We start from the raw sequence: 576,716 nt of genomic DNA, 5'->3' as shown, positions 1-576,716 counted from the left end.
TGGACAATGAATTGGTCCCAGAGTTTAATAAGAGGAAGGGAGCAGACTGAATTGCATTTAGGTAACTAAACAGTGCACCTAATGATCTCAAGCTTTTCCTAAACAAAAAACATAGTTTTTAATACCATGATTTTTCCAGTGATGTTATATGGTTGTGAATCCATGGAACATTAGTATTTTCTTGGAAGAATACAAATTGCATGCCCCTTAATGATTAAAGTATATTCTGATTTGGCATAAATAATCTATAGTTTATTACAAAAGAAGAATTGTACAAAACAAGCATAAAGAGGAATAGAAAATAAGCAGGACTGGAAAAGAAAGTCATCTAGCTGTGTATGCAGTAGTTAGCATTGCTCTAGTGACAGCAACAGATAATAGACTAAATTACTCATAAACAGATATCAAAAACACGTAAAATATATAGTTCATGGCCTTCACAGAATTTGTGTAAGGACTTGGAAAAGAGTCATGGATAGTGAGAATGTATAATTAGGTTAATATTTGCACCATTGATGAGAGAACAGAATTATCAAAGAAGTAAAGAAATATTTTACATGTATTCATAATATTTCTAGATCATGTTCAGGCTTTCTAAACTATTTTACAACATAGTAAACTTCTTTTTTCCCTCGCATATGGGAATTCTTGGTGGTTATGAGCTATCGTTAAGAATCTCCTTTTCCCAAGAGCTAATAAAATTATTTTGGCATTCCCTCAATATTTCTTATTTTGGTGTGTTCTGTGTATGGAGTTCTCCTGCATGTTGCTAAGAGTTATGCCAGAGTTTCTGTTATATATTCAGTTACATCTGCTCCTCCATACATGTGGGAAACCAGGAACACAGATGTTCTTGGCTTCTGGCCATTTCCAATCTTGTTTCCACGGCAAGTAAATTCTTCATTACTGATTTATCAAAGCATATACTTTTGGCAATGGGTCTCCTCCATAGTTCTGGGCCATCCTTCTTATCGCTTTCCCTTCTTGTTTTGGCTTCTGTCTTCTATCTCCCAGGACATACAAAGTTAACAGAAGATTTTCAGATTTAATTCCAAGAGACAGTAAAACCCAGTAGAGGCAATTCTGAGTTCTGAAGAGAAAGATAGGCCCTTTTTAATGAACAGTGTAAAACTGCTTTATGAGAAATTGAAATACAATTAATGTAAAAAGAATGACATCAGCATTACTAATGTTTCGTTACATAACTGATGACATTATTGCTCTTACTTTAAAATTTTAAAAAAGGATTGAGGGGGAGAGAGGAGAGAGAATAGGAAAGAGTCCCAAACTGAACCCTTCACTCTTGAAAAGAAAATTGAAGCTATTCTAGCAATGACCATGTACAATAGAGATATGGAAAACAAGATCACCTTTTTCCATTGTATATCTATATATTCATATATGCATATGAATATATGTGCATAGTGACTACCACAGTATTAAGTATTATTTACTCGTTTTCACAGATTAACACTTAGACAACTGCTTCAACAATAACAAGGAGAGAGAAGGATTCTTCGTAATAGATCTCTCAGAAAACATTAAAAACCAAGGGAAAGAATCCTGATATCTTTCATTTTGTCTGGACACTTTGATAATCAGTAAGTTTATAGGTTACAGAAGACAAAACTTTTCCAATAGGAGTTGCTTCATTATACAGGGCCAAGCAGAAAGGGCAAGAAGAACAGCATGAAGATTTTTGTTTTGTGTTCTGAAAAGATTCTTTCTGAATGTATGGGAATTCAGCACCAAAGGGGGGAAAGCAGTTTAGTTTATCTCTACAATATTTAGAGTAAACCAAATTCATGACATACTGGTACTCTTCTCCTTCCTCTTAAAAAAAAAATTAATAACACTGTTTATTGGGGCTGGTGTGATGCCATCAGGCAGTCCTTTAAAATATTTAAAGGAAAACTATTCTACTTTATTCGATGAAATATCTAAATGGTTTTAAGAAGATATAATCACTATTGGGAAAATTTTAAATGCAGAGTTTTAAAATCTCTGCCAGTGCCATGCTTTCTATTTAAAAAGAAGGATAGGAGCCTGCTGTTTTCATTATGAGTATAACACACCATGAGGCAAAGAGCCAGGTAATATCAGATGTGCTCCCCATGGAAATCTGCAGAAAGAGGGAAAAATTCAAATCTCTCTCTATGTGTGTTAGTGTAGGTGACTATATACACAGACAACTATCCACACACTCATTCGTGTGTATAGAAAGATAGATCCATGTATATATAATGCACTGCAGTTGTCAGTTTGACAGCTACTGGTAAATTATGCCTCTTACCTGTAAACTCTCCAAATCTCCTTTCAGCATCTCACAAAGAACAATAATTGTTTATTGATCTAAGTGTTAACAATGTATCACTTGTTCTTCAATAAGGTCTAGAAATGTGACTCAAGGGCAATAACTGTTTGGAATAGCCACATATCCACAGTGTCTTAAGGTATTTTTTCCTTCATCTATAATATAAAGTTTAAGTAGCTTAAAACATACATATTCTACACAAGTACAATTTTTCTACAGATGTTTGGTTGAAAACAGTGAATAGCTTTGTTGTACTCACTGTTATTTACTAGTTTTTGTTTAGGGCTTTGGAGTTTCTGGGGTGATAGGGGTCCTGTGTGTGTGTGTGTGTGTGTGTGTGTTTGTGTGGAAGGTTTTGTTACTATTTTATTCATTTTATGGGAAATAACAGAAAAAAAGGGAACATTTTAACTTAGAAATCAGAAATCTCCCCGGCTCTTCTACTATCCAGTTGACTGCAGGCAAGTCACTTAATCTCTCTATATCTGTGTTCTCCTCCATAAAATGGCGGTGTTACGTGTTCTGTTTACTTTTCAGGGCTCTGATGGGAATAAATGGGATACTACATATGAAAGCACCATACAAAAGTAAGCTGCTATTTTACATATCATTACCATAGCAATAATTAAATAAGATATAATATAGGATAATGGGAAAGTACTGGAATTGGAGTCAGGTCAGGTTCACAACTTTGCTGTTATTCTCTGTTTCCCATTCTCCTTGACTTCATACTTCCCATCAGTTGCTAAATCTCTGTTTCTCCTCTTAACAACATTTCATGCATCTAACTCCTTTTCTATTCATTCATATCATCTTAGTTCAGGACCTCATCACCCCTTACCAAGATTATTGCAACGGTTTTCTAATTGGTCTATTTGATTCAACTCTCTCCCCATTCCAATCCATTATGTGGGCTGCTAAAGTGATTTTCCTTAAGCCCAGAGCTGATCATATGACTTCCCTACTTAATCAAACACGGTAGCTTCTTATTGCTTCCAAGACAATACATTAAAGCTTTTGTTTTTCTTCTGAAGACCTTCCTAATCTCACTCCAACCTATTTCCAGAGAGTCCTTTGTCATTGCTTCACCTTTTGCTTTCTCTGATCTTACCAAATTGACCCTACTTCTATTGCTCACACATAACACTCCATCTACACTCTCAGTCTTTGCATTGGTGGTCTCATATGTGTGGAATTCACTCCCTCCTCCTCTCATAGAATATCTCTCTCCCTTCATGATTTAGTTCAAGCATCATGTTTTGCACAAAGTCCTTCCCGATCTCAAACTGCTAGTGTCCACCCTCAAAACTACCTTGTATTTAAGTATTTTGTATTTATTTTTATTAATTCTCTTTAAATTTACTTTGTAAATATTTATAAGTGTACTTGACTCTTCCATTAAAATTTACATTGTATTCACACATGACTCCTGGCACAGTGCCTGGCCCATAGTAAGCACTTAATAAATACTTGTTAATTAATTTATTGATTAATTAGAAAACTTGGGTCTGAATCTCAGCTCTTCAATAGCTATACAGTTAGGTATATGGGGAACTTAGGGGGCACTAGTACCTCTGGGATGAAAGCTTGCTGAGCCCTTTTCAGAGTTGCTCATCCACTTTTGGTGTCCACCTCTCACCCAACTCTCACTGTGGCTCCAAAAAACTGTAGCAGGTACAGTGGCTATACCCTGGTAAAACCATCTGGGCAGATGAACTAAACCAGGTTGAGGGTAGCTAATAGGCTTCAGACCTGTTGGTGAGTTAAGGGGGTGTCTACTCCAAGAATGTGAAGACTTCCCTCACCACCAAAACAGGAGTTGTGGAGCACTTAGAGCTTCATCCGACATCAAAGATGCCAAGGCCATCACCAGGCATCTTAACATTTTTTATCTTGCAACTGAACTTTGATGATTCTGGAAGAGAGAGTAAGGCTAATGACTTCACATAATTTTGATCCATTTAAGATCCAATTCACCCATAAGTCACCATCCCATGGTGTCATGAGTCCTCTTCAAAATGAATAAAAAATAATAGCTACACAATCCAAGCCAAGTTGTGTTAAGTCCCACTTAGCCTCAGTGTCTTTGTCAGTGAAATGGTGACAACAAACCACTACCTACTTCTAAGGGCTTTTGCAAGAAACCAGTTCTTAAAATGTAACAAGCTATAATTTTTAAAGATTTGGAGCTGGAAATGAACACAGAGATCACTAAATCCAACACCTTCACTTTACAAATGATGAACTACTCCCAGTGCATACAAAGTAACTTACCTGAGGTCATTTAGGTAGCAAGCAGCAGATAGGATTTGAGCACAGGTCCTCTCTGACTCCAGACATATTGTCTTCTATTATCTCATGCTTCCTCCAATTTCCCATTCCTCTCCAAAATACAAGCACACACCCTCCAAAGCTGCCAGTTGTGTGACTATGTCATTTAATATCTCTGAGCCTCAGTTGCCACGTCTGTAAAATGAGAATAACAATACATTTTCTATGTCAACTGAATTGTGAAGATAGTTTGTAACCTTTAAAGCAGTATAAATCTGAGCTATTCACTCACATTTTATTTTTAATATCATATTTATTCACAGAAAGAACATTCTCAATTTGTCATACTCTTTAAGACACACATTCCTCTGCTATTATGTAAACCTACAGAAAATTGTATGTTTATGAGACATTGTGGCTCAGAATGAGACATGCTTCCAACTAAGGAACCAAAGAATCAAACTCAAAAACAATTTAATACAAACAATGAATACAGTCTTTCCTGAAGCTGTGTCACACAATTACACAACCACCCATGCATGATTGTTGTATTAAAATAAAAAGAAGAAACTAGGATAATGCATATCTCAAAATTAATTTTTAATGCCATACTTACATGGCACATCATTTGTAACAATCCTGCAAGCTTTATTACCCATATCATAGAGATGAGAAAAATTCAGGCTCAGAGCAAGAGGTTAAGTGACTTTATCAAGTTCCCATAATCTCAAGCCTCAAATTCAGATCCTGTGACTGCAAGAACAGTATATTTTCGATGAAACCAATCTGACTCCCAAAAGAAGGAAATCACCTCAGGAGAATGCACTAACTAAAAAGGCTGAGATCTTTCTTTTCAGCTCTTCTTTGTTGCCTCATTCATCTAGCTATCAATGTCTCTTTTGTCTCAGTCTCATACACTTCTCTTGAAATATCCCCCCATATCCAATCAATAGTCAAGTCCTGTAGAGTTACCTATGAAAAATCTTTCATATATGTCCATGTCTCTCTTCTGACACTGCCACTTCCATGGTGTAGGCCCTTTTCTCCTCCTACTAGACTATTGTAATAGCCTGTTGATTTGTCTCCCTGCTTCAAGTCTCTCCCCAATAGAGTCTATCCTTCACTCAGCTGCCAAAACGATTTTCCTTATTCATAAGTCTGATCATATCCTCCCCCCTCCCAAGATTCAGCAAATTACAGCGGTTCCTTTATCACCTCCAGAATCAAACGTAGAATATCCTGGCATTCTTCAAAGAATGCCCCGACTACATACTTTTCTAATCTGCTTACACCTTACTCTCCTCTATGGGTTCTGACACTCATCTCTGCTATTTAGAGACTAGATGCTCCTCTTGACTTGGCTGTACCTCATGCCTAAAATTCTTTTCCTCTTCATCTCTGCCTGTTGACTTTCCTGGCTTCTTTTCTGGCTTCCTTCATGTCTCAGCTAACATCCCAGTTTCTACCAAAAAACAAAAAAAACAAAAAAAAAACCTTTCCTTATCCCCTTAGCACCTTTCCTTCATTGATCATCTCCAATTTATTTTTAATATAGTTTATAGATAATTCTTTGCATGTTGTCTCCCCCATTATACTGTGAGATCCTTGAAAAAAGAACTGTATATTGTCTTTCTTTGTACTCCCAGTGCTCAGCATATTGCTTGGCACATAATTTGGAGAAAGTGAATAGATATTTATATAGCGCCTACTGTAAGGCAAGGACTGTGTTACGTGCTTTACAAACATTACTTCATTTAATCCTCAAAACTACCCTGTGAAGTAGGTGTCGTTATTATTGACAGTTAAAGAAAGTGAAGCAAATAGAAGGGAGATGTCTTGACTCGAGTTACACAACTAGTAAGTATCTAAGGCCAAATCTGAACACAGGTTTTCTTGACTCCAGATCCATCATGTTGTCTACTCCACTACCTAGCTGCCTAGTAAGCAGCTTAATAAATGCTTGTTGACCAACTGACAGAGAGGTAGCAAGGTGAAGCAGAATATTTGGCATCAGGAAAGCCCTAAGTTTAAATCCCACCTCTAATCCTTACCAACTGTCTGAACATGGTTGAATCAATTAACTTCTCTATGACTCAGTTGCCTCATCTATAAGATGGAGATTTTTGCAAAGTGCTTTGCAATATTTAAAGTGCTATATAAATAATACCTAGTATTACATGCCTATACCACACCCCTATATCAGCCTCACCCACCAAGACTAACCAATTCAATGTCTCTTCTGTCACTGTTTTACAGATGAGATGACATAAACAGAAAGAATCTGAGTAGATGCAATAAAACTGTGATCTGGATAATTTGATTCCAGATCCAAAAAGTATTTGAGGTATGGCATCACTGGTAATTCAAAATTCAAATAGAAAAGATGTTACATTTGTAGTATAATCCAATTTGGATGTCTGACAAACCTTGGGAAACCAGAGTGACAATTAGCTACTTGTCATTCAGTTCTAAAAATAGAGACTGAAAAGTTAAGTGACAACATAAAACTAAGTACCTCTGGGAGGGAGCTTCAAGTCTAGGTGAAGAAGAAATGACATAAAATCATTAATAAGAGAAGGTATTAAAAGATCATAAATTAACTGTGATCAAGCTCTGTTTGACTATTTTAACAGTCTATTTTTCTTTTCTTTTTAAGGTTGTCATAGCATTTCTTATCTCTGAAGATGTTTACATTATTGGGGATATGTACAACATTCTCAAATTAGAGAATATTCTTACTTAGGACTATTCACAAAAATTGGCTACTGTTATAAATGGTAATAAAATAAAACCACATACACTTTATTTCTTTTATAATTTCATGGAATGATCCTTTGTAATCAGTTTATCTTGAGAGTTTGTAAGGATTTCTTTGAAATTTATCCTCTAAATATCCTCTAAATCCTTCAAGGAGAATGTTGGTGAAGAAGAAAGATAACGGTTGAACTCCACATGCCAGAGTCCCCGGGTACAGGGAAACACCTTGTCTATCTCTCTTTTCTTCATCTTTGGGGACTTACTATATTCAGTTGTTATCCCCATTATGAAAGAACAGGAAAAATTTAAAGTAAACTTCTCAGACAAAGAATGTATCTTTAGCTAAATGACAGTATTAGTAAACCCAGATCTGTTTAATCTAAGTTTAAATTGTGAAAGTAGAAAATGATGAGTTAAGAGATTGAGTGTAGGAAAGGAAAGAGGCTTAATCATTTTAGCAATTAGTACATAATGTCCTAAAATGATTCACTAATCACTCTGTAGCTGGTACTCAGAAAAGAACACAGGGTATAAAGTCCAGTCCAGTGGAATCCACATACTGAAGAGAATACAGAACTTACACAATGGGATGAAAATTGCATTTTCCTTAAGGAGGGAAATTATAGCCTTTATCCCCGAAGGACATGGGAGATGTAATGACACAAACCACAGACATTTATCCATTGTTTCACTAATTCGTAACACCCAAAACTTTGGACCCAAAATTGAAAGATTTAACATTTTTTAAAGAAAGAGACATACATTTTCCAGAAAGAGAGTACATATTACACAGATCTCTTCCAGGTCTGCATGATAAAAATAGAGGTTAATACAGCATTATTTCTTCAAATACACTAAAAGAAAAAAAATTAACTCTACTTAGATAAACCAAGAGTTCCATCAACTGGATTTTTGCACAATACCAGATATTTCATCTTTTGACAACAATGTAAAATAAACAACATTTGACCTGAAGTTGTCATCTGAGAATATCACTGGAATAGGAGGCATATGTATATGTATAGTAAATCTGTACAGAAATTGTAATGTTCTGCTCAAATGAGACTGTTATAAGTATTTTTCCTTTGGTAGATGCTGATAATTTGAACCTACCCAGGTAATAGTTGATAATAGATACTTAAACACTCATATATCTCTCTGAGTACTACTTATTTCCCTTTCCTTTTTTTTCTCAGCCCACGGTGGATTTTTTTTCTGCCTGTGAAATTTTTGTATTCTATTGTCACCACTAGCTTCCATATTCCCAAACCTACCTACCTCTCTGTCTTATCACAAAATGAAGTACTGGTTAGGCAATAACTGGTGCTCCCTTCCTTTAAATCTAGTGAGAAGGTCTTAAGTCACTTCTTCAGCATGCTTCATTATCTCAATTGGTATCCACTCACCTATGATTTCTCCTTGACAGCTGTAAAATTCAGAGGTTCTGCACTGCCCATGTGATGTACTGAGGGTAATTAAGTCTGGTCTTTGGCAGTGACTTTCTGCTTTTTATGTTACCAGTGTGTGAATTCTAAAGCAAATCTAAATCATTTGGCAACCCTGAGGTTATGATGTTATGCATTTATAGAGAACCTTTCCTTCAATAATTCAAAATGCATTGTAAAGATTCATTGTTGCAAAGGCTTCCCTCCAGCACATAGTATTTTATAAATGGTTAAATCCAGGCCAGAAAGTAGCTAAGCAAATTGTTCTAGTGAAAGGATATAGAGTTAAATTGATTGTAACTCATTTTTTTAACCAGTTGCAAACTAGCATCATTTTCCTCATTGTTAGAAACATAAAAGAAATTACTACCATATATACATGATTACAAGCTAGCAGCATTTGGAAAGAGAGTCAGAAATGCCCTTGCAATTCGATTAACCCATATCACATCCACAGCCCTTCTTAGGCATCTATAAATCTACAGCTAATTTATTCTTCCTGACATCTGAATAAATATCGGGTGCCATTTTTGGAAAAAGGTAACCTGTTCTCCCTCTTCATTCTTACTGTTTTACCTGAGGCTGCCCTGAAATGACTCCTTGTGTGCTCCTGTCACTGGAAGGAAAAGAGATCTTTGTTCTTTTTATGAATAAGGACACAATGTCTCTCTTTATATCAGCAGTCATGTGTTGCTTTGTTTTGTTGCGTTTTCCTTCACTGAGTGCGTTATTTTGGTCCGGCTAAGTTTAGTAATCATAAGAAAGCACAAAGTTCATTCATCTTCAGTTACTTTGAAAAGGGAGGTGGGGAGAATTTAGAAGTGAAGGAAGCAGTCTCAGTTCCACACTTAGTGAGGAAAGAGTTGTTGGAATTGGAGGTGAAGAGGACGCAGCTGCATTTCTTAACTTTTGAATGAAAAGCAATTATTCCAACAGCCTTCATTTTGGAATGTCAGCATGGGCCTGTGTCATAGCCATCCTGACACTCCCAAACTGCAGATTTTAAAGGCCTCCTGCCTTTGTCATTGAGACACCTGTCACCTACTACACTGAATCAGTATCTCTGGATGCTGAGAAATACATATTCAACACAAATCTTTGTAAGAAGTAAGAGTAGGGGTGCTGGGATTCTTCAAATTTTTTTAAGAAAAGAAAAATAAAAAGAAATTTAAGCATGAGAAAAAAACTGAGAATGATTTTTCCCCTTGCATGACAGAATATGAGCTATTTAAAATGAACTACCTTTTTGTGTTTGCTGTGAAAATAATTTAACCCCAATGTCAAGTTAATATAGTAAACCTTTTTAAAAGATTTTAAAGAGATTATATCCTCCAAATACTTAACTTTAGAGAGTTTTTTAGCAAAGAAATGGGTGTAGGTATAGGATCTAAAAATTGAAGGCATCCAATGGGAACATTTCTTACACAGAAACTTTATTTGGGGGCTATATTCTCAATAAAAATAAGAATATTATGGATCAATTATGTTGGTCGAAACACACATTTTTTTTCCTCAAAGAGCATGCTGAAGGAACACAAAACTGTGGTTCCTTATCTTTGAATGATGGACAACATTGGGTTCTTTCTTTTCCTGTTAAATCTCATTTTCAGACACATTTTTTATTCATTCTTACCCTCTTCATCCTTGCCCTCTTGCCTAGGATCACATCTATGAGTCAATCGCAAAAGCAGTGTTCATTTCCCCCTTACTCAAGTATATCAAGATATTCAATTTATGATTTCAGGACTTTCAAGTGAGATATCCTCCAGCACTCCAAGTGACACCCAGAAGAACTCAGAATTTTACAGTTCACTAGTTCAAATATCTTTCTGAAGATAAGCTAATGATTTCTTTATACCCGATTAACTGTTTGATGGTGCACTAACACAAATAAATTCAACTTATAAAAAACAATGATTTTATGTAATGGATGCAGTAACATAATACATCAATTAATACTTGCCCTCCGAAGAAGCACTATAGTCAAATCTAATTTGGGATTTAATGCATTAAGATTGAAAATATGGGGTTGCCTATATTTTTAATTTGAAGTATTTATTATTTTTCAGGTTGAAAATGACCCAAATATTACACGTAAGTCCCTAGCACCAAGATATAGCTGAAGTAAAGACAGACAACAAGAGATTCTTCTCCAAAACAACTGTAATTGCCCATATAATTTTATGCAGCAGAATTTTTAAATTATGCAAGAACTTAGCACCTACTATATTGATAGGCAGCTTACTAGGAACCGATTCATTTCCATAGCAAATAACAAAAGGAAAAAAAAATAGATATTACATAGGACTTCTGGCAAGATGGTGAAATAAGAGGTTGTTTCTAAGTCATTTCTCCTCCCCTAATTCCATTCCCTCATCTACAACACTGAAACAAGAATAGGCCAAATTAATATAAAACAGCAACCAAAAGAAGAGAAGAAAGAAAACAAGAAATACTTAGTAATTTCAAAAGAAAAAAGAAAAGTAGACATTACTACAAACTCCTAATTCCAAGTTTGTCTACCACTGACCTATGCACATCTTACCACCTTAACACCTGATATTGAGTTTACTGTGGATGTGCCAGTGTTTAACATTACTAATCTATGTCTCCACTTACCAAGATCCTACTCACATTTGCTTAACTTAGGGCCCTGGTTGGTTAAGGACTTACAAATTCTGATCTGGAACAGAAAAAGCAGGAGTCTATGGAGGAAGAAAGAACACAAAAATCAGTTTACGTAGTAATATATAAAAGAGGATAGACTTCTAGCAAAAAAAAAAAGTCAGTGAGATTAAGGGTATAATTGCAACTATGGATACCTCTATGGATACCTTTCCATTGCTGGTGACCTAGGTGCACACTCCTACTCTGTTGCAGAAGAAAATCATAAAATTTACTCAGTCTTTCTGGTTTGGATGAAAGAGAATAGGAGGCTGTGAGGAGGCAGTTGGATCAAAAATGCCATAACTGTTTAAACATTCTCTAATACAAAACAAAAAGAGACATCCACTAGGACACTGAAGAAACACTAGCAAAGAAACTAATAAATAAAAGTAATGAGCAAACTTTTTACAAAAGAAGTCAATCTAATTAATAACAGAATAAAAACTGAAGATTTCCAAAAAATATTAAAATAAATGCATTGAGATTCCCAAAATGTCAAAGAGACAATAAAAAGACCCTCTAAAATTGTTCAGATATGCAATAAGAAAATGAAAAGAAAAAAAGCAAAACAGGATGGAAATTAGAGCTCTCAAGCAAAATATCAGTAATACAAACAGGAGAATTTAGAAGTGATGATGGCACAATTGTCCCCAAAGGTGAATTCTCTTAAAAAGAGAATGCCATCTTTGGAAAAGACACAGGAAGAGAGAGAGAGAGAGAGAGAGAGAGAGAGAGAGAGAGAGAGAGAGAGAGAGAGAGAGAGAGAGAGAGAGAGAGAGACGGAGAGACAGAGAGACGGAGAGACAGAGAGACAGAGAGAGAGAGAGAGAGATGAAAAGGCAGAAAAGTAAAATCCAAAGAGAACAGCACTGTAAAAATATGGGAAAACTCCACAAGCCAAGAAATAAGAGCTTGAAAATAGACTACGAAGAGATAATCTAAGGATTACAGGTGTGCCAAAAGAAAAAAAATACATAAAAATAAAACATTAATTATACAGGAAATTATGTAGAAAATTTGTCCAGAAATATTGGAAAAAGGGGACTAAATACAAGTTAAATAAATCGATGAGATAGAGACAGATAAAACCTCTAAACTTAACTCATCACCAAAAAAAGGTTGCAGTCAAAGGTCTGAATTTAAGGCATCAATAAAAAATTTTGCCAGCAGCCAAAAGACAGCTTCTTTATATGTTAGAGAAAATACATCAGAATTGCTCAGGACCATTAATCATTTAAGATAAATCGAAGAAAAAAATTAAAAATTATATTCTAGAAAGCAAAGAAGATTGCTTTAGTCAAAAATAGATCTTAAAAAGTTGAACTTAATCATTAATAACAAAACTAATAGACTTAATAAAAACTGTTCTTTGAGAAAATAATGTCATTCATTCAAAAGGGACTAGAGGTGAACAAGGCATGTAACAATGTTGTTGCTGTTCTTTAGTCATTTCAAATGTGTCCAACTTTTGTGACTCCATTTGAGGTTTTCTTGATAAAGCTATGAGAGTTGTTTGCAATTTCCTTTGCTAACTCATTTCATACATGAAGAAACTGAGGTAAATAGGGTTGAATGACTTGCCCAGGGTCACATAGCTAGTAAATGTCTGAACCTAAATTTGGTATGAAAATCTATCTTACACTACAGGAAAGTAGGGGAGGAGTGACAAGTGGGATAAGGGGAATGATAGAAGAGAGGACAAGTGGGAGAAGAGAGTAACTAGAAATAAACACTTTTGGGAAAAGACAAGGTCAAATGAGGGAATAAAAATATAAATAAAAAATAAAGGGGGATAGAGTAGAACAGAGAGCAATATAGTTAGTATTACACAACATGATTATTATGGAAGTCTTTTGCAAAACGACACATATATAATCTGTATTGAATTGCCTGCCTTCTCAGTGGGGATGGATAGGGAGGGAGGGAGGGAGAGAAGTTGAAATTCAAAGTATTAGAAATGAATGTTAAGAATTTTTATTGCATATAACCGGAGAATAAGAAATACAGGGAATGGGGTATAGAAACATATCTTGCCCCACAAGAAAAGAAAGAAGATGGGGATAAAGGAAGGGTGGGGTGTGATAGAAGGGAGGGCACATTTAGGGAAGGGGTAGTCAGAATGCAAGGTATTAGGAAGAGGGGGGAGGGGAGTGATGGGGAGAAAAATTGGACATGTTACAAAGTGATGTAAAAGCAATTAGTATTAAAACAATTGACTGAATTAATTACTGAGAATAAATCAAAGACATCTTCAGTTTGGGGGAAAGAATTTTAGTCTAAATTTCCTAAAGGCAGGTAATCTCGGGTAAAATTTGGAATTTATGGAACAGTTAAGGTTTTAATGGCAAATTTGATTTTATGATTGCTATTTAATCAGAAACTACATGTATAGAAAGGCATGTAAGCCACTTAAGACTTGCCTCAAAAGATGTTCCTTATCCAAAATGAAATTATAGTCATATTTGAAACCTGGTTATTGGAACTTGCTATTTTAAGATGCTATGGGACTATTAAGTGACTGTTTTTCTGAGTCTAACTCCAGGTATGGATAGCAAGAAAGGTGGTCTGAGCCTCCAATCCATGATGCCAGTAAGCTCTGTGAGATGCTGGTATGAACTGCAAAAGGTGATCTCATGGGAAGGGTGGGAGAGCTGCTGTTCAGTCTGGGCTGAGGTAGGATTCTCCTGACTCAGATTCTTCTGCCAGTTCACCTGGCAGACTTTAAGCCTGACTGAATGCAAGTTGACAATCTGCTCCTACATGGAATTGACATGAAGATGGGGAGATATTGGTTCCCTGCAATGTCCCTACTCTTAGTGTCAATTTCCTATAGTTAAAAGGTTTGTAAGCTTCATACCAGATCTATTAAATTATAGATTATTGGTAGGGAACATCCAAGGAGAAGTCTAAAATGAAGCTATTAGACTTAGGACTTTAGACTAAAAACAATAAGTTAGGGTTCTTTAATTCTTAGTAATACTGTGGAGACAATTAGGTCACAGGCTTGTGAAGTTAGCATGCATAAATATTATTTGTGTCTCAGTTGGTTAATGTTTTAAAAAATTCTTTTATGGTCTATATTGTAAATGCTTTAAAAAGAAGTATCACCTGACCAAAAGTTGGAATTGTTTTATGTGATGTGAACTGTGTTAAAAATGAAAAATAAAATAAAAAATATAAATAAATTTTTTAAAAAATTCTCACACTGTTTAAAGAACATTGAAAAAAGTAAAGCTATGGGCAAAAGATTTAAAATGAGGGAATAAATGAATCAAAAGCAGTAAAGGAGAAAGAATTGAATTAATATTTCTGGCTCTAAAAACCTATATTCCTTCATTATTAAATCAATTTCACCAGTGGTCAAATAGTATAGAAGAGAGCTCCTCAGGCAGACAAAAAGGAAGGGAGTGGTAGGAAGGTCCTAGAGAAGAATTAGTGTCTGGTTGGGACTACAGAGGAAAGATGAATCTGGAGGGGGGCGGGGTTTCCATATCTCAGCCTATTTTGAGAGGGTAGGAATACAGTATTATGAAGGGTGGTGAGGTGAAACAAGCAATATCCAGTACTTCCAGTACAATGGGAATGATTTGTAGGTCAAGTTGGAAAGATGCTTAAATGACAGAGAATAATATAAATAATCCTTGTGCTAATAGGTTTAAATGTAATATAATTTAAACATTGATGTTTACTGAGTAAAGGGAAACAGGATTAAACATACACTTTAGGATAATCATGTGAGAACCTATTCAGAGGATGCATTTGAGTAGAGAGACACTAGAGGAAGGGAAAATCAATTAGAAAGTTATTGTCCAAGTGAAAGGTGATTAGGGACTGAATTTGGATGATAGCTATGTAAGTGGAAAGAAGAGGATGAATATGAACTGTGGAGAAAAGGAAATTCTGAGGTTTGGCAACTGATGAGAAATTTGGGTTGAGCAAAAGAAAGGTTACTTCATAAGAAGGACATGACACTGAGTTCATAAACTTGGATGAATAGTCTAGCTTCACTGGAGTCTTTACAAATGTTTTCTTTGTGAGTTCTTAAGGTTAGATCTCCACTGAAGAGTTTAGTTAAGGTTGGAAGAATTCTTTCCATGCCACTAGGATAAAAGTTGATTAAAATAACTCTAACCAGGATGTCTCTTTGGAAGGTCAAAAAGATTTTGACTGTTTCTTTTGTTTCTTATGATCCTAATCAGATTCAGAAAAGCCACGATTGATCCATTGGCTACCATTGACTAATCATGGCATCTAAGATTTTACTTGAATAAAAATACAAGGAACTCTTTGTAAAAATTCAAAACTTCATCAGAAAACAACAAACAAAAGTGGAAATATATTTTTAAAACTCTAGGTTGAAATGAAGACAACTTCAACACTGATGTAGAAATTATTGTTTTCTTAGACAAAGAAGTCTTCATTCATTTTATTTACACTATTTCCAACAAATCTGATGACAAGCATCTATGAAGCTGGAAGAGAATAAAGGAGCGAAAAGGAAGAAAAGAGTGTACTAGAAAGTAAGCCAAATCTAGCCATAAACATTGTAAAAGGGAAGGTCTTGGGTCAAATCAATCTCATTGAGTTTTTAATTTAGCTTCTGCTTTGTACCAAAAACTATGTTAGGCAAAAAGGAAACCTTCCCCCTTGTGAATTATATAATCTAGCCAGGGTAAGGATTGCATACATTTGTAGAAAATAAACAGAAGATAGTTTGAGGGGAAGGCACTTAACCAATGGGGGAGGGGAATTGGGGGAAGGGTGAGGAAGTGAGAAGTAGTTCAGGAAAGGTTCCATGAAGAAGGAGACACTTACCTGTCTGTGTATTAATGGAGATTAGGAACTCTAAGAAACCAAGACAAGGATAGAGTGGATTCCAAGCAAATAAACAGCCAGTATAAAGGCACAGATAGAATTTAGAATACCCTAACAAGGTCGGTGTGAATGAATTGTAATGTATATAGAGGAGATTGCTATGTAAGACGTTTGTAATGGTAGGAAAGGCCCAGATTTGTAGGAGTTTCAAATACCACATAGAAGAATTCATATTCAATCCAAAGGGTTAATATTTTACTGTAGTTTACTGAGCAAGAGAGTGACATGTTCAGACCCGAGTTTTTAGAAAGTCATTTTGGTAATTATGTGTATGTTAGACAGGAAGAGAAAAAGATTTAAGATAGTTCATTAATATAAATTAAAAAGAGACAGCCCAAAATGGTGGCTAAGTGCTACTTTAGGGGACTGAAAACTATTTACCTTTACAGATTGCCATGTCAATATCCCAATTTTCAAAAATTTTGTAGTCCTGGCAGAAGAACAGTACTTTTGACTACAAATTATTTTTGACATTCTCATGGGCCTTTAACATTCTATACCAAAATACAATTCCTAAACCCACTGAGATATGTGTCTTAGGACTTATTATCACCCATCTATTCTAAGTGCTTAATACTAATATAATTATAGCAAATACTATAAAAACAATTAATAACAATAATAAATAATACAAATTGCAAAAGTACAGAAAAGCCAATGGTTGCAGACTTAATCTCCTGCATCTTTTTTTAAAAAGAAAGAAAACTGAACAATATTTAACTACTGCTTTAATTCATTCTTTGAGGTTTTCTCAGATTTTAATTTGATGATTTCTATCTCCAAGTATCGTAGCTTGTGGGGTTTTGCTTTCACCTTTATAAAAAAAGTGAATGATGACATGAAGGAAACCAAGACACAGATTAATTTTAAAGGCAAAATGTCAGAGGTTTCAATATCTATCAGCTCAGACTTCATATAAAAATAAATGCTTAAAGTGCCCAAAGGAAATGAAGAAAAGACTAGCAATGTACTTGATTAACTATTGTCTATGACCATGTGAATTATAAAAATAGGCAGTAAGGCATAATACAAAGAATAATATTACTAATAATTTATGTGGTGTTTTAATGTTTACAAAATGCTTTTAGAAACATTAATTCATTTTATTCTCACCAAAGGCAGTTTAGGAGTCCACTAGATAGAGCATTAGGTCTGGAGGGAGGAAGATATGATTTTAAATCCCATCTTAGGCACTTAATAGCTATGAGATCAGACTAGTCATTTACAATTTCCTGAACTGTAAAATGTGGGTAAAAACAGCACCTATTTCAAAGGGTTATTGTGAAGATTAGATGAGATACTATTGGTAGAAAAGAAAAAAACTTAGCATCACTCCTGATACATACTAGGTGCTATATAAATGCTTATTCCTTTCCCCTTTCCCTCACAGTAGCCCTGAGAGGTAGGTACTATTATAATCCTCAATTTACAGATGAGGAAAAGCTGAGGCAGACAGGGAGTTAAATGGCTTGTCCAGTATCACATAGCTACTAAGTGTCTGAGATCTGTTTTCAGCTAATTTTTACTGACTAAAATTCAGTACTCTATGCACTGCACTGCAAAATATAGCAAAGCTGTTACATGCCGCTGTTGTTGCCCCCTGCCACACACACACACACACACACACACACACACACACACAAAATAGGAGAGTGGTTGTTACTTCACTCACATTCACTGAACAAAAACTTCATTTCTCTTCACCTACAAAGAAGTGATCAATGAGTCAAAGGATCAACACCTGCACATTTAACCACAAGGTCTTCAAGGAACTCTTTCCTTCCTACATAAAAAGAAAGGTCATTCAAATCCTATTTTTAAATCCTAAAGATTAGGGAATATATAAAATTATTCCTTTAAAATCAGCACACTTCCTGAACCTAGACAGATCAGTACAGCTAACAAGGAAGACAATATGCAAACAACTATGCACAAACAAAATATATACAAATAAATTTGAAATAATCAACAGAGGGAAGATACTAGAATTAAAGAAAATCAGGAAAGATTTCCTATAGAAAAAAGGGATTTTAGTTGATATTTGAAGAAGACCCAGAGGAGATCAGGAGGAAAAGCATTCAAGGTCCATACCTATGGGACAAGCAATGAGAATACCCTGGAGTATGGTGATGGAATGTCTTCTTTAAGGAGGCCACCAGAATTTCTTATCAGAAATAATGAATCTGAACCATGACCACCAAGCTACAATGAAAAAGCTCCATTTCTCCTTAGGTCAAAAGGCCTGGGCCTTTTTTAAATTAGAAATTAGACTACACAAGTTAAAGATCTTGCAGTTCTAGGATTATATCTTAGAAGGTGGTCAATATATAAGAGTATGAACACCTGATACACATGATAATTTTTCTAGACAAAAAATAAGTGAAATGAATATCTGTATTTATGGTAGAATTTTTTTATCAAAGGTCACATAGTGCTGTGTGTTTTATTTTTATAATTTTTCAAAATTTTATTTTTATTTTCAGTTATAGATTCTGTTTCTCCCTCCACTTATTGGAATGGTAAGAAATATTATCAATTATACATACAAAATCATGAAAAACTTACTTCCACATTAGCCATGTGTAAGGTGGAAAGTTCCCCAGGATCTGCTCAACCTAGAGTTCCTCTACAGTGTGAGAAAGGGACAGCCCTTGCTGGTGGCTGTCAAGATACTTCACCCAAATACCACAAAGAATTCTAGGAATGATTTTCTAAAAGAGGTTAAGATCATGCCAAAGTTGATGGATCCCAGTATAATTCAGTTGTTAGGGGTGTGCATGCAGAATGGCCCCCCTCTGTAGGAGTACTGACTACATGGAGAATGGTGACCTTAATCAGTTTCTCAGTATCCATCAATAGGACAAAGCTGTAGACAGGCAGCCCAGGAGATGGGAGAGCTACTCATGGCAGCCCAGATTGCCTCTTCTATGTGATACCTTGCTACACTCAATTTTGTGCACCAGGATCTAGCTATAAGGAACTGCTTGATGGGTAAACATTTCACCACCAAAATCACTGACTTTGAAATAAGTCAAAAACTCTATGCTTGAGATCATTACTGTATGCAGGGCTGAGCTATGGTATGCATCCAATGGATGGCCTGGGAATGCATTCTTATGGAAAAGTTCACAACAGCCCATGATGCATGGGCCTTTGGAGTGACTTTATGGGAGGTTTTGATGCTATGTTGAGCTCAGCCTTTTGGGCAGCTTATTGATGAACAAGTCATTGGGAACATTGAGAAGTTCCTCAGGGACCAAGGCCAGCAGGTGTATTTGGTGCCTGCTTTCTGAGATTCTGTGAACTAATGCTTCAGTGTTGAAGCTGAGAACCAAAGTAACAATCCTTTCTCCCCAGTTGCACCAATATGTGACAGAAGATGCCCTTATTATGATGTGAACTTTGACAGCTACTCTTCATTTACCTACCAACCTTCCTAACATGGTTCAAAGATGGGAACAGCAGCTGTACCTGGAGAAGAGGGTACAATTCTCCTGTTCCCATCAACTCCCTCCTAACTCTTGTCCATTCCTATATTTTCTGATCCCCATCTCCATGATCTCCATTGTGTCATCTCTCCACATTCCTGCCTCTTCTCTGTCAAGCACAAAGCCACCCCAAATGGAGAGAGAGGAAAAAATAATTTCAGGCATTTCATCAAATAATGAGTTCTCGTCCCAGGAACTGAGATCTTTGGGTTTATCAACACTAGGTTACTGTGCTCATATACTTCTATGTTTTGTATACCTGATCCATTCCATTAATTAAGCGCTCTATTTCTTATTCAGGACAATTTTTTATCACTCTGTGGTATAGTCTGAGATCTGGTGTTGCTAGTCTCCCTTCCTTCTCATTTTTTTTTCATTGAATCCCATGATATTCTTGTCCTTTCTTCCCCCAGTTGAATTTTGTAACTTTTTTCTAGCCTTATAAAGTAATTCCTTATTAGTTTGATTAGTTTTGATTGTAGCACTGAGCAAGCAAATAAATGTGTTTCTCTAAAAAAATATTTTGACAGTCTACATGACTGACTAATAAGGCGAGATCAAATAACTGTAAATGTAAAGTCCTACACCTGACTTCAAAGACTCAATTGCTTAAGTATAAAATGAGCAAGGAATGGTTATACAAATCATAGGATCAGATAGTTTTGAACTTGAAAGTGCCACAGAACTCATATAGTTCAATTCCCTCATCTAACTTGTAGGATGTACTGAGAGCCTAAGGTCACAGTGGAAGTATAGCCAGGATTTGAATTCAGATTCTGTGACTCTCAACGTGCTCTTTCCACTATATTAGGTTATCTTACAACAATTTACATGAAAAAGATCTAAGGGTTTTTTTCCTAAGTTCTGCAAGTTAAATATCGCACAGCAGTGTAATACTGAAATTCAAAAGAGCTAATATAATCTTAGACTGCCCTGAAGGTCCAGAAAAAAAGGCAAAATAGTTGGTTTACCATATTCTTTGTACATAGTACATTTTTCTGCAGGGCCCACTGTTCAGGTACAACATTAACACACTGGAGCACCTTCAAAGGAGGTCATACTATATAAGAATTGGTTGAAGATATTGGGAATGTTTATCCTCAAGAAGAGGATACTTAAGGGATTGTGTGATAGCCACTATCAAATATTCTAAAAATAGTCATGCAGAGCCAAACACAGTAAAGGGCTGGAGCAGAATCTAAAGTTCAGCTGAAATAAAAAAAAAAAAAAGCAGGGGTAGCAATCCTGATCTCAGTCAAAGTAAAAGTAAAAATAGACCTAATTAAAAGAGATAAGGAAGGAAACTACATCTTGCTAAAAGGTACCATAGACAATGAAGCATACACATCAGAAGCTCAAGGAATAGTCTACCTATCAGATCTATAGGGAGGGGAAGAATTCATGATCAAGCAAGAGAGAGCATTTTGAAATGTAAAATAGATCATTTTGGTCACATTAAATTGAAAAACTTCTGTACAAATAAAACCAACGCAATCACGATTAGAAGGAAAACAGAAAAGTAAGAAACAATCTTTATAGCATGTGTCTCTGACAAAGGCCTCATTTCTCAAGTAGAGAATTGAATCAAACTTAGGACACTACAAGTCATCCTGCAATTGATAAATGGTCAAATAATATGAACAGGCCATTTTCAGATGAAGAAATCAAAGATATCTATAGGCATATGGAGAAGTGCTCTAAATCACTTTTGATTAGAGAAATACACATTCAAGTGACACTGAAATACCACCCCATATCAATCAGCTTAGGTAATATATACATATAAAAAAGGGAAAATGATTAACATTGGAAAGAATGTGGGAAAATTGGGTCACGGATGCGCTGTTGTGGAGTTGTGAACTGATCCACTGATGGACTCTGAATGCATTTTCCATCATGTTTCCACTATCTAAGATCACTGTATTACTGAGAAGAGTTAAGTCTATCAGAGTTGATCATAGCACAATATTGTTACCATGTATAATGTTCCCCTGGTCCTGCTCACTTCTTTCAGCATCAGTACATGTAAGTCTTTCCAGGTTTTTCTGAAGTCTTCCTGTTCATCATTTCTTATAGCACAATAGTATTCCATTATACTTATATACCCCAACTTGTTCAGTTATTCCTCAATTGATGGGCATCCCCCTCAATTTTCAATTCTTGGCCACCTCAGAAAGAGCTGCTACAAATATTTTTGTACATGTAAGTCCTTTTCCCATTTTCATGATCTCCAAAAGACATTTTTTTAAAAAGAGAAAAGTAGCTACATATGAAAAAATATTTATAGCAATCCTTTTCACCGTGGCAAAATATTGGAAATTGAGGGGATACTCATCAACTGGGCAAAGGCTGAACAACCTATGGCATAAGAATGTGATGGAACAATATTGTGCAATAAGATTTTATGTACAGGAAAATGTCAGAAAAAACAAAAGCAAAACCTGGAAAGACTTTCACAAATTGGTGCAAAGTGAAATGAACAGCACCAAGAAAACATTGCACACAGTATCAGCAACATTGTGTGATGGTCAACTATGAATGAATCAGCTCTTCTCAGCAACTCAATGATCCAAGGCAAGTACAAAGAACTCATGAAGGAAAATGCCATCCACATCCAGATAAAGAAACAATGGACTCTGAATGCGGATCAAAGCCTTTTTTTTACTTTATTTTTTTCTCGTAGTTTTTTTTTTCTTTTGATATTTCTTCTTCTACAATTGTAACAAATAGGGAAATATATTTTACATCAGTCTATCATATTCAGAAGAGAAAAAGAGGAGGGAAGGAGAAAAATTTGAAATTCAAAATCTTAAAAAAATTGAATGCTAAAAATTTTCTTGCTCTTTCTTTGGGGGCAATTAAATACTATTTAAACCACAAATAAAATCATGTTCAACAATTTATCTACATGATAGTTTGACTATCTATGCTATACCAAAATGGGTAGAAAATGACCTAAAATGAAAAATTTGAGTATAAGAAACAACATACAGGAAAAATGTTTAATTATCTCTGAGAGCAATTTAATTTAACAGCCTTCTTCTCCCCACCAACTAGCAAGCATGAACATTTTTTGTATATTATAATTATATATTTTAGGATACCTATTTTCTGCATATTACCATAAAGATTTTTCATGAAGAATATTGTTTTCCTCTAAATACAATGATGTTTCATGATCAGGGAATGAGGCATGTGAAATCTCAAGGGTAATACCTCATTTCTGAATTATTTTTAAATCCCCAGAACCTAGTATAGTGTCTCGAATGTGGTGCTTCATAAATGATTGTGGGAGGATTGATTGGCTGACTGATTTGTATGTAATTCATAGGACTTAAAGCTACATTTGCATCTTCCAGATTCCTAGCCCTGAGCAAAGGTAAAACTCTTTCCAAATGGTCACCTGACATTATCATGAAACTCCCTGATATCATGAAAACAACCTTCACCTGCGAGTCAGGAGACCTTGTTTCTAGGCTCAGTTCTGTCATTAAATAGCTGTCTCTTTGAACAAGCCTTTTAATCTCCAAGCTTCAGTTTTCCAATTGCTGTAATGAGGAATTGTCTGAGGAGCCCCTGAGCCTAGGAGCATGCTAAGATATTGAGTGTTTACTGAGGCTGCTTCAAGAAATTCATGATGATATGGAATGTAGGGGTCTGGAATTCTACTTCAGAGCAGGTATTCTGTGTTTCCTATCCATTTACCTTGTGAGGAAGAAAAGTCTTTCATGGGTCATTCTTTGGAGTTATGCTTATCACCAGACTTCCAGCCAACTCTAATGTAGACTCAGTTCTTGGAACCTTAGTGCTCTTCTAACCTTCCTAAGTTTACAAGGTCATATCCTAGTCCACTGTATCTCCAACCCTCATTTACCTAAAAGTAGAAAAGAATGAAACACAACAAAAGCAATAAAACAATTTTACCAAGTTTTCATAAATTCATCTCTACCAGGTAATAATAATAGATTGCTGATGTTCTGCCCATTTAGCAGCTTAAGCATTTATCTTTTTGCTCACCAGAGTAGATCACTTTGGTCTATTACAACCTTGTGTATAACATACTTAGTTCTAACTTGGCAGCCAATGCAAATATCTTTCTTAACATGAAATATGTCAATAGGAAACAACTATAGAATGCCCATGCATGTTCTGAAGTACATATTTGAGTCCCTTCATTCAAGAGTAGAATGGATTTCTGCTGTCTCATGACACTCCTACCTTTGCACAGGCTTCAAGTCTTGACCCTCATTCATCAATCCTTCCATTATATCTGTAAATTGAGGAGACTGGGTAAGAAATCTCTTATTCCCATCCAGTTCTAAAGATATATACTACTAGGGTTCCCCAGTACCTTTTTTGTAGTATCTTTTTTTTTTTACCAACACATCCTCAACTCTGGTCTGGAGTCTATCGAGAAAGAAGCAAACTTCCAACTGAAGTGTCACAAGTTTGGGGCTCAATCTGGAGGGAGGCGGAAATTTTTTCTCATTCCTGATTTTAATTCCTGAAATCACACTCAACTTGCAATGCCTTTTTAGAAAATCATTTACTCTAGCTTCCCTGCAGGCAAATTTATTTATTTGATTGGTTGGTTAATTAGTAGTTTTCAAGATTGAGTCTCCCTGTATCTTCCAGACTGGAAGTTCAGTGAATACTAATAGATCCATTCCCACTATTAATTGACGTGGAAGGCTTGAATCACTATATATCCCTTCCGAATTTGTTTACCTCTCCCTAGGCGGCATGGTGTCTTTCCATTCCCAAGGATTCACCATATTGGTCCTGGACTTCCTGTGGACATCCATTGACTTTGTCCCTCATATATCTATAGACTCCCAATCTCAAGAAACCTGCAAGCCTCAGGCAGGATTACAGGAATGCACCACAAGTCTCACTGACAAGCTTGACGTCATTTATCAAGTTGTAAGTTATTGAATTCTTGACTGAGGTGCCTATACCTTTTAAAATTTCTAAAAGATTCCAATATTTCTGAAGGTAAGTTGATTTTGGAGGTTTCTTGGATTTTTTTGCAGTTTATCATGCAAAAATATTAATGAAATAAAAGACATCATTTATTTAACAAATGAGATTTGGCTAGAAAGTAACTCTTAAAATGCTTAGAGTCTGCTATTTCTTTATTTTGAACACAATACCTTCAAACTCAAAGAGTCAATTGCAGCTGATGTAGATAGTGAAAATACAAAAGGGCAAAATGTTAGAAGTCTTGACTTTCTCTCTGACACTGAAGTACATCAAATAAATACAGAAGTTTCCATTGTTATCTTGTTTTAACTCCTAGATATGGCAGAGCAAGTCAAGTAGGTAACTAGTTTGTATAGATCTCTGCAAGAAAAACTAAAATGATCAACTTCAGGCAGCTAATCCTGCACTGGATCAAAGTCCCCTCAGGGAAATATTTGTGTTTTACTAGTTTACTCAGAGAAATAGCTCTAGGGATCTGCAGATATCCTCTGTGATTCTGACTGAAGGAAACACTGATACCAGAGCTGAAGCTTGTGATTTAATCACAGGAGCATTTCAGCCTCTCAGTCCTATCTCCTCAGAAATCAATAACTAACTTCCAGTTCTATTAGAGAATTGTTTTTATTTTTCCTCCTGACCAAGATATTAATTTGTGTATATTCTATTGTCTGAGTTTCTAGTTGACAGTTTGACATGCTGGTACCTAACTCAATGATTCAGTTTGAAAATCCTTTCCCCAGGATGAATTTCCCTGTCATCACCACCACTACCACCACCACCATCCTCCTCCTCCTCCTCCTCATCATCATCATCTATTGATTCATATACTTCTCCAAAACACTAGAACACTCTACAGATTACCAAGGAAGTATACAAAAACATCCAGATTTTATAGCCTTTACCAGGCACCTCTAGGATTGAAATGAAAGAAGTGCCATGCTTCTCTGAGCAGGAGAAAAATGCCTCCATCTAAATGAAGAGTCAGCAGAAGTCATTCAAACAGCCTTCCAAAGCAGGAAAGATATGGCCCAGATGTTCAATGCCAAAAGCTGCAAATGAGTGTGCCTGATCAAGACCTAAGTTCTTTGAATACAAGTCCAGTGCCTTCCTTCTTAATCACTTTCTATTTATCATGTACATGGCATGTTTGTACATATTTTTTTGTTTGTTGTCCATTAGACTGTGAGCTCCTCAAGGGCAGGGATTCTTTTGCCTCTTTCTGTCTTCCCTAGTGCTTAGCTCAGTGCCCGGTGTACAGTATGTACTTAATGAATGTTCATTGATTAACTAACAGAGTCATCCTCATGGTGGAGCTTTTCGCACCATAGACACAAAAGAAATTCCAATTATAATCAATAAGGGGCACAATTTTATCCTTTTACTGTCAGGGAGCACCAATCAATCAAGAAACATTTATTAAGTATTTATTGTTTTCCTAGCCCTGTACTAAGCACTAGGGATAAAGAGACAGAAATGAAATATTCCCTTCCCTCAAGGAGTTTACATTCTATATTAAGGAACCATTTCACAGGAAGAGCATTTTAGCATAAAACAAACTTTCTTACTTGAACCTTTTGACAACCCCATAGGTAGGATAGGTTAAATGATTTGCCCAAGGTCTTTTGAATGGCAAGTAGCAGAGCCAAAACAGGATAACCACTTCACAGACTGTGTCATCTTCTAATAAGCTATTGGAAGTAAGAATTTATATCTTATTCAACCTTGTCTCACTTCTCTTGCTTAGCACAGTATCTCCCAAATCTTACTTACTAAATATGCTTGTATTAATCCAAAATAATGGTCTTGCAAGATCATAACTTGAGATAGAATGACTGTGTAAAACATTCCAAATAAAGGAGTCATCCAGACTGTAAAACAAAAAGACCTTATTCAGTTGTTATATTGGAAATCTATTAACGGAAGTACTTTGACTAAATTAGAAGCCTTCACAGAATTACAATTACTTTCCATCTCCTTGGTCAACTCTGCTATCATTATCTGTACACTTAAGAACGAAAGTGTTATATAAGGTTAGAATTCAAAGGTGGAGAATCAAATATACAGGGAATTAACTTGTGTCCATAAGTGCTGAACTGTTTCAGAAATGACCCCTTTTAGAGGTATTTGTCATTTGTTCCCAGTGAAGCTTGGCACTAGAGATTCAAAACACTTATTTTGACATCATTAAGGCTGCATGTTTGCAGAAGTTCAGGTACAGGTACATTTTGAAATGTGACCTGATGTCTCAAATTTTCAATTTTTGATGAATGCTTTTCACATATATTTAAAGTATGAATATTAGTGTAGTAATTCTTACAAATATTTTGAATAATTTGTAAACAAATTTATGTGTTATAAAGGTATTACACAGTATCTTCATTTCCTATCGCTATAATTTAATTTCTACCACTAATTAGCATTGTGAATTAGGGTGTGTTAAGCCTCATCTATATCTAGAAGTGTCCTTATCTATAAAATGAAGAGTGTAGATTAGGAGATATTTTTATTCTATGATTCTTAATAATTTCACTTTGATTTCTATTTATTGCCAGTAGAGAGTGATGATATTAACTGAATGCAGTCTCAGTGGACACCCGAATTGAAGAGGACTCCAAACTATATGAATATGATTTTCCAAACATATATTTTAATTTAAAAATATTTACTAAATAATAACAATAACAGATGTATCTTTGCTAAAAATGACTAAACATAAAAAGACTTTAAATAAACACTAAAAATAATTATAGTACTTATTTGTAGCACTTTTGCACAAATGAAACAAGCTATCAAAATGCAACATGGTATAGCAGAAAGAATACTGAATTCTTAGGTCACAAGACCTTATTCCATACTTCTCATCTGTTTGTTGCTATCTGTGAAACCTTGGGCTCTCTGGGTATATTTCCTCATCTGGTTAATGGAAGTTTTAGATTAGAGAGTCTGCAAAGTCCCTTCTGAGTCTAAACCCTAACATCTCTTTATAGTATCCTCATTTGACTCAACTGTACATTAAAACAGTTAATTCAAACTGTAGCAAAGGTTATATAACTGTAACTCTGTATGCTGATGCTAATTAGGATATTATGTTAGACTTTATAATTTATCTTGAATCTTAATTTAATGTCAAATCTCTTTTTCAATAAACTGTCATTAATTCTCTAACTTTTTAATCCAATTCCTTATTCCTTTCTTCAGGAAAGGAATTTCTTTCTCTAGAGACCTCTCTTCCTAGGGAAATATTTCAGTGAATGCTTCTAAAGTGTTCTACAAAAATATCTGCTTCTATTTCATTATTATTGTCTAGATATATTGGGATATGTTTCAAATATCTACGGTGTGAAAATCTAGAGAAAATAAAAAATTTAAAAATTGGCATAGTTTTAGTCATAATTTCAATTCATTTCTGTCAATAGTTGAGATGGATCTCTTGGGCTAGGAAGTTTCCACTTGTCAAAAAATTCTTCAGGATTGGAGTGTGTTACATTATTAAGCCATTAATATTGAGAATACAGTATAAATAAAGTCATTGGTTTTTAGAATAAAGACTTTTGACTTTTGACAGAAAAGTTATTTTTACTATGTGCAGTTAATAATTCAACAAATCAATAATCTCATTGATGAAGAGCATAGAATCACAGATTTAAAATCGGAAGAAACCTTAATGATCACTAAGACCAACCCCTTCATTTTATTGATGAGCAAACTGAGACTTAAAGTGACTTGTCTGTGGTCAACCCAATAGTGAGTATCAAAGACAAAATCTGGACTCAGATTTTCCTGACTCTAAGTGCAATAATTGATTCCACATTATGCTTTGCACTCTTCTGAGTGGTTTGCATCACAACTCGTCCATACCTGTCCATCTTGTGAAACTCTTCCCATAAACTGTCCCCAAAGCAGAAATGTGCCCAATATACTTATTATCTTGAAATTATCTTATTATCTTGAAATATCTAGCTGTCACTTCACCAACTGCCTACTGGATATCTCCATTTAGTGGCACCTCAGGCATCTCAACTTCAACACATCCAACATTTCTTTATCCCAAACACCACTCTTCCTACATACTTTATTTCTGCTAATAATAATCCTTAAGCACTTGGTGCCTCCTTGCTCAGAAATACTCAATAATCCCTGTGGCTTTATTGCCTTATAATATTCCTTCCACGGACCCTTCTCATGCTACTATTGGTGAGTTCCTCTTAGGGCCGCAATTCTATGGAGGAACATGAATTGGCCAGCCTTAATTCTTTTCTTGACTCTACATCTGACTTTTTGGACTTCAAAACCTTGCCTCCATTTCAGGTAGTACACACACCATTCAGCTCCCATTTGTATGTTGCCTCTCATTTTAATATAAGCTCTTCAAAAACATTGCATTTTTTGCTTATATAAGCATCCCCAACTCTTAGAACAATTCCTAGAACATAATAGTTGTTTTTGTTCATTCTTTGTTTTTGAAGAAGACCAATGACATCATGAAGTCTTGATTTTTGTGTAAATTAGATTTAAGCAAGACAGAATCACACAAAGTCATCAGTCTCACTCTATCTTCCAGAGTCATTGAAGTCCAGAGGCAAGACAAAAGCCAGGATGACAGGGGATGGTCCAAGATGCAATATATTGCCTTGGTATCTTTGATCTCTGACCAAGCTCTAAATGCTCCACAGCACCTGCTTTAGCCGCTTTCATGGGCTTTGGAACGTACTGTTCTCATCCAACTATTCCACCAAGGTGAAGTCTTCACATGCTTAGGGCAGATATCCTTCTAATTCACCAAAGGGTTTGAAGTCTGTCAGTTAGCCTCAGCTTGGTTTAGTCTGTCTACCAAGATAGTTTTACTAGGGTGTGACTGTTGTGCATGCTACAACTTCTTGGAGCACAGTTATTTATTAGAACATAGTAAGGACTTACTAAATGCTTGTTTCCTTCCTCATTTGAAAGAATATTCTAGCAAACCTGAAGCAAGGGTGGAATAATGATGGTCAATAACTCTCTCTGCTTCTAGAATATTACTTCTTGTTTGCATATGTAGAAGGCCTGGCTTATAAAGGGGGCATGGCCATCAATATGCTATAGTCAAACTACAGACAATTAGCCTGGAGAATATTAGCAAGCATAAAAAGTTTTAAAACTGTCTTTTTGGGAGTACTGAACATTTTGGAGACCTGAATTAATATCAAGGGTAAATCACCAGTGAAGCTATTGGATGGAAACATTGAGAAATAAAAGTATACAAATGCAAGATATTTATTAAAATATATTTAGCAAATCTTTCAAGAAGAGAGGGGAGAAATCCTAGTCAAAATCCCCCAAAAATATTTCTAGAGAGCTGATGGAATGTGATATTCATTTTCTATCTAATTGTAGAACAAGTTCGATATGGTATAATCCTACTGGTGATTTTGTTCTCTGATTACATGATCTTAATTATGTTGATATGGTTCAATATTGATATGGTTTTAGAGTTCAAGAGACAAGTAACAATTATATTTAAAGCATTGGAAGCCCATTTTTACTGTTTAGGGGATCGCATAATGAGGATCCACTCTTCCCAGAAGAGTTTACTCTTTCAGGAAGATCAAAGCATAAGGAATGTTGAATCATTATTTTGTGCATACTACATGCCTTGGGAAATTCCTATGTGTGACCAAAAAATAGTACTAGCTAAAGTGGAAAAATGAATTCTGTAGAAAGAATGAATAGAAGACACCAAGCCTCCCATTACTACCTCAGGACTAGACACTTCCTAATCTAGATTGCAATGAATTTTAGAATATTTAGAATATTCAGAAATATATTTAGAATATTTAGATAATATTTAGAATATTTAGGAAACTAAATACTTAGAATGTGACTTACCAAGAGTATTTCTTCTGTTTAAGGGAACTTAATGTCTATTAGCAAAATAAGATATCCTGCTGCTATCTATACTATGATTTACTCAAGCGTTTCACCCAGAAAGAAGTAAGTATGCTAGATAAGGGTATGTCTGAGAAGGTAGAGTTAGAGTTTTCTTATTTAAGATGTTGTTATAAAGTGGGAAGCACAACTCATTTGGATCAGAAAATTCAGGTTCATATTCTAGCTCTGCTCCTTAAAACTTTGAAGTATGTCTTCATCTTTCTGGGCCTCAATTTTTCACATGTAAAATGAGGAGCTTGAACTAGGTGACTTCTAAGGCCCTTTTCAGCATGAAATAATTCTACACATTTAGCATATTTGTTCTAGAGATAGTAAGTAGGACCTAAGAACCATATAACTTGTTCCCCAGGCCCTCACCAAATTATATGTACAACTCCCCCAAAGTTCAAGAGTTTTTTAATATAGTTTTCATTATATAAGCTGCATGGGGAGAAACACCAAAAATCACATGAAGCTAACTACTGACTTGACTGTCCAAAGTAGGCATCTGATTTCAGGGGTTGGACAGCACCCACTGACACTGCCTACATTGAATCAGCAGAAGTCCCTGGTTATTGACAAACAAATGTAGGATGATTTTTTTTCCGTATCCATGAATTTTTAATTCTGTCAGAATATTAACAAATTAAGTATCTTTAATGCTTTATATGTCTAAATTGGATGTATTTTAAGAATATTAAAATGAATTAATCATTATACAATATTTCAAAAGTTATATTCAAAGATGAATAAATGAATGAATGAAATAATCTCTGAAGTGTTAGTCTGCAAAGTTCTATTCTGCTGTGTAGTATAGTAGAAATAACATTTCAACTGAGAATCAGAATGCTGGGTCCCATCTGGATGTTTCAAAGCAGGGCCAGAGATGGAGATGCTATAGAGGGAAAGCATTCTGAGGCTAAGCACAAAGCTAAGACAAAAATAACACAAAGCTTTTAAACACAATAAACATGTAGATGAGAATCTTCATCTAGGATTAAGGACTCATACTAAGTGGAGTCATCAAAACTAACCAGAGAGTAAGTTGATAGGAACTATGTCCAGAGCATTTCCAGGAAGATAATTTGAGCTGCTAAAAGTTTGTCTATCAGTTTTTCTGAGGTGGCCACTGGTCTTAAAAGCATACTTTGCTCAACACAATTGTTTGCTCCTTTGCAATTCTCTCATGGAACCTAAAAATCCCATCTCTTTCTATAACTAGTTGTGACTTTGGGCAACTCATTTAATATCTTTGAACTTGAGATGTTTAATTTGCATTAAAACATTATGTAAATTCAACTGAGCCCTCAATGAAGCAAGATAGATCCTTTTACAACCCACCTTCCAATTTAATTCCCCCACTCAGTGTTGGCTATTCCAAAACCTCTCTTCTCTACTCAACCCTACCATTCTCTCTTAACTGAGAACCTTGCCTTCTTTACTAAGAAAATCAAGACTATTTGCCACCACGTCCTTCTCCCCTCCTCTTCATCTCATGCTTCTTTTACATCTTCTCCCACTATTTCCTCCATTATTCCGGTCATTTAAGAAGTGGCCCTCCTCCTCAAAAAGGCCAATTCCTCTCTTCCTATCCTTGATTTACCTTATTACTCCCTGGCAAGGGAGTGCACTAAAAGCACTGGATCCTGTGAAAACTGGGAACTGAGGTTACAGGAGGGGGCACCTAGAGATTTGGAAAGGTGTTTGCAAAGAATACCAATAAAACCAAGGAAAGAGCTGGCAGGGGTGTGTAGGAAAAGCGGGATTTTATTAACATGTAAAAGCAGACACAACCTGGTGAAGGAAAAAAATCAGATGGATAGAGTTAGCTAATTTGCATGGGAATTCTCAGCGTTCAGGCTTTCCTTTACAAGAGCAAGCTGGAAGAATCTCAGGTAGAAGAAAAAAACTATTCATTTAGCTCAGAGGAAGTAAAAGGCTGGCAAAAGAAGTGTTCATGCAACTTTTGTACAGACCCAGCCTAGTTGCTGCAGAGACAATTGCCAAGAGAGTGCGTGGGAGGAAAATGTAATAAAGTCAGAGTTGGAAAATGAAACAATGTTACAGGGGGAGACTTCTCAGGCAGATGCATGCCCAGTACTAAGGTGAAAACAGCAGAACCAGGGAGGCAACACAGTGTTTAGGGGGATAATTGAAGATTTTACTCAGCAGGAGTTCACAGCTATTTTGAGTTGGTTGACCTAAACGATGGGAAAATCGTTAATATCTTAGATGGTGAGAATCAGTGATGAAGGGGTTGGAGAAGCATCAAGCAATGACATAGATTGTTTGAAATTTATAGGTATTAGATTGCTTTTGTACAGCAAGTTTTTAGAGATTACAATATGCAAGGAGATAACAGTACAACTAATCTGTTAGCATTGGAAGTAGGTGGATGTAGTAAGTAGTATCCTACTGACTCTGTGTGGCCTAGTGGAGATGCACCCTAAAGGAAGAGGTAATGAAGACTGCTATAATGATCAGAAAAGCAGATGCATAATATGATAATCCCTTAGCAGTTTCCCATAGAAATATAGTAATGACAATGGCTGCTCCTGCTTATAAACACCTAATTTTGTCTCTAATAATTGGGGAAATAGGGAACCCTATTTCCGAGGTACTAAACAAGGTTTCACAGTTAAGTGACATAGAAGACTGGGAAAAAATAAATTTCCTAGAGAAAGAAAAGTAAATAGCTAGAGGATTCAAAGTCAGAATAGATTGACAAGGAAATAATTGTTTATTGCTCTATTGAGAGAAAAGGTAGATTTTGGAAGCACAGATGGTATGGCAACTAAAGAACTATACAGAATATACCGAGGAAAAGGGCCTGATGCTAGATGGAATAGAAAAGTAAGAACTGCCCCTGTAGATCCACCTGAACCCTTTGTATACAAGCTTATCAAACTTTCAGGGAGAATAGGAAATTGGCCAAGCCCCAGCTCAGATTAAAGAAATACACAGACAGTATTACAGTCCACATACTAATTTGACCATATATTGGAAAAATGGATCAAATACTCTATCTAGGGCATTAATAGATACTAGGGCAGAGGCCTCCCTTATATATGGAAACCCTGGAACTCCTACCACTATCATAGGACTGGGAGGGGCTGAAATGTCAGCCAAACAAGTCAAACTAACAATGAAAACTGAACAATTACCATGTGGTAATTGTACACGTTCCTGAATTCATCATTGGAACAGATATATTCAGAGTTATGACTCTAAATTTACCTGAGCAGACATACCAGTTTGCAGTAAGGAAGATAGGAATAAATACAGTTTTAGTGGGTAAAATAAAAATGGACCCAGTCACTTTACCTGAACCTTCCAAAGTAATTACTTTAAAGCAGTGTTGTGTGCCAGGTGGGCAAGATGAAATTACCAATACTAGATAGGAATATGTTGAGGTAGCAGTGTTAGTCCCTACAACCACTTGATGAAATAATCCTGTCCAGGCAGTATGAAAGTGAGATGGGATATGGAGGATGACAGTGGATTATAGACAATTGAATAAGTTGACTCCTCCCTTTTATGTTGCTGTTCCAGATATACCTTAATAGAAAGGATCCAGAAATATGATGGGACTTGGTATACAGTTATTGATTTAGCCAATGCTTTCTTTACTATCCCAATAGATTTGAAACAATGGGACCAATTTGCTTTCACTTGACAGGGTCAACAGTATACTTTTACACACTTGATACAAGGATATCTGCATAGCCCCACTATTTGTCATGATATTGCATCTGAATATTTGGATGAATTAGAGCTACTTGGTGTACAACTTACCCACTACATGGATGATATTATAATATAGGAAAAAATGTAAAAGAAGTGAAGAAGAGTTTGATGCTTTTAATTGAGAATATGAAAAACAATGGGGGGGAAACTAACCCTGAAAAGATACAAGGGCCAGCTGAAACCACAAAATTTTGAGGTAAACAATGCAATTAGGGACTGTGAGAGTTCTCCCACAAACTGAACGAAAGATTAAGGACTTTCCTATCCCCACCAATAAGAAAGATGCCCAAAAGTTTATAGGATCATTTGGATATTGGCTACATCACATACCACATCTAAGTTAAATTTTGAAACCCATATATAAAATTACTAGGAAAAATATGAATTTGATTGGTGACTTGAGTAGAGTAAAGTTTTTGAAGAAGCAAAGGTCACTAAACAATTATCCCTAGATTTATGACCTATGCAAAGTGGCCCAGTGGAATTACAATTGACTGCACAGGATGAATATGTAAAGTGGAGTTTATAGCAAAAACAACAAAGCCGAAATGTACCCTTAGGATTTTGTTCTAAGAAACTTCCTTCATCTGGAATTCAATATACCCCTTTTGAAAAGCAGTTGTTAGCTGCATATTGGGCTTTGGTAGAGACTGAACAACTGACTTTGGGCCATGAAGTAATATTAAGGCCTGGAATCCCAATTATGACCCAGGTAATGAGTACCTTGGCTTTTCATAGAATTAGACATGCATAGGAATTAATAATTCAATGGAAATGGCATATTCAAAATAGATCTAAAACACATAAAGGTGGAATTTCTGCTTTACTTGAATCTCTAGCAAACATATATACTGAGGGAAATGATACACTCCCTGAACCAAAGCAACAATTGGTACAGTCCTTGGTAAAATGGAATGAAGGATATGATGGATTAACTGAAAAACAAAAGAGACATGCATAGTTTACTGATGGGACAGCAAAATATGTGGGCCACAAAAGATAATGGAAAGTGGTAACCTATAACCTATGTACTAATCAGACTTCGGAAAGTAGTAGAATAGGTGGAAGTAGTCAGCATACCGAACTTATGGCAGTATATAAAGCTATCAAAACAGAACAAGTAGGAGAGTGTCATATATTCACTGATTCATGGGTGGCAGCTAATGAGTTGGCTACATGGATGCCCATGTGGAAAAATCAAAATTGGGAAATTCATGGCACACAAGTCTTGGGCAAAGAATTATTGGAAGATATGGGGCATGCGTTTGGTTACTAATTTGTCAGTTTTTCATGTAAATGCCCACATGGGCCTCACCACACCAGAATGTGAGTACAATGCACATGCTGTTCAACTATCAAAATTTCTACTCAACGTATTGCCCTTGCTGTGACACCAACTGATGATCCAGTACTAGCATAATGGGTCAATCAAACAGCCGACCATTTAGGGGTTCATGCCACACACACCAGTGGGCACAAGATTGAGTATTAGTATCACTCATTCGTTGTTAAAAACAAGTAGCAGAGGGATGTTATATATGCCAATTGGAAAAGGAAAAAACTGGTCCTCAGGTAGTAACTGGAGAGATAGCAAAGGGAAAAGTACCAGCCCAAATTTGACAAATAGATTCTATTGGAACCCTACCCCAAGAAAAAGGAAGAAAATTTGCATGTACTTGTATTGACAACTATTCAGGTATACTAGTGGTTTGTCCCTATAAAAATGAGACCCAGAAAACCATCTGAAAAACTTTAGATATCATAATTCTATATAATGGAACCCCAACAAAGATTCAAAGCAATAATGGGTCATTTCAAAGGTAATGAAATAAAGAGATATTGTGTATTATACATAGAATGGATATATCATATTCCATGTTATGCACAACTGTTTGGGTTATTTGAAAGAATGAATGGATTATCAAAAGAATTGTTAAGGAATTTAAGTTCTAATAATTCTTATCAACTTTGGAAAGATGTTCTCTGTTTTAAGGGTGAATATGAATAAAATATGAATATGAATAAAAGACCATTGGGACGAAGTACACCTCTATCCAGAATGATGGCCCCAAATTAGGAAACAACAAAAACAGATCCAAACTATTGAGTATTGAACTGTGAAGCCAGATGTCCCTGCACCATATCCAGTGATACCTGTTTTGGCAGGATATGATTTACATTGTTTAGAGGACTGTAGTTTGGATAGGAAAGAAATAAGAAAAATCTCTACTGGAATATTTATGAGAAGCCCTAAAAATCATTTTGTGTGGATATTACCTAAATCAGGAATAGCACATGCTTGAGAAGTACATGTATTGGCTGGAGTGATAGATTCTTATTTTCAAGGAGAAATTACTGTGACATTCCAAAATTTAGGTTAAGAACCCATACTGTTTTGTAAAAATGACAGAACAGTTCAAGTGATTAGTATTCCTTGTGAAACAATAGCCCTTGTGGAAATTGAGTCTCCTTCCAAAATAACTAGCAGAAGAACTGAAGCGTTGGGCTCTACTGATAGAATGAAATTGGGAGCTAAAGTATGTGTAAAATGGAAGCCAGACAACATTCCATGTGGAAATTATAGCACACGGGAAAGATAATGCCATAACTGTTGTTTTTTTCAGAAGAAAATGATTTCCAAATTGTACCCTTAACTCATATATTCTACCATGAATGAGGCTATGATAGTAGGTTCATAGACTCCAAAAGCACAGGTGATCCTACATGTACCCTGCTTCTGGCTATTGTGTCCTTGATTCTTGTTGGCTTTTTGGCTGGTTCACCTTGTTTGCCAAATTTGTTTTCTGCAGGTTTAATACTCTCCATCAGTAAATGTCTGATCACTTAAGCCAGATATCACCCCCTATCTGATGCGTGGTGTCACCCCTCAACCTAGCATCAACCAAGCTCTGGATGCTGGGTGAGGAACTGACCCCTTGAATGGGACTTCCTGGGACAGTGACAGCTCTACATCCAGTCTCAGAAGGATGTAGATATGAAAGAACAGACTTTTGTCCCTTACCCCAAGATTTTGGGCCCCATTTGTTTGAGGGGGGAATGATGGCATGTATGTGCTCAAGCCCCACTGTAAGATATTATTTTATGTGCTTATTTTGTATGATCCCTGTTATATTGTTGTAAAGTTCTGTTGACACCAGTTGCCTAAGATATTGTTTTATATGTTTATTTTCTATTAGCTCTGTTGTAATTCTGTTGCCCCCACCTACCTATGTAATGAATACAAAAGATCTTGGGGCCAAATAGAAAAGAAATTTAAATGGGAAGATCTTTCCAACTCATTAATGGGACTACGTGATCTGCTTAAATCACATGGAAGCCTAAGTCACATGTGGTAGGAGAAGCTTGCTCAATGGGTGGAACAGGAAGAGTGGAGCAGAACTGGGAGGAGGTTGGTAAGAGTGGTCAAGGCAAAGGAGAGAGGATGTAGGCAGGCAGGCACAGCTAGTCTTGTGAGTGTTTGCTTGTGGAAAGACCCTGGGCACAGGGTGGGAGCTTGGGGGTGGGAGAGAAGGCTTGGGAACGGCTTTGCCTCCTACAGTGCTAATGTGTATTGACTTCTTGGTTAGTATGAGAGACTTGACTTTTCTGGTGCTGGGATTTGGCTTTCTAGTGTTTGAATAAATGTTTTCTCTTCTGCCTTCTATATGGAGAGTCTGTTATACTTAGTGATTCAGAACTACACCAGCATATTCATGGTCTCCCTTGGTGCTGTGAATATTGCCTTGGCAATACAAAAGAAAATCCCAAATTTGATTTTTTTAAAAAGAGTAAGGAATGACTGAACAACAACAACATTATAATATGTTATCATTTTATCAATACATTTGTCCTATTTAGATAACATTTCTGCTTTGTGGATTAGACTAATAATAAGTACTGTACATCAGTAGATATCAGTCTTTTTAGAACGAAATAAAAATCCCAAAGAAAACTTAAGAAAAACTTAGGGAAAATGTCCATGCTATTTACTTTTCTACCTTGCCAGGAAAAAGAAAGGTAATAATTTTGTACTTTCTTTCAACTCACTAGAGGAGTTTATTATTCCATTCCCATGGATTTCAATTCCAAATTTGCTGCTGACATTGACAAAAAAACAAACTGTCACCAAAAATTTGATTGAAAAGAGCTATACTAGTTGTTGTCCAATGAAAACCAGAAACAATTTTGACCAAATCTTTTATAAAGATGATTAAAAAACAATAAAAACTGTCTACATAGCTAAAATTGCTTCTCATAAACAACACCCATAATTTACCCATAGCTAAAATATACATACTCACAAGAAGAGCTAGAAATTTTTATTGGTATGTAAGTGGTTTCCTAATGTTTTCAACAACCAAGAACTCTAATTTAACATGAAAAAATGCAGAGGAAAAGGAAATACTAATTTAATAATAAGTTCATTATCTTCAAGACTTTATATGACCAAGAGGATAAAATGGAGGTTGTTGGGGTGGGAGGCTTTCTTTAAAAGTCTCTTACATGAATTTATCAAGATGCTATGTCTGTGCTCCTTCTGTGTAAGTCAAGAAATCTGACTCCAACCTAAAACAGAACAAAAAAGCAAAGACAAGGTAAAACTGACAGATCTGAGGGAACTAAGTTATTGGCTGTTACCTCCACAGTGTTATTTGCAGGAGATAAAGAAACTCCTGGCTCACATAAATGCAAATGCATAACCCTAACTTTAGGTACATATCAGCAGGGGAAAATTAAAGGTGCCCCCTTCTATGGAATCCAATTTGTTAAATACAACTATACATTGTGTGCTACTATTTACCCTGGATTTGAAATCAGTAGTTACCTTAGCAACTCTTGTATCCATGAGGCATGCTTATACAGTGGAATGTTCAATTCGCAGACACTTTCGCTGGTGCAGAGTGCAAATTGTTAACACGACACTACAAGTTTTTGTTTTGTTTTAGTGGTAGAACCTTTATGTATAACAAATTTAAAAGCCTTGTGCTAATAAAAGAAAAATGATGAAACAGTACAGGTTAGAAATCACAGAATTCTAGCACTGAATGAGATTTAGAGATTACACTGTCAAATCCTTTCATTTTAATTATGAGGAAAATTAGTCTGTGGAAAAACAAGTAACTTTCCCAGTGTCTGATGACAGTTGGTGGTAAAGCCAAAACTAGAACGAAGGTCTCCTGATTTAACCCAGAGTTTAATAATAAAAATAAATTATGAATCTGTAATATTCATAATATGTTTCTATAACACCTACTATGTATCAGGTACTGTGACACTTTACAAATTATCACAGTTGATCCTTGTAATGACCCTAGGAGGCAGGTGCTATTACCATCCCCATTTTATAATTTAGGAAACTGTGACAGAGGTTAAGTGACTTGTGCACAGTCACACAGCTAGCAAGTATCCGAGGCTGGATGTGAGCTCATCTTCCTAACTCTGGGCCCAGAAATTATTCCACCTACCTGCATGAACCATACATTAATATCGTACAGGTAATCTCTTGTTTGCAAAGATATATGGAATTTTCCCATGAATATTTTTTACAAATCTAATTCCACCTTTACCTCATATGTGTTGTCTCCCCCAGTAAAATATGTGCTCTTTGAGGACTGGAACAATCTCTCTTTTTTATCTGTATCACTTAGCACAGTTTTTGACAAATGGTCAGCATTTAATATGTCTCATTCACTCATTCATTCATGCATTCACAAAGACTTCCATGTAAAAGGCATTCTGTCCCAGTCTTTTCTAATACAATCTCAGCTTTTCCCAGGTATGAGATCAGAGGAGTTTGGTAGCTACTTTGCATTTACATAGTGCCTCCTATGTGCCAGGTACTGTTCTAAACATTTTACAGATATCGTCTCATTTGATCCTCACAACAATATGGGGAGGTAGGTGCTATTACTATTCTCTTACAGCTGAGAAAACTGAGGCAGAAAGTGTTTAAGTGACTTGCCAAGAGTCGCACAGCTAGTAAATGTTTTAGGCCAGATTTGAACTAAGGTATTGATGACTGCAGGTCCAGTATTGTAGCTACTGTGCATCCTAGCTGTAGAGAAGAGCACCAAAAAGATGGTAGAGCTGTCTGGGACATCAGTTCCATACCTATAGGACGTATGTTAAATATAGGAGGCAATTGGGACATTCCAGGAAGCATGATATAGTGGAAGGAATGCTGGATTTGAAGTTAGAGCTCTGGGTTTGAATTTTAGTTCTCATGACCTAAACCACGTGTGACCTTAGATAAGTTATTCAAAATCCCTAAGCCTCAATTCTTCATCAGTAAAATAAAGGGATTAAACTAGGTGATTTCTAAATTCTCTTCTAGCTTTAAAATCTGTAATCTTATGCACTATTTTTAATTCCTCTATCTACTGTTCTAATTTACATCTCCCACTCCCATAGGGGAATACTTGTAACCTGTAACAGCACCCAGTAATTGTTTTGCAAATGTTTTGCAAAAACATTATTCACACACATTATAACAAACTTCACCTAACACTGCAGAAACCCTACTGTAATATTGTTCAGCTAATTGTCGATTTGTGTCATTTATAACTATATGAAATTGTCCTTTGTTCTTTTGTTTTACCTAATGCCAAGTTTCTATAGAATTAACTAAATTGAAAATATTTCCTCTATCACATTTTATACTCCTTATTGGCAAATTCTATAGGTAGTCACTTTCATCACCTTTTTTTTCCATTTCAATAGGGGTATTCTATTAGAATATAGTCTCCCTGATGATAAAGAATCTTTAAACTCCATGCCCAGTTCAAATGTTCATGCATTTTTATAAGAATAAAAGGAAATAGAATGTGATAGTTCTATAATCACTAAAACTTCATGGTACAGTAGTAAGCATACTAGATTAAGGGTTCAGAGACTGAATTTGACATTAACTTATAACTTCAGGCAAGTTTCCCTTGCTATGCCTCAGTTTCTTCAGGTATAAAGTAGTTTGGATTCAATGATCTCTTGAGCTCTTTCCATCTCTAAAATAAAATGATCACATTTGTGTCTAATTATATGATCAAGTTAATTATAAGTTTTGGGGAAAAGAAATAGAAATGAAACTAATAGTGCTTACAGCTTGTACCCATGACCAAATGAGGCCATTACATTTAGCAGAACTGATAAGAATTGCTTCATTAGGTCACATGTTCTTCATTACTGGATGTATTCACATATGTTCTGCACCAGATCTGATTTGGGCTGGTTCAGTGGTTCAGCTCAGGATTAAAATTAAATATGATACCTTTAGGTCATCTAGCACTTAGCACTAATGAAAAGGACATTTATATACTAGTAGCATGCTGCAACACCAATCAGTTTCATTGTAGAGTGTACAGAGGGGTGGTCAGTCTCAATTTTTTCTTCTTGTTCCTGTATATTGTATGCTTGCTACTGTATAGAGGCAGAACTAAATCTTTCCCAGATTTTTCTTTTAATCAATTCCTGGGGACACACAGTGCTTAAGGGTATGATCTTTCTGCAGTATCTTCTCCTCTCTATGTGCTTTATCTCTGGAGACTTTTGATTAGTCACACTCTGTTAACATTTTTGCTTTCTTTTTATCTTAGGTGTAATAGAAGAGCCCCGAGGTCTATGTGGTTCCTTGTTCTTTTTCATGGAGTAGATATCAGAGGGAGTGTATTAAAATAATCATAATAGCTCAGAACCCCCAGTTAGGAAAATTATTGACATTCAGACAGAAGTTTAACTCTGATTTCATTTGAATTTTTGTTTTTCTCTATTTAACCTTTGACCTTCACTTTCATGAAACACTTAGTTAAAAGAAACAAACAGAACATATTACAATGCCTATTTCTGAATAACCACAGGGAGAGGATATTGGAAAAAGAGCAACCCAGCAATTTCTTTTGCTCCAAGACACTGTAGAAATCTATTGATTCTCATCAGTCTCTCCTTTCTGCCACATCTAAGTTCACCTTTCACTTTCTCATCAATATCTTATTTTAGTATTTCCTTCCAGTTTCTCTTCCTGCCTCTTGTCACTGATTCTTTCTGGCTCAACTCATTAAATTCTAGGAAAGACTGGAAAAGTCAATTCATACTGCTGCTGTTGCTCATCTCTTGAAATTCCTACTCCTTTCTGCTTCTAGAAGTAGTCAAGCTTATGGATCTTCTAGGGTCAGAAGCACCCAGGAGAATATCCTTGTGCTTATACCAAAAGACAGACATGGTGAAAGGAACTACATATGAACTGAGTGCTATATCTTCCCCCTCCCATTTTTCATGTAACTTTAGAGAGTGGACCAGTAGGAGGCAATAAATGCACCTGGGAAGAGAAAAAAATATACATCTGTGACAAACATGGATAAAGAGAGAGACAGAGAGAATGACTGTGAATTTATTAAGCACTTATTATGTGTTCAGGCTCTGTGACAAGTACTGACTACTGACAAGAAAGTGAGATTGTCCCTAACCTAAAGGAACTTACATTCTAATGGTGAGAAGATAATAACTATTCTTACTATTTTTCTATAGCAGATTAGGAAATTGAGATAAGACTAAGTGGCATGCCCAGAGTCACATAGTTAGCAAATATCTAAAGCTAAATTTGAATTCAAGTCTTCTTGACTCAAGGCCCATTCTTCTATCCACTGTGCCACCTAGCTGCCCCAATACACAAAAAAAAAAATGACCTGAAAAGTAGGTCTGGAGGAAAGAGAATGTATATGGGAACATAGTGGTGAAGAGAAGTCTAGAGAGTCAAATGTAGAGTAAAGCACAGCTTAAGCCCTTCATGAAGTAATGGTCTAGTACATAAACAGAGGCAGAAAATAGCTGCCCTGGAGAAGAAACAGTTTTAAGATATATGACCCCTTGATCTAGAAAAGTGTACCAGCTAGGGACTCAAGAAAGACTTCAATAATCCGAGAGAAGTGAATTTGTCCTTTGGTCACATATATTCTCTACACGAGTGCCTCACTATCATTATACTCTGAGTTGAAGGCTATTCTTCTCCAGAAGAAAGTACGTCAAAGGCTTTTACTTTGTACCAACTGTGATTACTTTTGCTAAAAACTAACTGAGGCTACTGGCTAACCATAAATGGAAAGCACACTTGTCTGATCTCGTTAGCAACAATTCTAGAAATCCCCTAAACCTTTATGGTCACCCTTAATAGCCTAAGGGAGTAGTAATAATTGTCTTTTGAAGCCAGAGCCTACAGTTGTAAGTGGGATTTCATTGAGGACACAGAATTCATTCAGGTAGACAAAATCACCATCATCTCCCTACAAAAACATGTCTAATCAGAAGCCTGTGTTGACTCACATAGCAGTGAACATCTGTCAAGTATGAGGGGTCTCAACTACAACTGCCCTAGGTAACCAAGAAACTATGTCAATGACACAAGTTCTAGTCTCTTGAACCAATCAAGTCTCAGAAACATTCCTTGCCTTTAAAGGGGAAGGATTCTAACAGATATTACTCTCACCATAATTTAAATACTTGAAGTAAATTTGTTGAAGCTGATATAGAAAAAGATTTGAGCATCAGGCAGGAGATTGGATTAAATTGCCTTAAATTCTCCTCTAATTCTGATTTTATGACTCTCAAATAGCAAAAATCTCTAAGAGGATTTCAATTATTGAAAAAGAGAAAGGCTACTTCTTTGCATAATTTCTATTAATCTTTGAATAACAGAGGCAGAGCCAAGATGGCAAAGTAGAAAGATGCACATACTCCAGCACTTCCCCCACAGCCCACAAAATGCCTGTAAAAAATGACTCTCAACGAACTCTAGAGCAGCAGAAGCGACAGAACAGAGTGAAAGAGGTTTCCAGCAAAAGGTAACCTGGAAGGCCACCAGGAAAGGTCTATCCCATGGGAAGCTGAGTGGAGCAAAGCCCAACCCTGGCTGCAAGGCACTGGGAGGAACAGGACCTGAACAGACCTCTGGGACAGAATTCCCACCCAGGAGGTTCCCAGATCCCTCAACCCACAAGTGAAAAAGAAAGCTCCAAAGGTCAGGGGGTGAGGGTTTTCCCAACTGGGCAAGAGGGGAATGGGGTTGCCACAGCACTGGCCCAAGGTAGTGACAGCAACAAGAGGCAGGCAACTACAATGATCAAGGAAACAGCCTAGGTCCATTGTCCAGGCAGCTCAGCCTAAAGCCTCTGGCAGAATTGAACAGCTGATCTGAATCTCAGCCTTGTACTGGGGAGAGGTGAAGCACTAGGACCCTCCTCTTGACAAAGGATTCAGAAGTCAAATAACTGGCTGAGAAAATGCCCCAAAAAAGGGGAAAAAAAAATAAGATCATAGAAGGTTACTTTCTTGGTGAACAGGTGCCCCCTTCCATCTTTCAGATGAGGAAGAATAAGGCATACTGTCAGAAGAAGGCAAGTCCTCTCCCTCCAGTACCCCCAAAATGAATATGAAATGGGCTCAGGCCATAGAAGCGATTGAAAACCATGTCAGCAGCCTGCTAAAGGAGAACCAGAAAAATACTGAGGAAAATAATATCTTTAAAAAAGAGGCGGAGTTGGATAAAGAGTTCCAAAAAGCCAATGAAGCAGAATTAGCCAAATGGAAAACAAGGCTCAAAATCTCACTGAACAAAATAGTTCTTTAAAAGAGATAATTCAGTACAGGGAAGCTAATGACTATGAGATAAATCAAGCAGTTAAAAAACAAAACCAAAAGTTGTAAAAAATAGAAGATAACGTGAAACATCTCATAGGAAAAACAACTGACCTGGAAAATAGATCCAGGAGAGACAATTTTAAAATTATGAGACTTTCTGAAAGCCATGATCAAACAAAGAGTCTAGACATTATCTTTCATGAAATTATCAAGGAAAACTTCCCTGATATTAAAGAACCAGAGGGCAAAATAAATATTGAAAGAATCCACCAATCACCTCCTGAAAGAGACCTGAAAAGAGAAACTCTAGAAGTATTGTGGCCAAATTTCAGAGTTCCTAAGTCAAGGAGAAAATAATGCAAGCAGCTGGAAAGAAACAATTCGAGCACTGTGGAAATACAATCAGGATAACACATGATCTGGCAGCTTCTACATTAAGGGATCAAAGAGTTTGGAATAGGATGTTTCAGAAATCAAAGGAACTGGGATTAACACCAAGAATCACCTACTAAGCAAAACTGAGTATAATATTTCAAGGGAATAAATGGTCATTCAATGATATAGAGGACTTTCAAGCATTCATGATGAAAAGACCAGCACTGAATAGAAAATTTGACTTTCAAACACGACACAAGAGAAAAATTAAAAGGTAAACAGGAAAGAAAAATTATAAAAGACTTTCTAAAGTTAAACTGTTCACATTCCTACATGGAAAGATAATATTTATAACTCGAGACTTTTCTCAGTATTTGGGTAGGTGGAGTGATTATACACACACACACACACACACACACACACACACACACACACACATAGATAGAGAGTACAGGCTGAGTTGAATCAGAAGAGATGATATCCATTAAAAAATAATAAAATAATAAAAAATAATATAATATAAATAATATAAAAATAAAATAATATAAAATAAAAAATAAAATAAAACAAAAATTAAGGGGTGAGGGAGGAAAATACTGGAAAGAAAAAGGGAGAAATGGAATGGGACAGGCTGTAACTCATAAAAGATATAAGAAAAATCCTGTTGAGTGGAGGAGAAAAGGGAGAAGATGAGAGGAGAAAAGAAAAGCTTACTCTCTTTATATATGGCTTAAGGAGGGAATAACATGCTCAGTAAATTTTGTATGAAATCTATCTTACACTGCAGGAAAGTAGGGGAACAGGGGACAAGTAGGGTGAGGGGGATGAGAGAAGGAGGGCAAATAAGAGAAGGGAGTAACTAGAAGTAAACACTTTTGGGAAGGGACAAGATCAAATGAGAGAATAAAAAAGGGAGGGGACAGGGTAGAATAGAGGACAATATAGTTAGTATTACACAACATGATTATTATGGAAGTCTTTTTGCAAAACGACACATATATATCTGGTATTGAATTGCTTGCCTTCTCAGTGGGGATGGGTAGGGAAGGAGGGAGGGACAGAAGTTGGAATTCAAAATAGTAGAAATGAATGTTGAGAATTATTATTGCATATAACTGGGAAATAAAAAAAAATGCAGGTAATGAGATATAGAAATTTATCTTGCCCCACAAGAAAAGAGAGAAGATGGGGATAAGGGAAGGAAGGGTGGGGTATGATAGAAGGGAGGGTACATTGAGGGAAGGATAATCAGAATGCAAGACATTATAGGGAGGGAGAAGGGGAGCGATGGAGAGAAAAATTGGAACTCAAAATTTTGTGGAAACAAATGTCAGAATCTAAAAATAAATAAATATTTTTTTTAAAAAAATGAACAAGAAAGATAAACAAAAGAAAAGGGGATGGAGGGAAGTACATAGCTAGGAACTGTGAATGTGAATTGCCTTATCACTGGACGGGAAAGGAGAGGGAGGGAGGGAGAGAACTGGAACTCAAAATTTAAAAAGAAAGTTAAAAATAAACCATAACTTTAAAAAATTTTTAAAAATATTTGAATAACTATGCTTTTTTTCTTCTCACAGCTAAAGACCTATTCCTGTGACGTGTTCTATTATTTCTATGCCTATAGCTATTGAAACACCTACCTGTGGTTGGTAAGGCACTAACAAGTCTTCCCTAGGTCCCTAAGAAGAAAGAGAAAGAAAGGGATAACCCAATCCTGGGAAAAATTATGAAACAAAATTTTCTTTATTGAATTCTGCCTCCCTTTCTGTACAGCTGATCCTTGCTTACCTACCATTTCTTCCTTTTTCCAACCTTCCAGAGGTCTAGTGCCCTCTAGTTAGCAAAAAATCTTGTTGGAATACTGTACCCAGATCTTCCCTCTTCTGAAGCATCCCATACTAAAAAATTAACCCTTCTCCTCTCTTCTCAGCAATTCCCTTGAAATTCAGTGCATCTCCACTAAATTTTCTAAAGATATTAAAATTGAAGTAATGCTCACAATGAAGCAGGAATTCATTAAATACTATGTGCAAGGGAAAGAGGCATTATGATGAAATGAATAGAAAATGTGCCTTGGGGTCATGAAGGCATGGGTTCAAGCTCTTCCTCTAACATATTTATGATGGAGCATGAGCAAGAATCATTTTACAAACATGGGAAATAGCCAACATAAACAGAGGTTTGAGAGTACCTCATTTTGGGGTATAATATTGAGAAAAAGAAGGTTTTTAAGTTTGCCTGGGATATAAAGGGAATAGTATAAAATGAATCTGAAAAAGGTAGATTAAAAACGGAGTCACCATATATCCCAGGTTATGGAATTTGTATTTAGGAGACATATGGTGTACAGTGGTTAGAATGTCAGGTCTAAAGTCAGGATGACTTGCATTCAAATCTGATCTCAAACATTTACTAGCTTTATGACCCTCAGAAAGTCATTTAACCTCTCATTTGCCTCAATTTTCTCAACTATAAAATAGAGATAATAATAGCACTTACTTCCCAAGGTTGTTGTGAGGATCAAATGAGATACTAATTGTGAAAGGTGCTTAGCACATCGCCTGGCACAAAATAAGTACATATAAGTGCTTATTCCTTTTCTTTCCCTTTTATCCTATGGGCAATAGGAAGAGAATGAAACTTTTTGGCAAGAGGGGTAAAATCTTTACATCAACGGGTTAAGAAGACCATTTATGTGAAGGAAATTTTGAAAAGGAGATAAAATGAAGGCAGGAAGACCAGGTAAAAGGATGTTCTCATGGTCCAGGAATAAGAAAATGAGAAGGGGATAGATGCAAGAGATAGTAAGGAGGTGGAACTGAGAGGCAATGTAGTAAGATAGAGACTTATGGAAAGATAAAGTGTTAAAAATGAATCACTGGTCATAAGCTGGGTGACTAGAAGAGTGGCTGTGCTACTCAGCGTATCAGCAGAAAAAAAGTTGAAAAAAAAGAGCAAATTGGGAGGTAAGATAATAATTCAGATTGCAGCATGTTGAATATGAAATGCCAATGAACAACCAGGTCCGAAGATGCAGGAATGGAGTCCATGGGGAAAGATACAGTCTAGATATACAAATTGGGGTATGTTCTAAATAGAGATGACAACTGAAGCTAGAAGAATGAATGAGACTGCCAAAATAAATAATATAGAAAAAGAAGAAATGAAGGTCAAAGACAAAGTCTTGTGAGACACTGAACTTATAAGATATTAATAATATTATTTTGAGTTTACAGAAATAATTGGAAGGGAGGGTTCATCAAATTCTCCTTACAATATTATTTTTGGCATTTAGCAGTAATTGCTCTTTCAGTATGTAATTTCATGATGAACTAGTCATCAAATCCAGGAAGGAAAGAAATGTGCAGAATTAGTATTTCTTAAAGAAATATATTAATTTTCCTTTATATCCAAAAGAGGTATTTGTATGCCTGGAAATGGAATGAGAGTACTGTAGTTTCAGAGATCTGGGTCTTAATTTGGCTCAGTACATGCTGTCTAGGCTGTGCATAAACCTGTCATCTCTGATTATGGGGAGGAGGGGAGGAGGTGGCAGCTCCTAGATCATTCATGGGAGTTACACTGCCAAAGAGAGTTCACCCACTTACACTTTTTATTCAGAAAAGGTTATCTTACTGATGCACATCAGTGATGTTTCTGTTTTCTAGTTCCCAGGGATTTTAGGGCATTGATTGGCTAGATAAGATGGCTGGCATAAGACCAGAACTCTCATCTTTCTTATCTCTGCTCAGAATGAGGAAATTTGTTCTCTGTATAAATTAGAATGTTAGCAAAAAAAAAAAAAAAACTACTCATTTGGGGCTGGGAACATGACAATTTTTTGAAAGAAAGTTTTTAGACATTTAAGGGTATAATACAAAGTAATTATAGGCAATAAATTAAATAGGTAAGCAGGAAAATAAGTAATCAATATATGAACTCCTAATATGATATGCTACTGAATTCTTTTTATCCTTAATTAGCTTTGACCATTGTCAAGGAAAATTACTTTGGGGCAAGTTCTATAAAAATGTGCATAATCATTGACCCAGCAATACCACTTCTAGGGTATTCTAGGTATTTTATGGTCTTGCAGGACCATAAAAATGGGGAAAGGATCCACATGTACAAATACATTCATAGCAGCTTTTTATATGGTGGTCAAGAACTGGAAATCGAGGGGATGCCCATCAATTGGGGAATGACTGAGCAAGTGGTGATATATTAATGTAATGGAATACTATTGTTCCATAAGAAAAACCTGGAAAGATTTAAATGAACTGATGCTGAGTGAAATGAGAAGAATGAGGAGAACATTACATATAGTAACAGCCACAGTGTGTGAGGATTGTTTCTGATAGATTTAACTCTTCACAGCAATGCAAGGTCCATTTCCAAAGGACTCTTGATGTAAAATGCCATCCACATCCAGAGAAAGAACTATAGAGTCGGAATGCAGAATGAAGCAGAGTACTTTCTATTTTGCTATGTTTGGGTTTGGTTTGGTTTGGTTTTCCTCATAGTTGCCATGCAACATGACTAATGTGAAAATGTGTTTAATAAGAATTTATGTGTAGAACCCATATAAGATCACATGCCATCTTGAGGAGGCAAGGGGAAAGGGGTGGGGGAGGAGAAATTTTAAAATTTATATGTGATTGTTGGAAACTGAAAATAAATAAATTAATTCTTAAAAAACAAATGAATGAATAATTAATAAATAAATGAAACCACACACACAAAAAAACCAGCATTTCTATCCACCTTCAGGTAGGAAGGTAGACTTAGAATTCAGACTGAATAATTTGGTGGCAGGGGAGGAGGACAGCTATATAACTAATTCAGAAATTTGTTTTTCTTAACTATACATATTCTTAAGGAGTTCTGTTTTCCTTGCTTTCTCAATTGGTGAGGGAGGGGGAAGTAGTAGAAAGAGAACTTGGAACTGAAAATAAAATAAGTTTGAATTTTGAAAATGGCCAGTATTTGCAGCTGCTAAAATCCTAACAAATGTAGTTTGATATTCATTATGTTACAAGAGTCCGTGTTGATTGTGTTTTATTCTGTATGCTACAATGTGAAAACAGTGGTAAACTGGAGAATGTCCAGGAAAGTGTACCCAGGATGGTGAGGACCTTGAGTCCATTTCATATGATGATAGGTTTGAGGAACTGTATCTGTTTAGTCTGTAAAAGAGAAGACTTGAGGGAGGAAAAATAACTCTGTTCTAGTGTTTGGAAGTCTGTCAGACAGATTTGGATTTGATATTGATATTGGATTTGATCTGTTTGTCTCCAGAGGGCAGAACCAAAAGCAAGGAGGAGAAGTTGAAAAGGGTTAAATTTAGTCTGGAATATTGGAGAAAAAAACTTCCTAACAATTATTTTTGTTCTTAAGTTAGATGAGCTGCCTTACTTCTTCTTCCATGAGGTGTTCAAGGAGACTGGATGACCTCTTGTCAAGGCTGTGATAGTGAGGACTCCTTTTCCTTGGGGTTATACTAGATAGTGCTTTTCAACTCAAAAAATTCTGGATATTGTATAAAAATTAAACATCATAAAATAAAGTGTGGTAGTCTCAGTTTAGTTGGCACTGTTATAAAAAGGGAAGAGTTCAATGAAGCTTCTTCAGAGATAATAAAGAGTGATCAAATGAGTAAATAATGAACTAGGAAAGAGTAATGACAGAAAAGTCATAAGAAATCACTTGATGGACTATGCAATGGACTAGGAATGTGGACTGCTGCTGAACTATATTCAAAGACCAGCGCAGTCAAGACCTAAAAGTCTCATTCCCGAAAGATCATTCTCTACTTGATGAAATGTTTAACTACAATTTACAAAACCATGTATTAAAGTATCAAAAGGTCATGATCTGCATTAGAATACAGAACTAACAAACTGATGAAATCCGAGATCTTTTAAAGTAGTTGTTTATTTTATTGTTGAAGTTCTAACCAAAATTATTCTGAACCATGCGTTCCAAAAGTTAACTGCAACCTTGACTATGTTAACAAATATAACTAGAGTTACTCAGAAAAGGTTCATTAATTTTTATTTCCATCATCATCAATCCACAGACCATAATAATCTTTCTAAAGTATTTCTATCTCCTATTTTTCAAAGGGAATTAAATCTGAAAGAGAAAAGAAGCTATGCATAAGTCTCTAAGTTAAATTGGTATATGAAACAGAATGTGTGTTATAGTTATTTGATGTACACAGCAAAAGGTACTTAAATTTAAAAATGGCTATCAATATCACTAGAGTACAGTAAAATCAGACTTGGAATGAATCACATCAAAAGTTCCAGAATGGAAAAGATCATATAGATTCCAAGAGTTCACTCTGCTAAATATATGTAATGATGCATATTTCATATGCCAGCTAATGTGCTTCTGTCAAAACTCCAAGTAAAGTCAGACATAGAAATAAAAGACTTCAAATGGTATTTTACTGTTGTCACTGGAACTTTAGAGACTTTAGAGACTTTTCTTCCTGACTGACTTACATATAATGTCTACTTTCCACAGAACTACAGTTTCTGAGTGGGGGTCACTTTATATCTCTGGAGAACATCTATTTGATCTAATACCCAAAAAAAGAACTTGCAAATTTAGATGTGCTCACAAGTGAGAGAATTTATCCAATTGTGATTATCATACAAAAATAATCTAATATTTGAAATGCTGCATGACAAATGTTTTCCCCTTTTGATACTGAATAAGAATTTAGGAAAATGAGGCAACATTCAACATAGAACTTTGTCAATCAATCGGCTCTTGATTGCAATTAAAATATCATGTCTAGGACAACCCATACTGATGCCTCATACATGTTTTGGATCCTTAAAAGATATGCCAGCAAAGCAGAAAACTCTGGGATATCTTAATTTGGCAAGTCTTTAAGCACAGGCCTGGGACTTGACTATGTATCTTCCCAGAACTAACCTAGCTAACATTGAAGAACAGACTTACAAAAATTAGATTGGTCACAAAAAGATAATTTTCTGAAATTCATGAAATTTTAAATTAAATCAGAAAGAGACTGACATCTGCACAGGTGGCAGAAATAGCCATATTATTGAAAACAAATGCTGATTCTACCAAGAGTCTTCTGATTTTGCGATCTCAGTTTTCTATCATATTTATTAATAAGACTGCTCCAAAAAATTTCCAGCAGAACTCATCTTGTAAATTAAAGAATCTTCTGATGTTGTTAACAGCATACATAGTTGATTTCATCCAGGGAAACACACACACACACACACACACACACACACTCATGCACATGCACACATACACATGCATGCACACACACAACACATAAGCATAAACTACTTCATAAAAAGAGTAGTGCATATTTATTAAATATGTAAGATTAAATATGCATGAATTACTATAAAACGACTTCTAAGTATCAAGAATTTAAGAATTTTTATCATACATTCACATAAAACAGAATTTAAGTGGATTAAGGCTTTCCAAAACTACCAGTGGAACATTGCAATTCCTTAGTTATAGGTCTGAGGGCACTGTGGCATGATAAATAGAGCTTTAAAATTATCTATAAGGCTGGAGTAACTTTAAATAGGACTCAAGATGTGGCAATCATAAAGAAGCACTTCCATTTTAGGAAATAAAGTAGTTCTAAAGGCTGCTGCCCCAGAAAGAAAGAAAGTTCTGCTCCTGACTTCATCTATCAGTCCCCCCAGATGTCATCCCACGGTTCTCATCCCTTTTGTGATTAGTTTCCTTGAGGAGGTCATATACAATCAATATCTCCACTTCTGTAGGAGCAGCTAGATGGACAAATGGATAAGGCACTGGGCCTGGAATCAGAGACACCTGAGTTCATCATGTCTGGCCTCAGACACTTACTAGCAAGCTGAGTGAGAAAATTATTTCAACTTTTTTGCCTCAGTTTCTTCATCTATAAAATGAGGAAAATACCACCTACCTCCCATGACTGTTGTAAGGATCAAATAATAACTGTAAATTGTTTAGCACAGTGCCTGGTACATAGTAAGCACTATATTAATGTTAGCTCTTATTAACTCTTTGCAATAGATTTCAAATTTATCATTCAATCAAAACATTCGGTTCAGTTAATAGTGATCTCTCTCTATTTGCTAAATCTAATGACTTTTTAGCAATCCTCATCCCTCCTGACCTCTCTGCAACCCCTGACATTATCATCCTCTTCTCTTTTCTCTAGATCTTTGTCACATTATTTTATTCTAACTGTATTTATAACTTTTATTTTATTTTATGATGTTATTTTATCCTAATTGTAAATTAATTCCTTAATTCTCTTTTGCTTCAATAAGAGTCTTCAATAAGGTTACATCTAGCAACCATCAGTGTCTCCCAGGTCCAGTGGTAAGCCCTCTTCTCTTCAGCCTGTTCCTATTTTACTTGATGATCTCATCAGTTATCTCTAGGCTAATGGTTCCCAGATAAACTTAATCAACTCAAATCTTTCACCTAATTACCAGACTTGAATCTTCAACTACCTATTGGACATCTGGAACTGGATGTCCCATAAATATAATAAACTCAACATGTCCAAAACAAAACATTATTTTTGCCCTAATTCCCTGAGTTAAACTTTACTATTACTGTTGAGGGTACCACCATTCTCCCAATCATCAAGGCTCTGGATGACTCTGTTGTCATCTTCAACTCTCTGTCTCTGTCTCTGTCTCTGTCTCTCTGTCTCTCTGTCTCTGTGTCTCTCTCTGTGTCTTTGTGTCTCTCTCTGTGTCTGTCTCTGTCTCTCTCTGTCTCTGTCTCTCTCTCTCTCTCTCTCTCTCTCTCTCTCTCTCTCTCTCTCTCTCTCTCTCTCTCTCTCTCTCTCTCTCCATTTCCAATTAGTTGCCAACTTCTGTTTATTATTCTACCTTTGTAAGATCTCTCTTATACACACCTTTCTGTCAGTTAATAAATACTTATTCAATTTTTATTACATTATTATAGGCAGTTAGTTGGTACAATACATAAAGTACTGAGCCTAGAATCAAATCTAGCATCAGGCACTCACTAGCTGTGTGAACCTGGGCAAGTCACTTAACCTCTGTCTGCATCAGTTTCCTCAAGTGTAGAACGATGATAATCACATCTCACAGGGTTGTTGTGAGGATCAAATGAAATAACAAATTCATAAGGCACTTAGCACAGTACCTGGCACATAGTAGATGATATGTACATGTTTATTCTCTTGCTCCTGTTCCTTTCACCCACTAAATGCCTACTATGTGCCAGTCACTATGCAAACATTTCTCTGCTCTGACACTTCCACTGCTCTGGGATAGGCCCATATCACCTCATGTCTAGATGTTTGAAATAGCTTACTGGTTAATCTCTCTGCCTCAAGTGTGTCTCCACTCCAGCCCACTCGCCACTTAACTGTCAGACTGGTCTTTCCACAGCACAAGGTTGACCATGTCTATAAACTCTGTTGGCTTCTTACCACCATCAAATATAAAATCATCAAAGTTCTTCAAAACTTGGTCCCTCCTACATTTCCAGTATTCTCACACTCTATTTGCCTCCATATATTATCCAGTCCCACTGGCCTCTTTGCATTTCCTCGCTCTAGACACTCCATCTATGTTGCCTTACCAAACGTAACAACTCTTCTAGCTCACAGTTGTGATTCTTCCCATGTTGTGACCATTGCAAGAGGTAAAGCACATCTCTTGAACATACAGAATGGAAAGATGCCTAAGAATCTGGGAGTAGTTGAAGGTAGGAAAAATAATCTCTCATTTTTCCTCATTTCTTAACTGCTGAATTTATATTAGGCACTAACCACTCTTATTTTTTGCTGTCTTCCTTTGCTCTCCAGTGCTTCGTAAAATAAGTCATGTGCTTTTTGCTAATGCTTCAAGTGTCCCTAACCTGGATCAATGAATATCCATTTTCAAATTTCGCTATCCTCTTCAAAGGTCCAAGCTGGTTGAAAACAAAGAGAGCATATCATGCTTCCCATATAGCTATTTCCTCACTATAGTCCTACTACCTGATTAAGCCATCCTGAGATGTTAACTCCAGCTAAGTTTGCAACATGGATTATCCCAACCAGTAATCGTAATGTAGCTCTATGTTCACTAACAGTCATACAAAGACAGAAGAGATAGCCAACAAAGACTGGATGAAGTATATTTTGAAATAGTAATTACTTCTTTCAATAGTTTTATCTATAAAATTTAAAGACAATGAAATTCAATTAAATTAAAATGTATTAAACACTTGCAGAGCATGTTGTTGAGTTTTCAGACACAAAGTATTCCAGTACAGATACAAATGAATCCTGTCTTGGGGGGTTGTATTAGGGGTATAAGGACTGGTCAGGGAACCAAAAGCATTGAAGACAAAAAAATGGATTTAGTGGGAGATAAGGAATGGGAGAAGCAGAAGATTGTGATCTAAGAATAGATTTTGGAAGTTTACAGTCTTGGAGGTAGTGCAGCTGCATGACCTGATGAGGTCTAATATCTAACAATACTTGTGCATAAAGGCTGAAGTGCAATGAAGACGGATGTCATTGAAGTTGTGTGTTGCATATACAATTCCCTTCCACATTATGACTTTTCCCTTATGCAGCATGGCATAAAAAATTAAATGGGAATTTGAGGGGAGTTTTGTGGAAGCCAAAGATGACACATGAAGGCTGGCAGACAACACAAAATCCATGACCAAATATTTTATTCAAATTTTACAGTAAGGTACTATAAACACCTCCATAAAAGAAAAAGAGAAAATTCAGGCTTCTTCTCTGGTACAAAGTGAGTGTTAAGAAATTTTACATGGATTTTCCAGATTACAGAGGGTATCACATTCCTAATCCCTATGATATGGAAGTGAGAACTGTACAACATTACTGTTGCTAGTAGTGAGCCACAGTTATCCACAGCTCCTGCTCCTAGAGATTCATATGTAATCCCAGTCCCAAAGTCCATTGGTATGGGGCTCTCTTGTCATTGGTAGAAATGCCCTCAGGGGTGGAGTAGAGTTGGCAAGAGTGAAAGAATTTCACTATCTTAAGTCTTTTTCAGTCTTCAGACTTTCTTGAGATTTGAGTCATTTTGGGCACTCCTGACTACCAGCTTGAGAGGGAAGATGGACAAGGCCAATCCTACTTCAGGTTGCTGAAGGAAAAGACTAGAAAGAATGAATCTGGGTATCTCTATCATGCTGCTATACCTACCTTGCTACATTAGAGAATTCAAGAAGTTTCTCCTTAGGTAAGATCTAGTTCTCTCTCTTGGTTCAGCTGAATTGCCTTGTTCCTAGTGGAAGAACTTCACTCTGTATTGTCTGGTATATATGCTCATTCCTCTGCTTTCTGTTTCGCCTCCTTTATTTTTCATTGGTCATCCTACTACAGCAACCTGCCTTCTTCAGCAAATAATACTTGCAGTTGCCTGTCCTGTCCTCTCCTGTCCTGCCCCCTCCTTTCCTGACCTCTTCTTTCTTCTTCTCTCCTCTCCTTTCCCTTCCTGACCCTAAACCTTAAATCTACTGCACTCTGAAGACCATAGACTAAGTCCCTGCTCAAACTTCACTTAAGGACTGCTTCCTGGACCCCTCCTGGCTAAAGAGTGATTATTAGTTGTAGCTGCTTCCCTTCCACTTTGATTTAGTTATTTTTCTTTTCCTCATTAAAGGGTCCACTCCCTGACTACTTCTTAAACAGGCCTTTTCACTGTAAGGGCCTACCTCACCCTAAGTGGATACCTGAATAAGCCTAAAGTTAAAGAGATCAAGTTCTCCCATTGCATCCTGGGCTGTCTCCAGTCACCCTCATGAATATCTGGTCACTGGATCCAGATGGCTCAGGAGAAGAAAATGAGACTGGTGCTCTTGCACAGTCTTCCCTCACTCAAAACAAAGTCAAGTGCAAATCATGTCATCATTTCCCTGATGGCATGATCCTCTTCAAAAATGAAGGACAAACACAACAACAGAAAAAATTTTGATACAATTTGGATAAATGGGTTTCTTTACTGTTCATTATGTGTGTTCATTGTGGAACTGATATTTGATTGGATAGTCTTAAATATAAAGTTTGGGATTCTGCTTCCCTTCAATAATGACACAGTAATCAGAAGTTGGATTAAACCCAGTTATATCTCCTAGACTAACAACAGTTAAGGGAGCATATAGATATAATTCTAGTCCAGTATCCCTTCTCTCTAAGGATAATAGAGAGATGGCCTCTAGATTCAACTTCCTGCTTCCTCTTCTGGCAAGAATTAAAATCTGCCTTAGAGAAGGGTGGAACAAGAAGAAGTTGGAGCTATCTGTTCTATCTCTCTGAATTACACAATGATGCTCCTATGCTTTATATGGAGGATATATTAAAATTTCCTTTTTCTTCTTTATCTTTGTAACACTTCAACTTCATGTCTGGTCATCTTCTTGCTAGACCTCCTTGCTGTAACTGTTGATATTGTCCTCTCCATCATACCCTGTATGAGCCAAGCCATATACCCTTGGAACTCCTGCTCTGGAGTCATGCTATCCTAATGGTAAGAAAACATTACATTCTAGGTATCCATAACGTCCCATTTCTTTAATCTATGTCCCTCTTGGCTACTTGTACTGCAAACAAAGCCAGGACAGATTTTAGTGGTTATTTTAAGAATGTGGTTTGCAATTATTCATTGAAGTTAAAGTTCTTAGTTTCTGGCATAAAATATTCATCTTCCTGTCACGCCCCTATGAATATATCACATACATACTCTTCCACTACTTCCTCTGGTAAGGTAATCAAATCAACACCATGATTGCTTCTGTAAAGGAAGTGTCAATTGATTTCCCCATGGCTGGGGAAATGAGCAAAAACCAGAAAAAGAATCAGACTGTAGAATTTACTTTGGTGACAAGAAAGATCAAAATATACAAACAAAAGAAGACAGTGTCAAAGGTCCTATATCCAAAGCCTCCAAAAAAAATAGGAATTGATCTCAGGTCATGAAAGAGTTCAAAAAGGATTTTGAAAATCAAGTAAGAGAAGTAGGGCAAAAACTGTGAAGAGAAATGAGAGTGCTGCAAGAAAATCATTAAAAATGAGTCAGCTGCTTGCTAAAGCAGACTCAACAAAAGATGAAGAAAATAACACCTTAAAAAATAGACTAACCCAAGTGGCAAAAGAGATCCAAAAAGCCAATGAGGAGAAGAATGCCTTAAAAAGTAGAACTGGTCAAATGGAAAAAGAGGTCCAAAAAATCACTGAAAAAAATAATTCCTTAAAGATTAGAATGGAGCAGATGCAAGCAAAAATCAAGAAATTATAAAAACAAAACCAAAGGAATGAAAAAATAGCAGACAATGTGAAACATCTCATTCGAAAAACAACTGACCTTGAAAACAGATCCAGGAGAGACAATTTAAAAATTATTGTATTATGTGAAAAATCACGATCAAAAAAGGAGCCTAAATATCATCTTTCAAGAAATAATCAAGGAGGGGTGGAGCTAAGATGGCAGAGTAGAAAGATGCACATACACTAGCTCTTACCCCACAGCCCACAAAATACCTGTAAAGAAGAATTCTCAACAAATTCTAGAGTAGCAGAAGCCACAGAACAACAGAATGGAGGAGATTTCTAGCCCAGGGAGATCTGAAAGACTGACAGAAAAGGTCTGTCACACCAGAGGCAGAGCAGAGCGCAACCCAGCCGTGGCCAGGTGGCATCAAGAGGAGCAGAACCAAGCAGGGTTCAGGGACAGAATCTCCAACAGAAGCACAGATCCCTCAACTCACAGGTGCTAAAGGTCAGTGAGATGGTCTTTTCAACTAGCTGAGAAGGGAGCAGGGTGTCCCCATAACTCAGGCCTCCTCAGGTAGCAGCAGCAGAGACAGCAGCAGATGGGGGCTCCCAAAGCAGGCAGCAGTTCACATCCATTGTTCAAGGCCTCATGGTAAAGCTTCTGAGGGAACTGAGCCCTGTGTGGTGGCCCCACCCCCACTTAAGCAGCTGATCTTAATCTCACACTGAATAGTCACCCTGCCCCCACCTGAAGCCCCTGGGGGATTAGAACATCTCATCTGAATCTCAGCCCCTAGTGCTGGCTTGGAGGAACTGGAGGAGATGTGGTTGTGGAGAGGAAACTCAGAAGTCAAATAACTGGTTGGGAAAATGCCCAAAAAAGGGGAAAAAAATAAGACCATAGAAGGTTATTTTCTTGTTGAACAGGTGTCTCCTCCCATCCTTTTGGATGAGGAAAAGCAAGGCATACTGTCAGAGGAACTCAAGGCCCCTGCCTCTAGGGCCTCCAAAAGGAACTTTAAGAGGCCTTAGGCAATAGAATAGCTTGAAAAATGAGTTAGCAGCTTACTAAAGAAGAACCAAAAAAATGCTGAGGAAAATAACAGCTTTGTATTCTAGAACCAGAGGGCAAAATAAATATTGAAAGAATCCACCAATCACCTCCTGAAAGAGACCTGAAAAGAGAAACTCCTAGGAATATGGTGGCCAAATTTGAGAGTTCCCAGATCAAGGAGAAAATACTACAAGCAGCTAGAAAGAAACAATTTAAGTATGGTGGAAATACAATCAGGATAACACAGTATCTGGCAGCTTCAACATTATGGGACTGAAGGGCTTGGAATGGGATATTCCAGAAGTCAAAGGAAATGGGATTGAAAACAGGAATTACCTACCCAGAAAATCTGAGTATAATACTTCAAGGGAATAGATGGTTGGTCATTCAATGACATAGAGGACTTTGAATCATTCATATTGAGGAAAAGACTAGATCTGTATAGAAAATTTGACTTTCCAATACAAGAATCAAGAGAAACATGAAAAGGACTAAGGATATATATCATAAAAGGATTCATTTAGGACATTTCTTAATTTTTGAAAATAATTTGTGAGTATAGATACTGTTTTGTTTTGTTTTGTTTTGTTTTGTTTTTAAGTTTGATAGAACTGTCCTGTGAATCCATAAGGACCAGCAATTCTTTTTCCTTTGGTAGTTCCTTTACAATTAAATTTATTTCCAAGTTTGATATTGGGTTATTTAAGATCTTTAACTGGTCTTCTGATAGTTTGGGTATTATACATTTTTGAAGGTATTCCTCTATTTTTTTTCGTGGTTTTAGTTTTTGTCAGCATATAACTGTATATAATGGCCTGGTTATTATTCTTTATTTCTTATGATGTTGCTGTGGTTTTTCCTTGTTCATTTTCTATTTCATTGATTCATTTTTCTGGTCTCTTCTTAAAAAAGTTTAGATTAAGTGAGGGTTTACTAATGTTACTAGTATTTTCAAAAAGCTAGCTTTTACTTTTACTTATCATTTCTATTTGTGTGTCTAATATGTCTATTTTACCTCTAAATTTTAATATCTCTTCTTTTGTGATTATATTGGTTTATTTCTTGAGTTTCTATTTTTTTGAACATACATATCCAGTTAGTTTATTTTGTATTTTTCTATTTTGTTTAACATACATTTGTAAAGGTATTTTTCTCCCAAGGACTGCTTTAGCTGCACCTCATAAATTTTGGTGTTTTTTTCATCATGATCATTTTATTTTGCATTGTATTGATTGTTTGTAGGATTTGTTCTTTGATTCACTAATTATTTAGGATTTTATTTTCAAGTCTTCATTTTGGTTTGTATTTTTTGTTTGTGGTTCCTGAACCAATGACTATTTTTATTATGTTATAGTCTATAAAGGATAGACTAGCTATTTCTGCCTTTTTGTATTTGTTTTTAATACCTCTATGCCCTTGTACATGACCAATTTGGAGGATGCATATTCTTTTACATTACCATTTAGAAGATGCCAAAACTCTTTAACCTCTAAATTTCTCTAGCAATTTTTTCAGTTCCATATTTTCCTTTATGATTATCTTTCTGTTAGACTTATCAAAAACTGATAGAAGGTTCCCATCACTAACATGTTACTATCCATGTCTCTTTGTAGCTTAGATTTCATTTACAAATTTGGATGCTAAGTCATTTGGAGTGAATAAATGTATTATTGAGAGTGAAAAAAAAAGAAATGATGAACAGGAAGACTTCAGACAGGCCTGGAAGGACTTATCTGAACTGATGCTGAGTGAAGTGAGCAAAACCAGGAGAATATTATATACATTAACAGCCACAGCTTATGAGGACTATTTCTGATAAACTTAGCCCTTCACAGCAATGAAAAGATCTAAAACATTTCCAAAGGATTCATGATACAAAATGCCATCCACATCCAGAGAAAGAACTAAGGAATCAGAATGCAGAATGAAGCCAACAATTTTCTCTTGTGTTATATTTTGGTTTGGTTTTTCTCACGGTTTCTCCCATTCATTTTAATTCTTCTATGCAACATGACTAATGTGAAAATGTGTTTAATAAGAATATATATGTAGACCTCATGTAAAACTACATGCCATCTGGAGGAGGGAGGGGGAGGGAGTGGGGGGAAAAATTTAAGACTTATGGAAGTAATTATTGAAAACTGGCAACAGATAAATTAATTAAATTTTAAAGAAATAAATAATCAAGGAAAACTACCATGATATTCTAGACCCAAAGGGTAAAATAGATATTTGAAAGAATCCACTGATCACTTCCTGAAAGAGATCCCAAAAGAAAAACTCCTAGGAACGTTGTAGCCAAACTCCAAAGATCCCAAGTCAAGAAAATATTGGAAGCAACCACAAAGAAGCAATTCAAGTATTGTGGAAATGTAATCAGGGTAACACAAGATCAAGCAGCTGCTATATTAAGGGATCAAAGGGATTAAAATATGATATTCCAGAAGTCAAAGGAGTTAGGATTAAAACGAAGAATCACTTACCCAGGAAAACTGAGTATAATCCTTTGGTAGAAAACAGGAATTTCAATGAAATAAAGGACTTTCAAGCATTCTTGCTAAAAAGACCAGACCTGAAAAGAAAATTTTACTTTCAGATACAAGAATCAAGAGAAGCATGAAAAGGTAAACAGGAAAGAGAAACCATAAGGGACTTACTAAAGTTGAACTGTCAAAAATCCTGCATGGAAAGATAATATTTGTAACTCTTGAGACTCTTCTCAATATTAAGGTAGTTGGAGGGATCATATACATATAGATAGAGGGCACAGGGTGTGTTGAATAAGAAGTAATGATATCTAAAAAATAAATTTAAGGAGTAAGAGAGGAATATTTTGGGAAGACAAAGGGAGAAATAGAATGGGATAAATTATCTCTCACATAAAAGAGGCAAGAATGAACTTTTTCAGTGAAGGGAAAGAGGGGAGTGGTGAGAGGAAAAGAGTGAATGTTACTGTCATCAGATTTGGCTTAAGGAGGGAATAACATGCACACTTAATTTGGTATGAAAATCTATCTTACACTACAGAAAAGTAGAGGGAACAAGAATAAGTGGTGGGGAGGTGCATGATAGAAGGGAGAGCAAATGAAAGAAGGGGGTAATTGGAAGTAAATACTTTTGAGGAGGGATGAGGTCAAAAGAGAGCAGAATAAATGAGGGGCAGGAGAGGATGAATGGAAATACAGTTAATCTTTCACAACATGACTGCTATGGAAGTGTTTTGCATGACTACATAAGTATAAACTATATTGAACTGCTTGCCTTCTCAGTGGGGAAAGAAAAGTTGGAATTCAAAGTTTTAAAAACTAATGTTAAGAATTGTTTTTATATGCAACTGGGAAATAAGACATACAAGCAATGGGGTGTAGAAATTTATCTTGCCCTACAAGAAAATAGAGGGGATGGGGATAAGAGAAGGGAGGAGTGTGATAGAAGGGAGGGCAGATTGGAGAAAGGGGAAATCAGAATGCATGATAATTGAGGTGGGCACAGGGGAGAAGTAGGGAGAAAATTTGGAACTCAGAATCTTGTGGAAATGAATGTTGAAAACTAAAAATTAATTCATTTCAAACAAAGAATGGAAATGGTGTTCCAAGCAGGTTCTTTATTAAGTTAATTCCTGTTTTAATTGAATATACTCTTTAAATTGTTGTCTTCAGAACCTGAGTATGACTGTGCTGCACGTTTTAGAGTGCTCTGGTTCTAATTGGGCAGAAGACCTCTGTCTTATTGAATTATAAATGTCAATATTGAGAGTACCTCCTCCTCATAGAGAAAATCACTTTTAGGAAAATGTACATTTCCCTGATGTGCATATTTCAGGGATATATCTTGTGTTTAGGACTCATGCTGAAAGAAACTTTAAAAGGAAAAAAACAGCAGACATTTTAATTTGACAGATGTCAGTTGTTCATGATAGTAAACTCAACTTTCATTTCCTCCTTTTCATCAACCCTAACTTTTTCTGCCATGACTCCAAGAAAGTGGAAAACCAAAAGAATCCTCATCTCACCTTTCTTTTTCTAATGCTTTTGATGAATGCCTGGTTATCATAGTGACAAGAACCATGAAAATAAATCATTGCAAAAAATAAAATAAAAGATGGTATTTTATCTACTTTTCCTGTTAATGCAAATCAAATTGATCTATTTTCTTCATGCCAAAAAATTCAAACTCTGTATAGGAAAAGCATTATGTCCTGCCAATATTTCTTCAGTATTATTGTGCTCTCCATCTGAATTATATTTATGAAGGCAGAAAGAATAAAAAGTGTCTGGTGTCACTTGAGTTTAAAGGCATCATCAATCTCTAAAGCAGTGGAAGTTTTAAAGAATAGTGAAGAGTAGCCAAGTGATTATAGATCAGACGTGAAGAAGCTGTCCCTTTTGGTTACTTTGCACAGCATATGAAGCCAGTGCAGATTTTAGTGGCTACTTAAGGGTTTGGTTAGTAAGTCCTCATTGCTCATAAAGTTCTTAGCTGTGGGATAACAGTAAAATGACTTCCTGAGGTCACTCAATGGAATTTCTTATGTTATTGGCAGAATTATTAGAACAATCACACATTTTTCACACTTCTATCTGGTTCATATAATGTGCCAACTGGAAAATAATTCCAAGTGACTTTTCTAATTTTTCAGTAGTGCTACCAGACAAATGTAAAAGAAAAGCTATGTAATAAAACTTGAACATGGATTCTGAGCAAATATATCTTAAACTTCTAGATTGAAATGATTCAAATGTTGGTGGGTTTCCAAAATAAATGCATTTTTTATCTGTAACTTAGTAAACCATAATTACATGCATGTATTACATATAATTACATATACATATTACATAATTACATATATGTAAATTACTTGAGGAAAAACAAAGAATTCTGTATTATTTTGATATCTTTCTGGATGCTAGCAAGGTGTGCATTGTTCCCCCTAGAAACCAAGGGGCCTATAAGAATATAGACTCCACCTGTTGCTCCCAAAGTGGTTTTTAATGGGACAGACTGGTGCTCAGAAAAAGAGGAAACTTGAGGAAGGGAATTTGGAAAATAGATAATCATAAATAATCAAGTAAATTATTTCCCCACTTGATAAGTTATTTAACAGTGAATTTACAGATGAGAGTAGAAGGAAGTCTGGAAGGACACATAAGCAAACAGGATAGTTTTTAAATGTATAGATGTGTGTGTGTGTACATATGTGTATTGTATATATCAATTGATGAATCAATAAACTTTAAGTGATAACTATATATCAGGCACTGTACTAAGTGCTAAAGATAGAAGAAGAGGCAAAATACAGCCCCAGCCCTCAAGAAATTTGTAATCTAAGGGAGACAACATGAAAACAATTGCATGCAAAGGAAGTTATACGTAGAATGAATAGAAAATAATAGAAGAAAGGCACTAGAATTAAGAAGAGTTGGGGAAGTATATATGTGTGTGTGTTTGTGTCTGTGCACATATGTGTACATATATATATGTTATATATAGTATATTATATATAACCTGTGTATATATATATATATATATATATATATATACACAAACTTTTGCATATGTCTATATAGATATACACTTTTTAAAACAATATATAATAGATCATAGTTTGCTATACAATTCTCTTTTTCTGTTCTGTGTATCAAAATGTTCATTTTTCTTAAATTCATAATAAAAATAAAGTTCAATTTAAAAATAGTAAATTTTATCTAATATGTTTATTTGCATATTAAATTCATTGAAAAGATAAATGCCAAGCACTACAGTAAAATCTATCTTATCCTTACTCTCTGAAGCTGGAAGGCACCTCCCAGACAATCTATTTCAATCTAGTCATACCTTTGCAATATCTCCAACAAATCATCATCTAATGTTTGCTCAAAGATCTTTGGGAAAGGGGAATACACTAATTCCTGAGACAGCCCCTTCCATTTATTGCTACGGAGTTTTCCCTCACATTTGTCTCTGCAAATGTTTTTCCTATTGCTCCTACTCCTACCCAATAAAGCCAAGCAGAGCAAGTTTAAACCTTCTTCCACAGAATAAGCTTTCAAATATTTAGATAGCTACTGTCCCCACCTCACTCCCTGGCAAGTCTTCCCTTCTGCCAAATAAATATCCATCGTTCCTTCTACTGACCCCTGTATGAGACAATTTCCAGTTTTAACAATTCCTGATTAACCTCTTCTGCATGTGGTCCAGTTTATTTCTAGATTTTGTACAATGTAACATTCAGAACCGCACAAAGCACTCCCAAAGTACTACCAAGCAAAATGATTATCTTCCTTATTCTGGACACTATGCTCCTCTTGATGAAACCCATGATAGCATTTGCTTTCCAGTGTACCATGCCACACTAAGAGTAAAGTGTTAAGCGTCTGGTCCACTAAAACTCACAGATATTTTTCCCACCAAAAAATGTTGTCTAATTGTACATTCCCACTGCAATTATAAAATTTATTATAAAATCATTTACCATAGCACTGAACTGTCATTTAACCTCTGTGAACCTCAATTTTCTCATCTGTAAAATGGGAATGATACTTCTCAGTGCCTATCTTATTGGGTTATTATGAGGAAAGCACTATGCAAATATTAAAGCACTGTATAGATGTTTGTAATTATTATTATTACTTCTCTTTCTAAATGTTTACAAACTGTCTCTTTAATAAAGTGGTCTATAATTTTACCAGGAAAAGAAGTCTAAGTCCCTGAGGTATGGATTCCAGATTCCAGCCTCTTTTCTCTTCTTGCAAATCAAGGCATTGCTGGCTATTTTCCAGCCCTGAGTCATCTCTGTTTGTTTTTTCAAGATCATTCTTTAAGATCTCTCAAAGATCACAGACAAAAGCTCAGTAATATTGAAGTTCTTTTAGTTCCCTAAAAACTTGTTTCTCTGAGGGAAGCAGAAAACTAGGAAAGAATTTTTACAACTAGTGTCTGCAAATAAATAAATTAATAATTAAATGCCTTATTTCTAAAATATGTAGAGAACTGAGTCAAATTTACAAGAATGCAAGCCATTCTCCAATTGATAAATGATCAAAGAATATGAACAGGCAGCTCTCAGAGGAAGAAACTAAAGCTATCTTTGGTCACATGAAAAAAATGTTCTAAATCACTATTGATTAGGGAAATACAAATCAAAATGACTCTGAGGTACATCACACCTATAAGATTGGATAACATGACAAAACAGGAAAATGATAAATGTTGGAGATGTGGAAGAGTTGGAACACTAATTCCTTGTTGGTGGAGCTGTGAGCTGATCCAACCATTCTGGAGAGCAATTTGGAACTATGACCAAAGGACTATAAAAATGCGTATAGCCTTTGACCCAGCAATACCCCTTCTAGGGCTGTATCCCAAAGAGATAATAAAAACAGGCAAAAGACCCACATGTCCAAAACTATTTATAGCAGCTGTTTTTGTGGTGCCCAAGAACTGGAAATTGAGGGGATGCCCATCTGGGGAATGGCTGAAGAAGTTGTGGTATATGACTGTAATGGAATACTATTGTACTATAAGAAATGATGGTTATGGAAGTGTTTTGTGTGACCACACATGTATAGCCTATGTCAAATTGCTTATCTTCTCAGTAAGGGTGGGTGGAGAAGTGGAAAGGCAGAGAATGTGGAATGCAAACCTTTAAAAATGAATGTTAAAATTTGTTTTTGCATGCAACTAGGAAATAAGATACATAGGCAATGTGGTATATAAATCTGTCTTGCCCTACAGGAAAATAGAAGGGGTGGGGGTAACAAAAAGGTGAGCATATTGGAGGAAATGGTAACCAAAATACATGCTGTGATGGGGTGGGGGAAGGGAGGAAATGAGGAGAAAATTTGAAATTCAAAATTTTGTGGAAGTGAATATTGAAAACTGAAAATAAATAAATTTTTTTAAAAAAGAAAATGTAGCATCCAAAATTTCTAAGCATGTTGGTAGAGGAGCAGGAGAGAAGTAAATATGTAAATGAATGCTAATAAGAATCCTGTTACATTCTACCCATAGCAAAAAATGTAGACCTTCTGAAAATAAACCATGACATTTTCCCCTGAAAGGAAAAGTAAGAAAAAGAAGAGAAAGAAAAGGAAAGAAAAAAGAAAAGAAAAGAAAGGAAAAGAAGAGAAAAGAAATAACGTGCAGGTGGACTTCAGAAAACCTAGAAAGACTTATATGAACTGATGCTGACTGACGTCAGCAAAACCAGTACAACACTACACAGAGTAATAGCCACAGTGTGCAAAGACTGTTTCTGATAGACTTAGCCCTTCACAGTAGTGCAAGGACCTGAAACATTTCTAAAAGACTCTTGCTGTAAAATGCCATCTACATGCAGAGAAAGAACTGTAGAGTCAGAATGCAGAATGAAGCAGACCATTTTCTCTTTTGTTTTTGCTTTGTCTTACTTTCCTCATGTTTTCTCCCATTCATTTTAATTCTTCTGTGCAACATGACTAATGTGAAAATGCATTTAATAAGAATGTATGTGTAGAGTCCATATAAAATTGCATGCCATCTTAGGGAGGGAGGAGAGGAAGGGGAGAAAATTTGGAACTTATGGAAGTGATTGTTGAAAACTGAAAACAAATGAATTAATAAATTTCAAGGCAAAAAACAACTTGTTCCTCTGAGTCTGGCGACTGGAACTCATTGAGTACAATTAGGTTTATCAGGTTTTCTCATTATCTTCTTTCTTATCTAATGTTTCAACTAAATATTAATCATTTTTGTTCTATCATTCCCAATTAACAGACCCAAATAAGAAAAAAAATGTAAAATAAGAATTGAGTAATTTAGCCTTCTCACTGTCACACCTTTTATCAGTCATCATGTCCATCCTGAAACAGTCCTATCCTTTCTTTGTTCCCAACATAGCTCTTCCCCAACAAAGGGATTCAAAAATCCTTTTCTGTTGTTTTTGTCAGTCTCAGCTCAAGCACATGTCAAATGAAAGCTCCTTAAGGGAAACGACTCTTGTTTTTGCCTTTGTAACAATAATAATAATATTTATATAATGTTTAACAAGTTCCAGGCACCGTGCTGAGTGCTTTACAATTATTATTTCATTTGATCCTCACAACATCCTTGGGAGGTATGTGCTTTTGTTATCCCCATTTTACAGATGAAGAAACTTGAGTAAACAGAGGTTAAGTTACTTGCCCAGGATGGTACAGCTAGCAAGCATTTGAGATCACATTTGAACTCAAGTCTTCTTAACCCCAGAACCTAGCTAGTGCCTGGCACATGTTCTTGTATATTTTAAATGGTTAAGAAATATCTATTGAAGAATTCTGGGGTTCAGTTTAGGATACAGTTTGGTACCAGAAGCAGCTGACACCTAAATGAGACAACTATCCCCAGATTCTAGACGAGGACTGAGTATACTTTCCTAGTTGTTTTTTTCCTCTTCTCTTTTATGTGCCCAACCACCAAGGCTCTGTTTCCCTATTGAGAGCTTCTCAATGATGCTTGGGCCATACTTCCCCAATAGGTCCTCTCAAGGAACTGATTTCCTGGAATAAAAATGCCACTTTATCATTGCTAAGGGGGAGGGACTAACAAATTTCTACATCTGCCACCTTAACCGCTGAACTCCCACAGTTGCCCTTTAACTCAGCATCTTGTCCTGGTCCAACTGGCCTCTCATGACATCCTGGCTTAAACCTGTCTCTCTTTTATTGGCCAGAAGTGGAGGGGTTCTTTAAGACCCCCTCTCTTTGACCAAAAGAGGGAAATAGCAGGATCCCAAAACCACCTCTCCCTTTTTAGACACCCTGTTTTCCAGAGCTAAGCCCAAGAAGGCTAGTTGTGCCCTGAGCTTAGCATAATAATAATACTGGGTGGGGGAAGGAGGAGGGCGTCTTACTGACTGGAAGTGTTTGTTTGGCCAGACAAGACTGAGAAGCCACTAAGGAGCCCCTAGGCTTTCAAAACACAGATGTTGGTGCTTCCCTCTCTGGTAACTATGGTCAGACAGGTGGACCTGTCTATTGATTTGTGGTATATGTATTGATTGTGGTCAAACAGTTAGTTGATCTTTGATTTCTCTGAAGTTTAGGGTGCTGACTTTTTCCCCTGAACTAGGTAAATGATATATGTGCTTGATTAAAAGAGATTGTTAACCCTTCAAAAATAAATAATCCTGTGCACTCTGGATGAACTGTGACACAACTAAATAGCGGAACTGATGGTCCCTCATCTCAGGCAAGCACCAACAGGCCCAGATATGAAGCCCTGCTAGGAATTTGTCACTAAGCAACCTTGCCTCACCACTGCTTCGGGGGCTCACTGTGGCAACACTTATCTAGCCATAAATATAGATATCAATGTTTAGCCCTATTGCCTCAAGTCTCCTACCAGAGGAGGCCCTGATACAAGTCTAACTTCTCTTACTCAATGAAAAAGAAGCTTTTTGCTTTTAATCTGGGGGAGCTCTTCAGTACTTATAGAGTTAGCAGTAATTCCAAAACTTCTGTGATTCTTTGGTCATTTGTGACCAGAGTTAACACTAAATATCATGTCTCAAGGTGAGGTTTAGGCTTATTACCCAAACTCTCCACTTAATTCATCCTTCTTTTCAGGTAGTAAAGATCACGACAGTGTCAATTCTGTGTTTCTGTCTGTTTTGATCTTTACCCAAATTCTTACCATAACAATGTGTGAGTTCTAGGTTTCACCACAGTCTTCTTAATATACAGTATGCCCTTTCAGGCCTAAATTCCAGTCTTAAGGCCCAACCCACCAAATCTCAGTGAAATCATTGCAGTCAAATTTGTCTCCTGGACAAATACCCTGGGAATGTAACAGCTTTCAATTGCTTGTTGAGACAACAAATAACCACCTTGATACCCCTCCAAAGAAAGTCACTAATCACCATTACATATCTTTTACTCCTCTGACCATTACTGAAAAAACTCTTACCTACTAAGGTTTATGAATCTGCATCTTTTCTTGGAAAACAAAACAATTGTTTCCTCTTGAAATGGTTCCAAAGTGGTACAATAAACTGAATATTTTCTTACAGACTTTACAGGTGACAACACTTTATCATGGAAATTAAGTGTTGGATTAACACAGGACAGGATTTGTTCGTATAGAATACAGTACGACCTTGTTCCAGCAATCAAGTCTTTGTGTATCTCTGTGTCTCTATCTCTATCTCTCTCTTTCTCTGTCTCCACCTCTCTCTGTCTCTCCTTTTTTTCTCAATGTCTCTGTTTTTCTATCTTTCCTCTATGTCTCTGTAGTCTTTTTTCTGTCTCCATCTCTGTCTTCCTATCTGCCTATTTCTCCTTACCACCACCTTCTTGCCTTCAGAAACTTACCCTATATGTGGAAATCAGAATGTTTTCAAAAGATTTAAGTATCTGAAACACAACCAACAGTCTCTGCCTCTAGGGAAGGTCTGAGGGGGAGGGAAGCTTCTTCCTTCAAGCTATTAAGGCATAAAATTAATTTAAAAAATATTTTCTTGAATTCAGAAGCTTGAGTTTAAAAACAATGAAATAAATCTTAAAATTTCCCCTAAGTTCATCAAATAGATTATTTCATTAATTAAATTGTTCATTAATTTATTTGCTATTTTTCAACTTACTGCAAGTCTTTGTTGGGGAGGGGTATTAATTAACAATTGTTTTTTTAAATTCTGATTCAATTTCCTTCTTGTATGTAAACCTGTCTTACTTATAAATAAGCAGAAGGATTGACTCTCTTTCCCAAATGTACAAATTTCTGCATTTAGGTATTAAAAAGAGTTGGGAGTGACATTGCATGTATATTTAGACAAAGGAAAATATGTTACTTTCCCCCCAAAAAAAGGTTTTGAATTTGTCTAGCTAAGCATTTCAGCAGAATAAATAAAACATAATAATGTGTTTTCCTCCAGCCTTTTTTGTGTCTCATTTCATAAGGATCCTTTGTTGCAAAGGTTACTTTTTATTGTACTTTTGCTTCTATTTGTAACCATTAGAATGGAATCATGTCATTGGAAGAAATATTTTCTTTAAGCCCAGATTTCTATCATGATGTATTGAGTGTTAAAAAGAATGTTTTGAATGATACTAAAACTGTTATCTTTGAGGGAATCATCAAAAAAATGTTAAATGAATAAATCCAAATTTAGCCAATTCTGTTCCCATTTTCATACCTTAGATGTCTTGTTCCTTCCTGCAGATTATGCTCACTACAAAGTAAGATGTTTCATTTTTTGTTATTTTTTCACAAGAATTTGTAGAATTGTCTTTTCAGAAAACTGAAACCAGCTGTAGAAAACAAATACAGTACAATAAGATATAATGCAGACACTCCAATTCTACAATATGAATAATGGACAATGGTAATGTAACAGTGGAAATGAAACACAAATGATGTTGTCCTTCTGTGTCTCTCCAAACTGCATAATGTCTTGAATCAGATGATTCCATTATTAGCTATACAATCTCTATATTGTTGTGTGTTCACAATGAACTTACAAAATAAGCCAATTAGTTCATGTATTCTTAGAAATAATGATCATAGCGTGTCCAAAGTGAACTCTATTTGTTTTTTGGAAAGAGCCATTCTTGCTTCTCTCTTAGAATTTCAGAATGTTACTGTCTCTGGTCTTTTAATATTCAGCCCTTCATCTGCTGCAAAACAGCAGAAGAGAAACACAACAGTGTTCGAAGACGTTTTTAATGTTGAACACCACGGGCAGTTGAAGTTTCCTTGCTATTTATGATGTGGAACAGATTCTACTCTATTGAATTCATGATGTCACCAACAAACTTGGCAATTAGGAAGTATCCATAACACAGTCTTTACGTCTTAGTAGACTGTTTACTTTTTAGTAGACTGTTTCATTTTTTTTAAAAAACTAGATGAAGCAAGGATTTCCAGTATATGACTAAATTATTTTTAAAAAGAGACTAGAGGACTTGTGAGACCCTCACTAGAGGCACTGTGTCCTAAATTATTTATTTTCTAGGGAAAAGTTCCTTCTAGATAGCTCTTTATAAGAAAAGGTCTGAAGAAATTTTTCAAAAGCCCACCATAAAGTAATGTGTGACTTCCCCCTGGTGGCTTATTGAATAATAAAAACAGGAAACCACTTTGTGAATATTCACCAGTTCCAATGTTCTACTAAATTCCTGCATAGGAAATAATCACTATTTCTGTGTGACTGAGAAAAATCTCTTTCAGAAAACAATTAAAAAATTCTCCCTTTTATTGTTCTTGGTTTATGTGCCAGTATAAGTAGACATATTCATATGTGCATGTGAGCATGTCAATATATACACACAAATACATATACACACATCTACACATGTGTATGTATACATGTGTGTGTCTCTATATGTATACACATATGTGTACACACATGCACACACACAAACTTATACTCTCACTGAAAGAGGCAAGTGACCATGACCTCTGTTTCTGTCATGCATAAAATCACACACACACACACACACACAAGCAAATACACACACACATACCTCAGCCAGGTTCTCTTCTGCTCTTAGGATCCCTGTCCTCCATACCCCAAGTCTTCCCTAGTCCTCCCCTACATTAGGCCCTGTTCTGTGATAATTTCTTGTTGGATTTAGAAGTTGCATATCATTCCATTGTGTAACTCATGAGCAATGCAGCAAGAGTGCTGAGAATATAATAGTATTTTATATTTTAAATTAAATTACATCATTATTCCTGCAGTTCTTATTAAAACAGGAAATAACTCAATCTGATCATGAAAAATAATGGATATAAATTTTACCTTACTGTGAATATAATTTCTTTGTTGATCATTAAGTGGTAGAATGCCAATAAATCACTTTTCCTTTAGTTTTCAGTGCTTTGTAATCTATGCTGACAGGTTGGAATGATTGAAACAGACAACTATTAGGATACACCTAAAGATCAACCAATTTTTTAGTACTTTACAATCGTTTCTGATCCTTTGTAAGTGTATGTTCTCTTTCTGACCTTTGGAATTGTATAGGTCATGTCTATGAAGCACACCAAATCAATTATTTGGGGGTCAAGTACAAAGAAATACATGAAGACAGTCCCAGATTGTTTGCTTTTATCCTTCCCAATACCTCATTCCTCTGGTCTAATCTGGTCATCACTTATATTAGAATCTCAGTACCAGAAGAGGCGAGATCAAACAGTCCAACTTCCTCACATTTTACATGAGGAAACTAAAGCTCCAAGAAATAAAGTTACTTGCCCAAGGTCACATGGTGTTGAAAGAGTTGTGAAATAATAAGCACACAAATTCATTTTTGGTGGAACTGTGAAATGGTACAACTATTTTGAAAAGCAATTTGAAATTATGCCGATAAAATGACTAAATGCTCATACCCTCCTAACAAGGCTCCAATGTCAGGTTTATACTCTAAGGATGCCACTGGTAAGGAAAAAAAACCCTCCATATACATATATACATGCATATATATATATATATATATACATATATATACACATGTCAAAACAGTTATAGTACCATTTTTAGGTTTTAAAGGAATTAGAAACAAAGTAGGTGCCCACCATTTGAGGAATGACTCAACTAATAATGAAATATTACTGTTCGGTAAGAAATTATGAGCTTGGTGAATACAGAAAGATCCACATGAACTGATACAGAGTAAACAAAATAGTCAAGAAAATAATACATGCAATGACTATAATAAGATAAATGAGAACGACATATAGAAAAATTCAAAAGTGAATTTAACAAGTTTTTAAAGATGACTTAAATGAAAAGATATGAGAGTATACCTTAAACTCACTGCCTTGTTACACACTGCATGTGCTTTCAAATATTTTAATGCATTGATCAGATTGACTGTTTTTTTTTTCTTTTTTATCTTTAAAAATACTATTTGTTATATGGAATATCTTTCTGGAAGGGATGGAGAGGGATACCGGAGACTAACGATGATGAGGTAAAAGAAAAAAACAGAAGAAGTCAATTAAAACTGATTTAAAGAAAAAGAAATTTACTATAAATACAGGGAAAAAACCCAAGTCTATTGATTCTCAGTCCAGTGTTAGATCTACTACACCTTACTGCGTTGAATGGCCTGGTTATGAAGTCCCATTCTGCAACTGCTCTTTTTAGCATTTGGAGCTGGATCTGTTAGGGAAAATAATCAGATCAACTATTTGTAGTCTTTTTACTTCCGTTTTTTTGTTTCATTAACTGAAGAAGATTGTTATTAAATGATTGAACATCTAGTTTAGTGGTTAACTTGTAAATAGTTGAGGGTTTGATATATAGAACAAGGATATACTAAATGGCAATTTAGCAATATACTAAATGGTTCCTATTTAATGCTGACAGCATTTGTTTGGCATTCAAGGTCTTCCATAATCTAGTCCGATTCCAAAATTCTAGTTTTGCTTCATATTACTCTCCTCTACTTACTTTTCTTTACTGCCAATTTGGACGGGAGCATTGCCCACATATGGCCCAGATTTTTTCACTCCTCTGTCTTTTCTCATATATCTTATCAAAGTTGCAAAGCCTTCCAAATCTCACCATCACTTAGTTTCATCCCTAACCATCCTTTGAAGCAAAATACAAATGCTAACTCTTCTCACAACATTCTTATTAATAATATTTCTCCTCTTGAACTTTAAAATATTTTGCATCTTTCCTTGCATCTATATTATAAATCAATAAACTGAAAATGCATGTGTTATTAATATGAAAACTTTTTTTTTCCTTTGCAGCCCAAAATATACAAGAGTATCTGAAATCACTGTAGCTGGCACAATAGTCTAAACAAAAAAAAAAAACTCTGAATCTCAAAGGTTGTATAAGAGTTGTGTTTGAGAAGTGCTAGTTACTATGGTAACTTCATTTTTTATTGATTAGCAGAGTAAATAGTCTTGCAAATCTTGCATAATTTGTTGACAAGTTAAGGCTGGCCAGAACATCATTAAGCTAAAAATCTCTCTTCCTTTTTGAAAAAAATATCTATATGTGTGTGTGTATACATATATGTGTGTCTGTGTGTAGGTCTGTGTATGCATGTGTATGAATATATATACACATATATATACATATATGTAAACAATATTAGTGAGCCCTTGTGGGATATACAGAGAAGGGGGACAGAAGGGTAGTAGAGGCATTTACATATTGATCTAATTGCCTCAAGTACATTATTGGGTGTTTTGATTTAAAATTCATACTACGAGTTTCACAGTACTGAAATACTATCTGAATGTATAAATCTAAGTTCTCTCCTTTTTTGGTGATCTAAATGTACAACCATTCATTTGTTTTTCATTATAAAAGGAATCTTAATGGGGTTGATCCTAGAAGCAAAAAGAATCTTAATGGGGTTGATCCTAGAAGCAAAAATATTGACTCAAAATTAGCATTACCATTTTTGGCAAAGTGAATTTCCTATTTATGTTCTAGAATCTGTACATAAAAATCACAGATTTTTCTAAGAAAGCTGTTAAAATCATTCATTCATACTCACATCTAAATTAACTGCTGTACCTTGTATTAATGGAGTAATATTCAATGACAATCAGAGTCATTTATGATCATAATGATACATCTTCTTAATAACTTTGTGGGAGGAAGATTATTATGATATCCATTTTATAAGTGGGATACTAAATCATACAGAAAGATTAACAATTTTACACAAAAATTACTGGGAAAATTTATAGTAAAGTAGAATTGAGGTCCCTCAGTAGTTATGAGACTTTTCTTATATTTATTTATTATATTTTATTATATTTATTTAACATTGTGTCAACTTTACAAATTCTTTCAGTATTTTCATTTGAAATCTCTCCTGCCTTGTTTTTCAAAATAATAGCTCCATCCTGCCCAGTTACATACTTTTTCTCCTTGGTATCCTAAATATTTTCTTTTCATTTCATTTATCATTTCTTGAATGGATTTCTATTTTCCTGGGTTCTATTCTATCAAAAATAAGAATGGCATTCTGAATTGAGTACTAGATTTAGAGGCTGAATACACCTCTGCTACTAGCTGTATGATGTCTAGACAAATCATTTAGCCTCTGTATTCCTCAGGTAATTTACTGGATCTTATCCAGTAAGTATTAGAATGGTAGAAAGGTCTCCCATACCAAGTATTCCACACAATTAAGAAATCACAGATCCTTCCTTGCTTTATGTATTCAGCCAGCAGTATATCCTGGCCCAAAGGACATACTCCTAACTCTTATCTCTCCCCATGCATAAAAACCCATCCTACTGACAGACGTAGAAGAAATTCAAACAAACATTATTATTTACTGTCAGTTTTATATAAAACAAGTATTCATAACAATTTTTATTATATTAGTATTCTCAACAGTCTTTTGGAAATTTCTAAGTAGCTACATAGGTCACTACCACCAAAGAGAGATATGAATAAGATTTGTTGCAAGTCTATAGATTTAATTTAATATCTTAAGTATCCTTCCATTCTCTTAAAATATGCCTTGTTCCTGATGTTCACATGTGGATCCCCATAATGGGAATGTGTTTCAATAAAATGTAATCCAATGCAAATCCAATCCAATCCAAAGTACAAATCAATTCTCTATTTCCATTAGTAAGTACACTGCATGATCAAACACTCACTAAACTGCACCTTGCTCTAACAGGACTTCATATTAACACAAGATTCACATAATTTTTGAACAAGTCAAAATAGGAATGAAGTCAATGGTTTGGCCCTCTATAAAATGAGAACTTTGGATGTGGTCATCTCTAAAGTTTCCAGTTCTAAAATGCTGTGATTCTGTGCTTCTTCTGGAACTGCATATGGTAGTTAAGAAGTAGAGTAGACAGTATCATTTACTTAATGTTCCCTCTATTCCTTTATTGCCTCTAAAAAGTGAACATCACCATGAAAACACCTGTGAACCTGTTATGCTTTGACTAATATGCCCCTATTTGATAGTCCATACATGTATCAATCTCTCTCTGTTTCTGCCTCTCTGTCTCTGTCTCTCTGTTTCTGTTTCTGTCTCTCTGTTTCTGTCTCTATCTCTCTCTCTGTGTCTCTCTTTTTTTCTCTATCTTTCTGTCTCTGTCTGTCTCTGTCTCTGTCTGTCTCTCTCTCTCTCTCTCTCTCTCTCTCTCTCTCTCTCTCTCTCTCTCTCTCTCTCTCTCTGCATGTGTCAGCAATTTGGATGTATCTTTTATGTCATAGTTGGATTCCATGGTGACTTTTGCAATGTAGAGTTTTCATACACTGAGCTTTCTTAAAATAGATCACCAATGGCAGTTCAATAGGTCTGCTAAATAGAGAATAAGGACAAAGTCTGGTGACCTAGGAGTCAGAATCAAGCTAGGTATTGCTGCCAGACTAGCAAGGAAGCCCTGGGAAACCTGTGTGCTGGGAAGCAAGTCCAGGGTGGCTTTGGACCTAGAATTTACTGGAACTACCCTATATATGAATTGAATTAAACTATAAACATAATTCCTCTCGCCTCTGAAGAGACTGAGGTAGTATTAGAAATTCGCTTAGGTTATGGGGGTTATTGGGTGGGAGGGAATATTTGTATGTTTGTTCTTGTTATAACTTTTCCTTTGTAAAAGGCATAAATAACTATAAAAATTAATTAATTAAGGCAAAGCAGTAGATCTACTATATATATAGACTCCAATAAGAATTTATTTTCTAAATTCCCTTTTGTATGCTATTCTTATACTCAAATTAAGAACAGTCAATCATTTCACAAAATGTATTGAACTCATACTGTGTGCTAGACACTATGTACTATGGGACATATTAACTAGGATTTCATCCTAAATCTTGAGATCTCTTAGGAGAAATAAGACACACTGTGTACACACACTTCTTATGCAAAATAGAATTTAGTAAGTTCCACGAAAAGGTACAACTGTTATGAGAATTCAAAGGAAGAGATTATTTCAAGTTGGTAATGTCCTGGAAATTAAAGTGTGAACTCCTTGAGAGCAGGGACTATCTCATTTCTTTCTATTTGTAGCCCCAACACTTAGCATAGTGCTGGGCACTTCATAAATTTTCATTCATTCATTCATTCATGTGAGAGATATCATTTGAGTTGATCTTTTAAAGATAGGTAGAATTTCAGTTGGCAGAGATACACTCCAGCACATCCCATTATGGAAACAGGAAAGCAAGATAAGTTTGGGGAGAACACACAGCACACCAGTTTTGCAGCAGTTTCATTAAGCAGTCAATTCCAATATAGTCATTGCCTCATCTCAAAATAAATTATACTTCTCTATTTATTCACCCTGTACATCAAGACTTAGCTATGTCTAGTCTGGGTGAGTATCTCCTCCCCCACCCCATCCTCTAGCTCTGCAACAGAAGCCTTCCAGTCCCTCAATTTTCTCATCTCAAAGGTCATCCTTCTTTCTTCTTTCTTTCCTTCCTTCCTTCCTTCCTTTTGAGTATGCTTTCCAACATTATACTGCCTTAGGAAGGACTACCAGTTCCTCATCTTTAGTTATTTTCCTCCAATAGAGAGCTAATAGAAGGTTAAGTGGCAATTTCTCTTTGCATTTGAAGCATATTTGACCAATTAGTGGCCTTTAACTTTGATTTTAGAAGGTCAGGTTAGGCAGCATTATTTGAGAAAAACCACTTTTTTCCCCTCATTTACCTTCAGGTGCATTTTAAAACAAAGAAACAAGTGAGAAATGTCTCATCTGATTCAAAGTGATGTGATAAGCAGATGGCCACAGTTCTACTGATGCAGCAATTAGAATCTCATTTAGAGAATGAAAAGAAGTCCTATTAAAAATTTTATGTGGGGTCACTTGGGACTGAGAACTACAGAGTGTGGAATGGAAAATTTAAAGATCCTGAAGTATAGCCAGACCACAGTTAATAGGACCAGATAACCCTATTAGAACTCATAAGGCTTCCCACAGCGCCTTCAGTAGCCCTCTTTTACTCTAAAAGCAACACTCGCACCAGGTAAGCCTGCTTAAAATCATAACAAAGCAAAGACAGCCATGTCCTGAGATCAAAAGTCCTCCCCCACATGAACTACAATCTGTTCTGGACATTAAGATGCCAGCTCCAGTTTCCCAGTCTAAATTTCTCTTCCTGCCAATTTTCTCAAGTCTGGCATGAAGTCTGAGTCTTGTACTCAGAGAGTCTGTACTCTCTCCTGCCTCCCCCACCCACTGGCCTCCAGTCTATATACCCTGAACATTCCCCTTCGTGTTTCTCTTCCCCTACTGGCATCTCTGAACTCTTGAACTGAACCCCTTACCTAGACTCCAAAAACTTTCCCAATGTTATCCAGTTTAACCTGACACCATAATCTTTGCTTTGACAGAGCGAAAGTAAAGAGTTCATTTGATTCAAACTGCCTGCTCCCTTCATAGGATCATAAATCTACAACTGGACTCCAAGAAGTCCTATCTCCTCATTTGACAGATGAGGAAACCAAGACTCAGGATGACTATATGATTTACCCAAGATCATACACTTTTGAAGTATTAGAAGTATAATTTGAACTCAGATTCCCTGACTCTAGAATCAGTGGTCTTTCTATTCTGCTTCATGTTTAATTTTTTTTTTTTAGATAATAAAAACTCATTGTGTATTAAAACAGAAAGATACACATACATACAACTACAAAACCTATGTAGCTCTCTCTCCTTATAATTAATATTAATTCCATGCAGAAATATTTGAAAAACTTAAAAACTGCCATTTTATTTCAACAGTAAGCATTTCCATATCCATCTGGAGAATCCCTTCAATCTTCATTGACTCCCCTACTCTGCCTAATGCTCTAGTAACCTACACCAGTTCACTTCTTGCTCCTAACTGGCCTGATTTGTGGTCAAACATAGTCTGGTATTACCCAAATAGAAGCAATACAGCTTTCCAGTTTTTTAATAAGATTTAGAAAAATAGATAATCCAGAGCAGAATTTCTTAACTATTTTTGAGTCATAGGCTCCTTCATCAGTCTGGCAAATTCTATATACCCTTTTCATGACTGCTTTTCTAAATGCATAAATTAAGATGCATAAGATTAAAAGTTTAAAACTTCTACTGGAATATCATGTCAGAGTGAATGACTACCACTTATCCTAACTGACTGAAGGTCAGGTATGTTACATTTTAGGTCTCCCTCAGGGTCCTCTAGTAACTTTTAGGAGATTTGGCTGTCTGTTGTAGGAGGTCTAGGCTCTTTATCATTGACTCAAGTCTCCATCAACAATATTTATCCAAATATAGAGCTGCTCTGTACCCCAATTCCATTTTAAAACTTAACAGTAAGACTAGTTTTTACAAAGGAATATTTACTTCAAAGTCATAGCAAGAACAAACATACAAATAACCCCCAAACCAAGACACCAAGGTGGTCCTAATTGCATCACCAACACCACTACCATCACCCCTGTTGAAGAGTTCAAAGTTTAACTCAGTTCCTATGTATCACACTTCCAACAAATTCTAAGTCCAAAACCCCCTTGAAGTCAAGTTTCAGGCATCCCTGCCTTCTCTGGCTTCCCTGCTGGGCTAGCAGCCACATCTAGCCTGGAATTCTGACTCCAAGGTCACCATTGTTTGAGTCAGGGTCAATGGGGTTTCATTTCCTGGACCTATAACTAAAAAGGACAAATGAAACAGACCAAAACTAAACCCCCAGCTGATTTCTTGGGCCACAGGGGCTAAAGGTAGGAACTGTGGGAGAGAAGGTAATACTTCTGCTCACCTACTTCAGTTCACAATGCCCATGCTCTGAGCCAACAGGACCTTCACTCCTTCTGGGGAAAAACAATGACTATCTTAATCTGTTAGTTTCTAAAAACCTAGTCTATTCAAGCTATGCAGCTAGCCAAAAACTGTTATTCCTACCTATGTGATAGAGGAACACAGTGTCTTTTCCTAGAAGCTGGCCCCTGGCCTCTCTTATGAGAGTGTCTCCAATGTTAGGTGATCTGGGTGTGCACAAAGCAAAAATCCATCATAAATTATCAAAATTTTAAAAAAAATATATAGACCCCTGATTACTAACCTCCGAATTAAAGGTTTGTTTCTTTGTTAATGATTGATGTGTGTGCGTGTGTGTGTGTCTGTGTGTCTGTGTCTGTGTCTGTGTCTGTATCTGTGTGTGTGTGTTTGCAAGACTCAGTGGTTCAGATTCTTTTGAGGACAAGTTTCTTCTTCACTCTCTCTGTTCTCACTTCCAGGAATAATAAAAATTCAAAAGGATTTCAAACTCCAATGTACCCTGAGGAACATCTATTCCAACCCTATCATTTTAACAGATCATAAAACTGAGGATAAGAGAAGGAAAGTGACTAGGTAGAAGAAAATCTAGCTAGAGATGCAACATATGAGTAATATTCTGTTCAATCTTGTTGGCATCTTAAGGGAGTTGTTTTTCATGGCACTTACAGAGCCTCAGTTTCCTCATCTATAAAATGGCAGTGTTCATACTACATACCTCACAGAGTTGATACCAGAAGAAAGTGTTATGATCTTTGGCACAACTGATAGAGAAGTAGACAGTCAGGAAGATCTGTATTCAAGTCTTGCCTCTTACACATACTATCTGTACAACCCTAGACAAGTCATGTAAACTTTCAACTGGACCAGGTCTAAAGCTATATAAGTTAGAGAGCAGTCACAAACCTGTGCTGGAGGAAGGTAATTACCTGAAATTACAAGTCCAAACAATGTTGTCCTCAAGAAAACAAGCAACAAAAATACGAGCAATTATTAAAAGAGGTTTCAGAAGACATTCTTGTTTCCATATGCTGCTAAGAAACCATCAAACTTTCTAGAATTTTTTTATGAGTTCCAGACATCTCAGGAATAGTTTGCAGACAAAACAATAGCTTCTACTTGCAGCTCTGTAATGAAACTTTTCTTCAAGAGTTATTCTTCATTTCCCTTCCTTTCACTCTTCATTTTCCTGCTCATCACACCTACATATGTCAACCCTTCTGGATGCCTGGAGCAAGTATGTAAAATATACTTACCTCAATGACCTCAGTAGAGTAGAAAAAGATGTCATTTGAAAATATTCATAGGTGAAGTATCTGTTAGAGAGGAGGAAAAATGGATAAAAACTTGAAGCAAGTTTGGTCAAAACAAACAAACTGAAATGAAGTGGAAAACTAATAGGGGATGGCAATTTCTTTCTATCAAATTGCCATATTCATTTTAAATTGTGCAGCTATCCACCAAATAGCTTGTACTTACACTTTTTTGAGGAAATAACAAACTACTAATGGTAAGTGCTAAAAAACTAAACCAGAAAACAACAAAAATATGTCCATTGAAATGAGGGTTTTCCATGTATTTTAGACTAAAATTTGTCCTACTTCATCAAATTAAATGTTTTCCTATAAAAGTTGTATGTATAAAACACATTTTACTCTTTTTTAACATTTTAAAAATTATGAACTTGACAATCATCAACAAACGTGAACATTTCATGATGCCTAAGGCAGAAACAATTCAAGGTATTGTATATGAAATTACAAATGCATTACATACAGATGTTTCTTTTACATAGCTATTAAATTTACAACATAATTCAACTTGTCAGTGTCCTTTTCTGGACTTTTTTTGTTTGCTGTTGTTTTTCTGTTTATTTGTATATGTTTCATTGGTTCTATTTAATTTCTTTTCTTCCTTTTTTTGCATTCATAGCACAACCTCATGCACTCTTATCCAATAACACTCTCCTTCCCTCCCCAAAAAACATCCTTCTTTGTAACATATATGTATGAGTAATCAAAAAAAGTGTTGTATTGGTCATTTTGGAATCATATATCTCATTCTGCCCTATTGTTCATTGCTTCTCCACCAAGAAGATGGGGGAACCATGACTCATCATCAGTCTTCTGAAGTCTTGATTATAAATTACATTGATCAGTTTTATTAACTCTTCCAAAACAGCTTTCCTTTACAATGCTCCAATTATTGCATAAATTCTTCTCCAGGATCTGCTCACATGACTCTAAAAATTTCACTTAATTTTCCCTATTTCTATGATATCATCATTTTAATGGCATTTTAAAAAGGTAAATATTCTATTACATTCCTCTACCATAATTTCAGTGGTTCTCCAGTTGATGGTCACTCACTTGCCAATTCTTTGCTGTAACCAAAAAATGCTATCTCATAAATATCTGTACACAGATGGGTCTTTTCCCTCTGTTTGCAATTTGTTTAGGTCATATGCTTGATCACAGGATCACTGTCAAGGGGTATGCATAGTTTAGTGATATTTTTTTTATATTTTTCAAAGTTGCCTCCCAAAGTGATTAGAGCAAACCACAGCTCTTCCAACAATGCAATACTGTACTTACTTTTCATACCCCCTCCTCCAATTGTTATTATTTTTGTTGACAATCTGATGGATGTTAGGTAGAACCTCAAGTTGTTTTTAATTATTATTAGTGATTTGGATTGCTTCATTTCTCTCTATGGTTATTGTTAACCTACATGTCTCCTTTTGATAATTTCTAAGGAAAGTAGTCATATTTGATAGGAAAAACAATAACTTTTATACGTGTGTGTGTATACATAATCACTATGTCCTGGATACTATACTAAGCTTGTTACGATTATTTTCTCATTTGATCCTCACAAAACATCCTTCTGTTTTTTCTGCTTATACTTCATACTTGAAGTATATGGACATCGTGATGTTGAATGCTCAACTGTGTATTCACAGTGTATTCAACTGTGGCAGGTCAGTCTAATATGAAGTTGGAAGGCTCTAGCAGAGGTTCAGTACAAATAGTCTGTTTGGACATTTGAGATGGAAATGTCTCTAGATTTATATATCCAAGTGCTACTGTGATTCTGCTTTGCTCATGAGCACAACACCTTCTTTGACGCAGGAATACCATTCTGGGCAGTCCTTTGTCAGAATCTCCCAAATCTCATAATTGATATTAAAGTTCTTCAGAGAGACCTTGAGAATGTGCTTGTACCACATCTTCTGAGTCCCATATGAGCACTTGCCTTCTGCAAGCTCTCTGTAAAATAGTCTTTTAGGTAAATGTGCCTCTGGCATTTGGACTATGTGGCCAATCAATTAGAGGTGCACTCTCTGCAGTACAGTTTGAATGCTTGGCAGTTCATCTCCAGAGAGGACCTCACTGTCTCATACCTTATCTTGCTAGGTAATCTTCATAATCATCCTAAAACAATTCAAATGGAAATTGTTCCATTTTCTGGCATCACATGAAGAAACTGGGGCAGAGGTCAGTTAAATGACTTACCCAGGATCACACAACTACTAAGTGCTGGAGTCCAGATTTGTGCTCCTTTTACTAATTTTAGGCCTAGATCATGGTGGCACCTATAGGAAAAAATATTCAAAACACTAATTACATAAATTCAAATTTCTATCAACTCCAAGATTTTACCTCATTTCCTTCAGATTGGCAAAGGTAACCCCAAAAAAGTTTGGACTATTGAAGGGTCTTTGGGAAAACATTGATTATGCTAGTAACTAGTCCATGCATTCTAGAAACTATGCCCCAAAAGTTACTAAATTGGGCATACTCTTTAACCCAATGATACCACCACTGGGCTTATTTTCCAAAGAGATATATGAAAGAGGAAAATGATTCATATTTGTAAACATATTTATGACAGAAGAAAGTAAAGGATTTGTCCATCACTTTTGCATGTGTTTGTCCTTCGTTGCCGAGGAAGACCATGCCATCAGAGAAATAATGACATGACTTGCACTTGACTTTGTTTTGAGTGAGGGAGGGCTGTGCAGGTCACCAGCCTCACTTCTCCTCCAGAGCTATCTGAATCCAGTGACCAGATAGGCATCAGGATGACTGGAGATGACCCAGAATGAGGTAATTGGGGTTAAGTGACTTGCCCAAGGTCACACAGCTAGTGAGTGTCAAGTGTCTGAGGTAAGATTTGAACTCAGGTACTCCTGACTCCTGCACTGGTGCTTTATCCACTGCACCACCTAGCTGCCCCTGTCCATCACTTAGGGAATGGTTGAACAAAATATTTTATATAAATATAATGGCATACAATAGTATTATATATATTATTATAGTATTATACTATTATTATTATAGCATAATAATGCTATAAGAAATTATAAATGTAACAGTTTCAGAAAAATCTTGGAAGACTTGTATGAACTGAAGCAGAGGACAATGAAAAGAAACAGGAGACCATATTTGAAAGAAACATGCCAGTAGAGGATAAAGCAAATAGAACAAGAAAATTGTCTTTGCCCTCTAAAATCCTGAGGAGGAAATGTAGTCTTGTTCAGAGACCCAAAGTCTCATACATAAGAGTAGGATTTGGGATAAGGATCATCCAAGTTTACATGGGCTATAAACTACTCCTATACTTTGGGTATAAAAATGACCTGGTTATAAAACATAATCCTTAGAATACGTTCTTAGAGCATCTTTGCTCATTTTTATTAAATATTATTCCATTAATATTCATTAGTTATGTTTGGGCTAAAATTTTACTTTTTCATTTTGTGATAGTGGAGGTATTAGGACATATTTATCTCGTAGACCTTTTGTATGATGCTCTGGAAGGTGCGATGTCCACTCTGGTTGCTGTCATGTTGGCTGGTTTGGTTTGTTTAGTTGAAGACCTTACCCTTTGGAAACTAGGGTAGCTTTTCCTTAAACAGTACTGAAACAATCTCCAAAACTTAAATGGCTCAGAAACTAAGACTTAAATCATTAATGTACCTTCCTGGTAGACTAAGCATAAAAACCAAGGCAGGAAGAGCAAGGAGCACCTAGATTATTGATGACAACAGCACACAACTATGGCAATCAGAGAGGCAAGAAAGTTGTGCCCAAATTGTATCAATGTTTTCTTTTTATTAAATATCCTTACCATGCTATGGTAAAAATAAACTTTCATTACTTGTTTCTTACTTGTTTTTGTTTTTTACTGCTAGGAGTGTCTCATTTTATTAGAATTCACAGTGTAAATTACCCAACAAGTCTGCATCAGACATAGTCTATAACAGATGTCATCTTTTTTCAAACATCTCATACACACACACACATACACACACACACACACGTTAGAATATAGTTTTAGATATGCTAGCTATAGGCATGTGTGTGTATACACAAGTAACTGAAATTAATTGCTCTTTAAATTTTTGGTAGAATTCATTTGAAAATCTCTGTGCTACTAGAGGGTTCTTTGCCCTTTTGGGAAATGCTTAAGAGAATGTTTGATTTCTTTTCCTGAGCTTGCATCATTTACAATGTTTTTTTGTTATGTCAATTAGAACATTTATCAGAATATTATACAAATCAAGACATTTTATATTTTTGGTATATATGTAACTTTTAACCATATCTATTCATATTGATTTTTGTACAGTATATTGACATTCTCATTTGTTTTTTTTTAATTTATCCTGAAGCACAATAAATTCTGCTCTACATTCTTATTTTAACTCTTTGAATCTTTATATGTCAAGTGTGCTTATGGTAAGTAACACATTATGGGAGCCTGGCTTCTAATCTATTCTGCTTATTCTTCAATTTTATAGTGAATACATATTTGTTACAATCACAGATATGACTGATGGTTGTCCTTTTCTTTTCATCATAATGTGTCATAGTTTTCCCTTCTTGCCCTGCTCTCTTCCAAAGAAAAAGGAGGAGATAAAAGTAAAAAAAATGTTCAACATAAATAAACTATAATTGAAATTATCTGATCCTACTCTTCTGTCTCTCCTTTCTTCATAAAGTCCAGTTTCTAATCATCGGTTCTTGAGTTTTCTTTATCTCCTTTATCATTGCTTTAAGATGCAAATTTTGAAATAAAAGATTTTTTGCTTGTGACTTTTCCTTTCCGTATTTTACCTACTCTTTGAAACTCCAAATCCCCTTCTCCTATCCTTGATTTTTCCCTGATGAATTTAATGTATTTCTATATATAACTATTTTTGTGGTCAACTCTCCCTTACCTGATTTAGACAAAAGTGTACTTCATAAAAAAATCTTTCCCACAATCCTGTCTTTTTGCTTGTATACTCCTTCTTTATCTAAATTATGAGAACTAGTAATTCCTCTCCAGTTTCCCTTACTTTTTCCATATCTCTTTTTCTCTCTTAAAACCAATAATATACACAGATTTCAAGGAGCCACGACGATGAAGTAAGCAGGAAGGCATTCTCACTCTCGCTTATTGACCTCTAAAAACCCAGGAAATATCACCCCAGGAAAAATCATTGAAGAGAGAGTCAGCAGAAAGATGGGATGTCACATTCATTTTACCCAGGAGGCTTCAGGGACAAACAGGAAAGGTTTCTCTCATTATAGTGAAAGATGAACAGGACAAGACAGGGAACATCCTGCAAGAAGGTACCATAGACAATGAAGGAATATTGTGAGTAAACAAATATGCAACAAGAAGTATAACATTAAAATTCTTAGAGGAGAAGTGAAGTAACTTATAAGAAGAAATAGACAGCAAAACCAAAATACTGAGGGACTTCAACCTCCACCTCTCAGAACTAGATAAACCCAATCACAAAATAAATAAGAAAGAAGGTAAGGAGGTGAATAGAATTTTAGAAAAGTTAGATACAGTAGACCTCTGGAGAAAATTCAACATGAATAGAATGGAACATACCTTTGTCTCAGTAGTATACAGAACCAACACAAAAAATGATCATGTATTAGAGAATAAAAACTGCACAATCCAAAGCAGAAAGACAGAAATATTAAATGCATTCTTTCCAGATCATGTTGCGACAAAAATTACATACAAAACAGGGCCATGGAGGGGCCAGAGCCAAGATGGTAGAGTAGAAACATGCATATACTCTAGCGCTTCCCCCACAATCCACAAAATACGTATAAAAAAATGACTCTCAACAAATTCTAGAGCAGCAGAAGCCACAGAAAAAAGGAGCAAAAGAAGTTTCCAGCCAAAGGTAACCTGGAAAATCCACAGGAAAGGTCTATCTCACAGGACATTGAGCAGAGTGGACCCCAGACCTGGCAACGTGGCACTGGGAGGAACAGGACCTGAACAGAACTCTGGAGCAGAGTTTCCAGCAGGGTGGGTCCCAGATCCCTCAACCCACAAGCAACAAAGACAACTCCAAAGGTCAGTGTGGGAGGGCTTTCCCAGTTGGGTGACAGGGCAATGGGGTTTCTCCAGCAATAGCCCCAGGTGATAGGAGCAGCAGCAGCAGCAGACTACAGGCAGCTACAATGACCAGGAAGCAACCTGAGTCCATTGTCCAGGCAGTTCAACTTAAAGCCTCTGGTGGTAGGGTACAGCTGATCTAAACCTCAGCCCTGAGTGAAGATCCCACCCTCACTCAAAGCCCCAGGGAACTGAGCAGGGAATCTCAACCTTGAACATGGAATTGGGGAGAAGAGGGGCAACAGGACCATATTCTAGAAAAAAGATTCAGAAGTCAAGTAACTGACTGGGAAAATGCCCAAAAAAGAAAAAAAATAAGACCACAGAAGGTTACTTTCTTGATGAACAGGTGTCTCCTCCCATCCTTTCCAATGACAAACAATAAGGCATACTGTCATAGGAAGTCAAGGCCCTTGCCTCCAGTGCCTCCAAAGTGAACTTAAACTAGGCTCAGGTAATAGAAGAGCTTGGAAAGCAAATTAGCAGCTTGCTAATGGAGAACTAAAAAATGGTGAGGGAAAGAACACCCTTCAAAAGAGGCTAACTCAATTGGAAAAAGAGGTCCAAAAAGCCAATGAGGAGAAGGAGGCTTTATAAAGCAGAATAAGTCAAATGGAGGAGAAGGTTCAAATGCTCACTGAACAAAAGAATTCTTTGAAAGACAGAATTGAGTTCAGGGAACTGAATGACTATGAGATAAACCAAGAAGTTAGAAAATAAAACCAAAAGTTTGAAAAAATAGAAGATAATGTGAAATATCTCATTGGAAAAACAAGTGACCTGGAAAACAGATCTAGGAGAGACAATTTAAAAATTATGGGACTACCTGAAAGCCATGATCAAAAAAAAAGAGCTTAGACATTATCTTTCATGAAATTATCAAGAAAAACTGCCCTGAGATTCTAGAACCAGAGGGCAAAATAAATATTGAAAGAATCCACCGATCACCTCCTGAAAGAGACCCAAAAAGAGAATCTCCTAGGAATATTGTGGCCAAATTTCAGAGTTCTCAGGTCAAGGAGAAAATACTGCAAGCAGCTAGAAAGAAACAATTTGAGTATTGTGGAAATACAATCAGACTAACACAGGATGTGGCAGCTTCAACATTAAGGGATTGAAGGGCCTGGAATAGGATATGCCAGAAGTCAAAGGAACTTGGACTTAAACCAAGAATCACCTACTCAGCAAAACTGAGTATAATGCTTAGAACGAATAAATGGTCATTCAATGATATAGAGGATTTTCAAGCATTCATGATGAAAAGACCAGAACTGAATAGAAAATTTGACTTTCAAACGCAAGAATCAAGAGAAGCATGAAAAGGTAAACAGGAAAGAGAAATCAAAAAAGACTTTCTAAAGCTGAGCTGTTTACATTCCAACATGGAAAGATAATAGTCATAACTCTTGAGACTTTTCTCAGTATTTGGGTAGGTGGAGGGATTGTACACACACACACACACATAGACAGAGAGTACAGGTTGAGTTGAATCAGAAGAGATGATATCCACAAAAAAATAAAAATAAAAATTAAGGGTGAGGGAGGAAAAAGGGAGAAATGTAATGGGGCAGGCTATAACTCATAAAAGAGATAAGAAAAATCTTCTTCAATGGAGGAGAAAAGGGAGAAGGAGAGAGGGGAAAAGTGAAGCTTACTCTTTTCACATATTGCTTAAGGAGGAAATAACATGCTCAGTAAATTTAGTATGAAAATCTGTCTTACACTACAGGAAAGTAGGGGAGGAGGTGACAAGTGGGGTGAGGGGAATGATAGAAGGGAGGGCAAATGGGAGATGGGAATAACTAGAAATAAACACTTTGGGTAAGAGACAAGGTCAGATGAGGGAAGAAAAAATAAAGGGCAATAGAGTATGATAGAGGGCAATATAGTTAGTATTACACAAGTATTATACATGATTATTATGGAAGTCTTTTGCAAAATGACACATATTTATTCTGTATTGAATTACTTGCCTGCTCAGTGGGGATGGGGAGGGAGGGACAGAAGTTAGAATTCAAAGTATTAGAAACTAATGTTGAGAATTATTATTGCATATAACTAGGAAATAAGAAACATGGGGTATAGAAATTTATCTTGCCTTACAAGAAAAGAGAGAACATGGGGATAAGGGAAGGGTGGGTTGTGATAGAATAGAGAGTACATTGAGGGAAGGGGTAATCAGAATGCAAGGCATAAGGGGAGGGGAGAGATGCGCGGGAATGCAAGGAGGGAGGGGAGATAAGGGGAGAAAAAGTGGACAGGTTTTAAAGTGATGTAAAAGCAATTAGTATTAAAACAATTGACTGAATTAATTACTGAGAATAAATCAGAAACATCTTTAGTTTGGGGAAAAGAATTTTAGTCTAAGTTTCCTAGAGGCAGGTAATCTCGGGTAAAATTTGACATTGATGGAAAGATTAAGGTTTTAATGGTAAATTTGATTTTATGATTGGTATTTAATCAGGAACTAGAACATATATAGAAATACATGTAAGTCACTTAAGACTTGCCTCAAAAGATGCTCCTTAGCCAATGTGAAATTATAGTCATATCTGAAACCTGGTTATTGGAACTTGCTATTTTAAGAATGTATGGGAGTATTAGATGACTGTTCTTCTGTGTCTAACTCCAGGTATGGATAGCAAAAAAAAAGCAGTCTGAGCCTCCAATTCATGATGCCAGTAAGCCTGTGAGATGCTGGTATGAACTGCAAAAGATGATCTCATGGGAAGGGTGGAAGAGCTGCTGTTCAGTCTGGGCTGAGGTAGGGCTCTACTGACCCAATTTCCCCACTGACACCTGGCAGACTTTAAACCTGACTGAATGCAAGTTGATAATCTACTCCTGCCTGGAATTGACATGAAGTTGGGGAGATATTGTTTCTCTGCAATGTCCCTACTCTTAGTGTCAATTTCCTATAGTTAAAAGGTTTATAAGCTTAATACCAGATCTTTTAAATTATAGATTGTTGGTAGGGAACATCCAAGGTGAAGTCTAAGTTAAGGTATTAGGCTTAGGACTTTAGACCAACAACAATAAGTTAGGGTCCTCTTAATCTTAGTTATAGTGTGGAGACAATTAGGTCAAGGGCTTGTGAAGTTAGCATATATAATTATTATTTGTGTCTCAGTTGGTTAATGTTTAAAAAAAATTCATTTATGGCCTATATTGTAAATGGTTTAAAAGAAGTATCACCTGACCAAAAGGTGGAATTGTTTTATATGATATGAACTGTGTTAAAAATGAAAAATAAAAAAAATAAAGGGCTATGGAAAGATAGACTAAAAATTAATTGGAAACTAAATAACCTAACTCTGAAAAAGCAATAACTTCATTGAAGAGAGAGACAATTGGGATGCAGCCAAAGCAAATCTTGGGGAAATTTTATATCTCTAAATGCTTATATGAATAAAATAAAGAAAGTGGAGATCAATGAATTTGACATGCAACCAAAAAGTTAGAAAACAGACAAATTAAAAATCCCCAACTAAATACAAAATTAGACATTCTAAAAATCAAAGGAGAGATAAAATTGAAATTAGGAAAACCATTGAACTTATAAATAAAACTAAGAGCTGGTTTTATGAAAAAAACAATAAAATAGATATACTTTTGGTGAATTAGATTTTAAAAAAGAAAAAAGAAAACCATATTGCCAGTATCAAAAACAAAAATAATTTACTGGCTAAGAAACAGAGTGGGGGATCATTGGAATAGGCTAGGTACACAAGACACAGTAGTCAATTAGTATATTAATTTGCTGTTTGATGAATCGAAAGACTCCAGGTTCTGGGATAAGAACTCACTATTTGACAAAAACTACTGGGAAAAACTGGAAAACAGTGTGGCAGAAACTAGGCATAGACCCTATCTTACAATGTATACCAAAATAAAGTCAAAACGGATACATGATTCAGATATAAAGACTGATAGTATAAGCAAAGTAGGAAAGCTAGGAGTAATTTACCTCTCAGATTAATGGAAAGAAGGATGAATTTATGACCAAACAAGAGATAAAGAACATTTTGAAATTCAAAATGGCTAATTTTGATTAGATTAAATGGAAATTTTCTGCACAAACAGAAGGGGATTAGAAGGGGAGCATAAAACTGGGAAAGTGGTTTTTACAAATAAGTCTCTGATAAAGGTTTCACTTCTATAATATATAAAAATTTGAGTCAAATTTATAAGAACACAAGGCATTCTGCAATTGATAAATGGTCAAAGAATATGATGAGGCAGTTTTCAGATGAAGAAATTAAACCTATCTATGATCATATGAAAACAATGCTCTAAATCACAACTAATTAAAGAAATGCAAATTAAAACAATTCTGAAGTACCATTTCACACCTATCAGATTGGATAATTTGACAGAAAACGAAAATGACAAATGTTGGAGAAAACATGGAAAAATTGGAACGCTAACGCATTGTTGGTGGAGTTGTGGACTCATCCAACCATTCTGGAGGACAATTTGGAACTGTGCCCAAAGGGCTATAAAAATGTACATACCCTTTTACCCAGCAATACCTCTTCTAGGGCTATATTCCAAAGAGATCATAAAAATGAGGAAAAGAACGCCACATACAAAAATACTAATAATAGCTCTTTTTGTGGTGACCAAGAACTGGAAATTGAGGGGATGTCCATCAATTGAGGAAAGGCTGAACAAGTTGTGGCATATGAATGTAATGGAATACTATTGTTCTATAAGAAATGATGAACATGCAAACTTCAAAAAAAACCTGGAAAGACCTTGGATGCAGCCTTTTGACTGAGGTCAAGTTTTACAGAACAAACCCTTTTATTAAGGGGATTTGTTCTGTGAAGTTTAGATTGAGTCAAAGGGCTTTGTTTGAAGTCCTACAGGGTCACATGTGGTCTTGAGGCCACAAGTTCCCCGCACCTGATAAACAATTTGGTGCTATCTAAGAAACTGAGTGGTAGATCAGTGGAATAGGTTAAGTAGACAATATCCAGCAGTAAAAGACCATAGTAATTTTATATTTGACAAATCCAAAGATCCAAGATTTTGGGAAAAGAAATCACTATTTGACAAAAATTGCTTGGAAAACTGGAAAAAAGTTTGGCAGAAACATCTCATACCACACACTTCTGAAATAAGGTCAAAATGGGCACATGATTTAGACATCAAAGGTGATATCATAAGCACATTAAGGGAGCATGAAATATTTTACCTGCCGGATTTATGTAAAAGGGAAGAATTTATGACCCAGCAAGAGAGAGAGAGCATTACAGGAGTTAAATAGATAATTCTAATAACATCAAATTTTAAAAGTTTTGCACAAACAAAACCAACTTAACCAAGAGGAGAAGGAAAGCAGGAAACTGGAAACAAATTTTTATAGCAACTTTCTCTAACAAAGGTCTCATTTCTCAAATATATGGAGAACTGAGCCAAATTTATGAGAATTTGAATCATTCCCCAATAGTGAAATCATCAAAGGATATGAACAGACAGTTTTAAGTAGAAGAAATTAAAGCTGTCTATATTTATATAAAAGTGCTCTAAATCACTATTGATCAGAGAATTGCAAATTAAAACAACTCTGAGATACCACCTCATACTTATCAGATTGGCTAATATGACAGAGAAGGAAAATGACAAATGTTGCAGGGGACATGAAAAGGAAAGGACATTAATACACTGTTCGTGGAGGTGTGAACTGATCCAACCATTCTGGAGAGCAGTTTGAAACTATTCCCAAAGAGAAAGAATTGGAAATTGAAGGGACATACATCAATTGAAGAATGGATGAACAAGTTGTAGTATGTGATTGTGATAGAATACAATTGTGCTATAAAAAATAAGCAGTAACTAGAAAGATTTACATGAGCTGATACAAAGTGAAGTGAGCAGAACCAGGAGAATATAATACATTGTATACAGTACATTGTACATTGTACATAGTGACAACAATATTGCTGATGTCTCAGCAATGTAGGGATCCAAAATGATTTCAAAGGAAAAAAGCTATCTGCATTCAGAGAAAGAAATGATGGAGTCCAAATGTAGATTAAAATTTTCTTTTTTTAATTCTTTATTATTTTGGAGGTTTGGTGCCTAAATTTTCTCTTGCAATATGGCTAATGTGGAAATGTTTTGCATGACTATACATATATAATCTATATCAAATTGATTGTCTTCTTAAGAAGGGGGGAGAGCCATGGGAGGAAGAGAACTTAGAACTCAAAATTTAAAATGTTTCACTTACATGTAATTGAGAAAACAGTTAAATAAAATTAAATGCCAAATATTGTAAAGGACTCTATTCTATAAGAAGTCTATTTTTTCCTTGAAGGATTACTTTTGCTTTTGCAGGATAATTATTCTTGGATTTAAGTCTTTTTCTTTTGCCTTTTACAACATTGTACGCTTAGATTTTCTCCTCTTCGTAGCTATTTTAATATGGCTTTCTGTGATACTAACTGACTGATTTCCTATATGAACTCTTTCAAGATGCTTGGATTTTTTTTCTTTGATCTGGAAGCTCTAGATTTTGGTTATAGGACCCCCACATGTATTTAACTTGGAGTTTCTTTCAGGAGGCAATTGATAGATTCTGTCAATTTTCATAGTGTGCTCTGATTCTAACAGATGTAGGCAGCTTTCTTTTGAGGTGTCTTGAAACATAGTGTCAAAGTTTTTTGTTTGGTCATTTTTTGGAAAGGAGTTTGGTGTTCTGAAATTATTTCTCTTGTACTTGTTTTTCAGGCCAGTTCTTTTTAATAGTAGATACCATAATTCTCTTCTATTGTTTTTGGGGGTTTGGGGTTTTTTTCTTCTATTGTATTCTTTCATATTTACTCATGGAATCATTTAGTTTTGTTTTCTCCATCCTATTCTCTAAGGAGTCAACTACTTCTATAAGGTTTTCCATATTCTGTTCTATACTATTCTCCTTTCATTTTGTTTCTTCCATATTTCTAATTTTCTTTTTATGTCTTAATTTTTTCCTACAATTCTTACAATCCTTGTAGATGAGTCATTTTTTTTTCCTCTGAGGTTCTAAATTTACTTACTGTAATGCTATCTCTTCTCCCAAGGTTACATTTTGAGTTTCTCAATAGATAATATCTCTTCATTGAGCTTGTCTTTTTTTAGTTCATATTTTAATGCTGTGACTTTATTCTGAGATTTTTTTGCTAGTGCTAAATTCTGCTCACTTTTATTTTCATTAATTGGGTAGGCAGCCTCTGTTTTACCATGTCTGTTCTCTAGTATGGATACTACCGCTACTGCCATTCTGGATGGGACGATTCAGTCTAGGCTACTCTCACTACTGGAATCACTGCTTTTACCCTCTGCCTATTCTTTGTCTCTTTCTTCTTGTACAATCCCCAACTAAGAGTCAGTTCTGCCCCCAGTTGTTACACTGGTAGGCTTCAACCATAACATATTATAGATTGCACTGGTCATAGGCCTCCTGCCAGGTCCCCGGCTATCTAACTAGGTTCTACACTTGCCTTATTTCTTTCTATGCAGGGCATGGTGTGTTTGGTCATTGTACAGCCTAGATATTTTGCTAATCTTCTCTTCTGTTGTAGTTCTGGTGCATGTTGCCTGAGCATTACACTGGCCTTGACTCTTAATCTGATTTCCAAATTTATCTGATTTCCAAACTGTTGTTTCCAGTTCCTCTACCCTTGCCACCGCTTAGAACATGCAAAAAGCTTCTGAAAATCTCCTAATGAAGTCCTAGATTGGGACAAGGCACCCTTTGCTCATTTTCTTTGATCTTCTGTATTGTTCTTCCTTTGGGTGCACTTTTAGATCTTTGCTCATGTGTTTGTAAGGGAGCTGGGCTCCTCCAGAATATTTTATAACATCATCTTAATTGGAACTCCAGATTACCTTTTACTCTTTCAAATTGCCTTATTCTTACTTCAAAATACTAACTCTCATTCTGAATTGTCTCTGAACATTTCATTGTTTGCTACAACTTAATACAATACTTTAGTAAGGCCATCATATTATGTCAAGATGTTATACGAAAATAGCATTCTGTTCCTGGTTTTATACTGTATAGTCCTTAACTATTCTATTTTAAAATTCCAATGATTTTACTGTAACTACTTGAATAAAATTGACATTGCCCCTAAAAATTACGTTCATTTTATCTTCCTGAAAAGCTTCTTGAACTTTGGAGTTGCTCTCATCATACTGTAATAGGTGCTTGCTTTCAAGGCCACACATAAAATTTTTACCACTGAAGTAAAAATGGGTAGCCAAGATAAGGTGTAGAAAAGCAGTGCTAGTTTTTAGATGTATGAAAAATATAATATGTTAATTTAATGATCAGTCTTGGAAAATGAGGTAGCTCTGAAATAAGTCTTCATTATCAGAAATATTTTTAACATTTTTAGAATTCACCATAGTGATTAATATTAATTAACAGATTTATTCATTACTAAAATTCAGGATTTAATTTTCATTTTGTGTCAGTGAGAAAAATGGGATATATTGACACAAAAATACCGGTTTGAGAGAGATAATATAAATGCATAATTAAATAATGCACACACAGGTAATTAAAAGTATGCATTTATTTTAATTATGTTATATATACATATATATTTTACAAATGGTCAAGTATCTATCTATGAAAGAAAAGGGTAGCTAAATTTATGGATTATCCTTTTGCGTAATACTTTATATACAGAAAACACTTAATATGTGTTTGTTTAATTGAATAGAATGGAAACGAAATAGTGAATTTCAGAATTCTAGCATTAACAGAAAAATAATTCGTTTGCTACCTATCCTATATCTTGTAGATAGGTAGATGCTTTGTCACAACTGAAATACATAAAGATACTGACCCAGTTTTTTGTTTGATTGATTTGTTAGAGTAAATTACAGCATTTTTAATGAGGTTTAATTTCTGAAAACTTAAAAATATATAAATCTAACTAAACTACAGTTAACTGTAAACATGGATATGTGTACGCATATAATCATTAGGGCACTGAATATAATTGTATCCATAAAGTAAGGAACCAGAATACAATGCATTTAATTAACATAATTGAGCATGAAGTTATATCATTTAATCAGAAAGCAAGAAGCTTCATAGTACTCAGAGAGAGAAAAATTTAAAGAACATAATTTTCTTATTTTTTCCTTTCAGAGGTTAAGGTCTAGTAAATTGAATAAGAAACTAAGTTTCCAGTGCTACACTGATATTTTAAATTGCTTATTTTTTTCATTTTAAAATGAAGATGGGGGAGTGGGGGAAAGTCAAGATGACTGAGGGAAGTCAGGAAGTTGCCAGAGCTTTCCCCAACTTCCATTGGAAACAACACTAAATCAAACCTCTAAATAAATTCTAGAGCGAGAAAATCCCCAAAAAGGCAGTGAAACAATGTTCCAATTCAAGAGAACTTAGAAGAACTTCAGGAAAGGTCTGTCTCCCTTGGGTAAAAGGGGAGCACAGCTCAGCACATGGTGAGACAATCAAGTGAGAGGCTCTTAGCCACAGCACAGATCAGTAACCAAGGCCCAGCGGTCATGGTTCAGCAGGACTGTGACACAGCAGGACCACTGTGAGGCCTCTCATCCCAGCATAGCAGGTAAATTGCCAGCCCCAGGATGCAGAGCACAATAGGGACAACTTGGCCAGGCCACCCCAGCACAATGAGCAACTGCCTATCAATTGGGAAATGGCTGAACAAGTTGTGGTATATGAACCTAATGGAATACTATTGTTTCATAAGAAACGATGAGCATATGATTTCAGAAAAACCTGGAAAGGCTTACATGAACTGATGCTTACTGAGGTGAGCAGAATCAAGGGAACATTGTACACAGTAATTGCAACATTGTGCAATGATCAATTATGTTACACTTAGCTCTTCTCAGCAACATAATGATCTAAGACAATTCCAAAAGACTCAGGACAGGAAATGTTATCCACACCCAGAGAAAAAACTGTGGAGTCTGAAAGCAGAGAGAAGGATACTGTCTTCACCTTTGGGTTTTGTTTTTGTTTTCTTTCTCATAGTTTTCTGATAGTTCTGATTCTTCTTCTGATTCTTCATTCACAACATGACTAATGTGGAAATACATTTAATATGATTTTACTTGTATAACCTAAGTCAGAGAGGAAAGGAGAGGGATGGAGGGAGAAAAACTTGGAACTCAAAATTTTATAAAAGTGAATGCTTAAAATTATTTTTACATGTAATTGGAAATAAATAAAATACTTTTAAGTGTGAAAAAAACAAAATATACCTGAAAAGAGTTACTTGAATACATTAAAACGAAAATATTTAAATTTTAGAGATTTGTGTAAATTCCGTGATTGATAGAAAAGCAAAGAGCACTATGCTTCATATTTATATTTTTATATGTTTATGTTTGCTGATTGTCTTGATCAGCTCCAAACTGGTTACAACATAATGCAAATAGATTATGTATTCAATTCAACTCATACATTCAATTAAAATTAATGCTGGCTAGCTTCTTACAAAAAGAAAAAAAATATGTTTCATGGTTTAAAAAAAAAAAAACTATTCATTGCTCAGAAGGGAGACTAAACAATTAAACATACCCACCAACATTACTAGAAAATCATGTCAAATACAGAAGCAAACATCGATGACTGGCCAGTAGAATTATCTTCATCAGAAAGCATAGCTCATTAAATTCTTTGGGATCATCCTCCAACTGCTTGATATCCTCCATCCTCCATATCCAATCAACTTCCAAGCTTTGTCAATTAAACCTCCAAAACATTCCTAGCTTTCTCTCCATTCATACAGCCTAGTTCAAATCCTCATCATTTCTCTTCTAGATTATTTTAATACCATCCTAATTGTTTTCCCTCTCTCTAATACATCCACCTCCATACGGCTTCCAAAGTGATATCCCTAAGAGACATATCTAACAAATAAACTCTAATAAACTCCAATAGCTGCCTTTCCTCTAGGATAAAACATGAACATCTATTTGACATTCAAAGTCTTTCACAACCTGACTCCAATCTATATTATTCCCCTTCACACACTATACAGTGCAACCATATTCTCCTTCTTGCTCTTCTTCATACATGCATTCTCTCTCCCATCTATGCACCTTTGCATATTTTTTATTACTAGAATGAACTCCCTTCTTACCTCTACCTCCAAGTCTCCTTATTTTATTTCAAAGTTCAGATCAAATGCTCTCTCCTACATGAGGCCTTTCCTCTAATTACCTTGTATTTATTTTATATAAGTTACTTGAGGGCAAGGCAATCTTTTATATTTTTTTAAATCGTCAGAGCTTAGTACAGTGCTTAGCACAGAATAGGTGCTTAAGGAATATTTATTGACTGACTGTGTATATGAGATGATAGGATCATAGACACAGTCCTCGTAAGCCATAGAAGACAAACTCTTCCTTTTACAAATGAGTTTACTGAAGCCAAGACAGGTTAAGCAACTTGCCTTGAGGCACCCAGATCTTCCTAATTCCAAATATACTACACTACATATTATCATGCAATTTTTTATCCTAACAGAATGAAAGTTCCTTGAGAGCAAGCAATGTTTGATTTTTGTTTTTGAATCCCCAGAACCACAATGATGAAGGAAATCTAGCATAGAATGTAAGCTGAAGAGGATTTCCTGTGGATAGTGAAGTCCTTTGGAGGTTCCTATATGCATAACTATTCAAAAGAGTTTGGTCTAACTATACATATGACAAAAATCAAGTAGATCAACAATATTTGAATTGCAACTGAAAAGATAATCATTAGTTTTTAATTATTTATTATTGACAGTATCATTTATTATTATTTACTATTTTATTATTTTCATTTCTTTCAGTATGTATATATGTATGTCTACAGACCATTCTCCAAAAGAATTTAGAAATGAGAACATTAGACATATTGACCAGAAGTATCCAATGTCTTCTCAATTGGTTTTTGGTTCTTGGAAGCATGATCTGTGTTTTCTGTTTTTTTATCTTGCATTTTTAAAACTATCTTGAAAATTAACTGTATATTTTCTTAAAAATTGTGTTGCCTCTGGAAGAGATTTATTCTATACATATTTCGGTATGTTCAGAAACTTCCTGACTCTAACTTCACTTAGTATGTCAAGTACTAAGATGGTAGAGTACAAATGTGATGGTTCCTTTCTTTTCACCAATAAAACTAAGGTTCTTTAAAAAGTCTGGTATTTGTACTACTTCATATTTATGTCCCAGTTTCATTCTCCAGGGAAAATGGATTAGCTGAATCTCCTATGATGCTATCTGTAAGCACATTTTCTTATCACTTTTTTTTTTTTTTTTTTGCCATTTTTGTGAAGCAATATATCTTGTGGACTTCTTTCATTTGCCTTCTAATGATTTTTTTTTTTTTGGTTTTCGGTTTTTGTTTTGTTACAAATGAGTTTGTATTAAATAGGTAGTATCGTTGGGTCTCATATTTCCTTACTTGAGGAGACCTCATCTCTCACCCCAGGATCTCATTCACAGTCTTTTGTACCTTTCTCGTGCTCTTATTCATTGTTATATATTATAGCTATCAGTGTAAGTGCCTTATTCACCCCTTGATGGCAGGGAGTATATATTATTTTTTCAACAAAACTTAATATAATGTTCTGTGAAGAAAAAATATATAATTTTGTAAATATTTGCTGAATTAAATGCATTCAATTGATATACTAAAAGTAGAAAAACCACCCAGTCAACATAGCCCATAGAAAGTCAAAAGTGCAAAGAAAGATGACTCTTTGCCACCATTTTATAATGAAGAGAATTTGAAAACTGTAATCATTATTCCTAATGGAGTACAACATAGGCCAGCTTTATTGAATTTTATACTTTTATCTCTACTAATCCTTTCTAAGGATATTTTTGGGGTAATCTTCCCTCCCCCATTTTAAATAACTATACCACAGAATTGTTTTGTCTTTCCAAGACTTATCTTTAAATATCACTTCCCCAAGTTAAATTTAGATAGAAATAATTAGTACATGTACTCAGACAAATTACATTAATCCAAATGAGGTTGTAGATAATAATAATGCTTAACTTATAAACTGTATTGCCTAAAAAAGTTTAATCTAAATAACATTTTAATATTAATACTTTACAAAAAATCTAGCATGATTGATTTCCTACTTTGAAATGAATTTAAAATTATGCTAGAAGCATGAGACGAATAAACCTGCTGCATGTAAATTACTTTGCATTAAAATCTGAAAACAGAAATACTCCTTTTCACCTTTTACAATGCAGAAGTTCAACATGCTGGTGCTCCATCAGTAGGCATTAGAAAAAGAGCCATTTGATTAAAGCATAAAATAGGCTTTCTGTCTCTACTAATGGTTACTGAAAGACTTTAGTCATGGTGCAACTGATCTAAGAATTTTATTTTTTTTCTATCACTGAAGAGATAGCCAAACTACTACCCCTTCAATCTATAAAATTAAGATGAAGCTTGCAAGTTGCTATGAAAACTTTGGTGAAAGGAACTGTATAAGTATTATTACTGTTAGTTCTGTTTTGATACACATAAAATATTTTTCATCCTATTATATGTAATGCATATATTATAATATGTCACTAAGATGAATGGAAGTCAATAAATTGGGAAGAGATGTCAGTAGAAAAGGAAATTAGAAAATTCACTGTTTAAGGTACAGTTTATAGATAGATGCAGGCCTGAATAATCCATAGATTTATTTATGTAAAGTATGGGGGAGGATGTTCTTCATTCGCTGTAGCACCTCAGACTCATGAATATTTGGACTCCTACTCACTCTCCAAGCTGAGTAGTTCACTCCTACCTGCCTTCACATTAGCAAGTTTCAAAATTCCCAAGGGAAGACTATGGGTATGAGTATAGGTAACCCTATTATAGGTAAATATATTCTCCTACTCACCACTCTATCTCTTGAGTGATGCATTTCTACTTGTTCAACCATTCACTGACAATATTAACACTTTTCTTTCTTAAATATGACTGTTTTCTTAAAAATAAGGCAAAAGAAATAATAATAATATAGGTACTCATATATTAAAACTTGTTCATAAATAATAAAATGTATCAGAATCTATAGATAAACCTGGATTATAGAGAGCTTAGGTACACAGTTAAAGAAACCTGACAAGGGACACCTTTGTGAGAAAAACCCAAGTGCTCAGGGTAACGCACACCTGTGGAACTGTAAATTTTTATGTCCTCTTTCCATCTTGGGGACTGATCATAAAAGTTTTTTTTTTTGTTTGTTTGTGTGGCTTCTATGTTGCCCTGTTTTGCTTTCACTGCTAAGCTGAATTGATCCACATTGTACTTGACTAACTCTCACCATGCAAGATATCTTTGCCAAAATAATTGATCCACTGAATGACTTCTCTGATTCTCTGCTTCAAGCAGTTGCTCTACTTAGTGTCGCCTTACTTGTTAACTATAATATCTGTCCTTCTACCTTCAAACTTAACTGACACGGTTCTGGTATCTATCCTTTCACCTATCTCTTATCTTTGTGAATAGTAAACAAATTTGTACTTTCTTTCTAAAATCAATTACATTTTTTTCCATTATATAATGTCCATATCTACCCAGATTTCTATAGTTTGTCACATTTAAAGACACTTCTTCTGTTTAAGAACTCTGGGACAGACAGTGTTCCAGACGTTGTACCACACTTGATCTTATTCTTTAATCCTCTAAGAAGTGATCTAAACAGACTCAACTAGGCAACACACCTTAAAAGGATAGTGCAATATACACACAATCATTTGTCTATGAAAGTATTGGGAGAATTTGTGTCACTATTAGAGAAATCATGGCACATTACCTCTCACTAATATAGTGAACAGAACAGAAAATGAATTCTAGGTTCTTAATAAGATACCCCCCTTTCTCATCAAATATTCCCTGTCTCAATAATACATGCTAGTAGTAGAGGGCAACATCCAAGGTTTTTGCTCCACCTTATAGAGGTTCCTTGAGTTCAAGGGTGACATATTAAATCTTCCACCTAGAAAGTTTCATCATTCCTCTAGAAGACTGAATTTCAAAAATTATGTCTATTTATATTCTTTTTTTCTAACCTCTCACTGGGCCATGAGATTGAGAGCATATGAAAATGCAACATTCTTCTGCCATTGTTTACCCGTATCTGTATTCAAGTGCTCAGGGCTCAGTTCTTTAGTCCACCACAAACCCAAGCTGCTAACATTTATTGGTTACTGCCTGTCCTGAAATCACTGAAGGTGGGGCAGTGGTTGGTCTCCGGGAGCCTTGCCTCCCAGGACTAAAGTCCACTGTCATATTTCTGGTCTCTGATTTTTGCTTAACATTGCATGTAGACCCAGGTAGACTCAGGACTAAAACCCAAATAATAGCTGGTAAAAATTGATTTAATTTGTGTGATCCCAGTCCTTCAGGATATATATAAACTAAGCTTAAAAAACCTGTATTACATTCACCCCAGTTACTTGCTTGCATTGAAGATTTAGAATGAGTGCCAATCTCTCATTCCTTATTAGGCAATTCAGAAAATACTCCCATTTTAGTGGTACCGAGTTTCCCACTACCTTCTCCCACAGATGATAGGGCAGTCTCCCATTAGTATCCCATCAGCTTTTTTTCTAAAAATTAAAGTTTGAGTCGTAATGGACTTTGGGCTTTGAATAGAATGAGAAAAACTCTGTAATCTAAAGTTGATTCACTCTGTGCTGCCTACAGACTAAGGGCATACCTCAGATGTCATACCCTGATATTGCTCTCCATTGGCATCTGTTCTCTACCTACCCTTGAGAGTGGCAATAAAATTCTGTTCAGTGCTATCCTTGTATGGTATTATGGCTCATCAGCCAAACTACTCTGTCCCCTTCTGCACTGCACCAGTCCAATTTTTTCTACCTTTACAATCATACCACAGACTAGATCTTAAAGATAGTTTTATAGTACAGTTGAAATATACTATAACTGTACTACTTTTAGTGTTTGCTATTTTGGAAATTCAACAGAATTAAATTAAAGAGGGGAAAACCTTGCCCAAAGTCATTTCAAAAGTAATCTCTGCTATGTAATTTGTATTTTTTATTTCATTTGTTTTTAGTTTTCAACATTCACGTCTATAAGATTTTGAATTGTAAATTTTCTCCCCTTCCTTTTCCAACCCCCTCCCAAAGATGGTGTGCAATTTGATATAGGCTCTACATGTATATTCATATTAAACATATTTACACATTAATCATGTTGTAAAGAAGAATTAGAACCAAAGGGAAAAAGCACGAGAAAGAAGAAAAAGAGAAAAAGAAAATAGTATGCTTCATTCTCCATTCAGACTCCACAGTTCTTTCTCTGGATGTGGATAGCATTTTCCATCATGAGTCTTTTGGAACTGTCTTAGATCCTTGTATTACTGAGAGGAGTTAAGTCTATCAAAGTCGATCATTGTACAATGTTGCTGCTACTGTGCACGGTGTTCTCCTGGTTCTGCTCATTTCACTTAGCATCAATTCATGTAAGTCTTTCCAGATGTTTCTGAAGTCTACCTGCTCATCATTTCCTGAATATAATGATAGAATTTCATTATACTCATATACCCTAACTTGTTCAGCCGTTCCCCAGTTGATGGGTATTCCCTCAATTTCCAATTCTTGGCCACCACAAAAAGGGCTGTTATAAATATTTTGTACATGTAGGTCCTTTTCCAATTTTTATGATCTCTTTGGGATATAAACTGAGTACTGCTATATAATTTGAAGAATTTTTTGTGGTAAACTTAAAAAAAAAAAGTTGAACTGCTTAAACAAAGTTTCCCCAGACCTAAAAGAAAAAGTCTCATTCACCGTAATTCATAATATATGAGTAAAGATATTATTCCCCCTTTTCCTCTCTCTAACCTTCTTTCTCCTTATCCAAGAATCCCCTCTTTAGCCCCTCTTTAATTGATTGAAGCAGTACCTTTCTCTAATCTTTACTCAAGCTTCTTCTGTTCCTCTAAATTCTTTTGCCCCTACAGTCCCCTGCCAAGTTCAAAAGGAACAATAACTTTAAAGTGATTAAGAATAAAATGTATTCATGATTTTCCAAACAATTTCATTCATCTGAATGCAACCCACTGAATTTTTCAGGTGGATTTCTACAATAGAGAATTTCTCTCAAAGCCAAAATTAGAATTCAAAAAGAGGCTTTTCCCCCCTTCTTTCTCAGGTTCTAATCAGAAAGCCACTTTTTCTAGCATGAGGCTAAGAGAATGTAAGGTCATTGAAATGCTGCACATGGTCATTGAATTTCACTTTCCTTTTTCATCAATTGTATAAGAAACGGTGTAGGTGCTTCTCCTCAGGTTTTGTCATCCTTCCCAGCCCCAGTCTTACATATTTTTCATTGCTAAAATTTTTAAAAGCTGTCTAAATGGAACTGAAGCAGTTATGTGAGCTTTTACCTGAGTATTTTTCAAATATCTCATTTCAAATTTAAAGTTTTACATATTATATTAGAAAGTATTTTGTGATAGGAAATGAAGAATCAAATTCTCAAAGCCATAGGTTAGACTCTGAATATGTGCAGCTATATGATGATATTTTGAGAGAAGTTCTCAGAACATTTACCCAAGATATAATGAATTCACTTTGTGATATGGCAGTGATAAAAGCTAAAGCAGCCTGAGTCAAGAAAGACAGAACTTCTAGCAATAGAGAGAGGAGCATGCTGCTGTAATTAACCTGGGGCAGGGAAGAAGAAGGAAATTAGCATTTATATAGTACCTTCCATGTTCTAGTAGTGCCGTGGATAGAGAACCAGTGCAGAGTCAGGAGGACCTGAGTTCAAATCTCACCTCAGACACTTGACACTCACTAGCTGTGTGACCTTGGGCAAGTCACTTAACACCAACTGCCTCATCCTGGGTCATCTCCAATCATCCTGATGAATATCTGGTCACTGGATTCAGATGGCTCTGGAGGAGAAGTGAGGCTGGTGACCTGCACAGCCCTCCCTCACTCAAAACAAAGTCAAGAGCAAATCACATCATTATTTCTCTGATGGCATGGTCTTCTTTGGTAATGAAGGACGAATACACACTATGTGCCAGGCAACACACTAAGCATTTTAGAAATATTCTCAGGGGAGGAGACAAGATGGTGGAGTAGAAAGACACACATATGCTAGCTCCGAACCCACAGCCCATAAAATATCTGTAAAGAAGAACTCCCAACAAATTCTGGAGCAGCAGAAGCCACAGAACAACAGAGTGGAGGAGATTTCTGTTCCAGAGAGCCCTGAAAACCTGACTCGAAAGGTCCGTTGGCACACTGGACCTGGAGCAGAGCCCAGCCCTGCCTTGGCTGTGGCACCAAGAGGAGCAGATCTGAGCAGGCTTCAGGGACAGGATCTCCAGCAGCTGAGCAGGTCCCTCCACCCACAGGTGACAAGGGTCGGTGAGAGGGTCTCTTTGGCTGGTCGAGAGAGGAGTGTGGTGTCCCCATAACTCAGGCCCCCTGGGGAGGCAGCAGCAGAGGAGGCAGAGGACAGGGGCTCCTCAAGCAGGCAGGAGACCTGATCCATTGTTGAAGGTCTCTGCATAAACCCCCTGAGGGAACTGAGCCCCTTGTGACAGGCCCTTCCCCGACCTGAGCACCTGAACTTAATCTCACACTGAATAGCAGCCCCACCCTGCCCAAAGCCCTGAGGCTGGGAAGCAGCATTTGAATCTCAGACCCCAAGCACTGGCTGGGCAGATCTGGAGGTGAGGTGGGTGTGGAAAGGACACTCAGAAGTCAAGTCACTGGCTGGGAAAATGCCCAGAAAAGGGAAAAAAAATACGACTAGAGAAGGTTACTTTCTTGGTGAACAGATAATTCCTCCCTTCCTTTCTGATGAGGAAGAACAATGCTTACCATCAGGTAAAGACACAGAAGTCAAGGCTTCCGTATCCCACACATCCAAAATAAATATATTTTCTAACTACGTGACATAGGCAAGTCACTTAACCTTATCTGTAAGATGAAGTAATAATAGAACCTACCTCTCAGGGTTATAGTGATGATAAAATGGCATAATATTTTTAAAACACTCCATAAATCTTAGAGCATTATATAAATATTATACAGTATTATTATTATTATTATTCACAGTCTTATTTGATCTTTACAACAGGCTTGTTAGAAAGGTGGCACAGATATACTTTCCCTACTTTTACATGTAAAGGAATTGAGGCAAGATCATAAAGCTATAAAAGGTAGAACCAGGACTCCAACACATCCAATATTCAGATTGGATACCCAGAACTCCTTTATAGATCAAGAAATCCAGATTCTATTTTGGCAGACAAACTTAAAGGAACACAATTGTGTTCCTGTTTGACAGCAGGCAAGTTAAAACCCAGAGCTGCACAGGGAGCTAGCAGACATCTACTCCAGGACTGTCCACTCACTACCATACCTCTCAGTGGGACATTGTTCAATCAATTGGAAAGAATCTATAATTCAATGTACCTCATATCGTCTCTGTGTCCTGCTGGAAGGCAGCTCAAATCCCTGGCTCTTAAGTGAACACTGAATTGTATTCAGTAATCTGAATTGAACACTGATTCCTCTTGCTCCAGGCAATCCAGTTCCACCTCTTACCAACTTCTGGTCCTTCAGCTCAAAAGACATATCCACCAACATTCACCATAAACCTACTCATGTCCAGAAGGCACAATCTTGCTCTTAAAATTTTATCACCAGAAAGCAACTAGGGTTGGTATAAGGCTTGCTGGTGTCCACTGTCTTCCTCGTTCCTTATTTCCTTGAAAAGCCTCACTGCTCAGCACATGTCTTTTGTCATTTCCCACAGGTGATCCTGATTCTAACCATGCTGTTTTTCTCTCTCAAAATAGTTTGAAAAAGTTTGGAGCAGTCAAAGGGATGAGGGCATTGGGTTCATCATCTGGTAGGTGAAACTGAATAGCATCCTTATTACATTAGGATCTAAGAGAGAGCTGAAAGTAACCTTGGAAGCAAACTTTCTAGTCCAATCCCCTAATTTTGCAGATGAAGAAATTAAGGGCTAGAAAGAGTCATCACACAGGGAGTAAGTAGCAGAGGCAGGACTCGAACACAAATCCTCCAGACTCCAAATTCGGTATTTTTTCCACTGCCATATGCTACAGTCTAAGGTTCTCCCCAGACCAAATGACTTAAGAATCTACTAACAAATAGAGAAACTCCACCTCATTTCAAAATCTTTTAAATAATAATAATGATAGCTTATATTTATATGGCACTTTGGAATTTTAAAGCATTTTATGTACTTTATCATTTGATCCTTACAACTTTGTGAAGCAGGTACAACTGTCATTATTTCCATTAAGAGATAAGAACATTTAGGTTCAGAGGTGTTAAACAATGTGCCTATAATCACACAGGCAAGTACCAGCGCCAGAGTTTGAACCCAGATTTCTCCTGACACTATCTGGTGTTCTTTTTGCTTCATCACAAAAGAAATCACAAATTTCATCCAAAAATCCAAAAAAATATGGAATCCATAAAACTAGACTAACAAAAAATCTTCTCCCACAGATATGAAAACAAATTTAAATAGTGAAAATGTAAGTTTCTAGAACATTTTCTTTTTTATAAAGCACTTTCCTCAAAACAGTCCTGTGAGGTTGACTGAATGAATGAAAAAGCATTGATCAGGTGTCAACTATATGTCAGTCACTGTGCTAGAATGTTAGGAATTCAAGTACAAAAGTAATACAGTCCTTGCACTCAAGCAGCTCATATTCTAATAGGAGAGACAACACATATAGAAGTATGGTGGTTAAGGAAGGGAGTTTTGATTTGCAAAAAGGAATGGTAGAGCAATTAGAATTGATAGCTAAATGCTTTCTAGAAACATTGACCCTACTGAATTAACACTTGCTCATGAAGCAAGAGATGAAAGGGACAGGTCAATGGCAGGGACAGGGAAGGCGTTGTTAAGGAAATATGAATGTGCCAAGCAAGGAAAAGGGCAAGTTGCCTGGAATGGATGGTTGGAAAGGATGTGAAGCAATTTCTGGGCCAGTTAGATATAGTGGATTAAGTTCACCAATTCATTCACAAATCAGGACCACACTGACTCAGACAGTTCAAAAGTTGAATAAGTTATCTCCTTCGGGGAAGGGAAAGGAGTCATGGTTTCTAGAGGTCAGAGTGGAAGGGTTCTGCTTCAGGTGAGGAGGGGAAAGGGAGAGTGACAGACCAGACAAAGATTTTTGTCCTCGCATAGTGAGTAAGCTCTAGACTTTGAGTTGAGGAGACCTAGTTTCAAATCTTGTCTCAGACACTTACTATAAGTGTGACCCTGGATAACTGATACCTTCTCTGTGACTCAGGCTCTTTATTCTTAAAATAAAGAGTTTAGACATTAGGATCTCTAAGGTCCCTTCAAGCTTTTAATCTACAATCTTATGAAACTTAAATTATTTGTTCAGAGATATACACTCTTTTCAAACCTTCAGATCCATTGGTCTTTTTATCAAATTAAACTGATATTTACCAATGTTACCACCCTACTTGGGTACCAAAAAAATCTGCATTAGACACTTGTTCAGTAGTTTAGTCATGATTTAGTTTAGTCTGATTCTTCGTGAACCCAGGGACCATATGGAGTTTTCTTGCCAAAGGTCCTGAAATAGTATTTCAGCAGGTATTTCCTTCTTCAGCAGGTCAAGGCAAACAGAGGTAAGATAACTTATCCAAGGTCGCACAGCTAGTAAGTTGTAAGTGTCTAAGGCTGGATTTGAACTCAGGTCTTCATGATTCCAGGCTCTGCCATTTGTCCACTAAGCCATCTAACTCCCTCTACATTATACACTGGAGTGGCAGAAATATGAAAAGTTCATTTAAATTGTCACTAAGCACCCTTTCCTGGCATGACCAGGCATGTGTCAATAAATCAGAGATATGTGATACCATTTGCAGAGCACTACATTTCTATAACTTAATAGATAACAATTTAAGGAATGGCTTCCTAGATTCAATGACTAATTAACGACCACAGACTTAGCAAACATCAAAAGTGGAATCTGAATGTAGCTCTTCCTGTCTGGCACTGTGCCTCATTGAGGAAGGAAAGAGGAAGACAGGGAAAAATCATTTGTGAAGAACCTCTTTGCCAGACACTATAGTGGATACTTTAAAAAAAATAATATCTGATTTGATTTGATACCTATAACAACCCTGAGGGATAGTGTTGTTACTGTGCCCCTTTTGCAGTTGAAGAAACTGAGGTAAACTGCAGTTAAGCAACTTGCCTGGAGTTACCCAGCTAGCAAATGTCTGAAGTCAAATTTAGTAGTAATTTCCAAGTCCCTAGCACTGTGCCTGGCACATAGTGAATGCTACAGAAATGTTAGTGGTTATTACTATTATCACTGTTTATATTATTGTGGTCATTATGAACCTATGTCTTTCAGTTTCCAAGTCCACCACTATAAACAAATTATAACTTCAAGTAGTTTATATCAAAGTGGATATAGAACTGGAGCTGGAGTCAAGAAGACCTGATTACAAATCCTACTTCCACTACTTACTAGCTGTATGAGCTTGGACAAGTTATTAACCTCTCTCAGTCTCAGTTTTCTCATCTGTAAAATGAGGACAGTCCTAGCACTAACCTCAGGATGTTACGTAGGCTGAATGAGATAATGTCCATAAATTACCTTGCATATCTTAGGGGAATGTATAAATACTAGTATAATAACTTGTTTTCTTCATCTTCATTACTAACCGGTCATCAGAATTAGACTGGAAAACCTAACCCTTATACAAAATTGAATGAACTTTTAAAAGTCACATATTTTAGCTCTATTTTTAAAGCAAACCAAACAAAGCAATTAGCCTAGAAAATATTCATAAAAAGGAAGTATTTGAAATATAATTCCTTACATCAGTTTAATAATTATAAAAGCAAGTATAGCTTAGCTACAGCTAGGAATTTTGCAGTTCTGTCAATCTGGCTTAGAAATGCCTATACGCAAACAGACAAATGTTAAGTATGTTTCAATTAGTATACAGAAATATAAAAGGCAGTGGGTATAATATTGAACCTAAAGTCAGGAAGACCTAAGTTCAGATTTGACGCAGACACTTGCTAGTTGTGTACATCTAGGTAAGTTGCTTAGCTGCAGTTTACTTCAGTTTCCTCAACTGCAAAATGGGCATAGTCCCACTCATAGTACCACTACCTCTCAAGGTTGCTATGAGAATCCGATGAGATAATATCTTTAAAGTGCTCAGTACAGAGATAGTAGGTTCTTAGCAAACGATTTTTCCCTTCTCTTCTTCCCGCCCTCCCTGTGACAGTGCAAAACAGGAAGAGCTACATTCAAATCCCTCTTTTGATGTGTAATAGCTTTGTGATCATAAATTAGTCACTGAATCTAGGATACCATTCCTTAAAAGGTTATCTACTAAGTTATAGAAGTGTAGTCCTCTGCAAATGATATCACAGATCTCTGATTTATTGACATATGTCTAAATGCAGCTGGCTCAGTAACAGTTTAAATGAACTTTTCATATTTCTGCCACCTTAGTGTACAAAACAGCAATTATATAGCAATTTAAGCTTTCTAGAGTTTATTTCATTTTATCCTTCCAACAACTTCAAGGTAGGAGCTATTATAATTCCTGTTTTACACACGAGGAAATTGAACTCTGAGAGATCAAGTGCTATACCCAGCATCTCATAGCTAATAGGTGTTAGACAAGATTTGAACCCAAGACTTCTTTTTTCTCTTAGGCTCATAGGATCATAGATCTAGAGATGATGCATGCTAATTAATTTTGTTTTATTGATTTCTTTAATTTTTTTATCATATCTTCCATTGATCTTTTTTATGAGTTAAAAATAGTGGCATATATAGATATATATACACATGTACAGCTTTGTTCTTTGCAAGGTACTTTTTAGTTGCATGTGTCCAGTGCCTTTAGCCATGAGGTTTCAACACCTGTTAGCTTTCCAACAACCCTATGAAGCAGACTATTTTGCCCTTTTTTCAGGGTAGGCTCAAATAAGTCAAATGATTTGTTCAGGATCAAACTGTGGTTGTTATTCATCCTTTGTTTTTAAAGAGAACCAGTGATATCACCAATGATGCCTTGATGCTCATAAACTGGATTTAAGTGAGGCAGAGATATGCAAAGTTGTAGGCCTCAATGCGTAAAACAGATGTTAAGTGCCTGAAACCTGATTTAACCCATCTGACTCACTCCAAATTCAAATGCCTGTGTACACTTAAAAGTATCTATAATTATGTTATTCAGATTTGGGCAACACCATTCATGCACCCAGTCCCTCAGACTTACAAACTATGAATTATCCTAGACTCCTCATTATCTCTCAACCCTCATATCCAAGCTATTGCCAAGGCCTGCTGATTTCACCTTTGCAATATCTCTCAAATATGTCCTCTTTTCTTCTCTGACACTGTCACCACTCTAGGGCAGGGCCTTATCACCTCATATCTGGATTATTATAATAGCCTAATGGGGGTCAGCCTGCCTCAAGTCTCTCCCTGCCCCAGTCCATCCTTCATTCAGCTATTAAAGTGATTTTATGAAAGCACAGGTCTGATCAACACATGCATACACACACACACACACACACACACACACACACACACACACACACACCACTCAATAAACTCCAGTGGCTTCTTATTGCCTCCAAGAACAAATACAAGCTGCTTTGTTTGCCATTCAAAGCCCATCATAACTTAATCCCTACCCACTTTTCTAGTACTCCCTGACATATTCTCTCTAGTCCAGTGACACTGGCCTCCTGATTGTTCCACAAACAAAATACTGCAGCTCTCAGCTCCAGGCATTCTCTCTGTCTTGGGTACATGAAATGCTCTCCCTCCACCACTCCACCTACTGACTTCTCTGACTTCAAATCCCAACTAAAATCTCACCTTCTGCAGGAAATCTTCCTCAACCCCTCTTAATTCCAAGGTCTTCTTCCTATATATAACTTTCTTGTATATATTTGTTTGCATGTTGTCTCTCCTGTTAGACTATAAGCCCCTGTAGGTCAAGGAATGTCGTACCTCCTTTTGTGTCCCCTACGCTTAGCACAGTGCCTGTCATTGTCATATAGTAGGCACAAAATACATGCTTGTTGACTGATTTGAAAAAGATGCATGTTTTACCCTTTTGCTCCATTCTCACAATCAACTACCAGAAAGTTAGATTCATAGTCTGTTAGAACGACAGATCAGAACTAAACAACCCCAGTGAAAAGTGTTTGCCTAGAGGGAGGGACAGTATGAATTCTTCCCTTAATCTCTATAAGCCACTGCTCCTAGAACCAAGCATTTTGCATGTTTTAGAAAGATGTGCTAATAGTACTGAACTTCAATATTGCTTTTTCTTGTCAAAAGCACCTTTCAAATATGTACTTAATTAAGTCTTTCTTTTTACAGAGTTGGCCCTATTCTCATCCCTTATCCACCCCTTCCTATCTCTCCTGTAGAGAGTTCCTTTTGAAGTAATGTGGAAGAGATGTGCAGGGATGGAAGAAAATATGAGAACAGACAGCCAAGGGCACTTATAATGAACTTTTGATGGGGAAGAATTTCAGATTAATTCAGCTGTGCCAGTGGTCCTTTCTTTAGAATTCTTTTACAGAGGAAATTCAAAATTACAGAAAAATAATGAGACCAATTTCATGTTAGCTGTCAGAAGTACTATCTTTTAAATGCAATTCTACACATCCTGTTGACTCCCAACATGTTAGAACTCTTTCTATTTTTAGTTCAGTAAGTTTCATTTTGCCTAATACCTGGACCATACCTTTTATTGTTTGTGATTAGGTCCAGCTTCACAACTGCAATTTGACTTACTAAAAGGCATGCATTCATTTGTATGTCTCTTCTCAGACTTATTCTTGGAAGGAAGTCAATGATCATTTGTAACTATACATATTATCCACAGCCACAGGTCGAAAAATTGATGCAAATCATTTGCCAAAAAAAAAAATTACTGCTTATAATGCAAAGGCAATTTTAATAACAGAATTGGATCTACTGTTATCATACAGGAGCTGCCATGTAATTCATTTTAATTTTATATCACTAGTTATCAGTCATTTTCCAGAAAATTATTTTCTTAGATTGCATATTTAAAGCTTTACAAAAAGATGCAGCAAATAAATGCAACACAAATAACTTAATGGTCATAAGTTTTATAATTATAATAACTTTTTCCTCATCGCATTCTTGTTCAGGCGTGCTGAACCTGCTCTGGGACATTAAATTTCATAGATTGGCTCATGTTGTGTTATTGCAAATATCATTCTAATTTTTTTTCATGCAGTGAAGACAGGAAATAGAAGAAAAAGGAAGAAACATATTGCATACTTGATTTCCAATTTACCTGTGTTTATTAAAACAACTGATGAGACTCTTTTTAAAAAATCCTAAAATTGTTTTCCAGGTCACAGATACTCTACTCAGCAGTGAAATTGTCTTTACTAGTTTCTACAAGATGCTGATTCTGTCTCTTGTGATATTTTAATAGGTTTATGTACAGATATGCTAGAGTTTAGAATTACTGGATTTTTACAAGTCATATATTTCAAGTATACTTCTTTCTACACTTATAACATTCAAGTTGGCATCAGGTTTGCTACTTTTAGGTCACAATTCTATATCATTTTTTCTAAGTCATTTATGTCTAGTAGAGTATTCATCAAAAAGATTAAACCTTTTCAACATTTTTATTATTTACCATTTCAGTCTTTTACAGTGATCTCTCTTAGAAATTAAGTGGCAATGATGAATGTGATTCCATTAGTTGAAGGTAATTACTTCTTAATAAGTACCTAAAAGTATGCAAAAAAAAATGCACTTGAACATTCCTTTTATTTTATTTTTTTGTAGGAAATGTACTATAGAAAGCAGAATCCTCCATCTTAGATGGTAAGTTCTTTGCAGGGAAGGACTGGGCCCCGTTAACTTGATCAATAGTGCCTCACAAAGTACAATACAAAGATAGAATGCTTCAGGATGCTTAAAGGTTAGGCATTGTATTTGTAAAGCAAATAACAAAAAAAGTAAAAGTAAAAAAATTCCAGGTTTTCAAATTTCATCTCTTTTGAAATATGATCTGGATTTGTTTCATGTCACTAAAGGACCATATCTGTTACTAAACAGATGACATATTGATGGCAGCAGAGAATATCCTAAAGTTATGTTTACAACCAAGGATAAGGTTTATGAAATTGAGTAGGATTAATAAGGCCGCACCATGGTTGGAAAGAGTTAGAATGCTGAAAAAGGAAAGGTATGCTGCTGAAATGAAAAAAAAAATTAAAAATGATGGGAAACACGCCCACCACTGAAATGCCTATAATGACTAATGTCTGTTCATGCTATTTACAATAGAGTGCTGCCAAAGTTGTGCATAGGGAGTGTAGGCTAACAGTGCCGCTATGGAGTCCTTATTTGGAGGATACAAAGTCTTGACAGTACAAAAATATCTCACCTTCCTGGCCTAAAAACAATCATCCATTAGTTGTTGTTGAATGAGCAAAAGCCAGGACTTTATCAACAAATGACTAAAGTAAAAATGCAATTCAGTGTAACACAATAAACATTTATTAAGTGCTGACTCTGTTTCAGGTACTGTGCTAAATGCTGAATAACAAAAGGAAAAGAATAAGAAAAAGAAAGACAAGCCCTTCCCTCAAGAAGCTTAGAACCTAACTAGGGGAAACAGCACCCAAAAGGAAGCTGTAAAAGAAGTGGTGGGTAGAGGGACACAGGGAGTATCTTGTTTCATGGAGTTCAAATCAAGCAGAGGAGCAAATGGGAAGCAGAGTGAGTTGGAAAGTCTAGATGTTGCTCTCTATAAAAGGAAGGCTTTGAGAAAATTTTAGTGCTCTATGCTCAAACCTTCAAACCAGAGGGGATAGAAGGCATATTTTGTGAGAGAATCATTGAAAGGTAAGCCAGCAAAGACCTTAGAAATCGTATAGTCCAATTTTCTCATTTTTCAGGGTCAAGACACTACAGTGGGAAGACCTAAAGTCAGGAGAAATTCTGACACTAACAATTCTGGACAGCTCATATAATTTTAAACCTCTGTTTCTGTATCTGTAAATTGGGATACTTATCCTACCACTAAATCTACCTTAGATGAAAGAAACTTAAAGAAAACCACTTTAAAAAAGCACATACTTTGCTACTCTTGCACAGTTCCTTCACAATCCACTGTCTGCCTTCTTGTTGCCCTTTGAAAGAACTTGGCTGTTGTCACTGTTGTTGAGTTGTTTCATTCATGTCTGATTCTCCATGACCCCATTTGAGGTTTTCTTGGCAGGGACAATGGAGTAGCTTGCCATTTGCTTCTCTAGCTCACTTTATAGATTAGGAATTTAAGGAAAGAAAGTTAAGTGACTTACCCAAGGTCACACAACTTGTAGTATCTGAAGTAGGAATCAAAATAAGTCTTTCTTAATCAAGTCCACCTTTTCCATTGTGACACTGCATAAGACAGTTTTCATTTATTTATTTACTTATTTTGGAGAGAGTGTTTGGTTCTATGATTTTATTGGTGTAGAGAACTCCTGGTGAGAAAACCCTTTCTATTAATGCAGATAAGTAAATGTTTTCTAATATACAATCTTATTAGGACCCTGAGAAGTTAAGTGATTTCTCAGAGTTACATGGTCATTATGTGTAGAGCATGACTTTAATCCAATTCTCCCTAACTGTTAGCCTAGCCTTCTATCCACTAAGCTATGGTCAGACATCCCCACTGATAGAGGCAAATACCATATCTCCATAGCTCAAAAATGATGGTCTGAGGGCCATTGAACAAAGTTTTCTTTTGTTACCTCTTTTCTTTTAAATTTCTTTCCTGGTTAGGAACCTTTACAAGGCATTTTGCTCTACTGAATCAAGTATTTTTTAAAGTCAACAAACAAATTTAGCTCATTGTATGACTTTAAAGATATGATTTGGAGGGGGCGGAGCCAAGATGGCGGAGTAGAAAGATGCACATACACATAGCTCCGAGCCCACAATCCACAGAACGGCTAGAAGGGACCAACTCACGATGAATTCTGCACCCAGAGGCCACGAAATATTGGAGCGAGGGAGATTTCTGTTCCAGAGAGACCTGCAAACCTCTTGCGGGGGGTCCTTCGCACTGCGGACTGGGCGCCGGGACTGGGAGCAGAGGGCAGCCCTGCAGCGGCTGCGACACCGTGAGGAAAAGATCCGAGTGAGCTACAGGGACAGGATCTCCAGCAGCCACCTGCAAACCTCTCACAAAAGGTCCGTCGCACTGCAGACGTGGAGCCCAGCCCAGACCTGTGGCGGCCGTGGCTCCGAGAGGTACAGATCCTAGCAGGCTTCAGGGATGGGATCTCCAGCGGCGGCACAAGCCCCTCCACCCACAGGTGACGGGGGTCAGTGAGAGAGTCTCTTTGGCGGGTCAAGAGGGGAGTGGGGTGCCCCCATGGCTCGGGCCCCACCGGGAGATAGAAGCTGAGAGGCGGTTGCAGACAGGGGCTCCCCAAGCCGGCGGGAGCCTGGATCTATTGTGGAAGGTCTGTGCATAAACCCCCTGAGGGAACTGAGCCTGAGAGGCGGCCCTGCCCCAACTTGACCACCTGAACTTAATTCTCACACTGAATAGCAGCCCTGCCCCCGCCAAAAGCCCTAAGGCAGGAAGCAGCATTTGAATCTCAGTCCCCAAACGCTGGCTGAGAGGACCAGGAGGCGAGGTGGGTGTGAGGAGAATATTCAGAGGTCAAGTCACTGGCTGGGGAGAATGCCCAGAAAAGGGAAAAGAAATAAAACTATTGAAGGCTACTTTCTTGGAGAACAGACATTTCCTCCCTTCCTTTCTGATGAGGAAGAACAATGCTTACCATCAGGCAAAGACACAGAAATCATGGTTTCTGTGTGCCAGCCCACCCAATGGGCTCAGGCCATGGAAGAGCTTAAAAAGAATTTTGAAAATCAAGTTAGAGAGGTGGAGGAAAAACTGGGAAGAGAAATGAGAGGGATGAAAGAGAAGCATGAAAAGCAGATCAGCTCCCTGCTAAAGGAGAACCAAAAAAATGTTGAAGAAATTAACACCTTGAAAACTAGCCTAATTCAATTGGCAAAAGAGGTTCAAAAAGCCAATGAGGAGAAGAATGCTTTCAAAAGCAGAATTAGCCAAATGGAAAAGGAGATTCAAAAGCTCACTGAAGAAAATAGTTCTTTCAAAACTAGAATGGCACAGATGGACACTAAGGACTTTGTGAGAAAGACAGATATCACAGAACATAGCGAGAAGATTGGAAAAATGGAAGATAATGTGAAATATCTTATTGGAAAAACAACTGACCTGGAAAATAGATTCAGGAGAGACAATGTAAAAATTCTGGGACTACCTGAAAACCATGATCAAAAGAAGAGCCTAGACATCATCTTCCATGAAATTATCAAGGAAAACTGCCCTGAGATTCTAGAACCAGAGGGCAAAATAAATATTCAAGAATCCACAGAACACCGCATGAAAGAGATCCAAAAAGAGAAACTCCTAGGAACATTGTGGTCAAATTCCAGAATTCCCAGGTGAAAGAGAAAATATTGCAAGCAGCTAGAAAGAAACAATTCAAGTATTGTGGAAATACAATCAGGATAACACAAGATCTAGCACCCTCTACATTAAGGGATCGAAGGGAATGGAATAGGATATTCCAGAAGTCAAAGGAACTAGGACTAAAACCAAGAATCACCTACCCAGCAAAACTGAGTAGAATACTTCAGGAGAAAAAATGGTCTTTCAATGAAATAGAGGATTTTCAAATTTTCTTGATGAAAAGACCAGAGCTGAAAAGAAAATTTTTCTTTCAAACACAAGAATGAAGAGAACCATGAAAAGGTGAACAGCAAAGAGAAGTCATAAGGGACTTACTAAAGTTGAACTGTTTACATTCCTACATGGAAAGACAATATTTGTAACCCTTGAAACATTTCAGTATCTGGGTACTGGGTGGGAGTACACACACACACACATGCACACACGGACACATACATAGAGACAGAGTGCACAGAGTGAATTGAAGAGGATGGGATCATATCTTAAAAAAAAAATGAAATCAAGCAGTGAGAGAGAAATATTGGGAGGAGAAAGGGAGAAATAGAATGGGGCAAATTATCTCTCATAAAAGAGGCAAGCAAAAGACTCATTAGTGGAGGGATAAAGAAGGGAGGCGAGAGAAAAACATGAGGTCTACTCTCATCACATTCCACTAAAGGAAAGAATAAAATGCACACTCATTTTGATAGGAAAACCTATCTCACAATACAGGAGAGTGGGGGACAAGGGCACAAGCAGGGTGGGGGGGAGGATGGAGGGGAGGGCATGGGGAGGAGAATGCAATCCGAGGTCGACACTCATGGGGAGGGAAAGGATCATAAGAGAATAGAAGTAATGGGGGACAGGATAGCATGGAGGGAAATATAGTTAGTCCTATACAACACAACTATTATGGAAGTCATTTGCAAAACTACACAGATTTGGCCTATATTGAATTGCTTGTCTTCCAAAGGGAAGGCGTAGAGAGGGAGGGAGCTAAAGAAGTTGGAACTCAAAGTGTTAGGATCAACTGTAATGTTCTTACCACTGGGAAATAAGAAATACAGGTTAAGGGGTAAAGAAAGCTATCTGGCCCTACAGGACAAAAGAGAAGATGGAGACAAGGGCAGAGAGGGAAGATAGAAGAGAGAGCAGATTGGTCACAGGGGCAACTAGAATGCTTGGGTTTGGGGGGGGGAGGGAATAAAAGGGGAGAAAATTTGTAACCCAAAATTTTGTGAAAATAAATGTTACAAGTTAAATTAAAAAAAAGATATGATTTGCTGTAAAATATCATTTGTGAAATCCTGCCTGTTCTCTCCATTAAGGGTGTCCCAGATTCACGTGCAAATTATTCATGTAAAATTTATATAGAGTGGGAAAAAACAAAAGCAAATCTCTTCTTCCACCAGCCCAATACTCAAAGCAGCAGAGGGCAATGCAGTCTCTCCTCTCAGAGTCAACCAAAGGTCTCTCTTGAGATCAGCTCTCATCTCTAAGCTCTTCTAAACACCTAACCTCAGCTCAACTTAGCTATACTGTACTGGTCCAAAGCAAGTAAGATCAATCACTTCTATGTCACGATAATAAATGAAAATCTACATTTCTGCCACTTATCTATACATAAATAATCAATATAAACTTACCTCATAGTCACCAAAATATGTAGGAGTCAGAGTTTCCTCATGACTTCCTGTAGATCACATGCAAATTAGTTGCTGAGAAACAAATGATATTGGCCTTCTTTACCCTAAGTAAGTATCTTTTCCATGTGGTATTACTTTTTGGTGTTTTTCAAAAAACTCTCTGTGTTTCTACAACTATCTGTCAACCAAACTGTCTGCATCTGAAAGAGTCACCCCTTTATAAATAGATATTTTTTTTATATTTGCATAGAGGAAATGCAAAATACAAAGGAATAACAGCAGGAAGTCAACTCCAATACTGGAATTTCATTTCTTACTCTTTGCCAAGCCACAAACTGTCTTATGTTTTAAAGAATAAATTCAAAATTTCAGTTTCATGGATCACTGCTCTTCTAAATCACTGACTCCTAAACTTTTTGAAGTTGTGATATCTTACCTTTGTTTAATTTTGTAACATCTTCCTTGTCCTACTCAAACAACCATGTAGTCTCAGAAATGGAAGGAACCTCAGAAGTCATCTAGTCCAAGGTAAATACTAATTTCTTTACAATATAATTAATGAATGATCATCCAGCCTTTGTTTGAAGACTTCTAATGAGAAATTATCTATTCCCACTTGAAAGAGCCCATTTTGCTTTAGGATGGTTCTAATGAATGCTAAGTTTCTTACTATCAAACCTCAATGTGATTCTCTGTAATTCCCACCCATACTGACGCTCTGTATTCTGTCCAAACAGAAAATCTAACCCCCTTTCAAATGACCATATTACAGATAGTTAAAGTCAGCTGTCACATACTCCCAAGATAGTATCTTCCTCAGACTAAACATTAACAAGCTAATCCTGTGATTTACATCACGTTATGTTATGGTTGTCATGTCACACTGTTGACTGTTACCTGAGCTTTTAATCTATTAAAATATCTACATCACTCTCAAACAGTTTCTACCTAGCCATATCTCTCTTGTTTTGTACACATGAAGCTGGGTTTTTTTTAAATTTATTTTATTTATTTTTCTTCTTATTTAGAGAAGGCTCAATGTTCATACATAATGAGGTGCCAAGCCTAGAGGCCTGTATTGGGCTACCCGAGTCTTTCTTACCTGTCCAGGTCTTCGGCTGGCCACGCCGGATGCACGTATGAGAGAAAGGACGTTCCAGAGTCAAACAGGGGTTGAGCTTTATTACAGGGTTTCGGTTACAAGTGCAGGGGCTTTTCTTTCTTAGGACGAAGAGGGGGAGATTTCCTAAGAAGGCTAAGCTTAAGGGATTGGAAGTAGAAGTACAAGCGGGGAGAGAGGGGAAGGGGAGAGAGGAAAGAAAAGAAGCGGAGCCCTACTTTTCTCTTTGGCTCCACACGTGCTAAGAGAGCTTTTAGGCTTCCTCAATCCTACTTAATCTTCAGCCACACAGTTTGCATCTCAATACCATGCTGTTAGGTAACTAGGTGTGCTCCAATCCGGGACGACCTCGAGGGCAGGGAGACTCCACCCATCAGGTATCTCCGGGGGAGAGGCGGAGATACCCGAGCTAGCTGAGCTAGCTCGGTCTGACCTTCTCGAACCCCCGCTGTTCATGGAGGGCCTCGTAAGACTCTAAGATTTAGAAGTCCCACTTTTACCCGCCCGAGACTGTCCACATGGATTTGAGCTTCCAGTCCCAACAATGAGGAGCATGTTGGGTCATGACTAATATGCAGTGTTGTTAGTTATCGCTCCCAACTTTATGCAAACTTGATATGGATGCCATGTGTGTCTTTACTTAAGTCACTGATGAAAAACATGAAACACGAGGGGGTCAAGCAGAGACGCCGGGAGCATTACACTAGAGGTCTCATTAGTGACATTCAACCTGGCCATTCAGCCAATTATAAATCTACCAAATCAGTTAGTTAACAGACATATAATCTAATAAAGATACAATAAACACAAGGAGGTAAGCAGAAATTAAAAGCTGTTTTTAATATCAAAAATACATAAGTAACTCATCTAGAGGCAGCTAGGTAACACAGTGCTCAGAAGATTGGGCCTGGAGTCAAGAAGGTGTGAGTTCAAAACCAGCTTCAGACCATAAATAAGCTACGTGACTTTGGGCAAGTCACTTAACTCCTGTAAGCCTCAGTTTCCTCAAATGTAAAATGGACTTCATAATAGCACCTACCTCCTAGGGTTGTTTTGAGAATCAAATGAGATAATATTTGGAAAGTACTTACTAGATAGTAGGCACCATATAAATGCTAGCTATTATTATTAAGTATTATTATCATCTAGTATGACTAGCTACAGATTATTTCATTAAGGTCAAAATTGTTGCTTCTGATCTTTTTTTTTGTGGAGATGTGCATGTTTCAACTCATCTACATTCTTTCAGTTTCTGAAATCTACATATGTGAAGGAGAATATTTCTTTATAACAGATGGATGAGTTATAAAGCAGCCAATAGCCAAAAACAGTAAAAGTTTATGATTTCAAATTGAAAGCATAAAATCTTTCATATCTGAAAATATGGGCAGTCATAGCATGAAAGTTCATTTTGAAGGTTAAAAAGTCAATCTTCATATTCTCCCAAACTGAAAACATTCTTATTTGAAATTAAACTTTTACCATAGAAAGCATAGAATAGTATTGAAAGGGACTTCTACTAAAAAGAGAGTAAAAGAATAAGAAGCTTCAGGGATCATCTAGCCCACACCCCTGGAAAAAAAGGATGACATGAGTAAAGTGCAGAGTGAAGAAGATTGCATTGGATAACAGAGGACAGGAAGTACAATTTAACTGAAGTATATACTACGTGTAAGGGGAAAAGCATGGAACAGGGATTTGGAAGATTAGGTTCAATGTATAACAAACAAAAAAGTTTGAAAAAGAACTCTAGGAAAAGTTGTCATCAAGGAAATGTACAATCATGTCAAGAGTAGGCATTGGTAGACAGCCAAAGTACTCAACTAACATCCCTTATCTTTTGTCAGGAGAAAATGTGCTAGTATTATGATTAACCCTATATTGTGATAGACGAAAAATACCAGGCTACAGAGATTGAATTTCCCTTGTTAGGCAATAAAAAGACAATATGTTTTTGATCAGAAAAATGACAGAAACAGATCTGTGAAAACATAGGATTTAATCCACTAGATGTATAGATGAATTTGAGAAGAGAAAGAATGGAGAAACTGATAGGAGGCTATTGTAATAAATAAGAAAATTTACGAATAAATAAATAGGAATAGGAACAGGACCTATGATTTTATTGCTATAGAAAATTCACAGATGAGGAAGCTCTCTCTACTCAAGCAGTTCACTATCCCTTCTGTAATTTATAGGTTTAAAGAGGAATAACAGGTTAAGTCACACAGCCATTATGTTACAAAGACAGAACTTGAATCCTGACTAGAAGGACATTTATTGTGACACTACTTCTTAAATAACTAAGTAAAGCTCATTGGCTGCAATAATCCAAATGAACTATAACCAGGGCCAGCAAGGTTCTCCCTCCTCATCACTACCTCTTGACTTCTCTGGTTTCCTTCAAGTCCCAACTAAAATCCTCTCTCCTATAGGAAGCTTTTCCCAAACACTCTTGAAAATAGTTCCTACCCTCTGCTAATTAATTCTGTTTATCCCTTGTATAAATTGTGCATATTTGCTTGCTTGTTTTCTTATCCATTAGTTGTAAGCAAAGACTTGCCCTTTGCCTCTTTTTGTATCCCTAGACTCACTAGGATGGTGGAAGTAGGAATAAAGAGGAAAACTCAGGAACAGGTAAATGAAGTGAGAGAGGCAGTAGGGACAGTCAAATTTATCCTCTTCTAAGTTCTTCTTGCCTCCCCCACCTCAATCAAGCTACCATTCTTTAAACCCATTTTGAATTATCATTGTCACAAACCAAATAGTTGCAAATGCTGAAAATTTTAAAAATCATATGAATAAGAGGATACACTGGAAAAGATGGTTCAGAAATAAGAAGAAATTAGAGAGGTCAAAGCTTTCTGTGGAAAAAAATTAAATCATAATTTTTGAACATTTCAGCCACCTAGCAACTTCATAAAAATGAGATTTCGTATACTTTAGCTGACAAGAAATGGCCCATTATTGGTGTGGGAACTGTATGCAATCCTATTTCCATGTAATCAGCACCCTAACCTAGAGTCAAACACATTCTCAAATGGATTCATGACTTCACTAATTTGGATGTTCCCTCCCACAATGCTAGCCACAAATGAACCATGGCCAGCTGTCCAGCACAACTTTTGTCCGTGTTATCTCCGAATTTCTCCACTGGGGTCTGTACAATATTCTGGGAGTCACTGCACTTTCTCCTAACAACAGGATGATGGATGTCAGTGGAGACTATGGCTATCTATGAATGTCTTATTCCTGCTATATGGCCAGGCCATCTTATTTTTGCACTGCTCATTTCGTTGAAGACACCCTTTATTTGTGTATTTTTTCCAAACTATTTTTATTTGTTATGCATTACAGCCTGCAAAAACCCGTCATGTTCTTCTTTATTGACTTCTGTTTGATTTTTATTTTAATTCCTCAGAGATTATAGTGTTTGAAGCCTCACAGGTAGTTTTATTTTTAATAGTATTTAGTTTTTTCTAATTGTATATAAAGACAATTTTTAACATTCATTTTTTATAAAATTTTGAGTTCCAAATCTTCTCCCTCTTTCCTTCCCTTCCTTCTACCCTTTCCTAAGATGGTAAGCAATTCCTCTCACAAAACACTCCTTTGCTCAACTCACTACCTGTCCTTCATACCTGGCATACTCTTACAGCTCCTTCCTGGCTTCCCTAACTTCCCCAAAAATCTTATCTCTGCAGCTCAAATCTTGCTTTCTACAAGAGCCCTTTCTCCATTCCTCTTGTTGCTGGTGGCTTCCTTCTGAGTTTATCTCTAATTCGTCCAGTAAGCATCTTCTTTTTACAGACAATCATCAAATTTCACTGGGGTAATGTTTCTAGAAAATAGCACAAAAGTAAAAAAAAGCAAATTTTGATACATCAAACCTTTGAGAAATAGGAAGTTAGGTTCCCACAACCACCCGAAAGTGTAATCTTTCACTAAGGATTGCTGAAAATACACTTTCCTGCATACAATTCTTTACAACAAAACATTAATTCTGATAATGTACACTTTTCCTAACCATGAAATAACTGATAAAATGCAGTACACGAAATAAAATTGACAACCGGCAAAACATTTTTCTTGCTAATAATTCCATAGAATTCTGTGACCTTTTGTGCTAACATCTCAATAGGAAAGAAAAGAAATCATTTCAGACAATATTCGCTTTTCATAGCACATGGAATTCATAATACCATAAAGATTGTACAGCAAATCAAATTCTTAAAACTAAAACTTTTTTGAACCTGAATCTTACATTGTACTGTGTCAGACGGTGTTATAAAAACATTGTAGTATATACCATGCTGCTACAAAACTCTCTACCTTTGTCACCCTCCGAGAAATGAGAGGTTGTTTAGATTTTAGTCGCTACTGTCTGAAGACAGTGGCAAGGTCCTGACATCACTTTTTAAACCCCAAAGGACTGTATTATTCTCTGGGGCGTAATTGCAATACAGAGCTTGAATTTTAAAGGCAAGCAATGTGTATGAAAATATGCATCAATTGCATGGAGAACAAGACCAGAGAAATGTCTAACAGGTAGGATAAGAGACACTCCAAAAATTTGTGCATCAGGCCTTTCATTTTCTTCTCTGCTGTGCATAGTCATGAATGTGTATGGTTGCCAACTCAACAATCATAATAATACTTGAAGTTTCTAGAGTTAAATGTGCAAATTTTGAGGACTGACTGCATATTGTATTTTGCATGCTCTCTCTCCATTAGATAGCAAATACATTGAAAGTAATGGCCTTTTTCCCTTTCTTTGTAATTCCAGTGCTTAATAAATGCTTACTCCTAAAGGCAATACAGACTCCTCTTTTCCTCTTCTTTAATTCCGGACTGAACTCATTGTCCGTTTGTAGTGTCATCTCATCTACAGATACATAAAGAGAGATATACATTGATAGATGCACATATGCCTATATCTGTATGTAATGGTGAGCAAGATCTGAAGATTCCCCACCTAACTGCAGTGGTTTAAACAATAGACAGTTTATCTAGGTGTTGTAAATTTTTCTTTGTGGATGACTAGGCCAAACTCTTATGGGTGGTTTCAGCATTAAGTGCCTTTTCTATCTCTTCAGTTATTAAAAGACAAACTGTTACAAATTTTTTCCAGATTTTCTGACAATTTTTATTTTGGCTATCTTTCTATTTTCATCTTTAGGTACCTTCAGGATGATTTTTCTCTTAGTCCTCTCACTAAGCTTTATTTAACATAATTTTACTCTCCCACTGCTTCTCTTTATTTTATAATATATTGATGATAATCTTCATTCATTTGTCTACATAAGATAGAATTAGTTCATACTCTACAACTCTATGGTGTTACCATATGATTGGCAAGTAAGTCAAATGTTTGCTAACTATAATGCCTTCTAGCTTCTTTGCTATAGAAACTGATAAACACGTTAAATTTTATATGAAACTATTATAGTCTTTATCTTTATCCATTTTCCCATTAAACATTCTTAATTATTTATGGTTTGCTTGAATAGGTCAGGATTGAGTTGTTTTAATTACATGCCATATTTTTTCTTTTTTTCTGACTTGTATTAGTTCTTATTTTTGCTCTTAAAAGTTGGGATCTGACTAGACATAAACAGCTTACTAAGAAATGACTAGATAGCATCAGGCATGCAAAATAAGCTGATAATATTTTAACAGGAAATTATTCATCATAGACATATATATATCTAATCTGGCATCTAATAGTGAGCCATTTGTAATTGGTTAAACTATAGCCAATTTATTTTGTGTCTGATGTTATATAATACACATCATATTCAGGAAGCTTTTGTGTAGTTTATAAGACTTTGGCCTTTCTCATTCCTTTTTCCTAATCCAGTATATTATATAAACCAATAGAAATAGATCTTGATTTCTCAGTGTAATCACAGGATTATAAGATCATAAATTTGTAACTGGAAAGAATACAGATGTCATTTAATTCAACCCCCTTGTCTTTACAGATGACAAAATTAAGACCTTGAAAGCTTAAATGATATGGGTCCTCTAATTACAAACCCAGAGCTCTTTGTCCAGTATCTTGTTACTTGTCTATTTTTTTATCATTCTTCCCTATTCTTAACTCTGCAATGAAGTCATAAATTATTAACGTATATGCTGATTTCATCTAGTAATGTCTGGGTTTGACCTTGACAGAAGCTAGTCTCAGAGTAGTTTATGTTCAATGTTAGAATGAAATGAGACACTCATGGGTCATTCAACAGTTAACAAAAAAAAGATTTATTTAAACATAGCTGGAGAATGATAGTCAACACGAATTTTCATCAAGGACACTCATATTGATTCAGCTGAGTTGCCCATCATGGTCTACTAATCAAATATCAGAGTGTACCTAAAGTTTCTCATTCTATTTTGTTCTCAGGTGACCAGGAGATGTGTCAAGAGCCTTACTCTTTAGACCCCTGAGGTAATCAAGCCTTTAGGCTGATTTCAATAACTTAAGAAGAAACTAATATAATTTGGATAAAGAGAGGGCTTAGAATATTATAACTCCTCCCAACAAAATTCTTAAGAAGTTCTTCATACATTCTCGACTGCTTCATCTTTTGAAACATATGCTAGCGCAGAAGCTGCAATAATTTCTTTGATGATGTTTGTGTACACTCTTACCACCAGTTTATAAATAAATAAATATGTATTAGGGGCCTAGTATTTGCCCATGTACTGTGGTACTATGCTAAGTGCTGAGGATATAAAAAGGGGCAAAAAACAGTTCCAGCCCTCAAGGAGCACACAATGTAATGGGGAAGACAATATGAAAACAAATAGAGACAAAGGGAGATAAGCACAGGATAAAGAGGAAATAATTAGCAAAAGCAAAGCCCTGAAATTAAGAGGGGTTATAGAACGTGGGACTTTAACTGGGACATAAAGGAAACCAGGTAGGTTGGAGCAGAAGAGTGAGAGCATTTCAGGCAAGGAGAGTAGCCAGAGAGAAGGCTTAGAGCTGAGAAATAAAGCGTTTTGTTTGGCCAGTGGACCAGTATCTCTGAATTGGAAAATATGTCTCTGGGAGCAAGGTGCAAGGCCTTAGGCAGCACAATATGAGATGACTAAATGAAGTGATATTTCATATAGTCTTTTCAGCATAATAAGCCTAACTGACAGTTCCTCAATTTGCCTGCCAAAGTGAATCTGAGCTGTCTTCTATGTTGTGATAACTTCCTTTTTACTTCGATTTGGTTTCAAGTAAGAATCGGAATATCTGGTCACTGGATTCAGATGGCTCTGGAGGAGAAGTGAGACTGGTGACCTGCACAGCCCTCTCTCACTCAAAACAAAGTCAAGTACAAGTCATATCATCATTTCTCTGATGGCATGGTCTTCTTCAGCAACGAAGGACAAACACAGCAATCGGTGAGTAAACGCAGCTGCCTGAATGAGGACTCAGCTAGCTGGGTAGCTCAGGTCCTTCTCTCCTGTCTGTCTCCCCCTCCCCTTCCTTCTCCTCTCCAAAGAAAAGTAAATTTGGATGGCCAGAAGATGCCCAGTTAACTTGAGTTTTACTGGCTAAATTATTTTCCTTTCCTTCCCTCCCCTTCTGTTCCTTTCTCTTCCCTTCCCTTCCTTTTCTTTCTTTCCTTTCCTTTCCTAAAACCTTAAACCTACTGTACTCTGAAGCACATGCATGGGACAACATTAGGCCCCTGATTAAGGGCTCTTCTGGACCCTCCTGGCTTAAGAGTGATTAGCAATTGTAACTGTTGCTGTTTCCCTCCCAGCCTGATGTTTTATTTTTCTTTGCCTCATTAAAGGGGCCATTCCCTTCTTAAACAGGCCTATTCAATGAATGGGCATTACCTCCTCCTTTGCTTTATTGCAAATTAAAGATCTGTGGCATATGTTGAGCAAATCTACAGGTGCCATTTTCCCAAAAGTGTGTGTTCACGTTGTATCTCTGTGTCACATTTTGGCAATTCTGCCAATATTTCCAACTTTTCACTATAATTATATCTTTTATGGTGACCTGTCATTGGCAGTCTTTGATGTTACCATTGTCATTGTTTTGGGGCACCACAAGCCATACCTATACAGCAAACTTAATCAATAAACGTGTGTGTTCTGAATGATGAACCAACATATAGTTCCCTGTGTCTCTCCCTCCCCTCAGGCTTCCTGATTCCCTGAGACACAACCATATTAGAATTAGGCCAATTAATAACCCTACAATGGCCTCTAAATGCTCAAGTGAAAGGAAAAGTTAATTAATGTAGCAAATTTCATTGCCACAGCCAACCCAACATTCAGGAACTACCACACAGTAGCCAGCAGCCAGCAGCATTGAGGCAAAACCCTCCACCAGCAAGAAGAGAATCACTCACTGAAGACTCAGATAACGGGAAAATTTTTTTAGTAATACAGTATTTTTAAAGTATGTACATTTCTTTTTAGACATAATACTATTGCATACTTGACTACTTTATAGTATAACTATAACTTTTAGATGCACTATGAAACCAAAAAAATTCATGTGACTCTTTATTGCAATATTCACTTTATTGCGGTGTTCTGGAACCAAACCCACAATATTTCTGAGGCATGCCTGTATGAGAGACAGAGAGAGAGAGAGAGAGAGAGAGAGAGAGAGAGAGAGAGAGAGAAGAGAGAGAGAGAGAGCAAACATAAGTGCTGTGTGCTAGGAACTGGGCTCAGTACTGAAAACACAGATAAAAATCAAAATCTCTATCTTCAAGGAGGTTATATGCTAATGGGGAAAAACATAACATAAAAAGCTCCCGATAAAGGGTGAATATGAGAAGGTACTTATGTGAAAACAAGGTCTAAAAATCTATAGAGCAGTAGAGTGAGTATGGCAGTTCTTGGCACTTGTTCAAATGGAAATGCTGAGCATAAATTTACCAATTAAAGGACATACCTGCAGGTTCAGAGTTATCACCAGTGTGAGGTGGTTGATGGGACTGAGGTTTAAGAGAGAGTTCAGAGGGTCAGGAACAGTGTCAGAAGAGAGTGTTTTGGTTCTTCCAATAGTACATTTGCTTATTGATCACCGAAAACGATTTCACATTTAAAACACCAACAGGTAATTAAAGTTTATAGACAATGTAAAAATATTATGACTCTTGGCACTCTCTGCCACCATTTCTGCCACCCTGTCTACATTCAGAAAAAAAAGGGGGAAATACAGGACTGAAGGCCATTTTTTGGCTTTCCTTAGGTTGCCATGGTCAAAGAGTTAATCAAAATAAGTGACCAGCCCATAAAGGTTTCCCCTCAATATTCTTAGCTAAATTTGGGAAACAGACTTTTGCTGAGTCTACGCTTGAAACCTTTCCAGCATGATAGAATTTTGCTTTCAAAAATCCAGGGTCACTTTTATAACATGATGAGGAGAAGGACTTTGTTAGACAAAGAAAAAAATTGATTCAAAACCAGAAGAAAAAATAAAAGTGAGAAAAAATATGTGGTGTGCATTTAAAACAACTCCAACCTAACCTATTTAAGCAAATCATTGATTCTGAAAAATGAGAAAATAGAGAAAAAATCATTAACATTTTTTATAACTATGCTATAACAAGGAGAACAAACACGCCCAATGATTGCTGTAGTCAACAAACACTAGACTTACTTCATAAGGCAACACTAGTTAGGCTTCAAATATTTTTTGTAAAATATTATGGTAGTAGAAGATTATAAGCAATATCACTGAATAAAATAGTGCATGATTTGTAAGAGATTCAACTAAATAAAACTATTTCAAGGTCATCTAAAGGTAAAACTGCAAGAAAGGCAAAAAGCAAATGAAAAAGAGAAGGAAAGGACATGCAAAAATCCCCATCTTTTTACTATCAAAGACAGTGGAGCTGCCATATTTTAATTCTATCATCATATTTCTAGATATCTTTACAGAGAATATGGAATTGGCACTGAAAACAGAGATGGAAAAGCAACTAAATTAGATTAGGTATATACAAAAGAGATCTGTGCTAAAAGCAATACAGTTTTGAAGGCATTAAGGGATCAGTTCTTCAGATATGGAAAGAAAGAAATGGAAGAGACAGAAAGATACATATTGACAAATAGACAATGCAGTGAGTTTAAAGTTGAAGACAAGGAGGAGAATAAGATGTATTGCCAATGGGAAATTGCTGCATGAACCACAACTTTGTTAATACTAAAATTCTTCCAATGATATTGTATGACTGTGAGTCATGGAATAATGCAATCTCTGAAAAATTTAAGTTGCAGATCTACAAGGAGTAATAAAGAGACACATGGAGGATGAACATGCTACAAAGGAATTACTCAGAAGAGGTAGAAAGAATTACCAAAGAAGTGAATAATCCAAGAGGAAACTGACCATATGAAAATGATTACTCTCCTTATGATATAAAGAGAACACATGGAAGCCCCTAGCATGTTAGGTGGATACCCTGTAGTTAACTATGTATCTAAGCTATATATGATTGGCCAGCATGGCTATATTGTTATCTATATTATTGGAGGAAATATCCACCTCAATGAGAGTACCAGTATCTTGGGTTATTGGAGTATAAGAATAGAATTGGGAAAGTTTATCAAATAATATCCAATATTATTTCAAGATTCTAGTTGTATTCCTGCAAACATTCTCTAGTTTATCAATGCACTGCTTAAACTGTGGTATGTGGACTGAATATAGTATTCTAGATATGGATTGACCAGGACAAATCACTTCCTTAGTAATAGAAGTAATACAAAGTCGCATTAGTTTTTTGGAGATGCATCATACTATTGATTCATATTGAGCATGTGGTCCACTAAAATTCCCAGATCTTTTCTAAACACACAGCTATCTAATCACACCTGCCCCATACTTTACTTGTAATGGCTATTTTTCCAACATAACTAAAAAAATTTGCATTGGTCCCTATTGAATTTTGTCTCATTAGATTCAACACAATATCTTTGCAACACAGTATTAGGATCTTTCTGGATCCTAATTCTGTCATCCAGTAAGTTATCTGTCTTTCCCAGTTTATTATCATCTACAAATTTAATTAACATGCTATCTATTCCTTTTTCTAATTCATTGAAGAAAATAGCAAATAACACAGAGCTAAACAAAGATCCTTGAGATACTAGTGGAATCCATCTATCTTTCAAGCAATTTATTCAATGGGCAACAGCTTGTGCCTCTATAGTCTTTCGGTAAGGGATGGGGAACCTGTGGCCCTCCAGGTCCTCAAGTGCATCCCTTTGACTGCATCCAAACAAATCCCCTTAATAAATGTATCTGTTCTGTAAAACTTGGACTCAGTGAAAAGGTTGCACCCAAGAATTCTCCACCTCTGCTTTAGTTTTTTTTTTTTTCCCAAAGCTTCACCATCTATGGTAATACTTTTTACATATCTTCTAATAATATTATTTATGTTCACACAAATCACCAGAAATGGATAATACTCATAATTTTGACAAGTTTGAAAGTTTTTCTTTTACATCTTAGATTCTTGATCCCAGAAAGACACTAGACTTCTCCACTGTTGCTTTCAGATAAGTAAAAAGTTCTCTGTACCACTATACAGAGAATCACCAAAAAGTACTTCTTTTCCTCTGACACTCACCAGAAAATCCCCACCTGGGCTCTTCTGTGGCTCCACTATAATAACCTTTGGAGAATAAACAAATACCTCTTCATAAGATCATCCAGCTTCCTCCTCTTAAATAGGAGTCTTAGTTATTGGTTGTTTTTTTTAAGCACCAAGTCTTCACTTGTCCCTTTCCTTTCTTTCCTATGAGACATTCTTCCAATATTTAGCTTCCTGATAAGAGTCAAGTTTCTTCTCCTGAAATTTTTGCCACTTGTCTCTTCTTATTCCTTCTTGATATCTTTTATTGGGTCATCATCAATCTCTTGTCATCTTAGCATGGGTGTTCTCAGGGATGTGGTCCAGGTATTCTTCCTCTTCTTCCTCTTTTTCCTCCTTCTCATCTTCCTTCTCCTCCTCCTCCTCCTCCTCCTCTCTGTCTCTGTCTCTGTCTCTGTGTGTGTGTGTGTGTGTGTGTGTGTGTGTGTGTGTGTGTGTTTCTCTTTCTCTCTGTCTCTCTCTCCCTTCTAGCTTTCTTGGAGATCACATCAGACCCTCTGGATTTAATTGTACCTGTGCTAGTTACTCCAAAATCTCTATTATTGTACCATTATTAACTTACTTCTTACATTTTTCTTTTTCTAAAATTCTTCTATCTTACATATTTTTTCATGTTTTAGCAACAATTTCCTCATAATGAGAAAAAAAACCCTCAGATATTTTCCTTAATCAGGGTTCAAAGTAATTTTGCAGTTCTATGTTTCTTTTAAAAAGTATTTTTCTGCACTAATCTCTATTTATCTTACATTATTTCAATATCCTTAATCAGCACATAGCTTTGAGTTAGTTAAATTATTTGTTATTTCTATTTTAGTCTTATCTATAAACTCTACTTCCCCCCTCATTCCCAAACCCCACCTCTTATATTCACCCCATTTCCTTGTCTGCATCATTTCCATACTGTGCTACTAAAACTCACAAATAACTTATTTCAAAAGTCAAAGTCTTTACATTGGGTTTCCATTTTTCATTCATTTATGAGCAAAATTTCTCTTTTGCTTTCCTTCCTAATTCATAACTTTCTAATTTAGCCACTGATTGGTGATATGAAAACTTATCAAAGGTGTTTTGATAGTCTAAATATATTAAATTCATTGAATTCACCTCAGCTATTTTGTCTTCAAAGAACTCTTCTCACACATCATTTAAGTCTGATTTTCCCTGTCTGTTTCCTCTTATCATTTTAGGTATGCCTACATATATCTTTTTGGTAACTTCAATATTTCTCCTCAAAGTAAATGAAATTGACTTGGAAGAGGTGTGGGGGGAGGTGCTTTTTTACAAAAATAATAAGAACTCACTTGTTCCCCTGCAATGAAGGGGAAATGAAAGACTATGATGTACAATTCTACATCCTTCCCCCTTTCTATAAACATTGATGCATGTGTATTAGGGACAGAGTCATTTGGATGTGTTTGGCTTCCTTTCTTTCACCCTGTGGGAAGCAATCTGAATTGTCAAAATACCCTTCTACCCAAGCTAAAAAACAGTCTTCAGAAGGAAATTTACCCTGACACAGTGAGTGGAGATGGGGATAGAAGGAGCCATAAGTAACTACTCACATTTACATAGGTTTATAGTTTACAAGCACAAACCCAGCAGCAAAGTTCAAGGCTCATTACAACCCACTCACAGCCTAATCATAAGTCCAAATGTAGTAGCTATCTGGAAGGCAGCCAAAAGAATCCTGCCTTATGTCTCTAAATTTGCAAGGTGTCAGAGAACCTGTATCTACATAGACATTCAGTATAATGGAGTAGCTATTTTACTGAACTGGAATGAGGGGCATTTAAGCTTGAATCCTGACTGACTAGATGTATGATCTAGGATAAATCACTTGATCTCTCTATGTCTCCTAGATGGTACCTTCAGTCTAATATGCTGAGATGAGGACTTTCTCATTGGTAGAAAATATTTTCACATAATAATAAAATCATAAATAATTTTGTAAGAAAAAGTTACTTCTTGTAAAAATAAGCATTTTTCCAATAACTTTCTTCAATGTTTTTATATGTCAAAGAGGTTTTTTTTCCTTTAAAGCTTGGGCTGGTAACCATTTTAGGCACCATTACCAAATGAACTGTAGGGTCTGGAAGAGGGAGGGTCTTAGAAAATTGTCAGTTTGCTTCCTTATCTTGGTTCTTGACCTCTTTCTTCTACTTAAAAAGACATAGGACCTTAATGTACATTTTCTATTCTAATGCTGTCTCTAACACTTGTTGATTGGCAAAAGGAGTGAGAGACTGTAGAGAGCTTTACCCCAACAATAACAGACACATACACATTTAAAGTTCCCAAAGCACTTTATAGATATTATCTCATTATATACTCATAATAATCCTGCGAACACCATAATTATTATTATCTTCCAGGAGGTAAAGTTATTTGCTGATGGTCACATGCCTAATAAATGTCAAAGGCAGCATTTGAATTCAAGTCTTCCTGACTCCTGGTCATGGTGCCTCACTCCCACCTTTTGATTGTATCCTGTCTTAATCACTACTCTGGGGTTAACTCATATTTGACATCTACTTCCTGGATTATATTCTAATAATCCATACTAAAGGATATTTAATTTTTCACTAAGTACTGAATTCAAAACTGAGGAGGCATAGGACAAGAAATTTTGCCTATGAGACAATCCAAGCATGTTCCTATTTCCCTATCATTTGAAGCTGTGAGGAAAGCTAGTGGGACAGAAACAGCCTCAAAGAAGAAAATCTGAGTTGGTTCCTAGCTGGTCACACTGCAGGGGTATAGTTTGAATTGGTAGTAAGACTGATAAAAAAGGCACCTCAATTCACATAAAACAGAAGCTTATATGCTTAAAGCACATTTTAACTGGTAGAAAATTCTTAAGTACTTAGCTACTGTGAAACTATGGGTTGCTGCGGATATCTTCACTTGGTTAAAACAGGCATTTTTATTGAAATGATAGTTTAGGAAAATGGAATTTTTCTGTAAGAATGTGTTTTCTTGATATGAAATAAACTATATAATAACAAGTGAAACAATACATATTTTCATCCTTGAAACATTAGTAATCAAGTACCAGAGTACCTTCAGATTCCTCAATAGTAGCTGGAGGCAGTTTCCAAGGCCTTGATCCCCTTGGCCGTGAAGAAAAAAAATGTACCAGATGGGAAATTCTTTGAGATCTTGTCCAATTTATAATCTGTGTAATCTATATCCTGAAATGCTCACAATCTTGTCATAGATAATTATAGCATTCCCATCGATGGTAACTGTGGATTCTGGGAACCCACATGGATACTACACAGAGACTCAGGTTTAGTATAAATGAAACTAACCAATGCATCCCTAATTGTTTAGTCTTATCCCTTGGGGCATCAACCATTATCATTAAAAACAATAGTATAAGAACACCAAATGACTCCAATATCCTTCTGTTTCCTCTCAGCTCCCAGTTTTTAAGGGAGAAAGTGGCATAGCTATTCAACCTACGTTAAACAAGAAAAAAAAAAAAGCTCTGTCCTGAAATAGCCTCTGGCAAGGGTATGTCCGGGCACAACTGGTAGTCACAAGGGAGCAATGATGCTGCCATTTGTTTCTTTTGTTTGTTTACTTAATAGCACAGCAGACTATTTTAAAGTAATGAGTGTTTAGCCAGTGCTGAGCCATATTTTTTTTCTGAGACAAAAAAAGCACAGGATTACTGTCTGAAGCGTCTGCCCAGGTGCCTATTAGGTGGACTTCTGTTTGTTTATTAGAGTGTTTAAAAAGCAACTCATTGAGAGTATTAAAATTTATGTCAGAAGAATGTGAAGGCTGTTCCTTTGGAACAGTATCCTCTAGCTAGTATCCTCAGGCTAATATCCTCTAGCCATGTAAAATCAGAATGTTGATATAAGAAGTCTGGAGTTTAGGGAAAGTTATTTGTAACCCTTCTTTCTGTTCTTCCTGTGTTATGTGCTGGCTTGTGAATGGAGCTATTCACTATTTAAAAAAATCTTCAGTGACCCTCATAAGAATATCCTGAGTGGCTCAAGAAGAAATACACATTTAAGCATTTTTTGAACCAGTATGTTTATAGTTTAGAAGTGACTCATAGTATTCTATTGCATAAATACATATTTACATGAGTAATATGCTTTATTAAGCTATGAATTAAAGCCAAATGGGAGTACTGGAGTTAACTTTTTTTTGCCTGCCTTTAGCACCATTTTGGGTGAGTGGGGTGAAATTGGACATTGTGTGCATATAATGATGAAAAATGGTGGGCTACAATAGCAAGTAATTCTTTTGATTTCCAGAGCATAATGGATGATGAATTATGTTTCAGATTAATGAATGAGAAGATAGAGAATGATTTGAATCTCATCAGTAGCTATTTTTCTCTTTCTCTGAGGCAGCAATGGGCATTTCTGAGGGATCTGAACTTTTGCAAACAAGTCCCTAGGAATTTTTGAAAGGTCTTAATTTGAAGATGAACCCTTTTAATGATGATTTATTTTGTCTATAAGAACGAATAAGAAGGTAGTTGAATTTTAAGTGTTTTCATTGTGTGACAGCTTCTTTTTCAAGTTAAAATCAGTTTTTAGCATTTGGGAGATGTCTCTCAAAAATAAGTTGTCTGTTCCTCAGGGAGACACTGTATTCTCTGAACTTCTTGATAACCTTTCTTGATAAGTAGAATGAACTCTTCACCAAGGGAAGAAACTTGGTGTTTCCAAAAGGAAAAAATGATATGAAAAAATTCTCTTTTACTTGTAAAAATCTTTGGTATTCTTCCTCTCTCCTTCTAGGAAAATCCAATGATCTTCACTCAGTGATCATTATCACTGAACAGTTATTTATTTTTAAAATTGCTGATGACTCCTCTCTTTAAATTCATTACTAACATAATACACTGATTATTTCATTCAATATATTCTTTTCCTTTTTAGTCATCCTTTTAGGATCATAAATTTTACAGCTGTGTGGGACCACTTATTGTTCAGCCATATTTCACTTGTGCCTTACCATTCCTCCATTTAAAGTTTTCTTGGCAAAGATACTAGAATGGTTTGCCATTTCCTTCTCCAATTCATTTTACAGATGAGGAAATTGAGGCAAACAGCTTGCCCAGTGGCACACAGCTAGTAAGTGTCTGAGGCAAGATTTGAATGGGACCATAAAAGTTAATTAAACCAACTTTCTAATTTTATAGTAGAAAGATCCACAGCAGTTATCAGATTTGTTCAAGGTAAAAGAAATAGAACCAGGAGAATAACTAATAGAAGAAGAGGAACACTGTAAAAACAAACAACTTTGAAAGACCTTTGAACACTAATTATCACAATGACTCCCCTCAGTTTGAAAGGAATAATGGTAAAGAATGATACCCACCTCCTGATGAGAGGTGATGGACTTAAGTTACAGAATGAGACATACATTTTTGGATATTGCTGAAGTAGAAAATTGTTTTAAATGACTACGAATATTTGTCACAAGAATTTTTTTCTTCTTATTTCCAATAAGGGAAAGGTAAAAAGTAAAGAAAATGTCTGTTAGTTTAAAAAAATTAAGGGAGCTGCACAAGATGCCACACATATAATAAATAACACAGCCAAAATTTAAACCCAGGTCAACTTTGAAGAATTTTGAACCACACAGGGCAAAGGGAAACAAAGCCTAATGCACCAAGTTTATTTGAAATTGTAAATAGAATGAAAGGCCACTCTATTGCTTTTCTTTTTTGTCTCTGGGTGTTATCTGTAATATTAAACAAGATATTATTCAAAATAATCATGAACTAAGGAATCAGAGAATTCAAAGAGACCTGAAAGTTCATCATCTTCCTAGAATCTATTTATAGCTATACACAAAGTTCAAGCATTTTCCTACTATACTGGCACTAGATAAACCCTACAAAATTGTTCTCTCGTGACTTTAATTATCACCCTTGTATTGATGACTCACAAATCTAATCTTGTACTTTCTCCTCCTCCATTTTTTTTTCTTCATAGAAAAGTCAAGAGAAATCTCAGACACATTCTAGGATACACAGTCAAAGGATCCATCAACGGCTTTCTTCCTAAATGATCTAAATAAGTAGGCCATTTCTTTAAATTCTTCTCTCTGCTCACAAAAAAAAGAAAGAAAAGAAACATTTACTCAAAATCACTGCTATCCTTAGAATAATGAGAGTACCCCAAGTGTCCAGATCTCATAGAATAGAAATCCAAGAAGACACATATATTTATGTAACTAAGCATTCTGAATGGATTTCCCAAAGTTTTCTACCTTGCACAATTCTTGTATTTATAAGTTGAACAGCATGTTATTTATTATTATCCTGGCTCATACTAATCGAAGTGATCAAATTAAGCACTATGTCTCTGTCACTGTCTTTTATATCTTCCTCTTACTTCCCCAAAGCAATGATCCTAGATTCTCTATTTTAGTGCTGCTCTTATTCTGTCTCTCTGTGTTGAAAATATTATTTCACGGTGGACAAGACTTTTATGGACTAAATATGGTACTTTTTGCTTACCTGTCACCCATCCTTATTGTATTTCCAAAAATTTATAGGCTATTCTTCTTGGTTACCCCATCATTACCTCAAATTCAATATATTCCGAATTAAAACATGGCCAACTCCATTCTTTCACCACAAAATTACTTCCCCCTGAGAAACCTATTTTCCTCAATGACTCTGCCATTTTCTAAGTCACAGAGGCTTGACTTAGGCATCACCTTTCACTTCTGTTTCATGTTCACCCTTAAATATTCAATAACTCACCAAACCCTGTACATTCTTCCTTTGTTTCTTGTATGCAACTTTCTTCCCATTCACATTGTCAGATTTGATGACCAATCCTCATAACCTTCTAGTAATATCAATATAAACATGTTCTTGCAATTTTTACCTTTTTTCTTTGAGTAACAGATTTGAGAAGGGGAACTTTATGGATCTTCATTCCAAACATTACCTTATGTCTCCGAGAACTGGTAATCCAGCCTCTGTTTGAACTACTCCAGAAATATGAAATTCCCTAATTTAAGAGGCAGGCCATTCCATTTTTAGACAGTTCTAATTATTGGAAAAATTTTCCATATATTAAGCTTAAACATGTTTTTCTGTAATTTTGATGAAATAATTCTAAATTCTGCCTTTTGGAGATATATAAATTTAGCTTGATCCTTTTTTAGCATTACAGTTTTCATTTATTGGAAAGCAAAAATTGTGATCCCTTCTAAGTAAACTGTCCAGAATAACATCCCTGAATTCATCAGCTATTCCTTACATAACAGAGTTTTAGGTCCCATCATCATCTAGGTCACCTTCATCAGTATATGCAGCAGTTTGCCTAAAAGCAAACACAATACACCATATGTGATCGAACTAGATAAGAATATAGTGTGTGGTATCTATGAAGCTGAAACGCAACATAGCTATTCTTGTTATTTCAACCATTTTTATAATAAAACTGTACAACTATAAAGTTAATACGATCATTTTCTAGGCAAGAAACTATTGAAAACACTGAATTCTTAATGCCATGGGGTTATTTTATGTGCAGATTATAGATTGATTTCCCACTGAGCAAAGGCGGAAAAAATCTGAAATTTTAACTGGAAACACTGGAAATAATAATCTGAGTGAAATAGCCATCTTTCTGCCCTGAGAGAGAGAAAGACACTATGACAAGTTTTAAGCTTGTGGAGCAGTCACTAATCTATAAGAGTAGTGAAAAACGGAGATGGAACAGCCCACAAACATCCTTTAAAAAGATTAACAGTACAACCATAGTGCCCTCTGAATCCCTTAAAGTATCTTACAGAATGAATCTTGGAACTAGAGACTAAACATAGTAGACCTGTTTCAGAAGCCAAAACTTCACACAATGTAGTAAAGAACTCAAGCTGAAGTTGAAGGTTGTAAGTCTCCCTTTAAGTCCCCCCAAAAAGATATTTTTTAAATGTTTTACTCCACCTTCTCCCCAACCAACCAACTCTATCCAGTGTCTGAAGTGATTCTCTATTATTTTTATCACTATTTCTTTAAGCTCTGTTTCTACTTCATATAAATACACATCTATAGTTGATCATTACTTCTTCATGTGGCATGTCTGAATTTAAATATAAGGAGGACAAACTGAGGATAGCAGTAACTACCTGAAAATACACAGAAATTTAACTTGTCAGAGGCTCAATCTTTGTTCAAGATACTAGGGTACCTGGCTAGAGGTTCCACAATCTGAAGGTAAGAATAAAATCTCATGGTGATAAGTTTATTATTAATGCTTAATATAACAACTTACAGATTTGAAAAAGATCTGCAATTTCATATAGGGAGAAAACTTTCAGATGGGAGGAAACTCCATCTATCATTGAATAAACTATTAATAGATAATTCCTTTTCATAGATATTTCTAGAATGCAAGTAGCTTCTTGAGTTCATGCCATAATGACTTTTCATTGGCACAGAAATTGCTGTAATTAAAAATTACCTCTAAAGTTGTAAAAATAACTTAATTTGGATGAGTTGCTTTGCCTCTAATTTAAATATAATTTTCTCCAATTTGCAGTCTTGAAAGTAATAGTATGTTAGTAAAGTAAATGTATTTAAATAATAAATTTTACTAGCCCCAAAGACCTTCCAAATATGAGGTTCTGAGATTCAATAAAACTAAGGGGAAATTGCTTTAAATATAAAATAATTACCAGTTGTAACGATGTTTTTCTTACTGCAGCTAAAAAATACAACACCTTCCTTCAGATGTAAAGAAAAGCCATTGTTATTCAATAAGGCCAGTAGGCACTGTTTCTATATACTTAGTGCATTTCAGTGGCTAGTGTTCTTTTGACAATTTCTTATTACCATGATAGTGTTAAATCTTTCTAAGTTCATAATCAATAGATATACTGTGACACAACCTTTTTATGTCTCTCTTTTATCAAATTTAAGAGAGATCAAGTTGTTGACTTATTAGATGCATGGAGAAAATGTCATATTGAAAAATATGGCTGAATTAATTACCAGCAATAAAAATAGTTGTTATTCAAGCTGTGAAAATGATATGGGTAATGAAATCTATATTTCAGACCATGAGTTTATCACCTACAGAACTACCATGGAATCTGTTCATTTATACAATTCTTTTTCATCAACTAATACAGTTTCTTGTTAGGTTTTAGCCTTCCGGTAACTCTACATATATTAAAGAGTCACTAAACAGAATTGCACATAAGATTGAAAGGAAATTTTAATCATTTTGCCCAAGTCCTTGCTTTTAAGTTGATCTATGTTTAACATGCCTATATATGAGAATTTAGACTATTTTACAAGAGTTTTACAAAAAATAAAATTCCTTAAAATACCTTGGTAATTCATTTCAATTATTGGTAAGAATTTTTACTTCAATCTAGCCTTTAAGGAAAAGATGTTTTCTTGGGTGTGTGAATTTTCAGGATGCTTCAAATACAGATTTGTAATATGATATTTGAGGTGATGAGGGCATTGTCATATTTACTCATTTGTGTTACCTATTATGTTTGTCCCTTGAGGGTAAAGGAGGGAGGGTTGGAAAGTAATTAGCTAAGTGATAGCATGGTTATATGCGTTGAGCAAAAATAACATCAAAAAAGTCAATCAGTAGACTAATTTATTAACTAAGAATGAGTCAGAAATTATAGAATAGATGAATCAACTTGGTCCAATGTACTCCAATCATGTAGGACATTTTCTGAGGAGGATATTCTCCTGTGGGACAATGAAATATGAGTTCTATAGCCTAAGGAGAATAAAGATATTTCAAACTTAAGTTAGAAATGGTAAGTGCCACTCATTCCTGGAACTGAATATTTTCTTTTATATCATGATGTATTATCATATATGAAATCATATCTTATCATGTTGTGTGTGTGTGTGTGTGTGTGTGTACTGTAAATTAATCATAGAAAACTATATCATAGAAAGGAAAACAAAAGTTAGTCTTAGAGCTAGGATGGGATAACTTAGGACCTTTGTCAAAGAGAGTCAAAATATAAAGGTTGATTTCCAGGAGCCAAAATGGTGGAATAAACAGTAAATTGCTGTAACTATTCCATACTCACCTCCAAACAATCAAAAAAATGGAGCCCCAAGACAAACCCTAGAACAGCAGAACCAGCAAAAATGTGGGGGGGGGGAAATGTTTTTACTTAAGAAACTTGGAAGATCGACAAGAAAGACTGTCTTACTGTGATGAAAGGGGAGTGAAGTCCATGGTGGGAAACATACCAGCACTCCAGCAGCAAGTCCCTCCTCAACAAATCAACAAGATATCCTGAGCCCCACTGTGGAGGAGCAAGAGACCACCAACATCAGGATCCCCCTCCTCCATGCACATGTGCCTTAGCACACAGAGGAATAGCACACTCCAGCTCTGGGAACCCTCACCTGCTGCAGTGCAGTCCCAGGCAAACAGGCATCCTCCAGCCCAAGCAGGTGTGCATCCTGTAGTGACCAGACCTCTGTGTGTGTCTCAGGTGCGCAGTCATCTTCCAGCAGCCAAGTCTCCACATGCTTCAGCACAACCCTTGGCAAAAAGGTAGACACTAACCTGATGGGTGCCTAAGCAAACAGGCAGCCACCAACTAGTATGGGTCAGCTACACTTCAGCATAGTAACCAGAAAGCAGGCAGACTCCAGAGGTCACACCACCATGAGCATCAGTGAAATCGTGGAGAAACAAAGAAATACAAACACCAGACTCCATCACTAGGATCCAAGGTAAACTTCCAGACCCTTACAGATTCCAGAAGTTCCAGCCAACCTCATCCCCTCAGCACAACACCAGACACAAGGGTTCCCCATAAGCCTCAGGGCAACATCAATACACCACCAGGTAAGCAGCCAGAGCCTACCGTCACTAGCACAAGAAGCCTGAGATGATGCCCTTTCCTCTCTGTGAGCAGAGTTCAAATTTAAAAGAAAGGAAAACAAACAAGCAAAAAAAAAAAACCCAAGATGAGCAAAAGACCACAAAAAAAAAAAAAAAAGGAATCTGATCATAGAAAGTTATTATCGTGACAAGAAAGACCAAGACACAAACTCAGAGGAGGACAATGATGTCAACACTGATGGTCAAAACACCAAAGAAAAACGGAAAGTGGTCACCAGTCCAGAAAGAACTCATGGAAGAGCTCAAAAAGGAGCTTAAAATAACAAAAGAGAAATAGAAGAAAAATTGACAAAAGAAATAAGGATGGTGCAAAAGAATTATGAAAAAAGTCAACACCTTGAAAAACATTTTAAAAAATAGAATTGGCCAAGTAGAAAAGGAGATACAAAAATCCACTGAAGAAAGCAACTCCTTAAATAGTACAGTTGGTTAAATGGAAAAGGAAGCACAAAAGCTAACTGAAGAAAACAATGCTTTTGAGTTAGAATTGGGCAAGTGAATGCTAATGACTCTAGGAGACATGATGAATCAATCAAACAAATTCAAAAACCTGAAAACATAAAAGAAGCTGTAAAATACCTCATGGAAAAACAACTGATCTGGAAAATAGATCCAGGAGAGACAATACTAGAATCACTGGACTATCTAAAAGTCATAATCAAAAGGAAGACCTAAACAACATCTTTCAAGCTATTATCAAGGAAAACTGCCCTGATGTCCTGGCACCAAAGGGCAAAATAGGTATTGAAAGAATCTACACTCACCTCAGGAAAGAAATCACATAATAAAAATCCCATGGAACATTATAACCAAATTTAAGAACTATTGGGTCAAAGGAAAAAATATGACAAGTGACCAGACAGAAACAACGCAATTATCAGGGAGTCACAGTCAATATCACACAGTACTTGGCTGCTGCAACACTGAAGGATCAAAGATCATGGAACATGAGATTTGAGAGGGCAAAAGAGCTAGGACTACAAGCAAGAATCGCTTACTCAGAAAAATTAAGCAAAATATAACAAGGGGGATAATGGTCATTCAATGAAATAGAAAAATTTCAGGCTTTCATAAGGAGAAGACCAGAACTAAACCAAAAATTTGACCTCCAGTATCAAGATCCAAGAGAAGTATAGATAAAAAAGGAAAAGAAAGCATGTGGGATTCAATAGAGCTAAACTGTGTACATTCCTGCATAAGAAGATGATACTTGTTACTCTTAAAAATGAATCACTAACAGTACAGATAAACAGAAGGTATGTTTATATGGTGAATTTGAGGGAATGACAAAAAAATTAAGGGATGAGAAAGAGGAGTACAATGGGTACAAAAGGAAGAGAGGTAAAATGAGGTAAATTATCTTATATGAAGAAGCAAAAAAGACCTATTAGAGTAAAGGTGAAGGTGGGAGGATGGGTGATAAGCATTGTTTGAACCTTACTTTCATCAGTATTGGCTCAAAGAGGAAATAATATACACAGTCAGTTCCTACCCAACAGAGAAGTAGGAGGGGAGGAGATTTAGTAAATGGTGGGGGGGGAGAGACTGACAGGAGGTAAGGAAGATTAGGAGAGGTGGTAGACAGAAGTAAAACGCTGGGGAGGGAAATGGTGAAAGGAGAGAAAGGACAAAAAGAAGGAAGAATAGGATGGAGGAAAATACATAGGTAGTAACCATAACTATGAATGTGAATGGGATGCTTTATTAACGCTCTTTCTTTGCATATCCATTATTACTCGTAACCTCTAACCCCTGTTTTCTTCCCTTTGTAGGAGTCTTCCCCTATAAGAAATATGTATAGTAGAAGAACAACAAAAAAAAAAGAACTGATCACGTCTGAGAATATCTTATTCTGCATTGCTGGTCTATTACATCTTTGTCAAGAGATCTATACGGTTCATTCCAAGTCACTCTTTTGAAGTCATTACTCCTTGTTGATTTCATCAGAGTACTAAGTTCCTTCAACATTATTTTTCATCACATTATTGTTTTTGTCATTACCTAAATTGTTCTTCTAGTTCTGCACCTTTTACACTGCATCAGTTTGCCCAAATCTTTCCATGTTTCTCTGAATCTATCATATTCATCATTTCTTATGAAACATTACTGTTCCACTACATTCATATATCACAACTTGTTTAACCCCATTTTAAAAGGTGCTGCTATAAATATTCTTTTATATATGGGTCCTTTCTCTCAATCTTTGATCTATTTAGAATTTGTGTGTGTGTGTATGTGTGTGTGTGCGTGTGTGTGTGTGTGTGTGTGTGTGTGTTGTATCACTGGATTAAAGGTTATGTATAGTTTAGTGACTTTAGGATGTAGTTTCAAATTGTTTTCCATAATGATTGATCCAATTTACAACTTCACCAATAGTGCTTCAGTGTGTACCTTGTGTGAGAGGTACTTCATAAAGGAAGTGCCATTTGAGCTGGGACTTAAAGGATAAACAGGATTTTGACAGGTAGAGATATATTGGTAAGGGAGTGGAGAGAAGAAGGGGAAAGAGTGAAGAACATTCTATGTGAACAAGAAAGCATGAACAAACTCAAGAAGGCAAGATGTTTATAGTTTTCTAAATTCACACTTGTTGTACAGACTGCTGATATTCTCTTGGCATAAAAAAATGTAGCTGCTGGTTAATGTACTTGGCACAGTAAGCACTCAATAAATGCTCACTTAGTAACTGGTGCAAGGTATGGCACATATATATGTGTATATATTTCTAAATAAATATGGTAGATTATTATTTTAAAAGTAGATTATACTGTCTCTGTCTCTTGCAGAAGCTAGGATAAACATCCAAAATCTAAATAACTAATTGTAAAAAAATATATATATATATTTACATATATATATACGTACATACACATATATATGTATATGTATAAAATCAGGTAGTTTTGTAATATTATATCTAAATTTGCAATGCTTCTTCCAACACATCCCCACATACCATCCAATGAGTTTTAACTGGCACTGGTGAAAATTTCTTATTTTATAGCTTCAAGTAACATTGGAGGTTTTTGTTCCAATTTTGAGAGAAGAGAATTCTTGATAAGAGAATTATTGTGTTAAGTATTTGTTTAAAGCTGAAGCAGAAAACCACTCATGAGTAACACAGGCAGTTAAATGGTACCATCTGGAGCAAGAGGCATCTGTAAGTATCCTTATTTAAGAACCAGTTTACAAATAATAACAGACCCATGGAATTAAACAGTTAGCTCCTTTGTCATGGATAATAGCATTCAAGAGTAATAGCTTCATTCATTGCTCTTGGATCAACACAAACAGAAATACTAGGATATTTTGTCTGGATTTGATTAGAAAAACAAAGACAAGGATCTCTCTAATCAATAATACACCCAGTTACCAAATAATCTAGTTGAGAATCTGCAGCTTCACAGACATGAGCAATCAATAGCAGCACAAAAAAACAGAAGGGGAAGAGAGTGAAATTTATGCAAGTCATGATTAGTAAAAATAAAAATAAATTTAAAATAATTATTAATGGTTTTATGACAAACTTAAACACTACATATACGTGAGGCAAACTTTTATCTTTATGTAATTTGTGGGTAAACATTCTTTTCCTTAAAAATTCAACATTGATTACTTGTCCACTATGTGCAAGTATCTTTTCTGGCAAAATATGTAGCAATTTGGTATGAAAGATGTAGAAGGTGGTACAAGAAAGATAAGTCCTTAACCTGAAGTTATACAGGTGTGGTGACAAGATGAGAAGTTCAAAGCCTCATATTTTTCACCCTTTCTTAAGACCTGCATCTTTAATAAAGCAGAGGTGCTTACAGACTAGAAACTTTTGCTCTTCGATCACTTTTATAAGCATATAAAAAGCACTGAAGTGGCTTAAATAAATTGTCACACTATTTACAATTTTTTGAGTGCATCCCATCTAAATGTTCACAAGCCTGAAGGTAATGAAATATCATGATTATTAGTGTCTAATATCAACTTGGGTGTAAAGGAAGACATTTGGGGGAAGAGGAGGTGCAATTACTTCCTCCCTGTACTCCATCCTCACATGACTATTTGCCACTCCCCACTTTTGGTGTGACTTTCTTTCTAATACCGCCCTTAGCAACCTAGATTGGGGTAGGGATTGCTGGAGAGAAAACAATGCCTAAGGCAATTAGATGAAAGGACCTTTTTTCCTGCTTCTATTTACCAAAATCTATTCTCATCAAAACACTGAAGATTCTTTTCATTCTACCCGTAAACCCAGATTCAGCTGATATTTTTGCTGTGTAAGAGTGGAAATCCTACCCCTAACATTGGGAAATTCTATCCCTTTCCCATTACATTTAGTAGAACTTTACAAGCTTGACAGCACTGAGACAATGAAAATGTCTTATGCCTCTTTGCATCCAGCTCACTATTCAAAATTGCTTACTAAGGATGATCTTACACCCACAGAACTGGCCAAACTGTTTGTAAGATGCGATATTATAGTGTCTTGTTTTGCTCCCACAAAAGTTATTGAGAGATAATCAAGAGTTATGGGGAAGCTTATTTATTTTATTTTACTAATACAATAATCATCCTGGTCCAGGGGGACTAGAAAGGTTAGACTGGAAAAACTGATTCAAGCCTGAGGGGGTCATATCCTGGTCACAAGTATCCTTATGACCACACCTCTATAATCTACATACAGAGGGAATGTAAGGAAATAAGATAAATAAAATAATTTGAGGAATTTGACTAACCCTACCTCTAACAGGAAGGAAGAACTGTGTAACCTCACTCCTGCCGCTGTAACAGAATAGATGTTCTAGTGAGCACCACACCTGCTTTCTTGAGAGAAGCGTAATAAATGCTTTCCTCTGCCACTGTTTCTGAGTTCTTCTGTGAGAAAGGGTTTGCCCCTTAATGGGGCATATCAGGTGGATCTTCCTAAGGGCATGCTACCAGGGAAGCAATGGGTAACTTGTCCTGGGCTAACTCTCTGACCCTGCCTAGGAAATTCTGTTATCCTCACAACCAGATTTCTCACAGTTTAAAATTACATGTTTCATATACGTGTGTATGTGTGTATATATATATATATATATATATATATATATATATATATATATATATGAGTGTATATATGTATATACTATGGATATAAGAACTAGAAGAATATCTAACTCAAGCCTCTTTCTTCCTATCAGTACAAGCTAGCTGATCTTTAATCAAGAAGGCCAGTCAGTAGTAATTTTCACTAGTTGTTAGACTGTCCTAAAAAAAAAAAACAAAAAAAACCTGTTTTTCACCAGGCAATGGATATGCTGATAAATGTTTAACAATCATCTCCAATCAGAAATGTAGCAGTGGCACAGTGGATAAAGCACCCAGTCTGGAGTCAGGAATACCTGAGTTCAAAACCAACTTCAGACACTCAATAATTAAGTCTCCCTGGGTAAGTCATTTAGCCCTGTTTGCCTCAGTTACTTCATCTGTAAAATGAGCTGGAGAAGAAAATAGCAAACTACTCTAGAATTTTTGCCCAGAAAACTCCAAATAAGATCATTAAAAGTTGGAGAGAACTGAAAAGACTTAATAACAATAAATTAAGCCCTGAATTACAGCTTTTGCTGATTCTGAAGTGTGTTGACACAGAGCTAGGTCAAGCTGGATCTAGCAAGTACCAGGCCCATTAAGAGCTATCATGATCTATGACTGAACAGATTCTAAGATGCTGACTAAAGCCTTCCCAGTTCGGGAAATGTTAAAGGAAATGAGAGTTTTCAAATCAAAAGCAACAACTAGGAATACATTTTTGGGAACTGGTGTTGTGCAAAGGCTAAACCAGAAATCACAATAAAGTTTGAAAGGCTCCTGGAACAAGTAAGAATGGGACTATGGTCAGTCACCTGAAGGAGAAAGTAAGAACTAAAATACTAAGAGCTATCTACTATATCCTATCTATTGAAGCATTGGTCAATGGTGAAGTGAGAGAAGCCAGTGCAGTCACAGTGAGTGGAATGAGAATAGCATTATTGGTACCCTGGTCCAAAGCCTCACTAAAATCAATAGACCAGGATAAACAGCAAAGTATATAGTTTAATAAAGAAATAATTCATTTTGTCGTACAAATGTTTAATAAGTATGTTCAGATAAGTAATCATACCTATATGCATGTACATATGCATATGCATATGTGCATATTTACTTATGTAGTTCCTGAGCTTAAGGAGTTTACATCCAATAGGAAAGAGGACATGAAGATTATATATATGTATACACATACATATATACATATTTGCTGTTTAATCATTTTTCAGTTCTGTCTGACTCCTCATAATCCCATTTGGGATTTTCTTAGCAAAGATACTGGAATGGTTTGTCACTTACCTCTCCAGCTCATTTTACAGATGAAGAAACTGAGGCAAACAGGGTTAAGTGACTTGCCCAGGGTCAGACAACTAGTAAGTGCCTGAGGATGGATAGAAGAGTCTTTCTGACTCCAGGACCAGGACTCTATTCACTGCTCCACCTGGCTGCCTATACATGCACATGTATGTATGTATGTGTGTATATGTATGTATATGTGTAGGTGTATGTGAGTATATGCATATGCATATGAGTATATATGTAGGTGTATATAAGTATATGCATATGGACACATGTAGCTTTCACACCAGCTACATGTGTGTGTGAAATATCTACATTCGAATGTAAACTCCTTGAGACCAGTGACTATTTTGATTTTTGTCTTCACAAAAATGCTTATTGACATCAGATCATAGTCAACATTAAAGAAATTGTTGGGAGAGATTGGATTCCCTGTTGAAGGAAACTCAGAGGATGCTGATAAGGAAGTGAAGTCTTGGACAAAATATTCACATACTTACACAACATTTATGTGGTTAAACATACAATTTTTTACTAAGCTTTACACACACATGCACATACACATTAAAAGAAATACAAAGAAACCTTGAAAAGGAAGAAAGATGCTAACATCTGGTGGGATTGGAAATAGTCTGATGCAGAAAATTGCACTTGGGCTGAGTTTTAAAGGAAAGTAGCAATTCCAAGAAGCACGGATGAGGGAGAATATTCCAAGCATGAGACAGCCTGTGTAAAAATAGGAAGGCAAGGAGTAGAGTGTGATCTATGAGAAAGAACAAAAAAGATAGTATGCATGGAGGAGTGTAATGTATAATAAAGCCAGAAGATTCCTACTTTCTGATGGGCTTTAAATGCCCAACAGAGAAGTTCATATTTGATCCCAGAGGAAATAGGGAGACATTGAATCTTACTGAGTGTGAGGGTGGATAGAAGGAGGTGACATGCTCAGACCTGAGACAGCTGCCAACAATTGGGAAGATCTGAGTTCAAATTTAGCTTCAGATATTTACTGGCTATGTGACTTTGAGCAAGTACCTTAACCTCTGTCTACCACAGTTTCCTCATCTTTAAGATGGGAACCATAATAGCATCTATTTCACGGGATTGTTGTGAGGATCAAATGAGATAATATTTGTAAATCACTATTTGTGTATACATATACACACATATATGTATGTATGCATGATAGTGCCTGGTACATAGTAGGGACTTAATAAATGCTTGTACTTCCCTTCCTTTTCAGGAAAATCCTTTGGCATCTATGTAGAAGATATAATGAAGAGTAGTGAGGTAGAAAAACTAATTACAAAGCTATTGTTATATAGTTCAGGTAAAGCTGATAAGATTTTAAAATAGCATGGTGATTATGTGGGTAGATATTGGAGAGACAGTAATGATGAAATTTGGCAACTGACTGGATATGTGGGGTAAGGTAAGTTTGCAAACCAAGAAACTGGAAAAAACATGGTACCCTTGACAGAAATAAGGAAGTTCTGAAGAGGGGTGAGTTTGGAGGCAAAGGGAGGATAATTAGTTCCATTTCGGACTTGCTATATTTAAAATAACTATGGGACATTCCATTTAAAATTTCCAATAGATGGTTGATGATGTGGGAATAGATCCAGAGAGATACTAGGGCTAGATATATGGATATAGGAATCATCTATCTAGAAATGATAAGTGACCCAGTGGGAACTGTTGACACCACCCAGGAAGAGAAAAGAAAAGAGGACTCAGGTTTGAGCCTTGGCATGCATATAGAATTAGGGAGTGCAACACAGACAAATATATAGCAAAAGAGAGTGAGAAGGATCATTCAAGCAGGTAGGATTAGAACCAAGAGAGCAGTATGATGAAAAAGAAGGGAGAAGAGAAGATGCTCAATGGTGTTAGATGTTGGAAAAAGGTCAAGAGGGCTGAGAAAAGACCACTACAATTTAACCTAGAAGAGGGAGGTTTGAGTTGAATGAGGAGATTGGAAACCAGATTACAGAGAGTTTAAATAAAGGGAGAGGAAGTGGAGAGACAATGACTGTAGGAAGCTTTTTCAAGAAGTCTGACTAAGAAATAAGAGACAAGATCACAGTAGGGATGGTAGGCTATAGGGAAGCTTTGTTTGTTTAAGAGTTGAGGAGATGCCTGGGTATGCAGGCAGCAGAAAAGGAACAGGTGGATAGGGAAGGAGATATGATTAGAGAGGGGGGAGATGATGGAACAGGGAAGTAATAAAATCTGTGGTAGGAAATGACAGAGGATGGGAATTAAGGCATATGTAGAGGGAGTTGCCTCCACAAGAAAAAGGACTGACTCTCTTCCTCAGAGACTGCATTAGAAGAGGAGATACTATGAAGTTATGTCAAAGAGTTGTGAAAAGAAGGGGCAAAAAGAGAGAAATCCTGGTGAATTATCCTCAATTTTCTTAATAAAGTATGAGGCAAGTTGAGAGTTGAGAGGGTTGAAGACAGGACTGTTGTAGGAAATCTGAGGAAAGAAGAGGTTTTGAACAGATGCTGTGGCAAGGATCATTTAGAAAGAAATTAAAGGATTGCTTTGTTATAGTGAGGACTCTGGAAAATTAGATGATGTCATTATAAAGCCTCCCTTCTAAGTTATGTGACCCTCCAAGTTAAATTCACATCAAGCAAGGCATAAAACAATCAGAAATAACTTCCCTAAAAAGCATTTGACACTGTTTTAGAGCATGTTTAATACAGAATCTAAACCAATTAATATTTCCCTAACTAGATGGAGAAATCTTCCACATGATCCTCCATGTGGAAAGTACTGCACTGACTGCAGCAAGCTCTAGAATATTGCAGAGGCTCTTAAGAAATCTACAATCACTCAAAAGAGCTCCACATAGCTATTCATTAAGGAAGAACCAACTAAATGCAGAATGTTTATTGATCTGGTCCAGTAGCTCATGTATCTTAAACAGACTACTGTGAATGGACAATGTTCTGCATCCAGGACTGAACAAGAAGGTGAAGAGCAAGCTTGGAAATCCTTTAGGAAATTGTATCATGCATTACTAGCCCCACACTTCTCTCTGAAACAAAAGCTCATTTTTTAAAACAGTAATATTCATTCAGTGATGCTGAAACAATTCAAGTCATGGAACACCAGTTTGCAAAGAATAACAATTTCAGGTCAATTACAGAGGAAAGGAGGAGCTCATGGTGGGCATGCATGGACTGCAACATAGCATTAAGGAAGAGATATACAGAATAAATAATGTAAACATTATTCACAGAGAGGCAACTAAAATGACTCTGACTTAACAGATGGTCAGTTTAGTTTTAGCTGTTAAACTTCTAATATTTAAATATCGCATTAGCATTACTGCAGTCATCTTCCCTGAATTCACCCACTTGGCTACTTTAACCTCTCCAGTCAGTTGCTTTCTGTAGTTCTGGATCCGACCTGATTCAGGCCAGTTGGGTGCTTGAGGCTCAGAATTAGAAGAAAGAAAAAAGGAAAATGAAAGGAGAAAGTCATTGATCATCTAACAGCTAACAAAAAAAATGTTGACTCAGCTATAGCATGAAAAGGGCATTCAAATAGGACACGAGACTTAACTGTGCTCAGTTAAGCACAGCTTTCCTACATCTGTGTTGGCCACAGTGGCATACCAACATTAGCTCAAAGGAGAGCAATCCCTGCCTCCTCCTCATCTTGTTTTTGTCCTTAGGTCACCAGAAAGGTCAATAGACTGAGCCTTATTCTCTGAAGACAATTGTCTCAAGGTTGGCATCAATACCTATTAAAGCTTAGCCAATAGGGTAGACAGAGTTCTCATCTTCTGAGACAACATGGGGTAGTGAAAAGAGCCCTGGACCTGCAGTTTCAATAATTCAGATCCAAATCCTGGTCTAAGCATTTATAAGCTATGTAACCCTGAGCAAGTAATTTAACTTCCTTTAATTTGTTTCCTCATCTATAAAAATGGGGCTAATATTCACTTCCCCAAAAAGGGAATTATGAGAATTATTATGAGAATCAAAGGAGATAATATATATGAAGCATGTTGCAAACCTTAAGGTACTGCATAAAGAAAGAAGCGTTACAATTGTGATTATTCTGGAACAGCCTTCCTCCTCTCTGGGATCCCTATGACTTTTGTAATAGAGGCCCATGAAGCTACTGTATCTGTCTTAACTGTTTCTAATTAATCCCTCCCTAGGTAGTCTTTTGCTTAGCATGAGTCAGTTACCTAAATTTAAAAAAAAAAAACTGTGTTACAAAACAACCAAAACTATATCTACCAAAATTTATACATTGCGTGACACCCTGTGAGCCTTAGTTCCTCATCTAAAAGAATGAACTGGAGATGTAAATGGCAAATCACTCCAGCATCTTTGTCTTGAAGATCCTAAATGGAGTGAAAAGTTGGGTAATACTGAAAAATTACTGAACTCCAAAAAATTTATAAGCTATTAACTGAAAGTAAGAGAATAGGAGTAAATAGAGAACTTATTATAAACAAATATATTGGGGAACTGGTCAATATTCTACTTCTTATATCATGCACCAAGTGTATATGCTTGGCTGATATTTTTATCAAGTGGAAGAGGCTGGGAGACTGTTTCCTGGAGAGTGGTGTAATGGAGGGCTTTGGAGAGATTTTGGAGCATGTGTCCTAACCACATGGCAAACAGCAACCTCTTTGACTGGATCCAGTTGTACAACCAAAACTAGGGGAGCCTTCAAAAGGCCTCACTAAAATCCAGAAGAGAAGAGAAGTCATGGTAATTTGGAGTTTCAACAAGGCTTCAGCAAAATTGCTGTTGGATTTATAGACTGAGACACCCTTAGCCATCTCTCCACCTCAACTAACCAACTCTCTTCTGTCCAACTGACAGCCCCAACCACCTCAGACCACTGTCACCCCCACCAAATTACAATAGAACTACTATCAGGAGTAGGAAACTCCATCAGCCAGCAGATCAACTTGGAGCTCTGCACCTCCTTCATCAACCTGTCCATGACTTGTCACTTTGACCAGGATGATGTGACATTTCAGGACTTTGCCAAAGATATTCTATGCAAACCCCAAGAAGACGAGGAACATAAAGAGAAGGTGACGAAACTTCAAAACCAACTTTCCTTCAGGATATCAGGACGCTAGAATACCACAACTGTGAAAGTGGCTAAATACAATGGAGTGTGCTCTTACTTGGGGGGCATAAGGGAAATCTATTAGTCATTTCTGGAATTTCACCAGCTAGCAACTAAAAAAATGACCCCCATTTACATAATTTTGAAACTCATCATCTGAATAAACAGGTTAAGTCCGTAAAACACCAGAAAACTGTGTAAAATGGGGATCCCATGATTCCAGTATGGCAGAGGAACTTTTTGACAAGCAGGCCATTGGAGACAGTGACAATGAGATCTGAACTTCAGTCTGACTTCCCCCAAAACTGTTCAGTGTAAGTGTGACTCCTTACTATCTTTCAGTATATGTGTATTTTTATCTGATCTTTTTATAATCTGCACCAAAATAGCAACCTTATATTGGTCAGTTGGCCTTTGTCAGCCTTGGTCCCTCCCTTGGTTAAATTTCTCTTGACTTGACTCCTTTATTTACTCTAGCCCTTTCTCCACTGAGGCCCTCATGTGACATGTAAACACAGGCCTCAACTCTTTGGCCATCTGGATGTTTGTTCGTTTTGATTTTAGGTGAAATAATTTGAGGGCTACCAACTTACAAGTTTTAAAATATCAGGAGAATAAGCCATCTTGGAATAAGAATCCAGGAGTCTGGGAATTCAGGAATCCATGAATCAATATAAGGTAACCAGTCCCACACTAATACTCAAAAATTAGGGATTGACTTTCAGTCCAATAGTAGCTGATAAGAGGATTTATTTCTTCAAGAACTTGTCAGTCCTAACCAGTATTATTTAGAAGCTGTGCTAAGTCTGAGCCCACTTTCCCCAGAGACCAGGGTGGTGCAGAGAAGAGTGTGCTGCTGTATTGCTAAGGCAATATTGACAGCACTGGTAGTGAGTATGAATATGCTTGTGTAGTTCTCAATCACAAGGTATAAAAGACTCCACATAGAAGGCAGAAGAAAAACATTTATTTAGACACCAGAAAGATAAATCACAGAACCAGAAAGTTAATGTCATGGTAGCCAAGAAATCAATAAACGTGATCACCACAGGGGGCAAAGTCATTCCCAAGCCTCCCCCACCTCTGCCCAGAGCTTCTTACAAGCAAATATTCATAAGCCTGAGCTGTGCTGTGCTTGCCTACATCCTCTCTCTTCTGTCCCAACCTACCACACTCACTCACTTCCTCCCGGTTCTGCTCCACCCTTCCTGTTCCACCCATTCAGCAAGTTCCTCCAACCACATGTGACTTAAGCTTCTAGGTGATTTAAGCAAGTCACATGGGTCTATTAATGAATGAGAAAGATATTTCCATTTAAATTGCTATTACAGCTGCCAAGGTACTGGTGCAAATTTTATACTTCTTTCCACCTCTTTGAAGTAAATAGACCTTTGTAAACATTTACCAATTAGGTAAATGTTAATTGGTCAAATGGAACTAGAATGCTAGTTATTGGTGGCTAATAAAAATACTGTAATTAGCATTAATATAGTGCTTTAAACATTTATCTCATTTGATCTTCACAACAACCCTAGAAGGGAGATATTACTATTACTCCCTTTTTACAGATGAGGAAACTGAGGCAAGTAGATGTTAAGTGATTTGCCTATGGTCACACAGCTAGTAAATCTCTAAAGTAGGATTTGAACTCAGATGTTCTTGACTCAAGGTCCAGTACTCTATCCACTTTATCATGTAGCAGCCTCTAAGAGAGGGAAAACCAACTTGAATTGTGGCTCAAGACTGCAGCATTAGAGAAGCAACACTTCAACCCTTTGGGGGTACCCTTGGATTCTAAGCAAGAGATGTAATCAGCTAGTAAAGAAAAGCCACAACCTACTTACTAGACAGAAATCTATCAAAAATAAGTCAATAATACAGCAAAAAGTAACTCCTGATACAATAGAACCTCTATAGACTTTCACAAAACTTCCCTTAGAAATTTCATTTTAGCAGAGATGTGTTCCCAACTTGGCATTCTTTTCTGCTTCAAAGAGTAAAACTTCTCTTTCAAGCTGCATCCTCTCTCAGATCCTATCCCTCTGAATCAGTGTCTATCCTTGGTTGTATGTCTGTGTTCCTGTCTGGATGCTTTGCCTCCTATTGGTACAGTAGTTCTCATGGCAAGTTTTATGAGAGAATGGAGGAAGTAAAGAGCACAGAGAAAGTGTCTGGCTCTCTCTGGTGTCCTCTGTCATAGACAAGAGTGTTTGCCTCCAGAAATTATGGTGAGAACTAGAGTTAATTGTGGAATGGCTTCTATCTTATACATAGATCAAAGGATCATGACCGATACTCTCAGTCAATCTCAGAATGTCCCTTTGTGGTGTCAATTGTCATTATCTAATAGACAATGTCTTATAATCCTCTCAAACTGATTAAGGACTTAGTATCTTTTTTATGTCTAGAGTTGAATAGAATTCCTTAATACCTATTTCATACTTTGTGGTTACATTCTGGGACTTAATGATTATACTTCTGCTGTTTTTCAGGTATTTCCATTTGTGTCCAACCTTCATGACCCCTTTTTATGGAATTTTCTTAGCAAAGATACTGTAGTCATTTGCCATTTTCTTCTTCAGTGCATTTTATAGAGGAGGCCACTGTGGCGAACAGGAGTGTCTAAGGCCAAATTTGAATATGGGTCTTCCTGACTCCAGGTCCAGCACTCTGTCCACTGTGTCACCTAGCTGAAGCTCACATTATTGAAGATTTCTATAATTATTAGTATATTTAGTAGTATATTGTGTAGTAATGTATTAGAATATTTTCCTGCCATAATAAGTATGATGTAGTGAATATCATTAATTTTTTTGTAAATCTCAGTGACAGATTCTGATCTTTGGCACCTAGACTGGATTAGGAGACAGTTAGTGGTTCATTGGACATAGGCTTGAAGTTGAAGGTTCTCCACCCCCCTGTCTTGGAGTCAGGAAGATGGGAATTCAGATCATGTCTCAAACACTTTCTAGCCATGTGGCCCTTGGCAAGTCACTTGGCCTCTGTCTACTTTGGTTTCCTTATCTGTAAAATGGTGACATCACCTACCTCACAGAGTTGTGAGGATCAGATGGGATTACATGTGCAAAGTGGTTTGTAAATCTTCAAGTTATGTCAGTGTTAGTGTTATTATAGAAGTTCTCATAAATTCTTTGGTTTATTTGACCACATCCAGGTTTTGTAGCTCTGGGATACATCTTGTGTTAGTTTACTTCAGATATATTTTTGTTGATTCATTTGCTAGCCAAACAAGTTCCCAATGGTACTGAAAGAAACAAACATGAAGCTGGGAATTCCTGGATCAAGTGCCTGCCTAGAGGGGGAGAGAAATTGAGGCTTGAGACTTTGCACAGCCCTCCTTCACTCAAATCCAGTTCATTTTCAACTCATGCCATAATTTTCCTAACAACGTGGTCCTCTTTGAGAATGAAAGATAAACCACAACCTGTGAATAGTCTAAGCTATCCCAATGGGGACTCAGCTGACCAGTTGCAGGTGGCCAATTCATCTCCTCCTCTCCTCTTCTCTTCCTTTCCTTCCCTTCTCCTCCCCTCTCCTCTCCTCTCCTTTCTTCTCCTTCCTCTCTTCTCCTCTCTTTTCCCCACATGCCCTTACCTGAGGGTGTTCTGCCCAAGGGAAGGTCAATTTTGATGGCTGAAATCTACTAGTTATCTTTGGTTCTCCTGACTAGATTTCTTTCTTAAAGAACATGCCTTAAACTAAATTTACTCAGGTTCTCATTGATTAGACAACAATAGGTCCCTACAGCACTTAATTGTTACTTTTTGGACCCTCCTGGCTCAGAGTAAACGTAAATAGTAATTGTTTCTCTTTTGGTCAGCAACCCTGAGGTTCTTCCCCTCCCAGTTTGATTTCTTTTTATTAAAGCGGACATCACTTGACTCATATCTTAAACAGGATTATTCACTGAATGGGCATTGCCTCACTCAAAGTCAGACCTGAAAATGACCTCAGCCTAAAAAGGCCAAGGTCTCACTTGCATTGGGTCATCTCCAGTCCTCTTGAGCTATATCCAGCTACTAGACCCAGATGGCTTTGGAGGAAAAGGTGAGGCTGATGACTTTGTACATCCCCCTCACTCGAATCCAGTTCATTTGCAAATCATGTCACCATCTTCCTGATGTCATGGTCCTCTTCAAGTATGAAGAACAAACTACAACCTATCTGCTTAGAATTATGGTGGGCACTGGATTGAATCTGAAATAGCTTAATGAATTTCTGGAGGATCTCTTCAGGAATTCAGACCTGTGTTTAGAACATTTTTTCAGTCAGTTAGTCAATTTATTAAGCACCTACTATATGCCAGGCACTGTGTTAAGCATTAGGTACATAGGAAAGAAAAAGTCTCTTCCTTGAAGGAGCTCACAACCTAATGAGTGAGACTACATGGAAATAATTCAATGGAAACAAGCAATGCACAGGATTAATTAGAGATAACTAATGGAAGAAGTTATTGGTATTAATGGAGATTAGGAAAAGCATTTTTTTTTTTGAAAGTAGGATTTTAGCAGAGACTTGAAAGCCAGGAGGCAGAGATAAAGAAATACAATTTTAGTCACAAGGGACAGACACTAATAATGGCCAGATTTATCTTCTTTGGGCTTTTTAAGGCAAACTTACGCATATTTTTCTGTTGTCTTGTCTAGCTCTTTTGTTTTGAAAGCAAAACTATACTCTAGATTCAGTAATAACAAAACAGTAGGCAAGTTCTTTGAAAACAAAGCTTTGATATGGGTACTCTTTAAATATTTTCATAAAAGATCTAGTTGACATTTTCACCTAGTAGAATATTGTTATTTTGACCTATCTCTAAAGTGCAGTTAAAGTATATTCAGTTAGCAGACATCATGTCATCTGGTTGGGTGGACAGCTGATGAAACTACAAAAAGCTGTAAACAAAGATATGATGAGGATGAAAGAGATGATTTCTAAATTCTAAATACCATGTAACTCTGGCATTATCCCAATAGTGATGGAAACAGTCCAGAGGCATGCTGGCCTCTAATTCCATCCTACACGAAAGAGGAAAATTGTATTAATAAAGCTGTGAGTCAGAAGACCTAACTTCTAGTACTGATTTTGCCACTGATACGTTACATGATCTTGGACAGGACTCAACTTCTCTGGCTCTCAGCTTTCTCACAATTCAAATGAAATGAACTAGCATTCCTTTAATTTTACAATTCTGTAGTCTTTGTCTTTAACACGATATCCTGGTATATATACCCATGAATTTTTAAATGGCCTTTTGTTCCCCTCTGTTCAGTAATGAGTGTATCTGACTCAAAGTGAAAATGTGATAAGACCTCAACCTGAAAGGGACAGGATCTCACAACGCATCCTGGGCCATCTCCTGTCATCCTGATGAATATCAGGCCACTGGACCCAGATGGCTCAGGAGAAGAAAGTGAGGTTGGTGACTTTGCACAACCCTCTTTCACTCAAATCAAAGTCAACTGCAAGCCATGACATCATCTTGATGTGATTCTCCTCTTCAAGAACAAAGCACAAACACAACAAGAACAACGAGTTATTTGGTAACTGTAAGCATCAAAAACTGAATAAATTCAAAACAGAATATATTATGTTTTACCCTAAAGCCATCATTCCTCCAAACTTCCCTATTTCTTTTAATGATTCCACTATCTCCCCAGGCACCTAAGTTCACATTTTCATCCTTGACTCTTTCCTCGCCTTCAAAACATATATTTAATTAAGTATAAATTCTTACTGACCTTAACTCTACAATATGTCTTGTACCCATTCTCTCCACTCACACAGACTCTACCCTGGCTCAGTTCCTTAAAGTCTTTTGCCTAAGTTTTGCAATTGTTTCCTGATTTGTCTCCTTACTTTCAATTTCTCCTCCCCAGTCCACATTCCACCTAGAAATTGAAGTGATATTTCTAAAATGCATATCTGGCCCTGTCAGCTCCAATGAAAATTTTTCAAAAGGTCCCTGCTATATTTAGGACAAAATAAAAACTTCTCTGTCTTAAATTTAAAGCTCTTCAAAATCTGGTTCTCACCTAGGTTTTCAGTCTTTCTCTTTTTTTTCAGTTTTACTCTTCTATCATTCTCCATTCTCATTGTAAAATGTTTATGGCTTCTTGAGCACAGGTATGCAAAGCATTATGTAGTATAATAGCAATTAGGACCCATTATATATCCACTAAGGAAATGTAGCACTAGCAGAAATTTAGTCTATTAATATGCTTTATCTACTAAATTTACTTCAGTAAATACACTCACCCAATTATTTCAATATTCAATAATGTTCTTCAATTAATCATTGAGAGAAGAGAAAGACCCTAATCAGATTTCAGATAATTCTCCAACTTAATATATGTGAATATATTTCCACACCATGTAATGAAAATCACCTAATTCCCTAATGTTATTCTGTCAGGATTCCCAAACTAATAGTTCACACTATCCAGAATACAACCTTATTACTCCTAGAATTGTGGAGATTACTACTGAGGATCAGGGATCCAGGGGTATAGATTTGGATATAATTTTGGGTTGAGAAATTCGGGTCTGGACTGAAGGGAGACATGGGTTGGAGTTGTGCTCTGCCTTATTAGATCACAGCTATGACTATGAAACTATAGTCAATACCTTCTAAAAAGTCCTTGACAATCTAGAGTATGGCTAACTCTCAGATCTCTTCTACTGTGGACTTCTAAGATTCCACTGCTGAGCATGAGTCTCCAATCTGCACTGTAACGTAGGACCAATCTGTTATAAACAGGGATGTGAACCTGGGTTCAGAGTGGCATAATCAATATCCAACCAATGCCCAATGTTGTTTGAGTCAATATGCTAATGTGTTGACATCACTTCTCCAAGGTAATTATTCATCCCATGTTTAGAGAACAACTTGCATGTTGACCCAACAACTTTGGCCAGTGGCATGTAAACAGCTTGTTTGTATTAAGTTATGATAATTATATGTAGATTATACTGGTCTGGGCAACCTGACATCTCTTCTTTAAATTACCATTACTGGTATAACTTACATAATCCTGTGTAATGAAGATGGAGTTACACACATCAAGAGTGCTTCTGTGGTACCCATAAAACTGACTTGATGGTTGTTCTTTACACATGTCATTGTTAATCTTGGCTTCAGAGGCTGAACTGAGCACACAATCATCTGCAAACAGAAAATCATGCACCAACACTCCCTGCACTTTGGTCTTGGCTTGTAACCTTTTCAAGTTGAAGAACTTACCTTCAGTGTAGTAGCTGACCTTGATATCATGTATATCCCCATTGAAAGCATTTGACAACATGGTTGAAAACATCATGCTAAAAAGCATGGGAGCAAGCACACATCCTTGTTTCACTCCATCGGTGACTGGAAAGACACAAGAGCATTGTCCACTATCTAGAACCCAGGCAACCATGCTGTCATTTGAATTGTCTTAGGAAGATTCTGAAGATTACCTGGCAGGATAAAGTACTAGACACTGAGATCCTTACTCAAACTAAACTGTCAAGTATTCAAATTCTGCTTCAGAGAGCACAAGTCTGATGGACTGGCCATGTTGTTTGAATGCAAAATATATACTTGCCAAAAAAAACTATTTTATGAAGAACTTACACAGGGCAAGCAATCATATGATGGTCAGAAGAAGTGATACAAGGTCTCTCTCAAGAACTTTGGAATTGACTGTGTGACATGGGAGACACTGGCATAGGATCACTCAGTATGGCATGCTCACATCAGAGAAGGAACTGTTCTCTATGAACAAAACAGAATTGAAACAGGAAATGCAGGATGTGTCAATTTAGAGTATCCACCCCAAATGTTCATATGGACTATCTCTGCCCATCCACTAGTAGAACATTCTGAGCTTGTATTGGTCTGATCAGCCAAAGTCGGACACATTGAAAATTGACTTTAGTATAGTGATGTCATTTTGGTCCTCTTCGAGAACGAAGGACAACAACCAATCAATACATGACATTCCATCTCTATCTTTGTGTCTTTACATCAGTGCAGGGTCTGGAATATGCTCCCTCTTTATCTCTAATAGAACTTCTAAAGACAGCTCAGGTGACACCTCCTAAATGAGGCCTTTTTGTAATCCTCCTAATTAATAGCACTCTTTTCCTCTTGAAATGATTTCGTATTACTTTGTATATACTTTTTATTTACTTCTTTGTGTATTGTTGCCAGTCCTTCATTTTCTGCTGACCACCACCTCTCTCAATCTGCACTCCCTTTTCTTTCCCTTTTCCTTTACTGTAATGCTAATGTGATACCCACAGCATGAGTATTTCCAAGGTAAATTCACAAAATATAAACTCTCTTCCTCAAAAGCAAAACCAAAATATTTATTCAGATACCAGAAAGCTAATTCCACCTTGGTAACAATGAAGCTTGTACACATTATCAATAAAGGGAGCATGGTCATCCCCAAGCTTCCCCCCATTAGGCCTCCCCACAAACAAGCTCCCTTAGGCAAAATCACTTCCTGTCTCACTCACTCTAGCTAGCTCTGTTCTGCTCCACCTCGTCTCTCTCTCAGCTCTACCTGACTCTCCCTTCCTGTTTTACCCATCCTACTCCACCCATTCAGCAAGTTCCTTCCACCATCACCTCCCCATGATTCATGCTATGAGCTGGGCCAGAGCTCAAAGCAGGTTACATGGACCCATTAAGGGACAGAGAAGATCTTCAAATTCCCTTACCATTGCACTTACTATTTCTTCCCTCTCTTCTATCTCCTCCTCCCTTTTCTTTCCTCTTTTTCCTCCTACTACCTATAGAGCAAGCTCAATTTCTATATGTGAGAATGTTATTCCTTCCTTCAGCCACATCCAGTAGAGTAAGGTTCAAACAATACCCATCTGCTTCCCTTCTTTTCCCTGTGCTGTAATGTATCTTTATGCCTCTTGATGTGATGTAATTTACCCTTTCTGGCTCTTCCATTCATCTTCAATCCTTTTTCACCCCTTAATTAGGTTTTGTTGAATTCAGCTTACACCCACCTCCTCTGTCTATGTAGATCCTTTCTAAATGTCATAATAAAGATAAAGTTTTCAAGAGGTACAAGTATCTTCCCATGTAGAGATGTAAACAGTTTGTCTTTATTGCATAACGTCTTTTTTTTTTCCTGTTTGCCTTTTTATGCCTCTCTTGAGTCTTGAATTTGAAGATCAAATTTTCCATTGAACTCTGGTCTTTTCGTCAGAAAGGTCTGGAAATCCCCTATTTCATTGAATGTCCATCTCCTCCCATGAAAGGTTATGCTCAATTTTCCTGGGTAGTTGATTCTTGGTTGTAATCCAACCTCCTTCACCTTATAGAATATCATATTCCATGCTTTTAACGTAGAAGATGCAAGGTCCTGCATAATCCTGACAGTGGTTCCATAATATTTGGATTTTCTTTCTGGCTGCTTACAGAATTCTCTCTTTGACCTGATAATTGTAGAATGTGGCCGCAATATTCCTTGACATTTTTAATTTGGAATCTATTTCAGGAGGTGATTGGTGGATTCTTTCAATGACTATTATATTCTCTGGTTCTAGGTCCTCAGGGCAGTTCTCCTTGATGATTTCTTGAAAGATGATATCCAGGCTCTTTTTTCATCATGGCTTTCAGGTAGACAAATAATTCTTAAATTATTTTTCCTGGATCTGTTTTCCAGGTCAATTGTTTTTCCAATTAAGTAGTTCACATTTTCTTCTATTTTTTCATTCTTTTGATTTTGATTATTGATTCTTGGTGTCTAATAGAGTCATTAGCTTCCATTAGCCACTTTTTAAGGAATTATTTTCTTTAATTAGCTTTTGAATTTCCTTTTCAATTGGGTCAATTCACTTTTTAAGATTTTTTTCAGTGTATTTTTTTCTCCATTTTGTCAATTGTATTTTTAAAAGAATTGTTCGATTTTCCTTCTTTATTTTATTTTTAAAATCCTTGAGCTCTTACAAGAAGGCTTTTGGGGCTTGAGACTAGTTCATATTCTGCTTTGAGGTTTCAGATGTGGGTATACTGACAATGCTGTCCTCTCCTGAATTTGTGTTGTGACCTTCCCTGTCACCATAATAATTCTCTATGGTCAATGTTCCTCTTTGTTGCTTTTTGCTCATGGTGTGTGCCTCTTTTCTGGCTTTTAAAGTTAATCTCTGCTTCTGGGGTACAGGATCACACTTCTCATGCTAGGGCTGGGGTCCTGGTTACTGCCTTTGTGTGTTGAGGCATCAGGTATTGGTAAGTGGAGACTGTAGGAGTCTGATAGCTCACTTGTCCTGGTGGGTAGGGGAGAAGGGGTAGGGGTATTCTGGCCAATGGAGGTCACCTCCTCACCAGGGCCTGTGCTAGAGCACAGGTAGGTTCAGCTCCTGGAAGTCTGTCCACTGATGCACATGGTGGTTCTCTGTGCAGACATCTGCTGATTCCCCTGCCAGAGTACTCAGGAGTGCTGGTGTTGGTTCTTACCTACTCCACCACTTTGAGGCTTGGGATCTCCCCAGGTTTGCTGGGATGGGGCTTGCTGCTGGCTTGCCAAGATGTTGCCTGTCCTGTACTGGTCCCCTTCAGTCACAACAAGAGGGACTTTTCCCATTAATCCCCTAGTCTCCCAAACTAAAAGACTACTGTAGTCCATCTTTCTGTTGGCTCCATTGTTCCAAGATTTTTCTTGGGATGATATGTTCTGGGTTTTTCGAAGTCAATAAGAGAGGGTGAGAGCAATTTACTGTTTATCATCTTGGCTACCAGAAGTTGAAATAGGTGACTCAAACATTCCATCTGTGGGCTGAGAGCTCCAGAAGTATCCACTGCTACTGCCACTGCTGCTGTAGATTCAGTCACTCTCAAGACCTGCTTCTGGTTTGCTAGGGCCAGGGCTGTACTGGAATGGCCTATGAAGGATGGAGCTTCTCTCTTACTCAGGTCCAACAGACCCCCTCCTGCTGACCTTCTAAGTTGTCTGAGAAGTCTGGAAATTGCCAGTGCTGCCAGTGATATAGTCCCCTGAGGCCTGTTCCAACTTTGCTGGGGCCAGGTCTGTGCTGCTATAGCCTGCACTAGAATACGCTCCTCTCTCAACCTGGTGCAATAGACTTTTCCTGTCCACCTTCCAGGTTGACTTGGACTGGAAATCTGCCTCAATCTGCCTTTTTGTGGGTTCTGCCACTCTGGAATTTGTTCAGAGTCACTTTTTAAAGGTATTTGAAAGGGTTTGGGCAAAAGCTTAGGCAAGTCCCAGCCTTCACTCCACCATCTTGGTTCCACTCTCTAGTTCTTCATTTCTAAGAGGACCAACGACATCATGAGGGTGATGTCCTGACTTGCACATAAATTGGATTTAAGTGAGGCAGAGTTGAACAGTTGTCACTTTCACTGTCTCTTCCACAGTCATTCAAGTCCAGTGGCAAGACAAAAAACAAGATAAGTGGTGACAAGCCAAGATGCAGTGGATAACCTTGGTATCTTCAACATCTAACCAAGCTCTAAATGCACCATAGTATGGGCTTCAGCCATATTCATGGCAAGTGGAACAAAGTGTTCTCATTCACCCATTCTGCTGAGGGCAGCCTCACATGCTTGGGGTAGACATTCCCCATAATCACCACAACCTAGTTTAGCCTGTCTGCTGAAACAGCTTACTAGAGTATGGCTATTGCACATGCTACAACTTCTTGGACTCACAGGTGACAGTTGAGGGGCAGGTGGACACCAAAGGTGGACAAGCAGCCTTGAAAAGGCTTTAGTAAGGCCTCACATCAAAGGTGCTAGTCTTCCTGGAGCACCCCATATGACCCTTCCCTGTATATATATTATATTTCTCAGGAGAATATAAATTACATGAAGGCAGATACAGTTTAACTTTTTGTCTTTATATCTCTACTGCATAGGTGACTTTGTTTTGTTTTGACACCTTAGATTCTTTTAATAAGCGCCTACAGCAGAAACCATGCATTACAGGACCCTACTCTTTCAGCTTCAGAATTTTCATTCTCTCACCCCCATCCCCAAAAATACATCTCATAATTGCTAAGTACCAACACTCTATTTTGGAGCCCTCAACCATGTTTCACTTTATTCCTAGAGCATCTTCTTGCAAATCCCCTTGCCACCATACAATCCTTATATCATCAGGGGGGATAAAATAAGAATATAGTAGAATGAAAAGAATGGTCAGCTTGGGGTCAGGACATCTGAGTTGGAAACCCAGATCTGAAATCACAATCAAATCAATAATGTTGTCTTTACTGGATGGAAAATGAAATGGCAAACCCAGGGTCATGAAGAGCTAGACATAGCTCTGCACATAATCAAATAAACAGCAAAAAACAATTGTTACTGGAAAGGGTGTTCCTTTCTATTTCTCTGCTCTGGTAAATTTCCAAACTCAGATTTCCCTCCTGCCTTTGTACATGTTGTTTTCCTCTACTAGAATATAAATTCAGTGAGGGCAAAGGGGTGTCTTTGACTTTATATTTACATCCCAAGAACGTGCTTCACATGTAGCAACATCTGTTTTTCCATTCATTCATTCAGTGTCTTGCATGTTAGGTGCTTAATAAATATTTGTTGAATAGAACTGAAACAAATTTAGTAGCATAATATAAGATGCATTACAATAGCATAGTTTCTTTGACTTTGTTTTGCAAGTTCTAGAACAGCAGATGCATTAGGACCACCTGCTTCTGTGAACTTATTCATCAGTGATTTTACCTTTGTTCATTATGCTTAAGAGATTTACTCTAGACTAGCAACATATGGCACTAGGCTACAAAGATGAGACTTTAACGAGATATACTGCACATCGACAAAATGCATGCTAAATTGCAATGGCATGGTTGTTTAGGTAGCATGTGATGCTGTGAAATTAAATTTCTGACTAGACAATATAAATAGTGTGATGCCAGTTTAAATGTTATAGTGATTCATCGAGCTCAAAGACATAAAGGAGACACAGCAAGCTCCCTAGTGCTGACTGTGCTCATTTTACACTGACCTAGACCCAGCTAGCCAAAAGAGAAGCACTGTGAAAATCGCATAAAAACTAGAATGTGAATGAGTATTTGCCCTACTGTAGGTTGAAACCATGCAGTTTGTTAATGATTAGTGACAGAAAATTCTTACCCAGAGACTAATATATATTATCTTTCTGTTTTGCTAACTGAATTTATAGCTAAAGAGAGTCAGCAACACTAACCACCAATAGAAGTATCTTTCCAACAGAGCTTCAATGAATCCCTTCTGTATTTGCAAATAATGAAAATCATTATTATATTGATACTGTTTTAGCTACCAAGAGGTTTACCCTTGAATGAGATCAGATCTAGACTCAAGCAAGGTAATGTCAGGCTTTACAGGACTATGTACATTCATTTGTATCTTCTTCTTCAAATTCAGAAGGACACTGAAATTCCCACACAATCATTTTGGGAATATAACCCATCTCCATGATAATAATCAATTTTATGACATGGTTACAGACAAATCAATGTAAACTGGTGATCTTCTCAAAAAAATTCTAGAAAACTGTTTTAAAACAGTCTTCAGTCCCCCACCACAGTATAGCACTGCATACCTTTTCCATTTTATTTCATTAATCATCATTTATCAAGTGACTATTTTGTGCCAAGTACTACACTCGGCACAGGGGATACGAAGACATAAACAATAGTCCCTTTCCTCAAGGAGCTTAGACTTTATCAGAGGAAATAACTGCACATCTTTCAGGGGAAAAAATAATTATAGTTAACATTTATATAGTGCTTACTATGTGCCAGGAACTGTGTTAAGTGCTTTACAATTATTTTGTTATTTGATCCTCACAACAATGCTAAGAGGTAGGCGCTATTATTATCCCTACTTTACAGATAGGTAAACTGAAGCAAAAAGCGGTTAAGGTACTATCACAGATTCACACCACTAGTAAATGTCTGAGACCAGATTCGAACTCAGGTCTTCCTGACTTCAGGCCCTTGTGTTCAATTCATTGAACACATCATATGTTGAACAAACATATGCTTGTATGTATATGTATACATGTGTGTATTTGTATGTGACTGTGTTTACACACAAAGAAGACTGTGAGAGAAATGATTGTCAATAGCCAATGATTTGGGGAGATCCAGAGTTCCCCCTTTTTCTGTAATTCTCATTTCAAAGTAGTCTCTTGAAGGACATTACTGATAATGAGACTGGATTACCTTTTTTAACAATCTTGTTCAGATCTCATCCATGCGAACCCTACTGAGGTCTGGAGGAGGATAAAAATCTTTGAATAGATTGCCCAAGACTGGGGGTAACTTAGAAATAAATGACTTAATCAAAGACCATTAATGCAGGTCCAGTACCTCATTGTAACACTCATTTTCTCATTATTTGTTAACCAATCAGAGATGATTTCAACCCTCTGGAACACCCACCTTTCTAAGGGCATATTCTTCAGTCTGCCACCATGCTGGTATTATTAATAAAATAACTAATTACCCAGAAATTATGTCTCTCAGATATTTTTAAATGCCACAACTGAAATTTAGAAAGGAAGAGAATAAAGAAGGAGCAGTGCTACCAAAAGAAAAAAAAAAAGAAAGGATAAAATAACTGAAAAAAAGGGATCCCAGTAAGCAGTATCAAATATTGCAGGGAAGTCAGAAGGATAACAAAGTGACAAGGCCAAAAAATTCGTCAACAAAGTGATCACTGGCAATTTTGGAGAAAGCAGTTTCATTTGGGTAACTAAGTGAAACACAAGATTGCAGAGATTAAGAACGGACTGAGAGAACAATAATATGGAAAGAGGGTACATAAGACAATTTTTTCTAAGAGTTTAGCCATGAAAGAAAGAACAGATATATGATGATAACTGAGGATAAACTAATAACATTTTTTTAAGGATGAGTAAAACCTGGGCTAACAGAAAAATTCAATAGTTTAGATTTTGGAGACTTACAAGAGAAGAGAGACGATTCTGAGGCGAAGTCAGAATCCTTTCTACTTGCCCTATATTCCAGTCACACTAAAATGGTTCGTCTCCTAAATATCCATTCTACTTTTATGTCTCTTTGTCTTTGTTCATGCTTATCCTTATGCTTGGAGAATTATTTATCCCTTTCCTCAACTATGAAACTCCTACATATCTTTTTGTACAACTCAACTCAAATGCCACATCCTTCAAAATACTCCTTTTATTTTCTAAAAGCTGTTGCCAACACCTTTCCCTCTCAAATTTCATATTTCATTTTGTTTGGTACCTCTCTAGTAAACTTATTGTGTAATATTCTATATTATATTTATCCTCTTCTATTAGCCTATAATCTCCATGTGGTCAGGAACTGTATGTTATTTAAACTCCACAAGTGTGTAACACAGTGCTCTGCACCAGTAGATGTTTAGTAAGTTGACTGAACTAAATTTAACTATCCTTACAAAAATTGCAGTTTGAATGCTTACCCATGGAGAACACATACTAAAATTGCAATGGTATAGAGAACATCTCCTGTACAATAAATAATAAGAACATTTTAGTTATTCCATATTTTTATTTCAACAAATGTAGAAGAAAAAAAAACTTTGACAAAATGTGGTACTCTTGTTTAAAACCCTCAAAATCACAGGTAACAAAACTGTCCATACCTTTTGATTTATTAAACCCTCAACTAGCCATATGCCCTAATAAAGTCAAAGACAGAAACAAAGTTTCAATTTATACCAAAATTTCAATAACAGTATTCTTTGGGTTAAAGAACTAGAAATAAAGTAGGCTCAAATGGATTGAGGGAATGGCTAGAGGGGAAAAAAGATGAGCATAATGAATATTGCTAGGTATTAAGAACTGAGAAATACGAAGAATTCAGAGAGACATGGAACTTAGGCAGGGGCTGAAGCTTAAGATGACTTTGACAATATACATCCCCTTTACAGTACTCTATGGCAAGATTTATACTGAGGAAAAAAATGCAATGTAACAATATATGTAGTAATAGCATCCAGAGAGGAGAAATTCCCCCCTTTTTAGAAGTTATAGAGCTATTTGTGTTTCTAACTTTCTTAACGTCTGTTCTATTTCTTACTGGAAGGAAAATTGAGTTTACCATCATTTTTATCAAGCAATAGATATATATTCCCTCTGTGAAACCTAATAGGGCTTAGGGGAGGGAGTTACTTCAGTTTTTAAAAAATCTATACCTAACTTGAAGCAGAGAAGGAAAGGCCAAGGGAAGGATTTCTTAAACAACGTATCTGCTTCTTTTTATCTTTGCATAAATCCAAAAGAGACTTAAATGTGAATTTGTAAAAAATTGGGCAGGGAGTAAGAAGTCTTTTTTTCTGATCCAAATATGAAAAAAATTACTTATTGGGCCAAAACAGCATATCAAAAAAAGTAAGGATAACAAGAAAAGAAAAAAATACTCATGTTGTGCCAAAAGTGAAAAATCCAAATGAGAATATAAGAAATAGTAAGTGGTAAAAGAAAAAAAAGTGGTAAAAGTAGGGGTAAAAAGGCTCTGTGAATGCAGGATGATTGCCTTTAGTCTTGTGTAACCATATTCAAATCTTAGTAAACATCAAATAAAGCAACTAATTTCTTCAATATTTCAAAAATTTTGTAACTTCCTTAGTCTGAGTCTTCCTGGTGATGTTGATTATGACCCCTCCAGGAAACAGTAGATGATAAAGCAACTGCCAAATGAAGTAAAATATAAATGTATGCTGTGATAAACAATGAAGGTGTTCTGTGATAAACAACAGTGGACTCCATACAACCCAGAATTGGTTCTTTAATACTCATTGTGCTCTTTGACCATGAAAAATGCTTCACTGTAGAGTGTTTTACATTTAGGACACTACAATCCATCAAGTATTGAAATGACTAATCCTATGTGTTGAGCAGCAACATAGTGGGTGCTATCAATGCATTTGCTCCCTTACCTTAAGAGTCTTACAAGTCAGTTAGAAAGCATGAAACCATAATGAACAATATGAACTATTACATAATTAAGTGCTTCTGGAGGCACACTATGAAACTTAAAATGCATTAAGTTATTTTTAAAATCTAGCTTTATTTTCTATTCTGCTTTTCTCCTCACACTTTTAAGATGTTTTTATTTTCCCCCTCCACTAACTTGCCCACCAATCTTTCTCATGTCTGTAAACATTCAGATCTGCAGGCCTAAAGATTTTGTGAAAAAATACTCAGGATCAATTTTTGTGGCAATCCAGTTCTCTGTCTTTCTAGCATCAAAATTAAACCAAAATATTCTGAAATTTTCTTTCTGCTTCAAAATTGGGTGGAATTATTGCTAAGAAAAGAACAGACACTGGTAAAACTGAGGAGCTAATTGAGCTCTCTCTAGTTCTGTCATCACATACCACAGCTGATGTCTATCCAGATTCCTGGAAGAAAATCAAAATGAAAAATAACCAAAGATTTTGACTGACAACAAAGATGAGAGTTCATTTAATTTTTAAGAACTTTTTCATTTCTCAATTCTGGTATTTCTTTAGTTGAATTTATCTTCTTTGTTCATATATTTATTGTATTTTATACAGAAAGTTCTTACTATAATTGTAGTTAGAATTAATTGTAGAATCAAGTGTGAATTAGTACATAAAAGGAAAGAGTGAGAAGTCTTTTGTTCTGATTTAACTGTAAAAATATTATCTATTGTGATAAGAATGGCCAAAACAATATATTGACATGTTGTAGAGGGGTGGGGGGGATCTAATTCAGAATAAATTAAATTTCCAGATGAGATTACTGCTTTTCCATGAAAGATATGGCCAAATAATTAACCAAAGCTTTCATAAAACAAAACCTAAACCAAACAGCACAGGGATTTCTTTAAAAAATAAAAAATAATTTCCTCAGAAGCTTATTCAAAACCTTTCCAGAGTGCTTAGTGTTCCTCCCTGGCTAATAAAGTGAGAAATTCAAATCAAACAATGAAGCATACACAATGAAAAGTCTATTTGATAAAATTAGTTAGTGGCTAGATGGATGCACTGAGAATGGCTCTACTCTCTCCTTTCTTTTTCTCCCATACCACTTCCTATTTCTTTGTGAAATTTTAAATGTTATGATGGTAATTACTGACCAACTGCTGTGTCACCTATCAAAGGAAATAGCTTTTGAAAAGAGAAAGCCATTTGTTTATGCAACAAAGTAGTTTCATGAATAGAATCATAGTCTGGCTGAGTAAGAAGGGATTTTAGAGGTCATCTAGTGCAACTTTCTACTAAATGTAGAAATCCTTTCTATCTCAACTTTTACAGGTCATTAGGAATGTGCCTGAATAACTATAGGAAGCTCACTGCCTCATAAGGCAGCTCACTCTGTTTTTTTAAAGAAGGCTTTAATTGTTAAAACATTTTTCATTATATTGAGCTGAAATCTGCATCCTTATAAAGGCCACCCATTATTCCCAGTTCTACCCTCTACAAGTATTCAAAATAAGTTCTTTCTCAAATGACAATAATTAAAATATTTGAAGATAGATATCATTTCCTCTTCTTTGATTTCAAATATTTTTCAGTAGCTAGTACAGTGCCTTAGAAATAGTGCCTCATAAATGAATGATTAATGGATAAACAAATTAATATAACATGATTTCCAAACTTTAAACTCTCCTAAGCATCTTCTTCTATACACATTCAATTTTACCAATGTTCTTCCTAAAATATGCTGCATTGATCTGATCACAGAACTATAGAATCAATAATATAGAGTATTACTTTTTCTGTTCACTGTACTCCTATTAATTTGGCCTAAAATTACAATTTCTCTTTGGGCATCCACCCCACACTACTGAGTCATATTGATTCAGCTAAACTAAATCTCTAAATTTTTTTTATGTAAACTAATGTTACATCCCAGAAGTTTATCCTGTACTTCTGGTGTTGATTTTTTGAGCCTAAAAACAAGATCTTACATTTATCCTTCTTAAACTGAATGGTATTTACTTCAGTCAGTTATTCCACATCTTTTAGGATGTTGATTATGCTATCTGACATATCTGCTAACTCTTGAGATTTGTGCCATCCACCTGTGAGAAATGTGCTCATTCAAAACAAAGAACAATACTCACTGGGAAGCCAGGAAAGTTCTCATTTTATTTTAGCCAATTGTTCTATGTTCCTAGTGAATGCATCTCTCCCTAATGGAGAGTACCCTTGCTCAGACAAATGCAATGCTTTTTGTTGTTCCCAATTCAAATTTCCCCTCTTGTTCTTCATTGGCTAGATTCAACTTCCTGAACCTCCCACTTCATGTTGTCCTCTCAGATAAGTTCCCCTTCAAACAGCTCTTTAAGCATGCACACAATCTTCTGACCTTTTACCTGATCAGAATCCTGGTTCTGCTAGGTCAGAACTCTCATTAGAACCAGTCACCTTTGACTGATATTCTGCTAACACTCAAAACTGGGAAGAGTTTTAATCCTGTGGAAACAGAATTCCTCCTTTTGTTTCCCATACACATGCTTGATAAGCATATATACTTTGCCCTTAACCAAATCATTAATGAAAAGCATTAAATGGAATTCAGCAGAGAACAAATCCCTGAGGTGTTCTACTAGACACTTCTCTCTAAGATGATCCACACTTTATTACTTGAATTGATGTCATGACAGGAGAATTTTTTCAGGAAGTGAAGATCATGACCCATCCATGACTACTTATCCTGTTTAACTTTTTTTTTCTAAATTGGCAGAGCTGCTAGAATAATTTTCCTAAAGTAAAAGTCTGACCATGTCACTCAAACCCTACCCTTCCACCAAGGAACTTTCAGAGGCTTCCTCCTTTTCGTCTCTAGAAAAAACAAAACAAAAAACGAAACTTCTTAGTTCGACATTTAAATCCCTTCACAATCTAGCAACATTGTACCTTTATAGACTATTTTCACTTTTCTCTTTTGTGACTTCTGTTTTCCAGACAAATTGGTCTATTTGTTCTTCTCTAATCTCCCTGCTCTTCCAAAGCTGTCTCCCTTGCCTAGAATTCCTTCCTCACATCCTCTTCCAAGAATCTCTAGCTTCTTTCAAGTCCCAACTCAAATGTTACCTCTTTTCTGACATATTCCCATATCCCTCAATGAAATGTAATCACTCCTTCACATTCCTGTAGTATCTCTTTTATACAAATTGTACACATTTACCATATTGTGTTGCCTTCAATGTACTTACCTTAGTACCAGAAAATAAATCTCTCTAGGGCAGGGCTTGTGTTAGTCTTATTACAGCCAAATTAGCATAGTGCTTTGTTTTGAGAAACTTAGAGTGGTTATTCTGGCCTTCTGTCCCAGAGCCAGCTAGGCTACATACCCTGCAAAATTTCAGGTTATCATGAAGAGTTTATGCATCCTCTACTGCCATTGGCTCAAGCCCCCACCAGCTGTGTTACCACTTTTGTTAAGGAGTCAGTGACTAGCACTCCCAATTCCACATAATAACTTGATATATGTAATAATTAGTACCATCCAAATCTAGAGTGGGCTGTCTAAGCCATTTATGAGTTCTTTTTCATTAAAGGTCTTTAAAGAAAAGCTGGGCAATCACTTGCCTGTTATAGCAGAGAGGAGGAGTTCAAGTGTGGTTGGACTAAATGGTTCTGCCCAACTCTGAAATTCTATGATACCCTTTGAAGTTTTACCTTCTTCCCGAACTATCTTTTGTCAAGAGTTCAACATTCTAGCACTATAACGTGACCTGAAGAAAAAAAGTATCCTGTTCTTTAATTTTGTATTCTTACTTCTATTCCAAAGCTTTGATCTTCAACTGAAAGAAAACATGAAAAAACCATTTGTACACTCCTTCCCCCAACAGATCATTTTCCTTCTAACAACTTCAGAGCTGTATTCTAAGTGCTTATAGAGAGTGATCTTCTTCTGAGTCAGGAAGACCAGCTTTCATATTTGCACATATTGTAAGGGAGGTAGAGTGGAGGACGTCAAAATTATAACCCAATTGACTGAACAACTGTAAAGTAGCCAGGTAAACTGAGTAACAGTAAAGTTAGTCATAAATTTTCATCATACAGATCATATAACTTCAAGAGTAATAAAACTGTATGAGATATCTAAAAGACAGAAATGTTTAAATAGCATACTCACAAGATATAGATACAGATATAAATATATATACAGTTATAACTATTTAAATAAAGATATATACATACACACATACAAACACACACAGATATAGATATAGATAGGTAGATAGATAGATAGATAGATAGATAGATAGATAGATAGATAGATAGATAGATAGATAGATAGATAATCTGTAATTAGATGTATAGAGACATAGATAGCTACAGGGCAGCTGGCAAGTATAGTGGATAGTGCTAGGCTTGGATCAGGAAGACCTGCATTGAAATTTGTCTCTGGTACTTCCTGGGCAAAACATTTGACCTTTCTCAACCATGGTTTATTTATATGTAAAATAAGAATAGTAATAGCACCTACCTCACAGGCTTGCTATAAGGATCAAATAAAAAAATATACACCCATCTGTATATGTGTATGTATATATATGTATATGTATGTATATATACATATACACACACAAATATTTATACATATACATATATATGTGTGTGTATCTATAGTTATATCCATACATCTTTGTAAACCTTAAAGCCCTTTGAAATGCTAGACATTAAGATACAGAAGTAGATATAGAGGTTAAAACTTTTACTCTCTTGTCATAACCCTTAATTTTGCAAGGGATCTCACCGTACAAAGTACCCACCCTAGAGGCATTCTTACGTATATGATAATGGGCAATTACAAGGTCAAATGAGTGTAGATCCCACATATGGAGTGCCCCAAAAATCTTAGTGTAGCTTTAAGCTATTAAAGCCTTAATTTATGTAAGCTATTTAAGTTTAAATAGTTTAAAATTGTACTAAGACTTTTGGGATATCTTTTTGTGTCTTGTATATGGTAATTTTCCAAAATTAACCAAATGCCAGAACAGCTCTTTTTTTTCATCTGTTCAACCAACCATAATGCCCAAAGGCCCTAAAGCATTGATACTGAAGTGGGGGGCAGGAAGGGGGGAACAAGGCAAAGGATTAAGGCAGCATCTCAGAAACAGAACCCCTAAGTTACAAATTCCAAAAGACCAAAACAATCTCTACATTATCTCCACCCATAGAAGCTTTATATTTTGTGTTAGTGTGAATCTAAACAGGCTCACAAAATATATCCACTTAGGATCTTGAATAACCATTCATCAAGGGATAAAAAGACAGATACAACTCACCCTTAAGAAGGCCAGATGGCTGTGTTATTTCTATGCTGAAACCATAGTTTTTCCACTCTCATACAAACAACCCACTTTAACAAAAGTTGAAGGATAGACTCTATCTATGATCTCCAGTGCAATGAAATTTCCCCTTGCCAACATAGAATACTAAATAGCATGTCTGAGACCAGAAAATAAATCTAAATACATATCATGTAAACAAATACCAATAAATGTGAATAATCAAAAAGATAACAATTCCAAATAAAAAAGTAGCAAAGAGAATTGCATATAAAATCAAACTATATGTCATTTATTTTAACATATATTACTTTTTACACAATAATAACAAAACTGTCCTTCTATGTACCCATTTGACTTTCTATCATCTTTTTATCTTTAAATGTTTTCTTGACTAATCTCATTTCTGAATCACTATCACTACTCATCAACTCCTTTCCCTAAAACTGCTCCAACACTGCATAGAAACCCTCCATTTTAAAAACTGGTATATTAAAGCAAAACAAATCAACCTACTAGTCATTTCTGAAAAATGAGGTCTCATTCTGCACCTCTGGTCCATAAATTCTCTGAAAAGATGTAGGAAAAACATTTTTTTCATTGATGTTCTTATGGCAGGATTGTCATTGTTTTAAAACCCTTTTATAGTTGTTTCCCTTTTCAATATTATAGTTGTATGTATTTTTTCTTTCTTTCATCAGTTCATTCAATATGCTAATCTGAATCTATCATACTGCATTACAGCACTATGCTAATTCATTAGTTCCATATACCATACTCTGCTCAACTATTTTCCAATTTATGGGTACCCACTTTATTTCCACATCTTGCTACAACAAAAAGTGCTGCTATAAATATTTTTGTACATATGGTTCCTTCTTCTATCTTTGACCTTTTTGAACAACATGTCTTATAACTGGGTCAAAAATGTATAACATAGTGACTTTAGCTAAAATTTCAAATTGTTTTCCAGAATGTTTGGGATAGTTCATAGCTCCACCAAAAAATTAATTAGTGAACCTCTCCTTCTTTGGCCCCTCAAATTCATAATACAGAATTTCAAATGGGCTCCCACTCTTGCTAACCAATCCAACTATTCCTCATTTATCAACTTATTATTCCACTTTCCAAAATGGTTCTTCCAAACTTTTTCATCCCACCTCTAACCTGTCATGATTCTGTCTCCCCCTGACTCTCTCAGCTGAGAATACTGTCTCATTTGTTATAGAAAAAAAAAATAGACCATTCATTTGAACTCTCTCTACTTTGCCACTTTTTCATCTGCCATTCAGATGCTTTTGGCCACTTTTTCCTCCTTCACTCCTGTCTTATATGATGAAATGGCCTTACCCTTTACTATGGCTAACCCCAATATCATATCTCCTCCAACAGATCTCCTCTAACATCCCCAGTCTTTCAATTATTTTTAATCTCTCCCTCTCTACTCTGTCATTTCCTACCTTATACAAACATGCCCATGTTTCCCCTATCATGAGAAAAATCCCTTCACTTGATCCTTCCATCCTCCATAACTTTTATCCTCAATATTTTTTGCCCTTTATAACTAAACTCAAAAAATCTGTCTAAAATAGAGGCCTTGGCTTCCTCTCCTCTCACTCTCATTTTAACCCTTTAAGGCTTCTGGCCTTATCATTCCACCAAAACTACATTCTTCATTAGTTGCCAAATCCAATGACCTCTTCTCAGTCCTCATTCTTCTTAACCTCTCTGAGGCCTTTGACACTGTTGATCACTCTCTCCTCCTTGATACTCTCTTCTCTCTAAAATTTCAGGACACCAGTTTCTCTTGATTTTTCTCCTACTTATCTGGTCTGCTTCTCCGTCTCCTTTGCTGGATTCTCCTCCATATCATGCCCTCTAACTGTGAATGTTCAGAAAGGTTTGTTCCTGGGTCTTCTTCTCTACTCCCCAGATATCACTTCACTGACTAATCTCATCAGGTCCCATGGATTTAATTACCATCTCTATGATGATGATTCTTAAATTTCCCTATCCTGTTCCAAATTCTCTGCTGACTTCCAATCTCACATCTTCAACAGCTGTTTGAACATCTCAACATCTTGAATTGGATTTCTAATAGACATCTTAAAATCAGTCTAAAACAGAACTCATTATCTTTTCCCCTAGATTCCCCTTCTTCTCCCTCCCCTTCCTCACACATCCCTTCCCTACTACTATAGAGGACAACACCATTTTCCCAGTCCCTCAGGCTCACAACCTAGCAGTATCCTGGATTTCTCTCTATCTCTCACCCACTATATTCAAACTGTTGCAAAAGCCCAACAGTTTCACATTTACATCTCTTGAATATTACCGTCTTCTCTCCTTGACATTATTACCACTCTAGTGTAGGACCTTATTACCTCACATTTTAATTACCACAATAGCCTGCTAGTGGGTCTGCCTGTCTCAAGTCTCTCCCTATTCCAATTTATCCTCCATTATTCAGTCACTAAAGTGATTTTCCAAAAGCCAAGGTGCAATCATGTCACCACCACCACCACTCCCCACCCCTCACCCCTTAATAAACTCCAGTGGTTTCCTATTGCTTCCAGGAGCAAATACAAAATGCACTATTTCACATTGTAACTTAACCCCCTCTAACCTTCCAGTCTTCTTATCTCTTTCTCCTCAACACGTAATCTTCACTTCAATGACACTGGCCTTCTGTTCCATGAGAAGATCTTTCTGCTCAGGACATTCTCTCTAGATGTCCACCATGCCTTGAAACTCTTTACTACCTCTATTCCAATTAATTGACTTTTCTAGCTTCCTTTAAGTTCCAACTAAAAAGTTTTCTCTAGCCCTTCTGGATTCCAGTTTCTTCCCTCTGCTAATTATTTCCTATTTATCCTGTATATAACTTGTTTGTATATTGTCTCCCCCATGAGACTGTAAACTCCTCAAGGGTAGGAACTGTTTTTTACTTTTTGTATCACTTGCATTTAGCACAATGCCTGATACATAGTAGGCACTTAATAAATGTTTATTGATTGATTGAAAGTTCATATGTCACTAAATCTTTAAATTAGTTTAGATAATTATATAGGGTTTTTTGCATTAGTATGGCCTATCCATAAGTAATGAGTATCCTTTGTTTCTGGAAAATGTATTTTGAGTTGTATTTTGGTGGTAGACTCCCTAATATTTCATACATTCTGTAATAATTTTATTTTTTTCTTTCTCTTCCTTCTGGATTTTGTTTGTAATATACAGAAAGTATAATTATATTTACAGGTTTATTTTATATCCTACTATTCTGGTGAAGTTACAAATTGAATCAATAATTATTTAATGAATCCCTAATAAGTAAGACAATATATCATATGCCAAAAAAGATAATTTTTCTTCTTTATCTATTTTCTCTATTTTTTTATCTTGTTTTATTATAATAAAACTATTTTTAGGACTATATCAAGTATTAGTGATAAAAAAAATGAATATCCATGCTTTATTTCTAATCTTGGAAGGCTTTATAATATTTCTCAAGTATATATTCTTCATTTTAGATAAATAATTTTTACTATATAAAGTAAATTTATCCCTATGCTTTGTAGTCATTTAAAAAAAAACACAGTTATTCTAATTTCTCAAAAATATTTTCTACTTTTCTTCATATAAATGCATGTTATTTGACTGTATTATGGTGTAGTAGATAGCATGCTAGACTTGGAGCCAAGAAGACTTCAGAAGCTAAGAGTTGACTTTCTCCCCTGTTGTATCCCAGAAAGTCTCCTTTTGGAGAGTGGATATCATGCAGGCTTCTACATGGAGGGCCTTGAGTTTCTCCTCCCTCTCAGTTTCCATAATTCCCTTGTGCAGCAGATTATGCTAGATTCAGTTTTCCTGGAGCCTCATTCCTCTTCACAGAGACTGCCCTGGAGTTTTTGTCCTGTTTCCATTTCACAGTGGTTCAGAAAAAACAAGGCTGAGATCACTTTGCCTTCATACTCAGTTCACTGGTTTCATACTCTTCTGGCACACCTATAACCAGAATGCCCACAGGTTTCTGGCCATCCTCTGGACTATAGAAAACAACTGGTGTTTATTTTTTATTCTAATGATCATTGCTTCATCTGACAGCATTTTTTCCCTTTGTATATTTTCTAACTCTTCTAGCATACTCATACTCCAGACAATCGCTGATCTCAATTTTCCATGTTACATTAGAAATCCATCTAGTCTCTGGCCTCACTAAATACCCATATGGAATTATAATCATATAAAACTGATCCTATATTGACAGAAGCCTTGGCAAAAATCTCTCCTTTACCACAGACAGTATCACCTGTGTTTGTCTCTCCTGGTCTCATAACATCCCAATCTAATAATATCACAGTTAGTTGTCCTTCTCCTACCAGGCAATAGAGTGGCCCAACCTATCTAGATATCTCCATGGAGGGGACTACTAAATACTTGGAAAGTTTATGCCTTGCTGAAGCTCCACACCTAAAGTACAGGCCATTGTGTACCCTGTAATGTCAACCCTATTATGATCAAGTTGTAATTTGAAAAATTTAACAAAATAAATTTAAATATAATGGAACAAAGATAATGTTAATATACAGCTTTCTAATTTAATAAGTGACCTTCAGAGATCAGTTTGCATTTGAGTGTGACACCACCATTCTATAGCAGTGTCAAACTCAAATAGAAACTGATCTCCACAGGCCACTTATGAAATTAAAAAGTCGTATCATGTAAATACATTCATTTGTCTGCAGCAGGTATAGCAAATAGCTATTCAAGACACAGGAAACCCAGAATCTGTCTCAATGTTTTTGTTGGTGCAACTGTAAGGTTGCCCAAACCTCCATAAGTACAAGCCAGGAAACTCAACTAATACAAACATTAATGAACACTTTCCCAAGTAACTCACTTCCCTAACCTTGTAGTGCTATACACTGTGATGATGACTTAGTGGTAAAAAAAAAGCCTATATAAAAATGCCAATGCCACTACATTTCCCAGACTCTTCCACTACTTACACGCTCACTAGTCCTCCTCATGACCAATTAAAAAAAAAAACCAAAAACTTCACCACAACCACTAAATCCCCTACTATGCTTTAATACTATCTATACCAAGGCCAATTATAATGATCTATCCTACCATACTTTAATATCTACTTATTTCCTGGATCTCTTGAATTCTCTTTTGAAATAATAAATCACATCCATCCCCAACTGCTTTCTCAGTGGAGAGAGAGAGGTGCAGGGACCTTACCTTCCTTATAAAGAGAAGCCTGTACTATTCTCCTACCCCTACTGCATCTAAATTTCTTGACACAATTCCTCTTAGCCTTTGACTTGAAAAAAATTATATGTTTGACATACATAGCTGCCAGAACTTTGTGATTAATAACAGTCAAAACTCTTTTTCTCCATTCCTACTTAAGTATTTCCTTTTTGAATGAAACTACTTAATTAACTGTAATGTGTCAATTAACATAAAGGCTTCCCTGGCTTTCCTCAAATCTCAGCTAAAATTCCACTTTTTGTTAGAAGGTCTTCCTGATCCTCCTTAATCTTAGTGCCTTCCCTCTGAGATTACTTCCAATTTATGCTACAATGTATGAATCTTGTTTGTATATTATTATCCTCACGTTGTCTCCCCATTAGATGAAAGTAGGGACTAATCTGGTGAGGTTTTGCCTTTTTTTATATTCCCACTACTACTGTGGTACCTGGAACATAGCAAGTGCTGAATAAAGGTTTGTTGATTTGATTTGACTTGAAAGACACCAATACAATGAAGCCTGTTTTCAGATGCCCCTGAAATCCCTTGCAAAGCCACCATTTTGCTGCTATACTAGATAATCTATAGCAATGTAGTGAAAACTAAAAATCTTTTTCTCTCCCAGCACAAAATCATGTTCTTCTTTCTTTGGATAATTTAAATAATTCTAGCCAATTCCCCTAAGACAAATCATCACAGACAGATAACTGGGAACAGAAAACAAGTGTTCCTCTAAACCCTTTGGCCTATAAGGAAGGTGAAAGATGTACCACCTCTGGGATTCAGGAAGAAAAAACATATGGTAGTAGCCACAATGAGGCAGGCCAGCATCTCAATATTACGTGTCACAGAGAGAGGGACAGAGAGAGAAAGAGAGAAACAAAAAGAGAGAGAGAGAGAAAGAGAGAGGGAGTGTGGGAGGCAGGGAGGAAGTTAGGGAGGGAGAGGGAGGGGGAGGGAGAGAGAGAGAGGGATCCACCTGTAGTTGTCTTTCTTGCTAGAGGAGGATCAAAATGATATCACTACATTGAAGCTTGTTGTGCACTGTGTCTGACTGCGACTAATAAGAGCTTGGAAGCTCTACCACAGATCAGGTACAAAATGTCCATATGAACATTTGGAATGGAGATGTTGCTAAATTTGCATATCTCACATTTCTTTTGAGCTACTGCAGTTCTTCTATGCTCACAGAGCACATCACCCTCTTTAATGCAGGCATGTCATGCTGATGGTCTTGTGACAGTAGCTCGCATGTCTCACAATTGATTACAAAGTTCTTTAGAAGCAGAGAATTTTTAAGACATCTTTTCTAGCCCCCTCCTCACTCCAGGAGATGAGCCGTGTAGTCCTTACAAAAGGCTTCTCAGACACCCAGAGGGCTACGAAATCCCACTGCTGCTTCAGTCCAGTGAGAAGACAATTCTGTAACATGCAAAGAGGAGATTGTTTCTCTAGGAGTTCATTTGTGTATGAGGCTCTGGTGGATATTGTTCTTCTGTATGAATTCTAAATCCCATACTCTTTTTTAAAAAATAAAGTTTGATTGTATTATTTTGGTCTTTTAAAATATATTTCCATTTATGTTGTTAAATATTTCTTAATTAGGTGTTTAAAAGCATAATTCATTTTTTAAAATTTTGTATTCCAAATTCTCTTTCTCTTGCCCCTCCTTCATCCTTTGGGAAGGCAAGCAATATATCTATTATATATGTGAAGTAATGTAAAACATATTTCCATATTAATCATGTTGCCAAAGAAAACACACATACACCAAAAAGAATAAAGTTTACAAATGTGCTTTAATCTGTACTCTACTACTCTGAAAGTAGATAGCATTTTTCATCTTGGGTCCTTTAGAATTGTCTTGGTGAGTAGATAAGTCTTTCACAGTTGATCGTTGTGCAGTATTGTTGTTACTGTGTACAATGTTCTCCTGGCTCTGTTCATTTCACTTTGTTTCAGTTCATTTAAATCTTTCCAGGTTTTTCTGAGACCATCCTGCTCACCATTTCTTATAGCACAATAGCATTCCATCACTATCATGCACCATTCAGCCATTATTCAGTCAATATGCATCCTTTCAGTTACCAATTCTTTGTCTCTACAAAAAGAGCTGCAATAAATATTTTTGTAAAAAAATTATTTCCTTTTTGCTAATCTCTTTGAGATAACAGACCTGGTAGTGGTATTTCTGGGTCTAAAGCTCACAGTTTTTTAGCCCTTTGAATATAGTTCCAAATTGTTATTCAGAACATTTGGACTAGTTTATAACTGCCAACAGTACATTAGTGTCCCAATTTTTCCACATAAATTGTAAAATCATAGAAACAATTAACAATTATGTCAAAGAAAATGATAATGATGAGACAATGTAGCAATATTTGTGGGATGAATCCAAAACACCATCCAGGTGGAAAATTATATCTCTATATACACATTTTAAAATAGAAAAAAAGTTTAGTAAACTTAATGTTCATTATTGAAATTAAAAATCACAAATAAACAAGCCTCAAATAAGCATAAAATAACAAATATTAAATTGGAAACAAAAAATAATATATACAACTAAAATCTGGGGTTTTGCAAAGACTAATTAAATTGATAAACCTCTAAGCAATCTGATTGGAAGGAAGAGGACAGAAATCAAATCAATACAATGACAAATAAGCAAGATGAAATCACAATAGAACTAAAAGAAATAAATAGAAAAATGAGAACATATTATGCATAGTTAAATATTAACAAAGATGAAAACTTAAAAAAATATAGGAATGCCTCCAAAAATGTAAAATATCCAAAATATCAGAAGACTAGACAGAGATCCTAAATAAACCATCCTCAGAAAAGGAAACAGAGCTTTCTGTAAAGACACCATTAAAGGAAAAGTAAAATAAAACAAAACAAAAGCCTCCTCATTCCTGATTGATTCACAAGAATTCTATCAAACTTTTAAACAAAAAATAGTACCCATGCTTTATAAATTATTTTCAAAACTGAGAAAGAACATTGTTAAAAGAATTATTTTATGAAACAAGTGTAGCACTAATACTTTAACCAGAGAAAGATAAACCACAGAAGGAAAAATTCTAGGTCAATATTGTTAATAAATATTGACTCAAAAATTTTTGATACTCAATTTAAAATTTTGAATTCCAAATTCTCTCCTTCCAACCATCACCTTCTCCAGTCATGGAAAAGGCAAGCAATTTACTCCCTAATTTACATGCAAAGTTATGCAAAACATATTTCCATATTAGCCATGTTACAAAAACAAAAAAAGGCAAGAAAAAATAAAGTTAAAAAATGTTTCTGGTCTTGGATTGTATTGCTCAAAACAGTTAAGTCCATCACAGTTGATTGTTGTTACAATATTGCTTTTCCTGTGTTCTATATTCTCCTGGTTCTATTCACTTCACTTGGCATCAGTTCATATAAATCTTCACAGGTTTTTCTGAAATCCTCACTTTCATCATTTCTTATGATAAAATAATATTCCATTACAATCATATAACATTCCCCATTTAATAAGCATTTCCTCAATTTCCAATTTTTTACCATGATCAAAAAAAATACTGCTATAAGTAGTTTTGTACATGTAGATCTTTTTCCTTTTTCTTCAAACTCTTTAGGATACAGTAGTGGTATTGTTGGAACAATGAGTATGCAGTGTTTTATAGCAGTTTGATCATAGTTACAAATTGTTCTACAAAAATAGTTAAATTAGTCTGTAACAACATCAACTATGCATTTGTGTCCCAATTTTTCCACATTGCTACTAGCATTTGTCATTTTCTTTTTTTTGTCACATTAACCAATTTGATAAGTGAGGGGTGGTATCCCAGAACCATTTAATTTTCACTTCTATAATCAATAACCATTTAGAATATTGTTTCATGTGACTATTAGATAGCTTTGATTTCTTCTCTGAAAATTCCCTGTTCATATCCTTTGAGCATGTATCAATTGGAGAATGGCTCTTGATTTATACATTTTGCCCAGTTCTCTATATTTTTGAGAAATGAGGCTTTTATCAGAGAAATTTTTTCTCAGTTTCTGGCTTTCCTTCTAATTTTGAATGCACTCATTTTGTTTGTGTAAAAACTTTTTGATTCCATGAAATCAATATAGTGTATTTTGCTTTCCACGATCCTCTCTGTCTCTTATTTGGTCATAAACTTCCCTTATCCATAGATCTGAGAGGTACATTTTTCCATGCTCCTCCATTATACTTAAGACATCACTTTTTATGTCTAAATCATTTATCTATTTTGACCTTAATTTGATACACAATATGAGTTTCTATGTCTAGTTTCTTCCAAACTTCTTTCCAATTTTCCCAGCAATTATTGTCTAATGGCGAGTTTTTATCCCTAAAATTTGGATCTTTGAGTTTATCAAACACTAAAGGGCTATGATTATTTACTGTTATGTATTGTATATCTAATTTATTCCACTGATTCATAACCATATTTCTTGGTCAGTACCTGATTGAGTCCTGTACTCTTAATAAACCTGTTCATATTTTATGCTTGTGAACTTGTATGTTTCTAAAGGGTGCTGGTGACTGTGCTGTAAGTATTGGCAAGTATTATGTACTATACCTACCAAATTATTTAAGCTCAGTAGATTAGAGAAGTGAAAAGTTCTAGGTCCTTTGTATCAGGTGGCAGCCCATAACACAAGAGATTACAATATTTCAATTCTATTCATAATGATGGCATCATTTTGCCTATTGCCTATGTAATAATCAGATTTCATTTAATAATAGAATATGATTAGCTGTTGTCCTTCATTCTTGAAGGGGACCAAAATGACATCACTATGTTGTGGCCAAGGTTCATTGTACCCAACTGTGACTCATCAGATCAATATGAACTTGAAAGGTCGTACCACAGATTGGGCACAAATATTCATATGAACATTTCAAATGGAGAGGTCTCCAAAGTTGTACATCTCACATTTCTTTTCCACTGTCTTGTACTATCCTTGTACCATAAGTTGTACTATATTATTAAAGCAAGTGTAAACAATTGTAAATGATAAGTTTTTAAATGGCAATGAGACAATTTTGAAATTATAACTTTTGAGAGTAAAAGATTTCATGGGATTAAGTCTCATTTATCAGCAGTTTACCTATATCTATTCTCTAAACATTCTGTTGAACATAATGAACTCCCAAATAGAACTTTTAGAAAATGCTAAGTTCTTAGTTATCAAAATTCCATTGCCATTATAAACCCAGGTTTACATTCAAAGCTGGAAAAATTTGTCTGACCTTTCATAAGCACGTGACTTCTAATTGGTGAAAAGAATGCTAATGTGACACTGTGTACCTGTGGAGGGGGCAGAGTTGATGGACAGCTTTGGAGGGGAGAGACATAACTTTTCTTAAAGGTACCTGAGGTGTCAAATCCTTTTAAGAGCTAAGATCAACTCCAAATACATGGAAAAAAAGGTTTTAGAACTGCAAACATGTAGACAAAGTCAGATATTTAACATGTCCCTGATTGCTAGCCTGCCTCCCTAGACTTTTTAGAGAATTTCCCATAGCATGAGATAAAGTTCCCTTTCTTGGTGTAAGCTGGGATATCTTGCTTCTAATGGGAGTGGTCATTCACTCTTCATATTTTCTGGTCATTATTTTTATCTATAAAATTTCCTTAATTTCTGTATTCTTTCCACTTGGATAGATCAGTTTACTCTCCATTCATTATTTGTGACAGTCTTTTGTGTAACCTACATTTGATGGGAAGAAACCCAGTCAGCAGGTAGAATCTTGAGACAGCCCTATCCACTTCAATAATCAGGGAAGTTCTTTGTTTTGAACAAAAATCATGCCCCTAGATCAACTATATTTAAGGAAGATCAATAAAATTCTAATATAGAAATTTTCTTTAGAATGGAGGAAAGAGCATCTAAACTTGCAACTTTTCTATGTTATCCTCCCTTTGCAGATGGATGAACAAGATTCCAGAGGTATCTAGTAAGATCTCCTACAAGCCACATTGGCCCATGAGGACTAACGTATCTTTCATGAAAGATATATTTTACACCTTATTTTGCCTTATATTTTTAGAATAATAACTTGGTAACCTATGGCTCAAGATCTCAATCCTAAGTTTATACCAATTGTATTCAGTATTTGTGGCTTTCCAATAACTGAGCAATGGCAACCATAGTCCAACAAGGCAATTTCCTTGGGAATATCGGAATTTGTCTTGGTCTCTCTGTGGGCTTATAAAACAATGGAACAAATAATGAGTTCATTTTTATTAATAATAGGAACAAAATGCCAAATAAAAATAGTATCTTTCTTTTCCAAGGAAGCTCCTCTTTCACTAAGGGCTCAAAACTGTGCCTCCTCATTCACAGTTTTATATTAGTCACAAGCCATTTAAGGGACTCAGTGTATCACTTGACTCCCCTCCTGCTTTTCTCTCAGTAATTCTCTTAATGGCCACCCCAGCCACCTGGCTCACCTTTTTCTGGGCAGTTTCTATTTTACTCTTCATGGTCACTTTTTTATTTTTTTCTTTTGATTAAAGGGGCCATCCCTTGAGTAATTATGTAAAGAAGCCTATTCATTGAAATGGTATATCTCACTCAAAGTGAAAATGCTATAAGACCTTAGCCTGAAAGGGTCAGGGTCTCACATTGCATCCTGAGCCATCTCCAGCACCATCCTGATGAATATCAGGTCATTGGACCCAGATGTATCAGGAGAAGAAAATGAGCTCAGTGATCTTATACAGCCCTCCCTCACTTAAATCAAAGTCAATTGCAAGTCATATCATCATCTTGATGTCATGGTCCTCTTTGAGAATGAAGGATAAACACAACAACAGCAGCTGGCCAGCTCCCATGTCTTTCTGGCCATCTTATACTCAGGATCTTAGAGTTGACTGAGGAAATATGTTTTGACAAATCCTAAAGATTTGTCTCTAGCTACCCCATAGGAATCATCTTCTTCTCCAGAATTATTTCTCCTACCCACTTCCATCTCTTTAAAGGTGAGAAATATTGTTGTACATTGAAGGTTGATAGTCTCTACCACAGCAGTCTTAATTCTTCCAAAATCCACTTTTTATCACTAAGAAACAAAATCAGAAAAATCTTGAAAAAAAAATCTTCAGAGTTCATCTGGTCCAATCATATCAGAATAAGAATCTCCCTACAAACCTAGCATCTTACTAGTCATTTGTTTCCTTCATTTGAAACAACTTCTTATTTCCTAAGGCAGACAATTTCATTTTGGCATGGTTCTAGAAGTTTCAAGTCACATCAAACCTACATTTACATCTTTTGTTCATGTAGTTCTGACCTCTGAAACCAAATAAAATATGACTAATTCTACTTTTAAATAATACATCTTTAATGACTTGAAGGAAGCTATGACATCTTCTCTAAGTCTTCCTTTCTCCTAATTATACTTTTTTAGCTTTCAGTGTTTTCATATAGAACTTTTTGGTTACAAAATACTTTTACATACAATCCCATTCAATCTTTATGAGGCAACCAGGAAAAATATTATTATGACCATCTGAGAGATAAAGAACTTAGGGCATAGAGAAATCCGGAAACATTCCCAAGATTTCTCAGCTAATCAGTTTTGGAGCTAAGAATAGAATGAAGGTTTGCTGATTCCTATCCAAATACTATTTCCATAGTGACATTCTTTATCTCTCCAAAAACTAACATTTATGGAGCATAGTGTATATGATTGTATCATTTTATGGAGAATAATTCATAATTTAAGGCATATATGTGTATATAATTTTCATAATCGTCCAATTTTATGTTGAATGGGAAATTTTGTTCTAAAGCACAAAATCCTTGCTACTCCATAATAAAAATGTCAAGTTAAAATTTTAGTTACAGTTCCTAGGAGGTTGAATCTTTAAAGTGGAGATAATATTTATCCATTATAGAATTCTTGTAGGATCAATTAGTTATCAATAAGATAACCTAGGGTAAGAGAAGGGAAAATGATATATTGGGAAATGTAGACAATATAAAAGGAAAATATCAATATAACACTTAAAAAGAATGACTTTGTAAGTCACAAAATAATATAAAAATTTAAGCTAATTTTTCCCCTTTTACTCACTTTGGGTATTTAGATTAATAAGGTCCATAGGTGACTTAAAATAAGTACCTTCAAATACCAGAACTGAATTAATGACTCCATAAAGACTTAGACTTGATAAAAGAAGAATATATTAAAATTCATATGGATCCAGCCAGCAATTAAACATAATGAACAAAGGAGTATTAACTGAAACAGCATAATTTCTGATTTTATTTCATTGCTACATATCTCCTTTGGAGAAGTAGATGCTTTATTGAAAAGGTTTTTATTGGAAACGTAGGAAACATTGCCAAAGGAGGGACTGAACCATATATAACTTTTCCAAAGTGAACTACTCTTCTCAAAATACATATAAATATCTGTAATCAAAAGTTAGAATTTCTGATGCAAAATATAGTAGGATACTTTTGTTTTGATTGGTGTGATATGGTTAAAAATGAATTCTATTTGGGGCTAAAAATAAAAAGCAAGTAAAGATGAAAGAAAAAGGAATTTTTGAAAAATGCTTCCTACTTTGGATTTAGCATTGTGAAAGACAAGCTGTTAATAACAAGCTGTTATTTTTACTTTTCAGCCCATTCAAGAATGGATGAAATAGAATAGTCATCAGAGAAGAAGCAAATTACAAAAGATGATCTACTTAAGAAATATTATTATAAAATGACAGAATTGTTCAAAGAATATATCTTTTCAACTTGGTGGTTGGTGGGGACTTTCTTTTTTCACATAACATTAGAACCAGTGAAAAAATTCTACCTTCTTTTATTTTATTGTATTTTTCTGGCAGAAATGAGGGACTATCTGTAGAATATTATTTAAAGTATCAGAAAGAGTTCACAGGCTTTTTTTTTTTTTTGCTTTGCTAAACTGCTTTTTAAAAAAATATTTATTATAGGAGATAACTTGATATCATGTGGAGAAAAAAGGTTTATATTTGGAAAATAAGATCATTTAAAACAAAAAAACTATAAAGGAAAACTATAAACTATAATTTAAAATGATAAGAACTACTGACAGAAACAGAAATTTAGGGTTTTGTATGCCTAACAGAATTCTGTAATGTAAGGGGGCATCTAATGTTGATGTCAACTTAAGTATATTAGGACCTGAAGTCCATAAAATTGATATAGTATGGTTACTGAAAGAATAATTGCTCCATTGAGCATTAGAATTGATGTAGAGGCTATCTCTGAGAAATTCAACAAGTGGCCCATCAAACCATTGGAAATTTTGTTTTCAAACTTGTCTTCTATCCAACAACTGCCAGCTATTAGTGCAATAGCCACTCACAAGCATAATCCCAATATTGACTGTCACAGAAGCTTGGATCAGTTTAGTTCTTCCCACCTTAGACAATCTGTTAACCCTCCATTTCCAAGGGCTCATCATATTGGTGTTAGATTTAGTGTGTACACTTGTTTGGCATTAGCCCTACTGCAGCTCAAAATTCCCAAACTCAAGCAATCTATCAACCTCAACTTTCCCTCCAGCTGATATTTCAGATGTGAGCCACCAACCCCAGAAAAGTCTTGGAATTTTTGTTAATAATGTTAGTAAATGATCTACCTAAAACCTTCAGCAAGAATTATGTGCAATGGGAATAAGCTAGATGCATTTCCAATAAGATCAAGGTGAAACAAGGATGCCCATTATCACCACTATTATTCAGTATGGTACAGAAATGTTAGCTGTATCAATAACACAAGAAAAAGAAACTGAAGGAATTAGAATAGGCAAAGAAGAAACTAAATTATCACTCTTTGCAGATGATATGATGATATGCTTAGAGAATCCCAAAGAATCAAATAAAAGGCTACTTGAAGTAATAAACAACTTTGGCAAAGTTTCAGGTTACAAAATAAACCCACACAAATCTTTTGCATTTCTATATATTACTAACAAAATTCAACAGCAAGAGACAGAAAAATAGTATTTAAAGTTAAAGTAGACATTACAAAATATTTGGGAGTCTACCAGCCAAAACAAACCCAGGTACTATAAGAACACAATTATAAAACACTTTTCACACAAATAAAGTCAGATCTAAGTAAGTGGAAAAACATTAGTTGCTCACGGGTTGGTCGAGCCAACATAATAAAAATGACAATTCTATCTAAATTAATTAACTTATTCAGTGCCATACCAATCAAACTATCAGATAATTATTTTCTAGAGGTAGAAAAAATAATACCAAAACTTATCTGGAAGAACAAAAGGTCCAGAATATCAAGGGAACTAATGAAAAGAAATGCTAGGGAAGGTGGCCTACCACTACCACATCTCAAATTGCATCATAAAACAGCAATTATCAAAAATCACTTGGTACTTGCTAAGAAACAGAGAGGTAGATCAGTGGAATAGGTTAGGTATTCAAGACACAGTAGTCAATGAATATAGCAATCTATTGTTTGATAAACCCAAGGAACCCAGCTTCTGGGATAAGAATTCACTGTTTGACAAAAATTGCTGGGGAAACTGGATAACAGTGTGGCGGAAACTGGGCATAGGCCAATGCCTGACACCGTACACAAGAATAAAGTTCAAATGGGTAAATGATCAGGGTATAAAGATTGACACTATAAACAAATTGGTAGAGCAACGAATAGTGTATTTATCAGATTTATGGGAAATGGAGAAATTTTTGACTAAACAAGAGAGAAAACATTATGAAATACAAAATGGATAATTTTGATTATGTTAAATTGAAAAGTTTCTGCACAACCAAATCCAATGCAACCAAGATTAGGAGGAAAGTAGAACACTGGGAAAGAATTTTTGCAACTAGTGTCTGTGATAAAGGCCTCATTTCTAAAGTATACAGAGAACTGAGTCAAATATACAAGAATACAAGTCATTCCCCAATTGATAAATGGTCAAAGGCATGAAGAAGCAGTTTTCAGAGAAAGAAATTAAAGCTATCTATAGTCATAAAAAAAATGCTCTAAATCACTATTGATTAGAGTTGCTAATCAAAACAACTCTGAGATATCACATCACACCTATCAGACTGGCTGACATGATGAAACAAGAAAATGATAAATGTGGGAGAAGATATGGGAGAGTTGATATGCTAACTCATTGTTGGTGGAGTTGTGAGCTAATCTAAACATTCTGGAGAACAATTTGGAACTATGCCCAAAGGGCTACAAAAAAAAGCATACCCTTTGACCCAGCAATACTGTTTTTAGGACTGTATTCCCAAGAGTTCATAGAAATGGGAAAGGGTCCCACGTGTACAAAAATATTTATAACAGTTCTCTTTGTGGTGGCCAAAAAGTGGAAATCAAGGGATGTCTATCATTGAGTAATGGCTGAATAAATTGTGGTATATGAATGTAATGGAATACTATTGTGCTATGAGAAATGATGAACAGGAAGACTTCAGAGAGGACTGGAAAGACTTAAATGAACTGATGCTGAGTGAAAAGAGCAGAAACAGCAAAACTTTGTACACAGCAATAACTGAAGTATGCAAGGAATTTTTCTAGTAGACTTATTACTTCATTGCAATGCAAGGACTTAAAAAATTCCCAATGGACTCTTGAGGCAAAATGCCTTCCACATCCAGAGAAAGAACTATGGAATTCAATTGCAGAATGAAGCAGATCATTTTCTTTTGTATTATGTTTTGTTTTGGTTTGGTTTATGATTTCTCCAATTCATTTTAATTCTTCTATGCAACATGACTAAGGTAAAAATGTATTTATTAGGAATGTACATGTAGAACCTGTATAAAATTGCATGCCTTCTCAGGGAGGGAGGGGGAAAAATCTAAGATATATGGAAGTGATTGTAGAACACTGAAAGCAAATAAAATAATTTAATAAAAAATAACGTTAGTAAATGGATGGAACAGATTTTCATTTTGATTTGATTTGGATGTACCTCTTGAGTACTGCAGAAATTTCTATGAACATTATCATTAAATTGCATAAAAATGGAATAAATAGGTGATACATAAAGTCATAAGCCTGGTCTGGAGGTTAGGAGGCCACTTTATTTTTATGTCAGGAAATTTTAAATAGCCATGTTAAGGGTAAGCAAAAATGAAATTTGGCACTAGCCTATAGTACACTGTTTAGATGGTACATAGTCAATAAACTGTAATAGGGTAATTAGAAATAATTGGATCTCTTTCTGCCTGGGAAACACTTATCTTAGCCTTGAGACACTGAAAAACAGGATAGATTCTCATATGCCTGGGATGGTTTAAGTTTTGCATACCTAAAGTCAAGAAGGATTGACTAGTTGACCTCTCAAATTTCCTTCTAGTCCTGGGATTCTATATGAGAGTGTTTTTGCTTTTTCTGTACTGGAATGACTTAAGTCATAGCCCAAGAAGACCAGCAGATAAAAAGTGCCCTTCAGTCATAACATCTAAAATTGGGAGTGAGAGGTCAGTTAGTTGACTGCCTCTTTTGGCAGACTTTACAACTGAAATCAAAAGAGATTACATTACTTATACAAGGTTATACATATGGTTAACAAAAGAATTTGAAACCAGTCATTGTAGTGCTAATGTGAAATTCACAGCACCCAAGGCAGCCATGAATATCATGGTGCAATTCAGAATCATGAAATACAACAGATACTCTACATGGAAAGCAGAACCAAAACATTTATTCAGACCCAAATCCATCACAGCAACAAAAATCTATGCACAGTAACCATGCAAAGAACAGCACTGTCCCCAAGCCATTCCCCTGCTTGGCTTCCCACAAACCAGCTCCATTAAACAAATCACAAGCAATCACAAAATCATTTATGCTAGCCAGCTGCTTGTTTGCCAGCATCCTTCCTAGCTCTGACTGCTCTCAAGACTAATTTCCTCTCAGCTCTGCTCCAGCTCTGCCTCTTCTTGTTCCACCCTTCCTGTTCTCCCCATTCAGCAAATTCCTCCTACCACAGGCTCAATGTGACTTAATGGGCCTATTAATGAATGGGAAAGATTTTCCCATTTAAATTACCATTACAGTTATCCAGAACCTTATTTTTATACAATAAAAATTATATCAAATAAGTTGTTATTCATTCATTTCAGTTGTAACCCCATTTGGGGTTTTGTTGGCAAAGATACTAGAGTAGGTTTGCCATTTTCTTTTCCAGCTTACTTTACATTTCAAGAAACTAAGGCAAACAGGATTTGCTCAGGGTCACCCTAGTGTTTGAGATCAAATTTGAAACTTGGGAAGATGAATTTTCCTGACTGTAAGCTCAACACTGTACCCACTGCACCACCTGGTTGTTCCTCAAATATAAATCAGTATATATTTAATACCAATTATATATGTATACATATATGTATTTGTGAGGTCCCAGTCCCAAAATCCATTGGTATGGGATTCTCTCCTTAATGGTGGAAATCAATGTCCCATGACTGGAGGTCATAATTGACAAGATAAGAAGAGCTCCAGTCTCTTTAGTCTTCTTCAACCTTTCTTAGAAGTACTAGAGTCTCTTTGGGTTTTGAGAAATTCTGACATTTAGCTTTGAGAGAGAAGATGAAAAATGGCAGCCCCACTTCAGGTTGATGAAGGAAAAGACTAACAAAATTTGAGGGATTAGATCGATTTAATTCTAGCCCAGGGCCCCATCTCTCTGAGGAGAGCAGTGCAGCAAGTCTCGACTCTCAATCAGCCACTTCCCCTCCTGGTAGAAAGGAAAGTTTTCCTTGGAGAAGGCTGAGGGACAAGAGGCTAGAGAAGTCTATTCTATCTCACTTTGAGCCTGATAACAACGCGCTGTAAGTGACAGCCCTCCCCACATGTGGAGAACTTCCTACACACACACATATACATTATTTGCATATTATCATAATTCCACAGATCCATTGTTTCATCCATCTGAGCACAGTCTCTGCTGACACAGATTACAGCCTTCTAGACCTTCATGACATAATCTTCATGAGCTGAAGACAACAAAAATTTTGTGGTGATGACACCCTCTACACTTAAATAGGCTAGTCCCCTGAAACATCAGGCAAATAAATCATACCATAGTTGAGTAGAATCTATTGGAATTTGTAACGTTGGAAGAAATAGCTAGAACTCAAGAATGCTTCCACACAATAATAGTGCAGCAGATTATAACTTTAGAAAAAGAATACTATACATAATTGCTACTAAAATAATTATATTTTAGAAATTGTTTTAAAACATTTTCTCTCATTTTCTTTTCTGCTTTTTTCCTCATCTTCTTAAACACAGCTTTTATCATGTTAATTTTCTGCTAGAAAATCTCCAGTGACTCTATTGTCTCTCAAACTCAAATACCTTAGATATTATCTGGTCTGACTCTTCCCTCTTATTTTGCATGATTAAATTGAAACAGAAAGTTTAAGTGACTGGCCCAAGATCACACAGCTAATTAGTAGGAAAAGTGATACTAGAAGTAAGACTTCCTGACTTTTAGCACTGTGTTCTTTTCACTAAATTTCCACTAAGTTTCACTATGAAACTTAAAAAATTAGTACATTTATTTAAATATTTCATATATTTTAAATCTCTCTTTGACTGAATCATTTTTACAATGTATTATCTTTTTTTTCCAGTACACATATATGGAGATACAATGATGAATATGAAAGTGTTGAAATGATCATTGATTATCTAATATGCTCAAATTGGATCTTGTAGAAAGATCAACTCACATCATTATTAATTCCATCTCACAGGATGAAGCATTATACTGCTAAGAGCTTATTCCCTGAAGATGGATGGAAAGTCACAGAAAACCAGAATCAGAAATAAAGGAGATATACACCCGCTGTGAAAACAGAAAAAAAGAGAGAGTAAAATTAGAGAGCCTTAGTTCCCGTGGTTTGTCTTCACCACAGGTGATAAGAACTTGAGTTAACTCAAGTCTTTACTTCCAATTTGAGACCTGAGAAAAGCATATATTAGGCTATTTTCATGATAGTAAACTTAAAATATACCTACATATCAGTTAAAATATAAAGGAAACATACATGTTTACTATATCACTTAATCTTGTTAAGCTTACACTAAATTATATTTAATGTCCTTGCCAGCTCTAGAAAATAAATATGAATAAAATTTTATTTCCTCAATTTCTGTGTAACATTATTAACAAGAAGCAAATATGAAAGAAGGCTTATAAACTTCAAACAAGAAGTTTGAATCAACAAGGAAAATTTAGTTGGATTCATAAAAGTATTCAATCTTTAAGGTAAGGTAGTAACATAGGTTTTACCCCAAACTGTCTATGATAAATAACAGTAACAACAACAGATTGACATGCAGGCTAGGATGTGTCCTAAGGATTTTACCACTTGATTCGCTTTCTGTTTATTTGTGTTGTTTGTATGTACTAAAGCAGTGCTTTTTGTTAATGGAGTTATGTGCTTCTAGTAGTCTAGCAATAATGATACTTTAAATGAAAACGTGAGCTTGATTAATTACCAAAAAATAGACACATAATCTACACAAGGAGTAGCTAAAGGCGCTGCTATATGGAATTATAAATTAACTTTTTAAAAATGTGAGTTGTAAGAACATGTAGCGTAATGAAGCCATAATTTCTCTTAATAGGCAAGGGTAATAAAATAAAATTAATGAATTCATTTTTATTGATACTTTTTACACTGATTGCACATCTGCTAAAGTATTCCCCTCATCCTTCATCATGGATTCTTTAAATGTAAACCAATAAAGCACAAACCCTGGTAGTTTATGCCATGCTGGAACCAATCAATCAATCAAGAAACATTTATCCAGCATTACTATATGCCACACACCGTGCTAAATGCTTGGGATACAAAAAGAAGCAAAGGATAGTCCTTGCCCTTAAGGAGCTTACCATCTACTGGGGACTATTAACATGCAAACAAATATATGTAGCAATAAAGAGAGAGAAGTGGAGCCAACCTGTGTAGAGAGACCCACATGTGGCAAAAGTTTTTTTTTGTTCTGTGGCTCACAGGGAATCAGAACAGATATTTCTAGCCTCTTCTATCCCATCCTTCTCCAAGGGAAATATTCATTCCTGACAGAAGGAGAAGCAGGAGGTTGGAACCACAGTCCAACACTCTGCTCTCCTCAGGGAGAGGGAGAACGGGGCTAGATGCATATCTGTTTGCTCCCTTATATGTTCTTCATATATGCTCAGGTTCTGTCCATTTTGATTGCTTTGTCATTTGGGGGTGAAGGGAGACTCCAAGCTCTCAGTTCAAGACTTGACACCTTCCCCACCAAATACCAGTTCCACAATGAACATACATAGAGAAAAACAAAGAAACTCATTTTTCCAAATCATAGCAAAACAGAATTCAGAGAAGGTATGCATCAGGGAATGTATAACAGACAATATAGTGCAAAAGAGCTCTTCCATTGAGAGAGAGGTAACTTAGTTCAACCACAAGAGGAGGTCCTGAATCTCATGCAAAGGAAAACTTCTCCAAATCTCTAGAATAACAAACTGGGAATAAGGACATCATGGAGACTGATGGCTTCTCTCATGTCTTCCTAGGGTCTTTTCCTTCAGCAATTGGAAGTGGGATTAGTTTCTTCTATCTTCTCTCTCTCTAAGCTGATTCAACAGCTTGAAAAAAACTTGGAAGTATGACCAGACTCAAAAGGAGGGGCACTGAGAACTGAAGCTCTGTCTCTTGCCAACTCTTCTCCACCCTTCTGTAAGTAAGGGCCTTACCAATAAGGATAGAATCTTCACCAATAAGGATAGAATCCCATACCAATAAGTTTCGGGACATGTGTGACATGTATGCAAAGCAAACTGTATACAGGATAAATATAAAATAATTAACAGAAAGAAGGCAATGGAATTGGGAGAAGTTGGAAAAGACTTTCTGTTCAAGGTGGGAATTTAGTTGGGAATTAAAAGAAGTCAGGGAAGTCAGTAATCAGAGCAGAGGAAAGAGCATTCCAGACTTGGGGGACAGCCAGAGAGAATGTTTGGAACTGAGAGAGGGAGTTTCTTGTTTGTGGAACAGGCAAGAGACCAGGGTCTATTGAAAGAAGAGTATGTGTCGGTAAGTAAGCTGGAAAGGTTTTGAATGTGGGCCTGGTGAGATATTTTAAGTCTGTTGTCCAGTGATTAGCCTGTCTTATTTTAGAGAGGTTGATCACCAGGTTAGCTATTTGGTGATTGTTGTTTTGTCTAGTCATAGAAAATCTGTAAGACTATTTACTAAGTCTCAGTAGGTATAAAAAAATTACACATGGTTGAAATATTTGCACTCATTTCTATATAACATCACTGTATCTAGATTATAGACCAAACTTGACCTATATTTGTATTTTACAAATATGTGACAGGCATTTCCAGGTCACATAAGCAATACAATGGAGATCTAGACATTTTCCTCTAATTTTCATGCCTTCTCAAACCTATCCAAAACATAAATTATTTATCAAAGATGAAGCCACATCAGCTCTCTGAATGGTCGACAGAAGTGTCAAACTTATGATCCAAATGAGTGGTACCAAAAACAGATGAAAATGTAATTGAGAAATGTTTACCAAAATAATTAAAAATATAATAAAACATACATATGTTAATTAGACAACTAGATGGTTCAGTGGATAGAGTACTGGGCCTGGAGTCAGGAAGACCTGAGTTCAAATCCAGTCTCAGACACTCACTAAACTATATGACCCTGGGCAAGTCACTTCATCCTGTTTGCCTCAGGTTCCTTATCTGTACATCCTCATCCTCAGCTGGAGAAAGAAATGGCAAACCACTCCAGTATCTTTGCCAAGAAAACCCTCAAAAATGGTGGCATAGAGAGTTGACGGAACAGAAAACGACTAAACCACAACAACAATGTTAATCTGTGGTTTTTTAAAATCAATATGTGACCTAGAAGGATCTGTTTCCATCTGAATTTGATACTATTGATCTAAGGGTATTCAGGGAGGAATAATACCTAGTAAACGTAAAGACTTACTGAGCCCTTTTCAAGACTGCTTCATCCACCTTTGATATCTACCTGTCACCCAAATCTCACTTAAGGCTCCAAGAAACTGTAGCATATGCCGTGGCCACACCCCTGTTTTGGTAAAAACTATCTTTGTAGACAGGCTAAAGCCAGATGAGGGTGTCAAGTATGAAAACAAATGACCAAAGTCACAGAGGTTATGCAACTTCCTTAACTCTGAAAATACGAAAGAGCTCACACAGGTCATCACAATCACAGTTAACTCTGAAAAATAAAATAAAATAAAAACAAAATTAAAGAGTTAACAGTTGTCATAAGCAAAAAACTTCCTTTATTCCACTGGAGGAGAGAAACTAGACACATGTACCAGGGACTCCTCTAGGAGGACACTAACTTTAGTGAGGCCAAACTTTGATACATATAGCAGTGTCTGCACCAGGGGTGGAAAACCTGCAGCCTCCAGGCCACAGGTGGCCTTCTAGGTCCTTGAGTGAGTCCAAGTTTTACAGAACAAATCCTTTTATCAAGGGGATTTGTTCCGTGAAGTTTAGATTCAGTCAAAGGGCCACACTTGAGCATCTGGAGGATCACATGTAGCCTTAAGACTGCAGGTTCCCTGCCCTGGTCCACACAGTAAACTGTAGCTGTGACAATGAGGGATAACAGCAACAATGAGACAAATTTGACTTATAGCAGGACTTCATTATCAGAGAATAGTTCTTGCAATGTTTGTCCAAACTCAGGCAACATCTGGGGCTGATGGGAAACAATTCTGGGATTTGACTGTGGCAGAGTTCATCCAGAGGATGAGCACAAAGGACTGTCGTTATGCCAAGCTCAGGGTTTGCTAGGCCTTAGCTCTGGAAAATAGGGTGTTTCCTAACAGTAAAAAAAGAGGAGTAAAAAGAGAGGGGTGTCCTTGGCATTGGAATCCTGACAAGGATAACTCAACAGGCCTCAAACCCATTGGTGAGTTAGAGGGGTTTCTACTTCAAGTATGTGAAGACATCCCCCCAAGGAATATGAGAACAATTTGTTCCAAAGTCCAAGAAGGCAGCTGAAGTAGGTCTGTGAAGTGTTTTAAAGCTTGGTCAGAAAACAAAAACACCAAGGTCATCCACTGTATCCCAGGCCATCACCAATCATTGGGATTTTTGTCTTGCCACTAAACTTGCATGATTCTGGAAAAAGAATAAGGCTGATAACTTTGTGCAGCTCTGCCAATTCACCCGCAAGTCAAGACATCACCCTCACAATGTCATTGGTCTCCTTTGAAAATGAAGGATAAACAACAACTTGTTTAGAATGGCAGGAACCCAAAAGATAGCTAAAAACAAAAACAAAAAAAAACAAACAAACCACGAACTGATGCCTAACCTGAGCTCACTCAGCATCCCTCCACTACCTACAAGCAAAGAGACTGGACATGCCTGATCCAATACATAGATTTGCAACAAAACCCAACCCCACCCTCACATACCTTCCCTCTCTTTAGTGCCATGAAGATCCCAACTCCAAGTTTTGGAAGTTTGCCTACTCAGCAGTGCTCCAAGGAAAGAAATCTGTTGGGGCTGCAACAGTCAACCATCACTGCCAGGAGCTGGACTACAAAAGATCTCTTCATAAGAGTAGAAGAACAGAGGGAAAGGGCTTGTCTTTCAAGTCCACATATCTGGACTTGAAATAGAGCTTGACCCCACACATATACCCCTCCTCTCAGAACTTCAGAAACAAAACTACAGAAATTAACCCCATAACAGTTCAGAGTCTGTCAGTAATGGGCTAGAGAAATGAGTTACTTGAGAGACTGGGACAGGACATCAATAGAGGACACTTGAGTGTGTGAGGGGGTGGGGCAGGTGGAAGAATGTGCAGCAAAAGGGCTCTGCACTCAATTAGGGTCATTTCTGTCCATCCAGAAGTCACTTGGGGCAGAGACCAAGGTTGGCGAACCATGAGTTGCCATTGTGGGAAAAGGCTGAGACCCTTTGATATCCAGCCCCCAAGGAAACTATCATCAGAGGGGAAATAATCAGAAAGTGAGCATTAGAGGAACATAGATTGTAAAACCAAACAAACAAACAAAAAATTTTTAATTACCGAAGATCTCAGAAAGAAGAAACCTAGAATATTAACAGATAAACTAACAAGGACAATATTAACAATATGTCATCCATATTTATTAGGTGCAGGCATTTACAAACAAATACTGCAAATCAAAGATAATCTAACATTAATGAGACAGAGGACCCTATGCAAGTGAGAAGAACATGGAACCATAACATGCTGTACCTGAGAGGTTCAAAACATAAATGAGAATTATAAGAACAAAATTTATGGCCTGAACAGCAAAAACAATGGGCAGAACAGAAAAACTAGAATTTGCAATGGCAAGTCTTGCCAAAGAAATAAAATAGAGAACGAGACACTGGGAATGCAAATGGACAGAAGTTTATTAACAAAAGTTAATTCATTTATTTACATGTAAATAAACAGAAAAATAATTTAGAAAAAGAAAAACTCCCCCCTCCCCAAAAAAACAATGACACTAAAAGAAAATATGCTTGCTATCAAAGCAAAATCATATTGATTTCAATAGGATGTGTAGAGACAACCTAAGGATCATGTCTCCCAGGAAAATTTGACAAGATGAAAAATGTAAGCACTATAATGCAAGAAATAATACAAGAGCCCAGAATTTTTGAATACAGAAAATGAAATACCAATGAAAAAATTTGTAGATCAACTCCAGGGGAAAAAAGAAGAAGAAAACTACACACTCCAAGTAGTTAAATTTAAACATATAGTGGTTAAAGATAAAATTAAATTGAGAAACAATGAGTTCTGCAACAGAGCAGGATAAAGACCTTCAGATAAATTAGTATAACACAAAACTGTTCTTCAAGCAAAAAATGCAGAAAGGAATGGAACAATGTTATCTGAAGAGCAATGGAACCTGAGAAGCAACCCAGAATGAACTGCCCTGCAAATATGAGTTTATCCATACACCAAAAAAGATAGACTTTAATAATAGAGAAGCATTTGAAATATTCTTAGAAAGAAAACCAGAACTGAAGAGGATATTTGCTTCTTGAACATACCAGAAAACAGAAATGCAGGAGTAAATAAAAACAGTAAAGCTAAGGACAGTAATAGAAGGATAGCAGGGAAACAAGAGATTTCTTTCTAAATGTACACAAGGAGACAGAGATGAAAGATGTCCAGTGTAAAGAACAGTGAAAAGGTGGACCTAGGACATTATAGATAAAATCTGAAAACATTCTACCTACACAGGTGAATTGGTGTCTTTTGTGTGACTAATTTACAAAATAAGGGGTGGGGAAGCAGGAGATAAAGGGGAATGTGTGATGTGCTGACATCAAATAAAGGGAAAGCAATGAAGGGAAGGTAATCTCTGTGGTCTCAGGTAGAGAGGAGACTACAGGGGTGTGGGTGAGGAGGAGGAAGGAAAGGAGGAGAAAGGAAGGAAAGTAGGAGGTCTAGCATTGATGGTGGATGGCAGTTCCACTGATGAATATTCCTATAGGTGAAAACAGATGTTTTAAGAATGGAGATGGAGAAAAATTGTTTTACAGAGCTAGAAAAATAATAACAAAATTCATTTGGAAGAACAAAAGGTCCAGAATATCAAGGAAATTGATGAAAAGAAATGCAAAAGAAGGTGGTCTAGCCATACCAGATCTTAAATTACATGATAAAGCAGCAATCATCAAACTTGGTACTGGCCAAGAGAAAGAGTGGTGGATCAGTGGAGTAAGTTAGGTACACAAGACACAATATTCAATGACTACACTAATCTACTATTTAATAAACCCAAAGACTCCAGCTTCTGGGATAAGAATTCACTGTTTAACAAAAACTGCTAGGAAAACCAAAAAGTACTATGGCAGAAACTAGGCATAGGCCTATACCAAGATAAAGTCAGATTGGGTACATGATTTCGACATAAAGGCTGATGCTGGAAGCAAACTAGGGGAGCAAAACTAGTTTACCTGTCAAATTTATGGAGAAGGGAAGAATTTGTGACCAAACAAGAGCTGGAGAACATTACGAAATACAAAATGGATGATTTTGACTATATTAAACTGAAAAGGTTTTGTACAAGCAAAGCCAATGCAACCAAAATTAGAAGGGAAACAGAAAGCTGGGAAAAAAAATTTACAGCCAGTGTCTCTGATGAAAGCCTCATTTCTAAAATATATAGAGAACTGAGTCAAATTTATAGGAATAAAAGCAATTCCTTAATTGATAAATGGTCAAAAGATATGAACAGTTTTCAGATGAAGAAATTAAAGCTATCTATAGTCATGTGAAAAAATCACTATTGATTAGAGAAATACAAATCAAAACAACTCTGAGATACTACATCACACCTATCAATCATTCTGAAAATCAATTTGGAACTATTTTCAACAAGTAATTAAACTATGCAAACCCCTTGAACCCAAATAAATCACTACTAGGCCAATAGCTCTGAGACTAAATAAAGACTGGAAGGACTGATGTGTACAATGTGTAGAAGAAAAGCAACACTCTTGGAGCAAAGATCTGGAAATAAAATGGGTGTCCATCAATTGGGAAGTGGCTGAAAAAATTGTATAGGAACATAACTTGTTATGAGGTTTAATTTATGGAAGCAGTGTGATAAGAGGAGTGGTGATAATGATACCAAAAAAATAAAGAAAAATGTATTAATGAAACATACACAGAGGAGAGAAGGATGCTCAGAAGGGGACATAAACAAGAAAAGTTTTAGAACTACCAAGTGAAGTTGGATTCATACACGTTAAAAAAAAACCCCAAAGCTAAGCTATTTGTGACAAATTTATATGCTATACACCTTTTTTGCTGTTCTTCACATAAAGGAATTTCATATTTTTTATATGTGTCAAGTTTATACAGCAAATTTTTTAAAATGGAAATCTCCAGGAACCAAATAGTGCACATCTCTATATAGGCACAGCTTTACGTCTTCTCTTGTCAGTAACACAATGATGCTAACTATGATATGGTGTCTTACAAACAGTTGGAATACTATAAATATATATAAATATACAAATATAATATATATATTTGTAGAATTATTACTAGAAATATTTAATAGTTTTGCATAAATATGTAACTCTATCTCAGGAAAACATAGGGAAGATAAATGATACTATTAGTTTATTGAATTCATATTTATTGAGAGAATTGAAAGTAACTGACATTTTGACTAAAGAAAATCAGCTGAAGAAAATATATAAGCTACAGTTCTTGCCCACAGAGCATTAACATAATGAATATCTTATACTCAGCTTTATAATGAAATGCTGTGGATACTGATATCTCTCAGTAAGGCTTGAAGCAGTTTGGTAGAACAGTAGATCACTCACAACTGCAATGTAGTTCGAATGTTTTTGATATTATATAACTTTTATATTATTTGGAGCACATGGTCTGTGAATAACCTTGAAATGAATACCCAACAACTATTTTAAGTCTCTTTCTAAATTTAACTATGTCATGCACTCATATTAGTAATCTAATTAATCTCCAGAGAGCCTGTTACTCATTAAACAAACGCTTGGTACATTTTTTCAGGGTATTATCTTTCAAGTACTGGCACAACGGCAGCTTCCATGACTATTCCAGTTTTCTACAATGACATAGTAGTATTTAATGAGAGACCTATGGGTTGGATGGGAAGCAAGAGTTCCATGCTATAAAAAATTTGTGGTAGGTCTCATATTTTTTCTTTGCTCTGTTCAAAAACTGGATCACAAAGAGCTTTTAAGTTACAGGAAAAAAATTAAAGGTAAATATTAGCACTCTTTAAAAGTGAATATACCCAGGTGGCTATTAAAATGAATGAAGTGTTAAAGTGTATCTGAGGCTTACTGTTTTATGGGAAAGCAAAGTTCCCTAGCAGTCAAAAATACTGTCTGATTAAGAGCACCTGTCTACAAAACTGGATAATGTATGAAGAATGTAAGCTCTACTGAATTTGATTGATTTATATGAATGATTATGTAATGCTTATGTTTTTAATTGTCAAGGCAATATTTATAGCCTAAGGAACTATGCTATAAATCAAGCAGTAGTGAAAATGGAGAGAAAAAATCATTAGTAGATTACTGAACAATAATGTTACTTTCCCCAAATTACCCATTTAACGAATAGGGCTGCTGATATACTAATGCATAGAATGCATTTCTTTTAAGAAAGCAGTTCAATTCCCAATGCAACCAAATAAAACTTTCAAAAGTAGAACAAAAAGAAAATAACACAAATGTGTGTACAACACAACGCAGACATCAAGGCAATTCCACATGGATTAAATTAACTTTAAATGATTTTTCACTGAAATAGAATTTTGTAAATAGTGACTGGCAATATCTTTCATTTCCATTAAAGAAGAATATTTGCCCTTAGTAACATTTAGTGATACTATAAATGTATGTTAAATCAATGTTCATTGCATTTTAATATTAAAGTTACATCAGAGTTAATTTTTAATATTTAATAAAGATATGGAATTCCTTTTCTTATGTTAACCAACTTTAAAATGTAATGCATCTTCAGATATAACAAGAATATTAAGATTGTTCTGACAAACTACAGTCTACTAGGAAAAATTAATAAGAATGAGTTCTAACATAATGAGGTATATGCTGAACATAAAAAAAAGTTAATTGTCAGAAAGCACATCAGATTTTCTTAAGGATGGATGGAACTTTGCTCTCATTACATTTATTACATTACATTTCCTTCTTTCCTACTTTTAAGCATCATTTAGAAAATTTTGATTACTTTCTGTTGTTACCAGTTTGTTGTCCTGCTGCAGTTCTATTCTGTTGGCTCAGTTTGCCATTGAGGTTAAACTGGGTTTCAGAACCTATACCAGGCAAGTCAAAAGTTGACAGGCTCTAAAATGTCAGAAAGGCTTCCAGTGTGATTCTGAGATTTTATGTCAGTCATTTGAGGACCAGTCTACCTAAATTCAGAAAGGCTCATCACAAGTTTGGCTACCAAGTGATAAATTTTTCAGCCACAGGAACTTAAGAAGACCATCTATTAAGTCACAAAAGAGGCTACAATTTATATTTTTGAACACTGACCAAGTCAGATCCTAGGAACACTGAAGAACTTACTAATTCAGTAATTTTCTTTCCTTATGTTAGATTTGTCAATACCTTACCATCCATTTCACTGGAATAAAGAATGTAAGAATTTTAGAAAATGCTAATATGCAGCTTTCTCAATTTTTGCTGGCATTTCACAACTATACAAATTATGGTATCACTCAAAAAAAAAAACAAAAAACCAAACCCAAATCCTGAAGCCTTGCTGCCTAAACCTGACACTTTCTCTGTGACTTTTTACTTCTGTCATCTTTAAATAGCTGAAGGAAAAATCAGATCAGTTATAAGACTGTATCTCACATGCAGCTTCTTGCTCTTCTCTTTGTTAGAAAAAAAAAAATCACCTGTTCCTCTTGATTCCATGGACTTCATTGATTCCTACCATAGTATTATTCTCATTAGAATTCATGAGCCCTTATAACTTTCTTACTGCCTATGGAAAGGAAAGGTTAATCATTTCTGACTCTATAATTAAGTTTTTTGTTTTTGTTTTTGTTTTTGTGTTGTGTTTTGTTTTTTTTTTATGAAAGCTGTTTCTCTTCAGTTGGTTATGGCTTCTCAGAGAATTCAATACAATGACAGGCATCTACTAGTCATAAAAATGGAGAAATCAGTTTTTACTTAAACAGATAAACTGAACAAGGTTTAAAAAGATGAACAGAAGGTAAATATATTAAAAATCTGTTCTTTCAAGGGAATAAATTTTTCAAGTGCTTGCTTTCACAACTATTAAGCCAATGTTATTATTTTTTACTTGTATTTGTTTTTCTTGCTTTTTTCACCTCTTTCTTCAATCCTACCTTTGCTTCTTCCCTCCCTCCCTTCACTTCCTGCAATTCTGTCTGCTATTATTATATTTTTATATCATATTATTATTGTATGTCTTTCTCTTTCTTTCCTTTTTGTATCCTTTGTATCAGAATTTCTCACAATCCACAGGGCCCAGGTTTAGTTTAGAAAATGTCTTACTTCTGTGGCTACTAGATTCCACTGATTTCCAATCAGAATGCACTACATATGTTGAAAGATTGAGAAATTTTGAGTGCCCTATACATTTATATAGACCTATTAGAGATAGCTTTATCTCCATCTGAATTTCCCGAGGTGTTAACAGGGAACCACTAAAGAAATTTATGGCTTGCCCTATGTGAAAAGGGACCTCCTGAAGGAATTTTCATTTAAGACAGTTTAGTTTATTGCCTGAGGAGGAGATAACTTCTAGTCAGTCACAAGTTTCTAATCTCTGTTACAAGAACTTTGGGAGCTCTTTGGGGACTGGAAGGGGAGCTCATTTTTTTCTTTACTTTACCTTTATTGCTATCATTGTTGATATTTTTTAAACTTTAATTTTGTTCTTTCATAATTGGTTTTGGGTTGGGACAGTCCCTTGTAATTGTCATATAGATAACTGTCTCACATGTGGCTTGACTTTTTATTTCAACAGATATTATCTGAGATCTGGGCCATCAAGTGTCTAGGGAGCTTGTGATTTCTACTTCTGTGCATATTAGGAGGAAAGTTGTGGCCCTAGCCCCAAGTGGCAACAAAGTAAGTTTTGGACAACTATGATGGACAATAGCTCCATCATTCTCCTATCTCCAAAAGAGGTTTGGGGCTAGAAGTATTGCCTAAGGGAATTATGTCCTTTAAAGAGCACGAAATGAAAGTCCCTTTCCGTGGTTCTCTGAAGAGGCCATGAATACCTTAGCTCTCTCTTATCAAATATTTATTGCACGCAGAAGACAACCGCTGGAGAACAAGCAATCATATTTACCACAGCAAATAGTAAGACAGAAATTGGATAATTTGTATGAATTAGATTACAGATGTGCTGGAGCCAATCAAATCAGGTCACAAGGGCTGATTATTAACTTTTCAGTGTATTTACACCTCATAAATGTGCTAATGTTACATTGCTGATTTGTTACATTTGTTACAAATGTTAGTTTGTTGTTATATTGATTGTCAGAAAATTTTAGTAATGGAGATTAAACTTTAAAACTATGCCTATTTTTTTTTGAGGTCTGTTTTTTAAACTTTTACCAACACATCTGTGACTTAGATCAAATAATAAAATGGAAGAGCAAATGTACTCTTCAATCTGGGCACAATATAAAATTTCAGTTCAGTTAAGGAGAAAATTATTTCAGTAGAGAAGTCCAGTCTTAGAAAGTTCTAGGGATACAGGTGATGAGGTTTGAAAGGCAGAGGTATTCGGGAACCCATCAAGGATCTGAGTACTGGATAGTGTCATCTGGAACGAATTCACACACCCAAGCATTCTTGAAGTCAAGTAGGCAAATATTTATTATTACTCTTTTCAGGAGGCAAGAATTCTTAGGGAACCTGAGACCGTAGAAGGGTACAGTTAAAGTTTATATAGGATAAAACTACAGTAAAGCATGTCAAATATGCTAACTAGGTGATTAAAGGCAGAATTAGGGAGTGGTCAGTTCTTAAAGGAATGGGCACCTTTAGTAACTACTGTACAGGCATTTTACCCAGAGTTCATCAGGAAATAGCCCAAGGGAGTGGGGCTACATGGAGATGTGATTTTAGGCCTGAAATATCACTAAGTCAACTAACAATCAGGACTGACAGAAATACCCAGGCTGCCTACCTTCAATATCATATTTTGACATGATAAACATAGGGAGCATTTGTCTGTCTAAGTCTAAGATGCACCTAATGAGGAGTACAGGATGCATATGTTAGTCTAGTGAGTAATAAATATCTTTATAAGTCAGTACACAGCCAGTTCAAACTAATAAATTCTATGGGTGCAGCTGCAGCTGGCTACTGTATCAAGAAGAGAGATATGTTACGTTGGTGCATACTGTCTTTGGAATGGGGAGAAATTTCAGGAATAGTGTTTTGTGGGTAGGGAGAAAAGTAATTTTGGAATTGGGGTCCAAGCACAGGAACTAAAGCACCCCATCACAGGCACTGAGAATCTAGGGACATATTGGGAAGCCAGCTCTCTTTATATCTGAGGCTCCAGGGCTCACATTTACTATTCAAAAATTCACTTCTCTCTTCCACCTCTCAATCTCCCCTTTCTCTCCTTCACTCATTTCATATTAATGCAGAATCACAGGCTCATGTAGTGCCAATGCAATATTCAAAGCACCTATGGCAGCCATGCGTATGCCCATGCAATTCTGAATCACAAAAATACAACAGACTCTCCACATGGAAGACAGAGCCAAAACATTTATTCAGACACCAGAAAGCCAAATCCATCATAGTAACAAAGAAATCCAGACACAACAACAATACAGAGGGCTATATCATCCCCAACCTTTCCATCTGTTAGGCTTCCCACAAACCAACTCCCTTAAACAAGTCACAAATAAGCTCTCTCACTCACGCTAGCCAACTATCTATTTTTCTCTCTCTCCTCAGTACTGACTGCTCTCTTTACTAACTTCCTCTCAGCTCTGCTCTAGCTCTGCCTCTTCCTATTCCACCTTTCCTGTTCCATGTGATTTAGACTCATGTGACTCAGGTCACATGGGCTTAGGATGAGAAAGATATTCCCATTAAGAGCAAAATTACATTAACAATAAACAAAAATGCATTATCAATACCACTCAGAGGCTTGTAAGCCAAGTAAAAGTCACGTCAGCCTAGACATTACACAGTGTTACAGTACTGTCCTTCAGAGAATTCAAGCCTGCCTAGGTGGGGTTACATAAGCAGAGAGAGACTGAAGATTAGTAAGATTAAAGATGATAGTGGTGGCAATTTGAGAGTAATAGATAAGACTATTTTCACTTTGAAGTCCCACATGTACCACTGTGGAGATCTGCAATAAGTACTTAGAAATGTGGGTGTGGAACTCGGGCCAACAGTCATACAATGGGAGTTTGAGACAGTAGAAAATGAAGATGATCTAGGATTGAAGGTTGCGACATTGAACTTGATGGAAGATATGCAAGGCCATCTGAAGTGTACTACTGAAGCTGGCCAGAGGGATTCTTCCCACAGAAAAGGCTGATCCTTTAGGTCATTTCTACTAATGATAGACTCCATCCTAGGCTCCCTTGTCTTCTCCCTCAATGAACTCTTATGAATTCCATGATAATTTCTGTGTTGATGATTCTCATATCTACTTATTCAACCTAATCTCTCCAATGACCTCACCATCTCCAATTATCTATTGAACATGTGTTTTTCTAATTTTACTTTATTTTGACTGAGCCTTAATATTTCTTGTAGTATCTCTGCATTTCTTAGTTCTATACTATTTTTTCAACATGTCTCATTTTATTCAGTTTTTCACGTTCTATGCCAAACCATTACTTTATTTTTCAATTCTTCTTGAAATATTAAATATTAATTCCATATTTTTTCCTTTAATAATTTTATTGTTTTGCAATAACTTTGGGATTTCTTGGGGGTGGTTTCATTCTTTTTTCAGTGATTCTAATAGTAGTAGTTTTCTTCTTTTTGTGGAAATTGTTCCTCACATTTTTTTAAGTTTCAAAGTAAGTCTTCATTGTACTAGGAATTATTTTTGGTTTATTAAATTCAGTTTCTCTCTTGTTTGTGTGAGTAGAGCTGTTATTTGTGTGAGAATTCCTTCTCCCCTTAAAAAAAACAAAACAAAACTCCATCTCTTGATGTGGTGATGAAAAGGAAGGTGGGAAACAAGTATTTATTAAGCATCAACTATGTACCAAACACTTAACAAATATTATCTATCCCATTTGATCTTCACAACCTTCCCCCCTCTCATTATCTCCTTTGTACAATTGTGGAAAATGAAGCAAACAGATATTTAGCAATTTGCCCAGAGTCACATAGTTAGAAAATGCTTGAAGTCAAATTTGAAGCCTGGTATTCATGAATCCAGGGCTCATATGCTAATCACTCTACTGCAGGCTACCTAACTGAAGTTCAGGCTTAGATTCAATCTCTCATTCAGCCCTTAGGAAGACCCTATGCATCTTCCATTAGGTTAAATGGCATGATTTCCAGCCCTGGATTGTCTCAATTGTCTGCTTTCTCAAACTCCTGCTCCCTGACTTCTAGCCAGTTTTCCAGGCACACATTCAATCTCCCTACTAGACATTTCTACATACTTCTTTAAACTTGGAAGAATGTCCTATTAGTTGTAAAATAAGCCTCATTAAGCACAACAATTCCATGAATTCATGACATACTTTTTCACTTCTTCCCCTTTGCTTTTTGGGTAACTCAGCTTAGCACCTCTGCCTGTGCCTGTACCTCTCCAAAGAAAGGAAAATTTTGATGGCCAAAAGCTGCCTAGTTAACTTGGGGTTAACTGACTACATCTCTTTCTCAAAGACCAAGCCTTAAACCCATTTCACTGTGGAGCTCATAGATTGGGCAACAATAATTCTCATAGGTCTCTGCCCAACCACCACTTAATAGATATTTTTTGGGCCCTCCTGGCTCAGATCAATTGTAAATAGCAACTGTTTCTCTTATGGCCAACAACTCTGAGGGTCTTCCCCCCCTAGTCTGATTTTTTTTTTTTTATTAAAGTGACAATCCCTTGACTCACTTCTTAAAGAGGCTTATCCACTGAATGGGCATTACCTCATTCAAAGTGAGAACCTGAAAAGACCTAAGCCTAAAAGGGCCAGGGTCTCCCATTGCATCCTGGGACATCTCCAGTTGTCCTGAAGAATATCTGGCCACTGAACCCAAATGGCTCTTGCATAGCCCTCCCTCACTCATATCAGAGTCAACTGCAAGTTATGTCATCATCTCCCTGATGTCACGGTCCTCTTCAAGAATGAAGGACAAACACAGCAGTAACAATAGTATTCTCTAATCTGGGAATGTCCTCTTTCCTGACTCCCATTTCTGTCTCTTTCACTGTCCCATTATCAAGATAGCTCAAAAGCCACCTCTTCAAAGAAGTCTTTTGTATTACCCTATATGCTTGTGATCTTTATTTTTTCTTCTCTGAACTTTCAGAGTCCTTTGTGATCATAGGCAGAATCCACGGTATAATGGAAAGAACAATGATTCTGGAATCAAAAGATTTGGCTTCAAATTCCAGTTACAAAACTTACTAATTCTGTGACCTGAGGCAAATTATTTGACCTTGCTAGAATGTTAGTTTCATCATCTGTAAAAAAAGGGATGGTAGTATTTCCATTGCCTGCTTTATAGAGTTGTTGCTATGAGAAAAACTTAAAGCATGATATAAATGTGAACTATATGTATATACATATATATACATATGTATATATATATATATATATATACACTTCTTATATACTTATCACACTCTGTTTTACAAATATATATATTTTTTTGTAATTCCCCTCTGGCTATATTATGACATAATAATAATAGCTAACATTTATGTAGTTTTCAAGGTCTGTAAAAATATTTTACAAATATAATCTCATTTTATCCTCGTAATATTAAGAGATAGGTACTATTGTGATACCCATTTTACATAGGAAGAAACTCAGGCAGACAGCAATTCCATGAGCATATCTGAGGAGGACTTGAACTGAGGTCTTCCTGATTACATTTCCACCACTCTCTCCACTGTGCTACCTGAGAATACAGAATGTCTTTCAGTCTCTAGCACAGTGCTTTGTGTGTGTTGAATCGAACTAGAGAAGAATTTGTTTTGAAATTTTAAGACCTGGATTTACAATTCTGCTCTGCTACTAGTAAAGAAAGTCACCAGTTTGATTTTGGGAAAGTTACTTTATCTTCCCAACCTTCACTGTGTTTTTCCATAAAATGAAGATGTTAACTGTTATTTCTATAGTGTCTTTGAGCTCTAAAAGTTAAAAATTCAGTCATTACTAGGACTAAGAACCATGCTAACCTGGCACACTACAAATTCATATCATCTAACTTTATCTTACTTTCACTAACTGAACTTTAACTGGGTCCTCACCATACCTTAGCAATTTTTAAAAAATCATCTTTGATCAGTTGGCTAGAACATTACCCCAAATGACTTTTCTAAACCTTCTCTAATCATTTCAAGTCCACAATTACAGCGAGCCTCTGCACACTTATTATAAAGAAAAGAAAAACAAATGAACAAAATTAAAAATAAACAAAATGAAATCACAATAGAACTAAAAAAAAGAAAGAATTGGTACTGTTCAAAATTTAGGCCAACCTCTCATACCATAGGCCAAGATCTCTAAATGGATACATGACTTAGATATAAAATTTCTTAGAAGAGAAACAAAGTAAATGCCTTTCATAATTATGGATAGGGACAGTTTCATATCCAAAAAGGAAAATATAATAAAACAGCTTTTATTACATAAAAATTAAAACAGTTTTGTACTAGTGCAACCACAGAGTTAAAATCTCTGTAGCAAGTTTCTCTGATAAAGATATATAAGAAATAGTTTCAAATTATTACAAGAACCATTCACCAGTAGACTAATAGCTTGGCAAATATACTTATTTTTCATAAAAATATGTTATTTATGTTAACATGGAATGAGTTTAATATTGTTATTTAAAATGAATTATGATGTACATTTTTCCCTTGTAAAATGTAAATTCCTTGAGATCATAGACAGTTTTATTTTTGTTTTTGAATCCCCTGTGACTGTAAGGTGTCCAGCACATAGTAGGTGCCAAATAAACACTCAATGCTAGATTATTACCATGGGGTACAGCTCCCCTCTGGGGTTTTTCTCGGGTTTTTTTTCCTTCATTTTTACATTAAAGTTCTTCCATTTTTTCAACGAACACTAAATTTTCCTAGATAACCTAGATGTTGAACAGCTGATCTTTGTATTCCTTTATCTTATGTTTTAGGAAAGAGACCAGTGTGAATTTTGAACAATGTCTTGGTAGGATGAATGCATAATATCTTAATTTTTAGATGAAAAAATCCCTAATTTACTATCTTTGAAGAATCATTCTGATTTGAAGAGTTATGTTTCAAAGTCTTCTGGATGACAAAATAACCTAGGGTTAGGGTTAGTAATGAGTGACTGGTAATAGGAGAAGGAACAAGGAATTCAAGGTTACCTAATTAATTGTCTATGACTGACCTAACCATATATTCAGGTGTGAGCATAATCTTAACCCCTGCTCCTATGCAAGTTAAGCTAGTCTTTTTCCTTAGAAGTATTGTGACTATCCTTAAGACTTGGTTAACTTAGGAGACTAAGGGCTTAGGATATTGACATCACTTCCTGTTTGCCTGTATATAAAATAGGCATGAGGAGTCCTGGGTTCTTTCTGATCCTTCACTGGAAGAAGATGATGGACAACTCAGGCAAGACAGCTTAGCTTAGATGAAACTCTTTTTGTTAACTGTTAAATGATCTATAAGTATCTCACTTTTTCTCCATTTTAAAACATAAGGTACCAGGGTACTGGCCTGAGGCAGACCCAGCCCAGAACAACTGTGAAGAGGAAGGAAGGATACTGCAGAAGTGATGGACAAGGAACAGAGAGGAATAGAGGTACTAAAGGTCATGGTGAGATGGAAGGGTAGAATGATGAACAATTCTTTTTCCACTCATGTGTCCATTAAGTAGTAAAAAATAATCACAGACCAATGAAGTTCTATACTAATAGGGTTCGTTACAAATTTATGTTGCCTAATCTCAACTAGGTCTTAACAATTGCATGGAAATGCTTTTAATCTGCCTTAATTCACTTGTTTTTATTTTTTTATTTTATTTTTATTTTTTTAATAATTAAATTTATTTATTTAACTTTTAACATTCATTTTCACAAAATTTTGGGTTACAAATTTTCTCCCCTTTTCTCCCCTTCCCCCCCAAACACCAAGCATTCTAATTGCCCCTATGACCAATCTGCTCTCTCTTCTATCATCCCTCTCTGCCCTTGTCTCCATCTTCTCTTTTGTCCTGTAGGGCCAGATAGCTTTCTATACCCCTTTACCTGTATTTCTTATTTCCTAGTGGTAAGAACATTACAGTTGATCCTAACACTTTGAGTTCCAACTTCTTCACCTCCCTCCCTCTCCACCCCTTCCCTTTGGAAGGCAAGGAATTCAATATAGGCCAAATCTGTGTAGTTTTGCAAATGACTTCCATAATAGTTGTGTTGTATAGGACTAACTATATTTCCCTCCATCCTATCCTGTCCCCCATTACTTCTATTCTCTTTTGATCCTATCCCTCCCCATGAGTGTCGACCTCAAATTGCATTCTTCTCCCCATGCCCTCCCTTCTATCATCCCCCCCACCCTGCTTGTGCCCTTGTCCCCCACTTTCCTGTATTGTGAGATAGGTTTTCCTACCAAAATGAGTGTGCATTTTATTCTTTCCTTTAGTGGAATGTGATGAGAGTAGACTTCATGTTTTTCTCTCACCTCCCCTCTTTATCCCTCCACTAATGAGTCTTTTGCTTGCCTCTTTTATGAGAGATAATTTGCCCCATTCCATTTCTCCCTTTCTCCTCCCAATATATTTCTCTCTCACTGGTTGATTTCATTTTTTTTTTTAAGATATGATCCCATCCTCTTCAATTCACTCTGTGCACTCTGTCTCTATGTATGTGTGCGTGTGTGCATGTGTGTGTGTGTGTAATCCCACCCAGTACGCAGATACGGAAATGTTTTAAGAGTTACAAATATTGTCTTTCCATGTAGGAATGTAAACAGTTCAACTTTAGTAAGTCCCTTATGACTTCTCTTTGCTGTTCACCTTTTCATGGTTCTCTTCATTCTTGTGTTTGAAAGTCAAATCTTCTTTTCAGCTCTGGTCTTTTCATCAAGAATGCTTGAAAATCCTCTATTTCATTGAAAGACCAATTTTTCCCCTGAAGTATTCTACTCAGTTTTGCTGGGTAGGTGATTCTTGGTTTTAGTCCTAGTTCCTTTGACTTCTGGAATATCCTATTCCATGCCCTTCAATCCCTTAATGTAGAGGCTGCTAGATCTTGCGTTATCCTGATTGTATTTCCACAGTACTTGAATTGTTTTTTTCTAGCTGCTTGCAATATTTTCTCCTTGACCTGGGAACTCTGGAATTTGGCCACAATGTTCCTAGGAGTTTCTCTTTTTGGATCTCTTTCAAGCAGTGTTCTGTGGATTCCTTGAATATTTATTTTGCCCTCCGGTTCTAGAATCTCAGGGCAGTTTTCCTTGATAATTTCATGAAAGATGATGTCTAGGCTCTTCTTTTGATCATGGCTTTCAGGCAGTCCCAAAATTTTTAAATTGTCTCTCCTGAATCTATTTTCCAGGTCAGTTGTTTTTCCAATGAGATATTTCACATTATCTTCCATTTTTCCATTCTTCTCTCTTTGTTCTGTGATATCATGCTTTCTCACAAAGTCCTTAGCCTCCATCTGTGCCATTCTAGTTTTGAAAGAACTATTTTCTTCAGTGAGCTTTTGAATCTCCTTTTCCATTTGCCTAATTCTGCTTTTGAAAGCATTCTTCTCCTCATTGACTTTTTGAGCCTCTTTTGCCAATTGAGTTAGGCTAGTTTTCAAGGTGTTATTTTCTTCAACATTTTTTTGGGTCTCCTTTAGCAGGGAGCTGATCTGCTTTTCATGCTTTTCTTTCATCTCTCTCATTTCTCTTCCCAGTTTTTCCTCCACCTCTCTAACTTGATTTTCAAAATTCTTTTTGAGCTCTTCCATGGCCTGAGCCCATTGGATGGGCTGGGACACAGAAGCCTTGATTTCTGTGTCTTTGCCTGATGGTAAGCATTGTTCTTCCTCATCAGAAAGGAAGGGAGGAAATGCCTGTTCTCCAAGAAAGTAGCCTTCAATAGTCTTATTTCTTTTCCCTTTTCTGGGCATTTTCCCAGCCAGTGACTTGACCTCTGAATATTCTCCTCACACCCACCTCACCTCCTGATCCTCCCAGCCAGCGTTTGGGGTCTGAGATTCAAATGCTGCTTCCTGCCTTAGGGCTTTTGGTGGGGGCAGGGCTGCTATTCAGTATGAGATTATGTTCAGGTGGTCAGGTTGGGGCAGGGCCGCCTCTCAGGCTCAGTTCCCTCAGGGGGTTTATGCACAGACCTTCCACAATGGATTCAAGTTCCCGCCCGCTTGGGGAGCCCAGGTCTGCAGCTACCTCTCAGCTTCTACCTCCCGGGGGGCCCGAATCATGGGGGCACGCCACTCCCCTCTCAACCTGCCAAAGAGACTCTCTCACCAACCCCCGTCACCTGTAGGGGGAGGGACTTGTGCGGCCGCTGGAGATCCCATCCCTGAAGCCTGCTCGGGTCTGTTTCTCTTGGTGCCGTGGCCGCAGCAGGTCTGGGCTGGGCTGGGCTCCACGTCTGCAGCGCGACGGACCTTTTGCGAGAGGTTTGCAGGTCCCTCTGTGGGTGGCCGCTGGAGATCCCGTCCCCGAAGCCCGCTCGGATCTTTTCCTCTCGGCGCCGCAGCCGCGGCAGGGCTGCACTCAGCTCCCAGTCCCAGCGCCCAGTCCGCAGCGCGAAGGACCCCCCGCGAGAGGTTTGCAGGTCCCTCGGGAACAGAAATCTCCCTCTCTCCAATATTCCGTGGCCTCTGGGTGCAGAATTCGCCGTGAGTTACTCCCCTGTAGCCGTTCTATGGGTTGTGGGTTCGGAGCTATGTGTATGTGTGTCTTTCTACTCCGCCATCTTGGCTCCGCCCCCCTTAATTCACTTCTTATCACAGTATTCATAAGGACTATTCTAAACCTTTTCTACTATCCTCTTTATTATATGTCTTCAGCAGAGAATCTCATCTACTTCATTTACTAAGTAAAAAAACTGTCATAAGATCTCTTCTCTATTCAACTCCACACCTCAAAACTCCTTTCATATTCTTTATTCAATCCTTTGCTCTAATATCTGATGAAGACATGATTTTTTTCCATTTGTAGGCCAAACCCTCTACTTTTGCTCTTGATCCTATCCCCTCCCTTCTCCTCTGGGAGTTTGCTACCTCAATCATCCCCCGTTTTTTTCTTTCATCTACAATCTCTCCTTATCTAGTGGCTTTTCCCACACTGCCTGTACTTATGCTTCCCAGTCCTGAAAAAATCTGTCACTTAATCTTGTCATTTTTACAAGCTACTGTCTCTTCCTTCTTTTACAACCCAAACTTCTTATAGGACTTGTTTACACTTGTCACCTACATTTCCTGATTCCACATTCACTTCTTAATTCCTTGCAATCTAGTTGTGAAGGAAGAAATAGATCAAAAGGGAAAAAAATGAAAAGAAGTATGTGGGCAAAAAACACTTTTGCTTTGATATGCTTTCAAAGTCCATTGACTATTTCAAAGTGGATAATGTTCTCCATCATGGGTCCTTTGTACTTGTCTTGGATCATTGTGTTGCTGAGAAGAGCTAAGTCATTCACAGTGATCATCATACAATGTTTCTGATACTGGTTACAATGTATTCTTGATTCTGCTCATTTCCCTTTGAATCAGTTTATACAAGTCTTTCCAGGTTTTTATGAAATCTACCTGCTCATCATTTCTTATTGCACAATAATATTCTATTATGTCCATATACCACAACTTGTTTAGCCATTCCTCAGTTGATGGGCATTCCCTTAATTTCCAAAATTTTGCCACCACAAAAAAGGCTGCTATAAAATATTTTTGTACATGCAGGTCCTTTTCTCCTTCTTATGATCTTTTTGGCATACTAGTAGAAGTATTGCTGGATCAGAAGGTATGCACAGTTTGGTTGCTTTTTGGGCATCATTTCAAATTGCTCTCCAGAATGCTTGGATTACTTTTCAATTCCACCAACAGTGCATTAGTGTTGCAATTTTCTCACATCCTTTCCAAAATTAATCATTTTCCTTTTTTTTATCATATTAGCCAATCTGATTAGTGTGGGATGGTATTTCAGAGTTGTTTTAATTTGCATATCTCTAATCAGACGTGATTTAGAACAGTTTAAGAAGCACTGAAAGGGTCGTGAGTGAAAAAGTTTAAGAAGCCCTTATTTAAAGCACTTTTATATGACTATATATAGTTTTGATTCCTTTTGCTGAAAATTGCCTGTTTATATCCTTTGACCATTTATCAATTGTGGAATGGCTTGTACTCTTACAAATTTGACTCAGTTCTCTATATATTTGAGAGAAGATGTGTTTATCAGAGACACTTGCTGTAAAGTTTGTTTCCCAGATTTCTACTTTCCTTCTAATCTTGATTGCATAGCTTTTGTTTGTGCAAAAACTTCTTAAATTTTATATAATCAGAATTATCTATTTTACATTTTGTAATGGTCTCTATCACTTGTTTGGTCATGAATTCTTCCCTTCTCCATAGATCTAACAAGCTGACTATTCTTTGCTCTTCTAGTTTGCTTATGGTGTAACCCTTTATGCCTAAATCATATGCCCATTTTGACTGTATCTTGATAGATGGAAGGTCTGTATCCTAAAGAGATCACCAAGACATTGACCTATACCTAGTTTGTTCACTATTGTTTTTCAATTTTTCCAACAGTTTTTGTCAAAAAGTGAGTTCTTATCCTAGAGGTTGGAGTCACTGGGTTTACCAAACACTAGGTTAATATGGTCATTGACTACTATGTCTTGTGTTTCTAATCTATTTCACTGTTCTACCAATCTATTTCTTAGCTAATACCAGATAGTTCTGATGATTACTCCTTTATTATATAGTTTGAAATCTGGTGTTGCGAGGCCACCTTCCTTTGTATTTTTTTTTAATTCCCTTGATATTCTTGGTCTTTTTTTTCTTCCAGGTGAATTTTGTTGTGATTTTTTTCTAGTTCTATCAAATAAATTTTTGGCAGTTTTATGGCACTGAATAAGTAAATTAGCTTAGGCAGAATTGTCATTTTTATTATATTGACTTGACCTACCCATGAGCAATTGATAGTTTTCTAATTGTTTAGATCTGACTTAATTTGTGTGAAGAGTGTTTTATAATTGTGCTTATGTAGTTCCTGGATTTGTCTTGGCAGGTAGACTCCCAAGTATTTTATATTATCTGAAGTTATTTTAAATGGAACTTTTTATCTCTTACTGCTGGGTTTTGTTGATCATATGAAGAAATGCTGATGATTTATGTAGATTTATCTAATATCCTGCAACCTTGCTAAAGTTAAAACTTAGCTTGAAAAGGTCAAGGTTCCCCACTGCATGCTGGGTCATCTTCACTTGTCTTGATCTATATCTGGCCATGAGACCCAGAAGGCTCCAGAGGAGAAAGTGAGGTTGGCAACTTTGCACAGTCCTCCATCACTTAAATCCAATTTACTTGTATGTCATGGCCTCCCCTCCCTGATATCATGGTCCTTTTTGAGAACAAAGGACAAATAACAACAAGCTTGCTAAAGTTGTTAATTATTTCAAGTAGTTTTTTAGTTGATTCTCTAAGTTAACATCATGTCATTTGCAAAGAGTAATAGTTTCGTTAATTGCCTTTCCTAATTTCTTCAATTTCTTTTTCTTCTGTTAGTGCTATGGCTAATATTTCTAATACTATATTGAATAATACTGGTGATAATGGGTATCCTTGCTTCACTCCTGATCCTATTGGGAAGGTTTCTATCTTAATGCTTGCTTATGGTTTTAGATAATGCTTATCATTTTAAGGAACACTCCCTCTATTGCTATGCTTTTTAGTGTTTTTAATAGGAATAGGTGCTGTATTTTTTTTTCAAAAGCTTTCATTTATTGAGATAATCATATGATTTGTTGGTTGTGTTGTTGATATGGTCAATTATGTTGACAGTTTTCCTAATATTGAACCAGCCCTGCATTCTTGGTATAAATTCCACCTGGTCATAGTGTATAATCCTTGTGGTAAATTGTTGTCATTGCCTTGCTAGTATTTTATTCAAATTTTTTTCAATGAATATTCATTAAGAAAATTGGTCTATAATTTTTCTCTCAGTCTTTGTTTTTTTGGTGTAGGCATTAACATCATATTTGTATCATGAAAGGAATTTGGTACGATTCCTTTGCCTATATTTTCCAAATAGTTTATTGAAATTAATTGTTGTTTAAATGTTTGGTAGAATTCACTTGTGAACCTGTCTGGCCCTGGGGATTTTTTCTTAGGGAGTTCACTAATGACTTCTTGAATTTCTTTGTCTAAGATGGGGGTTATTTAAGCATTCTATTTCCTGATCTGTTAGTCTAGGTAGTTTATATTTTTGTAAATATTCAATGATTTTGCTCAAATTGTCAGATTTATTGGCATATAATTGTACAAAATATTTCCTAATGATTAATTTCTTCTTCAGGGTGATTTTACCCTTTTCATTTCTGACACTGGATATTTGGTTCTTTCTTTTAAATCAAATTAACCAAATAAATGGTTTATTTATATTATTGGTTTTATTTATTGGTTCAATAGTTACTTTTTTTAAACTTCAGATTTTATTAATCTCATCTTTGATTTTCAAGATTTCCAATTTGGTGCTCAATTTGAGATTTTTAATTTGTTCTTTTTCTAGTTTTTTTAGTTGAATGCCTAATTAACTGATCTGCTCTTTCTCAATTTTGTTGATGTAAGAATTTAGAGAAAATTTCCCCTAAGTGCTGCTTTGTTCACATTCATAAATTGTAATATGTCATCTCATTGTTGTCATTCTATGTAATGAAATCATTGATCTTTTCTGTGATTTGTTCTTTGACCCACTTACCCTTTAGGATTAGATTATTTAGTTTCCAATTATCAAACTGTTATTTCTAAAGCACACATCCAACCATGTCACTGCCACCCACCTACCCGCCTGTAGTAAAATAACGTTTAATGGCTCTCTGTTGTCTCTAGGATAAAACATAAATTGTCAGCCGTGCATTTTAAAGGCTTCCAAAATCAGGATCCCACTTACTTTTCCAATTTGATTTCACCTCATTTCCCCTCACATACACTTTACATGATTCAAAATTGCCTACTAACTGTTCCCCACAAGAGATCTTCCATCTCCTACCTCTGATTGGAATGAGTTCCCTTTTCTCTTGCACTTTATAAAATCTTTAGTTTCCTTCAAAGTACTGCTCTAATGCCTCATGCCTCCACTTATATGAAGCATTTCCTGATTCCTCCTACTTTTTTTTTAACATTCTATCTCTATTGAAATTTTTTTTTATGCTGTTCTTTCTTACTTAGATATATACTGTATCCCACTAGCAGAATGTACACTCCTTCAGGGCTGGGACTATCTTGCTGGCACCCAGCATAGCGCCTTACACATAGTAGGTGCTTAATTAATGATGATTGAATTGAATTATGACATTTTGATTTTTGCTTAAGACTTAAAACATAAAAAAGAAACAGTACAGAAGTGTTGACAAACTATCATACCATATCTCTCCTGCCTTTTGTGACTAAATTTGAGAAGACCTTTCTACAAAGGCCATCTCCACCTCCTCTCCTCTCATTCTTGATTCTACAATCTGGCTTCTAATCTATTATAATCTAATCTGAACTCTTCATTGCCACACCTGATGTCCTTTTCTCAATCCTCATCCTTCTTGACCTCTCTGCAGCCTTTAACACCATTAATCACTCTTCTTGATATTTTCTTCTCTCAGTTTTTAGGACAACACTTTTTCCTTTTCTCCTAGTTCCCCTCTTACCTGACTGCTCCTTCTCAGTCTCTTTTGCCAGATCTTCATCTACGTTATATCAGTTAACCATGGATTTTCCACAGGATTCTGTACTGGGCCTTATTCTCTTCTCCCTTCTATACTATTTCACCCGTTTACCTCATCACCTCCCATGGATTCAATTAATCTCCTTCCTGAAGATTCTCAGCTCTGCTTATCCAGTCTTAAGCTCTCTGCTGACCTCTAGTTTCCCTTCTCCAACTGTCTATTAGACATAGAAGATTGGATGTCCGATAGATATCTTAAACTCACATGTCTATACTGAATGTTTTCTTCCCCCTGCCAACACCTCCCTTTTTTCAAATTTCTCTATTGTTTTTGAGGGCATCAGCATTCACCCAGGCTTACAACCTAGAATGTTGTTGTCAGCTCCCATTTCTTACCTCTTACATCTGATCTCCAATTTACACATGTAACATCTCTTGAATTCACTCCCATATTACCTCTGATGCTAAAGCCTTCAACTCATCCTATTGTAAGAGCCTGCTGATTGGTCATTCTGCCACAAGTGTCTCCCTATTGTTGTCTGTCCTTTACTGACAACAAAGTAATTTCTCTAAAATATAAATCTTACCATGTTACCCTCCTACTTAGTAAAGTCCAATGGTTCACTGGATCACAGTCACATCCAGGATCAGACAAAAAATTCTGTTTGGCATTCAATACCTTTCATAACCTTATCATTCCCCCTTTCTCTACTCCTCTTCTACTTTAGCATCATCCCCAATATTCTTTGATCCAGTGATATCACACTCCCTGCTGTTCCTCACACAACAGAGATCATCTTTTGACTGGGCATTTTCACTGACCAGCCCCCACATTTGCAATGCTCTCCTTCCTCATTTCTACTTCCTCCTTTCCCTGACTTCCTATCTTTTACAAAAGCCTTTCCCAGTCTCTCTTAATTGTAGTACTTTTGTTCTGTTAATTATTTACTATTTATCCTGTATATAACTTTTTTTTGTACAGAGTTATTGCATCTTGCCTCCCCCAAAAGAGTATGAGTTAATAAAAAGTAGGATGTTGAGTGCTATGTGTTAAAGGATCTTAACAAATGTTTATTGACTGACAATTTCAAGCTCAGAATACTCACAGAGATAAAATAAGTTGCAAAGGAAACCTCTTACATTGAGTCAAATAAAAATTGAAATTATGCCTGCAAATTGAAGAGGCTTTAGACTAGATAATTATAACAGCAAGGATCCTGGCATACACAAGAGGCCCTGCTATACAAGTTCTTAGATCTGCTTTTCTAAAAGGAAAGTAACTTTTGAAGGGTCAGCCATCTGCTTTAATCAAGCACATATATTATTCACTTAGTTCAGGGGAAAAAGTCAGCACCCTGAACTTCAGAGAAAATACAAATAGAAATTACAAGCAGAAATTAGAAACAGAAAGACCAACAGAGAGGGCTTCCAACTGTCTGCCCACAGACAATACATACATCATTATCAGAGAGAGAAGCACCAACATCTGGGTTTTCAAAGCAGGGGGGTTCCTTAGCAGCTCCCCAGAGTCTCATCTGGCACTTTCTCTTCTAAAAAATAGGCCCCAAAGTAAAACCTCACCTCAGAGTATATATATACTTTTCAGAGCTGGAGGGCATGACCCTGGTGATCCAGAGCCTCATTAGAAATTAACCAAAGGTATTTTAGGCCTATTAATGGGTGACAAGATCTTTAACTCTTTCCCCTTCCCCCCATTAATCTTACATTACCATTACAGTAATTTATGAGAAAATTATATAAATTCTAATGCAAAGGAGTGCGGGGAGGGGTTCTCAGGGATTTAGTTACTAGGTCACTAGTCCAACCCACTAGAAATGGTTGAACACCAATTTCATTTAAAGAGTATCAAGTGACCTTGCCCATAAATCTGTCCCTAGCCCATAAATCTTCCTTACAATTTGGCAATGACAGACCAGAAATTAAAGATTGAATAGGCATGAAGCCAGAATGACTATCTCATCACCAAAGGTGGCCTCCCAGGCCAAATTGTAGTGCCCTGGCAGGTGGTCTGTAGTTGGGAAGGGGAAATTTGCACAGCTAATGTTTCAGCTGTTGCAGATAATGGCAGGCCAGCAATTTTTATTCATATGAAGAGTATGGAAGAGAAAAAGGTGCTATTCAATTTATAAAGAGTAAATGAGATCTTTTCAGTTTGAGGACTATAACTCCAACCACTAGATTCAGTTTTGGTATATCTATAGAATTAATTTGCCTCACATGGAGCTTTTATAGGAAGAATTAGGGGAAAAAATTCCTTATAAAAGAAAAAAGTATACTAATATTAAAATTCTTTAGAAATGTTTATTTGAAATAGAGAAGGAATATAGTGCAGTGAACAGAAAATCAGTCTTGGAAGATCTGGGTTCAAGTCCTGTATCTGACATTTACAGTCTGTTTTACCCTGGGCAAATCACTGACGATTTCTATGCTCCAAGCAATGACCTACAACTGTAAGTTGTAGAGTTGGTGCCTAGCTACTTGGATACTCTGAGTTTCCTCAAAAGAAAGTAATCTCTGATGCTGAGGAATGCACAGGTCCAGTCCAGAAAAAAATGTACTTTAATAATATCAATTTATAGTTATCTTTGTAATTTAAAATCTTGTATTTTTAATCTTTTATATTTAGGCCTTTGTTTCTACAAATAACAGCAACAATTAGTATTTCTAAAGCACTTGAACAAATGCTATCTCACAACAAGCCTGGAAAGTGGGTGCTATTACTATCTTTATTTTACAATTGATGAAACTGAGGCAGGTGAAGTGACTTGTCTAGGATCATACTGCTAGTAAGTATGTAAATCAAGTTTTGAACTCAGGTCTTCCTGACTCCAACAGAGCAGTCTATTCAGTCAGTCACATAGGTGTCTCTAAATCAATAAATAAATCCTTAACTCTTCAAGGAGAGCAATCATAACTGGTATAGTATCACAGGGACTTGATGTAGGAAGTATTCATTTTTTTTAATTTAGAAAAAAAGCTTACACTAATAAAACTCAAATTGCTGTCATTCCTAATGTTCCTCTTACTTACTAAAAAATCTTAAAGAGTAAATCTAAGGAATACTGATCAAAGTGTAGGTATACTATAATGAAAGCATTATAACTTTTAAAATTATTCTATTTATTGAATAGCTAATGAACTAATAATGAAGAGATAACTGAATCAATAATAAATATAATGAAGTAATTACCTCAATATTCCTTCTGTTTATTTAACCCAGTATCATATTAGCCTTTTAAAAGCACTTTGCAGTTTATTTTTAAATGAAGTTTTGTACCCAGTTTATGGTAAGCTTTGACCTTCAGGTTTTAAAAATTTCAATAAAAATTTAAATGTAACCCGCCAATATAAGTATTGAAGGCTACTGCTTTAGTTATAACTGTGAAAGCATTGGGAAGTGCAGAAAGGTCTGGTAAAAGTTCTACAGGGCTATTAAATTTTGGAATCTGTGTGGGATTAAAGGTATGTTCCTACATTGAGGAATAATATAAGCAGAAACATTAAAATAGAAATATAGGATACGAAAAGTGAAAAGTATGGTCTAACCAAGAGCAAATGCTAATCGAAACTCTAGAGAAAGATACTGGCTGAGAGTAACATACTGAAAGCAAGATGGGATCTAGAGGTCTAGTAAAATAGAAAAAAAAACATCATTAGGTGTGCTAATAGCTCAATAATAGGTATACAAAGTAAGCTTTAGCACCATAATAAGGAAGTTGGGTGACCACGATACCTTGCTGTGGTGACAGGTGTATCATTGGTTGAAGTGAGGTTAAAAAAATGACCGGTTTTGATGGATGGGAGGACATGAGACAAAAAAAAAGATGACTCTTTAATACTTATTTTGTTTCATATGTTGAAAGAAATGTAGAGAAAACTGGATCTTTAGATACAGAGTTAAAAGTATCACTAGATAGCTTAGTATATATTGAGTACCTTTAATAAAGTGTTATGGCAATTTCTTAGCATTATAAGTAAACTTTAAAAAATTTATCATGTGCATATACATAAGATAGGATTGAGAAATCATGAATAAAAATGGACACGTACAACTATTAATGTTCTATGTGCCCATAAACCAATAAAAATCATAATCAGTGAAGGAAATATAGAGATTAGGTAGTGCATAAATAATAAGCGATTCAAAAAACAAATCTTAGAAACAAATAATTATATCATTTTAAAAAAAGCATTTATTAAGTACTTATGTGCTAAATACTGAAAATACAAAGAAATAGAAAAAAACACAGATCCTACCCTCAAGAAGCTCACAGTCTAAAGCAGGAGATAACCAAGAATGCAGTCCTGGGGGAAAGAATAGGAACCTCTCTCCTTTTCCTACCCCTATTTCCTGAAAAACTTCTGGCAGCAATACTGATGAGATGCTTGGGTGCCTGTGCTCTAATAAACTTTTGTTGTAGTTGTTCAGTGTTTTTTTTCTATTGTGTCTGACTCTTCTGGCCCCCATTTGGGATTTTCTTGGCAAAGACACTGGTGTCGTTTGCTATTTCCTTCTCCAGCTCATTTTACAGATGATGAAACTGAGGGATCAGGGTTACATGCCTTGCTCAAGATCACACAGCTACTAAGTGTGTCTGAGGCCAGATTTGAACTGAGGAAAATGAATTTTCCTGACTCCAGTCTACTATTATTTCTATTGCACCATGTAGGTGGTCCTAATAAACTCTAGTGATTCTATATTACCTCCACCATTCAGAGCCCTTCATAATCTGGTCCCTTCCTAACTTTCCAGTCTTCCTATGCCTTTATTTCTTCTCCCTTTCCCCTCAGCTCCCAACATACTCTGTGATCCAACAGAGACCTCTTTGCTGTTCATTGAAAAAGACAATCCATCTCCAGACTCTGGACTAGGGGTGGGGAACCTTCCGCCTTCAGGCCACATGAGGTCTTCTAGGTCTTTGAGTGTGGCCTTTTGATTGAGTTCAAGTTTTAGAGAACAAATCCTTTTTATTAAGGAGGTTTGTTCTGTGAAGTTTGGATTCAGTCAAAGGGCCACACTTGAGGGCCTTCAGGGCCACATGTGGCCTTGAGGCTGCAGGTTCCCCAACCCTACTCTGGACATTTTCACTGGCTGTCCCCCATAAATGGAATTCTCTCCATCCTCATCTGCTTCCTGGCTTCTTCAAATCCCAGTTAAAATCGTACCTCCAACAAGAACCCTTTCAAGTTCCCCCTTAATGTTAGTGCCTTCTCTTTGTTGGTTAGCTGCAACTTATCTTGTATGTGTCTTTGTTTGTACATAATTGTTTTCATGTTGTTCCCCACCTCCATTAGACTATGAACTCCTTAAGAACAGGTTCTATGTTTTTTTATCTCCCTAGCGTTTAGCAGAACCTGTCATAGAGTAGGTACTTCATAAATGTTTGATAGACTAACAAGTATATTTACAAAAGAACCCTAATCTCGATGTTACATAAATTGTTTTCAATAAGAGAAAAAAAGGCCCTCTTCCAAATTCCTGTGTGTCGGAATACTTAAAATTGTAGCTTCATTATCTGAGGTGCTTTTAAGAATGTCATTTGCCTGTTTCTTGATGTGATTTTACCTATCTTTACTATTGTTTTGTCTGAAATAACAATTTTAATTCTTGATTTATTTTTCCTCTCAACATGAAGTACAATACATTTTATTCCAACTCTTCATCTGAGTGAGTTCCTATAGTTTGGTATATTTTTTGCAGACATCATATTGTGGGGCTCTGTTTCCAAATCAATGCTCCAACTCTTTAATGGCAAACTCAGTCCATGACATTCAAGGTTACAACTGTTTTACCTCCTTTAAGTTCTGTTATTTTAGAAAAATTGGCACCTATTAGGAACCTTTTGTGCATATAACAATTAGATCTTCTTTATTTTTTTGAAACTTAGATAAGGATATATCCCTAATTCTTCTGATCACATGCAACAGATCCTTGATTCTATTTTCATTGATAGAAACTTTTTTACACTTCTCACCTAGTTCAGACTAGTAGTTCACCTAGTAGTTTTTAAAATGACGCTCTACCCTCTAATCTCCAGCTTCATTCATTTGATCTTCAATTGTGATACCCAATTTCCAAAAGAAGTAACACATCTCTTCTTCTCTTCTGATGGTTTGTTCATTGGTTCCTCTTCAATGAAAATTTCCCCTCCACTGATTTCTTAATGACTGTCATAGAGCTAACATTCTTTCCCTGACTTTAGAGTATGCAGACTCCATTTATTTTTGGTTCTAAAATCTTACTTACTTTTACTGTTCTTCTTAATTTATACATTAAAGACCCTTCTCAGCTTTTTTACTCTAAAAGAATAAAAGTCTTCAATAGTATTAAAGGAACATTTCCCATTCTCCTCCCCCAGACTCCCTTCAGTTGTATTAGATAGTCAGGTTAGGAGAGGAAGCCAATTTCCTTGCTTTTAGGCATGCTTTGCTAACTTTTTCATCTTGTTAACAATGAGAAATTCTACTTGATTTGATTCAGTGAACTTTGATAGTTGAACTGCATTTTCTTAGCTGTTTGTTAGATTCTTTTATTAACACTTAAGTTTTAAAGTTTGGTAACTATTTTTCTGAGAGAGTTAAAACTTGAGTCCCCACTTTGATGGCATTTCATATATTCTATTGACCTGCCCCACTCCCTTGATTGACATTACTTCCAGGTGGTATTCTTGTGTGTTTTGTTTTTTTTTTTACATATGATAATCAGACTGTTTCTTTGTATTTTTGGTGAGAGCATTCTCACATTGTTGTACCAAGGTTCTATTATTTTGCAGGGTAGTTCTGTTTGCTATTGTTTGTTGGATCATCTCTGCATTTTTGTTTTCCACCTAGGCCATTTTAGTCCTCAGCTCAATTAAGATTTTCCATTTAATATTTCTCTCATAGACTACTCTAGCACTCAATAACCTGTTTACTATGTCTTTGTTTTATAGTTTGGATATTGGGTCACAAATTCAGGCCATGAACAAACTTAATGGCAACTTTGTTCACTTCTTTCTCAAAGTACTGTAGCTAGCACAGTAGAGTGCTAGACCTGGAATGACAAAGTCCAGAATTTAAACTCTGTCTCAGACACTTATTAGTTATGTGACCTTGGGTATATGACTTTTCTAAGCCATTTCCTTATCAGTAAAGGGGCCAAGGTCTCCCAGTGCATCCTGGGTCATCTCCAGTCATCCTGATAAATATCTGGTCACTAGATTCAGATGGTTCTGGAGGAGAAGTGAGGCTGGTGACCTGCACAGCCCTCCCTCACTCAAAACAAAGTTAAGTGCAAGTCATGTCATCATTCCTCTGATGGTATGGTTTTATTCTGCAACGAAGGACAAACACAAGAAAATAACAATGACATCTACTTCACAGGTGTATTTTGAGGATCAAATGAAAGAATCTATCTAAAGACTTTGCAAAACTTAAAATATTATAGAAATATTAGTTATTGTGATTTTAAAGTTTTTTCTGAGCTAATGACAATCTGCTTCTTAGAGTGAACCTCTGAAAAATTAACAAATAATTGTTCTGCAGTCCGATTCATGCCTTGAGAACAGGCCTTTTTTTTTTTTTTTTTTTTTTTTTTTTATGAGAATGGCTCTAATAAATTTGCAGTTAGCCATGGGATGAGTCAACTTCTTTCACTATTAATTTCCTTTCTCCATTATCCCCCAAGCAATTAAAATTCTCCTAGACCTCAAAGCACACCAGGGAGTGGAGGTAAGGATAACACTTGCATCATCACCCATCACTACTTTAGTAAATAAAACAATAATTTAGCAAATAAAACTTGTGTATCACTGACATCAGATCACTGACAACAGATATAGAACCTTTACTGGGTAGGAAAGAAAGCTGGGAAGCCATGTTTGTTGTTACATGCATATAAATTGATCTAAAAGCAGGGCTCCTGGTAAAGATTCCCCTTGAGAAACAGAAACATATCTTATCTCCAGCCCTAGGGGAGTCTCAGTTTACTGTAAAGAACATTCTTTAATAAATCTCACTTGGATGAGTTTTATTCATGTGCTTTCCTGCCTTCCCTAAAGGCATCACTTTATTACCAAAGACCTAGTACACTGGAAAGAGCTAAACTTAGTAATAGGACTTGGGATCAAATTTCAGCTCTGTTACTACCTGTGAGCCTGGGAAAGGCAATTAACATCGTTGGGCTTCAGTTTCTTTAAAGTGAAATTAAAAGAGTGGGCTAGACTAGACGGCCTCTGAGATCTCTTCCAGCTTTAGATCTAAGATCATATATACACATTCACATATTTTTACAAAAATGTATATATGATATACACATAGTAGAATCTATTTGGTGTGTCAGTTCTTTCTGTATTAATGGAGGTAGGCCTTTTTTTCTTAATTATTTCTTCAGTCTTTTTTTATAAAGTTTTTTTCTTTTTCTCCTCTTTTGGCTGTTTTATTTGGCACAACTGTTGTCTTGAGGTCATGAAAGGAGAACTTAGTTATGACAACTTATTCAGCCATCTTCCTGGACCTTACTAGCAAACTTGCATAAATTCTTTTAAAAAGTTTTAACATGTTATTCTTATATCCCCAATGAGACTTAGTTCTTTGATTGACTTCTGCAAATTTACAGCATCTTGCACAGGATACAGCACAATGTAGTCCTCTAGGCATCAATGAATGAGTTAATGTTGGATAGAGAGGACAGGGATATTTAGGGAGGATATTATAGCAGATTCTTGGATTGAGAAGTTTCAGGAAAGTATGAGGATGAACTCCACTTTCAGAAATGAAGAGGCATTTTTGGAAAAAAAGAAACTCACCAGAGATGGGCCCATTGAGAATCCCAGGGACATTCATAGCATCAAAGATTTAGAGATGGAAGGGACATCAGAGGTCACCTAGTCATACTTCTCAATTCCCAAATTTTACAACTGAGGAAACTGAGGTCCAGGGTGATAGAAGCAGGATTTGAACTCATGTCCTCTGATCCTAAATCTTTTCATTTCATCAAGATTCCTTTTTCTCTAATTGTTCCCCTATTCTGGAAGGGCAAAGTCCTGAGAAGCAGGGATGGAGAGAAAGTCAATTTGGAGGAAAAACTGTATTGCTCTATCAACTCTCAGGCTAACCAAATGATAAATTCTCACTCTACAGCTGATTATGACCTCCATTTTCCATACTGAGCAAAAAGTCAAAGGAAAAGCTTAATGGAAGGCCCCTGAATTATTTTCTGAAATATCATATAACTTTTATAATTTTTTATGACTGGGAAAGGCATAGGTGGTCGCCTAATTTAACCATCTTATTTTTAAAGTCATTGGATTTTGGGTCTGTAAGATTATCTGCGAGATCATTTAATTCATTTTACAGGTGAGGGACCAGGGGTGAAATGATTTGCTCAGGTATACTAGCTGACATTTATTAAATAATCAGACCAGTTACAATTTAGATCGATTACCTCATTTAAACCCCACAACCACCCAGTGAGGCAACTAATGCCAGTATTATTCTTATTTATGGATGAGGAAACTGCACAGGGGTAGAATCCAACTGCTAAGTCCCCTGGTCCAAGTTAAACATTCTTTCCACTACCGAGGGGCTAGATTCTGGCACAAACAGGATACCACCCAGACACTCATTATGCTACAGACAATGTAAACTGAAGAGGTAAAGTTCCTTGTTTGAGGTCTAGTCACAAAGAAAACAAAAAAATGATTGGTGTAGCAACTGAGAAATAATGCGAATTTCAAAACGGATTTCTATTTAATTTTTAGCATTACAGAGAACAATGACCTATATTTTGAAATTCAGAGCACCAGGAAATACTTCACAAGTCAACGGGTAAAATTTTTAAAAAATAAAATCATGTACGACATGTGATGTTGCTTGGCTGCTGTTTTTCCATCCGGGTGGTCAGTAGGCCGAGAAACTTGTCTACTGAAGCACACAAGGGAGTCTTCTTTGGAGAAGAGTGCTTTGTCAAAAAAACAAAACCCACAAAAAACCCGCCGGAAAACATTTCTCTCGGAGGGACTTGTTAACTTTTCTCTAATCCTAATTTAGGTCTTTTGGAAAAGACCAAATTATCTCTAAGATCTCTTTCAGGTTTAAAATCCAAGGATTTATAAAATTCACTAGGTCACCTCCAAAGGCTTGTCGGATGCTAAGCGAGGGGGCTTCAAAGTGGAAGCTCGGGAGGGGTCGGTGCGTGGGCGGGTCAGCGGTGGCTTCCCCCCCCCCCCCCCCCAGCCCGGATAAGTCCTGGTCCGGCCCAGGCCCGCCGCGCGTACGACCAGCTCGCAGGAGCGCGCGCGCGCAGGCGGCGGCCCGCGGGAGCGCGCGCGACCAGGCCCGCGGGTCAGTCGGGGGCTCGCCCCTCCCTCCCTTTCCTGGGGGGAGGGGTAGAGGAGGAGGAAAGGGGTGGGTCGGCGGCCAGTCGCACCAAGTATAAAGAGCCCAGGGTGCGGACGACGGGCCGCTAACGGCTTCCTATTCTGACTCCTCCCTCCTCAACCTCCGATCCGGCCCTACTAGAGCCTCTCGGGCCTCAGGTGCTTGGGGCTGCGGCAGAAAGATGGCGGCTGCGGCGGGCGGCACGGAGGCGGCGTTGGCGGCTGCTCTGGCGGATGTTCCCGAGTTGTCCCGTCTCCTGGAGGGTGACCCCTCTCTGAAGCCCTACGCCGGGGACTTCCAGCGGAGGTAGCGCCCCGCGTCTGCGTCCCCGACGCCCCCTCTTTCCACTCGGGGGCTCACTCCCCCCCTTCCGGTTTCCTTCATTTTTCCCCGTCCCTAGTCTCTGGGTGGGCGAGATGACTGACTGATGGGAGGGCAGGAAGGGAGAGTATCTGGCCTTCCGCCGGTGGGCAGAAGGGGCTGGTGGGGCCGAGGGCACTTGGAGGATGCCCACCGGCGGGCTAGTGACTTGGTGCACGTAGGCGCGGCCAACGCCGGCGCTGCCGAGCTTTTAGTTTCGGGCCGAGCGAAGTTGATTGGTCCTCTGTGGTGGGCGGGGTCGGAGGGTGAGCGTGCGGCGCGTGCTGTGGGCGGGGCTGCCAGGGTGAGCGTGCAGCGCGTGCTGTGGGCGGGGTTAGAGGGTGAGCGTGCAGCGCGTGCTGTGGGCGGGGTTAGAGGGTGAGCGTGCGGCGCGTGCTGCAGACTCTGCCTGCTGCTGGTGAGTGGGCGGGCGCGTCATAGCTGAGGCTGGCTTTGGTCCCCCAAGTGCTCGTTTGCCCCCCGCCTGGAGCCACGTACTTTGTAAACTTTAGTTATGACTGACCTAGTTTGGTTCCCGCCTGGAGAGCAGAGGAAGTGAGTTTCTTCCAAGTGCAGTTTTCCTTCCCCTTCCTACTGCACTGGTCAGTACGTGCTGCTCGCTCACTCATCTCACCCTGTTTGCTGAACTGAACACTTAGAAAATCTTTTCTGTAGGGCAGGAGACAGCTCCGAATGTAAGAGCAGGAATGGCGTTCTTGTTAGTGTTTGTTTCTTGTTTTAATACTTAATAGTTATGCCCGTTCGCATTCAGACGTGACAGAGTTCCTACCAGCTCCGTGCCTCCAACAAGTGAAAAATCGCTGTACCATCATTGGGCAAATACCCCTGTTGCTCAACTGAAATGCTCTTGGCTGACCACCTTGGGCTTGTGAAGTTATCCCTTTAGGTCCAGTGCCATATAGGAAAGTTCATCTCTGTGAATCTAAAATTTAAGTGGTAATTGAACTGGTATTGGGCAGATTCGTGGGACTTCTATCTTAATGCTAATGGTGAAACTATTTGGGTTTGGTGTTTTCCGAATTTCCTGTGACGTCTGAATGTGTTGATAGATTGAGGGTGAGGATCTATAGGATTATAGATTCAAAGCTACAAGGGATCCTAGAAGTCAGTCATCTAGCCAACTACTGGAATGTGACTAGAGCTAGGTGTTCCGTTGGAATATTTCTAGTCTTGAGTATGTAGTGTGATTTATTGGACAGGGAACTGTACTTGGAGACCTCAGGAAGGACCTGGATTCACATTTTGCATCAGACACCAATTGTGTGACTCTTGTCTAGTCACTTGACCTTCATAGGCCTCATCTTCATTTATAAAATGAGTTGGACTTGATGGCATGTGAGGTCCCTTATAGCTTTGAATATATCATCTTATGATCCTTATCAGTCTATCAGTAAGCATTTATTATGTTCTTATTTTGTTCCAGACAGTTATAGGGATACAGAAAGAGGCATGAGACAGTCCCTGCCCTCCAAGAGTTTACAGTTTAATAGGCAAGACAGTATGCAAATAAATGTCTACCGAGTACACTATATAAAAAAATAGAAAATAATTAATAGAGTGAAGGCAAAGGTGGGATTTAGTTTGGATTCTTTTAAGTGGAGAGTAAAGGAGGTACAGTGTTCCAGGGACCAGGCCAGAGAGAATGCCTGAAGTAGAAAGATGGGAGTGTCACTGTAAGGAAGAGTATGTGTCAGGGAGTAAAGTGTATGAAGACTGGAGAGGTAAGGAGGTGAGGAGTGGAACTAGGTTATGAAGAACTTTGAATGCCATGTAGAGTGGTTTGTATTGGATCAAACAGAGGGAGCCACTGGAATTCATTGAGTGAGGTGGGGTGGGAGCAGATGGAGTGGGGTGAGATGATCAGATCTGTGCTTTAGGAAAATAACCTTAGTGGTTAAATGGAGATTAGGGAGATACTTGAAGCTGGCTGTTGCAATAATCAAGGCAGGAGGAGATGAGGGCCAGCACTAGAGCCTTGGCAGTGTGGGGAGAGAAGGGGATGTATATATAAGAGATGTTGCAAAGATGAAATTGACAGGCCTCGGCAACAGACTGCATATGGAGGGTGAGAGAGAGTGAGTAGTACAGGATGTCTCCTAAGTTGTGAGTCTGAGGAACTTGGAGGATGCTGTTGCCTTCTACAATAATAGGAAAGGTGAGGAAGGGGCAGTTTAGAAGGATGATAATGAATCCCTTTTGGACATACAGAGTTTAAGACACTTATTGGACATTTAATTTGAAATGCCTGAACCTCAGTTGGAGATATGAGATTGGAGATCATTAGAAAGTTTGGGGCAGGATAGAGAGATTTGAGAATCCTTAGCGTAAAGATGGTAATTACATCCATAGAAGCTGATGAGGTTACCAAGTGAAGTTGTTTTTGAGGAGAAGAGGACCCAAGACCAAACACTTCTGGGCACTTACAGTTAGAGGGCATGACCTGGAAGAGGATCCAGTAAAAGAGACAGAATGGGAGTGGTCAGGGGGAGAACCAGGAGAGAGTAATGCTCTGAAAACCTAGAGAGAAGACAGTATCAAAGATGAGAGAATGATCGTGTCAAAGGCTGTAGAGAAGTCAAAGAGAAGGAAGATAAAGGAAACATCATTGGATTTAGCAACTAAAAGACAAACTAAAAGTAATTTTGGAGAAGGCATTCAGTGGAATGATAAGTTTGGGAGCTGCATTATAAGGGAACTTCTTGAGATGAGAGAACAGCAGACATACCTACTGAGATGGACTTATTGAGGAATTTAGCTACAAAGGGCAAAAGAGAGACAGTACAGTAGTTACCAAATATGAAAGGATCAAGTGAGGGATTTTTCAGGATGGGGGAGACATGGGCATGTTTGCATGCAGTAGGAAATGAGCCATTAAGAGATGGAGAAAAGAGTGGAGGCAGTCTGTTGGAGGAAATAGAATGAAATGGGATCACTTGAACAGTAAAAGGGCCTAATCTTGGTAAGGAGTAAGGCCATCTCTTCAACTGGTGATTGGGGAAGGGAGGAGATAAGTGGCAGAAGTCACTTAAGTGATGGGAGACGAAGAAGAGGCGGTATTCTGTGAATGGCTTCAATTTTTTCAATAAAACAGTGAGGCAAGGTTCTTAGCTGGGGGTGGGGGATGAAGAGTCATGGGAAGTTTCAGCAGAGATGAAAAGGTTTTTGGAAGAGCTGCCATGGAGAGTGAGATAAAGGAGGTGTAGTAGCATTACCCAGCAGTATTAGAGGCTCAGTTGAGATTGCGTAACATTAATTTGTAGTGGATCCAATCAGAATGGTTGCTTGATTTTTATAACAAAGGAGTTTGAGGTCTTAAATGAATTAGCTATTGTGTAACTGGAGCTTGGGTGTCTGCTTGCATATGGGTGGGAGGGAAAGCAAAAACAAAAATTCCCACAAGCATTGGTAATTACCCCGAGTTCATTTATATATGTTTCTACTTATTTCTTATCTCTCTTCCTCAGAGCCATACTGAAAATCCTTAAAGTAGAGACTATTTTTGTCTTGGTCTGTATTTCCTACTGCCTAATAGGAGTCTCACACATAGAGAACTACTTTAAAAATTTGTTAAATCTCTTTGGTAGTGCCTCTAGTAGCTTTTCAAAATGTGGTGAAATTGGATTTCATATCTTTCATTCCTGCTATTCAGAAGAGCTCAACAAATTGTAGAACCTTTTAAGCTCTCCTGCTGTCATCATTTAGAGAGCCATCTACTTTAAAACTCTGGAAATCCTGGCAAGTAATTTCATCTTTATTTTTAGAACTCAGAATTTGGCAAATAGGAAGAAAATGGAATAAGTGCTCTCTTGGGTAGAAAAAGAATATTGTCATTTTAAAATGTCCCATTCGTTCTCTGTGTATAATATGGTAAATGTTATATTCAATTTAGTATAATATTTTGGAAATGGAAACTGCCAAATTCAGTCCTTCTGAGTCTGTAGGGGATCTGACTATTACACAATATGATTAGAAAGGAAAAAAAAAGAACAGACGCAGTCAAATTAGTGTTGTCTTGGAATTCTTCTTTTGGAACAGTTTGTTATGTTTGTTTTTATAGTCTCATTTGTTGCAAACCTTCTATTTTAGGTTGGATTTAGTTTTTGGAATAGCCAAGTCATTGAAAGTCAAATGTGCTGAATAAAATGTTACCTTAAATTTTTGTCCTGGCTCATTGGAGCTGCTTTTGGAAACTTAGGCTTCTATAGAAGAGGCTAGTTGTCTAGGAATATTAAAAGTAGTAGAACTTTGTTACTTGTTTTTTAACTTGTACATAGTAAGGTATGAGATCTTTAGGCATAATCAGGGACAATCAAAAATGGGTAGGTTGACAGCAGGATCAAAGACAACTGAGAATGGGCAATCAAAAATACAACCAGGGAGGTTGCTATCTCCTCAGGTATTACGTTCTTGATGCTATGAGATGAGGAAGTTGGAAGCTATGGTAAAAGGGTCACTAGTCCTTTGAGAGTCTGTTCCCTATGGACCCAGCTCAGCAGTACTATCATTATTTTTCCTATTTCATTAGGACTATGAATCATTCTTAAAGTAGCTCACCTCAGTGGAGTAAGGGGCAGGGTCTTGTTTAAGCATATCTGATTGGTTTTCCTATCGTAATGCTTTAGGCAAGAGCATGTCAGAAAATGGCAAGGAGTACATTGTGACTGGAAGTTGCTAGCATGAAAAAAATCTAACCAGGGAGGATTTCAGAAAGGGGATGGAGTTGAGAGAGGGAGGTGTATAGAAGAAGAGAAAGGGAGAAGGAAGTATGTCTACATTCATAAATCAAAGATTGAAGTTTGGAAGAGACCTTTGTGGTCATAGTAGATTCCTCCACCTGTCACCCTTCTGATTTTAGGGACATAAAGATTAAATGATTTTGAGTCACACAGGTGGTACAGCATTGCTAGGATATGATTCCAAATCCAGTGCTGGTTCCCCTGTACAATGAAGAAACAGTCTATTGAACATGAAACTTATGAACCTCAAAGAGTCTTGGAAGATAAGAGGATTTTTGGACTAACACATGTATATAGTGCTTAACACACATTTTTTCTCTCACAGCAGCATGAGTCTAAAAGGTAGATCATTCAAGCACTAGTGTTTCAGATTTAGAGATGAAGAAACTGAGATGAGGTACTTTGTGACTCACAAGTATATAACTAGTAGGTGCCAAAGCTGGCACTACAGACCTTCTGACTCTTAAGACTAGTGTTCTTTCCACCATTTGAAGCTTTACGAGAATATTATGTCTAACATTTAATTGTAGTACACAAAAATCATGATTTTAGTTGATTCAATTGGAAATTCTATAGAAATGGTTTTATAAAAAAAATTAAGATTGCCCATTTCTGAGCAAACTTGAGAGTCTAAAAATCTAAAAAAAGGCAAGGAGAAAAAAATAAATACTTCCTAGTTAGAAACTCATCCCTTTCTGGAGATTATTTAGGGGAAAGCTATAAGATTGTTGAAAGTCTTTAAGGTCTTGGGAATCAGCAGCTAAAGTAGGCAAGACACATTGGAAAGGGTGCTCTGAGATCAGTTTTCTGGGATAAATTCCCATCTCATTTTCTAAAACCTTTTTTTCAGATCCTCCACTTGGGATGAAATGTCCTCCCAAGATTTTAGATCAGGAAAAGGTCTTAGAGATCATCAAGTTCATCAGTTGAAAAAACTTAGGCTCAGAGAAATAAAATGAATTGCCTAGGGTCCATCAAAGGAAAATTCATTTTCCATAAAAGAGAGTTCTTTACGGAGCTCTGTCCATTTTTCCAGTGTTATTTTAAGTCTTACTTAGAGTTCTAGTGGGGGGACCAGACAGTTCCCAACAGTGTTGGATAAGTCATTTAGCTTCCTGAGCCTCAGTTTCCTCAACTGTAAAATGAGGAGGTTGGATAGATGACCTCTTAGATTCTTTCCAGCTCCAAATCTATGATACTAGGTTTGTGTGTAGAAGAGAAAACTTGGGGCATGGTGAAGAACACTATCTGCTCTTAAGGATTTGAAGGGCTGCCATGTAGGAGAGTGAGTACATTTGTCCTGCTTCTTCTTAAAGGACAGAACTGGGATGAGTGGAAGTTGGAAAGAGGCAAATTGAGACTTGATTCTGATTATTGATATTGTAAAGTAAAGTTTTAATTGAGTCTCCAGAGGTACAAAGAGTCTCAGACCTTCTTCGGCCTGTAATCACTTCATCTCCTTCCACGTCAAGTAGAGGAGCGTGTAGCTGTATACAGCACTTGCTTACAGTACAGGCTCATTTACAGAATATTATGAAGAAGAATTACAGATGATTCTGAAGTAGCCTCATAAATAGTGAGAAGCACTGGAGGAGAAAATGAGTGTTTGGAAAGCTTAGCATTTGACCAGACTCATCCAGGTCATCTCAGGAATATGTATAGATAAAGTTAATAATACACCAAATATATGTTTTATATATTTGGAATGTATTTGCTAGAATTTCTGTAGTAATTTATCCTCATCTTAGATGATAAGGTTGGCATAGGGCAGTGGAAAGGGGCCTATATTTGGAATCAAAGGGACCTGAATCCTGACTGGGTGCTTACTTTGGGCAAGTCGTTTAAGCTCCATGGTCATCAGTTCCTCAACTGTAAAGTGATAAGGTTAGGCAAGATCAGAGGTGAGGAACCTGGAATTTCAAGGCCATATGTGGCCCTCTACGTCTTCAAATGCAGCCCTTTGACTGAATCGAAGTGGATTGAGGACCCAGAGGACTACATGTGGCCTTGAGGCCGAAAGTTCCCTACCACTGGGCAGATGATTTCTGTGATGCCAGCCAGTTCTAAGTCTGTGATGCCTTTGGTTTTTTCATTTTTTCCCTTCCTTTTGGCCTCATTTGGGGTAGGAGGGAATGTTTTTCAACATCTTAACTCAGTGACCTGTGCAGTTCCTATGGGTTTAATCATCCTATCTATGCAAATAATTCCTAGTTCTAAATACCCAACTCTCATCTCATTGCTAATATCCCATCCCACCTCACAGGTGACCTGTTGAACATTTCAACTTGGCTATCCTGTAGCATCTCAAACTAAACAGTCCAAAACAGAAGGTAATAACTTTTTGCTAAAATCCACCAATGAAATTATCTTTTTCTATTTACTGTACCTCCATCCCTTCCATTCAAACTTATTTCCACATTTTTATCTCACTTCACAATTCAGTAATTTTCCAACTTTTGTAGATTTTTCCTTCTCAGTACTTCTTGTATCAGTCCCTGTTTTTTCTCCACTCACATAACCACCTTCCTAGCTAAGGCCTTCCTAAGATATACATATTGTTTGGATTCTCAAAATATCCTCATGATTGTTCTCTGCTTCAAGTCTACTTGAGACCTTTCCAATCTATCCTCCTTGCAGCTGCCCAAGTGATATTTCTTAAATACAGATCTGACCATGTCACTCTATACTGCAGTGGCTCTGTGTTATTTCTAGAATAAAATATAAACTTCTCTATTTGAAATTTAAAGTACTTCACTATAACCTGACTCCCACCTACATTTCCAGACTTATATATTTTTATTGACTTACCTTCATATACTCTTTTGACCCAGCTAAACTGGCCTCTTTGCTTTTTTTTCATTACATGCAGTTTCATCTCTCCTGCTTTTTTTTAAAAAAAATTGTTTTTATTGATCCTTACCTCTTGGTAGAGAGTTAATAATAGATTAGAAATGTAGAATGACACATATGTTTTCTTGCAACCAATGTGTGGATTTTGAGGGGTGGAGGGGGTCTTTTTTTTTTTTTTTTTTTTTTTTAAGATGTTATGATAATAGTCTAGGCAGACAGGCAACTTGAGGGGACTGGCTAGATCTGGCTTTGAAATTAAGACCTGATTTTGTCTGGTCTTTGAACATATATTGGCTCTATTACCCTGGGCACAACCCAGTATCCTAGGCAACTCTCCTTAGATATAGGCTTGACTTGAGGGACTGGTTATGTCTGCACACCCTCTGGGAACATTCCCTCTTACTGGAGGGAAAGGAGAAGTCCCTCAGGGAAATCTGTCTTATGCCCTATGCATATTCATGTATATGGTTATGAGATAGTTGTTGACTGAGTGTTCTCACCTGGGGCACCCTACACTATCAAGTCACTGGTATGTCCCCATTCTTTCTGCTCAAAACAAAACAAAACAAAACAAAAAACCAAGCAGGAGATAATGGGGGTGTAGTAAAGTGATGGCTGTAGGGATGGAAAAGAGGGGATGGATATGAGGGAAATTGTGGCAGTAGAATGAATAGGACTTATAAGTTGGCTAATCCTCAGTCTTTCCTCTACTTTTGTTCCTTGATTTTAAAAATCCTTTTTGAATTCTTCCATGGCCAATTCATATTTTTCTTGGAGGCCTTGGATGTAGGAGTTTTGACTTTGTTGTCTTCTGAATATGTTCTTCCTTGTCACCATTGTAACTTTCTGCAGTCAGAATTTTTTTTTTCCTGCTGTTTGCTCATTTTCCAGCCTATTTTTTCACTTTTGACTCTGTTAAAATGGAGCTCTGCTTCCAGGGTGGAGGACACATTGTCCCACGCTTTAGGGCTTTTGTGCAGCTGTTTTCAGGGATACTTCTAGGGACTGTAAGTTTTCAGTTCTTCCAAGGTGGTATGATTAAAGAAGTGTTGCTACTCTCCTGGCCTGTACTCTTTTCTGTCCTGAACTGTGATGAGGGTCCCTGCTGCACTCATCTGCAAGCTCTGGTGTGCTAATGCTCTTCTTTGGCCTGGACTGCCACTCACTCCTTCAACCTAGATCCAAGTATGGGCAAAGAAAGAGTCCAGCTCCCAGTGCCAGCAGAGAGACCCAATAATCTCCTTTTCAACAGTTGTTTGACTCCCTTACCATCTGCGGGCTGAGAGCTCTGGAAGGTAGCTACTGCCACTGTTGGCCCCTGCTCCTGGTCATTCAGTCCTTCTAAAGGCTAAAGGCTTGCTCCTGCTTTACTGGGACTCAGACTGCCCTGACTCGCCCTATGTTGGACTGTGCTCCACTCTTAACCCTGTGAGACAGAACTTTCCTGCCCTCTTTCTAAGTTGTCTTTGGCTGCTGAAGATTATTTCACCCTGTCCTTTTGTGGGTTCTGCCACTACAAAATTTGTTTTGAGGCATTATTTAAAGATATTCAAAAGAATTTTGGAGAGAGCTCACATGTCTATCTTTTCTCTTCCATCTTGGCTTTGCCCCCTCTTATTCTCTCTCTTCACCTCCAAGACTAACTTGAATTCCCATCTTCTGCAAGAGGCCTTTCCTGTTCTTAGACCTCTCCCAGCTCTGTGCTAGTACTATCCCTACATTACCGTTACCCTGATATGTGTGTTGTCACTCCAGTAGAACATGAGCTCATTGAGGGCAGGAACTGTATTTTTCCTTTTCTGCTTATCCAGAGAGGTTAATATAGTGCCTGGTACAGGGAAACCACTTAATAAATGCTTGTTGGCTAACTCTTTCCTTTCTCTTACTGACTTAATATCTTTGTTAGGAAAGTTTTAGTGCAGCACTAGCAAATAGCAATTCTTGGTGGTAGTTAGTTACTTTTGCTGCTGTTTCACTTTTCCTATTAAATGGTCATAATGTATCCCCTATCCTTTAGTTCTGTTTTTTTCTTCTCTGCATTATTTCATAAAAAAATTTTTCCAGATTCCCTTATGATCCAAAGGACTTTGGTCTTATTTACACATAGCTACTTCTTGCTTCGGTCATCTTTGGTTTCATTGGTGTAAGTATTCTGTTTACTGATGTAGTTCCTAATATCTCTACAGATTGACAGTGTTCTTCAAAAGCTATTGAGTTTGAAACATTTATTACCTTGCATTCAAGCTGGTATTGAATCTCAGTTGGGTCATTACTGGAAACTTGAAGACTTTTGAAGCCTTTCCATCTTGATAAGACCTGCCTGAACTTATGCTTGGTTGTCATAACCCTTCAACAACCTCGTGCCATGATGTTGCCATTATATCAAAGCCTTATTGGAATCTGTGTTTTTAAGCTGAGTGAAATACTTTTCCAAATCACATTGATAACAATGCTATTCCCAAATAATTTATATGGTTGTGACATGATTTGAATAGTATAAATTCCACAGGAATAGGGATACTGATTTCTAGAACTTCTTACAGAATTTTCAACATTGCTGCACAAATTTTTTCTGTTATGCCCTTTCTCATCTTCCCCCAGAGTTTCATTGACTTCTTTCCTCTTACTTATTTCTCCATAAAAATCTGTCTCTGAGTAGTTCTTAACACTCAAACCTACATTCTGATGCCCCAGTTTCAGAAATATTAGAATGTTCTGCATAATGTCATTTGATAAATGTTGATTACAGTTGTGATACAGCTTCTTTTTTTTACATGTATTATTGGATAAAAGTTACTTTGGCCATGTAGACAACAAGAAAAAAATGTCAATAGCACAGAAGTGATTTGTTGTAATACTACTAACTTTATATATATACATATGTATATATATATGTATATATATATACATACACACACACACACTTTATATCAAAGCTGAATAGTGCATTTTAGTTTCAGTGGCTGGCCAGGTTTGGGTCTCTGATAGAAGTCAAATGCCATTGAATCTAGTAGGAAGGGAAATATTCAGACACTGTGATATGCACATTTTCTGCTTCTGTAGCAGTAGACTTAATTGCCCTTTGCCACTGTGTTCTCCTTACTCTGGAGCAAATTCTAAATTCTTAACAGTTATGGCCAAGAAGCTATGACCTTGTTTCATCTTCAAAGTGCCTTAAAATCATTGACTTCAATATCTGGTTTTGTTCAGACTTTGGAGCATGCAACATCACCTACTGAGAAATTAGTTTTTGTGGAATACTTCCCAGAGATGTACAATTCATATGCTCACTATGGTTTTCCTTAGCTTTTGATGAAATTGCCAGACAAGGTGCTACAGGTATAGGATTATTAAGATATGTTATCTTTTTGTTATTTGGCAGCATGCTTTAATATCTCTAAATATGTTAGAAATAACCTCTTGTACCTAAATAGACACTGTAAGTCAGACAGACTCAGGATGAGTGAAGCAGTTGAAATTGTATTATGTTCCTGCAGGAAGTAAGTATGGGACTCAAGATGAGCACACACACACTACAGAAGTGAGAGTCTCATCTCATACAGCAGTCTAGGGGAGGAGGTGGGAGGATATCATCTGATGCAGTTTTCTGGTCTGCATGCTTGTTCAAGCCATCTTCAGCAGAGCATCTTCTTGTCTTTTTGCTGAAATGCTCTTTTTTGTGTCCTTTTGCCTACACAATTGATCTTGACACAATTTAAAATTATCATTCAATCATTATACCTAAGTATTCTTACATCCTTTTTGAGGCATGTAAGGACTTTATTTCATATAGCCATAAATCCCTTAGACGCACTTTATTATAGTAACCCTAATGTATTCCAACCTAGTCTATTGGGTCTATTCAACATTGTGTTTGTATACTTGTTTCACAAACTTCTCTTTATCTAATTGTTGCCGTAACATTTAGAAAGATTGTTTTGTTCCAGGGATTTAATCTTTCACATGAAACTAATATTGGATGACTACTCATTCAGATCAAAACAGCAAGATCACATGTACTTACATTGTGCTCATGTCTTTTACTGACCACTTGCTCTGATCATAGAAATTTGCTATAGAAGGAAAAAAGGCAGGGACATGTCACATACAAATAAAAGTCCTTGGCTCTGTTTGAATTCAGATAAGAGTCACAATTCTACAACCGTGCAGTATCAGATGCACCTCATAGCCAGAGTCAGGAATAGTCAGGTGGAAAACATTCCTTTTCAAAGGAGCACAGTGGGGAAACTGAGCCAGGAGGATCCCATCCTAGATTGAGCTAAGATTGTCCTCTCATCTTTTTCCCAGATGCAGATCTCCACCTGTTAACAGTACAGAATCACATTCCCTCTGAGTAATTTATTGCATTTCTCTCAGCTACTGATAATTCAGACACCTATAGCCAAATTCAGTCTCAAAACAAAATTAGTTATGGTCCCAAGAACCTTTTAACTTAAATATCAGGTTTCACTCATCACAGCTTAGAGCCAGTTACTGGTATTTTTACTCTCATTGAGTTGCAATAAGCAATAAAGATTTACCAGGACTCACATACATAAGGGATTCCATTTAACATCTTTCCGTCTCAAATTTAAACTTGTCCTGGTGTAAAAGCCAATCCTTAGACATCCTTTTAATTTGTTGTGCATAAATTTGCAACTTCTCAGCAAGCAACCAGGTTCATTGTTTAGAAACTCCATAATTCAAACAAATTCTTTTCCCAGGGCTGATAACGTTGCCCATACAGATAGTTTCTAGGGGCCTTGGCAAGTTCATAAAATAGACAATTGACATGGATCCCAGGGAGTGGCTGACACTGGTGCCCCTGCTGCCAACACCCATACATACAGGAGGACTATTCTGAATGGGCAGAACCAATCTGGATAAGGTTTTCACCCAATCACCTCCTTTCCATACACAGTATGGCGGGACAACTCTTTCCTTTCGTCATTTCTGGCTCTCTGTCACTCCCGAGCTAACAGCAGAGTGTATGGCCACAGGAACAGAGCGATGCCCAAATCAAAGGAACTTGTTTCTTCAAGCTCATCTGGGAGTGATTCTGACAGTGAAATTGACAAAAAAGGCAAAGAGGAAAAAGCAAGCTCTTCCAGAAAAACCTATAAAGAAGCAAAAGACAGGAGAAAGTTCTGAAGCACCAGCTTCTTCCAAGCAAAGCAGCAGCTGAAATGATCATATGTTCCATATTGAACAATGAGATAAGTCAGTGTTCGGGATTTTAAAGGAAAAGTCCAAATTGGTATTGGAGAATACTGGATGGACCAGGAAGATGAAATGAAGCGTGGTAGAAAAGGTATTTCTTTAAATCTAGAACAATGGAGCTAGCTCAAGGACAGATTTCTGACATTGATGCTGCAGTAAGAAAACTGTAAAATCAGAGCCATATGAAACAGTACGTTTTAGTTGTTTTAATCAGTCTTTTTACATTGGCTTTTGTTTTCTGAACTCTTTGTTTTCCAGGCTATTGTATATTTGGATTGCAAAACAATTTGTAAGATGAATCTTTTTTTTTAATGTGCATTAAAAGTATATTCTGAATGAAGCTGTTTGTCTATACTTTATTAAAAAGGAATTCTTTGCATCTACCACCTGATGTAAAAAAACAATCAACGAACAATTTTAGGTTTTAGCATTAAGACAGTAAACAGCAATGTAATCAAATTGCTCTTAACTAGCTGTCTTACCCTAAGTATAGACACTGACTGGCAGGCTTCTCTACCTGTGATGCCTCCTCCTACTTCCTTTTCCCAAGGCTGTTGCTGTGTTCTGATATACCTTTTTGACTAAGGAGGAGGGAGTGGGGGAAGGGAATGATGCGATTGCTTCCACCATCTTGGGTCATAAAATTTTCCTTGTCTTCTTTATCTTGTGTCTCTTATCCTGTCATCCATAGTCCTCATCCTGTCCCTAGTCTCTAACCCTCAATAAAACCTTTAGAAACTACTTCACTATTCTGAAACTTTTATATAAGTGTAACTCCCCAAATATTGGGGTAACACCTAGCCTTCCTGCCAGGAGACCCTCACTGCTTTCTTAATACCCTTTTGTTTATTTTCTTGCACGTAAGATACTTCACAGATTTGTTTAGCAACTGTACGTATACTTATGTATCCATACTTTCTTAAAGCCAAGTCACACATTGTTTGCACTCCCTAATGGCTTTCTTGCTGTAAAATTGACAAAATTTCTCTCATGATTTGCTTATAACCATTTCTCTCCCATCAGGCAGTAATCAAAGGGCTTGCTCAGTTTCAGTCTCTCTAAACTTAATTAAATCTTTTCAGCTTCCATGAACACAGGGATCACTTTTGCCTTAAGTAGCTGGAATTAACACATACGTCTTCATAGATTCCGTGGACAGGGCAGCCACCTTAGCCTTCTCATCTGCTGATCTGTTCCTCATCACCTCAAATCCTTCTCCTTTTTGGTGTCCATTCACATGTACAATGGCAATTTCATTTGGTAACGTTAAATTGGCCAGTACCTGCTTCATCAGTTCATCATATATTAGTTCCTTCTCTTTGCTGTTTGTCATTCTCCTTTCATACCAAATTTTTCCAAATGTATAAACTACCCCATAAGTGTATTTGGAGTCTGTCTGTCTTTCTCCATATATGTATATATACATATACACATACATGTACATACATGTGTATATGTATGTATATATGTATGTATATGTATATACATACATATATATTACTCTCTTTTCCTTCTAATAACTTTAGAACTTGATTAGGGAAATATAATTCACAATTTTGAGCTGACCAATTGTTAGGTAATCTGTTAGATTCCTCTAAAGTATTACTTTCACCATCAATGACAACATAGCCATTATGTCTTTTTTCCCCCTGGAAGATCCATCAGTGAAAAGGTGACACCCTCATGGAGGAGAATATCTCAAATCTGGACGTACAATTGTTTGGTACTGTATAAATATCAGTTTTGTCCCAAATTTTCACATTCAGTCTCTCCTTTTTGAAGGAAAGGCGCAGTATTGATATAAGATTGAGTCACTAATACCAAATCATCTTTTTCCATTAATATGGCCTTATACTTTAATATTCAAGAGTCAGTCAGGCCCCTTCCAACCCTTTGGGTTAAAATCATTCTAACTTAATGTGGGATACTTACCATTTGAGCCTCTCCAAATGTCAACTTCCTACTTTCTTCCACCAAAATGGCAGTAGCTGCCACTGCCTGTACACATTCTGGCCAGCCCCATGATATTGGGTCTAATAATTTGGAGAGGAGCACCACTCATTACTGACTTACCTCCCGCCTCTCACATTTCCAAATATGACCAGAATGAGCTTAATTACCTTTTGGTTGTATTCCATTACACAAAAACTTTTCCCTTTTAAGTGAGGCAGAAAATGGTTAAGTGCTAATTAACTTGCCTCTCTTTGATCTGAGGGAAAAAGATTCCCGCTTTCTTTCTTACCTCTCTCCACCCTCAAAACTTGGTGAGAGTTGAGTTGTATGTGTGTGTGTATATATATATATATATATATATATATATATATATATATATATATATATATATATATATATATATATATATATATATACACACACACATATATACATATACACACGTGTGTGTGTGTATATGGAGAGAGAGAGAGAAAGAGAGAGGCAGAGACAGAGAGAGAGAGGCAGAGACAGATAATTTTTTTTCCAATAACTTTCCAAAAGTTTCCAGACCTTTTAATCTCAAAACCTCTATTAACACTGTCTATGCAAATAGATTATTCCTTGCTTTCTACTCATACTCTTCTCTTTCCTACATGCTTAAACTTTCTTACCTCTCCTTCAATCTACTCATCCTTCTGGTAGACTTTGATTAAAGCCCCTTTAAAACTGCACATACCTTATTTCTTTCTCATTTTGACCTGCCACTTCTCTTACCCTCTTCAACTTGCCTTTATTCACCATATAACCTAAACAGTAAAGTATTTTTCTCTTTTCTTTTTCTCTTTCCTGTCTATCCACTCCTCTGATGCTGCTGCAATCAGGGAGGGAGGAAGAGGAGGAGAGAAAGAGATAGAATTTCAAGCAACGTCCAACTGCAGCCCTTGTTGTTTTGCTGGCTGACTGCATTTACACCTCAAATATGAAAAACTTCACAGACAGAGACATCTGACAAGACGCAGTGCACACGAACCTAATTTTCTTCTTATTCTTACCCCAGGTAGCCTTCGCATATCTTAGCATCCTTCCTAATGAGCTATTTGGGGTAATCTGCAGAGAGCTCGAATATCCTCTCTTCAGAGGACTCAAATCTTCTCTCTGTGGAGAACTCAAACCTCCTTTCTCAGGTGTCTTTTCCTTTGCTTCCCATCCCGCTGGACTATTGCTTCTGGGGACTCCAGCCGCACCTTGTCCGGTACAGGATTGCTGACAAGGTAATACTTAGATCCTGATTATTCTTACCTTGCTGTGGGCACAGACTTGCATATTGGCCATTTCACTTTTTCATTTGATTGCTGCTTCTCTCACCCTTTTGAAATGTTGAACTCTTAATCTTCTGCAGTTGGAGAGTAGAGGCCACTGCCTGTTTAATGAGGCAGCAAAACTTGGCAGGGGCACCCTTTTTGTTCTCTGATGGTGGTGGATCCCCAATCTGATAATGTCATCCTGGATGAGCCCCAAGTTGTTAGAAATAACCTGTTGTGCCCAAATAGACACAGTAAGTCAGACAGACTCAGGATGAGTGAAGCAGTTAAAATTTTATTACGTTCCTGTAGGAATTGGGTATGAGACTCAAGATGAGCACACACATACACTACAGAAGTGAGAGCAAGCTCTGTAATCCCTATATCCAGCCACAAGTCCCTCCTATCTGACTCTCATTGCTAGGAGTCAACATGGTTCACAGACTTCCTGGAATGTCTACTACATGTTCCACTTGATATGTACCCCTACTTGTCCCATGTGTGCGTATTCAAAAATGGCGCCTAATAATTTCTTCTCTGGATTGTGAAAGTTACTATGCATCAGCCTTATTAAGCATGCCCAGTAGAATTTATTTTTTTACCTTTATCCCACTTTTACTCTTTGGAAATGCCCAGCTGCTTCTTAGATATCCCCTCCCCTAAGATACTTCCTCTTTGTCACATAGTCTCCTAATAGGGAAACATAACTATTTCTCACTTCTCACAAATGCAAATGCGTATTTAAAGAAAACACTCCCAAACATCTTATAAAGATGAAAGTTTTGGGGGGGCAATTTGGGTTCTACTTCCAGGCAGTTTGATCTTCAAGTATTCTCATATTTTTTTTTCTCTAAAATGTAACATAGTTTTCTCCTAGTAATGTCTCTTTATCACTGTACACACACTACTGATTTGGGATTCTTTTTTGGTGCTTGATCCCTAGCAGAAGCATTGCAATTGCCTTGGTTAACAGAAGCCTAGCTCACCCTCTTTAAAATGAAAATTTTCATGAAAATATATCACCATGTCTTTAGATAAAATTTGCTTTGATTATTGTGCTAGGAAATAAGTTGATATTGAGGTGATTTCACCTCAACTTACTACACTTGATACATTCATAAGCCCAAAATTATTGCTATGTTGGAGACAAATGGAGTGTTGGAGCTAAACATTTCACTCAGTGATTATTTTCAGAAAATTTCTTGATGCTGTATCTTGAAAACTGTTACCTGACAAATATTAGGACTCCAGACTTAATAATTGTCCTTATTTCTTGTTAAAGAAACATTTTTACTTTAGATTTTTAAAAATTCTTTCCCTGCCCTCCTAGGGCCTCTAGCTTCTCTCTCCCCACCCTCTGTGAAACTGAGTGAGGTGAAGGTGATGTAAATAATAGCTTAATAGAAAAAAGAAGAATGTGTTTAAACCTTAACACTAGGGGAGGAAGTGATAAACCAGTTGTTAGTAGGATAGGTCTTGGAATATAATGAGCATGAAACTGCCAGTATTGAGATAAGTAAATGCTAGCCTGCAGTAAGTCAAAATCAGCCTTCTCTTGATCTTCTCTCTCTGTCTTTTCTCTTCTTTCATCTGATTGCTAAGTGTTCATATTCTTGGACATCAAACAGCTGCCAGGATTTTTTTTCCTACCCAACCTGCTGATGGTTGTATATGAATTTTTTCTCATACAAAGTTTGTTAATAGGCAGGAGCAACTTTGAAAATAGGGCAATATGGATGAAAAATAAAAGCAGTTTATTACTACAGAAATAGGAAATAAAACGGTGAAAACCAAAGAATTCTTGCATTGAGGGCTTAATATTACCATGAGCTATGGAAAGAAAAGTGATAGGCATGGTGATGATATATGAAAATCTACTGATACGTAGGAGCATGAGCACCCTAAATTTTAGATCACCAGGGTCAAACTCTCAGCCTAACTCCTGAGTGCTGTGGTAGCCATATTAAAATGTAATTAGGAAATGTTTAATAAAAGGAATAAAAGTGCAGTGACATAAATAATATTAATTGGGGGGGAGGTTAACCTTGTGGGAAAATTTATTTTATTCAGAAAAAGAAAAATAGTCTGTGTTGTAGTTTTCCATGGGATCTCCGTAGTAAGTGATTAGAGTGACAGCTAGTCTTGAAGAAGAGGAAGGGGTCACTTTTTATGTAGTGTCTAATATGTGTTGGACACTGTGCTAAAGACTTTACAGAAATCTCACTTCATCTTTCCGACAGCTCTGCCAGATACGTGCGGTTATTTTTCCCCATTTTACAGATGAGGAGATGATGTGAATTGCATTTAAATGACTTGTTCAGGATGACACAGCTAGCAAATGCCTGAAGTAACATTTAAACTCAAATCTTGCTGAATCCAGGCTTAGTGCTCTATCCACCTTACAAGCTAGGTCCATTCTAGAAATCTCATAGGTTCCATGTAGCCCTCTCCTCTACAAAAACATTGTGATATACATTCATTTGTATCTTTGTTCAGATTCATATATAAGATAAACAAAATCAATTTGACATGAAAGATGTATATTAAGGATTTAAACTTCAAACAAAAATGAAGTTTAGCTTTTAGAGCACTTACCTATGCTAAAATAACTAAAACTTCTAAAGGCTGTTCAGCCTCTGATCCGGAATTCCTAGGACCTAATAAGATTCTGAAGGATGTGTCTTGCACGGTCAGTCAAACTGAGTAATGTCTGTTATAGTTAAATAGGCTTAGTGAGAGTGATATTCTGCCATGATATAGAAGCAAAAATACTCATTGGATTTGTTACAGAGAGCCTGGATTCAAATTAGGTAAACCATTGAAACTCCTTTGGGTGTCAGTTTGCTCATCTATAAAACAGGGGGACTATAAAACACGGTTAAATCAAATTTAACCTCTGTAGTCCTTTGTAGCTCCACATCTATGATTTCAGATTTAACCTACGATTTGTGATTCCTTTTGTAGCAAAAGTGAAACCACAAATTAGTTAGGGTTCCAGAATGTTTATTAGTAAAAAAATTTCTGTCTACTGAAAATCAACTAGTATTATCAAGACAATATTTTCTTCAGCATTAAGGAAATCCTATGTGGGGTATGATAAAAATCAGTGAAGATAAAAATGTGTAAAACTATGTGACTAAATCCCATGTGAATAAAACAGTGAAAGTAAAAATATAATTTATGGTTTTCTAATTCAGTATGCAGGGATCCATTTCTATTTGATTTGGAAACCCTGACCTGGAACATAACTACTTTCTGGATGAGGAGATCTTAGTCCCCTCTATTATTTTTTGGACTACAGAAAGTTAAATTTCCCTCCTGCCCACTTTCTTAATCTGGCTGAAAGTAATAAGCTAGATGATGCAGCAGATAAGAGTGCTACATTTGGAGTCAGGAAGACCTGAGTTTGAGTCCTCCTCCTCAGATACTTACTATGTAACCCTGGACAAGTCATTTTCCCTTTGTTAGTCTGTTACTGCTTCTGTTTCTTCAGAAACTTGTGAGCATCAGAGGAAATAACAAAGTGTTTTCCAAACCTTAAAAGTGCTGTGTAAATGCCAGTTGTTATTAAGGTCCTCATATATACTGTCATCCTATACCATTCTAGTATACTTTCTTCTGCCTGCCTGATTGATCCACACTGACTTCTGGCCTGATTGTGAACATAGAGTCCTGCAGTAAAATTAAACCCTGGTACAAATAAAGGCCACTGGTGCTCTCACACTTGTATAACTCATACAGCTTGCTGGATCAGTTTTTTCTAGAGTTTAGAGGCAGTGTAGCATATGTTGTAGGGAAACTGTAGTTTCCTATTTTATTCCTGAGATTTGAGCTGCTTATTTTTTGTTAAATTGTTTTTTCTGACTACAATCTTCTGTCCTTTCACCTTTATCATGCTCTTACTGAACTTGCCCTTGATTTAATCTTCACCTCCTGTCTTTTCTCCCAATTTATCCCTCCTGGTTTTTGTGGCTTTTCTGTTCAGTCTAATTCTGCTTAGCCGTACGTATTGAAAATAACATGTTAAATGGAACAAAATCTTATATACCTAAAGGACTGATATCTAAAATAGAATTCATTGTGGTTGTTGAGTAGTATTTACAATAAGTATAGGAATGATTATGATTTTTGGTTGACTTGATTTTGCACAGCCTTTAACAACGATCTAGCAGGATTCTTTGTTGACAGGGACTCTTATTTAATTTGTTGCATTTTGTACTTTTCTGTTACCCTCTTTCTTTCTTACTTTCTTAGTACTAAGGTTAACCATCAGTTAATAGTTGGTGATTGATCAAAGATACTGCCTTAGGGTTTGTGATTAACTGATTTGGAAAATCCATACAGCTGTTGTGTGTTTGATACCTACTTAACTATTTTTCAGGAGAACTCAGAAAATTACGCTTTTACATGGTTTTGAATACAACTTCCCAGTGGTATCTTTAAGTTCAGGCTTAGAGAAGCTACTTACATAGTTTGTTTCAGGGAAAATATTAACTGAGTGTGTTGGGGGTGTAAGCTCAGTTTTCACGTGGACAGTCTCGGGCAGGTAAAAGTGAGGACTTCTAAACCTCAGAGTTCTCATGAGGCCCCCCAGGGAACAGCTGGGGATTGAGGCGTGAAACACGGGCTATCTCCTGCATTTCCACCTCTTCTCAGTGGAAAACTTGCTGGGGAGAGCATCCCACCCTTGAGATTGGTCCATGGTCTGAGCACACCTGTTGTTAATTAGCTAGGGGCTAAGAACATGCACGGTATTCACGTGCAAACTATGTGGCTGGGAGAGCTTAAGTAGGGACAGGAAAGCCTGAAGGCCCTCTTCTGGCTGCGGGGTCCCCTTTGGGGGTCCCTTCCCGCTCTTCGTGCTGAGGGGCCCTTGGAGGGAAGAGGGTCCCTCCCCTCTTCCGCTCCCATCCTCTTGCTGTATGATCCTTGCCCCTTGGGAGGAGGAGGATTCCTCTCTCCTGAGGAAGAACTCACCTTGCATATGGATACATAACTAAGACCCTGAATAAAGCCTAACCCTTGTTTGACTCTGGAAAGTCTCTTCTCTCAATATGTTTATCCGTATGGCCACCAAAGACCTGCTAAAGGTAAGAAGACTCGGGTAGCTCATTGGCCTCTAGGCCAAACATGAGTGGATTCAGAAATCCTAAGTATAAATCACGACTAGTTGTTTTAGTTGTCTCATCTTTTAAATATATAATTATTTCTAGCCTAGGTGTAATATACTCATGAATTTACCTTTTATCTAGTGTCCTCTTATAGTATAAGGTAGCTTAAATAGCAGTGATAACAATAGCTTACATTTATGTAGCATTTTAAAATTTGTGATCTGCTTTACTTAAAATTGTAGAATCTAGAGTTGAGAAAGACCTAATAGGTCATCCAGTCCTCCAAATGAGGAACCTGTTGCGTGACTTTCTCTAAAGACACACTTGATAGTAGTAAGTGACAGAACCCAGATGCCTTGGCATTGGAACCTCAGGTCCCATGACTCAAAGTTCAGGGTTTAATGCTGTTTCTCATTATTTCATCCAGTGCTCACAACAGTCTTAAGAATTAGGTGCTGGTATTATCCCATTTTTACACATGTAGAAACTGAGCCCCCCAAATCTTAAGTGAGTTATCTAGGGTCATACAGCTAGCAAATGCCTGAGGCAGGATTTAAATCTATCTTTCTCACTGTAAGGATAGCACTGTAGAGCCTCCTTAAATAATTTTTTTTCTAGGAATTTTCTTCGTAGAATTATTCAAATAAAGCCTATTTTCAAAATACTGTGTATGATCACTTCTGTTTAGCACCTTTGTAGTTAGCTATTTTCCCAGGATTTCATACGGAGTAGTGTGTGTGTGTGTGTGTGTGTGTGTGTGTGTGTGTGTGTGTGTGTGTGTGTGTGTGTATAACTGCTGTTTTTGCTTGAATAGCAATTATAAATATTCTTGAGTATACATATTAGAACATATATAAAAATAGTTATTCTGACTTAATAAATACAATTTAGAATTTGGTTTTGTTTGAGGGGTCATGACTAGTGATGAAATCTCCACTTTCCTAAATATGATCTTTTTGAATTTTTTTTCTTTTTAAATATATTTTATTACTATGTTGTTTACATCATGGCCATTTCAGCTATCTTCTCTTTCTCCCCACTACCTCCAAAATTGAACTGTCTCTTGTGACAAAAGAAAAACAATTAAGTGAAACATCTGATATGTATTTATCTTATTCAATAGTGTATATACTACATTTTGTGAAAGGAGGTGGGTTTCATTACCTGTCTCTGAAACCTTCACTTTTTAAATATAAGATTTTATTGATATCTTTTGTGTTTTACATTATCATACATAATCATTTACATTATCATTAGCTTGTTTCCTCTCCCAGAGAGCCAGCCAATATAACAAATAGTATTTCTTTAAGAGGAAAAAAAAATCAGCATAACAGATTGATACATTGAAAAAGTATGAAACACGTACACTGTGTGTAAACGCTTAGACTTCCTACCTTCCTAAAGGGTTGGAGATGTCTTCTCATCTCTTCATTTGAGTCACTTACTCTTTATCATTTTGCTGCATTCGCTTTTGATTGTGTGTATATATGTGTGCGTGATTCTTTGATTTATATTATTGTAGTTATTGTATATATTATTTTCTTGACCTAGCTTAGTTCACTATGATTAGTTCATGTAGATCTTTCCACACTTCTCTGTATTCATCACATCATTTCTTTGAAGTACAATAATATTCTATTACATTCATGTATAGTTCAGTTTTAGACATTCCCCAATTGATGAGTATCTACTTTGATTCCAGTTCTTTGCTATGACAAAAAATACTGCTATGAATATTTTGGTATATATCAGGATTTTCTTATCCAGGAATTCCTTAGGATATAAGCCCAATAGTGGAGTCATTAGCTTAAAGAGTGTAATTATTTTAGTCCCTTTATTTACATGATTCTAAACTGCTTTCCAAAATGGTTGTACCACTCCATAATTCCACCAGCAATGTATTACTTTATTCTACAACCCCAACACTGATTAATGCCATTTTTTGATCATTTTTGTCATTTTGCAGGGTTTATGATGAAATCTTAGGATTGATTTGATTTTCGTTTGTTTTATCATTAGTAATTTAGAGCATTCTTTCATGAGGTTGTGAATACTTTGTAATTCTTTTGAGGACTTTTGATGAATTATTTATTTATATTTACATATTATTATATTATAATAATTTTTATTTTTTATCACATAAATAAAGTATCCTCTTGGTAATTTGGTATAGCAAGAAAAGTGTAAATAAATTTTGGTAATGCTATTATTATATTTACATGGTCTAGTCAAGAACACTGAATATTCCTTTAGCTAGTTAAGTTGTTCTTTATGTAAGAGCTCTTTGTGTTTTGATCCCCACATATTTTATTTATATTGTTATTTGGAATGGAATTTTTCTTGCTATTATTGCTTCTTGGACTTTATTATTACACAGAAATAATGTTGATTAGGGGCATTTTATTTTGTAACCTGCAACTTTGCTGAAGCTCTCGTCTCTGTATCTTTGCTGATTTCCTAGGATTTTCCAAGTATACTGCAAATGGGGATAGCTTTATGGAACAGTTTTATCTTCTCTTTACCTATCTTTAAGCCTTAATTAGTTTCTTTTTCTTGTGTTATTGTTTTTTACTTCTAACATTTCCACAACTTTATCAAATAATAGTGGGGAGAGTGGGCATGCTTGCTTCACTGCTGTAGTTATTGGAAAAAATGTATGTACATATATATATATATATACATACGTACATATATATATCCCTATTTTTTATGATGCTGGTATTAAATATATACTTTTTAATGATATTTTCTTAAAAAGGTACTTCTGTCTTTACTTTGCCTCCTCCCATTTCACTGAGGCTGGAAGTGTAGCAGCCACTTACAGGCCCTGATACCAATGCTTTTGGTAAAGAAAATTTAACTGTTTTTCCCAACCTTGGTTCATTTTCCTCTCTTTAGGAAATCTCATGGACTCCTCTTCCAGGGGACTTTACTATATAGGTAACTGAGTGTGGATACCTGATTGACTGTAGCCCTGCTTTAGCTTCGAACTTCCGAACTTCTGTGATCTACCATCCTCAACCTTCTCAAATAGCAGGAATTGATTACAGGAGCATGCCGTTATTATTTATTGCCATCTCACTCAGTCCTTTATTTCTCTTTGTTTTCTTTCTGGTTTTCACGGGGTCTATTTCTTGGGGAAGGTTTGCATTTTCCTTCATCTAAACAATTTACTCTTCCAGCTCTTTTCTCCAGAGCTTTTGTTTCATTTTTAAACTTGTTTCACTTTTTCTCCTTAGATATTCATGTAATCCTTTTTTGGATTAAAACCTATTTGTTCCTTTAAATCTAGGATTGCAGTTGTTATGGAGTTTCTCTTTGCTTTGAGGGGATTTCTAGGTTTGAAATAGTTTTGTTTTTTAAATTGTTCTTGGTCTTTGGTTTACTTTTCTTTGTCTTTAGTTCCTGAACTGTGGCTTTGTGCCAGGGTTAGTCTCCACCTCCCAAATGCACTTTTGTGTAGAGGTGGCTAGTGCTGCTTGACATTGCCCTGAGGTCCCTAGCTTACTGTGCTTACCTTCACCATTTGGCGTTAGGTCTAAAATAGGTGTGGGGAACCTGCAGCCTCAAGGTCACTCTAGGTCCTCAAGTGCGGCCCTTTGAATCCAAACTTCCACAGAACAAACCCCCTTGATAAAAGGATTTGTTCTGTAAAATTTGGACTCAGTCAAAAGGCTGCACCCAGAGTTTAATCTTCAGTGCCCTCTATCTCCAGAGCCTTCTGTGGCTTTGATTCACAGGAGAGTGTGCTAGGGATCTCATATTGTAGTCCCTGGGCCTTGGGTATCCCAGTCTGAGTACTGCCTCTTTGTCTGGGTTGCTGCTTTACTGTAGGTATTTCATCCTATGGCTTTTTGACTATACTGGGGTTTTCTGACAACCTTTTGGAGGAATCCTTGTGTTTCTATATATGTTTCTGGCTTATCTATGATGCTTTGAGCCTGTGCTGGTGATATGTGTTGTAGTTGCAACAGGAAGGCTACAGGCTTGATTGCCTGTATGCTGGTGTTGGCAGTCCCCCTTACTTGTTGTCCATAACTGGTTTTATGTATGATTCTGGGGTAGAAGTTATTGAATTTTTTTTGTATGATCTAATGAAATTTGGTATGTGGGAGCTAGGTTGGGGCCTTGAAGCTCCCCTTAAGGAAGCCAGCGAAATCTTTTCTGATTCTATTTTATGTATCTCTCCTACTCAGAAGGACTAGTTCATTGATGCTGATTACAAAATTACCAGGAAAGACATTTGCTAACGTGTATTGATATAAAATGAACACACCTTGAATAACAATGTCAATTGGAATACATATCAACTTAGAATGTTTCTGTGAAGCATTTGATTCTTTTTTTCTCTTGTGGATAAAACTCTAAATTGCATTATTAAGATGGTATTAGAAAAATTCCTCTGATATGATAACCATTTCAAGCAGATTGCTGTCGTAGTGGAAGCAATTGTTCTTGAAATTTAGTGAGTAAAACTTATTACTTGTGGAAATGTCATATATTTTTGGTGCTAAATCAAGATTTTGCAGATTTTGGCATTTCACTACTCTGTTTCAAAAAAAATTCTCTTTTTTTATGAGGTTGACATACTTAAAATAATTTAGAACACATTAGAACATCTTAGTGCGCTTAATCATGGTGATAAGGAAGGGGCAAATTAGAATACTAAATTAATAGCATCAAAAACCACGAATATTGAGAGCATCATTCTGTAATGAATTTTATCTTTGAAATGGAGAAAATTATTTAGCAAGAATTTTTTTGGGCTTCTCTTTAGTTTTCTTGAATTTTTGATAAATAATTTTTAACACAATAATTTCAGAAACAATTTAATTTTTCTTGAACTGATCTGGATATGTATTAATTAGGAAAACATAAAAAACTGAAGTCTTTAATAGATTCTCTCACTTCTCACCTTTCCCTCCTTTTTTCCTATTGAATAAGTATTTCTTCACAGGACCTGGAAAAATGAAAATGAGGTTCAAGTGTCTCCTGATCTCTTCCTCTCTATTTGTAGATCCCTACTTGCCCATGGAAATAGTCTAAGATAATTCCTCCCACCCTTTGTCTCCCTTTGTTTTCTTAAGGTCATCAAAATACAAGAAAACCATTCCTAGGCCTTCTGTCTTATTCGACTCCCATTTTTATTTCTGATGTTAGCGTTCTGAGGCAACACATGGACCATTTCCCCATATTATGGTGCAAATAATTTATTCATGTTTCTGTTTTTTTCTCTTATTTGTATTTGAATTTCTATTCAGGTTTATTCTTTTCTATTTTATTAAAGATTTGTTTTTTTTCTACTATGAGATTGTACCCATTTTTTCTGGGTAAGCAAAACATTATGTCTTTGGATATTTCTTACTGTCTGATGGAGTCATTGCTTTCTGTTTAGTCAATTTTAATTTTCAGGAAGTTTGTTGTTTGGGCAGGATTTCATACTTTGTTGTGCCAGATTGTCCATTTTTTTCCCCTCAATCACTCTCATTTATATTAATATTTTTTAAAAAGAAACCCTCTTCATCCTTTCTTAGAATTCTAGTTGTGTTTGTGTTCAAGTTCTGTTTCTATTTGAGTCTGTCAGCTTGGATTAATGAGAAGGCAACCAATATAGCAAAAATTACGATCTTTAGTCAAGGAGTTGCAGCTGGGGTTACATAAAGCAGGTGCTTTGCATAACAAGTGAAAGTCCATAGAGAAAGCTTGAGAATTTTGGGAGGATAGAGTTTAGGACATATACAAAATGGCCAAAAGCTGGAATTTTCATAACTCAGACAATTCCCATGTCTGGGAATGAGTACAAGGTCATCTTCAGTCAGCTGCCTTTGACATTTCTTCTTCTTGGTCTAGAAGAATTCCTGAATTTCTTTGCTGACCAGAAGAATTCCAACGAGCTAGATTGTACAGCATTGGTTCCAGCTGCAAGATAGACTATTCTGTGTTCCTCAAAAATGACTGAGAAACACGGTGAAAATGTTTTGCATAAGTCCCAGCAGTAGGAGTGATGGAAATCCTTGAGGGTGAGGAATTTGCCATGGGGCAAAAGGATTAAGGGAAAGGTTCCCTCTGGCACTTTACATTTTCCTTGGAAGATATTTGATTAACATGGAATGATTTGCCAAAGCTGTTTTTGAACCTGACCATCTAGCACAGTAGCTTAAGTATGCTTGATTTTCAGTTATTGCAACTAACTGACCCATGCTGTCAGCTATAACAGCAGGCATCATCGCTGGCATAATTAAAGTTTTGATACTGATTAAAATGTTTTATTGTATTAAATCCACTAGACTCCAACCCTAGAAATGATTCTAGAGTTTTACAATTTAATTTACCATTGTGATTAAATTTACAGTATAATAGCCCAGCCACTGTTGAGTGTGGATTTAAATAAGTTTTGATAAAAATACACTATCCTTTTATGCTATGCTAAAATATGATGGTATTTGAAGATGTGACATCTCCCCAATCCCTATGTAGAACAATAATGAGGGGAATGACCTTTTAAATCATTTGTCATTGGTGCATAAAACAGTGATGAAAGTTAATCTTATTAGCCATCTTGATTTAATTAAAGGTATAATATATGCTTTTAGTAGCATCTTTAAAAATGAGTTGTAACGCTAGCCATATCTTTCAGGGGGGGAAAAATAAAGATAGAAGGTGGTACCTCATTAAGGTTGGATCTGATATGTCATACTTAGTATAAAAATACCATATACCATAATTATAACATAAGACAAAATTTAAAAAGAAGATAAATGCTATGGAAGTTTGGCAAGGAAACAAAAATATTAATGGAAGGAAAGAGATTAAAACAGAATAAGCATGCTTTGCAACAAAAATGCCAGATAGTAATAAAACAAACTTAAGTTGACTATGAAATGAAACAAAACTTACTCAAGCACATTACCAGTGAAAGAAGTATCAAATAAATACACAGAGCCATCAAAATATTTAAGTCCTAAGAGCATGAAAACTTAATGACTGTGAAGCTTACCAAAAACAATAGTAAATTTTTTTTTAAATTAAATTAATTTATTTAACTTTTAACATTCATTTTCACAAATTTTGGGTTACAAATTTTCTCCCCTTTTCTCCCCTCCCCCCCCAAACACCAAGCATTCTAATTGCCCCTATGACCAATCTGCTCTCTCTTCTATAATCCCTCTCTGCCCTTGTCTCCATCTTCTCTTTTGTCCTGTAGGGCCAGATAGCTTTCTATACCCCTTTACCTGTATTTCTTATTTCCTAGTGGCAAGAACATTACTCGACAGTTGATCCTAACACTTTGAGTTCCAACTTCTTTACCTCCCTCCCTCTCCACCCCTTCCCTTTGGAAGGTAAGGAATTCAATATAGGCCAAATCTGTGTAGTTTTGCAAATGACTTCCATAATAGTTGTGTTGTATAGGACTAACTATATTTCCCTCCCTCCTATCCTGTTCCCCATTACTTCTATTCTCTTTTGATCCTGTCCCTCCCCATGAGTGTTGACCTCAAATTGCACTCTCCTCCCCATGCCCTCCCTTCTATCATGCCCCCCACCCTGCTTATCCCCTTATCCCCCACTTTCCTGTATTGTAAGATAGGTTTTCCTACCAAAATGAGTGTGCATTTTATTCTTTCCTTTAGTGGAATGTGATGAGAGTAGACTTCATGTTTTTCTCTCACCTCCCCTCTTTATCCCTCCACTAATGAGTCTTTTGCTTGCCTCTTTTATGAGAGATAATTTGCCCCATTCCATTTCTCCCTTTCTCCTCCATATATTTCTCTCTCACTGGTTGATTTCATTTTTTTTTTTTAAGATATGATCCCATCCTCTTCAATTCACTCTGTGCACTCTGTCTCTATGTATGTGTGCGTGTGTGCATGTGTGTGTGTGTAATCCCACCCAGTACCCAGATACTGAAATGTTTCAAGAGTTACAAATATTGTCTTTCCATGTAGGAATGTAAACAGTTCAACTTTAGTAAGACCCTTATGACTTCTCTTTGCTGTTCACCTTTTCATGGTTCTCTTCATTCTTGTGTTTGAAAGTCAAATCTTCTTTTCAGCTCTGGTCTTTTCATCAAGAATGCTTGAAAATCCTCTATTTCATTGAAAGACCAATTTTTCCCCTGAAGTATTCTACTCAGTTTTGCTGGGTAGGTGATTCTTGGTTTTTAGTCCTAGTTCCTTTGACTTCTAGAATATCCTATTCCATGCCCTTCGATCCCTTAATGTAGAGGCTGCTAGATCTTGTGTTATCCTGATTGTATTTCCACAATACTTGAATTGTTTCTTTCTAGCTGCTTGCAATATTTTCTCCTTGACCTGGGAACTCTGGAATTTGGCCACAATGTTCCTAGGAGTTTCTCTTTTTGGATCTCTTTCAAGCAGTGTTCTGTGGATTCCTTGAATATTTATTTTGCCCTCTGGTTCTAGAATCTCAGGGCAGTTTTCCTTGATAATTTCGTGAAAGATGATGTCCAGGCTCTTCTTTTGATCATGGCTTTCAGGTAGTCCCAAAATTTTTAAATTGTCTCTCCTGGATCTGTTTTCCAGGTCAGTTGTTTTTCCAATGCGATATTTCACATTATCTTCCATTTTTCCATTCTTCTCGCTTTGTTCTGTGATTTCTTGCTTTCTCATAAAGTTCTTAGCCTCCATCTGTGCCATTCTAGTTTTGAAAGAACTATTTTCTTCAGTGAGCTTTTGAATCTCCTTTTCCATCTGGCTAATTCTGCTTTTGAAAGCATTCTTCTCCTCATTGGCTTTTTGAACCTCTTTTGCCAATTGAGTTAGGCTAGTTTTCAAGGTGTTATTTTCTTCAACATTTTTTTGGTTCTCCTTTAGCGGGGAGCTGATCTGCTGTTCATGCTTTGACTTCATGTCTCTCATTTCTCTTCCCAGCTTTTCCTCTACCTCTCTAACTTGATTTTTAAAATTCTTTTTGAGCTTTTCCATGGCCTGAGCCCATTGGGTGGGCTGGGACACAGAAGCCTTGATTTCTGTGTCTTTGCCTGATGGTAAGCATTGTTCTTCCTCATCAGAAAGGAAGGGAGGAAATGCCTGTTCACCAAGAAAGTAACCTTCTATAGTCTTATTTCTTTTCCCTTTTCTGGGCATTTTCCCAGCCAGTGACTTGACCTCTGAATATTCTCCTCACACCCACCTCACCTCCTGATCCTCCCAGCCAGCGTTTGGGGTCTGAGATTCAAATGCTGCTTCCAGCCCTTAGGGCTTTTGGCGGGGGCAGGGCTGCTATTCAGTGTGAGATTAAGTTCAGGTGGTCAGGTTGGGGCAGGGTCGCCTCTCAGGCTCAGTTGCCTCAGGGGGTTTATGCACAGACCTTCCACAATGGATTCAGGCTCCCGCCCACTTGGGGAGCCCAGGTCTGCAGCTGCTTCTCAGCTTCTACCTCCTGGGGAGGGGGGGGGGTGGGGCTGAGTTATGGGGGCACCCCACTCCCCTCTCAACCCGCCAAAGAGACTCTCTCACCGACCCCCGTCACCTGTGGGTGGAGGGACTTGTGCGGCCGCTAGAGATCCCGTCCCTGAAGCCCGCTGGGATCTTTTCCTCTTGGTGCCGCGACCGCGGCAGGGCTGCACTCAGCTCCCAGTCCCGGCGCCCAGTCCGCGGCGCGAAGGAACCCCCGCGAGAGGTTTGCTGGTCTCTCCGGAACAGAAATCTCCCTCGCTCCAATGTTCCGTGGCCTCTGGGTGCAGAATTCGCCGTGAGTTACTTCCCTGTAGCCGTTCTATGGGTTGTGGGTTCGGAGCTATGTGTATATGCGTCTTTCTACTCTGCCATCTTGGCTCCGCCCCCCAACAATAGTAAATTTTGTTTTTTTTAATTACTGCACCATTATTAGTGTTTGTAAATACTTCAGTAGCATGTCATTGGTTTTGATAAAGATGCACTTAACACACCAAAAGGTTATCAAGGAAAATTTATTAAAATAGAGTTCAGAGGAGGGAAGGCCTTCTCTTGAATGAACACATAGTTTCTAGTGAGGCTACAGGAAGACCTACAGCATGTTCAGAATAATGGAAGGTTCTTATAGTGTTCCGAATTTTGGGCCTCCTGCCCTACCATCCATTGCCACATGACTTCATGTTCTCCTCTCCAATAGACTTTCCCTCAAACAGCTCCTCAAGCCTGCATACAAGCTTCTGACCTCTAACCCGCCATACTGGGTCACAACCCTGATCACCCAAAAATGCTTTATTTGTAATAGGGCAACCTGTTCAGGCTTCAGAACTCTCAGGGCAGTGTGGTATAATGGGAATATTTGTAACTTTTAGTTCTCATTTAAAATCAAACCACAATATTTAAATATTTAGTAGAACTTGTAAGATTCTACCTCTGCTTTTCACAGATGGCGACATCTTACAGGTAGTCTTGTCATTCCAAATTAACAGTAAAAACATTATAAATATCTAGTGCATTTCTAAATGAGCAGTTTCAAGTACTTAAATGTCCTTCTTTTAACAATTAAATCTTTAACATTTAAAATGATCAAATATACACAGATTGGTAAACTGAGGTAACTTGTTTTAAAATATCACACTATTAAGAAGTTTCCAGACCCATGCAAAATTTCTAATACTTTGTCTTAATGCACAATAAATCCTGAGTTTTCAAAATCACAGTGTCTGTTTCTCAGGATTAGAAATTGGGAAGATTAACTACTAGAAAGACCTCAAAAAAGCTTTTGTACTTGGCTGACTCAAATAGAAACCTTTACTTTTTCAGTGTGGAGGTAGGAGTGTAAGCCAATTGGCAAAGAAAAGACGAGTTGCATGACACAAAGTTAAAATTCAAGGTATTATTAGAGTTTTTATAACATTCATTGAAAGGCATTTTAATTAGAACCTATTTACATGAGTGGGCCTAGAATAAAGTCTTAAATGTACAGTGTGATAAGCTTACATGTTATAGAATTTTAAGTTTTTGAATTTACTATAAAGAGTTATTTGCTTAAAATATACATAAGTTTTTACAGCTTTGAGACTTATCTTGATTAAAAGTTGGATATTGATGTTCATGATTATGTGAGGTGAACCATCTTCCTGACTACTTAAACACTCTGCATCTTGGAACTAGAGGTAGTGGGAGAGGAAAGGTAGGTGAACCTAACAGCAAAAGTAATAAATGTGTTTCTTTTAAAAAAAAAAATATTGTTTCTGACTTTTAATCTATTTTGCTATCTATTTTACTCTGGAGTATTATTTTTCTCCATCCTGTTTTTTCCTTTTTATTATCCTTCTCACCATCTTTTTACCATTCCTTCCTCAAAGTCTCACTTCTAACTACCTCCCTAATCTATACTATTTTAAAGAATCCCTCCCTTATCTTCTCCCATTATTCTCCTATTCCTTAATCTGCTTACTCTTCTGAGAATCCCTTCTTTACTTTCTCCCCCGACCGTCCCACTTCTTCATTAATACACTCTTCTAAAAGTCCCTACCTTATCCTGCCCCCTCAACCTCTTATTTCTTCATAAATTTAGAAGACTTTTGTATCCTTCTAAATGTAGATGTTATTTCCTCTTTAACTGAGTTCCAGTGAAAATAAGGTTCTAGCACTACCATCTCTGCATCCCTGCCTGCTTTGGCTGTTAGCAGTTTTTGCATTCACACTTTGTATGAGAAAATTGCTCCATTTTGTCTCTCCCTATTCAGTTTTTTTTTTTAGAATTATCTTTTCAACTCAACCCCAAACTACCCAACTAATGATAACATTCTTAAGAATACAGGTAACATTTTCCCATAGAAGAAGTAAACAGCTTAACCTTATTGAGACCCTTATAAATGTTTACCTTATGTTTGTCCTGGATCTTATATGTCATATTTCCACTGAGTTCAGGTCTTTTTATCACAAATATCTGAAAGTCTTTCAAGTCATTAGATGTCCATTTTTTTTTTTTTCCCCATTCAGGCATATCCTTAGCTTAGCTGGATAAGTTATTCTTGTTTGCAACTGTAGCTCCTTTGCTCTTCAAAATATGATGTTTCACATTGTACACAGTAACAACAGCATTGTTCAATGATTGACTTTGATAGACTTAGCTCTTCTCAGTAATGTAGTGATCTAAGACAATTTAAAAAGACTCATGATGGAAAATGCTATTCACATCCAGAGAAAGAACTGTGAAGTCTAAATGCATATCGAAGCATACTAATTTTTCTTGTGGGTTTTCCCTTTTTTCCAGTTTTTCTCAATTTTGTTCTGATTCTTCTTTCAAAATGTGACTAATGTGTAAATATATTTAATATGATTGTGCTTATATAGCCTATATCAGATTTCATGCTGTCTTGGGGGGGAAGAGGGGGGAAATTTAGAACTCAAAATCTTATAAAAGTGAATGTTGAAAACAAAATTAATAAAGAAAGAAATATAACATTCCAAGTCCTATACTCTTAATGTAGAAGCTGCTAGATCTTGCGTTATCTTGACTGTAGCTTCACAGTACTTAATTTATTTTTTCTGGTTGCTTGTAGTAGTTTCTCCTTAACCTGAGAGCTTCAAAACTTGGCTGTGATGTTCCTGTGATTTTTCATCTTGAAATCTCTTTCAGGTGGTGATTGATGGATTTTTTTCTATTTCTATTTTACCATCTCCTAGAATTTTAGGGCAGTTTTCCTTAAAGATTTCTTGTAATATCATATCTAGACTCTTTTTTTGATTATAACTTTCAGATAGTCCAGCAATTCTTACATTGTCTTTCCTCAGTCTATTCTCTAGATCAGTTGTTTTTCTAATGATGTTTCACATTCTCTTCTATTTTTTCATTCTTTTGATTTTATTATGTTACTTTATGGTGTCTTACGGCATCATTAGCTTCACCTTGCCCAATTCTAGTTTTTAAGGAGTTATTTGCTTTCTTAAATATTTTGGATTTTTTTTGTTTGGTTGACTTTCTTTTCATAATTTTCTTGGGTTGCTCTTATTCCTAATTTTTCATCAGTCTTTCTTATTTTGATTTTTAAAGTTCTTTTTAAGTTCTTCCAAAAATTCTTTTTGGGCTTGTGACCATTTGACATTTTTCTTTGACATGAAAGTGGCTTTTTTTTTGTTAAGCATCATTATCTTCTTCCAAGTATGAACCCATATCTTTTCTATCCCCATGCTAGATACCTACCAAGTTCTTTTTCCTAAGCTTAATCATTTTTTATTTTATTTTTTAGCAGCTTATTATTATAGTTAGGTTCCAGTCCCAGAGTGTGTGTCTTTAGACTTCAGAGGTTTTTGTACTGCTGTTTTCTAAGCATTGTATTGGGCCTTTGACCTTGAGCACTCCTCTCGGTCCCTGAGCCTTATCTACTCCCTGTTTTCTGTGGTCTCTTCCATGGCTGCAGGCGTTAGCCCACTCCTCTGTCCTGGCACTGAAGCCAATTTCCTACAAATATCCACAGTCAACAGGATCCTTGTCCCTCTGCTACAGCATTCACTGGGTGTGTACTTGTTCTTCCTGATGAAATTCTAATAAAGCTGCCCCCAACCCCAATTGTAACTTCCCTTGTGGGCCTCACTGAACAACAGGCATTCCCTGATTTGACTGCACAGTCTGACTTTAAATATATCACTAGCCCCCAAGCTCTATACAGCCACTGCCTCTAGCTAGCCACTGACCCCAGATCTGATTCACATATTTCAATAGATTTGGCCTTGTATTCAGCAACAATCACATCATCCATTTAGTCTAAGACAAGACTACAATACCTACCTATCCATCTTAGTGGGACAGGGCCACAGTAGCTACGTGCCATAAGAAAGCAGCAGCACCAGGTTGTTTGACTGTGGAACCATAGAAGGGACCTCTTCCCTATTACCTAATTCCTTAACAGAACTCACCTGCCTCTTTAATATTATATTTCTATATTCTGTGTAAATTTTGATTATGTAAGGAGTATCATATACTCTATAAAATTGTCTTGCCTTATTGAAATTACTAGTTCCCTCTAAGGAACTTAGCCATTCACCAGAGCATGAAACCTCAAAACCATAGTAAATCTAATTGGTTTGGAGTTGGCCTGGGTCTTTGAAATTCTTTGAGACATCCCATTGCATCACAACCTGACCTCATCAGTCAGAGTGGTGTTCCTGGGTGGGCTCTTGTTGCTGAAAGATTCTAGCCCCTCCAAACCAAAGGTTGGTTTGTTTTTTTCCTTCTTTTAGCTAGAAGGTCCTTCAAACACCTAGGAAATCTTGACAGGATTGTTTGGGCCCTAGCACCTGGTGGCCCTTGTGACTGGCGAATTCTTTCTAGACAGAGGATGCTCTGTTTGAGAATTTTGTGGGGAGTTCTTTTTGAACTCATTTTTCTTCACTGAAGAGGTGAACAGTGGCTACAGGAAGAAATTCTTTCAGCTTATAGCATCAGTCATTATCATTAATCATTATGGGACTATCTCCCTTTTCTCTTGTCCAATTAAAACAAAATTGGCTTACAAGATTCAAAAAGGAAAAGAAGAAAATGTGTCATATTTTTCTGTAATAAAGCCTGGCTTCTTTATGATTTGAAGGACCAAGAAAAATGGCCCAATGGTGGGTCACTCGATTACAGCACTGCTTTTTCAGCTTGACCTGAAGAGAGGGGAAATGGATCGAGGTCCCACATATTCAGGCTTTCATGGCTCTTTTACAGGACCTGAACCTGAGAAACAGTGTAGAATGGTTCTGGCTAAATTCACTCCAGCATCTTTAAAGGGGAGGATCCACTTGATATCCTTGATTGAGCTGTCCCTACTCCCACACCACTGAAACCTGGAGCATCTGCTCCAGCTCCACTGGAGCCAAGCAACACCTTTCTGGAAGCTCATAGGTTCCCCAGGGACCCTCCTCTTTATCACTTAAATCAATGAACCCCCCCCTCAATGAACCCCTCCTGCTTCCCCCCAACCTTTAATTCAGGTGTTGGCCTTCACAACCTCCTGGCACTCCCCGCGGTGCCCTCTTTCTTCCCCCTTCACAAATCCCTGACTCAGCTACTCCCACAACCAGGCTGTTCCCTTTGAGGGAAGTAGCAGTTCCATCAGGAGGGACAATTAGAGTTTATGTCCTCTTCTCAATATCTCAATATCTGACCTTGCCCAGGTTAAGGAATAGCCTGGCTGTCGCTCTGAGGACCTCACTAAATTCACCAAGGGCTTCAGAGAAGTAGGTTTACAATTTGACCTCACTTGGGGAGATGTTAATATTATCTGTACCCATTGCACAATTGAGGAAAAAAAGAGAATCTGGAATTTAGTTCAAAGGTTTGGGAATTACTTGGGTGTGTCTTCCCCCTCAAGATATCCCTAGGGAGCCCATGTGGTTCCAGTTGCAGACCTCCAGTGGGATTACCAAAAGGACAGCAGAGATAGGGAAAAGAGAGACCATATGCTAACTTGCTTCACTGAAGGTATGGTGAGAGGCTTTAAGAAACAGGTCAGTTATGAGAGTCTTAAGGAAATTACCCAGTGATTTTTTTTTTATCTGAGAAAATATGTTTATTCCCTTCTAATGCTATCACTGAGGACATATTTCTTTTCTGATACATATCAATACAGAACAGTGGTACAGTTAACAACTAGAAAAGAATCATAGCCATCTTTATATATACCTTATTAGTCTACAGTTCTCAAACAATCATTTAACATTTGAAAAAGTAGTATATTGAATCAGCAGAAAAGCATTATTTATGATCAGTTATTTGGTAATATTCCCATATTTTAAAATATTCCTTATTTGTATGAAATCAGTCAATAAATTAGTGACATCATATATTTCCATGCCAGTGCCTCTCAGTGGCATGAAGTTGACCTAGAGTTCTTTTTTCTCCTCCAGATTTATTAATTTATTTTCAGTTTTCAGCAGTTACTTCCATAAGTTCCAAATTTTTTCCCCTTCCCTTTCCTCTCCCTCTCCCCAAGACTACCTGTAATCCATTCCTATTAAATACATTTTCACAATAGACATGTTACATAGAAGAATTAAAATGAATGGGAGAAACCATGAGAAAACCAAAGTAAAACATAACAAAGGAGAAAACAGTCTGTTTCATTCTGGGTTCTGACTCCATAGTTCTTTCAGTTTTTCATGTTTTTGTAGTCTCTTTTTGTAGAAACCAGACACTAATCTTTTTTTGCTGTAGCTTATATACAGTTTCTCTGGAAAGGCAGTTGTGAAAATATTCGACTTCTTATTTCTCAACATTGTTGTGTGTGTTTCTTAAGAATTTGAAGAAGTCAAGAATAATCCTTTGATTTTGGCCCAGTCCCAAAGTGTTGACAGGGGAAATATGAAAGTTGTTCAGGATTTAGATCTTAGTCCCTTGTGCTCCAGTTTTCCCATCTACAACATTACGATAACAATAATAATTATTTTTTTTTAATTAAGTGATTCTTCTCAGAGCAAACCTGTTTTTAGATTTCTAGAACCTGAACCATCTCAAACAGTTCTGTTGATTTGCTAATAATTGGCATGTTCAGGGCTGCTGAAGTATTTAGTAAAGCTTTTAGTAAAGTCCTGGTTTTGATAGCAAAGTGAAATGTAGATTAATCTTTTCTGCATAAACTTCACATTTATTTCCATTTATTTCATGGTGTCCAATTTTTAATACTTTGAAGAACAGTTTACCATTTGAACCAGAATCCCCAAGAACCTGTAATTAGATATTATGATGTATAAATCAGCCTTTTATTATTCACAACAAAACCAAACCACAGCTTTCCTCACATTGGTGAAAATTTAGACACTAATTTTTCTCTTTTCTTTGCCTTCCTCTTTAGGGCTGCTTCTAGTAGGTATAGCTCACTTCCTTCTTATAGTAGCCTCCTGAGATACCCTAGTCTATTCATAGGAACAGGGTGCTCATGATTAAGTGTTGTGCTTGGCATGATGCTGTTACCCAGCACTTTCACTGCTGAGAACTGCTATAGTGATAAGAGGATGGTGAATTTATCAGTGAATTATAACTTAGTTGCTTTACAAGGAGGAATGAAGATTGATACGTAGCCCAGTGTCACTTATATCCGTGATGTAGAAGACTGAATTTCTCAGTGACCCTGTTCTTCAGTAAGTTTTATTGTGTTCTGATACTATGTCACAAGTGAGAAGAGTAAGTGCTCAAGGTTAAATAAGGGGAAAAAATCAGTGAAACCAAGAATCTTTGTTATGAACAGCTTGCTTTTCTTTTTAGAAGTGCAGCAAATTTGATATGTAAAATTACAAACTGTCTTAGTTGTCTGTGTTTTCCTTCTGGCCTTCCGGATTTTGTGTTTTGTCTTAAAAATGATTCAGTGATCTTTTCTTTTTCTTTTTTCAATTTTTTTTTTTGCCAAAATTATTTCTAACACTCGAGAAAGAAAAGAAAAATCCTTATGACAAATATCTATATCAAGTAAAATAAGTTCCCACATTGGTCATGTCCAAAAAAAATATGTATCATTTTGTACCTTGAAGCAATCACATCTCTGTCAGGAGGTGGGTAGCATGTTTCATCATGCCTGGAACTGTGATTGGTCATTTCATTGATGAGAGTTCTGCTAAGTCTTTCACAGTTTTTATCTTTGCAGTTTTGTGTTACTAGGTTGTTCCTAGATCCTGTTTATTTCATTCTGCATCATTTCACAAAAGATGGAACCATCTCTTTAGTCATTTCTTATGATATAATAATATTTAATAATAATAAAAGCTGATAGGTACTTCCTCAATTTCTAGGTTATTGCTTTGGTTACTACAGCAACAAGCACTACTGTAAGTATTTTGTACAAATGGATCCTTTCTTGGCCCTCTTTGGAGAATAGGTCTAGTAGTGGTGTTGCTGAGCCACAAGATATGCATAGTTTATACTTTTTGGGTATAGTTTCAAGTTTTTTTTCCAACATAGCTAGACCAGGGGTGGGCAGTTTGTTCTGTGAAGTTTGGATTTAGTCAAAGGGCCACATCTGAGGACTTAGAGGGCCACATATCACCTTTGGGTTGCAGGTTCCCCACCCCTGGAGACCAGTCCACAGCTCTTGTGTCTGTTTTCCCCAAACCCCACTGATGATTGCCTTTTTAATTTGTGTTATCTTTGCTAATTCCATGAATTTCAGGTATAAACTCAGACTTATATTTCTCTGATTTTTAGTGATTTGGGGGAGGGGGAATCTTTTTGCATATATGTTGATAGCTTGGATTTCTTATCTATTGTTAAATGATTCTTGTTCTATATTTGAATTATTTCCTTCTATGGCTTGTAACTTTATCAAAGAAATTTACTACAGTCATTTTTTTTCCTCCAGTTAACTGATTTCCTTCAAGACATCTTTTAAAACTGATAATTATTTTCTAATGAGGAGGGTAAGCCTTCAAGGCTAAATATGAGTTCAATATTGTAAATGTTAATTTCATTTTGAAAAAGAAGAAACTGAGATGCAGAAAGGGAAATCCTTGCCCAAACCACTGACACTTAACTGTGAGAGCTGGGATACTTCTCGCTCAGTGTACCACGATCATTATACCATGCTGTCCTGACACTGCCATAAAATGAGTGAGAGCTGGGATACTTCTCGCTCAGTGTACCACGATCATTATACCATGCTGTCCTGACACTGCCATAAAATGAGTATGTCTTCAGCAAGTCCAGAAACAACATACTTCTCCGCAAACACTGCACTTTTCTGTACTTCAGGGTACTGTTGTCCTCCTCGTTACTAGATTCCCAACTTTGGTATCCTCTTCGCCTCCTCATCTTCACTTATCCCACATTCAAGTCCTGCCATTGCTACCTTCACAGCATTTCTTGTGTTTGCTCCTTTCTCTTCACTCACAGGTTCACCTTCTTGTAGGCCCTAATCACATCTGGACATCTTCCCATTCCAGTCCATCCTCCACTAACCAGTGAAATTGATACCTCTAAAGAGTATGTCTCACTATATCCTTTCCTTTTGCAGTAAATTCCATTGACTCCTTCTTGCCTCCAGGATCAAGTGGTTAAAAAAAACCAAACAAGCTCTGGCTTTTCAAATTATGAGCCTTAAATTTTGAGCCTTGAGTTTTGAAGCTATTTGTGAAATTGTAGAACTGCTAACTAAAATGGGCTTCCATTTAAAATAGTCTTCCAAATAGCTGCTTCTTAATTGACTGATGGAACAGTAGTCTAACTAGCTTTCTTTCTTGTGAAAAAATGGGGCAATATGGGTTAGACAGTGGTACAGCTAGGTGGTTAAATGGTTAGATCCAAAGCATAGTCTTTAATGGGATAAAGTCACAAAGATCTATTCTTGACTCTGATATTTAGCATTCAAATCAGTGATCTGGATGAAGGCTTATCAAATTTGCATGCAAAGTGGAGCTAGATGGAATAGCTAACATAAGTCAGGATGCAAGATCTCAAGAGACTAGAACATGGAACTAAATCTTCAAGGATGAAATTTACTAGGGAAAAATGTAAAGGAGAGGAAGCATTATGTAGTTGCTATTGAGCTGGATCTGGAGTTATGAAAACTTGCTTCAAGTTTTGCCTCTGAGGTTGGATGATACTGTGCCTCTCAGTGAGTTAACTTATCAGTGTCTCAGACAGCTCTCTAAGACTGTAAGTTGCAAAACAGGTGCTGATTTGTCTTGGTAGAAGTAGTTTCCACATGGAAAATTCCTATTGTCCTGGTTAAACACACACACATACACACACACACACACATATGCACACAGAGAGAGAGAGAGAGAGAGAGAGAGAGAGAGAGAGAGAGAGAGACAATCTTATATGTGGATTACAAAAAATTAGGAAAATTTTGGGAACCAGGTGGTGGGTGAGACTTTACTGGATAATAGTTCTTCTCAAAAAAATATAGGTGTTTTCTTATATTGGAAACTCAGTATACCAGAATAACATGGTAGCCACAAATTGAGTGGGCTCTTAAGCTACACTGACTGAAATACAGTGTGCTGGTTGTGCTACCCCTGCTCAGAACATACTTGAACTTTTGTTTTCGGTTCTGGGAACCACATTTTAGTCATGATATTTATAAGCTTGAGAGTGTCTAGAGGGAAATAGGACATTGAGATAATACTGAATGAGAATTTAGAGAAGTGGGAATATTTGTTATGAAGGAAAGAAGATTAAGGGTTGATCTGATAACTGTATGTTGTTAAGTGAAGGACTGTTTTATGGAAGAGTGATTATGATTAGTCTTATTTGGCCCCAGAAGGTAGAATGTGTGAGTATTGGAAGTGCACATGATTGGGAGACAAAGAACCTGGGTTCAAAACTTAATTCTGTACCCATAACTGAGCTTGCTTTCATGTTTTGTATTTATCTTTTTAAAATGGTTGTTTTTGTACTAATTCTATTTTGTTTCTTTTTTTTCCTCTGCTTTCCGGGGGGGGGGGGGGGGAGAGAGAGAGAGAGAGAGAGAGTGTGTGTGTGTGTGTGTGTGTGTGTGTGTGTGTGTGTGTGTGTGTGATTTCATTCTGGAGAATTTCTCATTTCTCCTGGGGTAACTTTCCCTATAAAATTTTGGTCTATACTATTTTACCTATCCTTCCTCAGAAACGTTTTTTGAAATTGACTTTCTCCAAATCTTGTGTGTATGTCAAATACAGGCTTTCTTTCGTCTTCTCTATTAAGAACTCTGGAAGACATGGTCACTTTCCTCCTAATGTTTCTGTCATTTTCATCTCAGCAACTATTCCTTTTTTTTTTTCTCTCTCTGAAAATTCTGTACAAAATAGCCATTTTCTATATTGGTTCCTCTATCTTTTTTTTTAAAATTAATTTATTTAACTTTTAACATTCATTTTCACAAAATTTTGGGTTCCAAATTTTCTCCCCATTTGTCCCCTCCCCCCACCCCAAAACACCGATCATTCTAATTGCCCCCATCACCAATCTGCCCTCTCTTCTATAATTCCTCCCTTCCCTTGTCCCCAACTTCTCTTTTGTCCTGTAGGGCCAGATAACTTTCTATACCCCTTTACCTGTATTTCTTATTTCCTAGTAGCAAGAACAGTACTCGACAGTTGATCCTAAAACTTTGAGTTCCAACTTCTCTTCATCCCTCCCTCCCTACCCATTCCCTTTGGAAGGCAAGCAATTCAATATAGGCCATGTCTGTGTAGTTTTGCAAATGACTTCCATGATAGTTGTGTTGTATAGGACTAACTATATTTCCCTCCATCCTATCCTACCCCCCATTGCTTCTATTTTCTCTTTTGATCTTGTCCCTCCCCAAGAGTGTTGACTTAAAATTGCTGCCTTCTCCCATTGCCCTCCCTTCCATCATCCCCCCCACCCTGCTTATCCCCTTATCCCCCACTTTCCTGTATTGTAAGATAGGTTTTCATACCAAAATGAGTGTGCGTTTTATTCCTTCCTTTAGTGGAATGTGATGAGAGTGAAACTTCATGTTTTTCTCTCACCTCCCCTTTTTTCCCCTCCACTAAAAAGTCTTTTGCTTGCCTCTTTTATGAGAGATAATTTGCCCCATTCCATTTCTCCCTTTCTCCTCCCAATATATTTCTCTCTCACCGCTTAATTTCATTTTTTTTAAGATATGATCCCATCCTATTCAATTCACTCTGTGCTGTGTGCGTGTGTGTGTGTCTAATCCCACCCACTACCCAGATACTGAAAAGTTTCAAGAGTTACAAATATTGTCTTCCCATGTAGGAATATAAACAGTTCAACTTTAGTTAAATCCCTTATGACTTCTCTTTGCTATCTACCTTTTCATGCTTCTCTTCATTCTTGTGTTTTGAAAGTCAAATTTTCTTTTCAGCTCTGTTCTTTTCATCAAGAATGCTTGAAAGTCCTCTATTTCATTGAAAGACCATTGTTTCCCCTGAAATATTCTACTCAGTTTTGCTGGGTAGGTGATTCTTGGTGTTTTAGTCCTAGTTCCTTTGACTTCTGGAATATCCTATTCCACGCCCTTTGTTCCCTTAATGTAGAAGCTGCTAGATCTTGTGTTATCCTGATTGTATTTCCACAATACTTGAATTTTTTCTTTCTAGCTGCTTGCAATATTTTTTTCCTTGACCAGGGAACTCTGGAACTTGGCCACAATGTTCCTAGGAGTTTCTCTTTTTGGATCTCTTTCAAGCAGTGATCGGTGGATTCCTTGAATACTTATTTTGCCCTCTGGTTCTAGAATCTCAGGGAAGTTTTCCTTGATAATTTCATGAAAGATGATGTCTAGGCCCTTTCTTTGATCATGGCTTTCAGGTAGTCCCATAATTTTTAAATTGTCTCTCCTGGATCTATTTTCCAGGTCAGTTGTTTTTCCAATGAGATATTTCACATTATCTTCCATTTTTTCATTCTTTTGGTTTTGTTTTGTGATTTCTTGGTTTCTCTCCATCTGTTCCATTCTAATTTTGAAAGAACTGTTTTCTTCAGTGAGCTTTTGAACTTCCTTTTCCATTTGGCTAATTCTGCTTTTGAAAGCATTCTTCTCCTCATTGGCTTTTTGAACCTCTTTTGCCAATTGAGTTAGCCTATTTTTCAAGGTGTTATTTTCTTCAGCATTTTTTGGGTCTCCTTTAGCAAGGTGTTGACCTGCTTTTGATGCTTTTTTCGCATCTTTTTCATTTCTCTTCCCAGCTTTTCCTCCACCTCTCTAACTTGATTTTCAAAATCCTTTTTGAGCTCTTCCATGGCCTGACCCATTGAATATTTATTTTGCCTGTTTGGGATACAGAAGCCTTGATTTCTATGTCTTTCCCTGATGGTAAGCATTGTTCTTCCTCATCAGAAAGGAAGGGAGGGAGATATATGTTCACCAAGAAAGTAGCCTTCTATGGTCTTCTTTTTTTTCCCTTTTCTGGGCATTTTCCCAGTAGGTTACTTGACTTCTTAGTGTCCTCTCCACACCCACCTTGCCTCCAGATCCACCCAGCCTCCACCCAGCCAGCGCTTGGGGGTCTGAGATTCACATGCTGCTTCCCAGCCTCAGGGTGTTGGGCTGGGGCGGGGCTGCTATTCAGTGTGAGATTAAGTTCAGCTGCTTGGGTGGGGGCAGGGCCGCCACAGGGGGCTCAGTTCCTTCAGGGGGTTTATGCAGAGACCTTCAACAATGCATCCAAGCTCCTGTCTGCTCTGGGAGCTCTAGTGTGCTGCCGCCTCCACTGCTGCTTCCCAAAGGGGCCTGAGTTATGGGGGCACCCCACTCCCCTCTCTGCGAACTGAAAAACCCCTCTCACTGACCTTTGCCGAGTGTGGGTGGAAGGACCTGCTCAGCTGCTTGAGATTCTCTCCCTGAAGCCTGCTGGGATCTGCTTCCCTAGGTGCCGCGCAGCGAAGCCAGGGCTGGGCTCTGCTCTGGGTCGGTGCATTGAGGGACCTTTCAGGACAGTTTTTCAGGTCTCTCTGGAACAGATATCTCCTCTGCCTCATTGTTGTGTGGCTTCTGCTGCTCCCTAATTTGTTGGGAGTTCTTCTTTATAGGTATGTTATGGGCTGTGGGTTTGGAGCTAGCATATGTGTATCTTTCTACTCCACCAGCTTGGCTCCTCCCCTGGTTCTTCTATCTTTTGCAGGATGAATGATCATGAAAGCACATCAAAAAATTAGTAGCTGCTTTGCTGATAGAGTGATCACCCTCGTAGACATCTAGCAAATTGAAGTTCTCCACTATTGTATCTTGATTCTATGCCGTGCCTGTGATCTGGTTCCTAAACCTATCTAGATCCCTTTTGTTTCCCCGTGGTCTGTAGGTATATAACAGTCATTTCTGTTTGTTCATCTAATCATTGTTACCCAAGTGATCTCTTAAATACCTTGCTCCCATGGTGGTTCCTGGGATTTTTATATATGTGTGTATATGTATATATGCACATGTATATACATGTGTACACACACATTTGTGTATGTATGTGTGTGTATATGTCTACACACATACCTTTCCATCATATCATCCTGACCCCTTTCCACTACTCTTTTACCTATCTTGTCTGTTTTGGATAAGGTTTATTCATGCAGGGACATAGTCTCATTCTCACCAAATCTCAATGATACTTGACTTCAAATTTGTTTCCTTGGGTTACAGAGGTAGAGAACTTGAGACCTCTAGGTCCTTGAGTGTGACCTTTTGACTGAGTCCAAGTTTTTCAGAAAAAATCTTTTTATTAAGGGGATTTATTCTGTGAAGTCTGGTTTCAATCAAAGGGCTGCACTTGAGCACCTAGAGATAGGACTTTTCCTTGCATATTTGTGTATGGATGTTTGGGGCCATGAATTTTATTACTGATTCTTTTCTTGGATTTTGTCTCCTGTGAACTTCCGGGTATCTCAACTACTATTTTTCTTAACTTCATCCTAGTTTTTCTCTGTGACATCTAGCTTTGTGGTTGTACATAGCAAGTTTTCTTCCCTCTCCCTTCCTTCTTTTCATCTTAAACATTTTTGTTAAATTTACAAGACCAGGCATATATTTTTCTTCCTGGGACAAGGAGACTATTATTATAGTCCTTTGCATTTATCCCAAAATTCAGATCCCATTGTCAGATGCCATTGACTTAAATTATTCACTTTCAGTCCATTAGGGCATAACAGTGAAGGAACTTAGTATCATTTAGATATCTTTTAATATCATTTTAGTCTCATTTGTGATTTAAGGATGTTATCTGAAAAGGGAGACCTTATGTGAGGTACTATTTTTTGCATCATGCTATATAGCCTGTCTTAAAGTTCTAGAAGATAACAATAAGAATTCACAATTATATGGTCCTTTAGAGTTTGCAAAATACTTTCTTTGCATTGACTCTGACGTGAGTAGTACAAGCATTACCATCCTCATTTTAGAGGTGAACAAGCTTGAACCTTTGAGAGGTCACATAACTTGCTTAGGGGTCACATAGCCAGTGAATTTCTGCAAGTGTTCTTTATTCCACTGATTCCTTTTCTTCCCCCTCTCTCATCTTCTTGGTCAGTGAATGAGAAAATGAAGATTCAAATTTAGTGTTTCTGCTTAGATTAAATCACTACAAATTTTTTTAGTGGATGGAGATACTTTTTTCTCCCCATGGATACACTTTAGAATTAATAGGATGAAGAGAATGAAAAGGATAATGATGCAGTTTGAATTATAAATAAAATAATTTATCATACAAAAATACATATTTCAAATAAAATATAATTCCAATATAATATATTGAATATAATTCCAATATAAATTCAAGTAATTCAGTAATTTAAATAACCTATAGTTAAATTCAGACTTCTATTCTGGTACTTTTCTTTCAGATTGTGGAGTATAATCCTTCATTGATCTGAGGCTTTGGTTAACAGTTTTGTCTTGAGCATAAGTTGATAAGTTGTGATAGTAAATTAAAAGTTACCACAGGTTTCCAATATTAATTAATGTTCCTTTATGCTGCCATCCAGTGGCTAATTGTTGGGGAGAAGTGGAAGGTAGGGGCTGTTTTAAGTCTTTGTAAAACCAAGATCCTTGATAAAACATATAATTGGGAACTTAAATGTCAGTATACGAAAATTAATTTCACTGAGATTTCAAGTTTAATAGCTGTTGCTACTGATGTGATACAAACCAGGCATTGTATAGATATATACTTTAATATATGTCTTAATTTAATGTAAAATTCTGGAAAATATTTTAAAAATTTTAAAATCTGACTGTTAATTCAGATGGTTCTTGGATTTTGATTTATAACGTGCTACTGCTTGTGAAAAGGTTCTTTTTTTTTTTCTAGTTTAGAGTAGGTGATAAGTTCCTAACCTAGAAAGGTTTTATTTATTCAGGCAACGAGTTACTAGGTTATAGGTATCTAGAAATATTTATTTTGATTCTCTAACAGTTTCTCCAACTAGGAGGAGGGCAGGAAGGAAATACTATGAAAAAATGTTACGAATGGTAGTTAGACTTTGTTGAAATTCAGTTACCACTATTGTAGTATGTTGGAGAGCTACATAGGTGGTACACAGTGCAGGGAATCAGGAAGGCTCATCTTCCAGAGTTCAAATCCAGCCTTAGGCACCCAGTAGCTGTGTGGCCCTGGGCAAGTCACTTAACTCTGTTTGTCTCTGTTTCCTCCACTCTAAAATGAATTGGAGAAAGTATATGATAAACCACTCCAGTATCTTTTCCAAGAAAACTCCAGATGGGGTTTTGAAGACTTGAACATTACTGAAATGAGGGAAAACAAAGTACATTGGGGAGACTTGTTCTAATCTTTATTCTTTCATTAAAGTCTGGGTGCTTCTGATATTCTTCTTCTAGGCCTTGGTTTCTTTATTTCTAAAATGGGAGGGTTGACCTCGTTTACCTCTAAGATGTCTTTTGTGTGGTGGGAAGTGATTAATTTAGACCTCTGACTTGATTGCACTCAGTATTAGTTATTAATATTAGTATATAGTGTCAGTTCAGTGTGATTCCATAGAGGTGTAGTGATTATTTCTGTTATAGTTGTCATTTAACATGTCATATTTAGCCTACATAGTTAATACTTTATGTATCAACAACTAGTATGTATCTTATATTTAGAGAGAATTAGATAAGCTTAGATAGATAGTCTCATTAGACTCCAACAGAATAGCTTTAAATTTTAAACTACAGGATTATAAAATCACTTACTGGATCTCAGTAGGAATCTAACTAAGGACCTTTTCAAGTAAATGACCAAGCCTAGCATGGTGGAGATGACCTAATGATATGATAATAGAAAGTCTCCCACCTTATTTTTGTCTCTTCTCTTGCCCGTTATGGGGAAATGGCCTACGGACACTTGGCCAATGGACATATGAGCCTTTATTTGGCCATTGGATGTCCCTTGCCTTGCATAAATATCCTGTGACCATTTTCTGGCCTGTTTACTGGCCCATGTAGGGAACACCTAGGTATAGGTCCGTCAACCAATGAAATTTTGTATTTTACTGTGCTGTGCCTCCTTTGTGTCATCTAGGATTTTTATTTTACTCTGCCTTCTCCATATCATTTAGGTATCAAGTACTATAAAACTGGTTATAATGGTACATTTTAATTAGCAGAGAAGGAGACAAAGTGAAATAGTGAGTCCTTTTAAAAAATATGTATTTGGTGCAGAGTTCAATGTTATTAAAATTTTTTTTCATACATGCTTTTGTTCACACATAGAAATTTGGAAGAAATCATGAATGATTAAAAAATTGAAGAGGTTTTGAACATTAGTCAGCTTACTATCAGAGGTTAAACATAATTCTCTTTTGCCCTTTTTTCTCCATGATTTTTAAAATATTATCTTGGAAGAGACATACTGTGACTAATTTTGGAAAAATAACAACACATTTTTAGTCTACATTTGAAAAGAAACAGATGGTCTTACATTCATTGATGGTGATTGAATAAAATCTATTTCAGTAATGTGTTTTCTGTTGGGCCAAACTGAAATTAAATGGAGTGGGAATAGCCTTCCTGAGTCTTAATCTAACTAATCCATTCTGTTTAAATCATTGAATTAAATCTTATTTTTCTATGTTTTAATTAAAAATTTTCTCTCTTCCAGGAGGACTTTATGTTCTTTTGTTATATGTAACAGCATAAAAAATAAATTAAAATTCAAACTTGAATGAGGTTTTTAGAGTTCTAAGGGTTTTCCCCCCCATGGTTTTTAAAACTAGGTTAGTCTTATTATTGATAATACTAAATAATAATATCTTGCGAAAATGACAATTAAAAGTGAAGTAGTAGATTAAGGAATTTACCTGGTGAATTTGTGCAATAATAAAGAATTGTGCAACCAATACAGAAAATATGATCAATTTAATTTGGAGGTCTGTATATTATGTATCCTCTGGTTAACCAGATAGTCTAACGTACTTCTTTTAGTCTCCTTAATTTTTAAACTTTTATTTCTTCTTGTAATTTATTACCTAATGTACTCTTCGACAAAAAGGGCACTAAGCCTTAGTTGCTTACAAAACGGAATTGTTTTAGGTGATTTCTTAAGTTTCTTTTCATTCCTAAATTTGATTAGACAAATGACTTACTGACTTAATTTTGGGGAGATAATTTAAACCAGACATTCTTACTTAATATTCTCCCTATTATGGTCCTTCTAAGGACATTGTAGTTTTTGATGTCAAATTCTTTTAAATTTTAAATGGATCTAGTGATTAGAATAATTTTATAATACTGAACTTGAAATTCATTTTAATGACTCTCTTGTCTGGATTCCAAACAATTTAACTGTATTACTTAGGTAAGTTCTAGTTAAATGATTGATTAATGATAGATATTAGATATTCTGAAGTGTTTTGGTTATATGAAAGCCTGACTTTAATAGGAACAAAATTTCATTTAATGTAATAAATCAGATTTATTAAAGGTAAAACTTTCAGGATGGTCTACCTAGTCAATATTAGAGGTGTAGAATGTTTTTCATGCACTTTTGGAAGCATGCCTCTTTATCAGCTTCTGTCTTTCTAGTCACGCTTATGTTCACGTCTTTGCTACATGCTCCGCTGATTACCTTGGAAAAGGGCATTGCTGTAACTGTTCAGCTGACCTTTCAGTTTATTTTCTCTTGTGTAATATGAAACATGAGCTAACACAGTCTTCGTCTACTGATTTTTAGGAAGAAATCTGACTGAATGTTTCAGCAGCTTTGGGCACAAATAAGATGGTGCTTCTCTGTAATTGTTTTTTTTTTTCTTTTTCTTTTAGAAAAAAATACATTGACGAATAATCAGAGGTTTAGCCTCTATTTTGAGTCTCTTGATTTATGTGATAACTGTGTTTCTGAAAATGTGTGGGTACCTGATCTTTCTCTAAATCTTGTATTTGGCATATCACTATATAGTGAAGCAAGATTTGTTATACAAAACAAAATAAAAACCCCTTCAATCACATCATATGTCTTATAGGAGGGAGCAAATTTAGATTTTTTTATTTGAACATTCAAAAAGTCCGTATAACCAAGTTCTTCACTTCCATTCTGGTGTTATCCTCTGCTATTCTCCATACAAACCATCTGTTGTTAGCCTAGTGAGATGTACTCCCTTTGTTCTAATAGTCCTTTTACTTACACTCATAAATCTGGATGTTTCAATTTCAAAAATACCTTCTTTCCCTTTTCTGCCTAACTGAAGTCTTGCTCCCTGCAGGTAATATTCCCATTTTTTTTGTGCTTTCTCTTTCTTAATTTTATTATTATTGTTATTGCTATCCAGTTAGCGTTTGCTAGTTGCTTTCTTATATTACTCTTTGACTTTATGTATAAATTTTGTATATTTAAAACAGAGGTGTCAATAGAGTGCTTATAAGGGCACTTAACATATAAATAAGTCACATGGAAATTACATTTTAAATGCACTAAAGGAATTTTCACGTTAGAGGAATTCTGAGTCCTTGTATAAAGTAATGGTGATCCTGGTATACAAATTTATCTTTTGTATAAATACAATCTTTGCGTAGTGGGTTTCTATTGTGGTACTGTTTAAGTATCACACTTCATGTATCTAAATCTTTGAGGAGACAATTTATTGGCCTGCTGCCTTTATGAGCTAATTCTAAAGATGGAACACTTTTCCCAATCATTTTATATTTTCTAAACGAATATAAACATGCATAACTTTGTTAATATTTCATCCATATTTTTGAAACATATTAGAGAAAATGGGAAAGGTTTTAGAGGGCATTCAAATGTTTACTTGCTTTTGACTGTGTTGTGATGAATACGTTTTATCCAGATGAGTCAAATGCACTTTTGTGATTTCTCTCTTAGTCATTTGTTTTTTACAATAAAGAAATGATCTATAGGAAATAATTAGGGAACACGAGCCTGGTCTCTTTTCATGTTTTCATTAAGAATGTCTTTGATACAGATTTGGAACATTTTTATAAAGATTTTTTAAAGATGAGAAAATTGACCTATGCATCAACAGTTGTTGATATTTTTTCTGTTCCTGGGTGACTGAAAACTCTTAAGTGTTCTGACAAGGATGGATAGTGGGGAGAGATACATACAGAAACTCACAGTGCTCAGACCATGACAGAAGTCAGAGCATTCTGATGGGGATGCCTCAGGTTCACCTGAAGACTTTTTGCATTCTGAACCAGAAACCCTGAAGGGAGGATCTGAAGAACACAGTGCTGCCCCTGGACTATGCTGGGACTGATACTGATAAGTGCTCTTAGTATAGATATGTTGGAGGATGTTGAAGCCAGCAGCAGAAGCAAGTACAGGAAATCAGAATCATCACTAGACAGAACCTGTCTACCCCATCCAAGAGTGGGAATGGGGAGGGCAAAGTGTGAGCTTGGCAGGGAGAGAGACTAAGGATTTAGGGAAATCAGAATCCTTGTCACTCTGTGAAGAAACACTATCAGTCCAGAGACATCCAAGAAGCAGAGTAACTGCACAACAGATAAAGGATTGTCCAAAAAGACAGTCTAGTGTCAATGTTAATAACAAAATGAGAAAGCCATATGATTATTTCAACAGATACAACACTCATTTCTATTAAACTTTTTAAAAAGCACAGGACTAAATGGAATTTAACTTAATGTGGCAAGCAGTATCAGTCCAAATTGAAGAGTCAGAATTATGTGTAATGGAGAAAAGTTAGAGGCCTTGACAGATCCTGTTCTCATTTGCGGTTCCGTATTGTCCTCACATTTTACAGGGTCCTGTGTCTAATGAATTTTTGAACTGTACTAATTCATAGAAGGCTGAAGCCATTTCCTGTTATTACTGTTTTTCCTGTTGCTTTATGTTCAAGGTCTTTGAGATTTCATCTTACTGAAATTTTTGATATTACAGATTTTTTCCCCCTCATATTTTCCTTATCACTATCTGACTTCCTCCCTTCTGATTATGGTTTCCTTGGAGGCTACATCTCAAAGTGCCTTAATCTTTTCCCACTCCGGGCAGTTCATGGTTTACCTATCTAGGTCTTTGTCCCAACTGACTTTTGGATGGTCCAAACTAGTCCTAGCTGAATGCTGGTGTTCTTTTCCTGAGGCTCAGTGGAGTGCAGCATAGCTCCTCCCCTCCTCCCCTTTCCCATCCTCAAACTCAAATGGTATTCCATTTCTTTTCCTCTATTCCTCAGTTCTCTAACTTGGCACCAGAGCAAACTTGTGGAGCCATGGTCCCTATGGCACATAAAGAAGGAGTCAAGACGGGGAACCAGGGGTGGGTTTTGATGTAAGCCTGTGTCTGCTCCTTGGATCTGCTAGTATAGATAAGTATGGGAGATGGAGGGAAGGATGTTATTTGAGCTTAGGCTTAGTAAACAGTAGTTCCTGGGATTTGTGTGTGTTTTTTCTTTTCTTCTAAAATTACCTTTTTTTTTTTCATGCTGGATATTCTAGACCTTGGAGACAGTGGAAGTTGCTTTACCTTTGCTGTATAATTTTTGTTTTGGAGAGATTTAAGAAGTCTTGAGCATCAGAGAAAATGTATAGTTTACCATCTTATTGCTCAAGTGAACCAGAGGTCTCAGTTGGAGACTTTTTTATTAAGATCAGGAGTAAACCAAGGAGATATATTGTAATTACTAGTATTTGATGTAATTTTAGAAATGGAAGCATTAATAATGAAACAAAAATTACGTTAAAGGAATAAGCATACACAAAGAGGAAATTGACAATTTTTCAGATCATGATGATTTACTTAAAGAACTCAAGAGAGTCAACTAAAATTAATTGAAATAATACCTGCAGCAAAATAACAGGATAAAAAATAAGCCCATATAAATTAGCACTCTTTCTGTAGATCATGATCCAGCAGGGAGAGGGAGAAAATTTTTTTCAATATAATTATAAAATATCTAAGATGCTTAAGTACTTCTTCAGTGACATACCAGAGTTATACGAATATGGCTATAAAACTTTACAGGGAAAAAAATCCACATGATTATTTACGTTTTTCTAATTTCTCATGATTCAGGTATGAAAATACAACATAAATGACAATACCACTTAGTTTACTTGCTCAGTGTTAGTTATACTAATGGGTTTCTTAATAGAGGTAGAAAAATAGTCAAAAAAAGTCAGAGAAACTAAAGGTCAGGAATCTCAAGAAAAATAATGAAAAAGTAGTGGAAAAAAAAGGGAACTTTGCAGTACCAGTGCAAAAATAGTCTTCAAATCCATTGCATACTGGCTAAAAGAAATAGAAAAGTTGATCAAGGAAGGAGATAGTATTTTATAAACCCAAAGACTTTACCTACAATTAACTTTTCACTTTTTGACAAAAACTGTTGGGAAAACTGGAAAGCAGTTGTGGCATTGATTAGGTTTTGATCAGTATTTCAGACAACATTCCACTATCAACTCTAAATTGATACATGCCATAATTTAGAAGGATAGAGAGGGAAATACTTTTTATAACTGCTAATTGTGGAAGAGTTAGGATAATGTGAAGGATAATCACAGGAGACAAAATGGACACTTGATTACATAAAATTCAGAATTTTAAATTGAAATCAATGCACTTAGAATTAGTAAGGAACCAGGTAACTGGAGAAAAATCTTTGGAACAGAGTTCTCTGATAGTAGTCTCATTCAAGATATATAAGGAAAATATATAAAAACAAGAGCCATTCCCCTGTAGATAGATGGCCATAGGACACAAACATTCAAATCTGAAAGAAAGAAATCTACTCTAGCAAAAACCATATAAAAATGCTTCATTGCTAATAATTAGAGAAAAATTAAATACCTTCAATGTTCTACCTTATAACAAATTGACAAAGATGACAAAAGTGGAAAATAAGAATTGTTGTAAGAGCTGTTTTGGAGGACAGACATTTACTGTTGGCTTTGTGAATTTGTCTCATCATCTAAGAAAGTAATTTGAAGCTATCTCAAAAGTTGTTAAACAGTGCATACTTTTTGACTTAGTGATATCTCTGTTAGACATGTATTCCAAGGAGGTCAGTGATAGACATGGCTCTCATGTATAAAAATATTCACAGCAGCACTTTTTGTTGTAGCAGAAACTAAAATCTAAGGATGGGTGTGTCAGTTAGGAAATGAATGAACAGATTATGGCATGGTAGTTCAGTGGAATAGTTGATATGAGTTTTGGACCTAGGGACAAGAAGACTTGAGTTAAATTCTAGCCTACATTTAGCAACTGTGTCATCTTAACTTCTTCTTAAGTTTCTTCATCTGTAAAATGGGAATGATACTAGCATCTGTGTAACAGAGTTGTTTTGAGGGTAAAATAACATTTGTAAAGCAGTTTACAAAACTTAAAATGTTATATAAATGGGAGCCATAGTTATCACTTATACTTGCAGTAAAATAACTTTCTAAGAAATCATGACATTGCTGTATTAAGAATCTCTTATTCATACAGTAATCAACTAGAACTCCATCAAAGAGATGATATAAATAGCATAATAGCTTAAAGGGAGGTCAGGATCATGTGGACATTTCTTGTGAATGGAGCAGTTCTGGGCATATTTGTAAGAATCTGGCAAGGAACAAGGAGATAAGGAACATTTTGATTTAAAGATCATTATTCCATCAAATACGCAGAGATTAAAAAGACCAAATAATTCACTGCAAATTCTAATAACAGTTTGTAATACTGGACCTTAGGCCTTCATAATGACAATCACTTAATATTATTGGTTTTGATATATAGTGTGTAAGATACCTTTCATTTAAAGATTATTTAAAATCTTAATACTTGGTTTCAGGATCCAAGTGTTTTTTTTTTTTTCTTTTAAGACACCTAATGAAGTCATTTAGTTTATCTGGTAATATTGTTCATTATCTTCCTTTAGTCCTCTTTTATGTGCTTTTTTTTCTATGTTAATTTAAATATTCTAGGAGGAGGAATTAGAAGTGGTCAGTCACACAACATATGCTAATCAGAAAACTATTCTATATAATCATATAAAATTATTGAGATTTTTTTCCTTGTGATTATTTTAATTCTTATAAAATTAATTTGATTTAAGTTACTTTTAAATTAGATGACGAAAATGGTGGAATTTACTCCAAAAGAAAATAATAATCACTGAAAAAATATGGTTTTGACTGCATTTAGTTTAAATTGACACATTCATTTTTATTTTATTAAATCTTTATTGTTTTCATGCCCCTGACATGTCTTTCTTTCTTCTATAGAATCTTACTATGTAATCATAAGAACAAATTAAGTAGTTGAAATAAACCATCACAGGAACAATATTTCAGTTTATGAAGTTCTTTAAAAATACATATTTAGTTTTCGTTTTTAACATTTACTTTTAAAAGATTTTTAGTATTTTCCCCCTCTCCCCCCTCTCTCCTTCCCAAGATGGCATGTAATCTGATATAGAATATACATGTTAAATATTAATATTAACATTAAATATTAATATTAAAGGTGTTTCCACATTAGTCGTGTTGTAAAGAAGACTTAGAACCAAAGGGATAAACCACGAGAAAGAAAAAATCAAAGGAAAAAAAAAGAAAATATGCTTCAATCTGCATTCAGACTCCGTAGTTCTTTCTCTGGTTGTGGATCGCAGTTCCACATGTGGATCATGAGTCTTTTGGAATTGTCTTAGTTCATTGCATTGCTGTTGATCATTGCACTGTGTTGCTGTTACTGTGTACAGTGTTTTCCTTGCTCTTCTCACTTCATTCAGCATCAATTCATGCAAGTCTTTCCAGGTTTCTCTGAAGTCCGCCTGCTCATCATTTCTTATGGAACAATACTAGTATTCCCTTACATTCATATACTACAAGTTGTTCAGCCATTCCCTAATTGATGGACCTCCCTTCAGTTTCTAGTTCTTGGCCAACAAAATAAGGGCTATTATAAATATTTTTTGCATGTGTGGGTCCTTTTCCCATTTTTATAATGTCTTTGAAATACAGACCAAAAGTAGTATTTCTGGATCAAAGGCTATATGCACAGCTTAATAGCCCTTTGAGCATAGTTCCAAATTGTCTCCAGAATGGTTGGATCAATTCACAACTCCACCAAGAATAAATTAGAGTTCCAACTTTCTAATATCTTCTCCAACATTTATAATTTTCTTGTTTTTTCATATTAACTAATCTGATAGGTGTGAGGTGATACCTTAGAATTGTTTTACTTTACATTTCTCTAATCAATAGTTATTTAGAGCATTTTTTCATATGACTATAGATAGCTTTAATTTCTTGAACTGAAAACTGCCTGTTTATATCTTTTGACCATTTATCAATTAGGGAATAAGTTGTAGTCTTATAAATTTGACTCAATTCAATATATATTTTAGAAATGAGACCTTTATCAGAATCACTTTCTGTAAAAATTGTTTCCCAGCTTTCTGCTTCCCTTCTAATCTTGGTTGCATTGGCTTAGCTTGTGCAAAAAACTTTTCAATTTGATGTAATCAAAATCATCCATTTTGCACTTCATAATGTTCTCTATCTCTTGTTTGGTCATGCATTCTTCTCTGTTCTTGTAATAATTCTCTAGCCTCAGTGTTCTTTTCTGCTTTTTGCTCATTTTGTTTGCCTATTTACTGGCTTTTAAAGTTGACCTCTCTTGCTGGAGCACAGGGAGCACTATCCCAGGCTTCTTGTGCTGGGATGCAGGGGCCAGGTAACTGTCTTTGTGTTCTGGAGTGTCAGGTGCTGGCAGCTGGAGGCCATAGGGTTCTGGCAGCTTAATTGGTATCCTAGTGGTAGTATCTGGCATGTGCTGGGGCCAGGTGGGATTTTTTTTGCATTTCCCCAGGGCTACGCTGAAGCACATAGAGGTTTGGCCACTAAGAGATACCTGCCTACCCAGAGCTGCACAGAGGCACAGGCTGGTGGGGGGAGGCAGGGGGGGTGGGGGGCGTGGGGATCAGCTGCTGGAAAACTGCAAAACGCCTGCTCTTATGAAGTATTTTGTACCATCACTTCTCTATAGAATCAGGAAGTTTGTTTCATCATTGAAACCACAGAAGGTCATTGTATATAATATCGTTCTTATCTGACTCTACTTTTAAGAAGTTAACCTAAAATTTGTGCTGTATATTAAAAATACTGTTATATTTGTTGTGCAAAAAGGTGAAGAAATAGAGAATAATTAGACTTTGAATGCAAAATAAACTCTTCCTTTAGTGTTGAATTAATTATTACGCAGTTATTTAAGTTTTTGGTGCTCGAGGTTATGGAGGTTTTAACACAGATTAGAAATTTATTATTCCATTTTTATGAACAAATATAAGGGATGTTTATGGTTAGAAGAAGGCAGGGCAAAAATGAGTTCAACATATTCTCAGACTTTTATCTTTTTGAACCATGGTGATTTCAGAGTGGAATATATATTTCTATAGTAGAAACTGTTGGCACTACTAACCTTGTGAGGATGGTGTATATACACTCAAAGAGCAATTCCATTTCTATTGGATTTTTAATAAATAGGATATTTGACCCTGCCCTACCTTATGAAAATATTAAAAAAAAACAACAAAACAACAAAATCTAAACCAGAAAAATCTGAGAATGTTTAGTTTATTTTTAAGCATATGATATTCAAGTTATCAAAATGATTGATAGTGCCTTTGTATAAATGGCCCTGCTCAAATATATCACTTTAATAAAATTCAGTAGCATCTTTGGAAAATGGTATTTTATTGTTTTCACCCTTCAATAGAATGCCTTTGTGTTAAATATGTGATGTTTGATTATTTTATTAACTATGAATATAAACATTGGTAGTTAAATGAAACTAGAAAAGGAATATAATAGATTAAGGATTTTAGAATGTATCTCTGCCAAATAAAGCTGTTTAAATTTCTTTCAGAGAACCTATACTTGAATGAAGTAAATGTAACTTTTTCAACCCACAGAAATTTTGGTAATATTTTACAACTTTATGTGACCCTTTACCAAATATAAATGTTGTTAAATGATACTATCCAAAAATAATTCCCTTCATAGCAGTAATATTTTCATCACACTGTTTTTGCCCCATTGAAATAACTGATCACTTAAATATCCTGGAGTCTAGTTATTTCTTAATCTGAGTAAGGGGAAATTGGTGTGTACCATTGAAGGCTGCCAACAGAACATAATGTTATTGTTTTATTATGCCCTTATTTAATACTTTTTCTTGAAGAATGTTATGAATGTTACAAATTCCTCTGGCTGATATTTTTTTAAACCTTTCTTTTCAAAGGTATAAATCCTTCACCCAGACTTTGAAAAACATTGAAGAACGTGAAGGTGGTATTGATAAATTCTCCAAAAGCTATGAGACATTTGGAGTCCATAGATGTACTGATGGTGGTTTGTATTGTAAGGAATGGGCTCCAGGAGCAGAAGGAGTGTTTCTTACTGGAGATTTTAGTAAGTACTATTCATTAAGTGATTTTAAAAGTAATGCTTTTCTTACCTCTTTTACAAAAGCAGCATGTATGAATATAAAATACTTATTTTAAGACCAATTTGTAGCATTGTAAGATCAAACATTTAGAATTGGAAGAGGCCCTAGAAGCCCCCGAGTAAAAGACAATAAAGAAATTGAACTCCAGAAAGGACAAGTTAATTCATCCAAAATCATAAAATTACCATCAGGCAAAGTAAGATTTGAGCTCAGGTCTTTGGACTCTAAATATAGTGTTCTTTTCATTGCATAATGTTGCCTTCATTTATTTATCAACCACTTGTGATCAGCAATTATTTATGAAGTACCTACTGTGTTCCAGACACTGAGCTAGATGCGGGGAATACAAGTTTGAAGAATGCTGTGGTCTCTTCTATTTCTTGTATGTAAAGATTAATGTTTTCAGTTAATGTAGTGAAAAACAATTTATTAAGTATTTACCTGCATGTATTACTATGGTAAGCTATATAAGGCTAATTAAACAGTCTCTGAACAAAGAGGTAACCAGAAGCTGGCCATGGTTGAGAGATAGGCTGACCCATAGAAGACAGTGTAAGATCCAATAAACTGAGACTGAAACAACGTACTGGGCACTCTGCTAAGTGCTGGGGATAAAAATATAAGCAAAAAGAAATATATTCCTTGCCCTTAAGGAGCTTACATTCCAGTGGTGGATAACATCACACAGAAGACAGCTGAAAAGCAGTTGAGGGGTTAGGGAAGTGGGGAGAAAGGAAGAATGGAAGGAGGAAGAAAGTATCTAACACTGGGGATAGTTTTGAAATCTAGAAAGTCAGAAATCAGGTAAGAAAGAGAATGAAGGCAGGCTGTCCTGGGACCTTTTACAAACTAGAGACACAGGAAGAACTCATCCTTTTAAAAAAAAAATTAAAATTTTTAATGTTTATTTATTTATTTTTAGTTTTCAACATTCATTTCCACAAAATTGAGGTCCAGATTTTCTCCCCATCTCTCCCCCACTCCCACCCCAAAATGCCAACCATTCTGATTACCCCTTCCCCTATTCTGCCCTCCCTTCTATCACACCTCTCCCTTCTCTTATCCCTATCTTCTCTCTTTTCTTGTAGGATAAGATTTCTATACCCCATTACCTGTATTTCTTATTTCCCAGTTGTATGCAAAAACAATTCTCAACGTTCATTCCCAAAACTTTGAATTCCAGCTTCTCTCCCTCCCCACCCATCCCCACCAAGAAGGTAAACAATTCAATATAGGCTATATATGTGTTGTTTTGCAAAAGATTTCCATAATAGTCATGTTGTGTAAGATTAACTGTATTTCCCTCCATCCTATCCTGCTCCCCATTTATTCTGTTCTCTCTTTTGACCTTGTCCCTCCCCAAAAGTGTTTACTTCTTATTACTCCCTCTTCCCATTTACCCAGTCATCCCCCCCACCCCTCTTATCCCTTTGTCCCCTACTTTGCTGTAGTGTAAGATAAGATTTTCATAACAGATTGAATGAGCATATTATTCCCTCCTTAAGCCAAATGTGATGAGAATAAGCTTCACTTTTTCCCTCTCACCTCCCCCCTTTTCTCCTTCATTGAAAAAGCTTTCTTCTTGCCTGTTTAATGAGAGATAATTTACCCAATTCTATTTCTCCCTTTCTCTTCCCAATATATTCCTCACTTACCCCTTAATTTTGTCTTTTTAGATATCATCCTTTCCTATTCAACTCATCCTGTGCTCTCTGTCTCTATATGTGTGCATGTGTGTATAATCCCTCTAACTACCCAAATACTGAGAAAAGTTTCAAGGGATACAAATATTATCTTTCCATGTAGGAATGTAAACACTTCAACTTTAGAAAGTCCCTTATGATTTTTCTTTCCTGTTTACCTTTTCATGCTTTTCTTGATTCTTGTGTTTGAAAGTCAAATTTTCTATTCAGCTCCGATCTTTTCATAAAGAATGCTTGAAAGTCCCCAATTTCATTGAAAGACCATTTTTTTCCCCTGAAGTATTCTACCCAGTTTTGCTGGGTAGGTGATTCTTGATTTTAATCCTAGTTCCTTTGACTTTCTGGAATATCATATTCCAAGCCTTTCTGTATCTTAACGTAGAAGCTGCTAGATCTTGTGTTGTCCTGATTGTATATCCATAGTACTCGAATTGTTTCTTTCTAGCTACTTGCAATATTTTCTCCTTGACCTGGGAACTCAAGGCTTGAATTGTTCATTTTGTTTAGACTTAAAATCATGAAAAGAATAATGCAGATTAAAAGTCTGTTATACATACATTCCTTTTTCCCAAAGAGTTGGTTGTTAAATATTTATTAGCATATTCCTACTTTGAGAAGAGAGGACAGAAGTCACCACAAAGATTTATTCAGACCTATTGATTTAGGTGGTTTGAGTACCATTAGCAGAGTTGATCAATATGTAATATTTTTATTCTTTTCTTTTTAAATTTTAAATTGTGAACTTAACATTATCAACAAATACAAACTCTGAATGTATAAAGAAAAATATTTCTAAAAAGTGTTAGGCTCCCACAGGACTGTTGTTTTTTTCCCTTCCATCCTGGAAGAAATACTTAAAAGATATAAGATTCATAAACACACATTGGAAAACATTTGAACCAATAAATATTTATCTGTAGTTCCTATTATCCTTTCCCCAAGGTTGACAGTAAAACTTAAACATTTTGTAGGATTGTCAGCTAGATATTTTAATTTCACCTAAAGCTGTACTCTGAGAAATTCAATGTCCATATGTTCTGGCAAGTTAGTTGTTGCTACATTGCTTTAACTTTGTGACAGCTTTTCACCTGTAGCGTCCTCTTGATGGTAATCATGTTTTTCTCATGGACTCAGTAGCAGCAGACTGCTGCGTGAAGTAGGAATATTCATATCAGATCTGCTTTGTCTCCTGTGCTCAGGGAAAGAAACACAAAGCAGAAGAGGCAGCTAGGAATTTAATATATAGTTGCAGGCTCATATATATATTAAATATATATATCCTTAAATACATGGTCTCATTGCCATAGCTTCCTTCCCTATCACTCCTGAGTCAGAAGAAGAGTTTCATCTTAAGTTTACTAGAGGAAAAGAGTGAGAAGAAAAGAGACAGTACTCACTATTCTTAAAAGTCTAAGTGGGTGTTTACCATCTGTGTCAGTGGGAGAGACAGGAGTCAGTCTTTAAAGTCTGTTAAGTAATTCCAACCTATATCCAGTTCTACATCAGGGATATCTAGAGACCAATCAGTATCCTCTGGTCATGCATGCCCTTCAGTAAGAAGCAAGACTTATATGTCGCTGGGAATGGCCCACACTCATGCTCTGTGTTAGCAAAGATCTCAGTCATCAAGTCTGCAGGTAGAAGACATTGTGCATGCTTAGTTCCATCACCTCTGGTAGAAATTCAAAACTTGTATAGCTAGATCAATAGTAAACTGGTCCTAGATGGAAGGAAATAGATTACTTTAAAAATGCCTGATTTCTAATTAAATAATTTTGTATTTTTCTTTAATTTTTTTCATCTTCAGTTATTTTGTGTATTATTTTAGGTTTCTGTCAACTCAATTCAGGATTTCATAGGACATTGATAATGATGTAAGAATAAAATAGTTCAATCTCTGTCCCCATAAAGTAAAAGAAGCATAGTATCTGACAAGTTGTGTTTTAAAAACACATTAAAAAAACAATTTTATTTCAAAACATGTTCTAACTATTTATTGTTTTGATAATAAAAATGAAAATTTCTCTACCTTTTAAGGCATTTTAAAGTCACCACTCAAGAAACCAACAGCTACAAATAGCCTCCCGAAGACTTTGCATCTACATTCATCAAGACTTGGATGTTACACTTTGGATTTCAGTGCAAACAAACCACTTCAGAAGTCTAACACTAATTTTTAACTCTCAAAACATTCTTTAGCAAGAGAAAGATATAGTAAGGAGAAATTTTGATTTCAAAAGTAAATTTTTAGTTTTTAAAAGAAATTATTGTTTATTTCATAGCTACTAAAATTTTTCAGTTCCTTTCTAGCATCTGGGTTATCAAAATGGAAGAAGAATATCTGGGTAAATATAATAGAATTGTCCTCCTTGTCATTCTCTTAGAGCAGAGCATATGAAATTATTGTATTTTTTGCAAATAGCTCAGATGGAATGTCATTAATGGGGAAAGTCAGGTAGACTGGTTTGAGTAAAACATTTATTGGATTAGATGGAACACTGTGAAATCTGCATCTTATATTATGTAAGATATATTGAACATTGAAACATTGGTATCAACTTTTCCAAACTTCTTAAGGTATTTCTACTAAAGTCCATGACTCAAATATAGTGTTTCCAGGGTCATTGATGATAACCTCTCACTATAGGAGTGTTGAGAGATACTTTGTTTCAATTTGAATATGCTTGTTGTCCTTCTGGTTACATCTTTCAATGTTCTTGGGATCATCTGACATGATTGAGACTACTAACAAGTTTTCCATTGACTACCTTTATATCTATTTTACTGACATCTATATCTAAGACAGATGTATGAGTTATTAGAGAAAATAAAGGAATGCCTTTATGTATATGAAATTGCACCTTCTACTTGGTAATACTAGACACATAGTAGGCATTCAATAATAGTTGATCTTTAAAAATATCTTAGTTCATATCGACTGTATTTTTATGTTAATAAACTAAAGAAAACAACTTACATGATTGAAAATATTGTTGTCATGCTAGTTGAGTACCCATTCTTTGTACTGAGATTTGCAAGAGCTCTCTTTAATTTCATGACTCTGTTCATAAATGAGCTTTAAGAATTCAAGAATCACTCATTTAGCCTTTTTTGAGAAAAGACTAGAAAATATGATTGAATTTATTAAACTCTTTGTTGTGATGGAAATCAGGTTACGATTTTTTGCTGTTTTTGTTTTACTAAAAATGCTTTTGATTGAATAATGTGATTAAAGAAGATCTTACCCATCCATCGATGGGCCTGCCCATCGAGGGAAATGACTTGGGGAGTTGTTTTGTAGGAGAGTCCCAAGTGCCTTTTGTTTTTCCTATTGAGACACTGGGTTTTGTCCTCTGGCTCTGCAAAGTGTATAAATACTCCGAGGATGAGATTTTATTTTGGGGCTTACTGACTGGAAGTGTTTGTTTGGCCAGACAAAGACTCTGGGAAGCCACTTAAGAGGGGGGTAGGGGGCCCAAACCCAGATGTTGATGCTTCCCTCTCTGGTAGCTATGGTCAGACAGATGCAACTGTCTGTTGAATTCAGGCAGAGGAAGTTATGACTGTTGATCTTTGATTTCTCTGTATTTTCTTTAACGTTCAGGGTGCTGACTCCTCTGAACTAGGTGAATGATATATGTGCTTGGTTAAAGTAATGATTCATGTGCTTGAGTAAAGTGATTTGTTAACCCTTCAAAAGTTGCCTTTCCTTTTATGAATGCAGATCTAAGAACCCATGATAAGCAGGCCCCCCATGTATGTTGGGGTACTTACTATTACATTTGCACTTTTAAATAGCCAGATCTTTAGAGCCTTTGACATATTGGGATTACATAAGTGATGATTTACTTATGAGAAGAGAGAGCATCAACAACTAACTGGGCTTGGTTTTACTTATTTTTGTTTTCCTTGGTCTCCAGAACATGAAACTGATGATTCATTGAGTTAGCTGTTCTTAGATAAAATACAGAGGATGTTAGATTAATTTTTAAGTAGTTGAATGGATCAATTATCTCATTAACGTAGGAGTTATCTTCCACAATGTAGATTGGAACTCATCTATGGCTACTTATTTTATTCCATGCAGCTCTTGCCCATATTTTTTCTGGAAATTGCCACAGAGAGTCTATCCAACATATTAAAGGCCTTTCTTGCTTTTTTTTCTTGGTGGTGCAATAGTGATATATGACTTCCCTCTAAAATAAATTTATTACTTTCTCAGAAAGTGAGGAATCATCTAAAATATAACAATAGAAGTTATATAATGCCTTAAAGTTTACAAATATATTTTCTTCAAAACAGCTTTTTGCTATAAGTGGTAGTAATGGTAGTAGTAATAATGGTAATAGTAGCGCATTATCAGTTTACTGATAGGGAAAACAAAACTCAGAGAGATTAGATGACTTGTCTAGGATTACAGAAGTGGTAAGTAGCAGAGGCAGAACTCGAACCCAGGTTCTCCAGTTTCAAATCTAATTGCTTTCTATAATACTACATTACTTCCACATTTCTTTTAATCATTGCATTCTTTTACTAAGCTTGTATGGAGAGCATCTATGTAGGTAGTGTTTGGCCTAAAGAAAAAAGATTCCAGACATGGCATTTATTCATGATTGTCTTTTTAATTAAACACTGACTCATGAACACTTTCAAATTTTTATTTTCAGGGTATAAGATTTAGCTTTAAACTGTTAGACTAAGGTGTTTATAATTTAACGGAATAATGCTTTCTTACTCTAACAAAAGACAAGATAATCACATGATGTATTTGCTGATGTGTTTGTCATGTAGTTTTGTTATTTTAAACACCAGTTAGGTACAGTGAGATAAATTTTCTTGAAAATAGAATCATTTGAAAGAATCATAAATTTATTCAAAGCTTAACTTTGCTACCTGATACTTGTGTGACTCTTTTCTCTGAGCCTTCATTTGGTCATCTGTAAAATGAGATTGGACAAAGTGACCACTAAAATTCCTTTCCAGCTCTAAATCAACAGTCTCATAGAGCATGTACAATACAAAATATAATAAGTTAAAACAGTTTTATTGTAAGATTCTTATTGTAAGAATTCTTAATTCTCAAACAGACTTATTGTAAGAATATTGTAATATTCTAGTATTGCCTGAAAGTAGGTGGTAGAATTCATATTCTTAAAGCTGTGATACTGGCTTTGCTCTAATTTCCTGTGAGAAGTGCTGCACAAAGTCAGGTAAAAATTAACTTTAGAACTAGGTTAAGAGAGATAAGACTTCTTGAAGATGATCTAGGAAATAAAGAATTGCACATTAGAACATGTAACTGATGATTGTTAAGTGCCTTATAAGTCTTTAAAATACAGTTTGATAGTAATCTAACATTGAAACTTGTTCGGGATATTAAACTTTAATGATTATTTTTATTTAAAATATTTTATTACTGTGAAGCATGAGGTATTTGTACTTAATGCTTGTAAACATTATACTCTGAACTTTTGATCTATGGCTTTATAATCTCTTAATTGATTTAAATGGTATGTGAGATATTTTTATCTACCTGAATTGAGATTTAGGGGAGAAAAATGTCTTAGAATAGCTGTATTTAGATTTTAATGAACCTTGGCACACACAAAAAAGGAAACTAGTCTTTTAAATGAAAAAAGTGTATCATTTTCCTATATATCTTATTCATCATTAGTCATAGCAAAGTATTCATTCCCATGAAAGATAATGGATAGAGCCTTAGAGGAATAGAAGGTTGCCATTCATTGAACATGAATTTCAATAACATTCTTATCATGAGAAATTGGGTTAAGATTTGGAATTAAGTTGCTATAGATACATTTAATTAAATATGGATTGCTTTAATCTTTCTTTAAGTTAGAAATAGGTTAAAATAAATTTATAGTTATTTTGTATTTAACTCAAATTCAAAACTTTAATAAAGATTCTTTATAAAGCTTAGTTCAATAAAGTATGCTTAAATGAAATATTAGGATGAATACATGAAGTTTCTGAAAAGATTATACAACTTAACTTACTGCATTCAATACAGTGTATTCCTTCTCTTCTCTTGAAAGGAATATTCAAGACCTGGAGTTAAAAAAAATAATAGAGAAGGAAAAGAGAAAACTTTAACATAACTACTTAATGTATGTTTTAAAATTTCCTAATGATTTCATATCTAGTTTTCTGCTTTGTTCCTTATTTATAATATCCTGTAATTCTTATTAATATATGACATTAAAGTAGGAAACATCACAGATTAGAATTTGAATGGTGCATGTGTTAAGATTACAGAATAAACTTTGGCTAATATTACTATTCTATGAAAGAGTAATAGATATGTGAGTGAAGAGAAAGTGGTAATTTGGAACATTAATGGTAATTGTAATTCTGTTGCAAGAAGGAATATGCATAGACTCAAAGTGGACCACATTCAACGCTGGTTATGTTTAGTAAGAAAGCACTGAGAAGACAGAAACTTAGTTCTAGGAAAGCAAAGGGCAAATTGTAAGCTATTGAGCTGTTAAATATTTATAAGTAAAACATTTGGTCCCATAGGGTAGAAGTATCAAACATATTCCATATGTGCCCCAGATATTCCTGAGTGCAACCTGAACCAGATTAAATTGTAATTGGGAGATTTTTGACAAAATAAATAAAGATACAATAAAACATAGATAGTATTTACATGTGTTTTTAAGTCATTTTTATCACAGCAATCTTTTAGTGTCCCTTTATATGGTCTCTAATACCACTGCTCTAAGGCATACAAAGAAAGGTACCATTACAAAATCTTGACAAGAATATAGCATTGAGCTTGTTCATTAAACTGTTTCCTTTTTTTTTCCCTATTTACTTTGTTTTAATCTTGTATATTGTTTTCTTGGTTCTGCTTACTTCATTTTGATCAATTCATACATATTTTTCTGTTTCTGTTTACTTCACATTCTTTGTTTTTAAACAGTATTGTAATATTCTATTACATGAATGTACTTCAATTTGTTTTGCAAATGGCCACCTGTTTTGCTTTTAGTTCTTTGCACCCACTTCACAGTGGGTTGTTATGAATGTTTTGGTGTATATTGGATTTTTCTTTATATCGTCGACCTTCTTGAGATAACTTCCTTTACAGTCGGACCTTTGGCTCACTCAGTGTAGTCATTCACTTACTCTTTCTTTCTTCCTTCCTTCCTGTCATTCTTCCTTTCTGTATTTGCCATTTGCCTTGGAAAATATGGCAATTAGGTTGTAATTTATCTGAACAAGACTGACTAATAGTAGTCTTTGATACTGTGTTGAAGTAAGCATCTGAATCTCAAAATAATATTGTTTGGTCTACAGGTAATTAAAATTTTCTTCATTTTAGCAGAGTGATATACATTTTACTACCATCTTAAACATCTAATTTATTGGAGGTTTTGTTTGTTTTCTGTTGGTTTTGTAAAAGAAATATATTTTTTAAAATGAGTGGTTGAAAAACATTTCAAGGAGCAATATCATCCATGATACCATGTTTTGAGAATTTAGTTACCAAAAACATCCCACTTGTCATAGTAATTATATATTTATGATTCTCATTTTTATGTCATAAAATTTAATTAACACAAAGGATATTATCAATAAACATATCCATAAATGTCATATTTTATAGTTGAGATTTCTTTTGGTGTTGTAACTGTAATAAATCCTTAATTTGAGGGGAACGAAAATTATTCACATTTTTAAAAAATATTGAAGGAGATGGAAATTTTCTTTTGAATAAAAGGAGATATTTCTACATCAAGTTTGTACATCATATTCTGAATTAAAAAGCAAAACTTCCATTCAGTTTCATTTTACAAATTTTATATTGTTATGAAGAAAACAATCCTTTGTCCTTACCACCTTCTTGAGCTACTGTCCCATTGCTCTTTTTCCTTTCAGTTATAGTGAAGTAGTAATTTACACTTTCAGCCTCTTTTTCTCTGCTACTCATGTTGTGATCTGACTTCTAGTCTGGTTGTTCTATTTAAGCTTTTCCCTTCTTGGTCCCTTTCTAGTTCCAGAGGTGATTTCTAAGTTCTCATTCTTTTATCTCTCTATGGCATTTGACACTGTGGATCATTTTTTCCTCTACATACTCTCTTCTTCAATTTTCACAAATATTTACTCATCCTTGCCTCTTTAATTATCCTTTTCCTTTTTCCTTAGATGAGATTTTAAAGGCATTTTCAAAGACTATACCTCAGCATATTACCTTTTCCCTCAAGCCTCAGGGCTTGAAGGGTTTGATTTTTCTTTTTTTTAGCAGTTTTCTAACCTGTCTTCCTTTTTTGATATTTCAGAAAGGAAACTTATATTTGTATTAGTGACATATTTTGCCCAATGTAGCACTAATAGTAAATGATAAGAGTCAAAATTTGGACTTCCATCTAGTGTTCTTTTTAAAAAAAATAGTATTTTTTTTTTTTTTTAGTAAATAGTAAAAATAGTAAAAAAAAATAGTAGAGAGAAATTTTTTTTGTGAAAAATATTTTATTGATACTTTTGCATCGCTATGACTCCTCAATTTCTCCTTTCCCCCAACAGAAACCTTTTTTTTTTTTTTGGTAACAAAAAGCAAGACAACCTAATCATTAAATTTGTTTTCTAGCATATAACTTGTTCTGCAGCTGTTAAGATACCTCTTTAAAGGGTTTTTTTAACATTCATTTTTCAAAAAAATTGAGTTTGAAATTTTTTCCCCTCTCCCTAAAACAGTAAACAATTTGATATATGTGCAGTCATGTAGAACGTAGTTCCATATTAGTCGCGTTGTGAAAGAAGAAACAGATCAAAAAAGAAAAAAACCAAGAAAGTGAAAATAGTGTGTTTTGATCTACATTCCAAGTCCATCAGTTTTTTCTGTGAATGTGGATGGCGTTTTCTATTATGAGTCCTTTGTAATTTTCTTGATTATTTTATTGCTGAGAAGAGCTAAGTCATTCATAGTTAATCATCACAGTGTTGCTATTACTTTGTACAGCATTCTCCTGTTCTGCTTATTTCACTCAGCATCAGTTCGTATACATCTTTCCAGGTTTTCTGAAATCTGCGTGCTCACCATTTCTTATAGAACAATAGTATTCCCTTATATTCATATGCCACAATGTTCAGTCATTCCCCAATTGATAGAGATATCCCCTCAATTTCCAATTTTTTTCCACAACAAGAAGAGCTGCTATAAATGTTTTTGTTCATGTAGGTCCTTTTCCCTTTTTTATGATCTCTTTGGGATGCAGATTTAGTAGCAGTATTGCCAGATCAAAGGGTATGCACAGTTTGATTACTTTTTGGACATAGTTCCAAACTGCTCTTCAGAATGGTTGGATTAGTTCATAACTTCACCAACAGTGTGGTAGTGTCCCAGTAGTGTCTAGACACCACTTGACAGTAGTGTCTAGTGCTCTTTCCAACTTCACCATGCTCTTTATCCATTTTTAGAGCTTGAGATTTTCTCTCTATTTAGAGAACTCCCAAGTGTATAGCCTCTAATTTTACAAACTCCAGATTTTTATGTTTAGTTGCCTATTACTGAAATAACCCAAAGCTCAACATTTTGAAACCTAAACTGACCATTTCTCTTCATAAACTTTCTTCTCTTATTTTCAGTTTCTTAACTTTATTAAAGGTAACTACCTTTTCCCATTCACTCATGTAGGTAAACTTAGAGCAGTTTCTGACTATATCTTCTTTAGCCTTTTCCTTTTACTTCTCCTTCCCTTCATCAGCTGATTGAATTATTTGTTAAGTTCTATCAGTTTTGCCTTATCGCTATCATAGGTATCCTCGTCATTCAGTTTCCTACCCTAATTAACCTTTTTGCTAGGCGTTTGTGGGCAATATCCCAAGCAGCAGCGTAGTGGATAGAGCAGAGGACTTTGAGTTGATTTCAAATCCAGCCTCAGACACTTACTTAGATATGTGATACTTATCCCTTTCTGCCTCAGTTTCCTCATCTGTAAAATGAGGTGGAGAAGGAAATGTCAAATCACTCCAGTATCTTTGCCAAGAAAATCTCAACTGGTGACCTAAGAGTTGGGATATGACTAAAACAATTGAACGGCAATAGGAAATCCCAAGCAGTCTTTCTGCTTCTTATTTTTCATTTTGCTCCTACGGGGCTGATTTTAATCTAATTCCTGTACAGTGATTCTTAAATGAGTGACATCCTAAAAAATGAAAAATGATGGAAAGCACCGTAAAGGTTTGTTTGCTTTTTGTCTTAACAGGGTCAAACTAAAACCAGATGTCTTAAGAATTAGTTCATGTATGTGTGTATGTATTTCTGTGTTTGCTTCCAAAACATTATTAGAATTCAAGTGCATCTTATTTAGAGACTTACATTATTAGGTGAATAGCCCAGTTGCTAAGTTTGAGCATTCAGTAGTTTAAGAAGATGAGTTTATGAAGTAATTAGTCAGTAGAAATTTATATTCCAGAAGACTTTTAAAAAGGCTTTTGGAAATGTGCTGGATATTTGTTTATTATAGTTGGTCATCTGCTTGTGATAATTATCTTAGATTTCATTATTTTAACTGAAAAGCCTGTGGAATAGAAAATCAAGAAAACAAAAGAACTTTAGGTTTATACTTAACAAATTGTTTTACTTTATTTTTATAAGGTAACCCATCATTAAGAAGTATCACATCAGAATTGATGCAATAGACATAATTGTCTTTGATTAACAAAGGATGTGAACAGACAGTTCTTGGGGAAGAAACCAAATTATCGATAAAATATAAATAAATGCTCCAAGTCAGTCACAATAAAATAAATGCTAATGAAAACAACTTGGAGGTTCCACCTCACACTTGTTAGTTAGATCAGTAAAAAGATACTCCCTTTCCCCAAAAAACAAAATCAGATTGAGCTCAGGTCTTTTACCAATGGAAGGTTTCCATGGATTTTTATACTGGTTTATGACAAGGCAGTTTAAGATGTAGAACAAGAATTATGCATTTTTGGCAGTTCATATTTCATACTGAATTTGAAGTCGAGACCTGAATTTTAGAGCTTTACTTAGTAGCTGTGTGACAAGTCAGATTACCCCTAACTCTCAATTTCCTCATTGGTAACAGTATAATGCTTAGCACTGCCTATTTTATAAATTTATTGTGGGAAACCTTTGTAAACCTTAAAGTTCTTTATAACTATGAACTAATAATAATAATACTTGCTGAGTATTGTTATATAATATTATTCTTTGGGAAGGTAAAAGTGTTTACAAGAGAATAACTGGCAGATTGCTACAGATATTTTTATGCTGAAGGTCTTTTAAAAACTAAATTAGTTGTAAATAAGTTAGGTTAAATTGGTAACAAATTATGTATTAAAGAAGAAAAAAAAGCAAATGGCAGTTGCTGAAGGAGATGTAGGAGATAAACCTATTAATACAGCAGTGGTGGGGCTGTGAAATTGGCCAGCCATTTATAGTTCCAAAATGATTTGTAGTTGTACCCCCAAAATTACTAAGGTGGGCAAGTCCTTTCACCTGATGATATCACTATTAGGGTCATGACCCAAAAAAGATTAGAAAGAAAGAAAAGGAACTAGTTTGTTGATTTCTTCTCCATCAACATCTTCTGAAAATGTGATTAGTAACTTGCAGTGGATGTTGAGAATTTCAGAGCAAGTGCATGAGAGAGGGACAATAGAAATTTGATTTTCATTTAATAGAACATTGGTATCCTGAAAGTCTCAATTCTGACCTTTGCTGTATTAATAGAACATGGAGTAATTTCTAAATCATAATTTATAATGATGTTTCCCTTTTCTTCCAACTTTTCAAATTATATCAGCTCTTATGCTGCCAATTCCATGTCTCCTTTCACAGAAATTATAGCAAGTCGCACAATTTCTCCAGAGGTTGTGACAGATTTCAACTGCTTTTTAAGTATAGCAGTGGCAGCACCAATACCTGAGATCACGTTTCTTGAAGTCCATTGTATCTGTTCCTTTCATAATCTTTTCAAAAGCCTTCCTTCACAAATCATTGTAGGAGAAATGAGGCAGTATTAGTAGTAATATCTCCAAGCTCTTCACTTGTGTTATTAGAATAGTTATATAATAATACTGACGATAATGATGGTAGCAGATAGTATTTATATAATATGCTTGTGTCTCTACATAGGTATTGTTATGTATCGTAATACATATAATTTAAGATTTACTAAGCGCACTACAAATGTTATCTCCTTTTTCCCTCAACGATCCCGAGAGATAGATATTATTATTATCCCCATTTTACAGACGGAGGAATTGAGACAGTCTAAGGCCAATTGACTTGCTCACAATCACACAGCTAGTAGGTGTGTTGAGGCAGGATTTAAACTCAGATCTTTTTGACCCTCAGCTCAGCACTCTACTACATTACCTAGCTGCCAAGAAATATCCTGAACTATCTTGACACTAACATTTTTGTATTTGTCTTTCAAGCCAATTGCTTGCAGAATTCAGTTACTCTTTATACTTGGGAATTTCTTAAATGAAACAGCGAGGTGTTTAATACATATGTGAGTGTAGGTCAACTGTTATCACTTACAGTTGTGAAAACTTGGGATCAAAGAAATGACATCTATTATTACACAGCTAGTACATGGCATACTATGAAGCTCTCAGTTTAAGCCTTTAACTGATACTGTGGTGAACACCATGTCATGGAATATCAGGCTAGAGTTTTAACAAAAAGGCTTGCCAGTAGTGCGCAGAGTAAAGAAATTCAGAAAATTTCATTGCGATTGGCTAAGAAACAGATCATCAGGAGGCTTAATAGTCTTTCAGATGAATAGTAAAAAAATTTACTTCACATATTTACATGTCTATATTTTCATTGTTTTAGGTAATAATCCTTCATCTTGTACAGTTCTGGTCAGTATTTTTCCATAATTTTTCCACTTTAACACACTGCAGCTCTTTATTTCTTATAGGCTCTTCTTTGTCAATCAATTTTTAATTCCTTTTTTAAAAAAAGTAAGTTTTATTTATGCCCTTTTGTATCATGTTCCACTTGTCATTTCCGTGTATTGTCCCTTTCTTACCACCCCCCTCTAAATCCTTCTTAATATCAAAGAAAAATAGTTAAAATCGATGCAGACAAAAAGTACAAAACATGCTATAAGAGGGGTTGGGAAAGGCTTTTGGTAGAAGATGGTATTATAGTGTGGACCTAAAGGACCCAAGGAGGTGTCAGTAGTTGGGAGAGGAGGAGGGAGAGTGGAGAGTATTCTAGACACAGGAGATAAGCAGGGACAATATTGAAAAATAGAGTGTCTTGTTCATGAGGCAGTCAGAAGGCCAGTTTCTCTGAATTGAAGAGTATATGTCAGGGAGTAGAGTGTAAGAAGAAAGGTAGGAGGGGGTAGGTTATGAAGGGCTTATGCCAAGCAGAGCATTTTGTATTTGTTCCTGGAGGCAACAGAAAGTCAATGAAATTTACTAAGTAGGTTGGCATATTGGACCTGCATTTTAGGAAAATCACTTTTGTGACTGAATAAGGTATGGATAGAAATGAGGAGAAATTCGAGGTCATTAGACCCACCTGTTGCAGTATTACAGGGTTGAGGTGATGAAGGAATACGCTAGAGTGGTGACATTGTTAAAGGAAAGAAGAGTATATATTGGAGAGATGTTACAAAGGTGAATTGACAGGCCTTGCTAATAGAGATATTGAGAAATCCAGAGTTGGTTGGGAACCTGAGGAACTGTCAAGATAGTGTTATCCTTTACATTAAAAGGGAAGGTAGGAGACAGGTGGGGGGGTGGTTTTAGGGAAAAAGATAATGAGTTCTGTTTTGAACATATCGAGTTTAAGATGCCTACTGGACATCCATTTCAAGATGTCTGAATGGCATATGGAGATGGGAGATAGTGGGTTAAGCAGAGAGATTGAGGTAGGATAGCTAGGTTTGAGAATCATCAACATAGAGATGGTAATTACATCCTTGGAGCTAATGGGTGCTGTAAATATGGCTGATTAATTTTGCTGGTGACCTGAATGTTGATTTTCAGAGAAATTACAGCAGTTCTACAAACTATCCCATTTTTAGGGCTGTGAACTTACAGTATTTGCCACATTAAAAGAGTTAAGATTGTTTAATCTCTTATTAATAGTGAGGTGAAACACAAGATGACAACTTTTATACAATGATAAAATATCACATGAACTTTTAAAAACATTTTTCTGTATTTGGCCAATAGTCTAGAAAAGAAAAAGTTTACTTCCACTAACATTGGATGAATCAGCTGTACATATATGTTAATTGTCATTTAATTACAAACGGTAAAATCAAGACACTGTTAATGATCTGAATGAACTTTTTAAAATTTGTGTACTATGAAATTAAAATTCACTAATGTTATGTATAACTTAACAGGAATTTTCTTAAATCATGTCTGCTGAAATGTGAGTGGGGAAAAATATGGAAATTGATGGCCTGGAATCTTTTCAAATCTAAATTGAACCTTGTACTAAAAAAAAGCAAATTGTAGCATAGTGGCTTATGCAGAGGCAGTTAATGTCATATATTCCATAGGTCTAATAAAATATAAGGCTAAATCAGTAATGGAATTTTTATTTTTATATATATTCAATTCAGTTGGCCTTTTTATTCTTTTTGAAGCATCTATCATATATTAGGAACTATACTAAGTTCCAGGTATACAAAGAAAAAGTGAACAGTCTTTGCCTTAGGTACTGATATTATAACCTTGAATTTCTCCTTCCATTTGCCTTATTACTCTTTGTTGTTGTTGAGTCATTTTTCAGTCATGTGCAGCTCCTTGTGACCACATTTGGAGTTTTTTTGGCAAAGAAAATTAAGTGGTTTGTCATTTCCTTTTCTAGCTCATTTTACATAGGATGATTTGAAGCAAACAGGGTATATGAGTTGCTCAGGGTCATGTAGCCAGTACGTGTCTGAGGCCAGATGTGAACTTAGGAAATTGAGTCTTTCTGACTTCATTCCTGGCACTCTGTCCACTGCACTGTCTAGCTGTCCTTCTGTCTTCTTTCTCACAAGATACTGAATATTGCTGGACAGAGTCATCTAAGGCTCTACTAAAAGTGGAATTTTATCTATCTCCAAATGAACTGTACTTAAGAAAGGAAAGAAATACTATCGACTATCTCATTCCATATAGAGGACTTTCCAAACCTCCAAACCTCTCACACCTGGCCTCATTCCGAAATTCCCTTATCAGAGAACTTTAAACTCACTCTTCTCACCTCCTCTTTTCATAACCACATTTCTTTAGTTCAGATCCTTAATTAATAAATTCTTAATTAGTCCTTAATTTCCACTATTTCTTCCTTTAGTTCATTTTCTGGTGAGGATATAACCAATCATGTCCATCCCCTCTCATCTTCAGCATGTTACTCCCTCAGTCATCTCCTCTTCTTTTAATCTTAAATATCTCTTTTTCTATTGGTTCCTACTCTGTTGCCCACAAGAATACCCATGTTACCTGTTCTAAAAAAAAAAAACTTTATTAAATCCCAGTCATCCCCTCAAAACTATCATCATTTAGCTCCATTTTATAGCTGACTCTTAGACAAAGCTGGCTATACTTACTGTCCCTACTTTCTCTTCTCTGACTCCTTAACCCTTTCTCATCTGACCTTTTTCCTCATCACTCAGCTAAAGCTGGTCTTGTCAGGGTTACCAACAATATCTTGCTACATATTTATCTTTTCTGCATTTTCTTCCTTTTTGACCTTTCTGCAGGATTTGACATTCAGTGGGATATTCTGACTTTTTATGGAACAAGTATTTGTTTCTTCTCTTACTTGTATGATCACTCATTTCTGGTTTTCTTTGCAAGTTTAACATTCTTATCCCTATCCCTGATTGTGAGTATACTCCAAGGTCCTGTTCTAATCCCTTTTTACTTTTATATCATTTCACTTCATTTAATTTATCTGTGCATAAGACCCTGGGATCTATATCTATATCTGTATACATATAGATATATATGTGTATATATATATATATATATATATACACACACACATACATACATACATACACACACACATATGTATATGTGTATATACATATGTATATATATACACACATATATATACACATATACATATATATATACATATATATGTATACATATATATATGTATACATATATATACATATATATGTATACATATATATATATGTATACACACACACACACATATATATATATATATATATATATATATATATATATATATATATGTTTACATATATATATATAGCCCCAGTCTCTTTCCTCAGCTCCAGTCTCTCATTACCAATTTTTTATTGGACATTTCAAAAATTTCAAAATGTCATGTACGTGTCCCAGATTTCATTTTTTCCCTCTAAACCCATCCTTGTTTTGAACTTCCTCATTTCTGTCAAGGGTACTGTATTCCCTGAGTTTCTAAGCCAGCGTTATTCTCAACTCCTGACTCTTTTCCATATATCCAGTCAGTTGCCAGTTTTAGTGATTTTTGCTCTATAATATCTTATACTCATGGTTGCTTCTAACCCTTCATCACATCTTGCCTTCACTATTTCTGTAGCCTTCTATTTGGTCTCCTCACCTCCTTGGTCCATCTTGTCTTTTCTTCACACAGCTGCTAAAACAAGTCTAATTATGTGACTTCCCACCTCAATTTCTGTTCCCATGTATAAAAACAAGCACCCCAACATCAACAGGAGGGCCTGCTATCACAGTTTTTTGATTTGCTTTTCTAAAAAGAAAGGCGCTTTTGAAGGGCCAACAATCACTTTACTCAAGCACATGTGTCATTCACTTAGTTTAGGGGAAAAAGTCAGTACCCTGAACTTCAGAGAAAGCTAGAGGGCTCCTTAGCAGCTGCCCATAGTCTTGTCTGGCCAAACAAACACTTCCAATGAGTAAGCCCCAAAGTAAAACCTCACCTCAGAGAACTTAAATATTTTTCAGAGCCAGAGGGCATCATAATGCTTGAGAACCAGTGCCTCATTAACATTTTGTGGGCCTTCCTACAAATCCTCCCAGACCCATTAATAGGTGGGGAAGATCTTCCAATTAAGAAGCAAAATTATATTAACAATAAGCAAAAATGCATTATCAATACACCAGATTATATAGTAGTATCATCAAAATTATTTGGTGCTTATTAAGAAATAGAAAAGTACATTAGTAGAATCAGTTACGTAAGTAAGACCAAACACAATTAGAGTAACTAAGAACAAAAGCCATTGGGGGAAGGGGGATTTCTGTTTTTATTAATACTGTTAGGGAAAACCGGGAAGTAATTTGGCATAAATTGTACTTAGATTTATGTTTATACTGTATACCAAGATAAATTCCAGATGGTTAAGAAAATATAAAAGACTATATCATCCACATACTTTTAGTAGTCTTTATTAAGTCAAAGTTCTTTTCCTGTTGCTTTCAGGCATCAAAATAGTGACCGTACCTTGTATTCTTTACTCATTGATATACCTCTTTTTATTCATATAAAATATTGTTTCTGCCTTTTTCAGCACTGAACTGCTTTAGGTGAAAAGGGCTTTATCTTAAACGGACAGGGACAGTATCTTATGGGGGAAAGATAATGAGCTCTGCTTTGTCATGCTGAGTTTGAGATATGTGTGGGATCCTCAGTTTGAAATTCCCAAAAAGGTCATTGATCGTAAGGATGATGAGATCATCCAGGAATGAGCTAGTTCTAGATAATGATAATGGCAGTAATAGTGATGAGTATAACTTAGAACTGACACTTTTATAGTCCTTTAAGATTTGCAAAACATTTTCATTGTGTTATCCCAGGGAGGTAGGTGTTATTTCCATTTTACAGAAAGAGGTTAAGTGACTTGCCCAGAGTCACACAGCTAGTAAGTGTCTGATGCCCTATTTGAATTCCAGTACATGCCCTAGCTCCACTTAATGGCTATGTTTTGGACCCTCCTGGTTAGAGGAGTCAGTAGTAGCTGTTTCTCTTTGGTGCAGCAACCTGAGGATCTTCCACTCCTAACTTGATTTTTTTTTGTAATTAAAGAGGTCATCCCTTGACTCACTTCTTAAAGAGGTTTATTCCCTAAATGGGTATTACCTCACTCTAAGTGAATATGTGAAAAGGCCTTTGTGTGAAAGGGCCAGGTTCTCCCCTTGCATCCTGGGTCATCTCCAGTCATCCTGATGAATATCTGGTCACTGAGTCCAGATAACTCTGGAGGAGAAAATGAGGCTGGTGACCTTGCACAGCCCTCCCTCACCCAAAACAGAGTCAGCTGCAAGTCTTGTTATTTCCCTGATGCTATGGACCTCTTTGAAAACAAAGGAAAAATACAACTTTGTTCACTACCTCTACCTAGCTTCCTCTGGATATCCAGATTTAGGAATCATCCAATTTGGGAGTCATCTGTATGTAGATAATAATAAAGTTTATGAGATCTGATTACAGCACCAAATGGTAGTGTAGAGAGGGAAGAGAACAGGGCCTTATCTTTTACACCCTGTTTAAAGAGGATGATATACGTAAGGAGCCAGTAAAGGACATGGAGAAGCAGGGGAAAGTAATTGATTTTCATCAGTATATTGAGCAGTGAAAGGTCAAGGACAAAATACCTGGGACAGTTCACTTAGGGATGACCATTCTCAAAGCAAACTTAAAACAATCAAGAGCTTATTTTTGGGACAGTATCATTGTCTTTTTATCTCTAAGAAAACTCAGATTCCTAAGGGTGAAATGATTTGTGTAAGATCTCAAAACCAGTTAAATGTGAAGTCAAAGCCTGTGCTTGTTCTCTCTCCACAGACACACACACATCCACACACCCACACACCCACCCCTTACACACTTACACACTTTACTCCCATTTTGTCCTTTCTCCTTTCCATACACCTCCCTCATCCCCCCCCTCAGCAAAGGCCTTGGAATTAATAAGTTTTCAGTAAGATCACATAATAATAGAGTTAGATCTATATAGGGCCATCTAATCCAATCTTTTCATTTTTTAGATGACGAACTGATGTTCTTAGCAATTAAGTGACTTACTTGCCATGGTCACAGACATTATGTATCAGAGGTAGGACTTAAGCTCAAATCATTCTTACTTTGAGGCTATCTCTCCATCATCTGACCTTGAAGATTTTTTTTTTGTAGCAATTTTGGCATTCCATAAATGGAAGATGGTTGATTATTAAATAAATTTGAAATTTGGGTTTCAGATTAAGGGCCCTTTTATTTCCTGAAAAAGTCATGTATTAGAAACTTAGAAGGAAAGTGGGAAAGGAAGGGAAGTGAATAAGTATTTAAATAGCACCTACTACATACCAGGAATTGTGCTAAGCTCTTTACAAATATTATCATATTTAATTTAGAAGTTGAAAAAAAAGATATCAGCTAAATCATTTTATCTTGTCCCCCCATTTTCAGGTGAGAAAACAGTGTCCTAGAGAACTGTAATGATTTACTTTATGCTACCTGCAGGCACAGTCTTATTCCTGGGATCTTTCTGTCATGCAGTATTGCTTCCATATTAGTATTAATATCCTAAGCAAAATTTCTGTTCTGTGGTCCAAAATTATGTCTTTTTTAGTTAAAATTTCTCATCCTCAATTCTACCAAGAAGTAGCTTTCTACATTTCCGTTGACTTTATTAGGTATATAACAGTTTGTAATAGTCCTCGATTTTCAAAGTTTTGAAATAACTTGAAATATTTCTAAAACTTTGTAATACTGCATGTCATTTGTATTTAAAGACTCATAATGAGGAATTTCTGGAGTGATCAAATAAATGCATTTACCATTTAACTTTTCTTTTTGACACTGGTATGGGTTGCATGTGTATTTTGTGGATAATTCTAAGTTCCTTTTGAGCTATAGCAGTAGTAACCCATATCCACCTGGTTTTCTGAATTTTATAAGTCTCCAATATCAGTGCATCATTTTATCATTAACCAGTAAGGGTTTAGTAGTTTGTTGTTTGGCCTACCAGGTTGCACATGTGTTGCTAATGTTTTTGTGTCCATGTTAATTCTATGTCTGCATATTAACTTCATCATCTCTCTGTTAGTAGGTGAGTGATGTGTTGGTCAGAGTTCTAAAGACTTTTCACATTATGGTGCACTATCATTGCCATTATTGTAGGATTTGTTCTCCTTTTTCTCCTCGCTTCACTGAATCAATTCATAGATATCTTCCCAGTTTCCTCCGAAACTGCCCTTTTCATCATTTTTAATGGTGCAGTAATATTCCATCACATCTTTATACCACAGTTTGTTTAGCTATTCCCCAGTAAGAAAACACTAATTTATCTAATTTTTGGCTACCCACCTGGTACTTTCCTATAACTTCTATTCCAGTGGTCTCTTCAGTATTGAGATGTCTGCAAAGGATCCCCCATATGCATGTAGGCAAGAATGCTGGGCACAAAGCAAACCTTACTGACCAGATGTTGAATGAATCAATGATATAATCAATCAGTTGGGAAACATTTGTTAAGTACTTGTTGTTAAACCTTGGGGTTATAAAGACAAAATGAAACAGTCCTGCCCCCAAGGAGCTTAAATTTTGTTAAGGAAGATAACAGGTATGTAAATAAGTATATACAAGTAGAAATAGTTTTGTTTTTTTTTTGAGGGGGGATATTCAGTAGTAACTGGGAGGTAAAGAAAGGTTTCATGTAAAAGGTGTTACTTAATAGTGTTTTGAAAGGAAATAAGAGATTCTAAGAAGTGAAAGTAATGTGAGAATACATCCCTGGCTCAGGCAACAAGCAGTATAAAAGTGTTGGTACAGGAGATGGAGTAGAAGACCAGTGAGCTCAATATGATGGAAAATATGGCTCAAGATTAAAATATAGATATCTTTAGAGCTCATTCTTACTGCTTTTATCTTGGGAAATTTCATGTTCTCTAATAGCCTTCTATATTGGTAATTTGGAACTGTGGTGGCATGGTTTATCAAAAACAGTAAACTTGAAAAGAAATGGTCAACTCCACTCTTGTGCTTTTCTCCCTAGTTATCTCCCTCTTTCCACTTCTTTGGGGTTCCTGAAAAATGTTATCACACCACTAGAAGAAATTAAGGAAGATTTTGCAAATCTGGGACTCATCTCAGAGACAAGGACTCCAAATTAGCACTAGAAATCAATAACATCCCATGGAAGAGGTTTTGGAGTGGTCTTTGGGCAATCGCAAGTATTTCATAATCTGCTTTGACTCTCTACCCATTCTAGATTTGCCTCTTTGTGTGCTGGTTCTCCTTTGGCTCCTCTGACTCTGGATCGAATAGTTTTCCTTTTGTTATTTCTGGTCTTTCAAGATAGCAATGCAGATTCTGGTCCCCTCGAAGTGGGCTAGAAACTGTTGGCCTACTACTAGAGTTTTTCCAGCACCTGTAACTGAGTGTCTTCTGGAAGTGCAGTCCCACAGTCATGATTCCTGGCCTCACTTGTTGGACAGTGTGGTAATTAGCAATGCTGGCTTCACTTCATAGTGTTAGAGACAAACTTGACACATAAAAAAGGTATCAAGAAAAATTTATTAAAAATGAATTTCAGAGTTCCTGAAGGAACAGGTAGCTTCTGGCATGGCCGCTGGAAAGGCTACGACCAGGTCAGGATGAGGCAGGACCCTTATAGAATTCTGAACTTTGGATTTCCTGCAGTACTGTCCCCTGGCCATGTGACTCCATGTTCTCCTCTCTGATAGGCCCTTCCTCACATAGCTTCTTGGGCCTGCACATTATTTTTTGACCTCTAACCTGTCCATGCTAGGTCACAACCCTTATGAAAGTATGGAAATAAAACTTACTTCCTGTTTTTCTCACAATAGTACCCAAGTTTGCTCATACCCTCATATGGTAGGTTCATATACTGCTTTGACCCTGCTCTGTTTTGTGTGCTTATATAATGGGAGCAGTTTTTTTGGAATTCCTCAGGGGCAGAAAAATGATAAATCCAGTCAGCCTGAAATCCTGATTCAAGGGGGTGGAACAGAGAGGTGATTTCAGAAGCACTCTAAAGTTTTTAAACTACTGATACCCCAGGGTTTTGAGATTTGGGATAAATGGCAGCTGGAGAAGTATCTTAGCATGAGTACCATTTTTTTGTACATTTTTATTTAAGTATGAGTTCAAAGCTGGGAGTGATGCATAGACAAGGCAAGCAGGTGCCTAGAGTTAATATAGAATCATATTGAGTGAAACATTTAAAATATTACTTTTCATAAATATGTATGCTGTTAACATCACAAAATTTCATTCCATGTGACATTTATTTTCTATATTTTATAGTAAAGATTTAAATCATTCAGGATTATTTTTTTAAAAGGGACTATAATTTTCAAATTCAGGTGAAGCCAGTTTTCAAAACTGGCACAATGTCCACAGATGTCCATTTTTTTGTTAACATTAAATTAGTGTAATAAGCCTTGTGGTTAACTTGTTATATAAGTCCTCCCTGGTAGTAAAGAATGCTGGATTTTGCAGCTTAGTGTGGGAATTGTTGGAACTACCACATGGGTTTTGGATTTGCTAATCTTTAAACCCTTAATATATTTTCCATATGAGAACCTTTAAAAGTTGTTTTCATGTGTTAATTTTCATGCTTCCATTTATTTTGTGTAAATTAATTTATGCTTTTATTAAAAAAGTTGATCACTAGCTTTTCTTTCTGGTTTAACATCAATATGTTCTACTAGACACAACAAAAATGACTTATAAGCATTTATTTACCTTTGACTGCTTGTTGGTGTGTATGTGTGTGTTTGTATTTAATTTATTTCTTGACAGCGGAGGTTGATTATAAAGCTAGAAAGAGTTGGAGACCATTTCATTTTTTAACTCAGTGATTGAGTTATGGGGTAATTGTATTGTTTAAAGAGGACAGAAATGATGTAATCACAGTTTGCAATATGTTATATTAGGTAGAGCCCTGGAGGTTCACATGTGGATACACATTTGAATTAAGTACTTATTTGAGATTGGTTTGTCACCTGTGAGACATGATGAGAAGCAAAGCATGTAGGATTAACATGAAAACGTCTGGATGAATCTGGTCCTAAGGATTTTCCATTTAGATAAATTGTGATCTCTGGCTATAGAGCCATATGCTATTTTTATTGTTTTACTTATTTTTCAGAAGGTACTGACAAGTGTAGGTTTTATTTTTACAGAGCTAAAATTTCCTCAGTTATAAAAAGCCTTAAACCCTCATTCTTTCTTTGTATCTTTTTTCTTATCTAAAATAGTGTCCTTTCAGACACCTCTCAATTCAAGGACCACCTCCTCTGGAGGAACTTTTTTGACCTTCCTAGACCTTTGTAGCCTATCTCCTTAAGATTACATTCCTTTATTTTGCATATATTTCTAGTTACATAATTGCTTTGCGTGTCTTTCCTCACCACCCCCAGCAGAATATAAAGTGTTTGGAAGCAAGAAAAGTTATGTTTTGTTGTTTTCTTTGTTGCCAGTGTGAAATTGCCTGTCACATTAATAAACATTTGTTCAATTTAATTGATGTGGACATTGGATCCGGAGAGAACAGTTTTCTTAGTTTGCTTTATATTCATCATTTTATCTTCCTGAGTCCTACCATAGTTCTTTCAATATTGCGGTTTATATCCACTGACTGAATTAATTTAATGTAAAATGCATTGTGAGAAGCCCAGAGAAAATACAGAAATTTCATATAAAATTTGCTTCCTGCCCTGAATGACCTTGCAATCCTCTAAATTTTAAGGATGAATTGAAGCCTTCTCAAATTTAGATCAGATTGACCCTGTGTATTGTGAACTGAGCATAAATCAAGAAAAACTGTGCTTAGTAGTGCTTTTGTCATACAGCTGCTATGAATAATGATGGTTTTCTTAAAAAAAACAAAAACATGGTTTTTTTGCAAAATTCTTATACTACTTAAGGCAAATCCCAGTTACTAATGATAATAACAGCTCACTTAATAATTTTTACCTTACAGATCTCTTTCTTTAAAATCCTGTAAGTTACCTAAGCAAAATATTACCCCCATTTTACTTATGAAGAAATTGAGACTCAGGAGAAATTAAGAAATTAAGTCACATATCTAATAAGAGTTAAAGTTAGGACTCAGGTTTTTTTCACTCTTCTTTACCTACTTTTTAGTATCTGTAAATGGAGCAACCCTCATTATTCCAATTGCTACATTAAGTAGCTCTGATTTAAAATTACCTTTACAGACTTACTTCACATTACTGTCCTTCAAGAATTTCAGTGAAACTATACTTCTGTTGGTCCTCAATCTCTTCTTACCTTTTAACATTGGTTCTTACCTTCCTCTATACCTGGAAAGGACTTCCTCTTTTTTTAGTCAACCCCATTTAATGAAATCTTCAGTACAGCTCCAGTGGCACCTTCTTCATGAAGCTTTCCCTTATTCTTCTAGGTAGAGGTAATTGTTTCCCTACTAAAATTTCTCCTCATTCTATTTGACCTCACATATATATTTAATCATTTTCTAATATATATAGTATGTAAATCTTAATTACATTCATATAATAAAAGCTAATGAATTGAATTAATTGATTTAGTTATCTTGTTTCCCAGCCCTAGAAGCATCTGAATGAAGGGGATTGGGAAGCTGAAACAGCAGTATACCATTAAAGGCAGGCATATACTGACAGCCATGAGAACTGACAAGATGACAAGGAGGGAGGAGATATAAAAGTTAAAAAATGATAACAGAAATTTGCTGTTGAAAAAAAATATTCTTAAGGAGTACTCCGAATAGAAAGAAAAAGCAGTGTTCGGTATTCTGTTTAAAAGGTAGAAAAGTATATTATACATTTCAAAAAGATTATATCAGAAATATTTTAATGTTGGCATTTTGGTAAACCTTTAAAATTTTTTTGTTTTTACAGAAAATTAACTTTCATGAGACATTGCATTTCCATTTTTTATCCCCACTTCATATAAAGCATATTATATATTTAATAACTAAAAAATGAATAGTATAATTATCTAATAAGTTTTTAAGAAATGAACTATAACTTTGGATTGTGAACATATTGTTCTTGTCAACTTCAAAAGTTCTTTGTTGTCAGCAATTGTTTCTTGAAATAATATATTTCAGAGAAATCTAGAAAGAAGATTTAAAAAAAGATTGAAAAGTACCCTTGTTGGAGATCAAAGAAAGAAGAAAATAAACCATATATACAAAGATATTTTTAGGAGCACTTTTTGTTATAGAAAAAAATGGAAAGAAAATAAAGTGAGGAATAACTAATCAATCAAATTATGGCATATAAATATAATGAAATAATATTGTTCCATAAGAAATACTGTAATGGAAGATTAAGAGAATACTGGAAAGATGTATATGAGGTGATACCGAATGATGGAGAACAGTCTATAAATGGATTACAAAATTAATAAATGACAAATTTAAGACTTTTTGAAATTAATTTTTAAATTCTTAAACATCAAAAAGAGCATTTGCTAATACAACAGAACACAAGAGAATTCCCTCTGTAATCATGAATTGTATTTCATGCTGCTTTTTAATTTAATATAATTTTTGGAATCAGTTGGGGTTAAATGACTTGCCTAGAAGCTAGTAAATGTTTGAGGCTAGATTTGAATTCAGGTAATGCTGATTTTCAGGTCAGTACCACATCGCTGACCCTGTCCTGCTTTCCTTTTCTTAAAAAATATAGTAAATTCCACACATAACTTTCAGAATCTCTCTGCTTTTTTATGTTTCTCAACTTCCTTTTGATCTCTTTAGTTCATTAAAAAAAAAAAAAAGAATGATTCAGTGGTTCAATTTTTCAAAAATATTATTGCTGTTAGCCAAGATGGTGGACTAGAAGAGAAACATTACAGTTGAGCTCTCCATGTATTCCCTTCCAAACAACTTTAAAATAATTCCTCAACTCAAATTCTGGAATGATGGAGCTAACAGAAGGTCAGTGAGACATACTTCTATCCCAAAACAACTTAGGAAATTGGAAGGAAAGATCTCTGACACTGTGGTGGAGCCTGGTCCTGAGCTCTTGTGGATGCCACACAAATGGTGGGACTTGGTGGTAATGACAGTAGCAGCAATAAATTCAGGAACTTTCAAGCCAGAGACAATAAAGGCCAGAAAGATATTACCCAAGGACCTGTTGTGCTAGCACTGAGTACTGAATACTGTTTGTCAACTCCATTGCTTATATCCACTTTCAGATCACAGTTCAAGGGCAGAGAGGAACACTTTCGGTCAAGAGGGAGAAAGGGCCCTGAGGAGCAGTATTGCTTGAAGCTGGAAAGGATCAAGAACCTTTCCTGGGTAAAGACCAGAGCCCAGACCAGGAGAGAGTGACCATACACTGAAAATGTCCAAACCCACAGAACTAGCTCTGAAAACAGCAGTGCAAAAAAAGTCTGAAACTTGGGACAATCTCTCATCCCAACCAAGACCCCTCACCCCAGTTCCAGGAACAGAGCCAAACTTTAAGATAAAGTTCAAAGTCAGAAAATAGTGATGGAAAAATGAGCAAACAAAAAATATCCTTATCACAAAGAGTTACTGTGGTGAAGAGGAGATTAAGATACAAACTCAGAAGACATGTTAAAATAGCTATAAGGAATACTTCAAATAAAAATGTTAATTGGACACAAGCCCAACAAAAATTCCTGGAAGAGCTAAAAAAATGATTTTCAAAATCAAGCAACAGTGGCAGAGGAAAAATTGGGTAAAGAAATGGGAGGGAGGAAAGAAAATTATGAAAAGATAATTAACAGCTTGGTAAAAAAAAAAGGCACAGAAAAATACTGAAGAACACACCACCTTAAAAAAATAAAAAGAATTAACCAAATGAAAAATGAGGTACAAAAATTCACTGAAGAAAATAACTCCTTCAAAAGCAGAATTGATCTAATAGAAAAAGGGATACAAAAGTTTAATGAAGAAAATAATCCCTTAACAGTTAGAATTGAGCAAGTAGAAGCTAATGACTTCATGAGACATCAAGAAACAATAAAAGAGAATCAAAAGAATGAAAAAAAAACAAATAGAAGAAAATGTGAAATCTCATTGGAAAAACAATTGACCTAGAAAATAGATTGAGGAGAGGTAATTGAACTTCTTGATAGCCATGATCAAAGAAAGACCCTACACATCATATTTCAAGAAGTTTTCTGTGTAAACTGCCCTGATAGCTTAGAATCAGAGGGTAAAATAGAAAATGAAAGAATCCACCAATTGCCTCTTGAAAGAGATAGCAGAATGAAAACTCCTAGGAATGTTATAGCGAAATTACAGAGTTCCCAGGTCACGGGAAATACTTTAAACATTAAGATGTAAAAAGCATTCAAATATCATGGAGCCACAGTCAGGATCACACAGGATTTATATTAAAGGAGCCTCTGCTTTTTTTATAACATGGTATTCTGGAAGGCAAAAAAGCTAGGACTACAACTAACTAAAAATAACCTACTCTGAATAATGGAGTACAGTCTAGGGTGGAAAATGGATGTTTAATGAAATACAAGACTTTCAAGAATTCTTGATTGAAAATATAGAGTTGAGTAGAGTGTGACTGTCAAATGCATGAAAGGGAAATCATTAAGGACTCAATAAGATTAAACTGTTTACATTCCTGTGTGAAAGATGATACTTGTAACTCCTAAAAATTTAATCATTATTATTGTAGTTCGAAGGATTCTGTATACAGAGGGTACATAAGTGAGCCAATTGCATTGGGATGATTAAAAAAAATTTGATGTGGAGAAAGACTGATGTGTTGCAAGAAGGGGAAAGAAAGAAAAAATGGGGAAATTATTTTACATAAGAAGTGTAAAAGAAAGCTTTTACAATAAAGGGGAAAATGCTGGGGGGGAAGTGTCAGGTAATATTTGAGCCTTGTCATCTAAATTGGCTCAAGGAAGAAACACACGCACACATGCTTGAACACATGCGCACACACACACACACACACACACACACACACACACACACACACAAATACAGTGTTGGGTTTAGAAATCTATTTTTACTCACCAGGGAAGTAGTAGTAGAAGAGAAAGAGAAAGGAAGGAATGAAAAAATGAGGATGGATAAAGAGAGTGATCAGAAGCAAAATAGACTTTAGAGTATGGATTGGATAGAAAAAGACAGTAAAGAAAAGAAAATGGTATGAAGGGAAATACAAAGTTAGTAATCATAACTGTGAATGTGAATGGGATGAATTTACCCATAAAAGTGAAGCAGATAGCAGGTTGGATTAGAAACCAGAATCCAGCAATATGTTCTTTACAAGAAGCACACAGGAAACAGAGAAACACACAGTGTTAAAATAAGGTCCTGGGACAGAATCTAATATACTTCAACTGAAGTAAAAACAAAGGCAAGGGTAGCAGTCATAATCTCAGACAAAGCAAAAGCAAAAATAGATCTAATTAAAGGAGATAATCAGGGAAGTTCCATCTTTCTAAAAAGCTCCATAGACAATGAAGTGTGCATGAAGGGTAATATCAGTACTAAAAATATGCACCAAGTGGCTTAGCATCCAGTTTCTTAAAAGTTAAATATAGGAAGAAATGTGTGTGTATGTTCATCCTTCATTGCTGAAGAAGACCATGTCATCAGAGAAATAATGAGATGATTTGCACTTGAGTTTGTTTTGAGTAAAGGAGGGCTGTGCAGGTCACCAGCCTCACTTCTCCTCCAGAATCCAGTGACCAGGATGACTGGAGATGACCCAGGATGAGACAGTTGGTGTTAAGTGACTTGCCCAAGGTCAGACAGCTAGTGAGTGTCAAGTGTCTGAGGTGAGATTTGAACTCAGGTCCTCCTGACTCCTGCACTGGTGCTCTATCCTCTGTACCACCTAGCTGCCCCCATAGGAGGAAAAGTTATGCTAGTGGGGGACTTTAACTTTCCCCTTTTAGAGGTAGATTAATCTTACCATTAAATAAGAAAGGAACTTAAGGAAGTAAATAGATGTTAGAAAAGTTAGATATGATAAGCCTTTATTTTCTCCCAAATTTATTAATTTATTTGAATTCAGTTTTCAGCAATCACTTCTGTAAGTTCCAAATTTTCTCCCTCTCCTTCCATCCTCTTCTCCAAGATGTCATGCAATCTTATATGGGTTCTACATATGCATTCCTGTTAAACACATTTAAAATTAGTCATGTTGAATAGAAGAATTAAAACAAGTGAGAGAAACCATGAGGAAAAACAAAACAAAATATAACAAAGGAGAAAATAGTCTGATTCATTCTGCATTTTGATTCCATAGTTCTTTCTCTGGATGTGGAAGGCATTTTGAATCATGAGTCCTTTGGAAATGCTTTGCTATGAAGGGTTTAATCTATCAGAAACAGTCCTCGAACACTGTGGCATTTACTGTGTGTAATGTTCTCCTGGTTCTGCTCATTTCACTCAGCATCAATTCTTATAAGTCTTTACAGGTTTTTCTGAAGTCCAACTGTTCGTCATTTCTTATAGCACAATAGTATTCCATTATATTCATATACTACAACTTGTTCAGCCATTCCCCAATTGATGGACATCCCTTTGATTTCCAGTTCTTGGCCACCACAAAAAGACCTACTATAAATATTTTTGTTCATGTGGGTCCTTTTCCCAGTTTGATTTATGTGTGTGTGTGTGTGTGTATGTATGTGTATGTATTTATTTATTTTACTCATTAAAAAGACCATTTCCTGATTACTTCTTAAAGAAGCCTATTCACTGAATGGGTGTCACCTCACTCTTGGTGAGTGCCTGAATAACGCTTAGCCAAAAAAGGCTAAGGGTCTCCCATTTTATCCTGGGCCATCTCCAGTCATCTTGATGAATATCTGGTCACTGGATCCAGATGGTTCAGGAGGTGGAAGTGAGGCTGGTGATCTTGCACAGCCCTCCCTCAAAACAAAGTCAAGTGCATGTCATGTCATTATTTCTCTGATGTCATTGTCTTCTTTAAAAATGAAAGACAAACACAAAAACGACCCCCTAAAAAATCCCACCTTCTCCATGAAATCTTTCTTATTCCCTCTCAATTCAGTTGCCTTCCCTTTTTGAATTATTTCCTATCTTGTAGGTAGCTTTTTTTTGTATGTATTTCCTTGTTATTTCCTTTATTAGACTGTGAACTCTGAGGATGGGAACTGCCTTTTGCCTCTTGTATCCTCAGCATAATGTCTGGCGTATAGGAAATGCTTAATTAATATTTTTTCACTGACTCCTAAATATTTCCTATACTGCTACTATATGATTAGTAATATCTGTACATCTTCCTGTATTTTCCTTTTTACAGTTTGTTAACTTTTTAAAGTGGTATTACAGAGTATAAAAATCTTATGATTATTCTGTAATGGCTTCATTTCAACTAATTGAATATTAGTATTAATGAACTTTGGTTACAGATTTTTTTTTTTCTCCTTTGTCTGTAGATGGTTGGAATCCATTTTCTTATCCATATAAAAAACTTGAATATGGGAAATGGGAACTCTACATTCCACCGAAGGATAATAAATCTTCAGTTGTGCCTCATGGATCAAAGTTAAAGGTAATTTCTTTATAATTGTAACTATAATTACAAATTCAATTTAATAAACATTTATTAAGCACCTACTGTGTACCAGACACTGTGCTAAGCACTAAGGATACAAAAAAAAGCAAAAGACACTCCCTGTCCTCAAGGAGCTTACAGTCTTAAGGGGAAGGGGGGGGAGGGTTGTTAAGAAACAACAACATGCAAACCAATATATACAAAGCACACCATATGCAGGATAAATAGGAGATAATTAACGGAAAAGGCACTGGTAATTAAGAGGGACTGAGGAAGGTTTCCTGTAGGAGGGGATTTTTCTTTGGAACTTAATGGAAGCCATGTTGGTCAGTAGTTAAACTGGAGAAGGGAGAGCGTTCTGTGCTTGAGGGACATTTAGGAAGAATTACCATGATCAGAGAGGTGGAGTGTCTTGTTTGTGGAATGGCTAGGAGGCCAGCTTCACTGGATCAAAGAGTTCACCTTGAGTTAAATTGTTTATTAATTGTAACTATAATTATTTTTCCCCTTAGGCTGCTAAAATATGAGTTTTTTGCATGTTTTTCTTATATATAATATATATTCATTTTATTTATTTTTAATATTCTACAATCACTACCATAAAACTTAGATATTTTTCCCTCTACCTACCCCCGACTATACCCCTCCCTCCCCAAGACGGCATACAATTCTATATAGGATCTATACATACATGCCTATTGAATACACTTTCTCTAAAGTCATGCTGTGTAGAAGAACTAAAATAAATGGGAGAAATCATATAACAAACCAAAACATAATACATACAAAAAAATGACCTGCTCCTTTCTGCAATTGAATTCCATAGTTCTTTCTCTGGATACAGAAGGCATTTTGCCTGAGAAGGCCATTGGGAATATTTTCTTTTATGTCCTTGCATTGCTGTGAAGATCAAAGTCTGCCAGAAAATACTCTCGTACACCATGGTTGTTGCTGTGCACAAAGTTCTGCTGGGTCTGTTCCTATTGCTCAGCATCAGATCATATAAGTCTTTCCAGGCCTCTCTGAAGTCTTCTTGTTCATAATTTCTTCTGGTGCAATAGTCTTCCATTACATTAATATGCCATAATTTATTGAGCCGTTCCCCAATTGATGCGCATCCCCTTGATTTCCAGTTTTTGGCAACTACAAAGAGTGCTGCCCTGTGGATCTAGCACTTCTGGGCAGTTTTCCTTGATGATTTCCTGGAAGATATTGTCCAGACTCTTTTTTTCATCGTGGCTTTCTGGCAGGCCAATAATTCTTAACTTTTCTCTCCTGGATCTATTTTCCAGGTCAATTGTTTTTCCAATTAGATATTTTACATTTCTTCTATTTTTTCATTTTTTAGATTTTGTTTGACTGATTCTTGCTGTCTCATAGAGTCATTAATTTCTACTTGCCCAATTCTAATTTTTATCAGATTGTTTTCTTCAGTTAACTTTTGCATCTCCTTTTCCATCTGTCCAATTTTTCCTTTTAAGGAGTTATTTTCTCCAGCTAATTTTTGTACTTCCTTTTGCATTTGTCCAATTTTCAAAGTTAGGTTTTGTGTTTCCTTTTCCATTTGTCCAGTTTTCCCAGTTTTCCTTTTTAAAGAGGTGTTCTCATCAGTGAATTCTTTTTTCATACTTTTAAAATCATTGGCCAGTTTTTCTGCTATTTCCTTCTTCAGCTGTTCCAGGAGAGCTGTTTGTGCATGTGAGCAGTTCATAGCTCCTTCTGAAGTTTCAGATGGAAGTACAGTCTCACTACTGACCTCTTTGGTATTTGTGTTTTGGTCTTTGTCCCCATAGAAAGACTCAATGTTTTTCTCGTTCTTGTTTTACTTTTTCTTGGTCATGATGGTGATTGTGTGTTGTTGCTTCAGGTTCTTTCAGTTAGAAGCCACAGAACTTGATGTTGAGCTGACTGGTGTGAAAAAGCTAAGAGCAGGTGTCTTTTTATGTTTTTGTTTTGTGTTTCCCTGATCAGTCCTGGGGTTAGCTTGTTAAGTGTGGGCAAGGGATGGTCTGGTTACTGGAGATCTCCTCAGCTGAGCTGAGACTAAGTCAGACTCAGTGGATGGTGATCCCAGCTGCCCTATTGTCTTCCCATTTCCCCTGGAGTACTGAGGCACGCCTAGATCCTAGTGTGTTTCCACCCCTCCTGGGGCTCCTCTCCTGGTGTTGAGGTTCGCCTGGGTCCTAGTGCAAGTTACCACCCCTCCTGGGGCTCCTCTCCTAGCACTGAGGCTTGCCTGGGTCCTAGTGAGACTTTCTACTACCCTGGGGCCCCTCTCCTTCTGGTTTGCTTCTGCCACAGTGGGACGAATCCCCCTTAGCTATTTTCCTAGCCTCAGGTCTAATGAGACTATTTGCCCCCTCTGCTGTTATTTTATGATTTTTCCAAGGTCATCAAAGGGGGAGGAGAGAACATTTACTGATCACTCCTCCATCCTGGCTCCCGGGAACTTCAAGTAGGTGACTTACAGACATTTAATCTGCTGGGCGAAAGTCTCAGGAGCTGCTGCAGCTGATGTCTGGAGCTCAGTGGCTGTCACTTGCTTGGCTCTGTTGGTCTGTCAACCCTGGGCTGCTGCTCTGCTGGTTCCACCTCAGGTCTCCCTGGGGCCGTCCCGCTCTGCTGTGATGCACGCGCTGCGCTGTGCTCTGTGGGCTCACCCCTGCGGAACATATTCTTCCCGTGGACCTTCCAATCTGTCCTGGACTGTGAATCTGCTGCAGTCTGTCTCCTTTTGGATTCTGCATCTCCAAAATTTGGTCAGATTCTCTTTTTAGAGCTATCTGAAGGAGTTTGGCTAAGAGCTTTGGTGTGAGTAGTTGCTCTCACTCTGCCATCTTGGCTCTGCCCCTGTTTTTCTTAATAACATGAAAAAAATTGACATTTATTTTTTTTAATTATTCATTCTTTCCTGTGGAATACAGGGAGAAAAAGTGTTACATTGCCCAACAGCATACATATAGCACCCTTTACAAAGGTGATAATTTTGTGAGTGAATGAAAAGTATTTATTAAGTGCCTACTGTGTGGTGAGAACTGTGCTTAATGGAACTTGTAGTTGTTGTTTGTCCTGTGTTCTTGAAGGTGACCATGACATCAGGAAGGTGATGCTGTGACTTACAAATAAATTGGATTTAAGTGAGGGAGGGCTGTCAAAGTCACTAGCCTCACTTTCTTCTCCAGAGACTTCTGGGTCCAGTGGCAAGATAGAGAGCAGGACGACTGGAAATGCACTATGTTCAATGAAGGAAGATCAGAATCTCACATGATTTAACTAGTATCTTTATTCATAGGCCTCTCAAATCTACCTGTAACTGCCCCTATCTTTCTTGATCTTTTATCTCACATATCCTGTTGTCTGATGTACATGGATGTTGCTCAGGGGTCTTAAACAAAACAAAACTCATTATTTTCCCTCATAAACCCAACTCTCTTATTCTCTATTTCTATTGAACATTGCACAATGCTTCTTGACACCCAGGATTTTAACCTGGAAATCATCCTTGACTTTTTTTGGGGGGGGGGGAACTTCTCATATGTAATCACTCTACATTTTTATAGATTCTTCCTTTGTGACATCTCTCTTGTCTTCTCCTTAACAACATTCAAACCAGAGCTACTCTTGTTCAGAGTTCCTCCTCTTCCACTCTATTTAATTATTTAAAAAATAGATTTAAAGGTTTAATTGGTACCCTTGTTATTTCCCAAGGACTTCTCTTGCCCCCCCCCCCCCCCACCAACTAAATGTTCCCTTACAACAAATAACATCTATAGCTTATTTCTCCAGGTACTATGTCCATGGTTATCAAATTATCTCTGTATTGTTGTTAGTTTTTTTGTTTGCTATATAATAATCTTCCAAAGTCCCAGCCTCACTTGTATGAATCTCTCTTCTGATTGATTTCATCTTTATTCTGATAAACTTGTCTTTGGCACACCAGCATTCCACTAAAACTCTTTTCTACCTCACAGTGATATATATGTATGTATGTATGTATGTATGCATATATGTAAATGTGTATGCATGTAGTACCAGAAAATTTGGAAGAAAGATATTGAACTAATCCTCCTTAAAACTAACTTTTAATCATTTCAGTAATTGCTGATTTCCAACAATGGACATTTGTTATGAGTTAACATACTTTTTTTTTACGCTTGAGTGATTCAAGGTTTTGGCTATTTATTGCCAATTATTTATGTACAGTAAAGACAGAGATTTGTTCCTGATGGTCAAATGATGATAGCTTTCCTTTCTTCACCTATTTTTCTTTTTGTTCAAATTCATTTTTCTTTTACTTAAGCAGTTAGATGACACAGTGCATAGAGTATCTGGCCTGCAGTCAGGAAGCCCTGAGTTCAAATTTGACGTAAGACTTTGACACTGTTTGACCCTGAGTAAGTAATTCAACCTTTGTTTGCCTCAGTTTTCTCAACTGTAAAATTTGGCTATTAATAGCATCTACCTCTTAGGGCTCTTGTGGGGATCATCATCAATGCTTATTCCCTTTCTCAACTTTGAGAGAATTTTGGGAATTCCTAACTTCAAATCATACTGTATCTGGTAAAAGGACTGGGATTTAGACCTAGTTTTTGGTTTTGAGTGACTTTATTTTACTTTATTTCATTTTATACTTTAGTTTTTATTTCATAGTCATAAACTTAACTCTACTGTCTAACCAGACTTGTGGAAGGAAAACAGGAATGAAATCCAAAGAGAACTGCAGCAAATGAGAGCACAGAGATTACAGGGTATAATAGCAGATGGGGATTGGGGGTGTCTCTCCAGCCACAGAGGAATGGTTTGATGGTTATGACAAAAAACAAAAGTGCTTACGAGAGTTGTCCTCAGACAGCAGTAGTGATCTCCTTGATGGTCTTGCCATCCCAAGAACCAAAACATCCCATAGCTTCCACAATGTTCATGCCTTCTTTCACTAGGCCAAAGAACACATACTTGCCCTCCAATCAATTTCTCTTAGCAGTACAGATGAAAAATTGAGAGCCATTTTTTTGGGTCTAGCATTTGCTATGGATGATATGCCAGGACCAGCATGCTTCAGGATGAAGTTCTTATCAGCCAATTCCTCTTGGCTGCTTGTGGTTCCCCTGGGCTATTGTAGTGATTTTCTAATTGGTGTCGACTAAGCAAGTGTTAAATAACTATTATGTGTCAGATGCTGAATATCTAAAGACATAAAAGTATGCAAAACAACCTAAGGAAAAGATGGAGTACATGATAATTCATTGACTTACGAACGCTGGGCATTAATGGAACTAAAGATAATTTGAAAGATAGTATTAAGTAAGAGCAAAGTTGGTAGATTTATTCTGAATTGTTTTTGACTGTATATCATTACATGGAGAAATGAGGGAGAAACTTTATGGAATACTGGAAAATGACAGAAGTGGCTCTACTATCAGAGTAATAATGAAATTAATTTTAAAAAGATTGGAGACTAGTGAGAAGGTTGAGGGTTTAGGGGCGATTATTGGGTAGTTGAAAATAGAGCTTAAGCACACAAATGTGGTTTTTTTTAATGTTTATTTATTTATTTTTACTTTTCTTCATTCATTTACACACAATTTTGAGTTCCAAATTTTCTCCTCATCTCTCCCCTCTCCCACCTCAAAACACCATGCATTCTGATTACCCTTTCCCCCAATCTGTCTTCCCTTCTATCACACCCCTCCCTTCCCTTATCCCCATTTTGTCTCTTTTCTTGTAGGGGAAGATAGATTTCTATATCCCATTACCTGTATTTCTTATTTTCCAGTTGCTTGCAAGAAAAATTCTCAACATTTGTTCCTAAAACTTTGAGTTCCAACTTTTCTCCTTTCCTCCCTCATCACCCATCCCCACTGAGAAGGGAAGCAATTCAATATAGTCTATATGTGTGTAGCTTTGCAAAAGACTTCAATAATAGTCATGATGTATAAGACTAACTATATTTGCCTCCATCCTCTTCTTTCCCCAATTCTATTCTCTCTTTTGACCTTGTCCCTCCCCAAAAGTGTTTACTTCTAATTACTCCCTCCTTTCATTTGCCCTCCTTTCTATCATCCCCCCCACCCTACTTATCCCCTTCTCCCCTACTTTCCTGTAGCGTAAGATAGATTTTCATACCAAATTCAGTGTGCATATTAGTCTCTCCTTAAGACAGATGTGATGAGAGTAAGCTTCACTTTTTCCTTCTCACAGTCCTCCTTTTCACCTCCACTGAAAAAGCTTTTTCTTGACTCTTTTATGATAAATAGTTTGCCCCATTCCAATTCTCCCTTTCTCCTCCCAATATATTTCTCTCTCACCCCTTATTTTTATTTTTTTAGATGTCATCCCCTTCTGTTCAACTCACCCTGTGCCCTCTGTCTATATATATGTGTATGATCCCTCCAACTACCCAAATGCTGAGAAAAGTTTCAAGAGTTACAATTGTGATCTTTCCATGTAGGAATGTAAACAGTTCACTTTTAGTAAGTCCATTAGGATTCCTCTTTCCTGTTTACATTTTCATGCTTCTCTCAACTCTTGTATTTTCAAGTCAAATTTTCTGTTCACCTCCGGTCTTTTCATCGAGTGCTTGAAAGTTCTCTATTTCATGGAATAAGCATTTTTTTTTTCCTGAATTATACTCACTTTTGCTGGGTAGGTGATTCTTAGTTTTAGTCCTCATTCTTTTGATTTCTGGAATATCATATTCCAAGCCCTTTGATTCCTTAATGTAGAAGGTGCTAGATCTTGTGTTTTCCTGTTTGTATTTCCACAATACGTGAATTGTTTCTTGCTAGCTGCTTGCAATATTTTCTCCTTGATCTGGGAACTCTGGAATTTGGCTACAATATTCCTAGGAGTTTCTCTTTTTGGATCTCTTTCAGGAGGTAATCAGTGGATTCTTTCAATATTTATTTTACCCTCTGTTCTAGTGTAGCAGGGCAATTTTCCTTGATAATTTCATGAAAAATGATGTCTAGGCTCTTTTTTTGATCATAGCTTTCCAGTAGACCCATATTTCTTTTAAATATTCATTTATTATTTTTAGTTTCCAACATTCATTTCTACAAAATTTTGGAAACTTTCCCCCCATCTCTCCTTTCCCCCCCCACCCCCAAATTCTGTACATTCTGATTACCCCTTACCCCAATCTCCCTTTACTTCTGTCACACCCCTCCCTTCCCTTATCCTCATCTTCACTCTTTTCTTGTAGGGCAAGATAGATTTCTGTACTCCATTACCTGTATTTCTTATTTCCCAGTTGTATGCAAAAACAATTCTCAACATTCATTGTTTAAACTTTGAGTTCCAACTTCTCTCCCTTCCTCCCTCCCCATCCTTCCCCACTGAGAAGGCAACCAATTCAATATAGGTTATATATGTTTAGTTTTGCAAAAGACTTCTGTAGTAGTCCAGTTGTGTAAGACTAACTATGTTTTCCTCCATCTTATCCTGCCCCCTATTTATTCTCTTTTGATCTTGTCCCTCCCCAAACGTGTTTAATTCTAATTACTCCCTTCTTTCATTTGCCCTCCCTTCTATCATCCCCCCACCTCTCTTATCCCCTTCTCTCCTACTTTCCTGTAGTGTAAGATAGATTTTCATACCAAATTGAGTAAACATGTTATTCCCACCTTGTGTGTGTGTGTGTGTTCATGTGTGTGTTCATCCTTCTTTGCCAAAGAAAACCATGCCATCAGAGAAATAATGACATGACTTGCTCTTGACTTTGTTTTGAGTGAGAGAGGGCTGTGCAGATCACCAGCCTCACTTCTCCTCCAGAACCATCTGAATCCAGTGATCAGATATTCATCAGAATGGCTGGAGATGACCCAGAATGAGGCAATTGGGGTTAAGTGATTGGCCCAGGGTTTAGACGGCTAGTGAGTGTCAAGTGTCTGAGGTGAGGTTTTTAACTTGGGTCCTCCTGACTCCTGCAGTGGTGCTCTGTCCACTGTACCACCTAGCTGCCCTTTATTCCCTCCTTAATCCAAATGTGAAGAGAGTAAGCTTCACCTTTTCCCCTCTCACCTCTTCCCTTTCTCCTCCATTGAAAAAGTTTTTCTTGCCTCTTTTATGAGAGGTAATTTGCTCCATTCCATTTCTCCTTTTCTCCTCCCAATATATTCCTCTCTCACCCCTCAATTTTATTTTTTTTAGATATCATCCCTTCCTATTCAACTCACCCTGTGCTCTCTATGTGTGTGTGTGTGTGTGTGTGTGTGTGTGTGTGTGTGTGTAATCCCTCCAACTACTCAAATACTGAGAAAAGTTTCAAGAATTACAATTACTCTCTTTCCATGTAGGAATGTAAACAGTTCAGCTGTAGTGAGTCCCTTATGACTTCTCTTTCCTGTTTACCTTTTCATGCTTCTCTTGAGTCTTGTGTCTGACCATCAGATTTTCTATTCAATTTTGGTTGTTTCATTAAGAATACTTGAAAGTCCTCTATTTCATTGAATGACCATTTTTTCCCCTGAAGTATTATATTCTGTTTTCTTACTGACCTTTCAAACTGTTTTTGTCATTTGTGACTTGAGTAATCTGGGAACTGCAGCTGCCACCAGGGATTCCATGCCCTCGGGCCTGATCCTGTCCTGTACTTCACGCGGCCAAAGTTGGGCTGCTCTCTGTTCTGTGTCCAGTACGATAAACCTTTCCTGTCAGCCTTGCAGGCTGTCTTTGACTAGAAATTCTTTTCACTCTGTCGTTTTGTGGCTTCTGCTGCTCTAGAATTTGTTTAGAGTCATTTTTACCGGTATCTCATGGAGTATGAGGGAGAGCTGTTACAATTTTGTCCTTCTGCTCCGCCATCTTGACTCCACACTCCACAAATGTTCTCTAAATATACTCTGGTTGAATAAAATGGGTATGTTTGGCCTGCAAGGCTGAGGTCTTGGGTGGTAGAGACAAGATTATTTTTAAGTTAAAAAAAGAAAAGAAAAATTCAAAAGTATTATAGAAAATTGGCTAATTTTGTGTCATTATGGCAAAACTAGACCAGTGGATCAAAGTTAAGGATTCAAAGTGTCAGAGTTTCACTATATTCTGCTCTGGTCTGACTTCTTCTGAAGTAGTATATTCAGTATTGACAGTCCCATTTTAGGAAGGACATTGATAAGCTGGAAAGTATCTAGAGAAGAGCAGCCAGGGTCGTGAAGGACCTTGTGTCTAAGCCATATTAGTTAAATCAAATAAAGTCAACAGGCATTTCTCAAGTGTTTAATTTGTTCCAGGCAAATATGAAAAAAAAAAAAACTATCCTGCTTTCAGAGTGACATGAAAGAGACAAGGAGTTGTTTAACCTGGAGAAGAAAACTCACAGGTTAGATGGGAGTCTTCTCACATTTATATATACTTGATAAATCCAAGTATTTGAAGGATTGTTCTGTGATTGAAGGGATTGAATCCCAATGAGCAGAAATTTGATTAATTTCTTTAAATGTGAATAGGTACTGGATAAGGACTTAATTGACACTGGAGGAATTAACTATTGTAAGCAGAGTTGTAGAAAGCAAGAGTCAGTAGGGGAACCCCATGTCCACCCAGGTGCAACTCCTTTATGCCAGAGTTCTGGGATCAATACTACTTTTTCAGTTACTCAGAATTTAGTTATCTTTTAGTAATCTTTTTATTTATATCATTGTAATTATTTTGTATACTTCTCTTTGATTCTGTTTAATTTTCATTTCATTTAAATCTTCCTATGTTTCTCTGAATTTCTCTTAGACATAATTTTTCTAGTGCAAAGTAATATTATATTTACCTAGCCTAGTTTGTTTAGGCATTGTAGTGCCAATGTGATATTCACAGTGCCTATCTCAGCCGTGAATATCCTGGTGCAATTCTGAATTGTGAAATACAACACTGTCCATGTGGAAGACAGCACTAAAATATTTATTCTGACACAAGAAAGCCAAATCCATCATAGTAACGGAAATCTATACCTAGTAATAATGCAGAGGACAACTCCATCCCCAAGCCTCCCCCTGCTAAGACTTCCCACAGACCTGCTCCATTAAACGAATCACAAGTAGGTCCCCTTAAACAAAATCACAAAGAAGCTCTTTCATTCTTACTACCAGCTGCCTGCTCCAAGTGACTCAGACTCATGTGACTCAGGCTTCCATGTGACCCAGGCAGGCCACATGGGCCTATTAATGAATGGGAAAGATCTCATTTAAATTACCGTGACATGTGGCCCCAAGATCGTTCGTATTCATTACGTAAGACTGTGGGGCAACTGATATTAACATAACTTTAACAAGGATAACAGAAAATAATCATATAAAACAATATGTTAAGCAACTGGTGTCTGTAGAACTTTACAATAATATAACAGAGATCACACAAAATAAGCATATAAAATAGTATCTTAGACTAGGGCTTGAGCACATATACCCCCATCATTCCCCCCTCAAATGAATGGGGCCCAGAATCTTGGTATAAGAGTTTAGGGAAGGTCTTTTCTCTTATAGCTATTTCTGGGTGAAATTGGACATAGAGCTGAACCTGCCCCAACAGGTCCCATTTGAGAGGTCAGTTCTTTAGCTGGCATCTGGAGCTTGGTGAGTGCCAGGTCCAGGGTTGATACACAGTTGGGAACATGGGGTAACATCTGGCTGAAGCAATCATGCATCTGCAGGGGGAGGGTACTAAGCCTGGAGAAATCAAATCTGACAAACAAGGTGAACACACAAAAAGCCAAAAAGAAGCAAGGAGACAGTAACCAGAAGCAGGGTAGAGAGGGTCAGCCATGCTTCTGAGTCCATCCACTATCATAGTGTCATTCACTATTGTTTACTGTTTTCCACTTTGCAATTTTAGGGTCATCATTCTTTTCTAGAGGTACACTTTATTTAATCTGAGCTGGGGCCTGGCCAAGCTCCCATTCTCCCTGTGGTGTTATGAACTTGGATACAATGTTTCAGGAGAATCTGTAGGGGCAGTAATAATCTGTCTGATCAGTCTACTATCAAGCCTCTTTCCTCGATACATTTTATATAGCTCATCAGTTGGAATGCCATCTATTTTTCCAAAACCTACACCTGCTCTCAACAGTAGTAAACAATTCTTTTCTTGTCAATCTGTTCAGTCTTTGAATCTGCTGGCTATTTAGTCTTGTCCCTTGAGGAAATTTATCTTTTTCACCAGTTCTCATCCTCCAAGATGCCAATGATTCTCCCATCCTTTGGGTGAATCAACTCAAAATATCTGACCTTTTACTGAGTAAAATCCTCAGTTACCTTCCCAAATGCTAGTGCCCCCCTTGATTCTCCTGCTGTGCTTCTGCCTGAGAAGCCACCCGTGCATCCTTTCTCTTGTTACTAGTTTGCTTCTTTTTGTGAGCTAGACTAACAACAGCCTTTTCTTTCACCACCTGAGACCCTCCAGCTTGTTCTTCTAAAGGAGAGTTTGAATGCTGCAGCGTAAAAAGCCTCTCATGCAAACCAGCTTAACTCCCTTTCCATCAGAGCTTTCTCCTCCACCAGCTTGTCTCTGCTTTTACATGTAATTCGATAGCCTGTTATCGAGGTCCATCCTCTCCTATACACCTCTGCCATTTCTTTCCCTGGTTCTATTAGTATTCCCTGCAAACATCCATGTAATGGTAATTGAAATGGGAAGATCATACACTTTCATGAATAGGCCCATGTAACCGTCTAGGGTCACATGGAAGCCTAAGTCACATGAATCTGACTCACATGGAGCCTGTGGTGGGCAGAGTTTGCTGAATGGGTGGAACAGGAAGAAGCAGAGGTAGAGCAGAGCTGAGAGGAAATTGCTCAGAATCTAGTCATAGCTGGGAAGGGTGTAGGCAAGCAGGCAGCTGTCTAGTGTGAGTGAAAGAGCTTGTTTATGATTTTGTTTAAGAGATCCTGCTTGTGATTTGTTTAAGGAAGCTGGTTTGTGGGGAGGCTTGGGGATGGTGTTGTCCTCTACATTGTTATTGTGTATAGATTTTTGTTGTTATGATGGATTTGTCCTTCTGGTGTCTGAATAAATGATTTGGTTCTGTCTTTCATGTGGAGAGTCTGTTGTATTTCACAATTCAGAATTGTGCTGGGATTTTCATGACTGCCATAGGTGCTGTGAATATCACATTGGTGCTACAGCCATTCCTTAGTTTATGGGCACTCCCCTTGTTTTCAGTTTTTTACTAGTGAGTATAGCTTTAGCTATTTTGTTGTATATTGGACTTTTTGTTCCTTTCTCATTAGGTTATATGCCTGTTACTGAACTTTCTGTGTGAAGGTATATAGAGAGTTCAGTCACTCTTATTGTATCCTTCCGGATTGATATATAGAGTCACTGGCCAATTCACAGCTCTATCAGCAATATATACCTTTGCCTATCTTCCTGTAGCTTCTTTGCCATTGACTGCTATTTTTTTTTCCTCTTTGACAATTTTCAGTGTCAAGTGAAATCCTAAAGTTGTGTTAATTTATTTTTCTAGATTTTGTCTTAGATCTTCTTTTCTTTCTATACTGGTTTATTTGTAAGTTGAGTATGATTTGATAAATGTTTAAAAAACATTCTAGTACGGTACCAGACACATAACAGGCATTGTATGAATTCTTACTTCCTTCTCCTTCCGTTACCTAACTTCATCTACTTTGCTGATGTCAATTTTTTCACCAGTCCATATGTGCAGATACTCTTTGACTTGAGTTTCAACCCTTTATTATCAGTTTTTTATTGGATATTTCAACCTATGTATCCAGGTAACATCTCAGACTCATCAAGTCCAAAACCTTCATTCTTCAGACTTCTCTATTTCTTTTAAAGACATGGCTATGATATCACTCTTTATCTCATTCTAACTCATCCCACATATCCCATCATTTGCCAGACTTGGTGTTTCTACTTCCACAGTATCTCATGCATCTTACCCTTTGACTGTTTTCATGCTAGTACCTAATAGTTTTGATGATTACTGTTTTATAATATAATTTGAATTCTAGTAATTCTGTTTTTCCTTTATTCCCTTATTTTAAAGTATTTCCCATAAGATTCTAGACTTTTTGTTATTTCTGCTTCAAATCTCTTTTCATTTTATTTTATTCTCCACTTATCTCATCACCAAGCGTTTGTTAAAAGATGTATTGAAAGACAAAAATAGCCACTGTCTTTAAGGAGCTCATAATCTAGTGGTAGATGCAACATGTAATGAAGTAGAGATATGTAATTAAGTAGATATACACAGGTACATGTAATCAAATAGATACATGTAATTGTGTGTGTGTGTGTGTGTGTGTGTGTGTGTGTGTGTGTGTGTGTGTGTGTGTAAGAGTAAGAGGAGAAGGCATTGGTAGCTGAGAGGTGACCAGGAAAGCATCCTGCAAACGTGAGAGTTGAGGTAAATCTTGAAGCCACAGAACCTAAGAGGTTGAAATGAGAAGCATGATCATTTTTTAAGAACAGGGGCAGCCAGTGCAAAGCCATAGAGATGGATACTGTAGTATCCTGTGTGAAAAACAACGTGTAGATAAGAAGATAGCCATGAAGGACATGACAAATGTATGAGAACAATAGCTGGGATGATAAGGATCAAGTGAAGTTTTGTTTACTATTTTTAATAGGGAGAGATGGTACATAAGAGTGCTAGTGGGAATAATAGTACATGCAAAATGCTGGAGAAGACAACAGGGGATATAGTAGAGCGGTTTGCCTTGGCAAGGAGAAGGGCCACCTCTTCATTGGAGACTGGTGTAAAGGAGTACCTGATGGGGGAAGATGGCTATGCTATGAGATGATAAGAGAGGGCACCTCGTGGTGAATGGTCTTTTTCAGTGAAATATGAAATGAGATAATCAACTGAGAAAATGAGGGGAGAAAGGTATCTTGGAGGAAAAGAGAGATTTGGAACTGTCTCTATGGAGAGTGGGATAATGAATTGATTAGGAAAGAGGTGAATGATTTCCTTCCTTACTGCAGTGAGGCCATACTTGAGATTAGATAATAAATTTTTAGTGGACCTCTTGACTTTTCTCAGACAATTCCAAATTGTTTCCCAGAAATTTTGAATCAATTCTAGTTCTTACAGTACTACTGTTTGCCCCTCAAGCACTTAATACTACTGCCTTTTCATATTTTCTAATAAGGTGGATATATTTTGAAATTTTAGAGTGGTTTTGTCTTTTTCTTTTTAGTGATTTGGAGGACCTTTTCTTTTGATTGTTGATAGTGTGCAATTACTTTGTTATTGAAAACCTATTCATATTTTTTGACTATTTATTGCTTGTACCATGGCTTTTAGTCTTATTTCCTATATATTCCCTTTTTTAATTTTCTCATATAGCTTTGATGTCAGACTTGTATCAGATATTTGAAGTACAATTTTTTTCTTGTCTACGGTTTTCTTTTTATTCTAGATGCATTTCTGTTCTTCATGAAAAACTTTATAGAAATTGTTTCATTTTTTACAGTTATTTCTATTTCTTGTTGGATATTTCCATTTAGCCAGAATTATGAAATGTGCTTCTTTCTATTCTCTTCAGTCTTTGTTTTAATGAAAAATGATGTGTCCTGTTTTATTTAAGTCACTATCTCATTAGAATTTATTGTGCCATCTATTGTTAGGTGATGGTCCAAAGCTAATTTCTTTGTAATAGCTTTTCAATTTTCATACCAGTTCTTGTTGAATAGGTTGCAATTTTCCTATTAGTTAGTGTTCTTAAATGTATGGAAAACTAGAATTCTCTGTTTTCTGGTCTTACTTATTTGCTGCATTACTATTTTAAACAAGTAACAAGTAGATTTTACTATTTAACTATTTTACTCTAAGATGGAATTGGTTCTCACTTCATCCCAAGATTGCCCTCATCTTTCTACTTCAGTAATCAATTCCCTCTTTTCTTAGAATCTGATTTAGATGAACAACTTCCAGTTATTTCTTCATATTAAAAATAAATTCTCATTACAGAACTCACATATATCAATGACTTAGGTTTTATCATGGTATTATTACTCTCATCTTTATTACATCATACATGTGTGCCTGGTTTTATGATCACTGTGATAACCTATAATAAGTGAACATCAGAAAAAAAAATAAAAGAAAAAAGATTCTTACGAAGTCCTGTGAAAGACTGACCTTTGTTCGAAATAAGAAAATATAGAATGACTACTGACGGTCATAAATACTAATAAAATATGATGCTTTTTCACCAAAAGATGGAACTGGATCTTCTGATAAGAAATCAGTTTCTTGTGTTCCCAAGAGTGATGATGTAGATCCACACTGGACACCTGAAAAGAAACCAATTTGTTTTTGTCAGAATAAAATGATTCAAATAATAATGATTTAGCGATTTCCTGCTAATATCAACAGTAATGCAGTATAAGTTGGTGGGCTTCTTTTTTTTTTTTAGCAATTTATTTGTTTTCAGTTTTCTACAATCACTTTTATGTATCTTAGATATTTTCTCCTCCCTCTCCCCCCTGCCCTCTTTCCTCCTCACCCCCTCCCCGAGATGGCATTCAATCTTATATAGGTTCTACACATAACATTCTTATTAAATACATTTTCACCTTAATCATATTGCATAGAAGAACTAAAATGAATGGGAGAAACCATGAAAACAAAATGGAACAAAACATAGCACAAGAGAAAATGGTCTGCTTCATTCTGCAATCCAATTCCATAGTTCTTTCTCTGGATGTGGAAGACATTTTGCCTCAAGAATCCATTGGGAAATTTTTTAGGTGCTTGCATTTCTGTGAAGGGCTAAATCTACCAGAAAAATTCCTCGCAGACTATGGTTGTTGCTGTGTGCACACTTCTCCTGGTTCTGCTCCTTTCACTCAGCATCAGTTCATATAAGTCTTTCCAGGCCTCTCTGAAGTCTTCCTGTTGATCACTTCTTATAGCACAATAGTATTCCATTACATTCATATACCACAGCTTGTCCAGTCATTCCCCAATTGATGGGTATCCCCTCAATTTCCAGTTCTTGGTCACCACAGAGAGAGCTGCTATAAATTTTGTCACAATGAAGGCTTACTTGAGCCTGGATTACATAAATTTGTTATAAATTCAGCATAAATTTACCTTTTCAGCAGGCATGCAGAAACAGAGAAAAGAGATGTGGAGGAGTGGTCTGGGACTAGCTTAGGGATGAAAAGGAGATGATCTAGTCCAGACTCATGTTATATAGGAGGAATTGGGGACCTAATTATAATAAATACAAAGTGTGTTGGAGAGAGGGTAGTAAAATCCAGGGTAGGGATGGAGAGAAGATTAACATCTAGAGTAGGGATAGAGGGAGGGTAAAGTTATGTCTTTTTGAGAAGGACACTTGAACTGGACCTTGAAGGAAGATAGATTCTATGATGGTGAGGTGAAAGATAGCTTGTTGGAGATAGCTTGTATGATTGAAGGAGATGGAATGTTGTATATGAGGACCAATTTGACTGAAATGTAGAGTTTATAGGCTTATCACCTCTTTTGTAGATTATTTTAATAGTCTCTTCATTGGTCTCTCTGTGTGTCAAGTCTTTTACCACTTTAGCCCATTTTACGCACTATTCCCCAAATAATTTTCTTTACTCATAGATTTGACTGTATGATTCCTTTATACTCAGTCAACTCCAGTGGCTTTCTTTTGTGAGTAGGATCAAAGATAAAATTCTTTGTTTAGCTTTTAAAGCCCTTTACAACTGTGCCCCAGTGTATTTTTCCAGATTCATTGGATGTCATTCTCTCTCTCTGACTCTATGATCAACCCCCATTGGGCTTCTCTCTGTTTCTTAAACATAATGCCAAGCTCTTGCCTCCATGCCTTTTCATTGGCTGTCTCATATTTCTGAGATTCAGTCTCTCCTTATCCCAGAATCACCGAGTTTTTCTTTTCCTTTAAGAACTCTAGAACCATATTATGCCTCAATCCTTTCATGATCCTCCTAACTGCTATGAGTAATACCAGGCACTTGGGAGATGCTTGTTGCTTGATAGTATCATAACTTTAGGGTTTGGAGACACCTGAAAAGCCATCAAGTCTAAATTTCTTAATTCTATATATGAGGAAACTGAGGGAAACTGAGCATGAAAGAATTTACTTGAATTGGCCAGGGTCACATAGCTAATAAGTATCTGAAGTAGTATTTGAACTCAGGTCTTCCTTTCTTCCAAGATTAGTACTTTCTCCATTGTACCACCAGCTGGCTCTTTGACTTTCATGAAGTTAATATATAATAAGCATGGAAAGGTAGACTGGGTTTGTATTGTGAACAACGTTAAATACCTGGAGGAGTTATTTTTTTCGCCTTTACTTTTCATCAGCAGGTCAACTTGGTTTAAATTCCCAAGAACATCAGGCCTGCCCCCAGGGTAAGCTGATAAGCTGAAATCTCTTCATCATTGAGTTTTTCTTACTCACATGCTTGCTCAGAACCCTCAGTTGCCTCTCTACACTGACCAGAGGGCAGGAAGGCAGCATTTTAAGCTCCTCTCAATTCTTTCAGCTTTGAGCTCTCAGATCAGAACATTCCAAAAACACTTTCCATTTTCTATCAGTCCCGCTGCTTGATTTCTTTTATTTTTTCTAAAATTTATTTATTTTTAGTTTTCAACATTAATTTTCACAAGATTTTGAGTTCCAAATTTTCTTCCCATCTCTCTCCTCTATGTACCCCAAGACAGCATGCTTTCTGATTACCCCTTCCCCCAATCTGCCCTCCCTTCTGTCAAACTTCTCCCTTCTCTCATCCCTTTCCCCTCTGTTTTCTTGTAGGGCAAAATAGATTTCTGCACATTACTATTATTATTTTGCCTGTATATCTTATTTACCATTTGCATGTAAAAACAATTTTTAACATTCGTTTTTAAAACTTTGAGTTCCACATTCTCTCCCTTCCTCCCTCCCCACCTATCCCCACTGAGAAGGCAAGCAATTCCATACAGGTCATACATGTGTAGTTATGCAAAACACTTCCATTAACAGTCATATTGTGAAAGACTAACTATATTTCCCTCCATCCTATCCTGCCCCCCCATTTATTCTATTATCTCTTTTGACCCTATCCCTCCTCAAAAGTGTTTACTTCTGATTACCCCCTCCTCCCAATTGCCTTCCCTTCTATCATCCCCCAATCCCCGCTTATCCCCTTCCCTCCACTTTCCTGTAATGTAAGATAGATTTTTATAACTAAGTTGAATATACATGTTATTCCCTCCTTAAGCCAATTGTGATGAGAGTAAAATTCACTCTTTCCCTCTCACCTCCCCATCTTTCTTTCCATTGAAAATGCTTTTCCTTGCCTCCTTTATGTGAGAGATAATTTGCCCCAATTCAATTTCTCCCTTTGTCCTTCTCCCAAATATTCCTTGATTTTCCCAGTGACCTTCCAGACTGTCTTGGGCTGGAGATTTGCTTTACTCCATTATTGTGTAGGTTCTGCAGCTCCATAATTTGTTTAGTCATTTTTTTGCAGGTATTTGGCTGGATTTTGGAGGAGAACACTAGCAAGTCCATGTTATTACTCTGCCATCTTGACTCTGCCCCCTATTCTTTCTTGATTTTTCATAAAGTCATTAGGTTTCCATGTACTCAACTGTAATCTTTTAAAAAAAAATATAATTTGTTTTTCAGTTTTCAACATTCACTTCATAAGAATTTGAATTTCAAATTTTCTCCCTATGTCTCCCCACCCCCACCCCAGGACAGCATGTACCCCATCCACCCCTTCCTCCAGTCTGTTGTGCTTTCTATCCCCCCAACCCCCTTCTTTCATCCTGCTACCCTCTTATTTTCCTGCAGGGCAAAGTAGATTTCTGTAACCCATTGTTGTACATCTTATTTCCCAGTTGCATGTAAAATCAATTTTTAACATTCATTTTTAAATCTTTGAGTTCCATATTCTCTCCCTGCCTTCTTCCCCAAGTATCCTCATTGAGAAAACAAGCAATTTAATATAGGTCATATATATTTAGCCATGCAAAACACTTCCATAATAGTTACGTTGCGAAAGACTAACCACATTTTCCTCTGCCTTGTCCTGCCCTCCATTTATTCCATTCATTCCCTTGACCTGTCCCCCCACAATAATGTTGGCTTCTGATTATCCCTTTCCCCAATTTGCCATCCTTTCTGTTGTCTTTCCTCTTCTGTCCCCTTCTCCCCTGCTTTCCTGCAGGGTCAGATAGATTTCCATACCAAATTGAGTGTGTGTTATTCCCTCCCCAAGGCAAATCCCATGAGAGTAAGGCTCACTTATTCCCTTTTATCTCCTCAGTCTTCCGCTCCATTGTAAAAGCTCTTTCTTGTCTTTTTTATGTGAGATGATTTTCTACATTCTACCTCTTCCTTTCTCTTATTCCTAGTACATTCCACTCAACAGTAAATTTTATTTACTGTTTATTTACACACATACACACACACACATACATAATATAGACATACACACATACACATACACACCTCCGTACAAACACATACACACACACATACACATGTATATATATTCCCTCTAACCACCCTAATACTGAAAAAGGTCTCATCATTTATAAATATCATGTCTTCATGTAGGAATGTAAACAGTTCAACTTTAATGAGTTCCTTATGGCTTCTCTTTCTTGTTTACCTTTTCATGTTTCTCTTGATTCTTGTAGTTGAAAGTCAGATTTTCAATTCAGGTTTGATATTTTCAACAGGAATGCTTAGAAGTCCTCTCTTTCACTGAAATTCCATTTTTTCTACCTGCAGTATTATACTTAGTTTTCCTGGGAAGGTGATTCTTGGTTTTAATCCTATCTCCTTTGACCTCTGGAATATCATATTCAAAGGCCTTTTATCCCTTAGTGTAGAAGCTGGTAAATCCTGTCTTATCCTGATTGTATTTCCACAATACTTGAATTGTTTCTTTCTGACTGCTTGTAATATTTTCTCCATGACCTGGGAACTCTGGAATTTGGCTACAATATTCCTGGGAGTTTTTCTTTTGGTGTCTCTTTTAGGAGGTGATCGGTGAATTCTTTCTATTTCTATTTTACCCCCTGGTTCTGGAATATCAGGGCACTTTTCCTTGATAATTTCTTGGATGGTGATGTCTAGGCTCTTTTTTTTGATCATGGTTTTCAGGTAGACCAGTAATTTTTAAGTGCTCTAGAAGTAGCCACTGCTGCAGCAGTGGCTCCTGCCACCCCGGGGTGGCATGTGGATGTATTTGCTCCCCTCTCAACCAGGTGAAAGAGCTTTCCTACTGACCTTTGAAGCTCTCTTTGGAGTTTGTGCATTGAGAAATCTGGAAACTGCAGCAGCCAACTGTGATTCAGTGTCCTGAAGCCTACTCCAGTTCTGTCTGTACTACTGCTGCTCTGAGCCCAGTACAGTAGATCCTTCCCATTGGCCTTCCAGGTTGTCTTGGGCTGGGAATCTATTAAACTCTGTCATTTTGTGGCTTCTGCTGCTCTAGAATTTGTTTAGAGTCATTTTTTACAGATATTTTAAGGGCTTTAGGGGGAAAAGTCAAGCAGATCCGTGGTTCTATTCTGCCATCTTTGCTCCACCCTCTCAACTCTGATTTTTATGGAATTATTTTCTTTAGTGAGCTTTTGTACCCCCTTTTCCATCTGATCAGTTCTACTTTTTTTTTTTTTTAAACAGTTCTTGTCTTCAGCAGATTTTTGTACTTCTTTTTCCATTTGGCCAATTCTATTTTATTTTTTCTCTAATTATATAAAAAAGATAGTTTTCAGTATTCATTTTGTAAAATTTTGAGTTCCAAATTTTTCCCCCTTCCCCCTTCCTAAGACAGCAAGCAATCTGATATTGGTTATACACATACAATCATGTTCAAGGTATTTACACATTAGTCATCTTGTAAAAGAAAAATCAGAACAAAAGGGAAAAACCACGAGAAAGAAAAAAAGAAAAACATGAAAATAGTTTGTTTCAATTTGCCTTCAGACTGCATAGTTCCTTCTCTGGATGTGGTTAGCATTTTCCGTCATGAGTCTTTTGTACCAATTTCATCTTTTAAGGAGTTCTTTTCTTCATTGTATTTTTGTACCTCTTTGCTGTTAACTCTTTTTTAAGGTGTTGCTTTCTTCATTATTTTTTGTGTCTACCTTTACCCAACTGTTGACTCTTTTTTCATGTTTTTCTTGCATCACTCTCATTTCTTTTCCCAATTTTTCCTCTACCTTTCTTACTTTTTAAAATTCTTTTTGAACTCTTCCATGGACTGGGACCAGTGGGTTTTTTTTTTTGAGGTGTTGGATTTAGGAGTTTTGACTCTTGCAACAACAGCCCTCTTTTGAGTTTGTGTTTTGATATTCAGTATCACCATAGCAACTTTTTGTAGTCAGGGTCTCTTTTTATTTTCTTTGGCTGTTTGATGATTTTCCAGTTGATTTCTTGACTTTTAACCCTATGCTAAAGTGAAGCTTTGCTTCTGGAATGGCATGGGTACTATTCCAAGTTTCACATTATTTGTGTAGCTGTTTTCAGAAATAATTCTGGGAACCTGTAAGTTGTTGGTATAATGTAGGGAGAGGTTTATTTACTATTCCCCTGTACTGTGCACTGGTTTGTGAGCAACAACAAGCAGCACCATGCAACTGTGACCAGGGTACTTGTTCCCCTGTGGCACTATTTCTGGTGTGCTAGTGTTCCTCCTTGCCATGGTGGAGACCTAGGACTGTTACTCGATTCTATGGACAGTGCCACAGAGTCCTGCCCTGAGTGCCAGCAAAGGAATTCCTATGATCTTCTTTTGACCAGTTTTTTGACCCCTTTACGGTCTGTGGATTGAGAGGTCCAGAAATGACCACTGCCCCCACTGATTCATTGCTCCCATGGCCTGCTTCAGGTTTGCTTGGGCTCTCTCTGAGCTGATTGGTCTGGCTCTAAACTGTGCTCCACTCTCACCCTGGTCCAAAGCATCTTTTCTGCTGACCTTTCATATTTTGTGGGTTCTGCTGCTCAAGAACATGTTTTGAAGTGTTATTTAAACATATTTGGAGGAGGATTTAGGTAAGTCCCTCCCTTTTCTCTATCTTGGCTCAGCCTCTCTGTCCCAGTGTTTTTCACAGATTTAAAAGTGTATCATTTTTTAAAAAAAAGTAAATGTGAGTAAAATGGATGTATGATTTAAAGTTTTCTTTTTTTAAATTTGGATTTATCTGAGTAGCTTACTAGGTTGTATGTTTGAACATATCATTTATGTATCAAATTGATCCTTTTGTCCCAATAGAGCTATTATCTCCCTCTTTTGGGAACCTGAATTATACTCTTTACTAGAAGTAATCTAATCTCCAGCACATGTTTTCAGTTCATGTGATTTTCCTGAGCCATCAGATGTTAATATAATATTTATATAGCAATAATTGTCAGTCAATAGCAGTTTACAAAATGCACAAACCAAAATTCTTAATAAATGTTTTAACCCACTAAATTCTTAAACTGTTTGATACTATTCAGTGTTCCACTTAGAGAATATTTTATCATGGCTATTGAAATTTCTTTTTTTTTTTTTAAAGCTGATACTTCTTTGACTAACGGGACATTATTTTGTAGTGGAATGAAATACTCATTTGAAATTCACTTTGTGATAAAGATTTTAAGTTATCTTAGGGAGATAGAATCAAGATACAGCTGTAGTGCTAAAAGGATAGTGAAGATTGTCTAACCAAAACAAAACAAAGCAAAACTTGCAAACAGATCTAGAAAACATAATAGACCAGATCTTGGCAGAGAAATTCATTAAAAGATCACAGGTCATTTTTTTCCAGCTGAACACGATGTGGGAAGACAGAGAAGTTTGTAGACACTGGGGAAGGGGTTTGTCCAGGAGCACATTATGCAGGACCCTCCATTTCAAAGGGGGAGCTATACACCAGTGTAAGAGGATGTCTCCTACATATACCAGGTCACTGAGAAAGGAACAGATACTACCTGGAAGCTTTTTCCTTAACCAATCAGTCCTGGATCATAGATTCATAAAGGGATGGTATCTGTGTCTGGGTTGACATTCCAGAGTAAGAAGCAATTTTAGCCCTTAGCAAAAACTCAGAAGCAAGGAAAAGCAGTGTGGCTGAGATTCCAGGAGTAGAGAAGGTTCTCATTTCCCGTTTCTAGCCTAGTCAGAAACTTTCAGTGGTATAACAAGTACAAGAATCTGGAAGCAAAGGAGAGAGCTTGTGTTTCTGACACTTGAAAACATTTTCCCAGCTGGCTGGTAGTGGATAAGTCTAGAAGCAGTCCACTTCCAGATCAAGATTCCAGGTCAAGAATGCCATCTCTGTGATATCCTCTCTGTTGCCTTCTGCTTCCTGAATATATCTTCTATTTTTATTATAATTTTTTTCTTAGAATTCCTTGAGGACGGTGAGTTCCTTTCTGCTTGTATTTATAATCCTGATGTGTAGCACACAGTGCCTGGCACATGGCAAGCTCTTAACATATTGTACAATGTCATTCCACTGTTTTCTTTTATCTGTGCTGTTCATTTTGAATGTTATACCTTCTGGAAGCCGCAGTTACCATCCCAATAAATCACAATACTACTTAAGAAGTCACATTTACCTCCTGTGACAGTTCTAGATAAATTTTGACTGTCATTGCATTGTGTAATGTCTGGTTTTTAGTTGCTATAACCCTTTAAATAATGTATAGTTGGATGTATTTGTTATTTAAGATTTTTACATCTTAAAAAACTTTTTTCATTTGTTAATGAATTTACATTGTTAGGACATTTATAACTCTTTCAGCCAAACCTTTTGTTTTTCACCAGTGAACCTGCCTCCACTCCCATTTTTCTCATCTGTGATCCAGTCATGTAGAAATAAAAAAAAACAAAACAAAACAACAAATTATGACAATATTTGAGTTTGTGCTAATGGCATTTTCTCCTGCTTGCCTGTGTAATTTTTTAAAAATTTTGTTTTATATTCCTAAGCTATTAGGATTTCATAGATAATTCTTATTTTAGGTCCAGTGCAGTAGAGTGGTTTTTCTGTTTTTAGTTTTCATTTTTTAAAAAATACTCTAGTTCCTACAGATAACAGATTTTACCATAAGTATTTTAATCCTAACATTGCTATCCCATGTAGCCAATCACTACTCAAGAATGCTTGTGAACTTGAAAACCAGAGCATCACTACTTTACATTAGTTAGCTTCTGTGCCTCTGGCAACTTTTCTAAGTCTAAAATTATAGACAGGTTGTGATTTCTTTGAGTAGAAGGACTTTTCCCATATCCATTAAATCACTGCTCCTTGGTGAATTGAAAGGTAGGTGTATCTATTGCTCATCAAAAATCCATTATTCTGATATCCTGAGCCAAGAGCCAGAAACTTTTTTTAAAAATTAGATTTTTTTCTTCTGAAAGAACTATTTATTCTTCAAATCCATTTTTTTCTTCCAAGTCTCCTACCTTGCATTGGAATTAGTGATGAAGACACTGTTTACATGTAAAATCTTCTGGGTTTTGCCCAAAATATGATAATCCTTAACATTGCTTTTTCAGTTCTCTTTCACAATATTTTTTTCTCATGTGATACTGCCACGAGGAAATAACATGTAATAATGAATTTTAGACATCATTTATGGCAAATCTGATGAGATTCTCCATCAAGTACTCAGTTCAGACAAAGGCTCTCCATTGTTTTGTCAAGAGACCACCTTCACTGCTGCTTATTTATTCTTCCTGTAATTATTCTGTGCATTTGTGTCATTTTTACCCAGTAGTTCTCAAGAAGTTATTTTCTCCTGAGATTGTCCTACATTTGTTTACTTCTATAGGAAGGACCTCATAATGATTATTTAACTCTAGGTATTCGGTGATTCTTCTTTTTCTTCACAGAATCACATTATTCGGCTCTCTCAATACTGGTGGTCCCTTCTGTTATGCTTCTTTTTACATTCTTTTTTTTCTTTAATTTCAGAGCTTGTAGTCTATTTTTTCAATGAACATTTTATTTTATCTGATAACGTAGACTAGAGATATGTTATTCCTGGTGCATTTACTTTCTCCTTTGGATAAAGATGAATTTACACTTGGCACATACATAGGTTGTGCTTTGTAGAAATAGAAACACAAACATTATCACTGTAAAACTGTGCTGGCCTCTCTTATCCTTTAGACAGTTCTATTATCTTACTCATTACCACTCACAGTGTTCTATTGTCCTGTCTTCTCTACCCTCTTGGCTTCAGTGGAGGCTCCATGAGCAGACTTCTCACACCTTTTTCAGGATATTTAGATTGAATATTTTTAGTTGTATTAATTAACAGTTAATATGTTCCTGCATAAGAGCATGCCTACAAGCAAAAATTCATTTTTCTAATTAGGTCTAATTTCTTGGGAGCTTTTTGAGGCTGAGTTTCATATATCTCCTTATACTTCTCTGTATATTCTCTTGTTTCTTAGCTTTCTTTATATTCCATTGTTCAGAGAAGAATATACCTAAAACATCTCAAAAGCTTGCTACAAAAGAAAGTGAAAGGCCATTAAGTAGCTAAGTCTTGAATATTAACTGCAGCACAACACTGTCTTTTCTGATTCCTGATTAGTATTTTTTCTCCTTTACTGCCCTTTTGGATAGCTTACTTTGAACTGGAAAATCTAGGGTGCCCTTTCTCCCAGTGGTTTCACTTTTGACAAGCTTCATACTGGAATCTGGGTTATAACTGGAATTTAATTAATCTACCAGCCTAATCTAACTAGACAGATATTAAGAGTAACAGTTGCACTTTGAAGGTCTTCAGCATTGATGTCTATTTCTTATAATCCTATTGATATCCACTATACTAGCAGAGACAAAAAAATTACTTACCTAAGACAATTCACTCTTGAATTAATGTTTTACAACCTCTTTGACTCTTACAGAGATTAATTAGATAATGCCTAGAAATATGATTTAGTTATAAGTTCAAGTGCCATAAAAAATGTTCTTGGGTTATTTTGTTTTTCTTTTCTCTTTCTTTTTCATATACATTCTCTTTTAATGTCTTAACCTTAAAAAAATTTTAATTGCTTACTATTAGTATCCTATATGTAATTTTCTTCCCATTCTAATTCTCTTCTATCTCATTTGTCATTACTTCTAGAAGAAAAGTTAAGTGGAACTGTGCTGTTTTATTTAGCCTTACATTTTGTTGAATATTTACTCCTTCTTTGTCTTGCTTAATTTTCAGAATTGCTAGTTAGATTTTGTTATATCAGTGAAACTTAAGTTGATCAATTATATGCAAACAATGAGACTGATGATTAAAATTCCAAATAAAACCATAAAATCCAATCTAATGGTAAAAAAAACTTTAATGAAATAATGACAATAATGTTTGTTCATATTTTTCTAATCTTTTAAAAAATGCATTAAAGACTTAACATTGAATTCAGTAAAAAAGAAGGCATCTTCTTTAATGACTTTACATTTAAGTTAATTGCAGTTCACAAAGTATCATTACACTATTTTAGTCATTCCTAAGCCTTCATCAAAATTTTTTGTGCGTTCTTTCTCATTTTCTTTTCCTCATATGGTGAATTAATCTGTAAACCATTCTTCTAATTTAACTTCTGTCCTGTTGCATTATTCATTTGAGTTATTTTTCATATTAGTCACATGATAATATTCTGTTGCATCATACAATTCATTGTATTGAATCATTGCCCAATTACTAGACATTTAGATTGTTTCCAGATTTTTTTTACAGTTACATATATTGCTATTGTGAAAATCTTTGAGTGTGAGAAGCTTTTTTCTTTTGTTTTTGATATCTAATTCATAATATATTCTGTTTTTTATTGTTTTGATTTTGTTTTATTTTTTCTTGATGTCTCATGGAGTTATTTTCTTCCACTTGTCCAATTCTTTTTTTAAAAAAAATAAAAAAAATTTAAAATTTTTTTAAGGAATTGTTTTTTTTTTTAGTGAACTTTTGCATCTCTTTTTCAGTTGTCCAATTCTGATTTTTAAGGAGTTGTTTTCTTCAGTGGATTTTTATACATTTTTCCATTTTTTTTTAAACTAGGCTGTTGACTCTTTTTTTCATGTTTCTCTTGCACAATATTATTATTATTTCCCCAATTTTCTTTTGTCCCTTTTATTGGATTTTTAAAACTTTTTCAGGAGTTCTTTTTGGGTCTGAAATCAATTCACATTTTTCTTTGAGACTTTGCATATAGCCTTTTGACATTTTCATCTTCTTCTGAGTTTTTGTTTTCAACTTCCCTGTCACCATAATAACTTTTTGTGGTCAGATTCTTTTTCTGGGCTTCTTTTGTTGTTGTTTCATTTTATTTTTGCTCATTTTTTCCTGCCTATTTTGTGACTTTTAAAGTTGAACTGAGCTCCTGGAATGAATGAGACACTGTCCCAAGCTTCTTGAGCAATGGGTGTGAAGTTTCCCATGAGGCCTCAGCACTGGTGTGCTGCATTAGAGGGGCACAGATCGTCTCTGTTAGCCTGTTCTGTTGAGGTTGCAGGGCCTAACTCTTGACCTGTATTGGGGGCATAGTTCTTGTAGCTTCTCTGAAGTGCCAGGATTGTGGGCCCTGCCATCTGGCCTTCTATGCTGGGACTGTGGGGGCTTGGTTGCTGACCTGCCATGCGAGGGGGAGGTCACTGGCCTGCTGTGCTGGGACCATAGTACCTGGATGCACTGGTGGTGTGGGACCTCATTGCTGACCTGCACTGGGATTGGGGCTTCACTGCTGTTTTCTGGGGCATGGCCTACTGTTGGTTTCCATAGAGGCCACCTGTACTGAACTACACTCCTCTTTTACTACAGTGAGAGAGATCTTTCCTGCTGACCTCCTTAAGTTGTCTTAACCTGGAAAATTGTTTCACCCTCACCTTTTGTTGGTTCTGCTGCTCTAGAACTTGTTGTGAGTCATTATTTTATAATTGTTTGAGAGAGTTCAGACAATTTACTGTCTTATTCTATCTTTGTTCTGCTCCAACTTTCAAAAAATGTAATAGCTTTTGTTTTATTTTTTAGGTGGTTATAACTAGTAAAAGTGGAGAAATCCTGTACCGTATTTCTCCATGGGCAAAATACGTGGTTCGTGAAGGTGGTAACGTAAATTATGATTGGATACAATGGGACCCAGAAAATCCTTATCAAGTAAGAATGACGTATCTTTGTTTAACTGAAGGTTATTTTCCATTCACTTTTACAGTTACTCATTCTTTTAGTATCTCCACCATTACTTTATTGCTTAATCTACTATTACTATTACATGTAGGAAAAAAAATATATTCTCCTTATTGTGAAAAGCACTCTTTCCATCAGTCTATAGGTTGTGTATAACAAATTGAAATGATTTCTTTATTTGTATGTAATTACAGAATCATAGACTCTCGGAGGCTACCTACTCCAACCTGTCCCTAAGAAGAAATTCCATCTAAAATTTACCCAATAAATGAGATCCAGATTTTTCTGGAACTCTAGTGAGAATAGAATCTATTGCCTCCTCAGGGAGCTTTTTGGGAACTTCAGTGACTTTGATAACTGAAATTTAACCTCAATTCAAGTCTAGGTGTTTTTGAGGGTTTTTTTGGTTTGTTTTAGTTTTAGCTATGATCCCTCAATAAAAATACCATCAAATACATTATTTCTATGATCCTCTAAAGGGAAAACATTTGAGATTACAGTCTTTTCCCAGTAGTTTACTTGGGAAAAATGATCGGGGCCTAGAAGAATTTTAAACTCCAGATACTAGTGTGGAGAAAAAAATTTTAAGCCCTTTATTACTTAAATTAGTTCTTGCCCTAAGAGTGGCTCTATGTGAATACACACACACACACACACACACACACACACATATGTATATATAAAAATATATGTGAATATTAATAGATATGTGAATATAATATGTATGTGTGTGTGTGTATATATACATATATATATATATGTATATATAAAATATATATATAGTGGAGTTTTTGATTGGGATTAAAGAAAGAGGGGGGAGTACTGAAAAGTCAGAAAGCTAGGCATTAGGTATTGTTAAGGGAGGCAAACCAGCCCCAGAACAGAGTAGAAGTTCTTGAACCTGGTTGCATATTAGCCGAGAAAAAGACAACTCAGCAGGAGAGAAAGAGAAAACAGTTTGTCTTTGAGTTTGACCTTATTGATTGAGGTTATCTGGAGTTTTTATAACACCCTCCCTCTTTGTTGTATTATAAGACTAGTCCTTTAATGAGAGATGATCTATGGATAGTTTTTGTTGTTATTAATGACAGATACTCAAAATCATATTATTAACTGAAAAGAAATTTTCATAACATTATGAATATGTCTTTTCCTGACTTCTATACATGAGTCTACAATTGATTTAGTTCTTCAAAAGAACTTCAAAAGAAGTCTACAAGTAGGCTTAGGAATGTAATAGAAACACAACTATAAACTTTCCCTATGACTCACCATCTGATTGCTTAAGAATTTAGATTTTCTGAGCTTATGGATATGTTTAAAGAGTTCATGTTCTTAGAAGCAGGGAATCTCAATTATCAATGTCATTAATTAGAGCACTGTGTTTGCCTTTTATTTTCCACTTGAAGCCATTTATGTATCTTTGTGTATTGTGTGTCTTTGAAGCCACATATGCTGCTATCTTATTTTGTTTGTTGGTTTCATGTTTCTTACCTGCCCTAGAAAAGACTCAGACCCTATGAGTGCACTTCTGGCTCCATTTACAAGTGTAACTAAGGCATAAGCTAACTAAGGCATAAGAAAATTATTAAGAGTATCAACGGGATCCTAAAATGATCCTGTTGTCCTATTCATTACAAGCTTTAGACTTTTCTAGTGATTTATAATGTGTGCACTTCAGATTTTTTGACTGGAGTAATTTATTTAAAGATAGTAGTTAAATTAGTTTATCTCTTATTTTTATGTTTGATTCTAATGTCATTCTGTATATATTTATAGTTCAAGCATTCTCGACCCACCAAGCCAAAGGGTTTAAGAATTTATGAATCTCATGTAGGAATTTCTTCTCATGAAGGAAAAGTAGCTTCATATAAACACTTTACATGCAATGTTCTACCAAGAATCAAGGACCTTGGTGAGTAATACTGTTGATTTTGATTCCAATAAAATCTTAATGAGTCTGTGCTCTTATTAGAGAAGCTAATTACAAATGACTTTCTTGAGTTGAGATAAAGTGTGTAGTAGAAATACATTTTATTTTTGGCCTTTGAAATTGCCTTAGCCTGAAATTGTAATAGGGATAGTTTAGGAAGAAGAAATGAACTAAAATTAGTGTATGAGAATCTAAGTTATTGTTTTCCTTCCATTTTAAGTTATGTGATTCTTTAAAAATATAGACAATATTAGTGTAATTATTAATATCTGTGTATGAGACAATGTTTGCCAAGTATTAAGAGGCTATTGACTGCAGTCTGCTAAATTTTTAATTCTGTTAGTAAGGACTTAATGTTTTGGAATTTATGAGTAACCATTAGGATGAATATGACCTGTATCCAAATATTTGGATAATTTGGTGCTTAATTGTTGATAGTGTGTTGATCAACCTTGTTGTCCCTTGTACTTCTAGTTCTGGAAGGCTCTTTGGGCAATTTCACACTGCCCATTAGCATTCTTTCCAATGGTTAGGAAGGGGGAATAAATATAGATTAAACTGTTTTGTTTTGACAGCTTATAAAAGTTTTGTCTGAAAGAAAAAGTTGAATAGCTAGAATGTAATTTTGAATTATTTGTTAATTTAGAGTAGTCACATTGTTCCTGTTCTTAGTAGTAGACAGCAAGTTGTCTACAATAGTTAAAGTTGAGTGAGCATTAGTAAATTCAAGTGGTCTAATTTTTCAGTGTGCAATATAGATAAGAATTAAGATTCACAGTTTGAAATAAACACGGGTTATATTTTTCAGAATTCATCACTCATCTAGTATGTCACATTTTTAAATAGAAATTCCCTCTATAACATATTTAACACAATAGTGAGTGGAAAGCAACCTGTTCTCTGTTGTGTTTGTCTTTTATTTTCAAAGAAGACCATGACATCAGGGAAATAATGACATGACTTGTGTTTGACTTTGTTGTGAGTGAGGGAGGGCTGTGTAAGTTCACCAGCCTCACTTTCTTTTCCTGAGCCATCTGGATCCAGTGACCAGATAATTCATCAGGATAGCTGGAGATGGCCCAGGATGCAATGGGAGACCTTGTCCTTTTTCAGCTAAGGCCTATTCAGGGACTCATTTAGAGTGAGGTAATGCTCATTCAGTGAATAGGCCTCTTTAAGAACTAGTCAGGGAATGGTCCCTTTAATGAGTAAAAGAAAAAAATATAGTTAAATCAATCTGGGAGGGAAAGAGCAACAGTTAGTATTGATAATCACTCTTAAGCCAGAAGAGTCCAGATAACTGCCAGGAAGTGGAGTGTGGGCAGGGATCTATTGTTGTCCAGTCTGAGGGCTTCAGAGTGCACTGGATTAAAGTTTTGGGAAAGACAAGAGAGAAAGAAAGGAAGCAAGGAAGGTAGGAAGGAAACAAGGAAGGTAGGAAGGAAGAAAGAAAGAAATCTAGTCAGTAAACCCCAAGTTAATTGGGCATCCTTTGGCCACCCAAATTTGCTTTCCTTTGGAGAGGAGAAGGAAAGTAGGGGGAGAGACAGAAGGGAGAGGATGAGCTGAGCTACCGAGCTATATTGGTCCCCATTCAGGCAAGCTCAGTCTATTCACAGGCTATGTTCTGTTACTTATGCTACTACATTGTTCTTTGGGATCTTTGGAAATTGGTTGAGGGGAGGAAATGGGGAGAAAGGGAAGAAAAAGGAGAATCAGTTGCATGACTGACTTTGTAAAGTGATAGAGAAATATGTATCTATAAATTTCTTAGTGCCCAATGACTTGTGCCTCTTAACAGGCACCTGTTATTGGCTGCAAAGTTGTAAAACAAAGGTATAATTCAGTTTGTTCATGGCTTGAATTTCTGACTTCTTAATTGTCTTGACTTGATTTCTAAACTCTCAAAGCATCATACAGGTGCAGTAAACAGATTAACATTCACCCAGTCAGGTAAAATTCATTCATTCACTTTTGTCCAGTATTTCATATATTTAAATAGCTTACATCAATTAAATGTATCAACAGAAATTATTTAGGACTGGGATGTGCTTTAATTCACCTTTCTAAAATGTGCTTCACTGACATCAACATGAAATCTGATTTGGGAAGGGTGAAACAGGGCTATTATTTTCCTCATTATGGATACTACTTCTCTTAATGTAGAGCAAGATTGCTTTACCTCTAATTGCTACCATGTCACTCTGTTGATTCACATTTAGGTTACATTCTGCTAAACCCTCTAAATAATTTCAGATAAAAAGTTGTCTGGTCACATTTCCTTTTTCTTGTATTTCTTCAGTTGCCCTTTGAACTCATTTTACTGGTGGAAAGAGTGTTGAATTTGGAGTCAGATGTCTTGGGTTGAATCTTGACTTGGCCACTTAATGCCTCTATGAACTTGACGTCATAGAATTTGAGAATTGGAAAGGAACACAGCTTCTATCTAGTCCAAAACAAACAGAAAGGATTCCCTTTATAACATACCAAAAAAGTGATTGTTGAACCTTGCCTTTTAAGTAAGGATAGCACATTATCTTCTCAAATTAGCCCATTCTACTTTCAGTTAGGAAGCTTTTCCTGAAAGCATTGCTAAATTTGCCTCTTTGTAACTTTTGCTCACTGTTTTTGGTTCGGCCTGTATGTAAAGTGAATTTTAGTGTCAGTAAGGTGGATTTTAGTGTGTATAAAGTGAATTTTTGTTACTATTTCTCAGAGTTCAGTTTCTCAGGATCCATAGACATAACAGTCTCCTGTTCCCAGGTTTTAGATATGACTTCCCACAGTTATGATTCAAAACATCTCCACCATGCTTGCGCAGAATTATATAGTGGTAAATAATAGAAACATCCACTGTGACTGCACAGTGAGATACAGGGGTGAGGTGATGTAAACTTGAGAGGCTATTTCAGGCAATATGTCTTCTTTGTCTGTTGGCCTCTAAAGCAGGCCTAGACGATGAATGGGGAACCCTTAAAGTTGAATGCACAAATGTTGTGTGTGCCTCAGTTGGCCCCCAATAAGGCTTAGGGGAACCCTTAGGGTTTGAGTGCACAACCTGGAATGCTGTGCGTGCCTTCATCAGTCCCCATCTAGGCTTTGGAGAAATCTGTGTTTGCCTCAGTTGGCCCCCATTGAGGCTTAAGGGAATTTAGGGGAAGCACAGGTTGTGCCTGTCTCCATTGACTCCATTAAGATGTAGAGGTAGTTGCCTCCCCTTCTCTCCGGCCCCTTTGAGAAGGGTGATTAGGGAGTGCTGTAGGAGTTTGTGCTGTCATTATCAGCAACCTCTTCTAAGAAAACTAGACGAGAATAAAGTAAGATTATTAACCCCTTCTTAGTATCTTTCATGTCTGACCAAATCAAGAGTGAACCCATGCTAGCAGCCATCCTGTGTGCTGTGTTTATCTTTCTTACAAAGCTCCATAGAGCTAAATGAAACAAGTGAAATCTCTCTTGCACATGATAGACCTTCAAATACTTAAGGATAACTCTCATGTACAACCAGACTTCTTCTCTAGGCTATCTATCCCCAGTTCCTCATATGATATGGATGCAGAACATTTTGCCTTCATGTTTACCATCCTGGTCACTCTCTAGCTTATCAATTTTCCTCATACCCTGAGTCCAAGAACTGAACATAACATTTTTGAAAAAATTAATTTATTTGTTTTCAGTTTTTGACAGTCACTTCTATAAGTTTTAAATTTTCTCCCTCTCCCTTCCCTCTCCTAGATGGCATGCATTCTTATATGAGTTCTACACATACATTCTTATTAAACACACTTTCACATTAGTCATGTTGCATAGAAGAATTAAAATGAATGGGAAAAACTATGAGAAAACCAAACCAAAACAAAACACAAGAGAAAATAGTCTGCTTCATTCTGAGATCCAATTCCATAGTTCTTTCTCTGGATGTGGATGGCATTTTGCCTCAAGAGTCCTTTGGGAATGTTTTAGGTCCTTGCAGGGCTAAGTCTGCCAGAAAAATTCCTCGCACACTGTGGTTGTTACTATGTTACTATGTATCTCCTGGTTTTCCTCCTTTCACTCAGCATCAGTTCATATAAGTCCTTCCAGGCCTCTCTGAAGTCTTTCCTATTCATCATTTTTTGTAGCACATCGCATTCCCACACTGATGAGCATTCTCTTAATTTCCAGTTCTTGGCAGAGAACTGCTATAAAAAAGAGAGCTGCTATAAATATTTGTATACATGTGGGACCCTTTCTTATTTTTATGATCTCTTTAGGATACAGTCCTAGAAGCGATATTGCTAGGTCAAAGGGTATGCACATTTGATAGCCCCTTGGGCATACTTCCAAATTTCTCTCCAGAATGGTTGGATCAGCTCACGACTCCACCAGTAATGAATTAGTGTTCCAACTCTCCCACATCTACTCCACCCCACCATTTATCATCATTCTGTTTATGAACATAATATTTCAAATGAAGTCAAATGAAGTAGAGCAGAGTAAGACTGTCACCTCCCTGTTTGAAGCTCGGAATTTCCTTAATGCAGCTCAAGATTGCCTTAGCTAATTTTTTGAGGGGTAGAGGGATGAAGGAGTGAGGGTACATGGTTTAGGAAGGGGAGAGAGATAAGTGAATTGTGGTAAAAAGGAGGGCCATATCAGAGAATGGGATTTATATTTCTAGATTACAGTTTATAATACACAGTTGATAGATGCCTCTGTTGACTCATATTGAGCTTTCAGACCACTAACAACTGCTGTTGATCCATACCTCTCCCATCTTATACTTGTAAAGTGATTTTTTTGGTACAAGATTTTATATTTATCCTTATTGAATTTTTTATTAGTTTTTACCTGATGCTGTAGCCTCTTAAAATTGGTTTGGATCCTGACTGTTATTCAGTGTGTTAACTCCTGCCCATTAAACTCTTAACAAATTACTCTTTAAATCTAGATATCCCACCAATTCAGGATCCATATAATATTCTTGTCTTGTCCATATCTTTTCATCTCCTTCACAAGAATACCTTGAGATACTAAGTCTTAAGTTTTTGCTTTATTAAAATCCAGGAAAGTTCATCCACAGAATTCTCCTCATCTAGTAGTTGAATAATCCTGTCAAAAAGAAATAAGTTTAGTCCAGCATGAGCTGTTCATTGTGAAACCACAATGGCTTAATCACCACTTATCTAAGATGGGGGATGGATAATTTCTTTCTCCTCTCTGCTTTTTTTTTTTTTTAAGACTTTTTTTCACTTGATTTGCAAGAACCTGGCAAGTATATTCTTGCCAGCCTTTGTTACGTGTATTCCATTTCTGCTGAGGGAATCTGTCAATCTTATATTGTAAACTTTGATTCAGAAACCCAATCTCATTCTCAGACACAGCCTTCTTAACCAGTAGCTCATTTCCCAAATTGATTTTTTTTCTCCTCTACATCCCTTTCCTTCACTGGGCAACATTGAAGAAAATAAAAGCAATGCCCTTATCATCTTAAGTTTCTTTCACCAGACTTCATGATTATTGGCAACACTATTTAGATTGTTTCTAGAAGTCTTTTTTATGCCTCCATAAGTCACAAGAAATAATTCATTGGCATACATTTTTAAATAAGTCTTGGGAAGTTCTCTGTTATATCTAAGATAATGTCCTGGAAGACAATAAACTTCTCTGTTATCAGATGAACAAATAGCTGTTTCTCTTCTCCTGAGCTGGGGATGACCAGCTTTACTTTTTCCTCTAGCCTTTGACTGGAATAATTTCTTGTTTGGTCTTTACTCTGTCATTCTGGAAAAGATAAACAGCTGATTCTTTTTTTCAGAGCATCCAGCTCTCTCCTTTAGGAAAAGCCTATCTGTTTTTAATATCTAATTGTAAAGCATCTCTTTCCTTTCCTTTTTCTCTTTATGCAGTCTTTAGTTCTCCATTCTGAAAAGTCTAAAACGTCCTCTCCTTCTACTGTTTTCCTGGCACTGAAGTCTCAGTTCACTTTCTTTTAGGAACTCTTCATTATCCCTAGAAGTCTGGAGTGTGGATAGTGTTTATTTATTATTTTTTAAAATTTTATTCATATATTTATTTTATATATTATTTATTATTATTTAACTCCATCTTTTATGCACTTGAAACTCAGATAAGATGTAAAAAAGGAAAATTCACAGCCTCATTGCAGTTCACTGCACAGTCATTGAGAATTTAAACCTTGTTTCTTGAAACTATTTTTTAGTTCAGCGGGAAGCATACCTAATTAAAACTTTCTTAGAGCTGTTATTAATTATAAAAAGTTAAAGTTTTTGAAACCAATTTATTCCACCCACTATTCATTTTCAGTTTACTTAACTTTCTGTTGTTCTGCTTAACCTTTTATTACTTGCCTTGTCAACTACCTCCTCTTACTCGTATAGGTTCTATCCCCTAATCCTCTTCTATCCACCCTAATCCTTTTATAGTCTCCTTATTTGACCTAGAGGGGTGTAGGGTATGTTCAGGGAGAACCAGTACCTGGTGTGATGGCTGCTAAGCCCTTTTCAGGGCTGCTTTCCACCTTTGATGTCCACTTGTTCCACCCAACTCTCACCTGTGGCTTCAAGAAGCTACAGCATGTGCAACAGCCACACCTAGGTAAACCATTGAGACAAACCAGGTTGAGGGTAACCAAGGGGTGTTAAACCTATTCGTGAGTTAAGGGGGGTGTCTTTTGAAGCATGTGAAACTTCCTTTGGTGGAATGAGTAGAGGAGAGCAATTTGTTCCAGCAGACATGAAGGCAGCTAGAGCAGGCCATATGGAGTGCTTAGAGCTTGATGCTAAGGTCATCCCCTGTATCCTGTGCCATCACCAATCATCTTGATTCTATCCTGTCACTGGACTGTGATGACTCTGAACAATTGACTGGGGGTGATGAAAGGCTACAAGCCAAGACCAAAGTGGAGGGAGTGTTGATGCAGGATTTTCTGTTTGCAGATGATTGTGCACTCAGTGCAGCCTCTGAAGCTGAGATGCAAGATCAATTCTCTGTTGCCTGTATTAATTTTGGCCTAATAATTAACACCAGGAAGACATAGGTGCTCCATCAGCCACCACCATACCATCTATACCCAGAACCATCAGTTATAGCAAATGGAAAAGTTTTGAGTGCTATGGATAAGTTCACTTACCTTGGTCGTGTACTGTCCAGGCATGTACACATTGACAGTGATGTTGATGCCCGCATTTCCAGACGTAGCTCAGTGTTTAGGAGGTTCCAAAGGAAAGTACGGGAGAGAAGAGGTATTAGACTGACTACCAAATTGAAGGTCTGCAGAGCAGTTGTATTTACCTCATTGTTATATGCCCATGAAACATGGACAGTCTACCAGCTCTGTGCCAGAAAACTGAATCACTTCCATTTGAACTTTCTTAGGAAGATTCTGAAGATATTGAGGTCCTTACTTGAACTAAACTACCAAGCATTCAAACTATGCTTCAGAGAGCTCAAAACTCGGATGAACTGGCCATGTTGTTCAAATGCAATGGAAATCTCGCATGGGGCAGGTGATCACATGGTCAGAAAAAATGATACAAGGACACTCTCACAGTCTGTCTCATGAACTTTGGATTTGATTGTGTGACATGGGAGACACTGGCACAGGACCGCTCAGCATGATGTGCCCACATCAGAAAGGATGCTGTGCTCTGTGAGCAATGCAGAATTGAAATAGAGGATAGATAGGATGTGCAAATTTGGAGTATCCACCCCAAATCTCCACATGGGCTATCTGTGTCCAATCTGTGGTAGAGCATTCTGAGCTTGTATTGTATCAGCCACAGCTGGACACATTGAAACTTGACTTTACCATGGTGATGTCATTTTGGTCCTCTTTGAGAACATTTATCCTGTGTCTTGCTTCTCTTAAAATATAGAGGGAGAATATGGAAAAGTATCTGGGTCTGAATGTTGTTCTTCATATTTTCCTCAATTTTTCCTTCTAAAATTAACCTGATCTACTTCACTAGTCCAAACCCCTCCACACCACTTAAGCAATTTCCTTTTCCTTATTTGGTTCAAATTATTTTTTCTTTCCTACAACCATCTCCCATGGAAGCTTGCCAGGCCTAGAGGCCTGTGTGGGCTACCCGAGTCTTCTTACCTCACCTCCGAGGTCTTCGGTTGGCCAAAACCGGATGCTCATATGAGAGAAAGGACGTTCCAGAGTCGAACAAGGGTTGAGCTTTATTTCAGGGTCTAGTTACAAGTGCAGGGGGATCTTCCTTAGGAGGAAGAGGGGGAGATTTCCTAAGGAGGCTAAGATCTTAAGGGATTGGAAGTAGAAGTACAAGCGGGGAGAGAGGGGGAGGGGAGAGAGAAGAGAAGAAAAGCGGAGCCTACTGTCCTCTTGGCTCCTCATGTGCTAAGAGAGCTTTTAGGCTTCCTCAATCCTACTTAACCTTCAGCCGCATAGTTTTGCATATGAATACCGTGCTGTTAGGTAACTAGGTGTGCCCAGATCCGGGACCATCTCGAGGGCGGGGAGATCTCTCCCCCATCACGTTTCTCACGGGAAGAGGCGGAATTACTCGAGATAGCTCGGTTCACCTCGATCCCCTGCCGTTTCCTGGGAGGGTCTCGTGAGAGCTCTAAGATTTAGAAGCTCCCACCTTTACCTGCCCGAGACTGTCCACACGGAACTGAGCTTCCAATCCCAACAGAAGCTAGAAGTGGAAGTCATTTAATTTCAGTTGATCTGAGTGTCATCTGATCTATTAGCTATTTCCTGTTATTTGCCAATTTAGTAAAGATTTTTATCATGTTTTCAATATTGATAAAAATGTAAAATATATCAAAGTCAAAAGTTTACTAGGGAACCCTCAGTTAACAACTTCGCATGTGTTGTAGTGGTCCATAACTTATACTTCTTGGAGTGTGATCATTTGACCCTTACTGAATCCATGTCATTGTACTGTTATCTAGTTAACATCTTTCCAGTTTTGAAATAATGGTATCACAATAGATTTTGTCAAATGCTTTCTGAAATCCAAATATAATATTACCGTAGTCTACAAATCTAATCATTTTTAAGATATAACCTTTCCTTGTTTTTTTATACTTACAATACTTTTAACGATTCTTGTTTTCTAAGGAGTCACAAATCGAATTCATTTGACTTGTAATTTGTAAACTATACTTTCTTCACTTCTTAAAAAGATCGGGATATTGACCTTTCTTTTAGTCCAGTGACAACTACCCCTTTTGCTGCAGTTTTTCAAAGATCACCAAGAGTGGCTCTACAAATCATCCATTCTTCCAGTTATTTATCTAGTCCTGTTTGCTTAATATCATCGAGCACATCCTAGACTGTCTTGTAATATCTTTCTCTTAACTTTTTGACTTATACTCCCCAATTCTTAGGACCATGTATATGATAGGAAGAACAGAAGCAAAATAAGAGTAACTTTTCCTTTCCTTTCATCTATTATCTTTGTTGTAGCTGCTCCAAACAATAGCAGGATCTCTTCTCATAGCTGTAACAAGCCCCTTTTGCTCTTGTCATTGTACTTCGTTAGGCTAGGTCATTCTGAGATTGTGCATTCTTGACCATTCTTTAAGATCCTGTTATTAATTCTGCCTTCTATAAATGTCTTTTTAAAACTTAATTTATTTAATGAATTAATCTAGGTGTTCATGTCGGTATCTTTAGGCTGCTCCACATTTTCTTACTCTTTGGAATTCTTTGTGTTTTTGTCCATGAGAACTTCTTTTTTTGGGACCATCCTTATTGGGCTGTTCCCCTGTAGCATTTTAGGCTGTACATTCCTTTTTCTTTGAAGTTTTTGAAATATAACCTTCTAAACTGTAAAATGAACAAAGACTGTACCCAGATTTCTTCTCTGTACCTGTCTTGAACTCTATAACAGAGTGGTCACGAAGTTTCTCATGATGTTGACTGAAGGAAGCGTGCGTGTGCACACACACCGAGCATGTGTGTGCTTGTATGTGTGTATGTATCAGAGTAAGATCAAAAATTTTCCTCACCTTTCCTTTTCTTTGAAAAATGAAATTATGCTTTAGGCAATTCTAGAAATCTAGTTGCTCTTCTTTTAACAGTGAGAGGTCTAGTAAGTGGTAATCAGAGAGGGAACTTTAACTGTAGCTCCCCATCACTACTATATTATGCTTCTTTTCTAGATAATATCAATTTCTAGAACTCCTTATCCATTTCCTTCTTGCCAAGTGTTCTGTAGTATACTCCTTCAATATTGGTCACATTTCTCACTCCACTGGTTTTTACCAAAAAGTTTTCCACCATGCTTCACCCCTTTGATTCAGGGATTTCCTCAAATGACTATGTCTTCTTAACATTCAGTAATATTTAATCTCCTTTTATTTAGACGACTACTTTTGAATAAATACTTCCATAGGTGAATTAAGAATTACTTTACTGTAAAGTGTTTTAATGATCATAATGGAAACATTTCAGCATCTTATTGTTAACTGGTAAGCCTTACTTTGGACACAAAAAGGAAAAGTACTTAAACTCATATTTGTTTGACACTAGTGATAAATGATATTAGAATCCATAGGTAAAGCCCAATTGAATTGCGCTCTAAATGTATAATTCATGTAGCTTTTGGAAATTGGAACTATTACACTTAATAATTATTTTATAAAGAAAACAATTCATCTCTTAGCATATATAATCTTGAAAGAAGTTCTTGGCTTTATTTAATATTCATAAATCTTTAATTCCTAATATAAATTTATAACTAATAAAATGCTAATATCATTGAATTATGTGTGTCAGAAACTTCAAGACAAAAAGAAATTAAATTGATGCACCTTACAAAAGTATTGCACGTAAAATTTATTTTATAAATTATTATTTTATTTACAAATTGTTACTTTATAAATTTGCTATTATAAAAGTTTCTATCAGTTAATGAGTTTAAAAGGGGGAGAAGTGAAAGAACATTTTATTTATATGGTACCAGCTCTGTGTCTGATGCTGTGCTTAAGTGCTTTACAAATGTGATCTCATTTGATCTTTAAGCGCATTGTGCTGATACTGTGACTAATATGACTGTGAACTGAATAAGATAAAATCTTGGTAAGCTGAATAAAATTTTAAATGTCACTAAGCCATACAAAGAGTTTTTCTTTTTTAATTAGTCATTATTATGTAAAAGTAAAACTGTTGTAGTTTCCCTGTTAATTAAATAGACCTGAAGTCTGTTTTCTTCTGAATTTTTCCCCCTTTTGGTTGATGGGGCATTTCACATCAAATTTATCTTAGGAAAGATTGTTTGTTTTTTTTTTAAAGAGTTCTTGATCTCTTATTAAAACATTTTCTGCTTTGGATTTTAATCACCTAAAATCTTAGAGAAACATTTTGGGATAAAGAACAAGCATCATTCCTTTTTTATTCTTAGCTTTTTAAAATAAGCTCAGATCAGAAATGAGTACTTTAATGAATGTTCTTTGCGTTAGCTACCTTAAGGAGAAAAGTATTTGATGTGAGAAACCATAATTATTAAAGAGAAAAATAAGTATATTTGAAATATGAAAAATCTTGGTAAAGTATCAGATACATGATATGTAATCTGTTACCCTTATTTAGTTTTCCTGATCTAGAGTGTGAATATTAAAGTAAAATTGAAGTTCAGGATATACAGATTGGCATAGTTCATATTCTAAAGTCAAATTAAGATTATATTTGCGTATAATTTATTGCTTGTTGAAACTGAGCCTTTTAGTATAGGTTAGTCAGACGTAAATCTCTTGAGAAACTGTCCCTCCTGCTCTTGACAAGGACAGATAAGTCTAAAATGTTAAATCAGCAGTATTTTTTTAAATGAAGATAAGACTGTTTTTACTTGTATTCTAATGTAAAACATTAAAGTTAAACTCTCCTAAGACTAAGAAAATACCATTTCTGTATAATATTTTTAGCAAAGCAAATTGCTTTTAACCATACTTTGTTTAAATTAATTTTTGTCTGAATAGGATACAATTGCATTCAGTTGATGGCTATTATGGAACATGCATATTATGCCAGCTTTGGTTATCAAGTGACAAGTTTTTTTGCAGCATCAAGGTAAAATGAAAGCATATTTACTTTATTTCATAATTTAAATAGAAAATTAAAAAGTTAATCTCTTCTTGTGTTTCATATTTTTAATATGCATCTATTTATAACATTTTCATTATTTGGGATATTTGTAGATTACAGTTCACTTACATGTGCAACCTCACTCTTAAAATTTTTGAAGAAAATTTCCGTTTAGCTTTGACAAATGAATATATGACTCATATGACTATCTGGTCACATCTTGTAAGAGTTGTTAACCAGGATAAAAATAATAGAAAGGTTGGCAGTAACTTGAAATCTGTGTGTTTGCATTAGGATATAATGGGGAAAAAATGGAATGTTTCAAAAGATAAAGATTCTAGATCTGGTTCTGCCAACAACCATCTATTATTTTGGGGGCTCCAGATTCCTCAAATATTGATAACAGCTGAATCATTTTTGAGTCCAGGGAACTGGAAGCTGCATTTTCTACCTCTCCTCTAAGATGCCCCTTTTAACTCTTGACCCACTCATGGAGCAGGGTCAGTCCTGTGGCAGAGTAGTCACCTGAAAAAGATTAGATTCTTTTTCTGGTACTTTTTGGCTCTTTACAAGCTCAGTCCCAGATTGGGAGCATAGGGAATGAGGAGTGGGAGCGATGAGGATCACTTAAATCTTACACTTAAAAGAGTATAATGTACATCAATTAGTGCAGTATATCTGTTTCTTCCATACAAAAGAAATAGTAAGGAGCAGTAGCACCCCTATTATTACTATCATATATTCCTGGAAAGTCATCATTTCTAAACCTTAATATTTTTCCTGTTTTCTTGTTGTCCCTCACACAGGACACACTTCATCTTACTCTGTCCATTTTCATTTGCCTGAAATGCTCTCCTTCACTGTGTCTACTTTCCCTGGCATCTTTCAAGTCTTACTTAAATCCCACCTTCTGCAAGAAGCTTTTTCTAGTCCCCCATAATGCTAGTACATTTCTTCTGGAATTACCTCCAATTTATCCTGTATATATAACATAAACCTATATATGTATGTACACATGCAAACACATATATTTGTATATTTTCTTTCTCACTAGGACGTGTGATTCTTGAGGGCCAAGAGACTATTTTTGTACCACCATTGCTTAGCCCAGTGCCTCCTTCATAGTAAACACTTAGTAAATGCTTGTTGCCTGACTGACTCAAAATACCTTTAAGATGTGATGTACTTTGCAGGTTGCTGAATAGACGTATTGCATAGTGGCTTGGCTATGCTTTGTCCAAAAAGTTCCCTTGAGGATTTTGCCTTCCAACAAGTCTCAGCAGGACTTGGCTTTATCTTCCTGTCAGTAGTTATGTTCTGTTTCAAGAAGTGTAGCAAATGTAGAAAACGTACCCTTTAAAGGCAAAGAAGTTCCTGGTTGTGGAACGTACCTTCTCTGTATGTAGCTTATAGTCTTAGTAAATTGCCTCGAGAGATTAAGTGACTTTTCCAGAATCATACAGTCAGTATATGATAAAAGTGAAACTTGATCCTAAGTCTTTCTTACTCTGAGCCTAGCTTTCTATACAGTATGACAAACTGCCTTTAAAATATGTTTTAATTTGTATTTTTTTTTTTTTGTTACCTTTAGCCGTTATGGTACTCCTGATGACTTAAAAGAACTGGTTGACACTGCTCATGCAATGGGAATTACAGTTCTCTTGGATGTGGTTCATAGTCATGCATCAAAAAATTCAGAAGATGGTCTAAACAAGTTTGATGGAACTGATTCCTGTTATTTTCATTCTGGTCCTAGAGGAAATCATAATCTCTGGGACAGTAAGCTATTTGCCTATTCCAAGTATGTATCTTCTTCGGAGAAGTCTTGTATTTAAAGTTATTTTATAATGATTTTACAGAATTATAGAATATTTAAATTTTCTTTAATAGTCATATAAAAATATTACTTATGTTCTATAGATCAGGGATATCTTGTCTTCTCTAATATCTATTTTTTAAAGTATATGTAAATCAATAATTAAAAATTAAGTTACAGAAATTTGCTTCTTAAAATAATCTCAGATAAAGCCTTTTAAAAAAAGTACAATATTTTATTTTTCCCCAATTACATGTTAAGATAATTCTTTGGGACATTTTTAAAACTTTGAGTTTCAAATTCTATCCCTTCCTTCCCTCCTTCCCCCTGTCAGTCAGATATAGGTTATACATGTATAATCATGTAAAGCATTTTCATATTAGTCAGTTTTTACAAGAAGACTAAAAAAAGAATGAAAGAAAGTGAAAAATAACATGCTTCAATCTGTATTTAGACCACATCAGTTTTTTCCCTGGAGGAAAATGCTTCATCATTAGTTCTTTGGGATTGTCTTGAATCATTGTAATGGTGAGAATTACTAAGTCATTTACAATTCTTCATTGTACAGTATTGCTGTTATTGTGTACAGCATTCTCCTGCTTCTACTTACTTTACTTTGCAGTAGTTCTGAAATCATCCTGCTTGTCATTTCTTCCACCATTACATTATATACTACAGCTTGTCCAGATAGTCCCCAATTGATGAGCATTTTCCCAGTTTCCAGTTTTTAGCCTCCACAAAAAGAGCTGCTAAAAATACTTTTATACAAATAAGGCCTCTCCCTCCATTTTTGATCTCTTTGGGATATAGACCTAGCCAGTGGTATTGCTGGATCAAAGGGTATGCATATTTTATAGCAACTTTCAAATAGCTCTCCAGAATAGTTGAATCAGTTCACAACTCTATCAACAATGCCTTAGTGTGTTCCCACATTTCCTCCAGCATTTATCATTTTCCATTTTTGTCATATAAGCCAATCTGATAGGTGTGAGATAGTACCTCAGAGATGTTTTAATTTGCGTTTTTCTGATCAGTAGTGATTTAGAGCATTTTTTCATATGGTGATAGACAGCAATAAAGCCATTGGTTAAATTTTTTCATATATCAGATTTGCATAAATTCAGTACATTAATTATTGTGCCTGTTGTATGGTAGATGCTTAAAGATATTTTTCCACTGATGAGTTAAATTATATATTATTATAGTATTTTAATTAATTACTTATCATTATTTTATTAACATTTAATTAATAATAATTAAGAATATTTTATCATTGATTAATTAATTATTAAGAAAGGAAATGCACATTTCTTCATTGCAAAGGTTGGAGTTATCCATATGGAATACTGCATGTCAGATTTGGTTTGTGTGTTGTGTTGGTTTAGCTTAACCTTTTTTCCTCCTGTCTTTTTATACTGGACCTTAACTATTAACACTGATCTTCCTCTTTTTTAATAATTAATTCTCTTATACCTTCCCTATAGCAACTCTTTGAAACTATTTTGTCTCAAGATTCCCACATCATACCATCCTTCATCCTTTTCAGGAGAGGATTTCACCTTATAGTTTACTGAGAAAAAAAACTATTGACTGTGAGTTCCTTCTCTGTTCTCTATATCCAAATCCTTTGTGCCTCCCCCACTCAGTTTTCCTGCATTCCAGTGTCTATTAAAGTGAAGGTTTTTCTCTTAGCCAAGGAAAACCCTTTTGTTTGTGTTTTTGATCTCAACTGCTCTCATCTCCTTTGGTGCATTGCCCCCTCTTTCTCTTTAATCTCTTCTGATCTACTAGCTGCCTCTGCTATTGACAAATAAGCCTAGTCTCCCATCATTAAATACCTCCCCCCACAAATCCTTTGTGTCTCCTTCCATTTTCAGCCAGACTCCCTCACACTGTGTCTGCACTTATTCCTCACACTTTCTAAGTCTCTCAGTGCAACAATAATGCAGATGTCTAGGAGAGCAATTCTTGGATGAAATAGAGTCTCATGAAGTTTGGGAAGCCATGGTAAATCATAGAACAGTGCTCTTGTATTAAGTTTACCTTTTCCTGAGCCATGCCCAGCCACCTTGGGATTGGTATACTTGTTATCAGGTCTGACTATGTAGTTTTAGAATGAGGGCTATTTCTTTCTGGAATTAGTAAATTTAATGTTGGAAGGAAAGAGTTATAAAATGAGGCCATCCAGCAGATTTTTTGTCTAACCCACTACCAGTTCCAGTTTCATTCGTGTTATCAGTGTGCTTATTTGTTTTTCTTTCCTTACTTTCTTTAAACTGGTTTTATCCTCCACTGTTTCTGTTTTATGGGACAGTGCTGCGCATAATCTTTCCTTTTCCTCCTCTGTAAGGCTTGAAAAAATTGTGTTGTCTTTGGCGGCTATATAGTAACAGCACTAGCAACAGTTTATTTTCTATAGCACTTTAAAGTTTGAAAAGGTTTTTACAAATATCATTTCATTTTATCCTCAGCAACCGTTGAGATAAATGCTATTATTTTACAGATGATGAAAGTTAGGCAAATAGCAGTTGATAACTTGCCCAAGGTCACCCAAGTAGTAAGCATCTTAGGCAGGATTTCATCTTGGATCAGTATTTGAAATTGGGTCTTCTTGACTCCAAATCCAACACTGTATCCTCTGCACAACCTAGCTGCTTCTTTCTCTCAGTTTTACAAGTAAGTCAAATGTATATTGCTAAGGTACTCTTTATGTTTTATATTTTTGGTGGATTTTTTCCTCTCCATCTTATGAATCAGTGAGTGACATGAATTAATATTGATTTAATGGGGAAAAAGTTGTCATTGAGTTCTTACTATGTCCCAAGCACTGTGCTAAGTTCTGGAATTGAGACAGTTCCTGCCTTTAAGTAGCATATATTCTAATGTGAGAGAAAACATATATATGTATATGGAAATGGTAGCTTAGGAGGAATATTTTGGTTTGAAAAGTCACAGAAATTTTGCATGAAGCCATAGTAAAGTAGAATGACACATGCTTTCCTGTAGCAGTGGGAACATTCATTTGATTATGATTCTACATCTGGAAGAGGCATAAGGCAGGAAAAAAGATGGTTCTTGGGATATAAATTCAATCATGATTTCTTTTGGCTAAATATAGAGGCCTGTGTAGGGTAGTCACAAGCAAGTTATGGCCAGTGATTTACATTGGTTGTGAAGTAATGAGTTGTATTTGGTAATCTACTACTATATGATGTAATTGGTATCTATGTTCTTTCCTCTATCTATGTGCAATTAAAAATCTGCAACTTGTTTATTATATAGGCCAGGTTGGGTTTGTTTGAATTAAATGTGGTATTATTTCCTCATTTTTATGGTTTATTTTTGATTCATACTCAATTTTAGTCTTTGCATTAACAAATCAGTGGTCTCACTATACACAAATAGTTGTATGTGTAGAGAATGACTTACAAATAGTAATGAATAGTTTCCTATCTATAGAAATATAGTCAGTTTCTTTTTTTAAAATGTTATTTGATATCTTTCCTGCCCATTGTCCTTTGGTTCTTTTCTAAAAGCATTTGTATTTTATACTCACACACACACACACACACACACACACACAAACATATGTTTGTGCATACATGTGTATATATATGTATATATGCGTGCATGTATGTATTGTTGCCTTTACTTATTGCCACCTTTATATTAAAACCACTAAGAATAAATGGTACATTTAATTTTGAGGAGCTTAATGAGTTCCCCATACAATTTCTCTATGTCATAATCCCCTCACAGATCAATATCTTTGACAACAATTCTTTTCATCATGGTCTTTTTCAGAGTACTCATTATTGAGTCTTATGATACAAAATGACTAAATGTCCCATGAAATAGTGTTGGTTTTTTTTTTTAATATACTTTGAACACATCATAAGATCAACTCTGACAACTCTTATTTTTCTCTCCAAGGAGAATCTGATACCCGCCTTTCAATTTACTTAGACTTCCTTCTGTCTTATGGTTTCATTTACAGTGAAAATGCCAAGATTGACATGATTCAGTTTCTTCTGTAGTATGATCATTTATTGGCATTTGGACAAGTCTTTCACATTTAGAATATCTGTAGCTATGGAAAAGTATATAGACAGTCTAAAAATGTGGCGTTTCTTCCTGTTTTCTCTCCTCCCTTTTACACTACTCTCACATGACTTTTGAAACAGAAGTAGCTGACAGCCATTTTCTGTTCTGCTTTATTTTACCATGGGCAGAGAATTCATCATGAAGTAGCACATCGAAGCTGGGCCTGGAAAGCAGCTTGTCTCTTGAAAAGAATGTACTTGTCTTTTCTGCATGGTAGAACTTGTGAGCTCACACATTGCTGGCCTAGTCTTTTCATTCATTCACTTTGTCAGTTATGGAATAAAACTAGCATTTCCATAACATTGTAATAAAAAAGATGATTGTACATGAAACTTCAAATCTGTTACGTGCAACTTGCTATATTCCTTTTGAAGATACGATAAATTTATTATGTACCTTTCTTATCTTTTTCCTTTTTCTCTTCCCTGCCTCCCCTGCCCTGCCCTAGAGATGGCTATCATTAGACACAAATGTGTAGATATGTGTCAAATCATTCTATACATATTTCTATTTATCAGTTCTTTCTCTGGATGCAGATGGTGTTTTCTCTATGTGTCCTTTGTAATTGATAAGGGTATTTGTAAAAGTCAAAATGATTTAGTCACTCAAAATTGTTCTTATAACAATGTTTCCATTAGTGTATACAGCATTCTCTTGATTCTGCTCACTCCATTCCTTAATATTTTATGTGTCTATCTATGTTTGTCTAAGATCATCAAGCATATCATTTCTTATAGCCCAGTAGTATTTATCACAATCATATATCACAATCATGATGCCTCAATTGATGGGCATCCCTGTAGTTTCCAGATCTTTGCCACCACAAAGTGAGCTGCTGTAAAATATTTTAGAAAATATCAGTTCTTTTCCTTTTTCCATAATTAATTTTGGAAATAGTCCTACTAGTGGTATTGCTGGGTCAAAAGTATGTAGACATTTTCATGACTCTTTGGACATAATGCCGGATTGCCCCCCAAAATGGTTATATCAGTTCACAGTTCCACCAACAGTAAATTTATGTCCGTTTTTCCACATCTCCAACATTTATTGTTTCCCCTTCAAACACTTCACTCAATTTGAAAGATGTAAAATGATCTCTTGAGGTTTTTGAAATTTGCATTTCACTAGTCAGTAAAGATTTAGAGCATTTTTTTTCATGTGACTGTCTTGAGTCCTTTACTAGAAAACTGCCTGTTCATTGTATCAGTAAACTCCCCCAAATACACAGGGGTGCCTGCTATCACAGATTCTTAGATCTGCATTCATAAAAGGAAAGGCAGCTTTTGAGGGGTTAACAATCACTTTAATCAAGCACATGTATCATTCCTTTGACCAAATACGTATATCGTTGACGTAGTTCAGGGGAGTCATCACCCTGAACTACAAGGAACATGCAGAGAAATCAAAGATCAACAGACATGGCTTTCTCTGCTGACCATCAACAGACAGATTCAACAATCTGACCATAGTTTCTAGAGAGGGAAGCATCGCCATCTGGGTTTTCCAAGCTGGGGGGCTCCTTAAGCAGCTTCCTAGAGTCCTTGTTTGGCTAAACAAACACTTTCAGTCAGTAAACCCCAAAATAAAAACCTCAACAAAGATTATTTATCACGTTTTTTAGAGCCAGAGGGCATTGTAACCCTTGAGAACCAGTGCCTCATTAACAAAAGGATTGGGTCTTCCAACAGATCTTCCCTAATCAAACTCCCTTTAATGGACAGGCCCATTAATGGATGGGGAAGTTCTATAATCATATTAAAATAATTAACAATACAAATATACCGTTTCTAACTAAAGAAACTCTTGTTTCTGTGCTTCTAGTAAAGACTCCTGATTGATAAAGGCAAGATGCAATCAGAGGCACTTGATTGTACCAAAAAAAAAACAAAACAGCAAAAGATCCCATTTTATTTGCCATCACATTCATATCCTCTGGCCATTTATTTATCTCTTGGGAATGGCTCATATTCTTAGAAATTTGATGGAAGTTCTTTATATATTTGTGATAATCTTTATCTGAGAAAATGTCCATAAGTTTTTTTTAACACCTTTAAAAATAGACTAACCTATATGGCAAAAGAGACCAAAAAGCAAATGAGGAAAAGAATGCTTTCAAAAGCAGATTTGGCGAAATGGAAAAAGAGGTTCAAAAGCTCACTGAAGAAAATAGTTCTTTAAAAATTAGAATGGAGCAGATGGAAACTAATGATTTTATGAGAAACCAAGAAATTATAAAACAAATCCAAAAGAAGGAAAAAATAGAAGACAATGTGAATTATCTCATTGAAAAAGCAACTGACCTGGAAAATAAATCCAAGAGAGAGAATTTTAAAATTATTGATCTACCTGAAACCCATGATCAGAAAAAGAGGCTAGGCATCATCTTCCAAGATATTATCAAGTAAAACTGCCCTGATATTCTAGAACCAGAGGGTAAAATAGAAATTGAAAGAATTCACTGATCACCTCCTGAAAGAGATTCCCCAAAGGAAGATTGCTAGGAATACTGTACCCAAATTCCAGAGTTCCCAGATCAAGGAGAAAATATTACAAGCAGTCAGAAAGAAACAGTTCAAGTATTGTGTAAATACAATCAGAACAACACAGAATTTAGCAGCTTCTACACTAAGGGATCAAAGGACTTGGAATGTGATATTCCAGAGGTCAAAGGAGATAGGATTAAAACCAAGAATCATCTACCCAGCAAAACTGAGTATAATATTTCAGGGGGAAACAATGGAATTTCAGTAAAACAGAGAACTTCCAGGCATTCTTGTTGAAAATACCAGAATTGAATAGAAAATTTGACTTTCAAATACAGGAATCAAGAGAAACATGAGAAGGTTAACAGGAAAGAGAAGCCTTAAGGACCTCATTAAAGTCAAACTGTTTATATTCCTACATGGAAAGATATTATTTGTAACTCATGAGACCTTTTTCAGTATTATGGTAGAGGGAATATATATGTGTATGTATGTATGTATATATTGGTATGTGTATATTATATGTGTGTGGGTATGCATATGTACATATATGTATGTGTGTATGTATGGAGATCTATCTATCTATCTATCTATCTATCTATCTATCTATCGACAGAGGGCACAGGGTAAGCTGAATATGAAGGGAGAATACCTAAAAAATTAAATTTACTGTTGAATGGAATGTACTTGGAGTAAGAAAAAAGAAAAGTTAGAATATTGCAAATCATGTCACATACAAGAGGGAAGAAAGAACTTCTCCAGTGGATGGGAAGAGGAGGGAGAAGAAAGGAAATAAGTGAACCTTACTTTCATGGGATTTGACTTAAGGAGGGAATAATAACACACTCAATTGGATATGGAAATCTATTTTTTCCTTCAGGAAGTCAAGGGGGAAGGATATAGGAGAGGGAAGATAGTAGAAGGTACAACATATTGGGGAAAGGGATGATCAGAAGCAAACACTATTGTGAGAGGACAGGTCAAGGGGGAGAATGGAATAAATGAAATGGAGGATAGGACAGAGGGAAATGTGGTTAATCTTTTACAACATAACTATTATGGAAGTGCTTTGCATTGTTACACATGTATGACCTATGTTGAATTGCTTGTTTTCTCAATGAGAGTAGGTGGGAAAGGAGGGAGAGAATATGGAACTCAAAGCTTTAATTTAAGAATGAATGTTAAAAACTGTTTTAGCCTGCAACTGTAATTCAAACTATACAGGTAATGGAGTATAGAAATCTATTTTCCTACAGGAAAATAGAGGGTAAGGGGGATGGAAGAAGCTTGGGTAATAGAAGGGAGGACAGATTGGAGGATGGAGTATATGGGGTGTATCCTCTCCTGGGGTGAGGAGAGATGGGGAGAAAATTTTGAATTAAAATTCTTATGGAAGTGAATGTTAAGAACTGAAATATAAATTATATTTTTAAAAAAAGAAAGGAAGAAAAAAGAAAAGAAAGAAAAAGACCTGGTGTTTTTCTTTGGCCTTTTTTTTGTATTCCTACCCCTTATCAGAATGTCTGGCTTGTAATAGACCCTTAATAAATAAAGGCTTAACTTGCCTTGACTTGGATCTTTGTTCCCAGTGTTCATATTTTCCCTTTATTCTATTGATGTCACTATAACAGGGTGTTCTAATCTTTCTCTTCTATCCCTCTTCCCCACTCATTCCAGAACCACAAAAGTACAGTTTCTAAAGTATATTTCCAAGTGCTAGACATTGAGAAGTAATATACCAAGTTAAAATAATTAAAATTATGAATAAATTAAACTCCTAGTACCAGCTTCTATCTTCTAAACTGTTTGTATTAGCTAACACTGTCCAGGCTGTGCTTCTTCCGTCATGATTCCCATCTGCCCTAGAACGTCACTTTCTTCAGGAATTTTCCAAGAAAATGGAATCTCATATCCTGGAACCATCTGTACCTTTTCTCCTGACCTGCTCCACCTCCCAAATTTTCACCTGTGAATTTAAAACACTTCAAACAATTTTTTTTTTTTTGAGTTTCAACTTCTATCCTTCTTCTCCTCCTTTCCTTGTACTGCTAAGCATATCCAAGTTATTCACTTGTTCTACTCACTTCCCTTTGTATCAATTCATGTAATTCATTTCCAGGTTTTTCTGAAATCATCCTGCTTATTGTTTCTTACATCAGAATAACATTCCATAACAGTCATATGTCACTTGTTGTTCAACCATTCCCTGAGGGATGAGCATTCCCTCGACTTCCAATTCTTAGCCTTCACAGAAAGAGCTGCTATGAATATATTTCTACAAAATGAGTCCCTTCTCATTCCCCCCTCCCCTCCATTCCCTCCCCTCTCCTCTTCTTTCTTCTCTTCCCCTCTCTTCTACTCTTCTCTCTTTTTTGATATCTTTGAAATATAGACCTAGCAGTAGTATTGCTGAATCAAAAAGTACACTCAGTTTGATAGCCTTTTGGGCACAGTTCCAAATTGGTCTTCAGAATGGCTGGATCACTTTAAAACTCCACCAGCAATGCATTAGTGTCCCAATTTTCCTACATCCTCTCTACACTTTTCCTTTTTCTTTTATCATATAATTAATCTGATAGGTGTGAGGTAGTACCTCAGAGTTGTTTTAATTTACATTTCTGTACTTAGTAGTGAATTAGAACATTTTTTCATATGTCTATAGATAGTTTTGATTTCTTTGTCTAAAAACTACCTGTTCACATCCTTTGACCTTTTATCAATTGAGGAATGACTTGTATTCTTATAAATTTGACTCAGTTCTCTATATATTTGAGAAATGACACCTTTATCAGAGAGATTTGCTACAAACATTTTTTCCCACTTTTATGCTTTCCTTCTAATGTTGGTTTCATTTTTGGTTTTGTTTGTGTAAAACTTTTAATTTAACGTAACCAAAATTATCTGTTTTGCATTTTATAATCTTCTGTCTCTTATTGGTTTTAAATTCTTCTCTCTGAATCTGACAGATAAATTATTTTATGTTCTCTTAATTTGCATATATGTGTGTTTGTGCATATCTAGATGTGTGTATGTATATATGTATGTACATACTTAAATATTTATGCATGTACATATCAAATATATGTATATGTGTATATACATACATACACACAGAAACATACACACACATATGAAATTTGCTTATGGTATCACCTTTTATGTGTAAATTGTGTGCCAATTTTGACCTTATCTTGGGGTACATTATGAGATGTTGGTCTATACCTGGTTTTTGCTACACTATTTTCCAGTTTTCCCAGCAGTTTTTATTAAATAATAAGTTTTTGTCAAAAAAGCTTGGATGTTTGGGTTGGAAGTTTTTAACATTCATTTGAAAAATACTTTGATTTCCAAATTTTTCTCCCTCCTTTTCTCCCCTCCTTCCATCCTAAAACAGTAAGCAAATTGATACAGGTTATACGTGTGCATTCACATAAAACATATTTCTATATTACTCATGTTGTCAAAGAAGAAATGGACTAAAAGGAGAAAAAAACCCACAAAAATAAAAAATGCAGAAAGCAGGGAAGCAATTTTCATAGTAAATGTCTCTGATGAAGGCCTCATTTTTCAGATATTTACACAACTCGGTCAAATATGTAAGAATACAAGCCATTCTCTAAGTGATAAATGGTTAAAGGATATGAACAGATAGTTTTCAGACAAATATATCAAAGCTATCTAGAGTCATATGAAAAAAATGCTCTAAATTACTGATTAAAGAATGTGAGTTAAAACAATTCTGAGGCACCACTTATCAGATTGGCTAATTTGACAGAAAAGGAAAATGGTAAATGTTGGAGGAGATGTGGGAAAATTGGAATACTAATTCACTATTGGTGGAGTTTTGAACTGACCCAACCATTATGGAAACCAGTTTGGAACTATTCCCAAAGGGCAAACAAACTGTATGTACCCTTTGATCTTGCAATAGCACTACTAGGTCTGTATCCCATAGATATCTAAAAAAAATGAAAAAGAGAGAGAGAGAGAAAGAAGGAAAAAAGGAAATGGATTTACATGTAAAAACTTTATAGCATCTCTTTTTGTGGTGTCAAAGAAATGGAAATTGAGAAGATGTTTATTAATTAGGAAATGACTGAACAAATTGTGGTATATAATTGTGGTGGAATATTATTGTGCTATTAGAAATGTTGAGCAGAATGGTTTTAGAAAAATCTGGAGTTATATGAACTGATGCAAAGTAAAATGAGTAGAACTAGGATAACGTTGTACATTGTAACAGCAATATTGTGTGATGACCAGCTATGAATAACTTAGATCTTCTCAGCAATTCCCAAGGAGTCATGATGGAAAATGTTATCTACCTCCAGAGAAAGAACTGATGGAGTCTGAATGCAGATGAAAGCATATTATTTTCGTGTGTGCATGTGCTTATGTGTATGTGTTTCTTTCCCCTTTTCCTTTTGATCTGTTTCTTCTTTCATAACTCAGGTCTTCCTTAATCCAATTTCAGTGTTCCACCTACTATGCTATCCAACTGTCAGCTAAAAAACTGTATATCCTTTATCAGAGGTCACATTCCTGTACCAAAAGGTTCCCATGTTTTTTACATGATCGTTCCCTGGCATACCTTAGTTTCCATTTTTTTGTAACATTTCTGGAATACTCTAGTTTTCTCAGATATTTAACTTTACTTTCCTACTTCATAACATTTGATATTTTTACTTATCAATTTGTAGTCATTTTTTGAAAGCTACAGTAATACCTAAAATTATAGCCTATTTATAAACCATTTTTAGTAGAATATGTCATTGCTGATTCATTATGAATTATTATTTTGATTCTTTGAAGTGCCTTGAATTTTATTGCAGAAGGTGAGGACATTAGGAGGGAGCAAAAGGACTTAACTTCTTCCCTGAATGAATTCATATCTCTTACTTTTCTTTCTCTGAACTGCATCAGTGCTGTATTTCATATTTCTTTCTAGCCTTTTAGTAAATGGCTGAAACTGTGTAAAAACTTTAATTACAACATGCATAATTATTTATATACATTTTGAACACAAGTGTTTTAAAGACTTTTTGAGCAGGCTTTTAGTAAAAATTGCCCTTCAGCTGGATTTTATTGGTTAGCATTTTGACCAGTGCCAACTAAACCATTACTTTCTCGTTAAAATTTTCCAAATTGTTGATTGAAAGCCATATAATTTTCATGTGTTACATGATTAAGACTAATGTATGTTGCATATGCTTAGATTAGCAGCAACCAAACTTCCTTTTGGTATGCACTAAGAGACTTCTATTTGATTATCCTGAATTTCACATTTTCCAAATTGCTAAATAAAATCTTCTGGGTAAAAGATTTGATTCTATTTTAGTCAGTACTGCTAGTCTTTGAAAGTATACAAAGTTGTATTATTTATGTTGTTAGTGGTATAAATTCAAACACAGTACTGAAAAATTTATACTAGATTATTTCCTTTTTCTACCTGTCATTAATATAGATAACAGTTATTAAGTATATAATATGTGCCAATCATTGTGGGAGCCCCTAGGGAAATAGACTAAATAAAAACAAACCCTTCCCTCAAGGAACTTGCATTCTACCAGGGGGCATCAACATATATAGTCAGCTATGTTAAAGGTAAATCTAAAGTAATCTTGCTAAGAGGTGGGAGAAAACACCAACATTGAGGTAAGATCAGTAAAGATTTTATGCTGAACTTTGAAGGAAGCCAGTGATATAAAGGAAGGAGTACATTTCAGGCATGGAGTACAAATTCTTCAAAGTCACAGAGACGTGAGATAGATTATTATGTATATGGGATATCAAATTAGCCATTTTGTCTGGAATGTGGAATGTGTGAAAATAAGTATGGGCGATACATGAAAAAGCCTTGAATGATAGGCTAGACTAAGCAGGATTGTTTAGGGCTTTACACTATAGAGAAGTTTGTATTTTATGCTAGAAACAATACTGAAATATTACAGCTTTATGGACCAAGAGGTGACATGGTGAAACCTATATGTTATGAGTCTCTATTTGACTGATTTTATTTAGCGTGGCAAATTTCAGTAAAAAGGAGAGACCTGAGGCAGAGAATTCAACTGTAGATCCCTTGCTAGAAGTGATCAGGGTGTGAACTGATCTGAAGAAAGAGAAGGGTGTGGATGCAAAAGATGTGGATATAGCATTGACAACTCATTGTACATACTGAGGTGAAGGAAAATGAAAAATGAAGGATTACTCTAAGGTTATAGACCTGAGTGACTTGAAGGATAATGGTGCTCCCAACAGAATAAGAAATTTAGGTGGAGAGCTTGTTTGGGGAAACGAATGAGTTGCGTTTTGCACATCTTGAATTTGATAATGCTTGTGTAACATTTAGGTCAAAATGTCTACTAGAATAGTTGATAATCCAGAGTGGTTTCTAATGAAATGAATGACTAATGAAAAAATGACTAATGAAATTACAAGGATTTTGAAATAAATATTAAAGGAGTGATAAAAGTGAATGTTAAGTAATGACTGTAGATAGTCCTACCACCTTCCCCTTTCTTCTCAGGAGTTTGGCTTTGAAATAGTGGAAAATATAGGTTGCTATATTAATGAGATGGGTAGGTCAGGTGATTTTTTTTTTTTTAAGATTGGAGAGAGCTAGTTATTTTTGTAAGTTGTAGAGAAGGAACCAGTAGGGGAAACTGAAGAGAAAAAAAAAAAAAACTCATGTTTGGGAGAGTAGGAATGAGAGACCTACTTAGAGACCAGAGGTGATAGGATCAAGACCTTATTTATCTTTTTGTTTCTTTTTTTCTTTCTCTCCTTTTAATTTTTTTTAATATATAATTTATTTTCAGGTTTCAGCATTCATTTCCACAAGATTTTGAATTCCAAATTTTTTTTCCATCTCTCCCTTCCCCTCCATACCAGTGTAGTGTAGTGTGCACCCCAACTACCCCTTTCCCCAATCTGCACTCTCTTCTATCATCCTTGCCCCCATTCTTCCTTCCACCTCCCCTCTATTTTCTGGTAGGGCAAGATAGATTTCTATACTTCATTGCCTGTACAACTTATTTCCCAATGTTTCTTTTTGTAAATAAGATATGGTAGAGATCTCAAGCATCATATTCTGTGTAGATTTGATTTCAATTGAATTGAAAATGATGAAGTAAACTCCCTACGTGATTTTTGTCATTCAGAAAAAATTTTAATGTATGCATATATATGATACTAAATATATATACATCTTGGCTCTGATTATATTAGTCCTCCTACCCCCTGGTTTTGTGTGTGTGTGTGTGTGCCCATGATAAACTAAGTCAAATACTTGAATTAAATTCATAGGTAAGTTCTCCCTTTCCCTTTTCCACAACTAACCCTTTGAAGATGAACCTTAAATAATGGAACTATAAGTATATATTTCACCTAGAACCTTAACTAGGTTGAATGTTACTTAACATAGAAAATATGTAACCCTAGGTTGTAATTTCATGTCTTATGCTATTCAGTGCATTTCTGTTGTTTTTCTGTGATACTAGTCCATTTGTAAGTAATCAAAAGATTTACCTGGAGTTTAATTTTAACATATTTTTGTTGCCAGAGATCCCTTATTCATTTTAATGCCTTTTACATCGTGAACTTCTTGTATTTTTTTAAATAAAATATCAAAGTAGCAAAACCTCATTTATCTTCATGGTATCCTTCTAGTTACCCACTTCAGTACAATTCAAGAAAGACTTATCAACTCCGTACCATGGAGATGAAGTAATTCCTTTTCTTTTCTTTTTTTTTTTTAATGAAGGCTTAGGATGAGGGGAATAGTTTCAACCAGGGAGATCAGTTTATTCTTCCTATAGGAAGTGGTACTTGAATGTTAAAGGAATATAAGGTATCTGTGAGGCACAAAACATGAAGAAGGAGGATGTTTTAGGCATTTGGGATAGTCATTGAAGTCAATAAGTTGACATATTTCAATAATTCCAGCTGCATATATAGATCATTTTAGACATTTTCCTCTATAGGCACAGAATCTACTCTGGTTGTCATATGTTTCTTGAAATTTTACCGTAGCTTTGTACTTGTTGTTTATGTATCCAATCTCCCATATTCAAATCTGTTTTCCAAGCAGCTGCCAAAATGACATCCTTTTTAAAAAAATCATGAGCATAAAATTGCAGATTAACAACTGAAAAGAAGCTTAAAGACCATCTGATCCAGCTCCTTTATTTTATAGATGAAGAAACTGAGACCCAAAAGGTAGTGAGACAGAATTTAAACATGGGTTTTCTAATTCACTTCTCTTTTTCCTATACTATGTTTGTAGTAGTGTAGTGAAGTAGCATTCACCATTTCTGACGCATTACTGATTGTGTAACTCTGAGTCAGTAACATAATCTCTAAGTGTCTGAAGCAGGCAAGTTTCAGAGCAGATGCTGATCTACGGTAATAGTAAGACATTGTTTTTGATATTTTTTGTACCAAAGACATTAAAGGTATGTTGCAAAAAAACCCCTGAAACTCACTATTTGAGAAAAACTGTTGGAAAAACTAGGAAATAGTATGGCAGAAACTAGACAACTAAGATAAGATCAAAATGGGTACATGAGTTAGACATAAAGGGTGATACCTTAAGCAAATTAGGAGAGCAAGGAATAGTTTACTGGTCAGATCTATGGAGAAGAATTTATTACCAAACAAGAGATAGAGAATATTATGAAATGCAAAATTGATAATTTTGATTACACTAAATTGAAGAGGTTTTACACAAACAAAACCAATGCATCCAAGATTAAAAGGAAAGCAGAAAGGTGGAAAACAATTGTTACAGCCAGTGTTTCTAATAAAGGTCTGATTTCTCAAATATATGGGGAACTGAGTCAAATTCATAAGAATACAAGTCATTCCTCAATTGCTAAATAGTCAAAGGTTATCAACAGGCAGTTTTCAGATGAAGAAATTAAGTATATCCATAGCCATATAAACATGTTCTAAATCACTATTAATTAGAGAACTGTGAGTCCAAAGAACTCTGAGGTACCACCTCACATCTTCTAGGTTGGCAAATATGAAGAAAAAGGGAAGTGATAAATGTTAGAGGAGATGTGGGAAAATTGGAATACTAATGCATTGTTGGTGGAGTTGTGAATTGATCCAACCATTCTGGAGAGCAATTTGGAACTATGCCCGAAGGAACAAAAAACTTTTTATTCAGCAATACCACTACTAAGTCTGTATCCGAAAGAGATCATACAAATGGGAAAAGGACTTACATGTACAAAAATATTTATAGCAGCTCTTTTTGTGGTGGACAAGAATTGGAAATTGAGGGGATGTCTATTAATTGAAGAATGACTGAACAAGTTGTGGTATATGAATATAATAGAACACTGTTGTGCTGTAATAATGAGCAAGCAGATTTCAGAAAAACCTCAAAAGACTTACATGAACTGATGCTGAATGAAGTGAACAGAACCAGAACTTTGTACACAGTAACAGTAATATAGACTTAGCTCTTATGAGCAGTACAGTGAGCTAAGACTCTTCCAATTCCAAAAACTGGACAATTCCATAAGAGTCATCATAGAAAATTCTGTCAGCATTCAGAGAAAGAGCTATGGAGTCTGAATGCAGATTGAAGCATAGTATTTTCTGTCTTTTTTTTCTTGTGGTTTTTCTTTTGTTCTGATTCTTTTTTCACAACATGACTAAGGTGGAAATATGTTTAAAAAATAAATCCAGGCCATAATCATTTAAAAGGGAGCTGTAACATTATTTGTAGAAATATAATACACAGACTAATATATCCGATTTAAAGTTCCTACAGAGTAAAAGTGCCCTACTTTTTAAGGGTACTTAAGATTTGGAAATGTAACTTTATCAAGTATGATATAAATGCCTGAGATACTTTTAAGATATGTAGACATATATAGATCTCCCTCTCCCTCTCCCTTTCCCTCTCTCTCTCTACACACACACACACACACACACACACACACACACACACACACACACACACACACACATATATACATATAGATGTGTATATATGTATACATATCTATATGTATGTATATATACGTATATGTACATATATGTATACACACACACACATATCCCTTGCCTTCTGAGTTTTAAATTTGTGGGAAATAACAGAGACAGATAATCCAAGGAGCAAAGTTTATACAAAGCCTATAAATCCTTAGCCAAGTGTTATGCTTCGCATCAGTAGAAACCTTTCTTCTTTGCTGAATAATCTTATAAACGTTATGAGACAAGTTATGTTTCTGTTTTTCAAACTGAAATCCAGACAGACTAGATTGATAAAACAATTTTCTTAATCTTTTTAATAAAAAAAAAAAAATTGGCCTTTCTCTTTTGAAGCTAGCAGTCAATTTAGATATTTTTCCTAATCAAGCTGAAAAAAGTTAGTTTAATGGAGGGAACAATGCTAAAGGAAAGAAAAACCTGCCAACATAGGAAGAACTATTTTCCCTATTTATATCGGGAAATTATTTCATTATATATTGCAGTTTAAGTGTTCATAATGAAAGACCTAGTTTAAACTTTGAAAATCTTTTTCTTTATTTTCAGTTTTCCTTTTAAATAGCTTGTAAGCTTATATTGTTTTTTTTTTAATTTTAAATTTTTATTTTTTTACTAAGCTCAGTGTCTAGAATACACTTTTGTCAGGATAAAAATCTATTTCTTTAAAAGATAGAATCATATATTAGTTGTTTACATAATTATGTAGAAGTAGGGACAGCTACGTGGCACAATGGATAGAGAACTGACCCTGGAGTCAAGAGGACTTGAGTTCAAATGCAGCGTGTGACACTTGACACTAATAGATATGAAATTCTGGGCAAGCCACTTAATGCCAATTGTCTTGCAAAAACTTCGCGAATTTTATTTTATTGTGTGTCTGTGTGTGTGTGTGTGTATGTGTGTGTGTGTAAGCAAAATATTGTGCTGTAACCTTTCAACAAACAGTATCATTCAGTTAAACATTTAGCTTTTCTAAGATATAAATGAAAATAACAGATTCACAAGAAATTTTGTTTACTTTGGCACCACTTCATACAAACGTAAAGACACATGTACACACATTATCTATTTCAATTTTTGGTTTGATTTTTATATGTACATTAGAAGAATCAGAAAATATGTCTGTGATAAAAAACTATTCTTATTTCATAATACATAAAAATCTATGTATCGTATACTACCTTACTATTTACTAAATTTTCTAAATCTTTTTTTTGCATTATATTTAGAATTTCAGTAAGTGATTTAAACAACAACAAAAAAGAAAGCTTACTTTTTGAATTTCATTAAGCCCTAAGGATGTATTTTAAAGCTACATGATAAACAGTTTAAGTCTTTTATACATAGATGAATGTGTTTCTGAAAAGCTCTGATTATGTGAAAGTTTTTTTTAAATCCAGTATTATTTTGAAGCACTGGATTTTTCAAAGCCAACAAATTGTGACTTTTGCAATTGATGTACTGTTATGTGGTCTGTGATTGATTTGGCCTTTCTCATCAATATCTGTGGATATTTCTGCTACTTATGGTTTTTGTAAATGAAAGTGCTATATTTCCTTTCTGAATGTAAATGTATGAATTGGTATTGATTACTGTCAAATTAGAAATTTTGACAATGAGGAAATTTAATGATACCTTTCTTTATTCTCTCTTGAGGTCAGTTTAATATTCCATTTGTGTAAGAGATGAGCTCCTGAGCTCTGGAAAAATTTTCTGGAATAAACCAAAACCATAAGATCAAGCTATTAACTCTCTGATAATTGGCTAAAAGTTAAACTTTCCCTTCCCTCCATTCATATTTCCTTTTTCTTTTCTTTCCTCAACCAGTTACAATGATCATAGATCATTGAATCTGCAGTCTGAGAGGTGTAGTTTACTCATAATAAATATAATGTTTTCCTACCATTCATTGCTCAGCGTTGTGTAGGAAGTGAAGAAAACTTCATCAAATATAGGGCCTTTCTTGTGTAATCAGAAAATTGAAAAACTGATCTACTGTTAGAATCCTTCCCTTCCTCACCCACACCTAGTCTGATAGGCGAGTAGCTCAGTTTTCAGAGACCCACCTCCAGAAGCACACTCAAAGACCTATAGCATCAACCTAGCTTTCCTGATGCCTCTGTCATCTATAAGGTTATCTTTAAATAAATCTCCTTTAGATAATTTAGAGTTGCCTGAGGTTCAAAGATTAATTGACTTGTAACATAATTAGTGTCAGAGACAAGATTTGAGCCCATGTTTTTACCAACTTAAAGTTAATTTTTTTTCCTGTTAGACCAATCTGGTTTTACTAATTAACCATTAGTATTTCAGATGATCATTCTAGAATGACCAAAGAGGTTAAGTCATTTGTACTAGGTCAATGTTTGAGTACAACTAGGATTTGAACTCAGGTCCTTTGACTCCTAATCAAGTACTTTTTCTTCTACATTTTGATGAAAGGTTCTTAACTTAAAAGAGTTCATAATTAACTATGAAGAAAAATTAGAGGAAGTCCCACAGGCAACAAAAAAGTGCTTCGGTATTTTTTTTTAATAAGATCTGTGATTTCTCTTCTGTAAAGAGTTTCCATTGAGAACCTCCTATTAACACAAATCACCACCTTCACTGCAATTCTTAGTCTCTTCTAGTCTGCATCTTAGTCTTACCTTGGGTGTTAATATGTTAATTATTTTCCCAGGGTCTTGGACTGGAAGATTGTTTCATTCCATCTTTTTGTGGGTTCTGCTATCCTAAAATTTGTTCAGTTATTATTAAAAGATATTTGGAGGGGTTTGCAGAGCTCAGTTCATATAAGTTTTCCTAGGTTTTTCTGAAAACATCCCTCTCATCATTTCTTATAGCACAACTTGCTCAGCCATTCACCAATTAATGGAAACCCCCTCAATTTATAATTTTTTGCCATGATAAAAAGACTTACTATCTGTACGGTTTTTTTTCCATTTTCTTTTCTTTCTTTCTTTCTTTTTTTCTTTTCTTTTTTTTTTTAAGAATACAGACCTTGTAATGGTATGGCAGGATCAGCCTATCTCTTTAGGTATAGTTTCAAGTTGTTCTGCAGAGTGGTTGGACCACTTCACAACTCTGGCATCAGTGTATTAGCGTCCCAGTTTTTCTATATCTCCTCCAACATGTTATTTTTTTGTTCTTTCATGCTAGCCAATCTAAAATGTGGAAGGTGGAACCTAGAATTATTTTTATTTTATTTTTATTTTAATTTCTCTAAAAATGAGTGATTCTGAGCTTTTTTTCATATAATTATTGATAGTTTTGATTTCTTGTAATGAAAACAGTCTAGTCACATCCTTTGACCATTTATCCATTGAGGAGTAGCTCTTTTTATAAATGTAGACAATTTTTTTGTACATTTGAGAAACAGTGCCTTTATCAGAGAATTGCTGTATATTTTTTTGTTCATTTTCCTGCATTCTTTCTAGTTTTTGCTTCATTGATATTGTTTGCATACAAAACCTTTTTAATTTCACGTACTCAAAATCATTCATTTTACTTCCTGTGATCTTCTCTAGCTCTTGTTTGATAATAAACTCTTCCTTTATCCATAGATCTCACAAGTAAATTTTTATATGCTCCTCTAATTTGGTTATAATATCACTCTTTATGTGTAAATAATGCACCTATTTTGACCTTTTTTTGGATCAGTGTAAGATGTTCTATGTCTCTTTTTTGCCAGTCTGTTTTCTAGTATTCCTAGCAGTTTTTTTAAACTAGTGAATTGTTTTTTAGCCATTTCCCAATTGATTTGCATCCCCTCAATGTCGAATTCTTTACCCCCAGAAAGGAACTGCTATAAATATTTTTGTAAATTTAGGTCCTTTTCCTTTTTGTTTTTATTTCATTTGGGATACAGACCTAGTAGTGGTATTGCTACATCATTTTATAGCCCTTTGGGCTATAGAATGGTTTAATCAATTCACAACTCTGACAATAGTGCTTTAATGTCTCATTTTTCCCATATTTCCTGCAACATTTGTCATTTACCTTTTCTATCCTACTATCTAATTGCTGGGAGGTAGTAGTTCCTCAGTATTGTTTTAACCTGCATTTCTCCAGTCAGTAGTGAGTTAGAACATTTTTCATATGGCTATAAATAGCTTTGATTATTTCATCTGAAAACTGATTATAGCTTTTGGTCATTTATCAGTTGGGGGATGGCTCTTATATTACCAAATTTGACATAGTTCTCCATACGTTAGAGAAATGAGACCTGTATCGGATAAGCTTGCTTCAGATTTTTTTTGACGGTTATTATTGCTAATATATTCCCCTGTTTATTCTGTTCTCTCTCTCCTTTCACCCTGTTCCTCTTCAAAAGTGTTTTGCTTTTGACTATCTCTTCTCCCAATCTGTCTCCCCTTCTATCACCCCCACTACCTCTACTTTTATGCCCTTCTATTTTCCTGTAGGATAAGATAGATTTCTGTACCCCATTGCCTATGTATCTTATTTTCCAGTTTTATGTAAAGACATTTTTTTTAAGATTTAAATTTATTTATTTTTAATTTCCAACATTCATTTTCACAAGATTTTGAGTTCTAAATTTTTTCCCCATCTTTCCCCTCACCTCCACCCTGAGATAGCATGTATTCTGATTGTACCTTCCCCCAGTCTGCCCTCCCTTTTATCATCTCCTGCCCCCAATCCCCTTCCCCTTTACTTTGTTGATTTCTATACCCCATTGCCTGTATATCTTATATCCCAGTTGCATGTAAAAACAATGTTTTAACATTTGTTTTTTTAAAACTTTGAGTTCCAAATTCTCTTCCTTCTTCCCTCCCCACACACCCTCATTAATAAGGCAAGCTATTCAGTATAGGTCCTACATGTGTAGTTATGTAAAATACCTCCTTAATAGTCATGATGTGAAAGACTAATTCCTTCCATCCTATCCTGCCCCCAGTTATTCTTTTTTCTCCTTTGACCCTATCCGTTTTCTAAAGTGTTTGCTTCTGATTATCCCCTCCCCCAATCTTCCCTCCCTTCTATCATCCCCCACTCTCTTATCCTACCTTTCCCCCCTGCTTTCCTGTAGGGTAAGATACCCAGTTGAGTGTGTATATTATTCACTCCTTAAGCCAAATCTGATGAGAGTAAGGTTCACTCATTCCTTCTCACCTCCCTCTCCTCCCCTCCATTATAAAACCTTTTTTGTCCCTCTTTTATGTGAGATAAGATCGATCGATCTATCTATCTATCATCTTTTTGTCTATCTGTCTGTCTATCTATCCATCTATCTGTCTATCTATCTATCTTTCTGTCTGTCTATCGTCTATCTATTTCCTCCAACTATTCTAATACTGAGATAGGTCTCATGAGTTACAAATATCATCTTAACATGTAGGGATGTAAACTGTTCACCGTTATAAATCTCATTATTTCTGTTTCCTGTGTGCCTTTTCATGCTTCTCTTGATTCTTGTATTTGAAAGGAAAATTTTTCTATTCAGATCCAGTATTCTTTATAAAGAATGCTTGAAAGTCCTCTATTTCATTGAATGTCTGTTTTTTTCCCCTGAAGGATTATACTCAGCTTTTCTTGATAGGTGATTCTTGGTTTTAATCCTAGCTCCTCTGATCTCCAGAATATCATGTTCTAAGTACTTTGATCTCTTAATATAGAAGCTGCTATATCTTGTGTTGTCCTGATTTTGTTTCCACAATACTCAAATTATTTCTTTCTGGTTGCTTGCAATATTTTCTCTTTGACCTAGGAGCTCTGGAATTTGGCTACAGTATTTCTACCAGTTTTCCTTTTGGGATATCTTTCAGGAGGTGATCTGTGGATTCTTTCAATATCTATTTTACCCCCTGGTTCTAGAATATCAGGGAAATTTTCCTTGATAATTTCTTGAAAGATGATATTTAGGTTCTTTTTTTTGATCATGGCTTTCAGGTAGTCCGGTACTTTTAAAATTCTTTCTTCTGGATCTATTTTTACAGGTTAGTTGTTTTTCTAATGAGATATTTCACATTGTCTCCTATTTTTTCACTCCTTTGGCTTTGTTTTATAATATCTTGATTTTTCATATAGTCATTAGCTTCGATTTACTCCATTCTAACATTAAAGGAATTATTTTCTTTAGTGAGTTTTTGGCTCTCCTTTTCCATTTGACTAGTTCTACTTTTTAAGGCATTCTTCTGCTCATTGGTTTTTTGGGCTTCTTTTGCCATTTGGATTAGTGTATTTTTAAGGTGTTATTTTCTTCAGTATTTTTTGGATCTCCTTTAGCAAGCTATTGACTTCTTTTTCATGATTTTCTTGCCTAACTCTGATTTCTCTTCCAAATTTTCCCAGTACTTCTCTTACTTGATTTTCAGAATCCTTTTTGAGCTCCTCCAGGGCCTGCAACCAATTCATATTCCTCGTGGAGGCCTTTGATGTAGAAGCTTTGACTCTCCTGGCCTCCTATGGTTGTATTCCCTGTTCTATCTTGTCACCAAAGTAAGATTTTGTAGTTTGAGTTCTTTTATGAAGTTTACTCATCTTCCCAGCCCAACATTTGATTTTCTAACTCTGTCTAGGTAGAACTTTGCTTCCAGTGGAGGTGGAAGTGGGTATACTCTACCAGATTTCAGGGATTTTGTATCAGGCACTCAATCCCCCACTATCTGTGGGCCAAGATCCCCGGAAGCAGAGTCTACCTCTGTGGCCGGCACTCCTGCTACTGCTGCTGCAGCTGCCACTACCACCTCCATCCCCTCCACCCTGGGGATGGGGGCCATGTAATATCAATTTAAATGGAAAAATCTTTCCCATTCATTAATAGGCCCGTGTGACCTGCTTAAATCACATGAAAGCCTAAGTCACATGTAGTAGGAAGAGCTTGCTGAACCATTGAAACAGAAAGGGTGGAGCAGAGCTGGGAGGAAGTTGGTCCAGCTAGTCAGAGCTGGGAAGGACAGAGGTAGGTAAGCACAGCTAGGTTCATGAATGTTTGTTTGTTTATGGTAAGGCCCCAGCAAAAGGATGGGGAAGAGGCTTGGGAATTGCTTTACTCCCTGCTGTGATAATGTGTGTTGACTTCTTGGCTGCTATGACTGATTTTGCTTTCTGGTGTCTGAATAAATGTTTTTCTTCTGTCTTCTGTATGGAGAGTCGGTTATTCTTTGCAATTGAGAACTATGCTGGCATATTCATAGTCACCACGAGTGCTGTGAATATTGCCTTGGCAGCACAGGCTAGACACAGCCCAGGTCCCACGGAGTTTTCCCACTGACTTTTTTGGAGTTTGTGGGTTGATAAGTCTGAAAACTGTCACATCTGCCAATTATTCAGTCCTCTGAGGCCTGCTTTTGCCAGTCTGCTAGTGTGGCCCTTGCTGGACCACGCTACACTCCCTGCTTGGTGCAAAAGACTTCCTGTCAATTTTCCAGGTTGTCTTGGGCTGGTGATTTGTTTTACTGAGGATTTTGTGGGTTCTGTAGCTCTAGAATTTGTTTCAAGTCATTTTTTACAGGTATTTGGTGGGCTTTGGGAGATAGCGCAGGGAAGTGTCTGCTTTTACTCTGTCATCTTGGCTCCGTGACCCCCCTCCCCCATATCTCTAAAAACAATTTTGAACATTTTCTTTTAAAACTTTGAGTTCCAAATTCTCTCCCTTTCTCCCTCCCCACTCACTGTCGTTGAAAGGGCAAACAATTCGATATAGGTAATACATATGTGGTCATGCAAAATATTGCCATAGTAGTCATGTTGGGAAAGACTAACTTTATTTTCCTCTATCCTGTCTCGCTCCCCATTATTCTATTCTCTTTTTTCCCCCTGTCCCTCTTCAAAAGTATTTGCTTCTGATTTCTCCCTCCCCTAATCTGCCCTCCCTTCTATCATCCTCCTCCCTCCTTTGTCCCCTTACCTGCTACTTTCCTTTGGGGAAGGATATTTTTATACCCAGTTGATTCTGTATGTTGTTCCCTCTTTAAGCCATTACTGATGAGAGTTACGTTCACACACTTCCTCTCGCCTCTCCCCTCTTCCCCTCCACTGTAAAAGCTTTTACTTTCCTATTTGATATGAGATAATTTACACCATTCTACCTCTCCCTTTCTCCTTCTCCAAGTACATTCCTTTCTCCCATTAACTTTATTTTTTAGATATTGTCCCCATGTAGTCAGCTTAACCTGTGTCCTCTGTCTATATATATTTCCTCCAACTACCCTAATAATAATAAAGGTCTCATAAGTTCCAACTATATTTCCATGTAGGAACATAAACAGTTCAACTTTAATGAAGTGCCTTATGATTTCTCTTTCCTGTTTATCTTTTCATGCTTCTCTTGCATCTTGTATTTGAAAGTCATATTTTCTATTTAGTTGTGGTCTTTTCTCAAGAATGCATTAAATCCTGTTACCTCATTGAATGTCAATTTTTCCTCCCATGCATACTGGGAGGTGGGTTTTACTGGGTAGGTGACTCTTGGTTTTAATCCTAATTCATTTGATCTCCAGAATATCATATTATTAGCCCTCAGATCCCTTCATGTAGAAGTCACCAAGTCTTGTTTTATCCTGACTGTGGCTCCCCAATCCTTCAATTGTTTTTTTTTTTTTTTCAATATATTCAATATACTGCTTCAGTATATTCTCCTTGATCTGTGAACTCTGGAATTTGGTTATAATATTCCTGACAGTTTTCATTTTGGAATCTATTTCAGGAGGTTATTGGTGAATTCCTTCAATTTCTTTTTTTTTGCCCTCTGGTTCTATACTGTAAGGAAAATTTTCCTAGATAATTTCTCAAGAGATGATGTCTATGCTCCTTTTTTGATTATGGCTTTCTGGTTGTCCAGTAAATTTTAAATTATCTCTCCTGGATCTATTTTTCAGGTCAGTTGTTTTGTCTTCTCCTTTTTCATTCTTTTTGTTTTGTTGTTTCTTGCTTTCCTTTGGAATCATTAGCTTCCATTTGATCCATTCTAATTTCTAAGAAATTCTTTTCTTCAGTGAGCTTTTGGGCTTCCTTTTCCATTTGGCTGATTTTTCTTTTTTAAGGCATTCTTCTCCTCATTGACTTTTTGGAACTCTTTTGCCATTTGGGTTAGTCTGTTTGATTTCTCTTCCCAATTTTTCCTCTTCTTATGTTACTTGATTTTCACAATCTTTTTTGAGCTCCTCCATGGCCTGTGACCAATTCATGTTTTTCTTGTAGCCTTTGGATGAAGCTTTGACTTTGTTGTCTGTTTGTATGTTTTGATCTTCCTTGTCACCAAAGTAAGATTTTGAGGGTTTTTTTCCCCATCGTTTGCTCATTTTTCCAGGTATTACTTGACTTTGTTAAGGTAGGGTTCTGCTTCCAGTGTGGAGAGTGTGCTGTCCCAAGCTTTAGGGGTGTGATACAGCTATTTTCAGACATACTTCTACTACATACTTCAGACATACTTTTTCAGTGTTCCAAGGTGGCATGATCTAAGGAGAGGTGTTTGCTCCTCTCCTGGACTGTGCTTTGATCTGTGAATGAACATAGGCACTCTTTTCTGCCCTGGAATTGTGAGGAGGGTTCCCTCTCCACTGCTGCCACAAGCTCTGTTATGCCAGTGCCCTTCTGTGCCCTAGAACTGTGACCCAGACCCAAGTATGGGCAGGGTAAAGTAGCAGAGTCCTGCCTCAGTGTCGGCAAAGTATCCCCTGTGATCTTCTTCTGACAAGTTGTTTGACCCCTTATCATCTGTGGGACAAGATCTCTGGAAGCAGCTGCTTTTGTTGTCACCACTGCCGCTATTAATTTAGTCACTCCCAAAGTCTGTTCCTGGTTTGCTGGGGCCTGGGCTGGACTGCACTCCACTCTCACCCAGGTCCAACAGACCTTTCCTACTGACCTTCTAAGTTGTCTTTGATATTTGTGTTTTGAGACGTTGATAACCACTATAACTGCCAGTGATTCACTCCCCGGAGGCGTGCTGCAGGTTTGCTGGGGTTGGTCTGTGTGGGCATGGCCTGTGCAGGACTGCGTTTATTCCTCTCTCGTTCTGGTAGAAAGAGACTTTTTCTGTCAGCATTCTACATTGTCTTGGGCTCCAATTTGTTTTACTCTTCTTTTTTTGGTTCTTCTGCTCTAGAATTTATTTAGTCATTTTTTACAGGTATTTGGAGGTGGTTGGGAAGAGCTTAGGCAAGTCCTTGCAATTACTCCACCATGTTGGCTCCACACCCCAGCTAATGAATTCTTACTCCAGGTCTCGATCATTGGGTTTAATAGAGTCAAGTACTACTGTATATTCTGTTCCTAATTTATTCTACTTATTGACTTCTGTACTTCGTAGCCACCATCAGATTGTTTCTATGATTACATCACTTTGTTACATAGTTTCAAATCTGGAACTGTGAGACCACCTTCCTTAACTTTTTTATTTATCCCTTGGTATTCTTGATGTATTGTTTTTGTAGATGAATTTTTATTTTTAGTTATTTAAAAAAAATTTTTTTTCTAGCTCCATAAAATAATACTTTGGTAGTTTGATTTGTATGGTTCTGAATACATATATTAATTCAGGTAGATCTATCATTTGTCTTGACCAATTAATTCAATTTGTCTTGAACAATTAATATTTTTCCAGTAGTTTGGATTTGTCCATAAAACTGTTCTGTAATTCTGTTCATATCGTCTCTGGGTTTGTCTTGGTAGGTAGACTCCCAAGTATTTTATATTGTCTGCAGTTACTTTAAATGAAATTTCTCTTTCTATTTCTTCCTCTTGGATTTTGTTGCAAGTATATAGAAACACAATGATTGATGAGGGTTTATTTTATGTCTTACTACTTAGCTAAAATTGTTAATTATTTCAAGGAGTTTTTGTAGTTGATTCCACAGTGAACATACCATCATAATCACTATGAAGAAGGATAGTTTTGTTCAACCATTTCCTCTTTTTATTCCTTCAGTTTCTTCATTACTAGTATTTGTTGAAAAATACCAAGTCATAGTGGTGATAATGGACATCCTTCTTCACCCTTGATCTTATGAGGAAGGCTTTAAGTTTATCTCTGCTATACATAATACTCTATTCTGATTTCAGATAGATAGCACCTATTTTAAAGAAATTTCCATTTTTATACAAATGCTCTCTAGTGTTTTTTAATAGCATTCAGGAATGTATGCCATATTTTGTCAAAAAAAACATTTTATGCTTCTATTGAGATATTCATATGACTTTTTGTTTTTAATTATTGATATGCACAATTGTGCTGATAATTTTCATATTCTTGATCCAGTCCTACATCCATAGTATAAATCCCACTTGGTTATACTGTATGGTCATATGACCAATATGATATATTGGTATAATCTCCTTGCTAGTATTTTGTTTGACATTTTTCTATCATCATTCATTAAGAAAATTGGTTTGTTGTTTTCTTTCTGTTTTCACTCTCCATGGTTTCTTTGTGTCATGAAAAGAACTTTTGTAGGACTCTTTCTTTACCTGCTTGTTCAAATAGTTTATATGGTATTAAAATTAATTGTTCCTTAAACATTTGGTAGGTATCACATGTAAATCTCTCTAGTCCTAGCACTTTTTTATTCCAAGTTTGGTAGGAAACAGTAGAAATTCATGCGTTGTAGTTTTGTTTAATCATGAGAAAGCCATGGCAAAGTGTAACGGAAACTTCCTCTTCTGTTAGAGGGCCTGGATTGGGCAAGTCACTTCCCCTGCCTGACTTCAGGTTCTTAATTTTTAAATTAAGGGCATAGATCAGATAGTCTCTGAATTCTCTTCAAGATTTAAATGTTTTAAGTGTATGATCTTAGCTCATTAGTAACAAAACTGATGAATTGCTTTTTGATTTCTCAGTTAAAATAGTGAGTGAATTGTAATAGCAAGGTCAAATATTTACTTTATCAGTATTTGGCATAATGATCCACAAACTTAATAAACGCTTAAACATTAGCTTCATTTCTTACATTTTTTTCTTTTTTTCACTTTTAATAAGTTTTCAGATTCCAAAATAACATTTAAAACACTTAATTAACATCCACTCCCTTGTCCCCTGAAAAAAATCCAGATTTATAAGTTCTAAATTGACTGTGATAACTGAATCTCAGCTAACATTTGATTGCATGGTAATATGCAAAGGGTTTTAAAAATACATAAATTTCAACTTGGTGAAGATTTGTGTTCTTTATTATAGTTTTGTCATTAAACTAAATGAGGTATTAAAGCCTTAAAACTCCTGTTATAATAAGATAGACAACTCAACCATAACGGTATGACTAAAGAAAATGCTAATTTATAGTGCCCTCCTTTCAGTTGTCTGAAATAGACTTGTTTCATGTGGTGTTTTTAATTGAGTTGTACTATTCTTTGTTCCCTCTTCATATTAAAAAAAAAACCAAAAAACATGCAAAACTCTTTAATTTGATGAACTTTCTACTTTGCTAAACACGTTTCTTGATAATTATCTTTTCACCTGATTTTGATACACCATATATTATAAACTAGTTAATATAACTTTAATGTTTAGTTGATTTTAAATATTTTAAATAATTCCTCTTAAATTCTGAGATTAACTGTTTTGAATTATAATATGTGATTATTGCCTACTCTATATTTTTTAAAAATACTAAGACAAAGTAACATTTTTAACACATTTCCTATATGCAAAACAATCAGAAAACTTCTATGGCCATGAGACATCAAAAAACTGGTTGAGAATGAATAAAAAATGTACCCCTCAGAATCTCAGTTTTTTCACATAGTTTTTGAATCAACTTTTTACATTTTTATCCTGACATATGTTCTACAAGTAAAGCCAAAATTTAATAGGTTTTCTTTGTCTTATAAAAAATTCTCTGAGTAACATGTCTGACCACATATTTAACTATCTTTTTTTCTACAGATACTTGTTTGTAGAATGAATGATACTTGAAATCTTAGTTTCAAAATTCATTTCTAAACATATGTTCTTAAAAACCACAGCAAAATTGTTTCACTTTAGTTGAAGTAACCAAGTAATCGTATTAATATTCCAGCTGGGAAGTTTTAAGATTCCTTCTTTCTAACTTGAGATGGTGGCTAGAAGAATATGGCTTTGATGGATTCCGTTTTGATGGTGTAACATCCATGCTTTATCACCATCATGGAATGGGTAAGCGAACTGATCATTCACTTAACAATCATTCACTTGATGATTAAAAAAAGGTTTTTTTTTTTGTTTTTTTGTTTTTTTTTTTAGTAACACCACTGCCTATATTTCTGTAATGGACAAAAGATGAATTTAAGAATTACTCTTGCTTATTGAAACAATCTCAGAATACAAAATAGTTGTTAAAAATGGCACTCTGTTAATGTCATATTTGCAGTTATGATAAAACAAATAGAAATATGAAAATAATTGTCTGACTACTTCATTCAAAGCCCAATATAAAAAGATGAGTACTAATGTTTACTAAACGTAATGAATTAAAGGAACTAGTAAAACTACTTGTAATAACTTCAAAGTTAGGTTGGAGGATTTGATCAACTCCTTGAAGTGGACCTTTTTTATTTTTTAAAATAATATCTAATGGTTATTGTTACAATAACAGTTTCTAGGCCCATTTTTATATTCTACACTCTCCATGAATGTTAATTAGTTGATGTTAAAGATATTTTTATATGGACTTAAAAAGCCATACAAATTTTAACATTCCAGTTTCTCTGTTTTTATTTTTATTTTTGTTAGGTAAAGGTTTTTCGGGTGATTACAATGAATATTTTGGACTACAAGTAGATGAAGATTCCCTGGTGTATCTTATGCTGGCAAACCACTTGGTTCATTCAGTATTCCCAGATTGTATAACAATAGCTGAGGTAAAACAAAGTAGCCTTTGCTCTCTTTACCAAAGTTATCACAAGTAACTTTGGAGTTACTTTTTAAATTCTTCAGTATGTGAATAGTTTTATGTCATCAAAATAATATATTAATGAAATTATGCTTTATCAATGCTGTAGATTACAGGGCTAGTATATGGTTATTGTATAATTAAAATGGGAACTAGATCTATATTTTCTTTGGTTTTGGGAGGAACCAAATATGGAAAAACCCTCTACTAATATAGCTTGACACCTTCTTAGCAACTTATGCTCTTAGAAAATTTCCTACAACTTTGAGAAGTAAAGTTTCATAGTGTTATGTTAGTGACAAAATTTGGAAGTTAGACCTTTCTGGCTTAGAGACCAATTCAGTCCATTTGATGTGACCTCTTTTATGGCATATGGTTATCATGTTGATTCAGATTCATTATTCTTCTTGATCATGTCAAACTCAGTAATAAACTCCAGTGGTTCCCTGTTACCTCTAAAATAAAATATTAGTTCCTGCGCTTGGCATTTAATGCCCTCCCAATGTAATTTTTTCCTATCTCATTTCTCATTACTCTCTTTTGCACCTGTAGCCTAATTACTCTTTCTCATACATAGCATCATATTAGGAGGATGGAGTCATACTTCTTGTACTGACTGCCCCTTTCATGTGAAATTTACTTTTTACTTTGGCGTCTTAGACTAATACAGCATTTCCTTTGTCGCAACTAGGACCAAGCATCACTTTCTGCATGAAACGTTTCCTGATAAACGTCGGTGCTATGGCTTTTTTGCACAATATTATCTTTTATTTGTTTTCATACATACATATGTGCATGTTGTTTCCCCTAAAGAGACTGTATACTTCTCAGTGTCAGGAATTTTTTGCTATTCTCTTTATGTCCCTAACACATAATACAGTTCCTGGCATATAGGTATTTAGTAAATGTTTATTTACTGATTCCAAAAATCACTGAATTTGAGTGCTAGAAGGGATCTTTGCAGTCATCTAGACCAACCCATACCAACCCATAAAGCAGTAATATTAGACTCAAATAGAAAGGAGGAGCATTAATCTGCTTTAAAATGTTATCTGTATTCTAATGTGTTTTTATTTTAGTAAATATTTCCAAATTGCACTTTAATTTGGTTCAGAAAACCTTGTGGATACTGTGGACTTAATAATAGTAACAACACTAACATTTATATAGCCCTTACTATGTGACAGACATTGTGCTAAGTGCTTTTTTATTTCATGTGATTCTCACAACAACCCTGGGAGGTAGGTGCTCTTATTATCCTCATTTTACAGATGAAGAAACTGAGGCAGAGTTCAGGTGACTTGCCCAGGGTCACACAGCTAGTAAGTTTCTGAATTCAGATTTGAACTAAGGTCTTCCCAATTCTCGTCCCAGCCCTCTTATCACTGTGGTATCTAGCTAAGTGTTTGACCTGAGAAGTTGTCATTCAGGCTCTTCTTGAAGACCTTCAGGTTGGGGCAGCCTACCACCTGTGATTCTACTTTTAGACATTACTAATGGTTATGAAGTTTTTCTAAACATTTATCAGTCTAAATTTGCCCATGCAACTTCTGCCCTTCCTCCTTAATATTTTTACTGAGGCCTAGAAGCATAGTGTCATCCCTCTTCCACATAACTCTCCACAGCTTTCTTATTTCCTTTAACTCTTCAGTTCTCCAGGCTTACCATTCCCCAGTTCCTGTAACTGATTCTCATATGACATAAACTAGACTAGGCTAGTAACTTGCCTTTGTACAGTCACCAGCTTATTACAGGCCAATAAACCAGGATATCTAGAACTAAATATAATCTAGATGAGGGCATATCTTAATTCAGCCAGTATTGCATTATCACTTTTGGTTGCTACATCCTGAGTTTTTGATGGATTGATTCCTGAACAATAGATTTCCTGAATGTTGTGCAAAAGAAAACAAATGATAATTCAGTTGTTTACATGGAAACCATCTCAGACCCATCTGCTCTCTGTTGCACGCGACTTTTTTAAAAAGTGACCCTAGACACTTTCCATTTTTAATTGTTTAAATGTATTTTATGAGCAAGTTTTTGAGGGTATATTCAGGAGTAATTTTGATTATATACATTTTCCTTTCTCATGACAACTTAACAATGTAACTCCCATTTCAGATGCAACTCCTGTATAAGGGGCCATTACAACCCAAGTATTAAGTTATATGGTAGTTCTGGAGCTGGGAACTTGTTGATATAGGCAGTTCTGGTGAGGAACTATTCTCTTTGAATGCATATCAGCATCTCTTCTGCATCTTAGACTTAGAAAGGTGACAAGGGCACTGAGAGGTCAAGTGACCTGACAGTTTGTGTGGCAGTTGGGACTTAAACACTTGTATTACTGATTACCAGTCTGATTCTCTGTCTGCTACATATCTCAGCCTCCTTTTAACATAGGGAATCAAAGGTTATCTTGCTATGAAAATATTCTCTAATGAACTGACCACTTATAAAATTAGTCCCCGCTAAAACATTCTCTCAGTTAACCCATTGCCTCAGTATCTGTGTTTTATCTTTGTTCTAGTTATCAGTGGGCTCCACTCTGATTGTTTGTGGGCACTTGAGAAGAGAATGATTTGAATATCAAAAGATTAAGAAAAGTCCCAGGGAAATTTTCTGAAGACTAACATTTTTTTGCAACAGTGACTTTCTTTGTGCTACGGTTGTAAAAATCAGGTATAAAGTGAGTGATGTCATATCATGCTGTCATTCAATTTTTGTTGGAACAGTTAAGTACAGCTTCCCCCAACTTGATTCCTTCTTTGTTCATCCTAAGAATTAATGCATACTTACAACTGAGATGGACATTTTGTTAAATGTAAGTTAAAATCCCAGTCACACCTCTGTCACTGTTTACTGTGAAATGTCAGTCACCTTAAGTTAATTCATTTTCAGTGACCTTTTTCCAGTATCTTTTATCCTCAATAACTAAGACCTACAAGTCGTTTTAATATAATTCCTACATTTCTCAGCTCTAAAAAAACTGGGCATTTTGAGAATGGAACATATGCATGTATATATGTGTATATATATATGTGTATATATATATACACACACACACACACACACACACACGTGTATGTGTATGTATATATACATATATGTATATGTATGTGTGCATGTACATATACACTTATCTGCAGAGAGAAGAGCACTTTTAATTCTGTATTCATTAAGTGTAGTGCAGGAGCTACTTGCCCACTCCAGCTTGGTGGCTATAGTTCTTATATTACCAAGTTTTACTTTTCTGTGATGTCCTCAGGATAGTAGATATAAGCAATTATATAGGGAGAGAAATTTATTTCAGAATTGAACATAAGCTTAAGAAAATTAGAAATTTGGTAGAAAATTAGCAGATTCCTTTACATTCTGTAATAAAAAACATATTTGAGAGAAGTATTTATATATATTTTTTAATATAATATAATGTATATGTTCATTTTACGAGAATTGCTTTATGATTTACTTTATTCTATTATCTTCTATTAGATAAGTGTTTATGTGTCTTCTGCTCTTCATGGACTTTATGATCCATGGGGGTAGAGACCTTGTCTTATCTTAATTTTATATTAGCTCCCAAAATTTAGCACAGTGTTCTCACACACAATCGATATTTGCATCTCAATAATAAAACCTTGTATTTTATTGAATTTTTCTCAACCAGTAGCCAACAGTAATATTATCAATATTTGTATGATCATTCTGATTTACATACTTATTACTAATTTGCACTAAAGTTATGAGGTGATTAAAGTAAGGAAGGCATATTACTCCCATTTGGCTGGAAAGGAAACTGAATTACAAAGAAACAATATAACTCAGCTGGAAGTACGTAGCCAGTTAATAGAAAATAAGTTTTTCTATTGAATCCTCAATCTTTCTTTACATCTTGAAATCACAGAAGAGACAGAGGCTAGGAACTGTGCTAATTAATTCTTCCTTTCCCATTGATAATCCTGACAAACCCTGATAAGAGAGTATTTAACTGATGTAACTTTGCACCTATCCTGCTCCTCACCCTCTTTATAATGTTTTATTTAATATGTTTGCTTTGTTAGTACTTACAATTACAGTAAATATTTATAATACCAATATTTTACTTTTTTGATTTTAATTTTTTAAATATTAGCAAATATACACATTTTACTACATAATTTAATAAACAAAGGGATTCCATATCATAATTCATGTGAACTTTATATTAAATATATATTAATAAAATATACATTAATTCAAAAGTCTAACAAGATTTCTGTAATATATTTTACATAATTTGTATTGTTACGTATTTATATTATTTCTATCAAAGGATCTAATTTCAGCTAAAATAAAAAATTATTTTGGCAGCAGTACAGATGGTACTTCACAACACAGCTAAGAGATATGTAGCAAATAATTAACTAATGACACCAAGCATCAGATAATAGATTTGGATAAAAAAGAAGCAATTATTTGATGCATGAAACTTAAAATTGTTCTATTGATCGTTCTGTTCATTCTGATTAAAACAGGTTCATCTTCTAGGGACTTATAGTCTTGATTATCAATGTTTCCACCTTTGAAATTTAGAGAGTTTAGTGCATTTTGTATTAACTGGCTTAAGGTTTTTTTGGGTTTTTTTTTTTTTAGTCAAGTTGTGGCTTCAATTTTCTTCTACTTAAATGGAAAACTACTTCAATTTCAATATATCACTTTTCTCTCTAGTGGGAGCCTGTACACAAAATGCAGAATTGATCCACATCAGCAAGGTTCCAAAAGAAAGTACCTTTGACTTAGAGAAGCAATTGATATCATTTAAATTGGAATATGAATTTCAATCTCATTATAGTAACAAGAAGAAAGTGCTTTTAGAGGAAGTTAGAATATGAATAATATGACTAGTATTTCCATAATTTTAACATCCATTTTAATTAAAAGTGTGTAGTAGTGGACATAGTCCACATATGATCCTTGGAGTTCTGCTTCAGCTACTGCGTCTTATACAGTGAGATCCAGGCTACTTACTCTCAGTGCCCTGGACAGCTTCTCTGAGACTGAAAATTGCAGAATAATTGGTAGTCGTCAGTGGGATTAGGAGTTTTTTCAGTGAGAGTTCTCTATGCTAATGAAATCATAGATCCAGATCAGGAAAAAAACGTAACTTGAATGTGATATTTAAAGTAGGATGAGACAAAAGCTAAATACAACTTTCTTGGATCATATATATTGTGCCCCTTCTAATATCTCTAATTGTCTCAGTAATATTTTGAGTAGCACCCAAAAAACTGTTTAGGTAATGAACTTGTTTTGTTGAGTGTGTTTGTATATCATTTGAGCTTCCTTGTTAAGAAGATTTGGATTCCAAATCTTTTTCCAAATCCTTCTTGCCTCATTCTCACCCCATATATTCATCAGTTGCCAAATATTGTCATTGGTACCTCCTCATTTTTTGAATGAAGGTCCTTCTTGCCATTGTTTCAGGCCCTATGTCCTCTTACTTGGATTATTACTGTAGTCCGCTATTGAATATCTGTGCCTCAATTCTTTCCTCCTTCCAGTCCATCCTCTATATAACTGCCTAAACAATTTTCATAAAACATAGGTCTGATCGTATTATTCCTTTGCTCAATATAATCTTACAACTCTCTCTGTTACCTTGAGGATCAAACATAAACTTGTTTTTTGCATCCAAAACTCTTCACAGCTTAGTTCCAACTTAACTTTTCTAGCCTAATTATATTTTGCTGTCACAGAATCCATGGTATAACCTTCCTATTCCTTCCTACTATTCCTCATTCATAATACTCTCTTCTCTGTTTTCCATGTTTTTCTACTGGCTGTTCTTTATACATGAAGTGCACTCTCTTTTCAACTACACGTCTTAAAATTCTTGGATTCTTTTAAGACTCGGATCTGTTTTGAGTGAAGTTCAACAAACATAGACCGAGGCATGTGTTCTATGAGCAAGATAGCAGTTTATTAACAGGGAATGAGCAGGATAAATCAAAGACCCAGAGTAGGACAGCTCTCCTTTTATAGTTTTGGGGAAGTACAGAACAAAGGACAGAACTGGGTAGATGAGGAAATAATATAGTTGTATTGGTGACATTATGGGGTTGAGGACAACATGATTGGTTAGATAGCTGAGGCTATCTATGCATGTACATATGATATTGGTTAGATAGCTGAGGCTATCTATGCATGTACATATGATAATAATAACATTATTATATGATTCGTTAGAAGTTGGAAAAGAGGAGCTAGCAACAGCTCCCTTCTCCCTTCTGTCACTAGTGTTCATTGTTGGAGTCCACCTGCAAGGTTAGTGAACTAGACTTCTTTAGATAGCAAACCAGACATCCTGGAGGAATAACTTGCTGGTATAAAGATATTAGACCAGATTTCTTGGTGTCCACCCGAGTTCTTCAAGTATAGCAGATTTCCTTGAGGCAAGAATAGAACAGTGATTAGCAAGAGAAGTGGATTTTGAAACTTAGTTCATTATTGACCAGCTGAGCTTTTGAACTAAGTTCAGAGACAAAGGAACCGTGTCTTAGACAGTTACAGGACAAAATCTCATACATGATGAGTGTTTGCTTTTCTCAGCTACCAGTGCCATCCTTTACCATGAATTGTCTTATATTTGCCTTTTATTTATTTACTTTAATTTTTTTAACTTCAATTTTTTAAATTTATTTATTTAACTTTTAACATTCATTTTCACAAAATTTTGGGTTCCAAAGTTTCTCCCCTTTTCTCCCCTCCCCCCACCCCAAAATGCTGAGCATTCTAATTTCCCCTATCACCAATCTGCCCTCTCTTCTAACATCACTCCCTTATCTTATCCCCATCTTCTCTTTTGTCCTGTAGGGCTAGATAACTTTCTATACCCCATTACCTGTATTTCTTATTGCCTAGTTGCAAGAACAATACCCAACAGTTGTTCCTAAAACTTTGACTTTCAACTTCTCTTCATCCCTCCCTCCCCACCCATTCCCTTTGGGAAGGCAAGCAATTCAATATAGGCCATATTTGTGTAGTTTTCCAAATGACTTCCATAATAGTAGTGTTGTGTAAAACTAACTATATTTCCCTCCATCCTATCCTGCTCCCCATTGCTTCTGTTTTCTCTTTTGATCCTGTCCCTCCCCAAGAGTGTTGACTTAAAATTGCTCCCTCTTCCCACTGCCCTCCCTTCCATCATCCACCCCACCCTACTTTTTCCCTTCTTCCCTACTTTCCTGTATTGTAAGATAGGTTTTCATACCAAGATGAGTGTGCATTTTATTCCTTCCTCTAGTTGAATGTGATGAGAGTAAGCTTCATATTTTTTCTCTCACCTCCCCTCTTTTCCCCTCCACTGAAAAGTCTTGTATTTGCCTCTTTTATGAGAAATAATTTGCCTCATTCCATTTCTCCCTTTCTCCTCCCAATATACTTCTCTCTCACCGCTTAATTTCATTTGTTAAAGATATGATCCCATCCTATTCAATTCACTCTGTGCTGTGTGTGTGCGTGTGCATGTGTGTGTGTGTAATCCCACCCACTACCCAGATACTGAAAAAAGTTTCAAGAGTTACAAATATTGTCTTTCCATGTAGGAATGTAAACAGTTCAACTTTAGTAAGTCCCTTATGACTTCTCTTTGCTGTTTACCTTTTCATGCTTCTCTTCATTCTTGTGTTTGAAAGTCAAATTTTCTTTTCAGCTCTGTTCTTTTCATCAAGAATACTTGAAAGTCCTCTATTTCATTGAAAGACCATTTTTTCCCCTGAAGTATTCTACTCAGTTTTGCTGAGTAGGTGATTCTTGGTTTTAGTCCTAGTTCCTTTGACTTCTGGAATATCATATTCCATGCCCTTTGATCCCTTAATGTAGAAGCTGCTAGATCTTGTGTTATCCTGATTGTATCTCCACAATACTTGAATTGTTTCTTTCTAGCTGCTTGCAATATTTTCTCCTTGACCAAGGAACTCTGGAATTTGGCCACAGTGTTCCTAGGAGTTTCTCTTTTTGGATCTCTTTCAGGAGGTGATTGGTGGATTCCTTGAATACTTATTTTGCCCTCTGGTTCTAGAATCTCAGGGCAGTTTTCCTTGATAATTTCATGAAAGATGATGTCTAGGCTCTTTTTTTGATCATGGCTTTCAGGTAGACCCATAATTTTAAAATTGTCTCTCCTGGATCTATTTTCCAGGTCAGTTGTTTTTCCAATGAGATATTTCACATTATCTTCCATTTTCTCATTCTTTTGGTTTTGTTTTGTGATTTCTTGGTTTCTCATAAAGTCATTAGCCTCCATCTGTTCCATTCTAATTTTGAAAGAACTATTTTCTTCAGTGAGGTTTTGAACTTCCTTTTCCATTTGGCTAATTCTGCTTTTTAAAGCATTCTTCTCCTCATTGGCTTTTTGAACCTCTTTTGCCAATTGAGTTAGCCTATTTTAAAGGTGTTATTTTCTTCAGCATGTTTTTGGGTCTCCTTTAGCAAGGTGTTGACCTGCTTTTGATGCTTTTCTTGCATCTCTCTCATTTCTCTTCCCAGTTTTTCCTTCCCCTCTCTAACTTGATTTTCAAAATCCTTTTTGAGCTCTTCCATGGTCTGAGACCACTGAATATTTATTTTGGATGTTTGGGATACAGAAGACTTGACTTTTACTTCTTTCCCTGATGGTAAGCATTATTCTTCCTCACCTGAAAGGATGGGAAGAGATATCTGTTCACCAAGAAAGTAACCTTCTATGCACCGCCAAGCCAAGGCTGGGCTGGTTTCTGCCCTCTGCTCCACATCTGGTGCAACCGACGTTTCCCATGGATCTTTCAGGTCACCCTGGGCTGGAAATCTCCTCCACTCTGTTGTTCTCCACTTCTTCTGCTCCAGAATTTTTTGAGAGTCCCTCTCTACAGGTATTTTATGGGCTGCGTGGAGAGACCCTGCGTATGTGTGTCTTTCTAGTCTGCCATCTTTATTTACTTTAATTTTATAAATCACTTTCTTCACAACAGCTCTGGGATGGAGTACAAATTTAGTCGCTGTTTGAAAAAAGCAGACATGAACCCCACAGAGACTAAATGACTTCCTCATGGTCACTAGTTATTAAGTATCTGAGATGATTAAAATTCAGTTATCATGCCTAGCACTGCAATTCTCCTTTCCATGCTGACTTTTATTCTTATAACTTTACTAAGTCAGCTCCCTCAAAGGTCAGAAACGATTTCTTTCTTGCTGAGTTCAATGGTCTTTTTTCTGGCCTCATCCTTCTAAAATTCTCTGGAGATCAATACTCCTCTTTTTTATTTGACTTTATTTTGGGGGTGGGGATATGCATGCATGTGAAAATGTGTGCGTGAGATACATACAGTATTCTTGTGATTTTCCTCCTGCCTCTCTGGTTATTTTTCTATCTGTTTTCTGCCCATTCATCTTCTTTGTTTTCCTTAAAGGTAGATGTTTTTTACCTTAAATATGCTATCCTTGGCCCTCTTTTTTCTTTATTTTTAACCTTACTAATGCTATCCACCACTATGTATTCAGTTATCACTTTTATGCAGATAGTTACCAAATCTATATTTCTATTTACTAGTGTTCCAAATTTGTATTTTTTAAAAATTTTATGTATTTTTGGTTTTCAACAGACACTTCCATAAAATTTTGAGTTCCAAATTTTCTGCCTATCACTCCCCTCATGCCACCTTAAGACAGCATGCATTCTGATTACCACTTCCCCCAGTCTGTCCTCCCTTCTATCACACCCCTCCCTTCTCTTATCCCCATCCCCTCTATTTTCTTGTAGGGCAAGATTGATTTCTGTACTCCATTGCCTGTATAGCTTATTTCCCAGTTGCATGTAAACACAATTTTTGACATTCATTTTTAAAACTTAGAGTTCTAACTTCTCTCCCATCCTCCTTCCCCACCCATTGTCACTGAGAAGGCTAGTAATTCAATATAGGTTATACATGTGTAGTTATGCAGAATACTTCCATAACAGACATATTGTGAAAACCTAACTATATTTCCCTACATCCTGTCCTACCCCTCATTTATTCTGTTCTCTCTTTTGACCCTATCCCTCCTCAAAAGTGTTTACTTCTAATTACCCCTTCCTTCCATTTACCCTCCCTTCTATCATTCCCCCCAACTCCTGCTTATCCCCTTCCTCCCTAGTTTTCTGTAGTGTAAAATAGGTTTTCATATGAAATTGAGTGTGCACGTTATTCATTCCTTAAGTCACATGTGATGAGAATAAAGTTCACTCTTTCCCTCTCACCTCCCTCCTCTTCTCCTCCATTGAAAAAGCTTTTTATTGCCTCTTTTATGTGAGGTAATTTGCCCCATTTTATTTCTCCCTTTGTCATACTCCCAATATAGTCCTCTCTCACCCCTTAATTTTATTTTTTTAGATATCATCCCTACCTGTTCAACTCATTCTATGGCCTCTGTCTATAAGTTTGCAATCCCTCCAACTCCCCTAATACTGAGAAAAGTCTAAAGAGTTGCAAATATGATTTTTTCACGTAGGAATGTAAAGAGTTCAACTTTAGTAAGTCTCTTATGATTTCTCTTTCCTGTTTACCTTTTCATGCTTCTCTTGATTCTTGTGTTTGAAAGTCAGATTTTCTATTCAGCTCTGGCCACTTTAACAAGAATGCTTGAAAATCCTCTATGTCATTGAACGATAATTTTGGTGATTCTTGGTTTTAATCCTAGTTCCTTTGACCCCAGGAATATCATATTCCAAGTCCATTGATCCCTTAATGTAGAAGCTGTTAGATCTTGTGTTATCCTAATTGTATTTCCACAGTACTCAAATTGTTTCTTTCTGGCTGCTTACAATATTTTCTTCTTGAACTGGTAGCTCTGGAATTTGGCTACAATATTCCTATGAGTTTTCCTTTTGGAATCTATTTCAGGAGGTGATCAGTGGATTCTTTCAATATCTATTTTACCCTCTGGTTCTAGAATATCAGGGCAATTTTCCTTGGTAATTTCTTAAAAGATGATGTTGAGGTTCTTTTTTTTTTTTTTTTTTTTATCATGGCTTTCAGATAGTCCGATACCTTTAAAATTATCTCTCCTGGATCTGTTTTCCAAGTTAATAGTTTTTCCAATGAGATATTTTACATTGTCTGGTATTTTTTCATTCCTTTGGCTATGTTTTATAATTTCTTGATTTTTCACATAGTCAGTAGCTTCCATCTGCTCCATTCTAATCTTCAAGGAATTATTTTCTTCAGTGAGCTTTTACCCCTCCTTTTCCATTTGACCAGTTTTGCTTTTTAGGGCATTCTTCTCCACATTGACTTTTTGGATCTCTTTTGCCATTTGGGTTAGTCTATTTTTTGAATTGTTATTTTCTTCAGCATCTTTTTGGGTCTCCTTTAGCAAGCAGTCAACTCATTTTTCATGATTTTCTTGCATCATTCTCATTTCTCTTCTCAATTTTTGCTCTAATTCTCTTACTTGATTTTCAGAATCCTTTTTGATCTGCCATGTCCTGAGACCAATTAATATTTTTCTTAGAGTCTTTTGATGTAGAAGCTTTGACTTTGTTGTCAAACTTCTGTTTGTATACTTTGGTCTTTCTTGTCACCAAAGTAACATTATATAGTCTGATTGTTTTTGTAGTTTTTGCTCATTCTCTAGCTATTGAGTTGACTTTTGAGCTTTTAGTCAAGGTAGTTCTCTGTTTTCAGTGGGCGTGGTGGGTGTACTGTCAGCAGCTTGATACTCCCAATATGTGGGCCTAGAGCTCCAGAAACAGTCCCTGCCATTGCTCCTGCTACTGCTGCTGTGGGCTCGTCCTCTTTGGACTCCTCCACTGCCTCCCAAGCCCTTGGGCTAGGGCTTGATCACTCTGCTGTCTCATACAAGCCCCACAGGTTTTTTCCACTGACCCTTTCAATTTGTCCTCAGTGTTTTGGGGCAGTGAAATCTGGAAACCACTACAGTTGCCTGAGATTCAGTCTCCCCCCAAGGCCTGGTCAGGTCACATCTGTGCCAGTATGGCCCATGTTGCACTGTGCTCTGCTCAATGCAGCATGATAGATACTTCCCAGTGATCTTCCAGGCTGTGTTAGCCTGGAGATTTGTTCACTCTATCATTCTGTGCATTCTGCAGCTCCAGAATTTGTTTAGAGTCATTTTTTACTGGTATATGGCTGGGTTTGTGGATAGAACGCTAGCAAGTCCATTCTGTTACTCTGACATCTTGGTTACGGCCTCTTCCAAATTTGTATTTCAAGCTTCCTTTTTGATAATTCCATTTTATCCTTTGAGGACTTAAAACCTTATAAAATTAAGCTCATCTTCTTCACAAAACTGCCTCTTCCCTTTAATTCCTATTTTTTAAATTCATGACACCCCAATCTACCCAGTCACTTTGACTAGTTACATCAGTTAATCTTTCCCCTCCTTTATCTTCTACAACCACTTACTTGCTGTGTTGTCACTTCTTTCTCCAATATATATCTTCTGTTCAGCCTTAATTTCACCTTATCCTACCGCCGTCAGGCAGAATGACAGACCACTGATCTAAAGTTGGAAAGGACCTTAGAAACCATCTTATCCAACCCCTCATCATACATGTAAGGGAGCTGAAGCCCAGAGGAGTTAAGTGAATTACCCAGGGACCTCCCAGTAGTAGGAATCAGAGGTGATATTTAAAACCAGGATCTCTGATTCCTGAGCCTGTGCGTTTTCCAGTGTACTTCACTATTTTCATTGCTCTGGGTCTCATTTCTTTATCCAGACTTTTATGGTGTGTATGTTTTTATTCTTGTTTTTATTTTGAACCTAAATATTGTGCCCCTCCTCAGTTATTAGCATTTCTCCATACAGAGCAGAATATAAAAAGATGATTGTGTATGAAGCTAGGAAACTCTAAATCATAGTGCTTACTTTTTAAAAAAGTATGCAATGTTCTACTCTTTAGTTTTGTAAGTTCTACACATTGTTTTCAAGACTGCTCATTATGTTTCTTTCTGAAGTTGTTTTCTTTCTGTGCATTTAAAAATAATGATTCATTGTCTTAGCTGGTCTTCCTGCCTGCTCAATCCACACTTCAAACTAATGTCTTAATATTGCTTCTGATTCACTGCCACATTCATGTCACTACTTTACGCAAAAATACTCAGTTATTCCCTGTTGCCTACCAAATAAAGTATTAATTTTGACTGCCAGCATTTAAGACCTTTCATCATTTATCTCTAACTTACCTTTAAGGAGAGATTTACTCTCCTTAATGCATTTTGTTTCCTAGCTCTGTTTTCTACTCCTCCTTGCCCCTCGTCCTCTCGTTTTCGTCCTCTCATCTCCTTTCTGTGCCTTTATTCCTTGGAATGGATACTTTCGCTTCCATACCCATATACCTCATTTATTTGTTAAAATCCCTCTTATTACATCAGGACACCATTCTACCTGATATGCTCTCCCTGTTCAGTATTCTCACTACACTTTTCTAGGAAATGTCTTTTGCATGTCTCTCACTTTTTTATATATCATAGACATTTATGCACATGTTTTTCTTCCATATTAGACTGTGTGAACAGGAAATCATAACTTCAGAAAATATATAAGAAAAATTGGGTTTATTACCAGAGAAATGTCTGAGTAGGAAGAGTTCACAATCAAAACAGAAGCTTACATATTTATGGTTGGTTGATTGGTTGTTGTCCTTCATTCTTAAAGAGGACCAAAATGACATCATTATTATAAAGTCAAGTTTCAGTGTGTCTGACTTTAGCTGAACAGACCAATATGAGCTCAAAATGCTCTACCACAGACTGGGCACAGATAGTCCATGTGACCATTTGGGGTGGATTCTCTAAATTTGCATATACTGTGTTTCTTTTCAATTCTGCTGTGCTCACAGAGCACAACACTTTCCCTGATGTAGGCATGCCATGCTAACCAGTCCTGTGCCAGTGTCTCCCAGGTCACACAATCAATTCCACAGTTCTTGAGAGAGACCCTGAGAGTGTCCTTGTATCACTTCTACTGACCATTTTGTGATCACCTGGGAGTTCTCCATAAAATAGTCTTTTTGGCAGTCCTACATTTGCATTCAAACAATGTGGTCAGCCCATCAGAGTTGTGCTCTCTGAAGCATAGTTTGAATGCTTGGCAGTTTAACTTGATTAAGGACTTCAGTGTCTAGCACCTTATCCTTCAGAATATTCCTAGGACAATTCAAATGGAAGTGATTCAGTTTCCTGGCATGGCACTGGTAGACTGTGCATGTTTCACAGGCATAGAACAGTAAGGTCAGCACAACAACTCTGTAGACCTTCAGCTTGATAGTCTAATTACAACCAAGAAGGAAGGAGAGACATCAATTTTCAATTCTCTATGCTGGCAATTTATCCAGTTTGAGAGAAATCTTCCAGAAGAAATGAATTGCATTTATTAAATCTCATTTTCTTTACTTAATGTTAGATAGTGGAGTGTTTGTTCAGAATCGTTACATGATATGTAAAATCTATGGTTTTTATTTTATATTCTTTTAGGATGTTTCAGGAATGCCAGCTTTGTGCTGTCCTATTACACAGGGTGGAGGTGGCTTTGATTATCGATTAGCCATGGCAATTCCAGATAAGTGGATCCAGGTAAGAATATCTTACCAGGTAAGAATATAAAGTTTTATTAGTATTAATTATTTTGTTTCTATTCAGCTATCATTTTTGGTTATTGAAATGGTTAAACATATCGTGATTTCTGTGATTTGTTTTTGTATTTAAGAGAGAGACTTGAGACCTATTACTCTAGAGAGAATGAAGGGAAGGGGTGAACATTGTTTGAACTTTACTCTCATTGGATTTGACTCAAAGATGAAATAATATACACACTCAGTTGGGTATAGAAATTTATCTTACTCTCTAGGGAAGTAGAAGAGGAAAGGAGAAAAAAAGTAGGGATAGGGCTGATAGAAGGGCAGGCATTTTGAGGGAGGTAGTGGTTAGAAGAGGAGGGACAGGTGAAAGAAGAAGGAAAAAGTATAAGCAGAAAAGAATAGGATAGCAGAAAATACACAGATAGTAATCATAAGTGTGAATGTGAGTGGGATGAACTCTCCCAGAAAATGGAAGTGGACAACAGGGCAGATAAACAACCATAATCCTACAATGTGTTGTTTACAAGAAATACATTTGAAGTAAAGGGATACACATAGAGTGAAGACCGGAGCAGAGTACATTATGTAAAAATAAAAAAACAACAGACAAGCGTAGCAGTCCTGATCTTGGACAAAAGAAAAGCAAAAATAAATCTAATTACAAGAGAATAAGGAAGGAAACTAAATCTTGATAAAAGGGGCCATAAACAATGAAGTAATATCAATACTAAATATGTAGGCATCAAGTAGTATACCATCCAATACTTAGGGGAGAAGTTAAGTGAGTTACAGGAAGAAGTAGATAGCAAAACTGTACTCAACCTACCCCTCTCAGCACTAGATAAGTCTAACCACAAAATAGATAAGAAAGAAGTTAAGGAGGTGAGTAGAATTTTAGAGAAGTTAGAGATAATAGACCTTTGGAGACAACTGAATGTGGAGAGAAAGTAATATGCCTTTTTTTCAGAGGTACATGATACCTACACAAAAAATCACAGCCAAATGCAAAAAGGCAGAAACATTGAATACATTTCTTTTCATTAATGCAATAAAAATTATAGGTAATAAAGAGCCATGGAAGGACAGATTAAAGATTAGCTAGAAACAAAATAATCCTAAAGAATGAGTGGTTCACACAACAAATTGTAAGAACAATCAATAATTTCATCAAAGAGAATGACAGTGATGAGGCAACACATTAAAATTTATGCAATGTAGCCAAAACAGTTCTTAGGGGAAATTTTCTATCTCTTCATGCTTAAATGAATTAAATAAAGAAAGCATGTATCAATGAATTGGGCATGAAACTAAAAAAGCTAGAAAAAAAAAAACAATTAAAGGTACCCAATTAAATGCCCAGTTAGAAATTCTGAAAATCAAAGGAGAGATTAATAAAACTGAAAATAAGAAAACTATTAAACTAATAAATAAAACTAAGAACTGGTTTCACAAAAAAAAAAAAAAAAGATAACCTCTGGATAATTTGATTAAAGGAAAGAAAGAAATAAACCAAACTACCATTCTCAAAAATGAAAAGGGCAAGTCACCACCAGTGAAGTGGAAATTAAATCAATAATTAGGAGATATTTTGCCCAACTTTATGTCAATAAATCTGACAACTTAAGTGAAATGCATGAATATTTACCAAATTATAAATTGCCTAGGTTAACAGATGGGGAGAATTTATAACCCCATTTTAGAAAAAAAAAATTTAAGAATCCATCAATGAGCTGCCTAAGAAAAAATTCTCCAGGGACAGATGGTTTTACAAGTGAATTTAAAAACAATTAATTCCAGCACCATACAAGATATTTGGGGAAATATGTGAAGAAAGAGTCCTACCAAGTTCCTTTTATGACACAAATATGGTTCTGATATCTGCACCAGGAAGAGCCATATCAGAGAAAGAAAATTATAGACCAATTTCTCTAATGAATATTGTTGCAAAAAATTTAAATAAAATATTGGCAGAGACATTACAGCAATTTATCATGAGGATAATACACTGTGACTTGGTGGTATTTATACTAGGAATGCAGGACTGGTTTATTATTGGAAAACTATCAGCATAATTGACTATGTCAGTAACAAAACTAACAAATCATATGATTATATCAATAGATGCAGAAAAAGCTTTTGGCAAAATATAACACTATTAAAAACATTAGAGAGCATAGCAATAAAGGGAGTGTTCCTTAAAATGATAAGTAGTATCTATCTAAAACCATCGAAAGCATCATCTGCAATGAGGATGAAGTAGAAACTTTCCCAATAAGAAGAGGAGTGAAACAAGCAAGGCCATTATCACCACTGTTATTGTATTGTACTAGGAATTGTATTGTACTAGGAATAGTATTGTACTAGGAATGCTAGCTTTAACAGTAAAAGAAGAGAAAAAAATGGCAAGGAGAGAGTAGACAACGAGGAAACAAAACTGTCACTGTTTGCAGATGATATGATGATATACTTAGAGAACCCTAGAGAATCAACTGAAAACTACTTGAAACAATTAACAACTTTATCACAGTTGCAGGATATAAAATCAACCTACATAAATCATCATTGTTTGTATATATTACCAGCAAATAACAGCAGCAAGTAGATAATATAAAATCTTTGCGAGCCTACCTGCCAAGATAAACCCAGGGACTATATGACCATATTATGAAACACTTTTCATTCAGCTGATGTCCAACCTAAACACGTGAAAAAATATAAGCTGCTCTCATGGGTAGGCTGGTCTAGTATAATAAAAATGACAATTTTTCCTAAATTTATTTATTTAGTGCCATACCAATGAAACTACAAAAAATTATTTTATAGAGCTAGAAAAAATAATAACAGAATTCATTTGGAAGAACAAAATGTCAAGAATATCAAGGGATTAATGAAAAAATGCAAAGTGGCCTAGCTGTAAACAGAGCTCTCTCTCTTTCTTTCTCTCCCTTTCTCTGTCTCCCTCCCTGTCTCCTTCTCTCTCACTGTGCGCGCACACACACACACACACACACACACACACACACAGTCACATTATAACGTGTCAAACATCAAAACTATTTGGGGCTGGCCAAGAAATAGAGTGGTGGATCAGTGCAATAGATTAGGTACAAAAGGCACAGTAATCAATGACTATAGTAATCTACTGTTTGATAAACCCAAATACTCCAGCTTCTGGGATAAGAACTCACTGTTTGACAAAAACTGCTGGGAAAACCAGAAAATAGTATGGCAGAAATTAGGCATAGACTAGCATTTCACATCATAGACCAAGATAAAGTGAAAAATGGGTATATGATTTAGACATAAATGGTGATACCTTTGTCTTATTTTATTCTATGAAAGGAATAGTTTACCTTTCAGATCTATGGAGAAGGAAAGAATTTATGGCCAAACAAGAGGTAGCAAACATTATGAAATGCAAAATGAGTAATTTTGATTACATTAAATTATGAAGTTTTTGCACAAACAAATCCAATGAAACCAAGATTAGAAGGAAAGCAGAAATCTGGGCAACAAATTTTATAGCTGTTGTTTCTGATAAAGGCCTCATTTCTCAAATATATGAAGAACTAAGTCAAATTTATAAGAATACAAGTCATTCCCCACTTGATAAAATGGTCAAAGGATATGAACAAGTGTTTTCCAGTTGAAGAAATCAAATATATCTATAGTTATATGTACAAATGCTCTAAATAATTATTGATTGGACATATAAAACAACTCTGAGATAACAACCGCATGCCTGTCAGATTGGCTAATATGACAGAAAAGGAAAATGATCGATGTAGGAGGTGATATGGAAAAATTAGAATAACTAATGCATTGTTGGGGAAGTTGTGAATTGATGAAACCCTTCTGGAGACCAATTTTGAACTATACCCAAAGGAACATAAGCCTTTTGATCCAACAGTTCTACTTCTGGGTCTGTGTGCCAAAGAGATTATGAAAAAGGGAAAGGGACCCACATGTACAGAACTATTTGTAACAGCTCTTTTTGTGGTGGCAAAGAATTGGAAATTGAAGGTATAGGTTGTGTAATGGCTGAAAAGGTTATGGTACATGAATGTAGTGGAGTACTATTGTGCTATAAGAAATGATGAGCAGAATGATTTCAGAAAAACCTGGACTTAAATTAACGGATGCTTAGTGAAATGAGCAGAATCAGGCTAACACTGTACACAGTAAGTAACAGCTATGTGTGATGATCGTCTATGATGGACTTAGCTTTTCTTAGCAATAAAATGATTCAAGAAAATTCCTAAAGACTCACAATGGAAAATGCTATCCAAATCCATAGAAAGAACTGTGGAGTTTAAATGCAGGTTGAAGCATACTGTTTTCACTTTTTCTTTTATTGTTTTTCTCTTTTGTTCTGATCCTTCTTTCACAACATGACTAATGGGGAAATATGTTTTAACAGATCGTGCATGTATAATCTCTGTCAGATTGTTTCCTCTTTTTCAGAGACAGGAGGGATGGGAGTGAGGGGGGAAATTTGGAACTCAAAAACATAAAAATGAATATTGGAAATGCTTCATCTAATTGGAAAAAATACAAAAGCATAAGGTGGAAAAAATAAAAACGTTTTATGAGAAATAAAAATGAGGATCAAGAAAACAAAAAAGGACATGCTATTTTATCTCTTGTTCTTAAAGGGCTTGTTATAGTTAACTTTTAACTAATATGATTAATTTTGACAGGACTTGTTTTCTCAATTAATGCTGTTCTCATACCAATTCAAATTTGCATCATCTCAGAGTAGAGCAGTTATCTCGACTGTTCACTTCACCTCCTTTCTCATATTCCCAGCTTGTTATTAGAGGTCTCAGTTGGATGTTCCATAGACCTGGAATTCAACATGTCCAAACTGAACTCACTCTTTTCTCCCAAACCCTCTACTCTTCTTAATTTCCCTGTTATTATCAAGAGTACCCATCATTCTCTTAGTCAACCAGATTCACAACTTAGATGTCATACTTGATGCCTCATTCTGTTTCTCACCGGTCCCTCTCCTCCACCCATACCTAGTAACTTGGTCAAGAGCTGTTGTTTCCACCTTCATAACGTTTCTGACATATGCTGCCTTTTCTTCTCTGATGCTGCTGTCAGACTTCTGTTGTCCTCAGTCACCTCACACATGGGTTATTGTCATGATATCTAGGTCTGCTTTACTCATGTGTCTCCTTCCACTCAAGTAACAGACTGATCTTTCTAAAGGGCAGGCTTATCATGCCACCCTCCACCCCATAATCTATTCAGGAGACTCCATTGACTCCTTATTACCTCCAGGATTTTACTGTAATTCGTATATGTAACATATGATGATACTATATAATATATATATATATAATTATATATGTTATATATATGATGGTAAAAATAATGTATAATGACCCCTTTCTGCCTTTCCTGTCTCCTAATACCTTACTCTTTGCCACATACCTACCCTGCAGTCCTGAATTTTCTTGAAACAAGATGCATCTTTCAACTTTTGAGTATTTCCACTGGCCTTTCACCTGGACTTAGAATGATGTCTTCCTCATCTTAGCCTCCAAGCTTCTCTGATTTCCTTCAGGTTGCAGCAAATCCCACCTTTTGTAAGAAGCTTTTCCTAGTTGTCCTTAAATCTTTGTTCCTTCTTTCGGAGACTATGCCCAATTTGTCCTTTATATGTCTTTGTACTTGGTTATTTGCATGTTTTCTCCCCTTTTAGACTGTGAGCTTTATTATTTGCTTGTTTGCTTTTTTTTGTAACATCAAAACTTAGCAAAATGCCTGGTACGTAGTAGAAACTTGATGATGTTATGACTGTCTTACCATACTAATCTCAAAGTTCAACTTCAGACGTTCAAGGTCTTTTCCTCTCTAGCTCCACCTCTGTTGTGGTGATCTCCCTTTAAAACTGTTCTGTCATGTTCATTCCTGTTTCTATGCCCTCTTGTGCTTTTTTTTCCTTGCAAAAAGGCTTTCTTCCCTTCTTATATATTCTGTGTTTTCTAATCAGTGTAATGGAAAACTACTGTCCAGTTTAGTACAACGTGCTTATATTAATCATTTCCTATGTGACAAGTACTCTGTGAGGCACTGGACACACAGGGACAAAAATAAAGATAGTTCCTGGCCCTGGGTTTACTTTCTCTTGGTGAAGTACTATAAACCTACTCTGATTGTAGTCTGCAGCGGCTTTTTCCTTCTTTGGATTCCTCAGATCTTTTGGAATTACCATACAATGTGGTTTGTGACAATAGTTTTACATTTCAATCTGATGATTTGATCCATGGCCATTTTATAAATGTTCCTTCAGGAAAAGGACTATCTTTTATTTCTTTTGTATCCTTCACAAAGCTAAGCCGAATGATGAACACATAGTAAAGTATTTAAAACTTGTTTATTGATTTAAGCCAATGTTAAGAATTGAAAGAAAAAAATCAGAAACAAATTAAGGACCACCTGAAATTTTTTTCTTCTCTAATTTATATGCCTTTGCATATAAATGACAAACATTTCCAAGTTTGCCAAAAAAACCTACCTGATTATGCTTATATCATTGTAGAGTGAGGGTTCATGGTTATAAAAGCAGCAAATAAAATGGTCTTTTTTTGAACTTAGAATTTCCAGGGTTAGTGAGCAAATGACCCTTTGTAACACTGCTTTTCATTTCTGCCCTTTCAGTTGCTGTTAAAAAGTAATTGTATGCCTTTTCCTCATTTGCAGTATGTCTTTATACCTAATAGTTTGCAGTAGCATATTAGCCTGCTTTCACGTTTTTGTAACCTTTTATTTGAATTGCTTTTCCAGGTGACAACTGAAGTATTCATGTCAAAATATTATAAGCTTATGATTAAATTCAATGATAATTACTCTTGAAATATTTATTCAACCTCTAAGACATAGCAGTACTTTTGATGTACATTTAAAATTAATTTAAAAATTACATTATTTACTCTGGTATTAAATGATACAATTATATGTCATTAGTATATGATTTAGAAGTAACATACTAGTAATATGTTACAATGATTGATCAAATCTTGGCCATCATTATGCGATATGGGGGGGCATGTTCTAGAAAGCCAATAAAATGATCATTTTTAAAAAGAATGCCATGTTTCACTCATCTATATGGATGCTATTTTTTCTGGTTATGTAAGTTTGATGAACAAAAAAAGTTCATGTTTCAGTGTTAAATGGAGTTTTGGTGTTCAATAATCAGGTATCCTGATGAGCAAACATGCATTTCCTTTCCTTCTATGAAAATTATGTTCTCTTGCTACCTTTCACTTTATTCATATCTACTTGAATCTTCGATCTTTGCCTCATATTTTAGGGAAAACAATTGAGGCCATTTCTCACAAGCCCCCTCTTCTCACCTTTTCTGTATCTTCTGTTGCTCAGATGCCTTTTGCCCCTTCACCTTCACCTGTCCCATATGATGAAGTGTTCTTACTCCTTACTCAGGTGAGCCTATTTCATCCCATCTCCTCCTGCAGATTGCCACTTTTGTCATCCCTTCTCATCACTTTTTCAAACTCTCCTACTAGCTCATTCCCTATTGCCAGCAAACAATATTCATGTCTCCCCTCTCCTGAAAATACCCTCTCAATCCTTTCATCCTTGTTAACTATCACCCTATATCTCTTCTGCCTCTTGTAGATAAACTTTAGGTGACTCTACTTTCTTTTCTTTCACTCTCTCCTTAACCTCTTACTGTTAGTTTCCAACTTCATGATTCCACTAAAACTTCTCAATCCAAAGATCCCAGTGATCTCTTAGTTGCCAAATCCTGTGACCTCATTCATGGTGACCTTTCTACCAGTTTTGGCACTGTTGATCACCCATCATCAAAATAATTTTCTGTCTAGGTTTTCGGGACACAACTCTTCCTTATTTTCCTCCTGCCTACATAACTGCTCCTTCACTTTTTCTTTTCTGGATCTTCTTCTGTATCATATCTTCTTCTAATAGTACATGTCCCTCAGGGTTTTTTCCTGGGCCTTCTTCTCTTCTCCCTGTGTACTACTTCACTGGATGTTCTCATCATATTTATGATGATTTCCCAAGTTTACCCATCCTGTCCCAGCATTCTGCTCATCTTTAGTCTTGCATCTCCAGTATCCTTTCAGAAATCTTGGAATGGATATCTAGTAGACATTTTAAACAAAACATGTCCAGAAAGCCTCTCATTGTTTTTCCCTCCAATCTCCCACCACCCCATTTTTTTAACCTTCATTTTTACTGAAGAGGGCTGCACTAGTCTCTCAGGAGTGCAGCCTTAAAATCTTACTGTGTTCCTTTCTCTCATTCCCCCCTTCCCCCACCCAATCTGTTTGTCGTCAAGGACCTATATATTTTATGATTGAGACATCCCTCCAGTATGCCCCCTTCTCTCCTCTGATACTGGCACCATTATAGTGCAGACCCTCATACAAATTCACACCTGACCTGTTGTAATAACCTTCTGGTGGGTCTGCTTGTCTCAAGTCTTCCACTTCTCCAAATCATGTTCCTTTCAGCCACCAAAGTGATTTTCCTAAAGCACAGCTCCAAACATGACACCCCTTTAATAAATAAATTCCACTGACCCTTTTCCCCCTCCACAATCAAACATAAAATTCTCTCTTGGGCATCCACAGCCCTTGCATAAGCCCACCATAATCTAGTCCCTTCCTACCCTTCCAGTCTTCTTACACCTTATTCTCTGCCATATACTTTTTAACCCATTGACATTGACCTTCTGACTGTCCAAGAATAGGATACTATAGGATACTATATCTCTCACCTCTGGGCATTTTCTCTGCCTGGCCCCCATGACTGGAATGTACTCTCTCAACTTTAATTATTGACTTTCTTTAAGTCCCAACTAAAATCCCCGTTTTTACAGGAGGTCTTTCCAAACTTCTTTTAACTATAGTGCATTACTTCCATTAATTATTTCCTATTTATCCTATTATATAATTTGCTTTGTATATGTTTGTTTGCATGTTATCTTCTTCATTAGATTGTAAGCTCCTTGAGGACAGGAATTACCTTTGCTTCCTTTTCTTTTCAGCTGTATTCTTAGCACTTAGCACAATACCTAATACATAGCAGGTATTTCATAAATATTGATTGATTGTTTTTTCATAGTATGCATACTTTTATGTCATTCAATTTCATCCTGTAAGTAGACTCAGCTCCTCCTCTCCTGTCTGTCTCTCCCTCCCCTTCCTTCTCCTCTCCAAAGGAAGGTAAATTTGAATGGCCAAAAGATGCCCAGTTGACTTGAGTTTTACCGACTGGTTTCCCTTTCCTTTTCCCTTTCTCTTTCCGTTTCCCTTAACCTTTCCCTTTTCCTTTTCTCTTTTCCTTTCTTTCCTTTCCCTTTCTGTGCTGTGTAGCTCAGACACCATGCTAAAGGCTCTCTTCTGGACCCTCCTGGCTTCAGAGTGATTATCAATAGTAACTGTTGCTGTTTCCTTCCCAGCCTGATGTCTTTCTTTTCTTAGCCTCATTAAAGGGACCATGCCCTGGATACTTCTTAAACAGTCCTCTTCAATGAATGGGCGTTGCCTCACCCTAAGTGAGTTCCTGTATAGACCTTGACTTGAAGGGGCCACAGTCTCCTAGTGCATCCTGGGTTATCTCTAGTCATCCTGATGAGTATCTGGTCACTGGATTCAGATGGCTCTGGAGGAGTGAGGCTGGTGACCTGCACAGCCCTCCCTCACTCAAAACAACGTCAAGTGCAAGTCATGTCATCATTTCTCTGATGGCATGGTCTTCTTCGGTAACGAAGGACAAATACAACAACAGTGTTCTAGCACACTCACTGTATTGTTAATAAGTGTCATTCATTCTTGATCCCTTCATCTTATTCATTCCATCTTCTGGCAGTAATGGATGTTCCTTCTTCCAAACTTTCTCTACCATTCCTCAGCAACTTCTTCATTTTGAAAGCTCACTCCAAATTCATATATAAGAATAACTTTCTACCTCTATAATCTCTCTCTGATTAGAGGATTCCTCTCAGAATGTATTTTAAAGAGGGGCACCATGGTCATCCATGTATCATTAACTGTATGGGCTTTACTCAGAACTTTTTCTACTTTTGCTCCTCCCCTTCATCTCCCAGCTTCTCTTGGCTTTCTTTTATATATTTTCTTCCACCAATAGAGTATAAGTGTCTTGAGGGCAGTGACTGTCATATTGTTTGTATTTGTATTCCCAGCACTTGTCACAATGCCTTGCAAAAAGGAAGCTTTTAATAGATTCTTATTGACTATCTGCATGTGTAGAAGAAATCACACAACTCAGAACTGGGTTCACTAGAGATCAGTATATTTAATCTTGTCTGTCCACTGCTATAAGGCAGTCTTTTTATTCTCCCTTAATTGCTTCCTTATTCTATTCCCCCAGCAGCCATTCTAACCTTTGTCCTCTCTTCTCAAGATGCTTCTCTTCTCCCCCATCCCTAGCTGTCTTGGCTGATCATGCTGCCACCTGTTTTACTGAGAAAATAGGAGTCATGAGCCCCTTATATCCCATATCACAACCCTTGCACATCTTTATTCATCCTCTCCTCCTTTTGTCTAGTATCAAAGTGAGGAATATCTCTTTTCCTTGTCATGACTACCTTCTGTTTGTTCCCCTAATATCTCTTCTATAAGTCTGACCCAGTGATAAGTTCCTTTCTCTTTCATTGTTGACACTTCATTTTTATTGGTTACTTTCTTGCTGTATGCAAACTTGGTCAATTTTCTACAGTCCTTAAAAATTCCTCACTTAACCCATCATCCCCTCAAAGAATTATCTTACATTTTTCCTCCCATACCTAATAAATGCCTTGAAAGAAATGATTTTAGATCATTCATTGGCCTCACTTACTAACCCCCATTCCCTTCTCATTCCCTTGAAACGTGGCTTTGTCCCTTTAACAATCAACTGAAACTTCTCTCTCCAAAGTTGCTGTTAATCTCTTAGCTGCCAAAGGAGATTTCTTTTTATCAACTTTCATCCACCTTGACTCCTTAGTAGACTTTGGCACTGATTTTTCAGCCTTTGCTTGGTTATTCTGTTCCATTTGCTTGCATAATAAAAATCTGGCTCTCTTTCTATCAGACTGGCCACCCTTTTTCAGTCTCATGTCATAGGTGGACCACCATTTATTTATGTCCTTATCTTTTACTATGGCTATTTCCAAGAACTCAGTCCTCGGCCCTTTTCTCTGTAAGCTGGATGATTTCATTGACCCTTAGAGGTTCAATTATCTTATCTGTAAACAACTCAAAAACTATGTTTTCAATTCCTGTTCTCTAACACCAATTAGATATCTTTGCATGTCTGTCAAACTCAACTTGCCCAAAAGGGCAGCTCATCTTTCTTTCTGAATCTACTGATCTGAATTAGAAATTATGAAAACTAAAGGAGAGATTAATAAAATTGGAATTTAGAAAACTATTAAACAAATAAACAAAGCTAAAAGCTGGTTTTATGAAAAATAAAATAGGTAAACCTCTGGTTAATTTGATTAAAAAAAAGAAAACCAAATTATTAGCAACAAAAATGATAAGGATGAATTTGCCACCAGTCCACAGGAAATCAAAACAATAATTAGGAGCTATTCTGCCCAACTGTATGCCAACAAATTTGACAATCTTAGTGAAATGAATGAATATTTACAGAAATATAAATTGCCCAGATTAATAGAAAAGGAAATAAAATACATAAATAAGCCATTTCAGAAAAAGAAATTGAACACGCCATCAATGAACTCCCTAAGACAAAATCTCCAGGGTCAGATGGATTTACAAGTGAATTCTATCAAATATTTAAAGGACGCTTAATTCCAGTACTATATGAACTATTTGGGAAGCTGGGAGGAGACTTGCCAAATTCTTTTTATGATGTAAATATGGTACTGATATCTAAACAGGGAAGAGCCAAAAGAGAGAAAGAAAATTATAGACCAATTTCTCTAATGAATATAGATGCAAAATTGTAAATGGATATTAACAAAGAGATTACAGCAGCTTATAATGAGGATAATGCAATATGACCAGGTAGGATTTATACAAGGAATGCAAGACTGGTTTAATATTAGGAAAACTGTCAGCATTCTTGATCATATCAACAACAAAATGAACAGAAATCATATAATCATCTCAATAGATGCAGAAAAAGCATTTGACAAAATACAACTCCTATTTCTATTAAAAACACTATAGAGTGTAGGAATAAATGGATTCTTCCTTAAAATGATAGGTAGCATCTCTCTAAAATCATCAGCAAGCATTATATGTAATGGGAATAAGCTAGAAGCATTTCTAATAAGATAAGGGGTAAAGTAAGGACGTCCATTATCACCATTGTTATTCAGTATTGTACTAGAAAAGTTATTTTTAGCAATGAGAAGAAAAAGAAGATGAAGGCATTAGAATAAGCAAAAAAGAAATAAAGTTATCATTCTTTGTAGATGATAATATGGTATCCTTAGAGAACCACGTAAAAAATTACTTGAAATAATAAGCAACTTTAGCAAAGTTTCAGGATATAAAATAAACCCACATAAATCATTGGCATTTCTATGTATAACTAACAAATCTCAACAGCAAGAGTCAGAGAAATTATTTTTAAAGTTATTGTAGAAATTATAAAATACTTAGGAATCTACCTGCCAAAACAAGCCCAGGGACTATATGAACACAATTACAAAGCACGGTCTTCACAAATAATGCTCTCTTTCTTCCTAACATACCTCATATTTACATTTGAGTACATATAAGCGCAGACTTTAATTTTGTCCTTTTATTCCCTGAAGCATAGTGCTTAATCCATAGTAAGCACGTACCTTTTTTTTTCTTGAATGAAGTTAATAATTATAATGGAGGATAAATACTTATAACACAATTCATTTAAGTTTAAAGTGTTTTTTGATTTTGTTTTAACTAGATAATTAAAGAATTTAAAGATGAAGACTGGAATATGGGAAACATTGTGCATACCCTCATAAACAGGCGTTACCTTGAAAAGTGTATTGCATATGCTGAGAGTCATGATCAGGTAAAACAAATATTTGTAATAATGCATAGAAATCCATTGTTCAGCTCTTTTCCAAGTATTTCTTTAAGAAATTTGGCTGTAACTGAAATCAGTTTACTTAGCTTAATTATCCAAATGTGAAGCTATAACATTACTTTGTTTTTTGTAATATTTAAAACTCATCTCCTTACATTATTTATATATTTTGCTTCCCTATGGAATACCCTCATCCTGTGTTACAGTAAGGTTAAGTTTTGACAAAAGCTGTACTTATACATATTCTAATTTTACATGTGGAAACTATTATTAAAACTCTTTTTGTGTGAATTTGACTTCAAAATTTACTCTCAAAATGTCCATTTTGATTAAAATAGTGATAAAATTTAACTAAGAATCCTTAGTATTCTTATTTACAAAATACATTTATATGTTCTGGTGTAAGTTATTTTTGCCAATTGGACTAAGTGATATCTATGGCCCATTCCATTTCTAAAACACATCATCCTATGAATAGAATACTGTTAGTTTAACTGAGTTTTGAAAAATTGTTGCATAACTTTCAGTACCTCAGATAAGTAGATTAAGTTCCAGTTCATAGGAGAGCTACTCTCAAAATGACCAGGTGAGTGGTTATCTAACCTAGTTTAACCTCAGTTTACCTAATCATTCTTCATCATCTTAAAAGATTCCCTCTTTCTTCAAAAAATAAAGGAAAAGGAGAAAAAGTAGGGAAAGGTTAGAAATTTTCATATGGAGAACCTCAGAAAAAATGTAGAGATATTGAAGATATGAGTTGAACAAAAAAGAGCTGTTAGTATAGTGGATACCATGGTGTCAAAGAAAGCAAGGAGAAATCTCCAGATGAAGGGATTAGTACTTTAATAATAACTAGACTATCAAAAATGAGAGCTGAACTATTATAGAAACTCATAAAATTATTTAGAAGCTTGCAATATACAAAGATGGAGTGTTCATATTCTTATAGTGGGAGAAGAAACAGATGTCCTTCAAAAATCTAATGGTAATAGGTATCATAAAGGGATTTAAATAAGACTAGGGCTCCTGGAAATTGTTATGTTATTTTTTTTTTTTTTATTAATTTTTTTATTTTTTTTAATGTTTAACAATCACTGCCATACAATTGCGATTTTATCCCTCCCCACCCACCCCCCACTACCTCCCTCCCTCCCCACGACTGCATACAATTCTGTATAGATTCTACATATACTTTCCTATTGAGTATATTTTCACTATCGTCATGCTATGTAGTCAGACTAAGATAAATGAAAGAATCCGTATAACAAATCAGAACATGATACACAAACAGATACACATACACAAACATGATCTGCTACATTATGTGAGTGACTTCCATATTTCTCTCTCTGAGTGTGGAAGGCTTTTTGCCTTGAGGTCCACCATTGGGATTTTTTTTTTTTTTTCAGAAGTTCTTGTGTTATTACAAAAATCTAAGTCTACCAGAAAAAACTCTCACACACTGTGGTTGTTGCTGTGCATAAAGTTCTCCTGGTTCTGCTCCTTTCACTCAGCATCAGGTCATATAAGTCCTTCCAGGCCTCTCTGAAGTCTTCTTGTTCATCATTTCTTATGGCACAATAGTACTCCATTACATTCATATACCATAATTTATTCAGCCATTCCCCAATTGATGGACATCCCCTTGACTTCCAGTTTTTGGCAACTACATAGAGTGCTGCTATAAATATTTTTGTACATGTGGGACCCTTTCCCATTTTTATGATCTCTTGGGGATATAGTCCTAGTAGCGATATTGCTGGGTCAAAGGGTATGCACATTTTTGTAGCCCTTTGGGCATAGTTCCAAATTGCTCTCCAGAATGGTTGGATGCGCTCACAGCTCCACCAACAATGAATTAGTGTTCCAACTCTCCCACATCCTCTCCAGCATTTATCATTTTCTTGTTCTGTCATGTTTGCCAATCTTATAGGTGTGATGTGGTACCTCAGAGTTGTTTTGATTTGCATCTCTCTAACCAATAGTGATTTAGAGCATTTTTTCATATGATTATAGATAGCTTTAATTTCTTCCTCTGAAAATTGCCTGTTCATATCCTTTGACCATTTATCAATTGGGGAATGACTTGTATGATTATACATTTGGGTCAGTTCTCTATATATTCTAGAAATGAGGCCTTTATCCCCGAGCTTAGCTGTAAAAATTTTTTCCCAATTTACTACATCCCTCCGGATTTTGGTTGCATTGGGTTTGGTTGTGCAAAAACTTCTCAGTTTAATGTACTCAAAGTTATCCATTTTGCATTTCATAATGCATTCTATCTCTTCTTTAGTAAAGAATTCTTCCCTTCTCCATAGATCTGATAAATACACTATTCCTTGCTTCTCCAGTTTATTCATGGTATCAGTCTTTATACCTAAATCATGTACCCATTTGGACTTTATTCTTGTGTACGGTGTCAGGTATGGGTCTATGCCTAATTTCCGCCACACTGTTATCCAGTTTTCCCAGCAATTTTTGTCAAACAATGAGTTCTTATCCCAGAAGCTGGGGTCCTTGGGTTTATCAAACAGAAGGTTGCTATATTCCTTGCCTACTGCATCTTGAGTGCCAAGTCTATTCCACTTGTCTACCTCTCTGTTTCTTAACCAATACCAAGTGGTTTTGATAATTGCTGCTTTATAGTACAGTTTAAGGTCTGGGAGCGCTAGGCCACCTTCCCAAGCATTTCTTTTCATTAGTCCCTTTGATATTCTGGACCTTTTGTTTTTCCAAATGAATTTTGATATTATTTTATCCAGCTCTAGAAAGTAATTGTCTGATAGTTTAATTGGTATGGCACTAAATAAGTATATTAATTTGGGTAGAATTGTCATTTTTATTATATTAGCACGGCCTACCCATGAGCAACTAATGTTTTTCCACTTACTTAAATCTGACTTTATTTGTGCAAAAAGTGTCTTGTAATTGTGTTCATATAGTCCCTGGGTTTGTTTTGGCAGGTAGACTCCTAAGTATTTTATACTGTCTACCCTAACTTTAAATGGGATTTCTCTTTCTATCTCTTGCTGTTGAACTTTGTTGCTAATATATAGGAATGCAGAGGATTTGTGTGGGTTTATTTTGTACCCTGCAACTTTGCCAAAGTTGTTTATTAATTCAAGTAATTTTTTACTTGAATCTCTGGGATTCTCTAGGTAAATCATCATATCATCTGCAAAGAGTGATAACTTAGTTTCTTCTTTGGCTATTCTAATTCCTTGAATATCTTTATCTTGTCTAATTGCTACAGCTAACATTTCTAGTACCATATTGAATAATAGTGGTGATAATGGACAACCTTGTTTCACCCCTGATCTTATTGGGAATGCATCTAGCTTATCCCCATTGCATATAATGCTTGCTGAAGGTTTTAGATAGATACTGCTTATTATTTTATGGAAAGTTCCCTTTATTCCTACGTTCTCCAATGTTTTTAGTAGGAATGGATGTTGTATTTTGTCAAAAGCTTTTTCTGCATCTATTGAGATAATCATGTGGTTTTTGTTAGCTTTGTTGTTGATGTGGTCGATAATGCTAATAGTTTTCCTAATATTGAACCAGCCCTGTAGTCCTGGTATGAATCCTACCTGATCATAATGTATTAATCTCATGATAAGATGCTGTATTCGTTTTGCTAAAATCTTATTTAAAATTTTTGCATCTATATTCATTAGGGAAATTGGTCTATAATTTTCTTTCTCTGTTTTGTCTCTTCCTGGTTTGGGTATCAAAACCATATTTGTATCATAGAAAGAATTTGGAAGGACTCCTTCTTCCCCAATTTTCAAGAATAGTGTATGTAGTATTGGAATTAACTGTTCTTTAAATGTTTGATAGAATTCACTTGTGAATCCATCTGGCCCTGGAGATTTTTTCCTAGGGAGTTCATTGATGGCTTGTTCAATTTCTTTTTCTGAGATGGGGTTGTTTAAGTATTCAACTTCCTCTTCTGTTAATCTGGGCAATTTGTATTTTTTAAAATATTCATCCATCTCGTTTAGATTATCGAATTTGTGGGCATAAAGTTGGGCAAAGTAGTTTCTAATTATTGTTTTAATTTCCTCCTCATTGGAGGTGAGTTCACCCCTTTCATTTTTAATGTTAGTAATTTGGTTTTCTTCTTTCTTTTTTTTGATCAGATTAACCAAAGGTTTATCAATTTTATTAGTTTTTTCATAAAACCAACTATTGGTTTTATTTATTAATTCAATAGTTTTCTTTATTTCAATTTTATTAATCTCTCCTTTGGTTTTCAGTATTTCTAATTTGGTATTTACTTGGGGATTTTCAATTTGTTCTTTTTCTAGCTTTTTCAACTGCAAGCCTAAGTCATTGATCTCCTCTTTCTCTATTTTATTTATGTAAGCATTCAGAGATATAAAACTTCCCCTAATAACTGCTTTTGCAGTATCCCATAAGTTTTGGTACGTTGTCTCACTATTGTCATTCTCTTGAATGAAGTTGTTGATTGTTTCTATGATTTCTTCTTTAACCCAATCCTTCTTTAGAATTAGATTATTTAGTTTCCAATTGATTTTTGGTTTCTCTTTCCATGGCCTTTTATTACATGTAATTTTTAATGCATTATGATCTGAAAAGGATGCATTGATTATCTCTACCCTTCTGCACTGGATTGTGAGATTTTTATGTCCTAGTACATGGTCAATTTTTGTAAATGTTCCATGTACCGCTGAGAAAAAGGTATATTCCTTTCTATTCCCATTTAATTTTCTCCAAAGATCTATCATATCTACCTTATCCAGAGTTTTATTTACCTCCTTAACCTCTTTCTTGTTTATTTTAAGGTTGGATTTATCGAGTTCAGAGAGGGGGAGGTTGAGGTCCCCCACTAGTATAGTTTTGCTATCAATTTCTTCCTTCAACTCCCCCAACCTCTCCTCTAAGAATCTGGATGCTATACCACTTGGAGCATACATGTTTAGTAATGATATTGCTTCATTGTCTATGGTGCCTTTTAGTAGGATATAGTTTCCATCCTTATCCCTTTTGATTAGATCTATTTCTGCTTTTGCTTTGTCTGAGATTAGGATTGCTACTCCTGCCTTTCTTACATGAGCTGAAGCACAATATATTCTGCTCCATCCTTTGACCTTTATCCTATGTGTATCCCCCCGTTTCAAATGTGTTTCTTGTAAGCAGCATATTGTTGGATTATGGCTTTTAATCCATTCTGCTATCCGTCTCCGTTTTATGGGAGAGTTCATCCCATTCACATTCACAGTTATGATTACAATCTGTGTATTTCCCTCCACCCTCTTTCCCACCATTTGTGCTTTTAACTCTCCCGTCTCCCTTCCCCTCCTCAATAGTATTCACTTTTCTCCCCCTCCTCCTGCAGCCTTCCCCTCCTTCTTTTGACCCCCCTCCCTTTTACTCCCCTTTACTCTTATTGCTTCTTTCCTCCCTTTTAGCCACCCTCCCCTTTCTTCCCCCTTCCCCTCCTACTACCTATAGAGCTAGTTAGGATTATCTGCTTAAGGTTATTGTTCCCTCCTTTGAACAAATCAGATGAGAGTACCTCTCAAACAATGCTCATCTCCCTCCCCTCCTTCCCTCTACTATGGTTTTGTACTTCTTCCTGTGATATAATTTGCCATTTTCTGCTTCCCCCTTTCCACACCTCCTATTACATTCCCTTCTCATACTTAAATCATATTTTTGCCATGACATCATTTACTTTATGCCCGTTCCCTCTACATATATCCCTTTTATCATAATAGCTGCACAGTTCTCCAGATTAACAGGTAGCATCTTCCCTTACAGGGAGGTAAACAGATTGCCCTAATTGAGTTGCAAGTTTTTGTTTTTGTTTTTTCCCCTCTATTTACCTTTTTATGATTCTCTGGAGACCTGCATTTGAAGATCAAATTGTCTATTGAGTTCTGTTGTTTTGGTCAGGAAGCTCTGGAAATCCCTTATTTCGTTGAATGACTTTCTCCTTGCCTGAAATGTTATGCTGAACTTTGCTGGGTAGTTGATCCTCGGTTGGAGTCCCAACTCCTTTGCCTTACGGAATATTGGGTTCCAATTCTTTCGATCTTTTAATGTAGAAGCTGCAAGGTCCTGTGTGATCCTGACTGTGTGACCTTGATATTTAAATTGTTTCTTTCTGGCTGCTTGTAGTATTTTCTCCTTCACTTGATAGCTCTGGAATTTGGCAACTATATTTCTTGGGGTTTTGAGTTTGGGATCCCTTTCCGGTGGGGAACGGTGGATTCTTTCGATGACTATTTTGCCCTCTGAGTCTAGTACTTCTGGGCAGTTTTCCTTGATGATTTCCTGGAAGATATTGTCCAGACTCTTTTCTTCATCATGGGTTTCTGGCAGGCCAATAATTCTTAGATTTTCTCTCCTGGATCTATTTTCCAGGTCAGTTGTTTTTCCAATTAAATATTTTAGATTTTCTTCCATCTTTTCATTCTTTAGATTTTGTTTGACTGACTCTTGTTGCCTCATTGAGTCATTAGTTTCTACTTGCCCAATTCTAATCTTGATCGTATTGTTTTCTTCAGTTAGCTTTCGCATCTCCTTTTCCATCTGGCCAATTTTTCCCTTTAAGGAGCTATTTTCTCCATTTAATTTTTGTACTTCTTTTTCCATTCGACCAATTTTCCCAGTTAGGTTTTGGGTTTCCTTTTCCATCTGATCAATTTTCCCTATTAGGTTTTGAGTTTCCTTTTCCGTTTGATTAACTCTTCCTTTTAGGGAATTATTCTCTCCAGTTAATTTTTGAACTTCCTTTTCCATTTCTTCAATTTTCTTTTTCAGATTGATGTTCTCATCAGTGAATTCTTTTTTTATGGTTTTAAAATCATTGGCCAGTTTTTCTTTTATATCCTTCTTCAGACGTTCCAGGTAATCTAGTTGTGCTTGCGAGAAATTCATATTCCCATCTGAGGTTTCAGATGGAAGTACAGTCTCAGCTCTGACCTCTTTGGTGTTTGTGTTTTGGTCCTTATCCCCATAGAAAGATTCTATGGTTTTTTCACTTTTCGTCTGCTTTTTCCGATTCATGATGTTGGCTGAGTGTTGTAGCTTTTGGTTCTTTCAGTCAGAAGATACAGATCTTTTAAGTTGAGTTGATGTTTGTCTAGGCTAAAAGCAGGCTTTTTTTTTTTTGTTGTTGTTGTTGTTTCCCAGATCAACCCTGGGTTTAGCTTGATAGGTGTGTGGGAGGTGTGGTCTGTTCTCAGGATATCTCCTCAGCTGGCCTGAGGCAAAGGCAAGGTCCAGGGGAATGGTGATCCCAGCTTCCCTATTGTCTTCCCTTTTCCCCTGGAGGGCTGGGGCACGCCTAGAGGCTAATGCGTGTTCCCGCCCCTCCTGGGGCTCGTCTCCCGGGCTGAGGCTTGCTTGGGTCTCAGTGCGAATTTTTCTCTGCCCTGGGTCGTCTGTCCCTCCAGATAGCCTCCACCACGGTAGGAAGAATCCCCCTTTGCCACCTCTCCAGCCTCTGGTGTTATGAGACCACCCGCCCCCTTCTGCTGCTCCCACTGATCCAGGATCAATCTGGGGAAGAATTTTATGGTTCCCTCACGGTCATCGGGGGGGAGGGGAGAGCACTTACTGATCACTCCGGCATCCCAGCTTCTGGATGTTCAAGTAGTGACCCACTGAAGTCCCGTCTTTAGGCTGAAGATTTCAAAGGCTGTTGCGCTGATATCGTTGGCTTGGCCTGGCTTATCTCCTGCTCCGCTGGTCTCGCCCGCCACTCTCGGGCCCCTCGGGTCGCCTCCGCCCTGCCGCGCCGACCGCGCTGCGCTGCGCTGTGCGCCGGGCTCTTACCCCCGCGGAACAGATCCCTCCCGTGGACCTTCCAGTCCAGCCTGGGCTCCGAATCTGTCAAAGTCCGTCTCCCACTGGATTCTACACCTCCAAAGTCTGGTCAGACTCTCCCCCCAGAAATATCCAAAGGAGTTTTTCCAGGAGCTTAGGTGAGTCGTTGCTTTCACTCCGCCATCTTGGCTCCGCCCCCCTGTTATGTTATTTTTTGATTAATATAAGATAAGAAAGAAAAGGTAAGGAAATAAGAATACATTAGAGAATAAAGGATAATGAAGGGTATAGAATTTACTATCTTACAATATCAGGGTGTTAAAGAAGAATATATAAACATAGAAGAAGGGCTGAGGGAGCAGGCATCACTTGAACCACACTTTCATTTGAGACACACAAGAGGGTAGAATACATACCTACAGACACACACACACACACACACACACACACACACACACACACACACACACACACAAAATGATTGCAAGGATAGATTCAAGGAGAAATGAATCCTGATAAATATTGAAGAGTTTAAAATCTAAAAAAATATAAAAACTTGTGAGTTTAAAAGAGGAAAGGCAGGCAAGTGGAAAGTAGATTTCAAGAAGAGGTCACTAGTGCTCAGCACTCTCTCCTCCCATCAAGGAAATTAAAAGTGTAAAAGGAGAGAGTGGAGGAAAACAAGCTATAGGAATTTTCGCCTCAAATGTATATACAAATGAAGAAATGGTAGAATGAAAAAAAATAAGTACTTAATAAGTACTGTATACTATTCCAAGTGCTGAGCATACAGGTAAGAAGCAGAAAGTCTTTGTCCTCAGGGAGCTCATATTAAAATAATGGAGACCAACAAATGTGGGAGATTTCAGCTGTGAGTGATACAGAAATACCCATGGTTTTAGGGTACAGTTAAATTAGATTAAATTAGAGTTAGTAGCTGAAGTAGTGGCTGTGGTTTGACTAGAGTGGCATATTGCAGTCCCTTGTCTCTCACTCCCGATGACTTATTGCTTCAGTTATGTTTTATTCCTTGTTCTGTTGGTGAGAGTTGGTCAGTAGTTTGTTCTGGTGAAGTAACTAACAATAAATAAATACAAAATAAAGAAGTTAAGGATGTAAAGAAAGTTTTAGAAAAGTTATGTTTGATATATCTCTGATGCTTAATGAATGGAAAAAAAGGAGATATGGATAAATCTTAGAATTAAATGGCAATATTGCAAAAATTGGCCATCTGTAATCTGACATCACAAAACCCACTCAAATAGATGCAGAAAAGTAAAAAAAAGTGAATACATCCTTTACTAAACAAAATAAAGTAATAGTCATATTTAATAAAGGACCAGTGAATGTACAGCCAAGATCCAGAGTAAAGACAGGGACTCACTCTCTCCCAAACCCCTCCAAATAAAAGACCAGTGAATGTACAGCCAAGATCCAGAGTAAAGGCAGGGACTCACTCTCTCCCAAACCCCTCCTTTACAAAATGACTCTAAACAAATTGAGACACACAAGAGGGTAGAATACATACATACCTACACACACACACACACACACACACACACACACACACACACACACACAAACATACACAAACACACATGCAAATGCCCTCTAATAATGAAGTACATTCAGTTCAACAAAGAAACGTGACAAAACTCAGGGTTGTGACAGAATCCACAAAAAGACAGAGCAAAACAAATTTCCAGGCCAAGACAACTTGGAAGATTGACAGGAAAGGTCTGTTGTACCAGGGTGAATGAGGAACGCAGTCCAGAACAGGCCATGCCAGTGCAGACTGGGCCCCAACATACCAGGAGCAGGCGTTGGCAGCAGTGATGATTTCCTGACTCTATCAACCCACAGAAGCTAAAGACAATTTGGAAGGTTAAGCAGGAGAGGTTTTTCACATCTGGATGTTAGTGGAGCACAGTCCAGCACAGGCTCCACCCGTACAACCCATGCCCTTTCAAACCAGCAGCAGGGCTGGGGAGTGACTGAATCAATAGTGGCAGTGGCAGCAGCAGTGGCTGCTTGTGGAGCTGTCAGCCCATACATGGTAAGGGGATTGTCAGAAGGAGATTACAGGGGTCTTTTTTGCTACCACTGGGGCAGCACTCTGTTGCTTTGCCCAGAGTTGGATCCAGGTCTCTGTCCTGAGTAGTAGTCCCAGTGCAAGGAGGAAAACTAGCATACCAGATCCCTCCTCACAGATCTAAGGCAGAAAAGAGTGCTTGTGGTTGCTCATAGCCCAGAACATAGACCAAGAGTGTAGCAAACACATGGTCTTTAGATCATACCGCCTTGGAAGAACTGAAAAATTATAGGTCATTAGAAGTATTTCTGAAAACAGTTGTACAAAACTCCTGAAGTTTGGGAAAGTACACCCTCCACCCTGGAATTAGAGCATTCCTTTAACAAAGAGTTAAAAAAGCAAGTAATAGGATGGGTATATGAGCTACAATGGGAAAAAATTCTGACTATTGAAAAGTACTATGGTGACAAGTAAGATCAAAACATACACTCAGAAAAAAAAATTATCTCATACAAAGGTCCTACATCCAGAGCCTCCAAGATAAATAGAAATTGGTCTCATTTCATGGAAGGGCTCAAAAAAGATTTTAAAAATCAGGTAAGAGAAGTAGAGGAAAAATTAGTAAGAGTAATGAGAATAAATCTTGAAATATAATAATGAAAAACAAGTCAACTGCTTAGTAAAGGAAACACAAAAAATACTGAAGGCACCTTTAAAAAAACCTAGACCAAATGGTAAAAGAGGTCCAAAAAGGCAATGAGGAGAAGAATGCCCTGGAAAGGAGAACTGACCAAACGGAAAAGGAGGCCCAAAAGCTCACTGAAGAAAATAATTCCTGGGGGGCGGAGCCAAGATGGTGAAGTAGAAAGACGCACATACACATAGCTCCGAACCCACAAAACACAGAACGGCTAGAGGGGACCAAGCCAAGGCGAATTCTGCGCCCAGAGACCACGGAGTATTGGAAGCGAGGGAGATTTCTGCTCCGGAGAGACCTGCGGACCTCTCGCGGGGAGTCCTTTGCGCCGCGGACTGGGCGCCGGGACGGGGAGCGGAGTGCGGCCCTGCCGCGGCCGCGACACTGAGGGGAGGATATCCGAGAGGGCTATGGGGACGGGATCTCCAGCGGCCACACGGGTCCCCCCACCCACAGAGGGACCTGCAAACCTCTCGCAAAAGGTCCGTCACACTGAAGACGCGGAGCCCAGCCCGGACCTGCGGTGGTGGCGGCTGCGGCCACGGCTCTGAGAGGTGCAGATCTGAGAGGGCTCCGGAGGCGGGATCTTCAGCGGCAGCACGGGCCCGCCCACTAACAGGTGACTGACGGGGGTGGGTGAGAGAGTCTCTTTGGCGGGTTGAGAGGAGAGTGGGGTGCCCCCAAGGCTCGGTCCCCCCGGGGAGGTGTGGGGGCTGAGAGGCGGCTGCGGACGGGGGCTCCCCAAACAGGCAGGAGCCTGGATCCATTGTGGAAGGTCTGTGCATAAACCCCCAGAGGGAACTATGCCTGAGAGGCGGCCCTGCCCCTGACCACCTGAACTTAATTCTCACACTGAAAAGCAGCCCTGCCCCCGCCAAAAATCCTAAGGCAGGAAGCAGCACTTGAATCTCAGTCCCCAAACGCTGGCTGGGAGGACCAGGAGGCGAGGTGGGTGTGAGGAGAACATTCAGAGGTCAGGCCACTGGTTGGAGAAAATGCCAAGAAAAGGGAAAAGAAATAAAACTATTGAAGGGTACTTTATCGGAGAAAAGACACTTCCTCCCTTCCTTTCTGATGGGGAGGAACAATGCTTGCCATCAGGCAAAGACACAGAAATCGAGGATTCTGTGTCCCAGCCCACCCAATGGGCTCGGGCCATGGAAGAGCTCAAGAGGAATTTTGAAAATCAAGTTAGAGAGGTGGAGGAAAGACTGGGAAGGGAAATGAGAGGGATGAGGGAGAAGCATGAAAAGCAGATCAGCTCCCTGCTAAAGGAGAACCAAAAAAATCTTGAAGAAATTGGCACCTTGAGAACTAGCTTAACTCAGCTGGCAAGGGAGGTGCAAGGGGCCAATGAGGAGAAGAATGCTTTCAAAAGCAGAATTAACCAAATGGAAAAGGAGATTCAAAAGCTCACTGAAGGAAATAGATCTTTCAAAACTGGAATGGTACGGATGGACGCTAAGGACTTTTTGAGAAAGACAGATATCTCAGAACATACCGCGCAGATTCGGAAAATGGAAGATAATGTGAAATATCTTATTGGAAAAACAACTGACCTGGAAAATAGAATCAGGAGAGACAATGTAAAAATTCTGGGACTACCTGAAAACCATGATCAAAAGAAGAGCCTAGACATCATCTTCCATGAAATTATCAAGGAAAACTGCCCTGAGATTCTAGAACCAGAAGGCAAAATAAATATTCAAGGAATCCGCAGAACACCGCATGAAAGAGATCCAAAAAGAGAAACTCCTAGGAGCATTGTGGCCAAATTCCAGAATTCCCAAGTGAAAGAGAAAATATTGCAAGCAGCTAGAAAGAAACAATTCAAGTACTGTGGAAATACAATCAGGATAGCACAAGACCTGGCACCCTCTACATTGAGGGATAGAAGGGAATGGAATAGGATATTCCAGAAGTCAAAGGAACTAGGACTGAAGCCAAGAATCACCTACCCAGCAAAACTGAGTATAATACTTCAGGAGAAAAAATGGTCTTTCAATGAAATAGAAGACTTTCAAATTTTCCTGATGAAAAGACCAGAGCTGGAAAGAAAATTTGACTTTCTAACACAAGAATGAAGAGAACCATGAAAAGGCGAACAGCAAAGAGAAATCATAAGGGACTTACTAAAGCTGAACTGTTTACATTCCTACATGGAAAGACAATATTTATAACTCTTGAAACATTTCAGTATCTGGGCACTGGGTGGGAGTACACACACACACACACACACACACACATGCACACACGCACACATACATAGAGACAGAGTGCACAGAGTGAATTGAAGAGGATGGGATCATATATTTAAAAAAAAATGAAATCAAGCAGTGAGAGAGAAATATTGGGAGGAGAAAGGGAGAAGTTACATGGGGCAAATTATCTCTCATAAAAGAGGCAAGCAAAAGACTTATTAGTGGTGGGATAAAGAGGGGAGGCAAGAGAAAAACATGAGGTCTACTCTCATCACATTCCACTAAAGAAAAGAATATAATGCACACTCATTTTGATAGGAAAACCTATCTCATTATACAGGAGAGTGGGGGACAGAGGCACAAGCAGGATGGGGGGGAGGATGGAGGGGAGGGCATGGGGAAGAGAATGCAATCCGAGGTCGACACTCATGGGGAGGGAAAGGACCATAAGAAAATAGAAGTAAAGAGGGACAGGATAGGATGGAGGGAAATATAATTAGTCCTATACAACACAACCAGTATGGAAATCATTTGCAAAACTAAACAGATATGGCCTATATTGAATTGCCTGTCTTTCAAGGGGAAGGGGTGGAGAGGGAGGGAGCTAAGGAGGTTAGAACTCAAAGTGTTAGGACCAAATATAATGTTCTTACCACTGGGTAACAAGAAATACAGGTTAAGGGGTCAAGAAAGCTATCTGGTCCTACAAGACAAAAGAGAAGACGGAGACAAGGGCAGGGAGGGAGGATAGAGGAGAGAGCAGATAGGTCACAGGGGCAATTAGAAAGCTCGGGTTTGGGGGGGGGAGGGGATAAAAGGGGAGAAAATTTGTAACCCAAAATTGTGTGAAAATAAATGTAAAAAATTAATTAAAAAAAATTAATTAAAAAAAGAAAATAATTCCTTAAAAATTTGAATGGAGCAAATGGCAGCTAATAACTTCATGGGAAATTAAGAAACAATAAAACAAAACCAGGAGAATGAATAAATAGAAGACAATATGAAATATCTCATTTGAAAAACAACTGAGTTGGAGAAAAGATCCAGGAGAGATATTTTAAAAATTATTAAACTACCTGAAAGCCATGATAAAAAAGAACAACACCACCTGCCTAGACATCATCTTCCAAGAAATTATCAAAGACAATTGCCCCACTATTCTAGAACCAGGGAGTAAAATAGAAATGGAAAGAATCTACCAGTCACCTCCTGAGGTTCCAAAACAAAAACTGTCAGGAATATTGTAACTAAATTCCAGAGTTCCCAGGTCAAGGAGCAAATATTGCAAGCAGCCAGAAAGAAACAATTCAAGTATTAGGGAACCACACTCAGGATAAAACATTATTTAACAGGTTCTACATTAAAGGATTTGAGGGCAAAGGAACTAGGATTATAGCAGAGAATCACCTACCCAGCAAAATTGAGTATCATCCTCAATTTTGTAAAAAAATGGAAATTCAGTGAAAGAGAAGACTTTCACACATTCTTGATGGAAAAACCAGGGCTGAATAGAAAATTTGATTTTCAAATACAGACCCAAGAGAAGCATAAATAGGTAAACAGGAAAGGGAAATCATAAGGGACCTAATAAGGTTAAACTGTTTATATTCCTCCATGGGAAGATGAAACATAACTTATAAGATGTTTCTTATTATTAGGGTTAGAAGGAATGTCTTTCAACAGAGGTTACAGATGTGAGCTGAATATAAAGGGATGATATCTAAACAGTAAAATTAAGGGATGAGAGAAATGTACTGGGAGAAAGAGAGAGAGGTAGAATGGGGTAAGTTATCTCACATAAAAAGGGGACGAGTGAGTGAGGGAGAGTGAGTGAGTGCACCTTACTCTCTACAGCTCAAAGAGGGAATAACATACACACTCATTTGGGTATAGCAATCTGCCTTACTTACCCTACACAAAAGTGGGAGGGGCAGATGACAAGAGAAGGAGAGAGGTTTGATTTGAGGGAGGGCAAATTAGAGGTGGGAATAATCAGAAGCAAAGTAATTTTGAGGAGGAAGAGAGTGATATGAGACACAGAATAAAAAAAAAATGGAGGCAGGGGAATTGGATCAAGTGAAGTCTAGTGACTGAAAAAATTCTGAAGCAAGTTTGTCCGATAAAAGCCTCATTTCTCAAACATATAGAGAACTGAGTCCAATTTTTACAAATTAGTGCCATTCCCCAATTGATGAATGATAAAAAGATAGGAAGTTTTCAAATGAAGTCACAAAAGCTATTTATAGCCATATGAAAAAAATACTCTCATTTTTGATTGGAGAAATGCAAATTAAAACAATTCTGAGGTAATACCTCACACCTTTTAGATTGGCTAATAGAATAGAAAAGGTAAATAAAAAATCTTGGAGGGGATGAAAGAAAAATGAAACTTCAAAGCACTGTTGGTGGATCTGTAAACTGATTCAGCCATTCTGTAGAGCACTGTGGAAGAGTGCCCAAATGGGTATAGACCATGCATACCCTTTGACCTAGCAATATCATTACTAGCTGTGTATCCCAAAAGAGGTAAAAAACAGAAAAAGACTTATATGAACCAAAATATTTATAGCAGCTCTTTTCTTGGGGTAAAGAATTAGAAGTTGAAGGCATGCACATAAATTGGGGAATGGCTGAACATGGTGTGTTACGTGATTGTGATGGAATGTTATTGTACTGTAAGAAATGATGAGCCAGATGCTCGCCGATAAACCTGCAAAGATTTGCATGGGCTGATGGGAATTGAAATGTACTGTGTACAAAGTAACAGCAATATTCAAGGATGAACAGCTGTGAATGACTTTGCTGTTCTCAGCAATACAGTGATCCAAGACAACTCTGAGGGACTTATGATGAAAAATGCTTTCCGTCCCCAGAGAAAGAACTGATGGTGTCTGAATACAAGATAAAACATACTTTTTTTTTTAACTTCATATTTCTGGAATGTTTTTTTTTCTTGTCTATGTTTTCTTTCACAACATGGTTATTATGGATATGTTTTACATGACTACACATGTATAACCTATACACATGCCTTTTCAGTGATGGGTGAGGGTAGGGAGAGAGAAAGGGAGAGAACTGGAAGTCATAGTTTTAAAAACAAATGTTAAAAATTGTTTTTACATGTAACTGGGAAAAATAAAAGTCTGAATCAAAAACTTTATCCTACAGCTTTGCTAAAGTTACTAAATATTTTCATGTTGACTCTAGTGTTCTGTAAGTAAATCATTGTATCATCTACAAACATAATAGTTTAGTTTCTTTTGGGGGAGTTAATTTATGATTTATTCAATTTCCCTTTCTAAATAGGGTTATTCATTATCTCCTGTCCTGTTGAAGTAAGGATAATTATATCCATTCCCATTAGTATTCATCCCTTTTATATAGGTTGTCAGTTTTATTGGCATAGAGATGGGAGATATAGTTCCTAATGTATGTTCTATCCTTTGGGACTGAATTTTTTCTAATTTGGTTGGAAGTATTTTTGTTTACATTTTTGGAATGGGTAATTTGACTTTCTGCTTTCTTTAAAAATAAATATGGCTAATGGTTTTTTTTAAAAAGCACCGGAAAAGAATTAAAAATCAATTGGAGATTAAATAATAAATGACCTAAAGAGTTTGCAGGTCAGAGAAAAGATAAAATAAGCAATGATTTCAAGTTAAGACAACATACCAGAATTTGGGGAATGAAGCCAAAGAAATCATTAGGAGAAACACTAAACTTGCGTTGTTCAACAAAAAAAGAATAACAAATCAGTAACAGAACATATGATTTAATAAAAACATAAGCTTAACAAATTTAAAATATCTCATTAACTACTCATATTTTTACAAAAAATTATTAAAACTAAATTGTGATTTCTCAGGATTAAAAACAAAGGAGAATTCAAAACAAATGAATAAGGATTTTGAAAATTTTAGAAACTTTGAGTTATAGTTTACCATAATACTCACATGAAATGGATGCATATTTGCACAATGTAAAATGACCCTATAAACTGAAAGAAATGAACAAATTAAGTACCCAAGTCATAGAAAAAAAATTAAGCCATAAGTGAGTACCCAAAGAAAAACCACATTAGGTATCTTTGCAAATAAATTCTATCGAACATTCAAAGAACAATTAATTTCAATATTATTTAAGCTTGTATTAAAACAGGAAAGTAGAGACCCTGCAGAATTCCTACTTTGATCCAAATATTGTCTTAATGTCTAAATCATCAAGAGACAGAATAGTGAAAAAGCAAGCCTTATCTCTAATTAATGTAGTTCTGGATATATTAAGTAAAATATTTGAAACACATCAGAAAAATTAGGTACTGTAATAAAGATAGAGTTATACAGGAATGCCAGGTTGGTCAATTTTAGGAAAACTATAAACATGATATACTTTGTTAATAGTAAAAATTATTTGAAAATGTTAAATCAATAAATACAAGGAAAAAATTGAAAAGAAAACTATATCTGCTTAAAAAAAACGTAATGAAAAATAGGAAGAAATTGACCTATTAACTTGGTAGATAGTATGTATATAAATCCAAGAGCCAACATATGTGTCATAGGAGAAAAGTACAGTCCTTTCCAGTAGATTCAGGGGTAAGACACGACTGCCTGTTTTCACTATTTTTTTTTTAATGTATTGCTAGAAATGCAAATTCTTGCAGTAAAACAAGAAAAATCCAGCAAATAATTATAAATAATGAAGAAATTAAATCATGCAAAATTACAGCTTTTTTGCTGATGGTTAAGTTGGTCTACTTAATGAATTTTAGGGGGTTAATTAAAAATAATTGGAATAAGAACTTCATAAAAATATCAGGGTATAAAATATGCCCACACAAATCATTAGCCTTTCTGTATCTTATATGCCAAATCTAACCAGAAATATAAAAATAAATTCATTCAAAAATATCTACAGACTATTTTAAAAAATAGTAGTTTGGAGTCAACCTATTAAGCTTCATAAGTCTCTTGCATATATTTATTTTTGTCCTCTGACACTGCCAGTACTGTTTAAGTTACCTTATTTATTGTGTGCTATACCATTTAAACTACCAAAGGATTATATTAATGAGCTATAAAAAGTAACAAAATTCATCTGAAACACAAAAAGCCTAGAATCTTAAGGGAAATAATGAAAAAATGTGGAATAGAAGAGGTCTTAATGGTACTAATTAGCAAACTTTGGTTGGTAGGTAGATAAGCCTGTAGGAATGTAGATAGATAGAAAGATGGATGGATGCATGGGTGGATGGATGGATGGATAGGTAGATAGAGATTATCGTTTATCTTCAAACCAAAATTTTGCACTCTACAACCTTAGTACATTGTTTTTAGTTCTATCCTTTGGGACCAACCAGAACAATTCTTATTTTCCATATGATTACTTGAAATACTTCCAATGAGATAGTTCACGTTTTCTTCTGTTGTTTCCTTTTGATTTTGTTTTATTGTTTCTATATGTCTTATGGAGTCATTAACTTACACTTGCCCAGTTCTAATAGTTAAAGAATCAGTTTCTTTGGTGAGCTTTTGTACCACCTTTTCCTTTGACCAGTTCTGCTTTTTAAGAAATTCTTTTCTTTAGTGAATTTTTGTACATCTTTTTTCATTTGGCCCATGTTCCTTTTTAAGGAATTCTTTTCAGTAGATTTTTTTTTTTACCTCTTTTACCATTTGGCCCAATGTATTGTTAGTTATTAGTGTTTTATTTTTTAAAAAATATTTTAATGTATTTTTGTACCTTCTTTACCAAACTGTTAACCTTTTTTATTATTTTCTTTCATAACTCTAATTTCTTTTCCCAATTTTAATTTTCCTCTCTTATTTGATTGTTAAAATCATTTTTAATTCTTCCAGCACTTCTCTGGGGACTGAGACCAATTCACATTTTTGTTTGACACTTTTTATCTAGCAATTTGGACTTTATTGTCTTCTGAGTTTGTGATTTGATCTTCCCTGTCACCATGGTACCTTTCCGTGGTCAGGTTTTTTGCTTCTTTTGTTGCTCATTTTTCCAGCCTCTTTCTTGATTTTTAATTTTATATTAAAGTTGGTCTCTTTTCTGTAGAGAGAGGCGCTGTCCTAAGCTTCAGGTTTTTTATGCTACTCTTTCCAGTGCTAATTCTGGGGACCTGTAAATTTTTGGTTCTGCCAAGGTGATATGATCTAAGGAAAGGTGTGGTTACTGCTCTCCTGGCCTATGCTCTGGTCTTTGAGTGACCATAATTACTCTTTTCCTCCCTGGACTTGTAGCCAGGTTCTCCTTTCCCTTGTGGCTACATGTTGTACTTTGTTGGGTTTTTCTTCTCATCCTGGAACTCTGACCTGTCAGTGTGAACCAGATCCCTGTTTGGGCAATGTAACAAAGTCCTGCACCTGGTATCAGGGAAGGGTTCTCTGTAGTCTCCTTCTGACTAGTTGTGTCCCCACTTTATGATCTGTGAGCCATGAGCTGCGGGAGTTACTGCTCTTGATTCAGTCACCCCTCCCAACTCCATCACTGCCAAGGCCTGCTGCTGCCTTCCTGGGGTGTGGCCTGCATTGACCAACTCCAATCGCTTTGCTGTCCTGAATGCTTTATGTGAAGCCCACAGTGCTCCAGGTACGGTATGACCAAGGTCCTACGACCTCTGGTAGCGCCACTGTGATATTCATAGTGCCTGTGGCGTCCATGAATGTACCCGTGCAATTCTGAATCACGAAATACCACAGATTTTCCACATGGAAGACAGACCCAGAACAAAAATCTATACACAGTAACAGTGCAGAGAACAGCACCATCCCCAAGCCATCTGCCTGCTAGGCTTCCCACAGACCAGCTCCATTAAACAAATCACAAACAGGCTCTCTCACTCACACTAGTCAGCATCCTGCATCCTTCCTAGCTCCGACAGTCTCTGACCAATTTCCTTTCAGCTCTGCTCTAGCTCTGCTTTTTCCTGCTCCAACCCTTCTTGTTTCATGTGACTTAATCTCATGTGACTCAGGCTTCCATGAGACTTAAGCAGGTCACATGGTTCTGTTCATACATGGGAAAGATCTTCCCATTAAGAAGCAAAATTATATTGGCAAAGGGATAAAATGCTTTATCAATACACCTTACTTATCTTGAGTATGGTGATGTAGTCTGTGATTGTATAGCTCGTGTAAACTCTAGGGGAGAGGGTTGCTTCTTTATCATAACTTTCACTCTGAGTGATCTAGCGTGTTAAGGACAATCTTCTCCCTATTTTCTAGGGTTGCCCCTAAGAGGATTGGGGATATTTTTCTCATGCTTTTGGCTTGGGCCTCTATTTCAGTGTTTTTTCTCATGATTGTTAGTTGATAATCAATTAGTTAGTCTCACTTAGTTAGCTTTTAGAAAGGTATATTTACTAAGGTGCTATAGTAAAATCAGTTGGTATAAACAGTAACCCCCCAACTCTGTGACACACTGTCACCAATAGATAGACTAATTGAGCAGTGTTACACTGGAAATAGATTAAAGGTGAAACATTACACTTACTAGCTGTTTCTCTTCAAGGATGGTGCTGGAACATTCTGTCCTGACTCATACTCCCTAATATGGAACCCAAACTGACTTGATATTTTATAGAAAATCCCTAAGGTATAACCAGTTGTTTTGTTTTCCCTCAGCTAGTTCAAATATATTTCCTGTCTAACATTAATCTATTTAGTCAGTTACTTTTTAAAACTTAATTTAAATTCTCTGATTGGTTGATTGAATTATTGATAAATATTCTTACTTCATTAAGGTATTATTTATTTTAAATAGGCTACAGGCTTAATTTATTTAAGCAAGCCCAACCCTTAGAATTGCAGTAGATATTCTGCTTGCTTATTCAATAATAATAGCAATAGTAAAATCTGTCTGTCTGTGTTCGTCCTTCATTTTTGAAAAAGACTATGACATCAGAGAAATGATGACATGACTTGTACTTGACTTTGTTTAGAGTGAGGGAGAGAGAGAGGGAGAGAGTAAATGGAGCTGGGAGGGAAAGAACAACAGTTATTGCTATTGGTAATCATTCTGAAGCCAGGTGTGTTCCAAAAAGTCAAGAGCAAGTCATGTCATCATTTCTCTGATGTCATGGTCTTCTTCAGAAAACGAAGGACTAATACATACCTGTGAGTAGACCAAGCTGCCCTGCTGCCTAACTCAGCTCAACCTCTCCCTTCTGTCCTCCCCCACCCTTCTTCTGCTCTCCAAAGGAAGGTAAATTTGGATGGCCGGAAGATGCCCAGTTGACTTGGGGTTTCTGGGTCAGATTCCTCCCTCCCTCCCTTCCTTCCTTCCCTTTGCAAAAACCTTAAACCCAGTGCAGTGAAGTCTATACATTGCACAACAATAGGTCCCTGCCCAAAAGAGGACTCTTTTCAGGACACTCCCTGCTTCAGAAGGATTATCCATAGTAACTGTAGCTCTTTCCCTCCCAGCTGGATTTACTTATTTGATTCTTTTGCTCATTAAAGGGACCATTCCCTGATTACTTCTTAGAGAGGCTTATTCACTGAATGGGTATTACCTCACTCTACGTGAGTACCTGAAAAGGCCAAGGTTTCCCAGTGTATCCTGGGCCTTCTCCAGTCATCCCCATGAATATCTGGTCACTGGATCCAGATGACCCAGGAGGGGAAGTGAGGCTGGTGGCCTTGCACAGCCCTCCCTCATTCAAAACAAAGTCACGTGCAAGTCATGTCATCATTTCTCTGATGTCATGGTCTTCTTCGAAAATGAAGGATGAACCCAAACCTGTGAGTAGACTAAGCTGCCATGCTGGGTAACTCAGCTCATTGGCTCCCTTCTCTCTCCCCCTGCCCTTCTCCTCTCCAAAGAAAGGTAAATTTGGATGGCCAGAGGACACCTAGTTAATTTGGGATTTACCGGCCAGATTCCTCCCTCCCTCCTTCCCTCCATCCATCCTTCCTTTTCTCCATCCATCCTTCCTTCCTTCCTTCCTTCCTTCCTTCCTTCCTTCCTTCCTTCCTTCCTTCCTTCCTTCCTTCCTTCCTTCCTTCCTTCCTTCCTCCCTCCCTCCCTCCCTCCCTCCCTTCCTTCCTTCCTTCCTTCCTTCCTTCCTTCCTTCCTTCCTCCCTCCCTCCCTCCCTCCCTCCCTTCCTTCCTTCCTCCCTACCTCCCTCCCTTCCTTCCTTCCTCCCTACCTTCCTCCCTCCCTCCCTTCCTTCCTCCCTCCCTCCCTTCCTTCCTTCCTCTCTCCCTCCTTCCTTCTTCTCTCCCTCCTTCCTTCCCTCCATCCATTCTTCCTTCTCTCCTTCCTTCCCTCCTTCCTTCCTTACTTCCTTCCTTTCTCCCTCCCTCCCTCCCTTCCATTCTTCCTTCTCTTTGAAAAACCCTTAACCCCAGTGCACTCTGAAGCCCATACATTGCACAAGAATAGATTCCTGCCCAGTAGTGATAATAATGATGATATTACCTGAATTTACCAGATACTCACTATGTACCAGGCACTGTGAGAAGCACTTTACAATGACGTTTTCATTTGATTCTCTCAAGTCTGGAAAGGAGTTATTATTGTCCCCATTTTACAGACAAAGACATGGAAGGAGTCAAGTGACTTGCCCAGGGTCCTACACCTACTCAGTATCTGAGGCCAGAATTTAACTCAGATCTTCCTGGTGCCAGGTCGGAGTTTCTACCCACTGGGCCAGTTTATTCTTGGTAATGTTTGTGTGTTTTATTTCCAGAGTTATTGTGACTAATATAAAATCTTACATTATTTTTCTGTGTTGCCTCTCTCATATCATGAGTGGACATGTTCTCAAGGACTTTAAACTTTTGCAACACTGGCATTGTGTTCCAGGGACCAATCTTGTGCAAGTTAAAGGATCACAGAATATGAGAGCTGAAAGGGGCTTCAGAGGTGATCTAGTCCAGCTCCTTGATTTTGCAATAAATAAACTCAGACTCAAAAGAGTTAACTGATTTTTCCAAAATTGTGTATCTAGAAAGTTTCAGCCTTCAATCTTAGGATTCCAAGTCTAGTACTCTTTGCACTACATTTGTCACTTGACTGCTCTGAGTTCATTTCCACTTCTCTAAAGTAGGACTGATAGATGCTTCTAACATGACCTTTTCACAGGATAATTGTGAGGAAAACACTTTGTGAACTGCTAAAACAGTAGATAAATGTGAGCTTTTATGACTCATTTATCATTAACCAAAAGATAAGTAGAAAATAGTTTTGCTTCCTCCCTTCATCAAAATCCTGTGTTCTAAAACAGTAAAAATTATTTTAATCATATAAGTCACTTTTCCACTGTATTAACACAGGTAATCTGAAGTTGACTTTTTCCTCTAGTTAGTGTCATTATTCTTAACTATTGATTATATTTATGTCAGTGTTTCAGAAAATCTGACACAGCTTTTCTAATTATCTGCATGTGCTTCTATGGGAATGATGGATATATTGAATAATTCTTCAGACTTTTTATGGAATCAAACATTGTCTTGAAAATAAATCTGTCACCTTCTTAAGCTGCTTTATTAGTTCACTCGAGAAAATATTTGCAGAGTAAATTTTTCCTTACCTAACCTGTTCACCCTAAAGGAGGCAATATCTCTTTGTAAATTTGGTTCAAATTACAGTTGTTTGTGACATATTTTATATTTTATTTGTTCCCATGTCATTTTTATTGCTATAGGCTCTTGTTGGTGATAAGACCCTGGCATTCCGGTTGATGGATGCTGAAATGTATACAAACATGAGCGTGCTGTCCCCTCTTACTCTTGTTATTGATCGTGGAATACAGCTTCATAAAATGATTCGTCTCATTACTCATGCTCTTGGAGGAGAAGGCTATCTGAACTTTATGGGTAAGTGTGTCTTATCCATATTAAATATGAATTTCAGGTGAATAAAATGAAGCATTTAATATGATTATGTTCTATCCAGTATAACAGATATATATATACATATATATGCATATATATGTGTATGTATGTGTATATATATGTATGTATGTGTATATATAAACCATTTTCAGAGTACCAAGTTGGAAATAATGAAATTGAAATTCTATTTTTAATTGTATATGGCATAAATGATAAAAGGAAAGTAACACAAAAGGTGTTGTCCTTATAAAATATTTAAAGAAATATTTAAGGGACTATTTGCATCATTTTCTTGTCCTAGATCTTTGTTGTAATGACATTTTTTAAGTAGGTGGGTTGTATATTAGAAATCAAAATATTTTGTGTTTGTCTCAATAATGTTCATTACAGGAGAATTTGCCACATGAAAATATATTGAAATAAATATTCTAAAATTAATGATTCTTACTCCTCTTTGAATTTATTATAAACTCAGGGTATAGTTGACAAAGAATACATCTTTCATAAGATAAAAGTTTACCTTTTGGGGGAAAAAGATAAACTTCAATGACATCATTGTGATGAGGAAATTGGTCCAGAGTGATCTGTCCATGTAAACTGATGATGAGTTATTTATTTAAAAAACAGTAAAAAAAATGTTTGAGAAACATGTCAGTTAAAGTGACTCTTGTCAGAATAGCCTTGCTTGATAAAATTAAATATACTTATTTGAACTTCAAGTAATTTTATTAGCTTTAGGACCCTGAGGGAAAGAACTGGTTCAGTTTATAGTTTGCTGATAAGTAAAAGGGATTAGCACTTCAAGATTCTCACGTAAGGGTTTGAGAGAGGAAGGGTCTTGTTTATCTTTATATCCTCACAGCTCTCAAGCACTGGATCCTACATATAATAGGCAATTGATAAGTATTTTTTAAAATTTCATGAATGAAAAATGCATTATCTCTTTCTTTCTTCCCAGGAAAGCCTCAGAGGTAAGTAAAGTGTTCTGGGCATGTCTTTTATTTAATAAGTTGTGTAAGAGAGCAAGTGCTCACACCTCTACATAGTAATAAAAAAGATTTGTGTGAACTCAGCTTATTTAGTAGGAAAAAATGTACCTCTGGTGTTGACTGAAAAACCAAACAATCAGTGGCCCTTGTTGTGTCATATTCCAAACAACCTCTAAGTGTATCTATTTTGTTTCATTTTAAGACTTATCGCTAACACTGAGCATGAAGAGCTATAATTATCACTTAAGTTCCAGAAGACTCTAGCAGATCTACAAAATTGAACATGGCAAAGTTGTGGCTCTAAATAATTTTAAGTGTTTCTCAGTTAATAAAGAAAAGCAGAAGTAAAAAATGGACAGCATTAAATAATTTTACAACTTTTACTGAGTTATTAATTTGCACTTAGGTTTGATTGCTTTGTGTATTTAATAATTGACTCACTACTATCATATCTTAAAATACTGAAATTCTAGATATTGAGCATATATTATTGTTGTGATTTATTTTCATTTTTATCTCCACCATCATCATAATTATGGTCACTTTTAGCCATGTAAATATGAATCTCTTTATGTGTACATAATACACATAAATTAAGGGAAAAAGTAAATAAAAAATAAATTCTCCATATTTCTAATTCTCCACATGTTTGGCATTTCATAGACAAAACGTCTGTAAGTTTTTAATGCAACTTGAGACTGAGAATTTTGGGGTAATGATTTCATTTCTGTAACCCTGAGTCATTTTTCCACTTCCATACATTATACCCAAACTAAGATTGGTGCTGACAAATGATTTGTTAAAATAGTAAGAAGAGCCTATCCTCCAGCTTATTGTGAGCTTGATGGAGTTAAGAAGTATAATGAATGACTCATTTTACAGTGAGCAAAGTGAATTTTCATTATTGATTTCTGTCACTTCTTTATAGGATCTAACATGTCTTAAAAATGTATCAATTTAAAACATTCTTGATGTTTTGACTTCTACAGATAGGTAGGTTGAAATAGAGCAGTTAGGAAGTGTTTTTTCCTCATATCAAGATTAAATCTTGTAAATCTCCTTACTGAAACGTCAACCATTACTAGTAGTTGTGCCTTCTGAGGCCAGGCAGAACAAATAAGGTTTGATTCCTCTTTAAGGAAATAGCCCTTCAAATATTTGAAGACCCTTATCACGTCCTCCAGACTAAAAATCTCCAGTTTTTCCATATCTTCCTTATATGACATGATCACAAGGTTGTTCACTATCCGTATCTTCTTTTAGACATGCTCCCATCTATCTACATCATTCTTAAAATATGGTACCCGTCATTGAACACAGCCATCTAGATATGTTCAGACTGGGGCAAATTACCACAGGATTATCGCCCCTCTCACCTTCCTCATATTCCTCAAAGCAGCTTAAGTTGGATTTGTTTTTTTTTTTTTTAGTTTTATTTTTTTTTTTAACATGTAAGAAAAAGAAGTTTACTTAGCCATAGCAGAACAAAAATATTTAGAGCATGAAAGGGATAGATGTTCATTGAGGCTAATAGCAACTCTGAAGAGGGTAATAATAATAAAAAGTAGTCATAGCAGGTAACATTTAAGGTAGCGCTTATGTTCTAGGCACTGTGCTAAAATTTAGCTTGATCCTCACAACATTCCTGGAATATAGGTGCTCTCATTGTCCACATTTTACAGCTGAGGAAATGGAGTGAAGCTGATGAAGTGACTTGGGCCAAGATCACATAGCTAGGTAAACGTGTGAGGCAGAATTTGAATTCAGGGCTTCGTGACTTCAGACCCAATACTCTGTACATTGTGCCACCTACCTTCCTAGACTATTGTTGTTTCTGTATTAGCATCCTGAGTCTTAGTTCCCTGAGCCAGTTAAATCTTGGGCAATTTTAGTGTCTTTAAAATTTTTTCTTAATAACTTTAGATTCAGGCCTTCTATTTGTTACATCATTATAGTTATCCAAATTATTCCTTCCCCTTCCAAGGCCCAGTGCTGTATCCACTGAGCCATCTAGGTGCCTCCAGTTAAGAAATTATCCATAAGCAAAAATACCCCCAAATCCTCAATAATTTTTTTTTTTAAATTTACTCAAAGAAATGAGCAAGCAAAAGTCCTTAAAATGAAAAAACCTCATGAATTGGAAGATTGAGAAAAGGACAATAGCTAGAAGGAGCATTATCTAGCAAAGTTTTTTTTCCCCCTCTTGACAAGTTATCTTTTCAAAATGTCATATTTCCTCTAAGAAGCTCAAGATTCCTGGCATGTTTTCTGCTTTATGCTAGTGGAGCTGTTCATTGCTGGCTAAAGCTTTTGAAGTTCTCTTGAATCTGTGGGTATAAACAAAACAAATTATCCTAGTTTTTCCCTGACCTAATTTAATATCATCAAAATTTTCTGATCTTTTTTAAAGTTACTGTCAAATTAAAGTTTAATAAATACCATCCTATGTTTTATATAACTATCAACTTTTAGATTCAGGTTATGAATCCTGCCTTCTTCTTTGGGAAATAATAGCACTTAATACCTCCAGGATCTGTGTCTGTCTTTTCATGCATTTGAGTACATTCCCCTCATGGATTTCTTGCCTGCATTTATCAAGGAGAGTGTGCAGAGATGGATAAGAAGAGGAGCCTGGAGCCTCAGGGATGTTAGATGGGCAAAGGGGGATAGGCACATAGATGGCGACGCAGCAGGACGCAGTGAAGGAGTAACAGAGGGAATGGCATGTCATGAAAAGCTGGAGAGGAGAAAGTATCCAGATGGAAAGGGTGTTATATAGTGTCCAGTGCTAATCTAGAGATTAAGGCGAATGTACTTCCTGCTCATCTCCACCACTTGGAATAGCTAATTGCTTTAACATTTCCAAACAAATACAACTCTTGTAAGACCTTTCTTATCCTATAGCTGCAAATAACTTGCATATACTTTGTATATGTTGTGTCTCTATCTGTGTGTTTACACACCTGTTGTTTCCCCTGATAAAATGTAAGCTCCTTGAGGGAAGTGATTATTTCGTTTTTGCCGTTGAATCCCAGTACCTGGCACACACTAGATGTTTAATGACTGCATGTTAATTTATTATCTAAACAACTTCAATTTTTTAGTAAAAAGCATGTTTTTTTTTTTTTTAATATACAGTGGAAGCAAAGACAGGTAGGAAAACCTAAACATAAAAACATGTCATCTTCTTGAAGGGCAATGTAAGAAACAATAGTTGGAGTGGACGTGTGAGTCGGAAGAAGTGTGTCCTTTCTACCCTTGATGATTCATCATCTCTCAAGATCTGTTCATTCTTGCTTCTTAGAATGGGGTCCTTTCAGGTGTTTTTGAGTAATGGCAAAATGAACAGTCAGGAACTTTAAAGAGTGATAGAGGTAGAAAACTTTACAGTGAACCTTTTGCTTCAAAAACATAAAAAGTTAAATTGGAAGGCTTTTTAGCTTATTTCCCCAACCTCAGTTTTGTCTGTGTTCAAACCATGCACTTGATAATAAGGGACAGATACTCTGGTTTACACAATGTGGGTCAACTCATGTGTGTGTGTGTGTCTGTGTGTGTTTGTGTGTTGGGAGAGAGGGAGAGGGAGAGAAAGAGGGAGAAGGAGAGAGAAAGAGAGGGAGAGCGAGGGAGAGAGAGAGAAAGAGAGAGGAAGGGAGGGAGAGAGAGGGACAGAGCAATAGAGAGAGTGTGAGAGAGAGAGAAAGAGAAAGATGTTGTTTTGTTGCATTTTTGTGTAGGAATTTTATTACCAACCTTTATTGTCCACTTCAGTAAGGAATGATACCTGCAGAGAGAGCTATAATTACAAACTAGCAATTTTCTGTCTCAGCAGTATTTTGAAATTTCCATAACTAAAATTAAAGATTCCCTCAATATGAAGTTACATTTTGAGTTTTGTAAGCTTAATAGGTCATCCTTTTATAGGTAGTTCGTATTTCATGGACAACATAACATTTCCCCAGGAAGGGGAATATTACTGAAGGAAGGAATATTTTGTTTCTGGTCCTATTAATACTACCCTATGAAAAGAAAAGTGATCTAACTTTAAATTCACTGCATGACATTGTATAGTGTTACCTGTATAAATTCCTTTCTTTCTGAGAGGTAAGAATGCAATTAAAATTAAGATATCTACCTGCTAATAAGCAGTGGAATTGGCACAATTTTAAGAAAGAGAAATAGTATATGCTGAACAGTAAGAGCGCTAAATTTGGATTAGTTTGTTGAGGCAAGTTACTGAATGAAATATGAATAATAGAACTATAAACTAGAGATATAGAAAAATGATTCAGTGTTTTGAATATTAGTTCTAAATATCCCAAGGCATTGTTGTTGTTTCAGGTGGCCACATGACCAAAAAGAGAAAAGTTGGGGAGATTAAACATGTTCTTTTTTTTTTTTTTTTTTTTTTTTTTTTTTTAATTTTTTTATTTTTTTTAATGTTTAAACATGTTCTTTTAATCTCACAGCTCTCAAACTTCCCCCAAACAAAAATTTGGTGCCAAAGGTAAAACAACTTCAGGTGTGTCCTTGGTCTGAGACATAAAGAGCCCAAAGAAGAGAGTAAGAGGCTCTGGAAAGGGGCACAGAAAATGAAATTGAAAAAGCTAATGAACAGGACTAGGTGAAAGTGAAGAGAGGAAGGAGGATTGCACTTGACCAGTGAGGGGGGGTAGAGAGGGAAGAATCAATAACAAGATAAAAATCAGGAAAGAAAAAGGAACTAATAAGCAAAACTCAAAAGGGAAAAATAATAGCAAGGAGATATTAGGGATGAGGGAAAGAGAGCTAATGCACATAGAGCCATCTTAAAGGCTGAAAAGTCATAGCTCTGTGTTTTTAATAGAAGATGGGAAAAAATCATAACTTGAAAAAAAATGGAACAGTAGAAAAGTGGAGAAAAATATAAAGCTAACTCATAACTTTATTTTTATAGTGTTTTGTTTTTTTCTAGTGCATGTAAAAATGATTTTCAACATTAATTTTTTGAATATTTTATTTTTCCCAACTTAAATGTAAAAACAATTTTAACATTTTTTTCAAATGCCAAATTTTCTCCCTCCCTCCTTTATGGTTTCCCTCCCTAAAGCAGAAAGCAATTTCATATAGATTATATATGTTGTATCATGTGAAACATATTTCCACATTAGGTACGTTGTGAAAGATCATGACAAAAATAAAGAGTGAAAAATAGTATACTTTGTACTCAGTTCTTTCTCTGGAGGTGGATAGCATTTTCATAATGATTCCTTTGGAATTGTCTTAAGTTATTGTATGCCTGAGAATAGTTAAGTGATTCACAGTTGATCATTGTATAATATTACTGTTATTGTGTACAATGTTCCCCTTTTTTTTACTGCTTCACTTTGCATCAATTCATGTAATTCTTTTCAGGATTCTCTGAAATCATCCTGCTTGTCATATCTTAGAGCACCACAGTATTCCATTACAATCATATACCACAACTTGTCTATCCATTTCCCAACTGATGAACTTCCCCTCAATTTTCAGTTCCTTGCTGCCACCAAAAAGAGCTCATAACCATTTTTGTACAAATAAGTCCTTCCCCTCCCCTAATTTTCTTATGATATCACCATTTATGTCTAAATAATGTTCCCATTTTGTCATCATCTTGGTATGTGGTGTAAGATGCTGATCTATGCCTAGTTTCTTCCATACTATTTTTCAGGTTTCCCAGTAGTTTTTATCAAATAATGAATCCTTGTCCCCAAATTTTGGATCTTTGGTTTTAACTGACAATTCACTACTATGGTCTTTTATAACTACGTATTGTGTACCTCATCTGTATCACTGATCTGCCACTCTATTTTCCAGCCAATACCATGTTGTTTTGGTTTGCTTTATGTTACATTGTGAGATCTGATATGCCTAAGCCACCTTCCATCAAATTTTTTCCCATGAATTCCCTTGATATTCTTGATCTTTTAATTCTTTCAGATGAATTTTGTTATCATATTTTCTAGCACTATGAAATACTTTTTTGGTAGTTTGATTGGTATGCACTGAATAAGGAAATTAATTTAGAGTTGCCAATTTTATTACATTGGTCTGACCTATCAAGTGCATGAGCATATTTGATTTTTAAAATCTTTTTGGTGCTCTTCCAGGAGTTCTTTTTGGGATTGAGACCAAGTCACATTTTCCTTTGAAGCTTCTCATGTAGGCTTTTGAACATTATTGTCTTCTTTTGAGTTTGTGTTTTCTTCTTCCCTGTTACTGTAGTAACTTCTCTATGGTCACATTCTCTTTTTTTTGTTTGTTTGTTTTTTTGTTTTTTACTTTTTCAACCTATTTCTTGACTCAATTTTATGTTAAAAAGTTGGGCTCTGGGGGAGGAGCCAAGATGGCGGAGTAGAAAGACACACATACGCTAGCTCCGAACCCACAGCCCATAAAATATCTGTAAAAAAGAATTCCCAACAAATTCTGGAGCAGCAGAAGACACAGAACAACGGAGCGGAGGAGATTTCTGTTTCAGAGAGCCCTGAAAAACCCACAAAAGGTCTGTCGTGCCCCAGACCAAGAGCAGAGCCCAGCCCTGCCTTGGCCCCGCAGCACCAAGAGTCGCAGATCCAAGCATGCTTCAGGGACAGAATCTCCAGCAGCCGCACAGGTCCCTCCACCCACAAGTGACAAGGGTTGGTGAGAGAGGCTTTTTGGGTGGCCAACAGGGGAGTGGGGTGTCCCTGTGGCTCAGGCCCCCTCAGGAGGCAGCAGCGGGGCGGCAGCAGACAGGGGCTCCCCAAGCAGGCAGGAGTCTGGATCCATTGTTGAAGGTCTCTGCATAAACCCCCTGAGGGAACTGAGCCCCCTGTGGCAGCCCTTCCCCCACCTGAGCACCTGAACTTAATCTCACACTGACTAGCAGCCCCGCCCCTGCCCAAAGCCCTGAGGCTGGGAAGCAGCATGTGAATCTCAGACCCCAAGCACTGGCTGGGTGAATCTGGAGGCGAAGTGGGTGTGAAGAGGACATTCAGAAGTCAAGTCACTGGCTGGGAAAATGCCCAGAAAAGGGAAAAAAAAAATAAGACTATAGAAGGTTACTTTCTTGGTGAACAGGTATTTCCTCCCTTCCTTTCTGATGAGGAAGAACAATGCTTACAATCAGGGAAAGACACAGAAGTCAAGGTTTCTGTATCCCAGCCCACTCAATGGGCTCAGGCCATGGAAGAGCTCAAAAAGGATTTTGAAAATCAAATTAGAGAGGTGGAGGAAAAACTGGGAAGAGAAACGAGAGAGATGCAAGAAAAGCATGAGAAGCAGGCCAACACCTTGCTAAAGGAGACCCCAAAAAATGCTGAAGAAAATAACATCTTGAAAACTAGGCTAACTCAATTGGCAAAAGAGGGTCAAAAAACCAATGAGGAGAAGAAAGCTTTCGAAAGCAGAATTAGCCAAATGGAAAAGGAGGTTCAAAAGCTCACTGAAGAAAATAGTTCGTTCAGAATTAGAATGGAACAGATGGAGGCTAATGACTTTATGAGAAATGAAGAAATCACAAAACAAAACCAAAAGAATGAAAAAATGGAAGATAATGTGAAATATCTCATTGGAAAAACAACTGACCTGGAAAATAGATCCAGGAGAGACAATTTTAAAATTATGGGTCTACCTGAAAGCCATGATCAAAAAAAAGAGCCTAGACATCATCTTTCATGAAATTATCAAGGAGAACTGCCCTGAGATTCTAGAACCAGAGGGCAAAATAAGTATTCATGGAATCCACCAATTACTGCCTGAAAGAGACCCAAAAAGAGAAACTCCTAGAAACATTGTGGCCAAATTCCAGAGTTCCCTGGTCAAGGAGAAAATATTGCAAGCAGCTAGAAAGAAACAATTCAAGTATTGTGGAAATACAATCAGGATAACACAAGATCTAGCAGCTTCCACATTAAGGGATCAAAGGGCATGGAATATGATATTCCAGAAGTCAAAGGAACTAGGACTATAACCAAGAATCACCTACCCAGCAAAACTGAGTAGAATACTTCAAGGGAAAAAATGGTCTTTCAACAAAATTGGGGACTTTCAAGCATTCTTGATGAAAAGACCAGAGCTGAAAAGAAAATTTGACTTTCAAACACAAGAATGAAGAGAAGCATGAAAAGGTAAACAGCAAAGAGAAGTCACAAGGGACTTACTAAAGTTGAACTGTTTACATTCCTACATGGAAAGACAATATTTGTAACTCTTGAAACTTTTCAGTATCTGGGTAGTGGGTGGGATTACACACACACATGCACACACGCACACAGCACAGAGTGAATTGAATAGGATGGGATCATATCTTTAAAAAAATGAAATTAAGTGGTGAGAGAGAAATATATTGGGAGGAGAAAGGGAGAAATGGAATGGGGCAAATTATCTCTCATAAAAGAGGCAAGCAAAAGACTTTTTAGTGGAGGGAAAAAGAGTGGAGGTGAGAGAAAAACATGAAGTTTACTCTCATCACATTCCACTAAAGGAAGGAATAAAATGCACACTCATTTTGGTATGAAAACCTATCTTACAATACAGAAAAGTGGGGGAGAAGGGGATAAGCAGGGTGGGGGGGATGATGGAAGGGAGGGCAGTGGTAGGAGGGAACAATTTGAAGTCAACCCTCTTGGGAGGGACAGCATCAAAAGAGAGAATAGAAGTAATAGGGGATAGGATAGGATGGAGGGAAATATAGTTAGTCTTACACAACACTACTATTATGGAAGTCATTTGCAAAACTACACAGATATGGCCTGTATTGAATTGCTTGCCTTCCAAAGGGAATGGGTGGGGAGGGAGGGATGAAGAGAAGTTGGAACTCAAAGTTTTAAGAACAACTGTCGAGTACTGTTCTTGCTACTAGGAAATAAGAAATACAGGTAAAGGGGTATAGAAAGTTATTTGGCCCTACAGGACAAAAGAGAAGAAGGGGACAAGGGCAGAGAGGGATGATAGAACAGAGGGCAGATTGGTGATAGGGGCAATTAGAATGCTTGGTGTTTCAGGGCGGAGGGAAGGGACAAATGGGGAAAAAATTTATAACCCAAAATTTTGTGAAAATGAATGTGAAAAGTTAAATAAATAAATTAAAAAAAAAAAAAGTTGGGCTCTGCTCTTGGGGTGGATGGTACATTGTCCCAATGTACTTGTGCTTTAAGTTTTTCATGCTGCTGGTTTCAGAGCTAATTCTGGGGATTTTTAAGGTTTTGGTTCTTCCAAGGTGATATGATCTAAGAAGAGGTGTGAGCACTACTTTCCTGACCTGTGCTCTGTTCTTTGAGTGACCACAAGCACTCTTTTCCTCCCTGGACCTGTTACCTAGATTCCCACTCCCCTAAAGTGTACTACTGTTCCTTCTCACCCTGAGACTATGACCTGGGTCTGTTTCCCAACTCTTAATTTAGACAGTGCAACTGAGTCCTTTACCTGTGCTAGCCAAATGTTCTTTGTAACCTCCTCCTGACCAGTTGGCTGATCTCCTTATGATCTATGAGGTTAGAGCTCTAGCGGTCTCTTGCTGATTCAGTTGTCCCCAAGGCCTGCACTCATATGCTAGGGCATGACCTGCTGCTGGTTTGCTCTGGCTGCCTGAACTGACTCAATGTGGTGTCCAAATTATCTAGTATGCAAGGAAAAAATCACTGAGGCAGAGCTCTAATCCAATAACACTTTATTAAAGAGTCTGTGGTCCCCTCTAATGAAATGGAGATCAGATTGCTCATGATCGAGGTGCCTCCATTCCACAGTACCTTTTCTCTTTAGGCTTAATATCCAGACACTCAGAAGAGGTAAAGTAAAATACAGGGTCTCATTTATTGATAGACCTTGCTTTTGACCCTTCAGGAGGGACAGAAATGATGCATCAGCATGGACAAAGCAAGGGACTCCTCCACTGAGTAAGTGGTCATAAGAAGGGCAAGGCAAGGGTCATTTCTACTGACTGAGTGGTTATGTCCATGTTGGGCGAGAGAGAGGGTGATCTGAATATACAAATTAAATTGGGGGACATTCCTTATCATGTCAGGACATCCCACCCACACTAGCTTTAGTCATCAGCATTCTTGTGGTTAGGCAAATGAACTTGCAAACTGCATTTCACAGCTTTGGGACCTGATATACAGAATGTATAATCACTGCCCCTCTGCAGTCATATTAAAGTGCTTACTACTGATTGGAATAAAATAGCCGTCTAATTAATCCTCTGTCACATTCACTGTCACCTCAGTGATAGACAGACCTTTCCCACTGACATTCTGAGTTGATTTGGTGTAGAAGACTGTTTTACCCCATCCTGTTCTTGGTGCTACTACTCTAGAATGTGTAAGTAAGAGATCTTGCATAGCTCAATCTTAGAAAAGGCAAAAGATCAGCTATAAAGGAACTACAAGAAACTCCTGGTGTTTATGAGTCCGCATGAAAAGCCTATCAAATTTTTAAAGGGAAAGTAGTACCCACACTTCACAAATTATTCTCAAATATTTAGCAAGAAAGCACTGTGCCATTTTCTGTTTTAAGAGACAGATACAATCCGCCTACCAAAATCAGGGAAAGATAAAATACAGAAACAAAGTTCAATTTATACTAGGAATGCAAAGTTAGTTCAACATGAGGAAAACAGTCAATAATTTAAAAAAATCTGAAACCACATGATTATCTCAATACATGCAGAAAAAGCCTTTGATATAAAATAGAGGGACTTTTTTAATATCATAAAGTACTATTGTCAAAACATTTAGAGACATAAATAACATTTTACAAATCAAATTTATGTTTTGGGTAATTGCTGCATTTTACTCCCTGGCACATTGTTTCTAATATTGATTTCTCCAATTAAGTGTGATTTAAATACTATTTGCACAATGTCTTAAAAATGTTGGTGTATCTTTACGCTGTATAAGTTAATAGTTTCTAATAATAATATGGTTGTAATAATAATAGCTTTAATAGCCGTTAAGTGGTCATTGCTGTAAGATATAGTTTAAAACTTTTTTAAGCCTTTTGGGACACCCTGTATTTTGTATCATGATATGGTCATATTATCCATTGTTACATTTTCATTTTCAATGAAACTTTAAAAAGAAATGAACCAGAAAGTACTCCATTTTGTTCCGTATAGGCCATGTATGAATCCTTGAATTCCCAAGCCATAAAAGGTTGTATGAGCCTATGATGCTTTACTAAGTCATTTCCAAATTAATATAAAGTTATAAAAGTGTAAGTTCGAATGGCCATCTCTTTCTGCAGTAAGTGCAGTTTTGAAAATCATTAAGTGGATCTGTGACCTCATTGCTGCGGATATTCATTCCAATGATGCAGGTTAGAACCTAGAGATGTCTTCTATCAGTTGTGACTTTTGTCTGTATACTCCTGTAAATTTTCCGCAAGAAGTCCACTGAAAATACTTGAGGAGTTTCCTCTAGTTCTTTAGTTGTTGCATAAGAACCACTACAGCATTTAGTCTGTCTGTCAGTCATGCTTGTTAGCTAACTGATCAGCTTCATTTGTTAGTCATACATGCTTTAGATGATATCTTTTGTATCATTTTTTGCATGTAATAACATGCTATTCTTTGTGCACGAAGCTCAATTTAAAAACAGCTTTTCAGAATTACTCAAGGAATTTTGAAAAGCTGTTTTTAAATGGAATGGGGTGTTTTTAAATATTGAATCATTTTATAAGCAGCAGGGGAATGTTTTATTTAAAGTAAATCCCATGGTGAATATTTGTCTAATGAGGAATTACCACCTAATTTGTCTCTTGTAAATCCAAATTGACATTGATTTTCCTTTAAGTATAACCTTAGGTTCAGCAGTAGTTATGATTATAGAATTTAAATGCTTGAACAATGCAATCACAGTGACTACAATATAGTACTTAAAATCTGCTAATTTTTTAAAATACAATAGGGAAAATTATAAACATCTTAAAAGTCTACATAATTGAGTCTAAAAAATATGAAAGACTACTTCTAGTCCTAATAAAGGGCTTTTAGCCCTGAGAAAACTACCTTTTCACCTTTGATGTTAACATTTTGTCTGACCATACCTTGTGAGTACTATTAACCAGAAGAAAGAAAAAAATAGATTTGAATTTCCACCTTGCCTGTTTGCCATCTGTGCTCTGTTGCAGATATATACATGTCATAGGAAGAAGGGAGCAATGATAGTTGTTGGTGATTCTCATGGAACTCAGGCAGCCATTTGTTGACCTGATAGCCATAATTTTCTTTGTTGTCTTCCTGAGTATGTTTCCAGGATTTCAGTTAATCAGTCAAACAAACATTTCTTAAGTATTCAACATATAACAGACATTGTGCCATGTACATTTGCCAGAAAGACAAAAGAGAGATGTTCCCTTGCTTTCAGTGAGCTTACATTCTATAGTCAGAGACATGTACAAATATAAATACAGACAAAATAAATAAAAGTTTATAGGGGAAATACTAGTAGCTGCTGGGATCAGGAAAGGCCTCAAGTAAAGGAATGGTGTTTAAATTGATATTTGAAGAAAAAAAGGAATTCTAAGAGGTGGGGGGGAGAATGCACTGCCTTTCAGGTATGGACACAGAGGTGAGAGGAATAGTAGGAAAACTAATTTGACTAAATCTTAATAATTCATGAAGGGGTATGGTATAAAATAAGTCTAGAAATGGGGGTCAGAACTGGGTTGTAAAGAGTTTTAAATAACAAACAGAGGGGTTTCTTTTTCAAAGTAAAGGTAAATGAGAACCAATGGAATTTATTTGAGGTGATCAGATCTACACTTCAGGAGTGTTCACTTTGTTAGCTGTGGGGAGAATGAAATGTGGGAAGACTTGAGGCAGGGCTACACAGTGAAATTTCCAAAATGTGTCAGAATGCTGACATGTACACTTTTCTGGTGATTCATGAGGGATGAATGCCTCTTTCAGATGGTATCTAGGAAGTATTGCCAAAGTTTATGAAGTTTGGGGTGAGAAATTAAATATAGAGACACAGATTGTTTTCCTCACTATTACCCATTGAAATCAAGGAACACAGAAGAGAAAAATTGATTGGGGGAAATGAGATTTGGAATTTTTTACTTAGGATATGAATTTCTTTACCATGTTTTAAAGTATAGGGGAACAAGCCATTGGCCTGGCATAGCATAATGAAAAATAAAGAGAGGAGGAAGAAAACTACCCAGATATGTTCAAGAGAAAGGAAGAATAGTAATTGAAACACCCAGAAATTCACAGGAGATAAAATTCCCCCAAAGGAGGCGGTAAACACAAAAGTACACAAAAACTGGGAATGGAACAAGAGGAGCTAAAGGTGCTAACTTGAGGGAAATCAATTTGGCTGAAATTCGGTGGAATGAAATTCTGGATTAGAATATGGCTTTGGATACATATGCCTTTTACATTAAAAAAATAGAAGGATGAAGAGAGAAAAGAGAAGCATTGTATGTTAAGAATGTATACTCAAATAAGGAAATATGCAATTGAGTAGATGAAAGCATGATAAATACCATGTGAATGAAGATCAGAGATGCCAGGGGGGAAAGTTTTATCTTTGGGATATACTTCAGGCCATATGGACCGAAAGAAAAATTGGCTAATGATTTTTAGAAACAGATCTGAATTTTGGCACAGGAGCAGTATAAATGGAAAAATTCAGTCCTAGATATCTACTGAATTTCTCTCTCCAGTAGAAAGGAAACTAACTTATTTTTACTCACCTTAATAATGATTCCTTTAAGAAACTTCAGTAGACAGAAATTATCTGTATCTGATTGTCACTAACACAGAACAGGTTTTTGGGGTGGATATGATAGAACTTCCTACAGTTTATGAAAGAAAGGAAGAGGAAATCAAGATACAGCCTGGCATGCACTGCAGTTTTGGGGAGAGCATGTTTCCAGGGAATCAAAGGAAGAATAAGGAGGACTTAAATTTCATAGGGTGAATCAGGCAAAGAGGAAATGGGAAAGTAAACAATTCTAAAGGAACGCAGAGTAACAATTCTGATGAACAAAAGTTACAGTTATCTGAAGAGAGCAATTGGATTTATAGAGAGTTCTCCAACCACCTTAGATATTTTTTAAAATATGTTTTAAAAGTGGAAAGATAGGACAGGTGACAAGGTTAGTGTAACCATGCAACAATTCTGTAAAAATAGTATGGAGAAGTTTTAAAGCTGATAAAGCTGAGCCTGGCAAGGAAAACAAGTCTCACACACACACTCACACACACACACACACACACACACACACACACACACGTACGTGCATGTGTGTTCAAATCTATATCGTAGGACTGCTGCTTAAGGAGAAGACAGTAAAACCTGGTAACACTACAGGGCTATTCTTATGTTCTTTCGATTTTCTCTTCCAAGATAAATAGCATTTTCAATGAAAATGAGAGAACAAAAAACACTTATTGGATGTTGATATGCAAGATTAGTAGAGAGAAAAAAATCTTGATAAATTTAAAGTCTTGGATAAATTAAAAAAAACTTGAGTCAGGTTAACCATGTCCTGGAAATAGAGAAGGAACCCAAGACTTTGATTGTTGTACTATCAGTGATAGTTGAAAGATTATGGAGGAGAACGAACAATATCATGGGTAGCTTATTAATGAACATATGGAAAAAGAAGCATTGGTCAAGAATAGGTCTGCCAAAATAGCCTTCATTTCCTTTCTTAAAAAAGTTACTTAACAGATATACTAGAAAAAAATGGTATGTAGTTAGTTAACTTAGATTTTATCAAAATATTTTCAAAAGTCTCTCCTACTATGTGTTGTGGAAAAGGCAGAGAAGTGAGGTGTAGAGAACAGTGCAATTACAGTAGATTGACTTGAACTGGTTTAACGGAGTCAGTGAGTAGCAATTAATGGCTCTTAAGAAACACCTAATAAAATGAATGTTACTATATATTTAGTAGAGCAGTAAAGTAGTACTTGAAGCATCAGATTTGGTTTGTATTTCTTCTTAAGTATGTGATAAAAACCAACATGTGGTTTTCAAAACTGCCCTGCTTGTCTATTCTTTCTGATTTTTCATTATCTTCTTTTCATCTAAAAGAAAAAAAAAATTCAATGACTTTTTTTTTCTCTTGCTTCTTTTTCTTTTGCCATGTTGTTCTTTACCTCCATCACACTTCTTTCCACATCCCACACATTGTGGGAAAAGGAGGGGGACAACAAGGCTTTTGTAACAAAAATATTAAATATAGTCATGAAATTCTCAAATTGCTTGCATTTGAAAATGTATGTATTATTGCTTCTCAGTTCCATCACCTTTATATCAAGAGATCAGTAACATTGATCATTGGTCCTGTGGAGTTATGATTGGCAGAAATTCCAATTCTTTCTAAGTTACTTATCTTTATAACGTTATATAAATTGTTCACCCTTCCCAGGTTTATTTTCTTTGATTTTCAGAATTTCTATAATTTCTTGAGCCCATAGATTTTTTTAAAATTTTCCAAATCATTTGATTTTGTTTTGATATTTCTTCTCTAATGAAATTCATTAACTTCTTTTTGATCCATTCTCATTTTTCAGCATTTTAGTCTTAAATTAAGTGTACTTCTGTATTTATTAAGTCATTAATTCTCCTTATAATTTATTCCTCAGTAGCTGTTCCATTTTGCACCTCTTGTTTCAGGACTTATATGAGTCCAAGTTATTTCTTCATTTTCTTTTGTTTATTTATATCTCCAGTTTCAGTATCTGGATGAGAGGATTATGCTTAGGCCAAACTGCTCCATAGGTCAAACTCCTGAATTATGTGGCCAGTTCAGATTTTATCCTGATTTCATTGAATAAGACCTTGCCCTGCCTTTTGCAGAAATTTTCTGGTTCTGTCTCCTGCTCTGACTGGGGCTTCTGGGTAGCTCCACAATAGATGCTGCTGTTGATGGCCCTGATGAGGGACCAAGTTAATTCTTTTTTCACTTTCCACTTAGCCTGCCTTGTCTTTATTCAGGGTTTCCTTAGAATTGTCAGTCTTTTTGTGTAGTCTTGAATTGGATGAAGTAATTTATAGCTGTTTCTCTTGGTTTTCTTTTGTCATTTTTCCTGTGTTGTGTTTTTAGGGATTTCCTGGGATTTGGTGAGGTATTTGGAGTCTTCTAGGTCCTCACAAATTACTGTCTTCCCATACTACCTTCTCTCTCAGAATTTCCAAGGAAAAGGTAGTTTTCAAAAGAAAAAAAATACACGGTAGCAAAAATCATATAAAATGTCTCCAGCTAATAAACTAAATGAAACATAAAAGAATCTTGATATTATTCTTCACTCTCATCTTTTGGCAAAGATGACAAGGAAGAAAATGACAGTTGGAAGAAATTTTGGGGAAAATGCACACTGTTGATAGAACTGTGGGGGTCCATTTTGAAAAAAAAGCTGTGCCCGCCAAATCAAATTATTATATTACCTTTGACCTAGTAATTCCACTTCTAGAAATATACCTCAAAGATTTACATAAAAGACAGGAGAGGATACATACATACATACATACATACATACATACATATATATATATACATATATATGTGTATATATATATGTGTATATATATATATATACACATATATATATATATATATATATGTATATATATAGGTAGCAGTACCGTGTGTGTGTGTGTGTGTGTGTTCGACAGCCAGCCCAAATCAGCTGCAGAGCTGGTTTATTATTTTTTAGATATCATCCCTTCACATTCATATTCAAACACTTTCCCTGTACTTTCTCTGTGTATTTGTGTGTATATATATGTATACATGCATACATATGTACATGTATACATACACACATATATTCCCTCCAATTGGACTAATACTGAGAAGAATCCCAAGGGTTACAAATACTATCTTTCCACGTAGGATTGTAAACAGTTCAGTTTTAGTAAGTCCCTTCTGATTTCTCTTTCCTGTTTACCTTTTCATGCTTCTCTTGATTCTTGTATTTGAAACTAATTTTTTTTTGCACTTTTCAGAATTCTTGATGTTGCTTTTATACTGATGATAATAAATTTATAAAGTACTTATACTTTTTCAAATTTATTTGTTTTCAGTTTTAAATAATTACTCCCATATGTTTTAGATTTTCTTCTCCTCCCTTTCACAAATGGCATGCAGTCTTATGTGGGCTCTTCATATACATTCTTATTAACACATTTTCACATTAGTCATGTTGCATAGAAGAATTAAAATGAATGGGGGAAAGCATGAGTAAAACTAAACAAAACCAAACATAACAAAACAGAAAATAGTCTGTTTCATTTTGTGTTACAACTCCATAGTTCTTCCTCTGGATGTGGATGACATTTTCTGTCATGAGTCCTTAGGAAATATTTTAGGTCATAGTCAAATTTTCTATTCAGCTGTGGTCTTTTCATCAAGAAGGTTTGAAAGTCCTCTGTTTTACTGAATGTCCATTTTTTTCCCCTGAAGGATTATACTCAGTTTTGCTGGGTAGGTAATTCTTAGTTTTAATCTTAGCTCCTTTCACCTCCAGAATACCATATTCCCAGCCTTCAGATCCCGTAATGTAGAAACTGCTAGATAATGTGTTACCCTGATTGTGTTTCCACAATACTCAAATAGTTTCTTTCTGGCTGCTTGCAATATCTTCTCCTTGACCTAGGAATTCTTGAATTTGGCTGCAACATTCCTAGGAGTTTTCCTTTTGGGATCTCTTTCAAGAGGTGATTGGTGGATTCTTTCCGTTTCTATTTTACCCTCTGGTCCTAGAATATCAGAGCACTTTTTCTTGATAATTTCTTGAAAGATGATGTCTAGGCTTCTTTTTTTTTTTCATCATGGTTTTCATGTAGTCCAGTAGGTTTTAAATTATGTCTCTTGGATCTGTTTTCCATGTCAGTGGTTTTTCCAGTTAACTATTCCTTTTTTTCCCCTAATTTATTTATTTATTTTTACTTTTCAGCATTCATTTCCACAAGATTTTGAGTTTCACCGTGTCTCTCCATCTCTTCCCTCCCCAACTCCAAAATGCTGTGCTTTCTGATTACCCCTTCCTCCAACCTGCCCCCCCCCTTCTATCACACCCCTTCCTTCCCTTATCCCTATCTTCTCTCTTTTCTTGTAGGGCAAGATAGATTTCTATGCCCCATTACTTGTATTTCTTATTTCCCAGTTACATGCAAAAACAATTCTCAACATTCATTCTTTAAACTTTGAATTCCAGCTTCTCTCCCTTCCTTCCTCCCTCCCCACCCCCCCCCCCCCCACAAAGAAGGCAAGCAATTCAATATAGGCTATATATGTGTAGTTTTGCTAAAGACTTCCATAATAGTCATGTTGTGAAAGACTACCTATATTTCCCTCCATCCTATCCTGCCTCCCCATTTATTCTATTCTCTCTTTTGACCTTATCCCTCCCCAAAAGTGTTTACTTCTAATTGCTGCCCTCCTCTCATCTGCCCTCCCTTCTGTCATCCTCCCCACATTCCACTTATCCCCTTCTCCCCTACATTCCTGTAGTGTAAGATAGATTTTCATACCAAATTGAGTGCGCATGTTATTCCCTCCTTAAGCCAAATGTGATGAGAGTAAGCTTCACTTTTTCCCTCTCACCTCCCCCTTTTCCTCTCCATTGAAAAAGCTTTTTCTTGTCTTTCCATTTCTCCCTTTCTCCTCCCAATATATTCCAATCTCACCCCTTAATTTTATTATTTTAGATATCATCCTTTTCTATTCAACCTACCCTATGCACTCACACTCACACTCTCTCTCTCTCTCTCTCTCTCTCTCTCTCTCTCTCTCTCTCTCTCTCTCTCTCTCTCTCTCTCTCCCCCTCTCTCCTTCTCTCCCTCCCTCCCTCCCTCCCTCCCTCTCCCTCTCCCTCTGTGTGTGTGTATCTGTGTATGTCTATGTGTGTGTGTGTGTGCAATCCCTCCAACTACCCGAATACTGAGGAAAGTTTCGTTACAAATATTATCTTTCCATGTAGCAATGTAAACAGTTCAACTTTAGTGAATCCCTTATGATTTCTCTTTCCTGTTTACTTTTTCATGCTTCTCTTGATTCTTGTGTTTGAAAGTCAAATTTTCTATTCAGCTGTGGTCTTTCATCAGGAATGCTTGAAAGTCCTCTATTTCATTGAATGACCATTTTTTCCTTGAAGTATTATACTTGGTTTTGCTGGGTAGATGATTCTTGGTTTTAGTCCTAGTTCCTTTGACTTCTGAAATATCGTATTCCAAGCCCTGTGATCCCTCAATGTAGAAGCAGCTAGATCCTTTGTTATCCTGATTGCTTTTCCACATTGCTCGAATTGCTTCTTTCTGGATGCTTGCAATATTTTTTCCTTGACCTGGAAACACTGGAATTTGGCTACAATATTCCTAGGAGTTTTCCTTTTGGGGTCTCCTTCAGGAGGTGATCAGTGAATTCTTTCAATTTTTATTTTACCCTCGGGTTCTAGAGTATCCGACCAGTTTTCCTTGATAATTTCATGAAAGGGAGGGTGGAGCCAGAATGGCGGAGTGAGAACAATGACTCGCGTAAGCTCTTGGACAGAATCCTTCGGATACCTCTGAGAGGAGAATCTGACCAAAGTTTGGAGGTGCGGAATCCAGAGGGAGACAGACTTTGGCAGATTTGGAGCCCAGGACAGACTGGAAGGTCCCCGAGAAGTATCTGTTCCATGGGCGTGAGCCCATAGTGCAGCAAGGCCAGTGCAGCAGAGTGGAAGGGCCCTGGGAAACCTGAGAGGAGCAAGCAGAACCAGCGGAGCAGCAGCAGAGGTTGGGAGACCAGCAGAGCTGAGCCAGTGAGAGCCGCTGAGAGCCAGATATTAGCTCAGCAGCTCCTGAGACTTTCAGCCCGCAGATTAAACATCAGTAAGTTACCTGCTTGAACTTCTCGGAGCCAGGATGGTGGGGTGATCTGTAAATGCTCTCTCCTCCCCCCATTATGACTGTGAAAGAATCATAAAATATTTCCCCAGAAAAATCCTGGATCAGCGGGAACAGCAGAGGGGGCAAATAGTCTCATAACACCTGAGGCTAGGAAAATATCTAAGGGGGATTCCTCCCACTGTGGTGGAGGCAAACCAGAAGGACAGAGGACCCAGGGCGGAGACAACTTGCACTAGGACCCAGGCAAGCCTCAGCGCCAAGAGAGGAGCCCCAGGAAGGCCTGGGAACTCAAACTAGCATCTAGGCATGCCTCAGCACTTCAGGGGAAACGGGAAGACAATAGGGCAGCTGGGATCACCATCCCCTGAGCTTGCCTTTGTCTCAGCTCAGCTGAGGACATCTCCCGTAACCAGACCATCCCTTGCCCGCACTTAACAAGCTAACCCCAGGACCGATCAGGGAAACACAAAACAAAAACCTGCTCTTAGCTTTTTCACACAAGTCGGCTCAGCATCAAGTTCTGCAGCTTCTAACTGAAAGAACTAGAAGCCACAACACACAGTCAGCATCATGAACAAGAAAAAGCAAAAGAAGGGTTAAAAAAAACCATAGAATCTTTCTGTGGGGATAAGGACCAAAACACAAATACCAAAGAGGTCAGTACTGAGACTGTTGTTCCATCTGAAACTTCAGAAGGGACTATGAACTGCTCACATGCACAAACAGCTCTCTTGGAACAGCTGAAGAAGGAAATAGAAGAAAAACTGGCCAGTGATTTTAAAATTATAAAAAAAAGAATTCACTGATGAGAATATCTCTTTGAAAAGGAAAATTGAACAAATGGAAAAGGAAGCACAAAACCTAACTGGGAAAATTGGACAAATGGAAAAGGTAGTACAAAAATTAATAACTCCTTAAATAACTCCTTAAAAGAGAAAAATTGGACAAATGGAAAAGGAGATGCAAAAGTTAACTGAAGAAAACAATTTGATAAAGATTAGAATTGAGTCAGTAGAAACTAATGACTCAATGAGACAGCAAGAATCAGTCAAACAAAATCTAAAGAATGAAAAGATGGAAGAAAACATAAAATATCTAATTGGAAAAACAACTGACCTGGAAAATAGATTCAGGAGAGAAAATTTAAGAATTATTGGCCTGCCAGAAAGCCAGGATGAAAAAAAGTGTCTGGACAATATCTTCCAGGAAATCATCAAGGAAAACTGCCCAGAAGTGCTAGATCCAGAGGGCAAAATAGTCATTGAAAGAATCCACCGTTCACCTCGTGAAAAGGATCCCAAACTCAAAACCCCAAGAAATATTGTTGTCAAATTCCAGAATTATCAAGTGAAGGAAAAAATACTATAGGCAGCCAGAAAGAAACAATTCAAATATCGAGGAGCTACAGTCAGGATCATACAGATAATTTCATGAAAGATGATGTCTGGGCTCTTTTTTTATTATGACTTTCACGTAGTCCCATAATTTTTAAATTGTCTCTCCTGGATCTATTTTCCAGGTCAGTTTCTTTTTCCAGTGAAATATTTTACACTGTCTTCTATTTTTTCATTCTTTTGATTTTGTTTTGTAATTTCTTGGTTTCTCATAAAGTCATTAGCTTCCTTCTGCTCCATTCTAATTTTTAAAGAACTATTTTCTTTAGCGAGCTTTTGAACCTCCTTTTCCATTTGGCTAATTCTGCTCATTAAACATTCTTCTCTTCATTGAGTTTTTGGGCCTCGTTTTGCCATCTGAGTTAGTCTATTTTTAAAATGTTAATTTCTTTAGCATATTTTTGAGTCTCCTTTAGCAAGCTGTTGACTTGCTTTTCATGATTTTCTTGCATTGCTCTCATTTCTCTTCCCAGTTTTTACTCAACCTCTCTTAGTTGGTTTTCAAAATCCTTTTTGAACTCTTTCATGGCCTGAGATCATTGCACATTCATTTTAGAGATTTTGGATGCAGAGGCATTGACTTTTAAGTCTTCCTCTGATAGTATGCATTGTTCCTCCTCTTCTGAAATGATGGAAGAAGATACCTGCTCACCAAGAAAGTAACCTTCTATTATCTTATTCTTTTCCCCCTTTTTGGGGGAGTTCTTTGTCAAGGGGAGGGTATCCTCTGGGGACTTGTGAGTTCTCAGTTCCTCTAAGGTGGCACAACCAAGAGAGAAGATTTTATTCCTCTCCTTGCCTGCACTGTGGTCTGTAAGCAGGATTTCCTCTCCAGAGCCTCCAACAGCTCCACCACACCAGTCTGCAGTCCTCCTCCCCCCAGGGCCACCATTCATAGCAGAGATCCAGATCAGTTACTCAGTTCCCCCAGGGCTTTCGACCAGGGCTCCTACAATGGAAGCTTCTGCTGCCTGGGGCAGGGGCTAGACCTCTGCATTCCCTTCTCATTCAGCTGAAATAGCTTTCTCACTGATCTTTGAAGCTGTCTTTGGTGTTTTTGAGTTGAAGAATCTGGGACCTGCAGCAACTGCTGGTGGCACCTTGAGGAGGCCCATGCTATGCTGTGCTCTGCTCTGGGCCTGGTGCAATAGACCTTTCCTTTTGGCCTTCCATCCTGCCTTGGGCTAGAAATCTCTTTCACTCTGTTCTTTTGTTCACAGAATTCTAGATTCTAAATCCAAATTTGGTCTAGAATTTGTTTAAGAGTCATTTTTTACAGATATTTTATGGGCTGTGGGAGGAGAGCTTCTAGAGGTGGGTCCTTCTGCTCCACCATCTTGGCTCTGCCTTCCAGTTAGGTATTTCACATTGTCTGCTGTTTTTTCATTCTTTTTGTTTTAGAATTTCTTTGTTTCTGATAAAGTCATTAGCTTCCATTTGCTCCATTCTAACTTTGAAAGAATTGTTTTCTTCAGTGAGACTTTGGACCTCCTTTTCCATTTGGTCAATTCTGCTTTTGAAAGTATTCTTCTCCTCATTGTGGACTTCTTTTGCCATTTTTTTAAGCTGTTATTTTCTTCAGTATTCTTTTTTGACTCGTTTACTCAGCTGTTGACATGTTTTTCATGATTTTTCTTGTATCACTCTCATTTCTCTTCCCACTTTTTCCTCTACTTCTCTTACTTGATTTTCAAAATCCTTTTTGAGCTCCTCCATGGCCTGAGACCAATTCTTATTTTTCTTGGAGGCTTTGGATGTACAATCTTTGACTCTGTTGTGTTCTTCTGGTTATATGTTTTGATCTTCCTTGTCACCAAAATAAGATTCAAAATGTGTTCTTTTTTTCTCCCCCTGCTCTTTGCTCATTTCCCCAGACAATTACTTGACTTATTAGCTGCTTGTTAAGGTAGGGGCTCTGCTTCCAGTGGGTTTTGTGTTCTTCCACTTCTTCAGGGGTTTTGTGCAGTTCTGTTGACACTTGTAAGGGTTCATTAATTTTCAGTTCTTTCAAGGTGGTACAATCAAAGGCATAGTATTTACTCTTTTCCAGGCCTGTGCTCTGGTCTGTGAGTGACCACAAGTACTCTTTCTGCTTGCAAACTTTGAGGAGGATTCTGTCTCCAATGCTGCCACAAGCAAAGCAAAGAAAATCCTCCTTCTGCGCAAGCTAAGAGATCCCTGCAATCCACCTCTGATCAGCTGCTTGATCCCCCAACTGTCTGTTGGCCAAGAGTGCCAGAGGTAGCTACTGCCTTGCCCTAGGGCTGGGGCCAGACTGCACTCCTCTCTTACCCTCTCTTACCCAGGTATGACAGACCTTTCCTGCTAACCTTTTATGTTGTCTTTGGCGTTTGTGGATTGAGAAGGCTGGAAACTGCCATAGGTGCTGGTGATTCAGACCTCTGAAGCTTGCTCCAAGTTTGCTAGTGCCAGGTTTATGGCAGCGCAGCCTACGCTGGACTGCATTCTTCTCCCAGCCTGGTGCAACAGACCTTTCCTATTTACCTTCCAGATTGTCTTGGGCTGGAAATTTGTTTCACCCTGTCATTTTGTGGGTTCTGCTCTAGAGTTTGTTTAGTCATTTTTTTAACAGGCATTTGAGCAGGTCTTAGGAGAGCTCAAGGAAGTTCTTGTTTTCATTCTACCATCTTGACTCCACCCAGCACCTTTTGTTCTATGAACAAAATGATTGCCTATAAACCAAAAAAAAAAATCATTTATGGAATATGAATGTAAAGCACAAGTAGACTCCAAGGGGATCATTGTCCTAATTTCCATATTCACTAATCAGTGCATATTCCCAGAGCAAGGCTAGATACTATATTCCCTTAGTCAATCCTGACCTTAGTTCCCTAAGGTCAGTCCTGAGGGGTTGGGACTGGTTTGCTAATGTTGCATCACATCAGCCCCTAATGATATGTCCTGCTATGATTACTTTTTGATATCATATAATCAGCCCAACATAACTAGGCTGAGGTAGTATAGTGAGAACGTTTAGTACAAACCATCTCTCCAGAAATCTGTGATACACTCCCTTACCAATACATATAGAATTCAAAGGAAAGCAGGTATATTCAAGTATAGAGAGCATATGTGGCAAAGAGCTAACTCACTGTCCCTGGAATTTCTTTTGCTGTAGTCCTCAAGATTTTCTCTTTAGATATAGCTTAGCTTTTCTGCTTTGCTCATTGTAGAACTTTGAATCTACTTCTCTCATCTAATCCAGTCTGTCCTTGGCATCCAGTACAGACACTTCCATCAGTTGTTTGATCAATCCTGTTAAGGCACTGATGGGAAGATAGGGAGCTTAAAATCACGCAGACTCTTTAAAGCTCACAAGAGCTTCCTCTGATCAGGATGAGGAAATGAGACCAAGGCAGTCAGCTCCAGAATTTCCTTCTCACGAGTTGCCTGGAACACTTTCTCCTGGCCTTTTATGGCTCACCTCACCTCTCCCTCACTCAAAAAAAAAAAAAAGTCAAGTGCAGGTCATGTCATTGTTTCTCTGATGGCACTGAACCACTAACTACTCTTTCAGTCAGGCCATTCAACCTGTTCTCAGTCCATCAATTTCTCCTATCATTTAGTCCACAATTTGTCTTTTCCAAAAGCATAGCATGACTGTTAAATGCTTTACTGAACTCTAGATTAAACAATTTCTAGAATCCCCTGATTGAACAGTCTAGAGAGTCTATCAAAATAGGAAGTTAATCTGACAAGACTTGTTCTTGATAAAATTATGCTGTATCTTTGTGATCACTTTCTCTCTCTCTCTCTCTCTCTCTCTCTCTCTCTCTCTCTCTCTCTCTCTCTCTCTCTCTCTCTCTCTCTCCCTCTCTCTCTCTCTCCTGTAATATTTTTCTGTCATTTTATCTGGACAAGCTAAGTTGGAAACTTCTTCCCTCCCCAATTTACTAGGAGGAAGTCTCTTTCTCTGTCTTCTCATTCTTTGGTCTCATGACTCCAGTCTCATCTGGAGATAGCTCAACCTTGTGTCAGAAACCTTACTCTGGATTGATGGATAATCTCCTACCAGAAGAGTTCCTTTCACTTTCAAGGCCACTAGATCTCTTAAGTGCCCTTTGACGTTTATTGTAAGTATACTTAAAAGCCAGGGACTCCATCTCTGGTAGCTGAATGCCCTGCGGTAGTTCAGTTCCAGTCTTATTATGATGGCAGTGCAACATCTGTAAAATGGTAAACACTGGGGAATGCTGCACGTACTTGATGCTTTCTTGACCCTCCCTGGCAGCCCCTTCCAACACTGAGCTATATCATTCCACATTAGTAGAAGCCCCTCTTACCACTGAGAGCATTCTCCATGCAGGACAAGAAAAGCTCTTTCTGTGGTGTCATTATGCCATCTGAAAACCCACCGTCTATATTTGCAGTGCTCTTCTCACAACTTAACTATGAAAGATACTGGCTTTTGGTATAACTCCCCAAATTTAGGATTCATAAGATAGCAATTTATTATAAATTTGTAAATTATGAAATTGTACCTGCAATTGGAGACAGCTATGTGGATGGAGTGCTGGAATTGGAGTCAGGAAAACCTGAGTTCATATCTGGCCCCAGACATTTACTAGCTATGTGACCTAGGGCAAGTCACTGCCTGGAAAAGGAAATAGCAAAACACTCCAGTATCTTTACCAAGAAAATCCCATGAGCAGTGTGTTCCATGGGATCACAAAAAAAAAAAAAAAAAAAAATCAAACAAGACTGAACAACAACCTGAGAAGGAAGGGCCCTTTAGCCCTACCCAAGCATAAGGAATCCTCTGAAGCCCCTATCCTAATTGTATCATTCAAAGGAAGGCTATAGCAAACATCATGAAGGAGCCCCATTTCCCATGTTACATTTTGAATATCTTTAATCTTCTCCATTGTGCCTTTCTCCTCCAGGAAATTCATCGTTGGGAAATCTCATTATCCTGCAAAATTAAATTAATATTCACATCTCATTGGTACCCTCTGACTGCAAGGCAGAGCCATGGGCTCCAGGGCATCCATTTAAGAATATCCAGTACAGTCATCTCCCCATTTCCCACCCATTATGCTGATTTTGGACATTTCCATCATTCCTTCTTTCTCCAGGGAACTCATTGTTGAGAAATTTCATCATCTTACCAAGTAATTTTATAAAATTATCAGGATAAAAATTATTCATTCTCTCCATACTTGATGCACACAAGATCCTTATTCCTTTAGTATTACTGTTTGTAGTTCCCCAGGAGAATTATTATTTGAACCCTGTGTAATAAGATTGCATGATCACATAGCAGTCTAGGATCTAGCTGATCATAAAAAATATATTCTTGTTCCTTCCTGGATATCACATGAGTATATTAGGAAGTTTTTGCGTACCAGATATTTGCTTTTGTGACCTTAAGGGTATGCTTTGTGTGAACTCAGGCAAATTCCTTATCTTGCCCAGTCTGTTTTCCTTATTTATAAAAGTCATGTTATGTTTGGCTATTTAATAGAGGTATTTGGAAGATAAATTATAGACATAAAACTATTTGAAAGGATAGCTCACTGGGTCATGGAGTCTCATTACGTAATCTACTTAAGGAAAGTTTTCCATATAAGTACCCATCTCTAACATTCTTACAGACTATGACTCTTTTTGCAGAACTTTCAATAACATTTTAAGGTAAGAATAGGAATACTCCCATTGGTAATCTTGTGTCTAGTAGGTAATGAATATTTATTTATTCATGAGGCATGGCATATGTCACTTAGGATGTTGAAGCTTTTACTTTTTTCAAATGTCTGACAGGTTTAATGATTTGTTTTAGGTTTCTAGAAGTTTGGGGGAAGTTTCTGACAAGGTTGTTTTGCACATTATTGTATCAGTTGGTTGTGTGCCAGTTTTAACACCTATTTTAATCTTCTTTGTAATACAATTAAGCATATTTTGGGCATTCCGTATCTACCTGAATAGCATTCTTAATCTATTCCCAACTTTTCTGTCCTTTTTTAAAAAAAACATTTCAAGTAAAATATTTTTTAAAACTTTGTTCTTATAATAATGTGTATGTTATTTCATTGTCCTATTGAAAATATTATTAGGTTGTTAATGATGAATGATACTAGTTTTATTTTATATAAATTTGCCCACATATGCAATATGTTCTGCCCCCATCTCTGCCATTGCACCTTTGCCTTCTTGTGCTTTATAAGTATTTTCATGTATCTTTTTTTCTTCAGTTGATAAAGAGCTAAGAAATAAGTTGGTAAAAGATTTTTCCATATAGATAATTACAGAATTTAGTTTATCTACATGATGCTATTTAAATGTCATTTCTCCATATATTTCCCCCCTTTTAAGAGAATTATTATAATACTATAAATTCTACATTTGTATTTCTCTTAAAATTTTATGACAGGGATTTTTATTGAAAAATATTAATAATATCTACTTTTTACTTAGAATTTTAAGATTTGCAAAACACTTTGCATTCATTTTCTCATGTGACCCAAAACAAAAGAATTGTTCCTGTTCTTTTTGCAAATTGATCACTTAGGATTTAGCACCTAGTCAGCAAACTTTTATTATTAAGCACCTACTGTATGTCAGTTACTAAGTGCTGGAAATACAAAGAAAGAGCCCCTATCCTCAGGAAGCTTACAGTCTACTAAGGGAGACAGCATGCAAACAATTATGTATTAACAAGATAAATACATAGGGTAACTTTCAGGTTATCTCAGAAGAAGGGTACCTGGCACAATACATTGCCCATAAATGTTTGTTAATTTAATTTTTCCTCATTTGAATGACTAATAATAATGGCAATATCAATAATAATAAATGATACCTAAGCAGCAGAGAAGGAAAAAAGGTGAAATGTACTAGTGGAAATTTGCAGCAGAGGGAATATTAAAACATATAAACTAATATCTGTCATTTGATAGTTACAAATACACTTATAATAATAATGATTATTATATATTATGTATAATATATTATTATATATTCTAATATATATTATATATGTATACTATAATAATAATAATAATAATACTTATGCTAGAGCAATTAAAACTGCTTCCTAGAAAAAGAAAATGTTACAGGGTCTTTGATACCCACCGAAACTGCAGAAGGCCAGAACAATGGATGTTCTTGAAAAGGTTTATTGGCTTAGAATTTGCAGCATGATTTTAAAATTGTCTTTTTCAAGCATTGGGATAAACCTTGGGTTAAAAATTAAGCAGCAACTGATAGCCATTAAGGATCCATGTGCAAAGACTTAATTCTACTTAGATACATACTTCCACCAAAAAAAGCTTATTTTGGAGAAAAAGTTTTTTTTCTTCTTCAATATGTATGTTTTTTGTTAAGCCAGAAATTATTGTCCTAGTATGTCCATACCAACTAGAAATCTGATTATTCTGATTGGACAGCAGCAAACCAAATAGTGGTCACATGATATAATTTTAAGCAAAGTGTGTAAGTGAAAATTCCTGTAAGCTATAGTGATGAGCTTGTAATGTCAAACCTGTAAAATAGAAGTAACAGGGCTTATTTTTGTTTTTAGGTCTTCAATATCTTATTCAAATGATGGATGCTTACTAAATAATGTTTGAATTGAATAATATATATGGTGCACATACACACATACATACATACATACATATGTTATGTACATATCTATATATCCATATATCTATGTAAATTTCCCCAGTCAACTTACTTTTCAGTTAGAGTGTTTTTTGATTACTTGAAAGCATGTATTAAATTTTTTATGTCAAATATGCATTTTTTCTTTCTCTTTTTGTCTTTCAAAAGGGTAATCTTCCAAATAGTGGGTCTTAAATTTGAATAATATGTATGACATGTGGTTTGCTTTTCAGTTTTTCACATTTTACAGTTAACAGATGTGATTTTTTTTTTGGTTTCTGGGAAAGGTTTATTTCATTTTTAATTGTCACATATACTTTTACTTACGATTTTTAAAAAAAATATGATAATGTGTTAAACTTTTTTTAGACATATACATGGTGATGTTTACCAGGAATAATTTCGAAATGTTTTTATATTATATTTTTGTTCACTTGTTTGTGTTCTTTTAAAATACAGCTGTATAGGTTGAAATGAGACCATTTTCTTGAGGGGAAATAGTTCTGTTTGTGTTTTGAATATTATCAAAATGATTATATCTTCCTAGATATTCAAAGGGAGGTAAAATAGGAAAAGTAGGACATGTTTTCTTAATCTTTTTATAGAATATTAATTTTTTCCAACATGCATAACAGCATTATCTAGTTTTCATGGATAGAGGGAGGGGAGGTAGTATTTTGTATACCCAGGAAGATGTGACACATTTCTTAAATTATTTACTACATTGATGGAGTTTAGAAGTTTGGATTTTTTATTTATTTTTGTCAGAGTCCAACTTACTTTTGTAAGTCCAACTTACTCTTTCTCCTCAAGAACAAGGTCTTTGTTGTCTCTATCTTGAACTCCCACTGAAAAGCGCTTACCTTGCACGTAGTGAGTGTTTTATAAATATTTATTAACTTCTTCCATAGATTTTTATAAAAATGTTTTCTCCTCCTATTTTGTTATAAGGTATGGGGCCACTGCAGAGTTATTTAATCCCTGGTATCATCTCCAGAAGGAGAATAAAAGGGACCAGAGACATAGGATTTAGATCTCTAGGGAGAACATCCAACCCAACTACTTCAGCAACCAGTACAGGAGTCATTTTACTTGACACCAGCATCGTGGTTGTATGAGGGAGACAAAATGGCATAGTAGAAGGAGTCAGAGGACATATATCTTGAGATAATAAGTCAGAGGACTTATATCTTCCCAGTGTGACCTTGGGCAAGTTATGTAACCTTTTTTGGTGGTTCTAATTCCCTTATCTATAAAACTTGGTTTTGAATCAGGTAATCTCTAAAGTTCCTTCCAAGTCTAAAGTCTAGGTCTCTGGCTAGGCAGTAAGTCTAGCTGCATCAGATTGTAGTGAGAAAGAAAAGAAATAACTTACTCTTATTTACTGACTGCCTATTAATTGCTAGATGCTTGTGGAAAACTCAGAAAGAAATATATTCTACTCATGTCTGTTTTAGGATGGATTTGGTGATTTTGTGTGTGTGTGTGTGTGTGTGTGTGTGTGTGTTCATGCTGATGAAAGAAAACTCCATTAAGATCCCTGACAAAGTATGGATTCTAGTACAGAAGGATGTTTGATGATGTTTAACACCCCTTGAAGTCTCAAAGGGATGGTATAAATATTCAGAATCTCAGGTGCTGTTGTTTAACCATTTTTCATTACTACTATGCATCGTGTTTTCATACTTACATAAACTTTGGAATCAACAAAGAATTGCGTAACATCCACAGCATGGAAGCTGTGATAGACTTTAATTAATTCTTAGGTAAATTTAGTATGCATTACAGTTTAGAGAAACAAAACACAAAAACTTGCTAATCAAAATGTTCAGCTAACAGAACTGGAGCTTTTTCATTAGTTGTATTGTCTTGAATTCCATCACCATACCAGCTGGCTTCTTGTCAATTTATAGTTTGGACCTTTACATCAAACAGCAAAAAATTAATTACAGAAAAAGAAATCCCAATAGGACTTCTGTGCTTAGAGGTTTTTCACAATTAACCAGACATGAATGTTGCTGTTTATAGAGGAAATGGAAAAGGAGAGAGGGAATCTAGCACCATTTTCTGGAACCATTAATTAACTGTAACACTGTTTGTCACCTGCTTCTCTGTTTTTGTTTTAGCATTGTTTAGCAGAAGCTGCCAGCTCTGTGACTGCTATTGATATGGCAATGAATCATTACATGAGATGTAAATTCTCTTAGAAATGTGTTTCAATTGAGAAGTCTCAGGAATGGGTCCCTTCATTCCCTCTCCTCCTTTATAAATGAGAAACCTTTTCTACATTGTATCACTAAAAAATGTGAGAGTTGATAGCTAGTCATACTAGAAATAACCTACTTTTCTCATCTTAGATGTGTGCATTTTCTGAACCTCATGATTATTCTGTGTTGGAGATAGTTTAGATCTGACTTTCCTATTCTTGCCTGTTGAGACAGATCCTGACCGCAAAAGGTGAGAAACAAAAGACCAGCAATTTAGAGAAGAGGAATCCCATGAAACACTTGGGTCAATTAAGTGATCTCTCAAATATTTAAATTTAGCAGTCCATTTTGGGGACCATTTTATACATTTATTCTTGCCTAATACATCGAGGGACATTCATTTTTTTCAGTACATATTTTTAAATCTCATATGTGAAGTTTAGTGCAAGTGCTGATTCAAATAATTATTTCTCAGTTCTGTCAGATTATCTGTATTATAACAAATCAGTTGCTTTGTTTACTGTCACCCAAACAAATTCGAATTTTTTTTATGTTTCTTTGCATTACCACATAACAGCTCTTAATTATAGCCTCATTTTTTTCTCTCATCTTTCACTGAATCATTTAAAGTACTGCTCTATTTCCTAAGTAATTTTTGGGGTATAGCAAAGAGACTATTCTTTCTAATTTTAATGAGAGTAGTATTCTTCATTAGGTATCATTTCTTTGAACTAATATGAGACTTCTAACTGGTTATTCATTTTTTTTCTTCAGTTTGAGAGCAACATATTATTCCAAGGTCACTTTGAAAGTCTGATTCAATACCATTCATTTTTTTCTTTCAATATGTAATTTATTTATTTTTCAGTTCTCAGCATTTACTTCCACAAGAATTTGAATTCAAAATGTTTTCCCCATCTCTCACCACACCCCACCCCACTACAGCATGCACCCCTTTCAGCCCTTCCTCCAGTCTGCCCTCTCTTCTATTACCGTACCCCACCTTCTTCTATTCCCCTCCTCTCTGTTTTCCTGTAGGATAAAATAGATTTCTTTACCCCATTGCCTGTACATTATTTTGTAGTTGCAAATACGATTTATTTTTTACCTATGTGAATGGTTTTGAGCAAAATATGAAATTTAGTGTTGCATTTGTCAACATTAAGTTAAATTTGCCATTATTGTCAGCCCATGTGAATGGAGATAATTTTCAGAAAATATACCCCAAGTATAGTTGTTTTAATCTGTGCTTTCTGTTGTGATTTTCTCTAATTCTGTGTCATAACTAACCTTTCTAGTTTAAGTAGAAACTTTTTTTTTTTTTGGTGGAAGGATATTAAAGATTTTCTGCAAATCTAAGTGATTTTCAAATATAGCCATCTATCACCTCCCCAACCTATTCCAAAAACTTCAAATTTTCTATGGTTTTTCCTCACTCATAAATTCAATTTTGTCTTTCATAAATAGATATGATTACTTGATTTTTCCCAATAGTATTTATACTGGAAAATGCTAAGCAGTGTGAAGGCTACAAACTATTAACTTCTTGATGGAATTTTGATGCCAATTTTGAAATTGTTTTATTATTGAAACAACTTAATATACATATTCCTTTTTTGATTTCTCTAATCTTACTTAATGAGTGTGTTGCTCTTACTGATAGATTTTTAAGATGTAAAAGAGAATAATTGTATATTTAAAATTCATATGGTATAGAGAATCATTTTCAAGGTTTCCAGAGGACAAGTGGTACTAAGGCAGTCTGGGTAGGTGCCTCCTATCTCCACCATGAAGCAGCTTTCGTCAGTAATCTACGTTCCCATCAGCCTCTTCCTCCTGTCTGCGTCCTTCTACACAACTTGCTTAGCAGAAACACACAATTCCTCAACGGTTCCCTCTCTTGTGTCAGACTCGGCATTCACAGCACAGTGCTCTAATGTAGATTTCTGCTCAAAGTCTACCCAATGATGTAAGCTTGGAATGGATGAAGATGGTTGGATTGCAGCAGCTATTGGCTGGAGTCTCTGGTTTCTTACACTCATTTTGCTCTGTGTGGGTAAACTCTGAAAGATAATACCTGATGAATCCAAGTACACACAAGCATAAAATTTGGGACTCCATGGACAAAATTAGCAAACTCCACCAGGTTCCTACATGAAAGGAAGATAATAGTCTTGAAATGATTCAACTTCCAATTTCAACAAGGATAACAGTACTTTCACACCTGCTTTCAAAAGGTTACTATTTAGTCCTGATAGTTTTCCTCTCTCTATAGCTTAATATCAGATTTATTTCCATAAACATTTGCTGAATTGAATGTACAGGAAGAATTTGTGAACTATCAGTTGTGTTCCCAGCACTATCTTGACACTCAGGGATACAAAAAAGGAATAACCAACACCATTCCTCAAAGATAAGTGATCACAAGATATGAACAGTTTTTGAGAGAATTGCAAATTATAAATTACATTAATTGCCATTTGGAAACTTGCTCCAAATCAATAGTAATAAGAGAAATACAAATTTTAAAAATTCTGAGTTTTCACCTCACACCCTGAAAATTGACTAAGAAAACAAAAATGAGGATAGTGCTGGAGGAGTTGTGGGAAGAAAGGAATACTTGCACACTGTTGGTAGAGCTGTGAATCGATCCTTCCATTTTGGCTATCCATTTGGAATTATGCAAATGTGTGACATTACTTCATACTTTTTAACCGAATAAATCCCTCTACTAGACATATACCCCATGAAGTTCAAAGATGAAAACAGTTTCAGCAGGACTCTGGGATAACAACAAGTACAACAAAAGCTGGAAACAAAGTAGAGTAAAAGTCAATTGGTATATAAATGTAATAATTCCTGCTACATAGACAGGTGAAAAATCACAAGAAGGAACCTGAGCTCTGAGAGACTGAGAAAGCAAAAAAGAAATGGTGCTAGTGAACAAATAAGGGAACATAGTTGTCTCCCTTTGACAGAAGTGTAGGGGAGATATACAAAAGGAGACTGTCAGAGCCACTATCAGATAGTCTTGTTTAATAAGGTTTTTGGTTTGTTACAAAGAAGGGTTTGATAGGAGAGAGGGTGGAACGTTGGTATAGACCTAGAAATAACTGTGATGTAAAAATAAAAGGCATCAATAAAAGTTTAAAATAAAATTCATATGGTGCATTTCAGAGGGCATTGTAATGAAAGAAAATTTAAATATTGTTAAATGCTTTTAACATATATTATTGATAAATCAAGTATACCTGTTACTAAAGAACATGTGTTGTTTGCTACGGCAGACTTTAATTAGCAATTGGAATGTTTCTTTGGCAGACAACTTAAATTACTTACACTTTGGTATATTTTTTATTATTTATTTTAAAATTTCTATATTCATTTCTACAAGATTTTGAGTTTCAAATTTTCTCCCCATCTCTCTCCTCCCCTACCTGAAGACAGCATTCATTCTAATTACACCTTCCCCCAATCTGCCCTCCCTTCTGTCACACCCCTCTCTTTTCTTATCCCCATCCCCTCCATTATCTTGTAGGGCAAGATAGATTTCCACACCCCATTGCCCGTATATCTTACCTCTCAGTTGTGTGTGAAAACAATTTTCAACATTCGTTTTTAAAGCTTTGATTTCCAACTTTTCTCCTTTCCTCCCTTCACCAAACATCCTCATTGAAAAGGCAAGCAATTCAATATAGGTTATACATGTGTAGTCATGCAAAACACTTCCATAAGAGTCATGTTATGAAAGACTAACTCTATTTCCCTCCATTCTATCCTGCCCTGTCATTTATTTTATTCTCTCTTTGACCCTCTCCCTCCTCAAAAATGTTTACTTCTAATTACCCCCTCCTTCCATATGCCCTCCCTTCTATCACCACCCTCTTATCCCCTTCACCCCTACTTTCCTGTAGTGTAAGATAGATTTTCATACTAAATTGAGTGTGCATATTATTCCCTCTGTAAGCCAAATCCAATGAGATTAAGGCTCACTCTTTCCTTCTCACTTCCCCCCTTTTCCTCTCCATTGAGAAAGCTTTTTCTTGTCTCTTTCATGTGAGAGATAATTTACCCCATTCTGTTTCTCCCTTTTTCCTTCTCCTGCTATATCCTCTCTTACTTCCTAATTTTATCTTTTTAGATAATATCCCTTCATATTCAACTCACCCTGTTCCCTCTATCTATCTATCTATCTATCTATCTATCTATCTATCTATCTGTCTATCTATATCTAATCCCTCCAACTATGCTAATACTAAGAAAAGTCTCAAGAGTTACAAATATTATCTATCTATGTAGGAATGTAAACAGTTCAACTTCAGTATGTCCCTTGTGGTATCATATCCCAAACCCTTCGTTCCCTTAATATAGAAACTACTAGATTTTGTGTTACCCTGCTTGTGTTTCCATAATATTTGAATTGTTTCTTTCTGACTGTTTATAATATTTTCTCCTTGACCTAGGAGCTCTGGAATTTGGCTATAATATTCCTAGGAGTTTTCCATTGGAGATTTCTTTCAGGAGGCAATCAGTGAATTCTTTCAATGTCTGCTTTACCCTCTGGTTCTAGAATATCAAGGCAATTTTCCTTGATAATTTCATGAAAGATGATGCCTAGGCTCTTTTTTTGATCATGGCTTTCAGGTAGTCCCATAATTTTTAAATTGTCTCTCCTAGATCTATTTTCCAGGTCAGTTGTTTTTCCCAATGAAATATTCCACATTGTCTATTTTTTCATTCTTGTGATTTTGTTTTATAATTTCTTGATTTTTGTCATAAAGGCATTAGCTTCCATCTGCTCCATTCTAATTTTGAAGGAATCTTTTTTTTCAGTGAGCTTTTGGACCTCCTTTTTCACTTGGCTAATTCTGCTTTTTAAGTCATTCTTCTCCTCATTGGCTTTTTGATCTCTTTTGCCATTAGGTTAGTCTGTTTTTAAACTGTTGTTTTCTTTAGTCCCCTTGAGCAAGCAGTTGACTCGTTTTTCTTGATTTTCTTGCATCACTCTCATTTGTCTTCCCAGGTTTTGCTCTACTTCTCTTACTTTATTTTCAAAATTGTTTTTGAGCTCTTCCATGGCCTGAGACCAATTCATATTTTTCTTGGAGGCTTTGGATGTAGGAACTTTGACTTTGTTGTCTCTTTCTGGTTGTATGTTTTGGTCTTCCTCGTCAACAAAGTAAGATTCTGTAGTCTGATTTTTTTTTCCTATTTTTGCTCATTTCCCCAGCCAATTATTTGACTTTCGAGCTTTTCTTAAGTTGATGTTGTGCCAATGTGATACAGCACCTATGGCAGCTATGAATATGCCAGCATAGTTCTGAATCACAAAATATAACAGACTGTCCACATGGAAGAGAGAACAAAAACATTTATTCAAGCAACACAAAGCCAAATGCCAACAATAGAAAGCCAAATCCATCACTGCAACAAAGAAAACCATCATAACCAAGAAGTGTATACACATTATCAAGCCTTCCCTCAAACAGGCTCCCCTAAGCAAAATGTCCTTCTCTTACTCACAACTAGCTGCCTGCTTGCTTGTGTCCTTTCTAGCTCTGACTAGTCTGACCAACTTCCTCTGAGCTCTGCTCCAGCTCTGCCACTTCCTGCTCCACCCATTCAGCAAGCTCTTGCCACCACAGACTCAAGTAGGTCACATGGACCATAGTAATGAATGGGAAAGGTCTTCCTATTCCATTAAAAGTACATTAACAATACAGGTGGCCATCATTTGAGATCCTTCTTAAACCTTTTTGAAAATGTACGATTTTTAATTCCTGGATGCTCATTAACTTTTTCATGTATAGGAAAAGAATTTTGAACAAGATTGCACTTTAAAAAATTCTCTCTGTGCAATACATATAGGTGCTATAATTTTAGAAGCAAGTCAGCTTGCCCATAAGTAGTCAGTAACTCAGTAATAGCTTATACACTTTTAGTTAAATTGATAGGAATATATTCATTTCCCTTTAAGCTGACTTCTGGAGTTGGGTCATAGGTCATTATAATAAGCACTCACTCTAGGATCCCCTGCTGTTCCACCTGAAACACCTGTGGGTACTCTGACTATAATTTTCTAAACCAAAATAAGAACATGTGGTCTGAGAAAGGATAGTTTTTTTGCTAAGCCACATTAATAAAAAAAATTTCTGTTCTTGAAATCACAGTGCATTATAATCATAGCAATAAGGACTAGGGAGGCTATTTTCCATTCCTACTAAATTTTCAGGAACTCTGTCATCATTTTTGGTACATTTAGTATAATAGTAGGTTTGCAACAGTGTTTGCTTAAAATGGTGTTTATTTTCCTTAGTAAATATATTCCTGATACTTATGTGTAAATTGTAAACTGGATTATATTTTAAATATATTGGCAGAGATCCTTCATTTACTTTTTTTGTCTTTAGAATTTGTATACTTTGGAATTCTTTAGTGAGAAACATTTGTGTATAATACCAATTTATATCTTTATAAAATTATACAATTGAGGGGTTTAACTGAAGCAAGAGATAAAAGTTGGTTTTTCAAGATGTGCTCTGATTATTGGGGAGAAAAGCAAAGAAAAATGGGAAAGTTGGAGCAAAGATAAACTAAGCATATGTTTGGCTCTCAGGATGAAATACGAATTTTTTTTCAGCAAATGGGAGTTCTTGTTGATATTAAGAATGCAGGAATATTTACCTAGAATAATACCCAATAGCAGTTTATCTAGGTCCTGTTTCCAAATATTCCTAAGTGCTACATCTGAAATAAGAAAGTGGAGGGGTAAAATAGATCTGACGGTGATAATGGGAAAAAATAAAGACACTTTAAAAAATATTTTCAATCTATTATGTGCAGAATATCTGTTAGATAATGATTACTTCCATTTTTGTAGAGGTCATACTTCTAAGAAATTATATTATCTATTAAATTTTTAAAAATCTTTTAACCTTTTTTTTTTCTTACTACGGTTGAACTTAATATCCTTGTAGGCATTTTTACCTTATAGCATTTTCTTTTCTGGCTTACATTTACAGATGAATATTTTTTTTTATGTAGGTAATGAATTTGGCCATCCAGAATGGTTGGACTTCCCAAGAAAAGGAAATAATGAGAGTTACCATTATGCTAGGAGGCAGTTTCATCTGAGTGATGATGAACTCCTTCGCTATAAATTCCTCAATAACTTTGACAAAGATATGAATAAATTGGAAGAAAGATTTGGTTGGCTTTCAGCACCTCAGGTAAGTGCTATATGGAAAATGCTGTGTTTTAGTCACCAGTATAGTATTTAGAATAGCATTCATTTTAAATCTTTATATACAGATCTTTTAAATAGCATTTTTTTACACATTATAGAGTGTCAGTAACATGAATCAGGTTTTCAAAACTTGTCACTGAATTCTTTTCTTGAAAGTAATATGAGTCCTGAACAGTTTTGTCTTTATTATTGCAGGATTTTTTAAAAATCTGATAATTTTCTTTAAAATTATTTAAAATAAGAAACTAAAATGTTATATAAAACCAGTTGTAGAAATTGTTGTGAAAAATACCTGTTTTTTCTACCATTTCTCTCTAGAATTATGTTGCCATAAAAAAAATTTGATAGCATACATTTTCTATTTGCCTTTCTTTTTCCTGGTTGCCAAATTGTCACTTCACTAGTAGCCCTCATTCCTAAACCCTAGTTTGTATTTTTCATGAAGCTGATTCATGATTGTAACTAGATTGCTAGTTTTCAGTTATCCCTGAATAAATAAAATCAAGACGTAATTTTTTTCCCAATGAAAATTAAATGTCATTTTCTTCATAAAGGCACGAATTGAGATTGCTATTTTGTTATTTTTTTTTTACTTTAGTGTGTATTTTTCAAAAATGGGCTAAAAATCTTCTACATTCATCAACATTGTCTCTAATGTCCTAGTCAGAGATACCATTTTCCACAAAAATGGTGAAATAAAACTGCTATTCTGCAGAAATTCTACTGAACACCAAAAGTCTTGGTGTTTATACTAAACCCTTATTAATTGTAAGTTATCAAGAAATGGGGCTTTGACCCACAAGGCCAGAAAGACAGAAAATCTCTTATTAGAAACTGAATTTAAAACTACCATTAGGAAACTTAAAGTTATGGACAGTTGTCTTGGATTTGAGTTTTCATACTCTGTGTTTTAAAGTTTGTAAATTTAAATGTATATGTTGAGTTCAGATTTCCATTTATATATAACTTATATAACTATTGAGGAAGTTAAAAGTCTTATTATAACATAATCTCACATTTATTCTGTCATGAAGATAAAAACAGAATAATCATTCTGAGTACCTGAACCAAAAACAAAGCCAAGATTAAAAGCCTTCAGGCAGAGATTTTAAAAACACATTCTCTCTCTTCATATGGTTGTATTTATATAACTCGTATAATTTAAAATGAACTATGATATGTAACCAACAGATAATTATATAATATTCGATTATTGTCATAGAAAAGACATGAATCTTTTCTGAAGCTTTTTTAAAACATGCTTGAAAGATTATTGTTGACTGTATTTCTTATGTCAAAATTGTAGTGTTTTTTTAAAAAAGCAATACTGTATTTAGCATTATTATTATAGTAAAATACAAGGCTATTCTATTATAAACATTTATAAAAGTTTTTTTCTTTCATTTCTAAGTAATTCAATTATAGAGGCATTTTGATATAATTGAAGGTAATGTATGTTTTTAATTCTTGTAGGCCTTTGTGAGTGAAAAACATGAAGAAAATAAGATCATTGCTTTTGAACGAGCAAATCTCCTTTTTCTCTTTAATTTCCATCCAAAAAAGAGTTTTACTGATTATAGAGTGGGAACAGCATCAACAGGGAAATATCCTTTCTTGCTACGAAATGTGTTGGTCTGAATTATTTATAATAAATATGAATGCTCCAAAGGTAAGAAAAGGCCCTTGACAGAAAATCAGGCTCCCTGGGTTCTAATCCTACTTCTAAATGTGCAGTCGTGGGCAAGGCAATTAACTTCTCTGGCGCTTAATTTTTTCATTTGTATAATGAAAAGGTTAGGATCGATCATCTCTAAGATCCCTTTCTAGCTATTATACGGAAATGTATGTGTGTGTGTTGTATATGTGTGTGTATATATATTCTGTGTGCGTGTGTATAGTAGTCTAAGTCTTGTAGATAATCATCTGTCTCTTTGGTTGCTAAATATAATTCTTCTACATGCAGAATTCTCTATAATTGAACTGACTGAATCACATTCATCTTATAACATATTGTACAGAGCAGGAGCCTGTGAGGCAATACTTGGTTCATAAATATACTCCTTCTCATCCTAACTTAAAATATCACCACTGTTTCAAGCCATAAAGAACCTCCCCAGAAACCCTTCTCACAATGGGTCTGTAAAATAAGGTATGAAAACTTATGCACTGTCCTCCCCATATCTCACTTATACTTAAAATGACAGCAAGGGGCAGAATGGTGTAATGTGTCTTCCAATCCAGGATGAGTAGGTTTGCTTCAGGTAGGGAAAGGTAAGGTGTTTAGCCTTAAAATTACGATTTACCAGCTGGGGTAATTAATAGACTTAATTGCCAGTACCCTATCACCTTCCAGAAGAAAAGCAAGGAAAAAAAAGATTTTATTAAGAGACAGCTTCTGAACTTGTGTGGTTGGTAAGATCTGCTGTGGCCTAAGACTTGTCACAAGAGCTACTGAAAATTATTTATTAGTAAATGAACTTCTAGTAAGAGCCTGTCTAAGGTAAAAAATTTTCTTTTTCTCATACACACCAACCTCTTTGAATTATTTGTAAAACTTCAATCTTAGAAGCATTTATACATTACCAAAAAGTATGTTTTTAATTATTGTATGCTTTTGGGATTGAAAAAGTAAGAAGAATAGCATGCCTTTACATACTTGTTGTTTTCCTTTTTCCTTCATCTCCTTCTACCATGACTATCACCCTCCAAGGTGTTATTTCTCCTAAGAGTATTTTTACTTTGATAGAGGTATCTTTGATTTCATTGAAGATTTAATTTTCCAAGAAAATTAGAGGAATTTTAGCACCAGTATAAGTACCAGGAAGATATTTCAAGCAAAAGTACCCTTCCCAGCACCTTTCTAGTCACCTCATGAATTTAGGCAACTTTTTCCTTCAGAAGGAAAAGAAATGTAGTAAATGCAGTAAACATTACCCCTATTCTTCTGAAAGGTAAAAGCAAAACTCATGTTATAATGCCTGTATATCAGTTGAGATTTATTGAAGTATATGAATTATTACTCATTACAAGTGAGAATGTTTAATTTCTTGTATTAGTATGCCCAGTGCTTAGCACATAGTGTCTAGCACATAGTAGGAACTTAATAAATATTTATGGATGGATGGATGGATGGGTGGATGGATGGATGGATGGATGGATGGATGGGTGGACAGATGGATGGATGGATGGATGGATGGACTTCAGAGATGTATCACAGCTAGATGGATCTCACATGCCTAATGGAATAGTAGAGTTCAAATGCTCTTCATATCTTCCTTGGCTACTTTTAGATGAAGGGCACATTCCTCTAATTTCTAATTTCTAATCTTCTCTCTAAATTATCCCTAGGTAAAAATTGATTTAAAAAAAAAAATCTCTGTTTCTGATGTGAGTTCTTAACAGTGAAGCCTTAGCCCTTCAGAGGTACTTGAAGGTTTAAGAATATTAATTGGTTAAACCATGTGTTCCAGTGCTTATAGATAGTCTTTTTTAAATATTAACTGACCAAGTTACAGGAACTTAGCTCTTAGTCTTTTACATAGTCTTAATTTTGTTTTGGCCTTAGGACATATTCAATACTGTCAGTCAGTCAGCATTTATTAAGCATCTATTGTATGCCAGGCACTGTGCCAAGTACCAAGGATACAAAAATAGGCAAAAGACAGCCCTTTGACTTGAAGGAACATACACATTTAATGGAGGGGGGCGGGGCGGTCAAGATGCAAATAGAAATATAAAAAAGCAACTTAGACAGTAGGCATCTACTGTGTAGAGGGAAACCTGTGGGCTAGTTCTTATAATGAACTAAAAGATGAAATGTAATTTTTTGCTCTGGGAGATGGCAGTTATCTCATTATCTCAGGTTGTTCACCTTTTATACAAAGAAAATCCTCAGAATAACCTTTGTCAAATACTACTGTTGTGGCAGGGGAAGAGGGATGTTGAAAAAACCTTTTTCAAAATTTAAAAGGAAAAAAGAACTTGTTGCATTTTTGAAAAGCAGCTTAATGACAGCTATGTTTCCAAGAAAACTATAAATTCTTTCCATATAATAAATATGATTACAATGAACCAATCTTAATACAAAAATTTCTTCCATTTAGGAAAAAAAAGTCTCTCAAAATAGAGGTTTCATTTCCAATTTCAGAATACTACAAGTAGTAGTAATATTAATAACAGCAGTAATAAAAGGTTAATTCATCACTTGTTTTCACAGTTGAGGTAGAAATGTATATATATATACATAAATCAGATAGTGTTTCTAAGCAGTTGTATGGTATACTTTTAGGGGATTACTTCAAATAGGACTGCACCCTTTAATTGTTCGCTGAAGGATTTCAAAAACATTTACATTCATGTGCCCTGACCTACCTGAGAAATAGTAGCAAAGAGACAAAACTAATGTATTTATAGCAAAGAAAATGTTAGTTCTTCCTTGAGTATGGTATCCATGCTGATTTTTGAGAAGCAGAATCCCAACAGTTTGGACTTACCAAGTTCTCACATAGTTTATGGTAATCACTGCCAGTACCATCTTCTTTGAATAAAAAAGAGCAGTAGTATGTAAAACCTGGATGCATATAAGTGATTATTTGCATTCTCTGCTCAGGAAAATAAAGTATGTTATATAATTTTTGTAAACATTTCTCATGTTTGCATGTGCTGCTATTTCATAAATAGACTTTTAGAGAATTAAACTTAATGTATGTGACAGTGCATTAACAGAATCATTATTTTGTATTCGTAACGACATTTTTTCTGTATAACTTAGTATAGAAGATAAACATTGACTGAAAATGAAAATTGTAAGCCCCTGGGAGACGAGAACTGTCTAACCCAATACCTCTGTAGGATGGAAAGAGAACAAAATAAGCTTTATATTATTGATGATATCTGTTTCTCATAGATTTTTCATGCCAGTATGTGAAAAATTGAAAGGAGTTAATGTGGATTAATTTTAAAAGCCTCATATTAGTTAGAACTTATTCCATCATATGTACTATTATTCTAAAATCCAAAAGTCTGAGCTTCTAGTTAATTTTTAAGGTATATGTGTGTTATATTCTGTTATTTTGAGACCTTCAAAACTAAAACATAAATATATAGGTATAGTAAAATCAGTCATGATTGCTGAGTTACAAATTCCCCATCAAATGACATTTAAAATTATCAAAACATTGAAATATTAAGGAGAATGATCATATTAGTAATAGCACATACAGCATGTGAATCTAGGGCAAAAAGATTTGAAGCCAAAGGTGCAGATTGAGTAAATAAAGTTAGATTTGAGCTTATATTTCAGAAATATTGTCATTAAAATGATGTAACATATACTTTTAAAAATGTAAATTCAAACTTTCTGACATTTGCATCCTGTACCTAAAGTTGCTAATGAGCAAATAAGGTCACTTGAACAAGTCACTGGAGTGTGATTGCTGAATGCTAAGATGTGGCTTTGTAGATTCCTTTTGAAGTGCAATTATGTAACTGTGCCTGTCTATTAGAATTCATGCTTTATGGAACAAATGAAGACAAAGAACTTAATTTAATATCAGGAAAATGTCATATTTTATCAAGGTCCTTTATGTGTTAAGGTTACTTTCTGAGGTAAAGATAGTTAAATGTAACCTCAAAAACTAGAATATTACTTAGTAAGAAAACAAATACATTATTTTAGTGTATCATCACAATTATGTAGTTGATTTTGAGCATATATATATATATATATATATATACATATCATTTATTTTATAGTGCAAGTTGAAGGAGGGAGTTCTTATTTAAATTCATAAAATAAAAGTCTTACCCAGTTGAAATTTTTATTCTTAATATCTTGCTTTTCTAGAAGCTTTTTTTTCCATTCCTCTTGCCATAGCTTTGATATGACTGAACAGCCATTGTCTGAGTCAATCTCCAAATTCAAGATGTTGGACTTTTAAATGTTACTTACAGATCTTTTTAATAAATTTACATTGTTCTTTAGATTATTAAGATAATATTGAAAGAGTAATCTCTGCCTACCTCAACTTGTCATAAAGAGCTCCATGATTTAGTGGTGTACACGTGAACACATACACACACACACACAGGAATTTAACATGAATCGCAAAACAAGAAAAATATTTTGCATAGCAAATAGTTGCAGTAACAATTTTAAATTAGCTTAATATTCAGAGGACTATATGCAGTAGTACAACATGAATTTATGTTTGATCACACCAATGATATTAGCTGTTTTTCTGACTATTCAGTCTGGTATTCTAAGATATGGGATGAATTTCTGGTTAAATGCTCAGTTGTACAGTAATAATCTTCTTCCATTGCTGAAGTCAGTCTAATTCAGAAAGATTTTCAATTCCCTGTTTCTGGCTTCTCAAGGAGAAAAAAGTCAGAAAGTTTATTATTAAAATCTATAAAGAATGTTCTTTTATTTCACAAAATATCATGAATAGGGAAAACTGTTGTATCTTTGTCATGTGTGTGAATTTAAGTACATCAGATTTACTCATTGGGAAAAATAGATATTTCTGGAAAGAAAGAACTTAGAGAGTCCTGATGAAATGGGACATATGAGTTCTCCCCTTTGAAAGTTGATGTTAAACCATTGAATAAATTGTTTTTGTTGTTCAGTCACGTCCAACTCTTTGTTACTCCATGGACCGACTGTTTATGGGACTTTTATGGCAAGGGTGTTCGGTGCAGTTTGCCATTTCCTTCTCCAGTTTTATGCAGGCAGGGATTAAGTCACTTGCCCAGGGTCACACAGCTGGTCAGTGTCTCAGGGCAGGTTTGAACCTTTGATTTCCTGACTCCAGTCCCAGTGCTCTTATCTACTGCTCTACCTGCTTGCCCATTGAATGAATAAATGTGTCCGTAGTCTTAGTCTCCATGTACTGTCCGTGAGTATTTTGCTGACTCAACTTTCATATCAAACCCTACTAATTGTGAATATACCCTAAGCTCTGTCCTCAGCATTCTTCTCTCTCCCCCCACATTCTCAGTGACCTCATCAACTCTTTTGTGTTTAATTAATCATCTCTTCATACTGCTCCCAGAATTTCTGCATTAACGACTTGCTCATTGGCTTTGTGGACTTGTTTTGCCATTTGGGTTAGTCTATTTTTTAAGGTGTTTTTTTCTTCAGCATTTTTTTATTCTCTTTTAGCAAGCTATTGACTTAGTGTTCATGATTTTCTTTCATCACTCTCATTTCTCAATTTTTCCTGTATTTCTCTTACTTGATTTTAAAAATAATTTTTGAACTCCTCCGTTGCTTGCAACCAATTCATATTCCTCTTGGAGGTTTTTGATGTAGGAGCCTCGCCTTTTCTTTCCTCCTATGGTTGTATGCACTTATCTTCCTTGTCAATATAGTAAGATTTTATAGTCTTGAGTTCTTTTACAATATTTACTCATCTTCCCAGCCAAACACCAGACTTTCTAACTTTTTTGTCAAGGTAGGAATCTTCTTCTGGTGGGAGTGGGGGTAGGGATGGGTGTACTGTCCCAGGCTTCAAGGATTTTGTATCAGCTGATTGATCCCCCTCATTGTCTGTGGACCTAGAGCTCTGGAAGCAGCCTCTGCCACTGCTGCTGCTGCAGCTGCTGCCGCCAGCCACCACTGCCACTACCCCCACTGCCCTGGGGCTATTGCTGGATTCAACCAGACCTCGTGTTCTGTCACCCTGACTCACTTCTTTAAGAGGCATGGCATATTCACTGAATGGGTATTACCTCACTCAAAGTGAGAACCTGAGAAGGCCTTAACCTAAAAGGGTCTGGGTCTCCCACTGCATACTGGGCCATCTCCAGTCATCCTGATGAATAACTGACTACTGGATCCAGCTGGCTCTGGAGGAGAAAGTGAAGCTGATGACCTTGCTCGGCCTTCCCTCACTCAAATCAAAGTTAACTTCAAGTCATGTCATCATCTCCCTGAAGATGTTACGGCCCTCTTTGAAAACCAAGGGCAAACGCAACCACTTCCCTTGCTTTGTCCAAGACGTAGCTCAAGTCCTACTTTTCACATAAACCTTTTCTTATCCCTTCTAAATTCCCAAGGAAGAAAATATAGAGAAATTAGAGAACCAGACCCTAGTCTTGGAGGCATACTCACAGTTAGGGATTGTGGTATGTGTGATTGATGAGCCAGAAAAGGAAACTAAGTAGGAATAATCAGGTAGCCAGGAGAACTAAGAAAGATCACATGCTACAAAGAAAGCAAGAAGGATGAGGATTAAGAAAAAACTATCATATATGATAAATTTAAATTATTGGTAAATTCTGAGAGAACAATTTCTTCTTTTCTTCTGATTTTTAAACAATTTTATTTAAAGTTTTGAGTTCCAAATTTTATCCTTCCCTCCTTCCTTCCTTCCTACCTCCCTGAGACTGTAAGACTGAATCTAAACTTCATAGAACAAATCCCCTTAACAAAAGGATTTACTCTATAAAACTTGGACTCAGTCAAAAGGCTGCACCCAGTACCTAGAATGCCACATGCTTCCCCACCCCTGGGCTAGTCTACCTCCTTTCATATTTTCTTTTGTTAATTCCCTTGATACTCTTAAGCTTTTGTTTTTCCAGATGAAGTTTGTTGTTTTTTTTCTAGTTCTATAAAACAATTGTTTGATGGTTTGGTACATCACTGAATAAATAGATTAACTTAGCTAGAATTGTCATTTTTATTATATTGGCTTAGCCTACCCATGTGCAATTAATATTCTTCTAGTTGTTTAGATAGGATTTTGTTTGTGTAGAAAGTCTTTTATAGTTGTCTTCATTTAGTTCCTGGGCTTGTCTTGGCAGGTAAACTCCCAAATATTTTATATTGTCTGCAGTTATTTAAATGGAATTGCTCTTTCTTATCTCTTGCTGCTGGATTTTGTTGGTAACATATACAAATGCTGGTGATTTATGTGGGTTTATTTTATATCCTTTTACTTTGCTAAAGTTATTAATAATTTTTAGTTAATTCTCTAGGATTTTCTAAGTATAGCATCATATCATCTGCAGAGTTACAGTTTTATTTCTTCATTCACTGTTCTAATTCCTTTCATTCTTATTCTTGTTGCTATAGTGAACATTTCTAATGCGATAATAAATAATAAAAGTAATAATGGAAATCCTTCCTTCCACCCTGGTTGTATTGGAAAGGCTGATTACATATCTCCATTACAGATAATGCTTGCTAATGGCTTATAGTACTTAGCATTTTAAGGTAAGCTCCTTTTATTCCTGTGTTCTCTAGTGTTTTTGATAGGAATAGATGCTATGTTCTGTCAAAGGCTTTTTCTGTATGTATTGACACAACCATGATATCTCTTTTGTTATTGATATGGTCAGTTATGCTGATAATTTTCCTAATATTGAACTTATTGCATTCCTGGTATAAATCCCATCTGGTCACATAGTGTATGATCCTTATGCTTTATTACTGTTATCTCCTTGCTAGTATTTTACATAAAATTTTTGCATCAATATTCATTAGGCAAATTGGTCTATGATTTCCTTTGATTTGGGTATCAGCATCATTTGAGAGAATAGTTTCATTTGAGTGATCAGGTCTGAAACCAGACTAGAAAGAGTTGAAACACAATTGGAAGGTAGTTCTTGTTGGGTTTCTCCCTTTTCCCCAGCAGTGGAGAAAAGGATTCTGAGAAAGAGAGGAGAATGATAGGGTCTGGCCTGGGGAAAGTTTCTTTAAGTATGGGAGAGCATGAGGCATGTGCGGAGACAGCGGCAAAAGAATCAGATAGAAGTGAATATTGGAGAAGGTAGATAGGATAATCAAGGGAACAATCTGCTGTAGAAGATGGGAGGGCATATAAAAGAGTTGGCCTTAATGAGTAGAGGATGGCCTCGTTATCAGACACTGGAGTACAAGATAGTAGAAAAGGAAGTAATCAAGGGGTTGGAATTCATAGAAGAAGGAGCTCATAGCACGTGCTGTCTGTTGACTCAGAAATGTATGAGACAGAATGCTTATCCGGGAGCAGAGAGGGAGAGGGAGAAGAGAGGTTTGGAAGATACTTTCTGGGGAGTAAGATTGAGCATCATTGTCAAAGAATTCAAGATTAGCTTTGATATTGTAAGGACCAGTCATTACTGCCAGGTCTCTTCTTCTGAGAGTACAAGAACAGAGCATGGAAATAGCTTCTCCCTGAAATGGTAGTCTGTGAGTGAAAGGTGTCAGCTGGGCTAGGCTTAGAAGTGAGGTTTCTAAGGGGTGGACATGAGCAAATGCATTCCAGAAACTGTGTGCAGAGAGGCATGAAGATAGATAGAATGTGCGTGAAGACAGATAGAATGTGTGATTGTATTCAAGCACTTGGATAGGAATAAGCAAACAAGATTGTAAAGGGAACTTTTGAGGAATCTTAAATACCAGGATAAAGAGTTTATATTTTACCTTAGAGTCAAGGGTCACAAAAAACTTGAACAAAGGAGTGACCTGTGTCAAATTTAGATGCTCGGATCATGTCATTGATTTGGCAATTCCCTCCAGCAATAAAGAGTACAGTCCATCTATGCCTTATGAAACTCTTGACCATGTCCTTCCACAATTTCACCATTCCATCCAGTGTGCTGGAGGCTTTTCTCACTGTTTCCTGATATTGAAAGGAAGCTGTGGAGTATTCTGTCTTTCTGTCATCCTTTCCCCTCACTATGTTTTTATTTAGTTGTATATGCTACTGTGTGACAGTCATTTTTAATTCCTAGAGACTTGGTATTTCATGTCTTTCTAACATACAGTAACACTGGTAGATTTTTAGTATTAAGAAAATGGGCCTTATGATCATCAAACTAGGTTTGTAATTTTCTAAAAGCAGTTCAGCCCACTCTCCTGTTCAATTCTGAGTCCAACTAGTAGACCATTTTTATGTTCTGTTCCAGATATACTTACTAATGGTCAGGTTGCAATCTGGGCAATAGACATTCTTCATCCACTTGGTCTTTACTGTGTGTATGTCTAGGTCATTCTTCTTTTAGTGATCACAGATCTTTTTCAGGAGACTCTGAATTGTGCTGTGTCTTGATGCAATCAACACAATGTCATCCACAAATAGGAGTGTTTGGAGGACCTCGCTATCCATAGGGAGTCACTCTTCAGTTTGGACTGTACCAAAATTCCTTCATCTCAGCAGTGAACACCTTTGAGGACTTCTCCATCTCCCCAATTTATGCCTCACCTAATGTTTTTTTCAGGGAGTCTTGCACAGAGCTTTATGTTATCATATCTTTCAATGAATCTTGAATAATTTTAATGTGTGGATTTGATACACTTTGATACCTCGTTATAAAATAACCTGTAGTGCAGCATTTTGTTCTACCAAATCAAATGCTTTCTAATGATCAAGAAATAGTAATCACAGTGATATCTTATGCTTTATCTTTTAGTTAGTTGTGAAATGGCAAAGATGTGGTCCATTGTTGAATATTGATTGCAAAAACTTGTTTATTCTCTACTGATCATTGAAAGTACTCTTGATTTGTGTCTCGATGACCTGTTGACTTGTTTTATGCTGATAAGAGAAGAGACACATATGTAAGTAGTTAGTACTGTTTTCCAAGTTATCTTTTTGCCCTTCCAATAATAATAAGATCCAAACTCTCTAAAACCATAAGTTACAGAGAATGTTCTCACCTGCAATGATGGAAAGAATTGAGTCTTCGTCTGGTAGTTACCTATACCAGTGGCATTGCAGTTCTAGCCTATCATTAAGGATTTTTTCCCTGATATCTATGACTTCTTCTTCTATACCTGTTAGAGCATTCTTTCAGTGCCTTCACCTTTGTATCTCCAATATCATGGACCTTTTCTGTTTACATTTAGTGTGATCCAGATGCTTTTCTGGTTTTGTTCTCTTTAGTGCTTTTATATTTCTTCAAAAGCACATCTAGGACTTTTTTGTTAATTTCTGAGTGTGGTGGTTTTATTGCCTTAATGGAAAAATCATTTTCTTATAATGAATTTTGCAAATCCTTTTCTAGTATTCTTCTGCTATATTTCCACTTCCATCCTTGAATTCCCTTGGGAGCACTTTACTTACGATATCTTTTAATCATTTAAATAAAATTTACCCTTAGCTCTCTTTTATTCGTGACATGATATTATTCGTAAGTGTCTGTCTTTCAAAAGAATTTTACAGATGAGTGTATATTGGAGCCTGTCATTGCCTTTGACAGCCACCTTTATTTGACTTCATTTGGTCAGATGTTTGTAAGATACTTTTTGGGCTCTTTTGTTCTCTCAGACCTGGTAATCAATTTAAATACGTTTGGGATTAAAATCATTATTGTCATTGTTAATGTCATTTCACATTTTTATTGTCAGTTACGTATTCAGAGAGTTCTGGATTAAACCATTTAAATAGTTTCATTTGTATATCATATCTCTTTCCTCATTATTCTTGTTTTTTGACGATACAGGAAACTGATTCACAGAGAACTCCTGAATCTAAGGTGATCAGCAACTGTCTACAATTCATGATGGTTCTCTTTTTTTTAAGTTTCATGATAAAATGCCATAAGCTTTCTGTGTATATACATCCTTTTTCATGAACCATTATTTCCCATATATTTCTCCCTGTCACATTTCCCTCCTTTTGCTTTGGTTTTACAACGAAGTCCCAAAAGATTAGAGCGTATGTTGACTTAATTGGGAATTTCCAATCAAGTCTTCATGGGTTGTCCTTAACTTTTCATATCTAGCAGTTATATTCTAGCATAAAGTACAAAAGCCTTTTTGCAAATACTTATCATTAGTTCAGCAATCCGTAATGACTAAATGTCCCATGAAATAATGTTTCTTGTTGCCTCTGACATCACAATAAGACCTACTCTTATCTATTCCTTTCTTTGCCTTTGCAAGACGCACCTGAGCCATTCTTTTATTTAGCTCTAACTTTTCTTTTTCTTCTGACAAGGCTGTCAAGATTGATTTGATTTAGCTTCTCCAGCATGTCTCTTTGACTTTGGACAAAGAGTTTACATTTAGAACAACACAGTAGTCAAATTAAAATTTCTAGGTGGTCTCAAAATTATATTTATCAGTCTTGGTTGTTTCCTTTCTTGTCAGTCTGCTAACTTCTCTGCAGAAACAACTGTGGATCACAAAGTATTGGGAAAATTTTTTTCATGTGTTTTCATGACCGAAAAATTCACCAGCAGTTTGCTATCTTTTCTGTACTTAGGTAGTTTGGTCCTGGGTAAACACATTGATTTTTTATTGGGCCAAATTCAAAGCCTTGCTAGCATGCTAGAACCTGTTAAAGACAGTGATTTCAGTCATGTCCAACTCTTCATGACCTCATTTGGTGTTTTCTTGGCAAAAATACTGAATGCTTTGCTATTTCCTTCTCCATCTCATTACGTGACCAGGACACATAATAAGGTTCTTAGGACAGACTTGAACTCAGGTTTTCCTGTTCCAGGTCAGTCCAATGCTCTATCCATTTGTCACCCAGGTGCCTACATTCTTCATTTGATAAACCAGTACAGAACTTTTTGGAGAAATCGGTGTCATACCTATACACAAGAATAGGGAGAGATTGGAAGTAGGGAGGTCCTTTTGGAAGCTATTATACTTATCCAGGTAAGAGTTAATACAAAGGGAATATAAAAGATGTGGAAGTAAAATAGGAAAGACAGATTTTATGGATTTTTGTAGATTTCAGAGCTAGAAATAATCTTAGGAGTTGTCTGTCCCAATCTCCTCATTCTACAGATGAAGTGAAATCAGATTAAGTGAAGACCCCTCAGGCATGAATTCCCCCAAACCCCTACCTTCCCTCCCAAAGCTAAAATAACTAAGTATCCCCTTTAGGCAAATAAAATGCTCCAGGATGGAGAAACACTGAAGTTCCAGTCACGTGATCTGGTGTACCCTTCCCCTTCACTACCCCTTATGCCACATCAGCATTCTTCTCTTAAGTTCCATATTTGGTAACAAAAACCCTCATTGGTGAGCAGTGATCCTTTCCATGTTCTTTGTCTCTGGGGTACATTTCCATGCTTAGACTGTACACCAGGATTCCCAGGCAATGAGAAGAGAGGCTAGTGGGCTTCCATCTTAGGGACTACATAATGTTGTGCTCTTCTTCACTCAAGTGCACTGCCATGCTGATACCACTACCCATGATCTCGCAGAGAGTGCCCCTTCTCATAAGATTATAATAAATTCTTTTGGCCTTCTATCTTGAGAAGCCTCTGAGTTTAATTTGAGTAAGGGTCGCTGTATCCCACACAGATATTTGGTGAAGGGATTTACCCGAAACCACATAGTAGTAATGTGTGATAATTCCAAATATATAATAAAGAAGTTACCTGTTTATCCTACTGGGCCTAAGTGCTAATTTCCAGGCATCAAGGGGGATTCTTAATATCTGTGGTACAAAGATAGTATGAATCCAGCTCATTTTTTTTTAGAAGAGGAACATATTTATGAAAATACTGTAAAAATAAATTAATGATTATAAGTAATTAGAAATTTATAATAATTTTATTTTTGCATATTATTGTTATAATATTTTGTTGTAATATGACATAAAAATATTTTATTATTTTATTTTTAAAAATTCAGCCATCCTAGATCCTAGAAAATTAGTGATTTAGGCCACAGTTTTGACATCATTAAGATATAGCCTTTTCTTTTCCTGATTTCTTTTTCCAATTTTAAAACACTAGAGTTTTAGGAGATCTAAATTATATTTCTTATGAAATAAATTTTAAAGCAATTTCAGGATTAGTTTTATTCTTCTTCTACAGTATATCTGTCTTAGATAGCAACCTCTGAAAGATTTTTATGTATCTATCAAATATACCATCACTGTATATGTAAAAAATCTCAAATTCTGACTCAATTTTCAGAGTTAAATTTAAGTAATTCTAAGAGTACTAATTTGTGAAGCTAGCCAGATTCATATAAGTGGTTTACTATGGGTAAAAGTCTGGGAATCTCAAAACTATCTAAATTTAACTCCAAAGATTTAAGATATGGGGGAAGAAAATGGGTAAGAAACTCAGTCAGGTGGTGCCCAGAGGAAGGAAGTGAGGTACAGTGTTTTGCCCACTGGTTACTGTGAGTGAAAACAAAGCTTGCCTGTTTAAGAATTTTGCCTAGGGCCACTTCTGTTACTCTCCGTGGTGATTTGTGGCAGCACATAATGGTACTGTGAGAGTAAATCTCTGTGTCATTTATTTTAAAAGTTAAGTGTGGGGGCATTTATTAAAATGGATTTTTTTAAAAATAAATTTTAAGAAAAGTTAAGCTTATTTAAAAACTAGAAATATTAAGCTTTCAAAGTTTTTTTTAACAAAACTGAGCGAAAGCCTCTGATAAGCATAGTCTGCTTAAGTGGTCTTTCATTACCAATTACTGTATAAGAGAAGAAAGAGAATTAACAGACAACCATTTGATTTGACAAGGAAAGTTCTTTAAATTAATGAAGCAATGTAATTCCTTCTTTGGTTTGTTTAAGTTACAATTCTCTTCAGTTGAGATTTGTTTAAAATAATTTACTCTTGCATTTAATAATCATACAGCTAAACTCTACTGGCAAGAGAAAAGCACTTGCTTAACCACGGCATGAAGATATGTGAATATTGCATTGGTTTTTCAATAAAGAGGAGAGAAGGTATTCTTAAAAAGCACAGACTACAAGACATAGATTGAATAGGAAGTCATACTTGTAATATAACAGAAAACCAAATCTGGCACCTGATACTGATGTTTAAAGGTAAGCAAAAGAGTTTTAGACATAAAAGAAATGAAAACCAAAAAACCTAAGTAAAAAACATTAAAGATTCAGGGTCTCACCCAGCACCTCAAGAAATGCCTAATTACATTGTTAGTGGGGTTGTTTCTGATAGATTTGTATAGCATTTGTCCAACTGACTATGAAATACGTATTAAAATATATTATTAATGGTGATTAGAACCTTGTTAGCAACAAAGATGACCAGAAAGGAAAAGGAAACAGAAACAAGGACACCAAAAGAAGAGATGATCAAGGTAAATGTACAAATAAAAATGCAATAGAAAAAGATTTGAATAGGTTCCATAAACCCAAGGTTTTTCTGAAGCTTCTTAGTTGTCATGTCCTTGCATAGGCAGTGATTTCATAATAGGGATAATTTGTTCAGCTTATACTTGCATCTTTTTTTCTGCTTTTCTTTTCCTTTTCTTCTGTTCTCCTTTTGACTTAGGTGAATGCTATGTACCCATCATTTATGTGAAGCAGGAACCAAATACTGCTTTACTAGAACCTAACTCTAATCTGAATTCATATAGAATGTGTTGGTAATGTTTATAGCAAGGTTGCGGAAAAGTACCGTACTCATTCCAGAACAATTGGCATTATTCTGGTCTTTGAAGACTAGCTAGAAAAATGAGACATTACAAATGGCTTATATAAATTATGCTGTTTAAAAATTTATTTAGAACTTCTTATCATCTAGTTAACAAATCCAGTATCTTAGAATTCTTTTGCATGTATATGCAGCAACAAAATTAAGTAAAATTAAAAGCAGTAGGGAATTTTCTTGGTTCTTTGATAATATTTGAGAAATCATAAATCAAATGATTTATATTGGGGCAGTTAAAATTTTATAACCATGTGGTCTGAAAACAACTCTTAAATCAGATAGCCAAGTATATTTATTAAAATCTTATTTCGCCATTTCCAAAACAATATTGCAAATCTCTTTTCATTTGTGATTTATTATTTAGTTTCATATGTCCTTTAACATGCCAAGAAGTTAACTAATCAGTTATACCCGCCACACAGACAGACAGACAGGCAGACAGACAGACAGACAGACACACACACACACACACACACACACACACACACACAATAGCATTCCATTAATTGTAGTAAATAAGTACAGTATCTTCATTTGATGTTACCAGTCTTTCAGGTTTCATTAGTTCCTTGCCTTTCCTACATTATTCTTGTTCTAAAAATGTATAGTAATGACATCAAACTAACAGGAATCAGGGTTTATTTCCATCTGGAGTCAGGGCTCATATTCTAAGCCCTTTGTAGATGAAACAAGGTCCTCCTTGACTATAATGGAAGAATACTTTTGTTCAGTACTTAATTAAAATGTGCAGTTGTCATTTAAAGTTTTAATGAAGACAGCATTCATAAATTTAATCCTCATGTAGCTCTTGCATAAAGATACAGCTTTCAATTAAAAAAGTTTTTGTGTAAGTTATACACCTTAAAATGATATATTCTTCCTAAAGGAAATTTGAATTTATGACATTTTAAAAATGTGTTTTCATTATATATAGCATAAAATTTAAATAAAACAATTTTCATGCTTCTACATAAGGTGTTCCTGTTATTTTAGAAATGCTGTAAGAAATAAGGATCTTTTAAAAGCTGAATTAACAAACTTAAATAATTTTACTAACAGTGTAGTCATAAACATCATATTGCTGTAAATAGATTTTAAAGAATCATTAAATATGTCAAAGCTTTAGGCACCATTGATGAATTATTAAATTTAATGTATACTGTAGATCATAGAGCCAAAGACTGAAATGCCTAAGGGAGACATTCCCTCAACATTCATAAAATATACAGCAACTTATCAGAAGCCTTTGCTGGTACTAGGTTTGGGAAGAGACCAGAGAGAGCAACTAAAAGTCACTGTTTTTAATTCTCTGTGGTTCATGACAGTAAATAGGGGTAATTTAGACATATTTACAAAATAAAGGGACAGATCTTCTTGAGGGTGTGTACAGTTATAATCTAAGGCTTTGTAGTGTCTCATTGGTAATAAATAAAATGTTAGGTAACTTAGAAATAATTTTGTTAGACCATATTCTCTCCAAAGCTTCCTTACCTAAAATTCACTTATATATTGTTAAAGACATTTAAAATATATTTTTAACACATTTTTTTCTTTTTAAAAAAATACCAATTAAAAATAATTCAGGCTTATTTTCTTTCTAGAAAGCTAGAAAAACAAGCATTTGCAAACATGTACAGTCAAGGGAAACAAATTCCCACATTGGTCATATGCACTGACTCTGAGTCCACCACTTCTCTGTATGGAAATGGGCAGCATCTTTCATCCTGAGTTCTCTGGAATTGTGGTTGGTCAGTTTATTGATCAGAATTTCTAAGTCTTTTAAAATTGTTTCTCTTTACAGTATTATATAAATTGCTCTCCTAGTTCTCCTCACTTCACTTTGTTCATACAAGTCTCCCCAGGTTTCTTTGAAACCACCCCCTTCGTAATTTCTTACAGGACAATAGTATTCCATCACATTCATGCATTTATATTGTTCAGCCGTTCCATAACTAATGGGTATTCTCTCAGTTTCCAGTTCTTTGCCACCACAAAAAGATCATTCCTATTCTTACCCTTAAAGATAGTTACACAGAAGATATGTATTAGTCATTTAATCCATTAACAATTTCTTATGCATTTGTTCTGTAATTATTTTTCTCCTAAGGTTTCCTTCCTATCCTAAGAAATTACCACAATCACATAGGTGTTTGCGTTGAATGCATAAAGGATTCAGCCCTGAACCATAGACTTTACCAAACTGCATCAGTTTCCTAGTGCATACTCTCTGTCTTGAAAGAATTCCAGGGATTCTTGCCTTGTAGTCCCCAAGTTTTTAACCTTTCACTAATTTGTTAAAGTTAGTTGCTTGTGTCTTTTCTCGTTAAGCCTCCCATATCACCTCCTTCCCACATCCTCTCAACTGAGGATCTTACCTCATGCTTTACTGAAACAATGGGGTCATTTGGTAAAAACTCCATTTATACTTTATCTCACATTTCCTTCTAGCTGTAGTTTCTGATGAAGAGTTAACTCTTCTTGCCAAAAGTGATCCCCCTACACTCACCCTTAATCCCAGTCCTTTCAGTTTTCTCTATAAAGTTGCCTCTACTATCATATCCCCTCCCTTCGCTAATTTACAGTCTCTTCTTTTTATACAAGTTCTTTCCCTGTTTGCAGCAGAAAGAACCAGGAGGAGATGAGGGTCAGTAGTGTTATATGCTAAGGATTAGGATTGACAGATAGGCATTAGATATAATAAGAAATAATTAATAACTTGGGAGAGAGTAGTTTCACTTGACTGGTGAGGTAAGAAGCCATAGTAGACAATGAAAGACTTTTTCCAAGAAGTTTAACTGCTAGGATCTAATGAGGGTTTTTAAAGGTGAGGGGAATGGGAACATATGCTCTAGGCTTTTATGACATTGGTCAGTCTTATTTCAACTTTCACCTCCCTGACCACCCTGAGTCTCATTTGCTGGATCTTCATACCTCAGAACAAGATGTACATGTCCAATTAGGCTCTGTCCTGAATCCTCCTTTCTTTTTTTCTTTATATTATCTCTCTTGGTGTTCTTATCAATTCCCATAGGTTCAGTTATTTTCTCAATGTGGATGGCTTCATGTCCAGCCCTAGTCTCTCTCCTTATCTCTAGCTCCACATTAACAATACCTGTTGGACATTTTGAATTCAATGCCCATGGGCATCTCAACCTCAGTATGTCCAAAACAGATTCCTTGTTCTTTCCCCAAAAATCCATGCCTCTTCCATATGTCCATATTACTCTTAAAGGTAGAATCATCCTCCCTTCAGTGTCATCCTGGATTCTTCCCTCTCCTTCACCACATATATCTCATCAGTTTGTCAATTCTATCATTTCTACTGCCACATCATCTCTCATTTATATCCCCTTCTCTCCATTCATCCAAGCCCTCATCACTTATTTCCTTATCACCTTCTAATTAATCTTCCTATCTTAAGATCCTTCTCATTCAAAACCATCTTCCTTATCAATGCCAAAGTGATTTTTCTACTATATATTTTTTTCTTTTTTTCTATATATTTTTTTTCCTATTATATACTCAGTAAACTGAATGTGTGACTCAATGACTCCATATTCTATCTGGGATCAAATTTGTTCCCAAATGAAATCATCCATTTGAAACTTAAAGTTCTTCATAAACTATTCTATTTTTCTGGGCATCATATATTCTTCTAAGTTCTTAAAATTCAGTCATCTTGGCCTGCTTACTTTTGCTTAAACACATCATTCCATCTCTCATTTTCATGCCTTTTTGTTGCCCTCCCTCTTTTCAGTGTTCTTTCTCCTCCCCTTTGTCTCTAAGAATCCCTGGCTTCCTTTAAGGCTAAGCTTAATATGTGCAGCCTCCCCGAGTTCCTTCAGCTCCTGTCTTTCTGTTTTTCATCTATTCAGAATACTTATTGAATCCCCTGTTTATAAGTATGATATGTTGAAGGCAGTTTTTCTCTGTATTGTGAGGCCTTGACAGAGTTACTGTCACAGAATAAGCACTTATTAAGTGCTTATTGACTGATTTATTTCCTTGATTCATGAATTCTAAATCAAAGCATCCGGCCTCTGAGATCTTCTGAGTTCCTGAAATTTCTTGGCTCTTATAGATTTAAATGCATACAGACCTAACTGCCTTTTTTCTCTGTCCTTCTACATACGTAGGATGATTGATACTAGCATCTCTTCTCTTTCCTTGTATCCATACTTGAGTCAGTAATGTGTTGTAAAGAATTGTTCATAAAAGAATGTACACATTCAGAAATTACATACCAAGGTAAAATAATTTGATGTGAGAATAAAAGAAAATAATTCCAGACCAGGTAATATTTAACCTTCCTAAACTGTTCTATCTAGCTATTTTTTCTTAGGGCTGTCATGGTGGCCATGATTTTCTGTGAACTGGGAGTGTCCATTTCCTTCTGACCCTATGGATAAGAAAACTCATCCTCTCCCATCCCCCTCTCATTAAAATTGTATCAGTCCATCTGAATGCTATGGATAGAGTTATTTAGTTATCTTCAAATGCTAACCAGGTTCACTTTTCAGCCAATCAGTTTGCTGATTGATTTTGGTTTTACTCCTATAATACTGCTATGTGAAAGGCACATGATAACAAGGGAGCCAAGTACTTGTTCCTCTGTCTAGAGTTTAGCTGATGGATATTTATTCCCCTCTCTGATACTTCTTGAAGGAGCAACAGTGGTAAGGGGGAAAGGAATATCTCAACAATCCTACCACAACACCCAGTGCTGTTCTAGAAAGGAATTTACCACCATAGAACATCAACATTTTCCATCTAACCATCGCTCCAAAGAAACAGAAAGCAAGTAAATTCTTTTCATCACCTCAAATATAAGAATTTTAGTTTAACCATTAATTATTATTGACTGTTATTTAATCACTTAAAAATGTATTACTTGAGTTGAAATTTGAAAGTTTTACCTTACAATAGTTATTTAGCTTTATCAAGTAGAATAAAGTAAGGTGTGTCATGTGATATCAATGATAGTACAGCTTCTTACATCAAAATCCTTACTCTTTGAGCAAGCACTTTATCAAGAGGCTGAGCAAACACAGCGACTTTTGAAGCATTTGAAGAGCCATTGAATTTAAGTGTCTTCGTGCCTTCTCTTCCCTTTAATCCACAAGCCTCTTGGAGAACATGGCACTTCCATGCAGAACATAAAATACTGCTACAAATTTCTCATTTACTCAAACCTGCTAATAGATGTAGTGAATGCTTAGAATTCTTCTGAATTTAAAGAAATGTAAATCATAACATTTAAGAAAAATTGTCAATTTGATATCAACTTGATTTCTTTGTAAATCAGTATAAGGAAACTTCTTGTCTTTCCTTTTTTCTATTTTCCCCAAAATAATCACTTTAAAATTTAAGATCAAATCTATTCATCACCTTCCAGTTCCCAAGAAGTACTACTTCTTACCTGATACTTCCCCCCCACTTAACCTTCTATACATATTTTATATTATATTTTATTTATTATATTTTATTTTTCCCCTATTACATGTTAAAACATTTTTAAAAGATTTTCCTAAGATTTTGAGTTCCAGATTCAATCACTCCTTCCTTGCCTTCCTCCCTGACTGAAATGGTAAGCAATCTGATATAGTTTATACACATGCAGTCATATAAAATATTTCCATATTAATCATTTTGTGCAAGAAAACTAATTAAAAAGTCAAAGAAAGAAAAAAAGAAAGAAGAAGGAAGGAAGTGAAGGAAAGAAGGAAGAAAGTAGAAAAATAACATGTTTCACTCTGTAGTCAGTATCAGTTCATTCTCTGGAAACAGTGTGCTTCATCATGAGCCCTTTGGGATTGTCTTAGATAATTATATTGCTGAGATTATCTAAGTCATTCCCAATTCTTCATCATACAGTATCACTAGTGTATGTATGTTCTCCTGGTTCTGCTCACTTCACTTTGCATCAGTTCACTTAAGTCTTTCCAGGTTTCTCTGAAGGCATCCTGCTCATCATTTCTTCTACAGCACAATAACATTCCATTACAATTATATCCCACAGCTTATTTAGCTGTTTCTCAATTGATGGACATACTCTCGATTTCCAATTCTTAGCCACCAAAAAAAGAGCTGCTGTAAATATTTTTGTACAAATAGGTCCTTCCCTTTCTGACTTCTCTTTTTTTTTTTTGTCTTTGGGATATAGACTTAGCAGTGATAATAACTGAATCAAAGGGGTCACAGTTTTATAGGTCATAGTACCAAATGATTTTCCAGAAGAGTTGGTTCAGTATACAGATCCACTAATGGTGCATTAGTGTCCCCATTTCCATCAGCCCCTACAACATTTATCATTTTTTTTGTCATAATAAGAGTTGTTTTAATTTTTTCATATGACTGTAAACACCTTTGACTTCTTTTTTTGAAAACTGCCTTTTTTATATCTAGTGACCATTTATCAATTGGGGAATGATCTGTAGTTTTATACATTTGACTCAATTTTCTATGTATTTGAGAAATGAAACCTTTATCAGAGATACTTGTTAGAAATCTTCCCCCCCCCCCCCTTCTCCCTCCAGGTTTCTGCCTTCCTTTTAATTTTGGTTGCACTGGTTTTGTTTATGCAAAAACTTTTAAATTTTTTATGATCATAGTTATCTATTTTATATTTTTAATGCTCTGTATATGTGTTTGGTCCTAAATTCTTCCGTTACCCATGGATCTGACAGGTAAACTATTTTATGCTCTCCTGAGTTGCTTGTGGTACCACTCTTTATAAATAAATCATGTACCCACTTTGACCTTATCTTGGTATGCAATGTGAGATGTTGATCTACACCTAGTTTCTGCCATACTATTTTCCAGTTTTTGTCAAATAGTGAAGCTGAGTTTTTTGGGTTTATCAAATCCTAGGTTACTATCATCATTTAATACTGTGTCTTGTGTACCTAATCTGTTTCACTGATCCATCCATCTGTTTCTTTGGGATTTGTTCTGTGAAGTTTGAATTCAGTCAAAGGGCCACCCTTTGACTTGAGACAACATGTGGTCTTGAGATCACAGGTTCCTTACTCCAATCTATACCTTTTTTCTGTCATACTGTTTTCCAGTTTTCCCAGTACTTTTTGACAGATAGTGAGTTTTTGTTCCAAAATCTTGGATCTTTGGGTTAATCATGTACTAGATTACTATGGTAATTTACAATAATGCATTTTGTGTCTGATCTATTCCACTGATCCACCACTCTGTTTCTTAGTCAATACCAGATTGTCCACTTAATAATACAGTTTAAGATCTGGTGTGACTAGACCTTTTCACTTCTTTTTTCATTGATTTCTCTTGATATCCTTGAGCTTTTCTTCTTCAGATGAATTTTTTTTGATAGCTCTACAAAAATAATTTTTGATAGTTTGGTATGGTACTGAATTGATAATTTAGGTAGAATTGCCTTTTTTTTTTTTTTTTTTTACTGTAGTGACTTGGCCTACCTTTGAACAATTGATTTTTTTGATGATGTTTACAGTAGATTTTTTTTGTACTGATTTACAAAGAAATCAAGTAATAAGAATGTTTGGAAGAGCAGTAGATTTGGGAAGAAGGACTCTTGCTACCCCTTTCACAAATACCTAAACCTCACTGACAGAGTGGACCCAATAAAATTCAGAAGATATTTATTAAGCACGTATTACGTGCCAGGTACTTGGCTAAGTGCTGGTTATACAAATGAGAAAAAGAAAGATGGTTCCCTCCCTCAAGAATCTTATAGTGTAATGAAGGAAGGCGGCAGTACATAAGATTATCATTTGAGGATCGATTTTGTCAAAGAGCATTACCACTCGGTACAGTAACAATCATTAGTACATAGCATTTCCCCTTCTCCCAAAGTCTATGGCACACACTTCCAGAAGTACATCAGGATTCCAGGGGAAAGTGAACTCAAACTTTGAGACCACATGTGGCAAGGCGTTAACTCACAATGCCCAGCCGTTAAAAGTTCTTTTCTCCCATTCACTGAATGCTCAGGAAGTCCCCATGAAGCAGTGTAGTTTCTTTGCTGGCTCTTATAGACCTTTCTATCTATATCCAGTTTACCCTTAGCTCTCAATATAGTTCATCTTAGGACTACTCTAGAACACTAATGGGAAAATAGGAAATCTAAAATCCTCCAGATACTTTGCAGCTCAAAAAGTCTTCCTCTACCTAAATCAGCCAGTAAGAGAGGACAGAGGAAAGATGCAGAGCTGAAGCTGAACTCTCTCCTCTCCCTGCCCCACTCCCAGCTATTCATTTTCAGGAGTTTTAATTGGAATACCACCTTTTCTCCAATTTCTAGTATTCTCCGATTTCAGCTATCTCAGTACTTTTATGTAAGACCCAGAGGATATGATGAAATACCTCAGCAGTTGGGAACAGACTACCTACTATGACATAATAAAATAGCTATCAAAGACTTTTCACACTTGTTGTAATGCCTATGATTGATGGAACTTTTAAAGACTTTCAGTTGGGTAGAGTTGGGTAAGTAAATCAACCCTATCCTTACATTGACTTGTCCTTCATTGCAGTATTAAGTAATGTATTTATTAGTATAAATAATGCTAAATAAATTATCTTTTTCAAGCTAATCCCAATAATCTAAATTAATAATGTGCTAGTTAATCTCTTATTTCAGTGTTCACAAATACTTTAGTGTCATTCCGTAAGAGGTTTGATGGAAGTAACTTTACAGAGTGGGAGTGAGGGACAAAAGCTAAATTCTTGTTTTCATGGTTCCTTTCATTCCTTCAGACATACTTTACTCACTTGTGCTCCCATTTGAGAAAGAAAAATAGCTACACATCTCTACACTTCTCCTGTGGGGACCATAGAGCATCATGTAATGACAGCAGAGGATGATCAGGTCTAAACCATCTTTCAGTAGCCTTCATGTTCTTTGTTATTGTTTTGTTTTTATCTTCCAGTCCTAGTAGAGTTCAGATAATATTATTAAGAACAGTGGTAGTTGACATTGATAATAGCGCCTGAAAATTTACAAAGTATTTTGTGTATTATTTCATTGGATCCTCATATCTGTGTCAACCACAGATCTTTTATAGTTGTACACAACTAGTTTCAGAAGTGGTTTTGAATTAAGTTCTTGCTTCCACGTCAATATAAATTATGTCCACTGTCTCAGAAGAATGGAGAAAATATGAACTATGTTGTGTCTTTGAACAACATTTTATGAGATCTTGTTAAAATAAAGTTAAATTCCTTAATATGTTATAAATTCAAAATTGTTCTGGATACTGATGAAGAGAAATATGGAGGTCATCAGAGAGTGGACCATAATACAGATTTCATTTCTGAGCCTTTTGGACATAATGACCGTCCTTGTTCCCTTTTGGTAAGTATTATTAAAAAAAAAATACTTTCTTTTTGTCTTTAGGACGTTCTCGAATCTTTAAAGTGATGCTGATATAGGTTATAGCAAAAAAGGCTACATTTTTTACATTTAACCAAGTACAGTTTTAATCCAGTTCCGGCATATTTCCTTAACCTGAAGAACCTAGGAAGTAAAGTTTTAAATCATGTAAATAAGTTCTGTTTGGTGTTGCCATCCTTGTCACTCACAATCACATATCAGTCCTTGTGATCTTGTTTGAAACTCCTTTGGACCCTGAGGTCCCTTGTCATTTAAATAGGAGTTCCCTATAAAAAGGTTTGTGCTCTTGCTGTTTTTCTTTGTAAAACGTGAAATTACTTGTCAAAATGTTTATTATATGAGCAGTTTCAAGTGTCTGCATAGACTTTATTTCTTCTATTTTGCTCCACAATTTCCCAGGACTACCTTTTCCCATGAGGTAAGTATTTCAGGTGTCCTGTGGTTTGGGAAGCACTAAAATAATCATGATAAACTTCTCAGATGAAATCAGAGATTTGGGAAATTTCTGCCTTTGGAATAATTTGCAGTTTCATTTGGAGTCTAGTTCTTAGTCATCCATATCTCAGTACTTTCTGCTCCTTTTAACTGACGGATACGATAGGACTCATCTTTTTTTGAATCAAGAAGAACATAAATGCTTCATGGGAAAACATCTGCTTGTCTTTATTGATTAGACTATGACAGGTTTTGGTTTATAGAGTTATTTCCCTTTCATGGTTAATAACTGTGGCAGTCTTATAATTTATAAGAATTTAATTTACATGACCTTTTACAGTTTCTTAAATCTAATTCACATTACCGAAAGACATGGGGCTAAGGATTCTCAGCAGGAATTTATTAAAAATGGGTGTGAAAATTTCAGTGACATTCTTATACTCTCCCACCTGATCCATTCTCAGATTCACCCCTAGCTCACTAGTGTGACTAGTATCTCAGAGCTCCTTCAAGTTTTTTTCTGTTATACTGCAGAGAAAGGTAATCTTGAATAGGCAGTAACAATGAAAAAAGGAGATTATTAACAATGAGTGAAGTTGGATTCTGGGGAAAGTATATACGCTATAGGATGTCAAGATGGCCTCAAAGTGGAAACCAAGAAATTAATCAAAATGCTCTGTGCAAGGGGCTGAGACTATAAAGACAAAAATGAAACAACCCCTCTTCTCAAAGAACTTACATTCTGTCAGATCCTGGCTTGACAAAAACTGTTGGAAATTACTCATCTAAAAGGAAAAATAGGACATGTCCAGTAAGATGACAGAGTACTCACTTTCCTCAAACCTCTTCAATGCCAAAACCTAAAAAAAAAAAAAAAAAAAGGAATTATGGACCAGATATCATATAATTAACAGCTGACTCTACAAAATAAAAGCACAAAATTCCCACACAAGGTAAAAACCACACAAATATCTACTACTCCAGAGAATGTTAATACTTTGATCTCTCATTTAAAGTCTCTACACTTACAGACTTACAAAACATTCAAGTTTGGGGACCCCCAAAATCTATCCAAATTAGAGTTGTCTTTTTTCCTAAATAATTATTTTTTATTAATTTAATAACTTTTTTAGATAATTCTTTTCTCTTTTAGGTTTTAATCTCATGAAATCTTACAAAGTACATTTACTGTATGTTAGACTTTAACAGGAAGAAAAACCATTCACTGACTTAAGAAATGAAAATATACTTATTAAGCACTTATTATATGTAAAATACTGTGTTAAGTCCTCGAGACACAAAAAGGCAAGAGAGCACATTGTTTCCAGGAGCTCACGTTCTAATTGGGAAAGACAATTAAAGGAGGCTTCAGCTGCAAGTCAGATGCAAAAGTCTCAAAGTCCTTTAGATTCAACAGAACAGATGGTAATATTTCTTTAACGTTAATCCATTCTGATGCTGAACCATCTGACAGTGCCAAAGACTTTGGTGATGAGAACTTTCTTTTCTGGATCTTATAAAGCTATGATTGCTGAAGAAGGGGAGGCTGCAATCCTTGCAAAAGCAGTTGCCAGGCAGTGTCTACACATGTTGACTTCTTTGATGATGGCTGTCATTCTTTGACTCCAAACTAGTGACCAAATTGTCATCTGAATTTAGAGAAAGAAGTAGAAAGAAATTGGTCACTTCACAAATAGGAAAAGCAGGGAGGAGTTAAGAACCACTCACCGAAGCAATTCCACATGTATACGTCTAGTAGCATGTGCTGTACAACCTTTTTTGTCAGGTGGGAAAGAGAATTCACAGACATTAAAATCAATAAGAGTTTTATAATACCAGCCTTCCTAGCTGTTGTGAATTACTGTTTGTATGACCCTAAAGCCTATTTTCAGAAAGTATCAGAGATTTCTTTGTTCCTTGTATTACCAAAAGATCTTTGCACACAGTTAAAACAAAACAAGCAGTTAACAACAGTACCAACCAGTTTTTCACTCAGAATTGGTTTAATTCGTTCAGTAAACATGGAAATAGTATATATCACCTAGGGTTGTGTTACAGTAAGAGGGATACTACATCATAGGGAGAAGTAGGACAAAACAGAGCTGTCTTATTTTGTTCTCTGTGACCATGTGTTGTGTAGGGAATTGCTCATTTAAATAAGTAGGCTCCAGATGGGGAAGATCTCAGGTGGTAGGGTTGAAATAAGAGAGGACAAATGAACCAAGAAAATACTGAAAGTCCAAGAAAGTACAATTACTTCTTGCCAGATTTGTTCAAGGAACAGCAAGGAGCAGTGAGACTTCAGAAATAACTTCAGAAATAACCTCTCATACACAAGATAGCTGAATCCTGTAGTAATGAAATTCATCATTACACAGTTTTAGCTATGCTGTGGACCCAATTATATCACTTGAGCATGACAACCTCATACTGTGGTTTTTTTTTCATCAGACTTATACTTTCGGTAAAGTATGGGTCGTTTCCTCCTGATGCCAAGCCTTGTAAAGGAATTCTATTATGTCCATGAAACTAGTAAAAAAAAAGACCAAATATCCCTGTCTACTTCTGTGATATTTATGGCCATCCTAACTAGTATATATTTGCTAAGAGTTTAATTTGCAAGTTCAGTAATCCATAGGATCTGCTGAATGTTTTAAATCTGTGCTTTCAAAGATAGCAACAAACAGAGCTTGCAGAATTCTTAAAATAGCCTTCCATGCTGCAGCATCAGCAGGTAAAAGCTCTATTTTTCCTCCATTGGTCAAAAATGTGCAGCCCAACAGGCCAAGTTTATGTTATGTACTCTCACTGGGGTCGAATTTGCTATGATCAGGATGTTCTATAGAAGGTTAAAAAAAGTGATGTAATGCAGCTTCTTAATCTTGTTGGAAAAAAAGTGGCAGTACTTTTTTAGTATGTTCATTTCTTTGAGCTTTAGTAACAGTATTATATTGGAGACCAGTGTGTTAGGGAGAAATCTCCTTTCCTACTTAACACAAACCTAGCATAAGAACAGACTTGCAGCTTAGAAATGCAAAATCCCTGACAAATGGGAAGGTAAATAAGTGTGTCCAAAGCTTTCCTAAGTAGATAGTTGTTTCGTTGCTTTAGTGAATAAAGTGAGTCCTTTATAATGAAAATGTGAGCAAAGAAATGTTGTCATTAATGACTTTGCTATTTAGACCTATTTGGTCAGTTAATTATCCCCATTTTACATTCAGGGGCTCTGAAGTAGACTGAAATATAATTATCTTTTTGATAAGCTGCTTGGCATAGTTATAACTTAATTTTTAAAAAAATTTTTGTAACTTGTTGCAAAATAAAGCATAACATTGGAGAATAATTTTTTAAAGATCCTGTAAAAAGGAAAAAAAAACAGTAATCAAATGCTTTAAAACTTACTTAGATGGTTTCATGTTTTTATCCCCTTTAATATTCTAAATTAAATGAAATAATATACATATATAGGAGACAAAATTAGAAGAAATAAAAATTAGAGCAGTGTGATAATAATATAAGGAATAATAAGAATAATAATACAAGGAAAAGTACAATTCATGGAAAATCCTAACTTTTTTCAAAATATTAGCAAAATAAAATTTGGCAGAAATGTATTAGAGTTTCATTAAATTTAATATACTAAAACCTAGGTTTATAGTTTTTGGCTTTCTTGAATGTGGCTCATTTTCAACTTTGACATGGAGCTGAATAGTTACCACCAGTATTTTTTTAATTTAAATTTTCAAATTTTGATAACTTTTTAAAATGCTTGACTCTAATTGAAATTCAGATAGCAATTGTTGCATAACAATTTGAAATGTATAATATATATATAAATATATATGTGTGTGTGTATATATATATATATATATTTTTTTTTTCCCCTAATCTACCATTTTGACACCTATTTGTTTTAGTCCTAATGGTAAGAGATATTTCAATCAACTCTGTTTCCTATTGCCCCTTCCCAAGGACATGAGATATTAGAAACTCTATATCCCAAAAAATATGTAGGGAAAAAGATGGTGTGAGTATGCCACAGTATCACTGAATGAAAATCAGCTGCTCTCTTTTTATAAAAGTTATATTAATAGGCTTTTTGTTTTTTTAGTGCTTTTTCTGAACTTAAAAGAACACCAAATAAAATGAGCATTTCCATATACATAGTAGAAAAAAAAAGATTGCACATTAAACTGCATATCCCGTATTGTGTACTACATTTGCAGTTCTTTTAAAGTATATAATAAGTTCAGCTGTCCTGCTTGTCAGTGCTGCTTCCTGGCTTTCCTACTGTTCTTTTATCTCTATTTTTAAAAGAAGGATGTCTCAATGGCTCTCTTTTCATTCTTTTAATTTTCTAATTTTGTTACTGATAATTTATCCTTACCTGCCTCATCCAGCCACCTATTCTACCACCACTGGAAGAAATAAAAGTAAAGCTTTTGTAACAAGTATGTCTAATCAAACAAAACAAATTTCCTTTATTGCCTTTGTCTAAAAATGTGTGTGTGCCCTTTTCTGCATCTTGAATCCCTTATCTCTCTGTCTGGAATGAGTAGCATTCTTCATCATCATTCTTTGGAGTCAGTTGGGTCATTTTAGCTGCTCTCTTATTTTCCTCCCCCGTCCCCCCAATCTGTGTTTGCATTTTATCTTACATTCTTGGTTCCAGATTATGCCCCCCCCCCCCGTCAAGGTCTCACATGCTGAAATTAGGAGAATATTAGGGAAACCAAAAATTTAGGGCAAAACAAGGGTTTAAATGTAGATATTTATCATAGTGAAGTCAGCATTCTTCTAGTTTTTTCTTAGCTTTACTGTATATATTTTTAATAAACATATTTTTACATATTAAGTTACAGAGAAGAACAGATTGGATAGTTTCCCTCAGTCAGAAAGATCTAGGCTTATATCCTGCCTCTTGAGACATACTGGCTATTATGATTTTAGCTGGACATAGCTTCTTAGTGCTCCTGGGCAATTCTAAGAGTCTTTAAATTGCTGAAGTGTTGCTAATTGATGGATTATTAAGAGTGCCCATGAAATCACAGGTCCAGCTAAAAAAATAGTACTAATAATAAATAAGGAATTAAAGTAGCATCAATGTCCATTAAGCCGTTCATGTCACTTGCTAGCTGGGTGGCTCCCTGGGCCTTGAGTCAGGAACACCTGTTTGGATGCAGCTTCCAACACATACTAGCTGTGTGACCCTGGGTATGTCACTTTACTCTGTTTTTCTCAGTTTCCCCATTTGTAAAATGAGCTGGAAAAAGAAATAGCAAGTCACTCCAGTGTCTTTTGCCAAGAAAACCCCAGGTGGGGTCATGAAGAATTGGACACAACTGAATAACAACAACAAAATCACTTGCTCAGCTGCATAAAAGGTCATTTTAGGGGAAAAAAATGAGAATTTTGTATGAAATGCTAGTGCCTTGATTAAAATTTCCTTTCTTTATAAGGTGAATCCCCTGAAATAGATGTTTGTGACTAAAATGGCTTAAGGCAGACCACCTGGAGTCACAGGTGTGCGCCTCTTAGGATTCCTTTGATTGCATTCATTAAGCTTCTACTCTTCAAAGGGAAAAAAAATGAATATCATGCACTTTCCTGAGGAATGCTCCCTAGGTGCAAAAGGAGTTGCAAAGCATTGCTTTGTCATCACTTCTGTTTACTAGAACAAAATGACGTCATAGTCCTTTGGCAAGTTTTATTTCACAATATGATAATAATACAATTGTGTTTAAACACCATAAGAATCCTTTATTCATCATTGTTCAGTCAGTATGCCTCCATGTTCTCAGGAGTCTTAACCCTGACAATTATAAATCATACAGAGCCCTCTAGTGGTAACTGTTTAAAATGCTCTCATTAACATTACTATAAAGATTGGAAAAGTACTGTATACAGTTTAGATTACTCTGACTCAAAGATTTTAGATATGATTCATAAGAATTAATTGCCTTAGGAAAACAGAAGTTTGAGTCATGCCATCAGACTTACCTTGAAGTCTATAGTGTAAAACCCTCACCCTTAATAGTTTTCATGAAATGTAATGACAAGATTATAATACCTTTTTTCTTACTTTAAAAAATTAGGTATACATTCCAAGCAGAGTGGGTCTTGTGCTTCAGAATGTGGATATGCCAAACTGAGGAAGACAGAATTTGCCTGCAGTGGGTGCAGATCCTCGTTTTATGTTCCTGTATTTAGCATCAGAGAGCTTTTCTTTCGTAGGTTTTAAAAAATGTATGGCAGAAAATATTGGGAATTGATTATTGGTATATACACATGAATATCAGATTTTCTTTTCAAAGCCCTTTTCCAGGGACATATATATGACAAGTATAGAAAAAAAAATTAACTTTGTATTTCTGGTGTTCCTGTGCTATATTTTCAAACCTCTAAGTGAATCGTATTCTCTTTCATTTTATAAAAGCAAAATGTGCTTTCATCCTTTTTCATTTGAGATTTGATTTATTCCTTACATACTGTTCTCTTTTCCTAATGTAATGAGTATGTGCAGTTTTTTTAAAAAATTGAACAAACAGCAGTCTTATTTAAGTTTCATTTATATTTTGCCAAGACTGCAGTGAATGAAAAGGTATGGTTGTTTTACTGGTGATTTTATAATAATGTTAAGGATTTTTTCAAAAGATAACATAGTGGACTTTATTTGTAAAAGCAGTTATGATTTTAACATAACATTTTCTATTTACTCTCATTCACATAGCATTCTTGTTTCCTCTTCTCTTTGTTTCCCCAAGCCTTATTATAATAGTTGTGACATTTCAGAAAACATTTTATTTTCCATTAGTAAATATTATCCAAATAATTTCAATCAGATTTGTCTTAATCTGTTATTACAGGGAATTAATTTATAGTGCATTTTAATATACTTGATATTAAAATATATTCATTTGCAGGGAATACTCACATAGTTTATATGTACCTGTACCAGGCATTTGGAGCACAAACTACTAACAAATAGAATTTTGTTGAATGACTCTTGTGCCCAAGGTACTCTTACTGTTATAAAATCAATGGTCTTTAAAAAGATGCTTAATTCATACCTCTTTAAAAAAAGAAGATTGCTGCTACTTCCATGTTTCAGAATTGGAATTCAAAATTCAGTCCTTCAAAATGGACTACAAATGTGACTTAGGATGCATATTTCAACCCCTCTATGCCATGGTCAGTGCATCCATGGTTTCCTTAAATACCGTCAATTCTTTGCATACCTTGTAAGGTACATTTTAACCATACATTAGTGTTGTTTGCTTTTGTTTTTGTTCTGTTTTGTTTTGTCCTGAATCACTTGTAATTTATGGTAGCTATATTGCAATTCCCATTTTTAGTGGAAAGACATAAGGTATATTTTGTTTTCTACTAACAAACTTTTGCATTAACTATCTTCCATATAATAAACTTTCTTTTGTAAAGTATGGGATAAATATATATGAAAAATAAGGTTTATTTTGGATATCTAACTCTAATTTCTTTTTAACCCTAACTAGGATAGTAATTTGAATATATTTGAAGGATTAAATGGTACTGGATGATAATTTTGCATGCTGGGAAACATGAGATGGAAAGTCTTTTGTGATGCATTTCCCATTAAAAGGGGTTTATGAATATCCTAGCACTGTCATAATCTATGAACTATAGCTGTTAAAGATGAAGACACAGCACACTATAACATTGTTAAATATTCCAGTTTGCATTATCCTGCCTTAGTTTTCATTATACACAAAAGTGTTACCAGGCCATTTGCATGTCATGGTAGCATATTTGAAATGGAATATTGAATTGTTATTTGAGATTGTTATGGATATGGAATTGCTTTGAAAATTATGACAAGGTCAATTGTAATTATGTGCTATGTTTTCATTATATTGATTGATTTTGCAAATATATTCTTTAGATCTCAGTGGTTACTTTACAGAGTTCCACAAAATAATGTAAGGTAATTGCCCTTGTCAAGTTTTTCTCATAGAGGAACAATAAATGTATGCTGCTAAGTAGAAACAATAAAAATATATGCAAATAAACAAAATATTGAGTTTCAAATAAGAATGTAGTGGTTATTTATCTGTCTCTACTAAAAACCTTTACAAAGCATTAGAATGTTTGATGTCTAAACACTTTTTTCTGGATGCTTTTGTGCATCTGTAATCATCTACCAAAAAATCCTCATTCCTTTAGTTGTTTAACATTTCCAATAAGCACTAGAGATAATGAGTAGATAATAGAGTAAGTCTTAACTCTTTCAGCCTTTAATAATACTTTTCTTTTGCTTATTTTGTCAGCAATTAGTAGCCATGGTGTCATTATCAAAACTGACATTGCAGTGTGATTTCTTTTCCAATACATCTTTTCAAAACAGGATTGTTTTTGTTCTTATAAAAAAGATTAATGGTCAAAAAGATGATACATTGATCTTTTATGTTTTTATAAAGGAAAAGAATGTTGATCAGTGTGTGAATGCTAAGTATAGATTACTGTCTGTGAAAAATAACATTCAAAAATGAGTGAAATATGCTTGATTTTCTATGCATGTTCAGAAAAACAAGGTATTGGCTCAATTCAGAAAACCTAGTAGTTTATAATAATTTTTATAATATTTAATTAAATGTCATTGTTTTTCCTCAGAATGCCTTCTTCTCTTGATGCTTAAAATATTTTGACAGTCCACATTCCTTTCTCATTTTTCTAATGTCCTGCAAATTTTAGGTGTCTTCTTTATATTTGCTCAACTGTTTTTCCAAAATATTAATGTAAGACAACATATGTCACCCATCAGGAGTTATGTGATACTATAGATAAGGCAGCTTCTATCTAAGACGTCTGTTCTTCAAATAATACAGAAGAGTGTGTGGGCAAATAGATCTGCTAGGACACAGTGAGGTATATGTTTTCTTTAGTTCAGTTTTCAACTTTAGGGCAAAGATCCTTTTCTCTCTACCTAGGCCTAGTTTCTTCAAACATGATGATAAAGCCAGGTAAAAATGGTCTTATTGTCATCACTACATGAAGCAAGCCAAAGCATATGACATTAAATAGAAACTAAAACAGTGTTCCAGCTGAGCAATAGGTCACCTAGGCTGATCTGGTTTTTCCTAAGGTCTTGCCTTATGCAGGTTAGGGCGTTCTTTTTTCCTTATAATGTGTAGAAATCATTCTCAAGCTTTATAGACCTACGGTAATGATGGCCTGTATACAAAAGCCAGTATAAAAGTGGTCAGGAGCTCTTCCCTTGACAGATTGTACTGCTAAGATGAATGGAGGGACAGGAAAGCTGCCAACAGAATCAATGCTATATCCTTGCTTAACAATCCTTCCAATGCCTCATGCAAGTAAACATCATTTTGTTAGATCATCTTAGTGTCTCGTTTTCATCCAGTCCTGTAGGTAAACCAACAGAATGGCCTGACTAGGTCCTGCCCTATAATGCCAGGCAAGCCCAAGCTAAGTTTGCTTTAACTTTTCTTTAATATGCTAGATAGGTATATTTGTTGAACGTAGTGGATTTCATGAGAACAATGGTTAAGTCACAAAATAAGAAATCATGGAATGACAGTAAGGAAATATTTTCATCTTCATGATGTAATTCATTATTCACAATGTTATACAGTTACAGTATATTTAAATAGTTCTCATTGAAACCTGCCTTTGAGAAAGAAATCACATGATTTCTTTCCTTAATGTTTCTTCTTTCTTATATTATTATTGGAGATTTATAGCCAAGTACTATAAAAACAGATTCATACTTTAGGACAGAATTCATTACTTGGGAGCATAGCAGGACCTAAGAATATATAATAGCTAGTACAATTTATGTATCTCATGATTATAATATTACTTCTTTTTTACGAAAAGCTATAAGGACAGATGAATTCTTTCCTTAGGAAAATGATTTCTTTCTGGTTATGGTAATCCCAGGTATTGAAGAATGCTTCACTGGAATGCTTTAGTTGTGACTATTTTAATATTTTTTTTCTCATCAGTATCTCATCTGGGTTTGTGAATGGCTATATTCTTTGCAGTGATTAGCTAGAGACCCTTACACAGTGAAATCTTATGTTTATATAGTGATATCTTAAAGAAAACAAACAAACTTACTTTCCAGAGGGTGAATTTAGTCATAGCACTTTAAGGTTTATCAGACCCTTCACAAATATCTCGTTATATCCAACAACCACTGTGGCACTTACAAGATGCTGTTATCATCCCCTTTTTACAAATGAGAAAATTGAGGTAGATGGGTTAAATGACTTTTCCAGAATCACATAGCCATTAATTGTCTGAGGTCACCTTTGAGCTCAAACCTTCTTGACTCCAGGTTCAGCGCTCTGCCCGCTGTGCCACCTCGCTCGCTGGCTCAATTTCTTCTCACCTCATCTCTTTAGGAAGATCAAGCCTAGTATCACTGTTCAGTTTTGGGAACTGGAAATAATAACCTGAAGAAGAAACAAAATAAAAACATTACTCTAAACCACGAGCTCTTTATGCCTATATTTGGGGAAACAAAGGGTTTTTTTTATTTTTTATTTTTTTTCAGTTACTAAGCATTTTGTTCTTCAACTTCCCCTTGTCACCGAAGAAAAAGACAATTTTTCACACAAAGTTAGATCTGAATAATTAGAAAAACATTGGTTGCTTGTGTGTAGGGCAATTCTATCTAAATTAATTTATTTATTCATTGCCATACCAATCAAATTACCAAAATTTATTTTCTAGAGCTAGAAAAAATATCAAAATTCATCTGAAAGAACAAAATGTCCAGAATATCAAGGGAATTAATGAAAAGAAATGCTAGGGAAGATGGCCTAGCCATACCAGATCTTAAATTGTATGATAAAGCAGCAATCAACAAAACTATTTTGTACTGACTAAGAAATAGTGGAGTGGATCGATAGAATAGGTTAGGTACACAAGACACAAGTAGTCAACGATTATAGCAATCTACTGTTTGATAAACCCAAATACCCCAGCTTCTAGGATAAGAACCCACTTTTTGATGAAAAATGACAGAAGCTGGGCAAAGACTAGAAAAGTCTGACACTGTATACCAAAATAAAGTCCAAATGGGTATACAATTTACATATAAAGGCTAATATTATAAACAAATTAGGATATCTGTCAGATTTATGGAGAATGGAGGAATTTATGACTGAACAAGAGATAGACAACATTATGAAATTCAAAATGGAGAATTTTGATTAAATTGAAAAATTTTTGCACAAAACCAGTGCAACCATGATTAGAAGGGAAGCAGAAAATTGGGAAAGAATTTTTACAACTAGTGTCTGTGATAAAGGCCTCATTTCCAAAATATATAGAAAACTGAGTCAAATTTATAAAAATACAAGTCATTCCCCAATTGAGAAGTGGTCAAAGGACATGAACAGGCAGTTTTCAGAGGAAGAAATTAAAGCTATCTATAGTCATATGAAAAAATGCTCTAAAACACGATTAGAGAGATGCAAATCAAAGCAACTCTGAGATACCACATCACACTTATCAGATTGGCTAACATGACAAAACAGGAAAATGATAAATGTTGGAGAAGATGTGGGGAAGTTGAAACACTTCATCGTTGGTGGAGCTGTGAGCCGATCTAACCATTTTGGAGGGCAGTTTGGAGCTATGCCTAAAGGGCTATAAAAATGTGTATGCACTTTGACCCAGCAATATTGCTTCTAGAGCTGTATCTCAAAGAGATCATAAAAATGGGGAGAGGACCCATATGTACAAAAATATATATGCAGTTCTTTTCGTGGTGGCTAAGAACTGGAAATTGAGGGGATGCCCATCAGTTGAGGAATGGCTAACAAGTTGTGGTATATGAATGTAATGGAATACTATTGTGCTATAAGAAATGCTGAACAGGCACACTTCAGAAAAACCTGAGAAGACTTATATGATGCTGATACTGAGTGAAGTGAGCAGAACCAGGAGAATATTGTACACAATAACAGCCACAGAGTGTGATGACAGATTTTGATAGATTTAGCCCTGAAGCTAATGCAAGGACCTAAAACAGTTCCAAAGGATTCATGATGGAAAATGCCATCCACATCCAGAGAAAGTCATGGAGTATGAATACAGAGTGAAGCATGCTTCTTTTTTGTTTTGTTTTGTTTCGTTTTTCTTTCTCATAGTTTTTCTGTGCAACACGACTAATGAGAAAATGTGTTTAATAGGAATGTATGTGTAGAGCTTATAACATTGCATGCTGTCTTGGAGTTGGAGGAGGAGAAAATTTAAAACTATTGAAAGTGAATGTTGAAAACTAAAAATAAATAAACTAATTTTAAAAATATATACATTGTTGCACTCCATATATATGTTGCACATTATGCCACTTCACATCCTCAAGATATCCCAACCTTTCTATCTTCTCTGCTTCTGAAATCTCTGATCTCTAACGGTCTTCAACGTCTTAGTTCTGGAAGTCCCTCAGGAGTACATGGTGTCTTGAGTAATGAGGGTGCCATTTGGCCCACTATGCCTAGCCAAACCCAGTTTTGCTTCTCATTGAGATGTGATGGGTTCCCCCAACTACTGCATTCTCATTCTCCCTACCACCTCCTTTCATAAAACCAATATTGCTTTTGCTACTAGAAGTGTCATATTGGATTCATTAACTCTTCTATAGCTCTGTTCTCTATACCTTTGACTTCACAAACCAAAAACCTTCTTCTATTCATCACTTCCTCTATTGGAATGAAAACTCCTTAAGGTCAAGGACTGATTGACTTTTGTATTTTATAACCCCAGGGCTTGGCATACTAAGTGATTAATAAATGCTATTTCAATAATTCATTAAACATTATTATAGAGTTATTGACAGAGTTTGAATATTGTAAATTTCATTTTAAAGAGGTTTAAAATGCTTCTTAGAATATTAAGTGTGACATTAAATTTTTACATCCTCACAAAATTCTTTAGATTGCATTTTTATTTTAATAATAATAATTAATGAGAGACTGCTTTAGGCACAGTTTTTCTAAACTTCTAGACATCGAAAAGTATTTGTACGTACCTGAATATATCAAGTTAGACCTTTTCATCTCTTACCAAATGCTAGTATCTCTTTTACCTCCTCTTTCTAGATGATTCCCAGTGAAAGGGAGACAAACTAAATGCTAGTCTGAGGGGATGTCAGGGTTAATGAAAGAGATACACATACATGTATAGAGATTTTATATATATGAATCATAGGAAGATGAACATGTTTATGTACATAGTACAGAAGTAGGGCAGAGGGTAAGAGTTGAGAGGAAGGAAAGGAGGAATAGAGGGCAGAAGCAGGAGAGGGAATCAAAGGTACAAGTAGAGGGGTTAACCTTGAATAGGAAAGGGCCACCTCACTGTGTGATAATAGAATAAATGAGAAGGGAATAGATATAGTTACAGTTATAGTTAGTCTTTAAAGTGTAGAGGAAGGAAAATGAAGGGGCACATATCCAGTTGACCCAGTCTTTTCAGTAAAGTAGGAGACAAAGTAATTTGTATTCAAGACAAGTCTGTCTGGCCCCACATTTTCGACTTCCTCGCTACTAATTTCAGTATGTTTAATGATGAAGTTATAAATAAAATTGGGGTGCTTCCCTCTCCTCAAAGGAGGAAATCAAAAGAATCTTAGGAGAATCTTGACTCAACGTAGGCCCTTTCTCTTATCCAATTGCACTCTCCAAATTATTTACCTTTATTCTGACATCAGTTTTTCCTTCACAAGTTTCCCACTATGCAACCAGGATGCATATGGAAAATAACTAGTCCTCATATTACACACACTAATTATTAGGAAGCTGTTGGCCAGCAATAGTAAGAACGTTTTAAGAAATTCAGAATTAAACTTCGGTAAGTCACCCACTTGAACTTCCGGGAGCCAGGATGGCGGAGTGATCAGTAAATGCTCTCTCCTCCCCCCTGATGACCGTGAAAGAACCATAAAATACTTCCCCAGATAAATCCTGTATCAACGGGAACAGCAGAAGGGGGCAAATAGTCTCATAACACCAGAGGTTAGAAAAATAGCAAAGGGGGATTCTTCCTACTGTGGCGGAGGCGATCTGGAAGGACAGACGACCCAGGGCAGAGAAAATTGGCACTGAGACCCAGGCAAGCCTCAGCGCCGGGAGACGAGCCCCAGGAGGGGCGGGAACACGCATTAGCTTCTAGGTGTGCCCCAGCCCTCCAGGGGAAAAGGGAAGACAATAGGGAAGCTGGGATCACCATCCCCTGACCTTGCCTTTGCCTCAGGTCAGCTGAGGAGATCTGAGACCAGGCCACCCCTCCCACACACCTAACAAGCTAACCCCAGGGTTGATCTGGGAAACAAAAAACAAAAGCCTGCTTTTAGCCTAGACACACATCAGCTCAACTTAAAGATCTGTACCTTCTGACTGAAAGAACCAGAAGCTACAACACTCAGCCAACATCATGAATCGGAAAAAGCAGACGAAAAGTGAAAAAACCATAGAATCTTTCTATGGGGATAAGGACCAAAACACAAACACCAAAGAGGTCAGAGCTGAGATTGTACTTCCATCTGAAACCTCAGAAGGGACTATGAATTTCTCGCAAGCACAACTAGATTGCCTGGAACATCTGAAGAAGGAAATAAAAGAAAAACTGGCCAATGATTTTAAAATTATAAAAAAAGAATTCACTGATGAGAACATCACTCTGAAAAGGAAAATTGAACAAATGGAAAAGGAAGTTCAAAACTTAACTGGAGAGAGTAATTCCCTAAAAGGAAGAGTTAATCAAACGGAAAAGGAAACCCAAAACCTAATTGGGAAAATTGATCAGATGGAAAAGGAAACCCAAAACCTAACTGGGAAAATTGGTTGAATGGAAAAAGAAGTACAAAAATTAAATGGAGAAAATAGCTCCTTAAAGGGAAAAATTGGTCAGATGGAAAAGGAGATGCAAAAGCTAACTGAAGAAAACAATATGATGAAGATTAGAATTGGGCAAGTAGAAACTAATGACTCAATGAGGCAACAAGAATCAGTCAAACAAAATCTAAAGAATGAAAAGATAGAAGAAAATGTAAAATATTTAATTGGAAAAACAACTGACCTGGAAAATAGATCCAGGAGAGAAAATTTAAGAATTATTGGCCTGCCAGAAACCAATGATGAAGAAAAGAGTCTGGACAATATCTTCCAGGAAATCATCAAGGAAAACTGCCCAGAAGTACTAGACTCAGAGGGCAAAATAGTCATCGAAAGAATCCACCATTCCCCTCCCGAAAGGGATCCCGAACTCAAAACCCCAAGAAATATCGTTGCCAAATTCCAGAGCTATCAAGTGAAGGAGAAAATACTACAAGCAGCCAGAAAGAAACAATTCAAATATCAAGGACACACAGTCAGGATCACACAGGACCTTGCAGCTTCTACATTAAAAGATCGAAAGAATTGGAACCCAATATTCCGTAAGGCAAAGGAGTTGGGACTTCAACCAAGGATCAACTACCCAGCAAAGTTCAGCATAACATTTCAGGCAAGGAGAAAGTCATTCAACGAAATAAGGGATTTCCAGAGCTTCCTGACCAAAACACCAGAACTCAATAGACAATTTGATCTTCAAATGCAGGTCTCCAGAGAATCATAAAAAGGTAAACAGAGGGGAAAAAACAAAAACAAAAACTTGCTACTCAATTAGGGCAAACTGTTTACCTCCCTATAAGGGAAGATGATACCTGTTAATCTTGAGAACTGTGCAGCTATTATGATAAAAGGGATATATGTAGAGGGAACGGGCATAAAGTAAATGATGTCATGTCAAAAATATGATTTAAGTATGAGAAGGGATTGTAATAGGAGGTGTGAAAAGGGGGAAGCAGAAAATGTCAATTTATATCACAGGAAGAAGTACAAAACTATAGTAGAGGGAAGGAGGGGAGGGAGATGAGCATTGTTTGAAAGGTACTCTTATCTGATTTGTTCAAAGGAGGGAACAATAATCTTAAGTAGATAATCCTACCTAACTCTAGAGGTAGTAGGAGGGGAAGAGGGAAGAAAGGGGAGGGTGGCTAAAAGGTAGGAAAGAAGCAATAAGAGTAAAGGGGAGTAAAAGGGAGGGGGGCTAAAAGAAGGAGGGGAAGGCTGCAGGAGGAGGGGGAGAAAAGTGAATACTATTGAGGAGGGGAAGGGAGACGGGAGAGCCAAAAGCACAAATGGTGGGAAAGAGGTTGGAGGGAAATACACAGATTGTAATCATAACTGTGAATGTGAATAGAATGAACTCTCCCATAAAATGGAGACGGATAGCAGAATGGATTAAAAGCCATAATCCAACAATATGCTGCTTACAAGAAACACATTTGAAACGGGGGGATACACATAGGATAAAGGTCAAAGGATGGAGCAGAATATATTGTGCTTCAGCTCATGTAAGAAAGGCAGGAGTAGCAATCCTAATCTCAGACAAAGCAAAAGCAGAAATAGATCTAATCAAAAGGGATAAGGATGGAAAATATATCCTGATAAAAGGCACCATAGACAATGAAGAAATATCATTACTAAATATGTATGCTCCAAGTGGTATAGCATCCAGATTCTTAGAGGAGAGGTTGGGGGAGTTGAAGGAAGAAATTGATAGCAAAACTATACTAGTGGGGGACCTCAACCTCCCCCTCTCGGAACTCGATAAATCCAACCTCAAAATAAACAAGAAAGAGGTTAAGGAGGTAAATAAAACTCTGGATAAGGTAGATATGATAGATCTTTGGAGAAAATTAAATGGGAATAGAAAGGAATATACTTTTTTCTCAGCGGTACATGGAACATTTACAAAAATTGACCATGTACTAGGACATAAAAATCTCACAATCCAGTGCATAAAGGTAGAGATAATCAATGCATCCTTCTGAGATCATAATGCATTAAAAATTACATGTAATAAAAGGCTATGGAAAGAGAAACCAAAAATCAATTGGAAACTAAATAATCTAATTCTAAAGAAGGGTTGGGTTAAAGAAGAAATCATAGAAACAATCAACAGTTTCATTCAAGAGAATGACAATACTGAGACAACATACCAAAACTTATGGGATACTGCAAAAGCAGTTATTAGGGGAAGTTTTATATCTTTGAATGCTTACATAAATAAAGTACAGAAAGAGGAGATCAATGACTTAGGCTTGCAGTTGAAAAAGCTAGAAAAAAAACAAATTGAAAATCCCCAAGTAAATACCAAATTAGAAATACTGAAAACCAAAGGAGAGGTTAATAAAATTGAAATTAAGAAAACTATTGAATTAATAAATAAAACCAATAGTTGGTTTTATGAAAAAACTAATAAAATTGATAAACCTTTGGTCAATCTGATTAAAAAAAGAAAGAAGAAAATCAAATTACTAATATTAAAAATGAAAGGGGTGAACTCACCTCCAACGAGGAGGAAATTAAAACAATAATTAGAAACTACTTTGCCCAACTTTATGCCCACAAATTCGATAATCTAAACGAGATGGATGAATATTTTAAAAAATACAAATTGCCCAGATTAACAGAAGACGAAGTTGAATACTTAAACAACCCTATCGCAGAAAAAGAAATTGAACAAGCCATCAATGAACTCCCTAGGAAAAAATCTCCAGGGCCAGATGGATTCACAAGTGAATTCTACCAAACATTTAAAGAACAGTTAATTCCAATACTACATAGACTATTTTTGAAAATTGGGGAAGAAGGAGTCCTCCCAAATTCTTTCTATGATACAAATATGGTTTTGATACCCAAACCAGGAAGAGACAAAACAGAGAAAGAAAATTATAGACCAATTTCCCTAATGAATATAGATGCAAAAATTTTAAATAAGATTCTAGCAAAACGAATACAGCATCTTATCACGAGATTAATACATTATGATCAGGTAGGATTCATACCAGGACTACAGGGCTGGTTCAATATTAGGAAAACTATTAGCATTATCGATCATATCAGCAACAAAGCTAACAAAAACCACATGATTATCTCAATAGATGCAGAAAAAGCTTTTGACAAAATACAACACCCATTCCTACTAAAAACACTGGAGAACGTAGGAATAAAGGGAACTTTCCATAAAATAATAAGCAGTATCTATCTAAAACCTTCAGCAAGCATTATATGCAATGGTGATAAGCTAGATGCATTCCCAATAAGATCAGGGGTGAAACAAGGTTGTCCATTATCACCACTATTATTCAATATGGTACTAGAAATGTTAGCTGTAGCAATTAGACAAGATAAAGATATTCAAGGAATAAGAATAGCCAAAGAAGAAACTAAGTTATCACTCTTTGCAGATGATATGATGATTTACCTAGAGAATCCCAGAGATTCAAGTAAAAAATTACTTGAATTAATAAACAACTTTGGCAAAGTTGCAGGTTACAAAATAAACCCACACAAATCTTCTACGTTCCTATATATTAGCAACAAAGTCCAACAGCAAGAGATAGAAAGAGAAATCCCATTTAAAGCTAGGGTAGACAGTATAAAATACTTAGGAGTCTACCTGCCAAAACAAACCCAGGGATTATATGAACACAATTACAAGACACTTTTTGCACAAATAAAGTCAGATTTAAGTAAGTGGAAAAACATTAGATGCTCATGGGTAGGCCATGCTAATATAATAAAAATGACAATTCTACCTAAATTAATATACTTATTTAGTGACATACCAATTAAACTATCAGACAATTACTTTCTAGAGCAGGATAAAATAATATCAAAATTCATTTGGAAAAACAAAAGGTCCAGAATATCAAAGGGACTAATGAAAAGAAATGCTTGGGAAGGTGGCCTAGCGCTACCAGACCTCAAACTGTACTATAAAGCAGCAATTATCAAAACCACTTGGTATTGGCTAAGAAACAGAGAGGTAGACAAGTGGAATAGACTTGGCACTCAAGATGCAGTAGGCAAGGAATATAGCAACCTTCTGTTTGATAAACCCAAGGACCCCAGCTTCTGGGATAAGAACTCATTGTTTGACAAAAATTGCTGGGAAAACTGGATAACAGTGTGGCGGAAATTAGGCATAGACCCATACCTGACACCGTACACAAGAATAAAGTCCAAATGGGTACATGATTTAGGTATAAAGAATGATACCATGAATAAACTGGAGAAGCAAGGAATAGTGTATTTATCAGATCTATGGAGAAGGGAAGAATTCTTTACTAAAGGAGAGATAGAAAGCATTATGAAATGCAAAATGGATAACTTTGATTACATTAAACTGAGAAGTTTTTGCACAACCAAACCCAATGCAACCAAAATCCGGAGGGATGTAGTAAATTGGGAAAGAATTTTTACAGCTAAGCTCGGGGATAAAGGCCTCATTTCTAGAATATATAGAGAACTGACTCAAATGTATAATCATACAAGTCATTCCCCAATTGATAAATGGTCAAAGGATATGAACAGGCAATTTTCAGAGGAAGAAATTAAAGATATCTATAATCATATGAAAAAATGCTCTAAATCACTATTGATTAGAGAGATGCAAATCAAAACAACTCTGAGGTACCACATCACACCTATAAGATTGGCAAACATGACAGAACAAGAAAATGATAAATGCTGGAGAGGATGTGGGAAAGTTGGAACACTAATTCATTGTTGGTGGAGCTGCGAGCGCATCCAACCATTCTGGAGAGCAATTTGGAACTATGCCCAAAGGGCTACAAAAATGTGCATACCCTTTGACCCAGCAATATCGCTACTAGGACTATATCCCCAAGAGATCATAAAAATGGGAAAGGGTCCCACATGTACAAAAATATTTATAGCAGCACTCTATGTAGTTGCCAAAAACTGGAAGTCAAGGGGATGTCCATCAATTGGGGAATGGCTGAATAAATTATGGTATATGAATGTAACGGAGTACTACTGTGCCATAAGAAATGATGAACAAGAAGACTTCAGAGAGGCCTGGAAGGACTTATATGACCTGATGCTGAGTGAAAGGAACAGAACCAGGAGAACTTTGTGCACAGCAACGACCACAGTGTGCGAGAGTTTTTTCTGGTAGACTTGGAATTTTGTAATAACGCAAAAACTTCTTATAAAAAAAAAAAAATCCCAAAGGTGGTTCTCAAGGCAAAATGTCTTCCACACTCAGAGAAAGAAATATGGAAGTCACTCACAAAATGTAGCAGATCATGTTTGTGTATGTGTATGTGTTTGTGTATCAAGTTCTGATTTGTTATACGATTTCTTTCATTTATTTTAGTCTGACTACATAGCATGACTATAGTGAAAATATACTCAATAGGAAAGTATATGTAGAATCTATACAGAATTGTATGCAGTCGTGGGGAGGGAGGGGGGTAGTGGGGGGTAGGTGTAGGGGGGGATAAAATCTCAATTGTATGACTGATTGTTAAACATTAAAAAATAATAATAAAAAAAAAGAAATTCAGAATCAAATTGTTTATCTTTAGATGCAAACATATGAAAACAATAGGATACCTCAAGCTCTGCATGTTGTCCCCCTCCCCACTTCAGAGAATTCTCTTAGACTTTTGTCTCTTGTCATGAAAACATTGAGTCTTATTTATAAAAGTTATTCAATATAAATTCACTTCTGCTTCTTCAGTTTAGCAAACATTTATTGAGCTCATACCATGTGCATGGAACTAGGCTAGGAATGAGGGATACAAAAATAATAAACATTTCAAATTGGAAAAGAAATGAATGAATTTTTAAAAAACATTTATTGTGTTTACTATGTGCTAAGAGCTTGCAATTATTTTTTTAAAAAATCAAATATGAATTCCTGCTTTTAAGGAACTTCAATTCCATTAGAAGAAGAGGCCACATATACAGTGGCTAGGGAGGGATATTTTGACTTAAAAAGTTCAGGGCGAGGGATGATGAATGAAAGTATAGGGGAATAGATTGATACAGTCTTTCAGGAGCAATGAAGCAATGAATGAAGTATTTACTAAGTAATTACTATATGTAAAGTACTATGCTAAGTGATAGATATACAAATAGACAAGAGAGTCCCTGTTCTCAAGGAATCCCATTGTGATAGGAGAGGTAACATATATGGAAGATTTCAGCTTTTAAGTCAGATAAAAAGGTCCCATGGTCCTTAGGATGCAGCAGCAAAGCAAAAATTTATGCCTCTTTAATATCATTTCCATTTGTAAATTTTTGGTGTTAAACCATTTGTGTCCAATATACTAAACTAAATGTCTTAAACTAAGCATATTTTCCTTCTCCTCCCCACCCCCATCCACTTATTAATTTTCCTATTTCTTTCAAGGGTTTCACCATCCATTCAGTCATCCAGGTTGCAAAATTCAGTGTCACCTTTGACTCCCCACTCTCAGTCCCATAATATAGCCAACCAGTTGTCAAATCTTATTATTTCTATCTCCATAAAGTCAGTCACATGTAAGCCTTTTTATGTGTTTATGTAACTACCGCCCTAATTCAAACCCTCATAACCTGGCACCTGGAGTATTGCAGTAGGTTACTACTTGATCTCCTTGCCTCAAGTCTTGACCCCCTCCAATCAATCCTCTAATCACTGCCAAAATTAGTTTTCCTAGATCTAACCACATCACCTTCTCTCTACCCCTTCACCCACTGAATAAACTCCGGTAGATCCCTTTAACCAGAGATGTGCTAGAACCACCTCAGACTGACTCCTGAGAGCTAGTTGTTACACTTTCTGTGTATTTGTAGCAAATCAGTCTTTGACTTGTATCAATTGTCTAGGGTTAAGAAAGTGATGAGGAAAATAGCATGAATATAGATTAAATTAAAAAGTGTTGTGAGTACAGTTGTTTTTTTTTTTTTTTAACTCAGTTGGTTAAACATATACCAGCACACGCCTGCCTTTAACTTCTAGGATCAAATATATGCTATTTAAAAGACTTCCCCTTTAAATAAATGTAATCACAAATTGCAAGAATGTATATAAAATGCTTTACTGTCTGGCCACAACTTATCTGTCTAACTCAGTTATTTTAGTCATATCTGGCAATTCGTAACCCCATTTGGAGTTTTCTTGGCAAAGATACTGGAGTGGTTTGCCATTTCCTTCTCCAGCTTATTTTACAGATGAGGATCCAGGGCAAACAGGATTAAGTGTCTTGCCCAGGGTCACACAGATATGTCTGAGACTGTATTTTAACTCATGAACATGAAATCAGTCTTCCTGATTTCAAGTCCAGTGCTCTATGTGTTCAGGGAGGACTAGCACCTCTGGTGTGAGGGCTTACTGAACCCTTCTCAGGGCTGCTCATCCACCTTTGGTGTCCACCTTCACCCAAGTCTCATGCGTGTCTCCAAAACCATCTTGGTAGATAGGCTAAATAGATTGAGGGTAACTAGCAAGGCTCAAACCCATCCGTGAATTAGGGGGATGTCTACCCCAAGCATGCGCTCAATTTCCCCTGGTGGAATGTGCAGCTGAGAACAATTTTTTCCAGTGGCCATGAAGGCAGCTAAAATAGGCATTATGGAGTACTTAGAGCTTGGCCAGACATTGAAGACACCAAGGTCATCAATTTGCACACAGGGCCATTGGCAGTTATCTTGACTTTTGTCTCGCTCCTAGACTTAGATGGTTCTAAGATGATTCTAGAGTGAGGCTGATGATTTTGTGCAACTCTGTCTCGCTTAAATCCAATTCACATGCAAGTCAATACACCATCTGTTTAGCCTTATTTTACATTACTTATCCACTCTTTAGCACAAATGGTTACTCATACATGGTGGCACTGTGCCTTGGCATAGATTGTCCCTTTTTCCTTCAAGATTTAGTTTAAGAACCCTCTTCGGGGGAGGAGCCAAGATGGCGGAGTAGAAAGATACACATATGCTAGCTCCGAACCCACAGCCCATAAAATACCTGTAAAGAAGAACTCCCAACAAATTCTGGAGCAGCAGAAGACACAGAACAACAGAGTGGAGGAGATTTCTGTTCCAGAGAGACCTGAAAAACTGACCCCAAAGGTCCTTCACACACTGGACCCAGAGCAGAGCCCAGCCCTGCCTCAGCTGCATGGCACCGAGATGAGCAGATCCGAGCAGGCTTCAGGGACAGAATCTCCAGAGGCTGTGCAAGTCCCTCCACCCACAGGTGCAAAGGTCAGTGGGAGAGTCTTTTTGGCTCCCTGAGAGGGGAGCTGGGTGTCCCCATAACCCAGGCCCCCTCGGGAGGCATCAGCGGAGGCAGCAGAGGACAGGGGCTCCCAAAGCAGGCAGGAGCCCAGATTCATTGTTGAAGTTCTCTGCATAAACACCCTGAGGGAACTGAGCCTCCTGTGGCAGCCCTTCCCCCACCTGAGCACCTGAACTTAATCTCACACTGAATAGCAGCCCTGCCCCTGCCCAAAGCCCTGAGGCTGAGAAGCAGCATTTGAATCTCAAACCCCAAGTGCTGGCTGGGTGGAGGCTGGGTGGATCTGGAGGCGAGGTGGATGTGGAAAGGACACTAAGAAGTCAAGTCACTGGCTGGGAAAATGCCCAGAAAAGGGAAAAAGAATAAGACCATAGAAGGATACTTTCTTGGTGAACAGATAACTCCTCCCATCCTTTTTGATGAGGAAGAGCAATGCTTACCATCAGGGAAAGACATGAACATCAAGGCTTCTGTATCCCAAACATCCATAATTAATATTCAATGGGCTCAGCCCATCGAAGAGCTCAACAAGGATTTTGAAAATCCAGTTAGAGAGGTGGAGGAAAAACTGGCAAGAGAAATGAGGGAGATGCAAGAAAAACATGAAAAGCAGGTCAACAGCTTGCTAAAGGAGACCCAAAAAAATGCTGAAGAAAATAACACCTTGAAAAATAGGCTAACTCAATTGGCAAAAGAGGGTCAAAAAGCCAATGAGGAGAAGAATGCTTTCAAAAGCAGAATTAGCCAAATAGAAAAGGAGGTTCAAAAGCTCGCTGAAGAAAATAGTTCTTTCAAAATTAGACTGGAACAGATTGGGGCTAATGACTTTATGAGAAACGAAGAAATCACAAAACAAAACCAAAAGAATGAAAAAATGGAAGATAATGTGAAATATCTCATTGGAAAAACAACTGACCTGGAAAATAGATCCAGGAGAGACAATTTAAAAATTATGGGACCCGAAAGCAATGATCAAAAAAAGAGCCCAGACATCATCTTTCATGAAATTATCAAGGAAAACTGCCCTGAGATTCTAGAACCATAGGGCAAAGTAAGTATTCAAGGAATCCACCTATCACCACCTGAAAGACATCCAAAAAGAGAAACTCCTAGGAACATTGTGGCCAAATTTCAGAGTTCCCAGGTCAAGGAGAAAATATTGCAAGCAGCTAGAAAGAAACAATTCAAGTATTGTGAAAATACAATCAGGATAACACAAGATCTAGCAGCTTCTACATTAAGGGATCAAAGGGCATGGAATAAGATATTGCAGAAGTCAAAGGAACTAGGACTAAAACCAAGAATCACTTACCCAGCAAAAGTGAGTATAATACTAAAGGGGAAAAAATAGTTTTTCAATGAAATAGAGGACTTTCAAGCATTCTTGATGAAAAGACCAGAGTTGAAAAGAAAATTTGACTTTCAAACACAAGAATGACGAGAAGCATGAAAAGGTAAACAGCAAAGAGAAGTCATAAGGGACTTACTAAAGTTGAACTGTTTACATTCCTACATGGAAAGACAATATTTGTAATTCTTGAAACTATTCAGTATCTGGGTACTGGGTGGGATTACACAGACACACATGAGTGCGCACACACACAGACAGAGAGCACAGAGTGAATGGAATAGGATGGGATCATATCTTAAAAAAATGAAATCAAGCAGTGAGAGAGAAATATATTGGGAGGAGAAAGGGAGAAATGGAACGGGGCAAATTATCTCTCATAAAAGAGGCAAGCAAAAGACTTATTAGTGGAGGGAAAAAGAAGAGAAGTGAAAGAAAAACATGAAGTTTAGTCTCATCACATTCCACTAAAGGAAGGAATAAAATGCACACTCATTTTGGTATGAAAACCTATCTTACAATACAGGAAAGTGGGAGAGAAGGGGATAAGTAGGGTGGGGGGGATGATGGAAGGGAGGGCAATAGGAGGAGGGAGCAATTGGAAGTCAACACTCTTGGGGAGGGACAGGATCAAAAGAGAGAATAGAAGCAATGGAGGGTAGGATAGGATGGAGGGAAATATAGTTAGTCTTACACAACATGACTATCATGGAAGTCATTTGCAAAATTACACAGATTTGGCCTATATTGAATTGCTTGCCTTCCCAAAGGGAATGGGTGGGGAGGGAGGGATGAAGAGAAGTTGGAACTCAAAGTTTTAGGATCAACTGTTGAGTACTGTTCTTGCTACTAGGAAATATGAAATACAGGTAATGGGGTATAGAAAGTTATCTGGCCCTACAGGACAAAAGAGAAGATAGGGACAAGGGAAGGGAGGGATGATAGAAGAGAGGGCAGATTGGTGATAGGGGCAATCAGAACGCTCAGTGTTTTGGGGTGGGGGAAGAGGACAAATGGGGAGAAAATTTGGAACCCAAAATTTTGTGAAAATGAATATTAAAAGTTAAATAAATAATTTTTTTTAAAAAAAGAGAGTCCTCTTCTACAGGAATTTTTTCCTGGTCCTTCCAGCTGCCAGTGTCTTCACCCTTAAAGTTACCTTATATTTTTATTTACTTGTTATATATCTATATAAGTACACATTGTTTTTCTCATTGAAGTATAAACTCTTTGAGGGTAAGGATGTGATGGATTTTGTTTAGGGCTTACTTAATTTGAGGTACCAGTGAGATGTCTAGGTAGATAAATCACAGTAATTACTGAATATGCAGGAGCTCTGGGAATTAGGAATGCATATAATATATTTATGAATCATATACATAGAGATGATCATTGAAGACATGGGAGTGCAATTTAGATTTTATTTAAAGAAATAGTGTCCAGTAATTAAGAGGTAGTAATCCCATTGTACTCTGTTCATCAGACTATGTCTGTTCAACCTCAACTACCACTTGAGAAAGAACTTTCAACTACAGTTTTAAGAAGAGTATTGATCAGCTAGAGAACTCTGAAAGGAGGAGGACTATGATAGTGACAGGTCTTGGGAACATTCTGAAGTTAAAAAAAACAAACTAGGGATGTAAAGTCTAGAGAAGAAAATACTTAGAAGTAACAGAACAGTTATATTCAAGTATATGAAAGACTCTGTGTGGTATGCATGTGTGTATGTGTGTGTGTGATTGTTTTGGGGGGAGCAGGGAGTTATTACATCCAATCTAATTTTATTGGAAAATTAATGAGAATTAACTTGATTTTTGTTGTTGTTGCATAGGTATCAGATGTCAAAACCATGGGACCATGGGCTTTTGTTCTATATTATTCCTTTATGGGTTCATTATGTTGGATTATATATACCCAAGAGTAATAGTCATTTATTTTTGGTGATGTATGTATGTGTGGATATAAGTTTTAATCAAACAATTTGAAATCATTGCTTTAGAACCAATAAGAAAGAGGAATAAAAAAATAAAACTCTGGTTGCGGAAAGATGCAACAGTTTTAAGATAATCTTGTTGTCAAGTTAAATTAGGAACTGAACTACTGAGCATGACAGAGAACTTTTATCTTCTTATATCTGAGAATGTCATCCTAACCAAGAGATACCCCTAAATATTTTTCCTCTCCCCCTGCCCATTCTCCACCTCCATTCCCAAAGAATTCAAATGTTAAGCTCAGAAATTAGATTCTTCAAGCAATAAATAAAATGACAGTCAAGACCCATTTGTAATTTTTACTGAAATTAAGCAACGTTTTATATCTTAAAGCACTCAGTTTCTAGAATAAGATCTCTGACTTAAGGTTGAAACATTCTGTCTACAGCACACTGAGCTGTAGAAGAAAAAGCACCCTTGCCTGGGAAGAGCACGAAGGAGTTCCAGCATAAACAAAAAAGGAAACTAAGTTAAAGGACAATGACAACAACAACTATAAATAAATCTACACACACAGTATAGTTAGGCCCAGCTCTAAGCATTTTTCTGTTCCCCATTGAAGATCCATAGCAGCTCACAGCTAGACTGAAATTTGGTAAAAACTGCTTTTGATGTAGCATTTGCAAGAGTTATAATACAGAATAAAGGCTAACGGAAAAGGTCACGTACTCTATGATGCTTTTGAAACCCAAATTGTTGTCTTCAAAGAGCAATTGCTGATGAAGGCATGTGAAGGAAAGCCTATGTGTGAGGAACTCAGAAATCACAGATGAACTGAAACTCTTCTCCCTCCTGAGTTTTCACCTGTATAACATGCCAACCTCCCCAGATTCACTCAGGGAACCTGGAAAGCCATTACCAATCTTACATGTGATCTTTAGAATGCTCAGATCCCCTCTTTATAACTTGGCTTCGATGTGAACTGCTTTTTCCCTTTAGTTCAGTTAACCTTTTATTTACTAAGTTTTATTGTAAGGTAATTGCAGTCTACTTCCAAGATAGTAAAAGGACCAGAGGGCAGCTTCCAGTATATTAGATGTGCTTTTATGAAGGATTTGTGGGAACTCATGGACAAAACTTGCATAGAATAAGAAGATGTGGGTGAATGGGCAAGAACTTTCTTTGACCTGTATCAATGGAGGGAGCACACCTATCAATGAAAACATATCCATCGAAGTATAATTACGGACTCACATTATATTTGTTAGGTCTTCATGAACAGATAGAAGATGCTAATTTCATCACAAATAATCTCTTGAGAATTGCATCACCACTATTTTTGTTGTTGGTTAAGTTAGGCTAACTTATAGGGAACTTAGCCTCTGTTCCAATTATTAACTTTGGTCCCAGTGGGTCTCTACCCTATGATAAAATGTAGCTTTATTGTTTGATCTCACCCAGAAGATTGGTGTGCATCACTGCCAGCAGAGCCAGGTGAGGTACTAGTGGCAGCACTTAGTATTAAGAGAAACCTTCTCAGTTCCAGGAAGGAGAGAGGAAAGAATGATCTGTTCATCCATGAACAGATGATTTTCATTCTCAACCGTCTCTAGAATTTTAAGAAGGCCCAGAGAAAGGATACTTCCAATTCACTTGTCTAAAGTCTATCTATCTCTATCACCTTTCTGGAGCTCCTTTTTCCATGTGTTGCTCCCAGGAAGATCTCTGGAACAAAAATCTTGAAGTCTCTAATATCAGGTATGCAGCATAATTCCCAACACTGTCTTTTAATCAAGAGTCATATTTTCCTCCCAGTATGTAGTTCATGGAACAGGGCTCTCTCTCTCCAACAATCCCTGATGAGGGCCAGGTTATGCAGATACTAATAAGAAAAATCCTCATGAACAGAAGGAAAATGTTAATTTCATTGCAAGTTATCTCTTGAGAATATGACCACTTTTTTATAGCTACCATGACTTTTGGGGTCCACTTTTTATGTCCATAGGTTAATCCCTATATCTACTTTCTTTAGTTTTTTACCCTTGTATTTTTTTTATTAATTTATTTAACTTTTAACATTCATTTTCACAAAATTTTGGGTTCCACATTTTCTCCCCTTTTGTCCCCTCCCCGCACCCCAAAACACCAAGCGTTCTAATTGCCCCTGTCTGCCAATCTGCCCTCCCTCCATCCCCACCCCTTCCCTTTGGAAGGCAAGCAATTCAATATAGGCCAGATCTGTGTAGTTTTGCAAATGACTTCCATAATAGTAGTGTTGTGTAAGAACTAATTATATTTCCCTCCATCCTATCCTGTCCCCCATTACTTCTGTTCTCTCTTTTGGTCCTGACCCTCCCCATGAGTGTTGACCTCAGATTGCACTCTCCTCCCCATGCCCTCCCTTCTATCATCTCCCCCACCCTGCTTATCCCCTTATCCCCTACTTTCCTTTATTGTAAGATAGGTTTTCATACCAAAATGAGTGTGCATTTTATTCCTTCCTTTAGTGGAATGTGATAAGAGTAAACTTCATGTTTTTCTCTCACCTCCCCTCTTTTTCCCTTCACTAAAAAGTCTTTTGCTTGCCTCTTTTATGAGAGATAATTTGCCCCATTCCATTTTTCCCTTTCTCCTCCCAATATATTTCTCTCTCACTGCTTGATTTCATTTTTTTTAAGATATGATCCCCTCCTCTTCAGTTCACTCTGTGCACTCTGTCTCTATGTGTGTGTGCATGTGCGTGTGCATGTGTGTGTATGTTATTCCACCCTGTACCCAGATGCTGAATAGTTTCAAGAGTTACAAATATTGTCTTTCCATGTAGGAATGTAAACAGTTCAACTTTTGTAAAGTCCCTTATGACTTCTCTTTGCTATTTACTTTTTCATGCTTCTCTTCATTTTTGTGTTTGAAAGTCAAATTTTCTTTTCAGCTCTGGTCTTTTCATCACGAATGCTTGAAAGTCCTCTATTTCATTGAAAGATAATTTTTCCCCTGAAGTATTACATTCAGTTTTGCTGGGCAGGTGATTCTTGGTTTTAGTCCTAGTTCCTTTGACTTCTGGAATATCCTATTCCACGCCCTTCGATCCCTTAACGTGGAAGCTGCTAGATCTTGTGTTATCCTGATTGTATTTCCACAATACTTGAATTGTTTCTTTCTAGCTGCTTGCAATATTTTCTCCTTGACCTGGGAACTCTGGAATTTGGCCACAATGTTTCTAGGAGTTTCTCTTTTTGGATCTCTTTCAGGCGGTGATCGGTGGATTCCTTGAATACTTATTTTGCCCTCTGATTCTAGAATCTCAGGGCAGTTTTCCTTGATAATTTTATAAAAGATGATGTCTAGGCTCTTTTTTTGATCATGGCTTTCAGGTAGGCCCATAATTTTTAAATTGTCTTTCCTGGATCTATTCTCCAGGTCAGTTGTTTTTCCAATGAGATATTTCACATTATCTTCCATTTTTTCATTCTTTTGGTTTTGTTTTGTGATTTCTTCGTTTCTCATAAATTCATTAGCCTCCATCTGTTCCATTCTAATTTTGAAAGAATTATTTTCTTCAGTGAGCTTTTGAATCTCCTTTTCCATCTGGCTAATTCTGCTTTTGAAAGCATTCTTCTCCTCATTGGCTTCTTGAACCTCTTTTGCCAATTGAGTTAGCCTATTTTTAAAGGTGTTATTTTCTTCAGCATTTTTTGGGGTCTCCTTTAGCAGGGAGCTGATCTGCTGTTCATGCTTTGACTGCATGTCTCTCATTTCTCTTGCCAGCTTTTCTTCCACCTCTCTAACTTGCTTTTCTATGAGCCCTTCTATGACCTGAGCCCATTGAGTGGGCTAGGATATAGAGGCCTTGACTTCTGTGTCTTTGCCTGATGGTAAGCATTGTTCTTCCTCATCAGAAAGGAAGGGAGGAAATGCCTGTTCCCCAAGAAAGTAACCTTCTATAGTCTTATTTCTTTTCCATTTTCTGGGCATTTTCCCAGCCAGTGATTTGACTTCTGAATATTATCTTCACACCCACTTCGCCTCCGGATCCTCCCAGCCAGCACTTGGGGTTTGAGATTCAAATGCTGCTTGACAGCCTCAGGGCTTTTGGCGGGGTCAGGGCTACTATTCAGTGTGTGATTAAGTTCAGATGCTCAGGTCAGGGCAGGGCTGCCTCATGGGCTCAGTTGCCTCAGGGGTTTTATGCAGAGACCTTCAACAATGAATCTGGGCTCCTGCCTGCTTGGGGAGCCCTGGTCTGCTCCCGTCTCCTCTGTTGCCTCCCGAGGGGACCTGAGTTATGGGGGCACCCTACTCCCCTCTCGACACACCTAAGAGACCCTCTCACCGACCCCTGTCACCTGTGGGTGGAGGGACCCGCGTGGCCGCTGGAGATTCCATCCCTGAGGCCCACTCGGATCTTTTCCTCTCGGTGCCATGGCCGTGGCAGGACTGTACTCAGCTCCCAGTCCCGGCGCCCAGTCCGGAGCAAAGGACCTTTTGCGAGAGGTTTGCAGGTCTCTGTGGAACAGAAATCTCCCTCGCTCCAATGGTCTGTGGCCTCTGGGTGCAGAATTCGCCATGAGTTACTTTTTTGTAGATGTTCTATGGGTTGTGGGTTGGGAGCTATGTGTACGTGAGTCTTTCTACTCCGCCATCTTGGCTCCGCCCCCCACCCTTGTATTTTAATATAAAAATCCTTTGTTTCCTGCAGATTGGTTCAATTGTTGTCCCCTGAACATTCTATGATAACTCTTATATTCATACATTTGTTTCTTCACCTTTTTGTCTTTTTAGATTCTTTTACTCCCTTCCCCCATCCTTTGTACTTATCCAAATGCTAGTTATCTTTCAGAGAAGATCAATTCAAGTCCCATCTTCTCTACAGAAAAATACTCATGACAGAGATATTTAGCCCCTGTATGATATTAGTGTTGTTTATGGGTCCATGTTCCCTTACACTTTGCCTCGTTAGCTCTGTTTTCAGGTATTGAACAAAGACTACATATGAGACTTCTTTGTGTTTTACAAAGTGCCTAGCATAATGCCATAAATTTAGTAGTTTCTTAATATTTTTAATAGATAGGTGATTTTTGTGTCCTAGGTATTACTATAACTGGCTCAATTGATGGAAGAAACATATTGATTTCATTTCTTAATATAACTAGGAATCTATTATTTTATAATTAGTACTGTCAAACTTTGTGATTTGAACAGGCCTTATTATTTGCTTCCCTTTTCACTCAGAAGGCAAAACAAAAGGGAAGGTGAATTTAATTCCTCTACTCTGGTGCTTCTTAAACTGTGAGTGACAACCCCATATATAGTGTGTAACTGAATGTGGGGGAATAGTGAAAAATTTGGCAACAGTAATAGATTTCTGAACACAAAATGACCAAAAATAATTCAAAATCAAATGTGTAATGAATCCAAGGTGTTTCTGGAAGCTTTTGCCATCATGCAACTTTACTGTAGTCTTGATTCTGGACACACAACATGCACACTCTGCACCATGCATGCCATCACACAATGCAATGCCAATGAAGTCTCCCTGAAAAACCTCAGCTCAGATTCAAGACTATTGTATATTATAAATTGCAGTTTTTACCATAATACAAAATTTTCTGCTCTTATAGAAACATAATAGTTCAGTTACAGAAAATAAAGACTTTTATGTGTTTTCTACCATCATTCCTCAGCATTTATTTATCAAATTAGTATGTCTTTCTTTTGTGTTGAGTTTGAATGTTTGATTTTTAAAATCTCAGTTATCTCCTTCTTTTACAGAAACATAAGTGTTTAACTGCAATAAGTAAAGATAAAAGCCCTTTAATATTTCTCTACCATCACCTTGTATCTATATGTAAGTGTGAACATTAGTTTTTTAAATTAAGCACAAACAAATGTAACTTCATAAACTAAAGCTAATATTTACTTGAGAAATTATTAGCAATATTTATATTTTAGGGCAAAAATATTTTTTGCTTATGGATAAGTAGCTACATTTAGACAGAAAATGTAAAAATACTGATACCAGCAGAGTCTTCTCTACCAGGTTGTAAATTGACAAGAAAAAGAAAATATATCAATCATTTTTGCCTTATAGATTTACTTCTAATAGTGATGATGTCATGGAAAAACCTCTTTGCTTAATTTGTAATGAAGTTGTGGCTGTGGAAATCATGAAACCTGTCAAAGTAAAATGGCATTTTAATACCAAGCATGCAGTATACTGCAGTAAGCCGAAGGAATATTTTGAACAACTTTTAAAATCTTCAGATAAAGAAAAATGATGTTTTGAGAAAATCGTTCCTGTCAGTGAAAAGTATTTACTTGCATCTTGAAACTTCTTACTTAATTGTTAAAGACTTAAAAAGCCCCATGCTATAGAAGATCTTGTGTTACCTCCTACTGTTAAAATGTCCAAAACAGTTCTTGGGAAAAGGTATGGGGATGAAATTCATAAAATTTCTTTATCAAATGATATTGTTTACACAAGAATTTCTGCAATTAGTAATGATCAATTCCAGCAGCTTATTATCTGGCTTAAGGGTAGCTCAAAGTTTGCAATGCAGTAAGATGAAACAATTGATATTCCTAACATGACACAGTTGTTACTTTATGCAAGATATATTTATGAAGGAAGCATACATGAGGAATTATTGTGTTGTTACCCTTTGGAAGGTTACACAACAAGAAAAGATGTGTGTATTAAAGTCAATGAATTTTTTACAAATGAAGGTTTACTGTGGGAAAATTGCATTGGTATCTGTACAGATGGTTCTGGAGCAATGATGGGCAAGAATATTGGATTTGCAACAAAAGTTAAAGCTGGTGCAGTGACTACATCACTTTTATTCACTGCATGATCCATCAGGAGATACTTGTAGCAAAAAAAAAAAAATCAACAGATTTACATGTTGTACTTCTGCTTACTATCAAAATCATTAACTTCATTAAAAGCCCTGCTTAATTAAGAGCCTTTTGTTTTCAAGACAATGGAAAGACTTGAACTCAGATTACAAAAACTAATTGCCATGTGCAGAGGTAAGGTGGCTCTCAAGAGGGTGAAGCTTAACAGATTATTGAAACTGAAAGATAAAGTTATAGTTTTGGCTTGAGCAGAAATTCAATTTTGTTAATTTTTTTCATAATGACTTATGGCTTTCAAAACTGTTATTTGTCAATTTTTTTTAAAACCTCAGTGATTTAAACATGTGGCTTCAAGAAAAAAATGTGATGCATTTATCTTAAAAGATAAAATTGAAAATTTTACTTAAAAAGTTAAAATATGGAAGAATAGGATGGAAGATGGTTTACAGCTACTGACAATTTTATAGTTGAAAATAATCTTCCCAAAGATTCAATTGTAAGAGATAATTGATCATCTGAAGGGTCTAAAGACACAGTTTCAGAAATACTTCCTTTCCAATTTTGATTCTAAAAACCTAAGTTGATATGCCCGAAGGACTATATAAACTGTGCATACCCTTTGACCCTGCAATACCACTTCTACAACTGTATCCCAAAGAGATTAAAAAAACGGGAAAAGGACCTATGTTTATAAAATATTTATAGCAGCTCTTTGTGTGGTGGCCAAGAGTTAGAAATTGAGGTGATGCCCAGCAATTGGGGAATGGCTAAACAAGTTGTGGTCTATGAATGCAATGGAATACTATGTTCCATAAGAAATGATGAGCAGGTGGACTTTGGAAAAGCCTGGAAAGACTTCCATGAACTGATGCTGCGTGAGTGAGCAGAACAAGGAAAACACTGTGCACACCAGCAGACTGACTTTGATAGACTTAGCTGTTCTCAGCAACGCAAGGATCTAAGACAACTCCAAAAGGCTCATGATGGAAAAAGCCATCTACATCCAGAAAAAGAATGATGGAGTATAATGCAGATTGAAGCACACTATTTTCTCTCTCTCTTTTGTTTCTTCTTTCTCATGGTTCATTCCATTCATTCTAATTCTTCTTTACACATGACATATGTTTAATATGAATGTATATGTATAGCCTATATCAGAATGCATGCCATCTTAGGGAGGGAGAATGGGAGCAGGGGAGAGAAAATTCAGAACTCAAAATCTCATGAAAGTAAATGTTGAAAACTAAAAATTAATTAATTAATTTTAAAAATCTAAGTTGGGTTCATAAACCATACTCAGCTGAAATAAAAAAAATATCAGTCTTCTGCAATTAAAAGTTCAAGAAGAATTTGCTGAGTTATCAAGCAACACAAGTTTCAAATTTGAGTTTCCTAAAAAAAAAAAAAAGTCATTAAATGAATTTTAATTTGGAATTAGGACAGAATTTTCAACAATTTCTGAAATGACCCTGAACATACTCTGCCATGTTGTACTATGTATTTATGCAACATTCTCAGCATTGACAATTATAAAATCGAAATATTGATGAACTCTGAACAACACTGAAGATGCTCTGTGTCATGGAGTATCAAATATTCCACCAACACTTAATTCTTTATTTAAAAATAAGCAAGCACATCCATCTCATTAGTGTGCAAATTTGCTTCAGTCTCTAAAATAAGTGCCAAAATTATATGTATACCAAAGAATTGTTTTAAACTATTTTTATGATTTAATTATCAATAAATGTTGGATTTGTATAGCTATTTTATGTACCTATATGCCTGGGGTTGCATAAAAATTTCTCGAGTGACAAGGGGTCATGAATGGAAAAAGTTTAAGAGGCTCTGCTCTATTCAACCATAGAATAATGCAATGGCAAAAGCCAGAGTAAGAAAGGAAATATTACAGAATATTTCATCTATCACCTATTTTAAAATTTCCTTTTCTGTTTTTTTCTCCTATAGTGCTTCAAATTTCATTTTTCCAAATGTATCTGTTGTATAATTCTGAAACATGTGAAGAGATTCATTATTTATGATCTTAAGTAACTTTCATATTTAGTTGTTCATAAAAATATTCTGCGGGATATGAAACGAATTAGAGTTTCTTATATTTGGCCTATATTGCAATGAAAGATGAGAAATATAAATAAGTACAACAAAATAGAGTGTTCTGTACCACTTTTAAAAATTATCCTTTTATGAAGTTAAAGTAATGCTTTGTGAGTGCCTTTGGAATACTTCTAGATGGTTGCTTTGTAGCAGAACTGCACTAAATAGGTTGGGCCTTTCTAGATTATGGAATATAAATTAAAATATTTTCTTCTGCAACTTACAGATGAGATCATGTTGGCAAGGGAGATTTCACCCTTCTTATTTGATGTTGAAAACTTTGTGTTTTGACGGTGAAAATTATAATCTTGATTTTACCCTGTATTGATTTTAATAGGTATCTATACCTCTGTACTATGACAGCAGAAAAGATCATTTAATACACACCTGTTCATCCTGGTGGCCTTTGAAAAATGTAGTGTCTACATGTTTTTACAAGCCACTGTAATTCCTTTGGTGGGTCACAGATTGTGCAGACCTGAATTAGTATGAAAGTTCGATGAATCTAAATACTTAAAATTTGTATAACTTCAATAAAAAATCTCAGCACAGTCTTTCTGGTATTGTCCTTGAGCTGTGAGAACATTCTAAAACAATCACAGAGCTGAAAATGTTCCTCCTTTATTCAAAAACCAATAGTGACTTCTAATTGCCTCTTACTCTTATAATTACAAAACTTCAGTCTGACCCATAAAGGCCTCTTGCCTGTATTTCCCATTATTTTTTTTCTATTCCCTTTCATACACTGTCTGTTCTAGTCAAACTGGTCTATTAACCATTCCTCATGGATGACTTTCCATTTTTTGCTTCATGTTTTTGCATATATATTCCCTCCTGTTTAAAATACATTCACTTTTTTATAGCTGGTTGATTTTTTAAAAATCATTTAAAATTTATTTTTAGTTTTCAACATTATGTTTTAAAATTTCTTCCCCTCCCTACTTTTCCCCTTCTTCAAGAGCATATTTTCATATTAGTCATGTTGTAAAGAAGAATTAGAACCAATGGAATAAACCACAAGAAGAAGAAACAAAACAAACAAAAAGAAGAGAGAGAGAGCAAGTAGAATGGTTTAGTCTGCATTCACATTCTGTAATTCTTTCTCTCAATGTGGATAGGATTTTCCATCATGAGACTTTTGGAGTTGTCTTAGAACCTTGCATTGTGGAGAAGAGTTAAGTCTATCAAAGTCATCACACAAATGAGTGTGTAACTACATACAATGTTCTCCTGGTTCTGCTCCCCTCACTCAGCATCAATCAGTTCCTAGAAGTCTTTCCAGGTTTTTCTGAAGTCTGCCTGTTTGTCATTTCTTATCGCACAATAGTATTCCATTACATTCATATGCCACATCTTGTTCAGCCATTCCCCAATTGCTTGGGCATTCCACTGACTTCCAATTCTTGGCCACCACACAAAGAGCTGCTATAAATATTTTTGCATGTGTGGGTCCTTTTCCCATTTGTGATTTCTTTGGGATATAGGTGTAGAAGTGATATTGCTGGATCAAAGGGTATGCACAGTTTTATAGCCCATTTGGGTATAATTCTAAATTTCTTTCCAGAATATGTTGATCAGTTCACAACTCCATCAAAAATGAAATAGAGTTCCAATTTTCCCACATATTCTCCAGCATAAAATGCATTCACTCTCAACATCAATGTCTGGTGCCACAGCGTCCACAAGAGACTTGTCTTTATCCCCCAATTGTTAGTGCTTCCTACCTCATGAAACTGCTTTGTATGTGATCAGGAAAGAAGCATTTGGTAAGTACCTGCTGTGTGTCAGACACCAGCTAAGGGCTCAGAATACAAAGAAACTTAAAAACAAAAAACCAAAGTCCTGCTCTCAAAGAACTAAGAGCTTAATGGGGGAGTCAGCATGCAAAAATAGAACAAAAAAACCCAAACAAAAGAAAAACAAAACACCTTATTATAAATGGTATATATACAAGACAAATTGGAGATAATCACAAAGGGAAGGCACAAAGATTAAGGAGAACTAGGAAACATTTTTTGAAGACTTTACTGGGAATTTTTTGTTGCTATTTTTAGTTTTATTGATGTTTTTACATTATTTACATGGTTAGCTTGCTTCCACTTTGTGAGATATTTCTTTTTTTTTTTTTATTAATTTTTAACATTTATTTTCACACAATTTTGGGTTACAAATTTTCTCCCCTTTTATCCCCTCCCCCCCCAAACCCGAGCTTTCTAATTGCCCCTGTGACCTATCTGATCTCTCCTCTATCCTCCCTCCCTGCCCTTGTCTCCGTCTTCTCTTTTGTCCTGTAGGACCAGATAGCTTTCTTGACCCCTTAACCTGTATTTCTTGTTACCCAGTGGTAAGAACATTACATTTGGTCCTAACACTTTGAGTTCCAACCTCCTTAGCTCCCTCCCTCTCCACCCCTTCCCCTTGAAAGACAGGCAATTCAATATAGGCCATATCTGTTTAGTTTTGCAAATGATTTCCATACTAGTTGTGTTGTATAGGACTAACTATATTTCCCTCCATCCTATCCTGTCCCCCTTTACTTCTATTTTCTTATGGTCCTTTCCCTCCCCATGAGTGTCGACCTCGGATTGCATTCTCCTCCCCATGCACTCCCCTCCATCCTCCCCCCCACCCTGCTTGTGCCCCTGTCCCCCACTCTCCTGTATTATGAGATAGGTTTTCCTATCAAAATGAGTGTGCATTATATTCTTTCCTTTAGTGGAATGTGATGAGAGTAGACCTCATGTTTTTCTCTTGCCTCCCCTCTTTATCCCACCACTAATAAGTCTTTTGCTTGCCTCTTTTATGAGAGATAATTTGCCCCATATAACTTCTCCCTTTCTCCTCCCAATATTTCTCTCTCACTGCTTGATTTCATTTTTTTTTAATATATGATCCCATCCTCTTCAATTCACTCTGCGCACTCTGTCTCTATGTATGTGTGTGTGTGTGCATGTGTGTGTGTGTGTGTGTACTCCCACCCAGTGCCCAGATACTGAAATGTTTCAAGAGTTATAAATATTGTTTTTCCATGTAGGAATGTAAACAGTTCAACTTTAGTAAGTCCCTTATGATTTCTCTTTGCTGTTCACCTTTTCATGGTTCTCTTCATTCTTGTGTTTGAAAGTCAAATTTTCTTTCCAGCTCTGGTCTTTTCATCAGGAAAATTTGAAAGTCTTCTATTTCATTGAAAGACCATTTTTTCTCCTGAAGTATTATACTCAGTTTTGCTGGGTAGGTGATTCTTGGCTTCAGTCCTAGTTCCTTTGACTTCTGGAATATCCTATTCCATTCCCTTCTATCCCTCAATGTAGAGGGTGCCAGATCTTGTGCTATCCTGATTGTATTTCCACAATACTTGAATTGTTTCTTTCTAGCTGCTTGCAATATTTTCTCTTTCACCTGGGAATTCTGGAATTTGGCCACAATGCTCCTAGGAGTTTCTCTTTTTGGATCTCTTTCATGCGGTGTTCTGCGGATTCCTTGAATATTTATTTTGCCTTCTGGTTCTAGAATCTCAGGGCAGTTTTCCTTGATAATTTCATGGAAGATGATGTCTAGGCTCTTCTTTTGATCATGGTTTTCAGGTAGTCCCAGAATTTTTACATTGTCTCTCCTGATTCTATTTTCCAGGTCAGTTGTTTTTCCAATAAGATATTTCACATTATCTTCCATTTTTCGAATCTGCGCGGTATGTTCTGAGATATCTGTCTTTCTCGAAAAGTCCTTAGCGTCCATCCGTACCATTCCAGTTTTGAAAGATCTATTTCCTTCAGTGAGCTTTTGAATCTCCTTTTCCATTTGGTTAATTCTGCTTTTGAAAGCATTCTTCTCCTCATTGGCCCCTTGCACCTCCCTTGCCAGCTGAGTTAAGCTAGTTCTCAAGGTGCCAATTTCTTCAAGATTTTTTTGGTTCTCCTTTAGCAGGGAGCTGATCTGCTTTTCATGCTTCTCCCTCATCCCTCTCATTTCCCTTCCCAGTCTTTCCTCCACCTCTCTAACTTGATTTTCAAAATTCCTCTTGAGCTCTTCCATGGCCCGAGCCCATTGGGTGGGCTGGGACACAGAATCCTCGATTTCTGTGTCTTTGCCTGATGGCAAGCATTGTTCCTCCCCATCAGAAAGGAAGGGAGGAAGTGTCTTTTCTCCGATAAAGTACCCTTCAATAGTTTTATTTCTTTTCCCTTTTCTTGGCATTTTCTCCAACCAGTGGCCTGACCTCTGAATGTTCTCCTCACACCCACCTCGCCTCCTGGTCCTCCCAGCCAGCTTTTGGGGACTGAGATTCAAATGCTGCTTCCCACCTTAGGATTTTTGGCGGGGGCAGGGCTGCTATTCAGTGTGAGAATTAAGTTCAGGTGGTCAGAGGCAGGGCCGCCTCTCAGGCATAGTTCCCTCTGGGGGTTTATGCACAGACCTTCCACAATGGATCCAGGCTCCTGCCCGTTTGGGGAGCCCCTGTCCGCAGCTGCCTCTCAGCCCCCACCTCCCGGGGGGGCCCGAGCCATGGGGGCACCCCATTCCCCTCTCAACCCGCCAAAGAGACTCTCTCACCCACCCCCGTCAGTCACCTGTTGGTGGGGGGGCTTGTGCCGCTGCTGAAGATCCCGCCTCTGGAGCCCTCTTGGAGCCTTGGCCGCCGCCACCACCGCAGGTCCGGGCTGGGCTCCGCGTCTGCAGTGCAACGGACCTTTTGCGAGATGTTTGCAGGTCCCTCTGTGGGTGGGGGGACCCGCGTGGCCGCTGGAGATCCCGTCCCCGTAGCCCTCTTGGATATCCTCCCCTCAGTGTCGCAGCCGCGGCAGGGCCGCACTCCGCTCCCCGTCCCGGTGCCCAGTCTGTGGCGCGAAGGACCCCCCGCGAGAGGTCTGCAGGTCTCTCCGGAGCAGGAATCTCCCTCGCTCCAATACTCCGTGGTCTCTGGGTGCAGAATTCACCCTGGCTTGGTCCCCTCAAGCCATTCTGTGTTTTGTGGGTTCGGAGCTATGTGTATGTGCGTCTTTCTACTTCGCCATCCGAGATATTTCTTAAAACAAAGTAAAACAGTCAAGTAAAACTAACAATGACCTCATCTGAAGCCTTCCACAAATATAGAATTTCCTCCAACTCTTTATTAAAAAAAAATAAGGAAACCTATGTTTCCTCCCTCCTATATTACCCCATGGAAAAAGACAAGAAACAAACAAATTTCTTGTAACAAATATACATAGTCAAGCAAAACAAATTTCCTGAATGAGGAAATAGAAAAAAAATATTAATGTCTCATTCTAAACCCTAGATCATGACCTCTTCTGTAATGGATAGAAGGTTTCATCATCGGTCATCTGGAATCATGAAGGGTTATTGTAAGAATCTTCTTACAGCTTTGGAAGTTGTTTTCATAGTGTTGTTAGCCCTGTATAAATTGTTCTCCTGTTCTGCTCATTTAATTCTTCACTAGTTTTTAAAAGTCCTCAGAATTGTTGAGTTTTATAATATTGATTTATAATATAACTTTTTTTATTTTGTTCTACTCATTTTAGTATTCATTATTTCACATCTTTATCTTTTTGAAATCAATCTTTTATTTCCCCATTTCTTGCCATGTTATTGTAATCAAACACATTCACATACCACAACTTACTCAGTCATTCTCTTTCATTTTTAGTTTTTTGCTATCACATATAAAAAGTCACTATACTTTTTTTTCATACAGAACCTTTTCTTCTTTCTTTGATTTCTTTTGGGTAGAGGTCTAACAGTGGTTCAAAAGACATGCACTGTTTAGCATCTTTTTTCATATACTTTCAAATTGCTTTCCAGAATGATTATTATACTCTTGTGCAGATCTGCCAACAACGTGCCTGTTATCCCATAGCTGCTCCAACATTTTTATTTTCCTTTTTTGCCATCTTACCATTTTTATGGCTGTGAGATGGAATCTAATAATTACTTTCACTTCTATTTCTCTAATAAGTGAATTAGAACACTTTTTCATAGTAGCTATAAATGGCCTGGATTTTTTTCTCTTCAGATTGTCTGTTTGTATCCTTGGAATATTTGTCTGCTTATGAATGTCTTATTTTCTTATTTGAATCAGTTCTTTAAGTGTCTTGGAGGCAGTTAGTCAATAGGCTTTTATTAAGCACAGTCTATATTCCAGTCACTGTGCTAAGCATTGGGGATACAAAAAGAGGGAAAGAACAGCTGCTTTGAAGGAGTTCATAATCTAATGGAGAAAAAAATTGGCAACACATATGTACAAACAAGCTGTTTTAATTTGTTGTTTAGTCACTTTCAGTTCTGTAGGACTCTTTGTGACCTCATTTGGAGTTTTCTTGGCAAAGATATTGGAATATTTTGTCTTTTCCTTCTCCAGCTCATTTTACAGATGTGGAAACAGTCTTAAGTCACTTGCCCAGAGGCACACAGCTAGTGACTTCTTGATTCCAGGCCTAGTACTCTATCCACTGAACTACTTAACTGCCCCTAAACAAAACATATACAGATAAATAGGAAATAATTAGCAGAAGAAAGACACTTGAATTAAGAGGCATTAGGAAAGGCTTCATATGGAATATGGGATTTTAGTTGGGACTTGAAGGAATCTAGCAAAGGGAATTTGAGAAGGGAGAGCATTCCAGTCATGAAGAACAGGTAGGGAAACTGCTCAGAAATGAGAGATGGAGGGTCTAATTGGTGGAATGGTGGAGAGGCCTGAGTCACTAGAAAGAAGAGTAAATGACATGAAGTAAGATGTAAAAAAAAAAACAAAAACAAACAAACAAAAACACTGCAAAGGGATGTATGCTGAGTTGAGGGACTTTGAATGCCAAACAGAGGAATTTATATTTGATCTGAAGATATTGGAGAGTCACCAGAGTTCTTGAGTAGGGGTGACAAGGGAGGGCCTATGCTTTAGGAAAATCACTTTGGTGGATAAATGGAGGATGGGTTAGAGTCAGGAGAGACTTAAGGAAGGGAGACTCACCAGCAAGTTATTGCAATAGTCCAGGTAGGAAGTGATAAGGTTCTACACCAGGATGGTGGTGGTTTCAGAAGAGAGAAGGGGATATATTCAAGAGATGTTGCAAAGGTCAAATCAACAAGTTTGGCAGCAGAATTAACGTAGAGGATGAGACATAGTAAGGATGATCCTGTCCTAGAAAGTTAGAAGGAAATTTGTACATAGAGGGAAGTAAGGGGAAGGAAGACTGGAGAAGTAGAAAGGGGCCAGGTTATAAAGGGCTTATAAACAAAACGGAGAATTAATGCTGGAGGCAATAGGGAACCACTGAAGTTGTTTGGGTATATCTGGTGGTAATAGTGGTGGGTGACATGGTCAGACCTGCATTTTAGGAAGATCACTTAGACAGCGAAGTGAAGAATGTACTGGAATGAAGATAAACATGAAACAACTGAAAATGAGAAAGGAGGGAGGAAGAAAAATTGCCTACAAGGGGGCATAGTGGAGAAGTCTTTGAGAGTTAAGATCTAAGTCCAGATACTAAAGAAGAAAATAACATGACTGGCTTGATGTCTTTCCTTAAAATGAAGATTCTGGGAGGAACTGGCCAACCAGAGGAAAGAGTGGCAGGAGTAAAGTGACTTTTATGGTGGAGAAAGATAGTCAAAGACTCAGGAATGGAACCTAGAGAGAAATGAAAGACATGGACATGACCATACAAAATACTCATAATCTCCTAGCTATGTGAAATAAAAACTTTCATAATAGCAAATGAAAACAAAATCATGTCGAAACAGGATGAAATACATATCATTCCTGTCTTAGTATATTCTACTAGAGGTTTCCCAAAGATCCTACAGTGAGCCTAGAGATGATAAGGTTGGGTCTCCATACTTTTATTCAATTTAAAAAGTAATTATTTTACCTACCCATGTAATTGTTCACAGAACAATAAATATCAAAGAATGAGAGCAAGTTAATTTATCTCTAAATTTCAAAAAGGATGACAAGATAACAGTAATTATCATAATACATCCGCTACATTATAACCATTATGAATAAATGTATTGTCCCATGATATTTGACAGAAAATCTAAACATGTTTTAGGACCTGTACATAATAGCTGCGACCATTTACCATGATGAGGATCATAGGAAGAAAAATGAAGGGTCAAGGAATATTCCCAACGACACCATCATGGTAGAAGTGCCTTGAGAAAGCTGAAAACTTGTGGAGAGGCATTAGAAGATTAAATCAATATCTAGCCAGTACGTGGATTGGCCAATTTGAATGACATATTGCCAAGTAATGACAACAAAAAAGGAAAGGTGGAGTAGAATACAAAAAAAAAAAACCTACTAAGAAATTCTTCTTTTGAAGGGAAAAGTTAAAACATTAAGGCAATGTCAATAAAAGTAATACAAAGAACAAAATATTTCAACAAACAAATAAGAGTGAGAACTATGCTGAAAGAGGATGTTGAAATTGTGTTTTCATTTTTTAACTTCTCTTGTATTTGCATTCTTTTTTATTTCTTTTTTTGAATAAAATTTTCCAATCGCATGTAAAAACAATTAAAAAATTCTGGTTGTACGTTTTGATCTTCTTTGTCACTAAAATAAGATTCTATCATTTGATTTTTTTCCTCTGTTTGCTCATCTTCCCAGTCAAATATTTGATTTTCTAACTCTTTGTTAAGGTAAGATTCTGTTTACAGTGGGGGTGGGGGTTGCGTACTGTCCAAGGCTTCAGGGGTTTTGTATCAGCTGCTTGACTCCCCCACTGTCTGTGTGCCCAGAACTCCTGAAAACTGCTGCTGCCAGTGCTGCCTCCTCCTCTGCCCCATGACTGGGACAAGACCCCAGCTGACTGTACCTCTCCCCCACTCAGGTCCAGAGTTTTCCCACTGATCTTTTATGCTTCTTTGCTGTCTTTGGCATTTTGGGGTTGAGAAATCTGAAAACTGCCATGGCTGCCAGTGATCTAGTCCTCTGAGGTCTGTTCTGACCTTGTCTGTGCTGGCATGAGTCATGCATTCCACTCTCAGTCCAGTGTGACAGACACTTTCTATCAACCTTCCAGGATGTCCTTGGTTGGAGATTTGCCTCATTCTCTCACTTTGTGAGTTCTGCAACTCTAGAATTTGGTTAGAGTAATTTTTTACAGGTATTTTCATGGGTTTGGGAGAAGAGCTCAAGCAGGTCCCTGTTTTTACTCCACCATTTTTGCTCCGTCCTCCTACTTGTCATTTCTTACAGCACATTCTTACAGTGATTCCATTATAATTGGTACACCACAACTTTTTCAGTCATTTCCCACATTCCCTCAATTTACAATTCTTATATATATATCTATATAGATATATGTATATATATCTATATCTATATCTATCTATATATCTATATCTATATCTATATCTATATCTATCTATCTATCTATCTATCTATCTATCTATCTATCTATCTATCTATCTATCTATCTATCTATCTATCTATATATACATCTATCATTTTCCTTTTCTGTTATATTAGCCAATCTGATAGGTGTGTGGTGGTACTTCAGAGTTGTTTTAATTTGCATTTTTTCTAACCAATATTTAGAGCATTTTTCAAATATGCTTATAGATAGCTTTTATTTCTTTGTCTGAAAACTGCCTGTTCATATCTTCTAATCATTTATCAATTGGAGAATGAGTTGTATTTTTATAAATTTGATTCAGATCTCTATATATTTGAGATATGAGGCTTTTATCAGAAACCCTTGCTGCAAAAAAAACAAAACAAAAACATTTCCCCATCTTTTTGCTTCCCCTCTAATCTTGGTTTCATTGGTTTTATTGGTGCAAGCCCTTTTTAATTTAATATAATTAAAACTATCCTTTTTACATCTCATAATGCTCTCTATTTCTTGTTTGGTCATAAATCTTTCCCTTATTCATTGATCTGACAGGTAAACTATTCCTTGTTCTACTAGTTTGTTTATGGTATCAACTTTTATGCCTAAAATATGTACCCATTTTGAGCTTATCTTGTACTTGGTGTAAGATGTTGGTCTATACTTTGTTTCTGCCATCCTGTTTGCAGTTTTTGTCAAATACTGAGTTCTTATTCCAAAAGCTTGGTTCTTGGAATTTATCAAACACTAGATTGCTATTTTCTGCTGTGTACTGAGTACCTAAGCTATTCCACTGATCTCCAACTCTATTTCTGAGCCAGTACCAGATTTCTTTAATGATAACCACTTGATAATAGAATTTGAGATGTGGTATAGCTAAAAGTGTTGAAATTTTCTGATTGCCTATATTTTGTATGAGGTCTTACATAATGAAAAGTAACACAAGTTGCATCAAATGCAAAATTTATTGTGCAACATTAGTATGATTTTGAATGGCAGAATAGTTACATTAAGAGGTGATGAAATGGATTTCTCTGCAAACCTGGTTTTGTCAAATGTGATCAAAATGGTTTACCTCTGAAACATATAAAAATCTAAGAGTAATTCAACCGCCTTCCACAGGCAACATCTAAATAAATTAAAGAAGTAGTATTTCTACAAAGAAACATTGAACAAATGGCTGAGTATCATATTTGTTTAGAGAAATGTGTATTTATGATAGCATTATTCCATAAAAATATGAGACAAAATAATAATAATGACATTTATGTCGTACTTTAAGGTTCAAAAAGTACATTATTCACATTATGTCATTTGATCCTCACAATAACCTTGTGAACCAAATACTGAAGGTTTTACTATCTTCTTTTTACAGAGTTGTGCAGACTTGATTGTTCTAATATAACAGGTGAGGCAAATGAACCACAAAGAAGGTAACTTGCTCAAAGTCACATTAATTTGAGGTAGAGTCAAATCTATAACATAAGCATCCACTTTCTTTTTTTTTTAGTTCAAATTTATTTTATTTTCATCTCTGAATTATCTTCCTCTATATACCTCTATCCCCATTGAGAAATCAAGAAAAACAATACTTATTATAAACATGTATAGTCTTTGTGTGTCAATCTGGAAGTGATTGGGGATCATCATGAGACCTCTGGAATTGTGGTTGTCCATTGTGTTGATCAAAGTTCCTAAGTCTTTCAAAGCTGTTTATCTTTATAATCTTGTTATTATTGTGTATATTGTTCCCATGGTTCTGTTCATTTCACTTTGCATCAGCAATAAAGTCTTCCCTAGATTTTCTGAAAGCACCCCCTTCATCTTACACAACAATACTATTCCAGAATTTTATTTCATATGCTGTATGCTATGAATTTCATTCATTTACCATAGCTTATTTAACCATTCCTCAACTGATGGGCTACCCTCACAGCCCAATTCTTTGCCACCACAATAAGAGCTGCTATAGATATTTTTATATATTTGTATCTTTTCCCTTTTTCTTTAAACTTTTGGGATCTCTCTTCTTATTTCAGTATTTTCTGTAACACATACAAGTCATGGGTTTCAAAGATTAAAAAACTCCTATAGTTAATCTCCTGCCCTTCTCCAGTAAAAGTTTCAGATTATAAGATAATAAGAATTCTGAGAAAATGCAGTACCCATAGCTATGAACAGATGTATAGAGATCTATATATAGAAATAGATTTACATAAATGTATGTAAATATCTCTCTGTCTCTCTGTCTCTGTCTCTGTCTGTCTCTGTCTCTCTCTCTGTTGTTGTTGTATTTGATTCTCAAAGAGGAAATGACATTACCATGATGGAGTCAAAGTACTGGGAGTCCAACTGGCTGAGTCTGAGCAATATTGACTCTTAAGACCAATATGAGCTCAGAAGGTTATTGGGCACAATAAACTGAAATATGATATAATTTTAATTTTAACTCAGTGCTTTACTGTGCAACTCTTTCTCTAGGATATTTCCCCAATTCATGCTTACACTGGTGACTGGGTCTTCCAAGGACCCAAGGAGCAGCTGCCACTCCTTGTTCTAAGGTATAATCTGTGAGGCTACATGCCTAAGATTATAGCATATATGTATGCTTCCTATTAACAGTCCATTAGAAATAGAATAGAATAGAAATAGTCCTCAAGTAGTTCTTAGCAAAAGCACTTATTAAGATATATAGTAAGAATAGGAGCTACTGAGCATTACCCTGTAAGTGTGGGGTTCACTATCAAACAAAATAGAGACAATAGTCTTCTAATCTCTTGCTACTCTATTCTATCCACATAGCTACCAAAGCGATTTTCCTTCAGTGCAGATGTAACCATGGTACTCCCCTACTCAATAAACTCCATTGTCTTTTATTGCTGTAGTATCAAATGTATGTCCATGTATGTATGTAACCTGGGCTTGTAACAGCAAGGACCCTGGCACACACAGGAAGGGCTGCGATCACAGTTTTTTTTATCTGCTTTTCTAAAAGAAAAGCAACTTTTGAGGGCTCAACAATTACTTTAAATCAAGCACATGTATCATTTATTTTGTTCAGGGGAAGAAGTCAGCACTCAGAGAAAATACAAATAGAAATTACAAGCAGAAAGACAGTCTGATCATAGGCAATACATGCATCATGACCAGAGAGAGAAGCATAAACATCTGGGTTTTCAAAGCCAGGGGGCACTCCTTAGCAGCTCCCCAAAGTCTTATCTGGCACACCAAGCTTCTTCCAAAAAGTAAGCCTCAAAGTGAAACCTCATCTCATAGTATATATATACTTTTCAGAGCTGGAGGGCACAATCCCTTGTGACCCAGTGCCTTATTAGAAGCTAACCAAAGGTATCTGAGGCCTTATTAATGAGCAGGGAAGATCTTTAACTCTTCCCCCCACCCGACGATTAACTTTACATTAACATTACAATCGATCACCAAGCATGGTACATCACCCTGAGGGGCCTTTGGACCATTTCCAGATTGCCTGTCAGGAAGGCCTCCGCACCTCCTACCACAACCTGTTTCAAAACTGAAATAGCCTATGATGTCCTTAAAACTGCTGAGACTGAGATAATCTCTCCCTTTCTGCTACTCTTTCTGGATAGCACTCCTTACTGCTGTGTCCAGCGGTTGAAGATCCCAGCCCATTCTAAGCATGGATACCAGGAACTAAACTGGTGAAAGAAGATGATTCTTTCCCCTGACCTCTCTCTCTCTCTCTCTCTCTTTTTATGTCAGTACTGAGAAATTGGATTTGGATCTCTGTTCTGTGTTGTTTGTCCTCAGATTCTAGGTACTACAGAGATCCCCAACAGATTTAGGAGTTTGAGCCACAGCAACTGTGGAGCCAGAGAGTGTGAGGGATGATGCAGCTAGTCAATGTGGCAAGAAAACCTCAAAAAGCTAGGTTGCATGAAACTCAAACCCAAAGAGGATTTTGGACTATGGTATATAGGAACTGAGCTAAGTTATGAACCTAATCACCTTCTCCTACCCAGAGACTGAGGTGATACAAGCTGGGAAGAAAAACTAGAACATCATTAGTGGAGGTTAGAGCCATTTGTAAAGAGTCAAGATGCCTTCCATCCCAATCTCATTAATGGTATCAGAGAACCATGAGGGTAGGATGAAATCAAACCTACCTGGCCTTCCAGGTAATGAAGGTCATGGTAGTTAGTGTTAGATATGAAATCCTCTGTTTGGACTTTAAAGCCATCCATAATATGGCCTCAGTTAATCTTTCCAGGCCCCTCCTGTATTCCAGTACAGTCAAGTAGGCCTTCTCTCACTTTCAATTCCATATCTGAGTCTTTTTTACTGTCTGTCTTCTATGCATATAATGCCTGCTGCCTTCATCTCTGGAACTATCTCTTCCTTAAAGACACAGCTCAAGTACCAACTTCTACAAGAAAATCTTCCTGATCTCCCAACCACTAATACTTTCCGCCACTGAATACCCTGTATTTTTTTATATTTATTAGCTTTATATTTATTTACACATGTATATGTATATATATGTATATGTATATACATATACATACATATATATATATATAAATTGTGTATATCTGTGTATACACACACACATATACATATACATACACAGTATTTTCTTACCTGATAGAATCACTCCATAAGGGTTGTGGCTGTTTTGTTCTTTATATTTATGTCCCTTAGTATTTAGTGTGTGCAGCACCTTGGAGATATTCAATTACTAAATATTTGTTGGTTGAATGATCTTTCTAGGGCTTTGTTATTTAGAGTGCTATAAGGGTGTGGCCAGTTTTTGCTCATCTAATGATGTTGCTCCTATAAAAGGATTATGGACGGGTGGCTGCTAGCACACTGACAATTTGTGATTGCATCCAGTGACTTGATGGTTAATCATTCCTACCTTAAAACTATTATAAACATTATTCTGGATTGGAGTGAGAAGGCACTTGAGGCAGGGAGACCAACTAGTAACCTACTGCAATAATACAGGCATCAGATAAATTAGTAATTGGTAAACTTAATAAGATTTGAAGCCCCTAACAGTTTTTTTAATCTCAGTCCTTTCTTTAAAGTACTTAGGTGTCATTTTTGTATCTCCAAAAGCTTATCGTTTTAGAGGTCTTTTGCCTTCCTTTTTCTTAGAGTTTTAAATAATAAAAGTGTTTTCCTGAAGTGAATATATATATACATATATATATATAAAAGAATTTGACATTTCAGCTTAGATAATAAAATATTCCTTCTGAATTAAACTTAAAGATGATTCATTAAAATCCCAAAAATAATTCAACAAACTACTAGTATATATATACATATATATATATATGTATTTACATATACATACATACATATATATGTGTGTATATATATATATATGTGCCTAGCTTGGTTAAAACTGCCATAAACATAGGAAAAGTCAGCAAAAATAAGTAGTTATTGTATATGCATACATAATTGGTCATAAATCATGTGGTTTTATGAAAATCTTGAAAGTTTATGTTTCATAGTTTGATTTTTCTGTCTACGTCATTAACTAAATTGTACATAAGAGAAAAGGTCTAGGGATTCCAATAATCTATTTTAGAGGTAGATTGGTTTTCTGTTAATTTTCTTTTAAACCTCTCAATGACAAAGATATGCTGTAGCACTTATCTTATTCTTTCCTATGACATAAGAACACAACAAATTCCATTTTAGATGAGGTTCATGTATACTGTTTCCAGAACACAGGCCATAGAAATTAGCTCAGCATATACAATCGTGAGAGACTGTATATGACCATAGCTTTCATTAGTGTTTTCCAATTGTGGTGTATATGTTGTGGATAACTAGGTTCAACATAAGCTGCAGTATCAAACATGACCATCCCTGTTTATCTTGTTGCTAGAAAAAAACTCAGGACTAATCACCATTGGCAAAATAGCAGTTCTATTAAACTGACCTTTCCATTGTATTCGGTCTCATCTTGTGTTCTTTCTCATCCTTTTTAAAGTATGCCAGCTTTCGTTTGCTATTTTGTTCCACCTAAATAAATACCTTAGTAATGGTGAATGTAAGTGTGGAAAGCATTTATGATGTATTGCTTGGTAGTAGTAGGCTAAGAGTTGACGATACAGATGTAAGATTATTACAGAATTATCTGTTCTGTAACAGATAATTACAAAATTATCTATTACAATAATAGCTATCAACTGGAAATAATTTTGGTGTGTAGCACACATTACCCTCAACCAAGGGCAATAAACAGTGGGATAGTTTCTGGACATGGAACCATGCAATGACTTTTGAACTCTAGACAAAGACTCAGAGCTTCTCAGCACTCAAACTTATATAGAGTTTTTAGATGAAGAATTAACTAGAACCAATAAAACACTACCTCATCTAGGGAAAGACACTTGGGACCAGCGAAATGAGGGTTTTTTCCTAAGTTGTCTAATCAGGTGAAGAATGAATATTAGGAGCTGAGAGTTGACTCTTAATTGTGCCATCCAGTCTAGAAGACTTGGGTTTATACACTTAGTTTCTGGGTTTACAAGCTAAAGTATACAAGCATTCTGAAGAGAGTCAGGACACTACTGGTCAAATTAGTTTTCATTGGTCCATAGTGGAATAATAAAGCATTTAACTCATTCCAGAGGCAATGGTTATAATGACTGGTTTACAGTTCTCAGAGAAAATTCCAAATTTTTGGAAAATGGCCAGTTCACCATTAGCAAGCAATACCTCAAGGAGTATAAATCTCAAGGGCTTAGCACTTTCCAATCATTGCCTTTCTTGGTCTGATTTAAGGGATGAAGCAACAGCAGTCACAAGATCTATAGGACAGAAGATGGAAGGACGAAGTGGTGAAATACTAAGACTTCCAGACTTAAACCTGAGGAGCCATCCAGTCTATGTCATATTGGAATGAGAATTTTCCTTACAATATCCCCAACATGTGATCATAGCTTTTGGAAATATAAGACAAAAGACCAGAGCTTTCTAGTAGAACCTATTTCACACTGGGACAATATGAATTGTTAGGAAGTTTTTCTTTTGTATTAAGATTTTATCTCCCTCTCTTCAAATTCTCCCCATCTTCCTAATTCTTCCCTCCCTGGGGCCAAGCAAGGTAAAGCCCCAATCTTTAAAGCTATAATCAGCAAAGCAAAAAAAAAAAAAAAAAAGTATGACTACAATGCTTAATGATCTTTTCTCAGTCTTTATCTTCTTGAATTCTGTATCTTTTGACACTGTCAAATCGACACTCTTTTCTTGATATTCCCTTCTCTCAAAGTTTTAGTGACTTTGCCCTGTCTCACTCCCTTCCCTATTCATGAAACTCTTGTGGCTCCCTATTATCTCCAGGATGAAACTTAAACCTTCTGCTTGGCTTCCAAAGCCCTTCATAAGCTGCCTCCTTTCTACCTTTCTAATTTCCTCCACCTTGCTGCTTCCTTCTGCAGTCCAGTAACACTGACCTTGTTACTATTTCTCAAACACAAGACTTTTCTGATCTTTGCCAATTGTTAGCATTCTCTCCTGTTTGAAATGACTTTGTATGAATTTGTTTATACTTTGCATTTACTTATATGTGAACATGTATTTACTTTGTAGAATGTAAACTTTTTGAAGGCAGGTATCATCATTTTTTTTTGCTATTATCTCTACACCTCATACATAAATTTGTTCATAGAAGACAATATTTATTTATTGAATTATTTCTAAAATTGAATTATGAGTTTTACTATTTTCAATTCATTGTTCTATTATGTTGAGATCTCTTTGAATCCTATGTGTTACCCATGTTAGTTATTCATCCTTGCTTTATAATATGGACAAATTTAATATACATGACATGAATACTTTGATCCATATATTTAAACGTCAAAAATTACAGAGTCAAGCAAAGATCATTAGGACATTCCACTAGGAACTTTAATCTAAGAGCCAATATTCCAATAAGCTGTTTGCTCTTTGAACTGGCCATTCAGCAACTTCTGATTGCACTGAACTGTACCACTTTATAGCCTATATATTTTTCCCTCATTCACAAGAATAGCAAGAGAAAGTTTCTTAGATACTATCGCTGTACTATATACATATATGGTATTCTTAACCTTTTTCTGTGTGTCTGTATCATAGTATTCATGGCATACATACTTTGGCATTCTTATGAAGTTTTTGAAACTCAGAATAAATTTTTTAAATATACAAAATATATAAGCATAAAAAGGAAACAATATTGAAATACAGTTATTAAAATATTGAAAAAATAGCTCAATGAGTCTATTTTAAGAACTTCTAATAAGAGGAATTTACATATTCCTCTAATACATCTGTTAAAACTGTAATTAAAGGAAATGGAGTTAGTAAGCAATGACCTGTTCTTGAGAAAGCCATGTGACTTTTATTCATCACAGCTTCCCTTTTCTTTTTTCTTCTCTTTCTTTTACTTTCTAAGCCTTCCATTTAATATGTGTTCTAGAATTCTGCCAGAAGTTGAAATCAAGATAATAAGTTTGTGGTTTGAAGATTCTGCCATTTTTCCTTTTTTTAAAGGAAAACATTTGTCACTCTCCAGTCCTATGATGTCTCTCCTCTTTTCCAAGATCAATGTGAGTGACTTAGTAATCACATCTACCACTTTTTTCAAGGTTGTGGAGTGTAACTCATCTCAACTTGATGATTTGAACTCAGAAACTTATCTCCTTCCTTATTTTGAGCATCAACTCCCTATTAATGATTTTTGTTTTTATTTCTTTTCAAGCCAAAAGATTACTTTTATGATAAGAAAGAAATTCACTAACCATCACTTTAATAAAATATTCTAGAATTTTTGCTATGAATCATCAAGTTCACTGAGCTGTAATTTTTTAGACTCCACTTTCTTTCCTTTCTAAAAAAAAATTGTGACATTTACATATGATAATGGGACTAAACAATGGAAGGACCAATTCTTAGAGCATGACAAATATACTTTGCCAAGTAACAATCTATGTGGAGCTCGATTATAGAAGCATATAATGGAAAGATCCTTTCTCATCTCATGTCAGAACATAAACAGTATGTTCTAATTGTATCAGTCTTCTATATAGTGATGAAAAGCCTTTCATTTTATTTTTATTTTTAATTAATTTATTTTTGTTTTCAACATTCACTTTCATAAGATTTTGAGTTTCAAATATTCTTCCCATCTCTTCCCTCTCCCCACCCCAAGATGGCATACATTCTGATTACCCCTTTCCCAAGTCTGCCCTCCCCTTTATCATACCCCCTCTTATTTCCTTCCCCTTTGCTTTCTTGAAAGGCAAAATATATTTCTATACCCCATTACCTGCATATCTTATTTCCCAGTTGCATGTAAAAACATTTTTCTAACGTGTTTTTTAAACTTTGAGTTCCAAATTCTCTTCCTTCTTGCCTCCTCACCCATCTTCATTGAGAAGGTAAACAATTCAATATAGGTTATACATGTGTAGTCATGCAAAACACTTCCATAATAGTCATGTTGTGAAAAACTAACTATATTTTCCTCCATCTTATCCTGCCACCTAATTATTCTATTTTCTCCTTTGACCCCATCCCCTTTCAAAAGTGTTAGCTTCTGACTACCCCCTTCCCCAAGCTGCCCTCCTTTCTATCATTCCCCCATTCTTTATGCCCCTCACCCCTACTTTTCTGTAGGGTAAGACACCTAACTGAGTGCATATGTTATTCTCTTCTTATGCCAAATCTGATGAGAGTAAAGATCACTTATTCCTTCTCACCTCCCCCCTCTTTCCCTCCATTGTACAACTTTTTTCTTGCTTCTTTTATGTGATATAATTTACCCCATTCTATCTCTCCCTTTCTCCTTCTCCCAATATATTTCTCTCTCACCTCTTAATTTTATTTTTTTGATATTATCCCTTCATATTCAACTCACCCTCTGCCATCTATCTGTCTGTCTGTCTGTCTGTCTGTCTGTCTCTCTCTGTTTATCTATTTCCTCCAATTACCCTAATAATGAGAAAGGTCTTATATCATCTTTCCATGTAGGAATATAACCAGTTCAACTTTAATAAATCCCTCATGATTTCTCTTTCTTTTTCTCTTGATTCTTGCATTTGAACATCTAATTTTCTATTCAGCCCTGGTCCTTTCATCAAGAATGCTTGAAAATCCTCTCTATCACTGAATATTCATTTTTTCCCTGAAGGATTATACTCAGTTTTGCTGGGTAGGTGATTCTTGGTTTTAATCCTCACTCCTCTCACCCCTGGAATATCATATTTCAAGCCATTCAATCCCGTGATATAGAAGCTGCTAGATCATGTGTTATCCTGATTATATTTGCACAATATTTAAATTGTTTCTTTCTGGGTGCTTGCAATATTTTCTCCTTGACCTGGGAACTCTGGAATTTGACTACAATGTTCCTAGAAATTTTCCTTTTGGTATCCTTTCCAGAGGCGATCAGTAGGTCAATTTCTATTTTACCCTCTGGTACTAGAATAGCAGGGCAGGTTTCTTTGATAATTTCTTGAAATATGATGTATAGGCTCTTTTTTTGATCATGACTTTCATGTAGTCCAGTAAGTTTTAAATTCTCTCTCCTGGATTTATTTTCCAGGTCAGTAGTTTTTCCAATGAGATATTTCACAGTCTTCTATTCTTTCATTCTTTTGATTCTGCTTCATAATTTTCTGATTTCTGATGAAATCATTAGCTTCCATTTGCTGAATTCTAATCTTGAAGAAATTCTTTTCTTCACTGAGCTTTTGGACTTCATTTTCCATTTGACTAATTCTGCTTTTAGGGCATTCTTCTCTTCACTGGCCTTTTGGATCTCTTTTGCCATTTGGGTTAACCTATTTTTTTATGGTGTTATTTTCTTTTGTATTTTTTTGAGTCTCCTTTAGCAACTTGTTGACTCGATTTTCATGATTTTCTTGCATCACTCTAATTTCTCTTCCCAATTTTTCTTCTACTTCTCTTACTTGATTTTCAAAATTCTTTTTGAGCTCTTCCATAGCCTACAAACAATTCATATTTTTCTTGGAGTCTTTGGATTTAGGAGTTTTGACTTTGTTGTCTTCTTCTGGGTATATGTTTTGATCTTCTTTATCACCAAAGTAAGATTCTATAGTCTGAGTTCTTTTAGGATGTTTCCTCATCTTCCCAGCTAAATACTTGACCTTCTAACTCCTTGCCAAGATAGGACTCTGCTTCCAGTGGGGCTGGGGTTGGGTGTACTGTTTTAGGCTTAAGGGATTTTGTTTCAGCTGCTTGATCCCCCTCATCTGTGGGCCCAGAGCTCCAGAAGCAGCCTCTGCTCCCGCTGCCACTGCTGCTGCCAGTCACCACCAATAACATCCCTGAGCCTGGGGCCAGACCAGGTCAGAACTCATGCTCCTCTTTCACCCAAGTCCCATAGAGTTTTTCCACTGACCTTTTTGGCATTTGTGGGTTGAGAAGTCTGGAAACTGACACAGCTGCAAATGATTCAGTCCCCTGATGACTCAGGTCCGTCTTTACCAGTACAGCTCATGCTGGACTGTGTTCTACTCCCAACCCAGTGTGATAGACCCTTCCTGTTCACTGTCCAGGTTGTCTTGGACTGAGGATTTGTTTCACTCTGTCATTTTGTGGTTCTGAAACTCTAGAATTTGTTTGAAGTAATTTTTTACAGGCATTTGGAGGACTTTGGGGGAGGGCTCAGGGAAGTCCTACTTTTACTCCTCCATTTTGGCTCTGCTACTCAACCCTCAACCCCCCATGAAAAGCCTTTTATGTGACCTGAACTGAGTGTGCTTACAAAAGGCTGGAGCAGATGAAATTCTCTCTTTCTCTTCCTCCCTCCCGTCCCACTTCCTCTCTTCACTGATGACATCTTTAGAGTGAAGAGGAAGAAGAAATACTCTAAGCCTACAGGTAAGAACTGAGGAAGCAGAAGGGGTAGCATAGTCATTTTGTTGCCAGCTCCCTACTCTCCCAATCTGGTTGCCAGGTGTCCATGAACACATGGTATAGTTTCTGGTTCCATCTTTCTTTTCCTGATCCTTGGTGTATAGTGAATTCTTTCTTACCCAAATTCATCTTGTTCTGAACTTTAGTGCACCTTACATTTTTTACAGGTATGCTTTTACCTTTATTCTTCATTGTCTGCCCTTGCTTCCATCATCTGAACATGTATTTTAAAAATCACTTGGAAGTTGATGGAGACTACAGCAACAAGTATGTTTCAAACCATATCCCATAAAAGAGTTTCTCATTATCATATGACTCATAAGTGATTATCCAACCCCTATTTGATAGGAGGACAACATTCTAAGGCAACTTATTCTACATCTCTATATCTGTTTCTTATGAAACTTTTCCTGACAACAAGCTTTAAATTCTTACTGATTCTTTCCTCTGTAACCAACAGAAGAAATCTGATCCCCTTTCCTCATACCAGTCCTTCAAATATTTTAGGAGAGGTATAATGTCACTACTTACAACTGTCTTCTTGAGGCTAAATATCTACTAATTCTCTGATAACATAACTCAGTGCTATTTATTATTTTGGTGTCCCATCTCTAGATACTCTCCAGATTATCAATGTTATTCCTAACTATGATGCTCCTAACCCACTCCATTCCTTCCAAATAGATGGAGTACTGCTAAACTTTGTAATCTGCACTGCTACTACCTTCTGAGATTTTCTAGACATTATCACCTGCTCTCCTCCAGTGCAGTCCCTTGGTACTCTTATCTTACCTATCTATGTAACCTGAGGACCTCTAGACCTTATTATTGATCCAATGATTCACCCTTAGGACGTCTAGTCCTTTGTTTTTGCCTTGCAACTGAACTTTTCTATATGTGTTTTCTCCTCCCATTAGAAAGTAAGCTCCTTGAGAACAAGGGCAGTCTCACCTTTTCTCTTTGTGCTAATTGTTTAGCACAGTGTTTGGCACATAGTAAGTCCTTAATACCTGCTTTTTATTCATCCATCCACCCATCCATTCATCCATTCATAACTGAACAGAATATTCTAGTCAGGGGTGGGGAACCTGCGGCCACAAGGCCACATATGGTCCTCTAGGTCCTCAAGTGTGACCCTTTCACTAAATCCAAACTTCATAGAACAAATCACCTTAATAAAAGAATTTGTTGTCTGTATAGAGCCTATAGAAGATTTCATGCCATCTTAGGGAGGAGAAAATTTAAAATTTATGGAAGTGATTGTAGAAAATTGAAAGCAAATAAATGAACAAGTTTGAAAAAAAAAAAAGATTTGTTCTTCAAAATTTGGATTCAGTCCAAAGGCTGCACCAAAGAATCTGGAAGATCACATATGGCCTCAAGGCTGCACGTTCCCCACCCCTGCTCTGATCAAAGCTGATTATAAAGTTGATATCACAATATCTCCTTATTTTTAGAAACTATTTCTCTCTTTGTTTCTTTTTAAAAATGCAATAGAGCTAACTTTACATGTAAAAAAAGGATTAAAAGAATATACTATAAATAGATGCTGTCACTCTCTACTTTCACATTTTCCATGGCAGTAATGGTAGATCAAAAAACATTCTTTGTGGACCAGCTACCAATTCCCCACAGGGGCTCTGCCTTTCTTAATGCAGTCTGAAATCATATTAGCTTTTTGGATTGCCATATCAAATTGTCAATTCATATTGAGTTTGCATTCCACTAAAACTTCCAAATGTTTCCCAGAAAAAAAAAAACCCAAACTGCTGTTTAACTGTCTAACCTCCTCCATCTTGTACATTTTTTAAAGCCCAAATTTAAGACTTACATTTATCTCTATTGAATTTCATCTTATTAAATTCAGCCCAATGTTTGAGCCTGTCATGAATGTTTTGAGTCCTGACCTGCCATCTATTATGTTCACTAGCCCTGCCAGCTTTGTGTCATTTGTAAATATGATGAGCATACCCTTTATGTTTTTATCCAAGTCATTGATAAAAATGTTAAATATCACAAGGTTAATGCCAGGTACCTAGGACACTTGAATGGAATCTTCTTCCCAAATTTACATTGAACTATTAATAACTTTTCTTTGAATCTGGCCATTCAG

General features: G+C 36.2%; 1 protein-coding gene and 1 pseudogene across 3 annotated transcripts; both read left to right on the top strand.

The window, feature by feature from the left end:
- The first annotated feature begins 235,271 nt into the window (after positions 1-235,271).
- On the top strand, positions 235,272-525,995 carry GBE1 (1,4-alpha-glucan branching enzyme 1). Of its 3 annotated transcripts, XM_072621634.1 has the most exons (16): positions 235,272-236,176; positions 294,454-294,623; positions 326,761-326,876; positions 354,815-354,940; positions 356,750-356,885; positions 368,859-368,949; positions 370,556-370,765; positions 400,350-400,465; positions 401,042-401,169; positions 415,694-415,792; positions 428,725-428,835; positions 452,245-452,416; positions 491,542-491,726; positions 493,217-493,349; positions 517,339-517,454; positions 524,024-525,995. In XM_072621634.1, the coding sequence occupies exons 1-16, from the start codon at positions 236,052-236,054 to the stop codon at positions 524,078-524,080; spliced, it is 2,091 nt and encodes a 696-aa protein (XP_072477735.1). In that variant the 5' UTR covers positions 235,272-236,051; the 3' UTR covers positions 524,081-525,995. The 3 variants fall into 3 exon arrangements, with proteins under 3 accessions (XP_072477735.1, XP_072477736.1, XP_072477737.1); XM_072621635.1 differs by lacking the exon at positions 428,725-428,835; XM_072621636.1 differs by lacking the exon at positions 517,339-517,454 and having other exon boundaries at positions 493,217-493,412.
- On the top strand, positions 236,183-251,338 carry LOC140512502 (activated RNA polymerase II transcriptional coactivator p15 pseudogene; annotated as a pseudogene).
- Positions 525,996-576,716: the final 50,721 nt, after the last annotated feature.

The sequence above is a fragment of the Notamacropus eugenii genome, chromosome 6 (genome assembly GCF_028372415.1).
Source record: "Notamacropus eugenii isolate mMacEug1 chromosome 6, mMacEug1.pri_v2, whole genome shotgun sequence".
In the NCBI taxonomy this organism is placed as follows: domain Eukaryota; kingdom Metazoa; phylum Chordata; class Mammalia; order Diprotodontia; family Macropodidae; genus Notamacropus; species Notamacropus eugenii.
The sequence above is the reverse complement of the archived record's forward strand: the minus strand, read 5'-3'. Positions and strand labels throughout refer to the sequence as shown.

Excerpts from the sequence above, each read along its gene's own strand:
- GBE1 (XM_072621634.1), top strand. The coding sequence starts at position 236,052 with ATGGCGGCTGCGGCGGGCGGCACGGAGGCGGCGTTGGCGGCTGCTCTG. Across the intron at positions 294,624-326,760 it reads GTTTCTTACTGGAGATTTTA|ATGGTTGGAATCCATTTTCT; the intron begins GTAAGTACTATT and ends CTTTGTCTGTAG. Across the intron at positions 356,886-368,858 it reads ACCAAGAATCAAGGACCTTG|GATACAATTGCATTCAGTTG; the intron begins GTGAGTAATACT and ends TTGTCTGAATAG.